The 576,716-nt window shown below is 47.0% G+C and overlaps 9 protein-coding genes and 8 long non-coding RNA genes across 22 annotated transcripts; 9 read left to right on the plus strand and 8 right to left on the minus strand.

Moving 5' to 3' along the window:
• Positions 1-4,950: 4,950 nt before the first annotated feature.
• LOC132695149 (uncharacterized) lies at positions 4,951-12,931 on the minus strand. Its single transcript, XR_009617757.2, has 3 exons — positions 12,619-12,931; positions 5,474-5,706; positions 4,951-5,200 (listed from the first exon to the last, which is right to left on the minus strand). It is a non-coding gene; the product is annotated as an uncharacterized LOC132695149 (long non-coding RNA).
• On the plus strand, positions 11,712-16,813 carry LOC145715591 (uncharacterized). The gene is made up of 3 exons (XR_014137873.1): positions 11,712-12,006; positions 15,914-16,059; positions 16,627-16,813. It is a non-coding gene; the product is annotated as an uncharacterized LOC145715591 (long non-coding RNA).
• A 110,535-nt stretch (positions 16,814-127,348) lies between these two features.
• Positions 127,349-128,240, minus strand: LOC132695145 (malignant T-cell-amplified sequence 1). The gene has a single exon (XM_060659394.3). It carries the CDS (start codon positions 128,056-128,058, stop codon positions 127,513-127,515), a length of 546 nt encoding a protein of 181 aa, XP_060515377.1. The 5' UTR covers positions 128,059-128,240; the 3' UTR covers positions 127,349-127,512.
• Positions 128,241-128,298: 58 nt separating this feature from the next.
• LOC132695146 (uncharacterized) lies at positions 128,299-486,649 on the plus strand. 2 transcript variants are annotated; one of them, XR_014137888.1, is made up of 3 exons: positions 128,299-128,790; positions 129,603-130,623; positions 486,452-486,649. It is a non-coding gene; the product is annotated as an uncharacterized LOC132695146 (long non-coding RNA). The 2 variants fall into 2 exon arrangements; XR_009617753.3 differs by lacking the exon at positions 486,452-486,649 and having other exon boundaries at positions 129,603-132,456.
• Positions 133,569-141,412, plus strand: LOC132695141 (uncharacterized). Of its 2 annotated transcripts, XR_009617749.3 has the most exons (3): positions 133,569-133,772; positions 140,376-140,611; positions 141,104-141,412. It is a non-coding gene; the product is annotated as an uncharacterized LOC132695141 (long non-coding RNA). The 2 variants fall into 2 exon arrangements; XR_013556990.2 differs by having other exon boundaries at positions 140,376-141,412.
• Positions 144,266-159,601, plus strand: AKR1E2 (aldo-keto reductase family 1 member E2). Of its 2 annotated transcripts, none has more exons than XM_060659391.2 (10): positions 144,266-144,396; positions 149,069-149,236; positions 151,042-151,158; positions 151,295-151,372; positions 153,062-153,184; positions 155,112-155,209; positions 157,133-157,205; positions 157,688-157,777; positions 158,876-158,958; positions 159,219-159,601. In XM_060659391.2, the coding sequence occupies exons 1-10, from the start codon at positions 144,358-144,360 to the stop codon at positions 159,259-159,261; spliced, it is 912 nt and encodes a 303-aa protein (XP_060515374.1). In that variant the 5' UTR covers positions 144,266-144,357; the 3' UTR covers positions 159,262-159,601. The 2 variants fall into 2 exon arrangements, with proteins under 2 accessions (XP_060515374.1, XP_081652158.1); XM_081796032.1 differs by lacking the exon at positions 159,219-159,601 and adding an exon at positions 159,051-159,198 and having other exon boundaries at positions 157,688-157,780; positions 158,885-158,958.
• Positions 161,876-189,539, minus strand: LOC132695138 (aldo-keto reductase family 1 member C3-like). The gene is given in 14 exon segments (XM_078450494.2): positions 161,876-165,303; positions 167,933-168,015; positions 168,571-168,623; positions 168,626-168,670; positions 168,673-168,734; positions 169,442-169,551; positions 172,845-172,967; positions 173,973-174,050; positions 174,987-175,087; positions 175,090-175,102; positions 178,701-178,868; positions 180,560-180,682; positions 188,107-188,171; positions 188,713-189,539. Coding segments are annotated over 12 exon segments (966 nt in total). The 5' UTR covers positions 180,647-180,682; positions 188,107-188,171; positions 188,713-189,539; the 3' UTR covers positions 161,876-165,260.
• On the plus strand, positions 252,946-259,077 carry UCN3 (urocortin 3). The gene is made up of 2 exons (XM_060659392.3): positions 252,946-253,275; positions 258,154-259,077. Exon 2 carries the CDS (start codon positions 258,160-258,162, stop codon positions 258,661-258,663), a length of 504 nt encoding a protein of 167 aa, XP_060515375.1. The 5' UTR covers positions 252,946-253,275; positions 258,154-258,159; the 3' UTR covers positions 258,664-259,077.
• On the minus strand, positions 270,764-297,664 carry TUBAL3 (tubulin alpha like 3). Of its 2 annotated transcripts, none has more exons than XM_060659387.3 (4): positions 297,294-297,664; positions 281,389-281,632; positions 273,589-273,737; positions 270,764-272,025 (listed from the first exon to the last, which is right to left on the minus strand). In XM_060659387.3, exons 2-4 carry the CDS (start codon positions 281,489-281,491, stop codon positions 271,081-271,083), a joined length of 1,197 nt encoding a protein of 398 aa, XP_060515370.1. In that variant the 5' UTR covers positions 281,492-281,632; positions 297,294-297,664; the 3' UTR covers positions 270,764-271,080. The 2 variants fall into 2 exon arrangements, with proteins under 2 accessions (XP_060515370.1, XP_060515369.3); XM_060659386.3 differs by lacking the exon at positions 297,294-297,664 and adding an exon at positions 285,942-286,602.
• Positions 296,828-356,106, plus strand: NET1 (neuroepithelial cell transforming 1). 2 transcript variants are annotated; one of them, XM_078450493.2, is made up of 12 exons: positions 296,828-297,092; positions 316,394-316,460; positions 320,012-320,071; positions 350,567-350,674; positions 351,109-351,276; positions 351,667-351,729; positions 352,008-352,104; positions 352,243-352,319; positions 353,025-353,282; positions 353,712-353,882; positions 355,028-355,214; positions 355,541-356,106. In XM_078450493.2, the coding sequence occupies exons 1-12, from the start codon at positions 296,965-296,967 to the stop codon at positions 355,915-355,917; spliced, it is 1,761 nt and encodes a 586-aa protein (XP_078306619.2). In that variant the 5' UTR covers positions 296,828-296,964; the 3' UTR covers positions 355,918-356,106. The 2 variants fall into 2 exon arrangements, with proteins under 2 accessions (XP_078306619.2, XP_060515368.2); XM_060659385.3 differs by lacking the exons at positions 296,828-297,092; positions 316,394-316,460; positions 320,012-320,071 and adding an exon at positions 344,412-344,698.
• On the minus strand, positions 345,263-349,961 carry LOC132695144 (uncharacterized). Its single transcript, XR_009617752.3, has 3 exons — positions 349,274-349,961; positions 347,838-348,021; positions 345,263-345,606 (listed from the first exon to the last, which is right to left on the minus strand). It is a non-coding gene; the product is annotated as an uncharacterized LOC132695144 (long non-coding RNA).
• On the minus strand, positions 351,757-353,085 carry LOC144616982 (uncharacterized). The gene is made up of 2 exons (XR_013556989.2): positions 352,995-353,085; positions 351,757-352,409 (listed from the first exon to the last, which is right to left on the minus strand). It is a non-coding gene; the product is annotated as an uncharacterized LOC144616982 (long non-coding RNA).
• LOC132695135 (uncharacterized) lies at positions 368,634-374,036 on the plus strand. The gene is made up of 3 exons (XR_009617746.3): positions 368,634-369,878; positions 370,434-370,593; positions 371,033-374,036. It is a non-coding gene; the product is annotated as an uncharacterized LOC132695135 (long non-coding RNA).
• On the minus strand, positions 377,566-380,386 carry LOC132695134 (calmodulin-like). The gene has a single exon (XM_060659384.3). The coding sequence runs from the start codon at positions 378,841-378,843 to the stop codon at positions 378,190-378,192; it is 654 nt and encodes a 217-aa protein (XP_060515367.2). The 5' UTR covers positions 378,844-380,386; the 3' UTR covers positions 377,566-378,189.
• On the plus strand, positions 395,079-396,320 carry LOC132695132 (calmodulin-like protein 3). The gene has a single exon (XM_060659383.2). It carries the CDS (start codon positions 395,253-395,255, stop codon positions 395,700-395,702), a length of 450 nt encoding a protein of 149 aa, XP_060515366.1. The 5' UTR covers positions 395,079-395,252; the 3' UTR covers positions 395,703-396,320.
• LOC132695133 (uncharacterized) lies at positions 403,764-411,905 on the plus strand. The gene is made up of 3 exons (XR_009617745.3): positions 403,764-405,491; positions 405,728-405,930; positions 411,722-411,905. It is a non-coding gene; the product is annotated as an uncharacterized LOC132695133 (long non-coding RNA).
• A 21,044-nt stretch (positions 486,650-507,693) lies between the features above and the next one.
• ASB13 (ankyrin repeat and SOCS box containing 13) lies at positions 507,694-529,085 on the minus strand. The gene is made up of 6 exons (XM_078450492.2): positions 528,945-529,085; positions 520,972-521,159; positions 519,817-519,967; positions 517,660-517,794; positions 511,619-511,810; positions 507,694-509,920 (listed from the first exon to the last, which is right to left on the minus strand). Exons 1-6 carry the CDS (start codon positions 528,985-528,987, stop codon positions 509,793-509,795), a joined length of 837 nt encoding a protein of 278 aa, XP_078306618.1. The 5' UTR covers positions 528,988-529,085; the 3' UTR covers positions 507,694-509,792.
• Between the last annotated feature and the right edge of the window lie 47,631 nt (positions 529,086-576,716).

The raw sequence follows: 576,716 nt of genomic DNA on the forward strand, positions 1-576,716 counted from the left end.
CTGATGGAAATCCATACTTTTTCTGGCCTTCAGAAACACAGGACAGGGTTTGGAATAACAATTGCCACTAGAAAGTGAGGAAGATATTCCGAAAAGAACAGAGCCAGAGAGAGGTGGAGTTCTATGTAAAAAGTTTGGCCAACTGACTGGCTCATTTTGAACCGTGCAAACTCACAGAATTTTAAAGTGAATTTTGAGCTGCACCAAAAAGGCAATGTTTATCAGTCCAAAATGATTAATTGCCTGCTGAAACTTAGAAAATCAGCACTCTATTTGGGAATACAACAGAATTCAGAGTCTCTAAACCTTCAGAGTATTCAGGAAACAATAGATTCAGCCAACAGATGAAGAAAGGACAAACAAACCCATTCTCAAGAGAAAAGACGATCATCGATGGACACCGATTCCCAAATGAACACGTATTGGGATAAGCGGACCGGGTTTGGTTTTATGTGTTTTAACTCATCTCAGTGGCCCAAAAGAAAATATGCTCTCAAAAAATAAAAAAAATACCAAAAAAAGGCTGAAAAATTCTCAGTTTGGCGAAAGCTCTAATTTAGAGAATCAAGGGACTCGCTGAATCCCAAGAGAGGGTGTGCACAAAAATGAGTAAGCACATCATAGTCAAAATACTGAACACCAAAGAAAAAAGTGTTTTAAAATAAGCCAGAGAAAAATGATACATTACCCACATGCAAAAAAAAAAAAAAAAAAACTGATTCAAATATTTTCTGATTTCTTGTTAGAAATTTTGGAGTCAGAAGACAGAGGCACAGCATAATAAGTGCTGGAGGAGAGGGAAAAAAAAAAAAAACCTGTCAAGCCACAGTTCTACATCCAACAAACATATTCTTCAGGAAGGTAAAGACCATCTCAGATAAGAAGACAAAGACAGGGGACAGTAGTGACTTGGACCAGGAAGAAATTCACATCGTCAGGGAAGAATGGAGCATAGCAGAAAATGACATGGCTGTTTGCACGAAGTATCCTAGGAAACCCACAAAACAACTACCGAAATCCAAAATTGAATTTACAAAGATCAGAAATCAATTGCGTTACTGCGCACAATCAGCAGACAATGGGAACTGTAACAAAATAAAGCATTAAACGGATATAAAAGTTGTACAGATGCCCCAACACAGGGCTCGTCGAACAACAAAGGCGGCTGAAGATGAACTGAAAAAAATGACACCACGGGAAACAAATCAGCACCAGGAAAAGCGAACAGAAGCGACAGACACGGGGTCCCTGCTGGAAAGAGGGAGCGCGTCACCTGAGCCTGGAAGAAAGGCTACCTTGTTATAAAGCGGCAGAAACTTGGCCACGTTGTGGGTTCTACCACTGGGTGGAAAGTGGAACTTGTAATCAGTGAACTTGGGTATTGAGCTGAGATTTCCGAGCAGAACTGGAAGGTGTCACCTGGTTTCTCCTTGCTTTTTGTAGTTAAATGCTAAGAAAGGGAGAAACTGAGCAATGAGCTGTTAAGCGAAAAGAAACCAGCACTCGATGATTTGGAAAATTCTCAGTCTTTCCAGATAGCCTGCTCTAGAAACAGGGCCAAGGGTGTGACTGGAAAACCATTTGTTAAAGAGACTAGATGTGGGACTCGTGGATCCAGTCGACCTTCTCTGGCTGGTTATCCAGGAAGGAACGGCGTAGAATGCTCACATTTAAAGGAGCTGGTCTCTGACGTCCCCTGGAGGCTGACAAGGTTCTCGAGAACTTTGTATCGGCAGAACCACGGCCAGCATGGAATGACAGGGACAGACAAACAGAATGACTTCCAGGGCAGGGCTGTGGAGCCAGATACCACAGAAGGCAAACCTGCCATCCTGGAAGGCCCCAAGGACAGAGCATCAAACCACAGAGGGTCGTTCTCAGCCTTAACCTAGTGGAGCTTTCCTGGAGGAGTCAAGAACTTTCTCTAGACCAGTCCCCTCCCCAACTCTCCACCCCCACCCTTGTTCTTTCCATTAATCCCTTTTGGATGGAAATGGCGATCCTATGCTGTCCCACCATTGTACTTTGGAAGCAAATAACTTGTTTTCTGGCCCCACTGTTCTGCGGAGGGAAAGAAATTTGGGCCCAGAATGGATTCGACCAAGAGTCCTACTCATACCTGATTTAGAGCATTTGGATAATGAGATTTGGAACTTTTTCCAAAGGGTAATATTTAGATGAGGTTTGGATGTAGGGTTAATGCTGGAATGGTTTAAGACTTTGGAGGATGCTGAGATGGGGTGAATGTATTTTGCACATGAGAGAACATGAATTTGGGGGTGCCAGGGGTTGGACTCTACTGGGTTGAATAGTGTACCCTCCCCTCAAAAAATTTCTGTGTCCACCTGGAACCTGCGAACGTGACCTTATTTGGAAACAAGGTCTTCGCAGGTGTGATGAAGTTAACATGAGGTCACACTGGATTAGAGCAGTCCCTGACCCAAGTGTCCTTACAGGAAGGAGGAAATTTGAACAGGGACACGCATGGGGAATAAAGCCATGTGAAGCCAGAGGCAGAGATTGGAGTGATGTTATCATAAACTAAGAGACACCAAAGATTACCAACAACCACCAGAAACCAAAGAGGCAGGGAACAATCCTTCCAGGTTTAACACCTGACAACACCTGGATTTCAGACTTCTGACCTTCTGAACTGCGAGAGAATAAATTTCTGTTTTAATCTACCTACTCTGTGGTAGTCACCTTGGGAAACTGGGACAAATTTATGGAAGTGAATGGCTTGCATTAATGGGAGTACAAACAGAGCATCGTTCGTGAAATAACTAATCTAAGAAGAAATAAAATTATTATTGCCATTGACTTATAGGATCATCCTCACAGGACTTTTAAGAGAATAGATAAGCAATTAACAGGAAAAGTAACATTGAAAAACTCTCTGTGCTCCAAATCAGGACTCAAGTAATGTTACTACACACCAACAAAAACTCAATTGTAATATAATAATAATCTAATAAATATAAATAAATATTTCACAACAGCTACTACAAACTCTAAAGTGCCTATAAATAAGGGGTTTTTTAAAATATATTTTTAAACATTTATTTATTTTGAGAAAGAGAGAAAGAGGGTGAATGAGGAAGGGCAAAGAGAGAGGGACAGAGAGAATCCCAAGCAGGCTCCATGCTGTCAGCACAGAACCCAACTTGGGGCCCAATCACATGACTATGAGATCATGACTGAGCCAAAATCAAGAGTCAGATGCTTTACTGACCGAGCCACCCAGGTACCCCTATAAATAAGTGTTTTTAAATAATACGATGTTCGAAGTCTTTGTTTTAGTTGGTCGACACTGCTATGCCAGAATCCAAAATGAAGTAGCTTAAACAGTAAACATATCTCACAGTTCTGGAGGCTGGAAAGTCCACGATGAAAGTGCCAGCTGATTTGGTTCCTGGTTTGGGACCTCTTCCTGGTTTGCAGTGAGATACTGACTTGATGTGTCCTCACATGGTACAGAGAGAGAGAGATTGCATGCTCTGGTCCCTACGTCCCTTATTAAGGCCACCGATCCCACCATGGGGACTCCACCCCCATCCTCATGCAAACCCAGTTACCTCCCAAAGACCCCATTCCCAAATACCATTACACTGAACATTAGGCTTTAAGACACTCAAACCGTTAGATAGATAGATAGATAGATAGATAGATGATAGATAAATAGACAGATAATAGGTAAATAGATAATAGATAGATAGATAGATAGATAGATAATACATATAGATAGATAGATAGATGGATAATAGATAGTAAATAGATAATAGATAAATAGATAGATGGATAGATAATAGATAGATAATGGATAGATAGATAATGGATAGATAGATAATAATAGATACATAGATAATAGATAGGTAAAAGATGATAGATAATAGATAGATAAGTAGGTAGATAGATAATAGATAAGTAGGTAGACAGATAGATAATAGATAGATAGATAATAGATGATAGATAGATAATACATAAAGAGATAGATGGATAATAGATAGGTAGATAGATGGATAATAGTTAGATAATAGATAGATAGATAGATAGATAATAGATACATGATTGATAGATAATAGATAGATAGATAGATAATAGATACATAGATACATAGATAATAGATAGATGGATAACAGATAGGTAAAAGATGATAGATAATAGATAGATAGATAGATAGATAGATAGATAGATAGATAATAGATGACAGATAGATAATAGATAATAGATGATAGATGATAGATAGATAGATTTTAAGGAAAAAGAGAAGAGAAATAGATACATCATTTTCAAAGTTCTAATCAAAATTTCTTAAGCGGATTTCAGAGAATTACATACACACATATCTAAAAATCATCCTAGGAGCTCCTGGGTGGCTCAGTCAGTTAAGTTTATGATTCTTGATTTCAGCTAAGGTCATTATCTCAGTGGTTCGTGGGTTCGAGGCCCCCGTCAGACTCTGCTCTTATGGCATGAAGCCTGCTTTGGGTTTTCTCTCTCCCTCTCTCTCTGCTCTTCCCCTGCTCTCGCTCTCTCTCTCTCTCTCTCTCTCTCTCAAAAATAAATAAATACAACATTTAAAAAATAAAATAAATTAAAAATAAAAATCAGTCTACAAGAGTAAAAGGAACTCAAAATTATTTGAAGAAGAAGGTATCTGCCCTTCAATAGGTCAAGAATTACTGTAGGTCTCCCTAGGACTCAATGAAACTACCCCTCTAATAAAAATAAATAAATAAAAACTTTAAAATATCACAGAGATAGGAAAACATATATCTACAGTAACTATAGTTTTGTAGTTCACAGTAGATTCGATCACCTATGTAACATGGAAATGATTCGACCTTCTTTTGAATTCTTGTTTAGAACCAGCTTAAATGGATAGTGTTGTTTGTAAAGCTCCCTAAGCATTCCTTGTGTTTAGTGACTGAGGAAAATATCACAGGCTAGTGAGGAGTTTATTCTAGGCCCAAGGAACTGTGTGAATTAATAAACCAGAAACCAGTCTGGAGCTCTTGTAACACCTGAGACACACAGGCTGTGTAACATCACACGGTTCTCTGAGAAGTTCCCCACGCTTCCTTAAGTGTCCGACGCAAGCTTTCCTTGGGCAAGGCTAAGGTAACTGAAGTCCGTTCCTCCTTCAGAACGTGCATGGTGAATTGGAGAGGCCACATTTGTCCTGTGCGTGGAACCCACCCTGGAAGAACAAATCAAAAGGCCCTTCAAATCAAAACTCCTCCTCAATAACAAAAACAACCACATTTTTAGATCCTCCATGCATCTCAAGGTAATTATGATATTGATGTTGTCCCAACTTGCGAAAATAATATTTAAAAGCTTCTACATGACGCGGTTCATCCTCCAGCATCATTTCCACTGTTCAGGAACATAGAGTCTGAATTACTTCGATGGGATATAGATGCTCAGTGTTTACAGATGAGGGGACCTAAAAATGAAGATTCTTATTCACCGTTTCACATTGACTCCCGGCCAAGAACGTATAGGAGCCCAGAGCTCCTGGAGCCGTGCGTTTGCTTGGACAAGGAAAGCACGAGGAATTGTCACCACCTCCTGTAATGACTCCTGCCAGATGGCCACGGATGAAGACCAGATCTGTTTTGTTTGTCTCCTTTTCCTTAAACTTGCCCGTGTCATGTGAAAGTCAGGAGTCGGATTTTTTTAATTAGTTTCCATACTCTAGAACTAAAAGATAAATAGGAGAATGAAACCAATGACTGATTATACTTTTGAATTCTGGCATCCCCTCCTCTCCCCCCAGTCAGTAAAGGAGAAGAAACCAGTAGAAAGTTTGAATCATTTTTAACACCCCCTCCCAAAACCGGAATGCCTGTAACTTGCTTTCTGGTTAGGCTGCTTAATCCATCTGTATCAATAAATTCTAGAGACCGTGAAATTACAATCCCTTAGTTTTCCAAGTCCTCTTTCCTTATGTGAAGATTATTCATAAATGTAAGTACTCACTCCCAATCCTGTTAAGTATGAAATATTTTAATAGCTGATTTTTTTTTTTTGTTTTATTGCCTAGAATTAAATGGCTTTTTCACAAACAGAGTTAACATTTTGTTTAGCCAATTTTATGTTGTTTCACAAAAACACAGACGAAAGGCGGTGGGACTGGGAACGGAAGAGGGGTAAAAGTGAAGTGTAGCCGAATTTAATATTGTAACTTATCACAAGGGAAGCACACGGCTCTGCGCGGTAAAAGCAGCACAATGTGTCCATCTACGGATCAATATCCTTCACTTCACTGGTGCCACTGTGATCAGAGATATTGAAGACCTCACATAGGAAAAGAAATATGGGGAGAAAGTTGGTAAGAAGAGTTAAGAGAGCAGGAAATGATAATTAAGCCAGTAAAGGTTGGAGGCGGGGGGTTGGAGAAGTTGTTTTCTTATTTTTTTAACTTTCAAATCTTTAACTTGTGTAGTATTTTCTGCCGACAGCCAATGAAAGGTTAAAATTGGGCTGTTGCTACTGGAGAACGAAATTACTGATCGTTAGGAAAGTCCTCGGAAGCCCGGACACAAAGGTTCATCCCTCGGGGCAAAAGTTCCACCAGGGAAGACAGCCTTGCTGACCGCCCTTCACCTCCATGTCACTTATTTTGCGACATCTTTCCAAATATACAAGCATCTGAGAAACTGGGGGTGCGCTTAGGTTGGGGATCAGGAGCTTGGGTCCCGGTGAAGGGGCCATACGACCTGGGGTGCTCTCAGCCTCGTGTCCCCATCTGCCAGTAGAGGCTAGTAGAAACCCCACCCCCCTCCGCCACCCGTGGGAAGGACTCGATTAACGCACTGCCAGCACTCAGCGACAGGACCGTCAGGAAACACGCACTCATTAAACATGAAATCCTTCTCTCCCGTCCTCCCCAGCCTCTCCTGTCCCCACCAGTCCTCCCCAGCTTCTCCTGTCCCCACCGCCCCCACAGGCTCATCGCTAGTCTTGTCCTGAGGGCACGCCAGAGTCTTGCAGAGAAATGGGGCCATGCTTCTCATTGACCTTTAACAAAAAGACTGCACCTTTGAAAAAGAAGAAAGAAAGGGCTTAGGCTACATTGATTCTCTTGAATATTTTCCTGATGAGATGAAGGCATCTCAAAACATCATGTGAGTTTTCAGCTAACTTATGGACATTTTTCTCCCCTAGAATAGATGAACTAAAAAAATTGAAGAGGTGTTTTTTTTTTTCAAGTTTGATTTTTTTTTTAACTTTTCTTTTTTTTCGAGAGAGAGAAACAAAAAGACAGAGTGTGAATGGCAGAGAGAGAGGGAGACACAGAATCTGAAGCAGGCTCCAGGCTCCGAGCTGTCAGCACAGAGCCGGACGCGGGGCTCGAACTCACGAACCGCGAGATCATGACCTGAGCCGAAGTTGGACGCTCTACCGACTGAGCCACCCATGTGCCGCTCAAGTTTGATTTTTAAAGCGATAGCTGAATATATGATGTTAACTATCTCTAAACTGTTTTGTTTTATATACTTTTCCTTTAGAATCTAATTCTGTCTCTCTCCTTGCGGTTTTGCCAAAAGGCTCATAGGTCACATGAATTAACTTCACAAAAATACCAGGATCAGGATATATGTAGTCACCACATGTCACAGTTAACAAAGAGGTAATTACGTCTGTCTCCAGTGACTTGGATCTTGCCTCTAAGTGACACGCTTGGATAGCGCAGATGCTGTGACTTTCCAGAGGGAAATACCTCAGAAAAGGAGAGCCTCTGAGTTGGTGTCTCGGGACCTCCCACACTTCGTGTCTTCTGACGAATTCTTTATGTATGGGCACGATAGCAAGGCAATTGAAGAATGTCACAATTACGCTTACAATTTGCATTTTATATTCGTCAACTCATTCACAGCCCAGCGCGTAGTTTTACTGACTCTAGTCTATGTTCTTTGGGATAGCAGGGTCCCAACTGAACCCAACATAGACACTTCTCTAGGAAACACGGTAAAAAGGTGCATGTAAAAGTAACAATATCGTAAGATAGAAAATAGTGACCACTGAATCAGGACCTGGGAGGTATACAGAGATGTAGATGATATGTTTTGTTTATGTATTTCATGTCCGGAACAAACAACAACACATTATATTTAAAAAAAATTTTTTTAACATTTATTCATTTTTCAAATTTTTTTTTTTAACGTTTATTTATTTTTGAGACAGAGAGAGACAGAGCATGAACGGGGGAGGGTCAGAGAGAGGGAGACACAGAATCTGAAACAGGCTCCAGGCTCTGAGAGGTCAGCACAGAGCCCGACGTGGGGCTCGAACTCACGGACCACGAGATCATGACCTGAGCCGAAGCCGGCCGCTCAACCGACTGAGCCACCCAGGCGCCCCTAACATGTATTCATTTTTGAGAGACAGAGAGACAGAGTATGAGCGGGGGAGGGGCAGAGAGAGAGGGAGACACAGAATCTGAAACAGGCTCCAGGCTCCGAGCTGTCTGCACAGAGCCCGACGCAAGGCTCGAACTCATGGACCGCGAGATCATGACCTGAACCGAAGTTGGACGCTTAACCGACTGAGCCACCCAGGTGCCCCAACGCATATTTTAGAGGCAAGAGTATTAAGAACATTCTGAGTACAAACAGAAGTGGCAAATCATGACATAAACGTAGAGCTAACCCCGGCCAAGACTACCTGCCTTCCCTATCGTTTTAAATAACGGGTTGATTACGGGAGCTACGCATCAGCTTACTTGAGTCTGCCGAGTTGATTCCAAGCATGTGCATACGATGAGCATGTTTCCAAGTGCTTCTAATTTTACCTGGTAAAATACTATTTCCTGAGCCACCGTGGCCAGGCGTGAGGGCAGGAGAATAAAGTCTACACTGCAATATATATATGTTGCTTTTCTCTATGTCTACACCCTGCGTTTCCTTCCCCAGCAGCAGCACGTCACGGAAAGCCTATTGGCATATGCGACCGCAGAAACCGCCCCCCCCCAACAAACCCCAGCACCTGCCTGCCAGGTGAGCCACGACCTCTCCCAGGGCCACACCATGCTGGCCGTCACGGGGCTTCCCACGGCTAGCACGGGGCAGGTCACAGGGAGGTAGCTGCTATGGACTGGATTCGTTCGGTGTCAGGCAGTATTTAGGGTCTGGTTCCATGACTTGCGTTACCTAAGTCGCGATCGTAATAAAGATTTCAGAAAGTTCTTGAAGTATTTGTTTTAGGGAAGGAAGGATGTAAGAACAATCAAGGTGTGACGAAATCGCTTTGGACTGATTCGCGAAAGAAAATCTGAGTCCAAAACGTTTGCGCTTGTTTTCTGCTCACTTACACAGCAGTGAGCGAGGTGGAGCTTTAGTGTGAGCTCTGCATTAGGACAGTCCGTGCAGGGCATCTGGGGGCTCAGTCGGTTGGGCGTCCGACTTCGGCTCAGGTCACGATCTCGAGGGCTGGTGGGTTCGAGCCCCGCGTCGGGCTCTGTGCCGACAGCTCGGAGCCCGGAGCTGCTTTGGATTCTGTGTCTCCCTCTCTCTCTGCCCCTTCCCTGCTCCTGATCGCTCTCTCGCTCTCTCACTCTCTCAAAAATAAATAAACATTTAAAAAATTTAAAAAAAGATTTTAATCTTGCTTCTGTTAAGATTTTTATCAGTGCTATAATTCACACTAAAGCGTGAAGGGCTGCTTACATTATGTCACACCTTCCTGGTGCGTAATTGAGATGACGGAATGAATGTCCGTTCGGTCTCAGCTAGATGGGGAGGCCGAGGTGACGCGGAGGGGACTCTGGAGTGTCTACACCCCATCTCCCACCCCTGGCCTGCTTATTCGACTCATGAGTCTAGCTGTATACTGACCTATAGCATAGGTTTCCTAGCGAGCTCCCTTTTTGAAAATAAGAAGCCACGAATATTCTTTTTGAAAGCGTTAATCTCTTCTTTATCCCACGTGGATTTTGCCTCAGCGGGGAAACCACTCATGTATTCTTACATTTCTGTTTATTCCTGCACGTCAGAGCAATCTTGGTAATCTTCGTGCCTTCTGGAAACTGAGGAGAGACTTTCTACAATGCTTTGAAGAAAGGAGAAAACAGCAACGTGGATAAGACGTGAGGAGGGTGTTGAAAGACGGTATCTTCGGGAATAACAATTAGGAACCCAATAAAACCCGTTTATCTCAGGTTTTCAATGAGAAAATAATTATTTTGTTCACAAAGAGACATTACCACTATGGGCCTGAGAAATCAGCTGTGTTTAGGGTGGGGATCCCCTCCTCTGAAGTTATTTTATGTGACAGTCTTCCAGAAGCCCCCATTTTCCATCACGAGAAATGCACTTCTTGGGGCCCAGGGTAGGACTTGGGGTGGGCGGGGGGAGCCATGGCGATGGTCAAACCCACAGGTACACAGCACACTCTTCTCCGAACAGCACTACATGAGTGAGTTTTCAGATTGCTTCTGAACCTTCGAGGATGGCTGAAAGGAAGGTTCTGGGGGACTTTGAAGGAGAGTGGATCTGTAATGAGCAGGGAAAGAAAACAAAAGGCAAACATGTAAAGTTACACTGAGGCAACGTGGCAGAATGCCTCGGTTGAGGGGTTCTCCAGGGAAGGAAAGGAGGCCGACGCAACGGCCAGTTTGTCTCTGGGACTATTCTGTCTGCACCATTCCGGTAAAGAGGAAAATGAGGACACACAGAGTGCCACCCACATTCAGACAATGGCTTGCTTTCTGTTGGGGATTGCACGCATCCATCAGAAAGCAGGGGACGCTCACCCCAGTGTGTGACTCATGTCAGGGACACAGTGAATCCTTGTTGGGAGAATGAACAAAAGCATGAATACAATCATCTAATTTTAATTTTAGGATTTCCTGACATTCCAGAAAGACATTTTATGTTCTTTTAATGTAAGCAATAACACGTCTAGATGTGCTAGATTTTTTTTTACAGTCCCCAAAAATAATGCAGGAAAACAAAAGAGCAGGAATTAGGAATCCAAGCCAACTGTCACTATTTATAGCGCACTGAGAAATATCTCGCAGAACTCCTTATCAAGTGCTTTTTTTCTCCCCCCCCCCCACCCCCCACTGGAAGGATAACCTCTGATGGTCAAGGGAGTTGGAGGAAAGAACGAAAAATGATAAAATATGCAGACAGACTTAGAAATTCGGAGGAAAACCAGAGCAGGGAAAGGTATTTTAAAACAGTCTCTTCACCTAAATGGTAGATCAATCCAGTTGAAAAGTCATGTCCGTGGATTTCACAGTAACAGCAACAAACTCTGGGTTACAGAGCGTGACTTAGTGTCCTTTTGGAGAGATGCCGGGATTCGTCGCAGCGTCACTGGAACAGCCGTGCACACAGAATGAACCAGCCGAAGAACTCAAGGAACCCTGCTGTACTGCTCACAGATTTCAGTCAAGTGGCTCCCCCATGAGAAGAGCGAATGGCAAGGGCATTGTTTGCCTGGTTTGCTGGCTGTGAGAGTTTAAAACCGCTTTGGAAAAATACACAGCACACGATGGGTGTGCTTTGTGATCCTCCTTGCCCGTAGTTCACTCGTTCCACAGATGTTTTTGAGAGCCCGTTACGTGCCAGGCGATGCGCAAGGTGCTGCAGAGAGAGCGCCAGGAACGTGCATCTCTGACCGCGAAGGCTTCGTGCGTGGAGGAAGGGGAGGGGACGAGGGAGGAATAAACATACAGACACTAGAGATAAAATGTCCGGTCAGGCGAAGGGGGAAGGCAGAGGAAGCATTTGCTACTTTTTGCTACTTTTACTCTGTGGACGTGATTTTTCGGCCAAGCCTGAGGGAAGTGAGGAGTGAGCACTGAGGACACCTAGAGAAGAGGAGTCCAGGCTGAGGGAGCTGCCGTGCAAAGGCCCTGAGGCCAGCTTGTCCTTGAAGGGTGGAGAGAAGAACAGAGTCTCGGGTGGAGGAGGAGGGTGCAGAGGTCGTCGGGAGAGGACAATGCTGAGAGCGGTGTGATGAAGCGTCGGTCCCATGGACCCTGGGAGCCAGGTGAGGCCGCCAGGGAACCTCCCACAGCAGATCCTCTTAGGGACTCTGACAAACGTGGCTGGACAGTTCTAGATTTACTGAACCTTGGAAAATTCACTTGCTCTACTTTTTTTTTAATACTTATTTTTGAGAGAGACAGAGCACAAGTGGGGGGGAGAGGCAGAGAGAGAGGGTGACACAGAATCCGAAGCAGGCTTCAGGCTCCGGGCTCTCAGCAGAGAGCCCGACGCAGGGCTTGAACTCACGGACTGTGAGATCATGACCTGAGCCGAAGTCTGACGCTTGACCAACTGAGCCCCCAGGCACCCCCACTGTCGCCACTTCTGACACCAAATGTGTGGGTTTTCCACACCAAGCAGTTTGTAAGTTCTCTGTAGGTACCAACTGACTGTCCTACAGTTTGACTCCAATATGCCGCGAAGCACCCAAAGTTAGTATAGACCACACAGGTGACGGGCTCAGTCCGAACATGGCCTCCATTTCACATTGCCGGTCTCAAGTCGGGGCTCCCCAGGATACCCACACTTCTCTCTGAGTCAGCAACACATCCCCCTTTCAGGTTCAGTAATTTGCTATCAATGCTCACCAAACTCAAGGAAACAACGTACTTACATTCACTGGCTTATAAAGAATACGATAAGGGATACAGATGAATGGCCAGATGAACAGGTACAGAGGGTGAATTCTGCAAAGGTCCTGGGTGCAAGGGCGTCTGTCTCCGTGGGGTTGGCGTGTCTCATCCCACCCCTTAGGGTGTGTTTAGCAACCTGAAGCTCTCCAAACCCCATAGATTGGGGATTTTGAGAGAGGGTTCACCACGTAGGTAATGACCCAGTATTGACTCACTCTCTAGCTCCTTCTCCGCTCTCCAGAGGATGGGGTGGGGCTGAAATTTCCAAGCTTCTAATCATGGCTTGGCCTTTCTGGTGACCAGCCCTCATCCAGGAGGTCGCCGAGTGTTGCTTTGTGACAACAAACGATGCTCCTATCACCCAGGAGATCCCGGAGCTCTAGGTGAGACGCTCCTGTCTGCCCCAGTAGTCAGGGAAGTCAAGAGTTTGAGGAGTTCTGGGTCAGGAACCAAGGACAGGTAGCTCTACGTGTCTCTTACTGTGTCACACTTGCCCTTGCAAGGCTTCAAGAGCTAGGATTCTGCAACCCTCTGTCTCTGTTCAGCCTTCTTTTCTTAAGTAAATAATCAAGTTGCATAAGCTCACACAGAAGAGCACCATCATCGATATTAAAACTGACCAGTTGGGGCACCTGGGTGGCTCAGTCTGTTGGGTGTCTGACTTTCACACAGGTCATGATCTCACAGTTCGTGAGTTCAAACCCCATGTCAAGCTCTCCCTCTCTGTCTCTGCCCTTTCTCTCTCTCTCTCCCTCTCTCTCTCTCTCTCTCTCTCTCTCCCCAAAATAAACAAACATTAAAAAAATTTTTTTTTAATTAAAAAAAAATAAAACTGACCAGTTGCATGAAACCAAAACCCCACCGTTATTACTTCCTGAAACAAACCATTCTAGAATAACACCTGGCGGAGTGCTCTAGAAATATAAATACGAGCGGTAAATGGTGTTGATAGAGATGGCCGGGTGAGAGCAGACACTTGAGAGGGATGTACATTTAAATCAGTCCCACACATCTGTCCCATGACGCCTAGATCATGTCTGATGACTTACATCAATTAATTCGGATATCACACCTTCCGAAATAATATAACTAAATATCTAGGTCATTTATTTGGTGTCTACAATCACATATAGCTTCACGCCAGCTGGACACTGACTATACTGTAAGCATTCCACGTGCGTGCTGGGCGACAGGAATGGCTGGTAAGACGTTTGCAAACCCCGACACAGCACCGGGGCTGTACCTGTATCTTCCGATTTAGTTCACAAACTCCACGAGGACAGGCTTGTTTCCACCGCTCTTGGCGTCTCCTGTCTGGACGAGCGCAGTGACTTTGGCAGAGCAGGTATGAGATGACCGTGGATTGACTGAGGGAGGTAGGAAAAAACATGAAGTTCCACCAGTGTGATGGTGTGCAGTCTACTTCGCTGATAACCTCCAGCAGGGATTTGACCCGGACTCCCGTTCAGTGCTGGGTTTGCAACACGATGAGTTTGCTTCTCTTTCTTTTCCAGTTTCCCCAACCGTCAGCAGAGTGAACCCTGTCCTAACAGTGGGGAGGCCCAAAGTCCCTGGGTGTGCCTCCCCTTTAGCCCCATGGCCCGAGCACATGGGCATAGCAAGGGGATTTCACGGAAACTTCCCTGAGTCTCGTCTGCGTTGTGTCTGGTATTGAGAACTCGCGCAAATGATCGATGACACCAAGTTATTTGGGGTCTTCTCCTTGTTTGAAGAGTAGTGAGAGTTTTTCCTCTAAGAGCTACACGGGATTTGGATAGCGTAAGTGTAGACCGTAGGCATGTGCCTTTACACATGAATTTGAAGCTGCTGAGATAATTTTAAAGCTTGTTTGGAGCTTATGCAGAGAGAGAAGACCTCAGGAGAAACACTGTTCTGTATGTTGGGTTTGTTTTTTAAGTTTATTTATTTTGAGACAAACAGAGAGAGGGCAAGCAGGGGAGGGGCAGAGAAAGAGGAAGAGAGAGAATCCCAAGCAGGCTCCAGACTGTCAGCCCAGAGCCCGATGTAGGGCTTGAACCCATGAACTGTGAGATCATGACCTGCGGCGAAACCAAGAGTCGGACGCCTAACCGACTAAGCCACCCAGGTGCCCTGTATTTGGGGTTTTACCCCATAAAAGGGATAGGAAAAAATTAGTCAGTCCTATTAATTTTGCATGAATGTGCGCGGCCCATCCTTGTGATACAGTTAGCTTCTGGAGTATGTAACTTTGCTAGCTATTCAGAAACAGTACAACATTTTCCGCTGAAAGAAAGTTGTTTTGGAAAAAAAATTTCTGGGCCCACTGTAAGTTGCGCACAAGACATATGTCACTCAGAGCGAAGTGCTTTCAAACAGCGTGATGGTTGTCGTTAAACATATGTAGACAATTCTGAAATTAGATTCCTTCCTCAAAATGTCCAAACTGCATATTAAACAGGAAACGGATGGAACCGTAAAAACGGTCACGCGCTCAGAATGAGGACGTAAGTCACTACCGCTCTGACTGTCACTTCTGTTTGGCCCTTTTTTTTTTTTTTTTTCAACGTTTTTTATTTATTTTTGGGACAGAGAGAGACAGAGCATGAACGGGGGAGGGGCAGAGAGAGAGGGAGACACAGAATCGGAAACAGGCTCCAGGCTCCAAGCCATCAGCCCAGAGCCTGACGCGGGGCTCGAACTCACGGACCGCGAGATCGTGACCTGGCTGAAGTCGGACGCTTAACCGACTGCGCCACCCAGGCGCCCCTGTTTGGCCCTTTGCAAGTAATCCTTCCCTACCTGGCCGTGGATGGAGGGAGGCGGGTGCCCCGCCGAAGCACAAAGGCATCGCTTTTGGTTTGCTTTTGGTTTGCTGTCTGTTGCTGCGTTGTCCAACGAGATAGAGCAGCTTTGGACATATGTCATATTTGTACCCTTTGTCATGTGCCTATAAATACTTACGTGTATGCACATGTAAGCTAATGTATATGTGCACACATGTGTTACACCCGCAAGCATCTATATTACCGAGTGGGAAAACTCTAAAGATTTTCAAAGTTGTGACAACAAACTCAAATGATGCCATTGGGTGGCTAGAACGTTCCGGCTGGACGTCTGGAGGATAACTTTCTGCACCAGAAATTTCTGTGTTGTTCTGTGCACACAGATAAGACACTGACAGTTCAGTGTTGGAATGTTCCTTAATCTGTTCGTTGGGGTCTGGTATTGAAAGGATCAGGGACTGCTCTGGGAAAACGTTCAGTGATTCGAGCTACTCTGGGCTTATTTCTTCAGACTCGAGCATCATGAACTTGTCTTCCTACGCACCCCAGCGAAGGCAGTGGCCCGGGGCAAAGACCGAAGGTCAAGTGCGTGTTGTTTTACGAGCCTGCATCGGTTCACAAGACCAAAGGATTCGAGCTGAAGGGGATAGCAGCAATGTGAGAAATCAGACATTCCGCACATGGCCCCTCAAGACCCATTGGTGGACCCCCGTAGTTAATACACATCTGCCTTTGCGTGAATGGCAGGACGGGAGGGGGCTGGGGAGGATCAGGAACTAGTTGGAGCTCTTTCTTCCAGGATGTGAGATGTTTCTATAGTCGTGTGCAAGCCACTGGAGTATAATTTAGAAAAAGAAAATAATTATTTGCTAGCAAGGGCGATTACCGTTTTTTAAAGTTTTTTTTAAAGTTTTTTATTTTATAGTTACAAACAGAGAGGGAGGCAGGCGAATTATAAGAGACTCTTAAATACAGAGAACAAACTGAGGGTGTATGAGGGGGTGGGGGAGAAGGAGAAAGGGGACGGGCATTGAGGAGGGCACCTGTTGGGATGAGCACTGGGTGTCATATGAAAGCGATGAACCACGGGAATCTACCCCAAAAACCAAGAGCACAGCGTATACACTGTAGGTTAACCGATTTGTCAATAAGTTATATTTAAAAATAAATTAATTAATAAAATAAAATTAAATAAAAGTTTTTTGTGTTTTTTTTTTATTTTAGGGGCACCTTGGTGGCTCGTTCGGTTAAGCATGCAACTCTTGATCTTGGCTCAGGTCACGATCTTGCAGTTTGTGAGTTCAAGCCCCATGTCAGGCTCTACGCTGACCCTGCGGAGCCTGCTTGGGATTCTCTCTCTCTCCCTCTCTCCCTACCCCTCCCCTGCTCACTCGTGCTCTCTCTCTCTCTCTTTCTCTCTCACACAAAATAAATAAATAAACTTTAAAAATGTTTTTATCTTAATCCCAGTTGGTTAGCTAATATAGTGTAAGATTAGTTGCAGGTGTACAATATAGCGATTTAATACTTTCAGACATCGCCCGGTGTTCATCACGACAAGTGCTCTCCTTCGTCCCCATCATCTATTTCTCCCATCCCCCCACCTCCTACCCTCTGGTGACCAGCAGTTTGCTCTCTATAGCTAACAGTCTGTTTCTTGGTTTGTGTCCCTCTCTTTTTTTCTCCTTTGCTCATTTGTTTGGTTTCTTAAATTCCACAGATGAGTGAAATCATCTGGTATTTGTCTTTCTCTGACTGTCTTATTTTGCTTAGCGTAATACATTCTAGCTCCATCCACGTCCCTGGAAATGGCAAGATTTCATATTTGGTTATGGCTGAGTAATATTCCGTTGTACGTGTGTACACCATGTATGTATATTCCACATCTTCTTTATCCACTCGTCAGTCGGTGGACACTTGGGCTTCTTCCATAGTTTGGCTATTGTGAATAATCCTGCTGTAAACACAAGGGTGCATGTATCCCTCTGAATTCGTGCTTTTGTATTCTTTGGCTAACTACCCAGCAGTGAGATCGCTAGACCACAGAGTAGTTCTATTTTTCACTTTCTGAGGAACCTCCATACCGTCCTCTACAGTTGCGACACCAGTTTGCATTCCCAGTTCTTAATGTATTTTGGATACTAAGCCTTTCATGGACATTTTATTTGCAAATATCTTCTCCCACTCCATAGGTTGCCTTTTAGTTTTGTTGATGGTTTCCTTCACGGTGCAGAAGCTTTTTCTTTTGATGTGGTCCCAATAGTTCACTTTTGCTTTTGTTTTCCTTGCCTCAGGAGACGTATCCAGAAAAATGTTGCCATGGCCAGTGTCAGAAAACTTACCGTCTTTGCCCTTTTCTGGGATGTTTATGGTTTCGGGTCTCACATTTGGGTTTTTGATCAATCCAGTCTGAGGTTATTTTTGTGGATGGTGTAAGAAAGGGTCCAGTTTCACTCTTTTGCATGTAGCTGTCCACTTTCCCCAAAACCATTCGTTGACTGTCTTTTTTCCCATTGCATATTCTTGCCTCCTTTGCAAGGGCAATGCGTTTTAAGTTCTGGGTACAAATGTTAACAATTGCTTTCTGTATGACAGCATTAAAGAACTGAGTCACGGTATAGATTAGCCTATCTGCACATATACACATATGAAAGATATGTATTTATGTACACACACATATACATATGGATATATATGGATCGATCTATGTAAGCTTGGGGAAGGTGAGTACGGGAGGTAGACAGAAGCATCACGTAGAGAAACGTAAAGATAAACCAGAGGGGTAATTAATACGGTTAACCCTCTTTCCCTTTAAAATGTCCCACCTATGATTATTTTCAGGAGTGTTTGTAGGGTTTTAGAAAGAAGGGCACTTTGCCTGCTGAGTCCACTACTTATAAAGTGATTAGGGACTCAAGGAACTCTCCAGGCAAATGAGACAGCCAGAAGAGAGCATTTTCCAAAATTATTTTGCCTCTAAAATGTCATCATATGTTTAATTTTACCCGGCCTCCCTTCGCCCTTTGTTCCTTTTGAGAAATCTTTCCCCCACCCCCACCCCACCGCCTCCAATCGAGTGCATCCAAGTTTACTCAACACGGGGCGGGCATGACCCAGACCGATGATAAGTTTTTCCCTTCCACGGTCCAGGAGTGAGAGCATGATTTTAGAAAACCAATATATTTGAGTTTAATTGCACAGGAGAGGATTAGTATCTTTCTGGGAGCGTGGAAGCCAGGGTTCACGTAGCCGGGAGCTGCTGGGACCGTCTTTGCCACGATGTGGAGCGGAATCTAACAGTCAAGCCGCTTGATGTGACTCAAGGAGCTGAGTCACAGGCCCATGCTGCTGTCACCGAGTCACAGGACCATGCTGCTGTCACTGCCTGATCCACCCAGCCCCGGGCGTCCAGACTAGAGCCAACATATTGTCTCCGTTGTTGGAACGTTTGAGTGATGCCTCCGTGACTTGAACTTTCAAAACAACGGGAAAAAAGCTTGGCGTTCCTTTTCGTTCCTATTACTCCGAGAAAACTTGTGGGTTTTATGTCTTTAAGTTCAAAGAAAAATACAGGTCTGCTGAGTTCAGTATTTACACTGTGGAAGTTTATTTTGAAGCTAACACATTTTACGGGACGCACAGTGCCAAGAAATCATGACAAGGAAAGTCTTAAAGGAAATAAATCAAGGAGGAGTTGAAGAATCAATATTTATATATTTACTGAAGTGGTGAATATTCATTATCTCTGAATATTGTACGACTTCCAAGGAAACGTCTTTTTTTATTTTAAAGTAGCCCAAATAGATCAAGCTATGTATAACCCTCTGTTATTCTCTTAACCAATGAGAATAAGCTTTTTAAGGGTTCTGTTTAGTAGAGGAACATAAGAGAAAGGAAGTAAAAATAATAAATGGGGCAGGTGGGAATTTGGGTGGAAGACAGGGGCCCTGGCAGAGTTCAGGTTTGAAAAGGGAAGGGAAGAAAAATGAGGCCAGAGGTCACTTCACTATTTTAGGGAATAAAAATATATTCCTCCTTTTTAAGTGTCTCTGAAGCAACCTGGATTGATACTTTCCACAAAATCTCTCCTTTCCTCAGGCGCCTGGGTGACTCATCAGTCGGTTAAGCATCTGACTTTGGCCCAGGTCATGATCTCGTGGGTCGTGGGTTTGAGCCCCGTGCCGGGCTCTGTGCTGGCAGAGCCTGCTTTGGAATCTGTGTCTCCCTCTCTCTGCACCTCCCCAGCTCACTCTCTCTCTCTCTCTCTCTCTCTCTCTCTCTCTCTCTCTCTTAAAAATAAATAAACATTAAAAATTTTAAAAAAACACCTCTCTCCTTTCCCAATGTCTCACCCCTCTCTGAGGACATGCGTGAAGTGTGGGGCTAATATATTGGCATTGCTGTTGCGTGATTGACAGTGATTAGATCACACAGAGAGGGAACATCGAGGGTCAGTTCTTCCCTGAAACACTCCATCATTTGTTCTCACATCAGCTTAGCCGACTACGTGGGTTTATCTTGTCGTTAGAAAAGAATTAATTTTCCTTTCTTATCTCAGACTGGATCTATTTTCTGGAGGACTTAACCCACATCAGGCTGGGTAGCCCTGAAATAAATTATTCCATCTGGGAAAATTAATAGACACCAGAAGAAAAGAAAAGAATTGTCCTGCAGTTTGTAGGAAATTACCATGGTTTTGATGTGAGGAGTACTGTGGTCCGTGATTGAGACACACACACACACACACACACACACACACACACACACACACACTTCATTTACTCTTTACACTTGATCTTAGCCAAAAGGCCAAGATGTGATTCACTGGCCCCTTGATTCCTTTAAATATGAATGTCATAATAACTATAGGACTATTTTAATATTTACCTAGCATTTTTGCTTACCAATAAATTCCCATCGTAAAGTACGGATTTACAAATCAAACATGAAACGGGTTTTCTGATCTGACATTTTCATATAGCTATGAGCTAAGCAAAGATCAGAACTTTTACACACCTGCACTTGTGGAAGATACAGAAAGATGGAAATAAAAAATACTTTGAAACGACTGAGGATAACCAAGAATTATTGGCTACCTATACGTGCCAAACACTATTCTAATACTTAGAGTATGTCAGAGGACAAGAGAAAAATTTAGACCATGTAAAGCTTATATAATATATAAATATATAATATATTGTATACATATATATAATACAGCAATTATATTATTCCTATAGATAGAAAATAAGCAATAAAGGGTGAGAAGTGCTATTTCAAAACAAGCAAAAGGAGAAGCTGGAGAGACCTGAATTGCTGAGGAGGGGTGGTCGTGTGTGGGAGGTAGTACAGGCAGAGATTGGGCATATTGGAATATTAAAATGTCGGTCAGGGTAGCCTCTGAAGGGGACGGGAACATGCCACCCAAAACTTGTCACTTTGGCACAAGAGTCATTTTGAGCTGAAGGCAATTGAGAAACAGCAGATACAGGAGGGACGTGCTGCCCTCCCCTTTCTCCCTAAAAGCAGAGCATAAATTTCCCTTTGTAAAGTGGACGTAAATTCTGTTTGTGAATGGATCCCTCTCTCCCATATCTGGAGGAGAACAACTTTATTCTGCCTAAACAGACTTTACTAAATAACCTTACCTCCCCTCACTTTCCTGTATATTTACCTCCGAAATTCCCTAGAGCCCAAAGCTCCCGTTCCTTTGTGTCACTTCCCCACAGTTTATCACTCTGTCCAAATGGCATAAAAGCCCCCAGTCTGACTGCCTACTTGGGTTTTCACTTCTTTTCTGTAAAGAAAAGAACATTAACATCATAAAACCTCAGTATACCTTTCCTCCTGTTCGTGTAGCTTCTGTTCGCTTAATTCACAGGACCCCAGAGCCTGAACCTAAGAGGATAGAAAAAAAGGTTTTCCCCTCCTACACTTCATCAAGGATAGAATTTTTGAGCACAGACCTGAAGGTGGTGAGGGAATTAGCCACCGAGAAAACAAGGAGGAGAGCATTCTAGATCGGACAAAGCAGGTAGTCCCAATGCAGATAGCCTACCGAGGAAGCACCAGGGCAGATAGGACAGGAGTGCAGGGCAGGGCAGAGAACAGTTCATGAAGACAACGGTAAGAGTGTTGGCTTTTAGTCAGAGTGACTAGGGAGTCGTTGTAGGGCTTGGCATAGCAGAGACAATTACGTGGCTTATATTCCAAAACAATCCTGGCTGCTGTGTGAAAACAGACCACGGGAAAGCAAGAGTGGAAGCAGAAGGACCAAGTATTAACAACTTGGCTGAATCACGAGCGATATCTCTCACTGAGTTACTAAAACCCCATGAGATTTTATTAATATTTAAAAAGATCTGAGGAGGGGCGCCTGGGTGGCTCCGTCGGTTAAGCGGCCGACTTCAGCTCAGGTCACGATCTCGCGGTCCGTGAGTTCGAGCCCCGCGTCGGGGTCTGTGCTGACAGCTCAGAGCCTGGAGCCTGTTTCAGATTCTGCGTCTCCCTCTCTCTGACCCTCCCCCGTTCATGCTCTGTCTCTCTCTGTCTCAAAATAAATAAATGTTAAAAAAATAAAAAATTTAAAAAAAAAATAAAAAGATCTGAGGATACATGTACTTAAGGCATTCATATTTCTGAAACAAAATGGACACTTCATATTTTTAATATTCTCATATAATTTGGGGACATGATGTGTGTGTTATTGAACATGTCTTCCAATTATCCTAAAAGCTCTCTCATTTATTATTTTATTTATTCCCATGTAATTGGTAGATAACTATGTTTTTTGTTGGTTGAGGCACAAACATAGGATTAAAATCGTATCTTTTGCTGGCATTTGAATAGTTATGTTGTTTTGTAATCCGTGTGGTTTAGGAATGAATTATACAGCCCAGGGACTATAAATTCGATATCTGGCATCCTCTAACATGAGTCCAAATTCCAATTTGACTCTTTTCTTTCTTTCTTTCTTTCTTTTTTTTTTTTTTTTTTTTTTTTTGCACTTTATATGTGTTTGTGCACTTGTGTGTTTTCTAGTGAGGAGAGATTTGGGTTTTTTTTAATTTTTTTTTAACATTTATTTATTTTTGAGACAGAGAGAGACAGAGCATGAATGGAGGAGGGTCAGAGGGAGAGGGAGACACAGAATCGGAAACAGGCTCCAGGCTCTGAGCTGTCAGCACAGAGCCCGACGCGGAGCTCGAACTCACAGACTGTGAGATCATGACCCGAGCTGAAGTCAGATGCTCAACCAACTGAGCCACCCAGGCGCCCCTAGTGAGGAGAGATTTGAAAGAGGCATGAGCCTAACTGGAACCTGAGGTCAGCACCTGTGTGGTGGGGGCACACACCAGGGAACTCAATGCTGTCCCCATCCACCCAGTGTTAGTGTTTGCAAAACAAACAAAAGCAAACAAAACCGTTAAGGGGGTAAATGATTATGAACTTCAGACTTTAGAGAACAATTAGAATAAAGGGGACCAAGGTCTCATGTGACAGACCGGAAGTCCCTCCATGATTCATGGATTTACAAATACACAAATAATTCCCTAGACTAGAACGTGCCATTTACAATGACACAGTTAATACCTGTCTGCCACCTCTTAATCCCCGGAACGCTTTCACAGTTCACTTCCTGTACACTGTACATTGGGGGGGGGGGGGCATTATTGCAAATTACGTGGCAAAACACAGGTGAAGGACCATTCAAGATAAGGATGAAGAGGTTCAGCAGAGAGCAGATCGTGCAGGGCCTTGTCAACAGTTGTATTCATTTTTGTACTTTAAAACCTGGGCGACTTAATTAATATTTATGTCTGTATCGCCACATTTTAAAATGCAGATAATGTTAACAGCCATTTCATCTGGTGTCCTGGATTATATGTAATGGTTAGCATAAAGCGAGATGTGTTGACATCTTTAAATAATATGCACTCCTTTTTTTAAAATTTCTTATCGCTTATTCATTTCTGAGAGATGGAGACAGAGGGCGAGTGAGGGAGGGGCAGAGAGAGAGGGAGACACAGAATCGGGAGCAGACTCCAGGCTACGAGCTGTCAGCACAGAGCCCGACGCGGGGCTCGAACTCACGAACCATGAGATCATGACCTGGGCTGAAATCGAGAGTCGGGCACTTAACCCACTGAGCCTCCCAGGCCCCTCACTTCCTCTTGATCTTAATATGAAACATTTTTAGAAGTTCTCTAAACCTTATTCTATAAGGAAATCTGGGAAACTGGGAAAAAGAGTATAAAACCGAGGGTAATAAAATGCCAGAGAGTTAAAGGTGGCAATCATACGGGGCACCTGGGTGGCTCAGTCGGTGAAGTTTCTGACTCCTGCTCAGGTCGTGATCTCGCAGTTCCTGGATTCCAGCCCCACATCGGGCTCTGTGCTGACAGCCCAGAGCCTGGAGCCTGCTTCCGATTCTGTGTCTCCCTCTCTCTCTGCCCCTCCCCAGCTCATCCTCTATCTCTCTTTCTCTCTCTCTCTCTCTCTGCCCCTCCCCTGCTTGCACTCATGCTCTGTCTCTCTCAAAAATGAATAAACGTTAAAAAAAATAATTTTTAAAAAATTTTAAAAAGACAGCACTCATACTTGAACTGGTTAGAGTCGTGGACAGGGGAGTTCAGATGTAAATCTTTCCCCGTGTCAATGTCAGCCTGTGGCAGGAGTCAGACCCTTAATTATGATTCCAAACTAATTAGGCGGTAGTAGCTAAAACTTGCTTCCAGGAGAAACAGTCTCAAAAGCAACAGCCAAGGACTTCGGCATGTATGCGTTCGTCGGTTGCAAAATCGACAAAACTTCCTGGCATTATAAATAAATGTGCTCACTGACTCCGCAGTGCGCAGGAAACTCTTGAATGTGTCCTTCACCGTTACCGTGTTGATGTCCCTTTCGTGTGAGACAATCTCATTAATGTAGCAATTCCATTGGTGCATTATTCTGAAGGAGTTTTAAAAGCGATCGTCTTTGAAGAGAGGGAACACTGACCCGGAATCGTGTATACTTACTTATTTGACGTAAATAGAATGTCAGACAAGAGAATTAAGTAAAGGCACAGGTAGGCCTGTCTGACAGTGTTCTGTATGACACTGAAAGGATACTTAGCTATCCTTTTACTTCTTTTAAAGTTTAAAACATTTTTTCATAAGTTTATTAAGGAACTCAAAGGCATAGTTACAGAGCAGTTATAGGCTAGCCAACAATAATATGTTAGTAGCTAACACAGGCATAACATCACGGGGACCATTTAATGAGATGTTAAAAAACATCTTAGGGAGGGGCACCTGGGTGGCTCAGTCAGTTGAACGTCTGACTCTTGATTTTGGCTCAGGTCATGATCTCACGGTTCGTGGGTTCGAGCCCCACATCCGGCTTTGTGCTGACAGCTCAGAGCCCGGAGCCTGCTTCCGATTCTGTGTCTCCCTCTCTCTCTCTGCCCCTCTCCTGCTTGTGCTCTGTCTCTCTCTCTCTCTCTCAAAATAAATATACATTAAAAGAAAAACTCTCAGCACTAGGTGTTATATGTAAGTGATGAATCACTAAATTTTATTCCCGAAATCATTATTGTACTGTGTGTTAACTAACTTGGATGTAAATTAAAATAAATAAATAAATAAATAAATAACCATACTGATTATCTTCAAAAAAAGTCTTTAAATAAATAAATAAAAGAAACCAGTGTTGAATACACGACCACGAAATGGATACTACGGGCTGAGTCCTAGCTGCACACCCAGATAAAACATCTAGAGCACAGATCTTAAAGCATCACAGAGGCTCGCATGACCCCACGACCTGCGACCCGGAGGCGGGTCTCCTGCGACCCGGAGGCGGGCTGCGCTGCGACCCGGAGGTCTCCTGCAACCCGGAGGTTCTCCTGCGACCCGGAGGCGGGCTGCGCTGGCCAGGAGCTCTCTGCTCGCGGCCGTGGTGACAGGCGATGGCGTGTTACGTAAAGTGCCAGGTGTTGGGGTCAGGAGTTACCTGACAACTGTTACTGACTTCAGATTCCCCGTTTACAAACTAGACATAAGTAATAGCAGACTGTCCTCTCCCAGGCGCAGACATTAGCCATCTGAGACCCGCTCCCGGAGCATGTGAGGGCTGGGGGAGCTGGGAGCAAAGACCGCCCCTGGGTCGGGGTGGGGGGCACGACCTGAAACTCCAGCAACAGCACAGGAATGCAAAGGCCTCACCCTGACCGTGCACAGCCCCGTAAAGCCGATTTTCGTACTGTACAGACTGTGGCCTACGAATTGACTCGGTTTTCCAGTTCATTTTGTGAGCGTCGAGCTGGCCCCTCCGCACTCTTATGTTGGACTCGGTCCTGGGGAAGCTTCCCTGAAGCACACTGGAATCTTGACGTCCGTGCCCATGGCGAGGTGCAAAATCGTGAGGGCTGCAGCTTTGTGGAGCTTGTGGATTATATAATTTCATATTTGTAATAAGGAGTATGAAATATGTAAGCCTTTACCAGAGCACTGCTGAGCTATCTAGTTCAGAACTCTAGCTTTTTGGCTTGTAATTTTACTAAAATCTCTCTTTTTGTCTCCTTGGGTTGAAGGAGATCTATAATTTACTTCCAGGATCGTTGATAATAATACAGCTAAGAATGAGGTACGGAATGTGATTATAGTATGCGTGTGTGTGTGCGTGCGTGTGTGCACGTGTGACTCAAACGGAGAAAAAGGAAGAGAAGTTAGCACCTCCTGGGAAAATCAAGGAGGAGAGGAAAGGAAGCTTCTGGCTCTATTAAATCTGTGTTCTCAAGTTGTTTTATGTTTGGTTCTCATGGCAAATCACCTCATCTGTGCCCCTGGAAACTTCAGATCTTTCTTCCATTCCCTTCCATTTTATCTTTTTTTAAGTTTATTTATTTTGAGACACAGAGAGAGAACACGTGGGGGAAGGGCTGAGAGAGAGAAAGAGAGAGAGAGAGAGAGAGAGAATCCCAAGCAGGTCTCACACTGTCAGCTCAGAGCCCAATACAGGGCTCGATCTCATGAACCGTGGGATCATGACCCGAGCCGAAACCAACCAACTGAGCCACCCAAGCATCCCCCTTCTACTTTAAGTTCTTGGCCAAAAGTGGGTGAGGCTGGAATTCTCCCCCTTTGAGCCCAGTGCAAATCCTTTCATCACTCAGAGACACCCGCCTACTCAAATTGTTTGTCCCCTTCTCTTTGTACCACTGACAGGCTCTACAGACACCATAACACCCAGGAATGACCTTGGGACAGGACACACCATGCACTTGAGTTCATATGCCACATGTTAACCCAAGACAAACATCAAGATTGTTACAGACATAAATGTTTAAGACAGAAAACTAACCTCCAACCGAAGCAAAATCAAAGTCCTTATAGACTCTCTTCTTTATTTAATAATACTAAGAGATAATAATTCTCCAGATTGTTCTACTTTTAGAAAATATTGTAATTAGAAAGTATCTTTGAATGTTTATTAAGGATGTTTGTTTAAAGATCCTGATCTCAGGTGGTGAACTTATAGCTTTGGTGATGGCTGAGGTATGTTCCATCAGAGGTAACTGCATATTTTCCACTGCTTTACCTAACAGATACATTTTTCTATGTTAGAGAATCAACAGTATGGAGAATATGACAAGAGTTTATCTCTGAAATATTTCACATATATCCCATTTCCGCCTTTTAAGTTGTGACTTTTGAAAGATAATTACTCATTATACTAATGAGAAAAGCACTTTTCCAGTTAAAATACATCATATAATAATGTTATGAGCATGAATGAAATAATGAAGGAGACTTCACAATATCAAAGGAAATTTATCATTGAGTATTTCATTTTTTCATCATTTAATTACAGAATATCTACTTCTTATCAATTAGGTATAAGGGAAGATCTTGACTATAGGCAAAATGCAGTAAAAGAAAGACACAGTTTCTATGAGCTTGGAGCTTATATAAAATGTGTAAGTGGACAAAAATAATTAGACTAAGAGAATGAGTTAATTGCCATAGGGAGGTGTACTTGTATTATTGGCTAAATTTGGGGAAAAGACAAGATTTTCAGTTCAGGAAATACTAGTAAGCATCTACTATACAGTAGCTAATATTTATTCTAGGCAATAATTATACTAGGCGTTGAAGATACAAAAAAAAAGGGACAATACAATGACTTTGAGAAATTTATTGCTTTTTAAGGCAATATGGTTATAACCTATTTAGAAGACCTGATACGAAGCTAAGGGCTTTGCCTTTCATCCCCTAGTCAGGAAGAAGCCATAGAAGGGTTTTAGGAACAAGAAGCCTTGGGTAGATTCAAACTGAGAAATACAGGTACCCGTGTGTCTGACAGATTTGACAGGGACAGAATGGAAGCAGAGATACCCTGTACGTTTTTTTATTTTGTGGTGTCATTTAGCATGGAAAAGAACAGGTGTATTTGAAAAATACGTATGTGCTAACTCAATTGGAATTAGTGATATGTGTGATACTAAAACTTAGACAAGACGGAGAGCAGGACTCCCCAGCGTGAAGTTTGGATACTTGCCAATAGGAGTAGAGAATCCAAGAAAAAGCAGACTGTGCGTGCCAGAGAGAGGAAAGATAAGGTCTAAGAGGACAGAGTCTCTCTGCAGGATGCAGTTTTAGATGAAGCAGACCTGTGATCATTCAACTCCAACAGAAGAACTATTTTAAAACTCTAAAAATCTTTAGGCTGAACTGGAGATGACATCAGGAGTCTCTCCAAATCAGGAATGGAGGGAAAGCAAGAGAAATAGTAAGTAGGCACCTAAAAGAATGGAGTACTTCTCCAGTGCTGGAACCTCTCAAATATGTCTGACTTTGGAAAGCAAACCTTCTGCCTTTGGGGACCAGGGCACCAGAGCTGCGATCCCCACGGAAGCCGTAATATCGAGGGGAGCCTGATCGAGTCTATCGAGTTGAAAGTCTTCTACGTTTTACTTGGTGGATGGGGTAAAATATTAACTTGAAGAGAATTGTAATGCTAGACATGTCTATTTCAATCCCTTGATCGACCACTTAAAGTAATAAAAAAAAAGTTCCTAAAAAATAGGTATGCTAAAATGAAATGTGTAAAGATATTCAAGTGAGCCATAAAAGAAGACAGACGTATTACTCAGCCCAGGCTGCCACCCCAGGCTGGGGACTTAAGGAAGAGACATTTGGATCAAGGTGCCAGCAAATTCCATTTCTGCTGAGAGATTTCTTCCTGCCTTGCAGGCGCCTCCGGCCTACTGCACATTCCCACAAACTCTCCTTTGTGTTCATGCAGAGACAAGAGAGAGAGCTCTGCGGTGTCTCCTCCTAGAAGGGCATTAATCTCACTCGATCAGGACCCCACCCTTATGACCTCATTTAACCTTAATTACTTCCATAAAGGCCATAACTCCGAACACAGTCACACTGGGGTCAGGGCTTCAACATAGGAATTAGGGAGTGGGGGGGGGATGCGGGGAGGTGGGCGGGGAGGGGAGGCTGTGCACAAACATTCAGTCCATAGCTTCGAGGGAGAAGAATCAGAGAAGCAAAAAACAGGTGACGGACAGAAAATAAACAATAAGATGGTTCAATCAAGCCCAAGAAAATCAATAATTACATTAAATTTCAATAACCTAAACACACCAGGTAAAAGACTGACAAGCTGGAATTTTTTTTTTTATTTCAACTATGAGGTGCCTGTAGGAAACCCACTGTAAATATGATGCTAGAGAGAGGTTAAAAGGGAAAGGATGGAAAAAAATTTAAAAAGATAAAGCATGCAAATACTAATGAAAAGAAAGCTGTGATGACTACATTAACATTAGACAAGGTGTCCTTCACAAAAATGAAAATTAAAAGAGAACGCAGGACATTACCGAGGGATAGGAAGGTCAATTTACCAACACAACATAACAATCCTGTGTGTGTATCACTTAACAGCAAGAATTCAAAACACATTTAAAAAATTGACCAAACAGAAAGTATGTATAGACATACATAATTATACTTGGAGATAGATACAGAAAAAACATTTGATCCAACAGTCTTTCATATAAAACACTCAACAAACTGGAACTAGAAAGGAATTTTTGAAACCTGATAAAGGCATCCACAGAAAACACAACGAACATCGTACTGAATAGTAGATGATTGGGCGCCTGGGGGCTCAGTCGGTTAAGCGTCCGACTTCGGCTCCGGTCATGATCTCACAGTTCATGAGTTCGAGCCCCACATCAGACTCTGTGCTGACAGCTCGGAGCCTGGAGCCTGCTTCAGATTCTGTGTCTCCCTCTCTCTGCCCCTCCCCTGCTCACACCCTGTCTCTCTCTCTCTCTCTCAAACATTAAAAAAATTTAAGTACAAAATCATGCACAGAAAGTGAATTTTACTGTCTATAATTGTGAATTTAGACAAAAATTAAAATAAAATACTAAAAATAAACAACCACATCTAACCTTTACCTAAGATAGCTCAAGAAAAAAATTCTGATTTTCAATGTGATATAATTCTTGATTTTCTTTTCAAATATTATTTGCCACAATTTTCTTGAATGTGATTTCTGAGGGAATAAAAAGGATCCATTCACTTTGAAAGATTCCTGAAAGAGAAATAATATTTAGGCACACCTGGGGAGCCCAGTCGGTTAAGCATCTGACTCTTGATTTCGGCTCAGCTCATGATCTCACGGTTCCCGAGTTTGAGCCCCATGTCAGGCTCTGTGCTGACAGTGCAGGGCCTGCTTGGGATTCTCTATCTCCCTCTCTCTCTGCCCCCCTCTCTCTCTCAAAAATAAATAAACATTAAAAAGAAAAGAAAAGAAAAATAGTATTTAAAAACCACTGATTTGAATCTGTCTGTGTCTGGAAAGACCTGACCAATTTGTGTATTCTATATATTCTAAAATATTTTTATCCGCTTACGTATTCAGGTTTGCCTTTGGGGGAACCTGAATCCATGGACGCACAGAACTGCCTCCTAGTCCACGGCAAGTTTGAATAAGTAACCAAGTCATTGATTTTTAAGCACCTCCAGAGGAGGTAACTTTAATTGCCCACTCTTAATGAGCTGTAGAATCAACTCTGTCTTCTCTAATGGGTTTCATATTAATATTTCATCTCTGTGACAGCTGAAGATTATTGCCTTGTTGTCCAAACGCCTATGAAGTGCTTCCTGCCTTTACAAGGGACTAAGCCCACCAAAGAGCTTACACCTGAGAGAGGTGGGGGGAGGAGGGAGGAGAAAGCTTTCACTCAGAAATGTGAACACAGCCCATCTCCCAGACGAGCAAAGTGTTCTGCCGGCTTGTAGAACAGAGTGGGCCTGGAGTGTCAGATGAATACTTTGTGGGCAGATCTCATGTAGAGTGAAGGACAATGGTATTTGGCTGTTCCCTTGAATTTTTCTCTGTCTCATGAACTGCTTCGGTAAATTTCCTAAATTTATATTTGCCAGTCATCTTGTTTATCTGAATTTCAGGAGTATTTAGCCAACCGTTACAAATCCCCAGAGGCCATGGTTTATGAAAGAGCTTACTTCCAGGATGGCCTCGATGTCAAATTTCAATAGATTATTCCAATTATTGTCATTATTATTCTCACGCGTATCTTTAGTCAAATCAGGATTTTAGGATTAGTCATCTGGAAGAGGAAAAAGAGAAAGCCATTGTGGGGCGTTTTTACAAGAGTACATCTGGACGGTTCCTGTTATTTCCTGGTCTCTATTGAATCATATCCTGTGATTCAAGTTCAGGCATAATAGTTTTGCATGGTTCTTGTTCCACTTAGAATGGCCATATAACGTTGATACAGAAGTGCAATAAACAGTCTGAAATGATACAGATATTTGCGTGTGTAGTAAGTTAAGCAATACATGTAAACACTGCCAAGCAGCATTTAAATAGACTAAGGGTGTTTACTTTCAAGGGAAGGCTAATGTCTCCGAAACACAATCGGTCCGCACACGGCCGTGAACCTGGAGGAAGCCAGGTTTGCACACTGGTGCACGCACGCTGATTCATAAACAGTATGCGGGGCTGAGCTGGCATCTGGCAATAACAAACATTTCTTCACAAAGCTTATCTGTGGGAATGTGGCCAGTCTCTGGGATATACTGAGCAAACTATTTCCTGTGAGTTTTGCCATGAATCACAGGGTGAAGGGTTATTAAGTGGTAAAGAACTGGGAAAGATTCCTCAGCTATCCTGTTCTCAAAAGACATAGAAACAAAAGGAATATGGCTTCTATCATTACCAGTGATTGAAAGTAAGCTCAGTCTTAGCATATAAAAATGAAGTGTGCAAAAACTTAATCTCGTAAAAAAAAATCCCAAACAACACATCCAGGACAATAGTTTTAATCATTCATTTCCGAAGAGCCCAGAGACTTAAATAAGTTGGAATGCTTATCTTTTCGATGTCCTCCACCAAAGGGAATGTTCTCAGTTTCTTCATTGTTGCTACCTTCCCATAGAGAACAGGGCTTTCAGGTGAGTTAGAAATAAGGGAGGGCAGGAGATCAGTGTCCGGGGCCAGCCCCGTCTCGTGGCCTTGTAAGAATGAACTTAGGGTAAGTGAGGCGAGAATCAAGTCCTGCCTGCCATTGGCTGGTATGTAAGCTTGGATCCGAGGTCAAAAGGAAATTGGGAAAAGTAATATCTCACTTATAAATTGTCCTGAGGATTGAAGTGATTGAGAAAATGTAAATAAGGTGTAAATCTAACACTCTTCCTGAAACACTATCGGAACCCATTAAGTAGTATTTCCCCTCCGTCTTTCTCCTGTCCCTAATTGCATCCGGCATAGTACAGGACAGTTAAAAAATGAAACAGGCTTCCAGGTCATTTTTCCTGGATCCTAGAAGATGGGACGGATGTCTGTGAGCCTTCTTCCTGTTAACAAGAGCCTGGAGAAGTTGGCTCCCTAGTTGCACAGAAGGTAAAAGGGAATTCCAACACCCTGAAGCAAGGGTCCCCTCAAAAAGCCAACCTGTGAAGGGCATGAAGCAGTCTTGAAAGGAAGAAAAGGCTGGCTCAGAGCAACAGGTGGACGTAGCAACCCATCAGCATGTCTGAGCCCCAGTCGGCTGCCTGACAAGGAAGGTGTAATCGTATCATTTCTGAGCGCTCGAACATGCTGATCGGGCAATCGGCGTGCTCCTTACGTGAGCTCAGTTTGAAAAGTTAGAAAGCACTGGATAAGCACCTAATTTTAACTTAAGGTATACGCTACAGCATGGCGGGGTGTCTGGGTGGCTCAGTCGGTTGAGCGTCTGACTCTTGGTTTCCGCGCAGGTCATGATCTCACGGTTCATGAGTTCGAGTCCCGCATCGGGCTCTGTGCTGATAGTACACAGCCTGCTTGGGATTCCTTCTCTCTCTCTGTCTCTCTCTCTGTCTCTCTCTGCCCTCCCCCACCCCGCTCATGCTTTCTCTCTTAAAATAAGTAAATAGACTTTTAAAAAAGAGTTTAAAAAATAAAAATAAGATAAAAAATAAGCCACAGCATTGCAATGTACTCAGACCTCTAAAGAAAGTAATCCAGGGGCGCCTGGGTGGCGCAGTCGGTTAAGCGTCCGACTTCAGCCAGGCCACGATCTCGCGGTCTGTGAGTTCAAGCCCCGCGTCAGGCTCTGGGCTGATGGCTCGGAGCCTGGAGCCTGTTTCCGATTCTGTGTCTCCCTCTCTCTCTGACCCTCCCCCGTTCATGCTCTGTCTCTCTCTGTCCCAAAAATAAAATAAAAAACGTTGAAAAAAAAATTAAAAAAAAAAAAAGAAAGTAATACAAATACATATATGCATACACACACAAGCAAACAAACAAAACAAAACCTCAAACACTTGCCTAAGTGGCCCCAGAGGTGGGCGAAAAACAGAGAGCATGACTCATCTGTTGCCTTGGGAAAGGAAAGTGTTTGTTGCCTTTTACACAGTTAGTCACTGCTAAAAATTCACTTTCTTCCTCGACTTGCAGCCTTTGCCCCATAGATTCAGAAAAAAAATCCCTGAAAGCAATTCCCAAATAGAGTTTGGACTACAAGTGAGACAATGGGTTGGAAAAAAAAAAATCTGGCCAAAAGCCTGTATTTCTTACAATGTAAATAATGCTGTGATGCCTGTAACTTGGAAAAGTTGTGTTTTTGGAACTTAGAATTTTTATGGTAGTAATGGAACGAGTGGGCATTTGTTGCAGTAAGAGCCACTAAGTGGTAGATTCTTCCTCCGGAAAATATTGTCCCACGATTAAGAGAAGTATTAGATTGGTCCATATTAACGAATAAGAGTAGTTCTTGAAGTGGCCACGTGCAAGAATGTTGAGCATAGTTTAAAAGCTACCACAGCCTTGATTTTCATTATGTTGGCTTTTCTGTCTCATACTCAGTAAGTGCACTAACCAAACATACCGAGTGGAGCTGTAACAGCCTCGCTGAATAGCGACCATGGGTGCCTTGACCTTGCAGTCTGTTGTTCCCTTCTCCCCAGTCCTGACCACGACCGGGGGTGCTTTCAGAGCTCGCTGCTGCGACTCGTCTGGACTCCCTTAACCCGCTGTGGTCTCTGTCCCTGAGAGGCGTAGAGGTGAACACTCAGGGTCACGGCCTCTCTTGGCGCCCGGTATGCTTCCCCGGCCAGGAAGCCAGGAGATGGGCCTCCTGACTCACTTGATTCCCAGTCTGCACTCGCTTCACACTGGGGCAGGGTCTTGACCGGAACTCCAGCCCACCTAGGGACATTTAGGCACTCTGCCTCGTGTTGACCTGTATGAAGAGACCCTACTTGGTATTGAAGGGAATTATGGAGTATTTCCCACTCCATCCATGCCCGTCGCCAAGGCAGGTAAAACAAAAGCAGGGTCACTGTGCTCACGAGCGGAGCTGACGTAGTCACCTGGGCTGCCCGCTGGGAAGGCAGGCATCTGACGGAAAGGTGTGGTCCCTGGCCTCGGCCTGGGGCTTCCTGGGGCTTGTGGGAGGAGAATGACAAGTGTTTAATGCTGAGGATCAGCGGTGAGACTGAGAGGGACTCTAGGACCAGGGCCAAAGGACCAGGTTGAGTCTCGTGGAGGCAGCCACAGAGCTGTGCGGCCGTCTGGTGGGAAGACAAGGCGGTGGAAGTGATGTTGGAATAACAGAAGGGAGATTAAAAGCGGGCCCACAGGATGGGGTTGAATAAAGCTCTTGGTCGGGCAGCTATGTGCCAAAATCGTAAAGGGCACAGCTAGGAAATACAATCGAGAACAGATTGTCATGGGTGTTCTGATTCGATGAAGAATAAACAGGGAAGGTTACCCACAACGCACCCAGGTCACTGTGACCGCGGCTCGGTGGCAGCAGGGAACACGGTGACTGCGGTGAGGGAAGATTCTGGGTCTGAGGAGGTGAGGTCTTGCATTTCTGAGCGCGATGGCATTCCTCCGTAGGATGGGATGGGCCTAGTGCGGACACGCTCTAGGACCTCGGGTCCCAGAATTGGCAGTCGTGGCTCTGGGTAGAGCCTTGAATTGTGCAGCGTTCATTCAGCCTGGTGGAGGGAAAAAGAGGAGGGGGAACCGGGCAGGCAAAGGAAAGCTGCACTCACCCATCTGTCCTTATACCATCGCCTGTAGAAACTGCTCTACGTATGTTTGAGTTGGTGATAAAACTAGTCCCCAAACTTTGCATGCGAACCCGACTTTTGGTCTATTCTTCTTTGCTGCAACTTGCAAATGGGAAATGCCCAAAACTGAGGTATACGCAGGAAATAGGAGATTATAAAAATAGAGTAAGAAACCGGATCTAGCAAGTCGGAATTTATCGGCATGGAGATAAACATTAAAACTTCATGAATGCCAAAAAGTGGAAAAAAGAACTAATGTGACCAAAGGTCAAGGTTGAACTTGACTCCGAAGGACGTGGTCCAGCCCTCGCTGTGAGGCAGAGCCCCCGACTTCCAGTGTTAGCTTCCAACTTTCTTGCGCTTTCTTGGATTATTTGTGTTCCGTAGACATTTCTCTGTGATATTACACTATCTCTGGGTGTAGTATTTTACTTGGGAAATGGATGATAAGAGCAATTTGGAGTGGAGAGTCAAAAAATGTAAAATTCACATGATAGCAGTAAACCAAATTACTGCCTAGTAGATGGATAAGGAATACAATGATGATTTAAATATGGTTTGCTGAAATGAAAAATCATATCATTTTATAAGCCTGACAGCATATCTAACGATAGGATCAAGCAAATATTATTTTCCATGACATCGCTGAATAATTTGGAAACAAGAGACGTGAGTTAAAATTGTCTGGAATATTTAACTCAGAGAGCTTGATCTGACAGATAGAAATACCAAAGTGTCACATGGGAAACCCACCCTTTCTCTCGTTGGTTACTAATATAATTAGAACCTCAGAAAAAAATGTACTAGAAATCATTATTTGCCAGCATTCGCTTATGAAACTTTTCAATCAAGGATCCTTTTATCAATATTGCTGAGAGGGGTCATTATCTCTGATTTCACAAGCAAAGCGACCGAACGAGGCATGGGATGGCTTTTTGAAGGTCATAGAGGAAATTGGTGTGATGGTGGACCCTTCGAAATCAACTCACTGGACCAAGTGAGGGCCACCAGGAGCAAAATAGTAGATGAAAACAGATGGTTTAAAAGGCGGTTTTGGTGCTGCTAGGGGTCTGGTGAGTCTTTTTCCACAAAAAGCATTTCTGAACAGATACCCACTTTTAAGACATTTTTATCGGTTTTATTCTGAGTCCCTTTGGAAAACACGCGAATGTAAGTAAATGTATGTTGAAATATCCTCTGTTCTGTTCAAAAAGTATTTGCAGAGGAACTCTTTTATACCGAGCTCTGTACTGGAGGTTGGGTTATTAAAAAGTAAATAAGAGGGGCCCCTGGCTGGCTCAGTTGGTAGAGTGCACGACTCTTGACCTCAGGGTTGTGAGTTCAAGCTCCACATTGGGTGTGGAACCTATTTAAAAAAGCAACAACAACAACAAAGGAAATAAGATACCATTCCTGCCTTTGAAAAGCCTTTAGTATAGCAGGAAAAGATTGGCATGTGTATCGACTGTTGGATATGTTACAGTGTTGAGAATGAGGGCCCTGGCGTCCTAACTCCAAGATACCAAGGGTAGGCAGAAGAGAGATTCTGAGGAAATGAGAAAAATCTCCCTAGAGGAAACGATCTCTGAGCCAAGATTTGGGACAGAGCTAGAAATGGGCCAGGCAACAAAGGCGTATCCGGTGGGCGTGGGTGTGGGTGTGGGTTTGGTGCGCCAGCCAGTGTGACCGGAACAGGAGTCATGAAGGGGCACAGGTTGGCACCAGCCAGATGCTGGACGAAATTCTGCAATTACACTCTGAGTATATCCATGCCTCTACTGATTCTGCTACTCATTCATTCTGGGGAGACAGTAAAAGGGTCTGCCAGTGATGCATTGAGGATTTCCTTTCTTTTCCTTCTGACTTTAAAATTTGGGAGTATGCCACTTGGTCCCAGGGGAAGAAATGGGGGTACTGGCCGAGCCCGTGTGCGGTGACTGCGCATCTGCACGGATGAGCGCGAGGAGTGGGGCCGAGGGGGCGGGAAGCTGGGACGCAGGGTGAGAAACGACAGGAGGGATCACTTGGGTCTGGTCCTCTACACAGAGCCGGGCTGACAAGGGCTCCACGCCCGGGTTTTGATGCTCTGAGTCGTCATCTGGACATTAGTAGTAATTTGATCTTGGGATTTGTGTTTTTTAGGTGAAATCCGATGCTTCAGTGGGGTGTGCTCTGAGGTTGGGAGCCTTGGCTCAGGGGAGGTCCGATGTCTGCCCCCCTAGGCTGGGTTCTCGGGTGTCCCCTCCCTACAGCCTGCCACCCTCGGCTCCCTGCCCCCTCCCGCAGCGGCTCCCCCTTCCCACTGAGTGAGCATCTTGACATCAAGGTCCAAACGAAATCCCCACGGCCGGTCAAGAAGGGAAGAGCTTTGCATTTTATTATCACCTTTCACAGCAAGTTCTGCTTTCCGAACAGAGACCCACATGTCCCTTGTGCGTGGGGCCTCCCTGACGGTGCACCTGGTGGTGTCGGGGAGTGAGGGAGGACACAGCCGGACAGGAGCTGGGGACACTGGCCAATAGCACGCATGCACAAAGAGCGAATTCTCCACACTCCCAATCTGCAACCTCTGTTGTCTTAGCCCTTGCCCCGGGGTTGCGCTGGATCCTTGCAGGGGAGGAGGTGGGTGAGAACAGGTGAACACAGTGTTGCTTCTTCAGAAAAGCATCTCCCCAAACCTGGCCTTTAGTTCCCCCAGGACCATGGCCGTGAACGGTTCCTTTTGCCTCCAGAAGGCTCTACAACAGCTCAGAGCTCTTCAGTGATTAACTTAACTTGGAGGCCTTCTGTACACCAGACAGCTCCCCTCCTGTCCTCTCTCCCATCCCCTGTGTCGGCCCATGTGAGTCGTCAGCATGGCCCTTAGAAGCTCTGAAATAGAATCCAATCCCAGTGTCAAAAGGGCAGGATAATAAAATGACCTCCGAGAGGCCCACCCCGTGTGAATGCAAATCTGCCATTTCAGAATTTCCAGGGAGAAATTCAAGTGCAGAGAATAAAATTTTCTTGCAAGTTAAAGTTCAAGAAAATTAAATCCAAAGGTAAAATATCAAAGGAATTAAATATTGAAATCAGGTGTTCTTACCTTTTGCATCAAAGAAATGAAAGTTAAAATCCGTTGTCCTAATCTTCTTATCTGCTAAGCCTTGGCGACAGGGGCCCCCGTTGCTTCTGCTGAATAAGGTATGCCTCAGAGTTGTGTTAAATGGAGGCAAGGTCTCAGATGCATTTTAATGTTAAAAGGTACAAGGAGTAATTAGTCTTTTGCGAAAGCTAAGACTTGCCCGGCACAGACACCCCGCAAATAAATCTGGAAAGTAATCCCCAGACGCAGGAGCTCAGCCAAGCTCTCATAGCCTCGTGTCTGGGGCATTCACAGGGCTTCCTTACAGGGATTTGGGGGGGTGGGGGTGGGGAGAGGAACTGAGTAAAGGAGGTTAACGTGGAATCAAAATTAAATTAATTGATGAATGGAATTAGGATAACTTTACTCTGCGTTATTCAACACACACACACACACACAAATTACCTGTTTCACCATTGTCTAATGCCCCCAAAAAACACATTTTTACCTTTTTTTCACATTAATTTTATATTGTTCCACTTACCTAAGAACTTCTCAGTGTAATCATAATAATCATTATTGAATAGCAGGGGGGAAAAAAAATGCCTCATATATATACGTCTGTCCTGGAAAGAAAGGTTTTCCAGATCCATTATTCACATTGTAGCATAAAATTACTGTGGATGCAAGCCTTGTTGAGAAAAAAAGCGACCCCACTTAAAGAAAAAATTGTCTTCTTGGACCTGTCTCATCTGTCGAGGAAAGTGGCATTCTTCCACGTGTCCTTACCTTCATAACCGCCATCCGATCAAGTCTTTAAAGAAGAGGATAGAATTTTAGAAAGAAGACATCTTCAAGGTAAGCCACACAGGAGCGTCCACCCAAGGTCAGTGCCAGACAAATGGCTCGGGAGCGTGTGTTAATGGACTTGGCTCTCAAGCCTGAATTCCACCGACCAGCTTTGTGGAAAGACCCCGGAACAGAGTCTGGTCATTTCTGTTATATGGAGGCAATTGAAATGGGATAGAATTAAGATCTTTTCTGGAAATACCATTTGTGAGATTTCCTGACTTTTGAAAAACCTGCCTTTTTTTTGCTTTCTCCAGAATGGGGTGTGGTAATCCACAGCAACAGACAGCAAAATAAAAAATGAGGGGGGACCTGTTAGAAAGACTTCCAGCGTTTCTTAAGAGGTCGGGGCTCACACAAATGCTACTTTACTCTAAAAACAGAAATGCTGACTCATACGCATTTATCTTAAAATCCGAAAGACACAAAACGGGGAGAAACACTTTGCTTACCATACAGACTGCAACAGAGCTCCACAGATGTGGGTCCTTCAAAGCACCGGGTTTGCCTTCTCTATTTTTTCATTGGGACTGGTGTTTACCATTAGTGGATTATTCAGTCATGCTTTTTGTTTACTTTTAATTTTTTTAAATGTTTATTTATTTTCAACAGAGGGAGAGAGAGAGACAGAGCATGAGCAGGGGAGGGGCAGAGAGAGAGGGAGACAGAGAATCTGAAGCAGGCTCCAGGCTCTGAGCTGTCAGCGCAGAGCCCGACGCAGGGCTTGAACCCATGAACCGTGAGATCATGACCCAAAGCCAAGTCGGTCACTCAACTGACTGCGCCGTCCAGGCACCCCCCATGATGTTTATTCCTAATCTTGGATTACCGTTGGGGTGTGGAAAAAATCAATGGCACAAGTATATCCATCCACACTTGGAACCGACTCAAAGACAGGTGCACGGCTTTGGTAACGGGAGATGAAAAGGCCAGCTTGATCACTGCTGGGTTGGGAGACTCGGCTGAGGAGTGGAGCGCCAGGGCTGCCTAACAGCAAACACTAGAACCCGATTCCGACAGCTCAGAGGTCCCCTCCCAGGGGACGAGCTCTCCTAAGCGCACAAAAGCCAAACGCCCAAAAAGAAACTCCCTGGAGACAGGTGGATTGCAGAGAGAGGAGGGAGGAGAGGGAGACTACGTATCCAGATCCTTCTCTCAGGAAACTGCCACCCAGACAGTTACCCCTCCTCCCCCAAGGCGGGGGTGACGAGTGTGCCAAGGGGCCAGGCGTGCTTCCTGTGGATGTGCAGCGCCAATGGGGGCGGGGGCTGCCTTGCCTGCTGCCGTCACTTCCCGCCCCTTCCCGGGCCCTCCCTCTACAGGGCTTTGCTCACGTTATCCTCCTGTAGTGATTCTCTGCTGCCAGTACATATGATTATCGCTAATAGGTTCAGAACCATTCATTTATTCCCAACCTACCAAATGCCAGCAGGCACTGGACGGCAGGGAAGTGTGACATCGACCAGGAAGCCAGCTTAGAGCAGGTCAACCAGAAAAGAGTACCCACCATTTTTTTTTTTAAGTAAATAAATATTGGCCATAGCCACTTACCTGAGGTGTGACCTGGGATGAGGAGCCCTCTCTCAGGCGTCAGGGATTCAAGGGTGCAGGTGGATAAACTTCAGTATGTCCAGGTGCTTGGTGGAGAAGAGGGCAGCCACTCATTCCACGAGACAGATTTCAGACGTTCATTGGGGAAGGAAAAATAAAACAAATAGTCTTTTAATAGGTCTTGTTGGAATACAAACATTCAGATGCAAAGCTTAGACCACATACCAAAATAAACTCTAGGTGGATTACAGAATGGCATGTGGAAAAGCTAAAAATAAATAGATACGGTGGGGGGAGGGAACGATGCCTCCAGCCCTGGTGTAACAGAAACAGAGACTGGCATACTGAGAAACTAAAATGGAGTTTAAAATTAAAAAACAAAATTTACAGCTAGAATACATTTAGAAACTTACTCCACCAATTTCAACACCAGCATAAATAACAAAATTAAAATAAAAACACGTTGACAAACTGGGAAATGGTTTGGCCTGTGTTAGCACAGGTAAATGTAGCTTATAATAATTTCAGGGCAAAACCACGGAGGATCCACATGGCACATCTTTAAAGGGTATAAACAAACATTGAAAATCTTACCGTTGAAACGACTACCGGAGTGAAAGCCTATGAGATCTGTCTGTCTCTGACTCGCTTATTTCGCCCAGAATGACACTCTTCAGCTCTACCCATGTCATTGCAAATGGCAAAATTTCATTATTTTTTATGGCTGAGTAATATTCGTGTGTGTGTGTGTGTGTGTGTGTGTACACAAACCCCCCTCCTGGGTCACCCCATTCAGATTCCAAATACAGTCCCTACAAAAGTTATTGGCATCAGGGCGCCTGGGTGGCTCAGTCGGTTGAGCGTCCGACTTCGGCTCAGGTCATGATCTCGCGGATCGTGCGTTCGAGCCCCACTTCAGGCTCTGTGCTCACAGCTCAGAGCCTGGAGCCTGTTTCGGATTCTGTGTCTCCCTCTCTCTCTGACCCTCCCCTGCTCATGCTCTGTCTCTCTCTGTCTCAAAAATAAATAAACGTTAAAAAAATTTTTTTTTAAAAAGTTATCGGTGTCAAGCATGTTGACCATATAAACCGACCCTCTAACAGGACAGCAATTTGCAGAAAGGGCCACCTCTGAGAGAGGCAAGAGACCCAAGTCACAATGAACTAAAAAGCATAGGAAAAATTAGGAAACCGTCTCAGAAATTGTCCGTGGGGAGACTTGATATGGCATTAAATCAGCAACTCAAGAAAAAGCAACCGACCAACCAACACAAACTAGCAAACGCACCTTCCCAACATGGCGGTCAGGCTGAAGCCACAAGCCAGCAGCTGGCATATGTCGTTGTGCCCATAGCAACAGCGTGCGGCAAACAGGACACGAGCTTGCTCGGGAAACAAGACCAACCGGAAAACTAGTTCAAAAGCCACCATGTGAGTCCTGTGTTTGCATCTTCTCAGAACAAAGATTATTTCATCATCCCCAAGCAGGTCACAGAGGAATCTCTGAGTCTTACTTTTATGACAAATGATAAATGATGATTGTATCTAGACACAAACTGTCAGTAGAGCATGGGACTCTTGATCCCAGGGTTGGGGAGCTCCACGCTGGGTATAGAGATTACTGAAAAGCAGTAAAATCTTTAAAGAAAAAAGAAAAGAAATGTGTCTGAAGCATATCATGCAGCATCATCATCATTCAGAATAATTTTAAATAGATTGAGACTATTCCTGTTTTAAGATGTTACTACACTTTATTTTTTAATGGGAAGAAAAACAGTTTTAAAGACCACCCCCCCCCCCACCCCCACCCCGTGGCCTCCTATAGCGCAGAGCAGGATCTGGGTGTGTTCGAGCAGCTGTACTGGAATGACATGGTGTTATGGGAGAAAGAGGAAGATGGGAGGATGAGACCCCTGTGTGTTTTTCTGCTAGAATATAAAGTTCTAGAGGTTGTTGCTAGGTTTTATTGAGGTTTCTAGGTCCTGTGTGTCTTCCTGGCAGTGAACTCTGATTAACTCTCATTTAGGGAGTGAACGAACGAACAAACGGGCAACCAAAGAATGAATGTGTCACCAAGGGAAAAGCCCACTTACCAGAGGGCACAGTTAGTCGGCTGATTTGGAACATTTTTCTCTTTATCGGAGGATGAATATCCCGTTAGCCATTTTACATGACTCATTTCATCCACAGTGCAGCTGGCCCCGTTCTCACCTCCCTTCGGATCACTTACCTAAAATCTGGTTGGAGGTCCGAGCCCCACATCAGGCTCTGGGCTGACGGCTCGGAGCCTGGAGCCTGTTTCGGATTCTGTGTCTCCCTCTCTCCCTACCCCTCCCCTGCTCATGCTCTGTGTCTCTGTGTCTCCCAATAATAAATAAACGTTAAAAAAAATTTAATGGGCACCTGGGTGGCTCAGTCGGTTAAGCGTCCGACTTCAGCTCAGGTCATGATCTCAGGATTCATGGGTTCGAGCCCTAAGTCAGGCTCTGTGCTGACAGCTCAGAGCCTGGAGCCTGCTTCGGATTCTGTGTCTCCCTCTCTCTCTGCCCCTCTCCCTCTCACATTCTGCCTCTCTCTCTCTCCCTCTCAAAAATAAACATTAAAAGAAATTTTTAAAAAACGTGTATAGAATCGAAAACAACTCTTTTAATACATATTATCTTTCACACACAGAAGATTCTCTTCTTGTACCATACTATCATACATCCTCTATTTTCTATTTTTCCCTGGTCGTTTCCTTCCCCAATTGATTAATTTGATATTTGACTACTCTTATTAAACAAAGACACATGATAGATCATACTATAAACTCTATTAATCAAGAACGCTGTTGCTTTGTTTTATTTTTTCAACAGAAGGCAGCTCTGATTTAGGCTTTCCTTACATATTAAGGATTCAGATCAAAGCCTTTCTCTTTGGGAAATAATGCGAGTGAATGAACCCATAAGGGTACAGTCGTCTCAGGGTTTTATGTGATGCATGTTGGAGTTTCAATTTGAAATTAACACTAAGAGTGTATCTAGAAATTTTAGAAAAAAGGGACCGAAGACCGAAATGATATTTTATCCAAACAGGTAACAACGGTGAGCATTTAAACCATACGAAGAGAAACAAAACTCGCCGCGTTGCTGAGTGCTGTCTGTAAGTCACATCACAGTAGTTGAATTTCGCCTCCACAAAGAACCGTTTTTGAAGGAGAGTGACTCTACAGGGTCGTCTGTGTCCTAGAATAATTTCTAGCAGGTGTCTGTTTTAAATTTTTTTTTTTAACGTTTTATTTATTTTTGAGACAGAGGGAGACAGAGCATGAACGGGGGAGGGGCAGAGAGAGAGGGAGACACAGAATCGGAAGCAGGCTCCAGGCTCTGAGCCATCAGCCCAGAGCCCGATGCGGGGCTCGAACTCACGGACCTCGAGATCGTGACCTGAGCTGAAGTCGGCCGCTTAACCGACTGAGCCACCCAGGCGCCCCAACAGGTGTCTGTTTTAAAGTGCAGGGCCTGACTCCTCTGAGTGTGCCATCGTCTCGCTCCCCGTGTTGGCGTGTGCACGTCCTTACACTTTGCTTGCTTTGACTAAATAATTTCCACTGTGGCTCATCCTGACATTAGATCAGGCCGTAGGCCTTTAGACCTATAGCACTGTGAAGGGTGACTCACAGACTTACACGAGCCACGTGAACATTGCATGCGATATTCCCAAATATATACATATCTGCGTAGAATAAAAATCCCCCCAAACTCTATATTAACAAAGTTCTTGCTTCAGTGCAGCTTTTTTTCGAACACGGCATCCTAACATAGTCACGGAAGTACGTTTACTCTGGATCGGGGAAGTAAAGAGTTTATCTATTTTTCGGCTCCCTTGTCTCCCAAGTTCAAGAGCTGAATACTACATTATCCAAAGCTGACTTTTGAGATAAAGTGAGCCATTGTCCTGAGTGTGGCTGACTGTGACAACACTTACAAGAAAAGAAAGTAATGATTCACGTTCTATAAGTTCAGTCGATTAGAAATATTACATTTTATTAGGTGTTGATTTTCAATACATTATATTTTGCCTCTAAAATAAATTTCCTTAATTTTATATTTTTATGTGTGGAAAATCTCTGGATTTTCCACTTAATTTTATCATTTGTAATTCATAATTGTTATGTGTGCACCGGCCCTAATCACAGCATTATCGGGGGGATCAGGATTGCTGCCTTAAACTCTGTGCCATAACCCATGTTCACGGAAGCCCAGAGGAGGCCAAGTCTCTCTTTGGGATGCCAGACAGTAGGGGGGAGTCTTACACAAGTTAACCTTGACCTCTTTTAGTGTCTTCACTTAGAAGCTCCATGTTTGTAATCAAAAGGGCAGATGTTTGGAAATGGAACTGTTTGTTGATTTGCAATTAAGCTCTTTCTCATGGGGCAACTCTACATGGAATTTTCCATCTGAGTAAAAGCTGAACTTTATTCAGTATTGATCAAAATTTTCCTTCTGTGGAGCCTGGGTGGCTCAGCTGGTTAAGCGTCTGACTTTGACTCAGGTCATGATCTCACAGTCGGTGCGTTCGAGCCCCACATCAGGCTCTGTGCTGACAGCTCAGAGCCTGGAGCCTGCTTTGGATTCTGTGTCTCCCTCTTTCTGCCCCTCCCCCCCCCCCCACACACACACACACTCTCTCTCTCTCTCTCTCTCAAAAATAAACATCAAAAAAAGTTTAATAATAATAAATAAATAAAATAAAAAATAAAAATAAACATTTTAAAATGTTTTAAATAAAAAAATTTCTAAAAAGACTTCCCTCTAAATAGTCTTTCAAATGAGTAGAATACTGGACATTTTCAAAGTTCGAGAAAGATTCTTAAAAATTTTTTTATGTTTATTTATTTTTTGAGAGAGAGAGAGAGAGCACAAGTGGAGGAGGGGAAGAGAGAGGGGGAGACACAGAATCTAAAGCAGGCTCCAGGCTCTGAGCTGTCTGCACCGAGCCTGACATGGGGCTCAAACTCACAAACCGTGAGATCACGACCTGAGCTGAAGTCAAACACTTAACCGACTGAGCCCTCCCGGCACCCCTGGAAAGTTTCTTATGTAATACTTTCTTCCACATTTCAGTGGCTTGAGTTTGTCTCCAGTTTCAAGGGTTCAACATACCTTACACCTCCACTCACTACTATCTACTCTATGCAAACACACAACTTCTTGGGACCAAGGCTGATGGAGACATACTATTTGAAAATTGACGTGAGGTTTATATTTTTGGAGGTTTATATTTTTGTTCAATAGCTCAGAGGGGAAAAAAACATGAAACATGTGACTATCTACCCCAAAAGTAAAGCTAATATCTTGAACAAGTTTACCATGACATACAGCCGCCATTGTAAGACTCGGACCCCAGCCCTATTGTGAGACCCGTTCCCCGCCAGTCATGGCTGGTGAGGGTCCTGGGCGCCCTCCACTCACCGAAGCGTAGCGGGCATGAAAGGACAGCAGTCGGGGTTCTGGGACAGGCCTGCTCTCCTCTATCTACATTTTAAATTCCTCATAGCCACGCGGTAGACATCGTTGTCCTTGAGTCTGGCTTCAGGTTCTGCTCTGCCTCTGTGTGCTGCCCTGGGGAAAATGGACACCCGTCGCGTCCCCCGCAACCAGAGATTTCCCCAGTGACGCTGCCTCATTGGACCTAGGGAGGGGGCTGCCGGTCCACCCGTCCACGTGACAGCTTCTCAGAACGTGGTTATACTGTTGTTTGGCGGGCGGTCTAACTATGGCCATCTCCTCTGGACAGGCAGCCTTGCCGGCCGGGTTTGGGCCACAGGTAGCTGCCCCGAGGGAGGGAAGGGATCATCTCCTCTTTCAAGCCCCCGCCGCCCGCCCTTTATCAGGACTCCCCAGGGCGGTCTCTGGGTACAGCATATTGTCCGACCACCAAACCACACCTTCCAACTTGGTGACAGTGGTTCAGCAGTGATACTTCTCTGGGATCTGACCCCATCTCTTCATCCCTTGGAGAGCGAACGTGGAACTTGCTGTTTGCCATGTGGCCTATATTCTCACGCAGGTCATTCCCGACATACTCCACAAATTTGGTGAAAACCTGCCAATTTTTCAATGATTTGGTTACAAACAAGCTAAAATTCATGAGCTTTATGAAATTTCTCTTTTTCTGTATTTGCTTTGCTCTTGGGTCTGGGTCTAAGAATACAAAATAACATGATCCCACAAAGCTTAGGCTCTGGATTCAGAAAACTTGAGTTTCTGTTATATCGTAGTCTATGTGAACTTGAGAACATTTTCTTCTCTCTGTTTATGTATAGCACACACACATATACATTTTATTTTCTCATATTTATACATATAGACATCATTTATATAACAAACATACACACGTTTTATATATTAATACTGTTTAAATACATTACCTTCATTTTAATTATTTAAAAATTCTTCCAATAATAACAGAACCCGTTGCCACTCACCCAATGTTTCTTTTCTGTCTTTCTGGACTGAATGAGATCTTTCTAATCCAAAGGATGACAGGTGGCCTGAAAAACGATTACGATAAATTGATAGCTCTGTAGATTTTATATAGAAAGAATAAAAACACGGAGGATTAGTCAGGACTGTTATTTAATTAAAGGGACTCTAAAAGGTCAATCTTATACCAAGCATTCCATACCCAAATGTCACGTCATAACTCCTCTGCATTAGTATAAAAGCAGGTCACAGGTAAATTGTGAGTGTGCTGTCCGCCGGCAGAATACACAATGCCATCGATATCTATTATCATATTCACCCAAACCGCTTCATTGTATCAGTCGCCTGAGTCACTTCCCCAAGGTGTGCTGGGACCACCTGAGTCTTTATTATGGGCCAGGGTCAGGGAAGAGCCCTACAACAGGGTAACTTTAAGGCTCGTGGCTTTGATGGAGCATCTTAACAGCGCTGAATTCGTGATAGGTTTGCCCCGGGGGGTTTAGGTTGAAATTGGGATTTTAAAGCAGCAAAGGTATGGAACAAAACAAACAAAACTTTGGACCACTTTACCATTGCCGGAAGTGCGAAGGGGTTTTACTGGAGCCGAAAAAGCAATCTGGGAGGACGGTGAAACGCACATTGCCTAAAACCTGAGAGCTGCTAACTTCTAGAAGACATCAAGAAAGAGAGGTGGGTGGAACGAAGAGAGGGAGAGAGAGAGGAAGGGAAAGACAGACAAGAGCAGGAGGGTCGGGGGAGGGGGACAGACAGACAGACCGGGCAGGGGGAGGGGGATAGTGAGGGAGAGCTGCCTCTGTCTTCATTCCCCCAATTTATGATTGATTTTGAATCTTCCCCCAGTCACCTAGTCATCACCAAAGTCTGACTAGAATTCTGACCTGTCGTCCTCTGCTATGTTTTACTGTCCTTCTGATTTAGATCATTAATGCCTTTACTCAACCAGCACAGCCAGCAAAGTGGGTCCTGAAATTGAGCTCAAAGCAGGGCTACATATTTGAGAGGAATGGACCAATTCCATCAAGAAATGTATTGTTAACAGTTCAGAGATAAAGCGATGTTTCAGGTCACCAGGAGTATTGATTTTGCTGACCTTTATTTTTATTTTTATTTTTTTTAGAAAAAGGATAGTATTTTGGATGCCATATACATTCGGCAGGTTTTATACACAACTTACATCCGTCAGTGTATTCCTGTGTGGCCTTAAGTGATTTAAATGCCTTGAATTTCTTGTCACGTTTTTAAGCAAGTGCCCTTCAAGGGCGCATTCCAAATACTTATAAAAACGTGATCATTCTGAATGGCAAAATAAAATAAAATGTTGAAAAATACATAGGTTGTTTCAGTGAATAGTCATACCATGCCATTGCCAAGTTTGGGAGCTAATCATATTGAATAGATTAAAAAAAAAAAAAACAACTAAGTTAGCTGGCAAACACACTAAAGGGATTTTTAAAAATTAATGCAAGATACGTTGTTGACATGCTTCACAAGCATTCCTTTTCCTGCGGACGTGTGGATAATTTTTTGAACCCGCAAATTGCATTCACAGTGTCTCAGTGCTGCCCAATAGAGACATAACGAGAGGCCCATAGATAATCTTAAATTTTCTAGGAGCCACAGGAAAATAAAAAGAGGCTATACTAACTTTATATTATTTAAACCAACATATTCCAGAATTATCACTGCTGTATGCAGTCAATGTAAAACTATGAATGAAGTGCATTGCCTTATTCTATTCCTACAAAGTCCTTGAGACTTGCAGTAGGTGTCAGCTCACACGACCTTTTACACGTCCGGAGTCACAGGAAGCTAGTGGCTACTGTACAAGTCTAAATCAGAATCACTATTCAAGTTCAATATGACTCCCCCTCTGTCCTAAAAGCATTATAGATTTACTTCCTTACATCCTGTATTTTTTACATTGCTCGCTGCTTATAAATGTTGATCCTGATAATATACGTGTCCGTGAACGAGAGGGATGATCGAGTCATTTAGCTGATAGCACTAGGGAATTACTTCCAGTGTACCGATTGTTAAAATTGCTTCTAATGGAATAACAGTCTGACATTGTTTCTCAGTTTTGTGCTTCTTTCGGTAATTTAGAGACATTACTGATTTCTCTTTAGTACTGGTTTGAGGTTTCCATTTTATATGCTATTACGAAGATCATAGATAGGCCTCAGGAATAATGAAAACATAATTTACCAACTTAGGTAATTTTTTTTTTAGTTATGATTTCTGCCCTCGTGGAACTAACAGAGTAGTAGATTGTGATATTGAATGTCTTAAATGTGTTGACCTTGACTCTATTGGTTTAGATTATATGCATTGATATTGACAATAGAGGTGATATTTGGGATGAGCACTGGGTGTTGTATGGAAACCAATCTGACAATAAACTTCATATATTGAAAAAAAATAAAAATAAATAAATATAAAATAGAGGTGATAAACCACCCACATTAGAATATTTTTGTGAAGAAAATGTAATTGTTGAACACACACACACACACACACACACACACACAAAAATAGCAGTAATGCTTTCTTGCACCCATTCATAAGAATTAATAATACTGAACATGGAGGGGCGCCTGGGTGGCTCAGTCGGTTGAGCGTCCGACTTCAGCTCAGGTCATGATCTCGCGGTCCGTGAGTTCGAGCCCCGCGTCGGGCTCTGTGCTGACAGCTCGGAACCTGGAGCCTGCTTCAGATTCTGTGTCTCCCTCTCTCTCTGCCCCTCCCCTGCTTATACTCTGTCTCTCTCTGTCTCTTGAAAATAAATTTAAAAAATAATAATAATAATACTGAACATGAGCTTCCCTGTATTGGCAATCACAGATTTCACCTGTGAAGGCTTGAAACGTGCCCAAGAATAGCAGATCAGAAACACAGCCGGGGTTAGATTTTTGTGAAACAAATTCAGTTTCACTTAATAGATGTCTGTTTGGGTGGTCGTCCCTGTGTCCCGGTACCTTGCCGAGTTAACAGCACTTAGATGCTAGTCAGTAAGTACTTGTTTAAACAAATGGAAAAACAGCCATCAGAAGATCCCTATAATTTCCCCAATCCTATAAGTAACAACACGTGTCAGGATGCAGATTACAAGCTAAGATGTCCTGAAGTGTCAGCAAGAAGGAAAACACTATTTTGTTGCCTCGTTGTCTTGGAGGTAACAGCCTACATTTAAAAGCCTTCTTATTAAGTCACCACATATGTAAATTACATATTACTACGAGGTTAATGCTCTTCTGGAGATAGCCGCTATCTTTTCAGGGTTGAAATTTCCAATTAGGGTGTAGTTGGTATATAACAGTATGAGAAAGTACCATTTAAAAGTTTAGATTAAGAGGTGGACATTTTTTTTAAATCTTAATTAGAATTGATCTCCTGAGGGAAAAGCAATTAGCATTGAGGCATGATCCTCAAATGTTTAAAATTTGCACATAAGCAGATTTTCGCCACTTGGAGGGACTAAGATGGAAGAAAAATCGAGTCCAAACGGCCGTTTGTCTGTAATGTGCCTTCCAGGGGATCGTAAACACAGTGAAAGAAACAAGAGAAATACCACACGCTGTCAAGTCACAGGAAGCTCTTTTCCCTTCACGTGTAAAGGAGAACTTTCCATGATGGGCTCACCTTTGTTGTGTGTAATTATAAACCACCTCGGTCTTTGCCCCAGACACGAGCAGACATGGCGGCCTGTCCTGGTCTGGCACCAGTCAGCTCCTGGATATTTTTTAGGGCGGATGTGCCTCTTAGACTGATATGAGTATTTACTTACAGATGGTATAAGCAAGCATCTGATGTTCAACATTAGATAGAAAATCCTTTTTCTATGAAAATAAAGCCAGGTCCACATAATGAAAGGATTTTGACTTTTATCCCAATCATTTTGAAGACCGATAGGCCTATTACATAAATATTTGGGATTTCTTTCATTTGGGTTGAAGGAACGAAGTCAACAAGATATCCTAGACCAAAAACATGACCATCACATGGCGGGTCAAATATTATATTTTTACAAAAATGACAAATAACACCTCAGGACAGATAAAGCCACCATCATGCAGCCTATTTGTGCCTACGTTTGATTTTGTTTAAGAGTGGTTCTGAAACTCTTTGGACTCAGGATCCCTTTATACTTTTAAGAAACTTCAGAGCTTTGGATTGTATTTGGGTTATATCTGTAAAACTGCAGCATATTCAGAATTAAAACTGAAAAAGAGCCAATGGCTGATTGATTCATTTAACACTTAGGAGTTCCATGTGAAAACTATAATGTGGAATTTGAAACCATATTAATAAACGTTTTTTACTCTGTTACAATAATAGCCACGGGTTTATCTTACACTTTTACCTACGTGTGTTGTCCTAACACCATGCGGTTTGTCATTTGGAAAATACCAGGTTCCTAAGTTTTTCAGTGCTTTCAAATATTGACGTATTTCAATGTGTAATCACAAAAATCCACTTATCCCATCATCACCAGTGAGCTCATTAGAATAAGGACTGGAAAGTCGCAAGAATTCTGTGGTGGACACAAGTTTTCCAAATTCTGTCACTTAAATACTCAGACCTTACGGGCAACACAAAAGTGTTAGTAGTTTTCCTTGAGGTAACAGATCGGTTTATTCTGATTGAGAAGATGCTCCTAAGTCTCAATGGCCACAGATCTTCGGTCAGTCATTCTTTTAAGGAAGATATGATTTTCCATGAAAAGGTGTCTAGTTCAGCTAACATCTCAATCACACATGTGTTTTTCCTTCAGATAATCATCTCATCGTACTTTGCTTTCCAGAAGTGCATCGTTCATATTTCCCATCTCATCACACGGGATGTGGAAAAGATTAAGGTGTTAACATTTAATAAATGAACATATTTTACTGCTACAATAAGGAACTTCTTAAGGGAAGCCAATACTTGTCAATACAACTGATTGCTACATACTTGCTGCCGCCATTTTGGTTCACGCAAAGCCATCAGCAGCTTCACCCACCATTGCTTTTCCATCACCGATGCCAATGGCAGCACAAAAGGCATCAGTGTCTTAGTGTAATTATAAAACTAGTTTTGACGGTGTGGAATGCTCACAGGATCTCAGGGCTCCCACGCTCAGAGAACCACCGCTCTATAATTTCACTAGGCAGGGGTCCAGCGTCAGCTTGGCCATCTGAAGCCAAGACGTCTCTTCTTGGGACGGCAATGATGGTCTTCCTTCGATAAAGTTAAAATCCATCATCTCCCTCTAACTTCCACCGGTAAAGCCTACCTATCCAACTTCTTGGGAAATCCCAGAGGAAAAATAATCCCTTTTCCCTGCAACAGCCTTTCAATTTTTTGAAGACCGCTTTCATGGCTTCCCAAGTGTGTGCTCGTCCAGGTTCCACATTCCTTCGCTTCCCAACCTTTTCTCCTGGTAATTAACGTTAAGCCTCTTCCACATCCTTGCTACTCATATCGTTGAGTTTATATGCATCATGCTGCTGTTAATCTCCAACTTTAACTTCAAAGATACCTGATCTTTATCACAATCTAGTGGTTTTCCCCGGCCAATCCTAAACGTTGACCCTTTTGGAATATTTCATGGGGATTACCTCCCGAAATGTCAAATATAAAAAGATTAATAAAATTCATAAAATCCTAACGTAGGTTAGGATTTTAACATCCTTAAAAAGAAAATCCTGTTACACGCTATAACATGGATGAACCTTGAGGACGTTATGCTGAATGAAGTAAGCCAGTCACAAAAAGAAAATACTGTGTGACTCCACTTACATGAGGTACCTGGAGTAGTCAAATACATTCAGACAGAAAGTAGAATGGTATTTGCCAGGCGTTGGGGGTTAGAGAGAATGGGGAACGACCGGTTAATGGTTACAGAATTCCAGTTTTGTAGGATGAAGAAAGTTCTGGAGATGGATGGTGGTGATGGTTTCCCAACAATATGAGTGTATTTACTGCCACTAAACCATATACTTAAAAGTGGTTAAGATCGTAAATTTTGTAGTATCTGTATTTTACTACAGTAAAAAAAAATTAGAAAAAAAATTTTAAGTGAAGAAAAAATTGATCAAGTGTTCACATGATTGATCTGGAAATAACACAGATAATATAAATTAAACATATCAAGAATTATATGAGCCTAGGGCACCTGCGTGGCTCAGTCGGTTAAGGGTCAGACTCTTGGTTTCAGCTCAGGTCATGATCTCACGGTTTGTGAGTTCCAGCTCCACATCGGGCTCTGTGCTAACAGTACAGAGTCTGCTTGGGATTTTCTCTCTCCCTCTCTCTCTGCCCCTTCCCTGCTTTCCCTCTCTCTCTCTCTCTCTCTCAAAATAAATACACTTATAACATTTTTAAATAGAATTATACAGGGCTTATTACTATGAATCCTACTTATTTAAAAAGATAACTTTATGACACATATTTGAAAAAATGCATGAGAACTTTTATAAAAATCCAAACTAGAAATTAAAAAAAAAAAAAAACTATCCTTGATCTATGAAATGAATTGATTCCTTAATTAAATGTAATTGAAAACATTTCACAGAAAGCCCCAGACTCCCATAGCATCACTTCTGGATTCTTCCCAGTGTTGAGGCAATAGGTGGTAACTATGTTCAATAAACTCATTCAGAGAACATTAAAACAAGGAATATCTCTGGCCTTATTTCTGAGGCCAGCACACCTATGGCTGATCGCACTGAGAGCCTTAGTTTTCTGAATCTCCCTACACCCGGGCCCCTTGCTTTCTTCCTCCCACAGGCTCTGGGCTTGGCCATTGGACCTGCTTTTGCCTGCGGGACAGCAGCCTCAAGAAGAAGCCTGAAAAAGTGCCTGTGGGCCTCTACGCTCTTTCTTGGCACCCAGGCCCTGCCAGAGGACGTGCTCGCCAGCCCCTGGACGGGGGGACATGGGCAGCTTCCAGGCCACAGAGGAGGGAGCCCCGCCGGCTGACACCGCTCCCAACCAGCAGAATCTCCCAACCCACTCAAAGGAGGGACCCACGTGAATTCAGTGGTCTCAGCGCTTGCCCCATCCCTTGGCATCATGACCTGGCGGAAAGCCCTGAAGTCCTGGCCGCGTCACCAGCCGGGAGATGACGTCTTCATTATCGAGGTCTGTCCCTCAAGCGAGAGGTACACACGCTGTCCCGGGGAGGGGGGCGGGGGACGCCTGGTGTCACCTCCCTCCCACCAGAAGTGAACAGATCCGGGAACCAGGGGAAGAAGGGAGGAGGGGGGGACCCCTCACTGCTGGAAACCTCTCACCTCCGGTCTCCACAATCTGGAGGGCGCGACTCTTGTCTCGTGACCCCCTCCTTCAGGATCAGCCCTCCTCTGGGCTCCGGCAGCCACCTTCGTCTCCGCCCCCTCTGGCAGGGTGGGAACACTTGCCAGAACTCCCCGCTTCGGCACGCCTCCCCACTTTGTGTGCTTCCCCCACCTCTATCTGGACCTTTGCAAAGCTTCCATTCGTTGCCACGTCTTCACTCGCTCTCTGTGAAGGTGAGAGCCCGGGAGGCCACGTCCTGACCAACCCAGCGTGTGAGAACGGTGGCATCATTGGGAAAACCGTGCATTATGCGTGAGTGTCTGCGGTATCTTTGAATGGCGTTTTATCGCTCGTGGATAAGAAGTCCAGATGGAATCATGTCCTATTCATGTACGTAAAATAACTACTGTATTTGTGGGGTTCTTTCTCTCTTTTGGCCACTCTTGTAAATATTATGACCGTATTATGAAGCTTTACCTCATGAAACGTGTTCACAGTATTAGTGCCAAATTTAAGAATTCTTTCAGCCCTCGATCATAAACACACTCTTTACTTAAGAAATTGCCTTTGATGCTTCTAAGTGTCCATTCCTTTGTAGAATAACACCCAGGACGAAGACCATTTTACTAAGTTCTGTGTCCCCGACCACCTAACATTGTACCTAAAAGCTATTTATGTAAATGAATGGATTATTAAATGAAGGATTTGATACCCATGTTCAAGTTCATGTTTTTAAATTTTAATACACGCTGTGAGTCTCTGAGTCCTTTAATCTTCTGGGATTTCCTCTTCTTCAATATCACACACACACGCACATGTGCACACACACGTGTGCACACACATCCGTCCCTACACAGCATGGAGAATCCAGTATAGACCATAGAGATGCTCATGGCCATCTTTGAGTCCATTTTGTTTTAAATTTTAGAAAGAGACAGAGAGTGGGGGGGAGAGGGGCAGAGGGAGAGAAAGAGAGAGAGAGTGAGTGAGAATCTCGAGCAGGCTCCACGCACATCACAGAGCCCCATGCGGGGCTCAATCCCACGACCCTGATCATGACTTGAGCCAAAATCAAGAGTCAGAGGCTCAGTCGACTGAACCACCCAGGTGCCGAACTCCGTGTATTTTACAGCTGAATTACCCGACTCCCTAACAAGGGGTCTGCACCCTCTTCTCTGTAACAAGTAAACCGGAACATAAGATGTGGCAGCTTTCTTATAGTTCCCCCACAAAGCCAAACATGAAGCTATCGCATACTGCATAATTTTACTAAAATTGGGTGTCATGAATCAGTTCACCCGCAGAACAACTGCCAACTTATTTACCTTTCAGCCCTTTACCTGAAGTGTCTCCGCCATCCCCAGAGTCTTTGGCCGATGAATTTTCTTCCCCAGGAAGCGAAGCCTTTTATATATTTTTATGTTTTTATTTATGTGTTTTTATATATGTTCTACTGCCCGCCATTCTTCCAATGCCAGCTTTTCGACTCTTCTCCCCCCCGCACTCATTCTTCTGACCTGTCTACAGGAAGTGAACATTTCTCTTTCTTCGCTTTTCAAAGTAATTTACAAGAGAGGTGGTCACATAAAACTGTAAACTCAAAACTAGAAACTCTTCTAACAAGCCACCTTCAGCGTAGGGATCATGACCTTTGTCCTGGTAATCAGAGTCAAAAAACCGAAATCACTTTTTGTTCTAAACAACACTTTTTTCCTGGCATGCGGGCAGTTTGGAACACCGTTTTGTGTGGCGTAACATCTTGAACTTCCTTCCTCTGCTCCGTTTCTGCCAAGGACGCGGCGGGCGAGTCAAAGGTGCCCCTGGATCATGGCCAAGTACCGGGAGCCGCGGTAGAAGAGGGCCCATTCTGGGCACGAACGTCTGCAGGATGTGTGTGCAAGATGTGTGTGCAGGTGCGTTGTGTGCCAAATAAGAAACCGTCCTGCGGGTGGAGGGCAGGGCATCCTCAAACCCGTGAGTCCCGGCAGCTTTGGTGAGGAAGGGAAGAGTTGGACGGAACTCTCTGCTTCTACTTATACAAAGCAGAAGCTACTTATACAAAGACAAAGATGCTTCTACTTATAAAGAGGGTGACTGGGACTCTCAAATCAAATTCTCTGTGACACACACCCACCTCTATCTCCGTCTCTCTCCCCAAGCTCTTGCACATCATAGATCTGCTTCCCTACCTCCACATCATCTTTCTAGAGCATCTCGTCAGCACAAAATATTTTCCAGAGTAAATGTGTCTCCATCCTCCTCTATGAACAGCGTCTACACAAAACCCATCCGTTTAGATCTGGTCGGTGTCAAACAAGGTAAACCTTTGTAGGAAAGTGAGTGCCTGTGTCCGAGAGTTCTTCCTTCTCTCTCCCATATTTCCCTGCTGCCTTTTTCCCTTTTGCCATGTTGGCCGGTCTAGTCCCCAACTGTAACATCCTTAAATATTTGCTTTATTCTCCTCCACTTTTTTCCAATGTATCTGTGACCCTTCCAGCCAGAAAATGCTATTCACCGCTGTTGTCATCCTCCAATCTTAAACTCCATCAATTTAATTACCCACAAAATATCTCCTGGCTAAGCAGACAGGGATGCATTTGGCCGGGTGGCATTTACAATGAAGTCCAGCTGATAGCACGAGGTGGAGAGATCTCAGAAATTGAGGGAAACACACATGCATGCAGCTGTTTGTGTGTTTGCTAATTTTCTTTGCATGGAACTTTTACTTTACCCTGTCCTTATTTAACCTGTAGCCCAAGTGTGCTAGGTAGTATGAGCCACACATATAAGAGAGGTTTGGAATTGCATCACGAAGTCCGTTTTCTGTCAAACACTGAGAAAAACCACAGTACTTAGGCTTTTGATTCAGTTCGTGAGGGCACTTATTTTGTGACAGAACGGGTGTAAGGCCCTGATCTGTGAATTGGAGAGGAGAATATCTATGTGGAAAGGGTATTACAAGCATTAATGAATAAATGTATATCACCAGTACATATCCTTACATATAATAAATACTATTCCATACTACCCAAGTATAAGGATGATTGTCTATTTATGAATATATCAGTCATCCTGATATATGGATACAGACATCCATATCAATTCAATCAGAATAAAGAGTCAATGTTGACATTTCCCATACGCTTCTTGGGGTTTTGATTGTTTACATTGTGTTTTGAGTTCCAAAAAAGCCAGTATATCTCACTACTTAAAAATTTTTTTTAATATTTATTTATTTTTTGAGCGACAAAGAGAGACGGAGCATGAGCAGGGAAGGGGCAGAGAGGGAGATACAGAATCCAAAGCAGGCTCCAGGCTCTGAGCTGTCAGCACAGAGCCTGACGCGGGGCTCGAACCCACGAACCGTGAGATTGTGCATGGCCTCAGAGGAAGTTGGACGCTTAACCAACTGAGCCACCGAGGCACCCCTCACCACTTTAAAACCTAAATTGCCTCCTCGTAAGATCTTAATACAGTCGTCCTGGCCTGTGTGTGTAACTAAGTCAGACTAAAGATCTTTTTATTTGAAGAGGGTCTCATGTGTCTCATTTGAATAAACAATGACTCTCATTTGAATAAACAATTATGCTTTCAAAATGTTGTAAATATATACAACTTATTCCAAAAGTACTCTGTGTTTTCCACGAAAATTCTCCCATGGAACAAATGTGTGGTGTATTTTGCAGTTTGTTTTTTTTTTATGAACTAAGACAGGTTTGGGGATTCATATACAGGATATGCAATTATTTATTTATTTTTAGTAGGATTTTGAGTTAAAATAAAAATATGTGCGTACACACACACACGCACACACAGGTTTTGATTTGCCTTTATCGTGCTTGCCTCTGCCCTGACTGTCCTAAGATGCCCTACCTCCTACATCCATTTCCAAGTAATCATTTTTACTTGGTTTTCTGGAACAAAGAAATACGTCTATGGTGTTTCTAAGCTACATGTAGCATCACAGTCTTCCACTCTGTTCTTCACTAAAGAGCGGATGTTCTCTGGAAAGGATGCTTAGGTTGCCTCCACATTCTTACCTCTTCCCTGTCGGTGACAGCGAGCCCACTCACACGCTGAGCTCTGCACAAAGTTTAGATTAAACTCTTCGGTCACAAGTCGTTTTCTTTAAGCCTCAGCCTTGGAGAAAGCACGTTCCTCCCCTCCATGCCTTCTCTTCCTCCCCTTCGTCTTCCCTTCTCTCCTCCTCCTGCTTCACAAAACTTGGATCCGACTCCTGTCTTTTCTCATGAACTACTCTCCATAAGTCAACGTTTTCTCCCGTCATGCTTTGAACGGTTCTATTAGATTCCACCCCCACGAATGCCTCTCGTGTATTTTACTCTTCCCTATTATTAAAGCCACCCTTCGAGTTTCAAAGCGGATGTTGTAGAATTTCCCTATGCAAAGAGCGGGGCTAGCAACTGGACCTTTTCCCCACGGTGGCCACCTCGATGTTCTCCCTGCGACTTATTTCCGGGTCTGCTTATTTCCCTGGGACTTATTTCCAGGTCTGCTTCCACTTCGTATCATCATGAACTGCACACGAGCTTTGCATCACAAGCCGTGCCATTTTTTGATGTGTTAGGAGTTTCTGCCTCTCCCACAACTTCCTCAGCATCCCGCAGGCTTGCTCTCTGGCTGGGTAGACCTACTCAGGTCAGCAGTTTGATTGCTAGTCATGCAGACATGACCCACTGGTCTATGGAGGTTCTTTATGCTTCTACTCTTACCATTCAATTACCAAAATTCATGGAGTAGTCATTGCATGGCCAATCCCATGCGAGGCGTGATTTAAAAGGTGCAGTATGAAGGTCTCTGATGCTGAGGATAAAAATGGCAGTAAAATAAAGTGGTGGTATGTTGATGGGTAACATTATCTAACACAAGTATCAGAAACTATCTTATGCAGGCAGCATATATTTATTATTTACTTCTCACAAGAATCCGTGAGCCTGTACTATTTATCATCGTTCTTATTTTGCATGAAGAAAACGAAGGAACCAATAGGTTTACATCATGTTCCCCGAGGTCACGGGTACCTGGAAGGGAAGGATGCCGGGACTGGATTCCAGGCAGCTTAGTGCTGGGTCTGGACTCCAACTTTATAACACAACTGGGGGAGACAAGCAGATATTCAAGAAAAAAAGCTGAAGAATAAAACAGTTCCTTATCCAGTGCTAAGTTACTGAGTAAAAATAATCTGTGTAACAAGGTATGAATTGGGTGGCATGGAACAGGGGCTAGAAACTGAGGTCTTCTCAGACAAGGACAGTTAGGGAATGCCCATGGAGAAGGTGTAGATGGGCAGAGAAGAAAGATCAAGGCAAACCTCGCAGAGGGAGTCAAGGCAGGACAGATACACTCTCTTTCACACCAATGTCGGTCTTGTATTTTTATTTTGCCCGTGAGCATAGTGTGGGTGTTGATATTATCTCTCTGGCGGTGAGAACAGTTGTGGTGTTTTGTATGTTTCTATAGATGTAGCTTCTACAACAAATCCCAACTCCTGTGAGGGCCGCTAGAGTAGAGCAGTGTGCCGGCTCTCAAGAAGAGGTCCTAACGCGCTCCAGAGCACGAGATGGTCACACAGCCTCATGGCATGTCATGTGATGACTGGCCGGGGATGCTATGAAATAAAAGCCAAGGCCACGATGTATAACTCGACCTCCCTCTTGGGCAGAGAAATGTCTCATCAACTCCAACTGAACAATAATGACCTTACTCTTGTACGTGTGAGTCCCCGTGAATTTCTCCAGGCCACCAGTAGCTTTGTAGCTCTGAGCAGAAACTGATTTCTTCGATGGGGACTCTGATGTTTCCTCAGATCCTTCTTATGCCATCCCACAAGAGAAGCATCTTTCCTAAAGTCACGTTATGACTTTAAGGCACTTTGCAAGGATAAGCGTTCACTGAAATTTCCTTTGGTTAACATTTGCCAGTCATGGTGAAACGTTACGTTACGATAAGTATTTCCAGGATGCTTGCTTTCACTCAAACAATGTGCTATTTTGAAAACTTGGACCAACTTAGGATTCCTCTTTAAAGAAAAAAAAATCATCCCCATCCGTTATTCAGCATGTTGGTAATTTATCACTAATTCTGATCATTTCAAAAGAAAATCAACAACAACAACAACATCATCTCCTGTGTTTCATGTATCCAACTGCATGGCCTGTGGGTTACTCATGGCCCTGGGTCTTGTAGTCGCATCTGCTAGTATAATTAACTTTTTGTGAAATGTTAGAGCTGTAATTCATTTTTGCTAGAAAAAATGGAAAATCTTATATAGAAAGGAATCTTTACTTTAGCAATTTTGAGTAACTGTGACAAAACTCCCAACTATGTTTTCAAGGCCTTGCTGAAGGCATCAGCTTTCCTTTTAAGGCAAGGTCAGATTTGCACTTTGTAACAGAAAAAGTGAAGAGAATTCATGCTTTGTGACCTTCCCAGATTAAATAACATATTCAAATCTGGCATGAAATAGGGACCTCCTGATCACAGGGGATACACTGTCCCGTGTTCTTCATTCTAAATAGAAGCTCTTTGGGGCACCTGGGTGGCTCGGTCGGTTGAGCATCCAACTTTGGCTCAAATCATGATCTCCCAATTTGTGGGTTCGAGCCCCGTGTCGGGCTCTGTGCTGACAGCTGGGAGCCTGGAGCCTGCTTTGGATTCTGTGTGTGTGTCTCTCTCTCTGCCCCTCCCCTGCTCTCTCTCTCTCTCTCTCTCAAATAAATAAATATTAAAAAAAATTAAGTAGAAGCTCTTTAATAATCCCAGAGCACACGTTACCCGGTATATAGTGAACCATCACCCGATGTTACACAAGGTCCTACTTTCTGAATTTTCTGAGACATCTAGGATTGAATTTTGTTTTTACTTTGGTAGGACAGGTCAGGAGTAAATAGAATAATTTTTGTCATTAGTAATGTATTAATCTTCTTCATGCTTTATCTGCTCTTTATTTCATTAATGCTTTCATATTAGTCACCTTAACCTCTCTTATGGCCAAGGGTTTGCTTTAAACGCTAATGCCATGTATTTCTACATCAGCTTGGGTAAGCGGGAGGCCCTCTCTTCTTTCCCACAGGAAGGATGATGTTTCTCCCTCGAAGACTGAAGTAGTTAGTTCCACATAGGTGTCAGATCCTAGTTGCCTTTCCCTTTGTCCCGTAATGCTTAGATTGACCAGCTCTTAGTCTACAAACTTCACTGTGAGAATTAAGTATGATCATTGCTTTGCCTGTCGTTCGGAATGCAACTCTTGTTGCAATTCTCTCCTGACAGGATAAAGCTGCCGATTCAGGTGCTGACGTGTGAATCATACTCCGGCGATGATCCCAGCTGGAAGAGAAGGGGGAAAAATAGCATAATGTCTGTTTGGCTTTTAGCATTTGGTCTTCCTAAAATCACAGAGCCGGGACGGACAGACGCGTCGTCGTTTGAAAGTAGGGAATCCACAAGTTCTGTGAATACACTAGTGATAATGTTTTAAGTGTTTGGTGGCAAAATGACCATTAATCGACAGAATTCTACAGTCCTGATAATTTAGCGATCTGTGACGGCCCCTCTGTTAGCGTGGATAGATTTCTGGAGACGGAAGGGAACAGCCCTCTCTCACCCACAGTGATGCTTCTTCGAGGCACCACACATTCTTGCAGCTGGACCACAGAATGGCTGCGTGGACACGACCACAGAATGGCTGCGTGGACACTTCAACCTCTAGACTTCCTGCAAAAAAAAATGCAATACATCTCTCTTTCCTTTCCTCTCCACCCTCTCTCTTTATTCCCGAGTAGAATTCCACTCCATCATGCCTTGCTTACAGTGACCTCTCATTTTGTGGGAAGAAATCTATTATTTCTCTCCATCATTAAAGATATACTCAGGGAATATGGTTTCCTCTCAGTCACGCTAATATTATAAAGATCTCAACTAAAATGTCAGAGGCAATTAAACTATTTCATCTTAAAGAAATATAAAAATGTATGAAGAATCATGAGGGGTTTTTTTTAATTTTTTTAATGTTAATTTAATGTTGAGACAGAGAGAGAGACAGAGTGTGGGCAGGGGAGAGGCAGAGAGAGAGGGAGGCACAGAATCCGAAGCAGGCTCCCGGCTCTGAGCTGTCAGCACAGAGCCTGATGTGGGGCTTGAACTCACAAACCGTGAGATCGTGACCTGAGCGGAAATCAGATGCTCAACCGACAGAGCCCCCCCAGACGCCCCGTGAGTTTTTTTCATCCTGATAATAATCACACAATAATTAAGGAGAACACATTAGGAGAATACAAATGTGCTCTTCAAATATGAAAAAAAGGGGTATGATTCCTAAAACAACCCGCTGAAGTATGTTTTTCCGAGCAGGTCGGTGGTGAGAACACTGGACGCCAGTTTGTCTGTTTTCATTGGGCATCACACCGTCAGGACCTGAAGGCTTACGCTGTGCCACCGCCTACAGATTTATCCACCGGGTGGGGGGTTTCCATCTGCTGGAAAGTAAGTCATCAAATGGTGGGGGAAGAAGGCAGGAATCTCACAAAATCCTTCCATCTTTTCTTGAGACCAACACCAAGGAAATGGGAGTCTGAGGCTTGCAAGGCACTGTCCCTGGTCCTGATGAGGACGAGGACTAGGGGAAGAGGGAGAGCGGCCGCCCGCAGACCACAGGGTTTGTGAGCAGAGAGGACATTTGTAGCCCAGCATAACAAGGACCTGGTCTCCGCTTTGGCATTTCGAGCTGTCAGTTTACCTACATTTGCCTTATCCTTACAAGAGGGGAAAAACACTTTTCTCAAATGGCTCTTTTCTTCTTCATCTTTTTTTGTTTTTCTTGTTTGTGTTTTGAGTTGGTGGGGATGATGTGATTACATCGCACATGCATATAATCCCAGTGGGTCTAATAGGGCCCCCCCATGCAGGTCCCCCCCAGAACCTCAGAATATTACCTTATTTGGAAATAGGGTCTTTGAGGATGTAGTCATGAAAAAAAATTGAGATAGTTCATGCTGCATTAGGGTGGGCTCTAAATTCAATGAAAATATCCTTATGAAAAACAGAGAAAGGACACACAGAGAGAAGGATATGAAGACCGAGGCAGAGCCTGCAGTGACAGGACCACGGATAACAGGCCCCACCAGAGGCTCAAAGAGGCAAGGAGAGAACTGGGCCCCTCCAGAGAATCCAGGGAGAGAGAGGCCTTGCTAACACCTTGATGTCAGACCTCCAGCCCCTACAACTGCGAGGAAATAAATTTTTGTTTTAAGCCACCAAGTTTGTGGTATTTCATTAGTGTCAGCCCTAAAAAAAACTATTACAACATGGGCACATGGGGGGCTCAGTCTTTAAGCGTCCGACTCTGATTCTGGCTCAGCTCATGATCTCACAGTTCATGAGTTCAAGCCCCCCATCAGGCTCTACACTGACAGCTCGGAGCCTGGAGCCTGCTTGGGATTCTCTCTCCCTCTCTCTCTGCCCCTCTCCTCCTTATTCTATCTCTCTCTCCATCTCTCTCTGCATAACATAAATAAGCTTTATTTAAAAAAAAGAAACTATTACAACAGGTCTACCACATGGTCATTGTTTAATTAATTAGGTGGATCTCATTAGATTTTTTCAATAGGTTTTGTCAAGACAGACAAAAATGAGCAGAAGGCTGATGCAGAACTTTCTCACATTTGAAAACTTTAAAACCTTCACGAAGGCAGGCAGCATTCCTAAGAAATGACCTGTTGACTGAATTGGCTGTACTTCTCTTGATGGTTTCACCATCCCTTATGACCTCCAGCTTTGGTTTCCTAGTGATGCTTCCTCTTCCACTATGGATGGGAGATCACCACAGAAGACCGTGTTAGGCTAAATTTGTTTGTGAAAAGAAAAAGAAGGAAGGAAGGAAAGAAGGAATGAAGGAAGGAAGGAAGGAAGGAGAAAAGAAAGAAAGAAAGAGAAAGAAAGAAAGAGAAAGAAAGAAAGAAAGAAAGAAAGAAAGAAAGAAAGAAAGAAAAAGAGGGAGGGAGGAAAGGAAGGAAGGAGGAGGGGAGGAAGGAAGGAAGGAGGGGGGGGAGAGAAGGTGGGAAGGGAAAAGGGAGGGAAGGAAGGAAGGAAGGGAGGAAGGAACAGGAAAACATTACTGATTCTATCATGGAAAGACAATTTGGGTCACCTAGTTTAGTGAACACTTCTGCCTGCTTAACACCTAAAAGAATTTTGGAAAACCATGTATCACTACACACAATGCTAATGAAATTGAAAAGGTTTTGTCGTAAGTTGAAATCGTTGTAAAGAGTGTCAGAAAATACTGGAGTTTTAAAAATTAGTCAACTCAAACTGAGGTGCCTGTTTTTAAATTTTACCTAATGAAATATAAATACCATGACAATTTCGTAGTTTCGACCGGGCACTGAAAAGCAAACCCAAACAAACTCAAATTTGGGTTGGCTGTTTTACGTCATTGTTCTTTCTCCTTGAATATACATTCCACTCTGTCTCTCCCACAGAATTCTATACTAGCATAAATGTTTTTACACCTGGAAATGTTTTCTTGATCACCGTGTTATTTCACTACAATAAAAACATGAAGGAAACTTTCTGTGACCGTAAGGCTTCGGGGGTTAAATTTTCTTCTGAAATGATTTTTCATTACATTGATTCATTGCTACAGAATTAAGCGGCATAAATACATAGACACAGATTGTTATCAAACAATACAAATGTAAATGCAGCATAAGTATCAGAATCAAACAAATGAATACTAGTGTATGGGGACCTCTGGACCTGGGGTGGTCCATGACCCTTCAGACATGTCTCCGCTGGAGACGAAGGCTGCTTTCTTGGGCCTCAGGCAGCTCTGGAGACAGACCCAGCCGTGATCAGTCAACATCCATACTCCTAACAGTCGTGTGAACGAGCCCCCTGCCCTGGGAGGCGAGGGGAAGTGGGGCGGTGGGGCACAGCATCACTATATACAGCAGTCTCTTAATGCACAAAAACATTTAGAACAGTGTTCAACATGCCACATTTGAGAAACTGTTACATCATTACGTTATTATATTATTAAATTATTATATCATCAATTAGCTAATCATATCGGGGCACCTAGGTGGCTCAGTCGGTTAAGCTTCAGACTCTTGATTTCGGCTCAGGTCATGATGTCACAGTTCGTGAGTTCAAGCCCCGCGTAGGGCCCTGCGCTGAAAGCTCAAAGTCTGGTGCCTGCTTGGGATTCTGTGTTTCCCTCTCTCTCTCTCTCTCTGCCCCTCCCCTGCTTGTTCTCTGTATCTTGCTCAAAATAAATAAAAATAAACTTTAAAAAAAAGAACGGCTTAAAAAATAAGCTAATCATATCACTAGTGTGTTCTGATAACATATCATTCACATTTCTAGACTAAATGGTTTATTCAGTTACCAAGAAAGTAGACTTCTAGCACCAGTAAGTTCTAAAGATTAAAATGTTGGGCACTGGGGCGCCTGGGTGGCTCAGTCGGTTGAGTGACCGACTTCGGCTCAGGTCATGATCTCACGGTTTGTGAGTTCGAGCCCCGCGTCGGGCTCTGTGCTGACAGCTGGGACCCTGGAGCCTGCTTCTGATTCTGTGTCTCCCTCTCTCTCTGCCCCTCCCCCGCTCATGCTCTGTCTCTCTGTGTCTCAGAAATAAATAAACATTAAAAAAAATAAAAATAAAAATAAAACATTGGGCATTAAGGGGAAAACACACCTAAGGAATTGTCCCATGTACTTGAATAGCCAAGATATTTTTCTGCTCTCGAAAAATAAGAATCGATTTCCTAGGTTTGATTACCTATTAATTATTTGTGAACTTGCATATTTTCCACATGGAACTTTTTTTGAGGAAGGACTAAAGTTACAGCCACTTGTCTTCCCAAGAGAAGACATCTTCGTGTCTTTTATTAAACGGTCCCTTCCCTCCACGCCCTACACTGCCTCACTTTCCTCTGCTCCCTGCCAAAAACACAGATCCTCTGAATTTTCATTTCCTTTAAGCCAAAGCCTGTAAGAAAATTAAAGCCTTTCCAAATACTACTTAACGTTTCCTAATATTTATGTAAAAGGACGTGAAAATGTCAAACATACTCAGATGAGCGTGTATAGGTTGTTAAGGGAAGTATTTCATATTAAAATTATTTTCCTTGAATTACATACAGTCCTTCTTCCAAAATGAGTTAAAGATGTTAAAATCCGCTATTGTTTGTTAAATGTGTTTGCGTAAATCTGCCTTTTACTGACAGCAAGTTACTCTGAGAAAATAAATATAAGACTTGAATTATTGAACTGTTGCTTGTATTCAATAAATAACATACCTTATTGTCAACATAACCATATTTTTGAGCAGCTGCCTTTTATTATACAAGCTACTAGGTGAAAATTGGTATATGAACCGAGAGGCATTTTAGCTAGTACCTAAGAACGGATCTATAGTTGGTTAAAACAACAGGGTTCCCTGGGTGGCTCAGTTGGTTAAGCATCTGACTCTTGATTTCGGTTCAGGTCATGATCTCGCGGTCCGTGAGTCCGAGCCCCGCGTCGGGCTCTGTGCTGACAGCCCGGAGCCTGGAGCCTGTTTCAGATTCTGTGTCTCCCTCTCTCTCTGCCCCTTCCCTGTTCATGCTCTGTCTCTCTCTGTCTCAAAAATAAATGTTAAAAAAAAAAATTTAAGAAGGGGAAGATATGAATACTCATGGAGATAGCTCATTTTCTGAGAAATATTTAAGCATGAATAAAGTAGTCATACGATTTACTTCTGAATTCTACAGATTGGTTTGGCACTTTTTATTTTTAGCAGGAATTGAAAGATTCAACCAAACTTGACATTTTTGATTTAAAATATGCAGAATATAGAGAAATGGAGAGCATAACCTATTTTCAAAGCATTTGAGAATCTAGTGTATTCTTTCTGTATTAAGATTATTTCTGTATTTCAAGGTTAATCTACTTCCTACATTTTATTATATGCAAATATATTGAAAGTTCATGTTGGTATATTGTCCTTGCCAAAAAAGTTTTTAAAATAAAAACTGCTCCATATTCTCCTCTACCAAAAGCATTCTGAGTCTTGAAAAGTGATTACAGAATATAATCTCATTGAACCGCTCACAAATGTTCACATTTTAGCATACTGGATCAGATTTCCCGGCACATTTAATGGAATTGGCATTCATTGATATTTTGCAAAGCCGCACTTGGTAGGTTGTCAAGACGCCATTCCTTCCGGGTTCCAAGCCTTTGACCAGACAGCCGAGCTGAACAGAGACAATGCTCGTTTCTCTACCTCTCTTTCCTGAAGGACTGTCAACATACAGGAATGTCCCTTCACGATGGACGGACCACTGTTACAATTATCCATCACGTTTCCCCACCTCCCCTTGCAGACGGTGCAGAATTGAAATCTATATATACCTGCCATGTTGGTGTTGGGTTTAGTCACGCAGACTGTTTAGCAACGGAACGGGACACACGAACATCTTTAAGCTCACACGCATGTCTAGCCGGCTACCTTGCATTCACAGAAACTGCCACAAAAAGACGACGTTCCAAGTAGTCAGTGGTCCTCAGACGATGAGGAGACACAAGGGTTAGCCTGGAAACCAGCTGGCATCCCGGCACCTCTAGCCCACACTCTGGCAGTCAGCTTAGCCGGGCGAGTTGCGTCTGACCTGCGATCCCACGAGGAAGGAAGAGGTGCTCTTTGTTTTACGCCACCGTGACTCTGTTTCGCAGAAATATTGCAGCAGGAGACTCTGTCCCCTGCCCTGGGTGACAGGTGACAATCCACGCAGTGGGCTGGTCTGGACAGAAGACCACATGGGTGGATGGAAGGCCTGATGGTGGAGAGCAGGCCACAAGTCTGCCGCTGCACCTGCTCGCAAAGACAGGTGTGCGTGTTAGAATCTCATCCATGGCTTTATTGTAGCCAAAGGGTCTGCGCGTAACACGTCATGTGTTGTCGCCATCCATGGGGGCTTCTCCATTTATTGAAAGTAGCAAGAATTCATCAAGTATAAAGCAAAGTCGATTTCAGATGCTTAACATACTTATTTGACGGTAGCCAACAGGGAAGGGTTACATCTGTTAAGAATTATTCCAGGATGTTCCAGGCCATCGACCAATGTTGTATCACTATTTTACCATATTATTCTTAATTGTTCCTAAGGACACTGAAAGTCAGAGATTACTTGTTCTTGCTCCCAGGATCCAGAAGCTAAGTGTGTGGGGGGAGAAGAAATAGATAGATGATGGATAGATAGATAGATAGATAGATAGATAATTTTTACCTCTAACTATCATCAATACCATAACTAACCAAAAGAATCTAACCGTTGCTGGCAGCTACACTGTTCAGGTCAGTCTGTAACCACAAAGGTGGATTTCCGTCACTTAGTCAAAGGCGTGTGCTGTCTCTCACTTCCGATTTCGTTGGCCCAATTCACAAGGCAATAGATCCGATGTCGTCCCTCATGCAGGTGTAAACGACATAAAAGCAAAGTGAAAAGGACTTCCTCCCTGTGAGGGAGGAAATATTATTTTCATCTTCCAAGCAGGCAAAGCGAAGTATGTTAGGAACCTTCCCCCAGGGTGCAGTCTGCAGAAGCACCAGCGTCATGACCCCCAGCGCTGCCCAGCTGTAGGCGGAGGGAGCCCCCACCCCGTCTCCGATTGCGAGATCAGGGCGTCCGGAAGGAAGCTCCGCTGGGGACCGCATATGCATTTGAGGCGCTGGGATAGAAGACGAGGGTCATCATCTCCCCTGGTGATTTCACTGGAGCTGGAGGTAGCGAAGGTCACGCCTCAGGAGGAAGCCGTGGTGGCCACTCTCGAGGGCACGTTACTTATAAGACAGATATGTGTCAGTTGGAAGAACCCTATGCTTTCCAGCCTTTCCACTCTCTTTTTTGAGAGGGTCTCGCGGACGTTTAAATATAAGAGGCAGTTAGGTGGTAAGAGTAATTTCCCTGGGCAGGGGTATATATCTTCTGCCTACTGAAATCAGAGCCATAGTCAGTTGGCTGAGAGGGGAGCGACGAGGTAGGTATGAGAAGAGCCGTGTATATTTTGCAGAGTGGATAAACTGTGAGTGGTTCAATGATTTTTTGAAAACGATCTGCAAAACTGCTGCAGGGGACGGATAAGTAAATGTTGATTGATTCATTGAAGGATGCTGGCTCCCAGCTAAAGGAAATGACTGGAAACTCGCACTCTGGAGCTGTATTTCTTGTTCCACACCTAATTTGCTGCTCCAGAGGCAAGCTCTCTCGATTCAGCCTGCCTCGGATTCCTCCTCAGACGGATTTCACCTCATTTGTTAGTGAGGCGTAAGCCGGCTGAAACACAACTTATGTCAGAACGAGGTGATATTGGCAAGCGGGTGGAAAAAAATTTGATTAAGAGGTCAAGTGAACAAAGGCAGTAAAGCTGGATGTGCGGAGCCTGAAATGCCCTGAGTTGCAGATTTACACCCATTACTGTTCTCCAGCACCCTCAGCGACGTTGACTGGCATAAAAGTCTGAGTGTCTGTGGGCAAGACCTTCCTCCGGGATCAAGGTCTCACTCGCCCTGCTGATCCATGAATAAACATTTTCGTGGTGCCGAAGTCGACTTCTGTTTTATGCAGACAAAGGTCAGACTTTAGTGCCGGTCAGCAGAATCAAATCTCTTCTCACGAGCACACTGTAGCTGTGGTCTGATTCGGATTTTAGAGATTTTAATTCCCGTCTGATGCGCTTTCTCGAGAGTTCTTAAATCGCCCCAGGAAGACATCACTTTCATCCCAAGAAAGACCGTGAATAACATTCAAAGTCTCGTCTGGGTGAAAAGATACGAGAAACTCAACCTGAAATGGAAATAGCCATGAATATCTTCTGTTTAAAAATCTATTTCAGGAATATTAGTCTTAAAGAAGAAGGACTTGTTGACAGCTGCCACATGGGCGAGCCTTGAAGACCTTGTGCTGAGTGCGATACGCCAGACACAGGAAAACAAATCCTGTGCAATGGTCTGTTCTAGAACACCCATACCCTGGCTCTAGCCGCATCTCAGCTTTATATGAAAAAGCAGTCACTGTCCCTTGGACAGCTGGGGCAAGTTTTATCCCCCACTCTGCCCCACAAAGCAAAGCTGCTGACGTGTGGGGCCCTCAACCCAGAGAGGTTTCCCTACAGGCCCTGTTCACTGACCACGTGCCCATCTTGACACCGGACGGTATGTTCTCTGAGCTGCGGTGTCTGCTCAGGCTCAGCTCCAGCTGAACAGAAGTGACGATGGATGTGGTCACTGTGTTCCATGGGCAGAACTCAAGGCCGTCCTCAGAGCTCTGGCCAAAATTCCTGTTGATGCACCTTCTTATCTCTCTGCTGACTCTCGGGTTGTCGCCAGGGGCTCAGTTGTCTGTCTCTTGGTGACGGAGGCCACTTGGCATGGGATATTTGCCCCCATTGCTCCTCGCAGGTTGACCACACCTAACGCTGGACCTCCTCTCAGCTCATCACTTGTGTCTCAACATAGCAGACGTTGCATGAAAACGCAGTGTGGCTCTCCCAGTCCAGTCACACCACTGGAACCTTGAACCCAACCTGGGCCATGTTTTCCATCTCCAACCTGGCAGTGCTGTGCCTCGTATAGCAAAAGCCACTCAGCGATGGGCTGACCGTCGAGATGGCCCTTCCATGCTGCCTGCCACCCATCACGCTGATGCTTGGGGTCTTTTTGGTAGAAGCCTAAATTAAATCTCATAGAGGGCAAGTTGAATAGATTTGGCTCCTTCCTCTCTTGGCCAGACTCCTCACGGCGGCCAATGAAGTGCTATGCTCATGGGAAAATTCGCCATATTTTCAGAGGTCACTCTCCATGGGTCTCTTGGCTTTTGGTCCATCTTTCAGGCAGAGGGTTTCTCTGTCTTTTCAGGGTATTTGAATAGCAGACCGCGTAGAGGATACACTGTCTATTTCCACAGCAAAGGGAAGGCACACTTTCTGCCCACGATAACTGATCAGGCTCTCCAACCTCAGGGCTTTCCTGCTGCAAACTCACCCACGGCACGAGCATGCCTCCAGCTGACCACATCCTGCCTGTGGGGCCACGTGATAGTAGCCCAGCAAACACAGTGTTCAAGCTTCCTGCTGCCCCAAGAGCAGTAAAGTTCTTTGTCTCAGATGTGAGCGTCTCGTGTCTTCTGGGAGCTTCCGCGAAAGGGTGGCACCCCACTTGTTGGTTACAAGTTGGGCCAAATCTCCAGTAGGGAGCTGCCCCGTATCTGTGTCTTCGGGGCCAGCCACGTGGCTGGATAGAAAACAAGCTTAAGTGAACCATGGGCTTTGGAAGCCTCAGATGGACTTCTCTATGAAAATGTGAAATGATAATGTGCGTTTAGGTGCTGTGTGTATGGGAAACTTTTTGTTTTAAAAATCAGCATCTTCAACGTTCTAAATGAAAAATCGCTCTAATCACCCAAAAGGCACTTTGGGGAGTATTCAAAATATGGGAGTAATATTCACCTCATAATTTTGTTTTATTGCGATGTGTGAATTAATCCAATAGTCAAACGGATATTAATAATCCACGGACGAGGGAAGAGAGAAAATATATATATTCCGAATGGAGGACGTTGACAGCCGGGCAGGAACAAGCCATTAACTTCAGTCACTGCAGAGATTTTCCTTCCTTTCAATAACCCCGAATGCACTTACTCTGCCATTTAATATCATTATTTTGATTCTGAGAGGGCTACTCATCTTATAAATCAATTAGTTTGAGTAATGGTTAATTTCCATAGTTAGTATTTGATTCTGTTCAAGTGACTCAGAAGTTCATCGGCCCTTCTCTCTCCAATCTTCCTGTCCCTACACCCTTATTCTTATTCATCATTGTCTCAGGGACTTTCCTAGGACCCGCCAAGCAAATTATTTGGCTAGCGTGCTTCATTAGCAGAGTTTTACGCCGAGTAGGAACGTTCTATTTAAGACTTGAAACCTATTCTCAGAGCCTTTTTGCCGTCCAGCTGCATTAGGAAGGCCAGCATGAGCTGCCCCATGAGAATGGAGTAAACTTAGGGCAGGAGGCGACCCCACTGCAGAGCCACAGAAAGCAGTAACTCTGACTCATGACCTCGGCAGCAGGGAGCCCGAAGGGCCAGGGCCTGACAAGTAACTCCCAGCTTCCCCCCATTTTTGCCCTCTGGCCTCCCTCATAACTCAGAACCAGACGGAGAAAGTCAGAGATGCTCCCCTGACCACTCCCATGGATGCCCCGCTTCAACTCAGCGCCCCCCGCCGGTTCCCAGTGCCCACAACCTCTGTCAGGGTGCCCCCAAAGCCCTCCCCTGTGTCCACAACGAAGCCTTGGATCCCCCCCGCCCCGCCTCAAGTCCCTCCCCAAAGCCTGCGACAACCGTGGCCAGATCCCTTGCCCTGGCAAGCTCAGAATGAAGAGCATTTATTTGTTCCCACCGGGAGGCCTTCGTTTATTTCTGTGCGAAGTAATAGGAAGTGTCTGTGAATTGCTAGGGTCTCCATAGTAAAACCCTTCAATAACTGAACTGCAAAATTAACAAAAGCTAGGGGTTTTGTCTCCAGTTCGTTTGTATGTCTGTATTGCCACGAACATGCACAAAGACAGCGCAAATTATGTGGGACCAAAGAGTAAATCCTTACAGGGACGCACCTGCCCGCCCCCCCCCCCCATCCAAAGCCCGGACCCTCCCGAGGGGTGAGCTGTTCTCACCTGCACCGGAGACAGGCTTCAGCAGAAGGCGGAAGCCAGGTGTCTCCCCCATCGGAGCTGACTCTGCTGTTCTCACCGCTTCCGCTCCCTCGGCCTTTGTGCTTGTTACAATTAGCAGGAGGCACGGCTGCCCAGCTCACACTTCCTACCCACGATGAGAAACAAAATGCTGGGAGAACGAGAGTTTCCTAAGACCCATAGTCTCAGCTGACCCGAATGGAGGAGGAGCTCTTCAGAATCCCTGTTTGCCACCAGAGTGCCACTAACGGGCTGGACTGTGGCTGGCTGCTCCAGAGCTGGCAGGAGGGGGGCCGGCGTGTAACACGGGTATTTGCCAGGTATTTCCGGTCTAAGAATCCAAAAGAAAAGCATAAATCTGTGTTTTTGAAACGTATCAGGTCCAGTGTACTTTGCATGAGGCCTTGGGGACCAGGCCCGCTGGCTGATTCAGCCCTGGGGTCATTCTTGGTCGTCCGTGCCCAGGCGGGGGCACGTGGACAGACGACACCTTTAGACCCAGGAAAGATCCACCCTCTCATTCGGCCGTATTCCTTCTGTTTTAAGTGGGGACCTGAGGCCGAAGTCGGTTCACACAACAAGGCTTCGCACGTCTTTGTATGGCGCAATCCATAAATTTGAAAATTTGGCAACTTTTTAGCAAGGGAAAGACGCTACATGAAAAAGAAGGTACTAATTAGCATCATAATTAGTAAGCAATATTTTGTCATGGTTAGTACTAGGTTCGAATTATTTCCTCGGTGCATCTAATGAAAGTCCTCAGTAGATTTTCTACTTGTTTAAGTTTCTGTTCCTTTTTTATTTTTTTTTTTAATTTTTTGATGTTTATTTTTGAAAGAGAGAGAGAAAGAGACAGAGCATGAGCGGGGGAGGGGCAGAGAGAGAGGGAGACACAGAATCTGAAGCAGGCTCCAGGCTCTGAGCTGTCGGCACAGAGCCTGATGTGGGGCTCGAACCCACGGACCATGAGATCATGACCTGAGCCGAAATCAGTCACTTAACCGACTAAGCCACCCAGTTGACCCTCTGTTCCTTTTTTAAAGGAAAAAACCTAAGTTAAACAACCAAAGGAAAACCCATGATAAGCAAAATGACTTCCATGTGGACACAAAGATAAATGGTTACACCTTTTAAACAACATAGGAGGGGCATCTGGGGGGCTCAGTTGGTTAAGCATTTGACTCTTGGTTTTAGCTCAGGTCATGATCTCACAGTTCATGAGTTCGAACCCCATGTCAGATTCTGTGCTGACAGTGTGGAGCCTGCTTGGGATTCCCTCTCACCCTCTCACTCTCTCTCTCCCTCCCTCTCCCCCACTCCTGCTGTCTCTTGCTCTTTCTCACTGTCTCTCAAAATAAGTAAACTTTAGAAAAAAAAAATATTTAAACAATGTAGGATTCCTCCCCAAAGAATATTTTGCCAGGATATTTTTTTTTAATGTTTATTTATTTTTGAGAGAGAGAGAGAGAGAGCACGAGCAGCAGAGGGGCAGAGAGAGCGGGTGACAGAGGATCCCAAGCAGGCTCTGTGCTGACAGCCTGATTCAGAGCTTGAACTCACAAACTTCGAGATCATGACCTGAGCCGAAGTCGGACGCTTAACCGACTGAGCCACAGGGTATTTTCTAATGAAGTAAGCATCAGAGAAGTCATGTTCTCTAAGGGATTATTTCCAATTCAAATAGGTATTTCAGGGGTGCCTGGGTGGCTCAGTCGATTAAGTGTCTGACTTCGGCTCAGGTCATGATCTCACAGTTCGTGGCTTCAAACCCTGCATCAGGCTCTGTGCTGACCGCTGGGAGCCTGGAGCCTGCTTCGGATTCTGTGTCTCCCTCTGTCTCTGCCCCTCCCTGCTCATACTCTGTCTCTCTCCCTCTCTCTCTCAAAAAAAAAAAGAAATAAACAAACAAACAAACAAAAAAAAAACAAATAGGTATTACAAATAAGATTTCTTTTACCAAATCTTCCCAGTTATTCAGACAGAAATCTCACAGTACAATCAGAAGTTTCCTTTTCTTGCTTCTTTATTTGGGATAAGGTGGTAAAATCACCAAATGGTAAATCTCAGAGGGTTCCAGAGGAACATCTGATTAGGCCATTTACTTTTATGAGCAAGCCAAGACCCGGACATTCAGTTATTTGCTAAAGGTCCTTCTGTGCAAAGGTAGCATATGCCGAAAATTGTGTGGTCATTTTGCTTCCTGGTAGTGGTAATGAAAAATAAGTTATTTGAGCCGGGCAGCTCGCTTCTATAATACATATCCCAATGGATAGTCTTTGTCGAATTCAAACTTAGTTAAATGTGTAATAACCTAGGCCATTTGATTTCCAGACACTTTCAAAAGGAAACCACCTTTTAACCTAACACTTGAAGAATTCTGTAAAGTAACTCATCTTTTTTTTTTCTAACCGGACGGCAGTTCTGTTGAACTTGTGTTCTCTAATTACAACACACTGACCGTTATTCCGTTCTTAGACTACTGTCCCCATTTTCGATGGCCGAAGGAAAGAATTAGGAAAGGAAAGTTGAGGAAAGGAAACAATCTTGTGGAAAATCTTGGTCTTCCAGAAAAAGTTCTCTTTCCTCAGTTTTTCGGCAAAAGCCTCTAATAGGTTACTTATGGCATAAACCATTTAGGAGCCTTCAGACCGTTTTCAAGCCATTTGGCAACATGAACACAAAGAAGGCGTGTAATTTACAAGATAAATGTCCCATCTTTGAAAAGTCCACGACTGCCGTATCAATTTTCTGTCCTTGTCATGGGCAGGTGAGGTGACTATTTGGGGCACACCGCGTTCTTTCCGAACACAAGCCCTCATCGCCCTTTTCTTCTACGATGTCATCACACAACTTCACATCAGCCTCCTCTTTTGAAGGGTGGTGTGTACATCCCGAGGGCATTTCATAACCACAACTGCGGTGAGCTCGCCTCCATCGTTCCTGTTAGTATGGCATTTGTTGACTCTACCGGAAACGTCTTCCTAGAATCAACCACATGTGTTGGAAAATCCCTTTCCTTCCAATGCAGAAACAGCCAGAGGCTGGGAAGACAGCGTTTGGCAAAACGGTATCACCAGTTCCCAGCTGAGAACAGAGGCTGTAAGAAAACGGTAGAGAAGGAGACAGAAGGAGATCCCGTTCTCCCGGACGATGCCATCGCTCTGGGAAGATGGATCCCTTACGGGAAAACCGAAAAACCTCCTCAGATAAACACCAGCTGAAAGGCATCCGTTGGCTTCGATGAGGCTTTACCACCCCCAAATTGTCATTATGCGGCGAAAACGGCATTTGGATGAGAGGAGGCATTGCAGAGTCGGGGAAGGCTGGACTCCGCGATGTGACCGGGATTCTCATCAGCTCCCCAGCTGGTGTCCTTAATTCAAGGTTAAGGACCTCAGTCTCCTTGGCTATTAAATACAGGAATTGGACCAGAGAGCCAAGGTCTCCTTTAATCAAAAAGTCAGACGTCGTATAGGATGGTCCTGTCATGACCCTAACACAAGTATTACAACTTCTACGTTTTCGTTTTAGATGCTAGTGCCAGTAAAGTCTTTATGTTTTCAGTGCATGAAGAATTAATAAGCAAAGAGAAAAATTCCATTTTAGGTTATTTCCTGCTAATGAAAGGCTTCCTGCTGACTATAAAAACAGGTGCTTGTGCCATCTGCTGGTAGTTCTAGAACCTGCCTGAGCTTTCAGATTTTAAGGGTCCATTTCCTTTTCCCCACGTGGCCCCCAAAAGCTTTCTAAATGTTTTCTGATCTCCACACAAAGTATGTGTAAATGCCACGAGAGCTGGCCTTAGTCTAACAATAATTAAAGTAGTGAGTTTTTATTCATACACTTCCACGAGTTTCTCCAAAGAGGGACTGATGCATACGGTTTTAAAATAAGACGTCTAGATTGAACTCGTTGACATAAGTAAGTGGGGCGTGTGCACTCTAACTACATAGTATTTATAATGCAGTCCCTTCCCCACCTCCAGACTCCCTCCAGGAAGCGATAGCAGCTTCCACAGCTACAGCCGCCCAACTGTTCCTTCCCAGACGTGGTAAGGGACCTTCCCCAAAATAGCCCCGTGAGGGGTGGTGCATATGCAGACATCACTGTGCCAGGGGACGGGAGGCAGCGAGCAGCACGGCAGAACGGATCATTTACCTCCAACTTACGATGAATAAACATCTGTTAATGAACAAAGAACAAAGACAATGTCTTCTCGGGGGAAATATGAGCGCACTTTAGGCAGAATTATCAAAGGAATAAAGAAAGGAATCTTCCATTATTCACCACTTAAAGGTCCCCGAAGTTATGTGTCTTTCAACAACCTAGAGCTGCATTTGAAGATGTTCTGATTAGGGGCGCCTGGGTGGCTCAGTCGGTTGAACACCTGACTTCGGCTCAGGTCATGATCTCCCCGTTTGTGAGTTTGAGCCCCATGTCGGGATCTGTGCTGTCAGCACGGAGCCTGCTCTGGATGCTCTCTCTGCACCTCCCCCACTCATACTCTCTCCCTCAAAAAGGAAAAAAAAAAAATGACGAAGATGTGCTGATTCATGGAACACTTGTCCCTTTTGTAGTAAACAAAAAGATAACATTGTTTTGGTGACTTTTTATGGCTCTACTATTGAAAAATCTAGCCGTATCCCTTCATCGCCCATCGGGTAAGGCTGGCCTGCGGATCCTTCTCTAGAAGAGTCTCGGGTCTGGGTGGATCACAGGTGCGAGCCAGTGCACACACGTAAGGTGATAAGCAGGAGGGCATCTTTTCATTCCAAAATCCCTCTGTGAAGGGAGCGCATGAGGGATTCCAAACTCCACAAATGGTATATAGTCACCTCATAATACCTGGAAGGGACCAGGCAGCTAAACCCTGGCTTTGCCAAGAAACGGGACGGCACCAAGATCCCATGGCGTGTTTTAAAATCGAATCTACATTCAGTTTAGCTCCCGGAGAGCTGCTGACATCGTTCACGTGCGTGGCTGACTTTTGACAAATGATTCAGGGGCTTTCTGCTGGAATGCCAGCCTCGCTTGCCTGAACTCCTTTCAAATCTATGACAGCCTGTGATCTAATCACAGCCCGGGGGAGGTAGCGAGCACTCAGGAAACACAAACCAATGTTTTCGTATGCCTGGAGAACATGATCGGCCTCGGTGAGGTTGTGCAATTCAGATGGCCTGCACCGTGATTCGCCACGATCTGCCTTATCTCTTCCTTCGTTCCCATCCATTCCCCCTCTACCGGCGGGACGGTAGGCGAAGTGCAAGGGAAGCCGTGGGACTAATGGATGGGGCAGGAATAGAGATCCATTAAAAGGCCCCTCTGCTCAAGGCGGTTGCCTTCCCAGGGCTACCCCCCACGCTTCCTGAATAAAAGACACTTCATGTCAGAACAGCCCGATCATATCTACACCTTCCGTGTCTCGATCCATGGTCGAGTCAGCAGGTTTGAAGGCATGCCTTTCTAGATTGTTTTGGGGGGGCTTTCTACATGTCATGGGAAAATATTTAATTGGCTTAGATAGAGACAGGGTAGGTAGGTGGAAGACCAAATATTTAAATCTGGTCTGATGCTTTCAAAGGAAAATCATCCTGGCCCCAGACCTCATCTTGCTTAACATATTAGGCCTCAGCAATCAGATGAATGAAAATGTCAGGAAGGGACATAATCAAATCCAACTAGCGACTGCAGAGGCCATGCCTTATTAAATAAGGCCACAGCCCGGAGGACCCTGGAAACCCATTGCCCTAACTCAAGTTCCCTTTGCGGCCAGAGAGCCAGCCCTAAGCAAGGAGAGAATTGGAAATAACAGATTTGAGCATGGTCGGTTTGAAACCACCTACCCCGTTAGAAGGTATCTTCAAATTCAATGTTTCTTTTCCTTTTCTTAAGAAACGATCCCCTTCTTCCAGCTTTATTGAGAAACAACTGATACACAGCATTGTGTAAGTGTAAGGGTGCCACCTGCTGATTTGATAAACTTGTGTGTTGCAGAATGATTACCACCTTAGAATTAGCTACCACCTCATCAGGTCACATGATCGCCATTTCTTTTAGTGATGAGAACAGTTAAGATTTACTCTCTCGGGAACTTCCAAGAATAGGATACAGCATCGCTAACCATAATCACCACGAGGTACGTTAGATCCCGTTAGATGTACATTAGACCAGACTTAACTGGTCTTATAACTGCAAGTTGGTACACCTTGACCAATATCTCCTCATTCCCCCCACCCGCTAGCCCCTGGTATCCATTTCAAAGTGTAAATGGAGGGGCGCCTGGGTGGCTCAGTCAGTTGAGTGTCTGACTCTTGATTTCGGCTCAGGTCATAATCTCACGGTTCGTGAGTTCAAGCCCTGCGTCGGGCTCCAAGTTGACCATGCAGAGCCCGCTTGGGATTCTCTCTCCCTCTCTCTCTGCCCCTCCCTCTCTCTCTTGCTCTCTCTCTCAAAACAAATAAATAAACATTTTAAAAAGTGAAATAAAAATTAAGAAATGTAAACGTACTCTCAATACCTATGCAAACGTAACACCTTCGACGATCTTTGTAAATCTTTGTCAATTCGCATGCTTTCGATGTTTCAGAATCCAGTCTGATGCTTACATGTTAAGAATCTCTCTCTAAACTTTGCAGTATATAAAATCAATTGAAATGGCCACCTCACATAGAATATCATCTCTGGTTTCTTAGTTCTATCTTCAAGATTGTGGGTTGCTAGCATTCTCAGAAGAACATAGTAGCTAGTGGTTTGCTCTGTGTGTGTGTGTAGAAAACAGTACAACTCAAGGTTAAAATTATTTCTTTATTTTTTAATTGTTAAATCATACACTTACTCATGTACAAGCCTGAGTAAATAGACAAGCATTGTGCCCACCACACAATTCTCTTTCAACATTACGGAAATTGGCTTATCCCAGGATGTCTCAAAAGCTTCCTAAACACATGGAATTTAGATAATTACAAAAGGTTTTTGTAATGGAGTCCCTTTCGCAAATCAATATAAAATTGTTAGCTGACCTGAAATGGGGCACAGACCGGAAAGCCATTTGTTTTAATGGAGTCTTAAGAAAAATGTGTAAAAAGGATATGGCTTTACGGTCTACTTAATAAATCAAAACAAGGGATAGTTTGTATAATAGGAAGTGTAACTTTGAGAAAATTTAATTGCATTTTAAAAACAGAAGAATCCTGGATGTTGTTTTGAGAGCCACAAATTTTGTCATTTATCTCTTTAGTATTAATTCTTCTTTAATCCCTCAAACCCAAAAAACTAATAGTAAATTACACCTCTGAATGCTAACAGATACGTGAAGTTGACTATTCCAGCATTTTGAGAAGTACTTGGCACATAAATTTAAAACTCACATATTAATGAAATTAACCCAATATGCAAATCCACATACTAATCCAAAAATCCAATAATAGTTGATTATTGAAAACACCACGGCTTTAGAGAAGTCAAACGCACACAAGACTGTTCAAATTTCTAATATGCAGCTTGGAAACGTGGAGTATAAAATTTACTTTGCTGCCAGAATTTGTTTCTTCCTAAACCTCAGAAGAATTCTGATGTCTTAAGTTGAAGACAATATTTCAGGTTATGGTTAAAATCATGGGTTTGTTTGTATTCTGCCTGTGATTCGTACTGGCTTCAAAACTGGGAACTAAGAGGAAAGAATAGAAACACATCAAAACTTTTTGAAGAGTCCTTTTTTTCTTCAAGAAGTAAACTGCACTCGATACCCCATTAGGTAAAGTAAAAAGCATCTAAGACACGAGAAAATTTATTTAATAATATTTTCTACATTAACAGTGAGATCTAAAGTCCTTGAAATATTATTTGGCTTTTTCTTTTCTATTTAAAGTATGAAATGTCTCTTCCTGGTTTTGGAATCGGTAAACAAGTACAGTGCTATCAGCAGCTTGGTATGGATACAATCAGATTCTTTAAAACATTCTTTTTTTTTCCTGTTTCTTTTTTAGGGTTTCCTGTTGGCCTGTCACGCTGTGGTCTCCCATCCCTTAAAAACCATATGGGGAAGTAATAAAGTGCATCCCTCTGTCCACAGATAAGCAGTGTTTGTGAAATAGCCGAGAGCAAGAGTGAGAGCTCATTATAACTGGTGACATGTGGTCATTCAGTCATTCAGAGCAAGGGACAAGACCAGCACACAGGAAACACCCGTGAAAAAGGACAATGGATAATGGGCAGTGTAACAGTTTAGTTTTTCACAAAACACAAAAGAAGCCAGACGTGACCTTAGACGAAATACCAAGTGCAGCAACATGGCTATGAATTGCCACTTACAACAGGCTCCCTGCAAGGACTAGGAAGCAGAGTCGGGACTTTGCGTCTCCACAATGGGTTTTTCTTTAGCACCAAATCCTGCACTTGGGAGCAGCCCCTTAGAGTAAGAAGAATCAAGGGCCTTGAGCCTCAGGCATTGGCATCTTTCAAGGATTTCCTTCCCGGGGAATTTCCAAGACGTGTAAACATATGCTTGAGGACTTAGCTCCACCTACAGGAAGCAGGAGATAAAACAAAGTCGTTGTACAAGTACACACCCGAATAGGAAGAGAAGGTGGCTTTTGCTTCTTGCAAAGGATGGTTTGGGCTGAGAAATTTCCAGAGAAGAAAAGGGAACGTAGACAATACACATGTGCCTCATTCATTACTGAGGCTTTGAAGCAACTTTAGATTTTTCTTTATAAATTTAAAAAAAAAAAGTGTGCATGTAGGTTTATCCTCTGTTAGAAAAAAATTAAGAAGGACCATTGTGCTGAAGGATGTCGATAGTAGGGAGCCTATGCGAGTGGGGGGTGGGAGTATATGGGAAATCTCTGTATTTTCCTCTTAATTTTGTTGCCAACCTAAAACTGCTCCGGAAAATAGTCTTTAAAAAAACAAAACAAAACAGGGGTGCCTGGGTGGCTCAGTCGGTTGGTTAAGCATCTGACTTCAGCTCAGGTCATGATCTCACAGTTCATGAGTTCGAGCCCCACATCGGGCTCTGTGCTGACAGCTTAGAGCCTGGAGCTGCTTCGGATTCTGTGTCTCCCTCGCTCTCTGCCCCTCCCCCGCTCATGCTCTGTCTCTCTCTCCTTCAAAAATAAATAAAAACATTACAAAAACAATTTTTTTAAGAAAAAGAATACAGTGTAACAGTGTAACAGTAAAACTATGTATGAAAGCTGAATATTTGTTTGAAATGAAAATAAGCATCTCCATAACGTACAAGTTTTAAAATTTTTTTTTTTAACGTTTTATTTATTTTTGAGACAGGGAGAGACAGAGCACGAACGGGGCAGGGTCAGAGAGAGGGAGACACAGAATCCGAAACAGGCTCCAGGCTCCGAGCTGTCAGCACAGAGCCCGACGCAGGGCTCGAGCTCACGGACCGCGAGATCATGACCTGAGCCGAAGTCGGCCGCCCAACTGACTGAGCCACCCAGGCGCTCCCATAACGTACAAGTTTTAAAAAAACTAGTAAATGCCACAAACATCACATCTAGGGGGAAAAGAAGGTTTTTTATTAATTAGCTGCCAACATACCTCTATAATGCTTTAGCCTGCATTTTTGATTTTGACTATATTCTCGTTGACCACCTCTTCATATGGCAATGCTTTTCTAACACAATGTTTAGATTATAAATTACATAATTTGTAGTATAAATTATATTATATTATAAAATTACATTATACTATTATGTTAGATTATATTATTATGTTATATATTATTATATCATATATTACATTATAAATTACATTACATTATAAAAAACAGTTCCGTTTTTTTCTGCAGCCACGCTGGCCAGAATTTGAGTTTTTGTTATCGTCGGTTTTGAGAAGCTCACGTCACCTTCACAATTCATTGTTGAAGGTTTGTGGACATTTTTAGGATTCTCGTCAAATTTAAGGACGTCTTTGCCAAGCTCACTTCAGCCGTAGGACTTCAGAGCATCTCAAGAATTCTTGTGCAGCGACAGACCGTAAGTACTCTGCATTAACAACACTTCAACCGTCACATGTAACATTCGAGAACTCTGGAAAAAAGAGAGTCCAACCTTTTCTGGCACCCACAAGAGCAAACGGCAAACCACGTGTCCCACTGAGACTATATCACGGAATCAGATGGCTCTTGGATTCACACAGTGTCACCGGGACATTTGCTTTTATGGGACATTTTCTATGCATGCCGCTCGGTCTGTGCTGCCGTGTGCATGCGTCTCTCCGGAATTTGTATGTTGAAGTCTGAGTCCCAAAGGGAGGGTATGTGGAGGCGGGGTCTTGGGGAGGTGATTCGCCCATGAGGGCGGAGCCTGCAGGTGGGATCAGTGCCCTCCTAAGAAGAGACACAACAGAGGTGGCCGCAGGTGGGAAGACAGGGAGAAGGCATATGTCCCACACCCAGAGAAGGAATCCCAGCCCCCACACCTGGGGGACATCAACTCCTGTTGCTTAAGCCCCCGGGTCTGTGGTATCTTTATTATGGCAGCCCGAGCAGGCTGACGCCGTCGGGGACCATGCAACGCTGTGAAGACACCATCGATGCCTGACTGCAGAGTTTGGGACTTAAATACACAAAGCCAGGCACCAGGGTGGCAAGGACAATTCACCACCGCAGTAGGGAAGGAGGTCTGGTGTAGACCGGACTCCCCTTCTGATGGGGGTTTTGGGATGGTGGGGGAGGGGGGACGGTTCAGAGAGGACAGCCAAGAAAGGATTCTTGAAGACAGCTTTGGTGCAAAAAAAAATGGTGATTTTACTGAAGCAACAAGGTCAGGGCCCATGGGAAGGAAGAGCTGCCCTGGGACCATGAGGAAAAACTGACTATATACTATGGAGCTGGGGGAGGTAAAGTCAAGGGGAAGTTTCCAAGGAGATTTTCATAGGCTAAAGAAGACTCCCAGGATGCTGGAGGCCTAGCTATTGTCAAGCTAGGGTTGTTTTTCCCTCTAGCAAAGCATTAACATTTAGACAGTAGGGGGTTCCTGGAGAAATGTTTTGCTCTGCCAGCCTCAAGTTAATTTGTCAACGGGCTGCAGATTATAAGGAAATTTAATTTTATCTGCCATTTCCTTCTGCCTCTGTTTCCCACATCACTTTGACTAGTATAGAGGTCACCAGGCATTTTAGAGGGAGACTGAGGGGGGCAGAGAAGGGCGAACTGGGCTTAGTGGGGTCACAGAAGTGAAAAGTCACACGGGTTGATCAGTGCAAACACAATTAGGCCCATTGTGTCTGCTCCCTGGCGATTATCAAGGTTGGGGGCTCTCCCCACCGAGACCGGGAGATGGGCCCTACCCCTCCTGACGATTACATTTTAAAGGAATGGGTTTCGCGTCCTTGAGAAAGACATTTCTGGCAGCCATTTCCACGCGCAAATGTTAAAAAATGGTTGAATTACATAAATACTTCTCATTAAACCCAAACTAAATGAATCCCTGACTCACCTTCCCTGTAGCCATATCCTCAAGCTCTCCACCCACAGGAACAGAGCAGGGAGGGAAGTCGGAGTGGAAAGAGGCAGTGGCCTTCTATGTTCACAAATTTTATAAAACACCTTGCCCTGGGGAAGCACTGATTGAGCTTCTTCCAAGATTCTGGAGGGGTCTGTACAAGGGGTCTGTACGTCGTTGCAGTTCTGGGTAATTCTGCCTGTGGGCGTGGGTTTCAATCCCCTTCTTCCCAGTAACATCAAGCCCTCTGTGACTATTTGTCCAGCCCACATAACAGTGCTTCCCCGGGCTGGATTCCAATGTGAAGAAGGGGGAAGATGGGCTGATGTCCTTCTCACCTTCTGCCTTCCGTCTTGCAGGAGGTTCATTGACAAGCAAAATGTCTACACTCGAAGACGCTCAAAGACGCTCTGTCCGCCAGAAACTACAAATAACATATTCCACTTTCCCAAAGTTATATTTTATTGTTTCTGAAATAACCCCTTGAAGAACTAACACTGGAGATGTTCTTAACCAACCCAGGCTAAGAAATTCACCATGAAATTCCTTCAGAGAGCATCAAGCAGAGACAATGTGGACACATTCTTCTACCCGTCGAAGGACTTGCAAATGTCTAAGAGCAAAGGCCTAATTTTTCATCATTAAGTCGTCTAACTCCAAAATTGGGTTCAAAATGCTCCAGTTGTACAGGACTACTGCCTTGTTTATGTATCCAGTCTTCATTTTCCAAATGGAAGCACGGCTCAAACTAAAGAAACCGCTTTTAGGCTAATCCATTGAAATAACAAAGATGATGCAGTACAGACCTCAATCCCACATGAATTTATACAGAAATTGTAGCACACATGTGAAATTACACATCTTTTCCTCCAAGAGCAATGAGAGGATCCACCCAAAGAGAAATCCCAATCTCTACCTCGGGGACCCTACGCTTAGTCTCCTTCAGCTTTCCATTACTTATGCATAAATGATAAAGTCGTAAATTGGAAGGCTCTGCTCTGTTCAGTAATGCATTCCAGCTGTCATATGGTTTAGAAATAAGTTTCAAAACATTTCTAGCAAGCACATTGTAGGAATTCTAGTTAAATGTAGTAGATTTTATTTTTTAATGTTTATTTATTTTTGAGAGACAGAGAGACAGAACGCAAGTGGGGAGGGTCAGAGAGAGGGGAACACAGAATCCGAAGCAGGCTCCAGGCTCTGAGCTGTCAGCACAGAGCCTGACACAGGGCCTGAACCCACAAACCACGAGATCACGACCTGAGCCAAAGTTGGACGTCCAACCGACTGAGCCACACAGCCGCCCCAAAAGTAGTAGATTAAATACATGCTCGTGTATGTCTGCTCCTTCTGGAAGTCCTCCTAAAATGACAGAAAAGCATAAACTCCCAGAGAAAGTGAATGAAGGAGAGGCAGCTGTGGATGAGAAATGTTCACAAATCTTTGAAGGAAAGAAAGCAGACAGAGAGTGGAAATGGACTTCGTGGAACAGAGAAGCTGAATCCTGAGTGGATTTTTCACCGAAGAGCTTGAGAAAGATCAGGAATCAGAAGTATACGGTACTACATACAGGTGGAGAAGAGGGGACTCAAAACCAGGGTGACTGATGGCATGAGCACAGAGCAATGAGGAATGCAGGATCCCTCCCCTTTCCGAGCCTGGTGGCTCTGCCTCTCCCCTCCAGGGGGACTCGGCACCCCAGCAGATACCACGTATGGACATACATAGGCCTGAATGTAAAACTGAGGAATTAAGCTAAAGATCATGACCTCAACTGCATGATCTTTGTCTTTCCCCTGCTCAACTCCTACGGTCAAAAGTTGATCTGCCCTCAGGCAGAAGATAGGGACAAAATTTGGTCTCAGAGGAAAAATTTTAAAGTCTACAATTTTTTGTATCTTTGCCTCCAGCAAGAGAATGAATGGATCCATATCCAACCACACGCCGACTCCGCTGTGAACACAGAGCTTTTAATTCACTTTTTAGGGATCCACTTTTAAACATCAACAGATAGTTAAACATTAACAGATATTTCAAGAAAACTTCCTAGGAGAAAGCAAGGAGCAAAAAAATTTTTGAAGAGAAAACAATTTTGTAAAGTAGAAAACATTCAAAAAGTACAGTTAACACCCTCAAGAGAATAAGAGAACACAGTGAATCTTGATATTCCACAAAAATCTTGATATTGAATGCAAATAAATTGGAAATTTAAGATATCATAATAAATATAAAACAATTTGTCTGAATATAATCAAAACAGTGTTTCATAAACTTGACATCCAGTCTGAAGCATATGGAAAGTCCACTTGGGTGATTAAAGAATGACCAAATATTTACAATGTCCTATAACTCACCTTAAGAGGAGGGAAAATACATGACAAAATAGGAGGGAAATTGGAGAATAACAAAGACCAACAAACCCATGTTTGCTTTTTAACCTTGTTTGGAAAAAAAATCTGATATGAATGCTGTGTACAAAGAACGATCTCCAAACGATGTCTACGTGAAAGAATATAGTCTGAGACTTGGTTCCTCTTAACAAGTCGATGAAGAGTTGGCTCCATATTTTCATGGACCACTTGAAATCTGATATAAAGCCAACTCTGACTGATACGGGGATATGTTAGTCAAGCTATCTGATGATAGAAGAATCATACTTGTAGGTTTCAAGTGATAAACAATAAAACATAAGTGACTATCGTTGAGAAGGCCAAGGCAGTATTAATCTTACTCAAGAGTCCTGTGAATCCTTAAAAGAATGGGTATGTATGAAGGCAGTTTAAAGGGTTAATATAAATATTGTTAGAAAAGATGTCTGTGGTTAGACTTAATCAGTTTTCAAGCATTAAGTAGTCAGTTGGAGTGGCTTGGACAGACACAAGTCAATGGTGTCTTGGAGCCATTTCATTTCCCAATATGAGGGTTTGGGTCTGTGTTTTTTGTTATTGTCATACAAGTTTATGACCATCAACAATATATAAACTCTCATATCAGCCTTTTACATTTCTTTTGCAAATAGGTCCTTTTCTTTTCAAAGTACCCTCCAGGAAGGGTATTATGCTAAGTGAAATAAGTCAGTCAGAGAAAGACAGTTATCATATGTTTTCACTCATATGTGGAACTTGAGAAAAGTAACAGAAGACTGTGGGGGAAGGAAATGGGGAAAAAATAATTTCAGAGAGGGCGGCAAACCCATAAGAGATTCTTAAATATAGAGAACAAGCAGAGGGTTGATGGGGGGGGGGGGGTGGAGGGAGAGGGGAAATGGGTGATGGGCATTGAGGAGGGCACTTATTGGGATGAGCACTGGGTGTTATATTAAGCGATGAATCATGGGAATCTACCCCCGAAAACAAGAGCACACTGTATACACTGTATGTTAGCTAACTTGGCAATAAATTATATTAAAAAAAAAAATACCCTCCAGGAGCTGAATGAGACTGTCATGACGGAGTCCCAGAACCCCAAGTTCAAGACTCTGCAGAAGCGGGGGGGGGGGGTACTTGACGCTTGCTGAGAAAAAACAGGCAATGTTCAGCTGTTTGTGCCTATGCAGGCATGACACCTGCTATGGCCATTATCTCTTGAAACCCAGGTGAGATGAGCGACAGCCAAATGACACAAACACAAACACAGAGACCTATGTCCAGTGGGCTATGGAGTGTGGATCCTAGTAGACAAGCTCAAGGCTGGTGAATGGGGGACGTGTGAATCAGGAGAAAACACTCTTAATCTCCCCAGTTTCCTCTTAAGTGGCATTTAACATCACTTTCTGACATTTGTGCTCCCTCCTGTTGACGAGGTCCTCAGGCCCTGACAGAACCTTCGCAATGGACGGTCTCAACCATTTGTACGTGATTGTGACTTTCACTGCATCTGACATCAACCCCAAAGTGCTTGCACGGATAATCTAGGACCATAAAGCAAGAGACCCAAGAAGGAAATGTTGGCTTCAGAAAACAGGGCGAACTTTGAGGCAGAGAAGACGCAGAGAGCATTGGCAGTTTATCAGTGAAATCTCCACTGTGTGTGTTCCTACCACTGAGCAGCCCTAAGTTTGTCAACAAAGAAACCCTAACAGTGGTAGGTAATTCAGAAGACTGCACACAGTCTGACACGATGCATTAACCAGAGCAGGAAAATTAGGTGTGTGTGCTTGACCTTTGACATTCTAAATAAACTTGGAAAAGAAATGCATTCTTTTTTGGTAGTCTGTTTGACACATAATTTTAATCCATTTATCACACAACCCAGCTGACTGTGCGGTCACAGGGCAGCCCTTCAAATATTTGAGAACACCCGTAATGTTTCAACACTTCCTCCATGAGTTTCTGTTTGACTGGATCAACATCACAAGGTCTTTTAACCATGAGTCATGTAAAATACGGTTGACTGTCTCCATTGTTTGAGAATGTTCCTGTAGGCGTTTGCTGCTTGGCCATTATCCCATGTAAAGTTGTGTTCTTTTCAAGGTAAATGAGAAGTTTTGGAGAAAACTTACTCAAGAAACTAATGCCGGGCTACCCATTTCATCTTCAACGGGTAAAGAGCTTAGAAGCTATCACTCCCATTTTTACAACACGGAAGAAGTTAGACAAACCGCAAGCAAGTGACTTTTCTTGGACCCATCAGAGAACCAAGGCTGCAGGGCAACCTGCCATTTTGAAATCTGGAGACTGGAGAATCTGGAGGGCCACAGCCTCTGCTCACATGGACCAGAAGCTTCTGGAGCCATAAACAGAGGATTCCACTTAAATTATAATTTCTACAAACTGCTGAGAGATGGTGTGGAAGAGTAAGAGGTCACAGTCCTAAGGGTGGGGGGGTCCCACTTTCCTGGCCAAGCCTCAAGGTAACCCAAAAGGTTCTCATGGTAAAGACCCTGGAAAAATAGCACTGTGACTCTGGCAAGGAGAGAGGAAGAATAATCCAGGTGAAGCCAGAACCTTCTCTGTACCAAAGACCTACCCTTCAGGAGAGAAGACTTGGTTTGCCTTACCTCAGCTGGGGGAGGTCTTTCTTCCACTCCAGCCCATCTAACAGTTATGTCTCACCCAAAGGGATAACACAAAAACATAGTCAGGAGGTGAGGGCATCGAGGAAATAGATGGGGAACTCTACAGAGAAAGAGAGAAAGGGGATGGGGGCCGGGGGTGAGGAGAACTATTCCACAGGAGGAACGCTTGTGAAGGTCACGGCCCAGAGATAAAGCACGAGGGATTTTCAGGGTGGTGAAACTATTCTGGACAACACTACAGTGGTGGACACATGACTTTATGCTTTTGTCCAAACCCATAGAAAACTTTATAGGACAAAGAATAAGCTTTAATGTATGCAAATTTAAAACAAATCAGTCAGGAGGTATCAGGAGCCCAACATGGAATGCAGAGGGTGACGAAAGTCTAACCGAATCACACACGTATGAAAACATCTCACTGAATGAGGAGGAAAGAAGTGCTGACCTAAGTAACTTTTGAGGTGGGTGTAGTCTGTAAGACTAGAGTCAAGAGAAACCGTACGTAAGTCCTATAGTCTAGTTGACAAAGCTACGCATGTATACTTTCCCACCGGGAAAACCACAATGCACGTACACTGGAACTCAGCAATTAAGTAAATGGATGATAGATGGTGTGAACCAGGTTCTCGCTTCAGGAGTGAGAAGTTACAGATAAGCATTGGAGAAGCCTCGAATGGATGCATGTGATAAACTGAGTTGCAGACAGAACTATAAACTCGTATTCAGCTCGATATAGATACACATGTCTACACACAAGAATATTATAGATCTATGCATATACGTGAGATAGAATACACTCATATATTTCTATGCTCCTGGCAACTAAGAGGACCAAGAAGCAATCACTCCCACCAATGGCAACGTGCACACCCAGCCCCAGATCTGGACTCCAGCAAAAGGAACCAGGCTCTTCAAAGAAATGGCCAATTCCAGGAGTGGTTCAGGAAATACACAAGATGAGCCTGGGGCATGTTCGTAGCACCGAAGAGTAAGAGGAATTCAGCAAGCAACACTGTCAACAGCCGTAACCCCACAAGGCAAGGGGGGTTGAAAGAACACGGGAGACTTCTAGGAGAGTTCCCAATGGCCACAGCTGGAACAATTTGAGCAACGAACTGACTTCCTATTGGATCGTAACCCAAAATATAAAAATAAACATCCGTGAGTCCCTGCCAACAGAAATAAATAATCGAACGAATAAACAAATAAATGAGAAAGAACAAATTCCCATGCAAGAGTATCTCTCATCCTTTATGTAGATGTCTGCACTCAGTGTCAGACTCTAACTGCCACTTTTTTTTTTTAAGTTTATTTATTTTGAGATAGAGCACAAGCGGGGTAGGGGCAGAAAGAGGGAGAGACAGAATCCTAAGCAGGCTCGGGCCATCAGCGCAGAGCCCGACGCGGGGATCCAACCCACAAACTGTGAGATCATGACCTGAGCCGAGATCAAGAGTTGGACGCTTAACCAACTGAGCCACCCGGGTGTCCCCCTAACTCCCACTTTTTAGGTGTGGGCTGAGCCTGGTGAGTCCCCTTCCAAAGAGGACAGTATACAAAGGTGGACAAAGCGAGTCTGAAAAGCTCTGCTCAGCCAGGGGATCGAGGTTAAATCAACAGTGAGAGTTAACATCAACAATTAATAGTACACAAAAAACTCCAAAACTAAAAGTTTATTTTTTTTTAAATGCCTGTTAGTTTCTTAAATAGATACAAGGTTTTTTGGTTTTGTGTGTTAGTCATTTGACATTTAATGTACAAAAACATTTTGCAATAGGCAGTCACGGAACATTAAAAATTACTGATTCACAATTTTTCAATGGGAGTAACATGTTAATGTTTATCTGAGTCACATCTCTCGATTTGGTAGGATTAGAAAAGAACTCATGATCCAAATACATATTTCTAAAATTAAACTCCAATAAAGCAGGCAAAACTTAAGTTCAATATCTAGTATACCTTACTGCAGTCTTCCCAATGTGGTTTTACATGATTTTTCTCTAAAATGCGTAGCTAAAGGATTCCTCCTGTTCTCTGTTTTAAGGTTTTCTTAGCTGGAAATAGGATCTTGGATGGCTCAGGGTTTTGGGCCTCAATTCTCCATTCTGTAAATAAGGATAACAATAGAATTGGTATTTAACCAACAGTTTTATTCAAATAACTCTATAACGGACATTTGCTAGGAAGCATTCAAATAATAAATGAATGTGTAGTTTGACTTTAAGAAGATTGCTTTTACTTTTAAAACAGATATTTGAGTCTAGAAAGGTTGGTGCACCAGTCACAAAAAAAAAAAAAAAAAAAAATACAGAGATAATGGCTAGGAGTTTTGTTTTCTAAATTGTTTTAACATTTGGCTTTGGGTTTTAGCCTGGCATGAACATTACTATTGCCACTGAATATGCATTTCCTCCACGGAGCATCTTATTTCATGCTAAAGAACAAATGGTTAGTAATATACTGCAACATTCCAAATCCTCACTGTAAATCGTCTTTGATAAATGTAAACTGTCATATTTTCTTCCATCCAACAAAGCAAAATAAGAAAGAAATAACCTGAATTATTTTAAGAATGTGCTTTTCTTCTTCATTTATATGTTGACATTATTGCGCTCGCCCTGTCTCTCTCTTTTATCTGTGGTAATAGTTTTCAGCGAGGAATCCTTTCTGAGCCAAACGGAAATGATACATTATGAGATTACGCCAATGTTGAGAATGGGTAGCAGACAAAGGATTTTAATTTAGCTGGTGAATTCGTCATATTTTCAGAAACTACGACTATAGTTATTACCTGCCTGGATGTATCATTATTTGCTAAAATTGACATTATACATTCCAACAAAATAAAAATATTCTATTTACAGGTGCGTTCTACATCTTGCTTGTCAAAGTGTGGTCCCCGGATCGGCACCATACAGGGCTTTTGCGGAACGCACAGTCTTATTCCCTACCTGAGATCCACTGAATCAGAATCTTCGTTTAACAAGGTTCCCACATGATGTGTATGCACATTAAATCCTGTACAACTACTCGTAGTAGGAGCGATGTTTTCACCAGAATGTGCTGTGCAAAATTCACGTTCATTTTTGAATTTGTTGCTACAGTTGTTGAGGTTCGTCTGTTGTACGTCGTCCCGCCAAAACAGGAACGTAACGGAAGTGCTTATCAGCTGCAAGCAGTTGTGTCCTTCAAGAGGACAGTCCATTCTTGCCTTTCATCTTCCAATAAAATAGCTTGAAGCGAATAACATCCCTCCCTCCAGTGCCATCTTAATCCTAGAATCCACTTCGTCTACCAGTGTTTTCAGGGTCAGCATCTACTAAGTGAGCTCACAGAAAGAGCTTCGGTCTCAAATCTGGTTCTGAGAGATTCCACACGACACACTGCAGGTGGATTCTTCTGGCTTCTACTAGTCAGGAGAGATGAAGTTATTCACACGCTACGGTAACAAATAACTCCTAATCTGAAAGGTTTAAAATAGCCAGGTTTATGTCTCATTCATCAAGTGGTACAGGCGTGGGGGGGTGGCGGAGGGTGGGGGGCAGGGGGGTGGATGTCACATCATTTTTTTTTTTTTTTTTTTACTGGATCGTGTCTTTGGTGCTGTATGTAGAAATTCAGGACCAAAGTGAAGGTCGGTAGGTTTTGTCCAAATTTATTATCTTACGGTTTGGAAAGTCAAAATTCCCAAATAGTTCTCCCTGAGCTAAAATCAGGTCAACAGGGCTGTGCTCCTTGCTGGAGATATTAAGAAGAACGCATGCCTTCTCCAGCGTCTAGAAGCTGCCTGCATTCCATGGCTCACGGCCCTCCCTCTGTCTTCAAAGACATCTTCAAATCGGACACCTCCGTTCCCTTTGTCTCCTTCGTCTACTTTCAAGGACCCTTGTAGTTACACTGGGCCCACGGGGAGAATCTAGGAGAATCTCCTTATTTTAAGGTCAACTGATTAGCAATCTTATTTTCATCGGCAACCGTAACTCCCCCTTGCCATGTAACATAACATATTAGCAGATTCTGGAGATCTAGATGTGAATATCTTTGGGGTGGGGGAGCATTAGTCTGCCTCCCCCATCCCCATTATGAAAAAGAACGGATTGTTCTAACAATTGAGAGTCCAACTGAACCATATCAATATAGCACAAAACACAAAAAATTCTCGATAATCTCAGAGATTAATTTTTCTAACATGGTTTCTAATCTATATGAAAAGTACTTGTTTCCGGGGTGCTTGGACGGCTCAGTCAGTTGACCGTCTGACTTCAGCTCAGGTCATGTTCTCATTGTTTGTGTGTTTGAGCCCCCTTGTCGGGCTTTGTACTGACAGCACGGAGCCTGCTTAGGATTCTCTGTCGCCCTCTCTCTCTGTCCCTCCCCAGCTTGCTCTCTCTCTCTCTCTCTCTCTCTCTCAAAAATAAATAAACACTAAATTTTTTTTTCAAAAGTACATGTTTCCAACTATCGTGGGAGACCGAAATCAACTAGCATGCAGAGTTTTAAACCAACATTTCTCCAACTGAGCTAGTCCTTAAAATAACTATGGTGCTTGTTAAAACCACAGGTTCTGAGGCACCACATTCCAGACCTACAGAGGAGGGATGTAGGAATCACCGGGCTTCACAAACAAATGCCATGCTTATGAGTCAATCTGGGAGAGGAGAGGACTCTGCAAAAGACACGGACTTCTCAAAATACACTTCTGACAATTAGGGAAGGGAGCCTTGCATATAGGGACCTGACTCTGTATCTGTGGGTAGCAGGTAAAACACCAGTTAGTCAAACCTTGCTGTGTCTTTCAGGACTACACATACTTGTGCATCTTCTAACAAATGATTTTACCAAATAGAACAGCTGGCTTTCGCAACATGTACCTGGAGCCCCAAGACAGGATAATTTTTATAGCCAAAGGCAGTTTTATTTTTTTTTAATTTTTTTTAACATTTATTTATTTTTGAGACAGAGAGAGACAGAGCATGAACGAGGGAGGGGCAGAGAGAGAGGGAGACACAGAATCCGAAGCAGGCTCCAGGCTCTGAGCCGTCAGCCCAGAGCCCGACACGGGGCTCGAACTCATGGACCGCGAGATCGTGACCTGAGCAGAAGTCGGACACTCAACCGACTGAGCCACCCAGGCGCCCCCCAAAGGCAGTTTTAAAGTAACGGGGAGCGGTCACTGAGTGTTTACATTAGCCATCTTCCGAATGATGTGTGCATATAAACTCCGTTAGTCCCCTGAGAACGAGGTAAGATAGGAACCAATATTACCTCAGTTTTACATATAAAAATATATCGGAATGTAGAGATTAAGTTACTTCCTCAAAGGCACACATCCTCTAAGCCATAGGGACAGGATTCCACCCCAATAAACTTATCCCAAAGCCCATGACCTCAAACCCACTCAGCCTCTCAGCAAAGGCCGTGTAACATTGTGGTGTTTCAGACTAAACCAGACATTGATCCAAAATTTTAGTTACGAGTCTGTTGATTTTGGATGACCCAAACAGAATAAAGACAATATAACCTCAAGAAATAGCTGCGAAACATCCCATTTAAAAATTCAGTCGTCATGAGGCCACATTGGTGAACCTCCAGGGAAAACCTAATCATCAAGTATCCGATGCGATTTTGTAGGGGAGTATTTCAGAAAATTAAAGCAGGCATTAAGCTTTCGCAAATCAAACATGAGCTTGCAAACAGTTAAAAACACAGCAATCTTGAAATCGTTCCACATTTCCCATCCAGAAAGTACATATTAAGTGAGATTTTATTTTAAATACCTATAAAAATACTGGAACACCGAAATGGAGAACAACTGGCCTGCGAATCGTTTACAATTTGCTCTTAATTGTCCCAGCTACGCAGACAGTATTAAGAGACCATCACGATCGCCAGAACATTGCCAGGCTAGCTGACTCGTGGAGGCTCGCAGTCTGGACACAAGTGCCAGGAAACTGAGGAGTCTGAACCATACAGCACGTAACGTTTGCTAGCACTTAACGTCACCTCCCAGATCCAGAAAGGACGGGATCGAGACCAGGAACGAACGGATGATGTCACAGGGCCAGGAAAAAGTGTCTTACGTAAATTCCAGTTACAACATGCCTCTCCGAGCTGGGCTGAAACTACATCCGCTGAAACTACTCAGGCAGCTGCTCATGGGCTACACATTCCAAGACTATGTGATCTCGACTGGACCCTCGTCCTGTACTTCTCACCCCATCCCCAAATTACCACAGACGTTATAAAGTTCAGATATCAGACATCTTTCACTCTCCCTTGCCTCCTTCCCTCCTTCCTTCTATTTTTTCCCCCATTCTTTCATTCTCTTTGCATCTAAGTTTGGGACGTTTCCCCTTGACGTACTTTCAAGTTTAGTGATTCTCTCTCCAGCCATGTCTACTCCACTGAGGAGCCCATCAAACAGTTTCTACCTCCCAGCTTTTCCTGAACTGTCTCTTACTGCACGTTGTCACTTTCTCCACCAGGGCCCTGACATGTTAATCACAGTCACTGTAAAGAATTCCAAAGTCCGTGTCAGATCGAAGTGATGACATCATCTGATGCTTCTGTTGTCTTTCCAGACCGCACGTTTTCTCACCTTTGAGCATGCTTGTGATTTTTTTTTTTTTAGGGAAAGATATGACCTACTGAGTATTAGGAACTGAGGTAAAGAGACCTTTCGTGTGAGATCCAGGCTGCGTTTATGTTTGCTGTAGCTATACGTGCCAAAGACTTCAGAGTTTTCTAGTACCGTCTCCCGTGACGTCTTTGGGGCTTCTCCAAGAATTCCTCCTTAGAGTCTGAGTCCCTCAGCTCTCCCCATTACAAGCTACTGTTATAATACGTGCTGGCAGGGCATGGGAGAGCAGAAGCACTCACTCGCTCGTGATTAAGTCACAGTCTCTTGCTGAGCCTCTGTCCCTGGGCTGTGACCTTCCGGGAATCTGCATCTGTAGCTGTCCTCTGACCTCTCTCTCTGTTCCGTCAGAGCCCCGAGAAGCCACTGTTATCAAGGAAAGGTAGGAGGTAGAGAAATATACCATAATATGTGTACCATTTCAACAAAGAGCTAACAAATGATTTTTATATAATTCTAAAAAATAGAACATTATCCAACGCCTCTTCTAAGATTTCCAGAACAATTATGGTGAAGGTAAATAAGTGGTACTCAAGCACAGAGAGGATGTGAAGCCACCAGATAAAAAGGTCTGAAAGATGTTCTTAAAAGCTCACCGTTTCTGAAATACAAAGCCCAATAATTTGTATTTTGACACTGAGCTCCGATAAGGAAGCTTATGCATGTATGTATGCGTGTGTATTTTAGAAGCCCTTATTAAGATTTTAATTTGCTGTCAAGGACAACCTGTCATCTGAAGAGGAAACTATTTTATGATTCATTTGCCAAGTGTGACTGTGACGGCTGAGATTAATTTAATCCGGGCTCTCGTGCATTAGTATTCAAAAGGAAGCTAACGCAGAGAAAAGTACTTGGTTTTGTTTTATTTTTATACAATGAAGGAAATGTTCTTATGTGCCCTCTGTGTTGACGATTACAACGAACTGGAGGACTAAATGGCTTTGCACTTAAACATAAATATGGGTTAGAAGTGAAAGCTGTTTCCAAGATGTATCGCTGTCCTGTAGGCGTGTACTTGAACGGCACACGGTCCCAAAAGGCGGAGGCTGTAGCATTTACTCTGGAAAACAAATGTTTAACCTCAAGCGGCAATTGACATTTCTAGCTTCAAGTGTGAATGTCCAGCGCTGTCTCAAACCACTTTTCTGCATCAGCCGCTTCCTTGACTGCGGGCCTCCGGGCCAGTATCAGGTAGGTAAATCCTGACTGGTGACTTACCTTTACTTCCTGGAAACTCACACCCATGTCGGTAACGCCACCACCACCATCACAACGAGCCAGGCGTGTTCAGATGAGCCTCAGGGGAAACCGGAAAGGGCGCCGGTGTGGACGGGCCCCGTGGCTCTGCAGGCAGTGAGTGAGTTCTAACCCATCCCACGGACCCGCCAGGCACTCTTCAGAGTCCCCAGCCTCAGTGCTGACCTCTGGCCCCTGAGTGCGCGGTCTCACTGCCATGCGCGAGGTCACTCTTGCTGCTGGTGGCGCGGCCGGGACAGACAGTGGCCGACACGCTCTGCCCAGCTCTCCCCATCCTCTGGACTCCCCCTTCTCCTGCCCCCTGCACATCACCCACCCTACAGCGACGCCCCTCAGCCTCTCCGCCTCCTCCACTGTAGTCGTGGGACGCGCCACGGAACCTCTTGCCTCAGTTGCTGCACCGACAGCCCCAGAAAGTCTTCGCGCGGATATTCCACCGATCCCCCTTCCCTTGTCCTCCCAAGCAAGTCTCTGGAGTCAAGCTACTCAGCTCAGAGTCAGAAGGGTAGTACACACATGGTGAGATATACATATGATTATTTATGTAGAATATGCCAGTAACTCTCACAATAGGAAGAAGACAAATGAGCCAAGAAGAAGTAGGCAAACAGGGCGCCTGGGGGGCTCAGTCAGTTACGTGTCCGACCCTTGATGTCAGCTCAGGTCATGACCCCACGCTTCACAAGTTCAAGCCCCGAACTGGGCTCTGCACTGACAGTTCGGAGCCTGCTTGGGCTTCTCCCTCCCTCTCTCTACACCTCCCCTGCTCGTGCATGTTCTCTCTCCCTCTCAAAATAAATAAATAAACTTTTAAAAAATCTTTTTCATTGTTTTAATTGTTTAATATTTATTTTTCAGAGAGAGAGAGAGAGAGAGACAGAGCATGAGCAGGGGAGGGGCAGAGAGAGAAGGAGACACGGAATCCCAAGCAGGCTCCAGGCTGCAAGCTGTCGGCACACAGCCCGACGTGGGACCCTCTAGATCACGGCCTGAGGCAAAGTCGGACGCTTAACTGACTGAGCCACCCAGGCGCGCCAATAAATAAATACACTTTAAAAAAAAGCAATGAGCAAATAAATATGTGAAATAGAATAGCCAATAAATATATGAAACGATGCTCAATGTCCTCGGTGATCAGAAACACGCAAATTAAAACCACCATTACATATCACTTTATAACCAATATAATGTCTGAAATGAAAAGACCAACGATATCAAATGTTGCTGAGGGTGTACAGCCACTGGATAACATACACTACTGCTGGGAATTTAAAATTATGGCCCAGAAATTCCACACATAAGTGTTTACCCAAAAGAAATAAAAACATACTTCTGGGGAAAAACAACTCATATCTCGCAGAACTTGTATATCTAACCCTGAACTGAAAACAGCCCAGTGATCCATCTACTGGCAAATGGACAAACGATGGCATTGTACCGTGCCTTTGAAGGCTCGCTAGTCAGCGAAGAAGGAGCAGCTGATAGAGACCCACGCCGACACAGATGAATCTCAGACACACGCCGAGAAAAGCAGAAATAAAAGAAGAGAACGCTGCGGGAGCTGCTCTGGGCCTCAGTCCCCGGCTTCCCTGGCCTGAGCTGTGGGGACAAAAGATAACAGCTACCCGAAGTGGAGACAGAGAAGCCCCGAGAGAGTTCTCTGCAGGTGAAAATGTTCAGGAGCCGTGGGCCTACAGTGTGTCAGTTCCACGGGTGAGTAGCATACATTGTATGTAGGTATGGACCTCCATAAATCTGCTAAACTTTTAATAAAACAGAGCGTTCCGTTCCGCTCTAAGGGAGAGCACCAACTTGCCCAACTTTTTTGAGACATTCTCTGAACAATGAGCTCAGCCTGCCCTACGTGCTGAGTTTCAGGTGTGTGGTGATAAGGGAGCATTAGAAGTATTCAGAGAACTCATCCCGGGGTGTGTGGCTAAATAATCGAATGGAATTCATAAGTGTGTTGGAACTCAAGCTGCTTTCGAGAAGGTAAGAACTCTGGAAACTGGCTGGCGGGAGTTTAGCTAATGGGAAATAACATGTTCTGTCCAGGTACCGCTAAGAAATGTGAGAGAACATGGTACTTTCAGAGCAAACTGACCATTTGTGAGTATGTCTGACGTTTGCCAAGTAATTGGTTAACCACTGATACTATGGAAATATTATTTTAAGGAGGCCAGAGAGCCCACACATAGGGCACAAGTAGCTAACTATGAAAAGGTGTATCCAGCAAATACTTTTTTAAAAAGATTTTTAATGTTTATTTTTGAGAGAGAGAGAGAGAGAGAGGGAGAGAGCGCACGTGTGTGAGCAGGGGAGGGGCAGAGAGGGGCGGGGGGGGGGGGTGGGGGGTGGGGAGGATCCAAAGCGGGCTGTGCACTGACAGCAAGGGCTTGAACTCACAAACCGTGAGATCATGACCTGAGCCAAAGTCAGACGCTCAACCGACTGAACCACCCGGGCGCCCCACAAATCTGTCCAGTTATAAAGAAAATTGCAGTGGGTGGGAGATGACACGTTTAAAGGATCCACAGCAAACTGGAAAATACAGACACCTGTTAGTTTTCCTCAAAGCACACTAAGACAACCTGTGATATAACTTGACAACTGTATGTATTTAATAAGAAAAAAAAACCATGAGGTTATTGGACTAAATGAGACTTCGTTATATCGAGAATGGAATGTTTAAATACTCAAGCGGTCTAGCTGTCTCTTTGTAAAAAAAGATAGCTTCTGCTGTAATAAAAACTTTTTCAGAGGGCAATCTTTTGTTTCTGCAGAACCATGGATGAATAAATGTTGTTTACAGGAATTGTGTTCACTTATGCACTCCACTTTTCTAAACCTAAAAATGCCTTGTGCTATGTTAAAAGCCACTAAGACCAAAGCCAAAAGCCTGGACTTTGAATGCTGTTCGGCCTATGGTCTTTAAGGGTTTTAAAGGTCGGTTGCCTTGAAAATGATTTTCTTTTCTTTTTTTGTTTTTTAAGTTTATTTTTGAGACAGAGACAGCGTGAGCAGGGGAGGGGCAGAGAGGGGGAGAGAGAAGGAATCCCAAGCAGGCTCCCAGCTGTCTGCACAGAGCCGGATGCGGGGCTCCAACTCCCAACCCTGAGGTCATGACCTGAGCTGAAACCGACCGAGCCACCCAGGCGCCTCCGAAAACGATTTTCTCCGTTGCAAAGTCACTCTCCAGATTAGACCTGGACACTCGGTCTTTTCCTGGAGAAAGGGCTCACACGTCCCTTTCAGGACACGTCCCCTCGCGGGACACCGCGGGCTCCGGTGCCTGGATTCTGGGTGCTTTGTCTCCGCCGGGGAACGGGCTCCTGTCCAGTGTCACTCACTGCTCTGCGGCTCCGCGACCCAGCCACGTGAATGTCGTGAAACTGAATCTCCCTTCCCCTTGCTTTCTGCCACACACCGATGCTACGGTCTTCTCTTGGTCTGAAATGCCCTTCTCCCCCTTCCGCCTGCCCTCCGGTCTGAGGCAAGGGTGGGTTCCTGACCCCGATCCCTCTTGAACTTAACCCCGATCGTGTAAGTGTCTCTTCGCTGGACCCCCCGATGTCTACATGCCTGGTTGTGTTCAGCCTCTTACCCCCAGGCCGACAGAGACAAAGCGAACACACAATCAGCAAACCGGTGAAGGCGGTAGGGCTGCGAACTCACGTCTGTCTCCTTTCATTCTGGGTCTGCACTTGTTCTAGGAGGTGGTGGAAGCTTTCTGAGGACCTAGCATTTATTCGCTTCCCTTCGGGACTCGCTCCCTGAATACTTCTGCTCCCCTCTGCCCTCACCCCTGCACAGCCCTCTCAGCTCGGCACCTTGCCCCGGGGGTGTCTCAGTCCCAGGAAAGCAGCACAAAAAATGCTGTGTTCTGGGAGAAGTGCTTTCGCTGCCAAAGAGAACTGAGCTTCCACCTTAGCCACGCCGTTATCTGTGTCTATTAGCTCGGACAATTTCAATTATGCTTCGTGGCCTCTGTCTCTCATTTATGAAATGAGGGCTTGAACTCCATGATGTTAGAGGTCCCTGACAGTGTGCGGGTCTCAGATGAAATTACCAAGCCTGTCCTAGCCTAGAGTTAGAAATATACGGTGCTGGGGCACCTGGGTGGCTCAGTCGGTTGGGTATCCGACTTCAGCTCAGGTCACGATCTCGCGGTCCGTGAGTTCGAGCCCCGCGTCGGGCTCTGGGCTGACGGCTCAGAGCCTGGAGCCTGCTTCCGATTCTGTGTCTCCCTCTCTCTCTGCCCCTCCCCCGTTCATGCTCTGTCTCTCTCTGTCCCAAAGATAAATAAACGTTAAAAAAAAAAAAAAATTAGAAATATACGGTGCTGATGCACGGGTTGAATATCTTGTGCAATCTGTAAATTCAGTCTCAAGAATCAATTATATTAGCAAACGTGACAATGTAACAATAAAAGCTGAGAGTCGCAAATTAAATTGGTAAAGCTAAAAAGGAAAGTTCTGGACACACCTAACTAAGAGGTGAGAGGGATTTTAAGCTTGGAGGCGGCGTCCTTGGGGCCCGCCATCGCTTGGCCCCTGCAGTGCTCCTGGATCTGCCCCCCTTTTGTGTCTGACCCCCCTTTGGTAACAATCTTCATGCCCCGTTTCCAAGCCAGCTGCCCCAATCATTAAATAAAGTCCTAGGCATCATTCTAACGGGCCTATTGGGAATAATTGCCCAGATCCCTAAAACAATCCATCTGATCTGGGCTGGAGGCAGGATGGGATTGAACTGATGACCTCAGGCCTGAGCCCAAACCTGCAGGGGCATCTAGCTGCTTCTAAAACAAACTGATTCGAGGGGCTGGGAAATCCTCAAACAAAAATCTAGGTGCTTTTATTAAAAAGAGGGAACTAGAGAGTAAGTCGGCCCAAACAAGACTGTCGTGGTAGGTAAGCCTTGGAGACCTGTTTCTTTAAAAGCAAAGGACTAGGACGTGAGCCTTGACGATGCTTCAAGTGTACCTCAATTTCTAACACCCGTCTTCAGATTCACACACAAATCTGCAGCTGAAGGCAGATTATAGCTTCTCATTATTCCCTCCACTCAGCATGTCTACCAAAGAGCACACTCCACCCCCGTAGGCACTGGCCGCGGAATCCTCCAGAATCCTCTGTCTCAGCGACAACATTGGCCATACCGTTCTCTCTCAGCGACTCAGGTTTGGACACGCGTGACTGACTTGCATTTCCCTCAATTTATTCGCAGTCCATCCACGTGCGATGATTAAGTTCCGTGGGTCCTGCCTTCCACTGGGACGCCTGCAAACAAGTCTCATGCAAGACTCAGACAAGTCAAATGTATTTATCTCTCGTTCTCTGAGATGCGTCCATCTTGAGGACAGAACCTTCTGTCAGACTCTCTAGAACCTACTTCAGTGATATGACCTCAGTAATAAGGTTTTGATGATAATGAAGATGTTGATTATGACAGCAAATTCTTCCATTTCTGATGGCTTTTTCCACTAGGCACCCCCAAAGTTCTTCTTTCCAGATGGCTGCCTACATGTTGAGATCATCAAAATTACATTACAGGTTCTCAAAAGGAATGTAATAGCTTTATACTTTATTGCCAAGAAGGCCAAGTTCAAGTGACCCTTCTTCACTATTCAAGGATCTTTTATTAGTTACTTTTTCCAACTCATAATTTAATTTTTTAATGTTTATTTATTTTTGAAAGTGAGAGAGAGACAGAGTCTGAGTGGGGGAGAGGCAGAGAGAGAGAGAGAGAGAGAGAGAGAGAGACAGAATCCAAAGCAGGCTCTAGGCTCCGAGGTGTCAGCACAGAGCCCAACACAGGACTCAAACCCACAAACCGTGAGATCATGACCTGAGCCAAAGTCAGACGCTCAACGAACTGAGCCACCCAAGGGCCCCTTTCCAACTCATAATTTATATGATGATAAGCTATCAACCCTAACTAACCTAGTTGTGCTTGAAACAAAACAGAAATTTTAAAAATACCAAACATAAATTTCAAAAATGCAAAAACAAGATCCAAGGACAGGAAATTGTTGTTTGGTGTTTTTTTTGTTGTTGTTTTTAATGACAATTTCTTTTTTTAGTGATCTTCATGAAAGTCGATAGGGAATGACCTAAATAAAATCGTTTTTGAATTTTATGATTAGCTACTCTAGTAGCAACAGCTGCTGTAACAAATTACCACAAATGTGGCTTACAATGACATAAATTTTTTCTTTAAGGAGCCAGAAGTCCAAAATCAAGGTGTTAGCAGAGTCGGTTCCCTCTGGAGGCAGGGTCTGGTCCATGCCACCCATTCAGTTTCCAGGGACTCAACAATCCATGTAATTCCTTGGCTTGTGGATGCCACAGTCCAATCTCTGCCTGTGTGTCCACACAGCCTTGCCCTCTTGATGACGTCTGCAAAGACCCTACTCCCCAGGTCACATTCTGAGCTTCCCTGCAGTTTTACCTTTTGGGGCCACCACCCAAGAAAATTTCTGGAAGATTCTTCTGAGTAAAATAGCCTTGGTTTTCATAAATGGATAAAAAAATACTTCAAGGAAATTCACAAATAAACTGCACTTATATGATCAGAATGAAGAGAGAGGAGAAATAAAATACCTAATTGTGACAAATTCTGCTTAATGTTTGTCTTATGTAATAACTGCTCTGGGAGTTATGTTTTACTTGCCCTAATGTGCATGATGAAAGTCACCTTAGGAGAGTCGTTCCTTCTCAAGACTAGTAGACTTTCAGGGTGCCTGGGTGGCTCCGCCGGTTAGGCGTCCAACTTTGGCTCAGGTCATGGTTTCACGGTCCGTGAGTTCGAGCCCCGAGTCAGGCTCTGTGCTGATGGCTCAGAGCCTGGAGCCTGCTTCGGATTCTGTGTCTCCTTCTCTCTCTGCCCCTTCTCCACTCACTCTGTCTCTCTCTCTCTCTCTCTCAAAAATAAATAAACATTTAAAAAAATTAAAAGATTAGTAGACTTTCTTACTTCTATAGCTATTCACGTGCAAACACACGCATGTATAAATAAAAATATGCCAGTTGGCCACAAGAATCTCAGTTTGGGCTTTGAAAGCAATCCCTGCCTGGAATGACAACACCGAATCCAGAAAGAAGAACCCTCTCCAGTGTCCACAACCAAAACGAGACTTCAGAATCCTATGGATTTGGGCTATTTGAGAACAATCTTGGCCAAATTATGATGTTCTGTATTGGAGTTTGCCCTGGATCGGAGGGCCACAGATCCGTGAGTAAGGATGTGTCACTCTACTTTCCTAGGCTGGGTTTCAGCAAAGGCCTCATTGTGGAAGTTGGTGGCGAGGAGCGCTGGGTTTAGAGCATCATTTAGGCTCACTGCCCTCACAAGATTATTCTAGAATTCAAGCAACAGTTTATTTATAGAAGCTACAAGCCTCTGTAGGTGTCGAATGTTTATAAACTATATACTTTCTCCATAAAAAGTACGCGACCGCTTCTCTTTTTGGTGGATTTGCAAATTGTTCACCACAATTTCTGTGTCTTTGATTGTGAATATTGTACACTCATGACACCTGCTGCTGGAGTTGGGTTTATTCAGTGCTTGAGAATCAGGGTTTAAGGTCATTCTGTCACCTTTTCTCATTCAAGAGCCGAAGGGGTTGGGGTACGTAGGAAGACGAAGCACCTTTTATATCCATGATTCTCTAGAAAGCACCAGGTACCAGAGAGACACTGAACTTCTCACTCACTCATTTGCTTTCTGAATTTCCCTCTTTCTAAACTCACTGACTACAGGTTGAAACTTTTTTGGTTTGGGACCAGGGGAAGAACAAGGGAAGTCTGAAGTCAGACGTTACCTAACTAGTCAGTAATCTAGAGCTCAGAATAAATACGAAAGAAGAGGAAATGAGTGATGTAGGAAGAGAGAGTACTTACAAGAACAATAAAAGATTTTCTAGCTCAGCGAATGAATTTAGGTCATATTTTGAAAAAACAAACAGAGGTCAATCTAAGTGAATTATCTTTATACACTATGATAAAATGATAGAACTAGAAAAAAAGACACTCAAATGTACGATTGACTAAAACATTGAAGATAAATGAGCAAATACACATAAAAATATTCGTTTATTTTTTTAATGTTTATTTTAATTTTGAGAGAGAGAGACAGAGACAGAGTGTGAGTGGGGAAGGGACAGAGAGAGAGGGAGACACAGAATCCGAAGCTGGCTCCAGGCTCCGAGCTGTCAGCACAGAGCCCGATGCAGGACTGGAACTCCCGGACCTCGAGATCACGACCTGAGCCAAAGTCGGATGCTTATGCCCCTGAAAGTATTCAAGTTTCAAATTCTGGAACTATAAATTTGTCACAGGAAGTATACACCGAGAGAGTGCCTAGTGCAAAAAAATGCCCTATAGCCAGTACCCCTGCGTCTCTTGAGTTACAAAATCTATCATCTCAGAAGTATTACTATTTATTATTTCTGTTTTGGTGTTAAATTAACAAAATGTTTACAGCATTTAGAAGTACCTGTAATATATTCACATTTGATGTGGTTCACACACACACACACACACACACACACACAAAACTACAAGCTATGTGTAGGTTGGTATTACATTTCTTTCTATTTACAGATAATGAAATCAAGGTGCACACAAGGACGTAACTTGAGCTAAGAAGTTTCAAAGCCTTAATTTCAACAGTTTACAGTAAATTTTGTGGGTTTGTCATAGTATTAGTAAGAATGCTGTTGCCACACAACTAAGCCATGTTTGCTCACGGCTTCTGCGGTAATAAATATTTGAATCCCCATCTGCCTGATTTGTTTGCCTGTCTCTCAGTTGATTCCCAATGCAGAGTAGGAATGGGGAAAACGTGTATTGATTGTCACCACACAGAACAAGCATGAGACTGGCTTTCTGAGCACAGGAATCCCAAGAAAAGATCTAATAATACCTTAGGTATTACATGAATATCGATCTCCAAGTTATTCAGGTACCCTTTAGACTTGGTATATTATTTAATTTTTTAACGTTTATTTATTTTTGAGAGAGAGAGAGAAACAGAGCACCAGCAGGGGAGGGACAAGAGAAAGGGAGACACAAAATCCAAAGCAGGCTCCAGGCTCTGAGCTGTCAGCACAGAGCCCAAACCAGGACTCAAACTCATGAACTGTGAGATCATGACTTGATCCAAAGTCAGAGGCTTAAATGCTTTATTGACTGAGCCATCTAGGTTCCCTGGACTTGTTATATTATTGATTGATATGGATTAAAGTAATAAGTGTGTGTTAGACTTTGTACTATTTAGGGAGATCTCTTTACAACGTCTAAATACTTAGTCATTTGACTTAAATTTTATAATAAGCCTGAGATGTTGGTGAGTCTGCCATATTTTACCCTTGAGTAAACTGTAGTATAAGTGATTTGACTAATTTTTCACAATGAGTTAATGAAGAACCAGGATTAGACACGGTATTTTCAAATGCCGACCACATTAAAGTTAACCCTCTGTTTTCTATCACCCACTGTAACAAATAAGCCCACCAACCCAATCAAAGGAGGGACGTGGAGACTTGGAGCATGGTGAAGGGAGGCTTTAATCAACATTCTTGCAAGAGCAGGTGCCTGAGGGACAGGCACACTCAGGGCAGTTACAGCAGACAATTTATCTCCTAGCACGCAAGTCCTTCCCCTGCTTCCTCATTGGCTCCTAACACACAAACCCCTCCTCTGATTCTTCATTGGCTCCTAACACACAAGTCCCTCCCCTGGCTCCTCATTGGCTGGTACTACAGAGCTTACAGCCTCACCTGGATGTAGCCTGTGCCCATGTAAGGCAGACAGTAGTCTGATTGGAACAACCATACCTTCCCTGGAGGGAGGCAGAGACTTTCAGTCCCTCCTCCCTTTGTTCTTTGGCGCCTGCTCATTGCAAAGCCTGTGAAAATAAGCCCTAAAAACAGAAAGGGGAAGAAGAACCAGGAAGTGAAGTGTCTAAGGGTTCGGGACTCCGTTTGGGGGAGGGCGGTTGGTACATATTTCCAATAGGTTTTTGCAACCTGTTAATTAGACAGTGCAGCTTTTATTTGGTATTTCTGAAAATGATTCCTCTCCCTTACTTCTCACACCCACCCCTGTTTTCTTCTGAGTTAAAATCATCAGTTTATTTCCCTTAAACAACACTATTCCTCCATAGTTAGTTTGCCTAGCATGGGCAGGGGGGCGCGAGGGGCAGTCGATACTCAGGTCTGCTTCCCTTCTGGGAATCTCATTATCCTATTATGGAATCCATTTGCTTGACTATTTACCTATTCAATCAATATTAATTGAGAACCCAGTATGCTATAGGTGAAAACAAGTTTTCATGGATTATGCAAATATGTGAACAGACAACGACTGTACAAATGTCCAGAGCTGCCGAGCAGTGGTGCCTGGGGCGAGGCGGGTGGGGGGCAATCAGCTCAGGCTTGGGATAGGAAAGTCTGCAATTAACGCAGAAGGAGGGATAAGAGTTTACCCCCAAAGTCAGGGAGTGTGTTCCATGCAGAAAGAACAGAGAAATTAAACCCAAAGGCAGGGGGCATGGTGCCTTTGGATCCATGGAGTCACTGAGAGACTAACGTTCTTCCTGTCGTATTTTACAATCGTGCTCTAGACAGGGTCCTTACTTTGTTTTATACAGTCTTCCGCTGCGTCAGCGTGACAAGAACTATAGGCTCCTCGAAAATTATTTTAAGTGTGAATCATGAAATATGGAAGACTAAAAAGGACACGATATATGAATACAGTTATCAAATTATAAGCCGCAAAAACAAAACATGTTGTGAAATTGCAGTGTAGTGTCATGGGCTAAATGTTATGGTCTGCACACAACCCACACCCCCTGTCCCCAACCAACGAAATTCATACGTTGAAGCCTTAACCTTCAGTGTGACTGTATTTTGAGGAAAGAAGTCATTAAGCGGGGGGGCTCCCAGGTGGCTCAGTCGGTTAAGCATCTGACTCTTGATTTTGGCTCAGGTCATAATCTCATGGTTCGTGACATTGAGCCCTGTGTCGGGCTCTGTGCTGACAGCATGGAGCCTGCTTGGGATTCTCTCCCTCCCTCTCTCTCTGCCCCTCCCCTGCTGATGCTGCCTCTCTGTCTCTCTCTCAACATAAATACACTAAAAAAAAAAAAAAGAAAGAATTAAGGTCAAATGGGTCATAAGGGTGGAGACCCATCTCATAGTATTAGTGCCCTTACAAAAGGAAACACCAAAGCCCTGGCTCGCTTTCTCTGCTCTCTCACTTCCCCTCTCTTTTCCTCTCTCTCTCTCTTTCTCTCTCTCTGCGTGTGCACTCACCAAGGAAAGGCCGCCTGAACACAGAAGCAAGAAGGCGACCATCTGTGAGCCGGGAAGGGAGGCCTCACCAAAAACCAAATGAGCTAGGACCCTGATCTGGGACTTCCCGCGTCCTGAACTGAGAAACTAAATGTCCATTGGTTAGGCCCCCAAGTCTGTGCTATTTTGTTATGGCCGCTGGAGCACGGTATGCATACGGTAACATTTGTGTGCCCTTAATTAGACATTCAAAAACTCAGTCCAGAGGAAGACCAATTAGCACCATCATCCGAGCAGTGAGGCGCATAGACAATGTGCTCACTGTCAGATGTCGCTAATTACAGTGATAAAGTTTGAAACTCTCCGTGGTTGCCATTGGTAACAGGGACGGAGATACCGTTAATGCTGTCGTGGGCTTTTTCTGAGTCATACGTAGAGAAATGGTAAATTTCGTAGAAGTTTGTGAAAACAAAACCGTAACTGTTTTTCCACGACCAGGTCTTGGGAACCTGGGGTAGGCATCTCTGCTCCACAGGCTCGTTCTACGTGGCGGTCTGGGCTCCAGGTCACGGCCATGCCCGCGCCCCATGTTGGGAGAGACAAGAAAGTCCCCAGCAGCGAGCTCTGACTCATCGGGGTGGCCAGATGTGCAGACATCTCTGCCCTGTCCAGAGGCTTACACTTAGTCACGGGGATAAGAGGATGCTGGGAAGCACGGTCTGTATTGATCAGCTCGAGGAGCAGGGCCGACCCAAGGTTGACCCTCCAGGTGCCTGTTCATCCATCATGGGGAGAAGGGGGGGAATCTCAAGGCCTTCCCTGCAGGTCCCCCTTGCCTCTTACCCACACTGTCCCCCCTCCCCACGGGCTCTGCACACCACAGGGAAACTCAGCTTTTCCTAAAACCGTGTGCATACGCACTCTGCTGTACCCGGAAGACCGTAGTATCATCTATACTCCGGGCCTGAGTCTCTACTAGTCTTAACGTCTAAGTAACCCAGAAAATCACTGAGATGAATGAGAAAATCAAAGATAACTGTGCTGTAACGTGACCATCTACCCCCCCGTGCAGCAAGTAGCATTTTAGCTACAGGCATCTGCTATCTGCCGCATGAAACCACAGTAAGGTCACCAGTCAGCATTGGGGAGAGGAAGGGTGGTGGGGAATCGTAAGGTTGGTTTTGTCCATGTCGCATTTGGTTTCCCCAGGGGACTGTCCAAGGGCCAGTTCAGCTGACAGTAGAACATGTTCTGAATTTCTTTTTTAATGTGTATTTATTTTTGAGAGAGAGAGAGAGAGAGACCGAGAGAGCGCATGAGTGGGGAAGGGACAGAGAGAGTGGGAGCACAGAATCGAAAGCAGGCTCCAGTCTCCAAGCTGTCAGCACTCGGGGCTCGAACTCATGAGCCGTGAGATCACGACCAAAGTCAGATGCTTAACCGACTGAGCCCCCCAGGCACCCTTGTTCTGAATTTCTAAGGAGAGCTCTGCACCAAAGGTATAAATACTAGAACCATCAGCCTGGAGTTCATTCCAGAAGGTCTGGGAGTGGACAGACTATCCAAGGAGGATGTGGAATGAGAAGGAGATCCGAGGAGCACCAACCCTAAAAAGAGGAGGTCCGAAGAAGAATTGCTTGGGTTTGGGCAGAGCGATAACAGGCCAAACACAGTGATGGCTGAACATTGCCAGTGGATTTCACGCATGCGTTGGTCACTGTGAAAAGCGTGCGGACTTTGAGAACTAAAGTTGAGCGGATGAGCAAATGGAATTGTACATCTGAACTCTTTCAAGAAATACATTCCTAAGCCCATGACCTCTAATGTGAGCTGTCGTCTGGGATTCACGGAGAAGCTTTGGGTTGTCACAACTGTTGCGGTGCGACTGGCATTTAGCAGACTCTGCCAGAGGATCTGGACGTCCCACAGTGCACAGGGAGCTTCGGGCACCACACAGAACCTTCTTCAGCCTTCTTCGTCCTACCCAGATTTCTGGGGTGCTGCTGGATGCTCATACAAGTGAAAACTCTGTTTTTCTGAGCCCATCCAAGTTTAAATAACACACACACACACATTTCTGCATGGTTCCAACACACACCCAATTTTATAGAAATTCAATTAATGTGCAAATCAAGAGAAGATGTAGTTTGCTTCAGAAATGGACCCCAAACTCTCCACACTTCAGAAAAATACATCCCAGGGAATGCTGTGAGTTGCAGCATTTGAGTGGAAGATTCACTATAACTCGCCTGCATTTGAACTGTGTCTGTAACTACCCCACTCACAGTAATTTTGTGTGTGTTGTATAAGGGTCACAGTACCTGCTCATGTCTTCATACGTGCAAGGTATTTAAGGGGTCAAAGCATACCATTTCGTCTTAAATTGCCTTCCTTTTCTTTTCCTCTACATTATAATATAGGGCAGTATATTGACTTTCGAAGGCCATCTTTCTGGGGGCACCCGGGTGGCTGAGTGGGTTAGGTGCCCAACTCTTGATCTCGGCTCAGGCCATGACCTCACAATTTGTGGGATCGAGTCCCATGTCAGGCTCTGCGCTGACAGCATGGAACCTGCTTGGGATTCTCTCTCCCTCCCTCTCTCTCTGCCCCTCCCCTGCTCATGCTCATGCTCTCTCTCAAAATAAATAAGAAGAAGAAAGAAAGAATAAAATTGAAAAGCCATCTTCCTGGCTACATAACATAATCTGTGGGTTCTGTCTGACGCTCATAAAGGAGGGTATTGGTGATAGCACCCGAAACCTCAGGTTTCTAAGGTCTTATAGCCCCTGGGCTCCACCTCAGTTCTTGTTCTGAGAACTACCCACGACTCATCTTTGGGGCTAGGATCCTGGGGCAGTGTTTACACTGCATGACTCTGCTCCCAACTGTAATTGGTGAGTCTGAGGTGTAACGAGAGCAGAGCAGGGCCAACTAGATCCGTTCTTCCTGGAATTTGGATTTTGATTTCAGATGGCAGTCACTGTCCGTGGGTGTGGGCTGGTACCCATGCCTGTTCAGGGGAATGGTCTGGTACTTTTGATCCTGCACACCAAAATCAGAGCAGGTTGGTTTGCTAGGAGAGAACACAACAAAACAGACAAGAGAGGGAGAGAATCTTGTCACCTTGGGTCAAGACAGATGTGCAGGTATGGTCCCCGGTGACAACCAGCACCCCCTGCCCACCCGTGCCTTCCTTTAGATGCCTCAGACCTTTAAAACAGCCCCCCAGTGTTTTGCTCCTACTAGAGCAGTGGGGCCTTGTGAATTGCAACCGAGAAGACTTGCCTAAGTGTTTTAATTTCCATTTCATAGTGGATGTTAATTAATAGTTATTAAATGAATTAATGTAAGAATAAATGAATGCATAAATTAAGCCAATGACTTCAGGTGAGTTTTGAAATTTTCATTACCAACATAAGGCTTTTGATGATTTCTTCCAACTAATTATCTAAATCTGTTGATTACATTTTCTTTCCTAATTCCATCCTCTCCTCCCCCCAAAGGAGCAATTTGTCTTTCATGTACTATTGTGATTACCTTGCTCGAAAGGTGGTTTTTTTTTTTTTTTTAATGTTTATTTATTTATTTTTGAGAGGGAGAGACAGAGCTTGTTTGGGGAGGGGCAGAGAGAGGGAGACACAGAATGTGAAACAGTCTCCAGGCTCTGAGCTGTCAGCACAGAGCCCGACGCGGGGCTCGAACTCACGGACGGCAAGATCATGACCTGAGCCGAAGTCGGCCGCTCAACCGACTGAGCCACCCAGGCGCCCCACAAAAGACTTGTTTTAAATGGAAAGACTCAGTTTGTGTAGTATGTTGTGTGGGGGGAGCAAGGGTCCTTTCCTGCATAACTCACTAGGCAAGAAGTATCCAACATGAAGTACTTAAAATTGTATTTTCTAATGTTTAAAATAGCTAATTTGGGGGGCGCCTGGGTGGCTCAGTCGGTTAAGCATCCGACTTCATCTCAGGTCATGATCTCCAAGTTCACGATTTCAGGCCCCGCATTGGGCTCTGTGCTGACAGCTCAGAGCCTGGAGCCTGTTTCAGATTCTGTGTCTCCCTCTCCCTCTCTGCCCCTCCCCCACTCACACTCTGTCTCTCAAAAATGAATAAATGTTAAAAATTTAAAAATTTTTAAATAGTTGCTTCTTATTTACAGATCTGCCTATAGATGTAAAATGAAGGATGATAATTTTTAAAAGCTATAAGAAGGGCTAGGGACTTCTCCATTATTGGATTGTTGCATTGTGTATTAAAATTGTGTATTAAACAATTTTATAAAATTGTTTTATGATTAATAATTTAATGCATTATTAAATTCAGATTTTGAAGTATTCTAAGGGAATAAACTATACTACACACCCATTCTACCATAATTTTATGTTGTAGCTTCTGTGAACATTTTATGTCATATATTTCTTAATTTTTAGGTATTAAAATATATGAACATATGCATAATAGTCCCTGAACTAGAATTTTATGGGGTAAACACTGCACATCATATGGTATTTTCTCTGCTATTGTTTTTCACAGTCATATTTCTGCATTAATTTTATTTCACCTGAACTCAATCACATGCTCTAAATCCCTCGTGTTCCTAATGCTAGAAGGATCTAGACTTTTGTAGTTCACATTGCCTTTAAAAAAAGAAAAAGAGGGGCGCCTGGGTGGCTCAGTCGGTTGAGCGCCCGACTTTGGAGCAGGTCATGATCTCACAGTTCGTGAGTTCGGGCCCCACAATGGGCTCTGGGCTGACAGCTCAGAGCTCTCCCTCTCTCTCTGTGCCCCTCAGTCTGTCTCGCTCTCAAAAATAAACAAACATTTAAAAAAAATTTTTTTTAAAGGAAAAGAACACACAAACAAATTGTTCCCTAGTCATATGGGTGGTGCTCTTTCCAGTGCTCAGTATAGAATGGGGTAAAAAGACACGGTTCAGATACTAGGGGACACCCTCAGCCCCTCAGGTGATGGAGCAAAGAATGTCTCCACTGAGTAGTTCTTTCTGGGAGAGATGAGGTCAGATAACAGACTTTATTATTCCTACTAATTCACCAATTATTTGGGGATTCTGGAGGGAGCTGTCCTGTGCCACTCTCGGATATTTGCTGCTAAAGCACGTGTGCCCTCAGGTGCACACATGTGCGTGCACACACACACACACACACTTCCGCGTGCACAGCCAGGTGTGGATAACTCCTAGCCATCACTTTGTCCCCCCTCTTCCCTGTCCTTCCCTGTCCCTCTCCCTCCCGGCCCGCCCCCGCAGGGCCCCAGCCCTCCGTGGCTCCGCCCCCGTTTGGCACCTGGAGTTTTCTATCCCTGTCCCTCCTGAAGCGCCTTCACAATAACCGCTCCCTCGCTCCCTCCCTCGGTGGGAGCAGAACAGGTGAGCTCTTGCCTTCAGTGAACTCAGTGACTGGGAACTCCAAGTTCACCCCTGTGTGGTTTTAATGCACCTGTTCCATTCTGACATTCCACTTCTGCCCAAAAGATGCACCTTTACGCCGTCCGGGCTTCGTGGTCAAATATATATATATATATATATATATATATATATATATATATATATATATAAAATTTGTCTTCTTCCTTCGTGTGTATAAATTTGCTGAGCGCAAGGACCCGGTTCTAGCTGGTTTGCTAACCTGATCATACCCAGTGTTATGCCCAGAATTCGTGATCCCCAAAGACCACTAGGGAGCCGAGTCCGATGCAAAAGCAAAAGAACCTTTATTCGAGCTAGCTCGAGCTCAATCCCCTACCTGCACCGACGCAGCGGTGAGATACCAGGGAGAGAGAGCGAGTTTCAAAAGCACAAAGGTTTTATAGGGGTCTAGGGGCAGTTGGTGAGGTAATGGCTGTGGCCTCAGCCGATTGGCTGGGGAAGGGTCGTGGCCTCAGCCGATTGGTTGGGGAAGGGTCGGAGTCCTGTTACGCAGGTCGCTAGGCGTGTTTTGATCAGAAAGTTTGAACGGGTGAGCGGGAGGTTACTCAAGGGGAGGAGGCGCAGTCTGAGGTTTCTGTGAATTTCCGGGAAAAGGGGTCATGTCGGGGACATAGTCACTCAAGGTGGAGAACACAGAACAAGATGGAGTCGGCCAGCGTAGGCCCGCCCTTTCACCAGCACTGAGGTTTTCCAACTAGGTAACAATCAATGCCGCTTTTATTTGATTCCTTGAGGCCGATGTGATACAACGAGATACACAGACATTCTGTTCTACCAAGATTTCAGGAGATTTTATTTTGGGTGCATGAAATCATGCAAGAGAATCTAATAGAAAACGGGTAGGACTTTCACGGAGTTTTTGAAGACAAGTAACAATGTAATTAGGCCAGGAGGGAATAGCAAACTCAAGATAAAAGACTAAGTTGAATCAAACAGACTCCAAAGTGTCCACACAAAGTGCAGAGAAGGAGGGAGGAAGGGAGGCTGGGGGGACTGGAGCAGGTCAGCTTTTCCAGATAAGCATATTGAAAACTAAGACTTCAGGACTTTTTTTTTTTTTTCCAGTAAACAATGAGAATCTAATGGAAGTTCTCGCACATCTCTGGGGGTGAGTTAACGAATGAAATAACAAGTCGGATCAGTAGAGGCGATTCTGCGATGTCTTGCAGAGGCTAGCACTCGATTCTGGAAATAATCGCATCGGCACCACTCGCAGGTTCTGTGACCTTGGGGGGTTAGCTCAGCCACTCTGGGCCTCAAGTCTGTCATCACCAAAAAGGTGCTGACTCTATCACAGAGGGGTTTTCTCATAAATTCTTGATGTTTTTAGGGGTATTGGGGGAGAGAGGGGAGCTGCAGAGGAGAGGCTGTGTAGGTTTTGGAGAAGGAGCAGCAGGAAAGGAAGGCTTGAGAATGATGGTAGCGGCTTTGAAGAGGTAATCACCAGCTAACCCGATGGTTCCAGAAGGTTCCGCAGCTCAGGGTATCCAAACCTGGGACAGAGTTTGTTCATCTTCCCGTGGTTCAGTATTCTCTTTCTCTCAATGAAGGGAGATCATCTCCAGCATCTTGCAACAAGGCACAAGTGTAAGTACATTTTTCTTGGCAAAAACGATGATCAGCACTTTTTCAAAACTGGCTATTGCAGAGTTTACAGAGTTGTGCTGCGTAGGCCCAGCTGTGATGCCACAGCTCTGGGTTCTGGTTCCTTCTGAGGAGTGGACAAGGAACAGGACACACAGACTAGGGGACTGGAATATCTCTTGGCCCCCCATCAGGGAACACAAGGGCCACCCATGGGCTCGGCCTGTGGGCCACACCTCCTTCCATAAAGGGCGGGGAAATGTAATGAACACCAGTGACCAGCAGGGGGAAGCGTCACACTCCAAAGTTTCAACGATAGACTGTCCACATCAGGTTTCCATCTCACTCACTATTCCTCTTTTCCAGCTCTACTGAGGTATAGTTGATAAATAAAATGATCATATAGCAAAGGTATACACCGGGACGATTGAAACAAGAGCCACAGTCGAGCTACCATACCCATCACCTCACATAATTAACCTTTTTTTCTGCAAATGCTTAACATCTGCTCTCTTCACAAATTTCAAGCACAATATATACTCCTGTGTCATTAATTAGAGTCACCGTGCTGTGCATGAGATCCTCAGAACTTACTCATCTTATAACTGAAGGTGGGTTCCCTTGGACTCCCAATCTCCCTATTTCCTTCATCCCCAGCCTCTGGCAAGCAGCAATCTGCTTTCTGTATCAGTGAATCTGTCTTTTTCAGATTCCACGTATAAGTGAAACCCCTCCAGTATCTGCCTTTCTCTGTCTAACATCCCTGGGCATAACGGAGGGCCAGGTTCACCCGTGTTGCTGTGAAAGGGAGAATTTCCATCTAACCTTTTCATTCTACTTGACCTTCTTATAGATTTTTTAAAATATTTATTTATTTTTGAGTGAGAGAGACAAAGCGCAAGTAGGGAAGGGGGCAGAGAGAGAGGGAGACACAGAATCTGAAGCAGCCTCCAGGCTCCAAGCTGTCAGCACAGAGCTCCACGCGGAGCTTGAACCCACGAACCGTGAGATCATGACCTGAGCTGAAGGTGGAGGCTTAACCGACTGAGCCACCCAGGTGTAGATTTTTAAGGAGTTAGGGAGATAAATACAAACTTAAGAGAATCAACTGACATTTGACCTCAAAGGAAGACAGACATAATTACCAATGGCCGGTGTGTGTGTGTGTGTGTGTGTGTGTGTGTGTGTGTATGCGCGCGCGCGCGCGTGTGTGTCCAGAACCCACGGAGGATCTGCATATTTTCATGCTTTTGAAAGACACAGTTGCCTTCAGGCACCCACTTCTCAACACACCGGAAACATACAGCTTACTTTAAAAAGCCTCTATTTTGCCCTAAGAAAATCATTTAATATAGTATTCACGGTTGCTTGGCTAAGCTTCTGACATTACCATGACTTGCTTGCCCACATTTCTAAGTCACTCTGACCAAAAGGAAAAAAAAAAACTCTTTGGATAGAAATAACCCAAAACATGTGATTGAAAATCTGATATTTTGCATAGTCAGAAAGACTTTTCCTGCTTAGAAAATGTTTTCTCTGTAACACAGATGTGCTTTTCAAAGCCTTGGAATTTCCTCTTTTGAAAATATGTTGAGCCAACTGAATTTTTAAAGAAAATAATTATATCCTGAATTTAGCTCTGCTGAAAGAGCATGCAAGAATTGCAATCATGTTCTTTGTAAATGTTTTAAAGTTTTCCTGGAGTTTATCACGTGAGGATGAAATAAAGGCACTGGGGCGCCACGGTTAACGTAGACCTTGATTTTTTTTTTTTAAATGAGAAAGTGCATAGAAGTAAAAGAAAAATGTGCCGACGTGTACATTATCGCTACTCCGCGAAATTTGAAAACCTCCATCTGTAATATTCAGAATCCTTACTGGCCATTATTGGTATGGTTTCCCATTAAAAGATTCCTAGTGAAACACAGATTGAGAGCCGCAATGGTAGGAATGTTCCTTCCTGTGTTTCTGATTTGAGAAGGTTGCAAATAAACCCACGTAAACATTTCCTTTGCAAAGTGACTATAGCACCTGCTTTCCTACCAGCAATGGCTGGTTTCCTATGACTCAGCATTTTCCCCACCACTTGACACGGTCAGTCTTTTGGTGTCGTCCCTCATTCTAGCAGATACGCAGTGTCTTGCAGATATCACTGTGGTTCGATGTGAATGTCTCTCATGGTTAAAGTGTGTATATCCTATTTAGTAAAGGGTCTGTTCAAATCTTTTGTCCAGTTTTTTAATGCTTCTGCTTTTTCGCCATTGAATTTGGAGAGTTTGTGATGTTCTGAAGGCTAATTATTTATTAAACACATGTTTTGCTATCATTTTCTTGTAGTATATTGGTCTTTTCATTTTCTTAACGGTCTTCCAAAACTCAGAAATTCTTAATTTCAATTAATTCTATCTTTTCATTTAAGGGTAGCACTTTTGCTGTTAGGTCTATGAAATCGTTGGTCTCAAGGTCAAGAGGGTTTTCTCCTATGTTTACTTCTAGAAATTCAATACACTTTACCTTTAGGTCTATAATCCATTTTGAGTTACCTCTTGTATACATTGCAAGGTATAACCTGAAGTCCATTATTTCTTCATTCCCAGTACCATTTATTGCAAAGACTGTTTTTCCTCAACTCTACTACCTCTGCAACTTTGTAAAAAAAAACAAAAAACAAACAAAAAAAACCCGCTGACAGTGCAGGTCTGTTTCTGGACTCTCTTGTCAGTTCCGTTGATTCAAGTGTCTGTCCTTTTGCCTATTGTAGCTTTTTTAATGTTTATTTTTGAGAGAGAGACAGAGAGACTGAGCACAAGCAGGGGAGGGGCAGAGAAAGAGGGAGACACAGAATCCCAAGCAGACTCCAGGCTCCCAGCTGTCTGCACAGAGCCCAATGCGGGCTCGAACTCACGAAACGTGAGATCATGACCTGAGCCCAAATCGGATGCTTAACCGACTGAGCCACCCAGGCACCCCTATTATAGCTTTATAGTAGGGCCAGGAGACAGGTGGCGTGGGCCCTCCAGGTTTGTTGTTCTCCCCTTTTCAAACTGGTTTGGGCTATTCCGTGCCTCTGAATTGCCATTAAATTTTTAGAAATAGTTTGTCGGTTCTTATAAAAAACCTTGTGTGACTTTGACCCCAATTATATTAAATGTATACATTTATTGGGGGGGAACTGACATGACCACCTTATCGAGTCTTACAGTTCCTGAACAGAGAGCATACGTCTCTGTTTGCTGAAGTTTCCTTTAATCTGGGCTCCTTTCCTTAGCGTGGTTTTGGCATACAGATGGTGCGTGTGCTGTTAGATTGATACATAATTACCTCAAGGTTTCCATGCTACTGAAAGCGGTCTGTTTTTCCATTTCAATTTCCAACTACTCATTGCTAGCATATTGACATGCAATTGATTCTTAGATCAATCGATTTGCTAATCTCATATATCTGTTCTAGAAACGTTTTTGTAGGTTCTTTTGGATTTTCTTAGACAATCATAGTATCTGTGAGTAGACAGTTTTATTTTTTATTTACAAGCTGTATGTTTTTTATTTCTTTTTCTTCCCTTATTGCACTATGTAGAATGACTGATAGGAGACATCTCTGTCGTGTTCTTGATTTTAGGAGGAAAGCATTCAGTCTTTCACCAATAAATACAATGTGAGCTGCATGTATAGAGTAGATCTCTTTTACCAGATTGAGGCAATTGTTTTATTGAATGAGTTAATATTGAATTATATCAAATTTTTTCTGCATCTAATAAAATAAGCATATGCTTTTTCTCCTTTAATCTGTTAATACGGTTCATTACATGAATCTCTGAATATTGAATCCTCCAGAATAAACCCCATGTTTTGCCATTTTTACATATTTCTGGCTAACTTTGCTAATATTTTTTTTAGGATATTTGTGTTTATGTTCATGAAGGATATTGGTCTGTGACTTCATTTTCTTGTCATGCCTTTGGTTTGGATTGTTGAGTAACACCAGCTTTGTAAATTGAATTGGGAAGTGTCCCCTAAACTTCTTTATCAGAGAAAAAAATTCCGTAAAATTTTTATTATTTCCCCCCTTGAACGGTTAGTGGAATTCACCAGCGAGACTTCCTGGGTCTGGAGTTTTCTTTGTTTGAAATACCTTAACTACAAATTTAACTACTGCAATAGGTATAGAACTAAGAGTTTCAGGAGTACCCCCGATATAAGCCACATTGGTATGAAGATTATTTTGAGCTAAAGGCGATCAAAACCCAGCAGATTCAGGAAAAGCTCTTTACCTTTCTTTCAACTGCCTAAATTTACATTGGAAAGGAGGCCTTGTACCAGGAAGAGAGCTATGACCAGAGATAACCGGTTTACCTAAGAAACTTACCCGGATAACAGGGAAGCCTTTGTTCTCCCAACCTCTCCTCCACCTTCCTGTGACTGGCCTTCCTTCCCTACCCCCACACGTCTCCTTCACTCAGGATATTCTATAAGCTTCGACTGCCCAGCTGCCTTTTGAGTCTTCCTATCTTTGCGGGGCTCCCGTACATAACCAAATTTGGTTTTCTCCTCTTAACCTGTCTTATGTCGTTGTAATTGACCAGCCACAGAAGCCAGAGGGGCAGAAGTGAAATCGTTCCTGCACAACAGCACTATTCTAGCTACGCATTTCTTAAGTGAGCTGGTACTTGGTTACCGTTCTTTCTTTCTTCATGAGTTTTCTGAGACCTTGCCAGTTGAATTCGGATGCCACTCCCCACAACCACCCCCCAGAATGGTAACAGGGATCAAGGATGTGTAATTAATTAATGTTTAATGTTTATTTATTTTGAGACCGAGTGTGAGCAGGGGAGGGGCAGAGCCTGATGCAGGGCTCGAGTTCACAAACCGTGAGACCATGACCTTGATGAGGTTTTGGGGTGATGGGGGTGGTCCGGAGCCAACAGCCAAGAAAGAAATCTTGAAGACACTTTGGTGCAAAAAGGCAGTTTGATTAAACCATGGGGACAGGACCCGTGGGCAGGAAGAGCGACACTGGGGTTGGGCCGATGGCTTGTTATATACTATGGAGTTGGGGGAGGTGAAGTCAAAAGGGGGGCCTCCAGAGGGACTGTGATGTGCTAAAGAGGACTTCTAAGATACCTGAGGCCTTGCTGTTGTCAAGCCAAGGTGGTTTTCCCTCTAGTGAGGCATCACCATTAGGACGGTAGGGGGTTCCTGGAGACATGTTCTCTGGATTGGCCTCGGGTATTTGTCAGTGGGCTGCAGGTTAATGAGGAAATTGAATTTTATCTGCCATTTCCTTCTACCTTTGTTCCCCACATCACTATGGAGGGGTGATGTTGGGGCTCCAGGAAATCCAGACCACAGGTTTCTGGAGATTGGGCTGTTGATAAGATTGCCTTTTGTCTTGTGATCTACCCAGACATTTGTAAACTGATGGAGACTCAGTCCTGAGTCTGTGATCTCGGTAAATTAACCATTTGTTTCCTTTCCTCTCCTTTGTCCTTGGGCAGCAGGAGAGCTTGAGGAATAATGACACATGTCCCACAGCGGGGAGGGGCGTGCTAGCTTGTGCTGGGCCCTCAGCTTGCCCTATGGCCTCTCATCGACCTGAGCCGAAAGAAATCAGGAGTCGGATGCTTAACCGGCTGAGCCACCGAGGTGCCCCCCACACCTGTATGTACATCAGGGGCTAAATCATCCGGCTTTGCTCCTAAAGCAGCAGAGGCAGGAGGAGCAAGGGAGGGAGGTGTTAGGGCCTCAGCAAAGAGTAGCTTCTCCCCAGGAAGTAAGGTTTTGCATCATTTACTTTTGGTTTCCAGAGGCTGCCCATTCAGCTCGATAAACAAACTTTTCTCTCCAGAACCTTATATCCCCTTAGAGACGGCATTTAATTCAGCACTGGAGACCCCTTGAGTCAGCAGTCAAGACCATATCACCTGTCAGGTCGAGTCCTGGCCTGCCCTCGGTAGTGACCCCATCCCTCTCTTCTTTCATTCGGAAGAGAATGAATGACAACCCAGGTACCCTTTGAGAGGCTGGTCCCAATCCTACCTCTTGCTGCTTAGCCTCTAAACTTCCTGAACTGCTAGGGGAGGGGCGTCCCCTGCCTCCCGCTTCTCACCTGCCAGTAGGACAAGGGCCTGCATTACATGGCGTCCTGAGATCTTCTAATGCCCTCTAATGCCTTCCGATGCCTAGCCTGTGGGGTCCTCACTTTCTCTCTTCCAGAAGCCATGTCTTAGTCAGCATCCCGTCCTCATCACCAGGACGGTCAGAAAATGTGCAGGGTCTCAGGTTCTATCCTACTTGCAAACTAACAAGCTAACGTGTGTCATTGATGAGGGAAGCAAAGGCAAGAGAAACGTAGTATAAATTAAATTCCCTTCCCTCCTGCAGCCCAGCGACAGCTGGCAGGGACCTGCGGCGTGTAACACGCCCCTAGACGTTTATGCTGCTTTAATGCCTTCACGTTCACACTTCCGTACAAACTAAAAGCAACCTTATCTGGACGACAGCTAAATCTTCAGCATCCAGAAATTCCTTGGAGACTTTCGGTATCTATACCTCCCTCCCTCCACATACTCGAAAGTGTATCTATGTAATCCGTCGCTCCCCACAACCCCTGTGCAGCTCTCCCTGCCCAGGGTCCTGTCGCCGGGCTGTAATAAAACCGCCTTTTTGCAGATGCTCAACGTCGCTCCTCATCAGGGAAATACAAATCAAAACCACACCGAGATACCACCTCACGCCAGTCAGGGTGGCTAAAATGAACAAATCAGGAAACTACAGATGCTGCCTGTAGTGGAGAAACAGGATGTGGAGAAACGGGAACCCTCTCGCACTGTCGGTGGGAATGCAAACTGGTGCGGCCGCTCTGGAAAACAGCGTGGAGGTTCCTCAAAAATTTAAAGATAGATCTACCCTATGACCCAGCAGTAGCACTGCTAGGAATTTACCCAAGGGATCCAGGAGTACTGATGCACAGGGGCACTTGTACCCCAATATTTATAGCAGCACTCTCAACAATAGCCAAATTATGGAAAGAGCCTAAATGTCCATCAACTGATAAATGGATAAAGAAGTTGTGGTTTATATATACAATGGAATACCACTTGGCAATGAGAAAGAATGAAATCTGGCCATTTGTAGCAACGTGGATGGAACTGGAGGGACTTACGCTAGGTGAAATCAGTGAGGCAGAGAAAGACAGATACCATATGTTTTCACTCTTATGTGGATCCTGAGAAACTTAACAGAATACCAGGGGGGAGGAGAAAGGGGAAAAAAAAGTTACAGAGAGGGAGGAAGGCAAACCACCAGAGACTCTTAAATACTGAGAACAAAAAGGGTGGATGGAGGGGGGGGGGAGGGGAAAGTGGGTGACGGGCATGGAGGAGGGCCCCGACTGGGATGAGCACTGGGCGTTGTATGGAAACCAGTTTGACAATAAATTGCATTAAATTTAAAAAATAAATAAAATAATTTTAAAAATCACCTTTTTGCACCACAGACGTCTCAAGCATTCTTTGTTGGCCATTTGCTCGCGAATCCCACTTCACATGTCATCAGCATGAATGCAGGCGGTGCTGTGGCAAACACTCGGCGCCCGGGAAGAGCCACGCCACCCCCACTCGGGGAATCAGCCCCGGTGCCGGCCCGGCGGAGTCACCTCCAAAGGCTGAGCCCCGCCTGACCCTTGACAGAGGCCTCCTTTTATGGCTGGGATGGCAGGGGGTTTGGGGCGCAAAAGGAGATGGGGAGGGCGCCCTTATCGGTGGCGTTCCGGGCGGTTGGTGGGCACAGGGGCAAACAAGGTTACAGAAGCCAAAAGCCCGCGAGCGGAGAGTCCAGCCTCGGGCATCTGGACTGTCGTCTGGACCGGGGGTCATGCTGCAGGGGGAGGATTCTAGCTTGCGGGCGCGGTCCGCAGAGGCAGGGCCGCTCCTTCTCCGGAGGAAGACACCATCCCCTCGGTCACGGCCAGTGTCTGCCTACACGGCCCTGAAAATGACCCAGTGGTCAGAGCCCCGCGGTCCTGCCACGTCCTCAGCGCCGTGGTGGCTGCCCCCGCCCCCAACACAATTCTTTCTCTAAATCTTAAGAATGACATAGATTTGCAAGGTGGGTGGCCAGAATTAGGAACATGAAGCGTCCGAGCCTAGTGGGATTGGCCGTTTCTAGTGGGAAACGCCCATCTCCCTTTTCTGCTACCAGCGGGCATCAGGCACTTGGGTAGGGACGGGCCTCCTTCGGTCCCAATGAGTCTCGCTCGAAATTCCGGAGGGCTTTTTCAGACCCTACAGAGCACCGATTCCACGGGTACACTCAGTCCTCCAGAGCCGAAGGAGGCCGCTCTACTCTTCCCAGGAATTAGACGGTTGGTCATCCGATTAAGAGTCCCACCCACTCTTCGTTTTCTAAGTGGATAGATACTCCTGCAGTCACACACGAGTGTTGGTGCTCCCGCCCATTCCTTCTTCAGCCTCCCCATTTTATGGCTCACGGAGGATTTACTCCATCTACATACTAATGACTCACAAATCTGTATAAAAGTCCTGGCGTTGCCTGGACTTATGACCTGTATGTCTGTGGGGTGGTCCCATTGGGATGTCCTATAGGAAATTTATGTGTAGGGGCGTCTGGGTGGCTCAGTCGATTGAGTGTCCGACTTCGGCTCAGGTCATGATCTCGCAGTCCGTGAGTTCTAGCCCCGTGTCGGACTCTCTGCTGACAGCTCAGAGCCTGGAGCCTGCTTCGGATTCTGTGTCTCCCTCTCTCTGACCCTCCCTTGTTCATGCTCTGTCTCTCCCTGTCTCAAAAGTAAATGTTAATAAAATAATGTTTATTTTATTTTTGAGACAGAGACAGAACATAAGCAGGGGAGGGGCAGAGGGAGGGAGACACAGAATCTGAAGCAGGCTCCAGGCTCTGAGCTGTCAGCACAGAATCCGACGCGGGGCTCGAACTTGTCAACCGCGAGATCATGACCTGAGCTGAAGTCAGACACTCAACTGACTGAGCCACCCAGGAGCCCCTGTTTTTTTTTTTGTTTGTTTGTTTGTTTGTTTTCCACTCAGACAGCCCCTAGTTAAGAAATCTTCTTTGATTTTCTAGGCAAAGACAACTCTCCCTCATTCATTTACACGGTATTCTAATAGGTAATTCATATATTTACTATATATAGGTGTATACACACACAAATATGTGAAAGTAAATTATATTTCTACATGTTTGCTTTCCTAACGAGACTACGCTCCCAGAAAACAGGATATAAGAATAAACATAACAAATATAAATATGAAAAACGAATAAGTATAACAATATAAAAATACTTACATATCTGCATCTTACTCCTAAACCCAGCGTCTAGCCCCAGAGTATGTACCCAATAATGTTTGTTGAACTATTTGGGGTTAAGTAGCACTGAGTAGGCCGATTCTTGAGGCAAGATGTTACTGTTATTTGTATTTCATTAGCCAGTATCCTCACCATCGAATTAGGCATTGGTATTAGCCAAGAGTAAGTAGAGACGAACCTCTTCTACTTTAATTGTTCATAATAACCTTTTGGCTCATAGATCACCTTAAACATATGAATGTAGAGAACGCTTTAACCAATAGATCTACCTCCGAATATACACACCAAATTTTATGTGAAATTCCAGGAAGTTCATAGAGCTCTGGCCCCTCCCTTCTTTCCAATGTGTATGCAGACTTCCCATTTTGAGTTGTTTAGTAGGCTTGGTATCAGTATAAGGATTAGTATCCAATAATGGGAGACAGGATGCATGTGCATGAATGAAAACTGAAAGAAGGCTTAGAATAGATCCAGGGGCCCTCTTTCAACTTTTGGTGGAGACAGTTGGTGGGGATACGGTAAGAGAACTGTGGGCTGCTTACCTTGAGTGCCTCCCTCAGTGTTCGTCAGTCACCGATGCTCCACAATATTACCATGAGTTTACAGGTCCTCCATGGGTGTCCACCAATGGCCAGAGTCGGTGGTGTTGATTGGGGTAGAGAATTAAGAGGCAAAAGCCCTAATATTTTGAGAAAAAATAATGGTCTAATGAGGAGAGTTTAACGGTTGTTACCGGACAACCCTGTAGTGAAGAGATAATCCAAACGCACAGATTTGAGGACATCCTTGTCTCCATTTGAAGCCATTCCTTCCTGCTTTTCTATTGCACTGATTAGATCCCCATCAAGCATTTCCACCTTTAGCGAATCTTTCCCAACATATAAACGTATTAACTATCCCATTAACAACCTGCAACAAAAACAATAAAAATAACAGCAAAATAATTGAACTCCAAAACACAGTATCTTGACTATAATTTTCTTGTAGCTTTTATCCCGTATCTTTTCACTCACAACCGAAATTCCGTAAGGAATAACATGGAGTCTAAATTTCCACATTTTACCTTTTCACTTTCCATTCACCCCAAATCTACTGCAATTCGTATGAGTTATCCTGAAACCGATCACAGGGACATCACCAATGAGCCTCCAGCTGACCGATTTTATTGGCAATTTTTCAGCTGGGGGTCTGTGATGCCATTCTAGAAAAATTGAGATATATTGGATTTAAATTTTAGAAAACTCAACTCAAAATGAAATAGTTTATAAGGAAAATGTGTTATCTCACATAACTGCCACATCCCTTAATAGGGGGCCCCAAAATATGGAGTCTCCATGGTTCATCATCAGCTCATAAATCATCAAAGGCACCGCTGCTTCCTGTTCAGTTTTTGCGTGATCAGACTTCATGCTTATCAAGGCTGTGTGTGTGTGTGTGCGCGCATGCATGTGCGTGACAAGAACAAAACCACACATGCCTACATCCACCCAAAGCAGGGAGACTGTTTCTCCCCATGCATCTTTCTTTGAGAGCCTGAAAACCTTTTCCAGAAATCTTTAAGCAGCCCCTAACACAGGTCACATCCACCACCTATATAATGAATCAAAACCGTGGGAGAAAAGATCCCCATTTTCCTAAGGATTTCTAAATAGTTAGATCCTATTTGGCCTTTGGACCCATGCCCACCCATAAATGACCCAGTCTCATTGGGAAATAGACCGCTGTGATGAGCCTGGACTAATCAGGATTTTCATGTGGAAACGGGATGGACAAAGTTCTGCCACAAGGAGGGAGGGAGTGATGCTTGTTGGGCAGACGCTCACTAACACCTGCCGTACACTTATTTACTGGAGTGTCTGCTTATCCTTTATTATTATTCTTACTATTATTATTATTATTTATTTTTGAGAGAGAGAGCACGCGGGCCTGAGCAGAGGAGGAGCAGAGAGGGAGACTCAGAATCGGGCTCCAGGATCTGAGCTGTCAGCACAGAGCCGGATGCAGGACTTGAACCCACCAACTGCAGATCATAACCTGAACCGAAGTCGCTTAACCCGCTCCGCCACCCAGGCGCCCCTCTGCTTATCCTTTAAATGCTACTGCTGACAGTTGCGGAGGCCCCTCTCCAGTCCTTTTCTTTCTCCAAGCTCTTCCCTCACCACTTTGGGTCTCTTCACTTTGAAATCTATTTTTCTACCACAGATATTCCACCTGTGTTTGGACCCACACCCGCTTGGGCAGGTAAGGCAGCAAATCGAAACCAACCGCCCCTCTGCAGACACACACAGACACCCACTCCTACACACTCACTCACAAAGACACGCACACAGGCAGATGTACTCGTTCCAAATCTTTACTTCCGTTTAGTTTCTGTTTCCCGTAGCATAACCATCTGTTGAACTTAGGCAGAACCACAGAGGCACCATTTTCGTGCCGTCACACACAGACACAGACACAGCACAACGTCCGTAGCCAGTCCGAGCGCGCTCCTTCCGATCAGCTCATTTGTAGGTCTTCATGTGCCACAGCCCGTCGTTTAGGTAATGGATGTTCTCGATGCCGATGCCTTTGTTGACTTTCTCAATATCCTCTGCGGACATCTTCATGACCCCGACACACAGCGCATGCTGCTTCCCCTCGGCCATGATTGCCACAACCGTATCTACCGCGGCCGGGTAGAGCTTAGCTCCCGGAGAGGTTAAGCCTGGACACATGATATTGGCTCCACTGAGTACAAACTTGATGGCTCCTTTATCGACCTGCTGGTGCGGCAGGATGAAAGGGTATTTGTGCAGTAGCCTCAGGGTCGGATAAAAAGGGCCTTCTCTTTGTCTAAAGAACAGTAACTCTCCGTTTACCGTAAGGATCTCTATGTGTTCGTGGCATCGCACTATTTTGACCGGATCTTTCTTAGGCAAGATCTGATTAAGCCATGGTTCAATACCTGGAAATTGCTCTATCAACTGGTTCTTAATGCCCTTAATAACGGAGGTTTTCAACTGGATGCAGTTCGACACATTTTCTTTCTCGTCAAATTTCTTGAACATGATCCTAGGCGCAGGGGGCGGCGACACGAACAGCCCCGAGCTGGGAAAACACCGCAATTCCGAGGATCCCGCACAGGCGCTCACCGGAGGAAGGCCGGCAGGGAAGGTAGCGGCGGCTGTCGTTAACCGGAAGGGAGCGCGCTTTACGGCTCTGCGTGCGATCGACTTCCGCCCCTCGGGAGGCGGCGCGCCCGCGCCGGCGGTTCTGCGGCCGCAGGTTCGTCTGCCGGGCGGGTGCGTAAAGGGGCGGGGCTGGCGGCAGAGGAGGGGCAGCAGGCGTTCCCGTGGCCGGAAGAGAGGAGCGCGGGGGGCCGGTAGTTTTTACTTTTACTGTCGGTAAGCGCAATCGTCGTCCCTCCAGTGACCCCGGCCACGGCCCGGGAAAGCAGGCCGGAGTGGCCCGGCCGTCCGGCCCCGCGGAGTCACCGCGACGAGCCGAGTCCCCGTCGTTACTCCCGGTACCCCTCGCTCACACCCTCCCTTCTCCCCACCGCCCTCTGACACTGTCCTTGCAAAGCCCTGAATGCAGCCTCCTCCCTGAGTCCTCTGCACCTGAACCTGAGAGGAGAGGCTTCCGGCCGGGAGGAATACGCATCCTGTAGGATTTCAATCCATTCCGAGATGTCCACGCTCATTTTTAGTCAGAATATGGTGTCTCCTGGCCGATGTCACACGTGCTCCTGTAAACCATGTGCATCCTGCTTTGTTTGGGTGCAGTGCTGTGTCCCGCAGGTGGGTAGGGTTCACGTCTTGAGCCTTACCGATTTTCTGCCCACTTACTCTGTAAATTGCCGAGCAGCGTATTGAGATCTCCAGCTACGAGTGCGGATGTGTTTCCCTTTTCAGTTCTATCAACTTGGGATTCGTATATTTTGAAACCATTATCTGGTCTATGCCCATTTAGGATTAATATGGAAGCCAGCCAGTTAATTAGATTTTATCCATGTGCATTTTGTCATCCTAAGAAGTGAGAGGCCCCTGAAGGCAGGAATTGTGTATTTTATGTCTGTATTCTTTGACCTAGCACTTCTCTCCAGTGAACACATGCTTAATTTGGGAAGCCTATCCTGCAGCAGGAATTATAACAGGTGCTGGGTATACAGTGGGAAAATAGCACGTATTTCCCCATTCTTGGGAAGCTTACAGCACATCAGGGTTATAAACAAATATATATATATTTAATATATAAATATTAGCTTAATACTTATATATTTAATATTTATATAATTTAATGTATAAATAATATATATATGTATGTGTATATATATATATGTATGTGTATATATATATATATATATATATATATATACACACACACACACACACACACACACACATATATATATCTCCCCATTCTCAGAACAAAAATCTATTAGTCTGGGTTCTCCAGAGAAACAATATAGATAGGTAAATCATATAAATTATATATTTATATATACAAATATGTGGAAATATGTATACACATCTAGGTATAACTAATATATAATATATATTACTACATAATAAATAATAATATATAAACAGGACATATGTATCTATTGTAGGGAATTGGCTCACACACTTATGGAGGCTGAGAAGTCCTGACATCCTCAATGAGCAGCAACCTGGACACCCGGGAGAGCCATTGTTGTAATTCAGTCTGAGTCCAAGTCCAAAGGCAGGAGAAGACCGATGGCCCAGCTCGGAGGCAATCAGGCAAGAGGAACCCCTTCTTACTCAAGGGAGAGTCAGCCTTTTGTTCTGTTCCGGCTTTGGATGAGGCTTGTCCTCATCAGGGAGGGTAATCTGCTTCGTGAACTAAAATGTTAATCTTCTGGAGACACGCCCTTATAGAAACGCTCAGAACAATGTTTGGCCAAATATACGGGCACCCTGTGGACCAGTCAGGTTGACACATAAGATCAGCCAGCACAACTAAGACCGTCACGTGAGGCAGGATAGCAGGGTGTTGGCATGTCCTGGCCTTAGAAGCCAGGAATGAATCCTGCTCCGTCACTTACTAGGTTGAAATCCTGAGAGTGACTGAATGTGTATGTGCCTCAGTTTACTCATTACAAAAGTGTGGTTAACAAGAATACCCATCTCGTAGGGATCGGGTGAGAATTGCTTGAATTCGAACTTGGAATTGATTGGGTTTTACGTATTTCATGTAGATAACTATTAAATTCACATGAAAACAGTTACATGACTATTGTAATACTCTCTTCACCCAGGATAAAGTATAACTGGCCAGACTTGAGCTTTCCCATTTATGGCCAGGTCTCTGATATGCCTCCCTGAGATTTCACTCCACTGACTTTGATCCCGAGAAGAGTCACACGTTTCTAGACACGGCTCTGTTAGTCTATGAGCAGCTAACCTTGTCTGTCATGTATGGGTTTTGTGTGCTTAACCTGACAGGATAATTCTTTTTCTTTGGGTTTCACGGGTTGGGTTGTTCAGTGGCTGTATGAGCAGCATGAACCAGATGTAGAAATTCAAGGGAGGAACAGTCATTAGTGGCTGGGTGACCTGTCTTTAGATGACTAGTAGCTTAATCAGAAATTATTTGACCTGAAACTGTCTGTCTGAGGAATGTCCAAGGGATTTTTTTTTAATGGAGTTATTTTTGAAAAGGGACTCTAAGAAAGTTTACTCTGAAGTTCCATAGCAACGAAAAGCCTTTTTGAAGTTAATAATCATTCTTTTTTTTTTTAAGGTTTTATTTATTTTTGAGACAGAGCATGAGCAGGGGAGGCACAGAGAGAGAGGGAGACAGAGACTCCGAAGCAGGCTCCAGGCTCTGAGCTGTCAGCACAGAGCCAGATGTGGGGCTCCAACCCACAAGCTGTGAGATCATGACCTGAGCCAAAGTCCGATGCTCAGCCGACTAAGCCACGTTAATAATCATTCTTATCTGAAATCACATTCAATCTGTACACTGTAACTCTTTCCCAGGGTGCACTTGATCTTGGCCAACTAGCTTTGGTTTATCTACTATGAAAAGGATGCTAAACACTGCTTTCACCTTAAATTCTTAAAAAAAAATTAAAGAAGTTAAAGTTAAAAAATGAAAAACCTCTATCCTAAGTCTTTCTAAAATCTACGCTTCTCAAAAATCACGGAGCCTGGTCTTAAACTTTGTAGAGGAGTCTAGGTCTTTGAGACTGACTTACATCGGTGTAGGAAAAAATACGACACATAGATGTTGCTTTCCCAAGTGAGCAGGTTAAAACATTGAAACACATTACCAGTTCATTCTCGTAAATAATTTAAAATCAACTAAAAACTAATTAACTGGATTTTTTTTTTTAAGAAGGAAGAGGGGCACCTGAGGGGCTCAATCAGTTAAGCATCTGATGCTTGATTTTGGCTCAGGTCATGATCTCACGGTTCATGAGTTCGAGCCTGCATTGGGCTCAGCTCTGAAAGCGCAGAGCCTGCTTGGGATTCTCTCTCTCCCTCTCTCTGCCACTACCCTGCTCGCACTCTCTCTCTCAAAATAAGTGAGTAAACTTAAAAAACATTTTTAAAAAAGGAGGAAAGTTATGGCGCAGACCCTGAAGTCAGACTCTCAGGCCCAGGATGTACTATTTACTAAGTTCTGTTAGCCTCCGTGAGTGTCATTTTATTCCCATGGAATCTGAAAAAATACAGTGTATACTTCACAAGGTGTGGTGTAGTGACGAATAAAAAAAAAAAATACAGTATACAAATGACTTATAGTAAGAAACAGAGCAAGTACATTTACAAGTGTTTCCTTTGTTTATTTGCAAAACAGCCTTTGTGTGGTACTTATAAGGTCTAAGATTATAGTGAATACATAAAAATTTTTATGGGAAATTTCTGTAGCTTTGGATAAAGGTGCTAAGTCAAATAGTCAAGAGATGCCAGAATTGAGTTTTGTATCAGGAATCTCAAGGGACTTGGTGATGGAGACACAGTGGTGATGTTGCACAATTAAAGTGAGGAGAGTGAACGAGGAAATATCTCAGGTTCCTCGCATCTTCAAAATTTGGAGCACAATTCACCACCCACCGGGGTTGTCGTAATAGTTGCAAACCTTTCACCTCCCTACAGCTTTGTCTGCGTTTTGACGAATGGCCACTAGAGGGCAGGAGAACCAAACTGAAGCCGCCAGGCGGGTCTCCAAGATTGGAACCGTGCGTGTTGGGGGGAATATTCTCAACTAATAGGGAACTTTTACCATACACGTCTGTTTCCGAAATAAATAAATCCATCTCCACAAAGTCACCAAACATTCCCAAGCTCGGGCGAAGCACATTCTAAATAGTCCTCTACTTGATTTACTATTTGTGAATTTTTTTCTCTATATTTATCTGTAAATACCAGTAAAGCGATTATTTCTGAAATGCTGTCTGTTAAAAAGTACATGTTAACCCCATGTTATTGGCTCTTCTTAAAGAAATACAAACTTCCAGTCATAAAATACATGGTAACATTGTGAGAACGTTTGGTGACAGATAATGACTGTGCTTCATCATGGTGAACACTGAGGGATGTGCAGGACCGTTGAGTCATGTCACCCCTGAAACTAGTATCACGCTGTATGTTAACGATGCTTCAATGTAAAAATCCCTCTTTCGGGGCGCCTGGGTGGCTCAGTCCGTTAGCCTCTGACTTCTACCCAGGTCATGATCTCACAGGTCAAGGCTGTGTGCCTGGAGCCTGCTTGGGAGTCTGTGTCCCCCTCTCACTCTGCCCCTCCCCTTCTCCCGCTCTGTCTCTCTCTCTCTCTCTCTCTCTCTCTCAAAAATAAATAAACATTAAAAACATTTTCTTAATAAATTTTAAAAAATAAAAAATATCTCCACATTGCTTCCATTTATGAACGATGTTTGAAGATTAAAAAGTTACCGTGTGTTGTAAAAATAATCTCACAACATCCAAAATGTTTTTAATTACATCAGTCAACTCACTGCCCCCTTCCCCCCTCCCCCCCCCCCCCCCCCCCGCACTCCCCACCCCCCACCCCCGGTAATGCTGTTTCTCGTCTACTCCAGCAGTGCCCTGTATGGACCAGGCACACAAAATAGGCAGAAGGCAGGCCCCCCTGGGGATGCGCAGAGGAAGGGGCCCCACATGGGGGAGGTGTGCAGAGGTCCCCCCAGTCTTAGGGGCTTCCGTTTCCAAACAAAACCCCGCAAGAGGGTTGAGCCCTGGCCTGGGTGGCCTGAACCCCACCCCCCACCCCTGCCCTGCTTCTCTAAACTCTGTCCACTTAGTGTGCCCCGGGCCAGTCCCTGCCTCTCCTGGCCTCAGTTTCCCGGTTGGCTCCTGAGCGCTGGACACAGACCTGCGTCCCCCTCCCAAGCCCCCCCGTAGGTGCGGCCTGGGCTCCCAGCGCCTCGGCGGGTTTGGTGGGGTGCACTGTGGGATGCACAGGCCTTCCCGCCTGCAGACTGGAGCGGACCCCGCCGGGCGGCCCAGCCCCCTGCCCGCAGACAGCGCGTGCACAAGAGCCCGCCTTGCCGCGCGCACGCGCATCAGGGGCACCAACGGCTGCCAGCCCGACGGGTACCGCGCGTCCCTGCTGGCTGCCGCCGTGAGACCCCACGACCCCCAGGCCACCCCGCTCCAGCCAGGCAGGCCGGAGACCCGGGGTCACGGGTGTCGTGGAATACTGCCTTCCCTGCTGTGCCGGCCCCCAGAGTCCGCCCCAAGGTCAGCTTGCTCCGTGGCCGGGTCAGGAAAAGCTGAGTCCCGGCAGGGAGGTCAGTCCACCCCTTCCCCCTCTTCCTGTACCTTCTTTTCTTTGTGTTCCCGGCAGGCCCAGGGGACACAGGTCCAACCCATCCCCCCTGCCATAAGAGGGGATGGGGGAGCCAGGAGGGGCCCACAGTGACAGAGGGCCAGTGTTGGGGGTAGTCACTGTTATTAGGGAGCCCTTCCTGGGCACTCAGTGCCTTCACCCCGTTTTAGATGAGCAGTGGTACCAGCGCTCAAGGTCACTCAAGGGACCAAGCCCCGCAGAACTGGGGCTGTAAGGAGTCACGGCATAAGCTTGCCTGCCACAGCGCTGTGACGTGTGATCCCACAGGTGTGCCGTGCCCGGGAGCTTGAGGAGGTGGCCTCTGAGCCCGGCCTTGGCCATGAGTCTGTCGTGAATGGGGGTGCTGGAGAGGGGCAGTGCAGGCAGGGGGTTCCGTGGGAGCAAGGACCTCGTGGGTAAGGAGGGCTCCAGGGAGGCTGGAGCACGGTGTTAGGGGTGCACACGGGGCCAGATCCCAGGGCTCTGAATGCCCGACAGAGTCAGGGACACTGCAGGTTCGGGCAGGCAGGTGACACAATCCTGGCCACCTTATCAGAGCCACGGCATCCTGGCGTTGGAGGGAGCCTAGTGGGCACGTTCTCGAGCACGCCAAAGCATGGATCCCTAGGAAGCAGCCAGGGCTGAGGAGACCTGCTTCCGTGTCCTCACGTGCACAGTGAGGGCCGGGCAGTTGTCTGCCTCCTGCGGGACCAGGTCCGCCGCCTGCCGGGGCCAGAGCTGGCTCCCTGTCAAAGGAGCCATTCAGGATAGGTCCGTCCCCACGAAGTCTGGGGCCAAGGCAACACTGTGCCACCCAGATGGCCAAGGTGCTCCTGCACTGTCGCTGCTGTCGTCAGGGTGACGAGGATGGAGGCACGCGGTCCTCCTGCGGACTGGAGAAGAGTGAGGGGCCGTGCCTGCAGCCGGGAGGGCGTGGCTCCCGCCGACTCGTTGGGGACGTGCAGAGACCGACTCCCACGACCCGGGAAGCCCCAGACTCTTCAGTCACCCACACTAGCAGGCAGCTTTGGGGGGTTCCAGGAACTGGGGTCCTTGGCTCTTTTTTGTGGGTGCAGATTAGGGAGCACTGGCATGGGGAGGTGGGGGTGGGCACGCTATCCTTGGCCTTCAGAGGACTGCAGGATGAAGGTCCTCTTGCTTTGGTCCACTTCAGAGCTGGAGGAGCTGGTAAGTGCTCCCTGAACACGGTGGCAAAACCCACACTCTGATGTGTGGCTGTACCTGTCACGGTCACAGGGCTTGGAGCTGCCGCTGGGCCTGGGATCCTCCCTGGGGCCCTTGTGGTGAACGGAGGGCTGGCTTTGCAGTGGTCACACGTGCTGGGCGTGGTGTGGCAGCACACCGCCAGGAAGACCGGGGGAAGCGCACAGGGAACACTGACAGGTGGTGGCCCGGCTCCTTGACCACGGCAGCCTTGGCAAACCCTCTGGATCCGAGGACGCTGAAGGCACGAGGGCTGTGAGTAGTCCGTCTGTGGGCAGTCAGGTCAGCCGGTCACTGCCAGTTTCTTCCATGTGTGTCTTCTCTGCAGCAGAATTTCAGGGTCAAAGTAGACGGGAGGGTGGCGTGGGCCGGCAGTCGGGGCAGAAAATGCTCGTGTGGCCTGGTCAGCTGCAGTCTGTAACTGATCACCTACCTGACACCCCAGACCCTAGGGAGCCAGCTCTGTGCCCGGCCCAGGCCAGGGGCCATTTCCAAGATGACCTTGCTGAACTAGGAAAAGAAAAGTAACCCTACAGTTAGCAGAAGGAAGACAATAATAAGGGTTAGAGCTGAACTAAGCGGAATGGAGAACAGATGAGCATTTGAGAAAAAGGACAAGTTCTTTCTTGTAAAGATTTATGCAAGTGACAGATATTTAGCTAGCGGAATAAAAAGAGACAAGACTCAAAAAGCAGGAGTCAGAAGAGACAGTGGGACGTTATTAATGACTCTACATTCTACAAAAGGATTCTAAGAGTACTACAAACAGTCTATGCCTGCTAATTGGTTAAGCTAGATGAAATGGACAAGTGCGTTGTAGAAGCCCACATACTACCCAGACGGACTGAGAAAGAAATGGAAAGTCTAAATAAGGCTAGAATAAGTGAAGAGGTGGAATCGGTTAGCAGAACCTTCCCAAAAAAGAAAAGCAGAGAACCAGCTGACTTCTCTGGGGCGTTCTCCCAAATATTCAAGAAGGTGTGACCTCAGTCTTTCTCGAACACCTACAAAAAATAATATAAGCAGAAGGACCGCTTAACTCACTGTAGGATGCGCAAACAGAACTAAGCATTATAGTGAAAGAAATTTACATCACGATCAAGTGTCATTTATTTCAGGAAGTGCAGGGGTTGTTGAAGAGAGTTAACATAACATACCATATCAACAGAATGATGGAGCACAATCTGAACCAACATAAAGAAAGTGAGTGACGATGTGCAAGACTTCAGTATGAAGACCGGTCAATAAAATAGAAACAGAAGATGACTTTCTCCGCGTGATAACAGTTGCTTATGAGAAACTCAACTGTACCCTCATATTCAGTGGGAAAGACCGAAAGCTTTCTTTCTAAGATTGGGAACAAGACAAGGATACCACCTGCTTTTACCACTTTATTTCAACATGGTAATGGAAGTTAGGCCAGAGCAATGAGGCAAGACAAAGAAAGAAAAGATACCAACACTGAAAAGGAAAGTAAAAGCATCTTTATTCAGAAATGCCGTGCGCTTCTGTGTAGAAAGTCATAAAGGAGGAAAAATGATTAGACCAGTAAGCATGTTGAGCAGAGTTTAGCAGAGAAGATCGACAACAAGGTCAATGAGAGAGAATTGAGACCCGAGAAATAAACCCATACATGTACGGACAGTTGATTTTCAAGATGGGTACTAGGATCATTAAAGGAGAGAAAAAAAACCATCTTTTCACCAGATGGTACTGTGAAACCAAATATCCACATGTCAGAGAGTGTAGCTGGAGCTTTACCCAACACCATGTACAAAAATTAACCCACAATGAATCAAAATAACACTATTAGAAGAAAACATGGGGATGAGTCTTTGTGACCATCTGGCTGTGTCATCTTACATGTGACAGCAAAGGCAAAGGCAACAACAAAACAGATAAATTGGGCTTCATCAAAATTAAATACTTTTTTTTTTTTTGCATGAAAGGACCCTCGAGATTGAAAAGACAACCCCAGACTGGGAGAAAATATTTGCATATGTAAATATGATAAGGGTCATGTGTCCAGAACATACAAAGAATCCTTACACTTCAACAACAAAACATGGTCCAGGGAAGACGAGTGAAGGACTTGAATACACATTTTGCCACAGATGATACACGAATGACCGATAAGCATATGAAAACACGATCAGATCTTTAGAAGTTAGGGAAACGCCAATTAAAACCGCAATGAGATAAAAAAAAAAGGGGGGGGGGGGCGCCTGGGTGGCTCAGTCGGTTGAGTGTCCGACTTCAGCTCAGGTCATGATCTCACAGTCCGTGAGTTTGAGCCCCGCGTCGGGCTCTGTGCTGATGGCTCAGAGCCTGGAGCCTGCTTCGGATCCTGTGTCTCCCTCTCTCTCTGCCCCTCCCCTGCTCATGCTCTGTCTCTGTCTCAAAAATAAATAAAATTATTTAAAAAAAAAAAACCACAATGAGATGCCATGCCACGCCCACCAGAATGGCTATGATTTAAAAACAGGAAAGCACAACTGTGGGGGAAGATGCTGAGAAATTTTCAGTTGTTCCTGGGGGCACTGTGACAGGTACAAGTCTGGGAGCAGTTCCTCGGGAAGTGGAGCGTAGCATTGTCGTTTGAGCCAGCACCCAGCAATTCCACTCCGAGGTCTATACCAAAAGAATTGTAGGCAGGTGTTTACACAAATACTTGTATGTAAGTATTCGTAGCAGTCAGTACTCTCCACTGAGTCTGGAAGGTGGAAACCCAGGTCGCGGTGAGATGAGTGGATAAACGGTGCAATATTACTCCGCCCGAAAGAGAATGAGCCACTGATAGAGGCCACGACGTGGACGAAGCTTGGAACGTGCTAAGTGAAAGCGACCCTTCGGGAAAGGCCACGTGTTGTGTGATAACACGGGTGCAAAACTCCTGGGTGGGTGCGGTGTGCGGGGGTGGGGAGTGGGGAGCCACTGTTTAGTAGGGACGGTGTTTCTGTTTGGGCTGATAAACATGTTCCAGAACCAGCAGTGATGGGTGTGACGCATAGTGAATGTAATGAGTGGCATTGACTTGGACAAGTTAAAATGTCTTCAACGTCAACTATTTAACATGAATTTTATGTTCGCGAACATATGTTTTATGAACATGCAGGTGACCATGGAGTAGATGGCAAAAGGGGGCACAAGTTAGAAAAGCACAGGATGCAGTCGCAGACTAGGGATGGAGAGGCTCTGTTTCTGGAGCGGCTGCCAGCCGGGTCTCCTGCGCTGGCCCCAGAGGTGGTGCCAGATCTGCTTCTCGTTCTGGAGCTGGGGTTGGATGTGGCGCGTTAGTGACCCTTGCTGTGTGTTCTACGCTCGCCCCACCTCTGCAGTAGGTGTCGGTCAGAGCCGGCTCGGGGTTTGGGGCTGGTGCGGGTGGGAGCCCAGGCCCGCCTCCTGCTCCAGGGGATTCCTGATGCTCTGTTCCAGAGCCGAGGGTGCTTGGCTCTTCCTGTGGGTGCAGAGGGAAACACCGGTGCCGGGAAGGGGGGACCGGGAAGGATAAGAGCTGGTGGGGCAGCGGACGAGGCAGAAACGTCACTTGCTGGCCAGTGGTAATGCCAGGAAGATGCTCACCGTGGCCTCCTGTCCGGAATTGGAGGAGGTGACCCAGTGCACGCTGAACATGTGGGCCACCAGCTGCTGACTTAGAGGGAGCACCTGCGCCTGTCCGAGGCCTGGGAGTGGGGACCACCCCTGATCCTGGGCTCTACACGAGCAGGCGAGCGCGTGGCTGGGCGGCGAGTCGTGGCTGTGACCTGCGCTCACCAAGGGTGGGGAGGTGTATGGAAGGCAGCGTGCGTGGTCACACTCCTTGGCAGGTGTCGGCTAGTCTTCTGGGTCCGAGAGCACGGAAGACATGGAGGGCTGTGAGTGGACAGGGGAGGCCGGGCCAGCCTGTGGAAGGGCAGGCATCGTGTCTGGTCACAGACGGGCTTTGTTGGGGCGGGGGGGGGGGGGTGTCTGGGCCCTGGGAGTGGCCTGGGCTGGCAGGTTTGTCTGGGGGGCTCAGTCAGTAAGTGCATAGCTGCTTGACTAGCCCCTGGGGGAATGCGGCCAGCGCTAGGGGCCAGTGAGACAAGCAATTTTGAGTCCCGTCTGCTTCCTGTAGGGGGTGGGAGGGTTGAGCTGGCTGCATGCCTGACCTTTGCCCTCTTGGTGCAAGTCTGATTCTTTAGGACAGAGGCCCAGTCGGCAGGGAGGGTTCATGGTGTAGAGCAGGTTGGCATCGTCAGGGCCTTCAGTGTTGGTGGGAGATGGACAGGGGAAGGGACAGAGGAAGGGTCAGCCGTGGCTGCAGGCCGGGAGAAGGAAATGCACAGAAACGGAAAGGACATTAGTGGTGGTCAGGGGGGCAAACGGTGTGGGCACCAGGACCCTTGGTGGTGCCAGTGTTTCCCACCCTGCACCCACAGAAAAAGCCAAGTATCCCTGGCTCCTGAAAAGAGCTTCTGGAATCCCCCAGAGCTGGAAGCGGGCCTGGGGGGCCCGGCAGAGTCCGATGTCTGCGGTAACGTATACAGGGTTTCTGTGTAGCGTGATGAGAACATTCTAGAAATAGTGGTGATGGTCGCACAGCATATTGGATTTACTTAACGCCACTGAATTGTACAATTTAAAAGGATTAAAAGTTAAATTTCCACTGTGTGTGCATTTTAAAACATAAAATGTAATAAACTTTAACGTACGGGAAAAAGAGAAAGAACACTTAGAAACAAACACTGTTATCCCGAGACAGCTCTAGTGCCAGAAGTGGCCCCGGTTGTTGCTCAGGAGCGGATGCCCGGGAGACGCCGGGGTGGGCTCAGCATGGGAGTCAGCGCCGCGCTGGCAATGCCTGGCTCTGGCTTGGGGACTGGCGCGGGACCCGGGACCGGGGCTGGTGCTGGAGCTGGCTCTCGCCGTGACACTCTGACCCCGTCCCCGGTAGCAGAATTGGTGAGAGAGCTGACCCCGGCTCTCGGTCTGGCTCCAGAGCCGCAGCTGGCTATAACCCCCGAGCTGGTCCGTGTGTGGGAGCCGGAGGGGTCTCTGATCCTGGAGCTCCACGGCTGGTGCCAGAGCTGCCTCTGACTCCAGAGCTGGGCAAGATCTTGTGCTGGACGTGGCTGTAGCTTTGCAGCCCCCCCTTACTGGCTGTGGGTGGATACAGTCCCCCCTGTTCAGCTGTGAGCTCGAGGGCAGGGAGAGTGTCTAGGGTTCACATTTATATTCCCGATGCCTGCATGTTAAAGGGAGCGGCACATAGGTGCTGGATACATGAACGAATGCATGAATGAATGAATGAACGAATGAATGAGTCGGTCAGCTAACCCAAGATGACTTTGCATCTCAGGTTTCCACATCTGGAAAGTAACGGCAGCCTGCGGGAATTGGGAGGATCACACAGATTCAACGCCCGTGTGAGTGCCTACTGTGTACGAGGCACTATTCTAGAGGCTTGGGAAGAAAGCACAGGAAAAGCACCGTCCCTGCTTGCACGGAGCTGGCGGGAGCGGGGCTCCAGTGAGGGCACGTGGGTCACAGACAAGCAGTCCAAGCCCTTCCGGGAGCAGCTGCCGGGATTGGCAGGTTGTACACACGTCCTTGTCCAGCAGCTCGAGACGAATCTGGGTGGGGCCGGAGGGCTGGTGGGCTTACTGGTCTGAACGCCCCTGTGAGCGTTCCCTTCAGAAGTCCTCGGTGTGGCCATCTTCAAAACGGGCTTGTGAGGAAATCCCATCCTTAGGTTCCTACACGAAGTTGGTCTTGATCCTGTGAGACCAAGAGCTTCCTATGACCCATCTTCCCTCTGGTAACCCCAGAGTCACCAAGGGAGCTGGGTGATGTCTTCCGAGAGACCATCTAGGGTCCCCTTCTGGCCAGTGTGCAAACGGGGCTCGGATCCCTGGGCTTTAACCACCAGTGGCCACGCTGACCCTGGCATTGAAGCCATCTATCCAGGTGCTCAAAAATCCAGCTCAGAGTGGGAGGGACAGAAGAGCGAGGGGTTGGCCCTGCGGGCAGTTAGGACCAGGGAGAGATCTCGGCAAACCAGCAGATGAGAAGCTTCACTCCTCACAGTTTCTTCCTCGCCTGCCCTGCCTGCGTTGTGTTGCATCTGGTGGGTGGTCGTCATTTATCTCACGGACCTCTGATGAAGGAAGGTGGCTTGTTTCCAATCTTTTGCTGGTATGCAGAAGGCCGCAGTGCAGGACCATGTGCAGATGTCAAAGTGTGGAGGTGTTTCCGTGGGATAAAGTCCCTGAACGGGGATTGTTGAACCGAAGGGGACTTACATTCGTAATTTTGATACGTGTGGCCAGACTGCCTCCATCCAAAGGCACCGTGCATTCTTGTCAACAATGAATAAAAGTCCCTGTTTGTACACAGCTTCTTTTGGATTTAATAATTTTGTCATGACCGAGACTGAGTATATATCGTGTGTTTGAGGCTCTTTATATTTCTTTTTTGTGAAGTGTGTTTTAACGTATTTTGCCCGTTTTTATATCCTGTGGCTGTTCTTTTTCTTATCAGTTTCTAGGATCTCTATTTATAGGGGGTGTAGGCTCTTGCCTGAGATATGAGTTAGAAAAATTCGTTCCCAGTTTATCGTTCCTTCCTTTGTAAGTTGTGGTGTCTTTTCCCCGGGACAGCGGTAAAGTGTCAGTGCTCCCGGTTTGATTTGTGGATTCGATACAAATACAATCCCCATAAAATACCTCAGCAGGTATTTCTTTTCGAAACCCATGAGCTAACTTCACAATTTATGCAGAAATACAAAGGGCCAAGAACCAGAACAACCTGGAAGGACATAGTGGGAGGACATACAACACCAGATATTCAGACTTTCTGTTCAGCTACAGTGAGTGAGGCAGTGGGGAAGTGATGCCAACTAGAGTACGACAAAGTGTCAGTTCAGCCCAGAGGCCCCCATACGGATGCTGCGCAGGTCTGAGCACGGCAAACGAAGCCAAACGTAGGAGAGCTCGTCCGCAAAAATGTGCAGTATATGTGGATAGAGCGTGGGAGGAAGCTCCGTGCTTGTCCCAGCTGAGGCAGGAATAGCACGTGACAAGGTTCAACCTCTTCCATCGTAAAGATCCACGTAATAAAGGCCTCTTATGAAAAGCTCGTGTCTAATGTCATCCTCCGCGGTCAGGTCAGGAACAAGGCAAGGTCGCCCACTCTTGCTATTTCTGTTCAATCTAGTATCTTAAGTCCTAGGCAAAGCAGTGAGGCAATGAAAGAAAGTAGGAGGCGTCTAAACTAGAAAGGAAGAAGTAAAATGATCTGTGTTCATAGATGACATCATTTAAGTAGAAAAATCCACCAGAAAACTGTCAAAACTAAAGCAGGATTCAGCCAAGTTGCAGGATACACAATTAACACTCAAAAATCAGGCGTATTTCCATATAAACAATGATCTGAAAAGGAAATTGAAACATAACTCCGTTTATAATAGCATCAAAAAGAATAAAGTACTTAGAAATGAACCGAACCACGGAGGTGAAAATCTTTTACAAAATATTACTGAAGGTTTTTTTTTTTTTTTTTTTTTACTTTAGAGAGAGTGTGAGCAGGAGAGAGGGGTAGGGAGAATCTTGCCGGTAACTTGTGAATGAGCTCAGAAGGGGACCCTGCCCCAACCCAGCCTCAGCTGAAACCACAGCCCAGGCTCCTGGGAGACCTTGAGGCACAGGCTTCATTCAGCTGGGCTAAGCGGGGGCCCTAATCACAGACCCTGGGATAGTGTTTGCTTTTGGGAGCACTAGTCAGGGTAACGTGTCTCACACATAGACAAACAGTATATCCTGCCAGGCCCACGTCTGGCCCTGCTCTCCTCCCTCCCCCCTCCCCAGCTCTCTCCAGCAGCAGTGGCTTCTTCTCAGCCCCTCTGGCCAAATGTGCTTCTGCCTCTGGGTCTCTGCACTTGTGAGCTTCCCTTCCCCCAGCACACTGTTCCCAGACTTGTACAGGGCCAGCTTCTCTTGTCTTTCTGGTCACAGCATGAATGCCACCTGGAGGCCTTTTAGACCCTGCTTAGGGGCTCCTGACTGGCCCTCAAGCACCCTGCTTCACTTCCGCAGAGCACTTGATCTCTTGCATGCTTTTGTCCATCCCCCACCCTGGGCCGTGAGCTCCTGGAGGGCAGGGACCATGTGGGTCCTTACAGCACTCACTCCGCGTGAGGCAGGAGCCGAAGGAGCCAGTGAGAGGGTCTGGGAGCTCCCTCCCGCTTCAGAGAAGCTCATAATAAAAGGTCCACGTTGGGTCAGAGGCAAGGGGGTGTCCCTTCCCTGGGCCAGGTGCTTGGTAGAGCAGTGATCACCGCCTGGTGGTGGGAACCAGAACTGCAGCCCCAGGCGGGAAACTAGAGATGAACACACCTTTGGGGTCCCCAAGGCAGTGGGGTTCCCAGGCCCCAGGCGACAAAGGGGTTAGGAACTAGGGGCTGCAGAGGGGAATGCGTGGGACCTATGCCCCATACCCCCCAGTCCCGACCACTGTACCGGGGTGCCCAGTTCACCCAGGAACCTACTCAGCCCCTCCAGGGCAGGGACTCCGCCCACTTCCACCTGAGGCTCCCGCAGGGAGGGAGGGTCCTTGGTCCTCGGAGGCAGGCGCAGTCCAGTGCCCCGCCACATTCTGCATTACCCAGGTACTCAGTCCCTAGGGGCCCCGGGGAGTAGACAACATTTACTGGACTCAGCCTAGTGTGTCGTCGATGGAGAACCGAGGCCGGCAACTCCTAGAAGCCTGTGGGACCCTCGGGATTCCTGCCGCAGGCACATCAGGCTGCAGAGGAGGAAGGTCTTCCCTCTCTATTATGGAGCCCCCTCCCCGTGAGGGTGGGTGTTAGGGGTTTCCCTGGTGCCAGGCGCCCGGAGCGGTGGACACAGCTCCAGACCTGTGCCGTCCGTCCTGGGGATGGCCTGGCCCTGCCGACCCTGGGACCCTCGAAACACCAGCCCACCAGTCCGGCATCTCGCCCCTCCTGACGCTGTGCTCCCAGGACCTGTGGCTGTAAGATCGGAGCCGAGCTGGGACGGCGCGAACAGAGCCGAAAAGTCCGGCGCTGGCGCACAGACACGCCCGCTTCTCCCGCTTCCAGACTTGTGGGTGTGTCCCCTGGCCCGAGGGGCGTCTCCAGCTAACGGCACCCTGGAGCCGCCAGCCAATCAGAGCTGCCTCCCGCCGGCACCGCCCCCTGCTTGGCGCTGCGGCCAATCGGAGCGCCCGCCCGCACGCCCACCCACCCGCCGTCCCCAGTCGCAGAGCTAGAGGCGGAGTGGCGCCCCCGGAGTCGTGCGGCGGCGGCGGCAGTGCTGGCCACCATGGAGAAGATCCCGGCTCTGGGCCTGGGCACCTGGAAGGTGAGGTGGCCTCACGACCTGGGGGAGGGAGGGCCTTTCCCGTCCGCGGCGCTCCGGGACGCGGAGGGGACCCCCCAGGGCCGCCTGCCTCGGCGCCACCGCCCCTGTTTGAAGGGGGAGGTTCTCCGGAAATGCTGGCGGTGCCTGGGGCGTTCGGAAGTAAAAGTTCGCGGGATCCCCGAGGGGACGGTGGTGAGGCTGGGTCAGGGCCGGAGGGCTGGGGTCGGGGCTGGTGGTCGTGGCGGGGAGCAGCAGGTGGTCGGGGCAGTGTCTGGGCCGGAGGGCTGGGGTCTGGCTGGGGTCGGGGCTGGTGGTCGTGGCTGGGAGCAGCCGGTGGTCGGGGCAGGGTCAGGGCCGGAAGGCTGGGGTCTGGCTGGAGTTGTGGCTGGTGGTCGGGCTGGTGGCGCCTCCCCAGAGGCTGGCGGGACTTGCCACCCGCAGGACAGACAAGGAGGTGCCCCCACCGCCAGTGGGGTTTCAGAGGGAAAGCGTGCAGCGCCCAGTGAGAACCAGGCGGGGCACTCGGGGACTTGCTGCACTTTGGCCGCTGTGACTCCTATCCGTGATTTCAGTCAGGCGCTAACCAGGCCTTCCTTGTTTCTTTTGTTTCTGTACACTTTGTCTTCAATAAAGATGTTCATTTGAGAAGTCACTTAAGAAGCTACCAGATGAGTAGGCATTGGAATCATCAACCCCTGCTCATCAAAACAGTATTTATTTATTTATTTATTTATTTATTTTTTTATTTTATTTTTTTTTATTTTTTAATATATGAAATTTACTGTCAAATTGGTTTCCATACAACACCCAGGGCTCATCCCAAAAGGTGCCCTCCTCAATACCCATCACCCACCCTGCCCTCCCTCCCACCCCCCATCAACCCTCAGTTTGTTCTCAGTTTTTAACAGTCTCTAATGCTTTGGCTCTCTCCCACTCTAACCTCTTTTTTTTTTTTTTTTTTTTTTTTTTCCTTCCCCTCCCCCATGGGTTTCTGTTATGTTTCTCAGGATCCACATAAGAGTGAAACCATATGGTATCTGTCTTTCTCTGTATGGCTTATTTCACTTAGCATCACACTCTCCAGTTCCATCCATGTTGCTACAAAAGGCCATATTTCATTTTTTCTCATTGCCACGTAGTATTCCATTGTGTATATAAACCACAATTTCTTTATCCATTCATCAGTTGATGGACATTTCGGCTCTTTCCATAATTTGGCTATTGTTGAGAGTGCCGCTATAAACATCGGGGTACAGGTGCCCCTATGCATCAGTACTCCTGTATCCCTTGGATAAATTCCTAGCAGTGCTATTGCTGGGTCATAGGGTAGGTCTATTTTTAATTTTCTGAGGAACCTCCACACTGCTTTCCAGAGCGGCTGCACCAATTTGCATTCCCACCAACAGTGCAAGAGGGTTCCCGTTTCTCCACATCCTCTCCAGCATCTATAGTCTCCTGATTTCTTCATTTTGGCCACTCTGACTGGCGTCATCAAAACAGTATTTAAAGCGTTTCTTCTATGTACTTACCAACTCTTAAAGACCAAGGAGGCAACTCTACTCACTGTGGTTCTCAGCATGTGGCCCTGGATGTGCTTTCGCAGGGGGCTCAGGGGGCTCAGGGGGTTACATGCTCGCACTTTCTTGCCTGCCTCCAGTCCTGCTCTTATGCACTGTCTTCTGCTGGGGGTGGGAGTCCAGGCATACTGCCTTGCACACGGCGAAGGGAAACCTGCAGAAGCCGTTTCAGAGGCCCAAAGCTTCCTTTTTGTGGTTGTTGGACTTCAGGTGCACGGACCTGGATCAGTCTCAGTGACCCCTTCTCGATCCACACAAAGTCTTGCTTGGATTTACTTATTTCCAGCAGTGTACCGTCACAGATCAAGCATCAGCTGTCGGTTGCTCCGGAAGCGATGCACCCACAACCAATCACAGAAGCTCCATCTTTTATGGCAGCATGTGCATCATCACTGCTGCCTGTTGGGTGGTCAGCTGGGCTCTATGCATCCGGGCTGCTCGCTCAGTGTCTGGGGTTTGGCCGCTCTCACTTGGGACTGTTGGGCTGCTCGTGGCTCAGCGCAAGTCTCGACCTCAAGCAGGAGAATCTGGGGTATTCTCGTGGTGATGGCCCAGGCACCAGAGAGCAAGGGGCATCCTGGAGCTTAGGCTTGGAGCTCACATCTCTGCCACAGAAAACACAGGGCAGCCCAGGTCCCAGAGGTGGGGACAGAGCCTGTTCTGGGCCTGCGGAATCACATTAAATCTGTAGATCAGTCTGGGAGAACTGGCAACTTGATACTAAATCTGGCTTTCTACAAGCCCAGTGTATTTCTGTGTTAATGAATTGTCCTGGATAGAAGGCGTCTCTCTCTCTCTTCATCTGGTTGTATATACAGCTTGCCCTGTAGAAAGCACACACTTCATTTGATGGAATCATTCCTGATCCTGGACCGTCCACGATGCTATTGGAAAGGAAACTTCTCTGAAATTATGTCTTCAGCTTGTTTGCTGTTGATGCATTGAAAAACAATCATCTCCGAGTGCCTGGCTGGCCAAGTCGCTGGAGCACGCGACTTTTGATCTTGGGGTCGGGAGTTCAAGCCCCCTGTTGGGTGTGGAGCCTTCTTTAAAAAAAAAAAAAAAAAAAGCCTTCTTTGGTATAGTCATCACATTTTCAGCCACTTTGCCAAATTGTCTTGTGAGTTCTTTTAATTTGCCTATGAATTCGTTTGGGCTTTCTACATAAATGATCGTAGCATCTACAAATAATGATACTTTCATTTCTTTTTTTCTGATCCTTAAGTCCCAAATTGTTTTTTCTGAGTTGCTTCTGGATGGCTAGGACCTCCACTACAGTGACCATTCTTGTTCTGTTCCTGACTTTAAGGGACTGTTTCTGATACTTGGACATTTAGGATGATGTTTGCCCATTTGTTCTTTGGCTTGCTTTTGTTCTTGTTTTGTTTTTTTTTTTTTTTTAATTATATTTATTGTTGTTTTAAATGTGGACATTCTTCACCAGGTTAAAGAGCTTCATTTTTTCCAAGTTGACTGAGAGTTTAAATCACAAATGGGTGTTGAATTTTATCCAACATTGACTGACATGATTCATTTTTTATTTTTTTATTATTATTTTTTTAATTTTAGAGAGAGAGCACACATGCGGGGGAGGAAGACAGAGGGAGAGAGAGAGAGGATCCCAAGCAGGCTCCACGTTCGGTGCAGAACCCAACACAGAGCTCGATCCCACGGCCTTGGGATCATGACCTTAGATGAGCTCCACAGTTGAATGCTCTACCAACCGGAGCCACCCAAGCACCCCGATGTGATTTCTTTTTTAATCTGTTAATGTGGTGAATTATTATGGATTTTCTAATATCAAGCCACCCTTGGCTCTCTAAGATAAGCTCTGTGGGTGTGGTATGTTAGTTTTTCATATACACTGTCGCATCCATTCTGATGTCATTTTACTTAGGATTTTTGCAACTCTTATTCATGGGTGAGATGAATGCAGGCCTTTCCTTTGAATATTTTTGTCTGCTTTTGACTCCAGGGTTATGCCGGTTTGGTAGAAGGGGTTGGGAGTATTCTCTCTTTTTCTCTTCTCTGAAAGATTTTGTGTTAAATTGGGACGATTACATCCTTGAAATTTTTGCAGAACTCTGTGTGTTTAATTGCTTCATTTTAGAAATAATTATAGGACAAGTCAGCTTTTACTTCTTGAGCAAGGTTTTCTAGGGATTTCCCTCATTCTTTTCATTTTTCCCAATTGTTGGCTGAGAGTTACTGGTAACATTTCCTGAGATTTGGGGTCTCTGTTGTATCTGTATGACCGGTTTTTGGGTTTCCAGTCTTGTGAGAAGATTGTCCACCTTATTAAGGTCTTTCAAAGAACTAACCTCCGGCTCTGCTGATCTTCTGTGTCCTATCTTTACTTGATGTGTGTCCTTGTCTCCAGATTCCCTTTCCTTCTAATTCCTGGGTGGATCGTTGTCTAACTTCAGGTGGACGCTTCCTTAGCTTCTGGCCCCCCAGAATGTGCTGCTTGTCAGAGGCGGACCATTCTTCTGGCCCGGTGCCTGGGGTTAGTGAGGCTCACGCGAGGGGGTGCCGTGTGGGCTGCAGAGCCCTTGGGGATGCTCGTGCCTTGTGTCCCGAGCCCTCCCCAGGCCTCTGCCCCCGCGTCCCGTCCCTTTGCTCCCTTGAGCCACCCAGCTCACCCGCGAGCGTTTTCTGAACCTCACCTTCTTGAGGGAATCCGTAGTGCCCCTCGGGGCTTGGGGAGGTGCCCCACGTGTGCCGGGTTGTCTTCATGTGAGCGGGCGCCCGCTTACCTTCACACTTGGCCCCCTGGTCTCCTCGGGTAGAGGGTGAGTCTACACCTTCTTGCGTCTCAGTGTCTATCCCGATTCATCCCGCGTTTATTTATTCCTTTGCTCGTTCAGGAAGCGCGGCATCTCGCTCGGTTCTTTGCAGGCCCTAAAATACCTATGGGGTTTCCCCCAGGTAAGGAAAGGTGTTGGAACTTAGGTTGCATCTAAATCCTTCCTGCCCCTGACCTCCCCCAATTTTAGCGCGTCCTCGCTCATGTGTCGTTTGACTCTACATTTTCCAGCGCTGAGGTTGGGATGGCCTGATGTGGGCGGACCGCCTATGTCACGTTCGTTTCGCAGGCAGCTCCGGGCGAGGTGACGGAGGCAGTGAAAGTGGCGATAGACGCGGGGTTCCGGCACTTTGACTGCGCCTACTTGTACCACAACGAGAGTGAGGTCGGAGCCGGGATCCAGCGCAAGATCAGGGAGGGCGTGGTGACCCGGCAGGACCTGTTTGTCGTCAGTAAGGTAGGACTCGGCGTGCAGGGCGAGCAGGGTGCAGCCCACGCGGGCTGGGGCAGCAGGGTAGCCGACCCAGCGTGGGGAGGGCCTTCTGGTCCCACGGGAGCTGATGACCAGTGCGTACGGGACACTCGTGCGGCTTCGTGCACGCACTGGATGCGGTGCAGGTGTCGGGGACAGCATGGGCAGGGGCCCGAGGCACGGGACAGCACCGGGGGGACGGGGGCCTGGAAGGAGCTCGGTGCTCCTGGATCGGAAAACGTCAGTCATGAGAAGTGCGGCTGCAGCAGGGACAGGCCAGGTGACGAAGTCACGCCTTTCAAAGCAGGGACAGGCCAGGTGACGAAGTCACGCCTTTCAAGGGGCTCACTCTTCATCCGCACACACCGCACAACGGCGCGGGTTCTCAGCAGGGAGCTCGGGTTCCGGACAAGCCAGACTTGTGTCAGAGCTGGGTGACTGCAGCAGCCGGAGGGAGCAGGCGTTGGAGCGGGAGGCAGAGGACACTCACAGCCCGGACTTGGACCGCGGGAGCCGGCTCAGGAGGGAGACAGGTGCTCAGGGCCCGGTAGGGGCAGGTCCAGACCGCGGGAGAGTTCCGGAACTCCCCTGCCTTGGACTTTGAAGCAGATTGTTAGGACTCTGAGGCCAGGAGCCACGGGTTGTCATTCCCGCTGTCTCTCACGGCCCCGCCATCTGTCACGGCCCCACCTCCTGTCACAAACCCCGAGGGACCAGGAGAGTCCCTGGATGACACAGCTCCACCGTGTATAAAACGGGGGTCCGGATTCGATCATCTCCTGAGGAGTTTCCGGGACTAATTTCCACAATTGCAGGACTCAGTGTGGTTTCTGTAGACTTGCCCTTCTGTTCCAGTTCCGGATGATTTCTCTAAGTCGTCAGTGCCTGTGGAGCGAGGGCAGAGGGCTGGTGAGGGCGAGGCGAGGCGAGGCGAGGCGGGTGACGGGATGGCTCGGTCAGCCCCGTCACCCGGGGCCCGCTGCTCCTGGTGCCCTCTGAGTCCGCAGGGGAAGTGTGTTCACTCTTCCCGCAATTCGGAAAAGTCACGGAAATACAATTTTTTTTATACTCGCTGTTTCGAGAGTACCATTGTTAATGATAATTTTTAGGGTTTTTTTTTCTTCTCTTTTGTCATCAATACACTATGGTGAGAGTCTGTTTTTATATCTTTTAATTCTCTTTCTCGTACTTATTTATTTTTCGTTTTTCTCTTGCTGTGACGGAGTCTTCGGATTAGCTTCCGTCACAGTTAGTACTAAATAGTGTAACAGGGGACGTAATGGGAGGGAGAAAATGGCAAATTTTCTACTTCACAGGGGGTGTGGCTGGAAATCTCTAAATCAATACAAGGCAGTGGGTGTTAACTTCCCTAATTTAACCTGCACGATTACGAGGCCCTGAGAACAGAGGCCCTTGAATGTGGAGGAGACGCAGGTGGGAAGCAACGTACAAGTTCTCCAGAGTTCTCCTCCTCTCTGCTTACAGCCGTTTGCTTTGGTCTGGTTCTGGTTGTTTCTTCTGGTCCTAGTGGATCCAAATAACCAGACCGCCCCCTCCCAAATGTTTCACAGTGGCCCTGTCTCCCTGTAGTGGGAGTCAGGCAGAAGGAGCCCTCTTTTGGAGACCCCTTCCCGAGGGAGTTCCGGAACCATCTGAGGGTGATGTCGCTGCCCCCTCCGTATTCGTTGCCGTCTGGTCCCGGATGCCGTCTGTCCTCCTGCTCCCGGACTTGGGGGACTGAGGGGCAGAAGTTGACACTGGCTTCCTCCTCCCCCCCGCGCCCCCCATAGCTCTGGTGCACCAGACACGAGAAGTCCTTGGTGAAGGCGGCCTGCACCAAGAGTCTCAAGGCCTTGAAGCTGGATTACCTGGACCTCTACCTCATGCACTGGCCCATGGGCTTCAAGGTACCGTCCGGGAGGCGCAGAGCCCAGGGGCAGCACCTTCCCTCTGGTCAGGCCCGGCGGGGGGTGCGGGGAGCTCTCCCCAGGCCTCCTCAAGGACCCCGCGGTCTTCGTCCGCCCCCGCCTCCGCCCCTCCCAGCCCGGGGAGGAAGACCTGCCCCTGGACCGCAACGGCATGGTGCTGCCCAGCGACACGGACTTCCTGGACACGTGGGAGGTGAGGCGCGTCCCGCCGGCCTCGGGCGAGGTGACGGCGGGTCGTGTGCATGCGTCGGGGGCGGGGGGGTTGCGGTTGTCCCCCGACACACTCGTGTGCGCTGTGAGCGGGAAACCAGCACCTGATCCCGGCCGCCCATCTGCCGCCCTAGTTCCGGCTGGTTCCTCTGCCAGGACGTCAGTTCCAGGGATGACTAAGTCAGACCCCCCCCCCCCCCCCGCCCCGTTTTAGTCTCAGTGTCGACTTTTTGTTTTTGTTTTTTTTTTAATGTTTATTTATTTTTGAGAGAGAGAGAAAACACAAGCGGGGGAGGAACAGAGAGAGAGGGAGACACAGAATCCGAAGCAGGCTCCGGGCTGTGAGCTGTCAGCACAGGGCCCGATGTGGGGCTCGAACCCAGGAACTGTGAGATCGTGACCTGAGCCGAAGTCGGACGCTTGACCGACTGAGCCACCCATGCACCCCGGTGTCCGCTTGTTTGTTGATGAGAGAGTATCACTTGGTCGTGACAGAAATACGGAAGAGTATGAGAAAGAACATTTAAGAATCCCCCCCATCCATTACCTGGCCGTAGCTACCACTGCTGTCGTGTGGCTGTGGACCGCTGGGCCTCGAGCATCTCGGAACGAGGTCTGGCAGCCCAGCCAGGCCTGTGTGGGGCTGGAGGCCGAGTGGCAGGTTTCCAGGCAAAAAGGGGGAAGAGACCTGGAATAAAGTAGCGAGCAGCGGCATCGCGGTGAGGGGTGCAGGTGTGGAAGGGGACAGCGTTCCGTGGGGCCCGGCTGACCTGGCGCGTGTAATCTCGCAAACGGTGTGGGACGGAGGAGGGCGGGTGTGAGGCCTGGGAAGCAGTGAGCTCCCGCTGGAGCCTGCTGAGTCCAGGGAGATGGGCGAGAGAAGGCCTTCGAGCACCAGGCAGAGTCGGCAGGCGCACCAGTCAGGCCACCCTCTCCCTCCCCCCATTTCTCTTAAACAGGGCAATCGGCAAAACAGATTAGATGAGGGATCTGGGCTGTCAGGACCAGCGTCCGGGGGCCCCAGTGCTTTCTGTCCCACGGCATCGCCCCTCGGGAGAGCTGTGGCTTGGGGTCCTGGCCGCATGCAGCCCGGGTGAGTCTCCGGGCGATGCTGGTGCCTCCAGGCAGTGGCTGGTGCACGCTGACTGATCTCCGGCCCGTGGCCGCTCAGGACCCAGGACCTACTGTTGACGAGGTGCCCCACGCCAGCCCGACACCTCCTGAAGTTCACGGCCAGCAGGAGGATGATGGCACGTCACTGCGCTTAGGAAGCGTATACGCTAGGTAGAAAGAGCGGCAAGCGACGGGCATCCCTGCCGAGCCCTGTGTCACACATGTTCAGAGGAAGGGGAGAAATAACAGCTGAAGTGTTGAGTGTTGGCCACATTCTAGCCCTGCGCTAAATGCTTTGTGTGTGTTACTTGATGGGATCCTTAAAACAACCCTGTGACATGAACAAGCTCGTCCCCACTTTGCAGATGAGGACACTGAGGCTCAGCGTGGTCACACAATGTGCCCAGGGTCCCCGGCCACTAGAGGCCCTGGGGGCAGAAATGCCTGTGGGGCATCGGGTGGGATATTTAGAAGCCTGGGGAGCTGGTTTAGCCTGGGGAGGGAGGGGCATGGGCGATGGGGGGGAGGGGGAAGCAGAATGACTGTTTGTTGTCTTTAGGCCATGGAGGACCTGGTGGTCACGGGGCTGGTGAGAGCCATCGGGGTGTCAAACTTCAACCACCAGCAGCTCGAGAGGCTTTTGAATAAACCCAACCTGAGGTTCAAGCCAGTGACGAACCAGGTGAGGCTTTAACAGATGGAGTTGGCTTTTCAGCCGTCACGTTCCCCCCCTGGCTACGCTGGAAATGAAACAGGGGGCACAGAGTAGGCATTTTTCTCCCGTGGCTGCAAAAATGGTGACTTAGGGAGCGGTGAGGCAAGTAACGGGTGCCGAGGCCGGAGAGCTTCTGGAAAGGCTTGTTCGATTAGGTGGGGTCCTCGGGAGGTCGGCCACGGGCTGAGCTTGGTCCTCTGTGTGCAGAAGTGGTGACACTCCTGTCTCGCCCTCCTCCCTCCCTGACATCGCTGCTCACGGCTTCCTGGGAAGGCACCTGGGCCCCTCCCCGTCCCTCCACCTGGGGGGCGGGCAGCCGAAAGACCCCAGGTTCCCGGACTCTGCCAGGACTTTTGTGCAGAGAGCTGGCTCGTGAGGAGAGGGCTTCGCTTGCAGAAAGGGCCTTTTTGCAGTACATTCTTTTACCTAAACATTTGCTCAGGTGTCATGTACATTTAAAAAGTGCACCCATGACAGTAGAGCTCAGTAAATTCTCGTAAACCGAGCCTCGCTCTGTGCCTACATCCAGATCGAGAAACAGCGCGTGACCAGCACCCGAAGCCCCACCACGCTTCCTCCCGTCGACCGCCCCCCGACAGAGGGCAGCCCGTGTGCCGATTACTAACAGCGGACACTGGCTCTTGAACTTTATGTAGATGAAGTGACCCATTACGTACTCTTTCCCGCCTGGCTTCTTCCAACATCGCGTCTGTTGGATTCCTCCGTATTCCTGTACGATCGTCCGTCGTTCTGATTTCTGCGTGGGATTCCGCTGGGCGCACACACCACACTATCGTTACCCACTCTAGCGTCGACGGCCACTTGCATAGTTTCCGCTTGGGGATATTGAGAATAGAGCATCACGTTCCATTTTTTATAAACACGGTGTAGCGTGGATGCAGGAGAGGTTGGGCATCGCTCAGCGAGTTTCCACAGGGGAGCGTGCTGGTCGGCGCTGGAGCCCAAAGCCCAACAGCGTCTGCCTTCTGGAAGCTCTCCTAGCCGCCTTCCTCAGAGCGGCACCTGTCCCGACGCGAGGCATGCCTTAGCTTCCCTGCTTTAAACCCTGGCGTGCCTAGAATGTTCATGTGCATGATGTGCGCCCCCGTTCTGTCAGGGTTCCTGCTGAGCAGCACTTTAAGTGGGGGATGGGGGGGAGAGCTGTTGCTTCCTCTGTGGGGTGGGAGGGGCCTGAGGGGCTGTTTCCTAATTGGGGTTCTGAGCCCCCAGCAACGTCCCCTCAGAAGAGTTTTCCTTGCTCTTTCTGGTGGCTGTGCCCAGCACGTTCCTGACCCTCAAGGGCACTGTTTGCAGCTCTTAATTCACTCTAAAGGAGTATTTTCAGCCCACTGATGACCTGGAATTGTACGTGAGAATGTACAGAATGTGCAGGCAGAAATCCCGCTCTCAAGTTTCTCAAAATGTCCACTGGAGTCCCCTGGAGCACGCGTGTCCCACATGACTCCCCAGCGTCCTCCATGCACCTGCGGAGCCTTGACAGAGGGTTCTCTGGCCGGCTTATTCTGGATGCTGGGGGCGTGTCTGGGAACAAAACAAAGTCAGCCCAGACCCCTGCCTCTGTGCAGCTCGCATCAAGCGGCGGGAGACAGACAACAGCAAATAAGCACGATGTGGAAGATGTCAGATGGTGACGCGGGCGAGAGCGGAAAGTAAAGGGTCAGAGGGAGGGCCTCCCGGAGCAGGTGCCATCCGAGTGTCCAGGCGACGGGGTGTTCCTCTTGCCCGTTCTCAGTGGCTTTCACTTTAGGTGTGGACGCTTGAGCCTCGAGACGGGTCCCGGAGCTCATCGGCGACAGCCGAGACATTAAGAGTGTGCCCTTCCCCCGTGTACGGTGACCTGAATTTTCTCGGTAAGCGGTGCTTCTCCTTTCAGGTCGAGTGCCACCCGTATCTTACCCAGAAGAATCTGATCAACTTTTGCCAATCCAGAGATGTGACCGTGACAGCCTACCGGCCCCTCGGCGGTTCCAGGTGGGGGTGTGTCCGTGGTGGGGGTTGGGGGGGAGAGATGCCCCCTCCTGCTGGATTTGGATAGTTAGGGGAGGGCCTAACAAAGGCAGGTGTGGGCGGGGCGTGTGGGCTGGGGGAGGGGCCGGCGCCGGCGGCCAGAGGAGGGCAACGGCCTGGTCTGAGCTCTTGACCAGCACGTCGGGCCGGCTGCTACGCCTTCCGGTCGAGATGGGTCACAGATATCTCCATCTGCACGCGTCCTCTTCCCCAGCACCGGAACCGTGTGCTGTGCGCCCTGCGTCCGTTCACGAGCCCCCACCCGCTCGGCACCCCCAGACCAGACACCCGGCAGTCCTGCCTTTCCAGCCCATCCCCCAGAATCCACTCTGATTGTGCCAGAGAACCCGGGATCTGTCTGTTGATCTCTGTTCTCGCCATCACGGCCCGAGTTAAGTGGGAGTTCTCTCCGGTAATTAGAGCAGCCTGTCCGCTCCGATTTGCCCGGTTCCAATCCGTTGTCCGCGCAGGAGCCGAGGGAGCCGTCTCAGTCTGATCAGGTCACTCTCCTGCTTGAAAATCCTTCGGTTCTTGGCAGGGCCTAGGAGCCCCAGCCGGTCTGGCCTCGGCCTAATTCTGGCCTCGTGTCTTCCGCAGTGTGCACCCACCACCTGAACCCACGCGGGGCTCCCGGAGTAGAGCGCCGTGTTTCTAGCCTGTGCCTTTGCATAGGTTGGTCTCTTTACCTAGAGATCTTGTTGTTTATATATATATTTTTTAATGGTTTATTTTATATTTGAGAGAGAGACAGAGACAGCGAGCAGGGGAGGAGCAAAGAGAGATGGAGACAGAACTGGAAGCAGGCTCCAGGCTCTGAGCTGTCCGCACAGAGTCCGATGCGGGGCTCAAACTCACGAGCAGTGAGATCATGACCTGAGCCGAGGTCGGACGCTTAACCGACTGAGCCACCAGGCGTCCCTCTAGAGATCTTGTTACCATCTTGTGTTTTTAGAGTCTGGCTCACTCTGATTTCTAATGTCCAGTTCAAGTCAGCATCACCTCCTCCAGGAAGCCCTCCTGACTCCCCTTATCGAGGTTTTGTCCATAACCCTCGTTACACTGTCTTGCCATTATTTTCTTTTCAGTCTCCCACTTGTCAGAGCTGCGTGAGTACAGGGGCCGCGTGTAACTTGTGGCTCTCCAACAGCCCCTGGCTCAGGACCTGGACAGACTAGGGGCCCAGGAAGGGCTGAAAGCATTTGACTCTTATGACCTGTGTGTCTCCTGTGGGAAGTGGGGCACATGTGTTTGAACTTCGTAGCGGCTGGGGAGCTGCTGGAAGGCGGGGTCCTGTTCTGTGGCTGAACTTGGGGCACTGGAGCCACAGTGGGTGGCAGGGGCCAAAGCAATGGCTCTCCAGGGTGACCAGGGCCTGTCCCTGCTGGACAGCCCCTGAGGGATAGTGCCATGGCCACAGCCTTCCAGTTCTCTGCACTGAAGCTTCCCCTCGTGTTTTGGTATTTGAGTTGAACTGTTCTGAAATTACCATCGTGAATATCGACAATTATTTACCAGCAGCGCTAGAGGCCCCACCCCAGGCCCCGCAGTAAGAGCTCAGAAGTCAGCCCTACCTGCCCAGGGCCTCTCTAAAGCGCGGAGAACGCGTTGCCTCCTACGCTCTCACGTTGCCCCCTGGCTCTCGAGAAAACACCAAATGTCCATGGAAAAGCAGCGTGCCCAGCTGTCCCCACCGAAATGTCTTCTCTAGATGGTGGGTTGCGGGTGATGAGCTCCTATACATCATTTGAATTTCCTACCCAGAGCAAGTATTGTGATCAGACAAAAATAAACCTAGGTCTTGGTTTTGGAGGAGGTATTGTGTGTCTGAAAGCAGGAGGCACCCAGGCTTGTCCCCCCTGACCCCCTGCCCTGTCCTGCTCTCTCTAGTGAGGGGGTGGCCCTCCTGGATGACCCCGTGATTCAGAGGATCGCACAGAAGTACAACAGGTCTCCTGCCCAGGTAGGAGGGGCTGCCCGCAGGCTGGGGGGGGGGGGGGGTCTCCCTGCTTCCTCTCGGAGCCGGGGACTGGATGGAGGAAGGGTTTGCTTACTCTGGCCCGAAGCTTCCAATTCACCAGCACAGGGGGCGCCTGCTCCCACCCACTAAGGCTGCGAGGCCCGTGGGCGGGACTCCAAATGTGGGGCCCCCCGGCTGAGTGGAACAGAAAAGACTTCCTTGCTCTCATGTCCAGTGTTTGGGGGCTGGGCGTCTCCGTGAACTGTCATTAAGGCGTTGGCAGGTCCTCTGAGCTTTTCCATGGACCAGTCGTGGCCATTACACACATTGGAGGAACTGTGCAGAAAATGCCAGTTGGGGTTCTGAGGGACTTTGGGACAGAAGAGCCTGTAATAAAAGTTCCGGCTGTCCTGACTTTGGGACTTTGCACAGTAAAGTGTGAATCTGTGATTCCCCTTGTCTCATGCGAGACCTTTTTTCTGCAGATTGTGATCCGATTTCAGATCCAGAGGAATGTGATCGTGATCCCCAAATCTGTCACCCCAACACGGATCCGTGAGAATATCCAGGAAAGGGTTCTTTTCTTCTTTTATTCGGAGGGTTTGGGATCACACGGTAGTCAGCTGGGGGTCTGACCACCGCACAAGCAGGCCCTGTGTGGCTTTGACGCAGCAGAGGGGCCGGGTGGAGCTGCGGCCACAGCACGAGGAACCCCAGAGTGTGACAGGCACGAACCCAGCCCGGGAGCCGGCGAACAGCAGGTCCCGAACAGCCGGGGTGCCGGCCAGAGGCTCGCAGGGCTGTGCCCCCGAGCCGGGTGCCTGCTCCCCAAGTCTCAGGACCGCTGCCTCTGGCTGCCCGGACCTGGATTCGTGGGGCCCTTCCAGAACCGAAGGCCGCCCTCCAGTCAGAGCCTCTGCTGACACCGAGCCCTTGGTTTCTGCTAGACCGGGTGGAGGGTCTCCTGTGGGTAGAGGCCGGGCCCGGCCGGTCCCCTCCCGGGGGTTGCTGCACCCTCCCTCCCGGCTCCTCAGCTGGGGACCGGGGCTGGCTCTCCTGTGAGAACAGATCGTGTTTCAGGAGTGGGGGTCATAGTCCTCACGGGTATTAGGAGCAAAGGGGGTGCAGCTTAGAATTCTGCTTCATGAGGAAAGAAACAAGAATTACACTGTGTTATGGCTACTGTCAGAGCCAGTGGTCCCGGGGACCCAGTGTCCGAGCTGGGAGGGCGTGGGGCATGAATGTTTTTGGTTTTTCACTTTCATTTGGTTTTGGAGGGGTTTTTTGGTGTTTTTCATTTGGGGGGGGGGGGTTCTTTTTTTGTGTTTTTTGTTTTTTGTTTTTGAGCGACGGGAAAAATTCTTTGCTCACCTCCCACCTCTTGATTCCGGCTCGTCCCTTATTCCCCTCGGGGGGTGGGGGGGGACTGCAGTACACGTCCTGTCTTTGCAGGGGCTCTCGCCCAGCCCGGGGCAGCCAGCGTCAGGCACAGGGTCATAGCCGCGGTTCACGGAGGAAGGCTGATGATCCGGGGAAGTTGCAGGTGCCGCGTGCAGTGTTCCCTCCGCATCTTGTGTCCCCGGCAGGTCTGGCGCAGCGCTTCGCAGGCGACATGTGCTCAACGAGATGGTCACTGGACTGACTTCACCGTGAACGTTTTGTTTTGGGTGCAGGTGTTTGACTTTGAATTATCAGAAACGGACATGAACGACATCCTCGACCTGGACAGGAATTTCCGGATGTGCACCTTGCCCACGTAAATACGTCTCCTTTACCTCCGTTCCAGGGGGAGGGAACAGTATTCGGGTTGAGGCGATTCCGAATAGGTGTTGATCGTATGCATTTTAGGTTAATTAAACCTTCTCATAAGGCTTTCCCCTCGGAGGGTGGGCCTCTGAATGAGTCCCAAGACTAACTGAATACATTGGGAGCTTGAAAACACACAGCTGTGTCTTTTAGAAGGTTTCTCTTAAATGTAATAAACAGTTCATTTTGATTTGTTTTCCTGTTTTTCAGAGCTAAAAACCACAAGGACTATCCTTTCAACATAGAATACTGAGCACGGCCTCCCTCTTCCCCCCCTGCCCGGCCCGACGGGTCCATGAGGCCCGAGCCGAGGCAGGGCTCTGCCAGGGAGGTGGGGGCGACCGGCTTTGACTTGGGTGGATTCCTGCCTGGAACAGAGCTGCGCTCCCTGAGAGGTCCACACAGTTCCGGTGGTGGGTGATGGGAAGGGAGCCGCCCTGGGAGCGGCGCTCGCTCTCTGTGGAGAACCCCCCAGTCCTACGGCTCCTTTGAGCACAGCGTGACAGGATTTTGACCAGACAGGCTGTGTGGCCTCTACCCTCGGAAAAAGGGTTGTATTATGGAAATATTTAAATACAGGATTTGAGACCATAGCACGAGTCTCTACATGTGTCACCCAGCCCCGCTTGAGACCCCGGGCCGGCCTCCCGCCATCTGTGTGGCTCTGTTCCCTCAATCCCCCCAGATGGTTTTAAAGCAAAATCTTTACGTTCACACGTGCAGAGACAAGCTGGGTGAAGGCGGGAGAGGGTCTCAGTTCAACACAGAGGCTTTTCTTACTTAAATACGGCTGTGGGAACCCCAAGCAGAGAGGACACGCGGGTCATTGCCCTCCTGCGCTCAGCGTCCGGGGTCCGTCCAGTGGGCTCGCTCAGGGCTGTGTGTGACTCGTGTCCTCTCTGCTCACCGGATGGCACTCGAGCACCATGCTTTGGGCCATTGTCTTAAAAATCTGCTACAAGTTATTATGTTCCACGAAAAAGGTTCATTTTCATGAATGAATGGCAGGATGTTTCCCTGTTTATGTTAAACGTAAGAAAAGTTCACCATATAGGCTAATGTGCTTTCTACTAATATTTACCGAATTTTGCTATTTAATGAAGTAATTCTTCCAGATTCAGAATGTAAAGAAAACTGAGAAAAGCTCAATTATAACAAGTAAAAATGGCCTAAACTAGCAATATCTAAGAAGAATCCTCTTTCTAGTGGGTCCTTCTAATCTATGCCCATGTCTATGACCCATGTAGATAAACAAATTACATAAAATATGTGATCCATACACATATATAACACATGTGCACGAACACTTCGCAAAACCTGTCCCACAGCACACATGGTCTGTGATTTGCTTTTTAAAAGGCCTATGCATTATATACTGGATGTACAGTCATGTACCTGTTCACTTAACATTTTGATAAGACAGCAAGTAAATAAATACTGAAGATTTAACTCGTAAGCTTTAAAGCTACCGGACTTGAACTGATGATCCGATCTTCCTCCTTCGCTGCTGATTTCCACATCTTACAGAGTCCTTATCAGTGTAATTCAAGCCTTGCGGAGACACTTCGGTTTTCTACAGAAACAAGGAATACAGATTTTTATGTCGTGTTTTACGAGAGCCACTTGAAACAGCAAGAGCACCAGCAAGTGTGGCCAAGATAAGGGACACCTCGTCCTAAATCACTGGGTCAAGGACGTGGTCACGCAATGAGAACTCCTTCAGCTGCAAACCAGCTCCGGTGGCGGGAAGGCTCCGTTGAGTCTCCGAGAAACATCAGGAAAGCACCGGGGCGGTCCCTACGGATAAATGTAGGCGAGTAGTCCGGGACCCCCGAGGGGCCTTAGGCCGCACCCCAGGCCTGACCCTAGGTGGGACCCCAGGCCGCATCCAGGCCTGCCCTGCCTTGGAGGAGGAGGGTCTGGCGGCCCGGCTCCGCGCCGTGCGCCGGATCGCCCGCCAGGGGCGCCGTTGACCCACTCGGCGGTGCGTTCGCGGCTCCGGCAGCAGAGGGCGCCGCTGCCGCGCCTGTGGACTTGATGCTCTCCTCGGGGGTCGCGGGAGAGGCCGTCGACCCCGGCCCGGGACGTCCACGCCCACTCAGCCTCGGCCCACGGCGCTGCCGAGAGCGCGCACGGTGCGGGGACGCAGGGCCGGCTCTGCAGGTCGGCAGGTGCGCCGGGGCCTCGGGCCGAGAAGGCGAAGCGGGGCGCCGGGGGCGCCGGGGGGCGGGGCAGCTCTCCCTGAGGCGCGCCCCGCCCATCACCTGGTCCGCGAGCGCCAAGCCGCTTCGGTGAAAGGCCCGGCCCGCCCGCTCCTTGCTGGAGCGAAACCCGGTCCGGAGGGCTGCCGTGGGGGTCCTCCGTGCTCCCCACGGCCTCCGTGACAGGGGACAGCACTGCCTTCCCCGCCGCGCTCGCAGGGCCAACGGACCTCTCAACTGAGGTCCATCGTTTAAAAAAAAATTTTTTTTTTTAATGTTTAGTTTTGAGAAAGAGACAGAGTTTGAGCAGGGGAGGGGCAGAGAGGGAGGGAGACACAGAATCCGAAGCAGCTCCAGGCTCCGAGCCGTCAGCACAGAGCTGGATGTGGGGCTCGAACTCACCAACTGTGAGATCATGACCTGAGCCCAGTCGGGGGGCTTGGTCAACAGAGCCCCCCGGGCGTCCCTGGAGTCCACGTTCTTGCTGGAACCTCGACTGTTAGTAACAGTTTTGGAACTTGCACCCAGGTACCTGTGTGCTTATTTATGTCATAATTCTGTAAATGCACTTCTTTACTCATGTGTTATGTACATTATAAAATACCCCCCAAAATAGAAAAAATGTTAAGCTGAGCCAGAGATGAAATAAAAAAAATTGAACAGAAATTTAATCATGGTCCAAACTCTGTTCTCGCTAATTTATTGTGTTTGGTAACAAATTCTTTTCGAAGCAATGGTGTGAATATGCTTTACTGTTTTTTTGTTAATCTTGATTGGATAACTTTGTGATACAGAAATTTGAAGTTCTGATTCTAAATGCAGTTTCCTTTGAAACGTGGTCTTCATGGCAGCTGGAGCTGAAGACTCCCCCCAAGACGCGTGGGTGCAAATGGAGAAAGCGTGTGGTGCCCTGCTCTTAACAGATCATGGCCCTTCTTTCTCAGTCCCCTTTACCAATGACACCATTTTTGAAATTTGGACTCTCCAATAGGTGCGAAGTTTTTCGAAAAATTACACTTTCGCTAACTTTGAGTAGGACGAGAAATTTATAAAGATCTCCTGGAGGAAAGTTAGTATTCTATTTTGAAGTCCTTACAAATGTGTCTATGAACTGATAGCATTTGAGCTTTTGGACACTGAAGTTTAGGAAAAAGGGTGCCCCCCTCCCCCCCCAACTCTATATTCTCAAGTCGGAGAGTTCCTGTTGCTGAAGAAAAGTATTTATGGTCTGGGTCGCCTGGATGGCTCAGTTAAGTGTTCCAACTCTTGATCTCGGGTGAGGTTATGCTCTCACGGTTCTTCGTGAGTTCAAGCCCCACGTCGGGCTCTGCGCTGACAAGTTCGGGGGCTTGCTTGGAGTTCTCCTCCACTCTGTCCCAACCCCCCTTAAAAATGAATAAGCTTTAAAAAATAAAATATATTTTAAAAAAGGAAAATATGGTTGATCATTTGAATGTGGGGGAAAATTAAAAATCGAATTTAACAACAGTTTCCAGAAAGGATTGTTCTTCCCCTGGGGTTCATTTGGGCTTTTGAATTCCTCGCCCCAAATTCTCATTTATCCCACCATTTGGTAACTTAGCAATGTCAAGTCCCACGACTGGCTTCACATCCCCATGGTTCAATTTCAGAGCAGGGGGAGGCGATGTGTATCGGGTTACTGGCTTCGCTGGCTGGGCTAAATCACTCCTGGTTTTTGTTTGTTTTTAATGTTTATTTATTTAGAGAGAGAGGGCATGAGCAGGAGGTGGGCAGAGAGAGAGGAAGAGAGAGAGAGAGAATCCCAGGTAGGTTCTGCGCTGTCAGCACAGAGCCCAATGCTGGACTTGAACCCATGAGCCGTGAGATCATGACCCTGGCAGAAATCGAGTTGGATGTTTAGCCCACTAAGCCACCAGGTGGCCCATAAATTATTCTTGTTTTTAATTCCGCTTCCTCCAGGTTGTGCTCTGAGCAGCACATTCTTCGGATCAAAAAGGCTGGTGGCAGGGCCTAAGGCTGGAGTCTCACCCACGTTCTTTTGTTCTTTTGACCAGGGATCGGAAGAGAATCCAGAAGGAGAGGGAGGGTGTGGATCTGGAATCAATTTCCCGGTTTCTTATTTTGTAAAGCAAACGTCTGAGTCTGAGATCATTGTAGATTCACATGAAGTTGTAAGAAATAATACAGAACATTCCAGGTACTCTTTACTCAGTTTCCCCCAACGTTACCATCCCGAAAACCCAGAGCACCGCATCACAGCCAGGGTTCGGACCTTGACACAATCCGCTGGTCTTATCCGGACCTCCCCAGATGTGTACTGATTCGCGTCTGTGATCTTTTTCACGCGTGTGTTTCGCGAACGCTTTGCCACAATCAAGAAAGGACGTGCCCATCACCACGAGGGTCCTCATGTTCCCTTTTATAGCTATTCCCCTCCCTCTTCTGTTTCTGCCCCCCCTTCTCCCGCCCCCCCCCCCATTTAACAAAGCTATAATTGACAAATAAGCTGTATTTAAAGTGCATAACATGATGATTTGATAAGCATAGACATTATGAAATGATTCCCATGATCAGGTTAGTTAATACACCCATCACCTCCGATGGTCACTTTTTTTTTTTAACTTTTTTTTTTTAATGCTTATTTTTGGCAGAGAGAGACAGAGACAGAGCATGAGCAGGGGAGGGGCAGAGAGAGAGACAGAGAGAGAGAGAGAGAGAGAGGGAGACACAGAATCGGAAGCAGGCTCCAGGCTCTGTCAGCACAGAGCCCGACGCGGAGCTTGAACTCAGACCACGAGATCATGACCTGAGCTGAAGTCGGACATTCAACCGACTGAGCCACCCAGGCGCCCCTGGTCACCTTTTTTTTGGTGAAAGCACTCACAATCTAGTCTTTAAGCAAATATCAATTATACAGTCCAATATCATTAACTGTAATTACCATGCCGAACATCAGGTCCTCATAACTTAAAAGTCGTATCTTTTACCAACATCTCCAAATTCCTTCTACTCCAAAGACACAGTGTTAGAACTCTTGTTCTTCTTCAAGGTCCACAAGGCTGTTGTTTTGTTTTGTTTTTTCCAGCTGACTTTCCCTCTCTTGTTCCTGTTGGGTTATTTATATTGTTTTATCTTCCAGTACGTTATTTCCTCTGTCCCTTAATGTCTTTTTCTTAAAGTTTATTTATTTTTGAGGGAGGGAGAGAGAATTCCAAGCAGGCTTCCCACTGTCAGCGAAGAGCCTGACTCGGGGCTTGAGCCCACAAACCGTGAGATCATGACCTTGAGCTGAAATGGAAGAGTTGGACACTCAACCAACTGAACCACCCGGGCGCCCCCTCTGTTTATCCTTTGAGTTTCTTGTTTGGAGTCTTGTAATTTTTAGCTCTAAAATTTCCATTTTGTAATTCTTTATGTCTTCTGTTTCTTTATTGAAACTTTCTATCTTTCCACCAGTTCCAAGTGTGTTTGTCATTGCTCGTTGGAACAGTGTTTATAATGGTGGCTCTAAAATCTTTATCAGATAATTTTCGGATCTTGGTCATCCTTTTTCATTCAGCTTGACACTTTCCTTGTTTGTGGCATTATGACTAATTTTTTTGTGGAAATATGACAGCTTTTATATTACCTATGAATTGAGTTTTAGATCCCTTTAAAAGGTCTGATAAAATTGTGTAAGTGTGGTAAATTCTCAGAGCCAAAGAGAAAAAAAATTCTTATGAACAAGTAAAAAGCTAGACTTTGGAAATAACTAAATGGTTAGTTTTTTTTTTTTTTTTAGGGATTTATATTTTCCTTGTGATCACTTCAGTGCATATCAGCATCTTAACCTCAGTGACACAGGAAACAGCAAAACAGACTAAAAAGTCAGGGCATTGATAGGTTAGGTTCTTTGAAACGTATTCTCATTTACTTTGGAGGGAAAAGACTGGTTTAGAGACTTTCATTTCCTAACCTGCGGAGTCACACCGTGGTTGACGAGGCAGCAACAGGGGATAAACCAAGTGCCTGGTGTTCGCCAATCATCGAACCAAATCAAAGAACTCTGGAGGGAGCACAGACAATGCCGTTAACACTCATCAGAAAATGGGAAATCCGGATGACGGCTTAATCTAAAAGGTAAAGGGAGAGTCTTAGTCAAGGAACTGTTTCTGTGCTGGGTAAAGAGACGTTTCTTTTAAATTGGCTTCAGGATGAGAATTAACGTAATTTTCTTTTGGGAACAAAACCAACCGGTTTGATAATAACCGCATACTATCGCATGACACTGTAATGAACACACTGTAGAAAAGACACTTCCATGCTCATGAACACACTATAAAAATAAACCAGTATGTTGCCTTTTTTTTCAGGTACTGTATTATTCTACAACTTAAGGAGCTAAGCTATTTGTGTTGATACTGTTAACTCCCAAGAGGGCAGAGATGAATTCTGCCCCTTTAAAAAAAAAAAAAAAGTTTATTTATTTTGGGGGCAGACAGAGAGAGTGCGAGCAGGAGAAGGGCAGAGAGAGAGGGAGAATCCCAAGCAGGCTCCATGCTGTCAGCACGGAGCCCGATGTGGGGCTCAAACTCCTGAATCTTGAGATCACGACCTGAGCTGAAATCAAGAGTTGGACGCTTAGCCGACTAAGCCACCCAGGGACCCCGCATTCTGCTTCTTTGAAAACAATGCCAGTCTGGTTTAATATATAAAATTAACAAATATTTCATGGTGATGATGAGGAAGGTAATAAGAATATCACTTGTTTCATTTCTTTTAAGCACTTGGAAATATTTCATCTGTGCCTTTACTTGGTGGGAAATTATATATTAGAACTAGGGATGGATACAGTGATTATGATATAAGTCAGTTCATCAGGGGACTTCCATTGTAGCAAGGTAGGTAAACTCCTCTTCTCTTATATATATAATTTTGAGAGGTAGGTAAACTCCCCCTCTCTCTGTATATATATATATATATGTTTATATATATATATGTTTATATATATATATGTTTATATATATATATGTTTATGTATATATATGTTTATATATATATATATATATATATATATATATATATATATATATATAAAATTTTGAGCCATAAAGAGCTAAATCACTATCGATATTGATTAAAATTGCTGATATCGCTAAGCATGACTGCCTGGGTCTCCACCCTCCCTTACCCTTCCCTCTCTATCGTTTTACGATATCATTCATTCAACCAGTGTTTATCACTCAGGGAGACAGAATTTTAAAAATCCCACCCTGGGAATCTAACATTTCTATCGAGGTAAACAGAAAATAAGCCACGTAAATCAAGAACCTGGATGGTACGCTAATGAGGACTGTCAACACAAAAACGCAGAGTAGAGAGAAAGGGTTGCGTTTTTAGGAAGGGTGACAGAGAAGGTGTCACGGAGGTGAGCCCTGAGTGCGGACGTGAACGTGGTGAAGGAGCGGGAGGAAGAGTGTCGCAGGCAGAGAGAACGGGCCCTGGCACAGGTGTATGAGAGGGACGGCCAGGAGGCCACCGGGCTGCATGGGGTCAGCGGGGCACAGTAGAAGGACGTGGAGGCAGACGGCCAGGGAGGCAGCGTCCTGCTGGCCCTTGGAGGTGCTGTAAGGAAGGTGGCCTTCTCCCTGAGTGCAATAGGCTACCGGATGTCAAGAAGAGGGGTGCCCGGCACTATGGCTGCTGGGCATGGACGTCGGGTACAGAGGCCGGAAGAACAGACGGCAGCCAGTTGCCTACCTGAGCCGGAAGACCTCGGTGTGAGCGTGTTTGCGGTGCGTGTGGTGGGGGCACCCGCGAGCAGTTGCCACTGGGAGCTCAGTGTAGACACGACAGGTTTTGAGATGTCTATCACACACCCAAGTGTCGTTGAATAAAGGGATATGCAAACCTTGGTTCAGGGCTCAGGTCTGGGTCGGGTATAATTTGGGGGAGTGTATATTTAGATGGCGTTTAAAGCACGAGACTAGATAAAACCACCGAGGATGTGGGTGCAGGCAGAAAAGAGAAGGGGTCGAAGGATGGTGCCCTTGGTCACGCCAAAGTTAAGAGGTCGAGCTGCTGGGGAGGAACCTGCAAAGAACACGACAAGGGACATGGCCAGGGAGACGAGGGGAAACCAGATCGGCTGTGCAGAAAGCAAGCCAGGAGTGTGTTTCTAGGAGTGTTCCTCCCGCTAAAACAAGACGAGGTCATGGCTGACCTGGGCGAGAAGAGTTTTGGCAAAGTGGACAGCAGATGTCTGGTTTGCGTGGGTTCAGAAGAGCGGGGGAAGAGAGAAGCTAGAGGAGGCGAGGACAGCCTTCTTCAGGAAGTTTCCGTGTGAAAGGAGAAACGGGATGTAGAGTGAAGTCGGCTCAAAGGAAGATTTTTGTTTTTCTAAAGACGAGAGCAGGTTTGAGTACCTCTGGGAATAACTTCGTGGGGAGGGAAAAACTGACGATGGAGGCAGACAGTGGGATTGAACCAGGTTTCATGTAGACTGATGAGTAAGGCAGAGGGAGAGGGGCATTAGTTGAGGGTGCCCGCAAAGGACGCCGTCACATCGCTTGACTCTGGAATGCAAGCAGCGTCGGGACACAGGACATTAGAGTCCCAAGGGAAAGGGGGACGGAAGGGCTGGAAGAGACAGTGTTTCCCAGCCGCTTTCCTCCAAGAAGAGGCAACCCCTTTGTGGATTGGGATAACTGGATTTCTTCTCCGTCCTGCTCCCCAGGGTCTACGGTAGAAGGAGCTACTTACAACGGATCTACAAAATAGCGAATGTTCCTGTTTAGACTGTCTAGACTTTCCATGTCCTCTGGTGTCGACTGGAAATCCAAAACCTGTCAGAAAGGTGAGAAGACCGACTCAGTTTCCCTGCAGCAATTACTGTCCGCTTCTCCTCCCTCCCCCAACCCAGACACACATTTACGTAGGAATGTACATAGGTTTTACGAGACGGTTGTCATGAACCTGGGGGTTCGTTCCAAACGAGAGTCAGGAGTGTGTCCCCTTGGCTGTTTGAACTCAGATCGCCCTCGGGGGCTCTGGGTGGGTGACTGTGGCCGCAGCAAAGGAATCCTACACCCTTTCGAGCCTAAATCCCATCTCATCTAGCTCCTTCATTCTGCAGCTGAAGAAATCAAGGCCATACTGTTGGGCGAAAAAACAGGACTGAGACCCAAAGCTGACCTTCTGGGTTTCTTTCCCACTTCCTCGTTCCCTCCCTGCAGCAGATGGGGGGGGGGGGGATAGTTAAACACCGCACTCGCGTGCATAGCGTATGCAAGGAGGTGAGCTTGGCCCAAATATACCTTGGGTGCCTCGCCGATGACCCAGACCGGAGGGAGACGAGGTGCCTCCATCAGTCCCCTGCCGCCCACAGCCCTCCCGTGTACCTGGAAGTTCTCCCGAATTCTCTCCTCATTGAAACTCTTGGCCAGGGCCACCACCCCCGCTGCAGCTGGTAGCGCAGGGCCACCTGGGCTGGGTTCGCCTGTGCCTTGCAGCAATGGCACTGAGTACTGGATCCTCCAGGAGAACTGGGTTGTTCTTGCTCAACCTGGAAGGGAGGCAGAGGTGCAATGTGTCCGAGGCTGTATATCCATCTTTCATGGGACGGCTGGGTGGGTTCCATCCTCTGAAAATCCGCCCGATTACCCTCTGGCTGTCTCAACATCTGTTTTTGCTTCTTTTGGCCAATCCAAAGAAGAAGGACCAGAGAGAGGCAGGCAGAAAGGGACTCTCAGGTATTTGCTCATTTTTTACACGTTTCTGAGAAATTCGGTAAAAGACTGGATAAGCCAAGAGGACAAAATTTTTGTCCCAGCTAAGACCCGATAATCTCCATTGTAATAAATAAACCAACTGTTTTCTAAGAAGTGGCTATTTCAATAATGCTTTCAAGTAATTATCTGCTTCGTCAAGTGCTAAGAGGAGCATTTTTACACTCCTCTTCAAGAGATAAAGAAACCCAAACTCACAGAAGCTCTTACTTGTCTCACGTCCCTCCACTATCAAGTGTTCGAATCGTGGCCCGGGCTCCCTTTGCCACTCTCTAAACCCAAAGCTTTTGAACTGGGTGAACGTTCTAATCAGTGATTTTATTATTTAACACCGTCTTATCGAGTCCCTACAAAGTAGGCTCGTTAAAGGGTTTGCAAAGACGGACTATTCCTGCCGTCTACCGCTCATCTGACCCAGAAGGTTGAGCGATGACTCCAGAAGGGACAGTGTCCGTGATTAGAATGAGTGCAGAGAGGTCATTACCATTCCTTCCCTGAGTTGGACCCCAAGGCCGCGTACGCAGTCAAGACGATGTCCTGGGACTTGCAGAACCCCAGCAGTTTGCTCTGGTTGAGGTAAGGGTGACACTCCACCTGCAGAAAGCAAGCAGAAGGGTTGGATTCCAGGAACATAAAGTGCTGCATTGCATGACAGCAAACATATCCGGGCGGTCCAGCAACACGGGGAACACACGACCGTCACCCACAGCTGGGCCAGGGGAACTGACAGAGACTTGCCCTCCAATTACCGCCCATGGACAGCAGAGCAGTACTGAGAAACGGGCTTGGTGCTCATGACAGACGAGTCAGATCAGGAGGTCAACAGACACGCTCAGTCTCTCGGACAGGAGACCACGGGGCTGGCCTTGGCTCCCCCTCGCGCGTCGCTCTGTCCAACGAGAAGCAGCCCCTGCCTTTCTTCGTTCTTCGTTCTCAGTCCCTTACCCTGACCTCTTCCCTTCACAGCTGCCACGCCTGGAAAGCAGCCACTCATCCTTCACGGGTGACTGACTTTCGTGAGGTCAGTCTTCAGCTTCAGAAACCAGAGCGCTTTCGTCTTTCCCACCACAGTGTGTTGTGATGTCTCCGCTTGACCCTTGGAGCCTTCAAACACCGGCCCTGCGCTACGTCACTGCACCTGTTCCCTTCCCCAAGCCCGGTCTTGTGCCATGTGTACAGGGCTCGGGGGCTTCTGGCCCTTTGATCATCGAGCGGAAATACGTTGCTCGTTGTGACTAGTCAGAAGCTGTTACTGGCGTTGTGACCCGCACACGCTACCGGTGAGAGGGGCTTCTGTGCCGTAAAAGGTAATCAGGGGTACAGTCATCGTCCTTTCTGTGTAGGGGACCTGGACACCCAGACGTATGCGGGTCAAGACGGTCACCCCGGCCACGGGATGGGCGGGCTAGGGGCCAGTCAGCTCAATTTGTTGATTCTCGGGCTGGCCTTGGCTATTTCCCCTTCCATGACACGGGTTAGGCTCACGTAAAACCCTGGGCAGGCAGGCTCTAGCGTAATGGTGTCCGTTGCAGGGGGGGCCTGAAGAAAACGGAATGTCTTGACTATTTTTCAAGATGGCTACTGGATTTTTCTCCAGTGTTCAGTGCGAAAACCTGGTAGGGCTTCTGGAGGTAAAACTCAGGAGAGCCTGGGGACAGGCCCATAGAGGAGCCCCCTGGAGATGTTAGCTCGCAGACTTGACGCTGAGGCTCCAGCAACTCCGGAGCTGCCGTTCCACATCTTCCTGCCCCACAGTGACCCTGGCGGCCTTTCCGGTCCTGGCAAACCGCGATTCTCTGTATCAGCCTGTCTCTCCAGTTTTCTGGCCGGCAGCTGGCTCTGTGACCTCAACTCTCTGATGGACCTAAAAAGAGTTGCTCGTTCTTGGTTTATTCAGCTCTTCCTATTATAAGGACACAAGCAACAACTCCCGAGCTCCTTTCGGGCCAGACCCCAAACTGCGAGTGTGCACACGCATTTTTTGCCACACGCCCTTCTCACTGCCTCTGCTCTGACTCTGGTGACTCAATAAGAATGAGCAGGGATTGGGGCGCCTGGGTGGCTCAGTCGGTTGAGCGTCCGACTCCGGCTCAGGTCATGATCTCGCGGTCCGTGAGTTCAAGCCCCGCGTCGGGCTCTGTGCTGACAGCTCAGAGCCTGGAGCCTGTTTTGGATTCTGTGTCTCCCTCTCTCTCTGCCCCTCCCCCGTTCATGCTCTGCCTCTCCCTGTCTCAAAAATAAATAAACATTAAAAAAATTAAAAAAAAAAAAAAAAAAAGAATGAGCAGGGATTGAAGAGAAGCAAGCAGCCCGACTTCGGCCCCACTTGAACTGTATTCCCCAGCACCGTGTGCAGGAAGGGCCCGGTGCTGGCTTCCTGGGGCTGGTTCAGCCATCACGTGCAAATGACCTGTCTGCGTCACGGTTGTCTCGGGCATGAACACGGAAGGGGAGGAAGGGTGATTTATTGTATTCGGGGAACAAGACCAAGCCACCTGACCTGAACTGCCATCCACTCAGATCACCCCTCGGATCACGATGAACCGTCCTCTGTTCAAGCTTCTCAGGCCCACGTAAACTTCCCACCAGCCAATCAGTCTAAGCTTGGCCGTGGTCCGTTCGCTCTGTAGAACCCAGGGCGACATACGGCTTCTTCCTTAATTCTTCACCATGACCCCAGGCAAAACCAGTTTCTTTACTTTCTCTAGACTGACGATCCCCAAGGTGGAGGTAAACCTCCCAAGGGACACAAAATACAACTTTTCAGAATTCTTATTTGTATTCTTCATCTATAAATAAGAGAAAAAAACAAGCCTCACTAATATTTAATACATGGATTGGCTGTCACTCTCTGTCAGCCTTTATGTAAGAAGTTTAGAAGGAGATAAGATAAAGCCAGGGTGAATGTGGACCCTCCCGAGGACAGAAGTGTGGCCACTCGCTTCTGTGCTCACAATTTCTTCCATAATTCTCCAAGATCAGGAAGTTTATGCGTGGCTTTTTTTTATTTTATTTTATTTTTTTTAACGTTTATTTACTTTTGAGACAGAGAGAGACAGAGCATGAACGGGGGAGGGTCAGAGAGAGGGAGGGAGACACAGAATCTGAAACAGGCTCCAGGCTCTGAGCTGTCAGCACAGAGCCTGAAGTGGGGCTCGAACGCACGATCCGCGAGATCATGACCTGAGCCGAAGTCGGACGCTTAGCCGACTGAGCCACCCAGGCGCCCCAATGCGTGGCTTATTAAAGTGGGTTTATCTTTTTTTTTTTTTTTTTTTAAGTTTATTTATGTATTTCGATAGAGAGAGAGAAAAAGAGAAAGAAAATCCCAAGCAGGCTCCACACTGTCAGTGCAGAGCCCGATGCGGGGCTCGAACTCACGAACCATGAGATCATGACCTGAGCCAAAATCAAGAGTCAGATGATTTAACTGAGCTACCCAGGCACCCCTAAATTTATCATTTTTAAAATAAATTTACTATTTTGAGCATTTCTAAGTTCAATGTCGTGAATGTATTCACATTGTCGGGGGCTGATTTTGTACCGTCAGGGCTCGGTGGTTATCTCATGACACAGAACTCAAAAGAATTACCTGTTTTCTTTTCCACAGGAGGGCTCCAACTTTACCGACCAGAGATGAGAAAGATCCAGACTTTGTTAGCTGCACATTTCTAGGACCCACCCCCATTACACACCTAGGAGATTATAGTCCAACCTGAGCCTCGGTGTTTTTTTACAAAGCGACTTGGCCTTGGGGACTGTCTTCGACAACTTGCAGTGCAACTCTGTTCTCTTCAGGAAAGGGCGGTGCCGCTGGTGACCTCGTTGAAATGACACAAGAGGAGGGGGTAGAGTGGGGGGCGGAGGGGCGGGCCCACGGGGCTCACCTGGTTGCACACGGGCTTGTACTTGAGGCCGGGCTTGTCCAGGATCCTCTCCCGCTGCTTGCGGTTGAAGTTGGGCACCCCGATGGACTTGGCCAGCCCTGGATCCTTACACTTGTCCATGGCCTGTGGAGGAAGGGGCTGTGAGGAGTGATCCCCGCAGCTGGCTGGGGAAGCACGGTGCCCGGGGCCTCTCTCGGCATGGTGCCGAGAGAGGGGGCTCGGGATGGGAGAGAACATGACACGGGACAGAGGAAGCCTTGAAAGCTGCGGATGTCAACAAACGAGACAGGGGTTAACCGGGTGGGAGGAGAATGAAAAATAAAATAATAGGAGGAAAAGGGCAAGAAGACGGAGTGAGATAAGAAGGCAAGGGGTGCAGGACCCAGCTCAAGGAGCCGGTGCGGTTTTGGGCCGGACACCTAGAGAAACTCGAGCAAAGTCACAGCGAGGGCCAGGCGCACAGGAAGTGGAGCCTGTGCAGCATGGGAGGCAGGAAGGGGCCAGACTGTCCCCCCGACTGTGGCTCCCTGTTTTCTCTTCGACCCCCTTCCCCATGAGGGTCACCAAGTTCCCTCTGTTCCCGTCACACGTGCCTCGTTGCTGTTCTTGAACATGACAGGTCCTCTCCCGCCTTAAAAACTTGGCCTCGGCCTTCTTTACGCCCGTATCGCTCTTCCTCCGGATATAACACAGTCGGTTCCCTCGCTTCTTGCAAAGCTTTGCCCAGGGCTACCTTGTCAGCGAGGCCTGCCCTGCCCACTCTGCTTTTGTTGTCCCTCTGTGTCCCAGGCCTGCCCCGGCGTTCTCAGCTCCCTCATCAGTTTTGTTTTCTCATACATCCCCCCACGCTGCCTTAGCACCTGCCAGTCCGTGGGGCTGGAAACCTCGGCTTGTTCACCAGTGCGGCCTGAGCACTTAAACACACTCAGTACTGAGTACACCGCAGGCACTCGGTAAGCACTTGCTGAACTAGCAAATGCGGGAGATGTGAAACGGAGGCAGAGGGACATCCGGGGACTCACCCGAGTCTACCTGGGGGCGGAGTTAGACGAGGTCCACGTTTCCTGAATCCCCTGTCCGGCCTCTCTCCCCCGAGTCAGAGACGTAGCTACTCGGAGCCGTACTCACCTCCCACGTGGCACAGAGATCCACTGTGTCGAAAATGAGTTCTCCGTGTTCGTCCTTTGGGAAGAGCTCTTCCCCAGGCTGGGACACAGGGAAGAAAGAGAGGTTGTACAAAGCTGTGTTTGGCCTCAGCCAAGCTGTCGGGAGCCTACAGGCCTTGAGGCTAATGCAACGACCTATTCTCATTCTTGAAGGGAATTGTAAGGTTAGGCTGAAGACAGAGAAAGTACATTGAGGGAGTATACCTCCTAGAAAGGTTTTAGCTGCTAAACACCGCGTCACAGACAACTTGGGACACCCAAGACCCCATCCTAGAGAGAGGCTACAGTGATGCCACGGCTCAACAGGCACCTTGGCCTTGGATTCTCGTGAGATAAGCTGCTCTTACCCCTGCTTTACACCTGGAGGTGGTCACACAGTAGAGCGACTCGTGAGCATCTGGAGGGTTGAGTTTCATCATTAAATTTCCTATACCTCAGCAGCTGGTCTCCATATCGGGACACTCCCCAGACACGAGTGGGTATGAGGTGGACATTCAGGACCATGGGGTCTTTTTTTTTACTAAAAAAAATTTTTTTTTTAATGTTTATTTTTGAGACAGAGGGAAACAGCGTGAGTAGGGGAGGGGCAGAGAGAGAGAGACACACAGAATCTGAAACAGGCTCCAGGCACTGAGCTGTCAGCACAGAGTCAGATGCAGGCTCGAACCCCGAACCGTGAGATCATGACCTGAGCCGAACTCGGATGCTTAACCGACTGAGCCACCCAGGTGCCCCCAGGACTGTGGGGTCTTGAAAATACAGACAATGCATTTGCAAGATCGAGGCAAAGATACTGAAAGCCAGTGAACTCTTACACTCTGGGGCTGAGATGGGACTTTTGCGGCAGAAAAAAAGGGGTGGGGGGGAGCTTAAAGTATTATGTATGTTTTTTCTTCATTTTTACAAACTATATCCTTTCTTGTATTCAGCTATTAATTTTTACGTTGATGATTAAAGTAAAAGAACTTTCGCTAACCTTCAAAGGTATTGGGATATGTATAAGATAAAGATCCACATAGCTCAACTGAAGTTTCCTCAGCGATATTTCCAAGCTGGTTCGAACCAATTCTGGACGTAAAAGGTTCCCCACACCTGCAACGGTTGAAAGGGAAGGTATGAGATTCTTTCTTTCAGAATCTTTAGGAGAAACTAATAAAGTGCACAACTGTCACTATTTACAGATGACAGACAGTATATAAAGACTCCACCAAAAAACTATCAGAACTAATAAATTCAGAATTCTGTATGGTGGCAGGATACAAAATTAATATACAGAAATCTGTTGCATTTCTGTACACTAATAAGGAAGTAGTGGGAAAAGAAATGAAGAAAACAATCCCATTTACAATTGCACCAAAAACAATAAAATCCCTAGGAATAAATGTAACCATGGAGGTAAAAGACTTGTGTTCTGAACATTGGAAGACATTGATGAAAGAAATTAGAGATGGCACAAACAAATGGAAAGCTACCCCATGCTCGTGGACTGGAAGAACAAATATTGTTAAAATGTCCCTACTACTCAAAGCAGTCTGCAGATTGAACGTGGCCCTTATCAAAATACAAATAGCATATATTTTTGCATACCTAGAACAAACAATCCTAAAATGTGTATGGAACCAGAGAAGACCCTGAATAGCCAAAGCGACCTTGAGAAAGAAAAACAAAACTGGAGGTATCATAATCCCAGACTTCAAGGTATACTACAAAGCTGTGGTAATCAAAGCGATCAGCACCGGCACAAAAACAGATGCACAGGTCAACAGAACAGAATAGAGAGCTCAGAAACAAACCCATGCGTATATGGTCAATTAATCTATAACAAAGGAGGCAAGAATATGCAATGGGAAAAAGAAGAATGATGTTGGGAAAACTGGACAGCAACATTAGAAGAATGAAACTGGACCACTGTCTTTCATCATACACACAGAAAAATAAACTCACGATGGTTAAAGACCTAAATGTGAGACCTGCAACCATAAAACTCCTAAAAGAAGACACAGGCAGTGACCTCTTGGACATTGGCCTTCACAATATATTTGTGGATAGGTCTCCTGAAGCAAGAGAAACAAAAGCAAAGGTAAACTATTGGGGATGCATCAAAACAAAAAGCTTTTTCACAGCAAAGAAAACCATCAACAAAACAAAAAAGCAACCTACACAAAGGGGAGAAGGTATTTGCAAGTGATAAATCTGACAAGGAGTTTCTATCAAAAACTACATGAAGAACTTATTCAACTCAACACCAAAAACACAAATAATCTGATTAAAAATGGCAGAGAACCTGAATGGACATTTTACCAAATAAGATGTACAGATGGCTAACAGACACGTGAAAAGATGCTCAGCATCACTCATCATCAGGAAAATGCAAATCAAAACCACAATGAGGTATCACCTCACACCTGTCAGAATGGCTAGTATCAGAAAGACTAGAATGACAAGTGTTCACAAGGATATGGAGGAAAGGGAACCCTGGGGCATTGTTGATGGGAATGTAAACTGGTGCAGCCACTGTGGAAACCAGTACGGAGGTAGGTTCCTCAAAAAATTAAAAGCAGAAATACCATATGATCCACAACTGTAATTCCACTTTTGGGAATTTACTCAAAGAAAATGAAAACACTAATTCAAAAAGACATATGCATCCCTATATTTATTGTGGCATTATTTATAATAACCAAGATACAGAAATAATACAAATATCTACGGGTAGATGAATGGATAAAAAAGGTGTGATATGTACGTTTGTACATATAAAGAGTGGAATATTACTCAGTCATAAAAAAGAATGGAATCTTGCCATTTGTGACTAGAGTGTATTATGCTAAGTGAAATGAATCAGACAGAGAAAGAAAAATGCCAGACGACTTCATTTATATGTAAAATCTGAAAAACCAAGCAAACGAAAGAACAAACAAACAAAAAACAGAAACAGACTCATAAATATAGAGGAGAAACTGGTTGTTCCCAGAAGGGAGGAGCGTAAGGGGAGGGGTGAACTAAGTGAAGGGGATCAAGAAGTACAAATTTCTAGTCATAAAATAAGGAAGTCATGACAAATGAGGGATGTTGTCAATGACGCTATATGGTGACCACACTTATCATGGCGAGCGCTGTGTAATGTACAGACTCGTCACACCACCATGTTGTGCGTCTGGAACTAACAGAACCTTGTATGTCAACTACGCTTCAATAACAAAAATGCTCGATTTTAACTCCTCTTCAATAAAATATAATTGTTTCATTTTAATATGGTCTATGTAACCAGGGGCTTGCTGCCTGGTTTTAGCCTAAGGGGGAACCATATAAAAACTATTTTATACAGCTTAAAAAAAAAAAGAATCTCTAGAAGAAATTAATGAAAGGGAAAATGAGCAACAACTACAAACCCACTTGCAGTCGTTGGGAAGTGACACTTGTGGTCATTGGGAAGTGACGAACCATCCTGCTTAGCTCCTAAATTCTTTTTCCTCATAGCTTCTGTTTCATACTGAATTAAGACAACGATGTAGGAAAGGAAAAATATGGCCCAACACAGGGGGTCTCAAACTTTAGAATGTAAAGGAATTATGAAACACATTCCTGGGTTCTACCTCCAACATATTACATCACAATATCTGGAGATTTTGGCTGGGAAATTGCATTTTTTTTCCCCGAGTTTATTTGTTTTGAGAGAGAGAGAGTGCACACAAGCAGGGGAGGGGTAGAGAGAGGGGGAGAGACAGAATCTCAAGCAGGCTCCACACTGTCAGTGCAGAGCCCGACATGGGACTCGAACTCATGAACCATGAGCTCATGACCTGAGCCGAAACCAAGAGCTGGATGCTCAACTGACTGAGCCACCCAGGCGCCCCTGGGAAATTCCATTTTTAACAAGAACCTCAAGCAGTTGTGATTCAGGAAATTGCATTTTGAATGTATTAAGTGTTCCAAAGAAAAGTAGGACCTATAGGAATTTTGGGGGGAGGGTACTTTAGTCAGCTTATTTTAGGAAGTAAAAATCTAAGGAAAATCCATCAAAATTGCTAAGGCTCCCTCCCTACGGAAGGGACATAAACAGACAAGAGAGCAATAGTGATACCACATCTAACACAGTCATTCAGAGAGCTTCATACCGTGGAGCAAGAAGGAAGAAATTCCCTTCCTGCCTAGAATTCACTTGTATGGACCTCAACTCTCTCTTCATGGGTCACTTTGCCTCATATTTAAATATCTGGTTCTAGTTAGTCGTAGTCAGCTCCATGAACACTATTGGAGAAAATTCTTCTTGGATTCCTTTCCATTCTGACTTAAATCTGTAAGTTCTTTTATTTGTTTCAGCTATACTATCAGTAGAAATGAAAAATAGTAGGAGAAAATGGCTCCAAAGTTAAAAAAAAAAATCTAAGTACTTTTACAAACATTAATTTCATCCTCATAGCAGTTCTGTGGTATTATCTTCCCACTTCATAGGAAAGAGACATGGGATGTCTATTGACCATGCCATAGGTTGAGATATGAGGCCTAGGGCTTGAAGAAGTTGGAACCCACATCCCTTGCCAGCATGTACCCCACCTTCAGCATATACCTTCTTACAGTGCAAGGTCTGTGGGAATGAAAATTTAGCCAATAAGAGGAGAACTTCACCGAGAAACTCTTCAGCTAAGAGTGAGCTTTTCACAGATACATAGGGAACTATACACAGAACCTTTGAAGTGTAGAATATGTCCTCTCTCTTCACAGAGCCATCAGCGATCTTCTTCCGGATGGACCTCCCAATCTCTTCTTCATTTAGATACAAGTAAGCGGAGTCAAAATGGCGGTAGCCTACATCGATTGCTCTCATGACAGCCTCTTGCACCTCACTCTTAGCAACCTAGAAGACCACAGAAAGACAAAGACCTACTTGATTCAGGAACAGATGGCCAATCCCACCAGCGGAGCTATTTAGCAGAACCTATTGTTTTTCTAAGGGCTAAGAGCTAGAGGTGACAGAGCTGAATGTTGACTTATACCCAGTGGTAGATGTTTAACGATCTATGGTGTAAATACTCCCACCATGGCTGACTTCAAGCCATGAATATTAGGAAAAGGTGCTCACCATCAGATCTTGTGAGTCCGCGAGCTGGCCTAGCTCGTCACTGGGTTTAACCCTCCCGCCCCTGGATTTACATCATGTGTGGATTAAACAATCTATCGGTTGACAGTCCCAAGTTAATTCACTCTGTGAGAGATTGTTAAACCGGTTGCAACCCAGAAGTCTAATGCTCAGGGCTAGCTGTCAATGCAGTGAAGGTGTGACTTTACACAGCATAAATTAATGATTTACCGATGTAAACTTGGAGAAACGCGTCAAGCAATATTTGAGGAGGAGCAGAAATGTAAAAGAAAATCAACTATGTTTTTTATGCAAAATGTCTCATAATTGGTTTGGCTGTGGTGGTTGCTAAGTTGGTCCCCACGTGACTGTTGCCCTTTCACAACTTGGTTATTTTATTTTTAGCTGCCTACTGTTCTGCTGGCCCACCAGGCTGGACTTTAGACCTTCTCCATAATTTCCCCTCACCATCACCCTCTTCTACCTCACTTAAAATGTCTCCTGGGTATATTTTTTAATCTGTAATTCCCGACGAGTTAACTAGTACCCCGGATTTAAGAGCCGAGTCCAAGTAAAAGCAACCCTTGGTGACAGTGCCCTTGCTGAAGTCCTCAGCATTACCCACCATGTGGCTCTCGTGTTGGGGAGTCGATCCTACAACTTTCCTTAAACAATTATAAGCTCCTCCACTAGGAACCACTGAAGATGTGCTCTTGTAAGTTGGAAATGTTCAAATGAGAAACACACATGGAGTTCAGGGTTCCAAACAGAGAATTTCCAAGTGCCCCCAGGGAATAGTATTAACAACTTGGCCTCTACCAGACTATTTCCCCTCCAGACCACCAGCACTCTCCCTAACTTTAATTTTGACTCTCTCCAGAACATTCAGCGGCCGAGATTTCTCTAGATAGTCTACGCGTGTTGGTGGACAGGGACCGCTTGGACACCAGACGTTACAGAGAAACTTCATCACAAGCAAGCTTGCCATCAAGTCTCCAACATGTGGTGATCATGACACCTGGGTTTCATTTATTGCAACAGATGGTGAATGGCTACAGCTGGACAGCCGGTGAGAGTACCAGAAACGGCCTCACCCACCCCTGCGTGGCTGACAGATGGCACGCTCCCCTGCCCCTTGATAGAGCAGTATGCCAAGTGTGACTGTTGAACAAGCAGCGTCAGAGTCACTCGGTAGCTCATTAGAAATGTGGCTTTTTGAGCCCTATCCCAGATCTACTCATTTGGAGCCTTTGTAGGTACGGCCTCCAAATCTGCATTTTTAACAAGAACCTCAGTGTTTTCATGCTGATGAAAATTTGAAAATCACTGACTTCAGGCACTAAATAACCTAACCTGGAGAGAAGCATCTTACGAACAAATAAAATGAGGCCTGCCTGCATTTCCCCAATTCTGGTTCTGATAAGGACCCACGTCCGCCGCCCCTCTGTCTCCGAGGCCACAGTGACTACCTTATTAGGAGCAGAGGTGCCAAATCCCAGCATGGGCATGAAGAACCCATCGTTCAGCTTTACAGAGCAGAGTTCCACTGAGCTCATCTCTTTCCACTCTTCTGGCTTTTTATTAAAAGAAATCTGCAGAGGGAAGAAAATAGCGTAATTGTTATTTTTTTTAACAGCTTTAATGAGATAGAAGTCACATACCATAAAATCACCCCCTCGAATTCATCCGCTTCAGCAGGTTTTAGTCTACTCATGGAGTTGTTACCAGTACACAATTTCAGAGCATTTTCATCGTCCTCCACTAAACACCATCCTCCTAAAAACAACACCCCATTCCTCGCTCCTTTCAACTGCCGGCAAACACTTTCTGCCTCGACAGATTTGCCTATCCTGGAAATCTTATGTACATACACCACGTGGCCTTTCGTGACTGCTTTCTCTCAATTAGCCCATTGTTTTCGATGCCAATCCATGTTGTATCGTGTTTTGGTGTTTCCTTCCTTGTTGTGGCTAAATAACATCCCTTTGTATGGGTGTATCACGTGTGGGTTATCCCTTCTTCAGTTGACAAACATTTGGCTTTTCCCACTTTTCGCCTACCATGAATAATGCTTCTGTAAACATTCCTGCACAAGTTTTTGTGTGGACATACGTTTACAATTCTCTTGGGTATGTACGTAGGCATGGAATTACTGAGTCATAGAACAAACCTGTGTTTAATGTTCTGAGAAACCACCAAGCGTTTTCCAAAATGTCTGTACTATTTACTCTCTAATTCGTGACAACTCCAGTTTCTCAGCATCTTCTCCAACACTTGTCACGCATTATTTTTTGTCAATAGCCATCCTGACAGGTATGAGGTGATAGTGTGGTTTTGGTGTGCATTTCCCTGAGTGATGAGTGATGTTCATAAACATCTGTTCATAAACCTCTTGGTCATTTGTAGATCTTCTCTGGAGGAATGTCTACTCGAGTCCTTGCCCACTTTTGAACTGGTCATTAGTTTTCCTTGCTAACAAGTTGTAGGAATTCCTTATATATTTTGGAGATGAACTTCTTATCAAATACAGGGTTTGCAAATATTTTCTTCCAATCCAAAGAATCCTTTTCACTCTGTGGATGGTCTCCTTTGCTGTGCACAAGCTTTTTGGTTTGATGTGGCCCCGCTTGTTTATTTTTGGTCTTATTGCCTGTACTTTTGGTGTCTTATTCAAGATATCATGGTCAATGTCATTAAGATTTTCTCCTATGTTTTACCCCAGAGTTTTAAAGTTACAGTCTTACATTTAAGTCTTTAATCCATTTTGAGTTGAATTTGACAACCCCAATGCATTTGTATTATTCTATCACGGTCTCAGAATGATTAATCTTTGGTTAATTTTGTTCTTTTTAAAATGTTTATTTACTTATTTGAGAGAGAGCAAGAGAGAGAGAGAGCACACACACGCATGAGCAGGGGAGGGGCATAGAGAGGGAAACAGAGGATATGAGGCGGCCTCTGCTCTGACAGCAGAGAGCCCGATGCGGGGCTCGAACTCACATACCATGAGATCATGACCTGAGCTGAAGTCAGACACTTAACCGACTGAGCCGTACAGCCTCCTGTGATTAATTTTATTCTTAAACTATTTAATGAAACTTTAACCCTGTGCCTACCTTTGTTTCTAAGTTTGAATTGATAAACTAAAAGAACAATTGAAATCTAGGCATTATCTGCCTTGTATGTGTAGCAATAGAAAGCACCCAGACCACCTAAATAGTAGTTTTACAAATATGTGTATAATGATTTTTATTCATGTTTTATAATGACATGGAAAATTATTAAGTATTAAAATTATATATGTGTATGTAAATACACACACACACACACACACACACACACACACACACCTATATATATATATATAGGCTCTGCTCTGACATTTCCAAGTCACTTTCTCAAAAGGCTTTGCCCCATCAATGTTTACCCTCTGATCACCAGGCATGAAAATTCCTAGCTCACTCATCAGTGACAGTATTGTGATACCTCACTGAAAACTTCCTAAACAAATGATCAGGCTGTCAATAGTCTATCATGTCTTATCCATAATAATTAGAGTCGATTTCATTAAAAGATGCTGACTAAGGCTGTGAGATTAATTTCTGGATTCTGCCTCATTTTAATCTTTCCCTTTCCTCTCACGCCTAATTCGGGCACATTAAAACATCTCCTTCCCCTCCCGTCTCAAAAAAGGCACTAAATTACCCGTAAGTATATTCAGCCTCAGTTAATACAGGGAAGATATGCATGAAATGTCTGCTAACTAGACGTAACCGTGTCACCATTTCACAGTCTATACGAATACCAAATCACCAAGCTGCACGTTGGAAACACATTACGTTATATGTCAATTATACCTCCACAAAAATTATGCTTCTGCAACAACAACAAAAAATACACAAAAATGAATGCCATTTTCACCACTCTGATTAAACTGTTATATTACGCAAACATATCAAGCGCGAAGATGGTGAATAAAGTTTTAATTCCATAAACAATGAGTAAGTGCCGTATGAAGCTCCAAAATGATGACTGTTGCTGTGATCTTTGTGATTTTACTGTGATTTTTGTGGTCTATTCTGTAGTAGGCAATTTTTAAGATTCCTAAATGAAAATGTATTCTCTTTGAAGAAACAGATTAAAATTTATTTTAAAATTCCCTGGATTCAGGTGCCTTGGGGGCTCAGTCGGTTAAGCATCTGACTGCGGCTCAGGTCATGGTCTCGTGGTCTGTGAGTTCGAGCCCCGCGTCGGGCTCTGTGCTCACAGCTTGGAGCCTGGAGCCTGCTTCGGATTCTGGGTCTCCCTGTCTCTCTGCCCCTCCCCCACTCATGCTCTGTCTCTCAAAAATAAATGAACATTAAAAACACTTTTTAATAAAACAAATTCCCTAGATTTGTAGATTTTATTGTATAATTGTGATCACAATGAAATTCCTCACTGGTGCCCAGCCTGCACAGATTTAGAGCCCTGACGTGCCTTTTCACCCTGCCCCGTCCTGTCCTCCTCTATTCAGACTTCTCTTGACCTTTCGCTTCGACTTCTCATCTTGCTTGGCCCCCTGTCTAGAACTGCTCCATCCCTGCCTTGCTGGGTATAGAAATTCTTCCAAGACCTTTGAACTTGCACACAGCCGGCTCAGCTACTGGCATACTCCCCTTTGCTGCATAGGCTGTGTCAGGCATTGTTTAACTGTGAAACATCTGTTGGTATTTTCTGGACTTCAGCACTGACTACAGCCTTGACTTGGTGCCTGTGATTCCCCTTGGCGCTGAGTCTCAAGTCTTCAAACCCAAGTTTCGATTTGCCTGCTGATTTTTCCATTTTGTGTTCATTTCCTTTAACCATGCTTTTAAAAAAAATTAATTTGTATTTTTAAAGTAATCTCTGCAGCCAACACTGGGGCTCGAACTCACAGCCCCAAGATCAAGAGTCACACGCTCCCTCTACTGAGCCAGCCGGGGCACCCCTAACCAGCTTCTTTAATAAAGTAACTGTCGACATAGTAGAAGATATTAGTGGCTGACGATACCTCACACTCTAAGAAACAAACATATTGAGTTGGAAAAGTAAGGTGAGCTCGTACGTGTAAAATCCTGTTTCTGGTTCTGTCTCTCCTAAGTGAGGCAAATAGGATTCAGTAGCACCTCCTTCTACCACCAATTTTCATGGGCAATACCAATGACCAGAGTTGACTCCCTGACTCTGATTCCTCCTGGAAGAAATCTGCCTTCTTGGAGAATGGCTATTTGTGTCTTGGATCAGGAAAATTCAGGACAGAACTGAATACAGTGTTGTTGTCAAAGATCAGGGTTTACCATGGCTGGCAGCAACAATGCTGGAAAGACAAAGGCGTCCACTGAGGGAATCCTGCCAGACCGCTCCCGACAGTTGGAAGGTGAAAAAATATTGACATTGTTATTTGGAAGAAGTTGATTCTACGAAAGAGCCGTGAGTTCATAATAATAGTGAAATAGGATGAAGAGAAATAAAATACGTATAGTTCGTCATTGATTTTAATAAGTGAGGGGCGGTGAATGTATATGACTATTTCATCTTTTATATCCATGGCAGGTTATACAGTGACCTGAACTGTTACTTCTCTGTTTTTGCAAGCAGGAAAGAGAGCCCAGAAGTTCTGAAAGTGCACCAGGAGGAAGGAGAGCGGAGGTATATTGGCAGGCAGTGTGCCAAGCACGGGAACAAGGGATCCACCAGTGGCCACGCAGGTGAAGGGTCAGTGCTCCAGTGCTCGGTCAAATTCCTCAAGTACAAGAAGAGCTTAATAGCCTTAGGAGAGGCAATTAAATACTGTGGATCCCACAACACCGATAAATGGAACCTCAAAAGGGCATGTCAATTCATGCAAAAATACTAAAACCTATGAAGAAGGCAAAGGCATGGGTGTTTTTTAAAGTGTGTAGAAAGTTAAGTTTTATCATAAAAAGAGAGGTCAATTTGGTGATCCGTGGCTTGGACTTGAATCATTCTTGGAGAAGTAACCACATCAGGGCCCTGACTAGGAATAAATCAGTCATCCAAATCCAGCAATTTGGGCTAATTTTTGGTTCCAGAACACTTGACTTCTGAATACTGAAAGTTGGAATTCGCATAAATTTCAAGTGTCCTGCACTTGGAATTATTATTTGTCTTTTGGATTTTTCAGCCACTAAAAAATGGCTAAGCCATTTTCAGCTTGTGGGCCGTACATACACAGGCAGTGAGCTGTGCCCGCCAGCCACAGTTTGTGGACCTCTGCTCCATAAAATCAGTAGACATTATCATAATATCTCCAGCTATCTCCCTGTAGATTAATATTTTTTAGTTGTGGTGAAATCTGCATAACGTAATGTTTACCTTTTCGACCACGGATAAGTGTACAATCCAGTGGCATTAAATCGATTCACGGTGTTGTTCAACCTCCACCGCTCACTACGTGCGAAACATTTTTGTCACCACCAACAAAGACTCTGTACCTGTCAAAAATTAGCTTTTGGATTGTTCGCCAGTGACGTGTAGAAACACAACTGATCGTTTGTGTTGGTCTTGTGCTTTGCAACATTGCTGAATTCGGTTATTAGCTTTACGAGTTTCCTTAAGAAGTCTTTGGGATTTGCTGTATGTGGGGTCACGTCCTCTGTGACTGGGAATGGTTTTACCCCAGCCTTTCCAATTTGGATGCCCTTTGTTTCTGTTTCTTGCCTCATGGCTCTGGCTAGAACGTCCGGTACAACGTTGACTAGCGTGGTGGGAAGGGGCATCCTGTCTCGCTCCCCATCTCAGCAGGAAAGTTTTCAGTCTTCCCGCATCGAGTGTGAAGTCAGGTGTGTTTTTTTTTTTTACTCAAGTTTTTTTTTTTTTTTTAATGTTTATTTATTTTTGAGAGAGAGAGACAGAGCACGAGAGGGGATGGGAAGAGATGGCAGAGAGAGAGGGAGTGTGACACAGAATCCGAAGCAGGCTCCAGGCTCTGAGCTGTCAGCACAGAGCGAACCCACGAACCGCAAGATCATGACCTGAGCTGAAGTCAGACACTTAACCGACTGAGCCACCAGGCACCCCAACACTATCATTATCTCACATGTATCCAGTGGAGCTTCCAGAGGTCTATATGGTGTGGCGTATTGCACCACACTGAAGGCAGAAGCAGATTTGATACTCTAGCTGGCTTCTGTTAGGCTACTCATTCGTTTTTCAAAAATATCAAACAATATCACTCTTCTCCCTAATTGATTTTTGTTTTGCAAAATACTTTTTTTCTTCATAAAATGTATTTTTCATGTGAATACGCAGTAGGGTTATTATTTCTTCATGACAGGATACATAAATATTTGAAATGTTCCCCATTTAACTTTCTGATATAGTCTACAGAATCTTAAAAACGCCGAATGTATAGAAACAGAGTAGGATGGTGATTGCCAGGCCACGGCTACGTGGAGGAGAAAACGGGTGAAGGTGACCAAGGGCACAAACTTACCATTGTAGAATGAGTAACTTCTGGGGATCTAAGCAGCATGCTGACTCTAGTTAATTGCACTGTCTTGCACGCTTGCAAACTGCTAAGCCAGTAAATTTTAAAAGTTCTCACCCCTTCCCCCAAAGTAACTGTGCGAAGTGGCACAGGTATTAAGTAACCTCACGGTCGCAATCACTTTGCAACATACACGTGTGTCAAATGATCACACTCTTTGCCCTAAACTTACACAAGGTTACATATCAATTCTATCAACAAACAAGAAACGTATATATAAATCAAATTATTTTAAAAGAAGAAGTGTGAATTTACCAAAACACAGGAGCGATTTTCTGTATTGCAAAATACTAAAACCATCTAACTAAAATCTGATAATAAAAAAAAGGTGTTATACCAGGGCACCTGGGTGGCTCAGTCAGTTAAGTGTCTGACTTCGGCTCAGGTCATGATCTCACAGTTCATGAGTTCGAGCCCCGTGTCGGGCTCTGCACTGACAGCTCAGAGCCTGGAGCCTGCTTCGGATTCTGTGTCTCCCTCTCTCTCTCTCTGCCCTTCTCGCTCTCGTGCTCTGTCTCTGTCTCTATCTTAAAAATAAATAAACATTAAAAAAAAATTTTTTTTAATTTAAAAAAAGGTGTTATACTGTGAAAAAAGGCATGCTTTTGAATTGATGAACTGTCATAAGGGATGCAGTTATAACACAAAAGGAAAGATCTGGTGACACACTGGATACGTTCACACGACTAGAAAACACCAGAGATTCTAGGGGAGAAACGTTACTAGAATATACTGAAGACTTCTGTCATTGGGTACAAGACAAATATATAACATTTGCATCAAAGTACCACAAAATGGAAATGAGTAAACTATTGCCTGTGTTTCCAATCATTACAACTTTAAAATACTTAGGAACAAATTTAACAGGAGTGATGGCACTTCTACAGGGGAAAACACTATCAAACATCACTGAAGGCCTACAATAATATCTGTGCAAGTGAAAATGTATGCAAAATTTTTGGACAGTTTATTAAAATGTAAATTCTCATAAAATCATATATATACGCCCAAACAATTAAAATTCAAATTCCCCTAAAAGTCCAATTTTTAAAAATTAGATACAAATTTTTCAAGTATAGATTAAAAACTTAATGCCAGAGAGAAAATTCATGGAAAGTATCAGTGATGGACACTTTTTTGACTGGACTTCAGAACTTATTATAAAGCCAGGATTATCTTTAAAAATTGTATCGGTATAAGGTTACACAAAAATCCTTGTGCAACAGAATAGAAAATCCAGAATTAGTTCTTACTTAAGAGATGATTTAAGAGAATTTAAGATATGATTAATTGAGTCATATAATTCAGAGGAGAATAATGAATTATTTAATGCTAAATTATTTAAATTATTTAATGATGCTAAAAGAAATGCCCATCGAACTCAAAGAAAATAGGATTGGATTTCCCCTCTCACGCCATGTATAAAAATAAATTCTAGGCACATAAATGATATACAGAATAAAAAAGGAGAGGAAAAATACTTACAAGAAACTCCAAGTCACAATCTTGCACAAGAGAAGACCTTGTTAAATAGACCAGAGAATCAAACGCTATGAAAGAAAAAATAGATGTATTTGAAAATACAAACATTAAAACTGTGCATGGCGAAATTCCCTATCATCAGAGTTTAATAGGTAAATGATAAATTCGGAAAATATTCATCAACTGGATGGAAGGGAGCTGATATTTATAACCTAAGGGAGCTCTTAGAAGTTGACCAGAGAAAGACAAATAAAAAATTTGAGTGAGGCGACAAGGACACCGTGCACAGGACACTAAGCCAAATGTGCACACAGAGAAATGATGTTCTCTGGCAGTCAGGGCACAGCTAATCAGAGTAGGAGAGATCTCAGCTCACAGCCACCTGACGGGCAAAAACGTACATGTGTCCTACTATCTATCACGGGTGGGAGCGTGGAGAAGAAAGGGATCTCATCCGTTGAGTTCAGGTCTGTGAAGCTGAACTTGAAAGCAGTCCGGCAGCAATCACTGAAACTAGTTTCATAATACCCCTTAACTCGTAAATCCTGATTCCACAGAAATCAAAGACCCAGACCAAGACCCAGAGAGAGTTTGAAAATCATTTCTTACCCACGGTTCCAGAGGAGAACAATGTGCCACTCGGGACACCCAGGAGAGGCTTTGCGGCTGGTCGAGAGGAAGCCGGAACTCCCTGGGAGCGGAGACGTGGACGGACTTTGTTGTGGCTTCTGGGAAGGAACGGGCAAACCTGGGTGAGCAGGCTTGGGATTGGCTGGTTCTGTTGACAGTGGTCCCGTGTTCACTGTGACTATCGGATCATATGGCCTGGAGCTATTTAAAGTCTCGAGATATTCTTGGGGTGGGGGTGAAGGGCAAGGTTTACCTAGGAGCACCTAGTTCCCATTTTGTGGGTGTTAATGCGTCAGTTTATAGAAATGTAAAGTATGTTTGGGGCACCTGGCTGGCTCAGTCGGTGGAGCAGACAGCTCTTGATCTTGGGGTTGTGAGTTCGAGCTCCACGTTGGATATAGAGATTACTTTAAAAGAATAATAAAGTATGTTTAATGCAGTTGGCCCCATCATGCTTTAACATCACTGTTGGCACTAGGTAGACTTGGGGAACGGGTAGAGATGACCAGGGAGATTTAGGTAGGTGAGATCTATGGAATGGAAGACACCCTTAAGGTATAGGGCAACATCTTATCACCACACATTGTTGACAGTGTGTGTCACCACAGTGTTTCTTAGCATTTAAGAAAACCACAGCAGGGGCACCCGGGTGGCTCAGTTGGTTAAGCATCTGAATCTCGATTTCAGCTCAGGTCATGATCTCAGGGTTTGTGGGTTCGAGCCCCGCATCAGGCTCTGTGCTGACAGTGTGGAGCCTTCTTGGGATTCTCTCTCTCCCTCTCTCTCTCTGCCCCTCCTCTGCTCACACTCTCTCTCAAAATAAATAAACCAACTTAAAAAAAGAAAAAAAAAGAGCGCCTGGGTGACTCAGTCAGTTGAGCGTCTGACTTCAGCTCAGGTCATGATCTCGCAGTTCGTGGGTTCGAGCCTCACGTCGTGCTCTGTGCTGACAGCTGGGAGTCTGGAGCCTGCTTTGGATTCTGTGTCTCCCTCTCTCTGCCCCTCCCCCGCTCATGCTCTGTCTCTCTCTTGTCTCTCTCTCTCTCAAAAATAAATAAACATTAAAAAAAATTAAAAAAAGAAAAAAAGAAAACCACAGCATGGGCATATTCCTAGGATAGTAATTACGACCCTTTGATGCACAGAGCATAGCCAGGTGGCTCATTCGGTGAAAAGGAAAATAAATCCACGCCATGCTGGGAAATGTTTGGAACCTGGAGTAATATGGGGTGAGGGAAATTATGTGACACTCGCCTTAGTAATAGCCACAGGAGAGTGCATGCAGCCCTGACTCGCTGGGTGAGTTGGCCCACGTTACTAACGTATGTGGAATGGGAGGTTCGCGCCATTTTGCCAACACGTCCGTGGTCAGCCGGTGTGAGGTCAAGAGCTAAGCAGTGGCCCTACACCACTTAGCTAGGGGATCTTATCGGTGATTTAAGAGGCCAAGGGTTTGTTGTGTCTGCGTCGTTTGAGAGGTTAAAGCCTGAGACATTTGCCATTTGGTCTCTGTCGCCATTTTGCCAGCTGTTGTCCGTCCTTTTTGGAACAGGCAATGCCCCTTCCCAAGGCATGTACCTGGGCTGGATGAGGCTTGCAAGGGGAGCCGGCAGAAGGATGCAGGTGTGGGGTGGGGTGGGGCGGGTGTCCCTAATGAAAACAGGAAATCCTAGAGTAATGAGGAAGCCAGTGAATGACAGCTGCTCTGTGAGAGGGGGGGTCACGGGAGCACCTGGGTGGCTCAGTTAAGCTCATCCTCGGGGGTAACGTCACCCTCTCCTACCGATCAGTCAGGAGACAGGGCTATCAGGTTGTACCGTAGAATCGATGACTCCACCTCACCCCTCCACACTCCCCCACCCCCCATTCTGTTATCCGCTCCCCCCTTTTTAAGTTTATTTAGTTTGAGAGAGAGAGAACATGAGCAGGGGAGGGGCAGAGAGAGGGAGAGAGAGAGAGAATCCCAAGCAGGCTCCATGCTGTCAGCGCAGAGCCCCGCACGGGGCTTGAACTCACCAGCCGTGAGATCATGACCTGAGCTGAGATCAAGAGTCCTACGGTTAACGGACTGAACCACCCAGGCGCCCCGGGCTCCTTGATTTTAAGAGTTTTGTAATCACTGCACTTGAACAAGGTTGACATGAGTTATGTCAGAGTCACAGCGGGAGAGGCGGGACTCATGGCGGTGCTGACGTCCCCGAGCGAGCGGCCCCAGCGGGCCACCAAACAGCCGCGTCTGCAGTTCAGTCTTGGCGGCAGGGTCTGGGGAGGTGTGGGTGTCGGGGGCGGGGAGACAGCGCTCTGTGTGAAGCCAGAGCTCAGAGGCACATGGCGTCCCAGGGGAACGGAAGAGCGCGAGACGCTGTATCTCCGTGGTGAGTCTGGGCCGGGCCACATGGTCTCCTGGGTTAGCCTTCCCGGAACGGCTCTTCGCGCGGGTCAGCCTCCGGAAGAGTAAAGTCTGCCTGGGCAATCGAGGGGACCCGCCAGCACCGTTGGCTCAAGATCTGGACTTGCAAATACCGGTGAGGTTTCGGGGTTGGCAAACATCTGACCCATTTGTGCAACCGTTTCTGAGTCTGGCCACACAGCTTGTTTACTGGACGCACGAGGGAGGCCAGCGTAACTGAAGCGATAGACGGTTGTTAAACGATCCACGGTTTACCCAGGTGGTCGCGACAGGTGCCTTGGGCGAGCTGGGCCCCTGTCTCTAAGAGTGCAGGGGGGTCCGCCTCAGGTCAAAAGTGTCCCTCTGCAGTACCCACCTGCCGAGGGATCCTGAGCTATCTGAGCCAACCACCGGGTGGCTTGTGTCCTGTGTTTTAGGAGACAGTCCCTCTGCGCTCGCCTAGGCTCTGGATTAGCCATACACTTGTAACAATCCTCCGGTCAGAGGATTTGAGCCTGAGTGTCACAGACCAACCAGCCCGTGTGCCCAGACCAAATACAGACACAACCGGTCAGCTAACAGGTGCACCTGATCAACTTGTTACTTGCTGACTTTGTGGCCACTCTCCCAGGGAGCTGGGTCATTCCCAAGGAAGAATGGCGGAGCGGCTGTCTATCTCCATACCCGCGGGAGTGAAGCTCCGTGATGATCCGTGTGTGGTTTGGGAGCTCCACAGAAAGCACGGGAATTTCTCCCTCGTCATTGTCAGATATGGCCAGCATTCACTGGGTGACTGGTCATCTCCTCTCTTAGTGGCCGCACTGGTCCTGGGGACGGCGCTGGGCCAAGAATTTCTCTTTCCTGCAAGGGCTCAGAGGAGGCGTTAGGGTTTAGGAAGCGGCCTTTACATCCCGCAAGCTCTGGCAAAGTTTTGGAGCAGGGAAAGCAGGTGGGCTTGTCCTGAGGGTCCCATCACAGGGCCATCAGGGGTCCATCGGGGCATTCTATCGTCATGGGTCACAGGGTGTGACTACCTTCAGTGGTGTCAGCCATCCTGTAGGAGGATGGCTGATCGAGAAAGGGAGGCAGAAGGGAGCAGTGGGTGAAGAGGTAAATATAAAAATAGAGTCTCAGTGAAGGGGCCGCCTGGGTGGCTCAGTAGGTTGAACATCCAACTCTTGATTTCAGCTCAGGTCATGATCCCAGGGTCGTGAGATGGAGCCCCTTGTCGGGCTCTGCACTGAGTGTGGAGCCTGCTTGAGATTCTCTCTCTCTCTCTCTCTCTCTCTCTCTCTCTCTCTGCCCCTCTATCCCACTCGCTCTCTCTCTAAATTAAAAAAAAATTTAAAAAGAGAGAGAGAGGGGCGCCTGGGTGGCTCAGTTGGTTGAGCGTCCGACTTCGGCTCAGGTCATGATCTCACAGTTTGTGAGTTCAAGCCCCGCGTCGGGCTCTGTGTTGACAGCTCGGAGCCTGGAGCCTGCTTCGGATTCTGCGTCTCCCTCTCTCTCTGCCCCTCCCCTGCGTGCATTCTGTCTCTGTCTCTCTCAAAAATAAATAGACATTAATTTCTTTTTTAAAGGTGTTTTCATTATAGCACGGGGACAGGACGCATGGGCAGGAGTTGCAGCATGGTGATGGTGAGGAGTGACTGATTATCGAGGGTTTTCTACCCTTTGGAGGCAAAGGTGATGTTAGGGCTCCAGGAAATTTGAGTCTATAGGTTCTTGGAGGTCTATTACTGTGTTTTTCTTGTAAATCATTAAGAGAGTTACAAACTACAGTGAAGTTTTTGTTCTACTTGTTTTCACTTGTTTTTCCCCTGCTTTCATTCTCAGGCAGTTACTAGTGCCTGAGGAATGTTTATATATATCTCCCACCTTAAGGGGGCGAGGGGGTGGGTGCAGGCTGTGGGCTGGCATTTGGCCTTCAGCTTGCCTTTTGCTCTCTTGTCATTACACACAACTCTATCCATCTGGGCGAGTCCCCAGCTGTCCAAAGCAGAGCTCTGATAAAGACTAAATATGAGAAGACGTTTATTCCAAGGAATCTGAGCTGGGAGGTCTCGCTCCTGGCCTTAAATTCCACTCTGTTCTACTCCCATACTTGCATGTGAAGGAAAAGACCAATCTGAAGCACGACTACCAGCACCAAAGACAAGAAAGAACAAGGCCCACAGCATGAAAAACCCCATTCACCCCTGATGCCCAGACCCTACTGGCTTTGGAGACTCAGCGCTTTTCCAGACTCAGGCTTTCCTCATGAGGCTGGGGGGAGTCCCCGAGGCGCTGGCCACTCTGTAGCGAGGCATCCTGGAGAGAGGTGGCCGGGCTAGAGAAGTCTGGGGCCTGTCCACACACATGAAGTTGGGTACCCTGGCACTGCCTGATCGGATCAGCCATGCGTGAGGGTAAAAGGAGACACATTGTGAAACAGAACTCATGCGGGCCAAATTCCTTAATGAAACAAAACCACAGGCAAAAATCCTAAGTCCCAGACAATCAAACACAAGAAGAAAGCTAACAGTAAAAGGAGGGACCAAAAAGACAACAATACAAACTTAGAGCCAGGACAACAAAGAAGAATGAACAGGGATTAAAGCACAGTAATGAAACAGGAGACAAAAATAATGCAGACTTGCCCGGGTAACTTAGAACTAAAGTTTTTGAAAGGCAGAATACTTAGTTAGGAAATCTGATTAAGGAAAACAGAAGGTATATATAAATAAACTACATTTAGGATAAAAAGTGGAGGCTGAGTACATTACGAAGATCTCTCCGACCTTTGTTGGGAGGGCTAAGTTGTCACCGATGCTTTCAAGGGCAATTTGACATCAGTTGAAGTTTAAAACGCTCTTTTCCTCGGATCGAGCAATTCCACCTCTAAAAACATATCTCACAGAAATATCTACATGTGTCCAAAGATAGGCAAAGATATTCTTTGCTGCATTGCGCGTAAAAACAGTAACCAAAAAATGAATACGTACTTGTCAATAAAATTCAGTTTAAATAAATCATGGTTCCAACCGTACTGGGGAGCCCTGGAAAGAATGTGGTAGCTGATGTGAAAACAGCAGATTCAGAGTAATATGTCTACACAGCCTCTCTCTATGCCAAAATATGGGCTTTGTATGTATGGGTAGAGTCCATACGTGCACACAGGCTGTCCTATGTTGTGTAAACGCACAGTGAAGGTACAGAAGCCTACTGACCTTCATCAAGGGGGTACCTCTGGGAAGTAAGCAGTGGAGAGTGGTATAAAGCAAGCTCTGTCAGCGCAGAGCCCGACGCGGGGTTCGAACTCATGAAACACTAGATCATGACCTGAGCCGAAGTCGGATGCTTAACCGACTGAGCCACCCAGGTGCCCCCGGATATGACTTTTGTTCATTTTAAAGGCTGGAAAGGAAACCTGACTTATTTCAATGTTTCCCGAGGCAGAGGGAAGAGAATCCGGGGACAGACACCGGAGCACATGCACACCCGAGAGCGTCTGTGTCTCTGCAGCCTCAGGACCTGCCTCGCCTGCGAGCTCAAATGCCATACTAGTGAGGTTCCATGCCAGAAACACGGCAAAATGCACTGGGCATTTTGAGCAGAGATGATGGAAAGAACTGGGTGCTCAGAAAATCACTGGCAGGGCCAGAAAGTGGGATCTCCACATGATCTCCAGGAATGCCCCCATAACTGATGGTCCACAGAGGTGTCCAGAGTCCCGGTGTCCAGAGTCCCCAGTCAGAAAGCAGGCCATCAGGAGGTGGCCTCGGTAACTCAAGAACACACCCCCAAAGCGGTGATCTCCAGTGGTCACGAACCCACTGCCGCCGTGGTGCCCTGGACAACGGAGCGGTCACCGCCCATCAGCGAGTTGGTCTTCGCAGCACGAAACAGGTGCCAGGTGGTCCCGTGCACGTAGCCTCTGCACCACGACTGCCTGTGGCCATGAGGCTGCCGCCTGCCGTCACTAGTACCTTAACTGCCAGCAGAAAACACCCCCAAACCATAAGGCAATAGCTTCTGCCTTCCAAATCCCATGCGAGCGCTTCTAATTGGCAGAACCCAATTAGCACATAGAAACCCTATTTGTAAGAGTCTATTTCTGTGCCGGTAGGCCAAATAGTCTTCCTGGTGTCACTGTATACTCAGGACATGGAAAATGAGTTGAGTGCCAACTAATGAACAGGCAGTGAGCAGAGTGCTTAAAATGCATGGTCTCGGGGCACCCGGGGGGGCTCAGTGGGTTGAGCGTCTCACTTCAGCTCAGGTCATGATCTCGCGGTTCATGAGTTCGAGCCCCACTTTGGGCTTGCTGCTATCAGCCTGCCAGTGCAGATCCTCTGTCCTCCTCTCTCTGCCCCTCCCCCAGTTGCACTCTCCCAAAAATAAATAAATATTTAGAGAATAATAATAAGATAAAATGTGTGATCTCAAGTGCCTTCCCGCAGGCTGCGCCCTCCTTCCCACTGTGGGAGATTTCATTGTTTAAATTATCCAAAAGTGACCTCACCCAGGAGGATAAAAGATCTTTCTCTGCAAAAGGGATCTGACCTGGAGAAAATTCTTACTGTTACTACTTTTGAGGTTCCCCAATTTATACTGGGATAAAGCTCCGCCCACCACCCCTTATAGAGCAGATTACCAGTCATTTGGGGAAATTCTATGGCATGAAAGACAGGAAGAAAGAGGACAAATAACTTAGGGACAAAAAAGCATAGAGACTAGCCAACAATGGAGTTTTTAATTTTTTTTCAAATGTTTATTTGTTTTTGAGAGAGACAGAGACAGAATGCGAGTGGGTTAGGGGTAGAGAGAGAGAGGGAGACACAGAATCCGAGGCAGGTTCCGGGCTCTGAGCCATCAGCACAGAGCCCAACACAGGGCTCGAACTCACAAGCTGTGAGATCATGACCTGAGCCAAAGTCAGACACTCAACCGACTGAGCCACCCAGGTGCCCCCCAACAATGGAATTTTTAAAACAAAGACTACAGTTATTCTTCAGAGGGATAAGGTGAGAATGAATCCATAGAACAAAAATAAAATTCTATTCCTTAAAAAGAACAATGAAGAGCTAATAGAAATAAAGAATAAGACAGGCAGAGTTTATTATGAAGGACAGCATTTCTGCTGCAAATTTTCAAGGAGAAAACCCCAGATAAATTATAAAAAGTATATTTTAAGTGTACTGGAAAGTTGTGGAAACAACAGAAATGAGACAAACTAAAATTCCCCTTCTTCAATGCATGGATGATCATGAGCTATTTTCTTTCCTGCAGGAATTTCCCAGTTTTGATGAGCCAAAGTCAGGCTTGACCCAGACAAAGGAATTCTACTCAGGGATTTACAAACTAGCAGAGAGAGTATCTGGCATAGTGCAGGCCTGGCATGGCAGATTATAAACTCAAAAATAAAAACAAAAACAAAAACACCAAAGTACTGCAGGGTTTTTTCCCAAGAGACATTTTCTGAGGTCTAGGGCATGTTTGAAGCTTGGGGTCAGGGCCAGAAGCATCTGAGAAGCAGAGTAAAATATCCTGAAGTCTTGTGGTGCTTTGGAATGAAAGTCATACTTGAAGGGGAGACAATGTCCAGACCACAACACAGGCAGGGAAACCCAAGCAGAGCATATCAGTCTCGTTGAAAGGACCAGACTGAAGTCAAAGCCCAGGCAGGCTGGGGAAGCTAGATATTGCACAGTGGTTACCAGAAAACAGGGAGCCATAGAGCAAAAGAGCCCCCAAAATCTGCCTAGAAGTCCCCTTGAGTGTATGACTAAATACTGAGATGTGAAACGCCACAAAGCCACACAAATATAGATGGGAGCACTTAGTTAAACAATTCCAAGATGACACAGAGCTAGGACATGTCTGAGTTTTGATCAGCAGAGTAGAGAATCTTTGTTGAAAACCCATGGAATTCAGTATAGACCCTAGAAGAGTAATATTTTACATTCCAGAAGAACTGCAAAAAAAAGGTTAAAGGTAAGCTAATAAGATAATAATGAAGCTAAATATAACTAATGTGTTAATACAAAAGAAAGCAGAAAAAGAGAAAAAAGGAACAAAGAACAGATGAAACAAATAGAAAACAAAGAGGAAGATGGTGGATTTAAGTCCAAGTATATTGATAATTACGTTAGATATACATGGTTTAAACACTCCACTTAAAAGGCATAGATATTTAGGCTGGATGAAAAGCAGAATCTATATGCTATCTACAAGAAACAGATAATGCTGTCTATGCACAGATAACGTGATTTTCAATGATGGAAACTCCAAAAACATTTTGTATATTAATAGAACTAATATGTGAGTTTAGAAGGACACAGAATACAAAGTCAGTATTTAAGAGATTGATGGTATTTTTATAGACTAAAAATAAAAAAAACAGAAATTGATTTTTTTTTAAGCAGTATCCTTTACTCTTGTATTACGAAGCAAAATATTTAGGGGAAATTTAGAAATATGTGCAAGATTTGTATGCCAAAATACATGGAATGTTGATGAGAGGGATTAAGAATACCTAAATAAATGAAGAGAGATACTGTGTCCATGGATTGGAAGGCTCAATATTGCTAAGCTGTCAATTCTTCCCAAAATGTTTCTCTAGATTTCAGATTGTCAGACCCGCTATAAGCAAGTTCTACTTCCACAACCCCGGCAGAACTCACCGAGAAGCTCGTGTGGAAAAGAGAGTTTGAGCGAATTGAAAAAGTTCAGCCTGAAGTGAACAAAGATGAAATATTGGCATGTATGTATGTATGTTAAGTAAACTCTACACCCAACAGGGGGCTTGAACTCATGACCCTGAGATCAAGAGCCGCGTGTTCCCCCAACTGAGCCAGCCAGGTGCCCCAGCAATTAATTATTTTAAATAGTTGAATTTTTTTTTTTTTTTTTTTTTTTTTTTTTTTTTACAGTCTTCCCATTATGTTACTCATCCCCAGTTACGGCAGGATAGGAAGAGTTTATGTCCTGGCTGAAGTATGGTGGAGAAGTTCGGTGCCCTCCCGGGTGGGGTTGATGGGCCGGTGGATTCCCACCCATTACCTGCCGCCCCTCCCCCCATCTACGGAGTGCTAAGGAGTGCTCCCGTCTAGACCAACGATGATGTGAAACAACCCTACTGCTCTGACCTGATAAGCTGTGTTCACTCTGCCATGATCTCCATCACCAATATTTGCTGCGACTAAGCAAACTCAACTTCGAAGACAGGGTCTAGAGTCCAAGGGCTTCTCCGCACATTTTAGTCAATGCTTCCCTCTAGCGTGTGGCTTTGACATCGCACGAGCCCAGGGTTGTGACCATAGATGCAAAGAGTTTGAATAAACCTAGAGACCCTTCCCAAATTCCCCGCAGCTAGCGTATTTCACAGATAAGGAAACTGAAATGCCAGGTATTTTGCCAGGATCTCCTGATGGCACATAGGAGATCACGCAGAAGAGAAGACGGGAGGGTGATGGACAAGCACCCACATCATCGGGTTATTTTTAAGCCACTAACCTTGTAGTAATTTGTTACAGCATAATAAGAAATGAAGGCAACTGGATTTCACTATAATTTTGCAATCCTATACATTTACTTTATTTTCGGGCTTTAAAACCCTTTCTATGATAAGAGCCCACATAAAGAATGGAGGAGATAGGATAGGATGAAAACCTGACATGAGGTGGCAGAGAGAAATACAGTAAGAATTTAAGTTGTATAATTTTGTGGGTTTCTTTAAAGTTGAAAGTGTAAGGGGCACCTGGGTGACCCTTCCTTCCTTCCTTCCTTCCTTCCTTCCTTCCTTCCCTCCCTCCTTCCTTCTCCCCTCCCTCTTTCCTTCCTTCCTTCTTTCCTTCCTTCCTTCCTTCCCTCCTTCCTCCTTCCTTCATTCCTTCCCTCCTTCCTTCCCTCCCTCCTTCCTTCTCCCCTCCCTCTTTCCTTCCTTCCTTCTTTCCTTCCTTCCTTCCTTCCCTCCTTCCTCCTTCCTTCATTCCTTCCCTCCTTCCTTCCTTCCCTCCTTCCTTCTCCCCTCCCTCTTTCCTTCCTTCCCTCCTTCCTTCTCCCCTCCCTCTTTCCTTCCTTCCTTCCATCCTTCTTTCCTTCCATCCCTCCTTCCTTTCTTCCTTCTTTCCTTCCTTCCTTCCTTCCTTCCTTCCTTCCTTCCCTCCTTCCTTCTCCCCTCCCTCTTTCCTTCCTTCCTTCTTTCCTTCCTTCCTTCCTTCCCTCCTTCCTCCTTCCTTCATTCCTTCCCTCCTTCCTTCCCTCCCTCCTTCCTTCTCCCCTCCCTCTTTCCTTCCTTCCTTCTTTCCTTCCTTCCTTCCTTCCCTCCTTCCTCCTTCCTTCATTCCTTCCCTCCTTCCTTCCTTCCCTCCTTCCTTCTCCCCTCCCTCTTTCCTTCCTTCCCTCCTTCCTTCTCCCCTCCCTCTTTCCTTCCTTCCTTCCATCCTTCTTTCCTTCCATCCCTCCTTCCTTTCTTCCTTCTTTCCTTCCTTCCTTCCTTCCTTCCTTCCTTCCTTCCTTCCTTCCACGGGTACTGCAGGCATGCCCTGTGTTAGACACTTCATGGAGAAGGTGCGGACATGGGAGCTCTGTCCTCAGAGGTCATGGTACACCCAGGGAGACAACAGAATATGTGTGTCCATGTCCCTGCAAAAACTGAGACCGGAACTATCTCAGAATTTCTGGGGCGAATGTTCCGGGGAGATATACCTGTAAGGGATCGAGGAAGCAAGACTGGGCTGAGGCAGAAGCTGACCCAAAAAGCAGTTGTGTCATTGAAACCCAAGTTCGGCTGCCTGTTGCTTGAAAGGCCAAGACTCAAGAGACAAGTTTTGATTGGAAAGGAATATGAGCTTCACTCCAGAGGCCAGCAATCTGGGGAGAAGGCAGACTCTTGTCCAAAGGCCAACAACTCCCAGGTTTCTGCCTGGTTCAGATTTTGAAAGGGGTTTAATCAGTTAAGGGAGTGCAGTGGTCTGTGACATTTCTTGCTGACATGCAGACTCGATGCCCATTGTAGAATTAGCTCAGTGCTGGGATTAGCTCAGTGCTGTAGAATTAGCTCAGTTGTGTGAGAAGTTCAAGTTCCCTGGGGCCGGGGGTGGGTGGGGGCTTGTGCAAGAAGGTCTGATTCCTGGGTCCCCAGGCTTTGTGCAAGAGTACTGTGATCTTCAAAGGAGGGAAAAGTCTACAGATGTGCAAAGGGAGGTCAGTCAAGTCTTTTACTTGAAAAAGAAACATTTTGCTAAAAATTGCTGGGCTAGGGGTGCCTGGGTGGCTCAGGTCATGATCTCACAGTTCAGTCTGTGAGTTTGAGCCCCATGTCAGGCTCTGTGCTGACAGCTGGGAGCCTGGAGCCTGCTTCAGATTCTGTGTCTCCCTCTCTCTCTGCCCCTCCCCTGCTCACACACACACTCTCTCTCTCAAAAATAAATAAACATTAAAAATTTAAAAAAACAAAATAAACATGGTGAAGGGCACACATCGCTTCAAAGGCTTTCCCCCAAGTCCCTAGAAAATTCAAATGAGCAGGGTTGCCCACTAGCCTGTCTCTCCAGGCAGATGAGAACTCAGGGAACCTGGTGTAATGCTTTACCCGAGAGTGTAATTACCCAGAAGAACATCTATTGCCTCATTAAGTCTCTGTGGCCATTAACAGTTAGCAAAGCAAACAGAACTGGGCAAGTTGGCAAATGCAATCTAGCCATTTGCAAGGTTGAAGACGGGGCCCTCGTTGCCAGCAGGTGGTAGGCGCTGGGCAGCGGTTTTCAGCTAATCCTACCCAGTGAGCACGGCACCCAGGACCTCTGTGTCTTCAAGCAGGACCCGGTGAAAGGGAGCCAGGAGATTCACCTGTTTAAATAGCTAAATCTCCCAATGATAGCCACCAAAGGCTTCCTTCCTTCCTTCCTTTTTTTTTTTTTTTTTTTTTTTTTTTTGGTTTGTAAGTTTATTTATTTTGAGAGAGATAGCCTACAGGCAGGGGAGGGGCAGAGAGAGAGAGGGAGACTCTGAAGCAGGCTCTGCACTGTCAGCGCAGAGCCCAATGTGGGGCTCGAACTCACAAATTGTGAGCCGCCTGGTGGGGGGGGGGGCCCTGATGCTTCCTTTCTTTGCTCTGCAGAGGAGAGCAGTCTCAAAATGTTGAGTCCGAAAAGATTATGACACATCCGGCCATCATGTGCCTGAATGGGGGGAGGGGGCGGTGCCTGTGAAGATGGGGGTGTGGAAGGAGGAAGGATTGCTTTCTTTGGACAAATGCATCGGTGTGGAGAGCTAAGCCACGTGGTGAGCAAGCCTTGGTGTGAGAGAACAGCAGGAATGAGAAGGGAAGTCGGGAGTCGGCTCCTCCCCTCCCTCATTTTTATGGGGAACAAACTGAAACTCACAGGGGAGGGATGGCTTGCCCAAGGTCCCATGGCTGGCTCCTGATTGAACCCATGCTCCAACTCGGCTATCCTGACTCCCACTGGAGGCTTCTACCCACCTCCCCAGAAAAAGTGAAGGAAAAGGAGAAAAGTGGGCGATAAAGCAAGTGAAGACAGAAAACTCGGGGAAAGGTGTGAGATTAAACTCGGAAAACGGGAAAGAAAAAGCCGGGGATACAGGATCCTCAGGACAGATGGAGATTCTAAAATCCCTGTGCACAACGAGAGTCAGGAGAGCTCTGGAGACCCTCTGTGAACCAGCTCTAGGATTTCAAATGTTCTAGAGCTGAGGTGGTGAATTTGGCCACATTTGGCCACATCAGAATTTAAAACTCCCGTTTTATAGTAGAAACTTAAAATACAGGGACAAACCAGGAGAAATATTGCAAATATCTAGCAAGGACTTAGAGCCATAAAGGATAAAGAATTCCTAATCAATACAAAAGGACTATACAAAATATGGGAAAAAATGGGCAAAGGATATCAGCCAACCATTCACAGGACTGGAAACAAAAACGTCCAATCAAATAGGAAAAGTCGATCAACTTTGCATGTGATCAGGAAAATGCCAATTAGGGGCAAATGCCAATTAGGGGCAAAACGAAATACTGCTTTACACACAGCAGCCTGGTAAAAAGTTCATGTTTGATACTGAGTCTGTGGAACTTGTACATTTATACCCAGGTGGCAAAAGTAAAACTGGGTACAACCACACTGAAGAGACAATTGGTCAAATCTACTGAAGCTAAATTTCCAAATTTTCATTTTCGTGTTTAAGCAAATGAATGCATGTTACTCTTATGGAAGAGAGGGTCACTTTGACCAAAACTTTGCTATTCAGTCAGCACCAGGCACGATGCTGAGCACTTTACGGGAGTTATTTAATAAACTCTGGACCTCTGACATCAGCAGTAAATGACCATAGACCCCAAGGTCTGCTTTTTCTGGGCACCTGTGGCTGGTGGACCATCTTACCCAAAGGGTATCCCTCTGAACCCCCAGGGGAGCTTTTTCAAAATACACATACCAGGACCCCTCAGAATTTTCTGTAGAGGTGGGGCCTAGGAGTTCCCCAGATGGTCAGAAGGATGACTCCTGGTTAAGAGCTACTGATCTGGGCTCTGGAGTGCATCCTGGCTTGATCCCTCCGAACCAGAAAGACCTCCTCCTCCTGCACTGAGCGCCTAGCTGGGTACCTGATGTAAATCGCTTCTTTTCCAGACCTTCTCCCATAGGCTCCATTCCAACCTTTTTTAAAAAGTGGTTTGAGGGTTAAGCACTATGCTCAGAAACTCCTTTGGCAGGGACCTCTGAATCCCTAAGATGCCACACCCATCACTCAAAAGGTCTTCAAAATAGAAATGCTAATGGAAACCAGAAATAGGATTGTTCTTCCTCCAGGTTTCATGGTAATAAAGAGACAGCCTGTGAATCAGCTAACGTAAAGGGCAAGGGGTGGGGAAGGTTGAGCAAAAGCGAGCACAGAATCCATCACCTGAGAATATCACCCAACCCACCAGTCTCTTTAATCATTAAATAGGAAAGTAATTAAAAATAATAATAATAGCTGGGCTATTGTTCTGGGAAGAATGTATGGGACATGAGGAGGTGGTACCCTTGACCTGATACACTGAGAGAATATAAAGGATTTTTCTAAATGAGGAAGCCACCCACTGAGCAAAGTTTTGAGGGGCAGCGGAGAAAGGAAACCACTCTCATTCTTGTCCAAGAGAAATGCAGTCAAGATTTCAAAGCCCCGGAATCCAAATGCCAATGTCGCCACTTCCTGCCGTGTCATCTCAGGGAAAGACCCAGTGTCTTCACGTAGATGTGGGGAGAATCATGATACCCATGTTACAGGGCACATATGTGTTAATCACCAGACAACTTAGCCTCACAAGAAACTTTCATACATGTAAAACATTCCCCCATGCCTAGCGCTGGGTGAGTGTTCATCAGATGGTTGATAATCACCGTGACAATATAGATGTCCATGTGGATTTCTGCCTCTGGTCTCTTGAGGAATGCTAGGCAGGGGCTTCAGTACTCAGAGCCTCAGAGCCGCGTTCCCTCCGTACACACAAAAAGGGAATTATTACTTCTGACCCCAATCCCCCAGAAGTCTTCATTTTCCCAAAGGGTTAAGACATGTATGGTACTTTCCAGAAAAAAAATCTATCACTGATCTTCAGCCTTAAAAAAGAAGGTGATTCTGCCATTTGGGACAACACGGATGAATCCAGAAGACAGTATGATAAGAGAAATAAGCCAAAAACAAGCCCTGCATGATCTCACTCATGTGTGGAATCTAAACTCGTTGAACTCATAGAAGCAGAGAGTAGACTGCTGACTGCCAGGGGCTGGGGCTGGGGTATAGGGAGATGTTGGTCACAGGACACAAAGTTCCATTGCACAAGATGAATACATTCATCCTAAAATTTGCTAAGAGGGTAGATCCTGTGTTCTCACCCCCACCAAAAAAAAGAGTAACTATTGAGGTGATACATTAATTAGCTTGATCACGGTGATTATTTCACAATTCGTATCAAATCACCCAATTTAAATATGTCCAATTTTACTTGCCAATTACACCTCGATAAAAAAGATCCTGATCTAGTGGGAAATGATGCCAGTATTCCTGCTTTTACGTGGCTTCTAGCAACAGGATGTGAAGCCCAATGAGCTGACGGAACAAAAGGCAAGCACATCTGAGGAACCCAGCAGCCAGGGAGAGGGGGAGCTGGGGAAATGTGTGGAACGTGCCCGATGAAGCAGACATGGGGGAGACAGATGGACACCTGCAGTAAAAGTAATGGGGTACCTACGGATATCGAAGGGGAGCACAAGAAGATGGCCAGGGGCTCTGCCCAAAAACATGTTTGGAATTTTATTTTATTCCTTTTAATTTTTTTTTTTTTTTTTTGAGAGAGAGAGCTAGAGAGAGCGAGAGAGAATGAGTAAGGAAGAGGCAGAGGGAAAGAGAATACCAAGCAGACTTTGCACTGTCGGCACAGAGCCAAACACGGGGCTCGAACTCACCAACCGTGACGTCACGACCTGAGCTGAAATCTAAAGTCAGACGCTCAGCCGACTGAGCCACCCTGGCGCCCCATGAATTTTAAAATCTAGTATGTGGATTAAAGAACGAGATGGTCATCCACCGTTGAGGCCAAGTGTAAGAAATATGTCAAAGTACAGGAAAACAAAATCCGAGGGATTTATCCTGGCTGGATAAACCCAGGAGACTTAATTTTTGATGAAGAGGAAAAACAACCTATTATGAGAGAATAACAGGCACCACATTCGCCCTTAAGCAACCAGAAGACCAGACAAACACATAACGCGTATTTTAGACACTGGATAACAGCTCAGGACCGCCAGCCTCATCTGAGATTGTCCTCGATAAGATTATAGATTATGTCTCAACCCTGTCAACTGTAGCATTCGCATCTTTTTAGTATTTTGTGTGACAAAATGGGAAGCGCTCCCTGCTGCGTCCCACAGCGCAATGGTCGTTTCCAGGGAAAGCACTTGTACAGGGGTTTGAACTGCACACTGAAAAAGTCATCTTTCCACTGAGCATTATTTTTACTTCAAAGAGCAAATGACAAACTGTGATTATTCAAACATAGACATGTGGCAGGCATTTTCTCACTGCCTAACTAATTCTCAAAACTAACGATGTTTGTTGCCAAGGATAAAAATTGAGCTTTTCGAGAGAAAATTATATTTTGGGAAAACTTGTACCAGCCACTCTGACCTCACTCAACAAGAAACAGATAATGTAACCGGTCTTATATTTATCAATGAAATTAAATTTGTAGGTAACAATGTTTGTTTTATGAGCCAGTTATTATCCTGATAACAAAGCCAGACAAAGATATAACACCAACAAAAACCTTTTCAAGATAATATCCCTCATGAACCTGGATACAAAAATCCTCGACAGAATTCTAGCTAATCAAATCCAGCAATATGTCAAACAATAAAACATCATGATCAAATGGTATTATATCCCAGAAATAGAGAAAGCACAAATTTAAAAAAAAAAAAATACCATGGATTCTCATTATGTGCGATATTTATGTGTGATAAAGTTGCTGCAGATTAAGCAAATACTGAACGGTTGTTCCTAAAGGAGATACACGGTTAGCTTCCTGCCAGCTTCTGGTCACATTGTTCTCCTCAACTAATCAATACATAACCCTGTTTCGTGTGTGATTCTGTTTGAGGAAACCTCATTTTACATATATTGTTGAATCCCTAGCCTTGGACTCACGACCAACAGCATCACAGGTCACGCCTAAATGAAACTTTGACACAGGTATTTCCTCTATAAAACCGCCCAGAGTGCTCTTGCACTCAGGAACACGAGACAGCTCTTCAGCATTATGCCTGGCGATCATTTTAAACAGAAATCACCAACAAAAAGTAACACTAACAACAACAAAAAAGCCAAAAGTCTACCGTGTGAGGGCCGAATCAAGAAGGCAGAGCGTAGCCTTGTTCGACCTCAGTTGGAAACATGCACGTCAGGTGACAGTTTTGGGCCACTATGAACTTGTCTGTGAACGACCACAAGAGCTCTGCAAGTATTGATTTTGGGATGAACTATACATTGTAGCATTTAGGAAAATTCACAGACACAGAATCCGTGAATAATGAGTATTGACTGCAATCGTAGGGAGAAAAATGTCTGTGAGCCGAAGAAACATTTGAGTCTGCAATTTAAAGGTCTCACTGGGGGCGCCTGGGTGGGTCAGTTGGATAAGCGTCCGACTTCGGCTCAGGTCATGATCTCGCGGTTCACGAGTTCAAGCCCCGCGTCGGGCTCTGTGCTGACAGCTGGGAGCCTGGAGCCTTCTTGGGATTCTGTGTCTCCCCTCTCTCTTTGCCCCTCTCCCACTCATGTTGTCTCTCTGTCTCTCAGAAATAAGTAAACAATTAACAAATAAATAAATAAAGGGCTCACTGGATCCTGTCTAGATTGATGAGAAAAGACGCATTTATGAGCATATCCAAACAAAGTCCTTGAATTATAATGATCAAGAGGGAAATTTGCAAACTTCCTGGGAAGAAAACAAGTTACCCATAAAGAGGGGAATCCGACTTGCCTCGGACTTGCCTGCTACACGGTAAGCTGGAACATTGCTACCGAAATTGTAGTCTGCTGACTGGCAGCAGTTACATCAGCTGGGAGCTTCCTAGAAATGCAGAAGCTCAGGCCCACTCCAGTCCTACTGCATTAGAATCTGCATCTTGACAAGATCCCCAGTGATGAGTGGGCACATTGAGGTAGACAGTAAGAGCATCTACAGACTTTTGAGAAAGAGGCTGTCACCCAGGTACTCTCTGAGCAGCCAAGCTACTGTTTCCTATCAGGATAAAAGAAAGCTGCTTAGTGAGAGACTCAGACTGAGAGAATACCACCTCTGGATCCCATCTAAAAAAAACTACGTGAGAAACAAAACTAGTCAAATGATACATGAACTGAAGAAAAAGTCTTCAAGGTGGGGGAAGATGAAAAGGTGGGAGCAAGGAATCTTTCGGCATATAGTTAGTTAAATATGAATGGGTAAGAATAGATTCTCTGAGAATGTATAAATAAGGACCTTTGTACCAGAAGAGACATCCTATAAGGGACATTCTAATAACATGAGATTATTTCACAGAACCTAGATGACAGAGAAAGAGAGATAAAAGTATTGCGAGGATTTGTTAGCTCCTGGTGATGGGGTGGGGGAGGAGAGTACAAGAATTTTAAACTAAAGTTCTAAGGCGAAGCTTTGACTGGGTTCTACTCTGCACCTCAATGCATGGAGGCCCCCGCAAGGTTGCCCCACACCCTACGGATGGTTGACTCTGGAATGATAACACCCCTTTCTCCCACTAAGCTCAGAGAAGGAGCACCAGAGGAACGCCGGGAAAGTCCCATGCCTCTTGGTTACTCAGAGGAGGGGGAGGAGGGAGCACAGAGAATGCATGCTGTTTACTGGGTACCCACTATGTATGAGTCATTTATATATACAACCTTATTTAACCTTCCCAGAAATCCTGAAAAATAGACATTTTCTCTGCTCTCCAGATGAACAAACCCGAAGCTTAGAGAGGATAACTTGCCACAGGCAAGCTAGTAAATAAGAGAAGTGGAATTTGAGTTCAGATATGTTTGCTTCCAAAGTCCTTGCTAACTGGGTGAGGAAGAGAGGTTCAGAATCAACAACAAACAGCAACTTCCTGGTAGCGTCCACCATTGCTTCTTCCCTCCCTTACATGAGAAACTCGTTAGTCTTTACTACCTGCTGATTCCTCCTCTTAGATACTACAATAACCTGTAGGTGCTGAGAGAAAAGCCCAAGAAGTAAAGTCAAAGTGAGCGAACCACCTTCCCAACTTAGAGATGTGGATTTTCCTGGTTGACAGTCTTAGGAGAAGAAAGTTTCCAAGACAAATGAAATCAAAGAATAACTAAATATATGGAGATGTATTCCATATTCATGGATAAGAAGACAGTATTGTCAAGATACCAGTTATTCCCAACTTGATCTATAGATTCAATGCAACCCCAATCAAAGTACAAGCAATTTATTTTGTGAATATTACAAATTGACTCAGCTTATATAGGGAGACAAAAGACCCAGGAGAGCCAACATGTTATTTAAAAAGAACAAAGTTGGAAGACTGACACTACCTGACTGCAAGACTCACCGTAGGGCTACAGCAGTCAAGGCAGTGTGGTACTGATGGAAAAATAGACACGTAAATCAATGGAGCAGAATAGACGGATAAATAAGCCAGAAATAGACCCATACAAATATAGCCAGCTAATTTTTGACAACGAGCAAAGGCAATATTAAAATTTAAAAATATCTGCTCTGCAAAAGACAATGTTAAGAGAATGAAAAGACAAGTCACAGACTGTGAGAAAAGATTTGCAAAAACATATCTGATAAAAGGACTATTACCCAAAATATACCCTTAAAACTCAAAAAGAAAACAAACAGATCAATTAAAACGTGGTCAAAAGACCTGAAGAGCCACCTCACAAAAGAAGAAATACAGGTGGCAAATAAGCATATGAAAAGATGTTCAACATTATGTTATTCAGAAACCGCAAATTAAGGTAACAATGAGATGCCACTCTACATATATTAGAGCAAGGAAAATCCAAAACACTGGCAACAGCAATTGCTGGTGAGGATTTAGAGTAATAGGACCTCTCATTCATCACGGGTGGGAATGCAAAATGGTGCAGCCACTTTGGAAGAGAGCTCGGCAGTTTCTTAGAAAACTAAACATTCGTATCGTACCATCCATCCATCAACCATGCTCCTTGATCTTTTCCTAAATGAACTGAAAACCTATGTCCACACAAAATCCTGCACAGATATTTAGAGCAGATTTATTCATGATTGCCAAAACTTGGAAGCATCCATGAAGTCCTTTAGAGGGTGGATGGATAAGTAATAAACTACGGTACATCCAGACAACGGAATGTTATTTATTACTAAAAAGAAACAAGCTATCAAGCCTAAAACGACATGGGGGAACTTTAAATGCATATTACTAAGTGGAAGAAATCCATATGAAAAGCCTACATACTGTGTGATTCCAATTACATGACATCCTGGAAAAGGCGAAACTTTTGTAAAGACCATAAAAAGATCAGAGGGTGCCAGGGAAGAGAAAGAAAGCGATGAAGAGGTGGGGCACAGAGGATATGTGTCATACCTGTCCAAGCCCACAGAATGTCCAACATCAAGAGTGACGCTAATGTAAACTGTGGACACTGGGTGATGGTGATGAGTCAGTGCAGGCTCATCACTTGTAATAAATATCCCACTCTGGTGGGGATGTTGATAGTAGAGAAGATTATGTATGTGTCAGGGCAGGGCATATATGGGGACTCTCTGTACTTTCTGTTCAACTTTATTGTGACCCTAAAACTGCTCTAAAAAAATAACTGTATTTGGCAGGGGGGAGGCTCCTGGGTGGCTCAGTCAGTTAAGCGTCTGACTCTTTATTTCGGCTCAGGTCATGATCTCACACTTCGTCGGGCTCTGTGACAGTGTGGATCCTGCTTGGGATATTCTCTCTCTCTCTCTCTCTCTCTCTCTCTCTCTCTCTCTCTCTGCCGCTCCTCTGCTTGTGCTCTCTCTCTCTCTCTCTCTCTCTCGAAAATAAAAAAATAAACTTAAAAAATTTTTTAATAAATAAATAAATAAATAAATAATTGGTATATTTTTTTAAGTGTTCAGAAGTGAAAGGTGATTTAAAAAAATACTCAATTTCTACCCATTCCAGAAACTTGGTCATGTCAGTTAAATAAGCAGTCAGATAATACAACTATGAATCGTATCTTTTCATGTGTTTTTTTTTTTTTTTTAAGTTGGATTTGACTCTAATGGAAAAGATTTTGAAACGAAGTTAACTGAATTTCAGGTCACTTTGGAGTCCTATAAATCTCTCTCCTAAATAGAGACGAAGCATTAAAAAAAAAAAAAAAAAAAAAAAGGCCTTAGATAAAAAAGAAGCATTTCCTAACAGAGATGAGGGTAAAATTCTGAAATGGGTGAAGGATGGAGAATGTGTACTTTGTATCCTAGACACTTACAGGTATGTGTGAAATACACATCATACAGATAGTGTTGGAGTTGGGAGGTCTGGGGCACTGAGATTCTGATACCTTCTGAGCTGCCTTATGGACTAAACAGGGAGGAGGACTGGCCCCACTATGAGCTCCGGCAGCCTGGTTTATGTATGTTTTGTATATTAAAGTGCCAAGTAAACTTGCATTTGATAAAATAGTTTCACTGCTTTGAACAAACAGAACAGGAAAGGGAGAAGTTGAAAAACATTCACAATCGGATCACCTATTCTTTTGAACCTGAAATACTGATTTTCTTTTTAAAGAACAAAGCAAAGGAAGGGTTGCTTTACACGGCAGGTAGCCAATTGGTGGAACCTGTTCCCTTGAAGGTGTTATGGATTGAAAAACACCACAGTTCATGTACCTTGCTCGCCTATTTATTGAGTGTCTACTCCGTGCCAGGGTTACAATGTCAATAAACTCTTCACGATTCGTACTGCATGGAGCTTCTATTTTTAAACAAAGTTGAAAGAAAATCATGAATAAAGTCCACAATTAACAAAGAAAAGAAGGGGGATGTCTTGGCACAACACATCTAAGCCTAGCGTGTGAGCTTCAGTATGCTAGAGATTGCAACAACCGGGCTCACTGTTCTTATTCTAAGACTCTAGAAGAAGAAAAAAATAAGACTCTAGCAGAAAATAATTCTGGCAGTATTTGGAATTGGAGGCATCCCTGGACAAGTTTGTTAAGCTGATCTGGTTCATCTTGAGTGGAACTTAGCCCTTCTTCCTCCGCCCAGGTAGGTTTATGTCCCATTACCTCCTGGCTTGGCTATTCAAGGCCCCCCTGCAGGTGATGAGTTGAGGGGTTTTACTCTCCAGGGCATTTGCACCTTAGTCTGGGTTTCCGGAAGCTTGCTTGACAAGCTTCAAGCCTCAGCAGAAAGTCTCTATTGTTTGATTCCAGACACCATGACCATCCACGGGATCTTCCAGTTCTGAGCGATGCTCTGGAAGCTACACCACAGAGTGCAATGTCTCAAGTGAGCATCAAGCCTCCTATGGTGGGGACACTGAACAGAAGCCCAGGTCGTTATGGGAACCAAACACATAGTATTGCTTGTGAAACCTCATATGGGGTGAGAAGAAGCCATCCCAGGACCCCATCCTCACTTTAAGCTCTGTCATAAGTCCTTCCTAAGAAGCCTTGTCCCCTCGCCGGCCTCTGAACCAGTAATGCTTCCTCTCCCTACGGAAAGTGATGGGAATGCCCAACAAAGTTCATGACTTAAATGAGCTTCTCTGTTCCCCAATGATCAGATTTGACTCTGATTTGATTTCCAAAGATCAGTCATCACGCTGTGCTTAAAACAACTGAGTCATTCCTTGTCTCCAGTCCACGTTCAGATAGGAGAGAAGCTGGGTGGTTGAAGGGGGAGAGGGCGTGTGGGAGAAAAAACTTTGACTGTGATCCCAGAAGGGGGACCCAGATGTGTCTGTCAGAACCCACCTGCCTTTCTGCCTTCACTTGAGACCACAGTCACAGCAGACTGATGCCTGCCTTCCCCAGAGACTAAGACACTGAGGCCCTCTCCTGGCTCCCTGGCTGCCACTGTCCCCCTACCCCCCCCACACACCCACCAGCACTCCTTGGCTCTCACACATCTGCCCGTTCCCCTGGTCAAGGAGGTAGCCGCCCGGGACACTCCTCTCCCCACTGCTGATACCTTTCCAGTCTGACTGTTGACCCTCGTTCCTGCTTCTCAATTCCCTCCACACCAAGAGTAGTTGGCCCGTGAGACTCTGAACTAGTAACTGCCTGGACCACCGTCAGACACGAGCAGGCTTCCCCACACCTCAGGGGCTGTCTCCACCTCCTCTGACGTACTTCCGTCCACATTTGGCCAAACTCCACAGCTCAGAGAGGTCCTTACGTGGACAGTGCTGATGCACTGGCTTGCTCTCTCACTCTGGCTTTTTCTCTAGGACGTGAGAACATACTGGAGACACACGAGGACTGACTCGCCCTGGCCAACAGCCAGCCGACCCCCAAGCTTGTAACTGAGCCCCCGCAGGGCCAGCAAACCGTCAGCCTAAACCGCTGACCCCAGAATTGAGCTAAACATATGGTGAGGATTTTAAACCAACTGGGTTTTTGGGTGAGACATAACGCGATTTGTACAATCAGTAACTGCTAATATTCACCAACATTGTATGCAACGTTTGAATTAAATTTTCTTCTATTTATATGTTCCTTGACATTTTTCTGTTTTTATTATGGACTTCTGCGCATTTCATCCTCTTCAGAGCAAGTAAGCTACACCCTCGAAGTCTTACTCCTTCCTACCAACCACCAGCACTAAAAAAAAAAAAAAAAAAAAAAAAAAAAAGCCTACTACAAGGTTTTGAAAGAATAGCTCAAAGGACCATTGGAAGAAATAGCTGATAAGTAAAAACTACTTACTGAGGATCAACACGTATTTATTGAGTTTGAAAAGTGGGCCTGATATTTCTGGTAGAAACAGTCAGGGCATAGAAATATACAACCCACAGCCTTTGCTCGCCAAATCGCTGAAAATGTTAAACTAAGGAGAATAAAACCAGGTCATGTGGAATTATTAGGAAACAATGCTATGGTAGTTTGCATGATAAGAGCAGGATATAAAATATGAGTTTCAGGAGGAGCACAGTGGTAGGACAAGGAGGAAGGCTGTTTTCTCAGCAGTGGGAAGGAAGGAGGACGGGGTTTGGGAAGGGTGGGTAGGAAGAGTGAGATCAAAGACGTAGAAGCAGGAATAAGTTTCCGGACATTGAACATGGCGTGAAAGACTGGGATCGGTTGGGGAAACCATCCCATTAAAGCCCAAAGTGCATGTTGGTGACCAGTAGGGAGAGAAACCAGTCTGAGGGTCAGATTTCCTGAGGGAGTTTGTAGTGCACAGAGTAGCCAATGAGAGGGACAGATCCACCACAAGCTGGCAAAATGCTATGCCTTTGAGTAACTAACTCCAATCATGGGAATTTATTCCCAAGTCAATAATTCAAAAGCAGAAAAGGGCTATACATATAAAGATACTTTGTGCTAAGGCAGTCACAACGAGAGAAAAAAACTTTCAATACAAAATGTCCACCAACTGACAATTGATGAAGTATAGCAGCTTCAGGGAACATTCCACAGCCATTTTAATGAGATACACGAAGACTATAGATACACAACGATGTGCTTGTAATGCAACGTTAAGTAGAAACAAACTGAATGATATATGCTTTATAATTATAGTAAAAGCATTCACATGGGAATATAATAAAAGGATACTTAAGTAATGGAAATAGCTGTATCAGAGTTTGAGACGAGTATTTAATCTTTTAAAACACTGTATGATTTAAAGGTGACAATAGCCATTTTTTGAAACTAAAATGAGTTCTACTGAAGAGGTGACATAACAAAGATGGGAAAATTTGGCCAAACTAGCCTGGACAGCTCTGTGTTCATATTTTTGAGTGGTACATAATCAGACTGGATTGTGATTTGACCTTCCCACCTCTGTGCCTTTCCTTTTAATTACCTGTCACCTCTAATTACTCCCTTAAACACCCCTAGGATATGCTGAGAGCACAGGATATCCCAGAACTGTACCCCTGAATTGCCATTTCGGTGAGGAGTTCAGAGGCACTGGTCCTAACCTTCTCGTTCGTTTACAGGATTTAATTTAGAACCTTTCCTCAATTTAGACCATAAGGATTCTCCTTGCCATTATGGGCTTTAATTTTGTGTCTACCATACAGACCCATAAATGTGATGGCTAACAAGAAATCTACCTAGCAAATATATATTACATAGCAGGCACCATGAACTAGACTGTAACCCTATGCTTCTCTCTCAACAAGCCTTGGATCCATGTAACTTACAGCCCATCTAACTAATTCACCCTCTCCATTGGCTTAGAATCCAGACGCAGTTACCACATCCTGGTTGTTCACACTCAAGGCTTCCTGCCTCAGCATATGCTTGAGTAGCAGTGTTTGCCAATTAAATGCACACTTATGTCTGTGTGTTATTTCTAACTCATCTTTGACGTTTAAGATGATAATTTTTATCACTTGTCCCTCTGATCAGCCTTGCATGTTGATTTGGAGTAACTCTGAGGACTGAAACACACTCCTGTCTGTCAGTGGGACCAGCAGAGGGAACCAAAAGCCACAACATACTCAGAACAGGGTCTTCCCGAGACAGTCGTCTGAAAGCTGAAGAGCTTTCAGCTTTTCAGCTGTAAAGCTGGGTTGTTGTTTTTGTTTTTTCATTTTTTTTTTCTTTTCAGTCATTACGATATCATAGGAATGATTGATTTATAGGAAGAAATATTTATTTGGTCTTTGTCCCCATTCCTGACACAGGGCTCCTAAAACCCTTGGTTTTCCGAAGTGGGAAGATGAATAAAGGTGAAAGATGTACCTCATTTTATTCACAAAAGGCCCCTTTCAACCACACTGGGGTTTATGTTAATGTGGTGGCATTTGGAAAGACCCTTTGGATGGGGGCTGGTCACCAGGGGAACCAGAAATGGGTTGGTTGGGACATCCAGCCCCGTTTCCCAAAGTCCAGCAAGGGGAGCAGGGCTGGAGATTAACTACCAAAGGCCAGTGGTCCAACCACATCCCTGTAATGAAGCTTTCATAAAAAAATCCAACTGGAGGGTTTCAGAGAGCTTCCAGGTTGGTGAGCAGGTGGAGGTGTGGGGAGGGTGGTATGCCCACAGAGGGTACGCCTTGTCAACTGAGAGAAAACCAAGCTCGGAGTCAGTTGGTAAACACTTCTTCATTGTCTTACTGAGGACTGGAACCTGGGAGACAGTCTTTCAAGAATTGCTTCAAAGCTTGTTAGCTACAGGGGATTATATACAAAAGGGGAAAGGAGCTCTCCAAATACTTGCGTGACACAGGGTATAATTTGCTAAGGTTGAAAACATTAAGGTGTACTAATTTCCGCATAGACGTAAGACTAAATTCCGCATAAGACGTAATTTCCGCATCACGTAAGACGTAAGACAGATCCTTAGGTCATCTTAGTATGTTATGTTTCTGTCATGTTTGATCGTTTAAAAATACTGCTTGCGTGCATCTGCTTAATTGGTTTTCTGGCTCTTCTGGTTTTGTATTTCTCCTTGAGGTCACTTGAAATGGTCACAGAGGCTGATGGCCGGTCTCCTGTTTGACGCATTGTACTTTTTGTGCAAGGCTTCCTCCTCCATGCCCTGCCCTGTGCATCTCTACCATCTGGCAGTTCCTGAGTTATATCCTTTTATGATGAACTGCTAATCTAGTAAGTAAAGTGTTTTCTTGAGTTTTACAAAAAGTTCTGGCAAATTATCAAACCCGAGGGGGGTTGTTGGAGCCCCGATTTGCAGCCGGTGGGTCAGAGTCCCAGGTGACAACGTGGATTTACGACTGGTGTCTAAATGGGGGTAGGAAGTGGTCTTGTGGGACTGAGGTCTTAACCTGTGGGATATGATCCTGTCTCCAGGTACACGGCCAGTGCCAGGACTGAGTTAAAGTGTAGGACACCGAGCTGGTGCCCTCAGGGAACGGGAGACTGGCTGATAGGGGACCCCATACGTTGCGTATAGGAAGTGCTGTGTGTAAAGAGACAGGGTGCCCACTTCTAGTCATGGAGTGCTGTGCTGCAGATGAAGCACGAGGCAGACAGAAGTGTTGTGAATATTCGGATGCTCAGTGCATGGGCAACAGGACTGAGCCAGCAGACAGGCAGGAGGAAAGCAAAACAACCAAGACGCCGAGCTGAGAGCTCGAGGAATGCGCAACGCACATAGAAAGCTCCTTATGGTGGGAAAGGTGGATAATCAGCCCAGGCTTGTAGAGTTAACAAGCACTGGAGCCAGGAGTCCAACAGTTAGCTTGGGTCATTCCAGCAGGACCAACCGTCGTTAGAAGAAAAACCGATGATGACCATGAGCATAGCCTGACGAGGGACCAGCACTGCCACTCTGGAGCTCTGTTCCAGTCTCAGTCAGTGGACAGATGCCTCCTGCCTACCAGGCACAGGTGCCCTAACAAAGGTGATGATGAGAATGGCAGCAGTAAGCGACAGCTTACCTGTGCCCACCACTGTTCTAAGCGCTTTGCTGACATGGGCACCCTTCCTGGTAACAGAGCCCTGTGAAGCAAATACTAGCATTGAACTCCATTTTCAGATGAGCAATGGAGTCCAGATGCTGGGGTTGGGATAGAGATACAGTTAATAGGATCAGAGCCCATCCGAGAAGGAAGAAAGCTCATCAAACCCTTTCTGCAGATGAGGAAAGCAAGGCCAGAGAGATTATGGGACAACTTCAGGGCTCCCTGGCCAACCAGTGGCTGGACTGCAGCTGGAAACCGAGACCTGCATCTCTCAGGCTGGGCTCGTTCCCCTTTCCAGGGTCTGAACCTGGGACATGAAGCACCAAACCAACGCTAAGCACTGTTCTTAAGGCAATTCCATCTGATGGCAAAGGTCTGTGTCTGCTTGCGGGGCAAGAGAACCAGGCACAGCAGAAGGGAGCATGTGGTCTGTTAGAAGGAAGTACAAGCCCAGAAGATCCGGAGACGAGGACATGCACTGAGGCCAGAGAGCCCTCTCTTCCTGCAGGTATTCGGGGAGCCTGGCAACCCCAAAGTCAAGTGTGGACAGGTGCCTTTGATGCCCACTCTTAATTCCTAGCCATGCAGAAAGCAAACTCATGACCTCTGGACAGCTTCCTATTTCTTGGCCCTTTTGATTATTTCCTAAGAACACAATTAGACCTGGCAGTACATTCTGGATTGTGTCTCCCCACCCCCAAAATTTACATGCTGATGCCCAAACCCTCAACGTGACTATTTTTAGACACAGACCGTTTGAAGAGAGAAATTAAGAGGTTCAGTAAGGTCCCGAAGGGGCCCCTGATTCTCTAGGACTGGTGTCCATCTCAGGAGAGGAAGAGCCACCACCGATGTGCTCCCAGAGGAAAGACCAAGTGAGATATACCGAAAGGTGCAAATCTGCAAGCCCAGGAGAGTGGCCTCAGAAGAAACGCCGGGCCAACACCTTGACCTTGGGCTCCCAGCCTCCAGAAGCGGGAGACAATAAGTGTCTGCTGTCTGTGCCCTTCTGTCGTGGCAGCCTGAGTTGGCTAATGCACATGGTTACACTCATCTTTTTCCATGTGGCTGAGACCTGAAAACCCGACACATGCACATTTGAGTTAAGCCTATTCGGCTGAGGATCTATCTCTACCACAGTCCAGATACAATAACAAAAGGCATAATTTCTTTACGTGCTTGGCATAAAGCTACAAAAGTTGAAATAGAAAAAACAAAATTTTAGAGTGAAGAGGCAAAAGTATATACGATAAACATCATAGTTTCTATGAGATTCTAATCTGGGCATTGCATTTAGCTTGGGGCATCCTGGAGGTCAAGGCAAAAGGAAAAAAAAAATCAGTGAGTTAAAACTGTTATCCTCTGATTTAGAGAGGAGCAGAGCAGTTCAAGGTAAGAAAAGATCTTTTTTTTTTTTTTCCTACTAACACCACCAAGCAATAGCATTAGACGCTTTGTCACCACCATGACCATCTATGTAAGACCTGGGAGACCCCTGAGGCTTGGAGTAGGAGAGAGATGAAGAGATTCAGAGAATAAACCCTGTGAGTCCTGTATCCCCACTTCCTGCCTTAATAGATTCCACCTGGAATCATTTTCTCAATCCCTGGTGGTCAGTTCCATCCCAGTCTCTTCACCACCCCCAACTCCATCCCCCCTCCCCCAATTACATCAATGGCAGGAGGACAAAGGGAGGGGAGGAGGAGAAGAGAGAGACAGAGACTGTAAGAAAGGAAATTTGGGATAGAGGTAATAGAAGTTAGACAGCTGAACCTTCCACTTTGCCACCCCAATATGCCAATGGCAGCACCACATTAGATTGGGGCAGGAAAGGGGCGCCCGGGTGGCCCAGTCAGTTGAGCTTCCCTCTTCGGCTCAGGTCATGATCTCGCGGTCTGTGAGTTCGAGCCCCACGTCATTGGCCTCTGTGCTGACAGCTCGGAGCCTGGATCCCGCTTCGGATTCTGTGTCTCCCTCTCTCTGCCCCTCCCCAGCTTGCACTCGGTCTGTCTGTCCCTCTCTCTCTCAAAAATAAACATTAAAAAATTTTTTTTAATTGAAGCAGGATGACAGAGCAGGCTCAGAATACTTGACTGACCTTCTTGGAACAGACTGGGATTTGTTTCCAGCACTTCTGTGAAAAGTCCCCCATTTGTTCAACGAACTCGCTAAGCTTCTATCCCTTCAGCTAGCGTGACTTTGACTACACCTTCTGTACATTAATCTCTTTCCTCATCCACTGACGATGTAAGACCTCCTGTGTATACACATCTGCCCTGGGGCTAGGTTCTGGGGATACCACACAATCGCACTGCCCTCAGGGTACTTACAGTCTCACAGAGAAACAAGTCAAGAGACGAGTATTACCCTGGTGTTCCTGCCTGGCCCCGCCCTATACTCACACACCGTTCCTTGGTGCCCTGCTCAGTGCCCCACAGGGTGACCTCCTGGGCTGCACCCACAGAATCCTCTGCCCTGACTTCCGGGTGGATTTGGCCACCGTGGGGCACAGACTGAGAAACTGAACAAGGCATCTCGCTCTCTCAGCTTCATTTGTACCCAGTGCCAGAGACTGAGATGATTCATTCATTCCTTCATTCATTCAGCAATTAGTTTTGAGTGCCTGGTCATTTCTACGCTGGGCTGGCTCCATGGGCATGCCGCCTGCATAGCTGCTGAGGGCAACTCCGCTCAGAAGGTCCTCACGCTGGGTTCCAGGCTCAACTGTCACTATCTTCAAAGTCTCAAGAGTTTTCTGAACAAGGAGACCCCATGTTTTCATTTTGCAATTAGGTAGCTGGGCCTGCTCCTATATACACTTTTCTAAGGGCCGAGGCAACAGCAATGAACAAAACAGACAAAACCCTTGCCTGCATGGAGCTTGCATTCTTCATTTGTTAATTCATTTAACAACTATTTATTGATCACACCCTACAGGAGGAAGACAATTCTCTTCTCTTGAAGAGAAGCAAACAGCTTAGGTGGGAAGATATTTGCATGTTAAGGGAAGGGCCGAAGAGTATGCTGGTCTTCTTTGTTTTTTCTTTTTTGTCTAAGGGCGCTGTCTAGGACCCCCAGTATCGTGTTGACAGAACTGGTAGTAATAATCACTCTTGTTTTGCTCCTGATTTTAAAGGAAATGCTTCTAGTATTTCTCAGCCGAGGCTGATGATTTTTATACCCTTTATCCAGTTAAAGAAAGCCCCCCCCCCTTTCTTCTTCATGTAACAATAGGTTTTTAAAAATATTTTTAATATTTTAAGTAATCTCTGCACCCAACGTGGGGGTCAAACCCACAACCCCGAGATCAAGAGTCCATGCTCTTCCGACTGAGCCAGCCAGGTGTCCCTGGAAGGAAAGATTCTTAAGAACATACATTTTCAAGGGCAAATACATCTCTGGACCGCTTGTCACACGCTGTGCCTTCTCTTGTTTAGGAGAAAACACACAGACAGGACATCTATCGTGTGTTATTATCCAGCACATCCTGTGGCTCAGGGCCACTTACCACATGCGTAAGTCTTCTCTGCAGTAGTTACTTTGTGTGATTGGCTGCCTTCAAGAGTCTATTGAGGGGCGCCTGGGTGGCTCAGTGGGTTAAGCGTCCGACTTCGGCTCGGGTCATGATTTCGAAGTTCGTGAGTTCGAGCCCCGCATCGGGCTCTGTGCTGACAGCTCAGAGCCTGGAGCCTGTTTCAAGTTCTGTGTCTCCCTCTCTCTCTCACCCTCCCCCGTTCATGCTTTGTCTCTGTCTCAAAAAAATAAAATAAACGTTAGAAAAAAAAAAAAGAGTCTATTGATCTGTAGGATGATACGGAAATTCTGCTACTTGGCAAGCAAACCTGAAACAGACCATACACACAAACACGCACACACACCATTTACACTAGATGTAAATTTAATAATATTTTTTAAAACATGCTTTAGCCTCACAAGTTCTGCCTCTGAGGTTTTCCAAAGCTACCAATCAGGGTAAAGGAAGGAATGATCTCTGCAGATAAATGGAAGGTGCCAGTGTTGATAAAGAGGGTGGTGGCCTCTGACTATGAGCTTCTCCTTATTAAACTATGTGGAGTCTGGTTGAGCCTGAGACGAAGTCCTCTCATCCCATTGGTTCTTGGATCTAAATTTGTAGCATGGAAACTGAAGACTGGAAGTGGCCTTCAAGGACTGCACGGTTCCCTAGAAGCCCATTTTTTTCCTGCCCCCAAGCGACACACCAAGCCGCTCCAGAATGAACTGCCTTAACTATCTCCTAGAGTTATTGCAGGAAATCAAGTAAGATGGGCAACGTAAGGAACAATTCAGAGCTTGGCGGGTGGAAAGCATTCTTCACGTCTTTCTCAGTGAATCCAAACGTATCATTTCTATCCTACAAGTAAGGAACCCACGGTCATACAGAAGTTACCAGGAATTAATACATACTTCTTTAACATTTCCCAGGTTCCCTTAACATATCCACAGTTGCCCTTCACTCCTGACTTTGACTTCACTTTGTTTCCTCTCCAGAACCTGGCAAATCTATTGGATTCCTGATGAGATTACTCTTTGACTCCTACACCCTCCCTCTGCCCATCCCGTCCCTGACTGACGTGTGACCTTTTTTGACTCAATTATTGAAATCCAGTAATGGGTTTATTGCCTCTGATTGCTGACATTTGCCAATTGTGCTGTAGCATTTATCAAGTTCTTGCTGGCCTGGATGAGGGTACTTCCAGCATTGATGTAAGCTCCACAAATTCATCTTCCTTAACCAGCACCAGCTCATCTCCAACAGTCCTGACTAATAAGCTCCTAATGAGTTTGCCCTGGAGCACGTAACAGAAAGAAATACACAGAATTAGCGAGTATTTAGCAAAGTTACAAGCTATTGAACTTTCAGAAAAGGATGTCATGGGGACCCAGGGCCCCCTTCCTAGAGAAGGAGATGGGGAGGCAGGAAGTTGCTTTACCCCGGCGGGGGGGAGGGGTGGGTTTCCTATCCCCCTTCCCTTAACCCTAACCACCTGCTATGTCTGTGTCTGAGTTCTGACAAATCTGGAGCCCAGAAGAAGCAAGGCATTTACGTGGCTGTGAAATACATGGGGAGTTGACTCACACCCCGGAGAAATCTCAAGCTGTTCTTTTTACTTTACTGTTCAAGTAGCTTTAGAGAGTTTGAGAAGAGAGTCTTGCCTTACAAGTCAGAAGGTGTGAGATTTTACTAGCTGCTAGGCAAACCATGTAACCTCTTAACCTTGGGTTCAATTACCTCTTCAGTAAAATAAGGATAATAAAACCTTACCTTCTCCCAAGAACAAGGTTTGGCCAGATGAATTCTGCCCAACATCTCCTCCAAGATCGAAAGGTGGGAGCCCCACAGATTTTACTTGGTTGCTGTCCTGATTCAAGTACTCCCCTCCCTCTTCATTTTCTAGACTGGGAGGTCTAAAACTTCCTTTGCCCATGGCTGGAGGAGGAGTTTGGCTACATCGTGGCAGAAAGTGCAGTTTTCGTGCACAAGCAGCCAAACGCCTCCAGTTTTGAAAGGGAAATGCCTCCATGATGAACCCCAAACTCACCCCTCCTCCTAGGTTTGAACAAAAAAGTGGTAGCTAGGAGAGGCTGCAGGCGACAGGAAAGACAGAACGGATTGAATGTGCACGTGGGTGCTGGCGCTTTCTTCCTGCAGCTCTGCCCTCCTCCACAAGGCCCCTCTGACTTGTATCTTGTCACGCCGTCAAAGTTCGAAAGTTGGCCCCAAAGATACTGTGTTCCTCCTAAAATCCACTCAGTGTCGTTCAATCAGATTTACTAACAGCTTCTACCTCCTAAAGGCTGAGCTTTGGGATAAAGGTCCTGGGGTAGATAGGGCACAATCCCTGCTCTTAGGAAACTCACAACTTAGCAGAGGAGTAAGCTGGGTAGAGAGATAAGCGACATCATGATAGTACACGCAAGGTGATATGGGAACATCAGTCTTGTAGAAAACGTTCACAGGGGAAGGAACTTTTCTACGGTGTCTTGAAGGGTGATATGCACCCCCCAGAGAACCCGTGAGTGTCTCTGGTGTTGCACTTACCACCCTGTGTGTGGTTGCGAATTTACTGGTCTCCTCCACCAGACTGTGAGCTCCCAGAAGGTTGGGACTATCTCATTCATCTTCATGTTCCCTGCACTTTGCCCAATTCCTGGAACGCGGGAGGCCCTCAACCAAGGGCTAATGGATGACTAAATGCGTCAAGAACAAATGCACTAAATTTCTCTCTTGAACAGCCTGTTCAAGTCAGTAAAGTCAGAGAACGATAGAAAAGCAACTAAAGCAAGGCCCAGGGTCCAGGGGGGTTTCGATTGTTTGAGTAAACTTGGAAGTCTTGCTTCTTGCTTGTAGCCATAGATTGAGGGGCAAGAGCTTGTGCAGAGGGAAAGAACAAAGAGAAGGGGATCCTTGGGGAGGTGGAGCGATCAGTGGCCCAGTGGAACAGAAGCTGAATACCACTGACACAAGAACAAAGAGGGTAGGAAATGGAGAACACGTTGATAAACGTTTAAGACGAGTTGGGTATGCCGGCATGCAAGGAAATAGGAAATTCACTCTTGTTACTCTGTGAGATAGAAGCATTAACATTTGCTGCGGCAGCAAGGTCGTGGTTGGGGTTAGATGTGCCCTCTCAAATCGGGGTTCTCAGAATCAGCCCTTATCCTCTGGACAGCTTGAAAAATATGCCTGTTTGAGGAATCAGGTTGACAGAACGCTTTCCATCGAGTCCTTCAAAGGCGGCATCTGGAAGAGTTAAAGTGTCCAAAAAATGACAGGGCCTCAACCACAACAGCCGATCTTTGCACCAGCAAATGCTAAAATACCCTTAGCCGGAAAGAAGCTCTTGTGTTATTGTCATTTCCTTTACAGATAAAGTCCTTTCCGGTTTCCCTGCAGGCTGCCAGCCACGTGTATTCACTATCCACGGTCAATCAGAACAGTTCTTTGACAATATATCACATCACGTGCGTGTGCAATGCTCTTTCATGGTTGTTCATGACCTCGACTGTGAACACAGGCCATGTGGCAAAGCCCTCAGACTGGGCACTCGGTGGCAAAAAGGCTTTTCTTAACCCTCCATTGACCCTTTCTCTGATCCACTTTGGCTTTAAAGAATGGCCATCTTTTTCTGCCTGAGCCATTCTGTGTAGCATATCGATGAGCTTCTGACAGAGCTGATCATCAAGGGTCCCTGAGGATAAGGGGCTCAGCGCAGAGAGAAAGGACAGCTATGAAGCCAGGGGCTGCAGAGCTCTGGAAGGGGAATAAACAATTGCGAGTCAGCTCTGCTCTCTGACCCTCACTTCCTCATCTCTGCTGAGACCCACAGGAGCCCCAAGCAGGGCGTCGATCTCATAAAGGCATCGGGAAATGTTGAAGCCCCAAGAAGCAATTCAAGGTTTTAGGTCAGCCCCGAGGTGGGAAAACATTCAGCCCACATGAGCCCGAGTAAAGTATGGTTACTTTTAGGCTGGGAAGGGAAGGGGTCTCTTTCCTTGCCCTCAGATCCCACAAATTCTTTACCTCGGTGGATAACCAGCCAGAGGTTTGTTTTGCAAAATTCTGTAAGTTTCGTAAAATTCCCTTCTCGATTCTACATCAGTAAGCTTCTCTTCTGTGTAAGGGAACTAAACATCCTAGTTCTTTCTTTCCTTTGATTTAAATGTATTTTGTGCCACTGTGGGCCTGGTGCCTTGCCAAATTCTCCAAACCACGCGTCTCCACTACCCTGAAGGTAAATCACCACTGATTCACCGCACACGTATTGAACCCTTTGATATGTACCGGGAGTGTGTTCATCCTTCATCCTTCTTGAAACGAGCATTTCACCCCATTCCCTTCCAACAGCCTCCCCTCCACCACCTCTGTTCTCTTCATCTGGTAATCCATATCTCTAAGCACTTTCTAGATAGTCTGCGATCAAAGGTTCTAACCCCATATAATCTTGGCTTCTTTCATTGGGAGACATTTGCTCCTGGGAAGCTTGTATTTTGCACTGAGCTGCCAATCTCCGTGTTTGAAATATCCTCCCCAAACACTACTTTTAAACCACAGTTTAAATAATGGGAACCATGTTTAGCCTTGTATAAGGCTAGTTAACACAAACAGTTTTGACCCCTATCCTCCTTAATACTAAAATAATAGTAATGCAGAATAATGACAAAACCAGACAATTATTGGACACTTCTATGTGTCTACCTTATAAGGTAGTTATGGGATTAAAGAAACAGGTCTTGCAGGAGAGGTGGAAATTGAACAGGCAATGCCATATGAAATAAATACTGAGGTGGTGGTATTATTAATCCCATTACAAGAGAGGAACCGTAGACTGATCCATCTTTCCGAAGCCGCACAGCCAGCAGGACCAGAGCTAGCACCTGAACTTGTCTGTCTGGCTCCCCTGTCTCCCACTCACTAGTTCTGCCCCCCAAAAAGCATCAGCATGTATCACTTTAAGCGTCAGCATACAGCTACAGGAGCTGCTAGAAACTATTGACATATACAATTTTTAGATGATTAGTAGGACGATATTTTCTTTTCTTTTAAATATTTTTATCTTTTTAACTAAAAAATTTTTTTCAATGTTTATTTATTTTTGAGAGACAGAGACAGAGCATGAGTGGGGGAGAGGCAGAGACAGAGGGAGACACAGAATCCGAAGCAGGCTCCAGGCTCCCAGCTGTCAGCACAGAGCCCAACCCAGGGCTCAAACTCACGAACCATGAGATCACGAACTATGAGATCATGACCCGAGCCGAAGTCAATGCTTAACTGACTGAGCCACTCAGGCGCCCCAGTGGGACCATATTTTCAATCCAAGTATTAATAGTATAGGTTTACTTGGCAAAAATAGGCACAATTTCTTCCTTAGGAATCCTGAAACAAACTAACCCACATGAAGCTCATCTTAAAAGATGCGATGCTGTTCGCTCCCAGTGTTGCTGCCCTAGTTAAGACTCTCATTACTTGCATGAAATTCTTGTGGCCCTAATGGGTCTCACTGCTTCCTGTGCTTCTGTTCTCCAATATTAATCCTGACAGAGTCATCTTCCTAAAGCACAGCTCTGAGCACACCACAAATCCTGCTTCTCTGCTGTTAATAACCCCTACACTGCAGAAACTTCTCAGCTGTCACTGAAAAAAGTGGCCTTCTGGAAAAGGCTCCATCTTTCCAGTCTTCTCTATGGACACATCCCAACATGGCAGCCAAAAATGCACTGTGCTGTTCCATGAACACCCTTGGCTCTTGCTCCTCTTTTCTCTCCCAAGAATACTTCCCACACCTACAATCTTTGCCTTTCAAAATTCTGCCCAGATGTCAAGGTCTTGCCAAAACCACCCTCTGTGACGAATCTAAGATTTGATATCTTCTTATTCAAATATGTTATTTCCTCCTTTGAGCCCCTGTGTCACTTTGTTTGAAATTCTCCTGTGATCCTTTTCTTACTAGCTTTGTGACCCTGGGAAAGTCACTTAACCATGAAGCAAGACTGATACCTACTTTACATGGTTGCTGAAAGGATTCCGTGAGGTTAAAAATAACTTTGAGTAGTGCCTGACGTATAGGAAGTACACAATCTATGGTAGCTTTTCTGGTAATTTTTTGTCCCATCTCACACACACACACACACACACACACACACACACACACACACACACAAACTATAAGCCCTTGAGGACAAGTGCTGAGCCCTAGTAATGTTTATATCCCTTGCAGAAAATTTTACATGGTATGTTCTCAAAAAACATTGGTCGAATTGAAAATGCCAATGTCTCAAACTGAGACACCAATTCTTTTTTTAATGTTTTTATTTTGGGAGAGAGACAGCGTGCGCATGCATGAGCAGGGAAAGGACAGAGACAGGAGAGAGAGAATCCCAAGCAGGCTCTGCGCTGTCAGCACAGAGCCCAACATGGGGCTTGATCCCAGGGGAACCATGAGATCATGACCTGAGCCGAAATCAAGAGTCTGACACTCAACCGAATGAGCCACCCAGGTGCCCTGAGACACTAATTCTTAATGTCCAGATAGGAAGATGCTTCGAGAAGAGGAATTACTCACCTACCTTGTAAATATACAGCCTTTGTAAATATACTTATCTGTTTTCCTTCTGAGAGGTTTGTTGGTAATGGAATAGGTCTTTCCAAACAAAGACTCTGGCATACACCGGGATGATATAATAATTGGTCAATTTTAATAGCATTTAAAAAATTTGATGGTATTTTTTCTTATGGAGTGAATTGTTATTTCTACTTTCCTTATTTGTGTGTGGCTCACGGAGGACAGTGGAGTGGCCACATCATAGCTGTTTTGGTATCCCCAGACCCGAAAATAGAACCTGGTATAAAACTGTGTTCCAGAAAATGCTTTCTGCCTATGGTTAAACCATGTTCTCACTCGATGTCTTAGTGCAGCTACTAAGAAAGGAGAAACAATACATCATTCTTGGCACACAGGGCTCGGCTAAACCTTGACCATTTCTCTCTCTTTTCAATCTTGTTACTACTTTCATTGTCCTCAGGACAATTGGCTCGGGTTTCTTCCCCCCGCATAGGCCACTTATGGGCAAGGGCTCTTGGATGTCCTAAAGATATGAAGGCTATATTAAGATTTGTAGTTAAGGCTTGACAGAGCATATTTAGAAGCAGTCCTGTTGCTTTCATGTTCACAAAGCTCTTCTGCTTTGTTAATCAACATATCCAAAGCTGATGCAAGAAGAGAATATTAAACAATCCATCAAAAATCTTTGCTTGAGGGAAACCCAATCACAGTGAATGTGTGTCTGTTTCCCCTCTTCTGTCTCCTAAAATTCATGCCCACAGGTTCTTACATGCTGTCTGAAACTTGAAAGTATTTTTCTTAAACCAAGACAGATTCGGCTCTAAGAGGAATTCCAATGTCTGCTACTGAGTTTTTTTCCCCAACCCACTAGAAAAGAATTTTAGGGCCAACAAGTGACTTGCATTTCAACAACAAGCTTTGCCCCTCATGTAGAGGATTGAGGGGGGAGGTCATGTTAGAGAACAGGATACGACTAGTATGGACAAGAGTGGTAAGGAATAAACTCATCCTATCTCGTAGCTGCTTAGTTGAGAGCTGGGAATAAAAGGGTGGAATCAAGATCTGTCCCAGCCTCTGGCCAAGCAGTAGAGCCAGTAACAGAGCTAGAGAACACCGAAGAGGGAAGGTAATGAGCTTAGCTTTGGAAATGTTGACTTTCATGTGCTTCTAGAACATTCAAGTGGAGATACCTAGTGGACAGTTGGGTTTGCAGTCTGGAGCCCTGGATGGAAAACTGTCTGGACTGCAAATACAGATTGAAGGTCATCATGGGGAGGAAGAGGCCACAGCTTACACAATTCTCTCAGGAAGAGTAGCTATGACAAGACAAGCTGGCTCTGAGTCAGAGAATTCTGTGAAAGGAGACTGAGAAAGGAACCAGTACATATTAGTCCCAAAAGCCAAGAGATCATTTGTTAAGCAGGAAGTGACAAGTGACAGAGAGACTGTGTAAAAGAGATTTGGTGGAAGTTGACCGGGGAAATTATTTAACGTTCCAATTGTTCAGTCTTGGAAATAGGGCAATGATACCCACCCTGGAGGGCTGTCAGGAGAAGTCCATGCAAATACCCCACAGAAATGCCCCGTCACAAGGCAGCCATCTATGGCGACAACCCAGCCCTTTGGTTCCTGGTCCAGGGCTCTTTGCACCACATTCTTTTCGCCTCATTCAGGTGTTTCGTGAGCAATATAACAGCTGCATAAAGGGCTATGCATTTAGCAAACATGTATTAAACCTCTATTACTTTCCATGCTCTATGACACAGAGAGGAACAAGACACAGTTCCTTCTCTGGTTAAGAAACCAAACAATCGTAACCCACGCTAGGATGGAAATATGGCCAGGTGTTTGAAATATAAAAAGTAAGAGCACCTATGAGTTTGCCGGTGAAGGTGAATTCAGGGAAAAATTAGCTGGAGTGACTTTAAGTGAAGGGCTGAGGGAAAATAGAGGTGGGATTAAGACATGGTCCATTTAGGGATTACTAATGTGAAGCACAAGGTATTTAAGGTTTGGGGAAGAATTTTTAGGGAGTTTGCTCTGATGCAGTGGTTTTTAAGCTGGGCTACATGTTACAACCACTTGGCAAGCTTTTAAGAAACTCCAGCACCTGAAGGCACACTCCAGACTGCTTAAATCAGCTGCTGAGCTGGTAGGATCTGGGCAAGAATATTTTTTAAATCTCTTCAGGTGATGATTTCCATAGGCACCCAACATTGAGAACCAGTGCCTTTCAAGGTGTGGTCTCTAGACCAGCCAACCAGCATCAGCATTGCCTGGGAACTTGGAAATGCAAATTCTCTGCCCCTCCACTCCCCACCCAGGGTGATTTAATGCGCACTCAGGTGGTTCAAATGCACTTTTTTTAAAAAAATATTTTTTGGTAATGTTTATTTATTTTTGAGAGAGAGAGAGAGAGGGAGAGGGAGAGATAGAGTGCTAGCAGAGGAGGGGCAGAGAGAGGGGGAGACACAGAATCCGAAGTAGGCTCCAGGCTCTGAGCTGTCACCACAAAGCCTGACACGGGACTTGAACTCATGGACTGTGAGATCATGACCTGAGCCGGAGTCAGACGCTCAACTGACTAAGCCACCCAGGTGCCCCATCAAATGCACTTTTAAGTCAGAAAAACTCTGGCATTAGAGGAAGCTGAGACTTTAAGTCAGGGACGCCAAATTGGAAGCAATTGCCTTTACCCAGGTAACAAATAGACAGGCTTGAACCAAGCCAAGGGCATAGAGAAGGCACGGACAGAAAGATCTACCAGAGACAAGGGAGGTAGAGTTTGATGTCATTTGATGTGAGGTCTGGAAGCGAACAGTCAAGAAAGAATTCTTGAGATCTTTTCTGTGCAAAAAAAGATGGTTTTATTGAAGCGCAGGGACAGGACCCTGGACAGAATGAGCTGCTCTGGGATTTTGAGAAGTGGCTGATTATATACTTTTAAGTTGAGGAGGAGGGGGAGACAAAGGAAGTTTCCAAAAGGATTTTCATACATTAAAGAAGACTTACAGGATTCTGGAGGCCTGGCGATTGTCAAGTTAAGGTTGTTGCTTGCTTTTTTTGTTTGTTTTTTGTTTTTGTTTTTTTTCTCTAGCAAAGCATTAACAGTAAGACAGTTGAGAGTTCCCAGAGAAATGTCACATTTTGCTTGCCTTAAGTATTTGGCTGCAGGTTGTAAGAAGATTTCATTTTATCTACATTTCTTTCGCCTTTGTTGTCCACATCCAGTTGACAGAATGTGTTTAACTCGCAGAAATGAGGAGTCTCGGGAACAGAAATTGCCATCAACACAGATAATACCAAATATTTTCCTTATGCTCTTAGGAATAATACAACCATATACCGAGTACTTACTTTGTGCCCCGTGCTCTGCCAGGAATTTACACACCTTATCTCATTTTAACCTTGACAACAACCTCATGAGACAGAAACTATTATTCCCATCTAATGGATGGAGAATTGGAGAAGGAAATTCTTGATTCTTATTCCTGATTCTAGAACCTCTTCTTCATTCCAGCTAGTGACTGTCAGAGTTGGGGTTTGAACCCATTTGTCTGCCTCCAAAGCTCCAGCTCTTTCTCGTTTACGACCCTATGACTATTTGATACACCGTCTACTTACAAATTTGCCCTCTAAGTTATCTTCCTTTGAGGAAGAGTCTGGAAGAACTGAGTTGAGATGAGAAGGTTTGCCTGGGACCCACTACCGTCTCAAGGGAGATACATGCACAGGGGACACTTTGGGAAAAGTCAGGGTTTATCATGACTAACCCAAGCATGAGCCCTAAACTCCTAAATGGAATTTCTAACCCTGCTAAGGCACAATGGCTCCTTTGGTGTCTTTGATTCAAGGCCCTAAGGCCAAGCCAGAAAGAATGGCCTTCTTGACCTTGACCTGTCCCCCCTCCCCTAAGTCTTAAGCCTTAAAATTGGCCTTTGATGTTTTACTGGTCAAAGGGCAAAAAGTTAGCGGAAAGAAGAGATCAAAGTAGCTAAACAAGAGTGTGGTTGGCCTAATACATGATAATTTCTATTTCTGCTGGTAAACTTCAGTCCCTAACAACGAGGTCTCGGGATGCTCTGGGCCCTAATTCACATCATCCTTTCTCCTGGGGAAGAATCCCCTCATTTATCCTGGGCAGACCTGTGAGTTGCTGTACAAACCTGAAGTGTGCTCAGGGTCAGGGAAAAGATGGCCTGAATCCACAACTTGCCTGGGGACAATAATAATAATTTGGAGCTAACCATGCGTATCTACCATTGGACAGGCTGGTGATCCATCGTGCACAAGTACCGGGGCCATTCTATTTGCTCCTTTAAAGCAATTAAATGTGTTTTATTTTTTTATGTTTACTTTTTTGAAGGAGAGAGAGGGAGAGAGAGTGTACACGTGGGCACACGCAAGAGCGGGGAAAGGGCAGAAGGAGAGGGAGAGAAACTTAAGCAGGCTCCATGCTCAGTGCAGAGCTTGATGTGGGGCATGAGCTCACGGCCTTGAGATCATGACCTGGCCTGAAATTAAGAGTCGGACGCTTAACCGACTAAGTCCCCCAGGCGCCCCTCCATTAAATATGTTTTAGAAGGTACAATGGAAGTGGCACAGAAATATACTAGTTGCTAATTCCTCTTATAGAAACAGCTCATCCGTGTTATCTCTTCTTCCATTCCTAAATCCACTCTTGATTCAGTATTAATCTTGGTTATTTATGCAATCAGATGTCGTGGTTGAGCCTTGGGACTGGTAAATCCTGGTGAAGGAAGCTGGACAAAATTCTATTTGTGTGTGTGTAACTGTTTGTGTCCCCTGTTTTACAGAGGGACCAAGAAGCCTCTGGGAACAGTATTTGAACCTGTCCACTTTTGAGATCCAGGTGTGTCTAATGATCGGAGGGGGTCTCGGGGAGAACAGATTATAGGAGATGGAACCACGAGGGTAAAGAGATTGTGCCACGGCGTGTAGGCCTGACCGGATCAGAGAATAAGAGGGTATGGGGTTTCAGATAGTGTGTCAAGTCAGGCATGAGAGAGGCCTCAGCGCTCTCCCGCCAGAAAAAGACTGCCTTGAAAGAGGCTTCATAGTCGTGCTTTAAGGTAAGTTACCTGGCTTCCTGACCCCTAGCAGAGTATAAACCCAGGAGGAATGTTTCACTTACGGGGACAGACTTGGGGGCAATGTGTCACTGTCACAGATTTCCAATACACAGACTTCTGGGCGGAAGGGACAGCACCCACCATGACACGAATGGAGCATCATTCCATCCTTGGAGCAGCAAAGCCCCCTGTGAATTATATGAACCGGGGGCCACAGAGCCTTCTCTGGGCAAGCCAAGTGGTGAACGGTGGTCAGGAATGTTTTGTTAGCTCATGTACACACCCCTGAGGAAGCCCAGAAATATTCAGGGGAGAGGCTGAGAAAGGACTGACTTTTTATAGTCACCTGGGGCTGATAGTCAACGAGAATACATATTATTAATGGGAATGATTCTAAACCCCCGCAGTTAATGAGCCTGAGACCTTTGGTATAATAACATAAAACATAACTTTACTATAAAACTCACATTGTATTTGTTCTTTGTTCCCTGGGTCTCGTGATAACATTTGTCCTTGTACATAATGGTGCTCAGTGTTGGCGCTCAGGTGAAAATTCGGTGGCTGGCCATAGCAGCCATATTAAACCCAACCCAGCAGGTGCCTCTCAGGTCCGACCACGTGGGAACTGTCGACCCCCACGGTATCACACTTATCAGAAAGTCAAGGGGCTGCTACTGTTGTGTAATCATTTCTTCCAATTCCAATCCCCAAAGCTCTACTCAGGCTGCCTTCTCGTATATTCCTACTGAGAGTGTAAATCGATGTAAACTCTATGGGGGGAAATTTGGCAGTTTTTTTTTCAAAATGATAAATGCATAGATTCTTTGATCCAGCGACTCCACTCCTAGGAATTTATCTTACAGACACACACATGCAGAGGCATGTTTTTAATAGCAAAAGATTGAAAACAACTCAAATGACCATCAATAGGGGACTGATTTAATTATGATACATCTTAAATTGGAATATGAAAGAATGAGGGAAAGTTATAGTTCTTTAACATTTATGGAAAAAGAGGAGGAAAAATTGTATCTAATATAAAATTATAGAGAGAGAAATCATACTATATATTTACATATAGCATTATATATATATATATATATATATATATATATATATATATATATATGTATATAATTTGCTTGTTTTATGCATGAAATATCTCTGGAAGGAAGCACATGAAATGTGTAAGTTTGGTTTTCTCCAGAGGGAAAGCTGAGTGATGAGGGGATAGGGTGGAAGGAATAGTTTTCACCGTGTGCCTTTGTGCACACCTCTTCTATTTTGAATTACGTGACCCAGTTACTTATTCAAATAAACAGTTTTAAAATTGCATATTATCTTTGCTCATGATGCAACAAGTAATGCACCTTAAAGTTTATGAAGAATGTTCCCAGGACTTCTCCCTGCTTCTCTTCTCGTGGGCAGCTTCAGACACAGAAGCCCCTCATGCAGAAAGGAACATTAGAGACAGAACAAGACCACACCATCTCTAAGAGTAAACTGTGACCTCATTTTCTGCTGGAAATGAGTAATTCCTGTTCATCCTTCAACTTTCCTATTAAGTGTGAGCTTCGATGTCTGGGAATCTTCAGACGGCCCCCAAGACTGGACATGGGGCCATTGGGGATGTCCTCACAGCACCTTGGTTGCCCCTCCTGTGGCAGTGGGTCATCTCAATGTCCCGCCCCCAGCCCTTCACCTGTCTTTAGAGCAGCTCAGCTCACCTGGCAGGTGGTCTAGACTCAGTGGACCTTAACTTCCATTCTCCTGTAATGCTATTAAGAATACATGGGGCGCCTGGGTGGCTCAGTCGGTTAAGCGGCCGACTTCGGCTCAGGTCATGATCTCGCGGTCCGTGAGTTCGAGCCCCGTGTCGGGCTCTGTGCTGACAGCTCAGAGCCTGGAGCCTGCTCCCGATTCTGTGTCTCCCTCTCTCTGCCCCTCCCCTGTTCATGCTCTGTCTCTCCCTGTCTCAAAAATAAATAAAACGTTAAAAAAATTTTTTTAAAAGAATACACATTGGTGCAATCACTATAGATGACAGCTGGCAATATTTTTCAGGTATTATAATATCTTTTAAAGTGATAAAGGTACAGCTCCTCTGATCTAACAGTTCTTAGACACCTAACCCAACACTTAATGTGAGAATTGGAGAATGGATAGGAAGGATCCATTCTCAACAGGAGACGAGTTCATAGTTTATTCTGACAGATGCTGCTTGGAGAGATGAGCTCTGAGGGCAAGAATCATGACTGTCCTACTCCATTTTTAATCTCCAGACGTCAAGACTGTCCTTCACACCCACAGGCATTCAATGAATATTTAAGTGAATAAATGACTGTCCCCCAAAACTCATATTTTCTTCATTATGTAAAATTTAGTTTTAAAAGCCCAGCGTGTTCTTCTTCCAAATGGGACAATTAACCTGTCCTGTAATTTTGAAGTGGCAAAGCAGGGCATCTCTGAAGCATTTCCTTTGTTGAAAACTGAAACATACTTATTACTGACATTTAACTTCTTCTCCCACCTACTCTCCTCCCTTACCAATATTTCTGAAGAAAATCCATTTCTGGATGGATTTATCCTCATTTACATGTAATTCTCTTCAGACTACACTCAGTGGAGGAGTATTAGAAAAGGTTAGGGCAGGGGCCTGGGTGGCTCAGTCAGTTGAGCGTCCGACTTTGGCTCAGGTCATGAACTCACAGTTTGTGAGTTCGAGCCCTGCATCAGGCTCGCTGCTGTCAGTGCAGAGCCTGGAGTCTGCTTCGGATTCTGCGTCTCCCTCTCTCTGCCCCTCCCCTGCTTGCACTCTCTCTCTCAAAAATAAATAAAACATTAAAAAATATACTTACAAAAATAATAAAGCAAAAATCATTAAAAAAAAAGAAAAGGTTAGGGCAGTGGGGAAAGCTGACAATGAAAGAATCAAGTAAATGCAGAGCTTTAATCAACAATTAGAATGGAGGAAGAGACAACAAAGGAGCCGGATGCCTATTCTAACACGTGGCAAAGAACTATCCACTGTGACTGATAGTTGAAAGAACACAGAAAAAGGGTTTCTTGTCCTTCCTGGACTGCAGATCCATGGACACATACGGCGCCAGAAAAAGCCTCAAGGTAGCACCTGAACAGGTGAGCACAATAGGAAGACACTCAGCACTATGGTCAGAAGCAGAGCATCCCCGCATTTCTGACTCATCTGGGAGGATACGTCTTCCTTTTACTTCGCATCATTCTAGAATAAAGTGCTTCTAAAGCACCTGCTGGATAAGTGGTACTGCCTATGAATCTAATAAATAACAATAGTGACGAGTCATTGTTTAAGGGCCATTAGAGAGCTAGAGCCAACTCTTTGAATCTTGAACCAAAGGGCCTTTCCCCACAGAACACTTGGCTGCAACAATTTTAGAAAATGCTGGCTCTGAACTCCCATAATATCTACTGTCTATAACAGCAAATCTCAACCTTTTTGGTCTCAGGACACATTCACACTCTAAATGGATGCCAAAGAGCTTTTGTTTATGTGAGATATATTTATCAGTATGTATCATAACATTAGAACCGGGAAATTTTTTAAATATGTATTAATCCATTTAAAAATGTCAATAGTAGGGGCATCTGGGTGGCTCAGTCGGTGAGGTGTCCGACTTCATCTCAGGTCATGATCTCACAGTTCATGAGTTGGAGCCCCACGTTGTGCTCTGTGCTGACAGCTTGGAGCCTGGAGCCTGCTTTGGATTCTGTGTCTCCCTCTCTCTCTGCCCCATCCCCGCTCATGCTCTGTCTCTGTCTCTGTCTCTCTCTCTCTCTCTCTCTCTCCCTCAAAAATAAATATTAAAAAGTTAAAAAAATGAAAATACCAATAGTAAACCTATCACCTGTTGACATAAATAACAGTATCTTATGAAACATAACTAGATAATCCAAAACAAAAACTAAATTTAGCAAAAAGAGTGGCATTGTTTTAGTATTGCAAATCTTTTTAATATCTGAGATTTCTTTTATAAATACCAAATCCAAATTCTTTTGCATAAATATGATTTACAAATATTTTTCCTAGTCTGCTTAATTCTTTTATTAGTGATCTTGAAGATCAGAAGGTCTCAATCTTACTAAAGTCCAACTTAGCTTTTTTTTTTTTTCCCATTGGATCATGATTTTGGCATTGTATCTTGGAATTTTTGCCTAACCCAAACTCATAAGAAATTCTTTCCTATGTTTTCTTCTGGAGTTTTATTGTTTTATGTTTTACATTTAGGTCTCTGATTAATTCTGAGCTAATTTTTATATGTGGTGTAATGTAGGAATCATTTTGTTGCATATGGATATCTAATTTTTCCAGTGGCCTTTGTTGAAAAGACTGTCAATTCTCCATTGAATTGCATTTACTCCTTTGCTGAAAATCCATCAACCCATGTATGGATCAATTTCTGGGCTCAATCCCATTAGCCTATATGTCTCTTTTTTCTAAAGCCATGTTCCTTTGATGACTGTAGCTTTATAGTAACCTTTGAAATCAAGTACAGTGAGTCTTCCAATTTTGTTCTTCATTTTCAAATTTGGTTTGGCAATTCTAACTTCTTAACATTCCATACACGTTAAAAATGGCTCATCAAACCTCTTTTTTAAAAAATTCCTGCCAGGATTTTAGTAGGAATGTTGTTGATTCTATAGGTCAGTATGGGAAAAATTTATATCCTTACTATATATGCAGTCTTCCAATCCATGAACATGGTATACATCTACATTTATTTAGGCATTCTTTGAGTTCTTTGATTAATGTTTTATAGTTATCAGCAAACATATTTCACACATAATTAGTTTTATGTCTAAGTAGTTTTTTAAAAAATTTTGTTGCTATAGTAAATGGTACTTTTAATTTTGATTTCTAATTGTTCATTGCTAATATATAGAAATATAATTGATTTTGTATGTTGGCCTTGTATCTTGCAATTTTACTAAACTCATTTACTGGTTTTCATATAGATTATTTGGAATTTTTAGTATAGAAATCATGTCATTTGTGAATATTGTTTTATTTCTTCCTTTGTAATCTATATGTTTTTACTTCTTTTCTTGAACTATGGCACTGCTTAAGACTTCTAATACTATGTTGAATAAGAAGAGTGACAGCAGAAATCCTTACTTTGTTCATCATCTCAAAGGAAAGCGTTCAGTTTTTCACTATGAAATATAATGTTAATGTAGATGGCATTTATTAGGTTGAAGAAGTTCCCTTCTATAACTAGTTTGCTAAGAGTTTTTTTTATTATGAAGAAATGCTTAATTTTATCAAAGGCTTTTTCTGCATCTATTGAGATGATTCGATGGTTTTTCTTCTTTAGTCTGTTGATATGATAAATTAAATTGATCGATTCTCAAGTGTTGAACATCTTGCATTCTTAGGGTGGATTTTACTTGGTCATGATGTGATATATATATATATATATATATATATATATATATATATATATATATATATATTCAGATATATATGTTCAGATATATATGTTCAGATATATATATGTTCAGATATATATATATTCAGATTTGATTTGCTAATATTTGAAGATTCTTGCATCCACGTTCCTGAGGGATATTAGTCTGTGGTTGTCTTTTCTTGTAGGATTTATAGAGTGAGTTGGGAGGTATGTTCCATACAGGACTGGGACCAGGGTGAGCCACGTGAGGTACAAAATTTATGGCGGCAGTTACTCACAGGCACTGACCCTGCACTTGCATTACTGCCTCCATAGCAAGGCTAGTTTGTCAGAGGGTTTTCCAATATCTGCTCCACCCTAAGCTGCACTTCTTCCCTCTGCATTTGTACCTTGGAGAAGGCCCCTCTCCTCATCTGTGACCCTCCCCAGCAGTAGACCTGTTGCTTGTTCCTTGCTAGCTTGGTAGTGAGGGGCACAGGGAAGGGTTTTCTGTTGTTCTGGTTCAGCTTTGATCTTACATGGGCCTCAGGGATGGGGTTTGCTCAATGACCCTGCCTCTCTTAGGAGGGCTTCCAAGGATCTGGGCCCAGCACACATTCCTGCCCTTTCCTATCAGCACAGAGCTTTTGTTCTGTGGGCGCAACAGACCAAAGGGTTTGTGTTTTTCCTACAGTGGCTTCTCCAAGTCTACACCATTAGATAGGCTTTCTCCATATCTCACTCTGCCTGCTCTTTCTCATGACCACCCACGGAGGTTTGAGGAAGAGTCTATAATCATCTCTCCTTGGAGGTGACTACGGCCTGAATTTTCATGCCCGCCCCCCCCCCCCCCAATTCATGTTGAAATGCTAACTCCCATGGTTAGGCACTAGTAAGTGGGGCCTTTGGGAGGTGTTTAAGTCATGGGGCCCTCATGTATGGGATTAATGTCCTGATAAAAGAGACCCCAGTGAGCTCCCTCACTCTTTCTACCAAGTGAGGATGAAGATATCAGCTATGGACCAGAAAAGGGGCTCTCACAGGAGTGTGACCATATTGGCACCTTGATCTTGAACTTTCCAGACTCTGGAACTGTGAGAAATAGATGTTTGTTGTTTATAAGCAGCCCAGTCTGTGGTATGCTGTTATAGCAGCCCAAATAGACTATGACACAGTTACCTGTTTTTTGCCAGATTAGATCTCTATTTCCTAAGCAGAAAGTGGAAGTCTGTCAATTTGGCTTTAATTTGCATTTTTCTGATGATTGATACTGATGACAACTTGGCCATGTGCACATTACCACTTTTATGTCTTATTTTGTGAAATGTCTGTTGAAGTCTTTTACCAATTTTTATTGGGTTTTTCTTTCCTATAGAGTTATAGGCATTGTTTATATATTCTGGATACATTTCCGTCATCAAATATATATTTTGTGAATATTTTTTTTCAGTCTATGGTTTACCTTTTCATTTTCTAACCATGTCTTTGATAAGCAGAAGATTTTTTTTTTCAATTTATCAATTTTTCTATTGTGGTTTATGCTTTTTGGTTTGAGAAGTCCTTGCCCAATGTAAGTTCATAAAGATGGTGTTCCATGTTTATTTATAGAAGCTTCATACTGTAAGCTTTGGTGTTTAAGCTTATGATCCAAATAAAATTGGTTTTTGTGTCTGATGGGAGGTAAGAGTTGAAGTTCATCTTTCTCCATTTATCCAGCTGCCCCAGACCATCTGTTGAGGTGATTTGCTTTCCCGTTGAACTAACTTTGTGTGTTTGCCAAAAATCAATTGCCGTATATGTGAGGGTTTATTTCTAAACTCTTTATACATGCCACTGATCTGTTTATTGATTCCTACCATCCGGTATTATAGCCTTATAGTATGTCTTGAACCTAGTAACCTAAGTCCTTAAACTCCGTTCTTTTCTTCAAGTTTCAACTACTCTAGACCTTTTGCCTTTTCAAAGAAAATCCTTGCTGGGATTTTTATTGGGATTGCATTGAATCTATAGATCCACTTGGGAAGGACTTGTTATTCCTTAAGGTCTATTTCCTGGTTCGTGCTATAGAAAGGGCCTAAAAACAATGATACCCTAGCAAGGAGCACATGTGGAGTTCTCCACTAAAGACCACTTCTAAACACCATTTCCCACTAAAAAGTACTAGGGTTTCTTAGGGCAATGTTTGATCCTAGCCCTTCGATAGTGAAATTATAAGGTAAACCTATAATACATCTTACCAGAAAGTAAGGATGAAGAAAGAAAGAAAGAAAGAAAGAAACAAACAAACAAACAAACTAGTAGGGACATGTCAAAGGACCCAGGAGCTAGTCTGAAGGGCCACTATTAGACACACATTGAATAATTTGAGAATAAATAATTATAATAATGGATAATAATGCCTGGGATTTAAAAAGAATCTATACGTCTGTGATGATATTCAGAAAAGAGAGAGAGAGAGAGGGAGGGAGGAAGGGAGAGGAAGAGGAAAGGTGAGGGTGGGGAGTTCTTCTCTACCAATAAATGCCAGCAAATAAATGTGGAAGGAATTATAGATTCAGAAAGTCACTGTTTGCACTCCTCTATGTTATGATTTAGTCAATCAAATGTTGTCAGTAAATGCTAAAACCACTGGGTGAAATGTTACTGGGAAACAAGATATTCACATGTTCTGAAAATATCAACACGGATTACTTATTGACTAGGAAGGGGGAAAGGTGCCTTACAGTGGAAAGCGCTGGCAAAATCACATTAACCAAGGGCTATCACACGCTTCCTGATGTGATGCAGTAGGAAATGCACAGCGTCATCGAGGTGGCATTCTTGTTAACAGTGTTTAACCGAAATCTAAACATGAGGAAACAGACAAATCCCGAATGTGGGGCATTTTACAAGATGCATGGCTTGGATTCTATACACACACAATCCCAATGTTAACTGTGGGTTAATTTAGGCAGATTGTACACAGGTGTTCAGGATGCTCTTATTTCTACTTGTCTGGAGGATAAAAGGCTCAAGTTAAAGAAAGACTGCATAGGGAATCATTCCGGCAACCCCTTATTTTACACAGGGGGTAGTGGCGTTCACCTGGTGGCAGAGCACGGGCACACCGGCCATCTCTTCAGTAACGAGTTTGGACGTTTGAAAACAGATGAGCACTTGGGAATGCGCAATGAGTTACTGTTTGGGGAAATCTCATTTTCACTTCTGAGCTGGGGCAGAAAGACTTGGGAGAGAAGTGATGTTGTCATTAGCAGGTGCCCAGGCTCAGCCCAGATTTCCGCGATGGCATCAGCCATCTCCCCTGCAAACACGGCTCCTGAGCGAGCGCCTGCTGCTCGCCAAGATGACTGTTCAAACCTCCCTCTCCCATGGAGGAGCCGGGGGGATGCTGTGAAGTTCAGGGAGCCATCCGTCTGACACACAGAGTGTGAAATGGGAATAGGAATGTCATTACCAGGGCGCCCGGGTGACTCAGTCGGTTATGCGTCCGATTTCAGCTCAGGTCATGATCTTGTGGTTCGTGAGTTTGAGTCCTGTGTCCGGCTCTGTGCTGAGAGCTCCGAGCCTAGAGCTTGCTTCGGATTCTTTGACTCCCTCCCCCTCGCCCCGCCCCTCCCCAGCTCACACTCTGCCTCTCTCTCAAGAATAAATAAACATAAAAAAAATTTTTAATCATAAAAAAAAGAGGAATGTTGTTATCCCCGAAACAAAGAGTGGGAAAGTAAATCTTGGATGAGTACAAAGGGAAGCAGACTTCTAAGTGTTTGAAAAGGTGCTCAGTAGGGGGGAAAAGGCAGAATATAAAATAATATCTATGCTATGGCCACAAATCCACATAACCCATTTTCTCAAACTACAAATCTAGTCGCTCACACCCTTGTCTGAAGAACGAGGGCCCCTCAGTGTCACACTGCCCCCAAGACCCAAGGAGCTATTTCCGGGGATGTCTTACATGAACTACTGAAAAGCTCTCCTTCTTTATTCTTCCACTTCCAGCCCTCCCCCCGCCCCCCCCCCCCACCCCACGATAGCACAGATGTCCTTCCCACAGCTATTGATCTAATGGGACCAAAGTGCTGTTAATCCCCTCAGCTGTCACTGGGGCAAAGGCAAGCTGTGTTCTACAAAGAACAAGCTGGTCATTTAAAATCTTCTTGGGAGGCTCACCTCCCATTCGATCACCTGGTCCCTCCAACTCATCTATGAAAATATTCCGACAATGAGGCCACTTGCGGGTGCATCCCCACAGCGGCTCCTCTTACCCGAGACTCTTGTTAAAATGCAGGTTGTGGTTTACTAGGTCTAGGGTGGGAGCTGAGCTCCTGCATCGGTCTAGCAAGCTCCCAGGGATGCTGAGGCTGCTGGTCCATGGCCCGCGCTTTGAGCAGCAGGCTCCTGGAGCATTTAGTACTAAGTCCTATTGTGCTTAGCACCTGTGCCCTGCATGCTTAGTAGGCGTCCAATAAACCTGTTCTGGGGGGATGTCTGAATAAAATGAATTGTTGGATTTCATGTTATCGGAAGCAAACTATTCACAGCATTACCGCCTTCTAACCTAGCCTTAGACCTCATGAAACAAAACTCAGTCTGCATCCTTGATCCCAGAGACAAAATGCGACGTCAGTGTGATCTGACTCCCTACACTTGTCTTCTTGAGTAAATATCTAATAATCTCTCATTTTTATTTCATTTCCATAATATGATCTTCAATTACAGGCTCCCCGTCTAAAACCATCACTCACTCTCAAGGCAAAGTTCTGTTCTGTCCTCGTGGCTGGAAATGCAGCATCATCCGGCTTTGCTACAGAGATGACCCTGGAAAATATTCGTGTCAGGAGGCCCGAGCCCTCACGATGGCCCGTGTGTGACCCTATCTGAGTGACTGAACTAGACTGTGAGGTTCCTGAGGCCCAGTAGACTATGATTCGAGAAAAGTTCACAGGAACAAAAGCACTTAAAATACCTAAAGAACAGAATATCTGTTCAGGTACATGTGATTGACTGCAATTGTGGGTGTGGATGTGTGTGAATACTCAAATGTTCAGCTTCATTTATATATATATATATATATATATATATATATATATATATATAATCTATATTTATAATATTTCATTTTATTATAAATATGAATGATAACTTATTAATATTAAATATATAATTTATATAGAGAAACTATATACACATAAATGTTTGCTACATATATGTATATGTTAATTTTTGCTATGTGTGTATATATATATATATATATATATATATATAATTTTGCTAATTCAACCTTGTTCTAGATTTCACAGGTTAAACAGATTAAAACACGCGCCAGGAAGTAGACCCAGGAATCAAATGGCTTGCATGGTTTCCTCACTCTGCCACGGATTTCCAGTGTGATCTTCCCTAAGAGTTATGCAAACACACACAGAAGTGCACACATACACACCAGCATCACCACCAGAACCGCCACTAACGGTACCGTCAAGCTTTACCAGCACCCGCCATGTTTCTGCTTCCATTGACCCCATCCTGTCTAGCGGGGGCACTTGCCGACTTGTGGCATGAAAGGGTTGCTTGGCTTGGGATGGGTTTATTTGCTTCTATTTGTTATAATCAGATGAGCTTCGTTTTAAACAAAATCCTGTGCAGAACCCCAGTATACAAGACGAAAATGGACCTTCTGGCTAAAGCAGGGGAAACAATCTGAAACTCCACCTCTGTGTCCGTCCCTCACTCTCTGGCCGATGAACTCCATCCTTCATCAGTGTTCCCTTCCACTTGCAGGAAACCTTTGTGTGTGTGTGTCGGGGGGGGGGGTGTCTAATAGCTTCAAGACTAAGAAAATTCTGTCCCTTAATAATTCTTATTCACGAAACCTAGCTCTATCAGCTGGAATCACATTAAAAAAAAACTCCCTCTTCCATACGAAGCTCTTCCCATAGGAGTTAACATTTCTCTCCTCTTTCTTTGCTTCTTCAGATGAAATTTCCCCCATTTATTTGGCTCTTGCGTTACATTTTCAGGTCTTTCGTCATCTTACTCAGTCTCCTCATTCAAATTCCAGTTTGTCATCATCATTTTAAATAGAAAACACAGAAAACCGGTGATGTTCTCAACAGATACGTGTCGTCAGCAGTATTCTCAAATCAAATGAGTTTTGTAGTTGTCATTATCTTGTGACCTCAAGCTTTCTTCTCTTAATGCGGGCACCAGATTTTGAAGCATTTGTAATTGTACAACTTGACAAGGAAAAATACCCTTCCCATTGGGGATGTGTGGGAGTGCCTTTGCAAGCAACCATTTTTATATTGGTAGTGCAATTCGGGGACCATCTTTCAGATAGAAATGGCGCTCTATTTTGTTTCTTCACTCATTGTAGAAACAGGTTTGTAATCCTTAGATTTTAGTTTTCTTTAAAATAATTTTTTTTAATGTTTATTCATTTTTAAGAGAGAGAGAGACAGAGCATGAGCAGGGGAGGGGCAAAGAGAGAGGGAGACACAGAATCTGAAGCAGGCTCCAGGCTCTGAGCTGTCAGCACAGAGCCTGATGTGGGGTTTGAACCCTCGGACTGTGAGATCATGACCTGAGCCGAAGTTGGACGCTTAACCAACTGAGCCACCCAGGAAGGTGTCCCTGATTTTGGTTTTCAATTTGTGGTAAAGCACACAGTTGTGAGTCCTGCTCCACTAGGGTCACCCCATGTTTTTCTTAGAGGATGGGTGTGAAGACGTTCTATTAAAAGATCTTCCCTCCAGGACAGAATTTTCTCCATATTATTTCCACTCTACTGTCCAAACAATTAATATTTGTCATGTGGAGTACAGTACATATTCTTTACCACAGCTACAGGAAGGTGGTTCATTACTCTGTAGCCAAATGAGATTTTTCTTTCTTTCTTTCTTTCTTTCTTTCTTTCTTTCTTTCTTTCTTTCTTTCCCTTCCCTTTTCTTTCTTTCTTTCTTTCTCTTTCTTTCATTCTTTCTCTTTTTCTTTCTTTCTTTTCTTCCTTCCTTCCCTTCCCTTTCCTCCTTCTTTCTTTCTTTCTTCCCTTCCCTTTCCTCTTCCTTCCTTCCCTTCCCTTCCTTTTCCTTTCCTTCTTTCCTTCTTCCTTCCTTCCTTCCCTTCCTTTTCCTTTCTTTCTTTCTCTTTCTTTCTTTCATTCCCTTCCCTTTTCTTTCTCTTTCTTTCTTTCCTTTCTTTCTTTCTCTTTCTTTTCTTCCTTCCTTCCTTCCCTTCCCTTTCCTTTCCTTCTTTCCTTCTTCCTTCCTTCCCTTCCCTTTCCTCTTTCTTTCTTTCTTTTCCTTTCTTTCTTCCTTCCCTTCCCTTTCCTCTTTCTTTCTTTCTTTCTTCCCTTCCCTCTTTGTTTCTTCCTTCCTTCCTTCCTTCCTTCCTTCCTTCCTTTCCCTTTCCTTTCCTTTCCTCTTCCTTCCTTCCTTCCTTCCTTCCCTTCCCTTCCTTTTCCTTCTTCTTTCTTTCTTTCTTTCTTTCTTTCTTTCTTTCTTTCTTTCTTTCGCAACAGATAATTCCTACCAACATACATTTGAACTCCCAGAATAGTTGGCTTCTGCTGTCTTGTTGGACTCAGGGAAGCAACAGGATAAGACTGATTTAAGGGACCAAGGTACCTTCATTTTGAGAAGCATGGACTACTACCAGTAAAACAATATTTAAACGTAACTACTAATATACGTATAATTGTGTATTAATTACTTTTCTGAATCATTTAATTAATGTACCACACATTATCGAAAGCCACATATGAGAAGATAAAAAATAAACAGATAGAATAACATACAGCCAAATGGGGTTTCTAAGGTAGTGAGGGAGAGTTTGCTGAGCAAAGGTCTTGCTCCCACACATCTAGGTAATTTGTGAAGTGGGATAATACTTTGGCATATTAAACATATTTTTCCCCTCACGACAGCATATTATTCTTTCTCTGTCTCCTATTCAGTTGGCTGGACTGGCCCATTGTCAGTTACTCAGGGGAGGGATGGGACGAGCAGATTAGTGACAAGTCTTCTTGGCTTTGATTTCCAAAGACCCAAACATAAAAGAGGGCAGAGGGGATTCCTGGCATGAAACGAGTGTTTGAGAGAATAGCAAATAGTCCCAGTAAGGGTCTCCCTTGCAAAACTGTCACTAGGTTAAGAGTAGGTGATGGTGGGAGGCAGAGTGGGTATGGAGGAGAAAGGGAGCACCAGAAAGCCAGCCTCAGCTCACGGGGGCACCAGGCACCCCCCGCCCCCGGCCCCCCCTCCCCCCCGGGGCAGGTGCTGGTGCCCGGGCCACTCCCATGTCTCCCGCCTCTCATTCGCTGGCTGGGAGACACAACATTCCACTTTGACTGACACTTAACCATTTCAACAGGATCTTTAAAAGTGAAGATTCTTGGGCATACCCCAGATTCTTAAACATGCGTCTCACTCCTTATCTCTATTATTTTGGAAAACTATTTGGAGAAAAGAAATTATTGGATAAAAGTGTAAATAAACTTCTTAAAGGTTTTTTGATAAAATCATTTCAGAAAATGTTTACACTACCACCAACAGTGTTGGGAAAAGGTTCAGCCTCATTAATATGAAGAAAAGCACATTAAAACAAACAGGAAAACCATCTTTATAACATTAATATTCAAAGCTGACAAGAGTATGAAGAGATTTGTCCCCTCATGCATGGTGACATTATTGACTTCAGTTAATAGGCTTTTTATTTCAGTTGCCGAGAAGAAATGGAGGAAATTTACATCTTATAAGCACCTTTCTTAGGCTAGGTGCTGACCTAGGTGTTAATATGCATTATCTCATGTAATTATCACTGTACCCAACGTGGTGGGTATGATCAGTAACCAAATTTTTAAAGGGAAAAAGAACTAAGAACTAAGTGAAATTAATTTGAATCATATACTTTACTTAACCCAATACATCAAACTATTATCATTTCGACACAGAAGTATATAAAAAATTATTAAGGAGACCTTGATACCTTTCTGTACTAAGTCTGTGTTATACTCAGAGCCACCTCGATGGAGATTAATCACATTTCAAGAGCTTCATAGCCACACATGGCTAGCGGCTCCCATACGGGGACAGTACAGAGCTAGAGAGCTGGGACAAGTTTTCTCAGAAAGATTATGCTAAGAAACTCTCATTATACACCGTCAGAGGTGTTGACTATTTAGCACAATGTTTCAAATCCCAGGGGGAGAATTCTACCATTATAACCAAATATCTTAATTTCACCAAGCCATTCAGTTCTCACAAGGAGCCAATTTTATACTTGAGACATTTTAAAGTTCTTTTCATTTCCACCCTGATTTATCTTTGGCTCCCATAGAGAGCTTTTTGCCGGGGGATGGGGGGAAGGGGTCTCAGTTCTAACAAGTAACCCTGCAAAGGTCCAAGACGCTCTCCCCTGATCCCATGTAGATGTGAAAATCAATGTCCCTGACTCCTATGGCCAGCAGTCTTCCCCTGGGGCAAACGTGGCATCAGTTTCTGTGTTTGTAACTTTGATTTTTAGTTCCCTTGTGTTCTGGTGCCGGAGGACCCTCCCCTACTCCCCTTCTTCCTTGTGAGTTCAGAAATGCATTTTTTAAATTTTATTTTTGAGAGAGAGAGAGAGAGAGAGAGAGAGGGGATGCAAGTGGGGAAAGGGGCAAAGGGAGAGAGACAGAATCTCAAGCAGACTCCACACTCCGTGTAGAGCCTGACACGGGGCTGGATCCCACGACTCTAGGATCATGATCTGAGCTGAAATCAAGAGTCAGACACTTAACCAACTGAGCCACCCAGGTGTACCTTAAATGATGTATTTTTATCCAGAATTTCTCTTTGGTCATAGTTGCGAGTTTTGGGTTCTCGCAGTCTGCCATCTTTGGCCCAAGCCAAACGTTCTTGTATTTCTTATATTCTTTCTGTTACACCAGAAGAGAGGCAAAAAAGTAAAGGGAACTTGTTACCAAAGAAAAACTCTGAGTCATGCTTTTGGCTTCTGGTTTTCATGCGTTCATTCACCACATGCTGTGGATCCTTGTTATTCACGGATATAGTGCAGTTTGCTTATTGTATTATATATATTATAACGTATATAATATATATAAAAGAGTAGGGGTGCCTGGGTAGCTCAGTTGGTTGAGCAACCAACTCTTGATTTTGGCTCAGGTCATGGTCCCAGGGTCATGGGATCAAGCCCCGTGTTGGGCTCTGCACTGAGTGTGGAGTCTGCTTGGGATTCTCTCTCTCCCTCTCTCTCTGCCCCTCTCACCTGCTCATAGTCTCTCTCTAAAAAAATAAAAATAAAATAAAAATAAAAAATAAAATAAATAAAAAAGAATATATATGTGTGTATACGTGTGTGTGTGTATATATATGTGTGTGTGTGTGTGTATGTATATTATGTGTGTATGTGTGTGTGTGTGTATGTATATTATGTGTGTGTGTGTGTGTGTGTGTGTGTGTATATATATATATATATATATATATATATATATATATATATATGTTTGCAGACCTGTGATCTGCAAACTGCCCAGTCCTGAGCCAGACCCCTGTATGTGGCCTGTGCGCCCCAGGAGGCGATGTTCTTCTGCTTTTGTCATCCCAGGGCCAGGAGCCGGGCATTCAGGGACAGCCCTACAGCCCGGAGCCTGCTGAACTGTTCACATGAGCCTGTCCTAAACTGTTTACCCTGCTCTGTCTTTCTTTTCCTGCAGAAACCCCAGAAAAGTCTGTGGCTAAGTGCTCTCCTTGCTCCTGTCTTCTGTCTCCTGACCACCCTGGTGCTTCCCCAGGTGGCCCCGCATGGTGGCCTTGCCTCATGCCTGCAGGACCTTCGGGTATAATAAACTTTGTTTCCCTGAATCTTTCCTGTGCCTGCTCATACAGTTGCATCTGACTGACCAGCTCATAAAAGAATATAAAACACTCCAGGGGTGCCTGGGTGGCTCGGTCGGTTGGGCGTCCAACTTTGGCTCAGGTCATGATCTCGTGGTTTGTGAGTTCAAGCCCCACATTGGGCTCTGTACTGACAGCTTGGAGCCTGGAGCCTGCTTTGGATTCTGTGCCTCCCTCTCTCTCTGTTCCTCCCCTGCTCACGCTCTGTCTCTCTCTGTCTCTCAATAATAAATAAACATTAAAAAAAATTAAGAATATAAAACACTCCAAAATTAACGCGGGATCATTCAGGTACCTGCTTGTACAGAGCGGTGAAAAATTAGTCACCCAACACACACGTTCCCATCTAAGGTTGAGCAAGGCAACACTGTGCCTTCTGCATTCAGTTCCCATACGGCCAAGGACTGCCCTTTTTACATTTACTGCTGCGTTTTAGCATTTCTGGGCTTTTTGTTGGTGATTCTGCTGTCTAAAATGGCCCCCAAGTGTAGATCTGAAGTGCTGTCTCATGTCCCTAAGAGCAAGAATGCGGTGATGTGCCTCACAGAGGAAACACATTAAGGCAGTTCCATTCAAGCGGGAGTTAGCATCAGCGAAGAGCTTGGCGTTAACCACAGCCAGCTCCAAGGCCTGGGCTTGCCAAGGGAAATGGATTCGAATCTACAGCAGATGGGAATATGCTGGTTTTATTCCTCATTCATTGATTAGCTAATTGATGGGGCATTGTACCTGCTTAACCTGCAGGCACATAGACAGAGGTTCCAAATCTAGGGAAAGGGTCCCTTTCCCTAGAAGGGAAAGAAATGGCAAAGGTGCATCTACCGCACTTGGAGGAAGGGTGGGTGCTGGGCCACCCTCACTATGGACTGTGCTTCCACGGAGATGGGGGCGCACAGACCTGGACCTCTCTCTGGGAGCACGCTGCCCACTCGATTGCTTTGCGTGCAAGTTTGGAAGAGGTCTCATTTCCCTTGTCATGACAGAAAACTTATATCCTCTAAGTGGATCTGGTGGTATTGATTACCTCATCTACCAAGTAAACAGACCACAGACCACTGAGTTTGGGAAGACAGCAGTGGAACAGGTACGCAAGACTATCCAAGAAGGCACGTGTCCTATCCTTCCTTGGGGAAACAGAAAGCTTTTGATTCTTTGTTCCACGTGGCCTTGACAGAGGCACCTGCATCTTGCCTGTGGCCCCCAGGAGCTTTGCTCTATGAATCAACCAGCTACGAAAAGTCCGGTAGAGAGGACCATAAAACGTCTGACAAATCACCACAGTGCTTGGATATGGAGACGAGCCAGAACTTTCCCCACCTGTTTCCACTGCTTCTGGTTTCAAGATGGATACAAAAGGAAAATGATTTGTGATAGATGCTCGGAGGAGGTGCTGCAGAACCTCCATCAGAAAAGACTGGAAATGACCACCGTGTGATCAATCGGCCATTATTGCAGAAATACTAACCATTCGCAATTAAATCAGTCCTGTGTGTTGCAAGAAACATGGGTCAAAGCAAGGGTCTCCCCTCCTCAACAGATAGAATGATTTTACCAGATTAAAAGTGGGCTGTTCATTTTTTGTGGGATGTAGGGAAAGCAGTGATTTGAGGAAACATTGTGGCTTTGAATGCTTACATTATAAACTAATAGAGGGAAAAATGAAAATGAAGAATTAATTGAGCAGAACACAGATAAGGAAACACAGAAATGAACAGGATAAAAGGGGGGAAACCCAGGGCAAACAGAAAGCCCGAAGTAAGACAGCAGAAAAAAATCCAAATATACCCGTAATCACTATTAGTGTAAGTGTATTAAAGACCTTGTTATTACAGAGGTTATGAGGTTAGATTTTAAAATTTAAATATGTACCATTTACAAAAAAATAAAAATAAAAATGTTGACAAAGAAAAGTCCGGAAAACATGCACCAAGCAAATGTTATCCAACAGAAAACTGGAGTAGCTATGTTGATCCCAAGCAGAACAGACTTCAAGACAAGAGGCATTCTTTGGCATGAACTGGTTGACAGTAAAATGATGAAAGGGACCGCTTGTATGTACCCAACACTCCAAAAGGGACAGACTTACAAGAAGAAATTGACAAACTCACAAACACAATGGGAGATTAACACACACCTGCCAGACACTGAGGAGTCGAGGAAAACTAAGAATCAGGAAAAATAAGGGGAGATTTGGAAAGTCAGGCTGACAATAATATTCTGCGTTCTCGTAAAACGTCATCAAGTTCTTAGGAACGCTATCTTGTCGTCAACCTTATTAAGAAAATGGCGAAGGCACGCTAACCACCTTTCATAAAACGGGAAACAAAAGAGCAGAGAATGTGACAGTCCCTATGAAACAGCCATGCAGGCAGCCAAGGCAGAAGGGAAAACGCTCTTTCCTGATGCCAAGGTAAAACCTCTCCCCTGTAAATCAAGTACTCTGGAAATTCCCTAATTCCTCTTCCTGTCCTTTTTCTTTTACTGCCTAGCACAGACATTGAGAAACTATGCTATTCTATGTAACCGCTCTGAGCACTTTGGAGAAATGAGCTTTATAAATATAAGGCATTTCTTGTTTTGTTTTTTTTTTTAATTTTTTTTTTAAGGTTTATTCATTTCTGAATGACAGTGAGAGACAGATCACAGCCGGGGTGGGGCAGAGAGAGAGCGGGACACAGAATCCGAAGCAGGCTCCAGGCTCTGAGCTGTCAGCACAGAGCCCGACGCGGGGCTCGAACTCATGAACCATTGAGATCGTGACCTGAGCCGAAGTCGGACACCTGACTGAGCCACCCAGGTGCCCCAGTATAAGGCATTTCTATTCGAATATGAAACCGATCAGCATTTTCTTTCCACTCAGGCCTCCACATGCTAGAGGATTTATACCCCTAAACAACATTCTGTTGCTGAATTCATGGGAGATACTAATAGCTCACCAAGGCCAGAGAAAAGCTCAAGCATAGCACAGAGCCACACGTGGGCTCTAGCAGAGGGACCGAAGGGAAACCACTGTTTGCTAGAAAGGACACCCTGGGGGCTTTTGCTCACCAGTTGGCTTTTTTTCTGTCCAAGGCTCTCTCCAAGCCTCCAGCAGATGCAGTCAGACACCGTGTTGCAGTTGTAAAGCAAATAGACTGCTCTAAGAAAAGCATCTTTAGGACAACATGCTCAGCCACCGCTCAGGGCTACGTGGACCCCACATGGGACACTCTTAGTCCCAGGCTGAGAGTTCACAGGAGCAATGAGCCAACCCCAAAGCCAACCCAGATGGGCCAGGGGGAACCTATGGGCCCACGTCTGTTTGGAGGGGGGATGGTGCGCTCAAGGACGGCCAGTAGCCGCTGACACCAAGAGGCTCCCATGGAGCTTCTGCGGCTTTGGTCTCAGGTGGAGAGATTTTGCAGGAAGTTGAGAAGAGAGAGCAGATGGGCAGAAAAAGGAGGAAGAGGAGGAGGAGGAGGAGGAGGAGGAGGAGGAGGAGGAGAAGAATGTGAAGAAGCAGCAGCCAATGTTCACTGCATCTCCTTCTAAATCCCATGTTCTTGGCCGTGGTTCTCAGATGGGGGTCATTTTGCCCCCGGGGGACATAGCTGGGGACAGTTTTGGTTGTCACAGCTGGGCAAGGGAGGGTATGCTCTGAAGTCTCAAAGGTAGAGGGATACTGCAAACATCTTACAAGGCTCAGGACGGCCCCCACGACATCATCTGGCCCAAAATGTCAATAGTGCCAAGGCTGAGAATCCCCACGGCTCTCGGGGTTAGCAGTGTTTGGTATCTTCTTCACAAGACTGCTTCTCTGGTATCCCAGAGCTCAGAAGGGCAGAAAGGGGGGTTAAACTCAGGCTTCTAACTGTCTACCCCTCAGCCTACACAAATTCCAATACTGCCTAATTATCTGAAATGGGGAGAAATAAGATCTCTCCCGAAGACGAATATATGAACGAACGGACAAGTGAATGAATGAGTTGGATTCAGATCTCTAGTTTCATGTCGCTGCTGATCTCAGGAGAAGCCCAGCCAGGCAGCTCCAGATTCAGGAACCGAGTGAGGTCCAATTCTACGTGTCTACAACCACAGCTGAGGCTGTGGAGGGTTTGGCTTTCTTCCCCACAAGGGCTTTCCTTTTGTGCCACAAAATACCTGTGAGCATTAAAATGTTTGGATAGTTCCAGAAGTCCACTTACCTTTCATCTAGAGGAACTTCAGGAGGCGGGAATGCCCGTCTAGGAGGGGAAGGTGTGGTCTTATCCAGAGGTCCGGACACAGCCTGGGTCTTGCATGGCCCTTCCAAATGGTTCAGCCCACATGAGACTCAGATGCTCACCGTGACTCTGTCCTCGGTGTCCTTACCTGTGAAACAAGGAGGTTACCTGCCTACAGGTCCCCATATCTTTGCTGGTACATTTGGAATGAAATCGAAAGCCTCTCCCCTGGGTGTTCCTTACCTCCCAGGGTGAAGCCAGCCTCCTGACTCAACACCTGCCTGCCTGCCTCCCATGTCCTCAATCCTTCTCTTCGCAGGCTCTCTCCCTCCCAAACCTCCTTCCTGTTTGAACCTCTGCCCTCCTCTCCTTGTGTGAGTTACCTGTGTCGAGTCTCCAGCACAGGCATGCTCCCTTCAGTACTATGGTATTGGCCATGCTGAGATTAGGCTGTTTTTACATATCTGTCTCTACTGTGATGCCTGTAAGAACAGGGTTCTCGACTTCTTCCAGTTCCTCAGGCTCCTCCTGCCAACAACTGCTAGGATAGCAGATGCTCAAAAGTGTTGGATGAACAGATGAAAAAAAAAAATGGGTAAAATTCAAATGATTTCCCCTCAGAAGCTCTAGGTACACTGTGCCCATCTCCCGATGTGCCCTTTGATGGACACAAACTTAGAAAGCTCTGTGAGTCACCAGAGATAACAGTGCGTCTCAGAACCCACCAGAACTACAAGTGAAAAGATAAACTTCAAGTCACTTTGTCTGCTTTCAGAGCTGGTCCTGCGTCCAGATTTCCAAAAGGAGGGGCAGCCTGACAAGGATGCAAGGAAGGCTGAAATCAGGAAGAACTAAGATCCCTGATAAAACTCTTCAAAGGAGCGGTTCTCAATTTAACAGAGTATTTTTTTTCCTTCTTTTTATCAATGAGCACGTTGCTAGGGCAGGAGGGGAAGTGGGAAGGGGGAGGACCGGTGGAAGGTGTGTGGGAGGGGTCAAGGATACAGAGTGCCTGTCATCTCCATGACGCGGACAGCTGGTTCGGTCCTATTTTAAATGAAATCGCGTCCCAGTGTAGACACTACGTCTGGAATTACAACCCACCCCGTGATCTGTCACTTTTATATATATGCACGAGGGAGTGGAGTGGTTTCCATAGAGAGGGACGATCACGGCCCACTTGGGAACAATACAAGGAAAGAAAGAGCAGTGACCCCAGCCGAGACAGAAGTTCAGGGGGGATGTTTCTGGGGCAGATCTCCTGGTCCTGAAGCGGCTGCCCCCCTCACTGAGCATTTCCACTGCGGAGGGAAGGCCACTCACAGGTAAGATTTCGGCTGGGGACGTGTCCATGAGGGAAGAGTGAGCTTATTGGCCCTACACGAGGCAGGAGGTGCCGGGGACTGGACAGGGGCGAGAGACCAAGGCTGCAGGTGTCCCTGGGCAGCAGCCCCAGGCAGCCCGGTGCTGAACAGCACAGTCTGAGCTTTAGGTGAGGAGAAATCCGCCCTCCCTTTTTGGCCCAGAGAGACCTGCTTGGCAAAGGTAACAGATTGGAGGCAGAACGGGTTCTTGCAAGTGTATTTTTCTGAACAGGGTTCAGCCGTGAACAAGAAAATCGTGTTTACAAATGGGGAGATGGTTGGGAATAGCAACTGGGGGCTGTAACTCCCCACGGGCTGCAGAAGCAGGGGCTGCTGTGCGTCCTGCTTCCTCTCTGCACACCTGCCAGGCAGGCGACGTCTCCTCCTCGGGATGTGGAGACCGAGAGGCTAAGTGAGTCACCCCGGGGAAGTGAGAGCATGAGGGTGATTTTGAACCCGGGTCCCTTGCCTTCAAAGCCTGGAGTCCTTTCTCCCTTGCCAAGCCGGGACACTAGAGGAAGGGGACAGATGTCTGTAATGACTTGGTGCCACCTGTGAGGGGGAGGAAACATGAGGATGGGTGTTTGATGTCCCCAGTTAATGTCCAAGTTCTCTGAGAAATGCTGTTTGTGACTTTCTCCTCAAACGTGGCAATCGAGCATACACACGCCCACCCCCACCCCCACCCCCACCCGCACCCAGTTCTGAGAACGGATTAAACAAGATGAATGAGAATACTGTCAGGGACATGTTATCTACAACTGCTCTTCTCCCGGCTTCCCCGAGTAGAAGCCCTCACAGCCCCTCTAAGGGTGAATTGCTTGGACATCTGTGGGAATCGGTGTGACCCACACTCGTAAGGGTCTCCCCTAGGAGACCTCTTCTCCCAGAGGAGAAGCGCTCATTACCATAACACCTGCTGGAACACATCAAGTTCCCCTAGATGCCACAGCCAGTGTTTTAGAAAATGTTTCTTAAATTCAACTCCTTGTCAGGGTTTGCAGATGGATGGGGTGGGACGGGGAGTCATTCTGCCTTCCTCACAGCTAGAGAAGGGGCTGGAGAAGGGGCTGGAGAAGGGGCTGGAGAAGGGGCTGGAGAAAAGGGCTGGAGAAGGGGCTGGAGAAAAGGGCTGGAGAAGGGGCTGGAGAAAAGGGCTGGAGAAGGAGGCTGGAGAAGGAGGCTGGAGAAGGGGCTGGAGAAGGGGCTGGAGAAGGGGCTGGAGAAGGGGCTGGAGAAAAGGGCTGGAGAAGGGGCTGGAGAAAAGGGCTGGAGAAGGGGCTGGAGAAAAGGGCTGGAGATGGAGGCTGGAGAAGGGGCTGGAGAAAAGGGCTGGAGAAGGAGGCTGGAGGAGGGGGCTGGAGAAAAGGGCTGGAGAAGGGGCTGGAGAAAAGGGCTGGAGAAGAGTCTGGAGAAGGGGGCTGCAGAAAGGGGCTGGAGGAGGGGGCTGGAGAAAAGGGCTGGAGAAAGAGGCTGGAGAAGGGGCTGGAGAAGGGGGCTGGAGAAGGGGCTGGAGAAAAGGGCTGGAGAAGAGTCTGGAGAAGGGGGCTGCAGAAAGGGGCTGGAGGAGGGGGCTGGAGAAGGGGTCAGCATGGGGCCACCGGTGTGTTTGCCTCTGGTCAGCTCCGGTCTTTGTTGCCCTGGGGTCCCCTCCCCCTGGGGGTGCTCTGCTCTCACAGGTCCCTCACTGCCTCACGTCGCCAGGCGTGACTCTGGGACAGCTCTGAGAAGCACCTAGAAAAGTACTGCTAGATCCCGACAGAATGATCCAGAAAAACACAGAGGTAGAGCTTTGCCCCCTAGAATCTAACTCCAGGGGCAGTGCTGTTTTCACAGCAGGCAGCAGGGAGATCTTGAACCTGTGTGTTGTGTCACCAGGGGCGGTGGCAAAGGATTCTGGGGAGCGTTAAGAGGGGAGACTTGCTAGGGAATCAGACGTTACTGGGGAGCGAAGGAGGGCTCTTTCCTGTGGAGAGCTTCTCCCCTGCCGACCCCAAACAAAGCTCTCTCTATAGCTTCCCTTCCAGCGTCACCCCTTTCTCTGTGAACTGGCTTTTGGGTCTTTAAATCCTGTCGGCCTTACAAGCCCTTAGAAACTGCTCCAAAGCCTTAAGGTGCCTGCAAGGCGCAGGGCGGCTAACGCCACGATTCCATACGATGTTTACCCAGAAGAACGAACTGGACCCTCAGTAAACGACAAAGCCGAAAGTCTGGTTATCGAACACATTACACCCCCCGGAAAAAGTTCTCTGGGCGTTTGGCGTGCAATTCTAAGGAGCGCCCGGGAGGACCAGGACACCAAGAAAGCTGGTTCTCACCACGTGGTCCAGGGACCCGCAGCATCAGCGTCCTCTACGAGGGTGTTAGAGATGCCTCATCCCAAACCTACCGATGGCGCCTAGATTGCGTTCAAGGCAAGAGGAGGCCGCGGGGCTAGGACGGAGGGAGTGGCATAACAACCAAAAACTAAAAGCCAGAAATATACCACAATAAAGATAGCGGTCTGCAGAATCAAATTACTGGCTCAAATCAGCTGGCATGTGTGGATGTAGGTGTAGACAGAGAGAGATAGAAATATATAGATACGGATATCACTTCTGAAATGGTCGTGCGTGAACTGAATCTTATCCTATTAGGACCCGGAGATTATTTATGTGTAAACAGTCTCCTCTACTAAGTATCTGGCTACAGCAAGAGCTAATCTGCCTTGATTTAATCTTCCACATAAGCTTTATGAGGCAATCATTGCTATGGCCATGTATCAGATGAGGAAATTGAAATGCACCGGGTTTCAACAATCTGCCCACGGTCCTCAGGCAAACCAGGACGAGGTGGATTGGAACCTGTGTCTCTCTAACTCCCAAGTCTGTGTTGACTTCACTGCACACTGCCACATGCATGCCCAGATGTAGCTAGTTCATGCACTGGGATTTTATAAAGGATCACGGTTTGTTTGTTTTTTTCATAACTGTTTTGATAAACTCAAAATGTTTATGATTTAAAAAGAAATGAACAAACAAATAAAGCAACCTGGTCTCTTAAGAAGGGGGGGGGGGGCGGGAAGAAGAAGAAGGCAGTAGGTGCAATGTGGAGTGTGTGAGAAAACAGCAAGCTTCTAGAGAAAACTTGCCAGGTCAGTGTGTGTGTGTCCAGGGTAAGTGAGAGAGCGAGGGCTTACAAGATTCTCCTTTAGAGACAGAACAAGGCTCAGGTATTTAAGGGTCTGTTCTAGCCTCGTCCATTCACAGAGTAAAGAAGTCGGGAAGTGGGAGTGCGTTCATTCATTCCCACTCATTTTCTGGGAAATGACCTGCTCAAGGTCATGGTGACAATGATTTGCAGAGTTGAGGCTAGAACTCAGCATGGGACTGCCAGCCCCTCTCACCTCTGCCTGTAACCACAGAAAACGGAATGATCGTATGCTAGCCTAGCACTTCTCGATGCCCAGAAGGACCCCCATGTTGATTTATTTATCCAACTTTTCTTACTTACTAAAAACTACCTTAATGACAAGCAGTCCCCCCAAAGTTCCATAATTAACCACATCTTTCTTGCTTCCTTTTATGGGAGCCAAGGATGTCTTAGACAGAAAATAAACTCCAGGGGCACCTGGATGGCTCAGTCGCTTAAGCATCTGACTCTTGATTGCGGCTCAGGTCATGATCTCATGGTTGGTGAGTTTGAGCCCCACATTGGGCTCTGCACTGACAGTGCGGAGCCTCCTTGGGATTCTCTGTCTGCCTCTCTCTCTCTCTGTCTCCCAAAAGTAAATAAATAAACATTTAACAAAAAAGAAAGAAAAGAAACTCCAAGTTCAGGTAAAGCAACCAAAGTGAAGAGGGCAGCCTTTTACTCTTTGCGCTTCCTAGGATGGTCCAGCAGCGCATACGGGAGTACGTACGGGTATCAGCATATCGGGTGTGTAGGATGGCCAGAAGCCCTTCCTCTGGGGGTGAGTAGATGAAACCCCACCCCTTGACCTCACGTCTCTTTCTCATGCATGAAGGTGACGGTAGAGTAAAGGAACCTCCTGTCCTTACTTCAGAGCTGGAGAGAGTGCGGCCAGGCAAAGCCACGGGGGCCGGGGTGTGGGCTGGGCTTGGTGCTAGGACACAGGAGGTAAATTCTGCCCACTTCACCATGTTCCTAAGGCACGGTGACCACACACAACCCAAATTCTGATCGCCTTCCGACACGCTGTGAGCTATTGTTGCACAGGAGGCTGGGCAGAGGGCGGGAACGGCCCTGCGTGAGCCCTTCTCCGCTGCCGGAGAAAGCAGCTTAAGTTCTCGCCCAGCACTGTTGCTCAGGGGCCCAACCACCATGATGGCTTCAGACCAGAACAGTCCGGGTTACAGGAGGGCCCCTGAGCTGGACACTTCCATTGCCACACCTGCTCCATACCCTAAATATAGGGTTTTTTTTCCTTTCCTTTCTTTTTAAAAATTTGTTTATTTATTTATTTTTGAGGGGGTGAGGGGCAGAGAGAGAGAGGGAGAGAGAGAATCCTGAGTGGGGTTCATGCTGTCAGCACCGAGCCCGACGCGGGGCTCGAACTCACGACCCGTGAGATCGTACTCTGAGCCATCAGAAATCACCTGAAGGGTTTATTCCAACCCAGGGGGCTGGCGCCAGACTTTTTGATCTAGCAGTTCTGGGGCAAGAGTTGAGAATCGTTTGCATTTCTAACGAATATCCCGGTGATGATGCTGGTCTGGAGACCACACTCGGAGAACCACTGGTGAGTAGTAACCAAGCCCTAGTGAATGTTCACCCCTGTCCTTCAGAGCTTCAAGCCCTTCTCACACCCCTGCCCCACGTCCCTGTTTTCTACTCCAGGAAGAGATGCTGAAGCCAGCCCACTTCCTGCTGCTGCTGCTGCTGCTCCCGGGGGCCCCCAGGCCAGGCCTCCCCCAGAAGTTCTACAAAGCCAAGTCCTTGGTCAGCTGTATCAACACAGCCCTGCCGGAGGCCAAGCAGAGCCCGCTGGGGGACGCACCACTGCTGAGCAAGAGAAGCTTCCTCTACCTGCCCAGCCAAGACCCATCCTCAGGAGAGGACGAGGAGCGGGTGCAGGAGGATGAGGACAAGAAGAAGAGGACCTTTCCCAGCTCCGGGGGTGGTGGCGGGGCCGGAAGTGGCCGGTACAAACACCTGTCCCCGGCGCAGCCCAGGGGAAGGCCGTCCCAGGACAAGGCCAAGAGCGATCGGCGCACCAAGTTCACTCTGTCCCTCGACGTCCCCACCAACATCATGAACATCCTCTTCAACATCGCCAAGGCCAAGAACTTGCAGGCCAAGGCGGCTGCCAACGCGCACCTGATGGCACAGATTGGCCGGAAGAAGTAGAAGCAGAGGCCGGCGGGAGGAAGCACACGGTCAAGGGCAGGAGTGGAGGTCGGGCCAGCTGCTCCGTATATTGAGGCATGGGTCCAGCTCTCCACGCTGCTTCTCTGCTCGCCCCCTCCGCTCCTCCTCTGCCCCCAGCCAGCTCCTTCCTCCCCTGCACACAGACACAGAAGAACAGCACTGCCACCCTGCACAGACAGGAGGCCCGTAACCCCTCTCCCTACATTTGAACTCTCCTTCCTCCTTCCCTGTGACGGGAGACAAAGGTCCTGCTCTCCACGCTCCTCCTCCACGCCCCACACACCAGCCCAGCCAGGAGAGGCGTCGCACCGCTCACCATCCTGACTTAGGGCCCCTTCCCTTCCCTCTCTCCCCCATTAAAACCAATGGCTTCTGCAACCCTGGGCTGGCTTGAGTTCCTCTTCCTTCAGCCAGCGGCCTTCACACCTCTGAGCGTGCAAAAGGGGAGGTGAATGAGGGAGGTAGCTGATGAGTCCATTCCCCATCTCTCCGGGGACAGAGCGGTTTTTGGTGGTCCTAGGAGGGGGTAAAGAAGGGCTTGGAAAGGCCAAGCCGGCAGGACCCTGCCAGCCGTGGCTCAAGCTAGAGCCGTCTCCGGGGTCTGCTCCCACCCAAGAGGCACCACCTGGCATCTGCTCTAGAATGGGCACGGGGTTGCTGGGGAGAGACCTTTCATGACACCCCAAACTCCTCCATGGCTGGGCATGGGGCCGCTAGGCCGTTAGCAGGTGTTTATCAGACCCGCAGTAAGAGTCCGGCTGACTCCCTGATGGGAGAGGCTGGTGTGTGAGGCAAGGCCTCTGCTCTCCAGGAGTCAGCACGCTAAGTGACCATCAAAATCTGGATTTGAAAAGAAGCAAATATCGGGGCACCTCCCTCGGTGGCTCAGTCGGTTAAGCGTCGGACTTCAGCTCAGGTCATGATCAAACGGTTCAGGAGTTTGAGCCCCACACTGAACTTAGCGCTGTCAGCACAGAGCCCGCTTTGGATCCTCTTTCCCCCTTTCTCTCTGCTTCTCCCCAACTTGCGCTCTCTCAAAAAGTAAGTAAAACATTAAAAAAAAAATAGGAAATAATAAAAAGAGAGAAAGAGAGAGAGAGAGAGGAGAGGAAGCAAATACCACCCGGGCTGTGTAAGTGATGAACTGCAAAGTGATTGCAACTGGCATAAAAAAATATATGAGGCATTCGGAGATTAGAAGGTTTAATAGGAGTAAAAGTCCACTATAAAGAGATATCAGCAAGAAAACTGAGAAAAAAAAGAACAACTTCCCCCCAAATAAGCAACGATGTGAATAGATCTCTCCCCTGCGCCCCCCCCCCACACAAACACAAATAATCTCTGCATGTATGAGAAGCTGGTAAACGTCATGCCTATGAGAATTGCACTCATACACAATGTCTCACCTCGCAGTGTGTCCATAAAAGTCCGTCAAAAGTCTGTAAGTATGACGACTAACCTAGACTCCACGGGTGAGGTGACTAGCCTCCCTCCACTACTGCTGGCTGGCAGGAACATAAGCACTAGAGAGGCACTTCGGAAATACTTAACCAAGTTACAAGTTCATTTTTTTAAGATTTTATTTTTAAGTAATCTCTACACCCAACATGGGTCTCGAACACATAACCCCGAGCTCAAGAGTTGCGTGTTCCAGCCAGGTGTCCCTACAAATTCATTTTACCTGTATTTATTTTTTTAAGTTTATTTATTTTGAGAGAGAGAGAGAGAGAGGGAGAGCAGGGGAGGGACAGAGAGAGAGGGAGAGAGAGAATCCCAAGCAAGCTCTATACTGTCAGTGTTGAGCTGGATGTGGGACTCAGTCTCACAGACTGTGAGATCATGACCTGAGCCAAAATCAAGAGTCGGACGCTTAACTGACTGAGCCACCCAGGAACCCCCATTTTGCTTTTAACTCAGCAACCCTGCTTCCAGCAGAAATTATTGGAAGAAGTGAGACAGGACATTTTTTTTAAATGCTAAGTTAAACTTGAGATGAAAAATACCTCATCTCTTAACAGGACCAAAGCTCAAAAACCTGAAAAGGCAACCTGTTTCCATCCTGGAAAAGCCCCATGGCAGAGCAGAAAGAATTGTAGCCTGAGACTCAGAATACCCACATGGGAGTCTAGGGTCTCCTCACTACGTGGCCCCGAGCAAATCCTTCCACTCCCCGTGCCAATGACCCGGGAACCCTGCTTCATGAACGTGATCTCATCGATTTCTCACAAGTATATTTTAAGGTAGATATTATTTTCTCCATTTTGAGGATTTTTAAATTTGCACTTTATTTATTTTTGCTCTGATAACGCATATTCTGTTCACACAAAAGGACAGGAAATGGGACGAACTTGGCTGATGAAAAAATCAAGCAGGGGGTCACATTTTTAGTTTCACGAACAACCTAAAACTAGAACATAAAAGTTGGAGTGGGTGGGGCGCACGGGTGGCTCAGTGGGTTGGGCGTCTGACTTCGGATCCGGTCGTAATCACCTAGGTTGTGAGTTCAAGCCAAGCCCCACATCAGGCTCTGTGCTGACAGCTGGGAGCCCGGAACCTGCTTTGGATTCTGTGTCTCCCTCTCTCTCTCTGCCCTTCCCCCACTCTCTCTCTTCCCAAACTAAGTAAATATTTAAAAATTAAAAAAAAAAAAAGCTGGAGCTGGCATCACAATGCAGGCAGGCTCAGTGTCACTGCTGGCTCTTGTCTGGACCCGATTTGTTTTTTTTTTTTTTAAATCATGGTAGATGCATGACAAAAGCTCCGATCAAGAGAGTGGTAAAGACACAGGTCCTTGCAAAAACCAGAGTGCTTTTTCTCTTTTTGTAAATATACCACCACCTGGTAAAGCTAAAATTTATCTTTGTGGGGGCGGGAAGACAGAGGCTCGGAGGAGCGAGGGGGCCTGCCCAAGTTTCCCCGGCTGGGAAGTGACCACGATGCCTCCACTTGCCCCTGCATGCAGGGCTGACCCTTCCCACGCACCAGGGGCATAAAGACGCCAGCCGAGCCCCTGCCTCACAGAGCTGGCGCGAACCTCAGCGACCCAAGGGCGTGCAAGCCACCGGGAAGCAGCACAGGCATTCACTCGGATTTGGGATTATTACGTCCCCAGCAGGTGCGTTCTGAGCCTTCCCCAGGAGTTAAATGTGAGCATAAGTGCAGTTAACCGACTAGAAATTTGCCAAAACCCGCCCCAGCGACAGTGGGAAAGGGCGGGTTTGTGCAGGAGCGTGTCCAGCATTCTCTGTCTGAGCTCCCGAGGCGGAGCCTCTGACCTGAGTGCAGCCCCGGCCAGAGCGGAGTTCACGGTCACGCGCTAGAAAGCCAACGGCCACACCCACAGATGGCCACCGCTGCACCTGCCACCTTTGACAGAACTTTGTAGAAACACATTTTTTAAAAACCAGAAAATAAAGACGGTAAGTTATCCTATAAAGGTCAACGGACTTTCTAACAATCAGAAGAGTTAGCACCGAGGCCCCTCCTCCGAAGTGGGTTTAAATGAAAATAACGATCATAATTATAAGAATGCTTTGGCTGTATCCACAGAGAGACCGTGGGATGGATAATACCACAGGGATCAGTGATCTTTCCTTGTCAAGGATCGGTAGGACTCATGCATCACTAGTATCAATTCCTCATGATCAGGAAAGCAAATCACACCACAGGAAAGATTTAGAAAAAGTTGTGGGGAATGCAAAGGTGTACGAGGTTCATGGGAAAAATTTGGAAGTAGTTTTACGGGGTGATAATGATGAGTTCACATCAGTGAAAATTCTCAACACAGTTTCTGCCAGATTCTTCGTGTTGGTTTGAGCTCCCTTGAAAAAGTAGTTGAAAGTCTTTATTTATTTATTTATTTATTTATTTAATTCTTTATTTATTTTTGATAGACAGAGTACGAGTGGGGGAGGGGCAGAGAGAGAGGGAGACACAGAATCCGAAGCAGGCTCCAGGCTCTGAGCTGTCAGCACAGAGCCCGGAGTGGGGTTCGAACTCACGAACCGCGAGATCATGACCTGAGCCGAAGTCGGACACTTAACTGACTGAGCCACCCAGGCGCTCCAAAACTCTCTTTTGAAAATAAAACAAGCCTTGGGACGCAGGGGTGGCTCAGTCAGTTAAGCGTCCGACTTCAGCTCAGGTCATGATCTCGCGGTTCATGAGTTCGAACCCCATGCCGGGCTCTGTGCTGACAGCTCAGAGCCTGAAGCCTGCTTCGGATTCTGTGTCTCCCTCTCTCTCTGCCCCTCCCCTGCTTGTGCTCTCTCTCTCTCTCTAAAATAAACATTAAAAAAAATTATTAAAAAAATAATAAAATAAAAGAAGGCTCACAAGTCAAGTGAAACTCTTCAAAGGAGACAAGACCAGGGAATGGATGATGTGGCTTCTAAATGTTGTACCTCGTAAGAAATCTGAAAACAAACACTAATAGCCAGCAAAGGGGCCTGCTTTGTGACAGTGGAATGACTTTGGAAGCTGTGACCAAAAATAATCAGGGAAAGCTGAGTGCTACCCAGAATCCAGTGTTTTATATAATTCCAAGAAATGGGAGATGTACAAGTTCACAAGTACGTAGTATTAAACTAAAAAGAGAGTTACACATATTAGGAGCCAAAGAAATACGAAATCTGGTCGAATGGTATAGCTACTACAGCTACCATTGGATTATGGATGAGGCCACCTGGGTAGCTCAGTCGGTTGAGTAACTGACTCTTGATTTTGGCTCAGGTCATGGTCTCACGGTTCATGAGTTCAAGGCCTGCATCGGGCTCTGTGCTGATGGTACACAGCCTGCTTCGGATTCCTTTTCTCTCCCTCTCTGCCCCTCTGCTGCTCTTGCTAGCTCTCTCTCAAAATAAATAAATAAACTTAAAAAAAAAGAAAGAATTATAGATGAAGTTCAATCTGACATTAATCTACGTATGGGCTATGGAACAATTTCTTCTTTAAAAAAAAAAATGTATTCAGGTATAATCGACATACCCCATGATGTCATTATATTAGTTTCAAGGGTACAAATAATGATTCCACCTTGTTCTTTAACTACTGAAGTTCCCATCATCCACTATCCCCAGGGTTGAGCACGTTGGTTAGAACCTGCCACAGCCTGGTGGATGTCACTAAGAAGCCTCAGTAAGCCGAGAAGGCAAAAGACAAAAAAAAGTATCTTGGAAGGAAACCTCGAGTCTATGGGATGACACAGTGTTTTCTTAAAGATACACGTTTCGTCCCAGGAAATAATTCTCCCTGCTTCCTCCCTAAGCCATTGCTCCCCCCCTGGACCTTCGGTCATCAGATGATCACCCCACTCACTGCCCTCCACTGTTGCTACCATTCACCAACACCTGGGTCAGTGTACCTCATTTCCTGATCATTTTAGCTCATCAGTCTCTCTGACACCACTCCCGCCTTCACGATTTCAACACACGTTCGAGGACCCACCCAGCTTCCTGGGCGTCGCTTCTGTTCCCCTTAACGACTTAGTCATTGAATCCCGAGCTGTCCGACCACCCCTCCTATCTTCCCAGCTTGCTCTTTCCAGGATGCCAACTCCAACCATCTTCCAGCCACACTGAGACCAATGATCCATCAATCCTCAAAACTTCTCTTCACCCTTTGCCATTGTAAATGCTGTGACCAATCATGGTTCCCTTGTGGACACCTGCAATTCCCGTGCTCTGCTTTTGCTTTGCCTTATTGATTAAACCCTGGTGAATTCGAACACTCCACTACTCTGCCGCTGCACCCCGAAGCTGAACGCAGCTTCAAACACACACACACACACACACACACACGCACACACGCACACACGCACATGCGCACACATGGTCAGTGCTGTCACTTTACAATCCTGGCGAGCTCTTCCTGCTGTGTCATGAGGACATCGCGTTTCCTTAGGCTCCCACTCGTCTTCTTCTCTCCTCAAACCTCAACTATCTCCTCCCCGTATCCAACCTCAGCTGGTGACCTTGCTTTTCATGTCAGTAAGAAAATCAGATGCTTCTGAAGCAGAATTTCACAAATCCCATCACCACATTCACCTACCCAGAGCGACACTATTCACACACTCCGCCTTCTTCTCTAAGTTGGATGCACCACCCGTGCCCCTGTGTCAGGGACAATCCTGTGTCACGCATGAAGCTCCCATCCCCTTTTGCCTCCTTGATCCGACAACTTCCCCTTCTTTCCCCCACATCATCCGCGTTACCTCCCCCACCGCACCAGTCACATTGGCACACAAACCCACTCTACTTTGCCTGCATCAGAAACAAACCCCACATAAACCTTGACCTGCCACCCCTTCCAGGTAGTTGCCTATGACTCTGCTCCTTTTATGGCAAATCCTCTTTGGGCAGAATAAGTGTCTCTCATTCTCCATAAAACCCACATTTATCAGGTTTCCATCCCTCCCATTCCACTGAAACTGGCCAACCAGGTCAGCCAAGACCTCCATGTTGCTAAATTCAATGGTCAAGGGACAGCCCTCATCCTTCTTGACCTGTAAGCATCATTTCACCCAGTGGACCACTAACTCCTTCAGACACCATTTTCCAGCCTGACTTTCAGGACGCCATACTCCATTTCCCTTCTTCCCCACCGGCCACTCCTCTTAACCTTCTTTGCTGGTTCCTTTTCCTGGAGAACGCTTTTGCTCCAGATAATCTGCATTCTCCACGTCCCTTCCTCCAAGTCTTTGTCAAATGCCTCTTTCTCACTGAGGCCTCAAGTGACCGCCCTCCTCTCGAGAGCCCCTTACCATGGCTTATTTTTCCCAATTGTACCTGTCACCTTCTAACACCCAAAATAGTTTAATGTCGTGTTTATTGTCTTTCACCCCCCACCTTCACTACCATATAAACCCCTTGAGGGAAGGGATTATTCTTGTTTTGTTCAATGTTGTATCCCTGGTGATCAGAATGGTAAGTAGCACATGGTAGATGACCAGTAAATAACTAGTGAATGAGTCAATCAAATAACGTAGTAACGTTCTTGCTACAAGGAATCTGTGCATACCTAGCATTTAAAGTAGTTTTTGTGATGGTTAAGGGTACGTGGCCTAAGGGAAACATTTTTGGGCTTACAATTCCAATTTTAAAATATGTGAACCGAGTGAATAATTTACATTTGTGATCTTAAATCGAAATCGCACCAGTTCATAAAGTGTGAAACACTTGCATGCACTTAATCAGCACATTTATAGTTTCACCGATTAGATTTTTAGAATTACTTAGAGTACTTGCAAAAGTTTGTGGGAGAGTCCTTAAAAGAAAACGGAATATAATAGATTTGTTGATGCAATCTAAAATGTTTAAGAGCAGCCATCTAAGATTGCAAAGGAAACCACAAATTCATGTGTATTCCCTTCAAAAGTAAGTATTTACATTTGCTAAACTTAGAAATTGTAAGGTTCTCAAGCTGACCTTAAAAGTTTAGGAAACAATTAGGTTTTAGATCTTCATTTGAGTAGATCACTAATTTTTAAAAGCAAAAGAAAACCTCTGAATGGTCTTTTCTGAGTGTGAGAATATGCACAGATGCACACACAAATGTCCAAAACACCCCAAAAATTACAGGAACTGAGGGGTTAGTTAAGCATGCCACTAGTGCCCTCTGGTGTCTGGAGAGAGAAACAACGCATGTACATTAAATAGTAAAAGTCTAATACAAGTTCAAAGCTCTATGTAGGATATGCGCACACAAAAATACCTCTATTTCACTAATAAGTATTTACTACAATATTTCCAACACAGTGAGAGATTTCACAGCATATCCCAACTATCCCTAATCCTGGGGTGGGAGTAAATGGATGCCCAAGAAGCTCCAAGGAACAGAAGAACTGGGTTTGAAGTAGGCGTTACACCACACAGTCACAGAGAGAAGGAAGAAAGAGCGGCAAGAAGGAGCAAAGGCAGAGGAGAGAGAAAAACACGTGCTGGGAAGCAGGGAATGCTCTAGTCTGGCTGGGACTGGAAATACAAGTTGGGACTTGTGGGGACAGGCCCTGCCCGCCATGTGCAGGGATTTAGACTTCATACCTAAGACAACGGGGATCACTAACGCTCTGAGCCAAGGGGCAAAATAACCCCAGCTGTGCTTTAGGATGTCGTCAGAGTGGTGTGTGGGATAGGTGAGGAAGACAAAGGGAAAGGCAGACGCTTTTGGACGTCTAGCGTGCTGGCCCTGGGAAGAGGATGTGATGGCCTGAGCCATGATGGTTTTATTGGGAAGAGTGGGAAGGCAATGGATCCTGGGAACATGATAGAATTGAGAGGACTCAGGCTATGTAGGGAGCAAGAAAACAGTCAGAAAGGACGGTGTTGTTTAGAACCTGGGAAGATGATGTCAATGCACAAGACAGAGAACACTAAGGGAGGAGCAGATTTCTTTTTGAGGAAAATGGTAACGTTTTCTTGGAAGAAGTTAAATTTAAGTGTAGATAAGACATCTGAGAAGACAGGTCCAGCAAGCAGTGGGAAGTTTCAGCACACACCTTGAGAGAAGGAATGTTTAGGGTTTTCATGGAGCTAATGTGGTTGTGGATGAGATAACCAAGGGCCAGAGAAGAAGGCCAAGGGCATCTCCAACAGGGCCAGACCAGGTGGAAGAGGAGATACAGAGATGCCAGATGTAGCAGGAGAACCAAGTAGAACCCCAGGAGCCAAAGGAAAAGTTTCAAGGAAAAGGAGTAACCAAAACGCTTAGGGTAAAGAAATCTGAAGGCTGAGAAGGTCTACGTTTGATAAGTGAGGTACAATCAGTGATCTTCAAGATAAAGGTGTCAGTAGAAAGGTGGGGGAGACAGCTTACAACTGCTGAGGACTGAGAGGACGGCATGCAGGCATCATATGTATATATTCCTTGGAGAAGCCTGGCAGAGCGGAAAGATGTGAGAGTATGTTATGGGGGAAGTAGAATCTAGAAAAAGGGATTGATGTTTTGAAGGAAGAGACCTGGACATACAAGTAAGGAAAAGAACAACAACAACAACAAAATCAGTGGAGACAGAGACCGAATATACAAAGGGGACTGAAGGAGTGAGGTCTTCTAGAAGGGAGGAGTCAAGAGAAGGTACAAAAATGACAGATGTCCTTGCAATGGAGAGCTACTCCTCTGGGTATGTGCAGATTCAAAACAAGTTCAAGTGTATGAAGAGGAATGGAAGAAGTTAAGAATCAGATGGATGTGATTTCAGTAAAGTAGGAAATAAGGTCATCTCCTGGCACTTCTCAACTTAATAAGTATGGGAGTACCTACTCTGTGCCTGGCACTGTAGATACACAGATGAATAAGAGAGTCCTTGCCTCGAGACCACACGTCGGGATTTCAGGTGATCTCCCTCTTTGAGGAAGAAAAGGCAAATATCATCCCCTCTCAACCCGGGATCCACATCGAAAGGATTTCCAAGGGCAGGTCTTTTGCCAGAAGGAAAATGATCCTAGGTGGAAGTTTGGTAACACAAGGAGAAATGAACAGTACCAGATGGTAACTAGGAAGGTAAATCTAAGCAGACACCCAGTTTAAAACAGCAGCAAAGATAGTCCATGCCTTGTAAGGTTTAAAATACATACGGCAGTGATGGGGGGTGGGAGGGAGGGGAGGGGGGGTGATGGGCACGGAGGAGGGCACCTGTTGGGATGAGCACTGGGTGTTGTATGGAAACCAATGCGACAATAAATTTCATATTAAAAATAAATAAATAAATAATAAAATAAAATACACACGGCCCTACAATATAAGGCAACAATACACAAAAGACAGGCGGATGGTAACTGAGTGGAAATGTTCTATGGTTTTTTCAGTGTCCAGGAAGTGGCAGAAACATGATGCTAATGAGTCAAGTTTGAATGTTGTGTCACTAAAAGAAAAAAATGAATGTTTAATGAATGGTGAGGAAACATGAATAATACAAATACCTGGTAAATCTAGTATCACGTATGGCATATGGAGGCATGTGGCATCACAAGTGAATCAAATCTTAGACTCACAAAATCTTGGGACTGGCAAGGACCTGGAGAAGTAACTGTATTCAAGGCACGGATTTTAAGATGTGGGGAGGTATACATTTCAAAATCACATAGTTGTAACAATGCCACGACTTCTACGCTGTACCATTTGGTAATAAACTTTATTAAAAAAAAAACAAAACAGTCTAGAGACTACTATTTGCATTTTGATGACTACGTCTTAGGAGACCTAATCCTAAAACTCACCGGTATGTGGACTATCCATTATATTTAGGTCATCAAATATCTTTACTTACTACTTAATAAGAGACAATATTGGACACATAGGTTGGTTGAAAAATGGAGCCCCGTAAATTTGGATATTGGCAGAGGGACCCTTCAAGTATTGAAGGTTTTCTTTCACCCTTAAATACAGAGCCACACAACCCACTGTGGTCTATGTTGGATTTGCTGAAAGTGACCACAGAGAGCACCGAATCACTCCTTTCTTTGTAGAAAAAAGTTTTCTTTTCTTTTTTCTTTTTTCCTTTCCTCCAAATATTTGATCACAGCAAGTCAGAGATATAGGAATGAGAATCGTATTCCTTTCCCTGTTACTATGCTGAAGTCTTGGCACATCTTAGGAATAACAGGCCTCGGGGTCCAAAGGGAACTCTGGTACGAAGTCGTTTTAGTATCAGTGGAGGCTCAGCCCTTGGCAGGGGGCCTCGGAAGTAGAGTCCGAAGTGGATCCAGCCAAATGCTCAGAGACTTGAGGACTGAGCAAAAACTCACCGATGGCTGGGCTGGGGAAAACCGTATCTTGACAGACAGGCACGTCTTAAGGTGTGGAGACGTCATTTCCACCAAACTGTGCTCACTGGCCTCCGTGGTGGCAACGTGTGAGCGGAAAGCAGGCAAAACGGTCCATCGTGCGAATGGAGCTCCTGAAGGCCACATCCCAGGGCGGTGAGGTCAGTACCTAAAAGCATCTACCAGGAAACCAGTAAAGGTGGAGGGACCATTCTGGGTCTTGGCATAGGCAAGGAGATGGTAATGCAGCAGTTTGGCAAACCTCTCAATAGGACACCCGACTTTACGCCTTCAGCCAAGGCTTTGGCATCTATTACCCTCAGAGTATCTGCCCGAACCAAAAGCCCTGACCACGCTGAGGCCAAGAGAGGACACAGGAGGACCAGGGCTGTAAGGTAAACACCACAGCTGATGGAGGCACCTGGAAACTACCATCAGCTCAAGAGCAAGACTTTGCAGTATCTAGTTCACCTTCCAACAATTAGGCAGACTAAATATCGTGAATTATAAAAAAAAAAAGTGGCTGATGGTTTTACTGCATTTATAGCTATTTTTTCCATTTTGAGTTATAGCTGGTTTGAAAGTGGGATAATTTAGTACCAAAAATGAATTCCATTATGTGTTTTTTGTTTTTTGTTTTTAACTTCCAACTCTTGGGTCATCATGCCCTCTCCAGTCCCCAGGGCTTCTCACCCAGCAAGTCCACAGCGAAGCTCAAGATTATGCATGTTTTCCCCCAAACCTCTCAACTGGGTCTGATGCAGGGCTCTGCCAGCCACACTTCGAGAACATCTCTTCAAGGATGGGGAGCCGAGGGAGCTCACTTTCACCTTCTGACCCACAGGATCACAGATGCAAATGTTTGAAAGACCCGGGGTGCCTGGGTGGCTCAGTGGGCTAAGCCTTCGACTTCAGCTCAGGTCATGATCTCGTGGTTTACGGGTTCAAGCCCTGTGTCGGGCTCTGTGCTGACAGCTCAGACCTGGAGGCTGCTTCGGATTCTGTGTCTCCCCCCTCTCTCTGCCCTTCCCTCCTCACGCTCTGTCTCTCTCTCCTTCAAAAATAAATCAACGTTAAAAAAAAATGTTTGAAAGACCCAAGAATATTCTTGCTACTGGTTTGTTTGTATAAACAGCAAACTGAGACGTTAAGGCCCACATTTGGAAGAAAGAAAAGAATGATACTGAAAATATTCATTATTTAATCAACGTACAAAACATAGGCACGGGGGAAATAACAGTAATAATTAACATGTGCTGTTTTACACCTCAGGAAAGGGAAAGCAAGAGCACTGGCTTTAGGGGTTCATGGTCTTTCGTTGCAAAAGCCAAGAATAGAGCTAGGTTTCCATTATGAGAAAAAAAAAAAGAAGGAAAGAAACATAGATGTGATCCAGTAGCTTGAAGGACCCCAAACCTGAAAGGTTCAAGGGAGCCGTGCTGAACTCCACTACAGACAAGGAAATCTGAGCCATTGTTGGAACCGAGCCATCTCATCTAGTGTGGAACTCAGGGTCTTGCTTGATTCGGTTTCCAGTTTCTTCTAATGGGGACATCTACCCGCGAGGCGTAAATAGTGTCCTGAAAAGAAAGCACGGGCTTTGATGGAGTCTTCATCCTCACCGGCCACATTTGCCTCAGGGACTTTGCCCCACTTCTTCGTAATCCTTCTCCAGGGCTGCCAAGTCTTTCCTGGCCTCTAAGAACTCGCCTTCGTCCATGCCTTCTCCGACGTACCAGTGTAAAAACGCCCTCTTGGCGTACATGAGGTCGAACTTGCGGTCCAGGCGGGCCCAGGCTTCCACGACCGCCGTGGTGTTGCTCAACATGCACACAGCCCGCCGGGCCTCGGCCAGGTCCCCTCCTGGCGTCACCGTGGGTGGCCGGCTGTTGATGCCCACCTTGAAACCGGTTGGACACCAGTCTACGAACTGCACAGAGCTCCTCAGCTTCGTGGCTGCAATGGCTGCATTCACATCTCTAGGGACCACGTCCCCTCTGTAGAGGAGGCAGCAGGCCATGTACTTCCCCAGCCGAGGGTCGCACTTGATCAGCTGATTGGAGAAGTCAAAGCAAGCAGCGGTGATGTCGGACACGGAGAGCTCCTCGTGGTAGGCGCTGTCGGCAGAGACGATGGGGGCAAAGGCTGTCACGGGGAAATGTATTCTCGGATACGGTACGAGGTTGGTCTGGAATTCAGTCAGGTCCACATTCAAGGGCCCTTCAAACCGGAGGGAAGCAGTAATGGAAGAGACCGCCTGACCTATCAGCCTATTAATGTTGGCATAGGAGGGGCGTTCGGCACCGAGTTTGTGGTGGCAGATGTCATAGACGGCCTCGTTGTCCACCATGAAGGTGCAGTCCAAGTGCTCTAGGGTGGAGTGGGTGGTGAGGATGCAGTTGTAAGGTTCCACGACAGCAGTGGAGATCCTGGGGGCCGGATAGACCGAGAACTCCAGCTTTGTCTTCCTGCTATATTCTGCCGCGAGCCTCTCCATTAAGAGGGATGTAAATCCCGATCCAGTCCCGCCTCCAAAGCTCCGGAAAATCAAAAATCCCTGGAGCCCACTGCACTGCTCCGCCTGGGGAAGTAAAGGAGACGTGAGAATGGGCCCAACGAAGCCAGAAGCAGTGAGAGGGGACACTACAAGCTCCCCCGAACAAACAAAACCTTCACAAAGGACTGGTCAACCGTGATCGACGCCACGGTAACACGTGCGAGCGTGCGGAGTAGGGGAAGCGCTTTAGAATTTTACTGTAGGCAAAACCTGAACATCCACCTGTCGTTAGCTGCCCTCCACGGATTTATCTGCATGTGATCTAAAGCAAGGTCTTTATCAGTAACAAAGACAAGAAAATGACTGGCAAAATACTGAAGCAACAGATCCCTCCCCCTCCGCCAGTAGATGAAGTACTTATCACCTCTATACCCAGTCTACTCTGTGGGTGTAAAAGGCATCGCATTACTTAAGGATTATGTCAAACACCGAAACAGGTCCTAGACAAAGGATTCTCCAGATCCCCGAAGAACTGACTGTTCGTAAGTAGGGTAACTCATCTCCAGGTAGGATACGCCTCTTGTTAACTTCACAAATAGTGGGATGCTACTGGAAAAGGACGAGTGTCCAGATGCTTTGGAAGTCTGTGATAACAAGGTAAGCCACGAGTTGGGCAGAAGCAAGAGTGGAAGGGGGCTAATCCTTAAAAAGAAGGACCTCCTGCCATTTGTACAGCACGGATGGATGTTAAGGGCATTACGCTAAGTGAGGGAAGTCAGACATAGAAAACCAGATACTGTATCATCCCATTTGTATGCATGGATCAAACTCATAAAAAGGGAAAGAACAGTGTCTGCCAGGGGCTGTGGGTGGGGGCAACCCGGAGTCAACGGTTGCAGGGCAGAAACTTTCAGTTAGAAAGTGAATGAGTTCTGGGCATCGAGCGGGCAGCATGGTGACTCTAGTCCACAATACTGTATTGTATGCTTGAAAGCTGCTAAGAAATGGGGGGCCTGGGTGGCTCCGTCAGTTGAGCGACCGACTTCAGCTCAGGTCATGATCTCCCGCGGTCACGGGTTCAAGCCCCACGTTGGGCTCTGGAGCCTGCTTCAGATTCCGTGTCTCCCTCTCTCTCTGCCCCTCCCTCCCTCGCACTCTCTCTCTCTCTCTCAAAAATAAAGAAGCATTAAAAAAACTAAAATAAAAAAAGGAAGTTGCTAAGAGAGATCTTAAACGCTCTTACCACACGCACACACGTTAACCATATTCCCGCAATCGCTGTACAGGACAGGTGTATAAAATCATCACATGTACACCTTGAATTTACGCAATGTTGCGTGTCAGTTAGACCTCAATAAAGCAGTGGGGGAAAAATAAAACATTTCCCCATAAATCTAAAAAAAAAAACAAAACCCAAAAAAGAGTAGATGGGGCTGTATATAACAAGGGTAAAGGTCTCTTCAGCCCTTCCTACAGAACAAAGCGTAATCAGAACCAACATACGGTGGCTTCTCGACTTTGCGCATCCGCAGGAAGCTCCAAGGGGAGAGGCTGGGTGCCGTGATGCCTGTGCTAGAAAATGCCAGTCCCTTGGGAGGTGGGGCCCAGGCACCGGGGCACCTGTCTAGGGAGAGGGGAGCCACTTGCCAGCTTTCGGATCCTCTCCAGCACGAGGTCGATGATGCCCATGCCGACAGAGTAGCGGCCTCGGGCGTAGTTGTTTGCCGCGTCTTCCTTCCCGCTGACGAGCTGCTCCGGGGGGAAGAGTGAGCGCTGCTGGCCGGCTCGGATCCCATCTGCAGAGGGAGACGAGGTCAGCGCGCTCCCATCTGCAGGGGGAGAGGCGCTCAGCGCGCTCCCATCTGCGGGAGGAGACGAGGTGGGCACGCTCCCATCTGCAGGGGGGCACGAGGTCAGCGTGCTCCCAGGGGCAGGGGGAGACGAGGTCAGCACGCCCTGCTCCGAATTCTTGCACGGCCCAGGACCCCGACTGCTCCGTCCTCCCGTGTGGTGGACAAATGGCCTGAAACCACGGAATCACCCTTCCTTAGTCTAGGGACGGGTATCATTATTCTCAGATAAGCAGAAAGTATGTTTCCCTATCACACACCCTTCATCAGTTCCTTAGGGCTGCCGTGACAAATGACAACAAATTGGGTGGCTTCAGACGAGAGAAATCTGTTCTCTCACAGCTCAGGAAGTCGCACATCAGGGTGTTAGCAGTGCTGGTCCCTTCCGGAGGTGACAGGGAGAGGCTGTCCCATGCCACTCTTCTGGCTTCTGGTGACCTCTGCCAGTTTGGGGAGTTCCTCTGAGTGTACCTGCATGACCCCAGTGCCTGCCTCTGTCACACGTGCCATTCCCCCTGCCGTGTCCCCTCTTCTTCCCATAAGGACGCAGACCGTGGGATGTAGGGCCAACCCCCATCCAGTGTGACCCCATCTTAACTCAGTACAGCTGCAAAGACCTTATTTCCAAATGAAGTCACATTCTGAGGTTCTAGGTGGACACAGATATTTAAGAGACACTATTCACACCCATCACACACCCTGGGATCACGCTGGCATTTCAAGGCCAAGTACCTCTATCCACAAATGGCCAACTGCGTGCCAGCAAAGCAAGGAAAAGCGTACCAATCTAAATCATTAGTAGTATGCAAGGAAAGAGGCTTTAACAAGGAAGGTGTGGCCAACTCAAACACTCACACAACTCAAATGCAGTTAACATAAATGCCTAAAACAGGGAAACGGGTTACGATACTGGCAATCTTCAGTACAACCAAGCGCAACCCCTGCCTACTTTTGTTGCCTTTTAGAAACCTGGGCAGCATGAGGAAATACCAAGACACATGTGTCCCAGGTCCATGTCCCGCTCCCCAAATTTAGAACCATCTGCATAGCGCGCTTCCTGAAGAATTATGTTGGAGGGCTAAGCAGGCTCTGGGGACACTGCCCTGGTTACGGCGGGACACTGCACGGCAGCAAGGGCGTGTGTCCAAGAATCCGATTCCTGCATTCAGGTTCTCCTTCCCCATTCAGCTACCGGGCAGTCACTTACCATCCCTAAGCCTCCACTGTCGCATCTCACAAACACGGATAATAACAAGACCTGCCCCATTGAACTGTTACAAGGATTAAATGAGATCACAGGGCACAACGCATGGCCCACAGGAAACCATTATAAATAATAATGATACAGGGGCGCCTGGGCTCAGTCGGTTGAGCTCCCGACCTCGGCTCAGGTCATGATCTCGCGGTTGACGGGTTCGAGCCTGGCATCGGGCTCTGCGCTGACAGCTGGAAGCCTGGAGCCTGCTTCCGATTCTGTGTCTTCCTCTCTCTCTGCCCCTGCCCCGCTCGTGCTCTGTCTTCTCTCTCTCTCTCTCTCTCAAAAATAAAAACATTGGGGCGCCTGGGTGGCTCAGTCGGTTGAGCGTGCGACTTCAGCTCAGGTCATGATCTCGCAGTCCGTGAGTTCGAGCCCCACGTCGGGCTCTGTGTGGACAGCTCAGGGCCTGGAGCCTGTTTCGGATTCTGTGTCTCCCTCTCTCTCTGACCCTCCCCCATTCATGCTCTGTCTCTCTCTGTCTCAAAAATTGACAAAAAAATTGAAAAAAAATTATAAAAAAAAAAATAAAAACATTAAAAAATTTTTTTTAAATGATGATACAATTAGCTCAGGATATGTATTTATGCAAATACCACATTGGTCCCGTCACCAGATACCTATAGTTCATTTCAGAAGATCACTGCCTAAGAGGAAATGAGCCAATGTCTAAGAACAAGATGGCTCTCTCAACTCACCTTGTTCCCCTGCACATCACCATGAATTTCTAAACCACAATTTTGTACACCCCCAAATAGTTAAATCTACCAAAATTTATTTAAATGAGTTTTAACATACGCACACCAAAAACAAACAAAAAACCCAAAGTTAAGGTTTTTAGAAGATACTTATAAACAAGATAGAAGTGGGCATATAATTCTGGGTGGACTCTGCTTTTCACCTAAAAGTCTAAGGCTGAATTCAGCCTAAGAAGGGAATTTATGGCATTCCGGAAGCCCGGTTCTTCATGGTAGTGTCCAGTTGAGATTCTGAAGGTAGTTCATAAATTCTTTCAGTAAAATCGACTTTTCCAGAGATCAGTGATTATAGCACTGCCATTCGTGAGCACACCCAAACTGTCCGCTCCCTTCCTGGCACCTTTTCCACTTTGCTCAGAGACACGAGTGATCTGGCCCAGCGTCTTTACCTAACCAGCACCCTCAGGAAGTGAAGTGGTTTTTAAAAAGGATGATTTGACATTCCTTGCTTCCTTACTTCCAAAGCTGTTCGGCCCCACTCCACCTGAAATCCTTACAACTGTCTCCCCCAAAATCTTAAAGTTGCCAAAGCCTTTCTCCAACCACACCTCCTAGCCCACGACCCAGCCCGATGGTCTTTCTGTACCACTGCCCCCCTACTCGGCCCCAAGTTCCTGCCACACGGAACTCCTGTGACACGTGCAGGTTCCTCCAGGCCTCTGTGAATCTGCCAGTGCTGCTCCCTCGGGAGAAGACGTTGGATGGCTCTCTAGTTACTCGTCCCTTCCTCGGGGATACCTCTGCACCTTGCAGACATTTCTATTGTTACTAGGTGGCATCGTACAACACTGACATTTTTTAGATAAAAAATAATCAACCGCTGGCAACTTTATATGGTTCGGCTTAACACAGGTGTTCGTGTTGCTACCACCATTTACATTGTCTTCTCCGCTAGCTTATGCTGTTTCGTTGTTGTTGTTGTTAAAAGAGAATGGCTCTTCAAAGCATAAGAGACTCTTAAAAACGGAGAACAAACTGAGGGTTGATGGGGGTGGGAGGGAGGGGAAGGTGGGTGATGGGCATTGAGGAGGGCACCTGCTGGGATGAGCACTGGGTGTTGTATGGAAACCAATGTGACAATAAACTTCATATATTGAAAAAATAAAAATAAAAAAAAAAAATAAAAAAAAAAAAAAAAGAGAATGGCTCTTATTAGTATGCAAATCTGGGGTCAAACCCAGTTCTACCCTCAAAAGTTCAACGATCTAAGGCAAGTTCCAGAACCTGCCCAAGACTGGGCAGCTTCATCTGTTAACTGAGGATAGCAAGGTTTCCTGACAGAATACTAAAGGGATTATAGGAAAATATCCGTGCAGTTCCTCACTGATACATGGTACTGCTATGGACTGAATGTTCGTGTCTCCCCAAGATCTGACTTGAATAGGTGTTGAAGCCCTTACCCCCGGTGTGATGGTGTGGGGAGGTCACTGGGCCATGGGGGTGGGGCCCTCGTGAATGGGGTTAGTGCCCTCATCAGAGGACAGAGAGCGGATCTCTCTCTCTGCTCTGTGAGGACATGGCAAGAAGGTGGCCATCTGCAAAGCCAGAAGACAGCGCTCATCAGACACTGACCACGCTGCCACCCTGGTCTTGAACTTCCAGCCTCCACAACAGCGAGAAATAAATTTCCACCGTTTAACCCCTAGTCTACGATATCTTGTCACAACAGCCTGAACTCACTAGGACGGCAGCAGGGAAGGGATCAATATTCATTCATCTGTCTACTCCCATTACCTAGACGGATGAATGTTCATTGAATTTTGCTAAATTCCTTCTCACCACGACCTTGTGCTCCCGGTAGTTTCTTTTCCCACTCCTCCTCCCTACGTGTTACTTTCACGGGTCTGCTTACACAGCCTGGCCCTGCGACGGATGATCAGAGCCAGAGGCTTTGCGACGCCCGCCCCAAATCCCTCCTCGCCTGGTCCCCACCTCACGGGCACCATCCACCCCAGCTTTGCTCTCGGCCCCTTCAGACTCACACTTGGCACACTCCTCACACGTCACTTGACCCTCTGTCCTCCTCTCCAAACGTGTCTTAAATCTCTACTCCTATCTCCAAGGTCTCACACACCATCACCCCATTATTCCAATCAGAACTCCTCAATGAGCACCTTCCTCCCCGTCACAAAATCCTTGGTCACTACCCCAGAGAAGAGAGGGAAGGAGGAGAAGAACGACCCACCCTCTCAGTCATGGGGCCCCTCACCCACTCTGAACCATCCCTCCCTCCCCTCTCTCCCTTGTTCTGCCTATGAATATCTTTAGTAGAATTCTACTGCACAAACACAACCTAAACTTACCTTTCCTTTACTCAAAACCATTCAGGCTGGCTTTGGAGAACATCAGCCACTCTCACAGCTTTTTAGTACTAACTCTATCGGGTAACTTTTCACTGAACACCTCTGGTTCCCCATCTTCTAAGGGGAAGGGACCAACCTGCAGACCCTTCAAATTCCTCATGCCCAAAACTAGGTCGCCTTCTGGAATTCCTACCTCATTTCTCAACCCCATTATTGAAACAGCGAAATCTGGGAGACACCCCTGAATTCTCTCAAGAACATCCATTGGCAACTGATCCATTCCTGTTTCTTTTTTTATTTTTTTTTTAAAGTTTACTTACTTATTTTGAGAGAGAGAGAGAGAGAGAGAGAGAGAGAGACAGCGCACAAGCAGGGGAGAGGCAGAAAGAAAGAATCCCAAGCAGGCTCTGTGCTGTCAGCACAGAGTCCGACACGGGGCTTGAACCCACGAACCATGAGATCATGACCTGAGCTGAAATTGAGAGAGTGAGATGCTTAACTGATTGAGTCACCCAGGCGCCTCAATCCTCTACTGTTTAGACCCCTCTCAAATTGGTATTCTCCATTCCAGTCCATCCAACACAAAAATCTTGTAACTTAATCTACTCTCTTTCTAGATCAGTACTTGGCACAGAGCAGGTGCTAAAGAAATATTGAGTACAGGAATGAATGCATCTCTGTGATTAATATTACTGAAGTATAGTTCTAAATCTGCCATTCCCTTGCCCTAAGTCTTTTTATTTCCCATCAGATTCATACCACACATATTATTCAAGGAAATTCCATAGTCTGCCTCCATGCCAGTTTAAGTCTTCTGTGACTCCACTATATCCACATCCTCTCCATTTTCAAGCAGAAACAATATTCACAGGTGTCTGAGTGTGTCTTTGCTCGTGTTTTCCATTCTCTTTCATCTGTGAACTGTTAAAAGTCCTCTTACCCCGTCTTCAAGATTCAGATGGACTATCACTTTGTCCATCAAGTCTTTTCTGATCTCTTCCAGAGAGGTGAGGCTCTCACCCTCTCTTCCTTCAGCTCGCCCTCTCTTCAAGGCCTTCCTTGACATTCTTTTAGAAAAAGCACCTCCCACCACTTGGACAACATTCCCTACCCTTACGGCTCTGCCTTATTTTTCCCCATCCACCGATCACCATCAGGCACACTATTTGGTTTTTATAGAACTGCCCGCCACTAGAATATGGGCTCCATGAAGAGTACGACTACATACACCTCCAATGTCAAGGACAGTGCCTCACACGTATGAGGCTCTCTTAGTTGCTGAAGAGAACAAGGAAAATCAGCACCTTCTCCTCCAAGCCGGAGCATACGCCTCTTTGTTTGGGCCAGCTCCGGACCCTCTCTTTATGCTATATTCCAGAGGACTGGGGAATTTCTTCTGGTTTCTTCCTGCCTCCTAGCTCTTCCCTGACTTGCTCAGCTCCTGATCCCAGGTCTTAAACCTCCAACTGGCCCAGCGTCTTCGGATTGGCACAAGTTAAAATACCTGCTACAATATTCATAATTCTGAGATGTGGCCTCTCACGTTGCTTCTTTAGTTACATTTACCACAGTCCTCTGGGGACATATTCTACTCCGTCCGGGTTTCGGGGATACCAGACTGCAACTGAAGCTCATGGCTGCAAAGTCCCACTTGTCAGAAACAAAAATTCAGATATTCTCTTCGGGCACTGATAACTCAGAGTCCAAATACAACATAACTGCCTCTCTTAGCCTCAGACTAGCTTCGCCTGTTCTTGAAGCCACCGCTATTTCCTATTTTTAATTCTTTCACGTCTAGCAAATACTGAATCTGTCTGCAGGCATGCTGGCTTCAGCGGTTCTCATGTTTCCCTCATAATAACCCTTTCCAGCTTCTGCTTCCCACGGGCACCAATCAACCTTCAGTGTGATACTTGATCTGACATCGTTCTGATCAGGAAATGAACTCTAATCCAGCACGTACAGACTGCATTTTCCAAGGATGGCCACCAGAGTATTTCTCATCTCACGTGTGCTTCTCAGACCTCGCTCTTGGTGCATCAAGAGGTGAGGTCTTATATTCCCTTCCTCGGTGGATCTCTGTTTGTAATGGCCTTGACCCAGCGAACAACAGCAGGTCAACACCCTTCCAAGCCTAGAGTATTAAAATGCCATGGACTTCAGCCTTGTTCTCCTGGGATGCTTGCTCTTGGAACCCCGCTGCCGTGCTGTGAGGAAGTCTCGGCAGCCCGCGGGGAGGCCTGTGGCCCCCACAGCCCTGACCCAGCTCTTAGCCAACAAGCCAGCACCAACTTGCCAGCCATGAGGGTGAAACACTTCCAAAGTGGATTCTCCAGGGGTGCCTGGGTGGCTCGGTCGGTTGAGCGTCCGACTTCGGCTCAGGTCACGATCTCACGGTTCGTGAGTTCGAGCCCCGCGTCGGGCTCTGTGCTGACAGCTCAGAGCCTGGAGCCTGCCTCGGATACTGTGTCTCCTTCTCTCTCTGACCCTCCCCCGCTCTCACTCTCTCTCTCTCTCTCTCTCAAAAATAAATACACATTAAAAAAAAAAATAAAAAAAGAATTCTTCAAAGTGGATCTTCCAGCTCCAACTTGAGCCTCCTTAGGACACCCTGTAGAGCAGAGAGGAGCACTGCCCTCTGAGTCCCGTCCAAACTGTAGAGTCATGGACAAAATAGCGATCATTATTGTTTCAAACCACTAATTTTGGAGGCAGTTTATTACACAGCAGTAAATAATTGATGCATAATACCAAACCCAAATCCACCCTCCTCTCCAGCCTTTCCAAGTCAGTAAGACCCCTTCCTCCCCCCAGCATTTCTGCAGACCCATTTCAAGTGCTTACTCAAGTCTTCCATTAATAATCATAACGTTGTATTCACTTCCCCCACAATTAGAAGATTTATTTGGCTCCTTGCCTCTTTGGAATCATGTTCGGGTCATGCCAAATTTCAGATTCTTTGTCAGAAGCTTCTAGCAACTGGCTTTCCAACCCAGGAAAAGATCTGATCTTCTGCTACAACAGATGTGTGTGGAGAAACTCACAAGGTTCGAATGTGTTTTATCACGTAGGAAAAGAGAGCTAAGCTAGTACGCCCTCTGGGTATGTTTCATGCTGATCACCTTACGTGGTCATGAGTGACCTTCTAAATTTAAAAAGGGTCCCTATGATCCTGTTGAGATAGATCCAGTGTAATCTGACGATCCCAGGCACTCGTACTGGGTTTGTTTGCTGTGGTTGTGGACCTGGTTAAGCACACTAGAATGCCAGCCCCACGTTACCTATAACAGTTGGCTCCAGGTCCGTGAAGAGGGCTCTGGGCACGTGCTTCCCGGCTCGGGTCTCACTAAAGAAGGCATTGCAAGACGCGCCCATATGCTCCATTTTAGCATTCTCCACCTGATCCTTTTTACTGTCGAGAACAACGCCGTCTGGCTGGATTCCATGTTCCAGGCAGTAGAGTTCCCAGCAAGCATCCCCAATCTGGATGCCAGCTTGGCCAACGTGAATGGAAAGGCACTCCCTCTGAAATAAGCCATAGTAAGTTAGAACGAAGCGGGCCCTCTTAGGTAACACACGCTCTGTCCCTCAGTAATTCTGCTCACAATTGAGAGAAACCAACTAGCTGAAGCCAGCAACAGAAATGTATTATAAAGCTAATGAAAAGAGTCTCACAGAAAGCAAAAACCAGGCTGCAGGTAAGCTGTAGGAACAATTAACCCATGGACTCCAATTTCACTAAAAGGTTTCTTTCAACAATGTAATTTAAGCGCCTATTGTGCAATGGGGCTAAGAATGAGGTAAGGCTATATACATGTTAAATACCATATATGTATAAAATCAAGCTGCCTCACCCAGAAAAATAGCTGCTAGTTACTGGAAAGGAATAAACCCCGCCCCCTCAAAAATCAATTTATAACCTTGACACGTATTAAGACCCAGTGCACTTCAAAGTGCTACCTTTTCATATCTTGAGATTTTATATTTACTATTCAGATGTGCTCTGAATAAGGAAGGATGTTCTAAGCATAAAAGTAGTGGAAAATTTACCAAGGAAACTTACACGTAAGGGATTTAACAACCCAGAAATGTTTAGACTCAATACTGAAATAAACAAACAAAAATGTTGATGTATGTAAAAAATAACTTACATATAGTCCTTCACATTAAGGGCTATAGATAAGGCAATTTTATATACATTAATTAAAAAAAAAAAAACACTTGTGGGGTGCCTGGCTGGCTCAGTCAGTAGAGCACGTGACTCTCAATCTTGGGGTTGTGAGTTTGAGCCTCACGTGGAGGGTAGAGGTTACTTTAAAATAAAATCTTTTTTCCCTAGACTTCAAAAGTTTTTTATTTTATTTTATTTTATTTATTTTATTTCATTTCATTTCATTTTATTTTGTTTTATGTTATATATATTTTACCACAACAAAATTTTAAAAAACACCTCAAAACCCTAGCATAAGGTATACTCCATAAAAGTAATTTTTTTGTTTATACTTCTGGAAATTTCCCACATATACACATACGTACTTAAAAACACTCAGAAGCGTAACATACATGTTACTATACATCGGGTTTCTTTTTTACCTATTAATACATGTTGGAGAGCTAACCATTTGTTTGCATAAAATAGTTTATTTTTATTTGTATGTATTTAATTTTTTTTTCTTTAATTTGAGAGAGAGTATGCGCGTAAGTGGGGGAGAGGGTCAGAGGAGGAGAGAGAGAAAATCCCAAGCAGGCTCCACGGCCAGCACACAGCCCAATGTAGGGCTCGATCTAATGACCCTGGAATCATGACCTGAGTCAAAATCACGAGTCAGATGCTCAACCAACTGAGCCACCCTGGTGCACCCATCCCCAAAATAAAATCTTAAAAAAAAAAAAAACCCACTTATGATACCTAGTAGGTAAATAGGCAAATGACATACATAGGTGGATTATTAAGAAAAGAGTCTCAAATACAAAGATTTAGGCACACTGGCACTCACAGCATTATTTCAAAAGTGAAAATCAAGAACCAGTCTACATTCATGTATCGTTGGGCATTTTAGAAAGGGTTAAGTAACCCTTGAATATTTTTGACATGGGAAATGCTTATGATAAATTATCAAGTAAAAAAGTATGTAAGTTGTATAGTTGTATACAAAGTATGATATCAAATACATTAGAAAGTAAGCATAGAAAGATATTGTTTTAAGTTTTTAATTTATTTATTTTGAGAGACAGAGAGAGCGCAGGTGGGGGAGGGGCAGAGAGAGAGGAAGAATCCCAAGCAGGATCTGCACCGACAGCACACAGCCAGACACGGGGCTCGAGCCGACAAACAGTGAGATCATGACCTAAGCCGAAATCAAGAGTCGAACGCTTAACCGACTGAGCCACCCAGATGCCCCAAAAAGGATCTTTAAAAATGCAAAAAACATTAAATATTAACAGCAGTTGTGTCTGGACAGTGATTATTTTTCTTGTGTAAAGTCTACTGTTTTCTACCACCCCCATTGGCCTCTACTCTCCCTCCTACTTTTAAATCACCATTCACATCTTGTTCTTAAAGGCCACCAACTTTCTTGATAATTTACGCAGACACGAATATTTGCTCCTCTGAGAGAAGGAAAGAAAAAGTTACATCCTGAAAACCGCAAGGACAGCAGTTGGGGATTTGCACGTTGTTGGGTTTCGGTGGCTAGTGGGCATGGGACAGGTCTGAGACTCAACGACAAAAAGACCACTCAGTCCAGGGAGGGAGGGAGGGAGCTCTGGCTGATCACAGCCCTGCAGTCAGACTTGGACTCTGTTCCTGTTCCCGCTGCATCAAGCCCGTGTACTTTGCCTCCTTGATTCACAAGGTCTGACACAGCCCTCTCTGCTTTATGAGGGATTCAAGTTCACCGCTTGAATACCACCTCCCCCTTGTTCCTTCTCTGTGCAGCTACGGGTCTCTCGTGACAAAGGCTGTGAGCTCAATTTAGAAAGCACCTCACTAGGGGTGCCTGGGTGGCTCAGTCAGTGAAGTGTCTGACTTCGGCTCAGGTCACAATCTTACGGTTTGTGGGTTCAAGTCCCAGGTCAGGCTCTGTGCTGAAAGCTCAGAGCCTGGAGCCTGCTCCAGATTCTGTGTCTCCCTCTCTCTCCCTCTCTCTGTCTCTGTCTCTCTCTCTCTGTCTGTCTCAAAAGTAAATAAACATTAAAAATAAATGAATAAAGCACCTGACTCAGTACCAACCAATATTCCCACCTCTGTATGGCATATAAAAAATCAAACAACATGTTCCATCATAAACCAGCTTCTAAGACTCTTAAAGCACAGCCTCATCCCTCCCGTACCTGCTGGGCTTCCAACGATCTCTGCACATCAGCTACTGTAATCAGATCAAAGCTCCCTAAATTTAGGTAACAGTGTCTTCCAAGGTCTGTTACCCAAGTGATTCAGACATAGGCATGATAATGTCCTTTTGGGACTCGCCAGGAATACTTGGCCCAAGAAGGACCAATCAAGACATAAGTGTGTCCCAAAGTACAGAAGGCTATCTATACCTTCTGCTTCTCTGAGCCTTTCCCTCCTTTCGGAGCATCTGCTAAATATTAGTCACACTATAAAATAAGACTGTAAACTGCCCACCAAATACCAATACTGGTAAGTCACCGCACATTCATAAATGCTGCTACCGTGGCTATTTGAATTACTAGGAAGGCACTATTTTCTAATTCACTTTTTATTTTAAGATAAAGACAAGTTGTAGATTCATACATGGTTGTAAGAAACCATAAAGATCTCGTGTACCCCTTACCCATTTCCCCCAGCAGAAATACCTTGCAAGACTACATATTTCGTACAATATCAAACCCAGAATATTGAAACTGATTCAGTCAAGACACAGAACGTTTCTGGGACCACAGGGAGCCCCCACGTAGGAAGGCATCATTTCTAAGAACAAAACAACTTAAACATCCTTAAAGTGTTGAAGAGAGAGTCCAAGAGGCTAAGAACATCGAAGATGAATAAGCAGTATGAAAGGCTGCTTCCATTTAAGAATTCAAAATTCTAACATACTAAAAATTACTGAGACTGGCACATAAGATACTAAAAGGCCGGTGGATCTTAAAAGATGATCCCCAGGTAGGAATTATAAGTAACTATGTTCATTGTTGTCCCCCGAGAACTGAAATCAAGAGAGGACAAGGAGATAGATGTCCGTGTACTTTACCCGGCCACGCATTTATGAGCTTAGCAATGGTGACCTGGGTCTGAAGTCCCCAGAAACTCTACAAGCCTACCTAAAAGTGAAGCAATTTGATTTCTACAGAAAACCCAGCATGCCAGGTCTAAAACAAACATGGAACGAAAGGAAGGAGGGCTCCCTGCTTCCGCACTTCAATTAAGAGCAGTGAACAGGGGCACCTGGGTGGCTCAGTCCAACTTCAGCTCAGGTCATGATCTCACAGTTCATGGGTTCAAGCCCCATGTCAGGCTCTGTGCTGACAGCTCCAAGCCTGGAGCCTGCTTCAGATTCTGCCTCTCTCTCTCTCTTTCAAAATACAAATAAAATTAAAAAAAAAAATTAAGGAAAAAAGGAGTGAACAACTGCAAATCAACCAAGCTTCTCCTAAAAGCTGCAAAACCACAGATGCATGGGATGAGAGCTTATCCAAATCTGCCTCAAACAGTTATTGAAAGAAACAAATGGCCTCCTTAAAAATCTCTTCCTTTGTATTAAGACTTTTATTAAGGATGGTTTGGTAGTGAAGTGGGCCAAATATGATGGGTAAAATTTGCTACCACACCGAAGCGACAGTGACAACAAGGTAGGGGACCATAGCCACTTACCATGCTGCTCTGGAGGTGCCCCACTGGCCCACAGTAATGACAGAGGCGCACACCCAGGCGGACTTTATCACAGGGCAGGAAATGACTCCACCTGGGGGCTGAGACACCTGCTTCTCTTAAAGGAGTCCAGCCTCCCCTCAGTCTTTCCCTTCTCTTTTCTCAAAGGGTCTGTGTGGGACCTGAACACCCTGGGAGAGTCTGTGCACAACTACAGATGACTTAATTGGAGCTTACCCAAATTTGCTTCCAACTCAAGCTTACTTTTGTTCAAAATAACAAATGTCTTCTTAAAAAGATCCTCCTCTCCTATTACGAATGTATCAAGCATGGATGGGGAAAGATTATGAGTAAAATTTGCTTCAATAGCAATTAGTAAATAGCTAGAAAAAAATAGCTTTTTCTAGTATATAAGTACTATGTGAATGTCTTCTCCTTAAGTAAGATTCAAACAGGGGCATCTGGGTGGCTCTGTTGGTTAAGCATCCAACTTCGGCTCAGGTCATGATCTTGCAGTTCATGGGTTCAAGATCCACATCAGGCTTTGCGCTGACAGCATGGGTCCTGCTGGGGATTCTCTCTCTCCTCTCTCTCTGCACCTCCCCCACTTGCACTTTCTCTCAAAATAAATAAATAAACATTAAAAAAAAAGATGTGTTAAATTTTTCCATTACGATTGTTGACTTGTCTGTTTTTCTTTTCTGACAATTTTTTGACAATTTTTGCTTTATATATTTTGAGGCTATGTTATTGAGAGCATGTAAGTTTTAAATTGTTATATTTTCTGTGGAATTGAAATGTTTTATCATTTTAAAATGACTATATCTACTAATGATTTTACCTTAAAGTCTTTATTATTGAATATATTTTTAAAAATTTTTAATGTTTATTTTTGAGAGACAGTGAGTGAGAGAGCATGAGTGCGGGGGTGGGCAGAGAGAGGGAGACACAGAATCTGAAGCAGGCTCCAGGCTCCGAGCTGTTAGCACAGAACCCGACACAGGGCTAGAACCCACGAGCCGTGAGATCATGACCTGAGCCGAAGTCAGATACTTAAATAACTGAGCCACCCAGATGCCCCTTTATTGTTGAATGTTAACATTACTACTTTAATATAGATTTCTTGGTTAGTATCTGAATGATGTCTTTCCCATCTTTTTACATTCTTAAAAATTTAAAAACCTTTCGGTATTGTCATATTTTTATGTGTCTTTTGTAAGCATAATGTAACTGATTTTTTTCTATGTATCTTTATTTATTTTTTTTTTAACATTTATTTATTTTTGAGACAGAGAGAGACTGAGCATGAAAGGGGGAGGGGCAGAGAGAGAGGGAGACACAGAATCTGAAGCAGGCTCCAGGCTCTGAGCCATCAGCCCAGAGCCCAACGCGGGACTCAAACTCACGGACTGCGAGATCGTGACCTGAGTTGAAGTTGGACGCCTAACCGACTGAGCCACCCAGGCGCCCCTGTATCTTTTTTTTTTTTTATTTTGAGAGAGAGAGAGAAAGAGAGAGTGAACAAGGGAGGAGCAGAGAGAGATGGAGAGAGAGAATCCTGATCAGGCTCCACACTGTCTGCACAGAACCCGGCGTGGGGCTCAAACCCACAAACCATGAGCTCATGACCTGAACAGAAATCAAGAATTGGATGCTTAACCCACTGAGCCACCCAGGCATCCCTCTATGTATCTTTTAATCGAAGAATGTAGTGCATGACATTTAATGCAATAACTAACATAGCTGGGTTTAGATATCTTATTTTGGGCCTTTATCTTGTTTGTCCCCATTTTCTAGGTTATCTTTTGTATCCTTCCTGATCTTCTTTTGAACCATCAAAACGTATTTAAGCATGCAGGGAACTATTGCTGTTGTTTTATAAAATCAACGTTTGCTTTAGACTTCCCCACATATTACCATTTTCTTTGCTTTTCATGCCTTCTCCCATTTCAGAACTTTTTTTTTTAAACTTCTTCTGCCTGAAGTAAGTCCTTTAGAATTTCCTTGAGTGAAGTCTTTTTCTTTTCTTTTTCTTTTTTTTTTTTTTTTTTTTTTTTTTGCTTTTGTCTGAAATACCTTTATTTCACCCACCTTCCTGAAAGGTATTTCACTGGGTACGGAATTCTATGTCGGTATTTCTCCCTGAATCCACTGGCTTGTGGCTTCTGGTACAGCCTATGAGAAGCTGTCCGTACAAATGTTATTCCTTTGAAGGTCTCTCTGGCTGGGTTTGAGTTTTTATCTCTGTCTTTGGTTGCTTTAGTTTTACCATCATGTGTCTTTATGTTGATTTCTTTATTTGTCCTACTTTCGATCTGTTGGGCTTAATGATTTGTCAATTCATGTCTTTCTTAAGTTTTAGAGAGTTCTCGTTATCTTTTTGAATATGGCTTTCTTTCCATTTTCTCCTTCCTCTTCTTTTCATTAGACGTTTTGTTTTTTTTTTAATTTTTTTAACGTTTATTTATTTTTGAGACAGAGAGAGACAGGGCATGAACAGGGGAAGGGCAGAGAGAGAGGGAGACACAGAATCTGAAACAGGCTCCAGGCTCTGAGCGGTCAGCACAGAGCCTGACGCGGGGCTTGAACTCACGGACCGTGAGATCATCACCTGAGCCGAAGTCGGAAGCTTAACTGACGGAGCCACCCAGGCGCCCCTCGTTAGACGTTTTTTACGGTGGCTTATACATCTCTTAATATCTCCTATTTTCAGTCACTTTGTATCTCTCTGCCACATCCTGCTTAATTTCTCCAGCTATCCTCCTGTTCATCCACTGTCTTTCTCTGGCTTTCCCTAATCTTTTTTTTAAGGCCACACGCTGAGTTTTCAATTTTAATTATTGTTCTAGAATTTTTTTTTCCAAATCTGCTGCATCCAACTTTTTTTTTGGTAATTGACTATTTTGTGATGATATTTTCCATCTTGTCTTCTATTTGTTTAGACACAGTCACTGTAGATGTTTCCTAATCTGCATGATTATTCGACAAAACAAACATCTTTGCAGGTCTCTTTCCTTTGTCAGTTATTTTTTCTTTTTTCTTTTTTTTTAATGTTTATCTATTTCTGAGAGAGACAGAGCTTGAGAGGGGAATGGCCAGAGAGAGAGGGAGACACAGAATCTGAAGCAGGCTCCAGGCTCCGAGCCATCAGCACAGAGCCCGATGCGGGGCTTGAACTCACAAACCGTGAGATCGTGACCTGAGCCGAAGTCGGATGCTTAACCGACTGAGCCACCCAGGCGCCCATGTCAGTTATTTTTTCTGATTCTTACCACAAGTGGCCTTTTTTCCTTGTGTGCTTGCTTTTGACTGTGAGCTTCTGGTTTTCTTTGAAAACTTATTTGAAGTCTTTGAGGTCTGGGATGGACACGTTTCTCCAGAGGATTTACATTTCCTTCTTCAAGTCATGTAGGGGGTATCATCTGTTTAAATTGATTCACTCGAGTTTTAGTTTTCAAACTATCCAAGGGAAGCAACTTGGGGTTACTTTGTAATCTAAGGCCAGCTTGTGGCTATAAAATCCTTCCCAATACCCTGCTCTGCCCAACACCAGGGAAAATCACCTTGTCTCTCTTGGGTGTTGAGAAGCTGGGGTGCGTTTACCCTTATTCTAAACGTATTTGGGGAGTTGAACTTTATGGAGAAGGGTCTCCTATGAAACAGTCTTGGATTGGGCCCTGGGCATTGGTCGCTCTCCCTCGTGTGCCCATTGAGTCTATGAAGAATGAAGTGTCCCCGTTTGGCAAACACCTGTAACACAAAGGGGATTTCTGGCTTCCACTCACCTCTCTCATTTCGTAAGAAATGGCCTACTAATTCTTTACTAGCTTATTCATCGGTGCTTTCAGTACGTTCCTTTGTGCTTTATTTGGGCAAGTTTTCTTTTACTTAGTGGTCAAAGCGGTCACGATAACTTGTCACATCCTGTTACTGGAGCCGGAACTCCAATCGCTTCTTTTTAAACTTGCTGTGGATGCACCTCTTTTAAAAATGGTGAGAGTCTCTGTCTTTCGTTGGGAAAATGTAGCATATTCACATTTCTGTGATTACAATATGCATGGGTATACTCTTGTCTTATTTTATGTTTTCCACTATGTTGTTTATTACTTTCCTCCAATTTGAAAGACTGATTAAATTTTCTTTGTACCACAAATTTCTCGCTCATGGTTTGTAAGTTGTAACACATTTTCCAGTACTTCTATTACTTTAAAATTTAATATGCAAATTTAATTATATACATTAATGTATATACTTTAATCTTACATATTTTAGTCTTTTAGAAATAAATTGCCCCCAAAACATGCACACACACACACGCACACACACATTTTCAATCTTCCCCCTTTTATTTTTAATATTTTTTAATGTTTATTGAGAGAGAAAGGGAGAGAGAGACAGAGTGTGAACAGGGGAGGGGCAGAGAGAAAAGAGGGACATATAGAATCCGAAGCAGGCTTCAGGCTCTGAGCTGTCAGCACAGAGCCCAATGTGGGGCTCGAACTCACAAACCGCAAGATCATGACCTAAGCTGAAGTCAGACGCTCAACCGACTGAGCCACCCAGGGACCCCAAATCTTCCCTTTTTAATGCCCATCCTCACCCCCACTGTTTCCAAAATTGATAATGTTTGGAATTTTAGCGTCATTAAAATAAATATTTTACATTAGCCATCAACAATTATTTAGGCATAAATAGAAATTGTACTGCCTTCTTCACAAACTACTGCTTCCTGTATCCCATTTATTCCTTCTTATTGGATTTGTTAGTCATGTTGCTGGATTATACATGCAAGTAATTCTTTCAATTTTGCAAGTGGTACATTTGATAGCTTCTTGCATATCCAAAAATGTGTTCATTTTTCCCCACCCTTAAATAACAATTTGTTTGAATATGAGATTTTAGGCTCCAAATTTTATTTCCTCAAAACTCTGAGGATACTGACCTTTATTCCTTCTTTCCAATGAAAAATATTGCACTGCTCTGAATCTTTGTTCCTTGGAGATAGCCTATTTTCCTCTGAGAGCTTTTATGATTTTTCTCTTTATTTCTTCTAACATGAACATTTCCATGATGTATCTATATGCAATCTTTAAATCACCTCGTTCCATACCTGGAGGACTCTTCTAATCTTCAGGTCATATTCTTTCTTGGGTCTGAGCTTTTTATTTATTTATTTGTTTTCTCCTCTCCTTATTGCCTGTTCTCTCTCCTGGAACTGTTGTTGGATGTAAGTTGAAATTTTTAATTCTGCCCTTTTGACTTTTGACTTCTTTCATGCTTTCCTTTTCTTGGCTCTCTGCATTATATTCTTGGAAAATTCCTCAGCTACAACTTTTGGCCAGTTAATTTGCTTTTCATCTGTGTTGGTCTTGCTATTGATATGTCTTTTGGCTTACTTTATATTTTAAATGACCAGAATTTTAGTATGTGTTTTTTTTTCATGGCTGAATTGGCATTTCACCTTTCCTTTTGAAGTCTTCTTCTGTTTGCTTTATTTACTCTCTTTCCTTGTGTCCTAATTCTTCCCCCTTTAGGATTTTGAGGTCTGTCTCATTGTGAAGGTTTTCCTGAAATCTTTTAACAATCACTGTTTTGTCTTTTACACAGTTTTGTCTTAGACTTCTGTTTTCCAGCCTGTGCTATTTTCTACAGCCTGCTTCTAGTTATAAAGGGGGAGGGTTGGAATGTACCGCCAGTCGGAGTGGCTGGTATCTCTCTTCTGGTTTAGTGTTCCCCATCCTCCCTGGAATGTTCAGCTTCCTGAGGCACTCCTCCGTATGTCCAGCTCCTGGATCCCCACTGCATTAGCCTGTGGGCAAGTGTACTCCACATGCAGAGGAGGGGGAAGAGGCCAACTGACACCCCTGCTCCAAATGTACCTCCCCATTTAATCACCCCAACAAATCACTCAAACTCCTTCCACACCTTGTATCTGTTGATTCTGCCTGGGGAGCTCCCTTAATCATGTGCTCTCCAGCAGTTTTCTCCTGAATTTATGAATTCTACGTGTTACAGAATTTGATCTTCATGAAACCAATCCTGTCTGTCTCTACCTGCCAATAATCCCCCAAATTTTTAGGGTTCTGATCATTCCATGTAATAAAGACAAAGAGTAAGTCTGTTCCATTTTATAAAATCAGAATATTGTTTATTTTGTTACTGTGTCAGATTTCTCCCCTTGGCCCCTGATATTTTTAGTTTGAGACAAGGTAAGGGAAAATCAGAAGATCTGAGTATCTCATTTCTGGCCATTGACACATTCGGTATGTTTAATTTTTTACATTTTTTTTCATTTTTTTTTAATGTTTATTTATTTTGAGAGAGAAGGAGAGAGAGGGGGGAGAGAGAGAGGGGGGGAGAGAGAGAGAATATGAATGAGTAGGGGAGGGGCAGAGAGAGGGAGACAGAATCCCAAGCAGGCTCCACACTGTCAGTGCAAAGCCTGATGCGGGGCTCGAACCCACAAACTGTGAGATCATAACCTGAACTGAAACCAAGAGTTGGACACCTAAATGACTGAGCCACTCAGGCACCCCTAATTTTTTGTTTTTAATACTCAACCTCACTTAGAGCTATGATTAACTTAAGATTTGCAATTAGAACAAACTTAGAAAAATCTCGTTTGTAATGTAATTTAAGAAACATATCCTTTTTTTTCCTTTTATTTTGGTAATTCCTTTATTCCTTAGAAGACTAAATCTTAAAAGAATAAAGTTTCTTCAACTAATAATAATCGGAAGTTCAAGTCTGGAGAAGTCTTCTGCTGTGATGGTTAGTTTCATGTGTCAACTTGGATAGCCCGTGGTGCTTATTCAATCAATCACCAATCCATGTATTGCTATGAAGTCATTTTGTAGATACCGCTAACACTGACAATCAGTTGACTTTATGTAAATATTACCCTTGATAATGTGGGTGGGTCTCACTTAATCAGTGGAAAGGCCTTAAAAGCAAAACAGCACTATCAGCTTCAGCTCCTACCCAAGAGTTGCCAGCCTGCCAGTCTGCCCTACTAACTTCAGATTTTATAGTGTCCACAATGACATAAACCATTCCATGAAATACATCTCCACAGATACATAACATGCGACTCCATTACCTTGTATACATATAAACATATACTTAAACCTCTCTCTGTATAAATCTCCGTTTTTCTATAAACATATACATAAACGTATTTATTACTAGCTCTGTTTCTCTGGTAGAACCCTCACTGACACAGGCGTGGCTGTCCTTAGGTCCTGAGAGAGAGTGAAAGAAAACTTGCAAGTATAAAAGTGTATGTTTATGGTTAGGATTTCCTTTCTTTACAAAGTTCCTCCCTTAAGTATTTTTTAATATAGGCCAGTCAATTTGCCGGCTAAGAAACTGAGAAGAAGAAACCTTCTAAGTGAGAAATTCTTGTTAAACAAAAATTCTTCAGCTCTGAGAAATAATTCTCATTGATACACTGACCTTTCTGAAGTTATCTTTGCTAATTCTCCATTGGCGGCCCTGGTGGCCACAGCCAAAGTCACTTTCCATTGTCATTCCCTCCCCCGTGGTACCCACATGCCTACCTTGTTCCCCCTCCATCCTCCTCTCCCATTGCTAACATAATTCAGTATTTTAAAACTTCAGTGGCATCTTCTTAAGATAGTCTAAGCATAAAAGAAATTAGCCCCAATCTACTTTTAATTAGTAATGCTTTTCCTGGCTACACATTTTTCCCTCCAAGTTTCATTCTTCTTCTTCTTCTTTTTTTTTTTTTAAGTTTATTTATTCATTTAGAGAGAGTAAGAGAGAATGTGAGCAGGAGAGAGGCAGAGAGAGAGAGAGGAAGAGAGAGAATCCCAAGCAGGCTCCACGCTGTCAGCGCAGAACCCAACGTGGGGCTTGAGCCCACGAACTGTGAGATCATGACCTGACCTGAAATCGAGAGTCAGATGCCTAACTGACTGAGCCACTCAGGTGCCTCCCAAGTTTCATTCTTCTTAAACCCTCCAGCTAGCACTCCAGTTTCCAATTTTACGGTTTTTCTCATTGACATATCTAAAAGCAAACCAATATAGCAAATGATGATAGATAGATGCAAAAAATGAACAACTTTCACTTCACGTACACACAAACACACATGATAGATTTTAAGACACAACAAACCTGATTTCAAATAGTCTGCCCCGTTGTGCCAATAAACACTCATCTGCTGGTCCGGTAAGATTGGCGAAACTTTTCTTCATAAAGCAAGTTTACCGTAAAGTAACCTCCTCATTGGCAGTTTAAGAAAGCACAGCCTTAATAGCTTTAAGACACGAGTCTGAGGACTCGCTGGAAGAACAGAAGTAAATCCACGGCACAGAGTGGTCAGGCAGACTGTCAGAAGTGACAGGATGAATTCTCGGGATTCTTCCTCTACAACCCCACTTATACACCAGCTAGTACACACTGTGTGACCCTGCTGGTTGCTGAAACAAGCATGATATGTATCACTTGGTAACCAGGTTTACAAAAAGAGAGTTTGATTTCTTTAGAGAAAATAAGAGAATAGGTTTTAGAATTCTTGATTTGGGTCCTAATTTGTATTAGTATACTAGTCGTTGAAATGATTTGAGAACATCCCACAAGAGAATGTTTGTAAATCGCTGTTTGGGTGGAAACCAGCTATTTCAGCGTGCCTGGCTCGCTCAGTTGGAGGAATGAGGCTCTTGATCTCGGGGTCGTGAGTTCGAGCCCATTGTTAAGCCCCGCTTAAATAAATAAGCTTTAAAAAAACAAAGCTCTTTAGACAGCATTTCTGTACTGTTTTACTCTAACTGCCGCAAAGCAATATTTTCTTTTTTAATTTTGGGTAGGGTAGGATAAAGTAAAATATCACAACATGATTCTTATAACACAAGAATTTTTCCTTGTGGTATAAATGTAATTCAAGTTCAGCATCTCGTGATTTAAAAAATTATAAAACACAAGAAAGTAAAAATAATAACTTAATACTCATACTCTACCTAGAGATATCTTAATACATTGATTTCATCTTCTTCCTCCATTAAATCTCTTATAATTCATGACTCAGGATGTACTGATTATACCTTTATAGTCCATGTTTTTATTTAAAAATTACGATATACTTATCCTATTATACACTTCATAGTTCATTTTTGTTGACTGAAAATATTTTTTCCATGGGGCACCTGGGTGGCTCAGTCAGTTGAGTGTCTGACTAGCTCAGGTCATGATCTCACAGTTCGTGGGATTGAGCCCACGTTGGGCTCTGTGTTGACAGCAGGGAGCTTGCTTGGGATTCTCTCTTTCCTTCTCTCTCTGCCCCTCCCCTGCTCGCTCTCTCTCTCTCAAAATAAATGAATAAACATTAAAAAAAAAAAAACAAAATATTCTTTCCAGTGGGTCAACTATAACCATTTCCCCATCATTATTTATTTAGACTACCTTTACTTTTTCTGATATTATAAACATCAATGCCATTAATATCTTCACATTGCAGGGAAAATAAAATTTCAATTCTACCCTCTCAGTGTGTTGGGCTGGGCATGAGAGTTAAAATGACAGAACACAGATCAACAGGGGAAAAGCAAATAAATTTTCACATGTACATGGGAGCTCCCCAATCCCAACAGGAAAAAGACGATCCAACGAAGTGGCAAAACCTTAGTGCTCATATAGTAGGTCAGATGAAGAGAGGCAATCGTGCAAAAGTAGCTAAAATACATGAGGAGGCCAAGGGAAGATAACTGTTATTCTACAAGTGCTGTTTGTACAGAATTCTCTGTACACCTGTCCTCCCAATCTCTGGTGATGAGAAGATTCCTTTCTTCCTGGCACAGGGACAGCAGCTGCTCACATGGAAGTTTTATCTCCAGTTTTTAGGAAGAAAAGTGGAGATCAGAATGTCCTTCTTGTATCTGGTGTTCTTCAAGTGCCCACAGCTCAAAATAATCCTAATGTCATATTCCCAGCTGGCATATTCTACCCTTTCATGCATGTATAATTTTATTCCTTAGGACAGATTCCCAGAAATGGAATCATAGTATCAAAGGAGAAGTTATTTTTAATGTTTATTTATTTTTGAGAGAGAGAGAGAGACAGAGACAGAGACAGAGCACGAGCAGGAGAGGAGCAGAGAGAGTGGGAGACACAGAATCCGAAGCAGGCTCCAGGCTCCCAGCTGTCAGCACAGAGCCCCAAGGGGGGCTTGAACTCACTAACCCTGAGATCATGACCTGAGCCGAAGTCCAACATTTAACGGACTAATCTATAATAACCTGGAAGAAGTTATTTTTAAAGACTTTGACACATAAAAAGCAATATTTAAAATCAAAGAATGTGCTGTTTAACAGCCGTCTTTTTTATTTAAGGAGATCCTTTATTGGATGCTGAGCTTTTTGCCGCCTTCATACACTTAGAGGATGAAGGCACCTTCACTCTCTTTTGCTAAAGAGAAAATGCCTCTCCCTATTGGGAGACAGGACGGCTCATAATTCGGTCTTAGTGGTTTCCTAGAGACAGCCCTGAGAACACATTTCCATCACCTTTGGTAACTGGGGATTTATCTCACATGAATAATTTAGCGCGTATGCGGCCAATAACGCCACATCAGTTTGGGTCCTTACTCTCGATCCCTCTCCTCCCCCAATACTAAGAAAGATCTAAAGTGCTTCCAATCTGCCGTGGCCTGTGGCTTAAGTCCTAATGAACACTGAAATAGGTAACGGGCCTTGGGGATTTAGCAATTGGGTCTGAACTAAATCCAAGGCCATCCAGGAATCTGCAGGACTGACCCTTTCACCATCCTGCGTGGCCCCGTTCCATTTAAGCGCCAAAAGGGCGGGACTTCACGTTTCCTAGCAACCGCCCGCTGCCCCCCGATTGGCTGGGCGCCGCACGGCCGCCATTTTCAAACCCCGGAAGATGGCGGCGGCGGTGGCGGCGCCCTCCTGACAGGAACTGCTCTCCGGGCAGCAGTGGTCGGGCGCGGTGCCCGACCCAGCGGGTCCCCCGGGCACCCGGCCACCGCCCCACCCCCCTCCGCGCCATGGAGCCCGAGCAGGCTGCCCAGAAGCAGCCCCGGCCGCGGAGGCGAAGCCGCCGGGCCTCCGGGCTCAACGCGGACGGCGCCGCGGGACCTTCGGCCGACACCCCCAGGCCGGGGCCCGACGGCCGGTAAGCGCTGGAAGCCGCAGCGACCGGGGACCCGGGCGTCCGGTCCGAGCACGGGGAGGGGGGGAGGGATGCGGAGAGGGGCAGCTGCTCAACCCCCTCCTCCTCCTCCGCGTCCTCCTGGTCCTCAGGCGGGGCGCGCGCTGCTGACCCTCCTCCTCCTCCTCCTCCCCCCCTCGGCGGGGGCGCGGGCTCTTTACTCACCTCCTCTTCCTCCTCCTGGTCCTCAGGCGGGGCGCGGGCTGCAGTCCTCCTCCTCCCCCATCAGCCCCCTCCTGCTCCCTCCTCCCTCCTGCCCTTCCTCTGGCCCGGCGCGCGCTGCCCACTTCCCCCTGCCCCGCCCCTCCCTCCAGGGCAGTGGCGGGGGCGGGGGCGGCGCGGGCCGGCGGAGGAGGTGGGCTCTCCGCGGGCCGGGGGCTGCAGCGGGGGCGGGTGCTCAACGCCACCCCGGAGGCCGACCGCCCGGGAGCCTGCGGGCCTCGGGAAGGGGAGGGGTCGCCACCGGAGCCGCGCGACTTGCAACGGGCGCGAAACTGGGGCTGAAAGCGAGCGTTCGAGGGAGACGCCTTGCGGACGCCTGTCGGCGAACCGAGCACAGCCCGCGGCGGCTCCAGCCTCCCGGCGGAACAGGTCCCAGCGGATGGTCGCTGGCTTTGCCTGTCGTCCCACGCTCCCCATTCTGTGTCGTGTGTCTGGAAAGGGTGGCCCCTGAGGGCCTCCGAAGGCTGCGTCTGGGAGAGGGGCGGCGGACACGAGTACTGAACACCTTGCCCTCCCGCCGCGCCGTTGGAGGTGGCAGGTGCCGGTTGCTGGCTGTTGGACCTTTCCTCTCTAGGCCCACGTCCTCAGCTGTGAAATGGGGATTCCGCTGGGACCCACTTCGTAGCAGTTGTAAAATGTAGAGAGAATGCGCGTAAGGGGCGTGCGCCGCGCCTCTATCCCGAGCGCCCTCGATCTGTGTTAACTGCCGGCTGGTTTTTAAAGTAACAATTCCGCCTGTGCGCGTCGTTTCCAAAGGCCCTGTGGTCCGTCTCACACACTGCTTGGGATAGACCACAGTCCCTTGCGTAATTGACATTCTGCTTGCGCCTGAAGGTGCTGCTCCCTGTTTGCGACATAGGACGCCTTTCATCGACAAGGCATTTATAAACCCATTGGGATGTTTTGTTCTGTTTTTAATTTTTTTTTTTTTTTTGACATTTACTTAATTTTGAGAGACAGGGTGCGCGGGATAGAGGACCTCAAGCAGGCTCTGACGCAGTGATTGCAGAGCCCAGCGCGGGGCTCATACCCGCAAACCACAAGGTCGTGACCCGAGCCGAAACCAGCGAGGCTCCTCCAACTGAGCCACCCAGACACCCCTATAAGCCCATCGCTAAGTTACTCTGCAGAGACCTAGGGGTTTTTTTCATTGGAAACATTTTTATTGTTTTGTGGTTTAGAGTACTTGTGGTCTCACACCTTCGTGAAATCTCGGTAGTGATTACAGCCTCTATTTAAGGAGTGTTAGAAGAGCAAGAGGAGTCATTTCAGCCTGAGAGGTGCAAAGGCTAGTTAAGGAACATAGAATTTCGGAAAGGCAGCGTTAGATTCCTTCTGCATTCATTCATTTATACTGTTGGGCACCGTCCAGGCGTTGTAGATACTGGGAATTCTGGTGAATAAAATAGATGAAGTGTCTCCTCTCATGAAGCTTAAATTGGGTGAGAAAGACTATCATCAAATATATACAGTATCAGGTGGTCGTACTGTGAAGAGAATTAAGGCATGGTAAAGGGGATAGAGATCAGGAGAGGGTAGTGTTGCTTTTGTTGTTGTTGTTGATTTATTTTTGAGAGAGAGAGTGAGTGGGCAGGGGAGGGGCAGAGAGAGGGAGAGACATTCCCAAGCAGGCTCCGTGCTGTCAGCACAGAGACTGATGGGGTCTTGAACTCCCGAATCCTGAGATCATGACCTGAGCTGAAATCAAGAGCCATACCCTTAACTGACTGCACCACCCAGGTGCCCCAGTGTTGCTATTTTTAAAAGAGCAAAGGAAAAGCTCCCATGATGATGACATTTGAGATCCGAAGACATTAAGGAATAAGGCAAGTGAGTATTTGGAGGGAGAGACAGCAAGAGCCTTGCAGTAGAATCCCATTTGGTGTCTTTAAGGATCTGCAGAGAAGCCAAGACCCAGTGGAGGAAACAAGGGGAAGAAGCGCAGAGGAAGAGGTCAGAGACGAGGCGGGGGCCAGATCATGCAGTACCTGGGATGCCTACCCTTGAAGGGACCTCAAATTTGAATTAGTGAGTTGGGAAGCAGGAACAGATGATGTGATCTATATTCTAAAAGGACCACTCTGACTTACGTGGCGAGAGAAGCAGGGACCTAGAAGCAGAGGGTATTGTAGTTGAGACATCGTATCAAAGTGGGAGACATGAAAAATACTCATATTTGGGATGTGTTTGAAAATAGAGCTGACGGGGGCGCCTGGGTGGCTCAGTCAGTTGAGCGTCCGACTTCGGCTCAGGTCATGATCTCGCGGTTCGTGAGTTCGAGCCCCGCGTCGGGCTCTGTGCTGACCGCTCAGAGCCTGGAGTCTGCTTCGGATTCTGTGTCTCCCTCTCTCTCTGCCCCTGTCCCACTCGCGCTCTGTCTGTCTCTGCCTCTCAAAAATAAAGAAACATAATAAAAAAAAAAATTTAGAAAATAGAGCTGACAGGATTTGCAGATGGATTAACTGTGGCGTTGACAGGAGAAGGCAAGAGTTCATCACAATTTTTTTTCTCTTTCTTAAATTGAAGTGTGATTAATGTACAGTGTTATATTTGGTTCAGGTATACAACACAGTGATTTGATATTCTACTCATTGCTGTCTTTTTTGCTTTTTCTTAACCTTTTGTTGAACTATAACTCTTGAATTAAAGAGTGCACAAATGTTAAGCATTTATTTAGCTCAGTGACATTTCATAAAGCAAACCCACCTGTGGAACCAGATATAAATTTGAGAGTTGTCAACAAATAGACCTGAAATCATGGAACTGGGAGTCATCTAGATTATGAATATAAATAAATAATTTCAAGACTAACTCTTTTGGGCCTCCCAACATTTAAAGGTCAGGGTAAAGAGGATACTGGGGGCAGCTGGTGAAGTAAGAAAAGAACCAAGAACAGTCCCTCAGAGGCCCAGTGAAGAAAGGATTTCAAGGAGGAGATACTCCTCAAGGAGGAGGATGCTATGTCACATATTAGTGATAAGGAAGGATTGGAAAGTTTAAGTTAGATAAGGAACAAAAAGACCATTAAATCTGGTAATGAGAAGAGCATATTATCTTCGATCATTTCCATAGACTAGTTGAAATATTGAATTTACAATGTTTGCAATGGGTTGAGAAGAGAATGAGGTGTGATTTTTCAAGAAACATGTGAATGCCAGACACTAGAAATATGGGTATGGAAAATACTATGCTTACTCAAAAGTTTATAATTTTATACAAAAGAAAGATAATAACTGTGATAAAAGTCACTGTAGAGGTCTAACCGGATGCCACAGATGCAGATAAAAGGAACACTTATGAAAAGAACAAGAAATGATTTCCTGTTGAAATCCCTGAGTCTTGAAGGACCAGGTTAGAGAGGTGTAAATGGGTGATTTCATGTAGAGGAGAAGCATGCTGAAAGGTCCTGAGGCAAATGGACAGGAGCTCTAGATATCACACCTAGCTGGCTCTGACTAGGTGCTAATTGTGTAACGGGGAGGATTTCGGGATAGTGATGAGAGATTATCCTAAAGAACCACATCATGAAGGAGCCTTGTATGCATGAGAGTTTGGGTTTTATCCAAGGTGATGGGGAAATCCTGAAAGACAAGCCAAGGACATGGTACTTGCATTGTAAAATGTCATTGCATCTTCATTGAGAAAAATAAGTAGCATTTGGGAGTCATGACACTCTTTTAAGTCTTATAAAAACTACTTCTGAAAAGTGCTGATACACATAAAATTTCAAATTTGTGGTCCCTTTCACCACGACTATGGATACCAAATTAAAAATCTCAGGTACAGATGGTGACTGGTGGGAAGTCAGTCTGCAGTAGCCTAAATGAAAGGTGAGGGGTGTTTGAATCTGATAGCTGGCAATGAGATTGGAAAACGAGAAATCCTGAGTGTGGATTACACTTTGAAGAAATAGGGAGGCAACAGTTTATGCAGGAGACTCTTAAGGGATAAACTTGTTATCCTTGGGTAGTAGGTAGAGGGAGAAGTGGAAGAGACAGGAGAAGAGAGATGATTAGCCAACGAGGCAGAAAAGGATGGAATTCAAGTTAAGGGTAAAGAATTTCGCCTGGCTAAAAGCTACGGGTGGTATACTTTTAGGTAAGTTTGGGGAATGGGGTCGGTTGTGAGCAGGAATTTGAGATCCTTCCCCGCAGGCTTCCATTTTTCCGTGTGAGGGTGGGAATGAGGTCTGAGTAAAGGACGATGGCACAGGCAGCATGAGGATAGGAATGAAGTTAGCAGAGCCTTGGAGAAAAACCAGGGAGTGAAGTAACTAATCCAAATTCCGTTTTCCAGAAAGGGTGTAAGACATTTCCAAGAATACATAAAATATGACAGGGTAATATCAATTAATAGTGGAGCAAGAAACAACTATTTAAGCTGACATCAGATCCAGAAATCATAAGGAAGAAGACTGATGTATAAGCCTATGTAAATGTAAAACTTTCTGTAGGTAAGGTCACTCTACAGTAATTTGAAAAACAACATACAAGAAAAGTGAAAGTATTACTGGGTTTTTTAAAAACAGTGTTCACATACCATACAATTTTACCCATTTAAAGTGTGCAGTGTTTTTCTATGTATTCAGATATGTGTAACCATCACCATAGTCCATTTTAGAACATTTTATTTTAATATCGAAAAGAAACCCCATCTCCTTCCGTTATTATTCCCCTCCCCCAAACTCCTCCCCACTCTATCCCAAGCTCTGATCCACTTTCTGTCTCTGTATTGCCCTGTTTTGGACATTTCATATGAACAGAATCATGTGGCCATTTTTGGTGGCCCATCCTTTGCCCGTTTTTTAATTGGGTTATTTGTCCTTTTTTTCATTATTGAGTTTTAAGAGTTCTTTACTCTAGGCTCAAGTCCTTTATCAGATATATGATTTGTAAATATTTTCTCTTATTCTGGGGGTTGTCTGTTCAGTTTCCTGATGTCCTTTGAAGAACGAAAGTTTTTAATTTTGATCAAGTCCAATTTATCTATATTTGTTGCTTTTTCTTTTGGCATCACATCTAAGATTCCTTTGCTGAATTGGAGGTTGTGAAGGTTTACCCCTATGTTTTCTAGTTTAAGCTCTGATACTTAGGTCTTTGATCTGTGAGAGTTAATTTTTATATATGGTGTAAAGTAAGGGTACTATTTCTTTTTCCTGTGGCTGTCTGGTTGTCCCAGCCTCATTTGTTGAAAAAACTGTCCTTTCCCCATCAAATGGGCTTGGCACCTTATGAAAAACCAGTTGACCGTAGGTGTCTTAGTTTATTTTCCGACTTTCAATTTTATTCCCTTGATGTGTGTGTATATCCTTCTGCCAGCACCACAGCTTATTGATTATCACTATGGTAAGTTTTGAAATCAAGACATACGAGTCCTACTTTGTTCTTCCTTTTTCATGATTGTTTCAGCTATTCTGGGTCTCTTGTAACTCCATATGAATTTTAGGACAAGCTTGTCAATTTTTGCAAAGAAGTCAACTGAGATTCTGATAGGGATTACATTGAATCTGTAGATCAGTTTTGGGGGGTATTGCCATTTTAGCAATGTTCAGTGTTCCAGTCTATGAACAAGGAATGTTTTCCCAACTATTTAGATCTTTAACTTCTTTCTGCAGTATTTTATAATTTTCAGAGTATAACTTTTGTACTACTTGCTTAATTTATTTGTAAATATATTTTCTTTTGGATGCTATTGTAAATGGAATTTGTTTCTTAATTTCAAGAGTATAAAAGTACACTTGATTTTTGTAGGTAGATTTTGTATCCTGCACTGTTCCTGCACGCATTCTAAAAGTTTCTTGGTGAATTCTTTAGGATTTTCTACATACAAGGTTATGTCATCAGCGAATATAAATAGTTATATTTCTTTTTTTCCAACCTGGATACCTTAATTCTTTCTCTTTCCTAATGGCTCTCACTGTAACCTCCAGTACACTGTTGAGCAGGATCACTGAGACTGGAAAAATCCTTATCTAGTTGCTGATCTCAGGGGCAAAGCATGCAGTCTTTCACCTTTAACTAAAATGTTAGCTGTGGGGTTTTGTAGATGCCCTTTATCAGACTGAGGAAGTTCCCTTCTACTCCTAGTTTTTTAAGTGATTTCATCTTGAAAGGGTTTTAGATCTTTGTCAAATGTTCTCTCTCTCTCCCCAATCTCCACTTTGGTCTATTTTTTAATGTATTGATGTGATGTGTTACATTAATTTTTAGGTGTTAAAACAACTTTGCCTTCCTGGTATAAATCCTATTTGGTCATGGTGTATAATTTTATACTGTTGGATTCAGTACTGTTTTATTGGTTTGCTAATATTTTATTGAGGATTTTTACGTCTATATTCACAAGAGATATTGGTCTGTAGTTTTCTTCTGGTGTCTTTGTCTGGTTTTGGTATCAGGTAATACTGGTCTCATGAGTTGGATGGTGTTCCCTGCTCTTTTTGGAAAAAAACCCTGCAGTTTTTTGGAAAAGTTAGTGAAAAATTGGTATTAATTCTTTAAATGTTTGGTAGGATCCAGGGATAAAGCCATCCGGACCTGGACTTTTCTTTGCAGATTTTTTTTTTTTTTTTTAATTGCTAATTCAGTCTCTTCCCTTGTTCTAGATGTACTTCTTCTTAAGTCACTTTCAGTAATTTGTGTCTTTTAAGAATTTGCTCATTTCATTTACACTATTTAATTTGTTGGCATACAGTTATTCATGATATTCTTTTATAGTCCTTTTTATTTTTGTAAGATAAGTGGTAATGCCTCCTCTTTTATTTCCATTTCTAGTAATTTGAGTCTTCTTATTGTCTTGGTCTGTCTACCTAGAGATTTGTCCATTTTGTTGATCTTTCCAAAGGACCAGCTTTTGGCTTCATTGATTTTTTTTCTACTGTTTTTCTCTTCTCTGTGTCATTAATTTCTACTTTAACCTTTATTATTTCTGTCCTTTTGTTTGCTTTAGGTTTATTCTGCCCCTCTTTATCCAGTGTCTTAAGATGGAAAATTATTTATTTGACACTTTTTCTTAATATCGATATTTATAACTATAAATTCCCCCCTAAGCACTACTTTAATTGGATCCTATAAGTTTTGATATTTTGTGTCTGCATTATTATTAATATGGAATTATTTTGTGATTTCCCATTGCTTTCTTCTTTGACCCATTGATTATTTATGAGTGCATTGTTTAATTTCCACATATTTGTTAGTTTCCCAATTTTTTTCCTGCTGTTGATTGCCAATTTTGTGGTTGAGGACATATTTTTATTATTTATGTCCTTTTAAATATATTTTTATTTTATGCCCTAGAATATAGTCTTTCAAGGAGAATGCTTTTCATGTGGATTTGAAAATGTATATTCTTTTGGCTGTAGTGTCTAGAGATGGCAGTTAGATCTAGTTGGTTTATAGAGTTGTTCAAGTTTTAATTTCCTTGTTGATCTTCTAGTTATTCTGCCATTATTGAAGATGAGGTATTGAAGCTGCTGTTGTTGAATTGTCTGTTTTTCCCTTCTTTTTGGTCAGTTTTTGCTATCTGTATTTTATTTTGTTATTAGGTGCATATATATTTGTAATGTTATACTTCCCTGATGGATCGATCCTTTCATCATTATAAAATGGCTCCCTTACCTTTGGTAACTGTTTTTTTGTTTTGTTTTAGATTCTATTTTGTCTGATATTAATATAACCAGCCTAGCTTGTGGTTTGCTGTTCGCATAGTTTCTTTTTACTTTCAAGCTATTTGTATCTTTAAAGCTAAAGTATGTCTCCTATGGATGGTACAGTTGATCCTTGAACAATGTGGTTTTGAGCTGCATGGGTCCACTTATAAGTGGATTTTTTACAGTATTGTAAATCTGTTTTCTTTTCCTTATGATTTTCTTAATATTTTCTTTTCCCAAGCTTATTTTATAGTAAGAATACAGTATATACTCCATATAACATACAAAATATGTGCTGACCTACTATTTATGTTATACTTAAGGCTTCTGGTAAACAAAACGCTATTAGTAAAGTTTTGCAGGAGTCAAAAGTTATACATGGATTTTTGACCACATGGGGGGTGGTTCATGATGTGCTCCTAACCCCCACATTGTTCAAGAGTCAATGGTATATAGTTGGATTATATTTATTTCTTTTAAATCCAGGCTAACAATCTCTGTCTTACTATTGGGAGATTTACTCCACCCACATTTAATGTTCTCTATTAATATAGTTTGATTTATGCCTGCTATTTTGCATTTTGTTTTATGTCTGACCTTGGTTTCTCTATTTGGCCTTTATTGCTTTCTTTTGCATTAAGTGAATGTTTTCTAATTAATGGCATTTTAATTTATTTACTGATTTTTTTTTCATTTAGACTGATTTTATTTGTGCTCTTTGTCTTTTTGGGTAGATTCAAATGACCATCTAGACTCACTTGCTTTTAGCCTGAATACTTCCTTTTAGTATGTAAGACAGGTCTACAGACAACAAGTTTTCTCAGTTTTTGTTTATCTAGATAATGTCTTAATTTCACCTTCATATTTGAAAGCTAGTTTTGATGGAATTGGGATTCTTTGTTGATAGTCTTTCTCTTTGAGCACTTTGAATATGACGTCTCACTGCTTTCTGGTTTATGGTTTCTGCTGATAGGTCAGCCATTAATCTTGCTGGGATTCCCTTGTAAGTAGCAAGTCATTTTTCTCTTGCTCCTTTCAAGATTTTCTCCTATGTTTGACCATTTTTATTGTGATTTTATCTGTGGGTCTCTTTGAATGTATCTTCCTTGGAGTTCACTGCGTTTTCTGGATGTGTAGGTTATTGTTTTTCAGTAAATTTGAGAAGTTTTCAGTCATTTCTTCAAATATTTTTTCTGCTCCTTTCTCTCCTCCTGGTACTCCCATTACATGTATGTTGGACAAGAAATTAAGCAGATACAACAAAATTTTATTTTTTATTTATTTATTTTTTCAATATATGAAATTTATTGTCAAATTGGTTTCCATACAACACCCAGTGCTCATCCCAAAAGGTGCCCTCCTCAATACCCATCACCCACCCTCCCCTCCCTCCCACCCCCCATCAACCCTCAGTTTGTTCTCAGTTTTTAACAGTCTCTTATGCTTTGGCTCTCTCCCACTCTAACCTCTTTTTTTTTTTTTCCTTCCTCTCCCCCATGGGTTTCTGTTAAGTTTCTCAGGATCCACATAAGAGTGAACACATATGGTATCTGTCTTTCTCTGTATGGCTTATTTCGCTTAGCATCACGCTCTCCAGTTCCATCCACGTTGCTACAAAAGGCCAGATTTCATTCTTTCTCATTGCCGCGTAGTACTCCATTGTGTATATAAACCACAATTTCTTTATCCATTCATCAGTTGATGGACGTTTAGGCTCTTTCCACAATTTGGCTATTGTTGAGAGTGCTGCTATAAACATTGGGGTACAAGTCCCCCTATGCATCAGTACTCCTGTATCCCTTGGGTAAATTCCTAGCAGTGCTATTGCTGGGTCATAGGGTAGGTCTATTTTTAATTTTCTGAGGAACCTCCACACTGTTTTCCAGAGTGGCTGCACCAGTTTGCATTCCCACCAACAGTGCAAGAGGGTTCTCGTTTCTCCACATCCTCTCCAGCATCTGTAGTCTCCTGATTTGTTCATTTTGGCCACTCTGACCAGTGTGAGGTGATATCTGAGTGTGGTTTTGATTTGTATTTCCCTGATGAGGAGCGACGTTGAGCATCTTTTCATGTGCCTGTTGGCCATCCAGATGTCTTCTTTAGAGAAGTGTCTATTCATGTTTTCTGCCCATTTCTTCACTGGGTTATTTGTTTTTCGGGTGTGGAATTTGGTGAGCTTTTTATAGATTTTGGATACTAGCCCTTTGTCCGATATGTCATTTGCAAAATATCTTTTCCCATTCCGTTGGTTGCCTTTTAGTTTTGTTGGTTGTTTCCTTTGCTGTGCAGAAGCTTTTTATCTTCATAAGTTCCCAGTAATTCATTTTTGCTTTTAATTCCCTTGCCTTTGGGGATGTGTCGAGTAAGAGATTGCTACGGCTGAGGTCAGAGAGGTCTTTTCCTGCTTTCTCCTCTAGGGTTTTGATGGTTTCCTGTCTCACATTCAGGTCCTTTATCCATTTTGAGTTTATTTTTGTGAATGGTGTCAGAAAGTGGTCTAGTTTCATTCTTCTGCATGTTGCTATCCAGTTCTCCCAGCACCATTTGTTAAAGAGACTGTCTTTTTTCCATTGGATGTTCTTTCCTGCTTTGTCAAAGATTAGTTGGCCATACGTTTGTGGGTCTAGTTCTGGGGTTTCTATTCTATTCCATTGGTCTATGTGTCTGTTTTTGTGCCAAACAAAATTTTAATAGTGCACATATTTAAACCGAGAATTATACATATAGGAATTTATCTTAAAGTTATTGTACCGTATATGTGGGTATATGTGTAAAAAAGTACGTCACAACGCATCTTTATGGTAAAAAATTGAGAAAAAACAGTGATAGGAAATTAAATACATTATGATACTTTTACACAGTGAAATATCATTAACTATAATCGTTTTAAGTCTTTTTCCATAATTCAGACAGAGTTTTATGTGTTATCTCATATAAGATACATGTTTCTTTTTCGGGTCTGCATTTCCGTTCTGTACGTGTGCAGGTTTTTTCTAGGGCAGCCATTCTCATTCTTGTGGCATTAGGACTTCTGTACTTTCTTTAAAATTATTGAGGATACCAGAGAGCTTTTGTTGATGTGGATTATATTTATTAAAAATTATTACTTTGTTAAATGTTTTAAAACAGACCCATTATGTTTGCATAAACAACATATTTTTTAAAGGAAAGAGTTTCAAAAACAATATTAGTGAGAAGTGTCGAGTTTTTTTCATAAGTTTCATAAATTTCTAGTATCAAGCTTAACAAAAGAGCAGGATTCTTATATCTGCTGCTTGCAATATATAAAGATGAAGTATATAGAGAATGAAGTATATGAGTATATAAAGAAAATCTGCCCTGACACAGGTTTTTAGTTCAAAAATGCACAAGTCCTTTAATAGCCTTTTCAGACAGTTATGGGTATTCTTTGGTAATACACCAAAACTTGACAAGTGGCAGTGTCTTAATGTTTGGCTGCAGTTTGAATCTGAAATTGTATCAATGAACTTTTCATTCTGTTATATTAAAATCCACAGTCTTTAGATCTGTTTTACTCAGCCATGATTTTGAGACATTATGTGTTTGTCGTTTGGAAAATACTGGTGTACTGAGTTAAGCAGATCTTCCAAAGGTTGATACATACTGACATATTGTCACATGCTATCAAAAAATCATAGTCATTTATATAATCACTGGTCTCACCTGAAAAGCTTTTAAGGGTTGAGATGTCATGTTCACAACGATGGATACAGTTTTCAAAAATTCTAATTTTCATTTGAAAGCACAACTTTTTATCATTGGCAGCAATACTTCATTGTAGAGTTAATGCCTGCAAAATACCCAAGTCCGAATGATGGTAGTTTATCTGTTAGTGGGTCCCTCAAGTAAAAATATTGCTCTCTGAAAATGAATAGCTAATTCAGTTCACAAATCCATTAATTACACTACTGCTTTTCCTCAAGACAACATCGTTACACTGCCTATGTTCTCTTATTCAGAAAGGATCTTCCTCTGGCAATTTTTATCTTCAGATTGTTACATTGTACCTATTTATATTTCATAATTAACTGTTGTTTTTTTGAAGTGGATGTGTTTTGTCTCTGGCTGCTTTTCAGAGTAGAGAAGAGCAGATATAACCCAGTGTATAAATGGAAGGTTTGGAATTAGTTAATACAGCTTATACATTGTAACAAAAGAGAAGAAAACGTTTATGGTATGTTAGTAAATTGGACGGTGTAAATGTGCAGGATATAATATTATACGATGCAGAGTCAGAGTCGTAAGCTGAAAGTGAGATGGGGGTGGGGAGGGAGTATTGGAAGAGTGAAGAGGGAAAGGTTTGAAGTAGTTCTTTCCAAGAGGAGGAGAGGAAGTGACAAGGGAAATGTAATTGCTGGGCAGAGTAAACACCTACATGAAATGTGTGGTCAGGAATTTAAAGTGAAACTCGTCACCACGCGTTGGGGGTGGGGGTGGGGGTGAGTGTGCGTGTGCGTGTGCGTGTGTTAGCACACATGTACACATGGGTGAACACTGCTGTTGATGGGACCCACCTTTAATCAGCCCACAGGCCTGGAGCTCATTTCCAGCCACACCTATTGCTAATTATTAATGGTAGCCCACCAACCAAGAAACAGGTAGATTAGAGGATGCCCTGGGCAATAGAAATGGCTAGGATGCACAGAACTAGGAGAAATGGATGGCTACTGGTTTTAAGTCTGTGCCACGTTAAATAAAGGATTATGAAGATGATTTGCCCCTGCTAAATAGTACTTCTGGGGGAACATATCATATGTGTGATGACTGCTATAGGCCATGGCAGGGGAGAGATGATTAGGAGGAAGAGTAGAAACAGCTGGAATCCAGTAGGGTGTAAGCTTCTGTGTAGGTTTTACAGCGGGCCTCTCAAATCCTTCCTCCCCTTACATCCTCTCTTTGCTCTGGGTAGTAGGAAAGGGGTCTTGTCCACAGACAGCCCTGGGCCCTGCCATAGGATTCAGAGCTTGGAAGACGGCCTGCTTTCTTGATCTAGTTTCCCTGACGCTGAGTCTGTTCTGGCTTCACCTTTGATTCAATTCATCGTTTCCTCTGGGAATGTACATTCTTTTAGACTGAGGCCCACAACCAAATAAAATTTTAGTTTTTAAAGAGTTTAGGCTTTATAGTAAGGCTTTTTCCTGGGTTCAGACTCCGGCTCTTGAGAACTTAATCTCTTTAAATCTTACTTCATAGTATCTGTCTCATAAGGTTGTGAAAATCATATGACATAATTCATGTCAAGCATTAGAACGTACCTAGACCTAGCAAATATTCCAAGAATATTAGGTATCATTGTATTTTTTGCAGGAAACACCAGAACTATCACTTATTTACTGTGTATCAAAGAGTATTTAGCAGTTAGCTCTGTCGTCAGCTCTTGTAGAGGCAGTGCAGTATGGTTTTTCACGGCGTGGTCGAGCTGGACTAGCTGGGTGTAAATCCTGGTTCTGCCGCTGACCACTTTGAGGCCTTGGCCCGCTTCATCGATGCATGCCGTCAGCCTCTTCATCTGTAAAGTGGAAGTAGAAATAGGACCTGCCTTATAGAGTGGCTCTAAGGATTGAGTCAATGCACGGAACTCATATAAACTTCTATGTTTATATGTACATAATAAGCATTCAGTAAATTTCTTGCTGCTGTTATCAAAACAAACAAGCGAACAAACAAAACTGACTCCCATTTTAGTACTGAAAGAGAGAGCCTTAGCATTTAGCACAACTTCTTTTATACGTGAGACATGTGAAGCTCTGTGAAATTTCACAGCTAGATACTGGAAAAAGTTTGTCCTGTATTTGCTAACTCCTAATTTAATGTTGTTTGCCACGCTTCCTCCACAGAATATCTCTAAAGAGACGTATTAGTAACATCAACCAACAAAATAATTACTATCACTCATGTAACCACGTTTAAGGAGCTCTTCTTTGCAAATACTACAATTATTGGATATAAATAACATTTAAATAATTCTATTGCTGCTCTTCGGGGCCTTGGGAGAATCTACTGAACACTGTACATCACTTGTATGGCAGGAATGTAAATCCATATGATCCTTTTAAGGGTTTTATAACATTTTCCTTTTAACAGATGTGAAGTCATGCTCTCCATTGGTAGAAAGATAACACCATGCCTATGATCTACCAGTAGTGATGGGACTTTTTAAATTGTGTTTGTCCAGTAAAATTGATGAATCTGTAGAATGATATCCAGGGCTAAAGGTACAGTCTTAAGCCAGGCCAGCCATTGTACAAACTCAGATCTAAGGATTCCTGCTCCCTTTAAGGAGATGTAACTTTTTGGATAGACTGTTTTTCCAAACATGTTTTAAACTAAATTAGGACATATAAACAAGTAGTTGAGCCAGTTCTTTATCATCTAGGATTGTCATTATTACTGTTTATGTAGTTGCTAAAAATAAAAGGATACCCACAATAGCTCCTAAGGCTATTTGCTCCCACATCAAATGACCACTTTTTTTCTTAAAAAATTTTTTACGTTTATTTTTAAGAGGCAGAGAGAGACAGAGTGTGAGCAGGGGAGGGGCAGAGAGAGAGGGAGACACAGAATCTGAAGCAGGCTCCAGGCTCCGCGCTGTCAGCACAGAGCCCGACGTGGGGCTGGAACCCACGAACTGTGAGATCATGACCTGAGCCGAAGTGGGAAGCTCAACCAACTGGGCCACCCAACTGCCCCTGTGTTTAACTTTTTAAGAAATTGCCAAACTGTTTTCCAAAGTCCTAGATTTCTAAATATGTATGCTTTTAGAGATTGTTCTCTTCCCTCACCGTTACTTGCCGCTGTTATCCCCTGTGCCCTCTCCCCTGAATTCCCTGCTGGGGCAAGGCAACCCGATAAGGATATTGGAATTGAATCTTGTGATAGTTTGAGTATTGGTGTAGGACGTTTCGATACCTGAAATGTGTGTGTGCTGGCTTCTAGATGCTCAGTGTTGTTCTAGACTAGAGAGGATCCAAGGTGTATCTATTATTTGGGGCTCAACAGATAACAAAGTTGAGAAAACCCCAGTAGGGTAAGGGATATAGTCTACTTAAGTTTCAGCTCCCGCAGCACCTTTATGAAGCGAAAGAGATCATTTCCCAATAGCGAAGATGCTAAGCAGTCCAGACAGTCCAGTACATCAGATCATTGACCCAAATAAATGAATTGTTTTAATAATATCTGTCATTATGTCTTGCCCAATTTGCCAAGAAATTGAGAACCTGAGTAGTTCAGCGTCCCAAACATCAACAAATGTTAACTACAGAGAATAGTTTTCATCATTCTTTCTACATCCATGGTACCCTTGGCATTCATTAATAGATTCAAATTTTAAATTTCAGGAGTTTGTAAGTAGTCTGTAACTAGGCTGAGTCATTTACCGACGTTGCACTGCTGTGTGTGGGACCAATGTCCTTCAGAACTGCTGCGTTCTTTTCTTGTTGTACCACATGGGGGCTAATTTTCCGTAGCAGCTTCGGGGGCATCACAGTTTTCAGTCATACTTTTTCATATTTTAGGTGCCCCAGGCCTCGAGTCTTCTTATTGCTAATGTCAGTGACCTAGTCGGCTATATTCCTATCTTTAGTCCTTCTATTTTGCTAGCTTTTTAAAAACATTACTTTGCTAACTCATTTTGGTTGTTTTTCATTGTAAACCCCTAAATATCCACCTTATTATAAACCAGTATCTTTACATTTTTGTGGTTTTCCCCTTTAATTGGAAGAATTATCTCACTTACGTTGTCCGGTACATTTTATGAAAATGTTCATTGAGCTACCTTTCCACTACTTATAATTCAACTTAGCTCTTAATTACGTGCCATGATAGAGGAGGGCAATGACACAAATCATAATCTTTGAAAACATAATTTGGTTTAAGAGTGAATTAACGAACTTTTTCTCTTTTTGAAGATCAACTTTATAATTGTAGTTATGTTTTGTTTAGACCAAAACTAGTTCAGTGTAAAAATAATTCACATTGTTCACAACCACACCAAAAGGTAGGAAAGGAAGTACGGATGTTAGAGGCCAAGGAATAATCCCAATGGGATTAATAGAAAACATGGTTTAATACACCAAGCTTGTTCCTTCATGTTTATTTTATGTTTTAAGCATTGTTTGGATGTGTAGAAAAGGGATCGGACACAAATTACTAAGAAGATGGAGTTCTTATTTCAGCTGTTAGTACCTTTTCAAATGGACTGTACTTAGTATTTTCTGAAAAGGCCACTTATAACCTTTTTGCTTCATGAAATCAAACATTTTTTCCCACAAGGATCTAAAATAGCTATTACATTTGGAGTCTGACCCCTGTGAAAGATGACTGCATGTCTTTCCAAGATTTTTAAAAGTTGGCACTGGCTTACATGATTTCTGGGCACAATTTGTTTATTGGGTTCTTTTTTTCCATGAGTATTCAAAACAAATAGGTGCTTGTTATTGACTTGGGAAAAAATAGCATTACTGTAAAACTGATTACAGCTTGTACTGGAAAGAATCTTGCCATCTGATTGGAAGAAGTATTTTTCCAGTTGACCTGTTTAAAATTCCTAAGAGCTATTTTTCTTTCCAGCTTTCAAACATCAAATTCATTCTGGGGTCAGTTTGGTTGATTCTAGAGAAATGAGTAACTTTGGTTTTGTGCTCTCCTCAACACTTGTCTTAAGGAAGTACTTACTGAATATTTTAAGTGCCACCATGATTACTACTTTGTAATGAATATTTGCATTCGATTAAAAATAATCTTCTGAGAAATCCTAATTGCTGCTTCTCTGCACAGTTCCCACTGATGATCTTAAGAACCACGTAGTATCTGACAGAACTGAGAGCAGTGTTTTTAGAAAGTGTGATCAATGGATACATATGATATGAAGGTCTCGATTTTCCCTATGAAACCCTATAAAACCTTATAAACCTGTACAACTTGTTTAGTCATATGGATTATAATTATTTCAGATGTCAGTTGGTTTAACCTAAATACGGTACCTCTTCTAGTGGTTTATCAAGAATCATACCATTGTCTTCATTGTTACTTTTTCTGCAGTGACAAGGAAAACTAGTTCTTAAGTTATCTAGCTCCTCTAAAGAGGCTGTCAGAAAAAAAAAAAAAAAAAAAAACAGCTTTAAGAGTAATAAAAGGCTTACTGTGTTTTAATCTTTCACAAATAATTTTTTAGGAAATATTTGCTTTAAATGCCTTAAGATCTTTCAGCATCTATTTCTTTTTTTTTTTTTTTTTAATTTTTTTTTTTCAACGTTTTTTATTTATTTTTGGGACAGAGAGAGACAGAGCATGAACGGGGGAGGGGCAGAGAGAGAGGGAGACACAGAATCGGAAACAGGCTCCAGGCTCTGAGCGGTCAGCACAGAGCCCAACGCCAGGCTCGAACTCACAGACCGCGAGATCGTGACCTGTCAGCATCTATTTCTAATTATTATTAGTGGAATTGTATTTTCCCAATGTCAGCAACCTTGGTAGACACTGAACTGAACCGGCACAGGGAGGAAAAGGAACAGTCTACCGGTTTCGTCATTGAACCCTCTTTCTAGTCTGCTTCTAACTTCGCTGCTATTGCGTTAGCCCCTTACCATCTATTGGAAGCAATAGTGAGCTTCCTCCTAACTGGTCTTTCTGACCAGTCTTGCGTTCTTCCAGTTCACCCTTCTTGTTACTTAGAATTCCATAGCTGACAGCTGCCACCTTACGTATTCAAGATCAAGTCCATTCTCTTTAAGGGTTGCTCTGGAAGGCCCTTCCTTATTTCTTTTGATACGCAAAGATAAGGAACTATTGTACCTACAGTTTCTCGAATATGATTCGTTTCACTCCCCCTTAACGTGTGCTGTTCCCTTTGCCCAAAAAAGCCCCAAAAAGCTCTTGTGTGCTTTGCTAATTGCTGTTTCTCAGATTCAGCTGCAGTATTACTCAAGTGCTGATTCTTCTGCGAAGCCTTTTTGATATCCTCTTTCTCCCTGTAGCCATTTTCCCTTGTGTTCCTTGTCAAAATACAAACAAACTTCTGCTTTATATTTAGCTTAGAAAACTACCAAAGCCGTCGTATTTGATTTAAGCTTGCAAATTCTTGTGGGCGTAGTAGCCATCTGTGGTATTTCTGTAACTTACAGTGAACAAAGACCGTGAGGATCAAGGGTGAGAAGTGGAACGAATATACAAAGGGAGGATGGCCTTAGAATCCAGAAATCCGAGCAATAGCTTTGTGACAGTCAACCCGCAGTGGCCAGGCTTCATCAGTAACTGTCAGATTCCCTAATTTTTCTCCTTGCTTCCAACTTTGAACCAGTCAGAACAAGCCCAATGTGCATTCCCAGGCAATCGCAGAGGAAGCGCACTCACCTCAGCTTGCGGGCCCATAGCGTCCCATCTGGGCACACCTGAAGCCTTCCCTTTTCTCCACCGTGAAGATTTCCCACTCTCGCCTGCCTTTGGGTCTGCCTTTGGGTCAGTGATGGTGGGGGACTCCCTCGCCTCTAGCAAGCTCTAAATAATGACCCTTTGCTTTTCTCCTTTAATTTTCATTTATTTCGATATGAGGGAAAACCTATTTTATATTTATTTACATCTGAAGTGGTTAATGGTAAGTATAGTTTATAAACCGTATTTCCTGTGCGAGGTATGTTTTGTGATTTTCTACACGTTTCACAAACATAGAGGTTTATATTTTATAATGGTTAAGACAGCTTTTATTATAAGGATTTTCTTAATTCCTTACATTGAATGGAAAAATAACACAGAAGAAAAATCTGTCACTTAATAGTAACAGACAAAATCCTAGTCAAATTTTAATCTTGCTTGAGATCTTTGTCTTGGATATAGTTATTCAGAGTTCTTCCCCCCCCCCCCCCTTTGGTTAATTAAACCATAATTTTTCAAAAAATCAGTACATGGAAGAGATGTAAACAAATGCAAATTAATTGCATTTGGGTTTTATTTATTATGTTGAGCATCCTTTTATTCTTGTTCTTACGATATTAGGTGTGCATGTTGAATTTTATTAGGCAATTTTTGCATCATTTATTGCTTTTTATTTATCCTATTAGTTTAATATGCTGTATAAGTAGATTTCTTACTACTGAATCATGTATATGTTTCTAAAATAACCCTGCTTGGTTTGGTGAATTATTTCTAATTTGTCTATTTTATCAAGGCCCTTTCACTTTTATAAAGATTCTAAAAGTGACCAGAACTTACACCCCGATTTTTTTTTTTGCATTCTCTCATTTTTATTTTTACAATTGACTGATTAATAAAGCTGCTTTAAACAATTTTGAACCTATGAAAAAGGTAGCTTTTTATGTGTCTACTGCTTTATGTTACTGAAGTTACTCTCAATTTATTTATTGCCTGAATTTTCTTTTTACAGACATTCCCTTCGGAGAGGTAGCTCCTTCACATTTTTAACACCTGGCCCCCATTGGGACTTCACTTTGGTGAGTAGCAAACTAGGTTTTTTATTTTAAGACACTGATAGGATTAATTCTTAGGTTGTCTTTCAGTCTGGTGTACAGTTCACTTGTCTGTACTTATCTGAGTGTCTTGAGGTCTAGAGTTACTGTTACATCTTTGTATGTAAATGTAACTGTTACAAAGTTACATCTTTGGTGGCCTGATGTAATTCTTTTCTGCTAACAAGGTAAAAATTTATTTCAATTAAATACAAAATATATCTTGAAAAGTACCAGATCTATTTATTTTTAGCCTTATGCAGTCCTTCCTCTTAGTCCTACCAGTGTGAAAATTAAGAGAATATATTATGAAACATGAAGTTGTTTTTATGTACATAGTCTTACAGCTTTTTTTCTTGGTTGAAAAGTATAAAAATGATTGCAGATAGTATATATGATGAATGAATTATTTTCTGTTAATCATCCTAGTATAGAGGGACTGTTTCATTATTTTTAGAATGAGATTTACAGAGGCATCTAACTGTGCAAACTCACACCAGAAAATTGATTTTTTATAATTAAAAATTCATTACCTTATAATTCTATAAATAACATGTACAAATAGAGCGTGATTTTTATGTTTCCTTATTTGGGGGAAATAGCAAAAATCATTCTGTTTCTAGTTTGCAAAGCTTTACTTGATCGTGTGCTGTTGGGTTCGGCAATACATATTCATTTGTATTCTGTTCTTTTGTATTTAATTTATATTTCTGTTGGGGACTTCTTTTAAGATTTCTGTACTCTTATACAAATTACATGTATTGTTGGTCAGTAAAGCATTCATAGCAAGAGTTTCCTGACTTTAATACAATTCTATATCGTCCCTGAAACTTTTTTCATCTTGGTTTCTTTCCCTTACAAGATGACAAGTCTAAACTCAAATAGAAAAACTTTAGTAGAGAAATATCTCCAAACTTGATTTTGCAAAAATCACAGTAAGACAGGAGAACAAGTGCTGTTCACATCAGAAAGGAGGAGACACAAGGATGTCATTACTTAGGGACAAGATGACTGTTTACGTAGAATATCCAAGAGAGACAGTAGGATGTCTTTACTTAGGGACACTATGACCGTCTACACAGAATATCCAAGAGAATATTAATAGCAGCTGTTAGAACTAATAAGAGTTCAAGCAAGATTACTGGCTATAAAATTTATAAAAAGAATTCAACAGAAGGTATATACACTTGCAATATTCAATTAAATGTAATTTATAAAGATGCTCTTATTGAAACAAAAACAGTTTTTAAAATTGAATAAATCTATGAAAAGATCTGTGAGATTTTTATGGGAAAAATTGGAAAGCATTAGTAAAGAACATAGACACCAAATTAAATGGAGAGATAGTCCAGCAAGGAGAGGCTCAGTAAGATTAAAATGTCAGGACACCTCATATTTATAAATTCAGTGCAGTTCTGATAGAAAACCCACTCGAGTGTTAGAGCTCTCGTTCTACAATTCAGGAAGAAAAGTCGAAGGCCCAGAACAGCATGTGAAAGTCGGGGAATGTCTCACTTCGTGTGGGCTGTTAAGACTTCCTCCACGGGTGCGGCGACTACGGGCACGGGACGTGGGTGCGGGTGTAGTCGGTAGGCCTGCGGTGAGAAAGAGAGCCCGGGACGCGGCGTGCGGATGAGAGCTGACCGAGGAGCCGTGCTCACGGCCCGTGGTAGTGGGGGTGAGGCAGCTAGCTGTGCCACTTCATACCAGGTACGCACAGATTCCAGGTGGATGGAATATATGCATGTGAAAAGCTCAACTTCAAAATGTTTAAAAGAAAACACAGTAGAATGTTTTAAAATCTGTTCAATTTCTTTATACATATGCTAACACATGCATATGGTTTCATATAAATGCATAAGGACAGTCATGTATGAGAGTTTTCCCTCAGTACACTTCTTTTTGCCTGGCAGCTTCCTGCTCCTGTCCTTCCTCTCCCCTGTCAGTCCTTCCACCCACGCACCTCCACTCTAAGCCGAGTCAGCAATACCTTATCAGTCCCTTTGTGTTGCCGATACAGTTATTTTTGTTTTAAAGTTTACTTATTTATTTTGAGAGATAGAGGGAGGGGCAGAGAGAGAGAAAGAATTTCAAGCAGGCTCCACACTGTCAGCATAGAACCCGATGTGGGGCTCGAACCCACCAACTTTGAGATCATGACCTGAGCCGAAATGGAGAGTTGGACGCTCAAGCAGCTGAGCCACCCAGGAGCCCCCTTTTTAAAAATTTTTCTTTGCTCATACAATTATTTACAAACACACACAGCCTCACATACAAGATACACACATGCAGGATTTTTGCTTAGTTTGCTTTTCAAAATTAGGATCATATTCACAGTTTTTCCGGATCTTCTGGATATGACCTTAGGATCAATAAAGATTTCTTGTCCCTTCATTTTTTTCGTGTTTCCCAATCCTGATTTATGTATATTGTTCTCTCATGTCTTCTTCCATTTTCTTAATGTCTTTTAGCTAAATTTGGAATAGTATGTCATAGTTTTGCTCTGCTTTTTTGAGCATTTCCTTCTGAGGTGTTTTCATTCCCTGTAGGGATGTTATTCTTGCCCTTTTCTCTTTTTTCTTGGAGTTACTTTGTGTAGGATTTGACTCAGAGAATTTTCTCTTCATTTTAATGTGGATTTAGTTTTTCTGAAAACTTTACAAAGAGGCTTGGTTCAGATAACTTTTCTGACTTCACAGAGCTCCCTTTCTTCTTGTTTTTGTGGTGCCTTCTGAGATTTCCAGGCTCTATCAATTTTCCCCACCTCCATTTGGACTTTATCTTTCCTTTGGCCTGTTGTCCCTATCCTGCTCGATTTTGATTCCGTTTCCCCCAGTTTCTCCTTGGGGTGGAGCCAGGTCGTGGAAGGGAGCCCTGGCCGGTCAGTTTTGAGAATTCCAAGAACTAGGCTGTGTCACTGGTGACCTGAAAACTTATTTTGAGGTGTGGGTGGGTGATGTGTTACTGAGGCATCGTTCAATAGTGAGAGAAGACAGAAATCAAAGATTGTGCACAGTTTTGCCACTACAGGCACCAGCAGGCCGAGTGACGACAACGACTAATAACTAGGAGCGTGTTGGTCTTAGCTTATAAATCCTGCTTCAGGCAACAAGTCTTCATTACTTTGGGCCATGAGAAAAGGGTATTTTTTTTCCTAGTGAAGACCCTCCTCCCTCTATAGGGTAAATAATATGTGTTCCTTTTTTTAAAAAATTGGTGCCTTTGTGTTTAAAACATATTTTACTTTTTCTCTAACAAGTACAGACAGCCCTCGACTTACATAAGAGTTCTGTTCTGAAAAAAACTTTACATAAGGGTTTTTAATAGAATGGAAATTCGCAGCATGAGATGATTCAGTCAAGGGGGCTATTTAAACAGTATATATGCTAGAGGTGATTTGGCATCCCTCATAGAAATAATTTCCTTATGAGTACAGCTTCACTTTTTTAACGTGATTTTTCCGGTTTTATGGAGTCTGTTTAATGAAGTAACATGCATTCCTTCTGTATAAGAATGAAATCTTTTTTTTCATACAGAAAAGAAAGCGGAGAGAGAAAGATGATGATGTCATAAGCCTTAACAGCCTTGATCTGAAGGTAAGCCTTACTGCCCTGAAAGAATTTAAAAATTTAAAAACACTTTAAAAAAATTTTAAAGTATTTAAAAATATGCAGATAGTGTTTCTTCTTGTGCTGTAAGAATAACAAATGCTAACGTTTTAAAAATTTTTAAGTGCAAAAAAGAAAAGCGCAAAACCGAATAATACTGGCTTTTACAGATACTGTCTTTTTTGTGTCCACTTCTTTGTTCAAAATGAGGTGAAAGCTTCCCTCAGAACATTGTGGGGCTTCAGCCAGTGATCCCCCACTCACCTGCGTAAAGGGGCCCGGCCCTACCTACCCTACAGGGAAGGTAGGGACTGTGGTGAAAAAGAGGAGTGTGCCCTCCTGGAAGCGCCACCTGCTGCCGCGCTCTCTCCGGTGCTGCTTGTAGGACGGTCGAATCCGGACTGTTAGGTGAAATCTCCGGGTCTTTAGTGTTAGACTGTGCAAGCCCAACAGCTCGTCTGCAGGTCAGACGTGGCTGCGCATTTCCAATGTGTGACCTATCACAGACTAACCTCCAGGGCACACTTGAAAATGATTGTGTATCCCTTTATGTAAAAGTGTAGTTAAGTCCCCAAACCTGGTATCCCCGGAATTACTTAGTCCATTTTTGTCGGTTGCCAAATTTTACAGAATCATCTCAGTTTTAAGAACCTTTTTTAAAGATTGTTATGTAAAGGTTATACATTTTTTAAGTGAGATTTTTTAAATGTTTGGCATCATGTTTAATGATGGCAGCTGCTACTTGTTTTTAAAGACAAGGTATTTTATAGGTCTGCCCATCAACGTTTTACCAGATCCAGCAAGGCCTGTGTGTGTGTGTGTGTGTGTGTGTGTGTGTGTGCGCGCGCGTGCGCACGCACATAGGCGCAAACATACGTAATGTCTTTATGGAAGAATTGTGTGTTTTAAGTGTTAGACTTTTTGCAAAACAGTTTCAGTTATATTTGAAAATCTTGTATTCAAAGAGAAAAAAAAAGGATGAAATGGCAACCCTTTTTCGGTAGGCTTCAAATCAGACCATGTACAGAAATAGGACAGTATTTCATAGTTTGCCGCGGTAAAATCCATGGTCAAATCTACTTAAACATGATCCTCCTTTTGTTTACCCCAACTTCAGCAGTTACCATCATACGATCGAATGACAGTCATTTATCTGTCTACTCGGCAACTCGCCCCTAGATTATTTTGAAGCAAATCCTTTAGGTTGTATCATTTTCTCTGTATCATCAGATTTGGTGCTCACACTGCCTTGATTTGTCTGGCACCTTTTTCTGTTTTGGATTTGTTCATTTTGTCTGGAGTTGAAATTCATAATAAAGTCTATACGTTGTGATTATATGTCTCTTGATAGGTTCTGTGGGTTTAATATGTAGGTTCTCTCTCTAGCTTTTTGCTTTGTTGCAGTTTTTTGTTGTCGAAAAGGAAATGATGTGTAGAGCTTTTCATAGCTCCATGGTATTTTGTCCCTCTCTTTCCTTTATTTCTGTTAAACGGATAGATCTCGAGATCGATTTGGGCTGTGTACTTCCCTCGAGAGGTATATAATAATCATTTTGTGCTATTATCAAAATGAGTTAATTATCATTGCCTAGATTTATTTATTCATTGAAGGTTGCTAAGTGGATATCATGCCTTGATCAGTCATCTTTATTAACGGGAACACTTCCATAAAAAGAAAGTTCCCCTCAGCAACCATTTGGTTACTGTGAGGTACTTACCTACACTAAAGGAGGGTAAGTGCTTGATTCCTTTACCAGTTTTCAAAAGAAATGAGTTTTATTCGTTAAAATTCTCTAAATGTAATTAATGATTTTTTTATATGACTATGAACTTATGGATATTTGTACATTTGTTGTGCTTTGATCTATTTCAGTTACTACTCTTACAGTGCTTAAATTATCCCATCTTTGGCCACTGGATGCTGCTTCAGGATGGCTTCTATGTCCCCTTTTCCCCCAGTTTTAAGATATAATTGACATACAGCATAATGTAAATTTAAGGAATGCAGTGTATTCATTTCCTGTATCCTTTTGACATGACCCTCACCTCATATCTAGACACTTAAGCCTAGCCTCCTTTTCTCCCAGGATGACAAGTTATTCCAGGCCCACTTGTACATTTTGCTGTTGTTGTTTCTTAATGTTTATTTATTTTTGAGAGAGAGAGAGGCAGAGTGTGAGCAGGGGAGGGGCAGAGAGAGAAGGAGACACAGAATCTGAAGCAGGCTCCTGGGTCCTAGCTGTCAGCACCAAGCCCCATGTGAGGCTGAACTCATAAACCATGAGATCATGACCAGAGCTGAAGTTGGATACTTGCTTAACCAGCTGAAACACCCAGGTGCCCCTTGTTGTTGTTGTCGTTGTTGTTTCTGCTCCATACCCGATGTCAGTGGTCATTTCTAAAAACCCTGGTTTCCTTAGGAAATGGTAGAGGCTTAAACCAGGGCATTCTGAACACTCCTTGCTGCTTTATTCATTTTTGTTTCTGTGCCTTTTTAATGGACGGAGATAGGAAACATATGTCATTTTTTCAGATAAAGAAATAAATTATGAGTTTATACTGATATTTCAAATTCAAGGCTAAAGTATTTTTACTAATTTGCATCAATATTACTATCTAGAGCTCTCAGCCACACCAAAAATCTCAGTCTTAGGGACGCTGACATAATTACTCGCTTGATTTACTCACAGTTCAAAGTAGTCTACATTACTGCAAATCACTACTGCATTACATAAATGAGACAATTACTGAAAACATTTTATGTTTTATTTTTCAGATTTTTTGATTTTTACTTAAAAGGTATAGTAAGTATACACAAATTTCTGTGTTTTTAAATTGTTGAACTGAGACTTTTCTATGTGTAATTATGCCAGAAACCTACTTGTTCCTTTTTATTTTCAATTTTTAAGAACTACTATTTCTTAAATTTAATTTTTCTTTGGGGTGCCTGGGTAGCTCAGTCAGTTGGGCATCCGACTTCGGCTCAGGTCATGATCTCGCAGTCCGTGAGTTCAAGCCCCACATCGGGCTCTGCGCTGACAGCTCAGAGCCCGGAGCCTGCTTCAGATTCATATTCTCTCTCTCTCTCTCTCTCTCTCTCTCTCTGCCCCTCCCCTGTTCGCACTCTCTCTGTCAAAAATAAAATAAAAACATAAAAAAAATTTTTTAACTTAATTTTTCTTCTTAATCATGTAATAATATTGTATGGAATTTCAAAGTCAGCTCCACAAGATTCTTGTTTCTATTCCTGGATCTTCTACCCTACATCTTTCTTTCATACAAAATCCTTTTTTTCTTTTTCAAATATTATGGTTTATTCTTTCACTTTCTAAAAATATAAGCAATTGCATATATGTTCCGTATATTTCACTTTTCTGGCTAAACAGCATGCTGTCTTTCATCATGTGTTCTTTTTTATTTCCTTGTTTGTTTCGCTTGTGTGTTTTTGCTGTGATATGGCTTTATATAGCAAGGTTCATGTTTTCGTTCTCTTGGTTATTTTTGCCTTCAGTTTCCCCTTTTTAGCTCTTGTAAATTGGTTTATTCCTATGAGCATATTTTAATCAACTAACACCTCTTCTCCCTCATCTCCTTCTCTCCTGTTAATAAAATTAAGTAATATCTCTTTATTCTACATTGGTACATTTAAAATATTGAGTGCTTATTTTACTTTCCAAGTACATTCACCATTCTCCATTTCTTAAAAATACGTTTACCGTATCTAGAAGAACAGAGCACGTAGGCATCACAAACTGTGCCGTGTACCCTGATAACCATTACTTAGACTTTAGCTCTGCAGGTAAATCTGCACGAGTGCTCAGCACCTCGTGTCCGTGCCTTCCTAGGTTGTGGATTGTCTGAAGCTCATTCCCTAGCAGAGGGGTCAGCAAACTCTGGTCCACAAACTGGATCCGACCTGCTCAGTGATTCACATACGTTGTTAATGGCTACTTTTTAAATCACTGCAGTGGCAGAGGTTGAGTGGCAGTGACAGAGACCATCTGACCTACCAAGACTGAAATATTTGCTCTTTGGCTTTCTACAGAGAGTTTGCTGACCCCTGCTCTAGAGGTGAGTAAATGCAGAGGAGTCGTTAATGGGAACAGGATTACATGAGTTACTGAATGTCCCTGTCGGTTTGTTTGCAGTCGTTGTACTTGAAGGCTAGTTCGGATGGATTGGAATCCATGACTCACGTTTTCTTCCTTGGATAAGCAAATATTTCACTCCATTGTTTTCTGCATAAAGTGCCACTGTTGAAAAGTTTCACTGAATATATACTTTTGAGTCATCTTTTATTTTAGGAACATTTTTTCTTACCGCTTTTGTCATTTTTTTTCTATTCCACTGTTTTGTCTTCCCTCCCTGCCCTTTGTACTTAGCATGGATTTTAAAAATCTTTTATATTTACTACTTCGTCTCAAAATATTTATCTCTTTATATATCTTTTTTATTTTTAAACTTGTCTTCCTTTTTGTCTTTTTCTCTTAATGCAGTAGACTGATTTTTTTGTTCTGAAATAATTTTTCTTGTGTTTTGTTTTTTTTTTTGTTTGTTTTTTTTTTTTAGTTCTCTCCCCTCATTTCACATCTTCCATTCTCTACCCACCTAATTTTTGAGTTTGATGTTCTTTCATAGCTTCTATAATCTCCTTTTTGATTTTATGCTATAGACAATTATTCTACTTCACATTTTCTGCCTTCTTCTAATAGCTTTAAAGGGGATTTATGATTTTCTGTTGCTCTTTTGTTACGTGCAGTCAGTTCTCCTGTGGTCAGGGGAGGAGGAGTGGGCCCTGGCAGCCCTTGTTCGGCTTCATCGCTCCGGAGCTCCCTCTTCTGGTGTCTTCAGGAGGTGGTTTTGGTTTGGGGGGTTTTTTTAGTTTATTTAAAAAAAATTATTTTAAGGTTTATTTATTTTTGAGAGAGAGAGAGGCAGTGCAAGGGAAGGGCAGAGAGAGAGAGAGAGACACAGAATCTGAAGGAGGCTTCAGGCTCTGAGCTGTCAGCACAGAGCCCGATGCGGGGCTCGAACCCACGAACCTTGAGATTGTGACCTGAGCCGAAGTCGGACGCTTAACCCCCTGAGCCACCCAAGCGCCCCTAAAGTTTAATTTTGAGAGAGAGCACGAACAGGGGAGGGGCAGAGAGACAGAATCCCAAGCAGGCCCCGTATTGCCAGTACAGAGCCTGATGGGGATGCGGAGCTCAAACTCCGGAACTGAGAGATCATGGCCTGAGCTGAAATACAAGACGCTTAACCGACTGAGCCACCCAGTGGTTTGTCACAGGAGAGCCTCATGCTTTCCGAGACCTTTCTTTTCTGCTCCCTCCTTTTTCTGTCTGAGCTTTTTCTGGTCTTTGCCTCTATTGCCCTATTCACTGCTTGGACCCTCCTCCTCGCAGTTCTCAGAGTGCTGTGAGTTCCAGAGTTTAAGTGGCCCAGACTGCTAACCTTATTGCTTGGGAGGGTCCCTGCCCTCAGCCTGAGAGTTTGATCACGGGACCCTTCCCAGTTTAGACTACTGGGTGCCAGAGAGTGGCTCCCCTATTCTCAGGGCCGTCGGAGAAGCCCAGTCGCCTTCCCTCCGCTCCTTTGTGCACAGAGGCTGATACCATGGGGGTCTCATAGCCGTCCGCTTCGTCACTTTCTGACAGACAAAAGGTTTGTGGGGGAAACACTGCCTCTTCCTTTCACTGTAGTCTGTGTTTTTTGTTGGCTGTGCTAGGTGCTCCAGCTGCTTTTTTTTTTTTTTTTTTTTCTGTTTACTTTAAAGAGAGAAGACCGGTCAACGATTTAATTAACATATTAATGAAAGAACCAACAGAATGGTAAAGCCACTCAAAGGACTATAGGAAACACTGAAGTCTTCCAGTTACTGAAAGAGAGAATGGTGGAATGAGATTGCTAAATTAAATTAGATGCAGAACAGGTTAATGTCCTCATCTCCGTCTCTACCTACAAAATGTATTTGCATTGCTGTCGGTATTTAGCTCACATCTACCCTGACAGAGTTGCAGGAACCCTATCAGTAACAGATAGTGAATCAGACAAAGGGTACATGGCCCTAGAAAACGAGATAATCCATTGAAAGGACATTCAGGAATTCCTTTTGTCTGATTTCACAGTTTGGATATTTTCTTTTCTTTTTAATTCTTTCCTCAATTTTGCCACCTTTCTAATTCTGAGGTCTGCTCTTTTATAGCTAATTTTGGAATATTAGAGTTTTTTGTGAGCATGTTTTTCTACCATACTTTTATTTTTTGTAGGGGTATTATTTTTTTCCCTTATACTTTTTTTCTTACGAAAACTTCATATGGGATTTGACTGTTCCTTTTCTATTGGTCATTATTATGTGAAAATAGTTTTCGAAAGGAAGAATGAGTCCAGAGAGCTTTTCTAGCTTTCAGACTCTAAAGCTTCCTCTTCTCTTGTCTTGTCTTTAAGAAATGATAAATACAGATACACTCTGAGTTCTTCAGGACCTGTTTTCCTCCTCAACTTTTATCTAAACTTGCTCTTTCCCGTATATCTGTCACCTCTCTTCCACTCTACTTGAAATCTCTTCCCAGAACTTGCACCATAGTGTAGGGTTTTGTCTTGGAAGGGAGGTTTGAGGGTTTCTAAGCTCACGTGTTCCCAGCCATGAACCCATTACTGCTACCCTTGAGTAGATGAAACCCTTTCCAGTTTCAGTTACTGTGCTCAAAATGGCCTGCCTCACTTTGCAGTGAGTAGCTATTGATAGTTTGGGGATTCTTCGGTACTCAAACATGACAGATGCTGTTTTTCTCTGCTGATACTATATAGGTTATCATACAGTTAGTTGTCACTAGTTTATCCACATTAACTTGTATGTTTGGATTCATGGGGGTGTGTACCTTATTACATGGTGCTGTATGTTTTGACTTTGGGGTTTGGTTTTGTTGTCCTTGTTCTGTATGTTTTTATGGAAGGATATGGAAAAATTGTAAAACTATGTCACTAACACCACCTTAGTCACAGAGTTATGTCTCCCGATGTGGTGAAAGGCAAATTTGGCTTTCCTCTAAACCTAATACAATTTTAGCAGATTTTATTGACATTGAATTTACTGGAATTACTTGAATTGCTATAATTTTTAGGATAGATCTTATATTATGAACTGATACTAATACTCATCAACTAGCCAAAAGATAAGCTTTTATTGTCGTTCAAAATTTATCAAGTTTGGGACAATAGTTACACATTTGCATATACTACTGTTAACTTCTTCAAATTGAGGAATTATATTCAAGAAAGAAGTCCTTATAAAAGTTTGGTTACATTAACCAATCCCAACTGCATCCTATGCTTTGTAGTCTCTATTTGTTCCAAACCTAAGGAATCACGTGTAACTGTGATAAGAAAAGAATGAATTTGAAATAATTTATTGAATAACAACCTCTTTGTATCCTCAAAACTTCACTAGGGTTTGGTCTAAATTCTTTCTTTTATTCTTTTTTTTTTTTTTTTTTTTTTAATTCCACAAACATTTATGGAGCGCCCACAATGTTCAGGTCCTATACTTAAACTTACAGATAAGACTACATACAGGCGGGGAAACAAGAGCCTCTGACAAAACCCTATCTGCATAGATTACAGAAGTATGATGGTGTTAGGAGGAGGAATGGGAGAGAGAAATAGAAGATTTGGGGAGGTTTTAATTTGGAGCTGGATTTTTATGAACGCCAACACGAACTGGGGAAAACCAACCGCAGAGAGAGAAGAAGCGTCTATAAATGTCAAGAATTAAAATCAGTTATGTGTAAGGAACAATAAACAAATTATTTTGAAAGAGCCAAAAAAAAATATGAGGAATGGGGTGCCTGGGTGGCTCAGTCAGTTGAGTGGCCGACTTGGGCTCAGGTCATGACCTCAGGGTTAGTGAGTTCAAGCCTCCTGTGGGGCTCTGTGCTGACAGCTGGGAGCCTGGAGCCTGCTTGGGATTCTGGGTCTCCCCCTCTCTCTGCCCCTCCCCCACTCGTGCTCTGTCTCGCTCTCTCAAAAAAGTAAACATTAAAGAAAATTTTAAGAAATACATGAGGAAGAACTAAGACATGAAGTAGTATAGAGGGTTCATTGGTCCCTTAATTTGAAGGCTGAAGATGATCGGCTGGAGTTCATTCATCTGAAAATCAACAGGGATGACATTGTGGAGTCTTGAACTGATCTTCCACAGCATGGTCCCTCCATCTGTGTAGAAAGTGCCAGTCCATGAGGGCCTGGCACCGGGCATGGAGGCCTGGGGCAAGAGTGGGGCTGTGGAGATGAGAAGAGTAGACAGGTTCTGTCTTCATCGCTTGTCTCTTCTTAGGTATGATCTTTCTTTGGAGAGCTCACTCACTCGCCAGATTCACCGTCTGTAACGGATGACTCCCTGATCTGAATCTTTAAGCCAGATCACAGTCCTGTTTTTCGGATCCTTTTATCCAATTGCTTCCAGAAATATAGCCTTCTAACTGGACTCCCTGCCTGTAGCCTCTTTCTGATGCCTTATTGATCTTTCTTTGGTCTTTTCAGTACCTTGCTTAAATTCTTTCAGTAGCCACTCATTGCTTTAAAGACAGAACCCAAATGTCTTGTGTAACATGTAATCCCCACTATGATGGGTTCCCCTACTCCGTCTCTCCAAAATTTCTCTTATCATACTTCCTGTTTCCTTTCCCTTGTACGTCCTTATTCCTCTTCTTTGCCTGGAGAATGCCTGCCTATCCCCACGAGGTCATTATCTCCAGGAGCCCTTCCCAGAGTGTTACCCCTCTCCCTGTATCCCACCCCCACCAACCTGGGCTGGTTGAACCATGAACGCCCTAGGTAGGGAGAAATGAATAGAGAAGGAGTAAATGAGATTTCTTGAGAAGGAAAGAGGGTCAGCAATGAAGTTCTGATCATCACAGAAGCATTAAGCTGTATTTACACCTTGAAAATAACGACTCTGTTCTGGCTGCAGGCCAGAGTCACCTGGGGAGCTTTTGGGGGAGGAGGGGGCTGCTAAGCCCTGTCCCAGACACCCTGAGTGTGGGGGCAGGAGAGTAAGGATGGGTGACGTTGGGACCTGAGAACATCTAGGTTTTGTGTTTGTTTTTGAAGATGTCTGGGTGATTCTGCGGTATGGCCACGGCTAAAAACTGAAAATGTGACCTTTTTTTTTTTTTTAATGTTTATTTATTGAGAGAGAGAGAGACAGAGCGTAAGCGGTGGAGAGGCAGAGAGGGAGACACAGAATCAGAAGCAGGTTCCAGGCTCTGAGTTGTCAGCACAGAGCTCGTCGCGGGCTTGAACCCAAGAACCGTGAGATCATGACCTGAGCCAAAGTCGGACCCTTAACCGACGGAGCCACCCACCCAGCCGCCCCTAGAATGTGACATTCTTAAAGTTGTCTCTCTCCCCAGAAACACACCATGAAACAGATACTCTGCCAGCTCCCCCAGCCCTGTTTTCTGCCTGGCCTTTCCTCTAAATACAGCAGTTTTATTATGTAATAAGCTAAATATATAATCAGTTTGTATACTCTTTTGATGCCTGTTGCTGGGAACCATTACTTTATTTACCTCTATACTCCAGTCACCTTAGCCACATGGCCTGACACATAATAGATGCTTGGTAAATATTTAGTGAACGAACAGATAAAGTAGTATAGGTCAAATAAGTGAAATAAGACTTTGGACTTAGATAAGCATGTAACATGAGCATCGTGTTATATATTTTGATTTCGGATCTCTCACACCAGCAATTTAATACCAATGTTAACAAATTGTCATGTGGTAGATCATTGGCTGTTTGTTGAAATTGTGGTTGCTTATCGAATTTGTCTCTAAGTAAAATTTTGGAACTATCTTTTATCAGTTTGCCTTGCTACTATATTATGTAGAAAATTATTTTTAAAAAGGAACACAGTATTTGTTTTCCAAAGGTGTTTCTCAGCTGTTTGTTAGCAACCATAACCTTGCCCTTTTCTTTTGATAGGAAGAGTCCAAAGTGACTTTTTACTTTATTAATGTAGAGTAATACTGGGATGAGTAATACTGTGTCATATTTTATGACTAAAGTTCTTTAACTCTGATCGTCAGTGATCAAAAAACAAACCAGAACACTTCAAAAGAATGTTCTAAAATACATAAATGGTTTGTTCTTTTTCAGAATGTCCAGATTTAGGGATCTCATTTCTTATAAGTTAAATAGTATATTGAAGGGTTATACTTTGAGTATTGGTATACTCTGTAAATTTTAGGTTAAACATAATAATGAGTTATGTATATTATTTCTAATAAATTATTTTAAAAGCATTTGCGATTGTTTAGAATTATAATTGTCTTTTGTCAATTCCTGGTTTAATATAATCTTACTTTTGAGAAACCCACCTCTTAGAACCATGACTGGTAATTGGCAGTTATTCTGAGGCACAGATTTGAGTAGTTTGAGGTTAGCCGGCAGGCTAAAGCCTAGTGGCTTCATTTATGAATAGCTTACTGCCCTCCATCTTGCATTTTGATGTAACTTACGATCTCTACTGGCCACCCTGTAAGATAACACAATAAAACATGATTTCTCTTTCGACAGAGGTCCAAAAAATAAAGCCAGCTGCTAGTATACGTGATGAAAGTGAAGAGGAACAGAAGATAGATATAGGAAAATGGTTCTTAGCCAAAAACATAAAAGTAAAATATAAAACAATTATTCCTGATAATGCTCTGAGAAGCCATTGAAGTATCCAGAGCTGTTTATCCTTAAGCTTAATTGTTCCTAGACCACTGTAAATCATTCCTGGACTGATACGTGCATTTAAATGCTTGTGTCCTTTTTTAATTACAAAAGTAATACAAGGATGCACTGTCCTTGTTCAAAATGTAGAAAAAAAAATTTTTTTTTAAGTTTCCTTGTATCACCTTCATCCTCTGAAGTAACCAGTTACTATTTGATGTGTCCCAGGTTCTTTTCTGTTTATTTACGTACTTTCACACAATGCGTATAATGGTGACCTATAGATTGTCATGTAAATGTGCTACAGCTTGCTTTTTCTCTTTGTCTCTTGTCATTACTATATAAGGCTGCCTTATTCTTTTTTGGTCGCCATATTGTACTCCATAGGCTAGAGTATGATAATCTACTTAACCAGTCCTTTAGCAGTGGCACTTTAGTATATTTTCCAGTTCTTCTATATTAAAAATAATGCTGCAGTGTATCTTCTCCTTGTGCACAAAGGAGGAACTGTTGCTATGTCTCTAATACAGATGTCAAGAAGTGGAAATGCTGGGTTGCAAGTTTCAGTTTTGATAATATTGTTCACTTGCCTTCCAATAATTTGACAAATTTAAACTTCTCTATCAGTCTATGATAATAAACATATCTCTACACTCTTCTCAATCCTGGACTTTCTTAATCTTTTAAATTTTTGCCAATTGTTGTGATAGACAACCAGACAGAAAATTAATAAGGAAATACAGCACTTGAACATAAACCAGTTGGACCTAAAAGACCTATACAGAAGAACTCTCTATCCATTAAGAGCAGAGTATACATTTTTCTCAAGTACACACAGAACATTCTTTAGATAAACTGTATGTTAGGCCACAAAATAAGCCTTAATAAATTTGAAAAGACTGAAATTATACAAGATATTTTTGCCATTACAATGGAATGAAACTAGAAATAACAGAAGGTAAACTGGGAAATTCACAAGTATGTAGGAATTAAACAACACACTATTGAACAACCAATGGATCAAAGAAGAAATCACAAAGAAAATTAGAAAATACTTTGAGACAAATGAAAATGAAAACACAACATAACAAACTAGTGGGATACAGCAAAAGCAGTGCTAAGAGGGAAATGTATAGCTATAAACTCTTACGTTAAAAAGGGAAAGATCTCAAATCAGCAATCTAGCTTCACACTTTAAGAAACTAGCAAAATACGAACAAGCGAAGTTCAAAGCTAGCAGAAGCAAGGAAATTATAAAGATTAGAAGGGGCATTACATAAATTAGGGAATAGAACAATAGAGAAAAATCTATGAAATTAAAATACGGTTATTTGAAAAGATGGACAAATTGACAAATCTTTAGGTGACTTAATAAAAGGGAGAAGACTCAGATACCTAAAATCAGAAATGAAAGTGGAGACATTACTACCAATATACAGAAATAAAAAGGATTATAAGAGAGAACTGTGAACAATTTTACACTACCAGATTGCATAACCTAGGTGAAGAGGACAAATTCCTAGAAACACATAACCTACCAAGACTGAATCATAGAGATAATCTGAATAGATCTGTATATTAAAGAGCCTGAATAAGTAACCAAAATACCTCTCAACAAAGAAAAGCCACTGACCAGATGGATTCACTAGTGAATTCTACCAAACGTTTAAAGTAGAATTCACACCAATCCTTCTCAAATTCTTCCAAAATATTGAAGAGGAGGGAACAATTATTAACTCACTCTTTGAGGCCAGCAATACCTTGATACCAAAGCCAAAGATACTACAAGAAAAGAAAACTATAGACCAATATCCCTTATGAGTGTCGATGTGGAAATCTTCAAGAAAATACTAGCAAAGTGGACTCAGCATATTAATAGAATTATACACTAAGACCAAGTGAGATTTATTCCTGGCACGCAAGGATGGTTCAACAAATGAAAACCAATCAATGTAATAATCCCACTGTAACAGAATTAAGGAGGAGAAAGCCTGGTGATCATTTCAATGGATGCAGAAAAAGCATTAGACAAAATCCAACACCCTTTCATGAGTTAAAAAAAATAAAACACCCAACAAACTAGGAATAAAAAGAAATTTCCTATGGATAAATGAGATGTGGTGTATACATACAGTGGAATATTGAGCTTTAAAGAGGAATTCTGATACATGCTGTAATATGGATGAACCCTGAAAACATGCTAAACGAAATAAACCAGACACAAAAGGACAAATGTATGATTTTGCTTATATGAAGTACCTAGAATAGTCAAATTCATAGAGGTAGAAAATATAAGTTGTTACCTGGGGCTGGGGAAAGGGGAAATGGTAGTTAAAGTTTAATGTATACAGTTTCCATTTGGGAAGTTGACAGAAGGAGATGATGGTGGTGATGGTTGCCCAACAATGTGAATGTGCTTAATGCCTCTGAACTCTCCCTACTGTACTGTGCCCTTAAAAGTGGTTAAAGTGGTAAATTTTATGTACATTTCATCACGGCTTTTTTTTTTTAATGTGAGAAAAAAGGAAAAAAAGTAATTTGAGTTCTTTATGTCATATGGATATTTACCTCTGGTTTATTATGTATGTTGCAGTTTTGTTTTTTAGTCTCTTGTTTTTGTCTCTTGGTGGGATCATTTATTTAATATTTTTACAGTTTGAGAGTTTTAGTTAAATTTTATTTTCATCCTATTTGGCATTTTTCAGACCCTCTAATTGTAAAGAATTATATTTATTTCAGAAATGCCTTGTGAGATTTTCTTGTTTTTAGATTATTTTCATCCTCTCACTGTCTAGTCTTTGCTTCTAGAACTCAGGAAGACTTTAGAAAATCTGGAATTATGTTTATTAACTCTTTTTTGTTGTTTCCATCTCTTTAATCTTGTATGCTCTTCTCTGGGAGAATTCCTCAACTTCATTTTCTAGTTTGCTAATGCCTCACTACTGTCTATTCTACTAGTTAGCCGAACTACTGACATTTCTATTTTGGCAATAGATAAAATTTTGACAATTTTTAAAAATATTTCCAAGATCTCTAATTTTTTTGTTTTGTTTTCCCATAGTAGTATTTATTTTCTTTGATGTATTGCCCTCTGTTACCTTTCTAGAGGTATTATTTATATTGCTTTTAACCTCTCCTTCTGTTTGCTCTGTTAACTAATATAAAATAAGCCATAAATCAAATGAAGTTATGCTAAGGCCAATAAAGATTGTTTAGAAGTTGCAAACTTGTGAACTTAACCAGTTGTTACTACTTATGTGATTTTGTGTAAATTATGTAACCATTCTAAACCTCTGTTTTCTGTATTTAATGATAAAACTTTAATCTCAAATTTGATTCATAGCTCTTCTCCACTCTTCAGCACATTTGGCTGGCCGGCCTGCCTCCCTCCCCTCCTCCTTTTCCCTCCCCTCCCCTCCCCTCCCCTCCCCTCCCATCCCTTTCCTTCCTTCCTTCCTTCCTTCCTTCCTTCCTTCCTTCCTTTATTATTGAGCTCCTACTAAGTGTTAGACACAGAGAACAAAACAAAGTCTTTGCCCTCATGAAGCTTACATTCCACTGGAGGCATAGATTGTATCTGTCAGTGACCCTAGAAATGTGTAGAGGAGACAGAGAGACTGCTCATCACATATGTCTCCACTTTTTTGAAACCCAGCCTCCTCCAAGATGTTAGGCAAGGAGAGGGGAGCAGAAATAAAGTCTCTTTGCCTTACTGGATGAGATTACATGAGCAATGGCTCCATCAAATGTTGATAACCATTCCTGTGAACCCTCCCTAAATATTGATAGTCTCTTGCAAGAGTAGCCACATCTTTTGGACGACCTCTAGCAAGTAGCATACCGTGCACCCTTCCAATACATGCTGGTTTTTGCCCACCCACATTGCAGTCATCCCAGCAAGACCATATCTTCAATCTCACCTCTGGGCTTTGTACTAGAGGATCCAGAAATTCATGTAGGTGCCATCTTGGCCCACTCTACTTCTGAGAGTTCCTAAGGGAAGGAAGGCTTGCAGAGTGGAAAGAGTAGTCTCATTTCAAAGAACGACAGGCCCCCCAACACCAACAGCTTTATTTCTCAGTTCTTTTCTGATAAAGTGGGGGTGGCTGTAGGGGGTATGGATGGTGCATCCCTGATCGGCCTCTAATAAGTAAGTCCTGCAAGGAAGTCATGATGAAAACACATTGTCTTACTCCTCCACTGCCCGTGATAGATTTCCCTCACCCTCAGCTGATGGCTGGTGTCGCTTGCTGATGCCTCCTCAGATTGAAAATATGGGTGTCTTAATCTTGGTTTCTCCCAGAAAGTAGAACCTGAGGCAAAGCTTGTGTGCTGATATTTTGGGGGGCAATAAGGGACTGGGAAAAGGAGGAAACGCCAATACCAGGGTGAGTTGTTGACTTGGCACGTTGCCCCATAGGGTATATACACCCTCGTATTTGCAGGTTGCACGTTCGTGATGCACTCGAGAAGCCCTAGAACAGAACACGCGATTGATACATATGCAGCTGATTAAGGGGTAGGGTTAGGGGGTGTGAGGAGGAGGATACTGTGCGCTCCTTGTACTGTTCAGCTGTGCTCACGCACCCCTTTAAGTCCAGTCTGTCACAGAGACTTCTGGGTCGTGACGTGCCACCATCTCTGCAGAAGTTTTTGTACACGGGAACAAGTTACAGTCTCTGCTGCTGCATAAAGGCGTGATTCAGGAACACCTTACTCCCCTGCTGCCATAACAGGTCTCCCTCAGCCTTGGCCAGCACGTCGGTGGGTCCAAGTTGCTTGCCCCACCTCATCCTCGAGGGTCTGAGCCCCTAGTTTGTTTATCTCTCTTGAGCCTTGGTGGCTCCAGAGCCAGGCTGTAACTGGGAAACACCACATCTGGGAGTGGCGGTGAGAGGGACCAATTCTGCTTCCACCCCCTGATTCCTAGGACCAAGCGTGACGGCTGTGGAGGACATAGCACCATAGATAGGCCGTTTCACGTGTATCACACTGTGAGGGACAGTGCTCCAGCACTGCAGAATTTTAACCCTGAGCTGCTAGAATAGCTAACGCTTTGATAGACAATTCCATCGTCCTGTTAAGCTGTCTGCTTCTGGACAGCGGGGCATATGGAAGAACCGGCGGATCGGGTGATTGATTACCTTTCTGTTGGTGTGACTCGTTTGCTATGAAACGGGCCCCTAAGTCTGAGGTGGTAGTGTTGGGTAGGGTCTCGTAAGTAAGGCAGGCACTGTACAAGCCCTGAAAGGACGGTGCTGGCAGAGGTCCTGAGGATAGAGGAGGAAATCCAGCGTCCAGCGGAGACGCCAGTTCCAGCCGGGCCGAATCGTGCCCACCGTAGTAGCAGGGTCCGACGTAGTCGACTAGCCGCCACGTCTGCTCAGGCAACGGTCCCGATTTCATCGTCCCTTCTCAACTGCTGGCAGGGTGGACGCTCAGCAGTGCCAGTGGTTCCCTCGCCTCGGTGAAAGGGAGTCCCTGCTGGTGGGCCCGTACATATCCTTCAGACCCGCGCTGTCGCCCCTCTTTCCCTGGGCCTCTTCCGGAAGCACCACGACGGCCCAGGAGAGACACTTGTTGATAGGCACAGGATAAATCCTTGTGTTTATCTAGTGCCTCTGAGGCACTAACCTAAGCATTAACATACGACAGAGATCCCCCCACATTGTGCACACTTCCTAGGCCCATTTATATGCCTCTTTTCCAAAATTTCTTCTCTCAGCGTTTTTAATCTTGCCCTTCCGAGCCCCTAAGCAATTAGCCAGGCCATTGACTACTTCTCAGGAGCCTGTATCTGTCTGTACTTCACGCCCTTTCTCCCTCCATTTAAGTAGACGGCCAAGTAAACTGCCTACAGCTCTGCCTGCTGGAATTGTTTCCCTTTACTGCTCTGCCTCAGGATTGTCCTTAATCAAGCACCACCCTCAGCTACCCACCCTCCCCCCACCACCACCAAATGAGGAATTGAAGGGGTAATATTGGTGTGATGTACCAGGACCGTCAGGGACATCTATGTAATTTACCTACGCCCTTTGGTCTTGTTCAGGCCTGGTTCCAAACAGACCGTTCCATCACATAACAGGTTGCCCCCGTACCTGCCCAACCTGGTGACTTGGTAGGCTTGACCCTTTTCATTTTGGACACGTCTGACTGCGTCAGTCTCCTGATGTCCCGTGGGCAGGTCCTCTGTCTTTACTAGGGCTGCTAGCACACCAGGAGCACACGTGGTTCCCTGCCATGGAGGGCGTAGCCTCGCTTCAGAGCCCTAGGGCTCTGTGTTGCAGTTCTGTTCCTGCCTTTGTCTCCCATGGAGACCCCCGGTTCCATCAGACGTGCTGGGTCACATGGCCTGTGCAGCAGGGCAGCTCGCACCACAGCCTGGACCCCGCAACCGAGGCTTCTTTTGCCCTGGATTCCACTCAAAACGGAGCATTGAGATTATTCCATTAACAGGTCAGAGCAGAATTTCCAGCTGCAGCAGATGTTTCCTCCAACAGATAGAGTCCTACCTGTTGCTTTGCCCCCTTCTTAGCGCCAGGGAATGCAAGGTACAGCAACTTGTTCTTTACCGTAGAGGGGACATCCCAGAGAGCCTCAGGCCATCAGACCTATTCCAACTTTTCGAATGTGGCCGACCCAGAATTTTCATGGCATACATTTGACTTCCCAGGGTGTCCAGAATACTTGCCATTTTCTGGTCACCAAATCTTATTTGTATGATGTCATCAGTTTACTACACTAACATGATGTTCTGTGGATAGCAAGTCCTTTTGGACTCTGGGACAGAACAGAAAAGTTAACAGCCTCGGGACATGAAATACAAGCTGCTGTCCTTCCCACCATAAAAGCCAGTTACGTTTTATCCTCCTTACTAATGGGAATTGAAAAGAACACATTGCGGGGGAGGGGGAAGAGAAGAACCCTCAGACCAGATCAATAGCCATATGCCAAATGCTAGAGGATGTGTTGATCTGTTCCAGTCAAGGACCTACATCTTGCCCGACAGCTAAGATTAAAGCTACCACTCGAGTTAAGTTGACGGTAGTCCACTGTTGGCTGTCTCGATCCATCTCGCTGAAGAAGGCCCATTGATTCGTTGAATGCAAATGTAGTGGAAACTATCCCTCCTGCCTGCTGTAATTTTGATGACTACCTCTGCATTTTCCCTTGGTGTGCAGCATTGTTTCTATTTATTATCTTGTCCCAGGGGTAGGGGATAGAATTGTCAGGGGCTCCCACGTGGCCCTTCCCACCATGATGGTTCTGAGAAGATTTTGGAGGTCACCAGCTGCTTTGTCAAAGCTCTGAAAGCAAGTAACGGAAGCCAGCAGACTCTACAATCTTTGCAGTTACCGTTGCCCCCATGTAATAGTTCGTGTTCCACTACTGCTTCACCACCCCATCTCTACCAATCAATGGCTGTAGTCCTTCTCGCCATTTTACTAATGAGGGACCCCGTTGCAGAATCTCATTCTGTGTGTCTAATCTCTAGGGCCAGTCTCAGTATTGTGTCCTAGCCGGGGTTACCTCCAGAAATCGGCCTGAGACGTGAGCTCATTGACCGTCTATTTTGAGGTGTGGTCCCAGGAACAGAAGGAGGCAGTTAACGCCAAATGTCTATAATTAAGCTGGTCACCACTGTGGGCAACTGAGGCTTGACTGTGCTAGAACCTTCTGAAGAGCCATGTACGATACACTGCGAAATTGTCTTGTCAAGGGACTGAAGGGGGAGCTTTTACTCACCAGCTCCTGTGCTCCATTAGTCACTGGATTAAGTGGGGTGTTAATTTCTCACACGTAAATGCCACACACCCCAGCATCCAGGAAGCCCACAGTGGGAAGCAGGAGCTGCCTGGCGCAGCTGGTTGCCGTAATAACGAAGTAAAAGTGGGCCGAGGGGACAGGGGCCTGGGCACAGGACATGGTACCATTTGTCTTTAGGTTTTGGCTTTGCTGAGTTTCAGGGGGCAATGAGAAAAATCCCACTCGACATCCTGTTACACAAGCATAAGTGATCTTACGTTATACTGGAAGTTGTTTGTTATCCTGTGTACTTGAGATCAAAGTCACCAGTAACAGCACCAATACCTCATTTTATTTGCTGTTTGTATTGTTACTGCAAAAAAGAACCATGGTTTTGGTAATAGCAAACTCCTTAGCCTGAGATTCTGTTTATAGTCTTTCCAATAGGATAAAGAGCTGAATTGGTCTTTTTCTGAACCAAGTTCTTAGTAAAGCTTGGATACAGTTAAACTTTTAATCCAAATGATTTTTTAAAACTCAAATCTACATATAAATATATTGCTAATTTCTTTCATGCTCATCTAGTCCAAATGGAACTGCCTTTTTTGTTATTTTTGGCTGGTTACTAAATATTTTGGAACTCTTGTTTTTTAGAAGTTCCATTTCATATTTGAATCAATCCTTCCTTTTTTAGTAAGATTTAAGCTTCTATTTTTAACTGAGCTATTTTTAGTGAGATACTAGTAAGTAGCTATTTGTAATGTTGAATTCTAGAGTTTTAGAGTGGAACATAGTTTTTTCTGTTTGTTTCATTTTTTTAATGTTTATTTTTGAGAGAAAGCGAGTGCGCGCATGAGTGAGCAGGAGTGGGGCAGGGCAGAGAGCGAGGGAGACACAGAATCTGAAGCCGGCTCCAGGCTCTGAGCTGTCAGCACAGAGCCCGATGCGGGGCTCGAACACATAGACCGCAAGATCAGTACCTGAGCCAAAGTTGGATGCTTAACTGACTGAGCCACCAAGGTGCCCCTAAAGTGAAACATAATTTTCTTATATTTAGAAAAAGCCCTTACAATATTTCTTGTGAACTATGGAAACTTTTCATACACTTAAATGACTTTTAAACACGTTTAATTTAGTAACATAAAACATGAGAGCTACACACAAGGGCTGAAGAATCAAATTGTACTGTTACCGTATTTATTTACAGATAAAATTGTTTATGTAGTCATCTATAGAAGGTCTTTATAAACATAATTAAAAAGCTGAAAAAAAAAGTGGGTTGGCAATTGCATTTCACGATATCCCATGCAGAGGGCAGCAGAGAGCTTGGCTATTGTTTTCTCTTTCCCATAATATGGCTTTCCTGGCCTAATTTCCAATTGCTGGTTATTATTCCAGACAAAAGTAAGTGAAAACAAATAATATCTAGACCCAAAAAAAGTAATGATTATTCTTCAGCTGTAATTAATCTAAATTCCAGAATTCTGATTTCACATGAAAAGAAGGAAAAAAGGTAAGTAGCCTTTTTCTATACAAGGGAAGCAATGTTATCTTTCTCTTTACCTTCTTCATATTTTAGGAAAGAAAGCATTGAAGGCTGCCTACAGGCAGGAGAACAGAGCTTATAATTATAACTGGTCTGTAGAAACCTGTATTCTCATTAAAAACTGGTATCTGTTACAAAGCTGCATTATTATTTCTAGAAAACTCAGTTTTTAAGTTTATAAATTCTAGATTTTCCACACAAAGAAAAGACACTTAACCAATCTGTGCTTCAGTTATGTGATATGTAGTATTTATAAATCATACTTTGGGGCGCCTGGGTGGCTCAGTCGGTTAAGCATTCGACTTCAGCTCAGGTCATGATCTCACAGTCCATGAGTTCGAGCCCCGCATCAGGCTCTGTACTGACAGCTCGGAGCCTGGAGCCTGCTTCAGATTCTGTGTCTCCCTCTCTCTGACCCTCCCCCATGCATGCTCTGTCTCTCTCTGTCTCAAAAATAAACAAACATTTAAAAAAAAATTTTTTTTAATCCTACTTTAATAAGATCCTAATAACATTATGAAACAGTTGAAATAGGATCTCTTCTAAAACTTAAGCAACTGGAACTATTTTGCTGTCTTTTTACTTGCCTGCCTTGTTATAAAAAGGCTCTAAGGCAAATAATGTCTCAATTGTTTTATGATTTCCTTCTCTGTAAAATGTTGACATTTATATCACAAACATCGCCTGGGACTAGTTGCCCAGCTCCCAGAGGACGACCGGTTCCGGCCTCACATGCAGCGTGTACCACACGTGTGCTCGTGGCAGGACATTTCCAGTCTCACCTGGGAAGTGGGTGACAGGAGCTGCGAGACCAGTTTGAAGCCTGTCCAGCCACTGATTAACTCTGCAACTTTGGGCAGGTTTCGAGACTGTCAGAGTCCCGGCTTCCTCCATCTGTAAAATGGTGCTCATAACACATACTTCATAAAGCTGGCGAGGTGAGATTGTGCAGGAAACTCCTGGCACGGAGTAAGGACACAAGTTTCCCTTCTCTTTTTTCACTGCCATTCTGCAGTTTCCTCCTAAGAAAACTGAGGAGGATGAGTCAATGATCTCAAAGGACCTTTTCAGCCCTCTGATTTCGGGGAGCATTGTTAGAGTCCTGAGTCTCTCTGGCTCATCACTCGGCACGTGTCGAACATCTCGTGTTCATTGTTGCTTTTTTAGATGCTATCTACAGTTGTCTAAGTTATATTTAGATCACAACCCTGAACATTCGAAACGAAACAAAGATTTTAGAGTTGGTGAGCTGGGATTTTTGTGCTGTGACTGTCACCGTTAACCCTCATTTGGCTCCTGTAGGCTTTCTATTTTTACATTTATGAGACTTCTCCCTTTACATCTTGGGTCCTCAGCTGCAGGAGAGAAATGAGAGGAATCTCTTCTCATCATCTTGGCCTTACCTCTGTCAGAACTAGACAGAAAAACAGTGGAGAAAGATGTCAGGGAAGAGACCATGAGATCACCCTCGCAGCTTCTTTCCTGTCAGCTGTGTGCAAGCCCCGTATCCCTTTATGAGGCTCAGTGACCATCAAGTTTTTGGCCTCGCTTGCATCATTTTTGGGCCAACGTAGCCAACGCAACCAGACTGCTGGGTTCTAGCCTGGCCCCTCTCTAGCTCTGAGAGCTCGAGCAGGTGCGTGTTGCCCATGATCGCTCGGTGTTCCACTTTCATGCTGCATGGTGCTGTCTGCACAGCCGCTCCCGAGGCCAGCTACGTCACCCACACGCGTGATCGGGGGTCAGGTAACGAAGGGTAGGCGGCGAAATATTCGCAGTCACCATTACTTTTTTAAAAAGGCTCAGAGCCAAAAGATGAATTATCATCGAACACAAATTACATTGGTGTTTGCAGAGAGAAGAGCAGCACTGATGCCTCCTGCAGCCCTTCGTGGGTTGTTTTCTGCAGATTGTCATCATACATGGTCTGTGCCCACTATTTCTTCTGCCTCTTCAGCCTCTGTAATTGATCTCCTGTCCTCAGCCCGCTGAACCAGCACACTCGAGGTCCTCATTAAACATGTCAGTACCAAATCCATGAGTCTTCTCTTACCCTTCTTAACCTTTTTGCTCAATGAACACCTTTTTGTCTGCTGGCATCTTGTTATGTTTCTTTTCTGCTGACTTTTCCTTTTGCAAAAGTCTTCTTCCCTTGGCATTTCTCCAAAGTTGGATCCTTGGGCCCTTGTTCTTTTTGTCCAGATGCTTTCTCCCAAGCATCTCATTCACCCATAGCTTCCACTCTGATCCCTGTGTATGTGACTCCCCAGTCTAAATCTGCCCTCTGGCCTCTTCCAAGTCCTTGTCCAGCAGTTCCAAGTCCTAGCTCAGTTTTTTCATTTCTTGCCCCACCTCAGACTCAGATCTAAAATGAAACTCTGAATTCTCTTTCAGAGCTCATTCTTCCTCATTTCTTTATATGCATTAACTGTTACCCCTCCTAACTTTAAAATTGTAGGCACCTCTGACTTGTGCGACATACCCTTTTCCTTTCCCACTGTCCCTGCCTTAGCGCCAAGTTCTTGATACTGGATTGTGCTTTTTGCATTATGTGTCCAGTCATCTTTCAAAGCCTCTGAAACGCCAGCTTACAATTTAACTTTCAGTATCTGTCACCTACTCAGTAAAATCCTCTGCTCATCCCTGTTTACCCACAGCCCGTGACCACAGTCTGGGTGCTCACTCCTTCATGCTCTTTTGGGAAAGCCTTGCACTTTTCCCTTACCTGGACCTGTGAAGAACATAACATGGCCTTCCAGGTACCACTCACATAACATCTTACAGCCTCTCCTGTAGCATCTTTCCCAGCCCCGCGCCCCCCCCCCCCCCCCCCCCGCCCCGGAAAACTGCCAGAAGTGGTTCTCCTGAACTCCTGTGGCACTTACCAGCTAACTGTACCACTTCGGAATTTTCGCAAGCTTTTATTACTTATCTCTTTGTGTAGGCTAGTTTTACATAATGGTCTGCTAGTACTTTAGAGCAGATGTGAAACCTACTTTTTGTATCCCCCACATAATCTAAAATAGTGCCTTCCACATAGATTTCTCAGACTTCTCTCATCCTAATAAATCCTAAGAATAGAATTTTTTTTTTTGCAACTCACTGGCATCATCTTCATAGTAGCATCTAGTTAAGATAAAATCCTACCTTTCAAGATAGAATACAGTGCTTTCTGTTGAGGAAGAAAATCTTCTTAGCACACCTACTAAACCATCATAAGCAGTGCTTTTCCCCAGAGGAAAGGATTTCGACTACAAAGTTGGAGACTGTCACTGGCACATGACTTAGGGCAAGTTAATTCACCTCTGTGAACCTCCTTGCTCTGTAAGGTGCAAGACATTTTAAGTAGCTCTCGTGAGTTTTTTAAATTTCTTTAAATGTTTATTTCTGAGAAAGAGAAAGACAGAGTGTGAGCAGGGGAGGGGCAGAGAGAGAGGGAGACACAGAATCTGAAGCAGGATCCAGGCTCTGAGGTGCCAGCACAGAGCCCAACGCGGGGCTCGAACTCATGAACCAAGAGAACATGACCTGAGCCGAAGTCTGATGCTTAACCCCTGAGCCACCCAGGTTCCCCAGTCTTGTGATTCTTTTAGGACTATATCAAGATCAGCTAATTCAGAATAGAGAAGGACCCTGCTATTAGAACGAAATCACCTTTTTTTTGTATTTATGTTAGAAAACATGTTACACAGATACAAAGTTTTTAAAACATAACAGAAAAAAAATATCTGCCTCCAAGTCTGAGAAATGCTGAACTTTAACATCTTAGGGGGCCCAGTTCTTTACCCATCGCCCTGTGGAAGAGTTACGTTAGGAACGGAATGAACTGAAGTGTGCTCACTGCCAGTCTTAACAAAAAATGGTGGCAACTGGTGGAAAAGCTTAATCTCACAGTTGTGAATATGCTTGCACTAAAAGGACCCTGAATAGTCAGGCTTTTCTTTGGTATATGCACTTAACTCTGAATTACAGTTTTCTTACTTGAAGTCGTCAAGTTGTCCATACTGAATTCCTTTCTAGGAAATCGGGTTTACAGGAAAAGTATCCCTGTCTGTGGCTAAGTCCTAGAGTAGGTAACGTAGATCAGCAATTAGTTGCCCTTCCGGAATGCTTTTTAAATCAGGAAAAGCCTTACATTAACCCAGTTTCCTTGAACCTTCCCGTCTTACTGGAGAAATTCCCAACCTCTTAGCTCTCTCCTGCGCAGAGAAAAGGGAGAAGCCTAGGTGCGCCCGGCAGTCAGTTAACTGGGGTCACGTGGCCGTAGGTGCCCGCCCAGCGGAGCCGGTCCGCGGAGGGCCCCGCCCCCGGAGCCTGGAGGTCCGGGCGCCTGCTCGGTGCCGCTGGCAGAAGCGGTCGTCTCCGCCGCCGGGACGGGCCTGGGCAGATGGCTGCCTGGGGGTGCCGAGCACTCGGAGGACCAGCCCGTGTGCCGGAGTAGGGCTTCGCCGCAGGGCTCGCTCGCATGTGGATTAACTCCAGAGGTTTTAAGGGATACTTGGGAAAGCATGGTGGCTCATGATGAGATTGGAGGTCTCCTGCCCATTAAAAGGACTATCCGAGTCCTGGATGTTAATAATCAGTCCTTCAGAGAACAAGAGGTAAGACCGAAAGAAAACTTAAGCCACAGGAATGTTTTCTGATTCCACGGAACTTTTAAGATTTTTAACGATAGGATTTTAAACTTAACTTTTGATCTGAGTGTTGAAATACGTGATTTTTATGCAAGTGGGAAATGCGTCTGGCTCTATGGTTTAAGTTTAGAAACTACTGTGCGGATAGGTTTAGATGCAGCACAGCTTGAGTGTGCACAAATTTCTACAGAAAGAAAAAGATTGTGAGTGTGCACGCTGCTAAATTTGGTTAAACTGGTCGCTTTTCTGATGCTTAACACATTGTTCTTTTTAACTTGCAGTTAGATTACCTAGTCTGAGGAACTGCTTTATAGGGTAAAAGGAAAAGAAGAATCCCTTCCTTGCAAGTTCACACTCGTGAACAAATTGCAATCAAAATGCTATCAGACCTAGTGCTTATTTTTTTCTTTCCACATCTAATAAATTTGTTGTGTGCAGTTTTTTTTTTTTTTTTTTTTTTTTTTTTTTTTTTTTTTTTTTTTTTTTTTTTAGAAAGAAAAATACGTTAGAACATTTAGACCATTGAATCATTACTTAGGTACTTCTCCCCTCTTAGCTTTAATCGCCTAAAGTCACTGCGGTTTTTAAAAGTCTTTATGAACATTTATCAAAATAAATCATGATTTTCGTGCCATTTTATTTAATTGTGACAACTGATTTAATCTTATATGGATATTCTATTTATACTGGTTACTACAATATATATACTGTATGGTATATATACTGTCTTCTCACTTACGTGATAGAAAGTGTTCCTGGGGGCGCCTGAGTGGCTCAGTCGGTTGGCGGTCGTACTCTTGATCTCAGCTCAGGGCTTGCTCTCAGGGTGAGGAGTTCAAGGCTAGCTTTGGACTCCACACTGGGTGTGGAGCCTACTTTAAAAAAAAAAAAGAAAGAAAGAAAAGAAATACTGTTCCTGTACTCAATTAACTATATACTACTTCTTTTTTTTTTTTTTTTTTTAATGAGCAGCAGGCAAAAGTTTACTCTAGCCTAAGATAAGATCACAAAGTAAGAATAGTATGAAAGCTCTCTTTACAGAGAGGGGGCATTCCAAAGCAATGCCCCAGTTGACTATATACTTCTTGTCTCAATTGTGGTGATAGTTTGTGGCTGTGTACTTATATCAGAACTTACCAAATTATACATTTTAAATATGTGCAGTTTATTGTATACCTCAGTAAAGCTGTGTCTCATGCACACACCTTGTGGTATAGTTAAAATAGCTGCCCACTTCAGGAATTGTGCCTTTGTTTGGTGTACTTTCAGCTTTGGTGTTTGTTATGGTTTTGGTTTTCGCTTTTATGTTTCGGTTTTCTCAAAATGTGTAAGCATTTCCTTTGAGTAGAGCAAGTCCTACAGGGTCATCAGTGTAAATACTGAAACTGATTGTATTTCGGACCATCAAGAACTAGCCTTTTTTGTTGGTATCAGACACTGGCCATGTTACTGGCACACCTTTATTCCAAAGACGAAAAACAACAGGAGTGTTGTCAGGTTTTTAGTACTGGCAATACCAGCCTTAAATAAATGATTAAATTTGACTAAGAAAAATTTCTGTTACTAAGTAGAAAGGGAAGAAATCCTATGTGATCATAACTCTTTTATCTTTTTATAAATAATTTTTTCTTTTCAGTTTTCTTATTTTAAAGCTCTTGCCAAATAGAGGAAAAGGTTATTCATCCAATAAACCAAACAAATAAACCCAGATTTAATACTTTTTTTTTCTTTTTAACTATGGTTTTGTTTTTTTGTTTTTTTTTAAGTAAGTGCGCCCAGTGTGGGGCTGGAACTCACAACCCCAAGATCAAGAGTCACACGCTCTACCGACTGAGCCAGCCAGGCGCCCCATACTGTATTTTTTTTTTTTAAGTGCCTTGATTTGGTTGACGGTGGAAGAGACCTTTCTATCCTATCCTCTTTTGTGACATCATTAGTAGAAAAAAACCTTTCTACAAAAAAAAAAAAAAAAGACTGAGTTCACAACAATTTTTCTATCTTTTTGCTTTTATATGCAAGATACATCTCAGTAAGAGACTTCAAATCCATCTTAACAATTTTCTGTTTACAACTGGGTTATTAAAATAAATTGATTAAAAACTCAGTGTAAGAGTAGATATCCTAAAATAAAAGAATGCATGCAATTGCCTGGCTAAACTAGATAGTCTGGTTAAAAGCTAACCTAAATAAACAACATAAATTTATGTTCGAGGGTTTTGGGGTATTTTTCCATTTCAGTGAACTTTGGCCCTGGTGAGAGGTTGGCTCCAGTAGAAAGCTCTTGAGTGTATAAAACTTGTTGGTATTCCTTGTTTATTCGCATAGATTTTTCAGATTGTCTTTTGAGGAGGGTGCATAGTTTCCCCATCTGCACTCATTCTTTAAGCTTTTTGTATTCACCGTAACACAACAGCACTCCAGAACAAAAATAACAGCAGTAACGAAACCATTATGTAAGCCTTATTTTGAGTGATGGTAAGAAAGGTAAGACCCCTACCCTCTCTTCCTTCATCACCTCCGAACACTGGGCCTGCTTTCTGTGTGTGCAGAGCGGCGCACGTGGGTATAATACCAGTTCTCGAAAAACTTGGTCTTTGAAATAGTTTTGTGACAGTGCACATGTTTAGGTTCTTAATAACCAAACCAAGATCATTAAAATGGTTCATCTGGACCTCTAAGGAAAAACTCCTTTTGGTTATAGCTTACATAGGCCAAATCCTATGTTTCTAAAAGGGAGGTTTTTGTCCAAGCCTTCAGGGTGACCCTATAACATAACAGAGGAAGGTCTAATCCATATCACTTTTCCACAAACGTTTTCTGTATATTTTTCTCAAATACTGTATGTGTATCCTAGAACCAGAAGTGAGACATATTCAGTGTTACAACTTTACGTTTCAGCTACACTTTATAAGTTACTAAAATTTTTCATACTCTTGAAATATGTACGTTAAAAGTTTGTGTTGTGTCTCCTAAATATTTATCATCTATGTCCTTTTAGTAAGGCAGTAAGGCCTTTACTTTTGGATCCCCAGAAACATGTGTGAAAAGTACAGAGGTGTCCTCCCCTCCCCGCCCCCCACACCCCAACCCATATTTCCTGATTTACAGGGACGTTTGAAGAGTCTCCTACTGGAGTGACTGAGCTAGCCTGCACTCTTACCAAGACATTTTAGATGAGGTAAACTCAGGAGACTACCATATCCTCTGAAGATGTCACATCGATGGCCTTCTGAAGGGCTGCAGAACATATTTAACCAGCACATACTGCTGCGCATTAGTAACTTGCCACCCTAAATAGACCACGTAAACAAAATCTATATCAATTTCAGAAAGATGCTTTAGATATATTTACATTTAATTATCTGAATCTAAATTCTGTAGTTTAAACCTTAAATACCACATAATTTTGAGTTCCTAGGAAATTAACAGTTGAACATAACTGATCCTATAAAGAAAAGGATTTTTTATCATTACCTTGATGTTGTGTAATAAAATAGATACCAAAAATCTTTTCCTCCCATCCGAACTAACTCTTCTTTTCAAATTCATCGGGAAGAGCACCTTCCAAAGCCGCTTTAAATTGAAATTAAATATTTTGTGACTTAGCAGAAAGTCAACTTTGTTCTGCTTTAAACGGGGAAGAGGAATTAACCTCTCTTTCCAAGAAGGAACAGAACTTTCTGACAGCTGCTTTGTTTCTAGTTACCATTGGCCTGTCTTACTTTGTGAGGAGGTAATTATATCTCTGTTCAAACAGAAGACTCTTTGTGCCGTCTACACTAAATGGAAAGGAATGCCTCGTGCAGGACCTTCTGTCGTGCATGTGTCACTTGAGTCTTGCACAGATGTGCGTTGGAAAGGCGTTCGCACATGTCCTTGGCCTCACAGTGCGTCTGTCATTTTCCTACATATCTTGAAGGTTTCTTTTTTAGTGCATTTAACATTTGCACGTGAGTGGTTTTGTATTCAAAGTTTTACTTTAGGATTCATTCTTTTGGTGGGGGAGGGTCGGTTTACAACACTACCTCTTACGTCCTTCAAAGACCTGCTCTGATTCTCTCCACAGCCTCCTCACTCCGTAAGTCACGCTCCCTTCTGGTACGTGTGTACCTGTGCGTGTGTACCTGCGGGTGTATACCTGCGGGAGCTGGCTCAGGTCTCCTTGCCTCACTGAATATTCAAATCATTGAAGCTTCTTTCTGGAGGATTTTGACTCTTTCTGCCATTTTGTTCTTCATTTATACTAAGGGAATTATTTTTACTCCATTTTCTGACCCCTTACTTGAGTCATATCAATGAATTTTTAGAAAGAATTTTCATCTGCCCTTTTTAAATGCTAATTTTTAAGTGTTGTCTTTATCTTTAATTTTAATTTTATTTTCAAGTTCATATTTAATCGTATGTCCTTCTGAACTGTCAGCAGAGTTATTTTGTCAAGTGTGCCACAATTGTCAAAAGCACCAAATACAAACAAATAATTACACCCCTCGGACATGAAAAAGCTAGAGCTGTGGTATGATCTGATGTCCTTTATTTCAGTACCTGTATGAGTCACCTGATGGTATGCCTCCATTTTCCTAGAAGTAAAGTGAGAGTAATACAAGCTGTAAAAAAGCCTTGAGATCCTTGAATATCAAGTGATGTTTGCTAACCTATTACAAACAATACATGTAGAACAATAAGTATTTCTTCTAAAATTGTATATATTTTTCCTTTAAGTGAATAAATTGTTTGAGAGAGAACCTTATTATTCCAAAATCCCAGTGTTTGTGTACTAAGTGGAAATATTTCTCAGAATGTTAGTAATAGCAGAAATTTCATGTGTTCCAGGCCTCGTTCAAGCCATTTAAACATATCTTATTTACTCTTCATAACAACTCTGGGAGAGAAGGTCTAACATGAGCCCCATTTTACAGATAAGAGAATTGAGGCCCAGGATATTCCCTAGCAAGTGCCAGAGCAGGCTTTGGACCCAGTCCATCTGATTCCAGAGCCCGAGTGCCCTCCTAACCACTGTCCTGCCTCTGCTTGAATACAGGGACACTCTGCCTTCAGAGTTGACCCTTTCCAGGGCAGAGATGTTTATTTAGAAGCTGATCCCTAACTGAAGTATTTAAGAATGAAATGATACAGTGTCTGGGATTTGCTTTAAAATAGGTGAAGCAAACTCTTACATCGAAAACTGTCAAAGCTGAGTGATAAGCACGTGGGACCATTATGCTGCTTTTCACTTTTGTGTATATTTGAAATTTTTCATAATAATCAGGTACTTTTTAAAAGTGACTGTAAATTAATTAAACTAAAAAGTTCTATGGGATTCTGGAATCTAATTCATTTTAGTTTTTCTTTTGTTAATGATAACATTCTGTTCTCAAAGTGATACTCACCTGGCCTTTCTCATGCCCTTTATTTTTTTTCATAATTTACTGTTACTCATTAGTGTTCTTAGCATTTTAACAATAGAGGACAACATTCAGGACACGCCTGGGTGGCTCAGCCAGTTGAGCGTCCAACTCTTGATTTCGGCTCAGGTCATGATCCCAGAGTCATGGGATTGAGCCCCATGCAGACTCCACGTGGAGTATGGAGTCTGCTTGAGATTCTGTCTTCCTCTGCCCTTCTCTTATGCACACTCACACACACACATGCTCTCTCGCGCTCTCTAAAATAAAATAATAAACTTTGAAAAGACTACATTCATTTCCAGAGTTCCATATTGCTGCGTTTTATAATGTACAAATACTGGTTTTTTGAGAGTGTTCGACTTTGTCCAAACTTGTTGGAAACCATTATACCTGAACACACATTTAGCGTAACCTGTTTTTGTTTTTACAGGAGCCAAGCAATAAAAGAGTTCGACCTCTCGCCCGGGTCACATCCTTGGCAAACTTGATCTCTCCTGTAAGAAATGGAGCAGTCCGACGCTTTGGTCAAACAATTCAGGTAAGCAGGGGTGGGGCCAGAAGGTGAGTAACGTAGGAAGGGGGCTTTTCAGAGAAGCCTAAATTTGTGTTTTCCTTTGAGTTGTACAGTTTTACACTATTATATTTAAACATACATTTTTTTAACATGCTGATAAGGAATATTTTTACCAGAACAGTATTTACATAACCTCATTATATTAAGTTACAGCTTATATCACAGCAGAGTCTTAAATAGTTTTTATCCCCAAAAGGTAATTCTGACAGATAATATTTTAGAATGATAGATTGAAGCTTGGACAGATAATTGTTTTATGCATTGAGAAATCTCAGAACTTTGTTTTTAATTTGTCTTTCTAATTTTTTTTTTTTTTAAGAAAAGAAGAGAATAATTACTGTCTCCTTTAAATCTTCTCTTTTGTTCACCTCTTTTTTGTTTGTTTGTTTACTTTTAAGTCATTTACCCTTCGTGGTGACAGCAGATCCCCGGCTTCTGCCCAGAAGTCCTCGAGCAGATCAACAGCCCCCACACCTTCCAAAAGGAGAAGCAGTGTGCTGTGGTCCGAGATGCTGGACGTCAGCATGAAGGAGTCTTTAACTACCAAAGAAATCAAACGTCAGGAGGTGAGCTAGCATTCAACTAAGAAATCGTCTCATGCTAAAAAATCGTCTTTTTTTTTAACGTAGGTTTTCAGAAGAATAGCAAACTAATGCCTAAGGCAAACTCAGCTTGCATTTTTATATTTGAGTGCTAATTCGTAACACCTGCTGAGCAGGAGCACTGTAATAGGTGGTGGTCGTCACAGTTAACTCTGATGGGGTCAAGTTCTAAAGCGTGTGGCAACCACTTAATGGAGATTCCATTCTGAATTCTGGTTTTCAGATTGAGTCCCTTTAAAGAGCGCTATTCATAACATCAGTTAAATAATTCATGATAAGTATCAATTATATATAATTTTCCTTTCTCGAAGGAATGACCTACAGTGTTTGCTGGATTTTTTTTTTTTTTTTCAGGCAATATATGAAATGTCCCGAGGTGAACAGGATTTAATTGAGGATCTCAAGCTTGCAAGAAAGGTCAGTAAATAACTTTTTATCATGTGCTCTAGTTTTAAAAAACTTTATTTAACAAATTATAAAGGATAAAACCTTCTTCTATAGTTTCACATCTCTTCAAATATGAGTATCAGTAGAGCCTGTTTGAGTATTAACATATACTTTAGTTTCTTTGATGTGTAATAAATGAAATCCACGCTAGCTTTTATGTAGTCAGTCATGCTTGTGTTCAAGAAGGTCTCTCATCATGTTTTATTTGCTTGATCGCTTTGCATGACCCACTTTTCCCCCTCTGATAGGCCTACCATGACCCCATGTTAAAGCTGTCTATTATGTCAGAGGAGGAACTCACCCAGATATTTGGTGATTTGGACGCTTACATACCTCTCCATGAAGGTAAGATAGGCCACTGAATTCTCATTGGTATCTGAACAGCACTAGCAGAAGTTGTTTTGAATCTGAACTTCTAACTTAGCGTGGAGTTATTTTTTTAAATGAGCGTATTATTGGTATCTCTGCCTTTTTCCACTTCAGATCTGTTGGCAAGAATAGCAGAAGCAACGAAACCTGGTGGAACAGTGGAGCAGATCGGTCACGTTCTTGTGAACTGGGTATGAAGTGAGCTGCTGACACCAGATAGTTTTTACATATATGCCATACTCCTCATCTGTGGCGAATACCAGGTCCATTGGGTCCACTGACTGAATTCAGAAGACAGATAAACAAGGCATTAAAACTGAACAAAATTAGATAGCTGTAGGAAGTTGACAGTCTTGGCTTAAAAAGAGACTTCGTGACTGATACGGGTTTATTTGTTTTAAAAATATGATCCTCTTTGGGCACAGTTCCCACATTACGTGTTTTACTGTTTCAGTTAACGTTTGAGTGCCTGCCAGATGACAGGTGCTATCGTAGGAGGGACCATGGGGGGTTCCGTGAGGAGAGACATCTCTACACTTACACTCTAGTGAGAGGATAGTCGGGAGCACGAGCAGTCCCAAGGTTGGTGGTGACAGTGGTAGAGGGACCCGCGGTGCCCTGGGAAAATGGAAGACTAGCATCCAGCCGAGGCTGGGAGAAGGCAGAGATCGTCGGTCTCCGGTTGGATTTAGCCAAACTGTAGGGAAATTAGGAAAGGATACTCTGATGTTGGCCCGGGATCCCATCCCACCCGTTACATCTGCAGGGAGGGCCTCACCGCTTATTAAAACTTTCAAGAATTAGCTATAAGACTTGTGCTTGTTTTCACAGGCTTACTGATGGCCTAAATCACAACAGGAACTTACCGTACTGTGTTTTCGCTTCCTCTCCTTCAGTTGCCGGGCCTGAATGCCTACAAAGGTTACTGTAGTAACCAGCTGGCGGCCAAAGTTCTTCTTGATCAGAAGAAACAGGACCCGAGAGTCCAAGACTTCCTCCAGCGGTGTCTTGAGTCTCCCTTCAGTCGAAAACTAGATCTTTGGAGCTTCCTAGATATTCCTCGAAGCCGCCTGGTCAAATACCCTCTGCTATTAAAAGAAATTCTTAGACACACTCCAAAAGACCACCCTGATGCTCAGCTTCTGGAGGAAGCTGTAAGTCCAGTAGAAGATTCTTAACACTTTTCAAGTTTATACGTTAACTTGCCTTGGAAAGGTATATGCAGTGGTGCTGTCAGACGTCACGCGTATTGCCACACGGTGAAACGTTCTGCTCTTCTGGGCACCCAGGACGTTAGTACGCTAAGCAATAGAGAGACGTGTAATGCATTTTATAGTTATGTTTCAGGTAAAAGACTGGATTCTCATATCTGAGCCCTCCCACTAGCTAGCTGTGTGACCTTGGGCGGGTCACGCAGTTTGGCTGAGGCTGTTTCGTCTGTAAAATGCAGGGACTAACTGAATGATCGGATTTCTAGAGGCCATTCGAGCTTTATCCTGTCGTTTTAACATGTTTTAGGCCTGTAAGGAAACAGTTAAGTTAATGTGCTGAAAATGCTTCCTTGATTTCCTGATAATTTTTAGATACTGATAATACAAGGAGTTCTGTCTGATATCAACTTGAAGAAAGGCGAATCGGAATGCCAGTATTACATTGACAAACTGGAGTATCTGGACGAAAAGCAGAAGGACCCTAGAATCGAAGCAAGCAAAGTGCTGCTGTGCCACGGGGAACTGAAGAATAAAAGTGGACATGTGAGTGTGTTTGCACACTAACACGAAGTGAGCGATTACCTTTATCTTCCTGCCGTATTTCATTTCTTCCGTGTAAATTACGAAGCGGGTTTGTAAAATTCATCACACAACAAGGTTACTGGTGTTCATTTTACGTTACCAGCTGTGGTAAAGCAGACTTTGGTTTCTGTTGTGACGGACTGACTTCAAATAAATGCCTTGGTGGAGAATGGTTAATAGTTGATTCTTTAGTTCTGAAGCATAAATCAACTTGTTTGCCTAGGGGTTCCTTTGGGAATGAATTACCAGTTTCCTAATAAAAGCGCATGTCCTTCAGAAAAATTTTTGAAGACGTCACAATGATGGAAGGAGCTGTTAGCACTACTGAACAACTTCCTACGGCGGAGGGAATGAAAGCAAACTTATTTTTTAAATATTGATTATAAAAGCGCCCGCTAGAACCGAGGATAAGCCTGGTGTGGTGTTTTTGTTCCGCTACGTGCTTTTCGGAAAGAAGCCCTTTTTAAAAGTTTTCAGTTTATATTCTGATTCCGGGTAGTCAGCCCGCGGTGTATACCGGCTTCAGGTGCACAGTGCAGTGATTCCACAACTTCCTGCATCAGCCGGGGCTCATCACGCGTGCCCTCCCGAATTCCCATCCGCCCCACCCCGGGAAGCCCAGTTCGTGAGCTGAGGTTCTTTTCAGAAAAAGTCGAGGCCCGACCTGTCTGATTTCTGTCGTGAGGCCTGACTGTTCTATAAAGGCTTACGGTTGTGCGGGACGAGGTAGAACCGCCGGCACTTTCACCGGCTTGCGTTTTCCGTCCTCACTTTGTGAGGAAACCGTGGCGCGCGGTACTGGTGTCGCCAGTCACGTTCCTGCCGGTGGGTCTCCTCCGCGGTGCGTGGCGTTTCCTCGGCTGCGGCTTAATCCGATGTGACCCGCCGATACAGATGGGTTCTACCGCGTGAGGTTCGAGCAGCTCTCCGCGTGCGACGTGCGGGGCCTAGCGGGCGCTGCTTTAGGAGGTCGTTGGCAGGGCGATGGTAGTCCGTGAATCTGACGAAATTAGTAATGTCGAAGCAAGACATTTTCGTGGTGGGTCTCAGGCACTTCGGGTCGCCGAGTTCCACGCTGAGGAAGTATTCGTTTCTTGTTTCTCCAGAAACTGCACATATTCCTGTTTCAAGACATCTTGGTTTTGACGCGGCCTGTTACGCGAAACGAGCGTCCCTCTTACCAGGTCTATCGGCAGCCGATCCCCGTCCAAGAGCTGGTCTTGGAAGACCTGCAGGATGGAGACGTGCGAATGGGAGGGTCCTTTCGAGGGGCTTTCGGCAACTCGGACAAAGGTACGGATGCAGGGTCTCAGGCCGCGTAAATACACGTAAGCTCGGAGCCTACGTGGATGGGGTCGTGGTCTCTAAGAATTCGGTGCCTGCGCCAAACGTCTGAAGGGACGCGGCTTCCCTCGTCCCGCGCCTGGTCCGCCCGCCGAGCGCGGCGCCGTGCGGCTCCCGCGCCGGCCGGCACGTCTGAGAAGCCGCGCGCGGGCCTCCCGTGACGTGTCCGCCGGACACACGTGCACGTGACGGAGCCGCTAGCAGCCGTGTGAAAACGTATGAGTTTATTTGCAGTCAGCTTTTTAAAAGTCTTATTGAGTTTCTTATCCTTCCAGCCAAAAATATCTTTCGAGTTCGCTTCCAAGACCCGTGTCCGGGCCAGTCCCACACCCTGCAGGCCAACGACGTGTTCCACAAGCAGCAGTGGTTCAACTGCATCCGCGCCGCCATCGCGCCCTTCCGGCCGGCCGCCGGCGCACCCCAGCCGCCCGCGGAGGGTGAGGACGACACCCCCGCCGCGCTCCAGAGAAGGGCGTCCGTGGCCTCCGGTGTGACCCCGGTGGAAGTCGGCGGAGACGCTCCGGAGCGCGGCTCCCCGGGGCGCGCGGCGGAGGACGCGAAGGGTGCGAGAGCTCAGCAGACACGGTCCGGCTTCCGGAAGGCCAGGGACACAGCCCCGTTCGGTGGCAAACGGAGAGAGACTTTGGTATAAAGGGAGTTCTGTGTGTTCACTGGCGGAGAGACTGTTTATTTATAAATGTGTACAGTTTTTTTTCTTGTGATGTGAGCGTGGGAGCGTCGCAGGGCTACTACTTACGACCGGTCCTAACGTTTTCTGTGTTTTCGGTTGGTTTTGGTGGTTGTTCCTTTTTTTTTTTTTTTTTTTTTAATGGCAGCTAAAGATATACGCAGATTACTGTTAAACTGTAGCCCCCCCCCACCCTTTTTTTTTAAAGATGTTTTCCTCAGATTATTTAGAACATGCAAGCCTGGTATTTTTAATCAAATGAAATATTTATGAAATGGATTTTCTCTCTATTCTGCATTCATGGTGACTTTCTAATACCAACCAATTGTGATATTTACAATATTTGCTAAAACCTAAAGTTTTGCAAATACGGGATTTTACCAGTGTCTCTTTGATAAACTTTACATGCAACTAAAATCTATGTGGAATATGTTTGTAATATTTCAGAACTTACACTGAAACATAAATTCCTTGGAAAACAAACCATAAGACTTACTTAAGTTTTCCATTGTATCAACTGGAATGCTTTATATTTGTTTTTCACTGCACATTCCTCATTTTTCATCCATTTAAACTGCCAAATACTTAATTTTTTTTAATTTGTAAAGTAGTTTTTAGTATTTGCTTTGATTTTTTTTTTTACTTCAATGCTTTTGCCTTTTCAGTTGGCATGTCTTTAAAGTATTCTTCCTCTTTGATTAAAAATGTGTGTGTATGTGTGTGTGTGTGTGTGTATATATATATACATATATATATCTTTTTTTTAAATCAGTGACTTTACCAAGTGAAACCAAGCCATACTGTTTTTGAGCCAATTAAGAAAATTGCAGTTTTTTAAAGTGTAGCATTCAGAGTGGAGACCACACATGAAATGACTCCGTATATACTGAAAGAAAACTGCCATAAGGATTTTGTTTAAAGTTTTAGTGTTGTCTGAAAAGCAAGAGGGAAGGCAACTGACCCGTAAAAAGTTTAAAAAAAAAAAAAAAGGGTCTAAGAGAGTAGTGTTGTCTTAAAGTAAAAATGTCTGGTTGTTCCAGAACATGAAAGGAGATAGTAAAAGCTAAACTCGAGGGTGTGTAGTAAGTTGTAGAAGGCTTGGGGGAAGTGAATTTAATTTGCCTTGGTTTACGGGTTTGAGAAGAAGCAATGAAATGTGTGAACATTTGACCATATTAGATCAGTTCTGGCGGATTTATTCATAAGAGGGAAAACGACTGATGGATCTTTTACTGTAAAATGTTTCTTGTTGAGATGAGGCCATAGTCTTTAAGCCCTGTGTCATGGCAGATTTCTAATGGTGATCAATTCCAGTAAATGTTGACTATTATGTGAACTATATCTGGCCAGTGGAAATGAAAATTGAAAAAGACTGTAAATAGATAATCCAAATGATGTCTCTGTATAAATGAATTATACAATTAAAAAAAAAAAAGCACACACACAATCACCTTCAAAGGTTTCTTGGCTGGTGGATGTTGGGGGATATTTGCCAGGAAATGCTGGTGTAGCAAAGAGATAATGGCAAGCCTCAAAAGTTTCTAAAAATCGTATATAACCAAACCTTTGAAATGCACTCGGGAATAAGGGAAAGATTGAATTATAAGGTCAAATTTTGTGCATCTTCTTAAACCATGTAGAATGCAGTGTAATCAGAAATAGCTGTTGGATTGAAGATAGGTGGACATCTGGCCACTTTCAGGATATAATAGTAAAGCTAATAGCAAAGCATCCTGATGCATTTCAGATTTTGTCTTTTTTAAAGAATTTTTTTTTAATGTTTATTTTTGAGAGAGATGGTGTGAGCAGGTGAGGGGCAGAGAGGGAGACACAGCTGATTCAGATTTTAATTTAAGCATCTCAGGTTTCTAACTCTGGAAATGCAAAGTCAAAAGTATAGGTTACACCAACAGTCATGATCTAAAAAGTCAGAAAGCAAGATTTCGGATCATTTCTAGAGATGTTCTATAGAATATCATTCCTTCCAGAATCACCTTGATCAGCTTCTGAAGTTATAGAGACAAGTTCAAATGCTGTTAATGGAATGATTTTTTATCAAAAACTGTTATCTCCCTTTGGTTCATTCAAGAGAGAAAATAAGACTCAGAAGCTGTATTGAACACTTCAGAAATTACATCTGTATTTGGGACCATTTGATGATCTAGCCCAGTAGTTCTAAAACCAGTTTGGGCATCAGAATCACCCAGGAGTGGTTTTAAAAAATATATAAAGGTAAGTGGACCTATCCCCTAACTCCTCCCTGTACAAATACCCATTTCGCTGACTCAATATCTTGGGGGAGAAAGGGTGGTAAGAGTGAGGGCTGATGACTTATGTTTGTAAACATTCCCTCCTAGTAATTCTGATACAGAGAATGCCTTGGGTCAGCACTTAGTAATCACTGATCTAGCCAAAAGATGTTATGTAAATGATATGTAATCAGTATTGGCATATATCAAACTTTTGGTTTGCCTTAAAATATTCAGGGTCTGTTAAGTAAGTGGTATTTCTTTTCTTTCCTAATTTTCTTCAGTTTGTGTGCTTCTGTACTTTGAGCAAAGTTAGTCTCTGCCTGGGAAAGTCTTTTTAAACTCGGTGCTCAGTCTCAGGATGTATGCACACAAGGTGGTAAGGGAAACTAAGGCCCCTGAATTGACTCTAGCAGTGTGTGGGAAGCCAGCATCATTAAATCACCCTCGAGTCTGTAAGACTGACATTTCCTCAACCGAGTCAGGTGATGGGTTACTTTCGGGCCAGCGAGATTTCTGTTCAGTGCTTTTCTCTGTGTGCAGATCCAGCACAGTACTTGGTTGTTAAACATATGGAGAACCCTCATATTACTCAATTAATTATACAAACATCAGCAAATGCCTAATTAAGGGTTCCATCTGTCAATCTCGGTAACTGAGATGCAGGAAGACGGTGTAGGCACGTCTTAAGTTTGTCTTCATCATACTCATCAGTTTAAATTCCCACCTGTCCCTAGAGAAGAAACTGGTCTTCGTTGTGTTTCTAAGACCAAGGGGTTCAAAGTAAATGATACCTCAACCTACTTGGGCTTTTCTTAACCAACATTCATGAACACCTACGAAAGAATACTATCCCTTTGTCCACTGAACCTAGTTCCCACGAGACGAGTATCCTATCAAAGAAAATCTCCCTCAATCCAGAGGACTCTAGAACCTTCTAGATCCAAAGGAGTTTTGATTTTTGCCTGCATATTTGAACAACCCCAGAACCAACCACAAGTCTAAGGATGTCTCAGATACAAGTGATTCCTCAGGTCCAGTGGTACGTGATCTTAGGTCATGAGTACTTTGAGACTCTAATAGAAGCCATGGGCCCTCCCCCACCAAGAAAACATGTACATGTGTTTACACACCCACACCAATTAGGGGGGTTCGGGGATATTCTCGAACCCATCTTTTGGCCCCAACTTAAGATTTGCTCAAGTCTGTCCTGACCAGGACTTCTTTAGGGAAACATGCAATGGAGTCTCAATTTAGAAAATATATAAAAGGAAATAAAATATAAAGGAAAATATTTTTTAAAAAATTGCCTCAAGAGAATGAGAAGACTCCACAGACTGGGGGAAAATAGCAGACACATCTGATAAAAGACTATTAACCAAAATTTACCAAAAAGCAAAAAACCTTAAAATTTTACAGTAAGAATATGAACAAACTCGTTAAGAAATGGACAAAAGACCTAAACAGACACCTTACTGAAGAAGATACATAGGTGCCAAGCACAGGCAAAGAGCCAACATCGTATGTCACTAGGGAAGTGTGTGTTCAAACAAGAATCCACCCCAACCCGTCAGAGCGGTGAGATCCGGGCCATTCAACACGCTGGCCATGACATGGAACAGCAGGGACTCTACTCCTCGCTGGTGGGAGCACAGAACAGCGCGGCCACTTTGGAAGACAGTTTGGCGGTCTCTTACCAAACTACATGCTGCAAAACCCGCCATGTGGTCCAGCAATCGTGCTCTTTGGTATTTACCCAAAGGGGTTGAAAATTGATGTCCACACACAAAAACTTACACATGGATGCTTACAGCAGCTTTATTCACAATTGCCAAAACTTAGAAACAACCAAGACGCTCTTGGTGATAAACCAATCATGAACGGTGGTGTGTTTAGACAATAAGGTCTTCAGCACTAAAAAGAAATGAGCTCTCAAGCCCTGAAAAGACACAGAGGAATCTTAAATGCGTATGACTTAAGTGAAAGAAGCCAATCTGAAAAGGCTCCATACTGTGTGATTCCAACTTTATGACATTCTGGAAAGGGCAGAGCTAAGGAGACGGTAGAGCTCAGGGGTTGCCGGGGGTCGGCGTGGGAGACGGGACGTACAGGTGAAGCCCAGGGTTTTCAGGGTTACAGTGTGTGTGATACTATAACGGTGGATACGTGTCACTGTACGTTTGTCCAAACCCACAGGATGGACGTCACCAAGAGTGACCTCTCATGTAAGCTATGGACTCGGGGTGACGGTTCACAGGCCATCGTCCCGCTCTGGTGGGGGATGTCGATGGTAGGGGAGGCTGAGGGGGAACGGGAGCAGAGGCCGGTGGGAAATCTACACTTCCCACCTGCTTTGTTTGTGCACCTAAAGCTGCACCGAAGAAAGTCTATTCTCGGAAAGAGAAAAGCCATTACCCAGACCCAGGAAAACATGTGCAGTTAGGAAGACACATCTTTTAAGTCCTATCTACAGAGACCAAAATTGGAGTACCACTAGGGGTATCAGACATGGGATGGAAATGCTCAGCCAAGTGAGAAAAGTGACCCGCGTGGATGCGTCTGCGCCACAAGCCGCGCTCTCCAACCATGGCTGCTTAGGGAAACCGCGTCCCGAGGCCGGGGTCTCTGCCTCTGACACCGGCCCCGGCCACTCGGAGCAGCCAGGGCCTAGGGAGTGAGGGTGAGCGAGGCCGGGTCCCCTCCGCTCGCAGGGGGCAGAGGACGAAGGTAGCAGAGTCAGCAGCCACGCCCCAGCTGGCTGGGGAGGGGACCTCCGAACCTCCTCTGTCCTCCCCAAGGCGAGCCTGGGATGGGAGCTGGCCTCAGCTGGGGTCCACCAACGCGGGGTAGAGGCTCACCGCCTTGGCACCTCTCTTCCCTCCTCCGCCTCTGCCGGGCAAGGGACGCAGGGCCTGGGTTCCATCTGCACAACCCCACCCAGGGCTGGGCGCTCACCCCAGTAGGGTCGAGGATGAGATCATGGGGAGCCAGGCTGCCCTGGGTGATGGGTCCAGGCCCTGCTTCCAGCAGTTCAAGCTCCTGCTGTCAGTTGGCGTGACCTGAGAGGCTGGCGTCAGGCCCCCTCCACGCCTGGAAACTGCTCCAGGGCTGGAAAGGAGTGTAGTCTGACATCACCACCCTCTGCCAACCCTCAAGCGTAGACCTCGTGTGTCTCCTCCCCGGCCCCCAGCACACCCTGCCCGCGCCTGCCTGCCTGCCTGCCTGCCTGCCTGTGTTCTCTTCTTCTTGGGTGATTTCCAGGTGTGAGCTCAGCCCTCCACTCCCCACCCAACCGTCGGAGGAATGTGGATCCTGTGATCACAGGGCAGGGGGAGAGGGGAGCGCTCCCTGAGGGCCCGTGGAGAGGGAGGAGGGGGAAGATCTGGGGGAGCAAAGCTCAGCGTGGAGCTGGAACCCCTGTTTCCTATCCCATCTCCGATGCTTCTGCACAGACCCTCTCTAGGGACAGGACAGGAGGGAGGGGCTGAGCACAAAGTCTGTGCCCCAAAGGAACCGGTGACCTGAGACGCGGGGCAAACCTCACAAGCCACATGTATAAAATAGCCAGCGTAGCACCCTTCCATTCCATCCAAGGTGTAGTGCATCTTACGGGGCGGCGGATGTAGCTGGAAACTCTGCAGACATGGCCTTTAGACTCTCGGGGTCTGGGCACACCTGTGGTCACGAGTGCTCGTCCCCGCGGGTAACACGCTTTTCCCAAAGGAAATGGCGCACGGGGCGTGCAGATACACACCCCCGCACACCCTATCTGCGAGCAACCACGAAACCACGTTTGCCTACAGGGAAGGCGCATGGAACAATCTTTTCCAGCCATGGAAACTATTTCTGTCTTTCCCTGCTGTTGTAACTCACAGCCAGGTCCTCCAGGCTTGATCTGCCAGAACTTTCCAATGAGCTTCTTTGTTGCGGTAACAGACAAGCACAGCCTTAGCGTCTGTCCGCCCAACAGCCCACGTTCAAGGGATGTGAAGCTTTCCGTTGCTTCTGAGAGGTTCTGAAATCCGAGCACGTGTGAGAAGTGGCACCCTCACCGGGCAGCGTCCAGCATCCCGTGTACCCCCCTCCACCCGAGGCCGCTCAGGTCTGCACGTCTCACACAGCTTCGCCACCTGGAACGCTGTTCCTCTGCCCTCTCTCCCTCCCTCCCTCTGCCTGGCGACCTCCTACTCATCCTGCAAAAGACCTAGCCGGGCCTTACCGCTGCTAGACAGCCTGCTCTGCCCCCCCCACCCCCCCTGACAGGCCCGCACCCGCCCGCTCAGGGATCTGTGGCTGCTGCCACACAACGCTTTCCACTTTGAGTATCACCCGAGCTACCAATCTCTGAGCTACCAAACACAGAGAATGTGTTTACTGAATGAACCACAGAGGCCAAATTATTTCAGCTCTGTGTTAGCCAGAATCCAGGCACAGGGAGTTAGCTGGTCAGGGTGCACAGGCTCCCAGACCTGGGCGGGCCTTCCAGATGGCCTCTGATGAGTCCTGCCTCCTGGACGCACACCTTCTCAGGTCCCTTCCCACAATGCTTCATGTCTGGTCCGCGTGGCACAGACGGAGATGGACAAGGCACCGTGTGACTTCCCAGCCACTTCTGCTTGTAGGTCTCTGGTCACTCACTCTGGAGGAAGCCAGACACATGCCGTCAGGACACCCAAACAAGCTTGCAGAGAGGCCCCAGAAGGCAGAGCTGAGCCTCCTGCCTATGGCCCACAACAGCTTCCCCAGCTTTTGGGGGTCACTTGGGGGCAGAGCCCCCCAACTCGGAATCAGGCCTCACCCACTGCAACCTCATGAAAGGTGCTGAGCCAGAACCCCCAGCTAGGTTGCTCCCAGAAAAACTGAGATAATTCGTGTTTATTATAGTTTTAAGCCACGAGGTTTTCGTATCATTTGTTACACAGCGATAGATAGCTCATACAAGTCCTAAAAGCTCAGCTGGGTTGTTGCTAATGCGGGGAGAATCATGGAGGAGTCCGGCCTGCAGGAACGCATCGGTGCCCTGGGATTTGGACCCAGCCAGAGGGAACAAATAGGAAGTAAATATCAGGACGAGAAACCAAGGCTTGTCTCCCGGGGCCCAGAACAGAGGCATAGGTCACGCAAACACTGAGCAGACATGGCTGTGGTCTGAGCCCTGGGGCCAGCTGCCCTCTCTCCCTGAATCCTGCGTCCCAGCGGACAGAGCAGATGAACTGACCTTAACTGCCCTGGTCTTTCACAATCATACTTGGTTTCACAGCCGGGCACTGACCTGTCGATGCTGTACAGCCAGATCGCAGCCGCAGCACGGAGGGCCGGGCCCCGCACCTCCGGCTCGGGCTTGGTCCGCTTCTGGCGGCACGGCCCTCGCAGATGGAGAAGCGGGTTCTCTCTCATTCATCTTCTCTCCTCCCTCTCTTCCTCCCTCCCCCACCTCTCTCTCCCACATGGATAACATTCCTAGATGCAAAACAACACCACCAGATTTGTCGCTTGTCAGACCCCTAAACATCGCAGTCCGATAACGGGACCACTGAGAATGACCATTTCTTGGGCACCCGCCATGCGTTTATAGCCAGGCCCACCGCTCCTGCCGGCCTCCAGCCTGCAGTCTGCCCCCTGTTCTTCCTGCCCAGCTCTGTCCTGCGCAGAGAGGGGCCTCACATGTGCCCAACCCACACATCCGAGTTGTGTCCACACCCACACCCTCTCTCCCCGCTCCTTGAGCCAAGGTGTGCAAATGGCAGTGATCCAGTCCCCGGGTCAGAAGCAAACAGGCCCTGTAAGTGGGTGCAGGGTCACTTGGGAGGGGACGCCACATTTTCGTGCACCAGGAACGTGATCCAGAAGTGGGGCGGGGCTCTGGCTGGCATGACCCCTTGGCCCAGAAGAGTCCTGACCTTCTGGGCTTGGCGAGGTGGGGAGACGCCCTAGTGGCCTCCAAAGTGAGGAGCCCAGAGCAGCGACCCTGATTTCCCAGGCCTGATGGCAGTGCCTTCCCAGACCCTTGAAGCCTGACTTGTATTTGCTCCTCATGACGGACAGCGTCTGAAGGTTTGCCCGACGGCAGAGCCGAGGCTCGCATGTGGCTCAGTCGGATGGCACAGGAAGCCCCAGGTCCACTTGCTCAGAGACCTGACTCTGAGCATTCTGGGAGCTAACTGTGTGGTCGAGGCCTGGTCAGCAAACCCGGGTGACAGGTGGAGAGGCGCCGGTGACTGACAGGGAGTCGCTGGTGCACCGAGCCCAAGGCCAGAATCCCAGAGGATGTCAGGCAGGGGAGCCCAGGGGGGATAGGACAGGGCCCAGCCCAGCAACCCCACCCAGCCTGGCCACGCATCCTGTAGATTCCCGCTCAGGGCGCGGGGAACAGCCCCACCGGGTCTGAGGCCTTCCTCAGGCTCCCTGTGCAGCCCCAGATCACCAGTCTCCCCACAGGCCTGGAGTCACAGGGGAGCTCCCCGAAAGCGTAGAAGGGCATCACCCGGGGCCGTCCTGAATCCCGCCTGCTGCTGGCCTGGGCTCGGGAGGCCCAGACACAATCACCACGGGCAGTCGCCAAGCTGGGGAGACCGAGGCACACGACCAGAGCCTTCGATTGTGCAGGGGGCCCCGAATGGCAGCCTCCACCAGCCAGGACACCCTCCTCTTCACGCGCCACGGGACGCGGAGCCGGGTCACTGTGGTGCAGCGGCTGTCAAGCGGGCGCCTTGAGGCCCGTGCTCTGGAAGACCCGCAGATGTTTGGTCCCCATGTCAGGGACGTGATGGTGGCTCCCAGGAGCCCACGGCTGTTGCACTGGCGCCAGTTTGTATCCTGCATGCGCCCCAAATGCCCCAATGCCGTCGCGCCTGCTTCTGCTTCTCAACCTTATTTCTTAATGGACTCAAGCTCCTGTCCGCTGCTACATCCCAAGGAAATGGCCAGAGAGGTATTTCCACGGACTGACGGGGTCGGCGTTGGCGTGGCCTGATCTAACCCCATGGGCTCCATGTTCTTTTTCTTTTTCCTTTTTTTTTTTCTTCACATTTTAAGCAAGTTCTTTTATTTTATTTTTTCAATTCTATTGTTCTTTTTTTTTTAATTGTATTTAACTCCAAGTTAGTTAACATATAGAATAATAATCGTTTCAGGAGTAGAGCCTAGTGATTCATCACTTACCTACGACCCCCAGTGCTCATCCCAGCCAGCGCCCTCCTGACTGCCCATCCCCCATTTAGCCCCTCCCCCCACCCACCTCCCCTCCAGCAGCCCTCAGTTTGTTCTCTGGATTTAAGAGTCTCTTAAGGTTTGTCACCCTCTCTGTTTTTATCTGATTTTTCCTCCCCTTCCCCTGTGAGTGAAATCATATGATATTTCTCTTTCTCTGATTGACTTATTTCACTCAACATAATACCCTGTAGCTCCATGTATGTTGTTGCAAATGGCAAGATTTCATTCTTTTTGATCGCAGAGTAGTATCCCACTATATACACTATAAGCCCCGTCTTCTTATCCATTCATCAGTCGATGGACATTTGGGCTCTTTTCCATAATTCGACTATTGTCAACAGCGCTGCTATAAACATTGGCATGCACGTGCCCCTTTGAATCAGCATTTTTGTATCCTTTGGATAAATACCTAGTAGTGCAATTTCTGGGTCATAGGGTAGTTGTATTTTTCATTGTTTTGAGGAGCCTCCATACTTTTTTCCAGAGTGGCTGCACCAGTTTGCATTCCCACCAACCGTGCAAGAGGGTTCCCGTTTCTCCGCATCCTCGCCAGCATCTGTTGCTGCCCGAGTTGTTCATTTTTTGGGCCCAGTGTTCTTGAAATTTACCGTAGGGAGCATGGCAGCTGCACAGCAGACGCTCAGAGAGACTGACAGCGACCCTTGGCAGCTGAGCACCCCCCAAGGGACTGCAATGGGGACACACGTGCTGTACTTGTCAAGATGCCACGGACAGAGATAACAAACGGGGACATCAAATATCAGCTGCCAATCGGAGTCACGCTCCTGGACAAGCTCAGAGTGGCAGGCGCGGCTCGTTAGTGGAGCCCGTTGGCCGTGGGCAGGACTTCCGCAGAGACGACGTTGGAAGATTATCCAGGAAAATGCCAGGTGGTCATTCCTCCGCAGCTCGGCTTATGAATCTGAACCCAAGAAACAATTGTGGACTGACTGATACATGCCTCGCTCTGCCGACCTCTGCCCAGGAGCTTATCCCTGAACTGCTTCACCGCTGGAGTGTTTGAGGGCCACGGAGCCCACGTGAGCTGGGAGGCCCGGCAGGAGGACGAGATGCAGACAGGACCACCCTGGAGGGGAATCCTGGGCAGAGCACACCCCCTTGGCACCTGTCTGCACTTCTGTGTACATCAGAAGCTTCCAGAAGGGGTTGGCCCGAGACCCTGGCTTCAGAGCCCATGCATGCATGCCACAGGCCGGTCTGCTGTCACCTGTCCACAAGGGAACACTTCCTGACGTCATCGAAGTGCACCTTCTTTCTCCAACATTCCTGGACGTGACGGTCAGTAGTGTCCTCCTGTTTCTGAACTTCGGGCCCATCGTGCCAACCCCACTAACGGTCCCCGCTGCTCTGCCTGACTGTGGGCTGGGAAGACGAAAGCTACAGGTCACAGAAAAAAAGTGGCCCCGCTGCTTTTCTTGATGAGCAAAAACAAAAGTTTTGAGGCCTCATGGAATTTTCCCAAGCCTTTGATGAAATGAATCAGAAGAGCTGGAAGCTGTGACTTTAAAAGGTCTTTAAAAGGTCCCCTCTGTGGTTGCGGCCAGATTGTGGCCTCCAGCTTGAGTCCTCAGCCCCTGCTTCTCCCTGGGAGTCTCTGTAAGCGACATTCTCTCCCTGTGTCCCTTGCTGTCTCTCCTCTGTGTCCCCCACTCTCCAGCCTGCCCACACCCAGGCCCATCACCCTGGTGTCCTCAGGGACTCTTGTCAGGCCCATCTCTCTGTGGCCTGGGTCCTTTCCTCCATGTAGGGGACATTTGGTTACCCCTGTGTTTCCAAAAGGTCACTCATCTGAGAGTCACTATCTCTATTTTGCCTTTTTTTTTTTTTTTGCCCTATTCTCTACTGAATATGTTGTTGTCTACGTGTTCTGTATTTCTTTTAAATGACCACCTTATGTCATGATTATTAAGTAGAAAACCAGCTTCCCTTGCTACAAATAGGAGGAAACAGTAACAATCAGTGTTCTGAAAACAAAATTATGTTAGCAAGTCCTGCCTCAATTCTAAAGGGAGGGCTGCCCTCTCCTTTGTCACTTCCGCCATTTTATGTCCTAAAGTCAACCCAGGTACCGTCAGTGGTCAGGTCCCAAAGGTTGGCCACCAGTGAATTCAAAGATCTTTGGGGTCCCTTTTCTCTGTCTCTCCCCCTCCTACCCCCTGCCCCTCATTCCTTCCCAGCGGTTTTTTATAACCCCCTGTGATAATCACATGTACATAACACAATCCTCTGGTCTAAAAGTACATGCCTGAAAAGACTTTCTTTTTTTTTTGCCAGCCCGCAGAACAAGGGACCAGCATTGTTTTGAGAGAGATAACGGGCTCTGTTTCCACCATTTCTCCCCGCTGGCCCTGAGAGATACCACGGTAGTTCCTGACAGGAAATCCCCTTGTGCCTCATGGAAAACCCAGAGAAGGAAGTGGAGCAGCCCCCTGTGGACGGTTCAGGCTCCTCCCAAAACTGTACAAGCAAAAGAAAAGTCCACCAGGCAGGTCTGGGGCCCACGGCCCACAGGCTCTGACCAACCCCGGCAGGGACACGGAAGCATGAGGGAAGGCACGTGCACACCACGGCTCACACCGTGTGCGAGCGGCTCCAACGTGGCCTCGACTCTAACAACTTGATAAAATCTGCAGAGAAAGAGGCATCACTACGCCCTCGTTTGCAAACAGAAAAACCAGGGCCAAGAGACTGCCCAAGATCTAACTCAAGGTCAGCACCAAGGTCGGCCTACTCCCTTCCCCGCCACTGCCACCCCACACACCGTCGGCACGAAGCCTCCCCAGATGTATTGCCTGTTCCTTCTAGAACTCAGAAGCTGAGCTCTCCGAGGCCACTCGTGACGTCGGCCTGAGCAGCTGGAGCGGGGAAAAGGAGGGAAAACACGGAGGTGGCAGAGTCCGGTCTGTTAAAGGCAGGTCTCCTCTGCCTGGAGGCTCCCAGTCCCTCCCGGGCCTCCTGTCCTGGCCACCAGTGGCACACGCCGACCTGCGAGGGGCACGCAGCCCCACAGTGCAGCTGAGTCCCGGGTCCGGAGCTGGGCGCTCGCGGCCGGCACCACCTGGCCCGTCCCAGCCCACCCCTGCCCGGGGAAGGCGAGGACCTGAGGACGCTGATTGCGGCGCCAGCACTTTCCGAAAGCAGGAAGCCCCACCCCTCGCCCCGCCCCGTCTCGCGGGAAACTGGCAGGTGGAGCTGGGCTGCAGACCCCGCCTGGCCCTGCGGTGGGCCCGCGTCCCCGCCCTCCGCCCAGGGCCTCCCTTCTCCCAGAGCCACCTCACAGCTCCAGGGCTTTTAAGAGCCTCCAGCCGAACCCCTTTTTACCAGGGACCCTTGCTTCCCAAAGTGTGTTTTTACCAACCAAACTGAAACTGCTTTTCCCGGTGGATGTGGGGCGCCCCTCGGAACGCGCATGACCGAGCTGCACTGAAGATCCCGTGGGAGCCCGTGCGCCCCCCTCTCTCTACTCCTCTGTGAGTAGCTGACATTGTTTCCCCACCCCCACTCCTGCTGTGACCGGTCAGCCCAAACATGGTGGCCTGAGGGCCGGGAGCTCACTCCGGCCTCTGCCCCACTTCACATGCCCCCCGCCCCCGCCCCCACCATTACAAGGTGTCCTTCCGGAGGAGACTACAGAGGTTGTTAGAGTTCTGGGTAGGGGGGAGGGCACGCTCATTATTTCCAGTGAGACAAGGATCTTCAGACCCCGCGATGGAAACCAGAGAACCGTTCGTTGAACGTCAGAAAACTGACAGCATCGTCAGTGTCCATCCAGCAAGCCCCGCAGGATGGACGAGGCCCTCCCCAATGTCTTCCCAGCCTCAGAACCCGCACCAGCACCTCGAGCAAGTGCGGAGCCCGCGTGGCCCTACTCGAGGAGCTCTGTCCTGCGGAGCCTCCGCTCTGGGCCCCGAATTGTAGCCCTGAGGCCCCACGGAGCAGGTCTGAGTCTGAGGATGTCCCTCAGGTACTCAGCGAGCTCGGTTCAGGCCTCCCCTGCTCTAGCAAGGGACACCCCCCTGCAGCCCGCTGGGGCAAACGCCGCGGGCTCTTCTGGATCCTTCTTCTCTGATCCGGTCCCAGCTTGTCTCCACCCGTCGTTGAGAAGGGAGGTGCCCGGAACTGAAAAGGACGGCCGTCTGCATGCTCATGGGTCCTACAGAATGGAACCCAACTGCCGGGCTGTCGACAAGGAGCGGGACAGACAGACTCCAGCCATCATGAAGCTCCCGTCCTGGTAGAAGGGGCGGGGGATGAGGGGAAACGGTCGAGGACAACATCAGACAGTGACGCTCCGCAGAGCGGAAGCAGGTCTGACGACGAGGCATGACCAGAGGTCAGGTGGCCTCTGTGAGGGGCTGACATTCGTGCTGAGATCTGAGTGACGAGAACAGCTGAAGCGAAGTCCCCAGTGCAGCAGCAGACCCCCTTCTCTGCCGCCTTTCGGTAAGCCTCCCCCTGCCCCGCATCTCTGCCCTCCTGTGCCACCCTGGCTCCTTGCTGGGGCAGCTCAGCAGCGCGGGGCCCGCCCGCCATGGTGGCACTGGGAAGGAGGTCCATTCTCAAAGAGAAAACTTCCAGAATTTCAATGACCTTCAGCAAAGTGAATGGCGTGGCAGTTCGGGGAGCCCATCCCCCTCCCCGCAGGGAAGCATTCTGGGTGGTGGAGGGCCCTTCTCCAGGGCCTGGGTCTGCTTCCAAGAAGAAAGAGCCGGGGTCCAAGAGACAGGCGGAGAAGGGGCCTGGAAGGGGGTGCTGTGCAGTGAACCCAGAGCTCTCCCCTGAGCCCACAGTGCCCGCTGCCCAGTGGTCGGCAAGGCCAGCCAGGTGCTGTGTGGCCCTGCTGAGATGGCCCGTGTTCCCATGGCAGGATCAGTCCCAAGGCCAATGTGGTGACAGCGCCCCCAGTGTCCCTGATGGGCAGTGCTGTGGGGTGGGCACTTACTTGACCACCAACACCGGTGCCTGGAATAATCCTGCTCTGCACGTGTTTGTTGACAGAAGAGGGAGAGGCGGAGGAGGAAGGACTCAGCGAGCCTCTTCCACACCCGTCCCCACAAGAGCGGGCCCCTTGAGTGCTCTCTCCCTCCTCGTGTCCTAGGGCAGGTGGCTGAAGTAGCCCGGAAGTCCCCTTCCCCACACGTGAGCAGCTGGAATGGAGGTAAGACCCTTTGGTGGGGGGGGGGGGGGGGGAGGGTTGCACAGGAAGCCCTGGGGTCACCTCTACCTCTTGGCCCCCCCAGTCCCGGCCGGAGGGCGTTCGGAGCTCTCCTCCCTCCATTTCTGGACCAGGCCATCGGGCACCGGGCAGGCCCCGGGAGCCTTATGAGCCGCACACTCTGCCCTGTTGCCCTCGGAGGCTCAGGCTCTCCGGCTCCCCGCGGTTCTGAGAACTGAACGTGTTTTCCCCATCTGATGTGGCAAGAGGCCACTCGTGTCCAGCGGTAGCCGGCCCTCCGACCGCAACAAGAACAGGGGTAACCCCCTGGGTGGAGTGGACCGGGTGGGGCCCCCCCTGAGAGCCAATGACTTCTCCCTCCTGACCCACCACCCCCCCCCATCAGCTCGGCTCAGCTCATCAAAGCGGCCTCCTCCCCCAGGTCCCTGGCTCCCTGCTCTGCTTCCTCCAGCATCTCGAAAGAACCTTCCCAGAGCACACATGGGACCGTGCACCTCCTCTGATTTAAAACCTCCCTTTGATCTTCTGGGGAAAAAACGGTGCACTCAGAACGCACAGATGATACTCCTTATCGAAAACAAGCTGTTCCGGGCACCACTGCCTTAGCAGAGAGCGTAACCGACTTGTCCAGGGTCACAGGGCTGGTGACTGCCTCCACTGGGATTTGAAAAGAATTCCAAACTCATGAGAGTCGAGGCCAGCTGTCACGGGGCCCCTCCAGCGTCTCCCCTGCCTCCCAGGGAGTGGGGATGCCCCAAAAGGCAGGGCGCGTCCCGCCATCATGCTTTGAGCCTCTGCCAAGAACGCTTTCTCACCTGTTGGAGGTTTCCCCACCTCCAGTACCCAGCACGAAGCCACCCCTCAGTGTCTCATGACCCTGGAATCCATCGACGACACACCTGCCTCCCACTGTCTTTGCATATGGTTGTTTCTGCCCACCTCTCGTCCCCCTCAGAGGGCAGAGGGTGGTGCGACATTTCCCTCCGTGTCCTCACAGACCTGCGATGAGGTGGTGCTCCAGGATGGGTGTCCCCACCGCCACCGCCGTCTCCACCGTGCTGTCACGACCACGAGGCTCTGGACGCGGGAGAGCACGCCTCCCCCCAGAGCACGGACAGCCCCCGTCCCAAGATTTGACTTCCCTCTGGGTCAGAGGTCAAGTAGGCAGAAAGGCAGCAGAAAGCCGAGTTGGGGAAGTGCCCGGCACCAGAGTCTCCGGGTGGCAGAGTGGGTCCTGGGGCTGGCAGGTCACCAAGCAGAGCACCATTTGTTCCCAAACAGAGTGACTCAGACCTGATTTGTGCCCCGGCACCTCCCACCGCAGGAACCCGTGACGACCAGTGCCTGCTTCCTGGGATTCCTGTGCACAGGCTGTGCCCGTCTGCCCCGTGGAGCAAAGGAGGGGTTGGGGGTGTGGGCACCTGGGGGTGTGGGTCATGGTTTCCAGGGACACCCTGGGGCAGTGCTCCTTACCCTTGGCTTCTCATTCTTGGCCACGCAAGCACCTGAGAGCGCAAAACAGGTGGTCAAGCCTGGGCCCCCGGACCGAGTTGGGGGTCAGAACATCAGGGGACCCACGTATGGCCTTTCTCAGCAGCTCTCTGGTGCTTCAGTCGTGTGGCCGAGACAGGAATCACTGGGCTCCAGGGGCGCCTGGATGGCATCTGACTCGATTTTCGCTCGGGTCATGATCTCACAGTTTGTGAGTTCAAGCCTCAAGTTGGGCTCCACTCTGACATCGTGGAGCCTGCTTGGGTTTCTCTCTCTCTCCCTCTCTCTCTCTGCCCCTCCCCCATCCCTCTCTCTCGCTGTCTCTCTCTCTGTCTCTCAAACAAATACATTAAAAAAATGAAATAAAATAAAAGGAATCACTGGGTCCCAGCGAAGGGCAGGCGCAGGCTGGAACGGTAGAGGTGAGATAGAAATCGGGTGCCAGTGCCCTGGGCGTGAGGACGGTCTGCAGCGGGGAAGAGGCGAGGGTGCCCCGAGGTGGTAAACAACTGCAGATGGGCAAGAAGGAGCTTGCAGAATGGGGCGCCTGGGCCCTTTCCCAGATACGGTAAAGCCAGAGAGAAGGGCGGGAGGAGCAGGGGAGCTGGGTGCGGGCTGGGCGGTGGCTGGGAGGCAGGGGCAGGCCTGACTCCGGGGTGCGAGGCTGGGAGAGGCCGGCTCCCCTCCGGCTAGAGGGTCACCGAGCAGTCCCAGTGAGTGAGGGGTATGGCAGCCATACTGTGGACCCTCAAATCGGGTCTGGTTTACGGAGGAAATGGGACACGATGTCTTATCTAGATTTTTCCTGAGAATCTGGCCCACGGAGGCCCTGTGCCAGGGTGGCGGAGGGGATGTGCCCTGTGAAGAGCACTGATCCGAAACCCTATAAACTGGTACAATGGCATCGATGTCCCCGTCTGTCCTGTGACTCACAGGCCCTGGAAACTCCACATTTCTACACCGAGAGCAGGCGAACTTGCGGCCGTTAGGTTTTAGCGTCCACCCGGCTGGACCGAGGGACACCCAGATAGCTGATGAAACATTCTTTCTGGGTGTGTGTGAGCGGGGTTGATGGGGGGACTGAGTCCAGCAGGTGGCTCTCCCCAGTGGGGGTGGGGGCACCACCCAGTCCATCTAGGACCCAGATGGAACAAAAAGCCAGAGGAAGAGCGAATTCGATCTCTGTTCTTGAGCTGGGACACGCCTCTTCTCCCCACCTGAGACATGGGCGTTTCTCGTTCTCGCTTTCAGACTCAGAATTTATACCCGAGCCCCTCGATCCTCAGACCCTAAGACTCAGGCTGAATGACACGGCAGATGGCGGGACTTCCGGGCCGGTTCCTATAATAAATGTCCTCTTACGTATCTCTATGCGTCCCATCGGTTCTGTTCGTCCGGGGCAGCCTAATACAGGATCGTTGGAGTTTTAAATCTACGCGCACTGTTCTTGTGGTTCGCGGGGGACAGGGCATGAGCGAGGTGTCCTCTCTCTCAGGCACATCTCCAGTCTTTCCTTGTTGAGCAGACATTGCAGAGATCCCCTGTACTCCTGCGGGCATCTCTCAGGGGTAGAGGTGATGCCTCGTGGGGGAAGGAGCCCACTCGGTCACCCAGCATCTAGTGCGGATGGGGGGAGGGTTTACACTAGATCAGCCAGAGCCCTGGAGTCCTGCGCTCAAGGAGTTGGCAATCTCGTGTGAATGTTGATGAGTCTTATATTATTATTTGGGGTTCTGAGGAAGGAGACCAGGCCTCGTTCACAAGGCCTCGTAAAACACGATGCACCTTGATGGGAATGGTATAAAGAGGGAGAGATTCATGCACTCCAAGGTGTGTATCTGCCTATCTGGAAAGCTTCCCGGAGGAGGAGGCATTTGGTAGGGACCTTAAAAGAAAGGCCTGTCAGGAACAGATATAAACTAGGATTTTCAAAAATCCAGGGGCAATTCAGTGAAAAAAAAAATGTATGATTTAGTATATGGAAATTAAAATATGTTTGGACTAGAAGTTGAATAATTTGTCTGCAATCAATGTACTGATTAGTAAGATCTTGAAGGATTTGAGGGAAACTTTGCTTTAGTTCAGATTAGTTCTGTTTTCACCAAAGCTGTCTCTCCCCAGCTGGTTCCAGTAGACTTATTAGCTCAGTTCTGCTCGGCTAAATGTCAGTTTTGTGGATGAATCATGCTTCAGACACCGAGAGCCTGTATCAAATACTGCCTGAAACACACACAAAATATCCTCTTGACGGAGACAGTTAATACATCCGTGAGTTAACAGAAGTCCTAAAGCAACAGCCTATATTGAAATTCTATTAGAAGAGACTTAATTTAGGGGCGCCTGGGTGGCGCAGTCGGTTAAGCGTCCGACTTCAGCTCAGGTCACGATCTCGCGGTTCGTGAGTTTGAGCCCCGCGTCGGGCTCTGGGCTGACGGCTCAGAGCCTGGAGCCTGCTTCCGATTCTGTGTCTCCCTCTCTCTCTGCCCCTCCCCTGCTCACACTCTGTCTCTCTCTCTCTCTCAAAAATAAACGTCAAAAAGTTTTTATTAAAAAAATTTACATGTATAAAAAAAACAAGAATAAAAAACAGAGAACGGTCATCTTTATCAGATTGTGGTGTGAGGTTCAGGTGAGCTGACAAATAATTTCCCGAGCCAGAACACTGAACAAAGCTAAGACTTTAAACTGGATGAGAGAAACGCCAGAGAAATATTCAAAAAGCCGTCAGCCATCTCAGCCCATATGAATCTCTGCCATCCTCACAGTGTTTTTACCAATATTTTTTTTTTTTTTTTTTTTTTTTTTTTTTAGTAAATTGGGAAATACCGGCAAGTTGGCCATTTGTGGAACCAGTCTTGGCAAACGGATTTTCACAGAAGTGGCTTTCAGAGAACTGAGTTTCCTGAAGTCACTGAGAACCCTGTGGGCTCTCGGGACGCTTCTTGCCTGCTTCCAGGTCTCCCTGGAGTTCTAGGCTGGGACGGGGCTGCTGCCTGAACCCCGGGGGTGTAACCGGACCCCACCCTCAAAGATCTTTCGGGAGATTGGCAGTCGACGCTCAAGTTGGTTCTGTGTCAGGTGCAACCGGGAAGTCCCTAAAACCCAGAGGGCCGGCTTCCAGAAGGTGCTCCCCTCCGTGGGTCCCCGCTGACCCTCTCCGCCAGCCCTCCAGCCCCCAGGGGTCAGTCCTCCTCGGGGCCGCCTGGGTCTCTTCTCCGGTGGAAGAAGCTCTGGGTGGGGGGATAGATGAGACACTGCTGGTGGGGCGGCCCCCGGGGCCCTTGAGGTCGGGGCCGCGGTCTGTCCCTCACCGGAGACCTGAAGAGTCCCTTCTTTTCCCAGACCCTCACTCTCCACGCTTGCTCTCCTGGGGCAACACATAAAGAGGGGTGCCCGCTGCTTTGTTCCCGCCTCGTGGTCCCATCGAGCCCTTTTCAGGAGCACCTAGCCCACCAGGGAGCAGCCCCCTCTCCTAGCTCCCGGGGCTGCCCCTCTACGAGTTCCGGTCTTTCGAGGGCCGTGTGCTCTGTGTTCAGTATCGTGCACCGTAGACGTGCAGAGATCTGGGGAGGGGAAGAGCCAGCATCCCTGGAGCCACAGCCAGCGTGAGAAACACGACAGCACGGGCGCCTGGGGGGCCCCGGCCGTTAAGCGTCCGACTCTCGATTTCGGCTCAGGTCGTGATCTCACAGTTCGTGGGTTCAAGCCCCGCGTCGGGCTCTGTGCTGACAGCTTGGAGCCTGGAGCCCTCTTCGGATTCTGTGTCTCCTTCTCTCTTTGCCCCTTTCCCGCTCATGCTGTCTCTCAAAAATGAATAAATGTTAAAAAAAAGAAAAGAAAAGAGATTTTACACTCCACCCGCACCAGCAGTGGGCTCTCAGACATTTGGGGCCATGGGACAGTGAAATACCAAAATTAATTTGGGGCACTGATAGGACTTTTCGTTTGTCAGAGGAAGAACATGAAAAAAACATCCCACAAAACTATCATCTGCCATCACAGTGGCTTTGTGGGAGAAAGGACATTTAACACCGAAAATACAGAAAGAGCATATTCTCAGAATGTTAAAAACTGGATACACTTAAGCTGGTCAAAAAAGGTCTTCATTTCTCTTGTTTCCATACAGAGCCTGGAAAACTTCATCTCGGACCAGCTTGGTATTTAGGAGTCACTAATTTAGAAACTCAGATTTCTGTGACCTATGTGTCTAAGGGGACGGGGACTTTCTGGAAGGAAGCACACCCAGGCTCACCTCGGGGAGAACCTCTGGCTCCCCACCCCTGACCATACCAGGTCTGGCAGCTGTCTTGGCCCCACCTCCTTATCTCCACATCTTTACCTCCAGGAGATCCCAGCTTCCGTCATCTTGTTCCCCCCACCCACCCGCCCCTCCCCCGCCTCCCTCAGAACCTGGGGGGGGGGGGGGGACCTGAAACTCTTTCCCTGTCTCAGAGCCCCCAGCCCTTCGGCCAATTCCCAGCCCCCTCGCCCCCGCCCCTGCCTGAGCCAGAGCCACAGAACTGCTGCAGCTGAGAGAAGATAAAGTCAGTCGTCACCAAAAACCAAAGAAAACCTCTTTTCACGGAGGAGAAAGGAGAAGCCCGCCGTTGAATGACGCCCAGAACGGCGCGGCTGTGTGCAGACAGTGCCGGAAAACATCATGTGCTTCCTGAATCCTGAGCCCCCATGATCCTGACACCCCTGCTGGCCAGCCCCCCGACTTCATTCTTTTTTATTTTATTTTATTTTTTTAAGTTTATTTATTTTGAGACAGAGAGAGCACAAGTAGGGTAGGGGCAGAGAGAGAGGGGGAGAGAGAATTCCAAGCAGGATCCGGGCTGTCAGCACAGAGCCCGATGTGAGGCTCGAACTCACGAACCGTGAGATCGTGACCTGAGCCGAGATCAAGAGTTGGATGCTTATCCGACTGAGCCACCCAGGCGCCCCACCCAGATTGCATTCTGAGGCCACCCTGGTCCTGTTTCCTCACGTGCAGGGTGCCCTTGAATGAGCCATCTCTGAGGACCAGGACGAGGGAGCCATGGGAACTCCAAGCAGAGGCGGGCAGCCTCCAGCAGGTCCGGGTGTGGGGACCCCACGGCAAGGCCACGAAGCCCCGTTCGAATGGGGTTGGGGGACGGCAGAGGAGGACGGCTTCTCACGGGAGAGCGAGATGCCGTCAGCCAGGAAACCTCTTCCTCCCTGAGCCGGGCGCCCCAGGACCTGGCCGTCCACCCCCAGGACGCGGCCAGACCCTGGCCCCACCCCAGGTGCTGCCCCCGACACACAGTGTCCAGCCCGGAGCCTCTGGTCCTGCCCCGTGAGGCCCCTCGAGTGAGGTGGGTCTGATCCCCCGGTGTCCCCACCTTTGTTTTTTTCACCTGTAAGACCCTGCATCTCACGTGTAGGACACACACACACACACACATACACACACACTTCTTTTTTTTTTTTTTATTTGAGCCTACAGAACAGTTGGCTAAATGCAAGGAGTGATGACTTTATGGTTTGTGGTGTAGACAGTGTTTCCATCCCAGGCTCCGGGCTCCAGCCTCCGGCCTCCGGTCCTGACCCAGAAGCTCAGGCAGACCCTTGAACCAAAGAAACGTGCCTCTTCTGTCCCCTCCCAGCCCTACACGGCCGCCCGCACCTGATGTCCTCCTGGGGCATGCGGGGGAGGCCAAGGCAGACCATCTGGCCCACCCAGGTCTGCTCCCCCACTAGGCCCGAGCGCAGGGCGTAGAGGCGCAGAAGAACCCCAGATGCCACCGCTCGGGGCCTTCGATTTTCCAGTTTCCAACCAGATGCGCAAGCACCGCTCTCGGAGTCCAATTGCTTTTATGTCAGCCATCACATTGCTCTGGGGTCCCTCACCGCAGCCCAGTGAGGCAGGGGGCCTCCCCGTTTCTCTACAGGAGCTGCTCCGAGGTCTCACCGGGCAGACGGGGCAGAACCCAGGCCCTCCCTCCAGTAGGTAATTTCCCACCCCCCACCCAGACTTCCCCTTTACATCTGTGCCACGGAAGCGGGGGCCCCGAGAAGCCACGAGGACCAGAATCAGGCAGGAGATGGGCCCCGGGCCGGGCCTCACTTCTGAGAGAGGATGCGCACGAACTCCTCGTAGTTCACCTGCCCGTCCTGGTCCACGTCGGCGCCCTGGATCATGGCGTCCAGCTCCTCCTGGGAAGGATTCTCGCCCAGCTTGGCCATGGCCTGCTTGAGCTCGTTGACGCTGATGTGGCCGTCGCCGTCCAGGTCGAAGGCACGGAAGACTTCCCGCATCTCCGCCTCGCTGCCCGAGGACTTCATGATCTTGGCCATCTCTGCCAGGAACTTGTCGAAGCTGATGTGGCCGTCGCCATCGGTGTCCACCCGGGCGATGAGCTGCTTCAGCTCGGCTTCCGACGGGTTCTCGCCCAGGGCCTGCATCACGGCTCCCAGCTCCTGGACGTTGATCTTTCCATCCCCGTCCTTGTCAAACATGGAGAAGGCCCTCTTGAACTCGGCCACCTGTTCTTCAGACAGCTGCTCCGCCATGTCACGTACACCTGTCACAGAGCTTCCGAGCCGGCTGCCACTTGGCTCAAAGGGCTCACGTCGGAGACGGGGACCGGCGGCTGGGACGGGAGGCTGTGTCTGTGTGAGGGCAGAGCTCCCGTGGCAGTCTTGCCATGGGATGGAACCCCCCTCCTTTTCTGCATTCGGAGCAAAGGGAGGAGGAAGGCTCTCCGCCCTCCCCATGTCCTTGGGCGAAATCCTCCTCCCAGGGAGGGACGCACCAGCTGCAAACCAGAAAGGCCGGAATTTGGAGCGCAGGGCCCGCCCAGGAAAGCCTGGAGGGAACCAGCATGGGGGCCGTTGGAGGCCAGCCAGCCTCTGCTAGCCCCGATGGCAGACCTGCCACTCTAGAAGCTTCTCACCCAGCTGATTCTCGCAGAGACCATGGCTGGGGAGGGAAGGGGAGCCTCCCTCGGTGGACACAGCAGGTCCCGGAGGAGTGGGGGACTGTCTGGCATTTCTATTCTCTTCTTGGAACTGTTGTCAGCTCTGGCCTAACAGGACGCCCTGGTGGAGGCAGATGGGTGGCAGAAGCCAGTGGAATTCTACCAGGGCGGAACCCTGGGCATCATGAAGTTCCCAGGCCACAGAAGATGCACCTAGGTGCCCGCAGCTTCAAGACAGCAAGAGGCCCGCGTGCGTGCAGAGCGTGATGCATACGTGCCAACTGTCTATCACGTGGTTGTCCCAAGTGTGATTTCGGGGGTGAGGAAAGGTCTTCCTGTTCCCCCCGGAATACCTCTCCTCCGGCCCCGTGATTCCTCTGATCCCATTCCACTGTTAGGTTCAAGCTTCTCTATGAGGACACGGGGGAGGCATGGGGGGTCTGCTCCGTTCACGGGTGTCCCGCCAGAGAGCCTCGCCGTGCAGCACGGGATCCAGAGCGGGCCGGCCCCTGCAGACGCTAGGGACAGAGGGGTGTGGAAAGGGGTGGCCAAGACTGTGAACGTGGCCTAGCTCGAGGGTTTACTAAGGGTCAGCCCTAAGCACAAAACCCAGTCTGGAAACTTCCCCGGTCCACAGTCTCCTCTGTCTTCTGGAAGGATGTCATCTCTGCCCACTGCTCTGAGTAGCAGATTTTAGACCAAGAGCTCAGCCCTTGGGGACTCTCCCCGGGTCCCTAGCAAGTGACGCCCAAGGCCCTCAAGGGGACATTTGCACCAGAGTCTCCGCGGTGTCTTTCTCAAGCAAATGTCCTCTTGGTCCCTACAGACTCCCAGATCCTCACCCGCCTGTGCCTTCGTGTGTGACCCACCAACTCCTTCCCTCTCCTGAGAAACTGTATACACCCCAGCCGTCTCCGGTTCAGCCCATCAGACAGACCGCGGCGTCTCTCCTCCCCAGAGGGCAGCCGGGCAGACGCGTCCCTGGGCACGGCACAGCGCACCCCGAGCCAGGGACCCAGATGTGGAGAGACACATAAAGGGAAGGTTCCAGTTGTCCAACTTCTTGCATAAAGACGTCTTGAGGGGGGGTGCCTGGGCGGCTCCGTCGGTTGAGCGTCCGGCTTCGGCTCAGGTCACAATCTCACGGTCTGTGGGTTCGAGCTGCACGTCGGGCTCTGTGCTGACAGCTCGGAGCCTGGAACTTGCTTTGGATTCTGCGTCTCCCTCTCTCTCTGCCCCTCCCCGCTCATGGTCTGTCTCTCTCTCTCTCAAAAATAAATAAACATTATAAAGACGTCTTGAGGAAGAATTGCTGTTTCATCTTCGTGCTGGAATAGTACAGAGACCTCGATAAATATTGAGCAATCAGTTTCTCAGTGAAACCCACAACCAGTATTGGGTGGAGAATGTGGTCCCCCTGGGGCACTGGCACAGGAAGCTACCACATGTCAGAAGTGACAAGGGACGGGCGGGGCTCCTGACAACAAGGATATGCTTTTAAGAATATTTGAAGATATAAATCTACAGTTTACATTTTATTTTCTTCTTACCTGATTAGCAGGGCTTGTGATTAAAAATCCAAGATGGTTAACATTTTCTTATTTCCCCCTTGGTATTCAATGATGCGTCGTAACGAGGGAGGAGCTTTTCAGACGCTATCAGGAGATGAAGCTCTTAGTTCTGGCTCCCTTGCTGATTTGGGAACTTAACTTGGGTCTCGGTATCTACATCTACAAAATAGGATAATACGTCCACCGTCTATGATCGGGGCGCTTAGGATCAAAGATCAAAGTATCTTTGATCATCAGGAAGTGTAATTATTCTATGATGAGCCCCATCTTCGGTAGCAAAGCTGGTTTGTGTTTGATGTGAACCGACACGCAAGAGAAGGAGGACCTCTCTCTCAATTTTGTCGTTACACCCTTCTGATAGCACTGATAAACTCGCCTGCCGGGAGGGTAGAGTCACGTCACGCAGTCCCAGATTCTGACATTAGTCAGCTTTTGGACATCAGCCTTCACCACACAGCTCTACACAGTGCAGACAGACGCTTGTATTTAGAAAGACCATCTAGTGAGTGACCTCATGGGACCGGAAGGTGATAATTATTCGTTGTCGCTCACTGCGCCCATGCACAGATGGAGTCTCAGGTGATAGAGTCCAATGCCCAAGGCCACCCAGAAATTGAGGAGAGAGCCACCCTTCTGGTAAGTCCCTCCCCACCCTTGGCCTGCCATTTTGGACCCTGCTTCCTCTCTAACACGGTGTGTTCTCTTCTCGGAGCAGGAATCCATATGGAAGTCACTCCTTTACCCCTTCCCCTCGGCCTCCTGCCTAAGCAGGTGAGCGGTCGGTCAGCCTCATGGGACCGGCATCAGGGATCGCTGCTCCCCAGTGACCAACTCCACAGACTGTCCGACAGCTGAACTCAGTGCTGGGAAAAGGGGGGGAACACGGCACGTGTCGCCAAAGCCTCATCCGGCTTGGTCCGGCCCCTTTCTTCCTCCAGATCCCGGCCCAGCTCTTTGGAAGGAGCAAGAAGGAACTAGAGATGCCTCACATCCATGGGTGTCTCCTTACGGGGCTGCACCTCTTGCCGGGTTCCCAGTGTGATGGGACGAGGGCGTCCATCCGGGAATGAGCCTGAGGCTGGGAGACTGGCACCTGCTGCAGGCCCCACCGCGGAGCCCTGGGGCACATACGAAGCGTGCACAGGAAGACAAGTGAGAAGACCTCCACGTTAGCCCGCGTGGCCTCCCATTCCCGGCCGCCCCCACCCCCACTGGGTGTGAGGGAGACAAGAGAGGCTGCCTGCCTGAGTGGAGGACCTACGTCTGCTGAGAAGGAGCCCCTGGGACCAAGCACAACAGAGAGGCGGAGAGGATGTGGACCGTCAGCACAGAGACCCAGGGGTTCCTGGACAAAACCTCGGGCCCGTGGCCGTCGCCGGTTGGAGGTCAGCTCTCCCACCCAGACTCATTCCCTCTCCTGCCCCTCTCAGTTTACCTCCTGGCCCTGCTGCCGGGGATGTTGGGACTTCCCCCAGTGATAGTGGCTGAGGTTCTGGAGTCCCCGAGGGCGTCCCTATGGGCAACAGGCCCCCGCGGCCCAGGGGAGGGGGATCCCCCTCTGGGGGGACACCCCTCTGTGAGTGTGTGTGTGTGTGTGTGTGTATGAGTGTGGGTGTTGGGCACAGGGGTGTGGTCTGGCTGTCCTCCTTCCAGGCCTTCAGACTGATGGCTGCAGCCAGCCTGGCTGCCCCAGGGACAGAACACACTCTGTGGGCTCTGTGGGCCGGGTCTGGTGACAAACGAGTAAGACCGGTTTAGGACCTGGCTCCTCTGACTTGCTGGAACCCACGTGTCCCTCCCCCACTTAGCACCCCCACACCCTGCCTGCAACTCCTGCGTGGGGATCACCCTGTGCCCACGTGAGCACATCTGCACATGTTGCTCCTGGAGCCCGCCCTCCATCGGGCCACCACTGTGAGCCATGTGCTGCCTTCACCGAATGTGCCCCCCCCCCAGCCGAGTCCCTGCTGTGTCCCCAACCCTAAACACAAGTCACATTCCCCCACAGAGCAGCGCAGCGGGTGTTTCCATCCCTGGCCTTGGAACCAGGAAGCTGTGGGTGTCGTCCAGTCACAGGTGGTGCAGCCTGGGGCAGGTGACTTCACCGCAGAGGAGATAACACACACCTGCCTTATCAGGGCTGAGAGTGCGGGTCATTGCTGTCACCCCCTCCCCTGTGGGCCCAGAGCCAGCCCTCCGCCTGGGGCAGCTTCGGGCTCGTTTTCCTCCAGGCACCTTCTCGCAGGTCCAAGGACAAACGTCCCTGAAGCGGAGCGGGTGGCTATTCTAAGTTCTCAGATGGTCTCGGGCCGAGTTAAACACCTGACCCCACTGATGCTGGGGACCGCGTCTCCTCTTGCTCCCTGCTTCCGCTCCTAGTGCCGCAGAGCAGGTGCTCCGGGCGTCGAGTGAACTTCCACTGGACAGGAAAATGGTCACATGTTGAAGGCGCAGAAGTTGGAGATCATCTTTCCGGTTTAGATCCTTGTCCGAGCAAAGCTGTGATTCTTGGGCCACCAACGTGTCATGGAAAAGGGCAGAGGCCCTGCTGTCATGGGACTGTGTTAAAAAAGCAGGGTCTGGGGCGCCTGGGTGGCTCAGTCGGTTGAGCATCCAACTTCGGCTCAGGTCACGATCTCACGGTTCATGGGTTTGAGCCCCACGTCAGGCTTTGTGCTGACAGCTCAGAGCCTGGAGCCTGCTTCGGATTCTGTGTCTCCCTCTCTCTGCCCCTCCCCTGCTCACACTCTGTCTCTCTCTCTCAAAAATAAATAAACATTAAAAAAAAAAAAAAAGAGCAGGGTCTGTGTCTGCCCTGCGTTCAACACAGCGACCTGGCAGGGGCTGTGGGTAGTCGGTACCCACAGTTTGCCTAGACTTGCCGGGCACCTGGCAAGGGCCGTCCTTCCCCCTCCTCTTGGTCAACGACACACCCGGGAGCTTGGCAGGATGCAGATCTCTCTGCATGCGCTGTCCGCACACGTACGCAGCCCCAGTGACAATGGCACTCTAGCTACCCGGCACTTTCTGCAAGAAGGGCTTTGAGTACGGTATGTTTCCGGAGTCCTGAAATGGAGGCTTTCAAACACCGAGCATTTTAACTGTGGTGGGAACCTTTCCAAGGCGAGTCATATGTTGCATTTCCCATCGCTCGGAACAAGGGAGGAGGACCGTGCTTCCCATAGTTAGAGATGGTCTTGTCATCGTGTGCCACTGCCCACAGGGACGTGAGCAGGTGCATGGGCCAGGCGCTAGTTTGTCTGGACTTGCTGTAATTCCTCTGGCTGGCCAGTCCCACCTCCTGTCTGTAGTCAACTGTTATATTTCCGTGGGTCCCAGGCTTCGTTTCACAGAGATTACTGACATAACTTAAGGCAGAGCCAAAGTTTGCCAGGGGGAAAAAAAAGTTAACCAAACTTGTAAAGCAGCAACTTTAATTTATTAATTAATTAATTTTGAATTTTTTTTTAGTTTATTTATTCACTCATTCATGTAGAGACACAAAGAATGGGGAAGGGGGGAGGGAGGGAGAGAGAGAGAGAGAGAGGGAGAACCCCAAGCAGGCTCTATGCTGTCAGCGCAGAGCCCGACGCAGGGCTCCAACTCACCCACCATGAGATTATGGCCTGAGCCGAAGTCAGACACTCAGCCGAATGAGCCATCCAGACCCCCCTAGCAACTTTAATTTAAAACCGGTAATAAATCAATTGCTCTGAGGGGGCGCCCGGTGCTTCTACTGTATCTCTGACCTCAGGGCGAGATCCTAAAGCGTCAGGACCGCGGTTGCCTGAACAGCAGCTCAGAGCAGGTGGTCGTTTCCACGTGGGCACAGCTGCCTCACCCCCTCCCCTCTGACCTCTGCTCGGGGCACTGCTGTTCTCCCCATCTGGCAAGAAGTCGGGGAGGGAGCAGACCAGAGGAGTGACTGGGGCACACCCACGCGTCCCGATGCGCTGCTCAGAAAGGGTGAGTTAGGTCACAGTGCTCCCAAAGCAGTGGCCACGGGATCCCGTCCCTACCGGCAAGACTGAGGCCTGTGGCCTGCAGCCCCCAGCGCCCCCGCCACCCGGCCTTTTCTGTTTGCGACAGTTGGATGGCTCCGGCCGCCAGGGGAGAGAGAAAGGAGCTGGGCGGGGAGGTCGGGCACTAGGTCCCGGGAAAGATGGCTGCAAGGCCTCACGCGATGTGTCTCGGTGGCCCTGTGGCCGTCCCGCCGGGCCCGAGAAGCATCTGCCACTGTCTGAGCTTCAGGGTTGTCTGCTGTGAGAGGAGTGAATGAGGCCTGACCCTCAGGCCTCGCAGGCCGGTCCACGGGTCCGCTGGGCACGACAGCACACACAGGTGAGCGGTCAGCCCCTCTACCCTGCCCTTCCTCCCCAGGAGCTGACGTGCCCGGGCCAGCCGACCACCCGCAGGTGAATCACGAGGAGGCCTTCGTGTTTGCGACCTCCCGATCCGGGGCCTGACCCAGGAGGCTGTTTTTGACACAGAAGGTGTGAGGAAGAGGCTGGTGATTCTTGGATGTGACCGGGGACCAGGGGCGAGAGAAACCTCTGTGGTCCCAGCAGACAGGACCCAGGGCACTGTCAGTGGCTGCAAGATCGTGGCCCTAAGGAAACTGAGGATGGGGACTCCGTCTCCTCTGTGCCTGTCCTGGGAGCACTGACGTGGCAGAGACGGAGGGCGGTGGCTTACACCGGGTCAGAGCGGGGTGACGTGGCCTTCTGTGTGCCCTGCGCCGCACTAAGGGCTGCGATGGGTGACCTCATCCTGTCCTCACACAGCAGTGTATTCCCATCTTACAGATGCAGCAAGGGAGGCTTAGAGAAGGCACGGAACTCGTTCACGGAGGAGCCACTGGGCTCCCAGTGTCTGCGGACTTCAGCTGTCCTTCCCACGCCACCGAGGACCACCACACGCAGCTCAGGCAAGTCGTGGAGCCAGGGACAGCTGGCCGCCCCCTGGGGGGAGAAGGGCAAGGCAGGTGAAGCCACGGAATGCGCCAGAAGGAGGTGGCGCTTCGGCGGGCGCCCCGCCCCTCACCACGGCCTGGCTTCACAGCACATGGACCTGAGTGGGGTCAGTTTCTCCTTTTAAATTGGATAAGTTGGCAAATGTGCTTGGGGCGAAGACGGTCCTCGTGCGCTTCCATGAAATCCTTGGAAACGGTTTCTCGAGGAGCCATCATTCGTGGTAAGCCCGCGGCATCACCTCCTCTAGCCTGTATTTGCCCAGGTCCGCCATTATCCTCCTATCTTCTGGAACATTCTGGGACAAGCTGCCCTGATTCTCACTTGACTTTCTCTCTCCCTCGGTAACCTCATCTCCGGCTACACCCATCCCTTCGCTGGGGCTTTAACTCCCCTACTTTTAATCCAGTCTTCATCTGTGATTGTTCTTTTCCTTTTTCTTTTCTTTTCTTTTCCTTTCTTTTCTTTTCTTTTCTTTTCTCTTTTCTTTTTTTTTTTTTTTTGAGAAAGAGAACAAGTGGGGGAGGGGCAGAGGGACAGAGAGACGGGGAGGGAGAGAATCCCAAGTAGGCTCCACACTCACTTGGGGATTGAACTCATGAACCTCAAGATCATGACCTGAGCCGAAATCAAGAGCCAGACGCTCACCTGACTGAGCCACCCAGGCGCCCCCTCGTCTGTGGTTTTTAATGTCCCTGCCCCTCATTAAACATGGGGAAACAATGATTTGTTTTTTAAAGATCTCTAGACTTTAACTCCTTCCCTAAAAGCTTTCTTCACATTTTTAAAAGCATATCTGACTTGGGTGGCTCAGTCAGTTGGGCGTCCCACTTTGGCTCAGGTCATGATCTCACGGTTCATGGGTTCGAGCCCCGCGTCGGGCTCTGTGCTGACAGCTCAGAGCCTGGAACCTGCTTTGGATTCTGTGTCTGCCTCTCTCTCTCTGCCCCTCTCACGCTCTGTCTCTCTCTCTCTCAGAAATAAACATTAATAATTAAAAAAAAAAGCATATCTGACTAGTTTCTAGCATCTTGAAAAGAGGGCACAACTTTCTCTCCACCCCTGCTCACCCCTCTTACTAAGGTGTTAGTAACTTTCTGTTTTCTCACTAGAGCCCTCCTCATGCTCCCCCTGCCCCTCCCAGCACGTGAGCTGCATTCTTCAGCCTGACTAGTCCTGTGCGCCGTCAGAGAGAGCAGAAGTTTTGCTTCTACATGTTACTCTCTTTTTTCTGGCGCATAAATGCTGCCATTTATACTGGCTCATTTCCCTTCCTCGCATGTGTTCCAGGCTGTTATTTCCAGTGAAATAAGCTCCTTGTGCAATTGAGGTGTTCTAAACCAGTTCTAAATATTTGGGTTCGTGGTCATTTTTGTGTGTTTGTTTCCTCAAGCTACATTGCATTTTCCCGATGATGCATTTGAAATTTCTTCCTCCAGTTATGATAGATAGATGGACAGACAAATAGATAATAGATGATGGGTAGATGATAGATAGATAAGATAGATAGATAGATAGATAGATAGATAGATAGATAGATGCCATAATTTTTCACTTCCCATCCCACCTTGGAAAAGTGTTGCGGTGGGAGGGGCTCAGCACGCAGAGCCCTGCCCAGCCCTGCACGTCTTGAATGTTCCATCTCCCTTCCTGTATGGAAGCGGCACCCGCCCAGCGCCCCCCTCGCGGGCCCTCCACCCTGTCAAGTCTGGGGGTCGGATGCTGCTCACACCCTGACTCTGCAGGGAGTCCAAGCTGCCGTTCCAGGCTCCAGGAGGCAGAGGAGGACCAGCTTCCTGGTGCCACCTGGTCGCACAGAGACAGTGTAAATGCTGATCTCCACCCGTGTCTTCGCAAACATAGCCGTTCCCCTTTCCCCTCATCTGCCGAGACCTCAGAGCGGGCATGAAGCCGAAGGAAGTGTAGGCCTCGGGGGAGGTGGGGGGTGGGAGGTTGGGCCCATGGGGCAGACCTGTTGCTGGGCTCACCCCCACCCCTGTGTCAGGCCTCTCCTGCCGCCTCCTTTCCCTTTATCCATTGAGTTCCACTCCAGCTGAGCCACCCACGGAGGAAAATCTCCAAACTGAGCTCCCCTAAACCTTCCTTCCCCCGCTGACTGCAGGGGACTTCGCCCTGGGGCTTCCCACTGACGACCCTTGGGTCACACCATATCCACACCCTCCACTCCTTCCTCCTCCTTTCCTCAGTCGCCCCTTCTCCGAGTCCCCAAATCTGGCCTCTTCCAGGAAGGCAACGCTTGGTCCTGGGTGAGGTTTTTTTTGGTCACCTCTGTACTCCTTTAAAGACGAGGTCAGGAGCGGTCTCTTCTCTTCCTCCAACAGACAGAATCGCCACCGGGGTCGACATCAGTGGCGCTGAGTCGGGACTGGACCTCGAGACTCTTGGGTTCGCTCTGAGACGCTTGACCCCCGTGGTCGGTGACCCCAGAGTCGCGAGCCCCCCTGCCCTGTCCTCCCTGCCCACTGGACCAGGCCTTCCCGGGAAACCTGCGCTCTACTCCAGAAGAGTGGGCCGCCTTGGTCAAAGCCTTCCTCTTCTGTTCAGAAGTTTCTCCAGTGCGTGTTCTGTGCTGGGGCTGTGCTGGAATCCCAGAGTCTCCAGTGAACAAAACGCTCTCTCTGCCTTCGAGGTACTTGAGGCTGACCAGAGAGTCCCTTAGTAACTGGCAGTGCCCCTCGGGCCCCGGTCCTCGAAGCATGAAGAGCCAGGAGACCACCCCCCACGCCCCCACCCCCACCAAGGCCCGTATCTTGTGGTTCACTAAGTAGTTAACCAGATCCTTCAGTCTGATGGGTTATAACGTCCTTGTCCGGAAACGAAGGGGTTTAGACGGGAGGGTAACTTTCACAATCTCATTAGCAGGGGAAGCCCCTTTTCACATGAAATCTTACTTGGATGGTGAATAACAGTTAACCTTTATTAAGCTTTTACTGTCCCAGCCACCCTTCGGAACCCCCTCGTGTAGGAATCTGTAGTGCCCTGTGCTACGGCTGTGCTTCAACGAGCAAGTTCAAAACCATTGGGTTGGGGCGCCTGGGTGGCTCAGTAGGTTAAGCGGCCAACTTCGGCTCAGGTCATGATCTCACAGTCCGTGAGTTCGAGCCCCGCGTCGGGCTCTGTGCTGACAGCTCAGAGCCTGGAGCCTGTTTCAGATTCTGTGTCTCCCTCTCTATGACCCTCCTCTGTTCATGCTCTGTCTCTCCCTGTCTCAAAAATAAATAAAAAATTAAAAAAATAAGAAAATTAAAAAAAAAAAAAAAACATTGGGTGAGGGGATACCTGGGCCGCTCAGTCAGTGAAGCATCTGACTCGGTCACGATCTCACGGTCTGTGGGTTCAAGCCCCATGCTGGGCTCTGTGCTGACAGCTCTGAGCCTGGAGCCTGCTTCGGATTCTGTGTCTCCCTCTCTCTCTGCCCCTCCCCTGCTCTCTCGCTCTCTTTTTCTCTCAAAAATAAATAAACATAAAAAAAAAAAAAAAAAAGCAACAACACTGGGGGAATGACTTCCAAAGGGAGTTGTGCACTTTGCTAAAGCACTTTGCCTCCTTCGAATCACCTCCCCAGGTACAGAGCCCATGCCCCAAACACTCCTGCTTCCTCCGCTGGTCACGTGCTCCCTGGCAGGCACACATGTGCTCACGTGGACACTTGAGCCCCACGCACACACAAGCGCGCACACACGCTTTCTGGACTGAATGAAAGGTTTTCATCACAATCGTAAACTTCAAAGGCTTAGAACTTGGAAGAAACACTCTTCCTGCCTCTTAGTGAGTTCCAGACCCCTCGGGGAAGTGTGTGGTTCTCTTGAAGGTAATTACCACACCCTTGTGCTTGGTTGGGGGCGGGGGGGGGGGGGGGCTTAAACCCGCTTAGCCAATTATCAAACGTAGCTGGGTATCAGAAGATTTGTTAAATGTACCTCTAGCCCCTCAGCAACATTACCTCATTTAATGTTTACTGTTGGTCATTTTTTTTTTCAAAACATCAAATATCAAAAAAGTAAAAACAACAACAACAAAAAGAAAAAACATCAAATATCAGATTTGAAAGGCCGGTGAGTCATACAAAGGGGCCCTTCCAGAACCAACACACTCTCCTCCCTGCTCTGCTCTCCTCTACCCTGCCTTCCCCAAGGCCAGTCCAGGAGGCTTCACCTGCCCCGAAGTTCGTGGTAGGAGCAACCAGTGAGCTTGGTGAGTTAACCTGGAGAAAGTCACCAATCCTGGCAGGTGTTTTAAAAAAAAATCATCCTTGGGGCGCCTGGGTGGCTTAGTTGGTTAAGCATCTGACTTCGGCTCCGGTCATGACCTCACAGCTCATGGGTTCGAGCCACGCGTCCGGCTCTGTGCTGACAGCTCGGAGCCTGGAGCCCGCTTCGGATTCCGGGTCTCCCTCTCTCTCTGCCTCTCCCCCGCTTGCGTTCTGTCTCTCTCTCTCTCTCTCTCTCTCTCTCTCTCAAAAATAAACATTAAAAAAAATCATCCTTCTTGCAGGAAAACAGGAAGTTCGAGAAGACATCTTAACTTGCCTGGTTGCTTTTATTGTGGGATTTAGGACTAATTTGCTTTCATTTGGGGTGATCATTTAATACTGATTTAATCAAAGTGGCTGTCAGTATACAGGGCACTTTGTGTCCGTCCTGCTGCCTCTTCGTAAATGCACCGAGTGAGAGGTGCTCAGCGACACCGGAGGCCTTGGCCTCAGCAGGTGAGCTGCTAAGGAGCTCGACGGTACCTAAACAGGTGGCCTTGGTGCAGGGTGGGGCACCCGTGGAGGCTGACCTCAGGCGGGCTGCCTGGTAAAAGCAGTGGGAGTGGACATGAGGACCCGTTGACACAAGGGGATCCAGGAAACTCTCAAAAACAGTCTGATTGTTTGTTTCCTCTGCAGTGGACTTCATTCTGCAGGTGAGGCCTCAAATCATAAAAGTGAGCACTCCTGCACTTTATGACCCAGCGGAAGGCCATGCACGGTGTCTCATGAGCTCTGGGAAACGCGTTCTCACATCGTGCACAAGCCTCCTAAACATGATGTCACCGGTTACTTATCAGATTTCTCAATTAAACAACTCACGCTCTGATCCAGAACCGCCTTCTCCTCCCTGAACTCAAACTCCAGCCCAGCCTAGCCCAGGACAGCCCTGGTCATAAAGACTGACCAAAAGTCACTCCAAGAGTGACTTCAGATTCATGCCCTGAATCTGGAAGCCATCCAGTTTGTCGTATTTTGTTATAGCGACCCAAACACATTACGACAACGTGTTTATATTCATACTGGAGGGCCGGAGGTAGATGAGCAAGGGTTAGGGCTGTTAATCAAGAGAGAGAGAGAGAGAGAGAAAACTCTCATGGCCACACTCAGCCTCACCCATTCTCGAAGGGCACAGAGGCATGACTGGTTGACGAGACTGGGGAATCCTAATCTATATCTTCATAGCACCCAGCAAGAGAGGCATATCCACGAGGGTGCCGCATGAATTCTTTTTAACAAAAACTATTACAGTGCCAATTCAGAGAGAAGAGAAATACCTTGGGTTATCTACTCTTCAGAGGAAGTTGCTGCAGCAGGCAGTCCCCTGGATGTGTGTCTCATGAGGTCATCATCAACACCATATTCTGTAGGGTCCACACTGTCCCTGCCAAGATTCCAGCGTCCTCAGTACCTCTTACCTCCAGCCCGGGGAGTCCTACACTCAGTTCAGACATGGTTCTCAACACTCCACCGTTGTGGGCCTCCAAGTGTGTTCCAAGGATCCGTGGGAGGGGAGGGTGTCCCCAGTACCCTCTCTGAGGGTCTGGGAGGCCAAACTATTCTCCTAATAATACGAAGACATTATCTGCTGTGTTCATTGCGTTGACGTCTTGCACTGGGGCCAAAGCAGTGGAGGGTAAAATCCCTAGCCCTCTAGCATGAATCAAGGCTCCTGTGCTAGCAATCATCATACACTTCACTGAACTGAAAAAACAAAAAGCCAGTTTCACTTAACAATGTTCTTGGAGAAGTAGTGACATTATTACTTGATGAAGTTTCAACCCTTGTAGGCACATCTTTAATACGCTGCTAAACATTGACATACAGCATTTGCCATAAGAAAGGTGCCCTCGTGAGCCCATGTGTAATGGGGAAGCTTTTGTCATGGACCGCCATTTTTATTGGAAAGAACAGCTGATATGACACCACATGGTTGCTCCAGACCTGGTATTTGGCAGACATTTTGTTTCAAAAAATGGGGAGGTGAGCTTGTCACTTTAAGAAAAACAATCGGTAGTCTTTGTTGTCAATGATAAAATTTGAGCTTTCAAATAAAAATTAGAATTTTGGAAATTCCATACCTGTCACTGTGAGCTTGAGACTTTCTGATACTTTCCTAATAGGATTGTTGGTGATATGAAAGAATGTGATTTTTAAAAAAATCTTTAATGTTTATTTATATTTGAGACAGAGAGAGAGAGAGAGAGAGAGAGAGAGAGACAGAGCATGAGTGGGGGAAGGGCAGAGAGAGAGGGAGACACAGAATAAGAAGCAGGCTCCCGGCTCTGAACTGTCAACACAGAGCCCAATGCAGGGCTCAAACCTGCCAGCCGTGAGATCATGACCTGAGCTGAAGTCGGACGCTCAACCGACTGAGCCACCCAGGTGCCCCATGAGATTTTTATAATTTTATCTGCAACGGGTCAACCTTCAGAAGATCTACAGAACTCAGTGAACCAATATTGTCCAAAGGAACAAAGCAGAGCATGACACAATCACGAAGCCCAAGAGTGACCAATGGATTTTAATGTGACAGTACGAGAAAGATCATTGATGTGGCTTCGGATCCCACACTGCAGCTAACCTTTGAGAAACCACCACTCGTGGAATGTTGATATAGCACCGAAGAAAAATACCCGCCAATACCTGAGTCATGTAGACGTTCTCCGTTTCCAGCTGCGTATCCGTGTGAAGCTGGGTTAGTCTGTACTTCGTATCAAAACATCCTCCCACAGACCAGTGCAGCAGAAACAGACATGCTTCCACAAAACCAGACACACGAAGCGATCTGCGACGTTGTTTTTATTAGTTTTATTAATAATCAATTAATAAATAATAATAATTAATAAATAAGTTATTAGTTTTATCAATAATTAAAACTATTATCTTTTTATTTTAGAAATAGATCTCTCATAAAACTACAGTATATCTGTTAACATGCAATGAGTTTTTTACTCCTATTTTTTTAAGTTACAAATGAATGTAGAAAAATATAGCTAGATACTTGAATTTTTTTCCGGTTGTAATTTCAACTCCAGAACATACTGGTTGGTGTAGCCCACATACACAAAGGCCTTTTGGCGTTCTCGATAATTTTAAATGTGTAGATGGGTCCCAGGATCAAAAATGTGTTCTCGGGGAGGGCTGCAGGGAGAGGATGGCAGAAAGCCATGAAATAAGAGCGAGTTTCCTAACCAGTGAGGCTGCCACAGCTTAGCCCATCCCAGCACTGTCCTTTGTGAGTCATGAGTACCTTTGTTTAAAATCCTTACTGAGCTCTCTTTCAACATGCCTTTTTGAAGAACTCGCTTAGGGCGAGGGCTGGATGTTGGAGCCACGGCACCACGATCCAGAAACCTGCAGGCACCCATCGGCCACTTACCCTCTTGCGGGTGAAGTAGGCAGGAAGCGAGAACGTATGCGTCCATCACGGGGACTGTCTCACGAGCTCTCCCACGATGCTAGCCCTTGGCTCTCCAGGACACCATGTCGCTTACACGCTTGTGTCCAGTGGTCCCTCGGCCTCCTGCTACTGCCCTCGTGTTATCTCATGACTACATCCCCTTGGGGGTGCGATTTCAGCTTATGAATTCTGGGAAGACATACTCAGACCATAACATCCAGCTCATCAATTCTTCCATGGATCACGCCTTTGGCTTCCTATGTAAACCCAGCCCAGACCCAAACTGGATGAGCTGGGTGTCATTGCCAACCCCAAGGTCACTCAGACTTTCTATGTCATCATCTGGGAGGTTTGTAGTTCTGCATTTCCCATGTGGGTCTGTGATCCATTTTGGGTTACTTTTCGGGAAGGGCGTAAGGTCTGTGTCCAGATTCACTTTTTTTTTTGCACATGGACGCCCAGCTGTTCCATCACCGCTTGTTGAAAAGACTACCTTGTATTTCCTTTGCTCCTTAGTCGCTTGTGTTCTGCGAGTCTATTTCTGGGCCCTCTGTCCTGTTCCATTAATCTATGTGTCCACTCTTTTGCAGTCCTACTCCATCCTGATTACTGTGGCTTTACAGGAAGTCTGGTGGTGTCGTCCTCCTTTGCTCGTCTCCTGCCGTATCATGGTGGTTCTCTGAGCGTCTCTCCCAGTTTGGATTTCCGTGGATTCCCACAGGCAGCGTGGCCTCTTGTCACTAGGTGCGTGGTCATTTCCCCAGGCTCCCTGGGGGCAGGAATGTGTGCTCGGTGAGCATCCCATTTTGCGTTCTTGAGACCATCTCCTCTTACAAATACCCCCTTGCTTCTGCTCTTCTCCCCCAAAACCCAGGTCCAGACTTTCGGACATGCCTTTGCCTGTCTTCCCATTCATCAGAGAATAGAACGTGACTCCCCCACCGCATCTGAGGAGATGTGCCCTTCCTCATGTCCTTCTCTCCCCTCATCCATCAGGCTGCAGCCACACTGGCCGACTTTCTGTCCCTTGGCCATGCCACGCCCTCTCCCCACCCACCGCGTGGGCTTTGAGCCTGCTCAGCCTGCCTGCCGGGAAGACACCTCCTTCCCTTCAGGTCACCCTCCAGTGCCACCTGTGAGAGAAGCCTTCCCTGACCACCGCTGTGGAGGTGACCTGTCCGTGCTCTCCCCACCAGCACCCCTGTGTCTTCCTTCATGGCACCTGTCACAATATCCACGAATCTCATCGTTTGGTTTACTCGCCAGCTAGCTGTCTCCGGGAGGGAATACAAACTTCTGGAGGCCTGGGAGTTGCCTGTCTTGTCCCTGGCTCTATTCCCAGCTTCTAGAACAGTACTTGCACACAGTAGGCCCTCGATACATATGGAGGAGTGAACACGTTGGAGGAAAACCTTCTCCATTCATGTTTCTTCTGAAGGTGAGAAGACAGTCTGCTTCCACCTGAAGGAGAAAGCCTTTGTTCGTTCTCTGAAAACCCTCTTGGGAAAGCGAGGGCTTTCAGGCTTTGGGAATCCGGACAAGGAAACGAGTTCCCTTCAGGCCAAGGCAACCTCTGCCTTTCATCCTGCCCGAACTTTCCCAGAAGGGAAACTACTCGTTTCACTGAGTGCAGGGTCTGGCGATGGGGCAGGAGGAGGGGACAGGGAGTCCCCGCGGGGGGTTCCCAACAGCTGCCAGTGGGGCGGGCGGGAGCAGCTCACACACACACACACACACACACACACGCACGCGTGCGCGCACACGGGCGCTGGCCGCAGCCCAACCCTCCACCGGCCCGTTCCTGGTGCCGACTCCTGTTCCAACAGTGCCCGGCCCCGGGCAACCGCGGGGCGGGGAGTCGGGGTGCCAGCGGAGCCCTGCTCCTTCTTAAGCGCCCGCCAGTCAAGCCCGGGCCAGACGGCCAGCCAGCCGGCGCCCCTAGTGCGGCCACCTGTCCCCCGGAGCCCGGCCGCTGCCACCGCTCCCTCCATGGCCGACCAGCTGACGGAGGAACAGGTGGCCGAGTTCAGGGAGGCCTTCTGCCTGTTCGACAAGGACGGGGACGGCGCCATCACCACCCAGGAGCTGGGCACCGTCATGCGGTCCCTGGGCCAGAACCCCACGGAGGCCGAGCTCCGGGACATGGTGGGCGAGATCGACCGTGACGGCAATGGCTCCGTGGACTTCCCTGAGTTCCTGGGCATGATGGCCCGGCAGCTGAGGGGCAGGGACAGCGAGGAGCAGATCCGGGAGGCCTTCCGCGTGTTCGACAAGGACGGCAACGGCCTGGTGAGCGCGGCCGAGCTGCGGCACGTGATGACCAGGCTCGGGGAGAAGCTGAGCGACGACGAGGTGGACGAGATGATCCGGGCCGCCGACGTGGACGGGGACGGCCAGGTCAACTACGAGGAGTTCGTGCACATGCTGGTCTCCAAGTGAGGGGCTGCCCGGCTTGGCCGAGGGCTCTGCCTCCGGCTCGGGCGGGAACCTCGGCCTGGCATGGCTCCCTGCACCCCTCCCGCCCGCCTGGGCTCTGCTTCTCCCCCGCCCGGGTGATTCCACCCCGCTTCCTGCACCTCACTCTGTCGCCTTCTCTCCTGCCGACCCTCCCCCGGCCTCTTCTCAGCCGGAATGACACGGGCCACCCTCGAGCCCAGCAAACGCCAGGTGCCTCTGAAACTCAGGAGTAGCAGTGACGTCACTGCCCTGACGGTGACCTGGGGAGGGCGCAACGTGGCGTCACAGAGCCCTCTGGGCTGGGACCTGCGGGCCGCTTAGCCCTGGGGCCAGGGCAGCGGGAACCCCAGCGCCTGGGGGGTTTCAGAGCCACTGTGGCCAGAAGGCTCCCTCTGCGGGCGGGAGGGGCCCGGCCCGGGGGAGAGGCTGACAGAGACATTGACACTTGAGCTCCGGCTTCCTGGGAGACACCCCCTCTTTCCACCGGGTGCTTGCTTGTCTGCGATTCATCCTTTGAGGCCGGTAGTAAAGCTGGGCTCAGTTGTAACATGTTCCTGTTCAGCTTCACGGAGGGAAATGTGAGCGAGAGGGAGAGGGAACCACAGGGGATAATAAAACGTTTGCGTCCCCGTCGTGGCTCCTTCTGTTCTGGCTCCGCGGAAACGATCCTTGTTGCTAGTCCAGCGTTTAAATGAGGCGGGGTCTCCATTTTTGTGCGTTTTGGAGAGGCGATGAAACCTAGCAGTGGAGAGCGTAATGAAAAGAGAGAAGCCTAAGGAAGGCAAACCTTGAATGTTTATTTCAAGTAAAATGGAGAAGTCAGTAGCAAGGAGCAGTTAAGAGGCAGCACAGAGCCCTGGAGACCCGGGCGGGTTACAGGTGGGAAGGCAGCCTGATGGTGGGTTTCTGTCACCTTCGGTCTCCGGGATGCGCCATGCTCTGACGGTACAGGACCGGGGGGGGGGGGGGTGGATGCGAGCCACCTGTCCAGCCCCTGAGATGGTTATTCCCGCATTTGCTGGCATCCCTCAGAGGCCGCACCGGATCACCCGGGGGTCAGAGAGACCTTGCCCAGGTTGAGGCGGTGTTTGGTGCCGTGGATGCTGCCCCGAGGCTCTCATCAACTCACGCAATGTGGCTGTCGGCCCTGGGAGGGTCACAAAGCCCCTGGCCCATCTTGCCTTAAGTCCTTTCCCCCAACACCCCGTCCCCACCACGCGTGTTTCCTCGTGTGTACAATGAAGAACATGGGCACCGGGGCCAGACAGACTGGACTCTCCAGGCTTGTGCCTGCAGCTGGCTGCTGACGGCCCGGAGCGCTCTGCTTCTCCGTGAGGCTAGCAGGTGTTCCCGCAGCCCCTCCTGGGCGCTGGGCACCGTCGTGAGCACCCTGCGGGCACAGGAGCCCGCCACGAGCCTGTGCACGAGCTGCGTCAGCAGCCTCCCCGTCTCGCAGACGAGGAAGCTGAGACATGCAGAGCTTGAGAAATCTGCCGGATGCCCCACAGCTGGGAGGTGACGGGGCCGGGATTGCACGCAGGGCTGTGCCCTCGGCCACACTGCGCGGCCTCTCCATTGCCCCTTCGCCTCTGCCGTGACTGAGGACTCTGATAGTGCCTCTCTCGAGCACCTGTGAGCGTTAGAAATCATCTCCTTAACATGCCCGGCATGCAGTAGGCGCTTAATAAATGACAGCTGCTGTTGCCATCGTCTTTAGGCGACCCCTGCAGCTCTAACTCTCCGTGTGGCCTGGCGACTTGGCCTTGGCCTCCACCGAGGAAATTCCGCCCCTGAGTCCAAGGGAAAAGACGAGGCGGGAAGGGGCTGGGGCCGAGAGGACACTGAGGCAGGGTCTGGGGCAGGAATGCCCCAACGCAGTGCAGCTGGGAAGGCCCTCCCGGCGTGGGAGAGGAGGGCGGGCCTGACTGCAGGCCCTTTTGGCTGGGCCGGGGGCTGAGCCTGATGGAGCTGAGCCTCCCCGCAGCCCCCGACCGCCGGGATTGGCAGAACGCCTACAGGTCGTGCACTGGCAACACGTCCACGTGCCGGATGGAGCGTCCAGATGTCAGGGCCGCCGCTCCCTCGGGGCGCCCAGCCAGCCGTCACCGCAGCGGTTCAGACGCGCATGATGGTCCCACCTGCCAGGGGGAACACTGACGTCACCCTCCAGGGACAAAAGGATTCCACCTCCTAAATGCTTCAGGAAGGGAAGGGGCAGGTGAGGGACCGGCTGGCTTCAGAGGTCTTCCTCCACCGCGCTCAGCGTCAACCAGGTCCCCGCCGTGGCGCGTGGGCCCGGCTGGAGAGTGGGCATTTAACCCCTGCTTTCCCGCTGTTGGCCCAGCTCAGCCCTTGCGAGTATGGGGGACCTGTGTGCCTGCTGACACACAGCTAGAAGGGGACGAGGCGTCTCTGTGCGCCTTCCACCCAGCCTCCCGCTGATTCAGGCGAAGCAGGTCTTAGAATCGCAGGCGTCTTGTGGGAACTGCCCTGCGGGCATTTTAACGGGCTTTGGGGGCTCCCGTGGGGAGTCCGTGGGCCAGCGCAGGAGCGAGCGGTTGTGCAAAGACCTCCTGATGAGCCCCTGACCCTCCTTCAGGTGTTCCCGGAGCCGGGCTGCGGGTGAGGGCCCGGGCAGGCTGGAAAGAAGGTGACAAGCTCCCCACCACCCCCAGAGACCCCCAGAGACCCCAGACCACCGCCTGCCGTTTCCATCACTTCCATCATGAGGCCAAGCAGCAGGTAGGACACACACCCTCCAGGATCCCTCAGACGCAGATCACTGATATCAATGGGGTTCTCTTCTGTTCATAGGTGGGAAACGGAGGCGGCAAGGTCAAGGTGGGCCAGAGCTGAGAACGTTCCCTCCTCTCCCCTCCCCTTGGTTTTACTCTCCTGAATGCACTTTTTGAAACACGTTCGCCATCGTCCCTTCTCATTCAAGCAAGGTCATCAGCCAGTTGGGCCACATGGCTCAGCCCCTCCCCCAGCCTGAGGGATTAGGGACAGGGACACCAGCCCGAGGGGACGCGGTTGGGCAGGGGCTCCCTGATTCTGTGGGGTCCCCTGCCTTGGCTGGTGGTCCAAAACCTACCGTGCGTGTGTGAGCCTCTGGCCGTGCCTGGAAGGCACACGGGGCCCTCCTGGCAGCCACCTCCATGAGGGACATGGCTCTGACTCAGTGCATCCTGTGTCACTCATCAGGCTCGGGCCCCTCAGTACACCTGTGTGTGTCTTCAGCCCCCTCCACACGTCCACTCTGTCATCCTTCCTGTTCGTCCTTCCCACACGGCCAGGCCAGGACCTGTCTCGTGTCCCCTGACACCAAGGTGGATATCTGTAAACTGTGGTCCACATAATATGTAGGTCCCCGGCCTTGCAGAAGGTCAGGCAGGGGGCAACCTGGGCTCTGGAGCACCAGAGAGGAGCCCCTGTAAGGTCCTGGACTAGAGAGAGTCCCGGAGGGTGTAAGGACCCCGCAGACCAGCTTCCTTTGCAGAGTCTCTTAGGAACAGCCATCCCTCCCCCACATTCCCTGTTTTTTTTTCAATCACTGAAGAATTGGACCTAACCTCCCTTCATCCCCCCAAAAGGTGCTATCTGACCGCAGTTTCAGAAGAACATTCCATCCAGCCCTGGGGAAGGAATTTATAAATATTACCATAGGCTTCTCATACCAAGCCTCTCATAAATCAGCGCTCGGGGCTCCTGGACCTCCCAGACTATATAAAACCACTCCTGTGTTTCCAATTTTAAGTCAAACACAGCCCAGCCCTGCTGGCCTCTGTTGATCCTCACGGATTCCTGGGGCTGATCAAAGGGTCCCCCAGCCAGCCAGCTAAAAAACGACTCTCTGGTGCCCGTTGGAGAATTTAAAATGAAAACGCATGTATGAGGTAGGGACTGCCCCGTGGTGAATGGAAGCAGTGGGGGAGACGGGGTGTGTTTCTCCCCCAAAAGGCAAAGCACAAACAAAGAGAAGATTTCTGAGGAAGATCTGGGCCCCGCCCACCTGCAGACCTCCCACCATCTGCTTTTCTGGTGGTTGTTTCCCTAACAGCCAGGAGCCTGGACCCACCCAGAGGGGGCAAGGGAGTCGGACCCGGAACCGGAAAGGACCCTCCCTGACCCTTTTGCCAAGTGCTGGGCGCCGGGAGGAAGGGACAGTCGGGGATGCGCCATGGGAGTCAGGCTCGGATAGACCTGGGGAGGGTAACACGGTGTCCACACCCCCAGGAGAAAGTACCTATGGGGACGGTCAGCAACGAGGTTCTTGCACAGTCCCCCAAACACCTTCTCTCGGGTCTTCCGTTGCTTTCTAGTGTGTTCCGAATTAGCAGGGAGGGGACAGGAGCCAGGCACTTGGCCCAGAAGCAGGGGAAACACCTGAGCTAAATGTTGGGTGGGTGCAGGCTGGCCACCTCGTGCTGCCCTGCAGGGCTGGAGTAACCGAGCATCTGCGGCACCACCCCCCCCCCCCCCACCCAAAAACCAGCCCGTGCAAGCCTGCCAGCCACAGGCGGGGCTCGCCCCTCTCAGTCCCCGCTGAGCTGGTCTCGTCTACAGGTCACTACATGCCCCCCAGGCTCCAGTTTGGACGGCTTCCCTGTGATAGAGGCACGGCTCACTCTGAGGGAGATGCTTACCCCCCCTCCCCCCACCCTGGGACCAGGACCTCGTGAAATGCTGCATGAGCGGCCCTGACTCATTTACGCCTCAAAACGGGCGGTGTGGCAGCTACGCTTATGAGCCCATTTCAGAGAAGGGAAGACTGAGACCTCGAGCGTTCAAACAACGTCCCCAAAGTCACACATCTAGTACATTCGAGTTCGAAGCTGGGTCTGACTGGCTCCAAGCTCCCCCTTCAGCACCACCACCAAGAAGCTTCTCTGAGCAAGCAGCCTGAGACCGGGGGTAAGCTGGTCTTACGGAAGCTATGGGAGCTGCAGCGGGGCGGCAGAAGGCATGGAGCAGGAAAGGCCTCGGAGAGACCACCGCCACTGGGCAGCATTTGGGCAACCACCGCCACTGGGCAGCATTTGGGCAACCAGCACCTGGAGGAGAGAAAGACCTGGAACAGAGCTGAGGAACCCAGGAACCAGGAGCCACGAGAGCCGCTGGGTCACAGTTCAGGTGGCCTCAGAGGGGGTGCCGTCAAAAGGTCCTGGGGGCGCCGGGATGGCTTCGTCGGTTGAGCGTCCGATTCCTGGTTTCCGCTCAGATCACGATCTCACGGTTTCGCGAGTTCGAGCCCCGCAGCGGGCTCTGTGCTGACAGTGAGGAGCCTGCTTGTGATTCTCTCTCTCCCTCTCTGTCTCTCAAAGAAACGTTTAAGGAAAGAAAAGAAAAAAAGGCCCCACAACCCAGGGCACCTCTTCACCCTCCCGCCCCGCTGCTGGCGGTGAACGTGGGCGTGGGCGCTGCTCCTCCTGGGAAGCAGAGGCAGCCACGTCACCAGGACAGAATATGCTCCGGCCGCATCTTTGTGACAGGAGATGTGCGTCAGTACAGAGCTCTGTGCAGGTGTCTCTCTGGCCACAGCTGGGCCCAGGCCTCTGTCATCGTACAGAACAGCTGGGCAACGTCTGGGCCCAGGGAGAGCCCTGCCTCCCACCCAAAGTCACATCGCAGGGTCCAGGTGATGGGCAATCAGAAAAGACACATGTCCTCTATTACAGGTTGAATGATGTCCTCCCCCCCCCCCCCCCAAAAATTCAGACCGCAGAATGAGACCTTAGTTGGAGACAGGGTCTTTATGGAGACAATCGAGTTAAAACAAGGACGTTAGGGTGGGTCCCCAATCCAATACTGTTGATGTCCTTACAAGAAGGGGACATCTGGAGACAGAGGGACGACCATGTGAGCACACAGGGAGAAGACGGTGTCTGTGCGCCCGGGAGAGCAGCCCCAGGAGGAGCCAGGGGCGCCCACACCCGGATCTCAGGCTTGCGGCCTCCAGATGTGAGGTGTTTACGGCCCCCGGGGCCAAGGTGGCTTGTGACAGCAATGCCAGCAAATATGTCCCCAGAGGGAGGCTGGACGTATTCGCAGACCCCTTTCTTCCTCTGAGCCCCAGCACGGCTGCTGGGGGCCCGTCCGGAACTGACTTCCTCCTGGGCTCTGTGGGCAGCTCAGCCAGTCGGCCGCCCCTGGCTCTGGAGAAGGTGCGGACAGGAAGGAGGGGGGAGGAACATTCCACACGGTGCAGGGCAAGGCTTTCCATGCATTCTGCCGCTGCGTCACAGACTCGGGAGCGGCTGTTGGTGTCGGAAGCCCGGCTCAGCACGTCGGGGGGTAGTCAGCGTGACGAGGCCCAGGGAGGCCCGGGTGCGGCCTCTCCGTCCCTGTGCGCGGACACACACAGGCCCGAGGTGGGGATAGACACGCCCCCCCGTAGAGCCTTAGATCCGCTCATCGTCTCAGGTTATCTGGCCTAATCTCCCACCCGGGACCAAAGGCCTCAAAGGGACAGCATCCCGGAAAGGTGGCAACTTTGTACGTCCCAGGAATGCGTCCACCTAGGAGAGCTCAAGGCCAATTGTCCAGCGGTCGGGTAACTTTGATCCTTCGAAAGCGTTTCTTTGTGGGGTCTGAAATGTGCCTCTGTAGAACTTCACTCACTGGCCCTCTCTCTCCTTCTGCCTTCGTTCTAGACACATTCCAGAGCAGGGGACAGCACGCGTTCCCACATCTCCGGGTGTCCATACCTCAGGGTGCTGTGGATACGATCGCATCCCCACCTGCAGCCTCCCCTCATCTCCAGGGTAAGCAGCACTAACTCCTTCAAGAGCTTCTTTGGATGACACGTGTTCAGGCCCCCTCACCTCTTGACCCATGTCAGCTTTTCTCAAGCCCTCGTGGCGACGCATCGCCGGACCCCAGCGGCGTTTGACCGGCGCCCGTGGCGATGGGGCCACACGTCCCCATCCTGAACACGGCACTTCTAAGAATAAAGCTCCGGGTCAAACCACACTCGTGTTCCAATGCTGTGTCCCTCCTTCAGCCGGTGTCATCGAACGCGTGTGCGCGCGTGTGCTAGGCTTCAGGGGACACAGGTGCAGATCAGACAGCACATGATTGCACGAGGGACGGATGGAGGAGGGGTCTGAGAGCGTAGAGGAGAGGGGGCCTGTAGTGCTGGGCGCGGAGGGGCAGGGCCCTGCGGGGAAGAAGGAAGCCACCCAGTCCCGCCGCGGCCGGTCCTGAAGGCGGCCAGGCAGATGCGGTGGGTGGGGAGGAGGTGGGCAGGCCTGGGTTTGCTGTTCCCCGGCTGAAGGAACGGCGTGGGAGAAGGCACCACGTGCTTCTGCCTCCTCGTCGTGCAACGACCTTCTAGGCGTCCTCACAAACTCGGCTCTGGTGTCTCATCCACTGGGAAGGCTGGCTTTCCCATCCCCCACCCTCCCAGTTAGATCAGCACCTTCTCTCTGTCGTCCAGAGCCCTCGCAGCAGATCTGTGGCCTCTGCGTGTATCTGGTGACATCAGCCTGACCCGTTGGTCTCCCGTGTCCCCGCCGAGCGGCCACCCCTCCGGCTGAATGCCTGGCACAGAGCCCGGCCAGAGTCGGTGTCCACAGCAAGCGAGCCGCGTGGATGCGTGGTGGCCGAGTACAGCCCAGCGAGAGGCGTCAGCACCATCGTAGGAAGGTGGGCGGCGGAATGAGGTGATGAAAAGCTCCCTCTGTCGTTCCGGGGGGCGGGGGGTGTCTGGGCTGGATGCTGCTCGGGTCAGTGCTCTCCTGTCACTACCCCGAAATCCTGAGTGGCTTCTGAATTATTAAGAATGAGGGGCCCATGGGGCGCCTGGGTGGCTCAGTCAGTAAAGCGTCCGACTTCGGCTCAGGTCGTGATCTCGTAGTTTGTGGGTTCGAGCCCCACGTCGAGCTCTGTGCTTACAGCTCAGAGCCTGGAGCCTGTTTCAGATTCTGTGTCTCCCTCTCTCTCTGCCCCTCCCCTGTTCGTGCTCTGTCTCTCTCTGTCTCTCAAAAATGAGTAAATGATAAGAAAAAATTTAAAAAAAAGAATGAGGGGCCCACATTTCTTTTTCGGCTGGACCCCGTAAATCACGTAGCTGGTCCTGCGCATCGTGACATCCTTAGCTGGGGACACAGGGGCCTGCCACACGGGGGACAGTTCAGCAAGTGCGTGGACTGTCAGGTGCCCACAGAGGGCACGGAAAAGTGGTCAGAGGGAAGAAGAGAACCAGGCCCTAGCGGTACGGAGGACTCAGGAGGGGAGGGCTTCGGAGAGAACACTGTGTGCCCCGTGTTCTGTGGCCTAGGCTGTGGTGAGGGTGCCTGAGTGTTTGCCCCTGGGGCTCAGGGTCCCACCGGTTGAGGCCTAGATCCGCTGAAGGCCTGCTGTCCTCAGCCCGTCTCTGTTCCCCCTCAGCCCCTTCTATTCTCTGACCCTGAAGAGCAAAGCAGATGTCCACACAGAGGCTGGTGTTTGTTTCCACGCAGCCTGCTGGCACATTTGCCTTGTTCTTCTGGCAGCTTCTTTCTCCAGAAAGCACTGCTGGGATTGCCAGATTAGCATCAGAATGGGGAGAGGGCCACTCCTACGATAGCAATCCCCTGTGGACGGAAGAGAGCCGGACATCAAATGATGCCTTACCTTCCAACCCCGAGGCACGCTCCGCCAGGCCAGCCGGCTCGGGCCCCTCCACAGCAGGCTTAGAGCTCTGGAACTTTCCCGGAGCCTTCTCAGCCAAGACAGCAGATCTCCTTGGAGAAGAGGTCCTAATAACTAAGAAAGTGTGATCGGCCTGGCCTGCGATGGTAAATTCTCCCCCACCGGCCCCGTCTCCGATGGCCATCACCACCACCACCGATGGAGGAAAAGAAAATACTCCACAGTGAGTGGGTTAAGGCCTTTCGGTTCAGACAGGGAGGTTAGACAAAAGCCGGGCAAGTGTTGGTTCTCTTTTCTTGTTGAGAACTGAACCACAAGAAACGGTCTGAGACGCCCACCGGGAAGATTCTGATTAGTTGAGGCACAGGTTTCGAGATGTCTGCAGAGACGAAACTGGAGTGAACGCGGCCTGTGTGAGAGCACTGATCTCTGTGTATATGGTGGTGGGGGTGGGGGTCGTTGGATCCCCGAAGCCCCATCCAGTGCTTGGCCCCGGGGGTGTACGTAAGCAAGTGTCTGAGGTGACGCACGAAAGGTTCTTTAGAATATCCCAAGAGAGACGGGCCCCATTTCCAAGAACCAGGCTATCCAAATAAAAATCCCGTCCAAAGTCCACTACCTCGTTTTAAAAGGAAGCCCTCAGTTCTTCAGTCCCGGGTCTTTGTGGCCTTACGTGAAGCCCAGACCCCGCACAGTCACGGCCTAAAAAATACAGCGGTATTTTTACAGGAGTCGCTCCCAGAATGGGGCAAGACTCCACTTGTAACACAAAACCCGTGAGGAAACTTTACTTCTGTTGCCAAATAGAGGTTCCCACTCAAAGGGAACCAGAACAGCCAAAGAGGTTTTGCAAGAAGCAAGCCCTCTGTGGAAACCGCCACAGGGACGTCAGGAAACTCCGAGGAATGGCTGAAAACAGATTTGTTCCACTGAGAACACAGGGACTTGAGCAAGGCGAGTGAGACTGGGTGTGGGAACCTGGGCTTGTCAACATTCTCATTTCTAGCCTTCGTCACCGTGTGGGGCAGGGGACGACAAGAGGACAGACCCCCCACGTGGGACTATGTCCTTGTGTGGTCTCCTTCCCTACCGTGAAGACAAAGCTATACTGATGGCATCTGGAGAATGAACAACCAGGTATTTATTTCAATGCAGCTTGTTCGTGCGTTCGTTCGTTCATTCGTTCATTTGTTCATTCATCCATTTGTTCATTCATTCGTTCATTCGTTCGTTTGTTCATTCGTTTGTTCGTTCATTCGTTCATTCATTCATTCCTTCATTCCTTCATTCACTCGTTCATTTATTCGTTCACTGACTCATTCATTCATTCGTGTATGAGTCTTACAATTAATTACGTGTTGAATGTCTGCCAGGAGCCAGGCGCGAAGCTGTTTGCTAGACACGGAGACACTCCCGTCCTCAGGTAACTAATGCTGAGTGAACCACACACACGCCGGGGAGCTGCAGACATCTGGGAACTCAGTGGCTCCAGCACTGAAGCGTCCCCAGGGGAATTGCAAGAGACGCGTGGTGTCCTCAGGACGGTACAGGCTGTGTGACTGCATATTCCCAGTAGGTGAGAGCCTCAGGTTTGATTAGACCTCGACAGAAAGTAAATCCTACACTTCCTATTTTACATCTGGTGATCGCAAGAATTTCCCCGGCCCAGCTTCTGGCTCTGTCAATCCCAAACCTCATTTCTCTTCTGCTTCAGAGGGCCCCCTTCTCTTCAGAGGGCCCCATCCCTCTGGGGCCCTGCATTCATGTTATAGTAGCATCGTGGGCTGTGTACCTCCATGTGATCATGCCAGTGGTGGTGGGAGTACTCCTGAAAACTCCTGTCCTAGCAGGACATCTGTGTGCACAGTGGCTGGTCACACAGGGAAGGGACGGTGGACGTGGCCGCACTTAAATAGCTGACCTTTGCAAATGGTACAACATATGACCCTGGGGACAATTGTAGGGCCCCTCCCAGGCTAGGAAGGGGTCCCAGGAGAGAGGGCCCCTGAAGCAGAAGCTGGAGCTTGCTTTCATCAAGGTAGACATGTAGCCGGGTGAGGGACTGAGCCTTCAACATCCTTGACTCCTCTCGACTTATCCTGCCCAGTGCAAAGACAAGTCGTGATGATGGCCTGGAGGTTGCCTCAGGTCTGCGTCGAGAGGCACAGACACGCATTTAAATCAGGCTCTTGATAAATGCCAATAAAAGGTGTTGTGACACTAGACCTTTGCTTCTTCTGTTAGGTCTGACCTCTTCTCTGCCTCTCCACGGTCCTCTCCCATTTTCCCGACGTGCGGACTTCTCTCTGCCAGACCACTCTTTCCGAGGCTTGCTGCCTTCAGTTCTCTTGGTAAATCTACTCCTGGCTTTCTTTCCATTCTCAACATATGTAGACCTATATTGTTCTGTCTCCTCCCCTCTGCCCTCCTCCTCCCTTCCCCTCTGCCTTCCGCTTTCCCCCTTCCCATCCTCCTTTTCTCCTCTCCCCCTGTCTCCTCCCCTCCCATCCTCTCCCCTCCCATGCCTCCCTTCCTCTCCAATCCCTCCTTCCTGCTCTACCCCCAGCCCCCTCCCCTTCTCATCCCCTTCCCTCCCCCTCTCCTCTTCTCTCTTCCTCTCTCTCCTCTCTCTTGCTTTCTTGGTCATCTCTCTATTCCAAGATCTCTGCCCCGCTGTCTCTTTTCCCCTCCTGGCTTTTACTCTAACCTTTCTCTCCATTACTTCTGCCTCTGTGTGTTCAGATCTTTCGCTCTTGGCTCTTTCCCCCAACTTTCCCTGCTGCCTGCCACTTCTTTCCAAATACAACCCAATCTCCACTCTGTCCTAAAATATTTTTTTTCCTATTTATTCACTACTTGTTTAAGAACTTGATCTGGAGACAGAGCCTTACTGCAGATTGGTTTTCCTTCCTGAGGCATGAGAGCCTTTGAGCAGCCCTTCCCTTCTGGCTACAGCACAGGGAGCAAGGCCAGAAACAGTCGGAGCTTGTCCAGGGCCCTTTGCTGTTGTTTTTTCAGGCATGCCATAGAGGGGAAGGTCTCTCGGTACATCCTGTATCTCAGACGCAGTGGGGAAACCAAGAAGAGAAGCCCATGGCAGTTGTTTGGGAATCCTTCTCAGCACTTTCTTTTTATTCTGTTGTCTGACTTTCTACAGAAACCTACACCTGTATGTGTATCACTCAGTCAAGTTCTGCTGGAATGCCTTCTGTGAGCTGTGAAGAGCAAAACCAGTCCTTGTCCTCAACAAGCTTATTCTTTAGTGTCTGTGGGAATAAACCTATTACCTGCAAACAGTCAGAGGACATGTAAGTAACAAAATGTATGCTGCTGACCATAAACGCACTAACTCAGAGAGAGAGAGGGAGAGCCTAGAATCAAAGAAGATTTTAGGAGGGGTGGGGCTGGTGTTGCCCCCGCAGGGGGAGTGGGCTTGGAGTCTGCAGAGGGAGAGGTCTGCAGAGGAGGATGTCTTATAGGAGGAACAACAGCACGAGCAAAGCCACACCTCGGGCACTAACCAGCATCCAAGGAGAGCAGGAGACAGCCTGAAAGAACAGTGATGGTAGATGCAGGGGTGGGTAATGTGGGGCTTCCACGGGGTGGAGACAAGGCATTGGGGACTCTTAGTCTGCCTGAGTGGCTAGAACAAAATACCAAGACTATAGGACATAAGATCAACATATAAAAATCAACTTTATTTCTATGTATACTAGCAGTGACCACCTGGACACTGAAATTAAAAATAAAATACCATTTACAATTGCTAAGAAAAATAATAACAATACCTAGGTGTAAAACTAACAAAATACACGTAGGACTTTTATGATAAAAACTGCTGAAAAAAAATCAGAGAAGATCTAAACAAATGTAAAGACATACCATGTTCATGGATTGGAAGACTCAACATCTTAAAGATGTCAATTCTCCCCAAACTGACAGACAGATTTAAAGCAGTTCCTATCAAAAGCCCAGCAAGACTTCTGTAGATATGACAAGATTATTCCAAAATTGGTATCGAAAGGCAAAGAAACTCCAAGAGCTAAACAATTTTGAACAAGAATCATACAGTGGAGAAACACAACAAACGAACAAAGAAAAAAGTAGGCAAACCAAAAAAACTGACTCTTAACTACAGAGAACAAACTGATGGTTACCAGAGGGGAGGTGGGTAGGAGGATGGGTGAAATTAGTGAAGGGGATTAAGAGTACACTTATCATGATGATCACTGAGAAATGAAAAGAATTGCTGATTAACTATATTGTACACCTGAAGCTAATATAACACTGTATGATTCCTATACTGGAATTAAATGTTTTTAAATAAAAAATTAAGAATCATAAAGTGGAAGACAACAGAACACCCAATGTCAATACTTACTGTAGAGCTACAGGAATCAAGACAGCAGAGGATTATTGGCTGAGGGACAAACACATAGATCAATGGAACCGAATAGAGAACCCAGAAATGAACCCACATGAAGATACCTGAGTCATATTCTGATTCACTGGAAGGCAGAGAGCCTTTTTAAAGAAATGGTGCCAGTGCAATTGGGTCAGAAAAAAATTACTTCAACCTAACCTAAGTCACACCTTATACAAAAATTAGCTCAAAATGGATCACAGACGTAAAAAAAAAAAAAAAAAAAAAAAAAAAAAAAAAATCTTTGGGACCTAGGACTAGGCAAAGTGTTTCTGGATTTGATACCAAAAATATGATCAAAAAAAAAAAGGAAAGAGTGATACACCAGACTTCATCAGATTTAAAACCTTATACTCCACAAAACACCCTGTTTAGAGAATGAAAGCACAACCTATAGACTAGGAGAAAATATTTGCAAACCACCTATTCGACAACGGACTACTCACTATCTAGAATATATGAGGAATTCTCAAAATGCAACAGTAAAAAAAAAAAGAAGAAGAAAGTTCCAATGAGAAAATGACAAGCCAAAGAACCTGAGACATTTCACTGAAGATCTACGAACAGAAAATCAACTCAAGAAAAGGTTCTCAACATCATCATTCATTAGGGAAATGCAAAGTAAAACCACAATGAGAGCTCACTCTCTCCAGAATTATTGAAACAAAAAACAATAGCGAAACCAAATGCTGGTGATGAGGTGGGGAACTGGATTACTCATGCATTACTGATGGGGATAGAAAATGGTACAACCACTCTGGAAAGGAGTTTGACATTTTCTTAAACACACACACACAAACTAAACGTGCAGTGATCCAGTAATTACACTCCTAGGCATTTATCCCAGAGAAAGAAAAACTTATAGTCACACTAAAAAAAAAAAAAAAAGTAATCAGATGCTTTATAGTTGCTTTATTTGTAATGGCTCCCGACTGGAAACAATCCAGACATTCTTCAATGGGGGAACCGCAAATGGTGGTTCATCCACACGTGGAAAATTACTCATCACGGAAAAAAAAAAAGGAACTGCTCATACACACAGTAACCTAGATGAATCTCCAAAGAATTATGCTGAGTGAAAATAATCTAATCCCGAAATGCCACGTGCCATATGATTCCGTTTAGACAGCGTCCTCGAAATGACACAACTGTAGACATGGAGGACAGATCGGTAGCTGCCAGGAGTTAAGGTAGAAATGGGGGCTAAAGTGGGCGTGGCTGTCAAAGGGCTTCAGGAGGGATCCTGGCAACGATGGAGACATTCCGGACCTTGTGTGCTAACGTCAGTATCCTGGTTGTGATACTGGACTGCAGTTTTGCAAAATATTACCATGGGGAAAATTGCTGAAGCGTGCATCGAATCCCTCTCCATTATTTCTTAAAGTTACACATGTGCTGCAAACTTGTATATTACGAGCTGAAAGTCTGGGTAGTCAACAGGCTACCAAATTTTACACTCAGGGTGCCGAGAAGTTGCTCCCCGAAAGGGAAGCCATTCTTGGGCCGGTTACTTGCAGTCACAGGCAATGCAGCCACAGACAAACGCACAAATTCTGTCATTTTACAGATGTGCCGGAGGGTGGGAAAGGTGGAGAAGCTTTGACTGAAGGCATTGAGAAAATCCTCACCCCCCAAATGAAAATAACGAAATAAGAAATGAAATACGATTACTTCTTTGAGATTAAAGACCAGAATACAATAGAGTATCTCAGTACTATTCAGTACAGTAAATCCAGTGAAACCAGGTTTCTTTTTCCTTTTTAAACATTGTTTTTTAATTTTAAAATAAGCTTTTGGGGCGCCTGGGTGGCTCAGTCGGTTAGGCGTCCGACTTCGGCTCAGGTCATGATCTCGCGGTTAGTGAGTTCGAGCCCCGCGTCGGGCTCTGGGCTGATGGCTCAGACCCTGGAGCCTGTTTCAGATTCTGTGTCTCCCTCTCTCTCTGACCCTCCCCCGTTCATGCTCTGTCTCTGTCTCAAAAAAGAATAAATAAAGGTTAAAAAAAAATTTAAAATAAGCTTTATGCCCAACATGGGGCTTGAACTCACGACCCTTAGATCAAGAGTCACATGCTGTACTGGCTGAGCCAGCCAGGTGCCCCTAAAGCTGGATTTCTAAGCCTCAACATATGGTCAGTATTTAATGTTAATTTTATGGAGAAGTGTGTAAATATCTCCGAAATATGTGTTTTACTAGAATCCAGCTAGGGAGAAATATTAATAAAGTACTTACTACAAATTTTGTTATTTTTATTTTTTTAAGTTTATTTATTTATTTTGAGAGAGACAGAGCGTGAGCGGGGGAAGGGCAGAGAGAGAGGGAGACACAGAATCCGAAGCAGGCTCCAGGCTCTGAGCTGTCAGTGCAGAGCCTGATGAGGGGCTCCAGCTCACGAGCCACGAGATCATGACCTGAGCCAAAGTCGGACGCTTAACCGGTGGACGCTAAGCCACACAGGTGCCCCGGGATTTGGATTATTTTAAGTAGTTTATTATTTTTTTTTAATGCTGAGAATAACATCCTGGTGTCCATTTTTTTGGAGACACAAATAATAATAATAATAATGTGCCCATTTAATGTGTATCCTGTAGGGGTGCCTAGGTGGCTCAGTCGGTTGAGCTTCCAACTCTTGATTTCGGCTCGGGTCATGATTTCAGTTTGTGAGTTCAAACCCCATCTTGAGCCCTGTGCTGATTGCATGGAGCCTGCTTGCTATTTTCTCTTTCTATTTCTCTTCTATTTCTCTTACTATTTCTCTCTTTCTAGCCTTCCCTGCTCACATGCATGGGCTCTTTCTTTCAAAATAAATAAATAAACTTTTTTTTTTAAGTGTGTCGTTAAAAATAAGCAGTTGCTTAGGAAAAGCACATCTGATCAGAGACTAAAGAGAAAAAAAATTAATTAATTAAAGTGTACAGTTTAATGTTTGTTCGTGTGTACACAGAGCCGTGAAACAATCACCACGATCCGATTTTGGAACATTTGGCAGTCAGTCTCCACCCCACTCACACACCCCCGCGCGCACCCCCAGCCCTAAACAACCACTCACCGATCTGCTTTCTGTTCCTATCAATTTGCCTCCAGACAAGAATTCTGGACATTTCATATCAATGAAATCAGAAACGTGTGCTCTCACTTAGCACGTTTGCAAGGGTCATCCGTGGGGCAGCGCGTGCTAGGACTTCATTTCTACTTATTGCTGGATAACGTGCCATCGTGCAGATCTGTCACAGTTCGTTTATCCCCTCAGCACCTGATGGACATTGGGTCGTCTTCGCTTCCCGGCTATTGTAAATAGTGCCGCTAAAAACATTCGCGTAATTTGCGTGCGCGTGGATGACGCATTCATTTTCTTGGGCTCACGCCTACGAGTGGACTTTCTGGGTCATATGGTGGGTAATGCTATGACTAACTTTAACCTGATGCCCCGTGGTGATTATTTAAGATCCTTCCTGTTAGGAAAATAATTGGTCAGAACATACGGGCCTCTTTGAGGACTCTGATGCATGGTGACAAATAACACTCCTCAAAATTATACCAGCTTCTGCTGCCTTAACCGTGAAAATGTGGGGTCCAGAGGCTCTTTAGGGCTCAGACCCACAGCCATCCCATCTCTGTTTGGACCTGCAGGGTCTCCCACGGCAGCCCGCTGGACAAGGCTTAGTAGAAGGAGCCAGAAGTTCTGGGTTCCTCTCCCAGGCCTGCTTCTCGCTGCTGGACGGGCCACCCGGAGGAAGTTATCTCTTCCTTGGCGAAAGGAAGAGAATCCCAGGAAGCTCCTCCCTCCCCTGGGATGAAAGGGGCCCTCAGTGCTGCGGCCACGGCCTGTGGGGTTCTCTCTCCTGAATGTCCCCCCACCCCAAGGCCGGTGTCTTCCTGGAGGCCGAGTGGACAGGCCGCCCCACGGGTCCGCCCGGTCGGCCGGCGGTCCACGCGCTAAGGGGCTGACGGGAGCCCGTGTCTCTGGCCCGGTCCACGGTGCCCGTGCCTGGACGGTGACCGGGGTTCAAAGTCTCTACCGCAAGCCCCGCGGACCACCTGTCCCAGGGTTTATGGGAGATTGCACCTGCCTTCAGGGTGCTGAGAAAGTTATCAGAGGCCTGGAACCGGGAATCCGGCCTGGGACCTGGTGTCAAGATTCCATCAGAACGAGACACGCGTCCCAACCCTCGTGTGGGGGCCACAGGGCGGAGCGGGTCAAACGGACACACCCCTCGTCCGGAGAGACACCTGTTCCCGCCAGAGGAGACCTGAACGCTAGCTCGATTTCTCTTGCTAGGCACAGAGGGCTTATCCGAGAGATGCAGATGCTTAACTAACATGTGCTGTTAGGTGTAAGCATCTGCCACGTCCTGGGCACGTGACACACGTCGCTGGTAGTCCTCACAGCAATCTTGAGGGTAGGCCTTGCGCCTATTTCCCAGGTGAAGAAACAGATTCAGAGAGGTTAAGTAACTTGCCTGGGGCGCTGAAGCCAGAGGCAGCAGAGCAGGGCTCAAAGCCGGGTCTGGCCCGTGCCGACATCCGTGACGCTCTTTTCATTTCGTGACGACGTCGGGGACGTGACCCGGGACCCACCGATGGGTCTTCCCCCGGGCCAGGAAGGACCCGCCGTGGGCCGGGTGGTGAGCGGCAGGGGAGGAGAGGGCGAGCGTGCTGAGGTCCTGGCCCCACCAGAGCCCGCGGGGGACCCACCCGAGTGCCCTCCCAGGCCCAGACGGTCTGTTCCCCCTCGTGTCGTTTCCCCCTCTTCCCCTGCAAAGTGCCTTGTGACACGGGTTTTGCCTCCAGCTCAACTCTTGAGCCAAGGGAAGCTCTTGGGCCTCCTCGGGGTGTCTGTTGTTGGTGACAGGAACCGCTCGTGATGAGTCACCCCCAGAGCAGTGTATCAAAGAGCGGGGCAGACGCGGGTGGGTCTGGAGAGCGGCCGGTGTCAGCTCCGGGAAGCCGGCTGCTGGCGTGAGTCTGTGTGTGGGACAGAGGACAGTCCCCCAGGGAAGGAGCCTCGGGTCAGACTGCTGGCTGAGCAGAAGGCAGTCACGTGGCTCTGAAGAAAGCCGTCTCCATCTGTCTGGGAGCCAGGGTGCCACAGTCGGCGGGCACCGCTCCTGACCCACGAGGCCCGGCCGGGGGCCCCCGGGGAGGGGCAGGGCCGGCTGCCGGTGGTGTCAGAGGGCTGAGCCCCCAGCAGGTCTGGGCGTCTCTGGGGGACGTGCCCGAACCCGCCGGCCTTTAGGGAGAAGAGCAGTGTTGGCGTGACCACCATCAACATCGTCACCGCACGCCGACTGCTGTGGCCCCCAAGCCTGCATCCTCCCCAAACCCACGCGTTGAAACCCAAGCCCCGCTGTGATGGTCCTAGGAGGCGGGGGCCTTTGGGAGGCGATGCGGTCCCGAGCTGGACGCTCCACGAGGGATTAGTGCTCCTGCAAAAGAGACCCCTCCCACCGTGTGAGGACGCATCAGGGGGACGACGTCGTCCCGTGGGCCACGAAGAGGGTTCTCACCAGACACCAGAGCTGCCGACATCTCGATCCTGGACTCCCAGCCCCCGGAACCGTGACGAATGAACGTCTGTGGTGTTTGTTCCAGCAGCTCACCAGACAACAGCCTCACGCTTGCCCCTCATCGTTCAAAACATTCTCCCTGTGGTGTGGACCACGGTTCTCTCTACAGCGTCTAGCTAAATTAATACTCACCTCTTGGATGAACTCCTAGCCTTAGCTGAGGGTCCGAAGATATGGCAGAAGGCACGAAGAAGCAGGAGACAAGGTTCCCGCCCTCGAGAAACTTGCACTCAGCACAGGAGTCAAAATAGAGACTCACTGAGAACGATGCCCAACACCACACCGTGAATTGTAAGACTGTGTGGTTACAACTCAAATAGTATTAGGGGTTTAGAGAGGACAGAACACCGCAGCATTTAGAATCCTAGTTAGAGGAATCGGGGGAGGCTTCCCGGAGGTGGCGAGGCCCGAGTGAGTCTTTGAATGATGGGTTCAGAAGACGGAAGATGAACGAACATTCGAGGTGGGAGGAGCAGCATGAACTCAGTACTGAATTCAGAGCTGGCTCTAGGTGTGTGGCTTATTCACTCCTTGGCCCCACCACCATCGTCTACTCAAATAGTAGATGGTGGGGTGACACCATTTCTTGAGTGCCCACTAAGTGCCAGGCACCTGATGTAAATTAACTGCTTTAATTTTTGCAACAAAACTGACCATTACCCCCAGCTCCCGAATAGGAAAATCGGGGCTGACAGAGGTTAGGGAACTTGCCTGAGATCATACAGCGGAGTGGCCGAGAGGATTCCAACCTGGCCGTGCCGGGGCCCTTCCGTGGGACTCGCTGTCCTCCCACCCCCACCCCCCGGCTGGCAGTAGCCAGCTTAGCTTTGTGCTCTGCCAGACGCCCCTAAAGGATTTTCCCCTATCCCAGCCACCACTCCTTGAAAGGCTGCTTCCACCAGGAAGCCTCTCCTGACCACTGTTCGGTCACACATGCTCACTCCTCCCTTGGGTTTAAAGCTCCCTGGGGTCACCATGCATCTTGTGATCGAAAGTGTCTTTAAATTAACATGGCAGTGGGGTGGGTGGGGGTTGGCACCTGGGTGGCTCAGTCGGTTAAGCGTCCAACTCTTGATCTTGGCTCAGGTCATGATCTCATGGTTCATGAGTTCGAGCCCCACGTTGGGCTCTGTGCTGTCAGTGCGGGATTCTCTCTCTGCTCCTCCCCCACTCGTGCGCTCTCTCTCCCTCTCAAATAAAACTTAAAAACAAAATTTTATTTATTTATAATTTTTAAAAATGTTTTTATTTATTTTTGAGACAGAGAGAGATGGAGCATGAGCAGGGGAGGGGCAGAGAGAGAGGGAGACACAGAATCCGAAGCAGGTTCCAGGCTCTGAGCTGTCAGCTCCGAGCCTGACGCGGGGCTCAAACTCACAGACCGTGAGATCATGACCTGAGCTGAAGTGGGACGCTTAACCGACTGAGCCACCCAGGTGCCCCATTAAAAACAAAATTTTAAAAATAAACATTGGCAGCAGCTGCCCCCGGGGGCAGGGACAGGAGAGGCACAAGGAAACTTTGGGGGTTGACACTTGTGTTCATGATTTTGTTTGGGGTGATAGTTTCGTGGGTGTAGTCACATGTCAAAATGCCCACTTTAATTAAATATGTTCCGTGTCTCATTTGTCAATTATACCTCAACAAGGCTGCTCAAAAAAAATTCCAACTCCGGGCTATCTTACTCCAAAAAAACCCCCAAAATTATGAGGGACAGGATACTTCCTTAGTGCCCCCAGAAGACTGGTGTGATGTCTACACAGGGCCCAGGACGGAGCTGGGCATGGTGTCCTGCTCCTCAGGTACAGGCTGGGAAAGGCTCCCCCACCCCCCACGTCTGAGCACCAGCTTCACGCACAGAGGCACCAGGCGCTGTGACATTAGGCTGTGCCGCAGCGACATGTCAGGAACCTAGCCTGTTCTTGCTATCTGTCCTTCAGAGCAGGTGTGGGCCAGGCACGGCACTGCCCATTTTTTAACAGATAAGGAAATGGAGCCAGAGGCAGGAAAGGTCATAAACTTTCGTCACCTGTGGGTGAAGGTAGAAATAACTCACTTCTTCCTTCTCTAGCTGACTCAGGACAAAACCTGGCCTGAGGGCTGCACCCCATCACAGCACCCGCCCAAATGCCCTCCTGACTGGCCAGGCACCCACAGCTGCCCAGCTCAGCCTGCTAAGAGCACAAGGCCTCCTCATGTAGCCAGGGTGTCCAGCAGTGGGAGGCCTTTCCTTTTTGTCTACTCCCCTGTTTCTTTCAACACAGCTGGGCTCAGTTATACTGGATTATGCACATTAGGACCATCAGTCTTAGGACAACGGCATGATTTTACCCCACCAGGGCATTGTTCCTTGTGCTGGAGGGATAAATTAATACTGTTGGGTTAACTCTGGATTCAGGGATGCCATGTTTGGTGTTACAAGTTGTGCACTGCACAACTGAGGAGCTACCCACTGCACAGTGACATACCAGGAGGGATTTATGATTTAATGGGAACACAGAAATCATAATACAGGTCTCTCTTTGCTATAGATGAAGGGTTAGGAACAAGCACACTTGTCCACTCCAGTGACTAACGACAAATGGTATAGGACACGAGGCTAAGCCCAGGGTGAGGTCGGCGTGAGCTGGTTGTGGCCCTAGCCTAGCCAGGAACCAGCTGTTTCACCTTAGGCAGAAACCCTTAGTTGGGTCACTCCCAACAACATAAAACATGCCCCGGTTCTGTGGAAAGTATGTAATTTAAGGATTAGGCATCATTACTTTAAAGATTAAAATCCAGCTGGACTGAAATAGCACGGGAGCGTCCTCTGGCTGGATCTTTCTACAACTCTCTGCTGCGAGAGATAAGATTGGGGCCAATACAGGCTTCCGGGACAGGGGCGCTGGGGAGGAGAGGCCAGGTGGGGCCAGTCTTCCCTACAGGCTCCCAGAGAAGCAGGTGCACGTGCCCCCTCTGGCCTGTGTTCTGTTTTATCCGGGCTCAGGCTCAACAAGGAGCCTTTCTGCGAGTTGAGTGGGGCCTGACTTCCTCAGGGAACCGTTCTGTGTCCTCTTGCATGAGAACACAAGCAAACCTTCCTATCTGGGTTTGCTAGGCTCCTTGGGAGGGCCGGGCCGGGCTGGCCTGCTGCATGAGTTCCAGAAGGAACAGAGACCTTGGGGTGGGCGGTGGGGACGCTCTCCAGAACCGGGGAGGGGACAAGGAACCCCACCGAGCCCAACCCAGGGGTTGCTGGCCAGATGCTGCTGACACAGAGCTGCTTCTCATGGTCGCTGTTTGGAACCCAGCAAAACTAGCTGGTTAGTTCTCTCCACCGCCCAGGACGGTTGTGGGACTTTGCAGAGGCCGCGGGGGTCGGGTGAGCCCCCCCGCCCCGTGCTCCTTCCCCTGTGGCCGCGGCTGCGCCCCAGAGCCTTGACCCGGCCTGCCCGGGCCCCGAAGCCGGGACCCTCCGGGCAGGCGGCTTGAAAGCCGGCCTCAAATCCGTCTCAGCCCCTGGAGAGCCCCCCAGCCTGGAGGACAAGTTCACCTTCCCCGCAAGCTCCCCGCTGCCTCTCCTCCCCCCGCGCCCGGGCGCCCCGCCTGCTGCAGGGGTGAGTCGGCGCCTCCCCATGCTGCACTCCACACCCGCCACAGCCACACTCACACCTGTGTGCCCCCCAGTCACCCCCCCACAGCCACACTCACACCCATGCACTCGACCTCACACATATACACACACACACGTGTGCCCCCAGCACACCACAGGGACACAGCAGCAGGCACCTTGCATGGGGGGGGGGGGGGTTTGTCTCCAGTTCAGGGTGATGCCTGACCCTGTAAACAGTTCACCAGTCACTCGGGGTGACGGAAAGTCTGTGACAGGCCCTCCAGCACCGCGCCTCTGGGGCACCCCGAGAGCCTCTGCTACGAGGACCCCCGAGGCCTGGGACCGGCGCCCTTGGCCCGGTCCCTGGCTGTCAGCAGCCGCGTCCCGCTTAGCTCGGGTGAAGCCTCGGTGGGCAGACCCCCCTTCCAGGGCCTTCTCCGGCCAGCGTCTCACAGATGCGGGCTGGGGTGACCGTGGCTGCCGCCAGGGTAGGAAGCCAGAGACCCTGTGAACGCGTCCCCTGGCTGACCTCTGAGCGAAAGCCAGGTGTGGTGAGTTAGCGGGCCGGAGTGGCGAGGCCGGTGGGGCCGGACATCCCCAGATGTCCTCACCCTAATCCCCAGAACCTGCAAGTAGCCTGCCTTACACGGCAAAGGGGACCTTCAGATGGGGTTGAGTTTATTTTTTTTTTTTTTAATGTTTATTTTTCAGAGAGACAGAGACAGAGACAGAATGCAAGTGGGTTAGGGGCAGAGACAGAGGGAGACACAGAATCCGAAGCTGGCTCCAGGCCCTGAGCTGTCAGCACAGAGCCCAACGTGGGGCTCAAACTCACAAGCTATGAGATCATGACCTGAGCTGAAGTCGGTCGCTCAACCGACTGAGCCACCCAGGCGCCCCAGATGGGGTTAAGTTCAAAGTCTTGACCTGGGGAATGGCTTTGAATTATGTGGGGGGTCCATGTGATCACAGGGTCCCGGGACACAGAACATCCTTCTCCCCTCGCCCCCGGACGCCAGCCCCCTGGGTCTCAGGCCCGTGGGTTTGAGTAACACCACCAGCCCCTCTGTATAGGGGGCAGGTGGGAGGTCACTGTCAGCAGTGGGGGTTCATGAAAGGCAGGGGACTCTGAGGAAGGGGCCGGGAGCTGTGGGCGGCCTCCAGCAAAAGGGAACGAACTCCCCCCTGAAGCCTCCAGAAGGAACAGCCTGCCCAAACCCGGGTCTTGGGCTTCGGACCTCCAGCGTCATGCAGGAATGCGTTCCCGTTGTCCTAAGCCGCCCCTAAGTTTACGGTAATTGCTTAGCATATTTCCTACCGCATTAGGAAAGTAATAGGAGGGAAACGGGAAGAACAGAGGATTCAAATCCCCTGGAGAAGATGCTGGGGGCCTGTTTTCGCCAGCTCGGGCTGACACGACAAAATACCACACCTTGGGGCTGACACAGCACACGTGAACTTCCCAGTCTGGAGGCTGGAGGTCCGAGATGAAGGCACCTGAGGGCTGGTTTCCTCTGAGGCCTCTCTCCTTGACCTGCGGACCGCTGCCCCTCTGTGCACACACCCTCCCGGGGTCTCCGTCCTGATCCCCTCTTATGGGGGCACCAGCCAGATTAGGTCATGGGCTCCATGTTAACTTCGTGTCCTCTGTATACACCCTGTCTGCAAACACAGTCACGGGCTCAGGTGCTGGGGCTTAGGCTTCGACGTGTGAATTTGGGGAGGGACAGCCCACGACAGGGAGCCTCCAGGCTGGCCTCGCTCCCATCGGGATCTCCCTCTCCCCGAAGCTTCTGGACCTCCGGAGGGCCCAGGCCGTCACGACCGGTGGAACTGGTTGCAGCTTGCCTGGAGAGCCGGCTGGGGCAGGCCAGGGAGGCATCTGTCCGCAGAAGGACCCGAGGATCCCCGAGGAAAGACTCAGGTAAGGACAGACAGACACAGGCACTGGGGATTCTAAGTTGGGTGTGGGGGAATTCAGTTTCTCTTCCAGGCCGGACCCCCACAGCCTGCTCTGCTCATCCTCACAGGGCCCCCGGGGAAACACCAGCGAACAGGGGCCCTGCTCACAAAGCAATGGCAGGACGCTGGGCCCCGTGCTGGGCTTGAGAATGAACTCCACATGGGGCTGGGGGGCTCTCTGCAGGGCAGGGGCGGTAGCAGTCCCGACCTGCCCCCGCAGGACCCCACGTCTCCCTGAGGGATGAGGCTGTTCCCAGAGCACCTGGCCCCTGACTCACCTGACTCACACCTGGCCCCGGGCAGGACTGTCACAAGTGACTCAGAGCTGCCTTCAGAGCTCCCACCCCCTCACAGCCTCCCCCAGGCCAGGGCGGAACCCCTCGCTCCCACCGATCCCACTCCCACCGACAGGGAAGGCACTGGTTCCCATCCAGACGGATTGGGCCAAGCTAATGACTTGAATGGAGAAGGTTGGGTGCAAATACTCGTGTAGATACAAAATGGCTAACTGGGTGACTAAAAGGTAAAAAACGGAGGCTGAGGGAGCCAAGGGAAGAGGCCAGGATGTAGAGAGGGGCTGGGGGCCTGGGACCCCAACCTCGGAGGAGGGGGCTCCCACCGGTGCTGGTGTGTCTGAAGTGGGGAAAAGCCTGTCACCTCGACCTGCTGCCTCTTGGATCCTGAGTATTTCTGTAGCATCTTCCTAAGAACATAACTCACGTTCGCGCTGAAAGAAACACATGCTTTTTCGGTTCCTTCACACTGCATTTGCAGCAGACCCTGCCAAGGGTGGGAAATCTGGGCGCCCAGTCAGATGACTCTAGAACCCGAGTCTGACCTTTCCCGTCTCCTGTGACTTCGCCTTGTGTGATGGTTAATTTTCTGTGTCAGTCTGATGGGGCCGAGGGATGCCTGGATTTCCTGGTGAAACATTCTCTCTGTGCGCGTCAGTGTTTCTGGAAGAGACGAGCACAGACTGACTACGGCAGGCCACTTTCCCCGGTGTGGGCGGGCCTCACCCAGGCCTCTGAGGGCCTGGACAGGACAGAATGTGGAGGAAGGAGAAATTTGAGCTCTCTGCTCAGAGAGAGAGCTGTCGGATATCGGTGTTCCTGCCTCTTGGGGTTTCCAGCATGCAGACGTATGATTCTGAGACTTCTCAGCTTCCATAACTTTGCAAGCCAGTCCCTCAAAATAAATGTCTTCCTATTTATCTATAGATCCTATCAGTTCTGTTTCTCTGGAGAAATCTGGTTGATAAACCAGCAGGGTCTTGCTTTGGTCTGGCATCCCCTGCCTGTGGCCAGGAAGCTGGGTTAAATATAATAAACAGGGCTGGGTCCCCGTCGCACAGGATTTGCATTTAGTTGCCGGCATTTGATGAGGGTCCTAGGAGACAGTGGAAACTCCCATCCTTACCCACATCTCTGTGAACCGCTAGAGGTCACCTCGCCCTGACACTCAGCCACAGCTGTAAGACCAGTGTGGTGACACCAGCCAGTGGGTGTGGGCCAATACTGTGTAATACTGTGGCTGTCCAGCATAGGTTATGAGGAGCTTTGTTTTCAGACAATGAGACTGTCAAAACTCGCTTTATAGAAGAGTCCAGAAAAGATGGTTTTCCTGCTTGGTGGATCAGAGACCCAGCAGGAAACAGCACAAACTCCAGTTAGGATAGCGGAGGAGGGCGTGCCCAAGGGGCTGGTTCCGAAGGGGGCATATGCAGAGTGGAGAAGCCACGGGCTCATGTAGCGTCCTGCACTCACAGCTTCAGAGACCCCAAGTTGCTGGGAGAGTGGTCAAGCGGAGGAAGAGAAAAAAGGCTGAGAGGTCCTCTGCCCAGTTTTTAATCGGATTATTTGTTTTTTGGTGTTGGCTTATATAAGTTCTTTATGTATGTTGGGTATTAACCCCTTATCCCAGACGTCGTTTGCAAATATCTTCTTCTATTCTGTAGGTTGCTTTTTGTCTTGTTGATTGTTTCCTTCACTGTGCAGAAGCATTTTATCTTGATGAAGTCCCAATAAGTCCTTTTTGCTTTTGTTTCCCTTGCTGCTGGAGACCTACCTAGAAAAATGTTGCTAAAGCCACTTGTCAAAGAAACGACTGCCTATGCTCTCTTCTAGGACTTTTACGGTTTCAGGTCCCACATTTAGGTCATTAATCCATTTTGAGTTTATTTTCGGGGATGGTGTAACAATTGTGGATAGTTTCATTCTTTTGCATGGAGCCGTCCAGTTTTCCCGGCACCATTTGTTAGAGGCTTTTTTCCCATTGCGTATTCTTGATTCTTTTGTCATAGATTCACCGACCAAATTGATATAAACGTGGATTTATTTCTAGGCTCTCTGTTCTGTTCCATTGATCCACGTGTCTGTTTTTCTGCCAGTGTCTACTGTTCTGATTTGTAGTATATCTTAAAATCTGGAACCGTGATGCTTCCAGCATTGTGTTCTTCTCTCTTGACGGCTTTGGCTATTTGAGGTCTTTCGTGGCAAACGGACGCATGAAAAGATGCTCAGGCTCACTAGGGAGGTGAAAATCAAAACCACAATGAGATCATCAGCTCACACCAGTCAGAAGAGCTAGCATCAAAAAGACAAGAAACAACAGGTGTTGGCGAGGATGCGGAGAAAGAGGGAGCCTCTCTCGCACTGTTGGTGGGCATGCAAACTGGTGCAGCCGCTCTGGAAAACAGTATGGAGGTCCCTCAAAAAAGTTAAACATAGAACTACCTTATGACCCAGTCGTGACCCTACTGGGCATTTACCCAAAGAAAATGAAAACACTAATTTGAAAAGATCTGTGTACCGTTGTGCCGACTACATTTTTTATAATAACCAAGGTAGGGAAACAGCCCAAGTGTCCGTCGACTGAGAAGGGATAAAGACAACGGTGTATGTATACAATGGAATAGTATTCAAAAAGGAATGAAATCTTGCCATTTGCCACGACAGGGTTAGAGCTACAGAGTACTATGCTAAGTGAAATCAGAGAAAGACAAATACCATATGATTTCACTCATGTGTGGAATTTAAGAAACAAGACAAACGAACAAGCAAAGAAGAAACGAGACAAACGAGAAACCAGACTCTTGAATACAGAGAACAAACTGGTGGTCGCCAGAGGGCGGGTGGGTGGAGGCAGGGGGGGAACACAGATAAAGGGGATTCAGAGCACGCTTATTACCGTGGGCACTGAGGGGTGCAGAGAATTGTTGAATTATTACATTATACACCTGGAACTAACAGAACACTGCATGATCACTATACTTGGATTATAAACAATAATAACGAAGTTTGAGGAGATGTGTAACTTCCAGATAAGAGCTCAGCAGGGAGGGGGAGAGAACAAATATCTCCTCCCTGGGAGCTCCCGCGGGGGGTCCCCGTTTTCTGTTTTCTGCCCCAACCTGGAGGCAGAAGTAAGGGGTCCACCGACACAGCCATGCAGCACAGTGCTGGGTGAGGGAGCAGGGTGAACCTGGGCGGGGGAGAAGGAAGGCACCAGGACACCCCAGAGACACCTGGTCCTCCTGGAGAACACCTACCTCCCTGGAAAAGACGCTCCTCGGAAAACGGTGAATGAATCTACCTCCAAGGTGAACCTAAGAGCTCTTACTCAGAAGGGCCCGGTGGACACAGGCACAGCCCCAGAGTCCTGAAAGGAATTCTAGGGTGACAAGGACGGTTTTAGGGTGTGACAATGATTTGGGCCATTCTGTAGAGGCGCACGTATCCTCAGAGACCCAAACTTCAGGGTCGCGATCCCCTTATCCCCTCTCTCTCCAGCAGATTCTCTGAGGAAACCTGGGAACTTTGATTTAAAGCCAAATCTGAGAGGGGCGACTGGGTGGCTTGGTCGGTTAAGCATCCGACTCTTGACTTCAGCTCAGGTCATGATCTCACGGTCTGTGAGATCAAGCCCCACGTTGGGCTCTGTGCTCACAGCATGTGGAGGCTGCTTGGGATTGTCTCTCTCTCTCTGTCTCTCTCTCTCTCTCCTTCTCTTTCAAAATAAACAGACATTTTAAAAATAAAATATAAAGCCAAATCTGAGATGATTCAGGGAGCCCAGCCACTTGCCCTGCTCTGTGCTGTGTTGCTGAATTTCTTCCTAAGGACCCCGAGGCTCCCCCCTGCGGCCCCTCTTCTGTACCACATCCAGAGCTATAAGTGACGCAGGCCCCATAATTTGTGGGGTTCCGCTTCCCCACCCACCGCCCTGGAGGCGGTTTTCTTCCGAAACCACTTTCCTCTCCGGCTGGCACTCCACGCCCACAGAGCGGTGGGACTTGCCCTAGAAGGAGCCTCCACGAAGCACCTGGTCCGTGTGGCTCTGCCCCCGAGCTGACGTGACCCAGGCCACCCGGCCCTTCGCCCGAGACTCCACCGACCATGCGTGGCACTGCCCATCCAGGGAAAGCGGGGTCTGGACAGGCCACGGGTCAGCCTCCGCTGGGCCAGCGATCGGGTCAGAGCTGAGCACCACTTAGTTCAAAACCAAAAACAGTCCTGCAGGAAAACTCATCCGGCCCGGCTCTCGGCCAGCCAGTTAAAAACGGACCCGGATCCCTCGGAGCCTCACGCAGATCACTTCTGCTAGTGAAACAAATATTTTTCCAGGTTTTTCTGTGTTTCCTCTGTTGCTGCTGGCCGGGGTGGCCGTGCCCTGAGAAGCAGCCGCAGAGGGGGGAGAACAAGTGGAGATTCGGAGCCGCAGCAAACACATGCCTGCGGAGCAGAGGGGGTCTGAGTCCAAACAGAAAGACAGAAGAGGGAGGGATCACGGGTGCCTCTGAGTCACAGAGGCTTGTAAGTGCCAGCTCACCAGCACACACACGTGCACACACATGCACACACACACACAGCCGAAGAACGATTCCAAGTTTGGAGGCTGGCATGTAGTGTTTGTTCCTACCCAGAAAGAAGGACCGGGGCAGCTAACGGACTTACTTGGGAGAAACAACTTGACCACACAGGCTCAAGGTCTGCACGTGGCAACCGTCAACAGGCTTCACCCCTTCGAGAGTGTAATTATCACAAACTCGCCTTGCCTCCCCGACGACCTTCATCCCAGAGAGAGGCCCCCACACAAGGTGTTGGTATAAGGTCAGGACGTTTAGGACTTAGGGAAGCCGGCCAAGAGCGGGCCACAGGACTCTAGGTCTGGAACGCCGGGGCCGGAGAAGTCAGGCCTGCCCGGAAGGCAGAATCTTCCAGCACAAGGTTTGTCCCTCCCCCGGCATCCCGAAGACCCCTTGACTGGAACCACTCAGCGTGGTGCCGCCTCCCGCTGCCGTGCGCCCCCTGCAAACCCTCAGGGGCCCTTCTAAGCTTGGGGCTGCTGGCCATTCTCAGAAACGGTGCTCTCCTCCTGCACAGAGCACCCCTGCAAACTGCCAGCCAGGCCTGGCTGCACCGGAGGCCCCAGCCCGGCTCCCGAATGCACGTAGGAAGCGATGCGTGAACACCTCTCCTCTGCTGAACTCCGGGCTCTTGTCTATAACGTCAGAAACGTGGGCTGCAATAGCTTTTTAGCCACGAGCCCTTGCTAGGCCGCCTTGTAAAGCACAGCAGATGTGCTCCAGTCAAAGAGGGAATGGGAGAAGACCCCCACGGACCCCCAGGCGTCTGGGAAGCAGTTAGAAAATCCTGGGCTAGCAGACCCCTACAGGGCCCTGCAGTTCTGGAATGTTATGATCCTGGGCCTCCTTGGGGACCCCAGATCTAAAATGTCCGCCTCCCCACCATCCCGCCACCCACCGCACATGAAACAACACTCCGTTCGCTAGCTGTGCATTCCTTCTTTCCAGGTCATTCGGTTGCAGGCAATCTGAAGAACTAGCCATTGTTTCAGACTTTAGACGGCATCGCTGGGTTGAGGAGTCGGCTCTATGCCCAAGGGGGCCGAGCTGTGATGGGCATCACCCCGGTCCAACCGAGCAATGTTAAAACAGCCGTTTTTAAATTTCAAAAGGAACGTGTGAATTTTATAGGCAACTGATACACCGTAGAGATACATTGCAAAGGAGAAAAGGGAAAAGCATCCCCCCCTTTTCCCCTCCAAAGCCAAGGCCTCGAGATGAAGCGCTCCTTGAATGACAGACTGTGGCAGCTTGGGTGAGCCTGGCAATAACGAGGTGCAGGGGAGAGGCCTCTGGCCAGTCAGAGCCTTTCCCTGGGACTCCAAAAACATAGGGGAATGTGAATTTGAACACACGCTCCTCTCAGCTCCTGCTACCTTCCGGAAATAAAGGGTTCGCCCCCCACTGACCTCACAAGGCTGGGAACAAAACCATAAAATATTCAGACACCCCCCCACCCACCCGGTGAAGTATGATGGCCGAGCTCCCTTGGTAAGCCAGAAATGATCGGCATTGGGTCACAGTCCGAGCTTTCAAACCACCGGGGGGCAGGGGGTGGTCTGAGGTCTCTTCAAGTTGCTTTCAGTCTAGCAGGACTGGCAAGAAGCTTCAAGTCTGGCGTCACACGGCTGTACAGACTGCTTGAACACTTCTGGTGACGGGGAGCTCCCTACCTAGATTTGGAAGAAGATCCCTGTAATTAGGAAGTCCTCCCTTCCAGGGAGCCCAGACCCTCTTCCGCTGCTAGGCACACCCCTTGGGGCCTCAGCTGGGCTCCCCACGTGTGGAAGCATCCAGCGAGCCCAGGGGTTCCCTGCTCCCCATGCTGTGCCCGACACTTCATCGAGTGAAAAGTTCCCACCTTACATCAGAGAAACGTCCCGGCATTATGAGGACATGCGTGTCTTTCAGGCTGGACTTTTGCTCCTCTACCAGCCAGACCTTCCCTTGGGCTCAGCTGGGCACGGTGTTTCATGGCGCACGTCCTGTTTGTGGACCAGGGGAAGCTGTGGTCTGCCACCAGACAATACATCAAAGGCAGCTTCTTTCCAAAGTGGGGACTGTCTTGTTACTATTCCGGAACAAATGCAACCTAGCATTCCAGAAGGAAATCTTAGCCTGAAGGGCCCTCTCCCTGCCTGAGATCTCCGCGCTTCCTCCCGGGGCCTGCTCTGTGTTCCATGCCTTTGTCAGACGCTCTTTCTCTTGGGGGAATCTGGGTACACAGGGCATCTCTCCTCCTTTCCCTGGAGGGTCCTTCCCCGGCCCCACGTTCTGACTGCAAGCTAAGTGAGGGTCGCAGAGGGCTCCCACTGAGCTGTCTGGCTGAGGGGTCCCCAGAGACCCTCCTTACAGGAAGCCTGGGGGCCTCGTGCCCGAAGAGTCTCCTGGCAGGACCGGGGGAACAGGTTAGCATCAGTCTGGCACCGTCTCTGCCTCTCTTACCCTTCCCACAAGCCAAGTGGACACCACAGAAGGGCAGGCTCTTCTAGAAGGGACACGGGTCCTGCGGTACAGCAGACCCAAGGGCAGGAGACCAGACACTGGCTGGAGCAGGTCTCCCCCACGTCAGGGATGCAGCTGCGCTGGTGGGACCCTGTGTGCAGGGGACAGTGCACCCCCTGGAGAAGGCCAGCGATGGTGCCTGGGGTGACAAGGTCGCTCCAGAACCCACAGCACCTTGCCCCCTGCATGCCCCTTCTTCGTCCGGGGCCACATGGCTGTAGCCCAGAAGCTGGGAGGGCAGCTGCCCAGCTGGGCCCCACTCCCGCGCTTCTGGGAACATTGCCCTCCACGCACGCGCTGTCCGTGACTGGTGTCCACAGCTCCTCCCAGTGTGGGGAAGGACACGGTGCCCGCTGGCTGCCTCCTTGGAAGCGGGCTGCCGGCCGGAAATGAGGGCAAGGGGGGCAGTCTGCGTGAAGACCCAGGAAGGAGCAGCACCCACCATCCTGCACGCCCGTCTCGAATGCCACCTGTCCGTGCAGAGCCTCCCCCCACCCACCGTTCTCTTTCCAGCCCTTACAGCAACAGGCTTCCCCGAGGGCTGTCACACGCATCTGGGAATGTCCCATTGTCCTGGATGGGCAGACTGTCCGGCACAAAGAAAGTTCTCCAAACTATTTCCCGAACTGAGTTTCCAACAAGGAGCCCCCTGCCTGGGGACAGCTCTGGTATCTTCCGTCCCATGGAATCAACCAGCTGCTTCCACTGTCCTCTATAAGTGATGAGGCCATCCTGTCTGAAACCCCTGTCTTGGAGATGGGAGAGACGTTGGAGAATATAGTTGTTCCCACTCAAGATTATCACATGCTTTGGTGTCTTCGGGCCCAGAGAAATAACAGATGATCCCGTCCATAACTCTCTTCCAAGCATTCCTTATATGGGAGGGAGACTCATCTTGTAGTCATAACTCAGCTTTATGTGGGTGCACTTTTTTTTTAAAGTTTTTACAGGTGTTCCCTTCCACAGAGATAGGGCTCAGGGTAGTGCTTCATACATCGAGAATAACGTGTTAGTAAATATTTTCGCACATCGACCCTCCACAGTTAGGCACCTACCATTGCTGTCTGTGAACTTGGGATCTTTGATCAAGTGCCTTGGGCTTTTTGTCTTCTTCCCTCACCACTGGGTGACCTGGACCATATAAGTATTTAATCAAATTGTCCTGCATGGGAATTTCAAGTATGAATGACGTAATCTCCTGCATAAGAAAAACCACATTGACCTTGATCTTGCAGTCATGTCTCTGTCCTCCGGACCCCCGCATACTGCCCCCTTACCACAAACACACACACACACACACACACACACACACACACACACACACCCCGTCTGGAGAGAGCGAGCCGGGAGTCCTCTCAGGGAGGAAACTGCGAATGAATTGGATGTCTAAATAATGTCAAGGGTTCTCTGAGCCCTTCTATAAAGCATACCTTTCCCAGTGGCTGGAGAAACTCACAGGCAGCTAGGACTAATCAGGCATACACATCCATAAATATCTTGTCCTCAAGCCAGCTTCTAAATTAACTGCAGTCGTGGGGGAAAAATGCGAGGAATTATGAACTATAAACAATGACACATAACCAAAACCAACGGGTAGGGCTTAAAGGGGTGAGTCGTGCTTTCTCCTAAAATTACGTTTGGAGTTCTGTGCAAACCTCTAGCTCAGCCACTCAGGGTCTTGCCTGAAATAGATTCCAGTCTTTGCCTCTTTGTCTCGGTGCTCCTGGCTTTGTCTCCAGGCCGCATGTGCGAGACGGGAAAAGGTCCACGTGGGCACTGAGTGTGGGGGCGTGACCGCAAGGTCAGGGAGCAGTAGATTGTTCTTGTCCGGAGATGCTTCGCAAAAAGTTGGAAATGATTTTTGAGAGATTTAGATGTCTTAAAAGAGGCATAATCTATTTTATTTAAAACAGTCTGGCAGGTCAAGCGATCCATCGATAGCTGTTCATCGAGAACAGCAGGAAAACTAAAACCGAGTATTGGCTCTGTGTCCCAAACTGGTTTAGGATACAGTTCCTAGAGGGGAGGAGCCAGGTTACCCGGCACGACTGGCGAGGCAGAGAGATCCAGCCCTGCCACTTCCTGCCAGCTCTGTCTCTCTGGGCTAGCTATCGAACACCCGAAGCTCTGGTTTTCTCATCTGTAAAATGGGGATAGCAGTTCTTGCCTCGGGGTCTGTGGAAGGTGAAATGAGGAGGTACCCAAGGGGCCTGGCACAGGCCAGTCCTCCATGAAGGTGCGTTACCACCGTTATCTGTAAAATCGCGCCCCAAGGCACCACGAGACGCAGCAGGTTCGCGGCACAGTCCATAAACTGATGGAAGCTCAGAGAGAGTCTCTGATGGGCGGGGATCAGGGCAACACAGGGACTCTGGAAGAAGATGTTCACAGAGGAAAATGTTGAGCAGGAACCATGTTCTAAAGTCCGGTCAAGAGCCCGGAGATTAAACATCCCAACCATGACCCTCACTCTTCTTGGGCTTGGTTTATTCCAGTCTTGGCCAGACAGGATTGCTTTCTCATAAACGGTGAGGTTTGGGGCTGTCTGCTTTCATTCTGCTGGCCTGCCTTCCATCCTGCACACCACGTCCCACTGAGCGACTCCTGGCGAGAGGGCGTTGTCACGGTGCTCCCGGGGTGAGACTGCAGAATACCTCCAGTGACCTGAGAGCAAGATCCCTTCCGGGAAAAAGACCCACCCCTTTTCCTACCAGGCCAGGTAGACCTGGAAGGGCGAAGGGCAGACTGGGGGGACTACAGGCCACGTCCTACACTTAGAATTCATTCTACGCACCCGTCCCCACCATATGGCTGGCCTTGGCCCAGACCTGGGGGGTAAAATGCCAGCAGACCCTTCTGGAGCCCCCACGGTTGCCTAAATCTTGAATGAAGGGTTGGCCAAGGGTCAGGGTGCATGGGAGTCTGTGGAGAGTCAGACAAAGGCTACGTTGGGATAATTCCTCATGCGACCTGTTTATTGATCATCCGCTAATACAGACGGTGTGCCTGCTGAAGGGTGCAAAAATTAAGCAGGAGTTCAGTGCTCTGGGTTCTCCGAGAGCTTGACTCATATCTCGTTATAGTTCAATTACGTCGCCCTGTAGTTGTTGACTCTTGCTTTCTCCGCTGGACTCTAGGATCTGGCTGTGTCTTTCTCATGTCGAATCCCCAGCACCCAGCCCCGAGGCGAGCACACAGCAGGCCCCCAGCTCGTGTTTGTTGTGTTCAATAATGTTGAGTCCACGACTCCGGGGCTTACGGTCCTAGAGCATGGTCCGCACTGGTCCTCAAAGGCTCATGGGCGATGAGGGACGGCCGTGGGAGTTTGGGAAGGCGTGAACTTCACGGACAAGGTGACTCTTGACAGGGTTAGAGATAGGACGGGAGCTTCGGGGGCGGAGGGGAGAATCCCAGGTAAAGGGAAGGACACAGAAAGGGGCACAAGGGCGCTTGGGAAGCAGGAAGTCGAGGTCTGCTGGCACGAGCAGCATGTGGGAGGAGGCTTGGGATGACCATAGAGGCAGGCCGAGCAGGTGCCGAGGCTGGGGACGGTGCTCCCATCCCCCATCCTCGTCACATCCTCCCAGCCATGATCATCATAATAAAAATGACGCTTCACACGGGCAAGGCACGTGATTTTACCTGAATGGCTCCTTCAGTCCCCACACTCTGCAGGGAGGGCCTTCTGCTTTCCAGGTGGGGAAACCGAGGCACAGGACACTTAAGGACGTTTCCCAAAAGCTCAAAGTGGCAGGGTGAGGATTCAGACCCTGGGGTGTAGCTGCAGAGCCCACACCCTGCCTCTCCTTGACCTTTCCCTTCCAGAGATCATGGTCGCCTCGTGTTTCCCCCGCTTGCTCTTGACCACGGCCAGTGTCCTGGCCACCGTTAGTCTCCATGTCTGCCCTGGGAACCTCATTGCTCCCCACCCATGCACGGTCAGGAAGGACGGGCTGGGGTGCTGGAGGCCCCTCTCCTAATCCAGCCTCAACAGAGACCTGCCACCACTGGCCCCTTGTTTATATGCAAGTCTTTTATTTTTTAATTTTTTTATGTTTTTTATTTTATATTCGAGAGAGACAGAGACAGAGCATGAGCAGGGGAGGGGCAGGGAGACAGAGACAGAGTTGGAAGCGGGCTCCAGGCTCTGAGCCGTCAGCACAGAGCCCGACGCGGGGCTCGAACTCACGAGCCGTGAGATCATGACCTGAGCCGAAGTCGGACGCTTAACCGACGGAGCCACCCAGGTGCCCCCATATGCAAGTCTTCCACATGAATTGTCGTCGTCTATTTCTCCCCTTGTCTCTTCTTTTCAGACCTGACTAGACAGAGTCAAAGTAAAAGTCAGATGGTAAACTGCCCCATTTCCTCCCTACCTGGACATTCTAATAAAAAGATCTGGTCAGAGATCCATACTGAGATGTTTAAGAACAGAACAGTGTGATGTCAGGATTTGCTCAGAAATGGCACGGGGCGGGGGGGGGCGGGGTTCAGGGGTATGGGTGGCCTGAGGCTGGTTGGGATCGATCGTTGTCGATGACGAAGGCAGACAGAGGCTCGTTCCCACAACCTGATGACTTGCGTATGTGTACAAATCTAGTCCCTGTAAGATCCTCCCACGCAAAGCACAAGACTCATAAAACGTTTCAGAAGTTGGCTGGATAAGCTGTGCAAACCCGTGGCCATAACACCGCCTCGAAGCTTCTCTCGTTGTTTCGCTTCCCCACATAAAATCGGGGGCCCTGTGAGCTGGGGACAGGTGGGACGCGGCTGGCAGTGTGTTGCCAGTTCAACAAACCAGACGGAGTTGGAACTGAAGTCTGGGAGGGCGGTGCGTCCAGGCCCCGCCGGCCACGGAGGCCCCCCCACCCCGGCTGGGCTGCCTCACAGGCCCGACGTTGGCAGTTCCCTCGGCAAAGCTGCGGCCCTGGTCTGGACACGCGTCTGCAGAGTCCACGCTCCGGCTCTTTCTGAGTCAGCGAAACGCTGACGTCAACAGTGAGGCCCGCGACACATCTCAGAGGAGCGAGGACCTGGAGGTGGCCCGCCAAGTACAGACGCCAAAAACAACAGACTGCTGGAGGGCGTCAAGATGGGGCGCTGAACAAATGGTGTCGTGGGAATTCTCCCTCCACCTTCGGACAGAGGAGCCAAAGGGATGTCTGGAGGCTCTGTTTTGAAGGAATTTCAGGCTCCCCGGGGAAGCCAAGACATCTTAATTCTGTAGCTTCCTGTTCCAGGCCCGGCCCCTCGTCCATGAATCTGGCAGGATGACTCTGGAGAAAGATATTGCTGGCCTTGGGGCAATCTTGGGGTTGGCTCAGGATCGTTTGAGAATGCAGTGCCCCCGGTCAGTTTCCAGGGGGGCAGCCTATCGGGAGGTCGCCCTGCCCCAGCCCCTCAACCCACCCTTTCCGCCATCTTGGTGGTCTGGGAATCATGGGTCTGTTGTGCCAGTGCCTGGCCTGGGCTGGACTCCTCCCCACTCCTGACTCTACATTGAGCCCAGGGGGTAGCTGGTGCCTTCCCTTTAGTTCTAAGGGAGCTTAGGGGACACGGCCTCCCTTCTCCATTGACTTCCTTCTGAAGACCAGGGTCCAGGCTGTCCCCTTCCATCTTACGGAGGCTGGAAGAGATTCAGAGCTGAGAGAGCAGGCTGAGTGGGCCCAGGCTGGACCCAGGTGGCACTTTCCAGCAGGGGTGTTGGCTGCCACGACTCGGTCCCCTCCCCTCTGTCACCTTAATTCAGCCCACCGATGGCTGTCACTGGTGTCCACAGCAGCAGCCTTTATGTGACCTCCATGTGTCATCTTGGCTGCTCCATTCCATTCCCACAGAGCCGCCAAAGTGAGCTGTCTCAACCACACATCTGAGTGTGGCACCCCGTTTCTGCAGCCTCAGTGATTAAACCCGGGAAGCGATTGGGTCATGAGATGGAACCCTTGCGGATGAGAATAGAGCCCTTATAAAAGAGACCCCAGAGAGCCACCTCGGCCCTTCATCCCCATGAGGACACAGCAGGAAGACACCGTCTGTGAACCCGAAAGGGAGATCCCACTGGACACCGAATCTTCTGGAGCCTCGATTGTGGACCTCCAGCTTCCAGAACAGTCCAGAAATAAATGTCTGCTGTTGATAAGCACCCCCAGTCAATGGTGGTCTACCAAGGCAACCCAAATGGCCCCCCCCCCCAAACTAAACTTGGAGGGCCGGGACTGTTTAATTCACCACTGTGTTCCCCAGCCAGTGTCTGGCACCCGGTGAGTACTCACATACAGAGGGCAGATGATTTCTTGGTGTAGACAACATGCCCCATTTGAGAGCGCCAGCCCTGAAATGGCTTCTCAGCAATCCTTACTGTTTGTCTTTGAGACACTTAAGTAACTGCGCCCGTGACGTATTCTCTGCTTTCCCTACACCTCTGTTCCTCAGAGACACGTGTCCACCCTCAAGCTTCCTCCCCATCCGGAATTCTTTTGTGAAGGAATGAGAACACTCTCAAGAGATAATGCCCTACCTTGGCAGCAGAAAGGCCTTGTCGTTGCCACCTTTGTGGCCCCAGCTACTGAGGCTGAACCCCAGGAAGAGTGAGGCCTGGACAACACTCACTGTGTGTCAGCATTTCCCTGTTTGGTGCAGATGACATCTCAATGAAGTGCACATCCAAGGCAGTAGCCCAGAGTTCCTGAAAGGGGATGGCCTTTGAAGGTGGGCAGACTGGAGTTCAAGTGCCGTTTTCTGCCATTTGAGTCTGATGTAAAATGTGTGAACCACCTCCTGTATTAGAGTAAGCTCAGCTGCTACGACAAACAAACCCAAATCTCAGTGACTAAGGGCAATAAAACACTTCTCACACAAAGCTGGGTGTGACTATGGCTCCCTCGGGTGGCGCATCTCCAAGCCCAGGACCCCGCGTTTCCCCCACGTGTAGCTCTGCCCATTGTGCAGCCTCATGGTCCTGATCCCCCACGGGGGGACTTGGTCTGCCGCCGGGTGAGGAGAGGGGGCACAGAGGATTGCTCAGGAGGTGTAGGCCAGCTGGAAGTGGTGTACATCCAATGGCCCCCATCTGGAAACCGGGGCAGGTGGGGCAGGAAATGTGGAAAATTAAATATTTTGGAGAACGCTTCAGGTTGTTTCTGCCACACCTACCTGACAGAAATGTTGCGTTTAGTGGAACGACACATAAAAGTGCTCGAATGGGTCATGGCCCATGGTGGATACCAAAGTAATGAGTTTCCTTCTTTCTTTGCCTTTGGTGATGGTGGGGGCTGGAAGGTTTCTAGAATGATCTCTGAATGTAAGTGGGCATCATGTCTGTCTGTCTTGTTTAGACACCTACTCATGAGGCTTTTTGAGGCACTAGGTAGTTATCAGAGGCTCAGGAGAGGCTGGGAGGTCACCCTGATTTGCCAGAACATTTGGAAATTTCTGCAGGAAGTACCATGACAAATATGTGCCCCCCACACCCACATGCACACCCATCATCCACAAATACACATTCAGTTCCTCTCCGAAGAAGACAAGTTCAGGATGACTGGGTTCTGAATTTCCTCAATGCACATTAAAGAGGCTTAAGGAGTCTGTGGGGACAAAGCCACAGAATGGGGTGTCTCTGTCTGAGAAGGTGTGACTCAGAGTGGAGTCAGCTGTTTAGACAGGCTTTTGGAAGCAGGTGGGATGAGACAAATGGAAGGTGAGAGGCAGAGGCTAAGACTCTCTTCCCAACCTCTCCCCACGCTGTCTTCCTGCCCTTGCAGAGGCTTATCGATGTGCAGAGAACAGGAGCAATGGAAGGGGTGTTGGCTGATGCCCCTGTATCTTGGGGGCAGAGTCAAACTGCTAAAGAGGATGTGAGGATGAGAGTGCAAACACTTAGAGTGATTCAGACCAGGCTCCAGGCAGTAAAGGAAGCTCAACATCTGCAGACAAATCAGCACAGAAAGGAAAGGTGAGGCAATGCGAGAGATCACTCAGAGGGGGCCCCATCCCAACCACAGGGAAAGATTGCTTTGAGGGGGCCCCATCCCCACCACAGTGCGAGATCACTCAGAGGGGGCCCCATCCCCACCACAGTGCAAGATCACTTTGGGGGGGCCCCACCCCTACCACAGTGCAAAATCACTCTGAAGGGCCCCTCTCCCCACTCCAGCCAGTGTTTAGACATCTCAGAGTTTTCCCTCAAGGATTGATGGACCCTCAGGGTGCCTGGGTGGCTCATCAGTTGAGCATCTGTCTTCAGCTCAGGTCATGATCTCACAGCTTGTGAGTTCGAGCCCTCGTCGGGCTCTGTGCTGACAGCTCGGAGCCTGGAGCCTGCTTCGGATTCTGTGTCTCCCTCCCTCTCTGATCCTCCCCTGCCCGCACTCGGTCTCTCTCTCTCAAAAATAAATAAACATTGAAAAAAAAAAAAAAGGATTTTGGACCCTCTGTGAGATCATGAGTTGCTGGCTGTGATGTCCAATAGGAGCCCCAGTACTTTCCCACCTTGGTTTGGGAGATCCTGTTGCTAATGTTACTACTGATTAAGGCAACACCAGATTGTAACTGTTCAGTGGTGACAATTCTTCAGGATCAGGAAAGATCCCTCCTTCTCCCAGCCCAGCCCCCCATCCTCATCAAGGCTCCATTAGGACACACTTCCTGCTAATCCCTAGACCCCTGGACTTCTCAGTGACCTGTGCTCATCAGACCTCCAGACCCCTCAGATACCTTCTTCTCACATCTGCTTCTCACACCTCTGTCCCCCGGAGAAGGAGAAGAGCAAGGAGGACAGTTTGGTGAGAATCCGTTCTTCTTTGGGATGATTGTGTTCCCTTTGTCTCTTACAGCCGGGAAGAAGAGAAGGCCCAGATGATCTTAAGCCTAAGAGGCAGAATATGATGCCTCTGGTCATGAGAATCCAAGTGTAGGGAGAGCTGACTTCCCATGGGCAGTCTTTCCCCTCATAGCTCCAGAAAAGCCATAAAATGGAAACACATACATATTCCAACCCAATCCAGACAAAATTTTCAAGGACCCTAATACAAAGTTGGGGACACGCCAACCGATTTCTCACCTAGCTTCAGGGCACCATCTCAATTTGACAGTCATGGCAACTGGCTGTGGTTTCTGGCCCACGGCCAGGTATTTTGAAGGCCAACGTTCCATAACTGTGTGATCACCCCTCATATCTAGGCCTCAAATACCCCCACTGCCTTTCCTTCTTCCTGTCTCCCATACCCACACCCCCTCCTTTTAGGACTCACATTTCATTTGAAATCCAATTTCTCTTTCCTCCTTCATTATGTTGACTGGCCATCATCATGGCAGCTTCCCTACCCCAACCCCTCTCAGGGACAGGCCCACAGGCAAGGGCTGTACTTGTCAACCTTGGTTAGTCAACCTGGAGATGAGCTCAACTTCCCTGCCTGGGCAATTTGTTTCCTCGTAGCTAGGACAACTTCATGACTAGTAAGCTTTGGGTAGGCAGGAAAGTCCTTTCCTGGGGGCAGGAAATAGGCTATTTGCCTTTGGAATGAACTCTTCCAGTGATAAAATGGGGCATGCCCTAGGTCCCTGCACAGCAAAAAAAAACTATAATGCAAGATCATAAAACATACATCTTTTTTTAAAAAATTACTGGGGCACCTGCGTGGCTCAGTCGGTTAAGCGACCGACTTCATCTCAGGTCGTGATCTTACGGTTCATGAGTAGGAGCCCCACACCAGACTCACTGTTGTTAGCACAGAGCCCCCTTCCGATAGTCTGAACCCCTCTCCCTCTACCCCTTCCCCGCTTGAGCTCTCTCTCTCTCTCAAAACTAAACAAATCTTTTAAAAAATTACGATATACTACCTATAACAAAAACTGCTTTGAAGATTTTTCTCACACGCGTGGTCACAAACTGCTTTGGTGGGTGATTTTGCTCAAAAATAAAGCTAGCCATCAATCCAAAAAACACAGGCATGAATGAAAGCCATTTCGCAGACCTCGCTAGATCTTGTGGGAAACATACAGAACACATTTGATGCCCCCAAATAGTATCATGGTATTTGTGAGCCAAAAAATATTCAGAAGGGATTGATTTAAATAAATGTTGTTAAAGTGATCCTCCATAAATATTTGCCCAGTGTTAAGGGGAACACGGTCTTCTTCAAAATTTGTATCCTTACATGATAGTTTTAAAAGAATCAGCTAATTAAATAATACCCATGTTACCTTTTCATCATGGTGTAAGGGAGTAACCCTCCTTCCCCAATACATGTGCATATTTTATTTTCTTCTGTGATATGAATCCTATATATGTAGGTGTAGGGGGCGAAATCTCTTTTAAAAGGTGACATCATTCCTAATGTCATTCACAAGTATAATGAGGTATGTGGCTCAGATCTAAAATGATCAGAGAACTATTCTTTTTTTTTTTAATGTTTATTTATTTTTGAGAAAGAGAGGGCACACCCAAGCAGGGGAGGGGCAGAGAGAGGGTGACAGAGGTACCGAAGCAGGCTCCTCCCTGAGGGCAGCGAGCTCGATGTGGGGCTCGAACTCACGAATCGTTAGATCATGACCTGAGCCAAAACAGAACACTCAGCTGACTGAGCCACCCAGGTGCCCTGATCAGAGAACTATTCCACACTTTGATGCAGTGCTGATTTCTCAGGTTATAAAATGTGTAACATAAGGAAAAAAAAAGAAATGATTACAGGGAGTGCAAAAGATTATCTTCAGGTAGAGTCTCAGTTTCTCTTGGCTTTGACCACAGAGGTGTTAAAATGCATCCCAAAGGGGCGCCTTGGTGGCCCCGTCGATTAAGTGTCCAGCTTCCACTCAGGTCAGGTTCTCACGGTTTGTGGATTTGAGCCCCTCATCAGGCTCTGTGCTTTCAGCAGCCTGCTTTGGATCCTCTGTCCTCCTCTCTCTCTGTCCCTCCCCTGTTCGTACTCTCTCTCTCTCAAAAATAAATAAACGTTAAAAGATAAAAATAAAAAGCGTCCCCAAGTGTAGAAAGACGGGAAGGGTGAGTAGGGAGCCAGGCAACGCATCTGTGAAATGCCACCCACAAATAAGGGCTAGGAGAGACATTTCTAAGTCAGGAGTCAGTAAATGCTAGTTCATCTCGGACTTCGTAAGCTAACCTGCTTTATGCTTTTTGTATTCTCTTCATGTATTTCCCTATTTCTCACCTGGTATTTGTACAGTCAGTTACTGCTCCCCACATAGCTGTGTTCTTTAAAGTCTCCAGGAACCACCACTTTTGGGGACACGGGGTGAGTTCCTGAGCCCCTCTGGTCACCACAGTCTCATGCACCGATCAACACATAACCTTGTTTTGTGTGTTTCTGGTTAAAGACCTCTTGCTTAATGCATACTGTTGACTCATTGATTGAACTCACGGCCAGTAACATTATAACTCCTGCCTGACGAGGCTTCTCTAGCCCACGTGTTTGCCCTGTAAGATACATCACATCCTTTAGCATTTAGGCATACTAGACAGTGCTTCAGCACTCTGCGTGGGGGCCATGTTAATCAGTGAAATCACCCACCAAAAGCACAAAAGTGAGACAAATGTGACACTAACTAGACCATGGGAAGGACACTTATTTCTAGGGCAAGAGCTCAATCAGGAAGGCATAGCGTCAGCTAGTGTGACTGCAGCTGGGAAGGTGTGTTTCGGGTGATTCAAATTTTCGCAGCTCTGTGCGTGTTCACGAATGAGTTTGAAAGCACTGTGAATGTTGATTTCAAGGTTACCGGTGAATTTTAGCAGGTGGATGAATTCACAAATATGGAATCCACGAGTAATGAGTTTCAACGGTACGTTGAAAGGTTCAGCTTGGAAGGTGGAGACAAGGGAAGGAGCCACCCCATCCATCCCCATAGTTACTAAGCTTCGCTCCATGTTAGAACCTTCTGGGGAGCTCTTAAAACCCTCAAGGTCCATTCTGTACTCCAGGACAATGAAGAATCTCTGGGATGGAAACCAGGCATTTGTCAAGACTTGTTTTGTTTTTTAATTTCCCCAGGGGGTTACAAAGATCAGCCATGTTTGAAAGGCAATGGTCTTTGCCTACAGATCATGGTCTTGTTCAGGCAGCTGAATCCATGCAACCCCCACTAAAGGGAACACTCCTGTCCTCAGTGCTATTGGCCAGGACTGTCCACTGACTGCTCACGGTACTGCCCTGTGGATCACCCTGCAAAAGGGCTACAACCCACTGCTTACCTATTCTGGACATCCACCACAACTCCTGCCTATAGTCATTTTTTAAAATTATTTTTTACATGTTTTTATTTATTTTTGAGACAGAGAGACAGAGTGCAAGCGGGGAAGGGGCAGAGAGAGAGGGAAACACAGAATCTGAAGCAGGCCCCAGGCTCTGAGATGTCAGCAGAGAGTCCAATGTGGGGCTCGAGCTCATGAACAAGGTCATGACCTGAGCCGAAGTCGGACGCCCAACCGCCTGAGCACCCTCAGGATTCATTTCTTAATAGCCCAGAATACCTTTAAGCTCCAAAACAAATGGTCAAGACCTTGATACCCAGAGGGGTCGGGTGGTAGGACAAGGAAGACCCCAACACCCAAGCTTTGGCGGGGGGGTTGAGATAATGGTGAAACCCACCCCCCACCCCCTCGTGCACAAGGCATTTCACCCTCTGCGTTACAGACATTTCGTGAAACAACCCTTCAGGCCTCCTGCCTCCCGGGACCGTGCGCTTTCCTTCTAGGTGACCAACTGACCAGAGACGTGACCAAATGAGAGTCGTAAGGGGCCAGGGCTCAGTCACCCAGGCGGTACCTGGGCACCACAGCCTCTACCCTCCTTCAGCTCATTCTTGCTCTGTTCCACCCCGACACAGAGTGACATCACTCACCAAGCTTTCGGGCCGCCGAGCTCCCCCCACCCCCCACTCCGGGAATACTTACCCTTGGGATCCAGAGCTGTTTAAGAATGTCAGATTTTCATTACACTCCAGGAATTCACTTTGCATGGTGCGAGTCAAGAGAGCCCCCACCGGAGAAAATGTAAAGCCCCCACCGGAGAAATCAGGAAGCAGTTCAACGAGTGTTGCTCTAAAGAATGCCCTGGGCGGGTGACCTTGAGTTTCAGAATCTCCCACAGGGGAGCTAAAGAATGCCCTGGGCAGGTGACCTTGAGCTTCAGAATCTCCCACAGGGGACAGGCAACTGTGGACCACAGGAAGTGCTCTGTGATTTCTGACACATCTGGAGGGGAAGGCAGGGAGGGGGGATGCCTGAGGGCATCGCCTAAGCCGTGGATGTGTGGGGCCCGCCCCATGCCAGTGCCTGTGGCCGCTGCCAGGGTTTCACAGCCGAAACCCATCGTAGAAGGGGCTGTAGGCGGGAGCAAGGGAGGAACCCAAAGAAGATCCCCAGTCCTGTGGGAAGTCAGGCGCACGCATTGTCTGCTTCAATAGTAATTCTATGCCTTTGCCTTTGCTCTGGTCATTTCCCTTCGAATAAACTCTTCTTGGGAAATCATCAGAAATGAGGATAAAGTCACTTACGGTGATATTCTTAGCAGTGTCGTTTATACCAACCACATGCTGAAAGAATCAGATTTTTCAACAGTGTGGTAATGGTTAAATAGATGATGATGTATACTGCCAATAGAAACAGCATCGGAAACCATTTTTAGCGAATGCTCACAACTAAATGTTTATCTTTTTAAACAAGGAAGATGCCGAACCATGTGTACTGCACGTATGTTGTCGTGTGTGTTCAAGGTGAGAGGCCAGGGCGCCTGGTGGTTCAGTCGGTTGAGCGTCCGTCTCTTGATCTCGGCTCAGGTCGTGATCTCACAGTTTGTGAGTTCGAGTCCCCGCATCAGGCTCCGCGCCCAGCTTAAAACTCTCTGTTTTAAGCTTAACCCTCTGCTTAAAACTCTCTGTCCCTCTGCCCCGCTCCCCCACCCGCACTCTCTAAAATAAATTTTTAAGAAAAGAAAGCGTGAAAAGCCTGGAGGGAGATACGTTGGCTCCTGGGTGTGCTCTACACTGGGTGCTGAGGTTATTGGTGACCCCTGGGCGCTAATGACTGGAGTAGTGTTTTCTTTCTTTTCCGCCTTTTCCACAATGAGCATGTGTTCTCGTCTTAGCTAATTTGTTCCAGAAAGCAGAGCCTAAGGCACGGGCCTGGGGCAGGTGGCCCCGAGCTCCCGGGCTCCCCTAAAGGCAGGGTGATAGGAACAATGTGGCTGGGTAACACCATGTTGCACAAAACCCTCTTAAATTACTTCATTTTATTCTTGCAACCAAGTGTGAAGTAACCAGGGCAGGCTTTTCATCTTTGTTTTGAAGCCGGGACAGGAAAGCCTAGAAAGGTGGAGCAATTTACTGAGGGTCACACAGCTAGTGACTGGTGAAGCCGGGCCCGGCCTCCAGTCCCAGCTGGTGACCCCAGTCATCTGGCTGTGTTCTCTACAGCCTGGCCGCCGGCCCGGGTGAGGCCCAGATCCTCCAAATTCTACGCTCATTTGGCAACAAACGGATAACAAAAGCAGCTAATGTCTACTGAGACCTTGTCACACACCAGGTCTCTCCCAAGCATTTGTATTGTTGCCGCATCATCTTTTTACTCCGAGTGGCTGTCCCTTTGCCCGGAGGAGACCGGGCTCCGGAAGGGGAGAGACGCCCCCGTGCATACAGTGTGCCCTGTGGACTCCAGCCCGACACTTTGACTCCAGAGCGACGACAGAAGCTTAAGCCTGCTTGAGATTCTCTCTCTCTCTCTCTCTCTCTCAAAAAAAAAAAAATTAAGTTAAAAGAAAGACACAAGATTTCCAGCCCCCACCCTAAACGTTTGGGAACATCCTGGAGGCTGGGAGCAGGAAAGGGTGTTTCTTAGACGCCCACCAGGGGAGCTGAAGATGAGTTTGTGCATCTTGGCCAAGGGCCTGGGACAGGACGGCCTGAAGGCCGAGGTGGAAAGAAGTATTGGGATCCCAGAGCCGGGGGATACTCCAAGGAGGGGTGCTGCGTGTCGGGGCCAAGCTTCACCCAGCCGACAGTCTCTCCTGCCCTCTCGGGAGCAGAGCAGGGGCCACGTGCTGTGAGAAGGGGCACCCACAGCACCAGAGGGGTGTGGGGACGGCAGATGCACAGACATGGCGTCCACCTGGCACCCCACACGGCCAGCCCAGCCTTGGAGGAAGCCCGTCGCACTTGGATGACAGGTGGGGAGCTGGGGGCTACTCCCTGAACAGCCCAGTGTGAGAGGCAACCCCCCGGGGCCTTCCGGGCTCTGCTGGGTCTCAGAACCCATCGGGTCGATGGCGCTGACGGGTCCAGGGGGCCCAGTCTGGAGGAAGCCAATACGCCCAGGACTTTGTGCCCTGAGTCCTGGTCCTTGACTTTTGTCAGCCTCTCTCACTGCCTCGCCGACCACCCTAGGGCAGGGCCTGCCCAGAGCCTGGCGTCAGCCTGGCCCACAGCGAGTAGGAGATAAATGCTCATTCTTTTTCTTTTTTCTTTTGTAATTTTCTTAATGTTGTATTTATTTTAGAGAGAGAGAGGGAGACACAGAATCCAAAGCAGGCTCCAGGCTCTGAGCCATCAGCACAGTGCCCGACACGGGGCTCGAATTCACGAACCGTGAGATCATGACCTGAGCTGGAGTTGGACGCTTAAGTGACTGAGACAACCCAGGAGCCCCTTAAATTTACTTTGAGAGAGAGAGCGAGAGAGAGAGAGCGAGAGAGAGAGAGAGAGCAAGTGGGGGAGGGGCAGGGAGAGAGAGAGAGAATCCGCACTGTCAGCAGCTCAGAGCAGCTCAGAGCCCCACGTGGGGCTCGAACTCACTGACTTGAGATCATGACCTGAGCCGAAAGTAAGAGTCAGATGCTTAACCGACGGAGCCGCCCAGGCGCCCCCGTTTCACTTTTGTTCATGCCTTTGCACAAATGTGTGCTTTGTGCCTTGCTCATCAATGTGGATGGTGTGTTTGCTGGGTGGGAACGTGCGTCCTCTGGGCTTGGACACTCACACAAAGTGCTGCGCAGGCCCAGGGCCACGCCCTTTAGAACAAAGGCCCGGGTGCTTCTCTGTGGGGACCCTGTACTCCTGAGTCACGGGCTCTGTTCTCAGGACCATGGGGCACACGGGTCCCTGCAGCTGTCACTCCTCAGGTGGCAGAGCTGGAGGGAAGAATTCTTGGAACACAATTCATTCAACAAATACCTATTAAGCGCCTACTACATACCCCACGCTGGGTTTAGAGTCTTCTTCAGGTGAATGGGGACAAGGTCGGGAAGCCCAAGTTATGGATTCCACGCGTGTTCTATACATTGAGATGTATTTGCACAGTGCATCAGATGCTTTCGGTGTCTGGGATTTTCAAAGCAGAGGAAGAGGAAACCTAGCTGTGGCCGCGATCGGGCCCAAGGTTCCCTACGCCCCGTGGCATCGAGGGGCAGAGGAGAAAGAGCTGCTCCCACCCACGCGCTGCGGTGTGGACGCACCTGCTCACGTCTGGTTCCGTACTGAGGCCCAAGGGCGGCTTGAAAACACCCCAAGACTGCGTAAGTCCGGTGGATCCTGTTTCGGCCCCTCTCCACGTGTTGTGTCCCTTCGGGGCCGTGGCTCGGTGAGGGCAGGCCGCAAGCACAGCTCCTGGGGAAGCACCTGGCTTGTACGATGGGTCTGAATACCTGAGCTCCTGGTCCGGGTCAGGGGCTCCCCCTTCCCTTGTCTTTCCTGGAGCGACACTGGAGCAGTGCAAGGGGGGCCCCGGGGGACAGCCCACGCCACAGGGTCTGTGCCGGCTCCTTCCCTCAGAGGGGCAGGGCCCCAGGGCCGAGCTGGCCTGGGTGAGGGCAATGACCCTTTCCAGCGGGTCCGCTCCTGACCGGCTGGCCTCCCCGCTGCAGGAGGCCGGCTTTGAGGGGGGCAGGGCTGCCTCGGCCTTGCACGTGCCTCTCTGTCATCGTCACCTGTACACAACCTCTCTGGGTTAGCTGGTCCTCCGACGGACCGGGGCCTTCAGTCCACGAGCTCTTCGGAGCCCGGGCGCCTGCGAGGGTCGCTCTGAGCCTCCCTGTGGGGGTTGGTGCAGCACGCCCGAGAACGTTCTGCCCGCTTCCGTGCACCCCTTCTCCGGGCGAACCCAGAAGCTTCCTCATGCCTCTCCTGGGTACGTGATCCAGAGCACTCACTCACGTGACCCTCTGTGCCCGCAAAGTCTGGAGCTGATCGGTGCTGCCGCGCCTGCCTGCATTACGGCGCGAGGGATCTGGATTTCAGGGAGATGAAACACCTCCCCGAGGACAAGCAGATGACAGGCCACTGAGTCATTCAGCCGCCCTTACCAGCGTCACTGAAACAAAGAACCCGAGGCCGGGCCCCCACAGAAATGAGGCGTAGGGAAAGGGAAGCTCTGCGACGGGGCTGGTGAAGTTTAGAGGATAAGCTGAGACAGGGAACACGGCCCCGGGCAGCCCCCCGGTCAGGACACGAGCTCGTGTGTGCGGTGTTTCCCCCCACCCCCCGGGACCGGTACTGGAGCGAGGTCGTGTGGCAGTCTGCAAGCAGGGGACGGAGAGGGCTTACAGGCCAGGGAGCATGTGGTATTTAAGTCAGTGGGGCCCCCCAGGGGGAAGCTGGAATTAAGGAGTTTTCGGCACAGAGCCGGTGTGCCTCAGGACCCGTGCATCACTTGAGGAAGTGCTCAGCACGGCCCCGGGAGCCGGGGGCACCGAGCACCCAGAGACACCCAGCGAGCAGCTTGGGTTTGCACATCCGGGGCCCATTACACCGCTCGCTGGGCCTCAGGGGCCCTCCCCCGCCGGCATGAGACGTGCCTGCCGCATCTGGAGCCACATCCCACGTCCGGGCACCCTGGATCCTGCAGCACGTGGGCCAGCCTGTGCCACTCGCCACCGAGGCGCCCGCCCCTCCCGGCTCAGAGGTCGGAGGAGGCTGGGCACAGAGTGGGTGGCACACGGTGTTCTGTGCCTGATAAATGTAGCAGGAATTTCATTATCTGGCGAGGAGGAGCTCCCGGGCCGCCCGCGCCTGCTGAAAGGCCAGCCGAGGGAGCCGCTGCAGGAGGGAAGCCACGTGGTCCTAACCACGGTCCTCTGGACCTGTGTCGGCCTCGGCCTGAGAGACCGACAGGGACTGTGGGGAAGACTGGGGCTCGGAGAGGCCGCGGAGGCATCCGCCCCGCCGGCCAAGAGTCAGGAACAAGACTGCAGCCCATTACTGTGACTTTGTGATGACAACAATACCCAACACCTAGAGAGAACGTTCCAGGAGACCAGCACGGCCACCAGGCACTCATTCAACCCCTCAGCAAACGCTGCCATGCCAGGAAGGCTCCTGTCTCCCCGTCTCACACGAGGAAACTGAGGCATGGGGACAGAGGCTTGCCCAAGGTCGCACCAGCTAGTTAGACCTGCCTGCCTCCCTTCACGCCCCCGCGGCTCTCACCCACCCCTGCAAAGCCTCAGCCTCTGCAGCCAGGGAGGCCACCTGGCCAATGATTGACAGGTGCTTCGGGATCCAAAGTGCAGGCACCTGCTCTTTTATGGGTGGCCGTAAACAGCCTGTGACCGTAATGACTGCGTTAGCAGACTCTCAAAGGCATGCCAGCCAGCGCACGCGAATGCTCCTACACTTCCTCCCCGTGTGCCAGCTTCGCCCCCGCGTGCCGTCACTGCAGGAAGGGTGGGTACGTTGTCCCCGCTGCCCACGCGTGCACACCTGCTCCACGCCTGCCTTCTCCAGAATAGCCCGCCCCTCCACGTTCCCTGGGAGGTCCCGGCCTCCGGGACAGCCTTCTCCCACCGTCCACTCCGCAGTGGGCAGCGGCTAGGAACCTGGCTTGCCTCGAATCCGACTCGCCAGCCATGTGCCTTCGGGTTTCGGGGGCTCTTAAATGCTCTGTGCCTCAGTTTCCCCTTGTAAAACTTAAAGCCAAAGCATTCGATGAGGAAGTGTCTGTGAAGCAGGTGGCGAGCCCCGTGTCACATCACTCTGTCTTCCCGGGTCGCTGGGGCCCCAGGCAACACAGCACTGGTCTCTGTCCCACAGGGTGGACTCCGTGAGGCCGGGACCGTGTCCTCAAGGCCCCGCCACCGAGGAGGTGCCCAGGAAGTGAGAGGCCAACCTTGACTATCATGCCCAGTGATGGGGGGAATCATAAATAACTCCAAATAGGACACGTTCCTTCCTAAGGACGTGATCGGGCCAGATGGCCGCACTCACGGCAAGCAGGGAAGGGCGCGAGGTGTGTTCCAAATTAGAGACAGGTAGGTCTTCAGCTTCCTCCTCACCAGCTGGTCTTTACTCACGTCCCTCGTAAGCCAGGGGCAGAGGAATCAGGTGCCGACTCCTTCAAGGGCAAGCCCCTCGGTGTCCCAGGTCACCCGTGGGACTGCCCGGGCAGGCAGCGCCGTGGCCCCCGAGGCAGGGCCGGGCAGAGGGCCTGGGTTCACAGGGCAGTTCTGAGGGGCACACGGAAGCCCCCGGGCTGCAGGACGGGACCCCACTTGGCGTGGGCCGGTGGGCGTGGAAGAGCCGTGGACAAGGACCCGGCAGTTACGTGCGGGCACTAGAGAGGCCGGTGTTCTAGCATTTCTTCACACGGCAGCGTCTGGCGGTCGACGCCCGGCAGCTGAGCCCCCCGCCAGGTGTCTGAGCCTCACCGGAGGGAGCCAAGGGCCTCCCTGCCTGCTGTGTCTGGACGGCAGCCGCGGTGGGGTCAGAGGGGACAGCTGTCCCTGTCTGCCACTCACCTGCACGCCAAGGCCCTGCTCTGCCCTACCTGCTCACAAATGAGCCTGGCCGGGTGCGGACAGGGTGGTGTCTCCCTCAGGGGGTGCAGGAGCAGCACAGGGCAAAGTCGCCCCCCCACTGCCTGCTGTGCCCCCCATGCCCTCCCCTCCTGTCCCCTTAGATCCCAGCCCTCAGGCCTGCTGGTGTCTGTCTCCCTCCCCCCAGTTCCCCCACCCTCCCTCTCCTCCTCCCTCTCCCCCTCCCTCTCCCTCTCTCCTCCAGAGAGGCCGCAACCTCCTCCAAACAGCTTGCTTTGCTCTTGGCCTGTCTCCAGACATTTGTTTCCATTTCCCCTCAGCGGGGCCTGGGGGTGGGCCGGGGGCTAAGAAGAGAGGCAGAGCCCAGGCCAGACCTCCTGGCTTTTCTTTGCCAGGAATACTTCTGCTGGGGTTTTGTCGGCCTCTTTCCAGAGACGGTTTCCTTCCTGCTCCAGGCCCAGGCCCTGACGTGGTCCCGTGGGACCTGGGACACAGGGGAGCAGGGGACAGACCACAGCGGCGTCTGCCGCTCTGCCTCCCTGTGCCTGCCTGCTGCGAGTGCATGCACACTCACGGGCACACACGCGCACGCTCACACATGCACACTCACAGGAAACATGCACACTCATGGGCACACACACACACGCACACTCGAGGGCGCACACGCTCACACGCTCACACTCATGGGCACACACGCACATGCTCACACATGTACACACTCATGGGCACACGCTCACACAGGCACATGCACACTCATAGGCACACACTCACGGGCACACACGCACACGCTCAGGAACACATGCACACTCACGGACACACACACGCACACTCGTGGGCACACACACACGCACACACTCACGGGCACACACGCATATGCTCACACATGCACACACTCATGGGCACGCTCACACATGCACACTCATGGGCACACACACTCACATGCACACTCGTGGGTGCACACGCTTACACGCACACACGGGCACACACGCACATGCTCACACATGCACACTTACGGGCACACACATACATGCTCACACATGCACACACTCATGGGCATGCTCACACATGCACACTCATGGGCACACGCTCACAGACACATGCACACTCACGGGCACACACGCACACGCTCAGGAACACATGCACATTCACGGGCACACACACTCACACACTTGTGGGCACACACACTCACACGCACACACTCAGGCACACACGCACACGCTCACACATGCACGTACTCATGGGCACACTCACACATGCACACTCATGGGCACACACTCACACAGGCACATGCACACTCACAGGCACACACGCACACACTCACACATGCACACTTGTGGGCTCACACGCACACACTCACGGGCACATACGCAATGCTCAAACGCTCACATTCACGGGCACACATGCACATGCTCACAATGCACACTCACAGGAAACATGCACACTCACGGGGACACACACTCACACGCACACTCGTGGGCACACACGCTCACACTCACGGGCACATACGCACATGCTCACATATGCACACACTCATGGGCACCCTCACACATGCACAATCATTGGCACACGCTCACACAGGCACATGCACACTCACGGGCACACACGCACACGCTCAGGAACACATGCACACTCACGGGCACACACACACGTACACTCATGGGCATACACGCACATGCTCACACATGCACACACTCATGGGCACGCTCACACATGCACACTCATGGGCACACACGCACATGCTCACACATGCACACTCACAGGAAACATGCACACTCACGGACACACACACTCACACGCACACTCGTGGGCGCACACGCTCACACGGGCACATACGCACATGCTCACACATGCACACACTCGTGGGCACGCTCACACATGCACAATCATTGGCACACGCTCACACAGGCACATGCACACTCACGGGCACACACACACATGCACACTCGTGGGCACACACGCTCACACGCACACACAGGCACACACGCACATGCTCACACATGCACACACTCATGGGCACGTCACACATGCACACTCACGGACACACACATGCACACTCGTGGGCACACACGCTCACGTGCACACACTCATGGGCACACACGCACACGCTCACACAGGCACATGCACACTTACAGGCACACACACTCACGGGCACACACACTCACACACTCGTGGGCGCACACGCTCACACGCACGCACTCAGGGCACACACGCACATGCTCACACATGCACACACTCGTGGGCACGCTCACACATGCACATTCACGGGAACACTCATGCACACTCGTGGGTGCACACACGCACACACGGGCAAACACGCACATGCTTACACATGCACACACTCATGGGCACGCTCAGACATGCACACTCATGGGCACATGCTCACACAGGCACATACACACTCACGGGCACACACACTCACACATGCACACTTGTGAGCGCACACGCTCACACGCACTCACGGGCACACACACACATGCTCACACATGCACACACTCATGGGCACACACGCTCACACATACTCATGGGCACACACGCTCACACACACTCATAGGCACACGCTCACACAGGCATGGGCACACTCACAGGCACACACATGCTCACACACGAACACTCAGGCACACACACATTCACACATGAACATGCACACACACTTGTGCATGAACACACACATACTCATACATTAACATGCACACATACACACGAACATGCACACATTCACCCGTGAACACACACACAAGCACACATATCCACAAGCACATGCGCCCTGCCACACTCACATATTCACACGCACACTCACATATTCACACATGCACATCAACACATACACAATCACATGCACACGCACACACTCACAGGCATGTGCTGGCATGCTCACACACACATCCACATGCACACACTCACATAGGCACATGCTCACATGCTCGTACATACATGCACACATATATTCCCAGGCATGCTCTGATGTGCTCACTCACAACCCCACACACGCACTCAGAAGAGCACCCCAACACTCTCAGGCACGCACACACTCACGGAAGCCTTCCACTGTGCACCCTCACACGTGTGCACATGCATGTGTGCAAGGAGAGGCCTCCTTACCCTTGGGCCATAGGCCCCTCTCCCAGGCGGGGCTCACCTATGTTCCCCCACCTCTCGCAAAGACACGAAGGTCCCCTACCCACACGTGCACACACCCCTCCTGTCTACACGGCTGCCTCTCAGCCTCTGTCACCACCTCACCCCGACTATCTCGCCTATGGTCTCTTCTCCCTCTGTTCTTTTCTTGGTCTCTCTGACACACACAGCACACACTCATACATGCGCACACGTGCACACACACACACATAGACTTTGCTCCTCAGCATTTCCATGGAGATAATGGGTGTGTGTATGAACCAAGCAAGCCAGCCTAAGCAATGCAAAATATGCGAGATGCAATACTCAGCTCAAATTGTAGGAAACCAAACATTCTCAAGGCCCAGACCACTCAGTCCCGGGCATTAAGTGGCCTCTGTGATTCTGTCACTCCTCCAGCGCCGGGGGGGGCCCTCACCTACAGTTCACAGCGCCCACAATTGAAAAGATTCTCTAACTCGGGTGGGATTTCTGCATGAACCCAGCTCGCATGGGAACGGCTCCACCACTGTGGCCTCCCAGGACTTGCAGAAACGTTCAGAGCTGGTGCTCTGGAGGCTAAGAAGCTGCGTCCGCGGAGAGGGCGTGAGCGCCAGACCCGGGGGCATCAGCAGGCACCGGCAGGTCCCTAGAATAAAGCCACCTCCTCTGGGTTAGAAGTCTCAGTCTCAAACAAACCCGAAGACCCCACTGCTGCTGACATGAGCCGAAAACAAAAATGAAAGGAAAGCAGAAGATTCCTTTCACCCACCAACTTGGGGTGCAGGGAGGCTCAGCGACGCCCTGGAGGCCCGATCGGATGGCAAGAGGGCAGAGGGAGACACCAGGAGCCTGTTTCCTTGGAGTCTGGAACGGAAGTCTCCTACAGGTGAGGGAGGAGTGGCCAGAGGTGACCCCCATGTGTGCCTGCAAGTTCCTCAATGAAAGAAGTGAGACTGGGAGATGGGGCTCTTTCTCAAGGCATTTTGTACATTAACTTGGCTCTAGATGTCAGCAAGGAACTTAAGGTGGCTTTCCAAAAGGTGCCTGTATTTTGTCACTCTTCATTTTGATATAATTTCAACTTTACAGAAAAGTTGCAGAATAGTTCAAGAAGCTAGGAATGCACACACACACACCCCTCTGTATCTATATTTATCTCTGCATCTACAACAATATCCATAGCCTATGTCTATATAAAAATAGAAAGATGCTGAAAACTGAGTTCACAATGATGCCTCCAATCCAATACCACAAAGCTACTTTGCCCTCTTTCCGTATTTTTGACTTACTTCCCCAACTGAGAAACTTGGCCCCCACGATCACTAACATATTTTTCTTGATTGCTCAAGCCTGTAGTAAACAAAGTAGTCTCAGAATTACTAACCCATACCATCGAAAGACACAAACGGTCAATACCTGTTTGTAGGGTTTTTTTTTTTTAGAGTGAAATTTACATACAATGAAATGAACAAGTCGTAAGTGTACAATTCAGTGAGTTTTGACAAATGCATATCCCCACGTAAGCCACACCCCTACCAAGACATGTAGAACCTTTCTATCACTCCAGAGAGCTCCTGGTGGCCCTTCCTGATCAAGCCCTCACCCAGAGGCAATCACGGGTCGGATTTCATCACTATGGATTCTCCATCTGCCCTGGAACATGATATAAATGGAATCCCACACAAGTACATGTACTTCTTGTATCTGGCTTCTTTGTGGAGCATGATGTCTATAAAGGTCATCCATATCATTGCATGTATCATGAGTTTACCCTTTTTTCTTGTGTAGAAATCAGTTATACAGATATTCCAAACTCTGTGTCTCCATTCTCTTTCTGGCACGCATTTGCATCGCTTCCAGTTTTTAACTGCTCTGAACGTTCTCGGACATGTATTGTTATAGATGGTACGTTTTCATTTCCCTTCGCGGAGTATCTAGGAGTGGGATTTCTCGGTGATAGTGTATCTGTTTAACTGTGTAAGAAAGAGCCCAACCTTTTTCCAAAGTGGCCACATGCCATGTTATACCCCCGCCGCAATGTATGAGAGTAAGAGATCCACATTCTTGCCAACGCTTGAAGCTGTAAATCTTCCTAATTTTAGCCATTCCAGGGGGCAAAGTGGTATCTCATCACGGTTTTAACTTCATGAAATTAATCAATTTAATCCATTGAATTTCATGAAATAAACACCGTAATGAGTACTCATGTTGAACACCTTTGCGTGTATTTATTGCCCGGTTGAATATATCCCTTCATGAAGAGTTTGGCAAGTCTTTTGCCCATTTTTAAATTGAGTTTTAATCAAGTTGTAGGGATCCTTTATGTACTCTCACTACAGTCCTTTGTTAAATAATCTGCTTTGTAAATGTTCTCTTCCAGTCTGAGGCTTGTTTAGCAAAGACATCTCTGCCTACCCATAGATCAGACAGCTAGTATCCTTCATTTTCCATTAAAAGTTTTAGAGCTTTTGCTTTAATATTTTTGTTTAATAATCCATCTCGAATTAATATTTTGTGTATGGTGAGGTAAATGGTCACGTTCATTTTTCTCCCGTGGTTTTCCAGTTCTACCAGCACCATTTGTCAAAAAGACCATCCTTTCCCTGAAGTGGATTGCTTCGGTGACTTTGTCAGTGACCAATGTCCCTATAAGTGTGGTCTACCTCTGAACTCTCTGCTCTGCTCCATCAATCTATGTGTCTCTTCCCATGTCAGACCACACAGCTTTAATAACCAGAGCTTTGCAGTAAATCTTGATATCAGGCAGCATAAGCCCCCCAACTTTTTCTTCTTTCTCTAAGTCATTTTGGCTATTTCTGGGATTTTAGGTTTCCAAATAAATTTTAGTAGGCCTATTGGGATTATGATTAGGATTGTACCGAAGCTATACATAAATTTGGGGAAAATTGACATGTTCATAGTGAATCTTTCAATCCATGAACATAGGATACCTTTCTATTTCTCTGTGTCTTCTTTCATTTCTCTCAGCAATGTTTAGTGTTTTGAACGTTGAATTTTTTCATAGCTTTCATTAAATTCATTTCTAAGTGTTTAATGTTTTTAAACAATGTTGTAAATGACATTGGTGTTTTTAAATATCATATTCCAATTATTTAATGCTAATATACAGAAATACAATTGATTTTTATATATTGACTTTTTTCGGAAAAAAAGTTTTAATGCTTACTTATTTTAAGAGAGAGTGTGTGTATACGTGTGCAGGCATGGGGCAGGAACAGAGAGAGAGAGAGAGAGAATCCCAAGTGGTCTTCATGGAGCTCAATCTCACCAACCATGAGATCATGATCTGAACCAAAATCAAGAGTCAGATGCTTAACCGACTCAGCCACCCAGGTACTTCCAGAAGTGTTTTAATAGGACCAGAAAGAAGGAGAAGTGAGAGAGGTTTAACCAATCAGCCTGGCTGGACCCTGCGATGACCCCCATTATTAACCATGTCTTACATATAAGGACACTGAATGCTCTGAGATCCCAACAGCAGCCGGTGGCAGCCAGAACTGCCACCCAGAGCTACTGAGCTCCCGCCCTGCTGTCACCACCATACCTGGTGTTTCCACAATGCAACAGCAGGATGGCATGTTAGAGCGTCACAGGGTGGATGCACATGGTCGTGGCAGCTTATGCCAGAGGTGTATCACCTCCTGTAGCCAGGAGACGGGAGATACCCGGTAGGCACTGCGGGGCTCCCACCATTTCTTACGGGGCTCAAGCTGCTTGCAAACCAATAGGCAACAATGTGCCACCCACACCACGGCAGGCCAGGGGCACCCAGATGACTCTGGGAATGACGGCAGTGGAGAAGGGAACAGACAGAGCCAATGGGGCCAGTGTGAAGCCGGCAGTGGGCCCGGGCCATGCTCACCGGCACCATCTGCCGTGCCTCCCTGGGGGGGGTGGGGGTGGGCAGTGTGTGCAACTGGCCGGCCCACCTCCAGGGATCAGTTCCTCCTAGCAGCCTCAACTGTGCCCCCGAGACAAACTTGAGGGGCTGGGAAGTCCTGGCAGGGAAGCACGTGACTTGGCCGAGATTCCCCAGCCTCGCCCAAACACGAGCATCATTTGGGGCAATTCGTCCAAGACAGATGCCCAGGCAGCCTTCCCAGAGTATTTGATTCTGCGGGTCTCTGGGGGTGGTAGTGGGGCGGGGGGAGGTTCAGGAATCTGAATTCGAGACACATGCCTCTGAGTGATTCTTTTGATGTGGATAGTTTGAGAAAGAGCTAACTAAAAAGTCTGTTGGAACGTCAAGGGATTAGAAGTGAGCCTGCAGGTGGGGTGGGGAGGGCGCAGAGGCCAGCTCAGGAGTGAGGAAAGGTCTCCCTGTGCTCAGGTGAGGGAAGTACGTTAGTACCCACAACCTGCAGGGTATCCGTCTTCCGGGTGTGAAAATTGCCCTGTCTGGGCCCAGCATAAAGGCCGGCCCCCAGGTGTAGCTGCACAGGATGGGGTGTGGAGGGACCAGAGAGCAGAGAAAGGGCTTGGCCGGGTCTCTCCAGGTCTTCAAAGGAAAAAGGCGTCTCTGGTTCCCCAGAAAGGAAACTACTGTGGGTCCTCCCCCGTGGTGTCTGGTGAGTCACTGGCCTGGGTCAGATGTTGAGACAGGCCCTTCGGAGCAGGGGTTGCTGGCTGAGGCTCAGGGTGGGTCTGACCCCAATCTGTCCCACCCAGGCCTTGTTTCCATCGATGTTTGTTTTACGTTTCAGTCTTTTGATGCTGTTGTTCCCATACCTGGGAAAGGTGGGTCAGAGACTCAACAAAGGAAGAGAAAAGGGGAGCAGGGACTGCCAACAGCCAGCCAGGAGGGCCGGGGAGACCCCCCCCCCCCCCCCCGCTGCCCCACGTGGCAGACCCTCAGGAGCACCTGTCAGTGGAGCTGGCTGACCAGAGCCAGCAGGGGATCCTCGGCAGTTGACATTTAGAACAATTGTTCCTGAACACTGGACCCGGGCCCTCCCTCAACTCCTTGACCCCCGGGGAGTCCAAGGCTCTGGGCTCTTTACTGTGACTCATTTGGGCCCCACGGGTTGCCTTAGCAACAGCTGCCGCTGGCCCCCCTGGCCTCCTGAGGCACCGAGCTTAATGCAAATCCCAGGCAGGTTTGTTCTGTGGGGAGGCTCTCCAGACAATGGAGGGAATGCCAGAATGCCAGCCACAGCTCTGGTTTCACAATCTGTCCCCAAGGACACGCCCCACGCCCCAGCAAGGGGGGGGAACGGGTCAGAGGAAAGGTAAACAGGGGCCACAGAGGCCCTTCAGCGGGGAGAGCAGCCCCAGAAGAAGCAGGGAATTGCTGCCCCAGATCCAGGAGCAGGTGTCCACCGTGGGACCCCTCCGTGGTTGATTCAGTACGAGAAACCGAGAACGCATCCTGGCCCCGTCGCCCTCCTTCTCTGGGGAGGAGAGGAGCCCGTCAGACCCACAGATGCCCCAGAGCTGCGGGCAGAGCTCACGCGCTTCAGATGACTGCGAGGTTATTCCCAACAGAGACGTTATTAGATTAGAGTAATGGGCCCAACCCAGTCATTTTGAGAAATACACACCCGGGGAGGTTCGGCGGCACGGAAATTGTCTCGAGGGTTCCAATCACTCACACACCCTGCGGGAGCCAATCGGAACATGACACCTTAGCGGCTTGGTTATCACCTGCCCCCCAGGCCCCACGGCTGGGACTCCCTCCGGGAGAGTGTACAGGTCTTCGAAGTTCGTGGCTGATGCGATTTGAATCTGGGTTCCAGTACTGTATTTAGAACGTGAGCGTGTCACGGGGGGGGGGGGGGGCGGACTCTGGACCTGCTTCCTGTTGTGGTGGAGAGCAAGAATTCTGGAGCCAGAATGGCCGGGTTTGAATCTAACTCCAGTGCTCATAAGCTGTGTGTCCTTGAAAAAGCGACTTGACCTTTCTGTGTCTGTTTCTATACAATGGAGATAACACTCCTAGGGTTTTAGGGAGGATTGAGCCAGCCGCTCAAGATAAAGCACACAGAAAAGCAACTGGCACGTAGTAAATGCTTGTGAGCGGTGGCCACTGGGATCAGTGACGCAGCTGTGTGCTTCTATTTATTTATTATTTATTTTAATTTGAAGTCTGGGGACCAATTTAATGTTTATGTATTTTGGGGAGAGAAAGAGAGACAGAAGGCGAGTGGGGAGGGGCAGCGAGAGACAGTGACCCAGAATCCCAAGCAGGCTCCAGGCTCCGAGCTGTCAGCACAGAGCCCAACGAGGGGCTGGAACCCATGAACCAGGAGAACATGACCTGAGCCGAAGTCAGACGCTCAGTCGACTGAGCCACCCAGGTGCCCCCTCAGCTGCGCACTTTTAAAAGGTTCAGGAGTTATTTTTGCCTAGAAGGCTCTGGACTCTGAATGCCTGGCCAGCCTCAGCATGCTTGGGCAACTCGACCTCCAGACTCTTGCCACTTGATGTCAGGCTGTGCCCATGAGGGTGAGGTCTGTACCCAGGTAGCTCTAGTTAGAGGAACCTATGACCCTCTCTCTCCCCAGGACACCCAGAGCCTACAAGCTCCCAACCCACGTTACTGCCCTTGGGGGGACCCACTAATGACAGGGCTGGCTCTCTCTGGGTGGCCCACAGGGACCCGCTGGTCTGAGGACTGTGGACGCCCAGAAAGCACATTTTCCACCCCGAGCTCCAGCCTGGGCAGGAGCCACGAGAAGCCATGTTGTCACCTCTGTTCTCAGGCTGGGGGTCTCAGGCTGGGGGCCCCTGGGGGCCTTACCCAACAGGGATGTGACATTATACAACTGCCCTACTTGTCCCGTTCTCACTCAGTCCCCACATCTGTATGAAGTGGCCCCACGCACCATCGCAGATGACCTCACGCCCCGTGACCCCGGCTAAGGCTTGTCTCCTGACGCCCGGCCGTACTGATTTCGGGAGCACGGGTCAGAGAAGTGATGTGCACGTCGCACAATGCTCTGCAAGAAGGTAGGCCGCGGCCTTCAGCCGCTCGTGGGGTCTCCTACGCGGGCACAGCGTTCCCTCCCGAGCGCCTGTCCCACAAACCCCGAACAGAAGCAAAGCAACAGAAACTAGGCTTAAAAAACAAACCCCGTGCTGGAAGACTGCCAGGCCTCACCTGAAAAACAGAAAATCCCATCTCTCTTCCCATGGGCCGTCTCTTCCCGCGTGGCCACGTTTTTATTTCACTTCCATGTTGTTTATGTTACGGGCACTGTGAGTGTGTAATAACAGATGCTGTTCTAAAGGCTTTGCAGACAGTGACTCATTTGACCCTCCCAGCAGCTTAATGAAGGAGAGGCCGTAATTATCTCCACTCCCATCTTGAAAGGGGAAACTGAGGCATGGAGTAACGTGCCCGAGGTGTACATCCAGTAAGTAGTCAAGTCAGGGCTCAAACCTGGGCGGTGAGCTCCCGGGTCCCTGGTCTCAGCCCACCGCGCTGCCTTTCACTGTCATGCTGGTCTGCATGTCCCGTAAGAAGCCTAGAATCTTCTAGAAGGCGCAGATAGCATCTTTGTAAAAACCTCTTACGGTGTACCGAAGGCAATCAACGAATGGCTTGTGTGGTATTGACCCATTAACACTAGTGGCAGTGACCAACCGGTGTCATTTCCTTCCACCCCGCGGCCCCGGGACGCAGGACCGACCAGCTCCTAGAGCTCGTCCGGGGTGGGGGGCCCGCACCCAGGCCCTGGGAAGGGCTGGGCACCGTGATGCCCGCTCCTGGCGTCCTGCCTGCCCTTTGGGGGACCTGCAGGCACCCGCCCCTCCGGCTTCCCCATCGGAGAAAACGGCATCTTCCATTGTCCTTTGAGGAAGTTTGGCAGCCGTCCAGTCCCTGTGCAGGAGGCCTCTCTTCCAGGGCCCCAGGCGGGAGCTCCCGGCCAGTGCCTGCAGCCCGGTCACCCTCTCTCTCCTGCGAGTGACCCTTGTCTCGGAGATGCAGAGCTGGGCCCGACGACAGCAGGCTCCCGGTTACACTCCCGGAAGCTTGCGTGTCCCGGCAGCGAAAGGTTGTGTGTTTACAGCAACCCTGCAAAGTGGATGGACCAGGGTTTTACTGCACCCGTTTTGCAGATGGGAAAGCTCAGGTGCAGACATGCGGTCTGGGGGAGGCACCCGCCCTCTCACCCTGGTACTTTTCGCTCTAGCGCCCCGCCGGAGGGTGAGGTTGCCCCCAAGGGGAGAGGGAAAGCAGGGGGGACTTGCTCACACTTGAGAGCCAGCGCCTCTTTGAATGTGTGGCCAGGGCTCACCTCACTCCCGTGCCCAGAGCCCTTCTGTCATGGTATTCACGGCCAGGACCCCGTGGTCGCCAAACCCGGGTGTTCCCCTTCTCCACTCCAGGGACAGCCCACCCAAAACTTAGCAACTCTGTCCTCTCTCCACGAGCCCGTCGCCGCGTAATCCTTGAACCGCCTCTGCTAGATTCCGGCCTGCCCCCTGCCAGCGCCCCTTTTCCCTGAGAAAACCGAGGGACGCCCAGCAGCTGTGGGTCTGGGAGCGAGGACCCGGGGGCCCTCGGGAGGTGCCCTAGAGAGAGGCTGGCCTGTGCCAGGAGCTGCCCCCAAATAGCCCTGAGCTCCAGGCCATTGAGTGACAGCATCACCACAGCACAGCTGGGACCACGGGGCAGAGAAATGGGGGTGCAGGAGGCGGGAGGCCTGGTGTCCCCAGTGGGCTTAGCGAAGCTATTTTGAAGCCAGTTTATTGGGCTGTCAGGACGGCCCCCCCACGCTCGCCTGTGACCCAGGAGGCGAGCGGGAAGACAGCTCGGGGGTAGCTAATCAGCAGAAGGAGGAGGGAGGAGGCGGTCAGCTGACTCCAGGGGGCGCGGGAGGGGAGGGGGTGGGTTACAAGGACTCTGGGTTCCAGGCTGGCACGCCTGATACGGGGACACTAATTACCCTCACAGAGACCAAAGCAGCCTAATTAAAAGGCATCTTTCTCAGCAGCTCCGCGAGCAGTGAGGCTGGTGCCAGGGGTTTCAGACATGGCCAGAGCCGAGTTTGGGGCTGAATCGGCCCATCTCGCTACCCTCTTTCTGTGCATGTGACTGTGATGGCCCCAGTGCTGCCATCTGGACTGAAGAGGCCAAGGATTAAAAAGAGGAAATCCTGGGGGATGGACAGAGAAAGGCTTCTTTTTCAACCCATGGCGGGCCCCAGCCCCCAGGAGCCACCCTCCGTGGGGGCCCTCCCGATCTCGACTTTGGGGATCGCAGGCTGCACCCTTCGGCCTGCACGGAGCCTGTGTGCCCTCCGAGGCCGCCAGCCCCAGGCCCTTCTGCTAGGAGTCCCGAATTTTACTTCAAGTCTAATCTGACTCCAGGGCTCGGCTCCCCCCAGCTTCCTGATTTCACACATTCTTCTCCTGACCTGGGGGCCCAGCCCCCTGCCTAACTGCCTCCCTTCTCAGGCCTCCCAGCTCATGTGAGTCGTTTCTCCTCCACCACCAAAGAAGGGGGGGAAGCAACGGGGTGACAAAGAGGTGAAGGTCTGAGCCAGGAGAGCAGAGGAAGGAGGGAGCTTCTGTCCATCCTGTCTATGCATCCGCAGGGAGCTGCGGGAGGAAGTGACACCAGTCTCCCCGCCCAGACCCCCACAGCCCTGTGCCTCTAGCCCCCTCAGTGCCCCCCTGCGGTTCAGGCTTTCTCCTCCAGCCACATCTGGCAGCTCCATCCAGAGTCCTAAAGTCCTCATGTCACAGGGTGTCAGACAGCAGGATGCTCTCGTGCTGTTCCAACACATTTGCCTTTTGCCTTTGTTTCTAGATGCTTTACGTACTATATGTACCGGACCGAGCCAATAGAAATAACTTTAGAGGATGATAGCACAGTCACCACCCTCCAGTGGCCTGCTTGAGGTCCAGGAGACGAGCTGCCATGGGGGTGACAGGGGAGCTGGGCCTGGAATGTGCTCTCTGACCCGCAGCCTTGGGGGGCGGCCAGCCGAGCTCCCCAGGGTCTGCGGGCACCTGTGCCTGCATTTCACGCAAGGCCCTCGAGAGGCCCCCACGCAGCTTCCCAGGCCCAGCCATGGGGAACTTTCGAGCGCTGCGTCTGGACGAGGCCCTTCCGGGTCACACTGGCTGGGAGAGCAGGCCTCCCAGCATGAAAGGTGCTAAGCTGGGGGTCTGTGGGGCTGGCGGGGCAGGGGCAGGCGTAACTAAAGGCTTCCTGGGAATGATGAGCCGCCTGCTTTCACGTGCTGTCCCCTGGCCTGACAGCTGTGGGAGATAAGGAGCCTGGGCCAGGCGGGCGGCGAAGGGGAGGCTGGCTCCAGCTCCCGTGTGGCCCCGTGTGGCCTGAGCAAGCACACGGCCGCCGATGTAGACGCGTCTTCTGGAATGCGGCGAGACTCCTGCTGGAGCCTTTTGGTGCAGGACTCCCAGCCTCCAAACGCCGATGGCTGATGCCGGCAGGGCTGGGAGCTTGTGTTGACCCGACCCTGGGGCTGTGCTGGTGGAGGGCCTAGTTCCCGCCTGCTGTACCTCGACGGCTCCTGTTCTCTTGGTTATGTATGCGGATCTCCAGGGCGGGAAACTGCAGCCTGAGCGGCCGTGCTTGTGCTTTCCATCAAGGTCTGTCTTCTCCGCCAGCCCCTCCAGGCCACGCGGGAGGCAAACGCAAACAGGTGACCGGTGACAAACAAGGCTTCGCGGCCTGTCCCTGTGTGTCTTGCCTGCTCACAGGGTCACGCCCCTGATGCTCTGACAGCCCCTTTCTCTGTCGTAACTGCCAAACTCCACCTGGGATGCCCCCAGATCCTTGTCTCACGGGCTCTCAGCAGTAGGCAGTGGGGTGTTATCTGTGCAACTCAAAAACGATTGCATTGGGGGCGCCTGGGGGGCTCAGTCGGTTGAGCGCCCGACTTCAGCTCAGGTCATGATCTCGCGGTCCGTGAGTTCAAGCCCCGTGTCAGGCTCTGTGCTGACAGCTCAGAACCTGGAGCCTGCTTCGGATTCGGTGTCTCCCTCTCACTCTCTGCCCCTCCCCTGCTCACGCTCTGTTTCTCTCTCTCTCTCTCAAAATAAATAAACATTAAATAAAAGACATTTTTTTTAATGATTGCATTTGGCACTTACTTCTTAATGTTTCATATGTATGAAGCACCAAGCAAGGCCATTAGAAGTAACTTGAGTGCTAAAATCAGAACAATCCAGACAGGATTAGCCTGACGGCTGAGCGAGGATGATGCCCAAATTCGTGCAGCGTTCCATATTTTTTGGATGTGCTAACTAATCTTACCGTGGTAATCATTTTGCAACATATATGTGTGTGTATTTTGCCATATATATAAATCTCTACTTTGTACCCCTTAAACTTATACAACATGATATGTCCGTCGTATCTCCATAAAGCTGGAAAACAAATATTAAAAAAAGAGAAAGAACTCAAGAGGGAAATGGCAAAATTTGGCCCTCTCAGTGGCTTGCTTGAGGACTTGGAGAGGCGGGCTGACAAGCAGACCCGCCATGTGTCGGCAGCACAGGAGGAAGGTAGTCTGGTGTCTTCGGTCACGCAGGAGCGAGATGCGAGGGGACAGGACTCACCCGGCCTGGGCGTCAGGGCAGTCTACGCGTTGCTCAGTGTCTTGCTTTGGGAAGAGGAGTGTGCACAATCCCCCAAATCCCCTCGAGAGGGAGGAAGACTGAGCACGGTTCTCCCTGGGGGCTGTGGGAAGCCTGTTTTGAGAAACTCCCTCCCCTGGTCCTAACATTGTCCCTAAATTACCAATTAAATGGGATTAAGAGGGCACCTGGGTGGCTCAGTAGGTTAAGCGACTGAGAGATTCTTGATTTCAGCTCAGGTCATGATCCCACGGTTCGTGAGATCAAGCCCCACGTCGGGCTCCGTGCTGACATCACGGAGCCTGATTAGGATTCTCTCTCTCTCTCTCTCTCTCTCTCTCTCACCGATCCTCCCCACCCCCTCTCAAAATAAATAAACTTTACAAAAATAAACACAATGTTTTTTCTCATTCCGGAAATAAGTGGTCTGTATTTGCGGTTGAAACTTTAGAAAATACAAGTGAAGAAGCAGAAGAAAATACAAATCACGCACATTCGCACGCATGGTAACCCTTCCCCCCCCCTTCCAATCTTCTTTCTCTGGGAGAGCAGAGTTTCGCTACACTGTCATTTGTTAACTAGGGTGCTGATTTGTGGTTTATCTTCGATTGTGTTATTGCACGTGTCCCAAGGAGGCTCAGTGACAGTGATGACCCCCTTTGTGTGCCTGGAAAGAGCCACCCTTTGGGAACAGTGGTGGTTCCTTATCACACCATCCCTCGGGTTTGCCATTAACCTGGACGACTTTGTGCAAAGAGAGGCGAGTCCCTGCCCCTCCTCGTTTCCTCCCCGCGCTCTCATCCCATTTTGCCGTCGCTTCCCCAGTGCACGCCTGTGACACAGTGTGGGATGTGGGGACACTCCTCACCTCCTCCCCGCCTCTCATCTAACCTGTTCGGTTCAAGAGTAGTGAACCCAGAGGGGCAGGAAGACCTAGAAAAATAGCCATGTGCACCCCGATGTGCCCCCTGACCTCAAGGGAACATCCGTCGTGGGAGAAGAGGCTCACAGATTAAACACAGACTTGGAGTACGTGGTTGAGTGTGTCCGTGGCCTCGCATAATAGAAGCTGGAGAGGGATTGGGAAATACTCTGGTCCCTGTGCCCCCAGCCACTTTGATACTACAAGTGAGGAGCCTGGTTCCAGAAATGGACGCATCTGAAGGCCTCTTGCAAAGCCCCGAGATGTGTGTTTCTGAGTCTTGTATCGTTTCTTAGTTTTGTGCCTCTGGTTTGAGTGCACACACATCGCACACATTTTTAGCGAGTTCATGGTTAATCACAGGGACTCACGCCATCTTCCTCCAAAAGGCAAAATTGCCCGGAATGACTTAGAGGAAGCAGACCCTCTCCGGCCCCAAAGGGTTAAGTGGGGCCAGTGATGTAAGTGCTGATCCCACCGGCTTTGGACAGGAAAAGAACTCTGAAAGCCAATCCCGGGGCAGTCGCTGGGGTTTTTTAAACCAAATGTCTCTACAGCTTGAAATGAATAAGCCATGACCTCAGCCGTCACACACGCAGCCCCTGCTGCTATACATTTAGCATCGCCTCGCTCCGGGCGTCCTGCAAATAACCCGCGTCTGCAGAGCACATGTGGGAGGGACGAGCTGCCAGGAGGAACGGGTTTTGTTGGACGGCCCGAGACGCTAGCTCTGGAACACTACCGTCATCTGCTAGCGATTTCCCGCTCCCATGAAAGCCAGACGCTGGAGCGTCATAAGGGATCCATTTTTACTGCTTCGACGCGGGTCTCTGAACCACATCAATTACAGCCGTGTGTGTTACCCATGGGGGCCGTGAAATGAAATGATGACAGTCTCGTTGTAGTGAAAGAGTCCCCAGATCTTATGGAGACGGAGTCCTGCGTTGACTAAGAACAGAGGAGGGAAAAAATCTGGATTCTAGGCTACAGAGAGAAATCACACCCCAAAACATGACTGGCTCGTCTCGGCCAGCAGCTCCCTGCCTCAGGAAACGTGGGCTACAGTCACACCTGACTTCACAGGGACGGACACGGAGATCTGCGTCCCAAACCTAAGGCGTAATCTCCGGAGTGACAGAAGCAACTTACTATTATTATTATTATTATTATTATCATCATCATTATTATTATTACTCAGTAGTTGTATTAACTAGCCTTGGGAAGACCACCAAACACCCCGTGGACCAAACAGAGAGGTTCTTCCGTAAATCTGCTCCCTGACCTTCGCCATGTCGCAGACATCGAGCCCTAGTGTCCTCTACCGGCAGGTTAAGGGTTTAGATGATCTGAATTCCCCTCCATGTCTAACTCTCTAGGACTCCAAGCACCTTTATGAGATGTGGAAATAAAATGATCGGCACGTGAAGTCACACATGCCTTGAGATACCGCCACACCGTAGTGGTGGGCAGGGCGGACTGCCCACCGCCCAAAGCACTTTAGACAGAAAGTCCCGTGCCTTCCCAGAGTCCCCTGTCGAGGACGGCTGTAACTGCAGTAACCAGAGTCCTGGGCACAGGATGGAATCTGGGTTCTAAACCACAGATGCCTCTAAAGGAAGGTCTCTAAAGGGTTGCTGTGTGATGCCCCAGGGGCTCCAGCCTTGGCGCTAAGCCCCAGGAAAGGAACCCAGGTTGTGCTACACAAGAGGGACCACGAAAAGTGCATGGAGAAAAATAGCCTTTGTCTGCAGGGAACTTCTCCACCTCAGAGATCGGGCCTGACTTGGCCAAAAAACACCCCCACGTCCCCAGGAGCCTCGCCAGCCGCGACAGTCCCATCAAATCCGGGGTGGGGGGAAAGGAAGCTTGCAACCAGGAGCTTGCAAACTGTCTGCTCTCTTGCTCTCTTTTGTTTTCTGCAAGTGACTGATGGGTGCCCGGCGAGGAAGGTCAATCTGATAAGTCATTTCCTCCTCCGAAGGCACGTGAGTCACCTCTGATTCACCTCGCACGAGTCTGCCAGCCAGACGGTGCGGGCTTCTTCCTGAGTGGCAATCTAGTGTGTATCTTGACCGGAGCCCCCACAGCTCAGTTAGCTTGTGCAGGAAGCCGGGGGCTGGGGGCCGTGGGCTCAGTCCTAATTCCGTTTTTCTGCTCATACCTTGGGCGGTGAGGGGGGGGGGGGTGGGTTGCGGCTGGAAGGAACCCAGCTTAATTCCAGTTTCCGCTCTGGGGGCCATGAGGGTAAGGCTGTCCAGTCACACAGGAGCCTGGCGTCCAGCCATAGGGGCCGGTCGGGACCAGACCCCCACAGCCTGGCATCGCAAGGGAGTTCGACAGCAGCTCTCGCCAGGCTGGACGCTCACCCAGCCACGACCATCGCAGCCGGAGAAAAACGCAAAGGGCCTCTTCCACTTAAAAACTATCTTCATTGTCCATCAGCCAAGTTTCTTCCAGACTTCCTCTAAGGCTCCATGGAGGGAATTACAGCTGCACCTTTTTTCTCCGCCGTGTGGCTGTGGACACACCTGTCACACACACACACACACACACACGCACGCATGACTAGTAGTGAAGTGCCTTAGCAGCGCCATCAGGATGGGCACATGAACAAGGACCAGCATGAGTCTCGGTGAAGACAGAACTGAGTCCAAACCCCAGCTCTGAGGGGCGCCCGGGTGGCTCAGTTGGTGAAGCGTCTGACTTCGGCTCAGGTCACGATCTCACGGTCCGTGAGTTCGAGCCCCGCGTCGGGCTCTGTGATGACGGCTCAGAGCCTGGAGGCTGCTTCGGATTCTGTGTCTCCCTCTCTCTCTGCCTGCCCCCCCCCCCCCGCCCCTTGCTCTGTCTGTCTCTCAAAAATAAACATTAAAAATTAAAATAAATAAATAAAAAGAACTCCGGTTCTGCTGGGAGAGGCCACAGCGACTCCACCGTCATCCCACAGAGGACACGGTCAGTCTGCACACAGACCCACTGCTCTGCCCACGCACACCTGTCACTCCAGGAATAGCTGCTGACGGCCTACAGAATGGACCTGCCATGCTCTGCCTGCCCCCGGAAATGGCCTGGACTGGCCCACAGCTCCCATCAGACTGCCAGGGGGTGCTTTCCAGAAGGCTCTGAGCTCACAGCTAATGCTGCAAAGACTCCTGAGCGGCAGATGGTTACCTGAAGGAGGGCAGAGGTGCTGAAGAGGAAGGGGATGTCTCTGTAGACGTGCGCATCCCTGAAGGGGCCTTGGCAGGGCGATGCTGGGGACCCAGGGACTGCAGAAGCTTCCAAAGCCCCTGCTGATGCTCACATTCCATGACAATGACCCCACCACCGGGACACCCAGGAGCAGACTTCTCTGCAAGTAAACATGTGGCCTGATCCAAGGAAAAACGTGGCTGCGGAGGGGGGGGGGGTCTGGGGGCGCTTCTCAGCCTTCCACTTCGCATCGACAGACCACCAGTGAAGAGGGGACCACGTGTCATTGTCACGGGACACGTGCCCATGTGAACTCTGAATGGTTTCCTTCCTGAATTTTTTCCCTTTTCTTATTCAAACTTTGTACCTTGGTATCCCAGAGCAAAAGTGGCAAGACGGGTAGTTACCTAAGTACATCGAATCAAGACCTGGTACCCCTTAAATTTCCACAAGGTTACACGTCAGTTGCATCTCACTAAAGCCGGAAACAAGTTTTTAAAGAATATTAATAGCAACATTTATTGGGTCCGCAGCGTGTGCCGGGCACATTTATTATTAACTCATTTAATCCCCAGGGAGAGGCGCGAGGCAGGGTGGAAATCAGAAATAGCCTGTACATCGTGCTGACTTTTGTTGGCAGGATGGGAGACCGTTGTGAAGAAACGTGGCTGCAAAGATTTCCCCCAACAAGAGATTCATCTGGCCTGGGAGGGAGGGAGCCAGGGGCAGAGAGAAGGAATGAGAGAGAGGATCCGTGGTTTCCGGGGCGGGAGGTGATGGGGGAGCTGCACCCACAGTCTTGGCTCCCCTGGGGGAGAGAGGCAGGTGGAAACGGGCCAGAAGCCCCCTGCCTCCAGCCTGACATGAAAGCATAGGATGGAAGTGGTCATGGGACCGGACGGTGCCTCCCCCAACTGCCCCTGTGTAGAGTGAGCCTCAAGGGCCACAGGACCGTCCCCCCAAGCTTCTGCACTATCCAAGACCCCGAGAATACGCCATCATCTTTGGGAGCCCAAGAAGGGTTCAGATTGTTTCCCGGCAACCTGGCAGACGGTGGGAATGAAACCAGATCCTATGTTAAAATAAAGTTGGCTCTGTTTCTCTTGTAACCGAGTTTTTGGACTGAGGTTCACATATGATGTATTTGTGTCTAAATTCCCACCTTGGTACCTGGTAGTTCTACCATGACTACTCTTTGGATGACTGACTGGATGAGCGCCAGTAAAAAAGAGAGTTCTAGAGGAGGCAAATACAGATACGTTACAGATGGGTGGTTCTCAAAGTGTGGTATAGGGACCCCAAGGGGTGTCCCAGATGTTTTCATGATATTCGGAAGACATGAAGTTGCACTTTTCATCCTCGTTCCCTCACGGCGGGGATTGAATGCAGAAGTAGATACCACAATCCCACTGTCTTCTATTAAACTAGACATTAAAACCATTGGCAAAATGTAGACTAACGCCACTCTTGTCACTAAATTCTTTTGTTTTGGGAAACATAGCGATTAGTCATAAAATGTTGTAAGTTAACATGCAGCGAGTTTATTAACCAATTTTGAGTGAATGAATAAGTCCTATTTTTTAAAACTTCTCAGCTCTAATTTTTAACCCGGGATGTATCGATAGATAGGAGACACATAAACCAAAGCTCTTGGGAATCCTCAATAATTTGTCAGAATGCAGGGGATCCGGAGAACTAATTGCCTGGGAACTTCCATAACAGACAAAGGGGGGCAGGAGGAAGGGTGGGGTGGGAGAGCCAGGAGGGCAGATTAGCAGCTGTTTGACCTTGAACAAGACATTCAGCCTCTCCAGGTCCATTTACCGAACAAAGACCTTGGACTAATGGATTCCGAGGTTCCATCCTCTCCAATCTCTAACTGCTCAGGCCGAGGTCGAGATGGAATCTCAGTGAGGTCAAAGGAGGCCTCCCTGAAATCCTGGCTCCCTTCAGGGCACCCTGGGAATGCCACAGGATGGATTTCCTGGCTAAAAATAATTGCCCTAAGACCTGGGGGTCAGAGGGTTCCTCCCAGAGCCAGGAGGGGGTGCTGAGGTCAGTGCCGGGGGGCTGCCAGCATTCCTGGTGGCTCAGGTCTGTGGATGACTGTTCAGGAATCTACCCTCCTTTTGTGCCTCCTGCAATGTCACCTCCAATCTCCGCCTGAGCCCAGAGCGTGGGTGTATGTGTGTGCATACTCCATCAAATGTTAGAAGTAATCCGATTTAGGCTCTGACGTCCTTTCAGGGAAGCCTCAGCAGAGAAACAGAGAAACAAAGCTCGGTCAGCCCCCCCTCACCCCTTCCCCGGGGCTGTGGCCTCAGCAGGCAGGAATGCTTCCGAGAGGCAGAGGCGAGAGGCGGCGGTGGTTGGAGCATGGATGGCAACCCTCCCTCCCCCCTCCCCCCCACCCCAGCCACTGTTGGGACCCACGCTTCTTTGTGGGGTTCTTGGAAACCTGCTCTGTTATAAATACCCAATAATAAATAAACATGAGTTATTTCTGAAATGTGCCCAGGAATAGCCAGCTACCCAAATAGCCAAGGCCGTTCTTCAGATCCTGGGAAAAACAGAAATGTGGGCATGGTGTAGTTTTCCATCGCTCGCAGCAGAACCGTTGGCCACACGTGCCTAATTTTAGTTTTCTCTTTCCATTTTTTTTAACCTTATCATCTTTAGCCTGGGGAAAGAGGGACGAGGGGAGAGGGAGGAAGACCCTATTCCCCCTCTGGCCAATCCAACAGGCCACGCAGAAAAACAAGCTGGTCTAGGCTTGCACATTCCCTGGGCGCTGGTAGACCCGAATGATAAACACCCGAGATGATGGGTGAGCCGCAGAGGAACATTATGAACTCCCAAATCCCAAAAGAACCAGAAAAAAAAAGAGAGAGAGAGAGAGAGAGAGAGAGGGAAAGAAAAGTTGGAAAGAAAGAGAAAGGCCCCACTAAAGTCTGGAGAGACTCACGGCACCAGGAAAAGAGTTTGGGGCGAGCGAGGGGTCTGAGGCTAAGACCCTGGGGCCACTGGAAATGGTTCTCTTTGCTGCAACTGCTGTCTCAGCACAACGAACCCCACAAATACTGTTCGCACGCCCCTGTTTTCTCCCCCACAAGCAGCAGGCAGCACCAGTGTTATGCCCCTTCCCTCCCTTGGCTGCGGGAGTCCACAATTCAGCGCATTCACGAGTCATTGCCGGGGCGCCAGGCTGCGTCCGTGCTGGGCAAGCAAGCTGGTGCTGGAGGGCTCTCTGACCTCTTCGGAAAGTCTAGCGGAACAGACCCGTCCCCCACGCGGCTCAGGCTCTTCCTGGGCCAGGTCCCCGCTGCCAGTCCGAGGACCCCAGGGGCCCAGCAGCAGCCAGATCTTGCACCACCCGCCCAGCGGGTTGGGCCTGGGGTCCTCAGAGCTGTCACAGGAGCATCTGAAGCCCCTCCTCCGTTCCTAATCTGCTCACTCCAGGCCCCGTCCGTCCTTGCCCGGCGCGAAACATCTAGGTGCGTCTCCCAAACTTTGGCGGGGCTGCTGGTACTTTGTGGATGTGACCTTCACTTTGGCTTCCTGGTCTCAGTTGTCCCCCAAAGCATCTCACTGGACGTGACCTTCATGTCTCTGCCCTCTGCCAATCCGACCTTAAGCAAACAAGTTCCCAAACCACCCCCTGCCCCTGAAAGAAAGGGCTCGGGCATCAACACTCGGCTTCAAGTTCCTCCTCCTAAGGTATCACTACCTCATCCACAACACAGGTCAAACGTCCGTTCGTGACAGAGGAAGTGCTCACGGGAAGTCCCTTCACCTTCCGGGTTCTCGTCGCACTTGGATCTGCACCTAGTCTTCAGACACACCAAAAAACTTAGACTCAAGGAGAGAAAACATTCTGTTCTTGCTGAACACCTTTCTCTAGAGCTGCTGTCGTCAATGACACGACCCTGAACTGCAGTGGACCCAGAAGCCCCAGCTACGGCGTCTTCCCCAAGGGCTTGGAATGTGGGGGTCTGGCAGGCTCAAGTTTGCAATGGATTATAATGAGGACGAGCTGGAATTCCCAAAAAGGGCACTGAGGCTCGGTGCGGAAGACAGAGGCCAGACGCCCGACTCTGATCCGGCCTCGAGCAGATCGCAGCGCTCGTGTTCCGATTCTTCGATGTGCCAAAGCCACAGGGTGGTCCTCGCTAACGTTGGCATGGACACCAAGCTGCTTTTCTCATCATGGTGGCAGATCGGTGTTAAGGCTGTCACACCCCCATCTCGTTATTCTTAGACCAAGAAAACACATGGGTAACGGACGGTGTGCTCGTGCCCACCCAGAATTCCTGTGTTGAAACCCTCCCTCCAGGGTAATAGTATCGAAAGGGGAGGCCTCCGGGAGGTAACTGGGGTAGATAAGGCCATGGGGGTGAAGCGTCTTGAATGGGACTAGCGCCCTTCTGAGCATCGCAAGAGAGCTGGCTTCCTCTCTCTGCTGTCAGCCACAAGAGGACACAATGAGCAGGTGACAGCCTACAACTCGGAGGGGGGTCCGCCTGTGCTGTCGCCCCGATCCAGGACGTCCAGCCCCCAGACTGTGAGAGATAAATGTCTGTTGTGAGTAGGTCTACGATTCTTGTTACAGCAGCCCAAATGGATCGAGACATGCCTGTGCAAAAGGACTTAGATTTTGGGGTGCAGTCTGCGGTTAATGGGTAAAATTAAACCAACAGGCCACAATGCGTGTCCAAGTATCCAAAGATCCAAGCATTGTCGTTTATGAGCGTTTCCCCAACATATTCCAGCCAACTGAGTCCCCCCCCCCCCCGCTACACTCCACACAGAGATGGGGGTATAGTACATGCACCTTCTCCCAGTTTTAAGCTCAAGTGAGTTTGATGCAGAAGAGACATCCTACTGCTTCTTAACATGGCTTCTGCCTGTTATATTTAAAAACATTATCGACACATTATGTGTAACGTTTCTCTACTGGTCATTATATGGTACTATTTGAGGGGGGTGACTAAAACAATTTTAACACAGGCACAACTTCAAGATATAGGACCTTAGAGGACAAGATTTTGGAGGAGACCAGATAAGGAGGGCTTCAACACTGAACCTTGAAAACCCTTCCCATGATGACACAAGGCAATTTTTCTCCCTTTCTGGGGTTTTACTTTATACAGAGTCCTTTTCAAGGACCTAAGCTTGCTCAAGAGTTTTGTTTATGTTGTTGAGACCTAGAATTGAAAAGGAAAGGCACTGGTGAACGGATGGAGAAAATGCTTCTGTGCCTGCCACCCCATTGTCCCCCAGAGGCCCATGACTACCTCATCCTTGACAAGGTCCAACTGAGTTCTCATCTTTTGCCCAAACACTTGCCTCCCCAGCTCCCAGGCTCTGAAAATGGTGGCAACTTCCATGGGTTTCCCCAAGTCCCACCCATGAATCATGGCAGACTCCTTCCTGTTCCCTTGTCCTTGGTTGATTTGAGCCCTTAATTTACTCCAGATCTGTTCTTCCTCTCCATCCACATGGCCACTGCCAAATTTCAGTCCTACATCGTTGGTTAGGACAGGCCAGGTTGGTTGCAGTATTAAACAATCCCAAAGTCCTGTTGAGTTAAACAGCGAGGGTCTATTTCTTGCTCGTGATACAGGTCCAGTGTGGGCTTGAGGGAGGACTAGCCTCACTTAGGACCCCAGATTCACTGAGATTCCTCTGCTTCATCGTGCTGATGTCTCAGTCAAAACTTGGAGGTTCACCATGGCCGAGGGTTGGGAAGTTGAACACTAACAATTAAGTGCTTTAGTCTGCAAGTAACACATCGTGATGGTCAACTGTATGTGTCAACTTGGCTGGGCCACAGTGCCCAGGTATTTGGTCAGACATTATTCCGGATGCTTCTGTGAGGGTTTTTGGATGAGACCAGCATTTACATCAATGAACTTTTTGTAAAGCAGATTGCCCTCCTTAATTTGGATGGACCCCATCCAACCAGTTGAAGGCCTGAATAGAACAGAAGACAGACTTTCCCCTGAGCAGGACGGAATTCTACAACAGCAGGTCTGTGGACTAGAACTGCAACACCACCTTCTCCCCGGATCTCCGATCGGCTAGCCTACCCTGCAGATTTTGGACTTGTCAGACTCCATCATCGTGGGAGCAAATCCCTTAAGACACGTTTCTTTCCGTTTATATCCACAACCCATCGGTTCTGTTTCTCTGGAGGACATGACTGACACATGCCCATGACAAATGGAGCTCCTTCCATTTTCGTGTCGTTTCCAGAACCAGTTACCAGCCCTGCGTGCCGTCAGGAAGTCACATCAGCCTCAAATTCTAAATCCTTAGACACCCCTGGTTTGGTCCATAGCTACCTTTTATACTTCCTTTTCTATACTTCTAGATTTAACCATCGGTAGGTTGCTGGCCCCAGATAAGCCATGCCCCCACTCCCCTGATGCCCCCCCGTGCAGGGAAAGACACTGGTCTGTTTGTTGACCAGTTCCTGCTCGGCTGTCACGCATCGCTCCTCTTCAACGAGGTCTCTCATGAGGCTTCTCTTCATGAGGATGAGCGGAGGTTCTTTGCACATTTCTCTGTCCTGACACATTAAATTTTAGGGATCTGTTCCAATAAGAAGAAGAATTCAAAATAATATAAATAACAATATAATATGTTGAATAATATTTAATATACATAATATAAAATAACTAGTATTTCTTAAGTGCTTGTGATCTAACTGGCCTTTTACCTGCTGAGTCTCATTTAATGACCAAAAAACCTTCTCATTTTGCAGATGAGGAAACTAAGGCTCAAAGAGGTAAAACCCAGTGCCGATCATCTCTCGGGGTTCACGAAGCCCGGCTCGATGTCTCACTCTGGGCTCTCTTCGTGTTCACATAGCCTTGCTGTTCACGATCTGTACACTAACCCCACACCTCCATCGTCTGCCCTTCCAGTCTGTCCCCCTCTGGACAAGAGTCCCTTGAGGGCAGGGACCAGGTGTCTGTCTGCCTTGTGGCCCCAGCCCTTTGCCCACTGCTGACTCACAAGCTATCAGCACAATAGCAGATGCCAGCCAAGGGCTAGAAGGACAGCTAAGGGAAGAAGAGGACATCCGTCCCTGTTCTACAAGACTCTGGAAAGTCAGAAAGGCCGTCAGCCTCCATGGTCACCCAGAGGAACAGAGTGGGAAGAGGAGAGGCGGGAGCAGCAGACCCCTCCCCCCGCCAGGAAGGAGATGAGCAGGTGTCTGCCGGAGGGGATGCTGAGGAACATGGCCCGTCTCTCAGAAAGCCTCCAGCCATGAAAGGAGCCAAGGACCACCGCATGCGCACATCAACACACACACAGCTGTGCACACACACGCAGGCACGCTTGTGCACACAGGCACATACACACAGCAGACCCACCATCTACACAGGACCTGCCGTAACAGCAGAGGCCTCAGCGCCCGCAGAACCGGACTGAGACCGGGGGTCACTGCCACCAACCACACTCTCGCTCAGGTAAGCCAAACTGCTATGCACCCCCTCTTTCTTCTAACTCCTGAAAAATCGTAAAGCGTAACGCACATTGAGAAGAGTGCATAAAACACAAGCATTCAGCGATGTTCGTGAAGGAAGAGCAGGTAGGAAGCAACCGCGTCTGCACCCCGTCTTGTCTGCTCAGCCGCCACAACCGACCCCTCAGGCTGAGCGGCTTTCGGGACAGACACACGCGGATGTCCTCCTCCGTCCTGGTCAGGGTGCTGGGGCCTCCTCCGGGTTTCAGGCTGCCGCCTTCTCCCAGGGCCGACAGCAGAGAGAGGAAGCCGGCTTTCCGGGGACCTTTATAAGGGCATGAATCGCATTCGGGAGGCCCCACGTCCACGTACCTCGGCATCAGGGAGGGAGCAGGGTTTCAACATGTGAATCTGGGGGTCGGGGGGAGACAGGGGCCACAGGGTGCAGGCAGGGGGCAGAGCATGGCCGGGCCCCAGAACCTCCCTGAAGGTTCTCCGTCCTCCCTCCTCCCAACCATCCCTGCTGCCCTCACTTCCAGCGCTGCCCTCTAAGAGCTTTGTCTGGCTTTGATTGCAACCATTTCTTACCTTTCCCCCCACCCTGGGAATACTAGGGAAGCGTCACGGTTGCACTGTGTCTCTCCAAACTGCGGACGTTGAAGCCCTTAGCACCCAGGACCTCCGAATGTGACCTCACTTAACAATAGAGTCTTTGCAGATGCGATCGGTTAAGATGAGGTCATACCGGAGTAGGGCGGCCCTAATCCAACATGCCAGGATCCCTATAAAGGGGGGAAATTTGGACACAGAGGTGCACATGAGGAGAACACCACGAGCCGGTGAGGGCGGCGGTGGGGCTGATGCCTCTACGAGCCACGGAATGCCAAACCAGAAGCAGGAGAGGGGCACGAACAGACTCCCCTCGCAGCCTCGGGAGGGTCCAGCCCTGCCCCCCAGCCTTCCTCTCGAACCTTCGTTGGAGCCCCAGTGTGGTGTTTTGTTACAACAGCCCCGGCAAATGGAAACAAATAACAAATAACTAGAGCCTCGAAGGGGGTATAAAAGAGAGGCCTCCAACTGAGTCTTGGATTGTCGTTTCACGCCAGGCCGGCTGCATTTTAATCGCCAAGCGTTTCCGAAAGCCGTGGACCTGCCCGTGTCGGGGGAGAAGAGGTGGGCATTGGAGAGTCGGATGCGGCTCCAGCCGTCTGTGGGACGGCTGAAGCCCGAAGGCGTTCCTTGGGGCGCCTGCGCCTGGTGCTCCAGCAGGTGGGGGACCCGGCTGGTCCCCAGGAGGAAGCAGGCACAGGTATGCTGACAGCAAGTTGCGATGGGACTGGCTCCTGCCTGTCACCCGCCCGCGTGGTCTGCTCTCGCGCCTCCAAAGGGAAGCTGAGCTCTCTGCCCAACCTGACCTCATGTTCTGTTCCTTGTTTCTCCGTGTGTCCGGTAGGGTGAAAGAGAAAAGTCTCCTTTTGAGTTAGCGGCGTGAGGAAAACTGAAAGAAAGGTGGTTCGAGGCTTTGGTGACGTGTGAGTTGCTTTAGAGATTTTCAAGGAAGCACGTGAGCTTTTCTCAGGCTGGTGAATGGCAGGCGTCAGGCACACGTCATTCTCAGGAGACATCTGCCTCTTTTCTAAATTACTGGGTCAAGAATTTGGTTAGAGAAGAAAGAGAGGAAGAGGAAGAGGGAGGAAGAGGAACAAAAGGAAGAGAGAGAGGAGGGAGAGGAAGCCGGCTCCCGGCGACAGCGCGTGCACGGGCTGCGGTGGCTGTGGTCCCTTCACGACGACCTCCTGGGCCAGGACAGGGCTCCCCGCCTGCCTCAGCCGCCCCAGCGTTCTGGCAGGTCGGCAGGTGGGCCAGCCCCGGGAGCCGTGGTGGGACAGCAGGGGACAGCATCGCTCCCGGCTCTGGACCGAGGTTTCCCCAAAGCGCCCGCCTTCTGTGCACGCGGTCCTATTTGGAGGTGCCAGTTTTCACAGACATCTGATGACACGGCTTCGTTTTCAGGTCCCTCAGAAGACGAGGGACAGACAACGGCAGCCAGAGGAAGCCAGGCACAAGGCTCTGTCTGCTCCCACTCATCCGAGCTGTAAGTACAGGCGAACCGACTGGGCCATTCGCCATGGGCCCTGCAGCTCCCCTGGGGTGGGGGGGGGGCGTGGAGGGGACAGCCAGGGCACTTCCGGGGGCCCGAGGTTGTGTTTCTTGAGCTGGGTGCTCACGTGTATAAAATTTCACCTAGCTGAACACTCTTGGCGTGGGTGTTTTTCTGTAAGTATATTCACTGGCAAGCTAAAGAGAACAAGAGAGAGAGAGAGAGAGAGAGAGAGAAGGCCAGCACAGCTAAGCCACTCTTCAAATGTTCGGGGTTTCTGCAGACTTGTGTGCTGGCTTGTCCTCTACGGAGGACTTCCTTCCTGCCCCCCATAAAAGTTGTAGTAATGTCTCATGCCCCAAATCAGGAAGAACCTGCTCTTGGATTTCGCAAGGGGGAAGTTCTGAAGTCCACTGTCCCATTGTCCACACTGGACCCCTCAAAGTGAACCGGCACCATGATGCGGAGGTCTGGGTGACCCTCGGGCCCCGGGACGCGGAGCAGGGCCCTGTATTCAGCTAATGCGGGCACCTGCACAGACGTGCGTGTGCACTCCCGGCCAAGACCCTCCCCGCCTGTCTCAGAACTAGACTCCGTTCCCCTGACTTCGTCTTGAAGGATCTCCACGTGCGTCACCACAAGGTTCTTCTGAGGAAGACCTGGAATGTGAGATGTAAACTGAGGCCGCAGGGGGCCCGCCAGAATCAGGGTGCAGTCCGAGCAACATTCCTCAGGCAGCTCGACGGCCAAAACTCGGGTGGAAACACGACCTTATTTCCCAGAACACGCATCAGGCACGCTGAGTCCCACGCCTCACAAAACCTAGTAAGTAATATCTATCTCCACCTGAAAATAGAATCGGGCTTTAAAACCAGCCCAAAGCTGAGGTGCCTGGGGGGCTCAATCGGTTAAGCGTCCCACTTGAGCTCAGGTCATGATCTTACGGTTCGTGGGTTCAAGCCCCGCCTGGGGCTCTGCGCTGACAGCTCAGAGCCTGCTTCGGATTCTGTGTCTGCCTCTCTCTCTGCCCCTTCCCTGCTCGCGCTCTGTCTCTCTCTCTTTCAAAAATAAATACACATTAAAAAAATTAAAACCAGCCCACAGTTACAAAAAGGCATACAGAGCAAGGAAAGTGGAAAGGTAAATTCCTGTTCTCAAATATAAACATCATGCCCACGAGCAAGCGTGGACCCTGTTGGGGAGACCCTGTGAATATCCTCTTGCGCTCTGTCATCCCCTTCAGTGCCCACAATGTCCCCAGGGTAAGTCCTGAGGACTTCAGGATGCCTCCAAAAATACCTCACTGACTCACAGTAAAATCTTTATTTGGCAGACTCTCTCGCGTCACACTTTTCCTAAAGCATCTTAAGGCAAAACTGTCCCTGACACAGACTGGGGAGCCGCTCCCAAGCCAGTGAGCTCCCTGAAAGCCGAGGCGACCCCTGCCCACCTGAGTTGGGCGTCATGGACAGGTGAGCATCGATCCCGTTGTGAGTGGAAGACCAGAAACAGGGAGGCGATAGGATTCCCCGGGGCTGTTCATACTTCTGCCTTTACGTCTCAAAAGAGTCAAGAGTGTACAATATTTGAGCCATGAATTCTTCTTTTAATGTTTATTTATGGAGAGAGAGAGAGAGAGAGAGAGAGAGAGAGAATGAGTGGGGGAGGGGCAGAGAGAGAGAGAGACAGAGAGAGAGAGAATCGCAAGCAGGCTTCGTGCTGTCCGCGCAGAGCCTGACATGGGACTTGAACCCACAAACAGTAAAATCGTGACCTGAACAGAAATCAAGAGTCAGATACTTAACCAACTGAGCCACTCAGGAGCCATAAATTCTTTAAAAGGTGACATGTATCCACGTACATGATATATTTGTAATAAGAAATCCAGGAACGGAGATCAGGAGGCAGTAAGTCCAAGTTCAAGTTCTAATGGCATCGCTTTCTAGTGCTTAATTTTGGGGGTAAATCTTGTCCTCTTCTCTAGGCATCAATGTCCTTCTATATCAGCTCGAAGGAGGGAATCCGATGACCTCTAGGGTCACCTGTGTCTGTTTCAATTCTTCCCGGGTTGTCCTATCTCAGCTTTCAACCCCCCTCAGCAGCGGTGCCTCGTGGGGTCCGACAGTCAGTCCCCACAGGGCCCCAGCCGCCGGGTCCAGCCAGCTCACACCGGTGGGTCTAACTGCTATGAAACTTGAGGTCCGGCAGGCCCAGTGCCTCCCAGGGGTCGTTGAGTGACCCCCGAGTCAGTGGCCGCGAGTGGGTGCAGAGGCCCCCGTCACAGAGCAGTCAGCACTGAACAACGCGGAACACAGCTTCCCTGGGAGCCAGAGCCCCTTCCCTTCACCGCACGGATTAACGTGCTTTCCCACCTAGGCGATGCCGTGGGGCTGGACACCAAGGACAGCAAGTGCCGCCTGTGGCTTCCGGCCTCCAGGAAGCAAAGAACGGAGAGGTCACATATCATCGCCAACTGGGTGGGCAGGGGCCTCTTCCGGACTTTCTGCCATAAAAGAAACAGAAAGGGCTGATACCAGTTCTGAGGAAATCACGTATCAGATCGGTGCTCGAGGTGAAGCCTGGTAACTAGAAGCCTCTCTCCTGGTTTCCTGCTGACTCGTCTCTGCTTCCTCCCTGGAGAAACCGAGGCGTGTAGCTGGGTCAGTGTGAACCAGGTCCAACGCGTTCAGCAAAGGGCTAATTTTAAACTGCCTCACGGGGCGCCTGGGTGGCTCAGTCGGTTAAGCGTCTGACTTCGGCTCAGGTCATGATCTCGCCGTCTGCGTGGTCCGTGAGTTTGAGCCCCGTGTCGGGCTCTGTGCTGACAGCTCAGAGCCTGGAGCCTGCTTCCGATCCTGTGTCTCCCCCTGTCTCTGCCGCTCCCCTGCTCGTGCTCTCTCTCTCAAAACTATATAAAACGTAAAAAGGATTCACACTGCCAAGAAAGAGTTGGAGGTGTGTGCGAGGCGGAGAGGAACGATTCCAGTCCTTCAGGGCAGCCATACTGGACGTCACCGGTCGGGCTATCCCAGGACGGGCGTCCAGAAGGGGCCCCGCTGCCTGTGTCCCTCTCTTCTTTCCGCAGACGTGATGTGCTCTCAGGTACCTTGCTTGGACTCAAGCCAAACTTGAAGAGAAGGTCCTTCTCAACCCACCTTTTTCAAAGCATAAGTGGTTCTCTCAGGAAGCTCCCCGCACTGTCTCAAATACCGCCTCTTTCTAGAACGGCTCCCTCATGCCCAGAAGCCTCGCATTTGGGGGCCGGGCAGGAGCTGGGGCTTGAGCATTCCCCACACTCACACATGATCCCCATCAAGGGCCCCCATGCACACCGCCCCTCGACCTTGCTAACATTTGATGCTATTTTCTCAATCTTATGGACACCGGGGACCATCCCGCCCACGCCGACCGTTTGCACGGGGACTGACACAGCCCCAGGCTCCCGGCGAACTCTTGCTACAGATGGTTCAGAGAGGGACACGAAAACTCAATTCGTGCGCTCGGACTGAAATGCAGGCTTTGTTCCCCCTTAGAGAGAAGAGGCGCCCTCCTCCTCCTCCTGGAGGTGAACCAGGAGGCACATGCCTCCCCCGAGGGTCCCAGCCTGGGGACGGGCTGCCCCTCAGAAGAGCTGGGGGCTCAGCGAATAACATGCAGGCCCGAAGAGACTGAGAACTCGCAGAGCAAATCACCCGGAAAGAAGCTCACTGCCCTCTGGGTGTTTCTGTTGACGGCAGTAGGATGTGGATTTTCTGTTGCTGAACAGAAGCCCTCTGCTAAAATCGCCTTTAGAAACCTTTGCTGTTCGTAGGCATCCGTGATCGCAAAGAGGTAAAGCCAGTATGCCTGCTACAGAAGTGGCCTCCGAGGTGAGCCCTCACCCCTCCCTCCCGCCAGACCGTCCTCCTATAGATACTCTGGAGCCTCCCAAAAGTCCCATCAGACGCCCCCCGACTTGCCCTGCACCCTGACACGGTGGATTCCCGGGCAGGGTGGACAGCGTGAAGAATGAGGTGTTCTAGAAGGCCGGTCTGGAGGGATTCCGCAGACCAGCGGCAGCTGGCAGCAACGGAGGCCAAGAGAGAGGAAGGAGGGAGTGCGAGAGCCCCTCCGGGGAGAAATGGCCTGAGGGAGTTAGCCGGCGGGCTTTCACAAAGGACGAAATGGGCAGGGTGGGGGGTTTAGCGCCTTGGTGACATGAACCGCGATGCCCGCAGGGTGGTGGAGGCGGCTATCTTGGCTTTAGACGGTCCGCGGCGTCGTCCACTCTTTTAGTTTCGCGCCCTTTGCTTTGGCAGGGGCGGCGTGGGAGCTCCAGCGGGCACGCGGGAGAGTGGCGGGCCTGAGAGCGTGAGAAATCACAATTCTGCTCAAAGCAGCGAAGGCAGAGATGGAGAAACCGTTCCTCCTCTTTCACGGCAAACACCCCGCGGGGTCACGGGGCAAATATCACCGGTGCCGACACGTGGCCACGGGGCTTGGCGCCTTACGAGGCAAGCTCAGCCACAAGGCCCTCCCTTCCAGGAGGTGTTCTGGAACACGTGGGGCAGGTCGCCCCTCCGCAGAAACGAGCCGGACTACTGCCGTTCGGGAGCTAGAGGCCAAAGCAGCGTCCGGTAGAATCACACCATCCAACAGCCGGGGAAGCCGTGGAGGAAGCCAGGATGGCCCGTGGCCTCGTGGCCTGGCGCGCAGACCTCCTCCTGTGGGCACCTGTCGGGGCCCTTCCACGTCCGGCGTTGCCACTGCGTACCCCTTTCACTCTGAAAAGGGCCAGATGTGGGCCGCCAGTGATCCGGCCCACCACCTCCAGGACTGACGCGTCTGGGACCGTAGCATCACCGAGTCTTTTTCTTCGTTGACAGGGACAGCCCGGAGGAGAGATTGGGGTCCGGTGGAAAGCGACCCCGAGCCTTCCAGCACAGCGTCTCGTGCCTTCAGGGCATGCTGCGGGGCTGGGAGGGGGCCCTCTCTCCCGGGGATGCGTGCTGCGGGCCCTCCCCCCTTCTCTTCTGTGATGGGGGGGGGGGGGTGAGGACAGCGCCTGCACACGCAGGGGGGTGTGCTGGTTGCCTCCCCCCAGGCACACACCATCCGCACACCGTGCACGCGGGCTGAGCACTCAAAACACAAGCTCGACTGCGGTCCCGGTCTCCCGGGGCCCTCAGAGGTGTGGGGGGCTAGCCTGGGCCAGTGCCGGGCACGGGATCAGCAACCGTGAGGCAAGGGCAAGGCCTCGGGGGTTCACGGCTGAGGAAGGCAGGAGAGGGGCTGGAAGGTTCTCACGCGGTTGACTGTATGGATTCGGCCAGCGGATGGGGATACTGAGTCACGCCGGGGCCTCCTTGTTCCTCCAGGCGGCTGTGCACGGCTCGACTTCGGGATTTCCCTGTGCACGGGTTACGGAGCAAGGCGGGCATGACCTGTCCAAAGAGGAGAAGGTCAAGGCCCAGGAGAAGAGACCCAGGGCAACTGTCCTGCGCCCCGATCTCCCCCACTGCTGTCCTAGGAGGCAGGAGGGCCCTGCTGGAACCCGTCCCTCTGGTTACTGTCCCATGGACAGCGAATCTTGGCATCCGCACTGCTCCCGGATCCGGACAGCCTCCAGACAGCAGGATGTACCCTCGCTTTGCATTTAGAGCCTGAGCTCCGTCTCTCCTAATCTCTCCGCACAGACCGCCGTGCCTGAGACCCCAGCCAGGGCAGAGTGAGGGGTCTGACCCCAAAGGGGCAGTCGGGTATCTGAATGCTGACCTCCTCTTTTGCACTAAAATGCTTGTGTGTTATCAGAGGGGAGCGCACAAGAACGGAACCGCTTGAGCCTCTGCGTCCTCAGGCTGCGGTCGGTCCCTGGGGCACACCGCTAGTGGACGCGTTTGCGGACTCGCGTGTCCTTCAGGTCTGCTCACCAGCGCGGGAGCCACCAAGTGGCCGGTTTTGATTTGTCAGGTCACTTCAGCACCACACACGGAAGCATCTCGGCAAATCTCCTCTTCCCCTGTCTTGCCTTCCGGACTCTCCCAGGCTCTGGCGGACCAGCGAGGACGAGCACGTCTGGTGGTATCCACTCTCTTGTCGGTGTGCCCCGTCTGTGCGTGTGCGTGTGCAATACCATAGTGGACGAGGATCAGGCTGGGGATCTGAGGGGAGGCTCACTGCGGCCCACGGCCCTCAGCAGTCCGTTTGGCTCTTGGCCACTGAGAGGAGAGAACTACGGTCTCTGGGTAACTCCCTCTCTCTTTGGCCTTGTAAGGAAATATCTAGGGAAGACAGCAGAAGGTGTGTCGGTGAGATTTGCAGGTGGCATCAGAAGGTATGAGAGAAAAGTGGGTTCTTCTCCTGCCCCTCCCTCCCCATCCACCTGGCCCCACCCCCTGGCAGGTAACTTCTCTTTCTTTTTTTTTTGTTTTTTGTTTTAAATATTTATTTATTATTGAGAGACAGAGAGACACAGAGCGTGGGCAGAGGAGGAGCATAGAGAGGGGGAGACACAGAATCCAAAGCAAGCTCCAGGCCCTGAGCCCGACGCGGGGCTCGAACTCACAAACCGCAAGATCGTGACCTGAGCCAAAGTCGGGCGCTTAACCGACTGAGCCACCCAGGCGCCCCGGTAACTTCTCTTTCTTTCCTCATTTCCCTCTGGCATTTCACCTCCCTCCCTCATCGCCCACTCAACGTATCTGGAACCTACTCTGTGCGACATTTTGTGTGAAGGCCTGAAGATACAAGGATGGATGAGGCCGCATCCCCGCCCGTAAGGTACAAACGGAGGCCATCCAGGAGGATAATCTCGGATCACGTCACCCCGAGCGCTGGGCAAGGGGAAAACGGAAGCTGAGTCCTTGGCCACTACTTCTTGTAAGTGAACGGTTCAAAGAGGAAAGCCTTCCGAGCTTCCGGCCTTACCTGGAAACCTGCGGGCAGCGCAGGGTGTGAGTCAGGTTTGCGGCTCCTTTTTCTGCCTTCACACCGCCGGCCGCCCAGAAGGAACTCTCTGAAGCATAGAGTCTTAAGCTCAGGAGATGGCCTCCGTGTGGTTGGTAATGGCCAACCTGCCCAACCCGACCCCCTAAAGATGGTGGGATGGAACCAGGGTTCCCCTGGAAAGGCCTGCCGCCTTCCCACAGAAGCGTGGAAGGAAGGAGGGGCCGCCCGGGCAGGTTTCCGAACCCAGGCCACTTAGGCCTGGCATTTTTTTTTTTTTTATTAAATTTTTGTTTTAAACGTTTATTTTTGAGACAGAGAGAGACAGAGCATGAACAGGGGAGGGTCATAGAGAGAGGGGGACACAGAATCTGAAACAGGCTCCAGGCTCTGAGCTATCAGCACAGAGCCTGACGCGGGGCTCGAACTCATGGACCGCGAGATCATGACCCGAGCCGAAGTCGGACGCTTAACCGACTGAGCCACCCAGGCGCCCCAGGCCTGGCATTTTTGTCTGCTTCTTATTGAAGTCCACAAGCCAAGCCATGTCACGGGGTGACACTGACGATCAGGAAGCAGACAGAAGACCTGCGTTCACAAGCCCCTTGAATCTGGTGGCTTCTCCGTTAGTCAAGACTGAATTTCCCGAAGCAGACAAGGTCTGGGCGTTTGGAAGGGCTTTTGTTTGCTTGTGTGTTGTGTTTTGTTTTGTTTGATGGGAGGGGGATGTGGGGGCAGCTTGGAAGTGACAGAGGGTGACCGTTGACCTTTTACCCAGTTAAGGTCCTAAGGGCCCAGAGCCCAAGCGTGTGAACAGGTGGTTAAGGGACCTGGGAAGCCAAGCCACAGGCTCCCCCTTAGCCCTGCTGATCAGGAAGCATAATGCAGACAATAGTCAATCCATGGAATCCTTGGACAGCCATGTGGGGGGTTACCTCTCCCGTTCCAGCAGAATTATGGTGGCCAACTGAGAGACGACTGCCGGGAAGACAGGACTTGATGGTTCACAGTCCCTCCCGCCTGGAAGCATGCTTCTTCAGGACTGGGCCCCGCCAGAGACTCAGCCTGACATCCGCAGCTCTCTGTCCCACCTCTGTCACCTCCCTGCAGGCTCCGGGAGGCTTGGCAGCTAGAGGTGATAGACTCTGGTGAGGCTCCAGCCCATCGGAGAGCTTGGTGGCGTCCCCAGGGATGCCAGGGATGGACGTATGCGGGCCCGGTGTGTGCAGGGGCCATTACTGAGGCTCACAAGCCCAGAGAGCCTGGGTGGGGCTGGGGAGGCAAATGGGAACCTCTCCTGGGCTTTAGGAACATTTGTTCGTGTACAAATTCAACAACCTCAAAGCTGCTGCCTGTGGTTAGCGGGGGGGGGGATGGGGGGGGATCTAATGAGGGCCGTTTAGCTAAAGCTGTGTGATCACTTTGTGGAATATTTCTCAGGAAATCGATGTCTGCCAGGAACTCGGAATCTGGGTGTGCTCAGCTCTGCACACTACCCCTGACGGTCATGGGATCCCCTGAAACCCACCCCGCCCGACCCACCCTAAACTCAGCATTTTGGTCAGGTTTGTTTTGCGCTGTCTCATCACAAACCCTGTGGTTTTCAAATGCCTCCTCCCTGCCCTGGTCCACGAGGTTCCTCTATCCCCAGGAGGGTCTGGTGCCCAGAGCCAAAATAAACCCCGAGCATTGGAAAAGAGGGCTGAGAGCCGCGGGTCCTTCTCTCTGTAGGGTACACACACGTCCACTGCGTTTCAGCTGCACACCACGGCCGGCTAAAGGCGTCTCCGTGGCCCTGGCTGCTAACGTTCCGTGAGTTTCTTTAGGTCAGCAGCTGCAGTGGAAAAGACCCCCTTCCTCCAATGGTCACGAACGTGGGTGTCCCTGCCCTACCGCTGCTGGGAAGCAAGGACAAACCATTAACAGACGCTCGAAGTGGGGTGCGGTCCACGAGGTGAGGCTCAAGGACAGTCCTGGCTGGCTTGGGTAAGGGTTCTGCTTTCGTTATGTCCCTAAAGGATAAACTGCTAGGTTTCACAGCCGGGGCTCAGATGCCATCAGTCCTCTCCTGTAATAACCCACTGCAAGATACAGAATCTTCGTTAAGTAAGCAGATATTTATCATAACTGAGATTCAAATAGGAGCCTGAATAGCAACTGATTTTCATTCTTCTTGGCTGTGATGTTTTAGCTATTTATTTTTCTTTTTTTTAATGTTTAAAAAAAATTTTTTTTCATCTTTGAGGGGGGTGGGGGGAGAGTCAGTGGGGGAGGGGTAGAGAGAGAGAGGGAGACACAGAATCCAAAGCAGGCTCCAGGCTCCAGGCTCCAAGAGGTCAGCACAGGGCCTGACGCGGGGCTCGAACTCGTGAACTGTAAGATCAAGACGTGAGCCAAAGTCAGACGCTTGATCGACTGAGCCACCAGGCGCCCCTATGCATTTCTTTTTTTATCTTAAGCCCTAACATCCTTATTATTTTTCAAAGTGTTTAGATAAGGTGAGTCCCCAAAAGGCTGCGGTCCCTTATTCCAGTGCCATTCAATGGCCACAGTCAGCAAGGTCTACCAAGGCTCTAACATGAATCGTGTTGGCAACTGAAATAGGCCTGTCTCCTTGGGTGGGTTCCTGTCCCTGTCATTTTGTATGGACCTCACAAGACTTTGTAACCTAAATCGAAGTTGTGGGAAGAAGAAACACTAAGGAGGGTGAGAAAATGGTATCTCGGTAGATGAAGCAAGAGACTAAGTCTCTCACAGACCCGGCATCAGAAGGAAGCTCATGAAATAATTTATCGAGTGACTTCTATAGGCCAGTCCTGTGCTAAGCAAGTGCATATGTATCACATCATTTCGTCCTCCCAACAGCCCTCTGAAGTAGATCTTCTTACCTCAATCCTACAATCAATAGCTGCAGAATCCGTGACTGTGCCAAGGACACACGGCCACTCAGAGGCACAACCGGGTCCAGGCTGGGCCGTCTGCCTGGGCTCCTAGTCCCTGGGGTCCTGGGGTCTGGATCTGGTTCCCTTGGTCATATACTCAGCACCTGACAATAAATTACTTTTCTCCCATGGCTTCAGTCTCCTGAACAGCCCTCCTGCAACGAACGTCATTGTCAACCATTGGCTCAAGAACCTCCTGGAATCCAATGCCTGGTACGTGCTGAGCTCTGTGAGTGGGAGGTTCTGCTAAGCTCCCCCGCCCCTCGGCCACAGGTATGGTACAGACTGAACACGATGGGGTAGAGGGATCGATACACAGAGCCGGCTCGTGGTTGGCACCCCATGGATGGCCCCACCAAGCCTTGCTGGAGAGCCCACGGCCACCAAACTTCTCTTCTTCTGAACACGCTGTGACACTCATTTAGCACGTCTGCTCCCCACCACGACACAGGATCTGCCCCTTACCCATCGAGCCTGGCCCTGGCTCACCTCTGTGTCCTCCAGCATCTAGCAAAGTGCTGACAGCATAGACGAGGCCCCCAAACGTTGCTTAGTCGATCCCCAAAACTCTCTCTACCCACAGCACTGGGCATCCCTCCCCGCCCCCTGCATGGCCGGGGCGTGGTTGATTCTATGTGTGACCTTGACTAGTCTAAGGGAGGCCCCGGAGAGCTGGGAAGGATTATTTTTCTGGGGGGTGTCTCAGGGCGGTTTAGCATTTGAATGGGTGTGGGAGGAGCCTTCCCCCATGGGGGGGATGGGCATGGGGGGCATCATCAATCCTGAGGGCGCGAATGGAACAAGAGGTAGAGGCAAGGAGAATTAGCTCTCCGAGCTGAGACATCCACTTTGTCCCACCCTCAGAGGGACGCTGTTTCCCAAGCCTGGCCCTTGGGTTTGAAGCGGAACTATGGCGTCCAGCCTGCAGATGGTGGGATTTCTCACGTCCTTAATGGCAAGAACGAGTTCTTCTGTGTATCCTGTGTGTCCCGTTGGTCCTGTTTTTTCCTAGGCTTCCTCACCTAATACACTGAGTCCTCCTCTCTCTCTTCCCACCAAAGCCATTGAGACCATCAACCCCCTTGGCACAGAATGACGCAATTCTCTTCTTTGAATAACTGCAGGGTGGTTGTTGTTGTTGTTGTTTTCCAGTCATTTTTGTCCTGAGAGATCTCAAGTATTCTTTTTTTTTTAATTTTTTTTTTCAACGTTTTTTATTTATTTTTGGGACAGAGAGAGACAGAGCATGAACGGGGGAGGGGCAGAGAGAGAGGGAGACACAGAATCGGAAACAGGCTCCAGGCTCCGAGCCATCGGCCCAGAGCCTGACGCGGGGCTCGAACTCACGGACCGCGAGATCGTGACCTGGCTGAAGTCGGAGGCTTAACCGACTGCGCCACCCAGGCGCCCCGAGATCTCAAGTATTCTTAAGGACTCTTGAAGCTCGAGGAGACTTCTGTTGTATCGGCTGTCGGGGGAACCTTGCGGTCCCTCCGCTGTCGGTGAGCAAACATCAGATCCAGGCGTCTTTAGGAAAGGGGGTGGTTTGAGTTTTCTTTGGCTTTGGGACCGGGCAGAGACCCCCAGGTACCCCCGGAGGCCGTGGGGGGAGGGGGCGATGAGATCATGTCTGCAGAGGCCCGCAGCCCCTTGGAAGGAGGTCCCTCTGTAAGTTCTTGGAAAAGCCTCCCCTTCTAGCCATTTCTGCTCACACCGGCTCGGTTTTCCTGGTCTGGCTGCCGCTACAAATAGCCTGCGTGCTCTCGCCAAGTTTCCGTCTGCTTGCCCTCTGCTCTCTTCTCATGGTTGGGTTTCTCCCCTCGGGACCAGGTGTATGTCTGACACATGAGCCTGGGGGTAAAACTGTGTGGTCTCCCCCCCATCCCTGTTACTTAATCCTTCAGATAACTCTAATATAAAGGGTGTTTAGGGATTGGGGGAACATGTTTTGTTTTTTCATTTGAACGCATTCCCTCCCTCTATCCGGATACAGGAGCCTGGGAAGGGAGGGAGAAGGTAAGTTTTCTCAGTAGGAGATGTTTGCCCGTGATTTGGGATTTGAGGACAGTCCTCTTTGGGCTCCTTCTCAGTGTACTGGTGGGGACGCAGGCAGGGAGGCCCTATGGCTCCCTAAACAGCCCCACCCGGGACCCCACGGGACTGGGCTCCAGTCTGGATTCTCCTGTGGATTTTCTTGGGGGTTGACGGAAAATCCTTTACATCTTTAGTTTGGATCCTCTCACCTGCAAGATAGTCACTGTCAGCTTTCCACAATTTTCCCTGTGGACAAGAAGGTACTCAGGCGGAAGTCGCTGACCCAAGGAGGTTGGGGGTGGGGGGTGCGGGGCAGAGGGAGTGGGAGCTCCCCAGCTGGTGGGGAAGGGTGCGGGCCCTGCGGCCGATGCATGGGCTGGCTGGGGCGGCAGACAGGGATGTAGGTGGCTGCAGGCAGCTGGGACAGGGAGGGCTGGACAGGCAAGTCGGGGCAGGTGGCAGGACCTCGAATAACAGGCCAAGGACATTGGGGTTTGCTCTGAGGACCAAAGGTCCTCAGCAGGATGTCAAGGGGGCTTGGTGAGACTACAGACAGGAAGACTCGGCCAACGCCTGGGGGAGAGGGCGGCCCTCACATACATGACATTAGAAGAGGGCCCAGGGGGGCCCCTGGGTGGCTCAGTTCATTAAGCATTCGACTCTCGGTTTCAGCTCAGGTCATGATCTCACAGTATGTGAGTTCAAGCCCCACACTGGGCTCTGTGCTGACAGTGCAGAGCCTGCTTGGGATTCTCTCTCTCTCTCCCTCTCCCCCCAAAATAAATAAATAAACTTCAAAAAACAGTCTAAAAAAAGAAGAAGGAGAAGAAGTAGAAGAAGAGGGCCCAGTGGAAACCCAACAACTTTGAGACGTCAAGGCAAGAAGGAGCCTTGACCTCTGGAGACAGGGCTGGAGCCAGAAGGAGGATTTCTGAAGGAAGGAAGAGTGCTATGCTTCAGAGCGAGATCCTCGCCCCGATGCTGGACGGTGGTCATGCAACTGAACCAGCACAGTGACCTCGCCCCATCGCCCAAGGGCGGGAGGGGGAGGGCAGGGCAGGGCAGGACTCGGCATTCTGCTTTGAAGGGAAGGCCAAGGTGCCATAAAGCAGGGGCCCTTGGTGGCTGACCGTCTTTTCCGCACCTCGAGGTGGAACGGGGCCATGGCTACTGCGGGCCTCAGTTGTACACCTTAAACGGACACGATGTTCTACGTCACGCGGGCCTCAGGGAGGCCGAGGGGTGCGGCAGGGTGGGGCTCTGGAGTCCCACCAACATCCAGGATGGAATCCCAACTCCACCTCTACTAGATATGTGACTTTGCACACATGCTTTACTTTCTCTGGACCTCTGCTCCCTCACTAGCAAACTGGCCATCCTGGTAACACCTACTCTGTAGAGACAGTCTGAGCACGCGTAAAACGCTGAGCGCCACACCTGGTGTTTTGTGAGACCACCATAAAATGAAAATCGAATAATAATGAGCCTCTTGAGATTGCGGAGGTAAGAACGGCAATTACCCTCGCGTTCCTGATGAGGCAATGAAGCTTAGAAGGTTAAACAATGTGCAGAATGGCAGGGCCGTGCAAGGGTAATGCTCGGGAGGCTGGCCCCCCTTCTCATACTCGGGTCAGGGAGGAGGGACGTGCCGGCCTGAGCCTTACGCGGTGTCTGGTGTTCAAAAGGAGGGGGATAAAAGTTATGGAGGGCCATGTGCTGGAGGCTGATTTCCTGGAGGGCTCAGGTGGGCAGAATTAGGGCTCCGCCGGCTCCGTGAGACCACACACAGCTGCATTTCCGCACAGGTTGTGGGAGGGGCTGGATTTTCCTCTCCGGAGCATGGGCCCCAGGCTGGCGGGCGAGCTCTGGGTGCAGGCCCCGCCACGGTCGCGGCTGCGGTCAAGGCTCCAGCTCCGGGCTGGGCGGTCTCGCAGCAGAGGGGACACAGGAGCCCGAGCCTAGAGACTAAGTCTTTCCAGCCCCACACCTGCAGGGCCACCTGCCAGGCTAAGAAAGAGCCTGGAACAGAGCGAGTGCTCAGGAGATGCTCAAAGCCTGGACGCACGAGCGGGTGAGTGACGCCTTCCTCTCCTGGGTGGCAGGGGTACCGGCCCAGTCTGCGGGGGGTGGGGAGGCCAGCTCCAGGCCCCAGGAAGGGGTCCGGCGCCTCCCCTCCTGCGGGGACCCCTCGGGCTCCAGGTGTGCTAGGGCCGGACCCGCCCCGCCTCCTGGAAAGGTGAGCAAGGAAAGGGGCGCTCCCTTCCCAAAGGAGGCCAAGGGCCAGAGCGCAGTCCCCGCCGCACCAGGGGAGGCCCAGGCCCGCTCACTCCCCGACCCTCCCCCCCCCCAACTCTGCAGGCCCCCTCCCAGCCCTGCCGCAAGGTGACTGTCCCTCCTGCGGCGCGTTCCCCCGCTTCCCAGGGCAGACCCTCTCCTTACTGGTGCTTTGGAAGTGAACCCAGCTCTGGGCTTTGAGGTCAAGATACATTTTTTAACTTGTCCCCCTTTGTTTTGTGTTGGTGTTAGGGCTGGTTTGGAGCCCCGGCGTTGGGGGAGCAGATGCTCCGCAGGGGTGGGGGGCGGTGGGCAGGAGGCGCGCAGCGTCCTGGCTCTGTGAGGTCCCTCAGGTGAGCGGGACAGGGACAGACAGGAAGACGCAGGGAGCCCTTAACGCGAGTACTCGGCGTCAGTGTTCTGGAGTGACCCCCGGTGCCTGGGGTCGTTGAGGGGCGGGACGCAGGCCTCCCCCCAGGGCCGATGGGGGTGGAGGGGGCGGGGATGTGTGTGGCCCCAGACTAAACAGGAGGCTGGAAATGCTGGCTCGCAACGAGGCTATTTTTACATCCTCCATATGCCAGAATTCCAAGGCACTGAGATACGATTTAAAACAAAAAGAAACAAAAAAAGAAAGGGTAGAAGAAAAAAAAATAAAGAACACCCACTAATGAAAATTGTTCTTTCAACAACATTTCTACGGCCTTATTTCACCTGGCCAGCTGGTTGGGAGAATGGCGATTTCTGGCCCCACCCCAGGCCTAGGGAATCAGTCTCAGGAACAGGGCCTAGAACTCTGTTTTCTTCACCAACACCCCCTCTTGTGCGCCACTGCTGTGGGGGGCTGCTGCTGCCAGCCCCTGGGCCCCGTGCTGGAGACACGGAAATGTTCAAGTACAAGGGCATTCACAGCACCGTGAAGGCACTGCCATTAAAAAGCAACAATCAGCATTTCTCATTGCAACGGTCTCTGAGCAAGGCTAAGGCAGAGCTCTTGTTGGGAGATGAGTTGTTGGATGAGACCGTGGAATTTGCAACTGGGGCTCGGCCCTCCTCCCGTTTTCTGCCCGTACCCCTAAGCCTTAGCAGCAGGAAGGTGGAAGGTTCTAGTTTCCAGGTGCAGAGGGCCTGGCAGCCACCCTGGGAGGCAGGTGAGAGAAGGCAAAGGTCGTGAGGGCCCGAGGACGCTGCGGACAGGCTGGTGGCCCAGTGAAAGGCCTCTCTCTTACAGAGGAGGCAGGTGAGAGCCACAGAGATTCCTTGGGCAAAACTAGGCCTGGGCAGGGAGGGCAGCAGGCTGGCTCATTGGTGCCCCCATGTGGCCAAACACAAAAGGCCAGGCTGGGGACCCATAGTGCAAGGGCCACTTTGCCCTAACCAACCGGCACCTTTCACCCCTGTGGGTCACTGGCCTTACGCTAAGGAAGCCTTAATTGAGAGTAAGACTCAGGCTATAAATGTGTGTCCTACCCGTGGCTGGCCAATATTTTGGGCCGAACCCTTGGCTCCTTTATGAAAGCTGAGGACACGTGGGGGACCCCAAGCTTATAGGAGCAGGATGGTGACATTAAAAAGCTAACCTCCAGGGGCACCTGTGTGGTTCAGTTGGTTAAGTGTCCGACTTCAGCTCAGGTCATGATCTCACAGTTCGTGGGTTTGAGCCCCATGTCAGGCTCTGTGCTGACAGCTGAGACAGAGCCTGGGGCCTGCTTTGGATTCTGTGCCTCCCTTCTCTCTGCCCCTCCCCACCCCCTGCTCACACGCTGCCTTTCTCTCTCTCAAAAATAAAACATTAAAAACATTTTTTTTAAAAAAGCTAACCTCCAGAACCTCCCCTTTGGTTCTGTCTTCAGCAGTTACAGAATTCTAGAACAGCCTCTTAGCCACCCATCCCAGTGACTAACTTCCTACTCAGTATCAAGGGTTAAGACACACAGGGCCACCTGGTCTCTGTGCACAGTAGGGACAGTGCTTCAGGCCCACAATACTTGTAACGTCGAGCTCTTTTAAAATGAGAAGAAAACATGAATATAATAATAATGAATATATAATAATGAGCCCAGCCTGGATTAAATTCATCTTTGTACCAATACAGTGGTTAATTTAAAAATTTTTTCTTAACGGAGGCAGAGACCATGAGAGCAAAAGTGTGTAGGGCTCACAACACTCATAATGTGGGCCTCAACGTGACATGCCTCCAGAAAGCTCTTATTAAAGTAAAATTATAGGGGTGCCTGGGTGGCTCAGTTGGTTAAGCATCTGACTTCGGCTCAGGTCATGATCTCACAGTTCATGAGTTCAAGCCCCGCGTTGGGCTCTGTGCTGACAGCTCAGAGCCTAGAGCCTGCTTCAGATTCTGTGTGTGTCCCTCTCTCTGTCCTTCCCCTGCTCACACTGTCTCTCTCTGCCTCTCAAAAAAGGAATAAATGTTAAAAAAAAAAAAAAAAAGAGTTCTAGGGGTGCCTAGGTGCTCAGTTGGTTAAGCATCCGACTTCGGCTCAGGTCACGATCTTGCCGTTCCCGAGTTCAAGCCCCGTGTCGAGCTCTGTGCTGACAGCTCAGAGCCTGGATCCTGTTTTGGATTCTATGTCTCCCTCTCTTTCCCTGCCCCTCCCTCCCTCATGCTCTGTCTCTGTCTCTCAAAAATAAACATTAAAAAAATTTTTTTTAAGTAAATAAAGTAAAATTCTATTTCCAGAGATAAGGAACACGATTAACACATTCTCACCTGTTTGCAAGAAGTTCATTTGTTCTCTGACGCAGGGCAGTCATTTGAGGGAGCGAGGTCAGGCCATGCAGCCAGAAAGGTGAAGTCGTCTGAAGAAGTGATGAAGGGAAGGGAGACGCTTAGCGTTGAGACAGGAAAACTCAGAGGGTTGGGCAGATGGACTGTGGGGCATGCAAGCCATCTCCGCAGGCGACAAAGCAACAAGAAGAAACTAGAAGATACACCCAGGTTGCTCTCCACCTGCCGTCTCTTCCTTACAATGTAATCTTGAGTAAATGGTTTAACTTCTCAGAACCTTCTCTCATCTGAAAACAAGACAGGCACACTTACCTGGGATAGCTTTGGGCACACATCGTGCATGCTCAAGAAATGAGGGCTCAAGGATACAAAATCAGTATACAGAAATCTGTTGCATTTCTACACACTAATCACTAAGTAGCAGAAAGAGAAATTAAGAAAACAATTGCCTCGACAGTTGTACCAGAAATAACGAAATACTCAGGAGTAAACTTAACCAAGGAAGCAAAAGACCTGTATGCTGAAAACTGCAAAATGCTGATGAAAAAAAAACTGAAGAGGGCACAAACGAATGGAAAGATATTCCATGTTCATGGATTGGAAGAACAAACATTGTTAAAATGTCCGTACTACCCAAAGTAATCTACAGATTTAATGCAATCCCTATCAAAATACCAGCAGCATTTTTCACAGAACTAGAACAAAGAATCCTCAGATTTGTATGCAACCACAGAAGACCCAGAATAGCCAAAGAAATCTTGAAAAATAACAAAACTGGAGGTATCACAATCCCAGATTTCAAGATATACTACTAAGCTATAGTAATCAAAAATGGTACTGGCACAAGAATAGACACATAGATCAATAGGACAGAATAGAGCTTACACGGTCCATTATGACGAAGGAGGCAAGGATACGCAGTGGGAAAAAAGACAGTCTCCTCAACAAATAGTGTTGAGAAAACTGGACAGCTACATGCAAAAGAATGAAACTGAACCGCTTCCTTACACTATATACAAAAATAAACTCAACATGGATTAAAGACCTAAATGTGAGACCTGAAACCATAAAATTCCTAGAAGAAAACGTAGGCGGCAATTTGTTTTTGAAATTAGCCATAGAAACATGTTTCTAGGTATATCGCCTATAGCAAGCAAAATTAGCAAAATAAGATAAAACAAAAGCAAAATTAAAGTATTGGGATTATACCAAAATAAAAAGCTTCTGCATAGGAAAGGAGAGCATCAACAAAACAAAAAGACAACCTACCAAATGGGAGAAGATATTTGCAAATGATACATCTGCTAAGGGGTTAACGTCCAAAATATATTAAGAACTTATAGAACTCAATATCAGAAAAAAAAAAAAACAAATAATTCAATTAAAAATGGGCAGAAGACATGAACAGACATGTCTCCAAAAAGATGGCCAACACACACACGAAAAGGTGCTCGACATCACTCATCATCAGGGAAATGACAGTCAAAACGACAATGAGATATCATCTCACACCTGTCAGAATGGCTAAAAGAAACAACACAGACAACAGGTATTGGAGAGGATGTGGAGAAAGGGGAACCCTCCTGCACTGTTAGTGGGAATGCAGACTGGTGCAGCCACTCTGGAAGACAGAAGGGAGGTTCTTCAAAAAATTAAAAATAGAGTTACTAGGGGTGGGTGCTTGGGTGGTTCAGCTGGTTAAGCGTCCGACTCTTCAGCTCAGGTGGTGATCTCACCATTTGTGGTATCGAGCCCCTTGGGCTCTGTGCTGACACCGTGGAGCCTGCTTGGGATTCTCTGTCTCCCTCCCTCTCTGCCCCTCCCCCACCTCGTGCGTGCGTGCACTCTCTCAAACTCTCTCTCTCTCTCTCTCTCAAAATAAATCAAGTTTTTTTAAAAGATTAAAAAAAATAGGATTGCTATAAGGTCCAGTAACCCCATTAGTGGGTATTTACCCAAAGAAAACAAAAACACTAATTCGACAAGATCCATGCACCCCTATGTGTATAGCAGCATTACATACAATAGCCAATTTGTGGAAGCGGCCAAAAGGGCCCATCGACAGATGAACAGATAAAGAAGATGTGCTATGAATACACAGTGGAAGATTAGCCTTAAAGAAGAATGGAGTCTTGCCATTGGCAACAACACGGATGGATCTGGAGAGGATAATACTAAGTGAAATAAGCCGGTCGGAGAAAGACAAATACCGTATGATTTTACTCATGTGGAATTTAAGAAACGAAGCAAAGAAAAAGACCGGAAAAACCAGGCTCTTCAATACAGAGGACACACTGATGGTCACCAGGGGGAGGGAGGGACAGCAAGCAGGTGGTGGGGACTAAGAGCACACTCCTCGCGATGAGCACTGAGTAGTGCATAGAATTGTTGAATCACTATATTGCCCATCTGAAACCAATACAATGCTGTGTTAACTCTACGGGAATTTTTCAGAATAAATAAACTTTAAAAAAAATAAGAGAGAAATGGAAGCTTCATAATAGTGAGAAGGAATCAGGTTGTGGGAGGATTCGTGTCTTTATAAGAGGGACCAGAGCTGACTCTCGCCACCGTGTGAGGACATGGCAAGAAGGCTGCCATCTGCATGCCGGGAAGAGAGCTCTCACCAGGAATCAAATCTGCCGGCACTTTGGTCTTGAACTTGCAGCCTCCAGAACCGCGAGGAATAAACGTCTGTGGCTAAGGCGGCCCAAGCTGATGAAGACAAATCATCATCGTCGTTGTTATTTGCAGAAAAAGTAGACATGTTTCCTTTAGTCCCAAGGATAGAGCAAAGGCCCATGATTCAAAAGCTTCCCTGTCCTCTCAGAGCAAATCCTGACTTGTCCAAAGACGGGCAGACGCCCTCTGGTGGTGGTGGCCAGTCCCTGCCTCAGGTAGCAGGGCCCCCTCAGCACCGGATGGTGAGGCGGCTAGAGCTCAGGACAGGCGGCCAGACCAGGGCACATACACTCCCTTGGGAGATACAGGGGACGGAGGAGGAAGCCTTCTCTCCCTGGGAGAGAGGGAGGACCGGCCTTGGGAGAGAGAACCTTCACAGAAGGTTCCAGAAAAATCGCGAGCGATCTCCTCCATTGATCCTCCAGGAGCTGGCCCATCACTGACCACCCTGCATGGCAGGGCTGGTCTCTGACATAGAAGCCACCCAGCTTTGTCTCCGGTTGTTACAGACTCCGGCTTGAGGACAAGGTTCTGCAGACTGGTCGTGAGGCCAGGACGTGCCGATCACTACTGGTTCAAAGGTCAGAAAGCCCAAAGGGCAGTTGAACTTCTGTCCACTGTGGGGGTGAAGCTGGTGGTGGCCGACATCTTGGCCAGAAGGCTACTTCTTTCTGGCAGGTTCTGGAAATCTCCATGGAAGGCTTCCTGCCTTGTCTGGTCAACAAGCTCAGGGCAGGGACGTCATCACCTGTTCACGCCACGCTGCAGCTGAAGCTCAAACTCCGCTATCAGGCAGCCCCCTCTCTTTAGCCACTGACCCCAGAAATGGCCTAGCCAAGCTGTCCGCTCTCGGACCTCTCGGCGTCTCCAGGGGGCTTCTCCTGCAGTCGTGCTACTCGTGGCTCAGTGTCTACGTGGAAATGATAACAAAATAAAGTCCTGAGATGTTCGGGCTCTTTCCTCAGTGCCCAGTATGCACCGGAGAGACGGGGAGGGCGCGGCAGCACCCCTCCCCCGCACTGTGGGCCCCCCGGGGACGGGACACGCCATCCTGAGGCACACCCAGGCAGGTCACCAGGATTATGGCTGATGAGAGCCAGGACCCGGTCGCCACCCTCAGGGCACCTACGGTTTGGGCAACTCCACAAGCTCATGAATTAATTATTAGAATGGCGTCTGATCAGACTGTCACAGCAGCGTCAGGTGCTTTGAGTGCGGCTGTAAGTAACACAGGCGGAAGCCCAGAGAGGGAGCGCGTCTTCGGTCGGAGAGAATTTATGAAGATTCCGAAAAGGCCCCACATGAGCTGAAGCCCTGAAAACCGAGGAGTTTAGCTCTGAGCTGGCGAGCCTTCCACACAGTCTGAGCTCATTTTCACAGCGAGACGGAGGAGAGGCAGAGAAGGCCGCGTGGGGTTTGCAGCTGGCCAGACGCCTCCTCGTGTTCACACGGATGTCTGGCGGGGGGCGGGGGTTGGGGGGGTACCGATTACGGTGGGAGACACAGATTCCAGTCCCAAAGCCACAGATATCCAGCACGAATCTCCTTCCAGAACCACCAGCTGCACGGACAGGGTCTGAGCCACACACTAGAAAACATGGAAGCTGGACGAGAAAGTGCCAGAAAGAGAAGGGAGGGGCCCAGATGGGTGTCAGAGTCACTAAAAATATGTAAAAACCAGGGGACGCAAACCACCGCCTAGGGCCGTCACTCGACCAAGGGGACAGGCTGGCAGGGGGCATGGCAGTCCCCTCCTCTTCCCTACCAGCCCTCCCGGGTTCTAATGCTAACTTCTCGTCCTGTCCTTGTCACCAGTCGCTCAAAAGAAGGCGCCCATTCTGCAGAGGAGAAAGGGATGCTGGGAAAGAGAATGGAAGAGACTATGACACTTTCGTCCCCAGGGACATGGGCCTCCCTGGGTGTGCATGTCAGGCACTCTCTGCAGCACTCCGTGCCTCGGGACCAAGAGTGTCAGCAGGGTCTCTGCTGCAGTTTGGAGACACTTGCAGAAAAACAGAGCAAAACCTGGGGCTCGAGAACTCCCACCCTGTCATAAAATGCTTTTGGGAGAGGGAGCATTAGAAATGAAGGCCCAGAGACGTCATGGAATCTGCTTCCCCGGACAGAGTCCCAGGCACCCACCGCGGGCCGTCGGTCCTGTCCCCGAGGCCGGGAGCCTCCAGCTGCCCCCTCCAGCTGCCCACGGTCACTGTGGGCAGCCCCACACCACATCCTTGCTCCCCGGCCTCCGCCTTCTCGTTCCCCACGCAGCTGGACAGGAGTTGTTGACTTGTGTGGCCTCTTGTTTTCGACAAGGATCAGAAAGTTCCAGAAGTCTTTTTGCAGCGTTACACTGTGAAGGTTGTACCCTCCTCTGAGGACTTCAGCACGGAGTGAAGTTCGTGACCTGAAATGAGTGAACGGGGGAGGCTTTATGGACAGATCCTTGGAGGGTTGTTTCCAAAAAACAAGCAGCAGGGGTAGGAACTGCTGGGTGCTATTTAACATCTGTTATTTGTTTTCTTATAAGTTTTATTCATCTAAGTCACCCCTTAACTATCTGTTCTTCTTTCTTCGTTAATAAGAATATCTTCATTAAATAGAAGCTATTAGGGACGCTGGGGTGGCTCAGTAGGTTAAACGTCCAACTTGGGCTCAGGTCATGATCTCACAGTTCGTGAGTTCAAGCCCCATGTTGGGCTCTGTGTTGACAGATCAGAGCCTGGATTCTGTGTCTCCCTCCCTCTCTGCCCCTCTCCTGCTCACATTCTGTCTGTCTCTCTCAAAAATAAACATTAAAACATTTTTTTTTAATTTTTCATTTTTTTTAAAAAAAACTGAAGCTATCGGGTGGGGCCTCCAATAAGCAAGGCTTATGTAGCTGGCAGACCCCGCTTTGTCCCTGCTCCTTGCTTTTTCTTCCTGCCTGGAACAAGGACATGGTGGTTGGAGCTGTGGCAGCCATCTTGGGACCACGTGGGAAAAGACAAGAAAGGTGAAAAACTTTGGCTCTGGCATATTTAAGCTTTGACAGCAGGGGTTGGCCAACTATGGCCCACGAGCTGAATCTGGCCCACCACCACCGAGGGAAATTCTAGGAGGAGGATGCATTTGGCATGTCTCAATACATGCGCATGACCTGGGCACAGTGGCAGACTCTGGCTAGCTGTTCGCCAGTATCCATGCTTGCAAACTCCCCACCAGAGAGCTATGCTACATTCTCAGCCCCGCTCCATCGAGGGGGAACCTGTTCTCCCCAATAGGCTATAAGTGGCAGTGGAGGGCATCTCCCCCCCCCCACCCGCCCCGGCTGAGGTGGGGGAGAAGGTGTCTTCCACATGTCCTTTCTTCCCGTATCTGTGGGAAGAGATTCAGAGAATCCCAAGGCCCTACGTGTTGACCACAGGGAGCAGAGCCCTCCCACCAACCCACGTCCCCAGTGCCATGGAGAAAACGTAAACTATATCGTATTATACCCCTGGGGCTTGGGACTATTTGTTACAGCAGCTGGCTCCCCTGACCACTACAGAGACTGAAGAATGGAGCCTTGGAGAAGGCTCAGAGTGGAACTCTCAGGCTTTCAAGAGGACGGTCCCATTCCTTCTCCCCTGAGGAACCGACTCACAAGAGTGACGAGACTGGACGCCAGGGTTTTTACAGGAGAGAACGAGCCCCTAGGCTGAGCTCGATGCTGGAAACATGTGGAAATAGTGGGACTGCTTTCAGGGGGCTAACTCCCCCAAATAAAGATTGCGGGGACTCTCTTCCTGTCGTTATTTGGGTTACATAAAAGGAGAGAGAACCTTCCCAGCTTGGCCAAGGTCAGAGAGCCAAGGATGCCCTCGAGCTTTTCAGTGCCAGCAAGGACAAGCTGGCCCCTGCGGGGAGAAAGGAAGTTCTGTACTCTGGGAATCTCGGTTCTGTTGATGCTACAGGCTGAGTGGGGAGTTAGGCCGTTAGCACACAGGCGGGACCCAGGCTCCCCGGCCCTCATTTCCACCAGTTCCGAGGTCCGTAAGTCTTTTCATTCTTGACTTGGCTGTTTCACTGCCTCTGCCTCCCGGCTCTGAGCGGCAAGGTCAGATGCATGACCTTAGAGCGCCCCTGTCAGGTGACTGGGAACCAGGGTCCTCAGGTGGGTGAGAGAGTGGCCGCAGGGCAGCCTGCCCCATTTCTCCATCCCTTTATGTTATTTTATACGGCATCCCATTTTCCCAGGAGCTGAGGCTTGGATTCACCAGGCCCCACACTTACCCTGTTGGTCACCCATCCAGAGGACGGTAGTCCGGATTGACAGGCACCACCCTCCTCACTTTTCTCCCTCCCTCTCATACCTCTCACAGACCCCGCGCCCCCCTTCGCTGCTTGCTGCCCATCTTCCAGAACATTCCAGAATATGCATGCGTGTTTCTGCTCTTATCACTCCCTGACTGAAATCCGTCCCCGGAATAAAACTCCCCTGCGCTCCTTCCCCTGGCATTTACAGCCCAGCCATCTCCTCCTCCTTATTCACGGATCAGCACCTCACGTGTCCTGTGCCACGGAAGGTGGTCTTTTTCTCTATTCCCTGCGCTCCCTTCACGGGGGTCCCCGTGGACCCCCGACACCCACTCCCCCCAGTGATAGTGTGAACAAATCTCAGTGACTCCTTGTCGGCGATTGGTTCAGGGTTGGACGTGAATTCAAATCTACCCCGTGTCTGCTGAGTGGGGCGGAGAGGGGGGGCGCTGTAGAAAGACAAGGGATGTCGGCTGGGGAGATTTAGGGAATGCTTCCCCCTCCCACAAGAGAACAACAGAAAAGAGATGATGTCGCTTCCTCCCCTGGACACTGTCGTATGGGGGCGTCACAGTGGCCCTCTGCCCAGGGGACCACCTGCGATGGTCTAGGGCCGGGGGTTAGATGACCTGGGGCCTGCCTGCAGCTCAACTCCCTGTTCCCTGAGAGAACACAGTTAAAAAAAAATTTTTTTTTTTAATGTTTATTTTTGAGAGAGAGAGAGAGGGGGAGACACAGAATCCGAAGCAGGCGTCAGGCTCCGAGCTGTCAGCACAGAGCCCGACGCGGGGCTTGAACTCAGGAACCCCGAGATCATGACCTGAGCCAAAGTCAGATGCTCAACCCACTGAGCCACCCCGACGCCCCCCACTTTGATTCTGGGGGTCTCCTTGTGGTCGAATACACCCTAAACGCTCCTAAAAGCCTCAGCTTTCCTGTCCCTCACCTTGGGCTGCTGTCCCATTCCCTCCCTGCAGGAAATCATCCCGACCCCAGGCAGCAGCCTTCCCCGTGTCCCCCGGGGAGCCCGCCACAAGCCCAGGGGGGCATCCTGATTTCCTAAGGGGACCAGATGTCCCAGCTTGGGCCAAAGGGCCTCCCAAGGAAATAGGGTGCGGCCCAGGACACAGTCTGGCAAATTCCCAAAAGTGAGAGGCCCTCCCCGTCCTGCCATGTGCTTGGATGTGGCCGCTTCCCGATATGAGCGGGTATCTCACGGAGAGACGCTGTCTCAAGGCGACCTTCTGGTGGGCAGCACTGTCCCCCTAAGCTGCGTCTTTGTTTTCCGTGTTTCGGTGCAGAAAGATGGCAGGATTCGTCCCCTTGACCTCACAAAGCTGCGGAGGGCCGGCTTTCCAAAGGGCCTTGACTTGCTCGGAAGTAGAAAAAACACCAAAGAACCCCGCTTTGCGGGGCAAGGGCTTACTCACTGGTAAGACAGAGATTTATCTGACGTCGCAGGGCCCCTTCCGTTCATCAATCAATTCCTTCAGTAGTCGGAGCGGCCTGAGGAAAATGGTTTGCAGCTGGTTTCAGGTAATGTGCCCTCCTCTGTCGGCACCACATTCACCGGGCGGCTGGGCCACAGCTGGACGCCTAAGCAGAGGGCGGCACGGGGGACAACACCACCGTGTGCCTTACAGTCAAGGCCTGCAGAGCGCGTCTCCGGGGCCTCAGCCTTAGAAACCTGGTCCCTGGGGTGCCTGGGGAGGCTCAGGTCATGATCTCGCGGTTCGTGGGTTCAAGCCCCGCGTCGGGCTCTGTGCTGACAGCTCAGAGCCTGGAGCCTGCTTCGGATTCTGTGTGTCCCTCTCTCTCTGCCCCTAACCCACTCACATTCTGTCTCTGTCTCTCTCAAAAATAAACATTAAAAAAAATAATATATTTTAAGAAAGAGAGAGAGAAAGAAAGAGAAAAGAGAGAGAGAGAGGAAGAGAGGAGAGAGAGAAAAAGAGAAGGAGAAGGAAGAGAAAGAAGGAAAGAAAGAAATGTGGTCCAAGCGGTTCCTCCAGGAAGCAAGGAGCAGGGTCCACATGGGAAACAGCCTGGCTGGGTGCGGAGTCTCGAAACTCCGTGTTTCCCTAACAAATGAGGCTTCAAGGACATTTCCTTACACCCGGGCTAGAAAGTAAAACGACACAGTCTGGTGAAGGGCGGACTGCAGCAGACGAGGGCAGTGGCCTCACAGTGTGGCTTCTCCCGATACCCCCACCAGCAGCAGCGGCCCTGGAACTTACTAGAAATGTACCTCAGGCCCCACCCCAGACCCACCGAGTCAGAAACTCTGGGAGTGGGGCTCCGCGATCTGTTTGAACAAGCCCTCCAGGTGACTGATCCACGCTGAGAGCAACACCGTTGCCGCCCCCCTGGTAAATCGGGGTGCGGGATTTGACGTTTCAGCTCCGTCTGACCCTGAGCCCCGGAAATCCCAGCCTAGCTGCTTTCCTACATTACCGCCCTGACAAAAAGCAAAAAGCCCAGGAGGTAATAGGCTGTATCTTCACAAATGCCAAATCTAAACAACACTGGTGCATAGCAAATGATGGGTCCTAGGTTCAAGGTCAAACGGGATCATCACGTTGAGTTATGACAGCGAGATTTGCGAACCACTCAGTCGTTGTGGTAGCCAGGGTTCTCCAGGGAACTAGAACTAACGGGATATAGAGAGATACATGCAGGTATAAGGGTTTATTATCAGAGTCGGCTCACGTGGTTATGGAGACTGAGAAGTCCCACTGTCTCCCATCTGTGGCTGGAGAACCCCGAAGCTGCTGGTGTGATTCAGTCCAAGTGCAAAAGCCTGAGAAACAAGGGAACCTGTCGTGTAAGTCCTGGTCTGAGAGCAGGACAAAAGCGATGGCCCAGCTCAGGCAGGGAGGGCAAATTCTCCCTTCCCCCACCTCTCTGTTGTACGTAGGCCCTCAGCCGAGTGGCCAATGCCTACCTTGCCGACGGCTTTACCCAGTCTTGCAAACACAGTGCTCATCTCTCGTGAAAACACCCTCACGCATGTGCCTGGAAATAATAACTGGAAATAATAGGAAAATAACCTTCCAGCTACCTGGGCGTCCCTGGGCCCCGTCAGGGTGACACATAAAATTAACCCTCACACGCCTCATAGAATCCCTTTCTCGCCATCTACCCTCAAGTGTCCTGTCCGTGAATATTTTTCCAGGTAGTAACTAGGCTATGCTGGGCCAGATTTCTGATTATCTCTAACCTATATATTGTTGCTTTCTTTATAATCTTTTTAATGTGTATTTACTTTGAGAGAGTAGGGAGGGGGTGGAGGTGAAGGGCGGAGAGAGGGAGACAGAGAATCCCAAGCAGGCTCCACACTGTCAGCGTAGAGTCTGATGTGGGGCTCGAACTCACGAACTGTGAGGTCATGCCCTGAGCTGAAACCATGAGTCAGAGGCTTACCTGAGTGACCCACCCAGGCGCCCCAACATTGTCACTTTCTCACCTGACTTTTGCCCAGTAGCTTGAGAAGCTTTTTTCAAATCTTTCTCACTCTCCCCCTGCCATTGTTGGCTCAGACTGGCCTCTCTGGTGACACACAATAGATCTGGAAGTGCACCTGTGATGAGAAGGAACCACCCGATGGTACAAACTTGTAAAACCTTTCCAGGTTCCCACAGCCCCTCTAGCATCCCAGGAAAGCTTCCCCGCCCCTCCACCTCTTCCTGCTTTTTCTCATGGTCCGTACAAATCGGAAGCCTATCTTGGAAATCATGTTTTGTTTTGCTGGGCTCGAGTAGATGCAGTCACGTTTCTTGACCATCTGTCCTTTGGACTCCATCATACGTGCTTACGGGACATGGTTGCCCGTTCCCGACAGCCCCCAGCAGGAACCTGTGTTTGCAGCTGGCCGGCTGCCTTACTCTGGGTTTCATTCCTCCGGGACCCGGGCAGAAGCCCGCAGAATGTCCTAACCATCACAGTTAAGTGTTTCTAGAATGTGAAGGGATACGTGCTTGGAGGCTGCTGGCCTGGGAACCTGTAATATTTGTTTCTGTGAAGGAACGTGTTCAAAATAAGAACCGAAGGCCCCCGTCTTGGGCCACAGTCTCCTCGTCACTAGAAATGTCAGTTGGCTTCATTGAGGCTTAGTTATTATGCTGCCCTATTGTAGGGCTACACAGGCGTGATCCGCGGACAAGGTCAGACTGTCTGGGGAAGGCCCCCCGAGCCCTTCAGGTGCAGCTCTCAGGTCTGGGAATTGCTCGTTGGTGGGACAGCGGGGGCGGGGAGAGGCGGATGTCATCCAGGCGTTCAGATAACATCGCTCTGGTCGGCGCCATAGGCATCCAAAGCTGCACCCTACTGTCAACCTGCTCTGAGTGGAAAGTTCCCATCCCCACACGGCGCTGGCTGGTGTCCCCTCCGCTGATGCCACAAAGGACAGCTGGTTTCCCTTGCCTGCCCTTCTTCCATTTCCAGTCTGGTATATGGAATCAAAGCATATTGTTGCTATGTTCCTTGAATAAAATTGTATACTCTTTGTTTTAACGTCCATTATTTGGAGAGAAGGAGACAGTGTGAGAGGGAGAGGGGCAGAGAGAGAGGGAGACACAGGATCCGAAGCAGGCTCCAGGCTCCGAGCTTTCAGCACAGAGCCCGACGTGGGGCTCGAACTCATAAACTGTGAGATCATGACCTGAGTCAAAGTTGGACACTTAGCTGACTGAGCCCTCCAGGCGCCCCCTCTTTGTTTTTTTAAAAGAAGCAAGGGACCCCTCTGACTTCCATCCCCCACTCACCGCCACCAAAAGAAAAAAACCTAACAATGAGTCATTTACCACAGAAACGTACAGCCAGTAATGGCCATTTTATAAGGCTTTGTAAACTACACAGCACCGTGAATATAAAAGTGAACGCAGTTGCACTGATTAACCCAAGACCCGGGAGCCGAATCCCGGGCATCCCGCTTCCCTCCTCTGCCAAGAGCAGAGTTAGCTCTTCGTCCTGTGTGAGGCTCATGCTCCAACCACCACGTTTCTGGACACAGCACTTGCTCCCGTGTCTCCTCCCCGAGAAATGGTCCCTGAAATCCTTCAGGGCCAAGCTTCGTTTTTATGGATTTTTTTTTTTAATCCTTAGTGACCAGCAGAGAACCTAAAATGAAACAACTGTTTTAAAGTAAATAAAAAGAAAGGAACAAAGGATAAATGTATGGAGGGAGGGAGGAGGGATGGCTGGCTGGCTGGCTGGCTGGGTGGAGAGAGGGCAGGAGGGGAAACTGAGTGCATGGAGGGAGGGAGGGAGGGAGGGAGGGCTGGATGGGTGGCTAGAGGGAGGGTAGGCTAGCGGGCGGGCAGGCTGGCTGGCTGCACGGGGAAAGTGAACCGAGGTTTGAGTCAACGTTCCTGCCTCTTGTCCCATCTGGCACTCTGTCTCTAACGCAGCAGAATGAGTCTCAGGATTTGCATTAACAGCAAGAAGCATCGGGGGTTTCCTGCATCGATCACGCAGAGAGCAGGAAGCCGAAGTAATCGCACAACCTGGCCCAGGGTTCAGCTTCACCTTCTCTCTCTGCTCTGACGTCTGGGTCCCCAGAACCACACACCTGCAGACCAGCTGCTGGAAAGGAAAATTTCATATAAAGAAGTAAGTGTGTGTTTGGGGGGTGGGGGGTGGGGTGGGGGAGACCTCTCATGAATCTTCTCTCCCTTGATTTATGGTTCTGAGACATTAGGCTTATAGGAGGCGCCTTGTTTAGATTGGACCCACTTAAGACACGGTTTCATTCAAACTGCCGGAGATCACAAGACTTTCACACCAACATAATGGGGCTCGGCTGTCAATGCCATGAGGTGCCCACACGGAGGAAAGAGAGAAAGCAAAGCCCCAGGGCTGGAGGTGTTTTCTGGGCCATTACAGGGAGAAGAATAAAGGCTACAGAGCCGCCCCGAGGCCGGGACAGCCGCCAGCCTGCTGGCCCTCCTGACGGCTGTGGGACCGGACGGCGGCTCACGACGTGAGCACACAGGGGGCCTTGTGTGCAGGGCCCGCGTTAGGCCCACGTTCATGAGTAACGGAGCGCGGCGGCTTGAAAGTAAGGGTGGCTTGCTGCCCCCGGACAGAAATCACGGCCAAGCAACCCAGGAGGGAAAGGGGACGTGCTACGAAAGGCATTCTTTTTGTCCCCAACAACTTCGAAGCTTTGCGCAGACTCATCCCGAAGTAAGGACGGGATGCCACGTGCGGCATTTCGGTGAGTGTGAACATCAGTGCGGGGAGGAGGAAAGGAGGCGACGCCTCGTCCTTCCGTCGTGACAGGAGGGGGCCCAGAGAGGGGCAGGACAGTGCACCTCCCCTCGCTTCAACCTGTGGGGGGGCCGGCAGCGCCCCGGAGCCCGAAGATGGGTCTTCCTAGTGAACCAGGTCCTCAGGCTCCCATCTCTCCAAAGAGGAGGATTTGTGGCTGGGAGCGTTGCCCAGAGCCACATCTAGAAGGTTCACAATCACCTAAGGGCTAAAACCTCAGATGAGAGGTGGGCAGGCCCCGGGAGCCACACGGCACGCTCAGGGCTTTCGGAGTCTAGTTTACCTAAGAAAGTAGCTACAACCTGTTTCCCTGCCCAAAAATATGGGCGGTGAACGAGTGTTAGCAACTGTTGTGAAACGTAAGGTCTCCCAACCAAAATAGGACCTCGTAGCCGGTATGAAGCTGAAAAGTATTTTTTTTTTAATTTTTTTTCTATGTTTATTTTTTGAGAGCGAGAGACAGAGACAGAGCATGAGCTGGAGAGAGGCAGAGAGCGAGGGAGACACAGAATCCGAAGCAGGCTCCAGGCTCTGAGCCATCAGCACAGGGCTCGACGCAGGGCTCGAACTCAGACCGTGAGATCATGACCTGAACCGAAGTCGGACGCTCAACCGACTGAGCCACCCAGGTGCGTGCCCCAAGCTGAAAAGTATTCTTAAACAGAGTCCACTTTATAACAGTGGCAGGGATCTCTTCCTCTTTTCTTAAAAGACATTTTTGCCATTTGTTCCTCCTCTGGGCCTTACATTGTTATTATGAAAAAATACAAAACACCAAAACACATAGAGAATACACCCATGTTACCTGTTTGCTGCCCAACCTGAACAAATAGAATTCTGTGTTTGCTTATAACTTTAAGAAATTAAATGTCACAGAGAGATGACACTCCCTTTGCGCCTGTTCCCAAGTCACATGTCCCTTCCTCGCCCGGACGAGCCCCCAGCATGACACTGGCTCCGTGATGGTGTGCATTGACTATACACACAGGTATCCTTAGATACTCAGGATATGAATGGATCCATACTGCACATAAATAAGGTGCACAACTTTTTTTCCATCTCCCATTCTAAGTCTTAAATCTATTAGCATTTAGATTAGTCTATTAGTGAAAACATGTAACTCTAATTCACCTTCACCTTAACAGAACATAGGCATTGTAGGAATATACTCTCCACCTTACCCCTTCTAACGGGGTCTTTCACTGTTACCAACACTGCTGCGTAAACTTCCTCATACACGTCTCTGCAGCATATGCCTGAGTTTAACGCACGTTTATAAAAGGAGAAATACTGAGCACGTGTGGTATGCACTTCTAATGGGGCTCAGTATCATCTACTACCCTTCAAAATACACACTTCAACTGACACCCCCATTAGCTGTGTCCCCCTTATGCCCCATCCACATAAACTATCAGACCTTTTAATTTTAATCAGGAAGATGCTATATATTGATATCCTTTTGTTGAATTAAGTATTTACTAATTTGCATTTCCTTGATCATTACTAACCACCCTTTCCCTTCAGGGGACATTCGAGGTTTCTCTTTCATAAATTTCTTGTCCAGAGTCTTTGCCTGTTTTCCTTCATCTGTTGGGTTATGAATCCTTTTCTTAATGATTTCTAGGTCTTTATATATTTTGATTACCAGTCATTTGTTATCTGTGCTGCAAACGTCTCTCCAAATCTGTCAGCGACACATCGAGTTTTAAAATGTAAACTGAGAGGGGCACCTGGGTGCCTCAATCAGTTAAGTCTGACTCTTGGTTTTGGCTCAGGTCATGATCTCATGGCTTCGTGAGTTTGAGCCCCATGCTGGGCTCTGTGCTGGCAGCGAGAACCTACTTGGGATTCTCTCTTTCTCTGCCCCTCTCCCACTTGTGCTCTCAAAATACTCTTTAAAAAAAAAAAATTATATATATATATACACGTATATATACATATATATATATATACGTATATATATGTATATACATACGTATATATACGTATATGTAAACTGAGCGCTCTTTCTGATCTATGAAATAAGTCCGGACCATCCTAAGTCAGGACTATCTTGAAATAAGCCAGGACCATCCCAGGGTCAGAAGAGAATCATTTACACGGCTGTAAAGTCTACAGACATCAACAAAACCACAGTACAGACACAAACATGTAACTTTTATGTTTGGGGAGCACTTTATACTTTTCAAGGCATCTTTTAATCACCTTATTTTTCAGCTTCACAAGAACATAGGAGGGTGTCGGGGACCCACTTTCAAATGTGTAAGATTGAGGAGTTGGTCACCGATGTCCTTCTAATGATCGATGTCAGCCTCCATCCTTCCGCTGCAGTGGGGGAGGCCAGGGCTCCGAGGGGCGGAGATGCATCTACGGTCACAGCCCTACTAAGGGTTCGGGTGGGTTCCGTGTCGATTACATCTCACTAAAGCCGGGGGCGGGGGAGTGGGGGGGGGGGGACAGGAGGCCCTAAAATCTTAGTCATCTGATTCCCCCGGGGCAGCGTGTCCCCACCTGAGGGCGGTACATCAGCACTAGGAGACAAGGAGAGGCAGAAAGGAATGAATCTGGGGGCGGCAAGGCCCCATCACGTGACCTTCCAAAACACGAGAAGACGACAGCAGCCCCTCTCGACAGGGCGAAGCCCGTCCGCGTTTCTGCTCCCAACACAAGGGCCACGGGAACATAAGGATGGACCCAAACGATTTTTATTGAGCAGTGGGTGTGGGGTCTGACCCTGCACTCGGTGTGCCGCGTGAGGAAGTGTCGTCGGCGTTCACTGCTAGGGGCAAGCTTCTGTTCCAGAGATGCCCGGGCAGATCCCGGTGCTTTGTTTGTCGCTGTCATTACTGGCACATGCAAAAACACGGATTTACCCCCAACTCGGATCTCAGACTCTAACGGAACGGGAGTGGCTCATTCTCAGCTCAAACAGCGCAGACAGAAAATACCTGCGGCAGCCGTGAAACTCTCCCCAGATGTGGGCCCCACGAGGAACCGTGAAGAGACCCCGCGGGTCGGTCATGCAGCCCAGCAATCCAGGCTCCTTCCGTTCGGCAGGCCTTCCCGGAAGCGCCTGGGGACATTCGCGTTTCTGGGGACGCCAGCTTCGGGCATGACTCACAGGAGGGTGTCTTCCCCGTTCCCTCAGAAACTAGATACACATGAGCTAATTGTACAAACGTCCTCTAGTTTAACTCCCTGGTTTTGGTTTTTCAATTAGGAGACAGAATCTTAGACAAATGCAATCCGAATATCAGTGAGTTCACCTCCTGCCTACAGGGTGGAATTCGTTGTTTCTAGCACTACAGGAACAGATTCCTTCACTGCCTTGGACCGGGAGCCTGATTCCCACCGGTTCAAAGCACTCCGACAACTCCTGAAACGTAACAGATGTCCCGTAAGTGGCTGCAAAATGCACGAATCGGTGGTTGTGAGTACCCACTGGGCGCTGGCGACCTCTTCTACCGACTTCAGAGCTTCAAAGGAGTGAGCAAAATTCAGGGTAGGAGAAGGTTTCAGTCGGCAACAGCAGGAACAGAGGAGACCTCATCCCTAAAGTCGGCTGGCGCTCCGCGCCTGGAACAACTCCTGGAACACGTCACCTGTCGTAGAGACCCACTGACAGCACCCAAGCGCTACAGCCTATATACGCTCTGCAAGCGTCTTATCCCCACATAAGCTTTTTAAGAGTTGGGGCCTGAAAAGGTCCCAAGAAGCACTGTGCTGGTTGTGGGGAATAAACGGCCCGAGCCCTTCCCCGACCGAGATCCGTGTAGAGCCCCCTGAGCGACGGGTGCAGCTGGGCACAGGTGGGCCCTGGAAAGTGCCAACCGCAGCTCCAGAAAAGAGCATCCGAGCGGCAGGATATCACCAGAGCAGCTGTCCCAGGCCACAGGGTCGGGACCGACCCTGACCTCTGTAGCTCAGGCTCCTCCCTCCAGATGCCCAGGGCCACCCCGGTGCCCGGCCCCGCCTGGCCCTCCCCTGCGCTCCCTGCAGAGCCCTTCCTGAAAGCGCCGGACGGCCGGGACCAGGCAGGGCCTTCTCAGTGCCTTGGCAACACTGTCCAGGAGTCTGCAGAGAAGACAAAGCAGGCCAGCCGGCACAGCCTCTGGGAGCGTTGCTCTATCTACAGCAGTGGAACGGCCGCAGACGAGGCAGGGCCAAGCGGCCCAGCGTTGGGCTCGGAGAGGCCAGGGGGCCCCCAGCCGGCTCCTGCCTCGCGCGCCTGCAGCTCAGTTGTAGGAAAGGTAATCGATGAGCCGGGGAGGGATGTTCAACTTGCTGATTTTCTCCAGTCCTCGGACACCAGTGGCCTTCCGCAAGCTCACCCTGCAGAGCTGTGCCAGGGACAGAGGGGTTTCTGAAAGGGAACAGGAAGCACATGAGGTCAGCCTAAGGAAATAGCATAACATCCTTCAACTTAGCAAATACCGAGGTGGAACCGGAAATAGGCCAGCCCTGCATGCTTTCCCTGGATGGCTACCAGGACGGACGGACGGGACCTAGGAAGGAAGATCAGGAAATGGGATACGGGTGATGTGCGCTGGGGTTTCATTTTGTGGGATCCTGGGGAGGTTTTTCCTCTTTTCTATAAAGTCGTAAGTTGACACACAGATTTGTCAGCCAAGGACTAATCTAAGGCTACTAGGCTCGTTTCTCAAACTTGCAGACAAATGAGGGCCAGGGCGAGGGCTAGTGCTGGGCAGGGGCCTGGCCACCAGCTCCTGTGGGTCCGGGCTCTCAGCACCGTGTACGGCAGGGCCAAGGCACCCGACGAGAAGTGACACGTGTCACAAAACTGCTCCGGCTGAAACCGTCTGTGCATGCACATCCCAGTGCTGAGGGTCAGGCCTTCAGGACCAGAGACGAAGCCTGTCGCTAGCTGGCCAGCAAACCAGGGCCAAAGATGGAAAGGACCTGGAGGCCCCTGGAGCTGAGGTGCCAGAACATGTGCAGAGTCTGGCCTCACAACTGCCTTTTAGAACGATTTGATTCTTTTTTTTTAATTTTTTAAAAATCTTTTCCATGTTTATTTTTGAAAGAGAAAGAGAGAATGTGTGTGCAAGCAGGGGAGGGGCAGGAAGAGAGGGGGACAGAATAAGAAGCAGGCTCCAGGCTCTGAGCTGTCAGCCCAGAGCCTGATGTGGGGCTCGAGCCCACGGACTGTGAGATCATGACCTGAGCTGAAGTCAGGACCTGAGCTGAAGTCCGCTTAACGGACTGAGCCACCCAGGTGCCCCTAGAACAATTCGATTCTTTACAACCAAGTAGAGAGGTGCCTGGATGGCTCAGTCCATTAAGTGTCCGACTCTTGATTTCGGCTCAGGTCATGATCTCACGGTCACGAGATCAAGCCCCACACTGGGTTCCACGCTGAGCGGTGGAGCCTACGTGGGATTCTCTCTCTTTCCCCCTCACTCTGCCCCTCCCCTCTGCTCGCTCTCTCTCAAAATAAATAAACTTAAAAAAAATATTTAAAAAACCCCCATGTTTGATGCAAATATCTGCTTGATAAAAATATAAATAAGCCAAACACAATATTCTCAACTTCTGCAGATTCATGAAATACGTTCTTTGAGAGAGAAAAAACAAGTCCTGGAGAAATTCATTTTCCCATGTTCCTTTATCTCCAGATTATTTGGATGCAGGAAAACTGTCTTCCAGGAAACATTTGACAGATGTGGATGGTACTTGCCTCTAAATTCTTTTGGAGTTTGGTTGGGTGGGGCCGACAAAAATTTGAATAAATCATTTCCCGCCCCCCCCCCCACCCCCCCACCGCAAGCAAGAGGTGTTTGAAAGCCTCATGTGGTTGTAAGGTGGTGTGAACTCATTTAAAAATCTGTACCCAGAGAAGTCTTGTCCTTTTTCCCGATCACTTGTCCCTTGTCCCCTGAAGGGCGAGCGAGGGCTGCTCACAGGGATCAGTACAGCTGACTGCCTTGTACAGGGCTGGACAGACCATCTGGGACAAAGCTTCCTGCACAGCGGATTCGTGCAATTCCAAACAAGCAAGCACCACTCAAACAACAACAACAGGAAAGTGAGTTCTACTCACTTTCGTAGAACTCGAGGCGCTTGGCGGGTGCACTGCTACTCCACGTGTAGTCAGACGGCTTCTTGCCCCGGTTGTCTCGCGCGTAGATGTTGCCTCCGAACTCGACGAGCATCTCAATGAGGTCGACGTTCTTCACCTTGGCTGCGTGATGCAGGGCTGTCTCATGAAGCTTCGCTGCGTTCACATTGGCCCCTGTGGGTCCAAAGCAAGGAACGGTATCACTGAGGAGGGTACGCACAGCCAGGAGAAACCCCGACCGGTACCTTCTCGTTCAGCACAGTGCACAGAAGCGATCCCCCAGGAGAGAAAATCCAGACAGACTCTGCCACAGCCTTTTCAAAATCTTTTTGTCTACAAGACCATGGAGCCTTCCACCTGTCTTCTTTTTCTTAATATTTGTTTATTACTTATTTTCAGAGAGAGGTGTGCCCGGGGGGCTCAGTTGATTGAACATCTGACTCCAGCTCAGGCCATGATTTCCTGGTTCATGGGTTCGAGCCCTGCATCGGGCTCTGTGCTGACAGCTCAGAGCCTGGAACCTGCTTCAGATTCTGGGTCTCCCTCTCTCTCTCTGCTCCTCTCCCGATTGTGCTTGCTCTCTCTCTCTCAAAAATGAATAAACACTAAAAGAGAATTTTGAGTGAGAGTGCATGCACAAGGAGGGGAGGGCAGAGAGAGAGTAAAAGAGAATCCCAAGCAGGCTCCGTGACGTCAGTGCAGAGCCAGACTCAGGAACTCCATCCCACGAACTGTGAGATCATGACTGAGCCAAAGTACAGAGTTGGACACTTAACTGACTGAGCCACCCAGGCGCCCCACTCAAAATCATCTTCAAGATCCAAATGCGGTAATTAACGTTTTTTCTTATGGCAAGAGAGCTAAACACAGATCGCGGTAAGAAAGTAATATAATTGGAAACAGAAGCAAAAAGAAGAAAGATAAAACAGAAAACTCCTCTGTGAGTCAGAAGCAGTTCTAAGACCCTATGCAGTCCGTCCCCACTGGTCCTGAGGCTCTCTGATGGTTCCCACACGCGCACGACGGGCGCAGGGCAGGGGCGCTAACAACGTGTGCTGCGTGAATGGATGAAGAGTCCTTAAACATAAACATCTTTCACAAAAGAGAAGCTCAAAGGGAAAACAGGTAATGTTCTCCAAACATCATCCACCAGTTCAGGTAAGAGATGAGGTGTCTCACTTGTGAATCCATCTGTTTTGGGGACAATAGTAGACATCCAGAAAGAGGTGAACAAGTAGTAGCTAATTACAGTAGTTTTAGATGCTTTAAAAAGTAAAGATTTTGCTAAAACTATGATTTGTGTAAGGCGTCATTCTTAGGGCACAGCCATCGCCAATTCTATGCAAGGGGATCTCCTACAGCCTTGGAATTTTTTTTTTTAAGAAAATACCAACTTCTTTGAAGTCTGCACCTAATGGATAAGGAGGTTATAAGAGAAAGGGGGGTAGGAGAAAAGCATTTTATTTTATTTTATTAAATATTTATTTATTCTGGGGACAGCATGAGCAGGAACACAGAGAAAGTAGGACAGAGGATCCGAAACAGGCTCCAGCCTCCCACCTGTCAGCACAGAGCCCAATGTGAGGCTCAAACTCACAAATGGAGATCATGGCCTGAGCCAAAGTCAGACGCTTAACCAACTGAGCCACCCAGGTGGCCAGAAGAATTTTAAAGAAGTCAAGCAAATAGTCCAGCATCACTGAAGCTATCCCCCCAAAATAGATTCAAGTCACAGTCACAAAATATCAGCAAAGTGGGGTTTAAAGAAATCATATCACCAGCCTGTCTCCATGTAATGATAAATTTAGAGGCCCAAAATAGGAAATAAGGGGTGTAAGGCTATTAGATTTCCTGTCCCACTGAAAATGGTGGGTAATTCGGATTTCTGACTTAAAATAGTTTTAATCCGCAAGCACCGCAATGAGACAATACAAGTAATGCTCTCCACTGCCCACAGCCCAAACTCCCAAGTCAGGTACGGGAAAAAAAAAAAAAAAATCCCTCAGGAAGAAGACTACATTACCTAGCTATTTAATTCAACAGCTATGCATGGTAAAAATAGTACTAAAGGGCAGTCCGTTCAAAAAACATCCCCGCACCGTGCACCCGCTCCACCACCTGAGGGCGCTCTTCCAATACCTGCCCGGCAGAATACAGACTCGCATAGTTCCGCGGTCATAAAGCAAAGGCAGGTCTGGACGCTAGATGCAAACTTGCAACGAAAAATAAACTGTAAAGTCTAACGATCTGAAGTGCAGGCAGCTGTCTCGCAGGTCATTAACTGTCACAATAATCTTGCCAAGTGCGGAGGAAAGAGACTGTCTCTACTTATAGCAAGAGAGAAGGGGGCCCAGGCGGTCAAGCTCCTCTCAAGGTCAAGGAGAACACTATGGCTAGGGGTGGCTGTACAACTCACACCTCCCTTCCATCCCGCTTACTAGGGCTTCTCAGGATTCCAGGCCTCGGACGGTGACTCTTTCCACCAGGTGGCATACCAAGGTACAAAACAGGACCTTTTTACACCGTGCGCTGGGCTCCTTTGGACGGGGAGACTAGGAGGGGTCCGGCATGCTCTGCAGCTGGGGAGCCACACCCCTGGGCAAACAGAGTACATGGGGGTGGGGGGCTTGAAACTACAGAGCAGGACAAAAAACAGCAAAAAGGCAAACTCTGTAACACAGCACCACTTAGGTCGATTAAAAATACATGTCCCAACCTGTAATGAGTGTCTTACAAAAACACAGATGAAGCACATACACATTCACGTTAGAATGGGGGCAGGGTAGAGGAAAGAGGGAAGGGGAAGAAGGTGGCTTCGTGGGAACTGATGATGATAATGTGCCTTGAACTGAGAAAGAGAGAGAGGGAGGGGGGCAGGGGGGAAAGGGAGAAAGAGGGATGGGGTAGGGGGGAGGAGGAGGGAGGGAGAGGGGAAGAGGGAGGGGAAGAGGATAGGAGGAGGGAGGGGGAGAAAGGGGGAGCGGAGAAGAGAGATGGGAGGGGGAGAAAGAGAGGGAAAGACAGGAAGGGGAGAAAGGGGGAGAGGGAGGGAGAGGAAGGGAGAGGGAGGGAGAGGAAGGGGGAGGAGGAGAGAGGGGGGAGGAGGAGAGAGGGGGGAGGAGGAGAGAGGGGGGAGGAGGAGAGAGGGGGAGGAGGAGAGAGGGGGGAGGAGGAGAGAGGGGGAGGAGGAGACAGGGAGAGGGAAAGAGGGGGACGGAGCCGGTTCAGGGACATTAAAGCCAAGCAGCTCAGTACCTGGCCCTGTAACACCCATCACTCCTTCTGACCACTTCCTGCGGAGCTAAATCCTGTGGCAGCTGTTAAGCGTTGCTATTACTTCCCCACGCTGCACCTTCACCCGCCCCCTCCTCTGCACAACTAACCTGCAGCTGGGCCATCCGGTGCCCACCCCGTGGGTCGGGGGGCACCTGCTTTCCAGAGATGCCGCTTCCACTGGGCTTTCCAAGGGGCCTGCCCCCCCCCCCCCACCAACGTGAAGAATGGCTACTTTAAGAGCAACCCACGTGCTGCCCTCCCTACTTTTTCTGTATGCTTGAGGTTTCCTGCAGCTGAAAACGTTTTCTTTGAAAAGAATCCATTTGATCTAGGGAGGAGGAGCTGTCACAGGAGAGCTGCAGTCAAGCCCAGAGCTGACGGCCTGGTGGTGGCGGCCACCACTGGCGCATCTGGGGAACCCCTGCTTGAGACCGGCGTGAACCCCACAGCCGCCCTCCCACTCTGACCAGCCAGCCCCGCCGCACTGACAGCCTGCAGTGGCCGCGTGCTATTAGGGTGGGGGTGGGATGACCTAGGCTCCAGCCTTGGGTGTGGGTCCTGATTGGCTAATCCCTCTCCCCAGCCCCAGTAATTGGTTCAAATAATCTGGGCCCCACCCAATCAGAATTCGGCTGAGTCTGGAAGAAGGGCCCGGATTCGGTTTGCACCCAGGTTCCAATTTGGGCGCAGGTTCCTCTTGGACACAAGAGGGAAGGGTTAGGCAGGCATCTGGACAAGTGGTTTTTCACTCTTCTCAGAAAGCTACCAGAAGCCTCCAGAAGCCTCCTGAGCAAAAAGTATTTGGATTTCAGCCCGACCCTGATGCAGCCATTTTAACGCCGTTAGGGGTCCCGGGCATAGGATCAAGTGAACACTTTGGACAGGAGACCTCCAAATTTCAGGGAACGTGAGGGCTCGATGATCTTGCTGACCCTCAGGACAAACTGGCCTCGAAAGCTGCCTCCTTCTGGTCCCCGCAGCCCCTACAGTGGGTTTTCCATTGCTTACACATGAGGAACCATTTCCATTAAGTTAGGACTTTGTGCAGAAAGGATGTTGGGGTTCAAACCCCGAGTCTTATCCTTCCCCCTACAGCCACAAGGAGAGGAAGGAAAAAAGGACGGGCGCTGAGGTGTACTGAGCACACAGGTACCACGCGCTGTGCAGATGGCTGTGGACCAGAAAACTATTTCAAAAGTTCGGCAGTAATGCCCGGCAGGTACCCTAGGCTGATAGAAAAGCTGAGTGAATTGGCCAGAAGATCTAGGGCTGCTTCTCATCTAGACATTCTTTCACTATATAAAAAGTAAAAGCGTGGGGCACCTGGGGGGCTCAGTCGGTTAAGCAGCCGACTTTGGCTCAGGTCATGATCTCACAGTTCATGAGTTCAAGCCCCGCGTCAGGCTCTGTGCTGACAGCTCGGAGCCTGGAGCCTGTTTCAGATTCTGTGTCTCCCTCTCTCTCTGCCCCTCCCCTGCTCACCCTCTCTCTCTCTCTCTCAAAAATAAACATTGAAAAACATTTTTTTTATATATAAATAAAAACGACCCCAATGGCAAACCTTATACAAAATGAATCCTTTTTGCTCAAGACTTAAAAGTGCACATTAAAGTGAGCAAGACTCACAAATAGAAAAGTACATACAACCTAAGCTCAAACGACCGTCCTCCGGAGAGAACTGGTAAGCTTTCTATTCCTGACCAGTTTTGTTTTTTTATCCTAAGCTGCACCCAGCATGGCTGAGCTAAAATTTTCCAACAAAATATTTAAGTTGGGTTCATAATGAAAACTCCTTCCCAATACCCAGTTTGGCTACATTTGCAAACTCCTGTGGTAGACAGGTCCCGAAGCCAACCTCCACTTGACTGGGTTGTTTTCCATCTTGTTTTTTATTTTGCATCCTGGGAGCCTCCCTATCCTTTTTTGAACACCCGACAAGGATCTGGATCCCACATGCTGCCAGCTCCATTTCCCTCGGATCCCCATCTCTTTCTGATTTAGAAGGCACCCGGGGTGCCTGGATGGCTTAGTTGGTTGAGCGTCCGACCTCGGTTCAGGTCATGATCTCACAGCTCGTGGGTTGTGGGTTTGAGCCCCCTGTTGGGCTTGTGCTGACAGCTCGGAGCCTGGAGCCTGCTTCGGATTCTGTGTCTCCCGTTCTCTCTCTGCCCCTCCCCCGCTCACACTCTATCTCACTCAATAATAAATAAACATTAAAAAAAATTTAGATGGCGATCGAATTAGGCAGGTATTGGGGATGGCCCCGAGGCCACCAAAAATAACGATTAGCATGCACTCAGCATCAGGCCCTGCAGAAACATGATCACAAATCCTTCGGACAACCCTCCAAAGTAAGGTTTCCTTTTCCAGTTGTATAGGTATAGAAACTGAGGCCCACAGTCTGGGCTGGCAAGAGGGAGAGCCAACTTCCAACCTGGTCTGAGTCCACAGCCCAGCGCACGGTGCAGGTAAACAGAACACCTGTGCCGAGCAGGGCGGATACGATCACCAACACCCCTGCACCGAGCAGGGCAGGCAGAAACAGGGCACAGCCGCCCTGAGGAGAGCAGCCATAAAAGCCAACGGACTTGCACACCTGCCCTGACGAGCAGGAGTAAGCACAACACAGCTGCACTGAGGAGCACGCGTATAAATGCAACACCCCACATCGAGCACCACGGGTGTAAGCCCACCACGCCTGCGCGGCATAAATACCGACACGCCAGCGGCAGCAGGCGCCAGCACACCTGCGTTAAGCAGCACTTTGACGCAGTCCAGATGCTCCCGGGCGCAGGCGACGTGAAGAGGGGTCCCGAAGTGGCAGTCGTGTGCTTCCAGATTGGCCCCCACGTCAATAAGAAGCCTCACGCATTCGGAACTTCCTTAAAGCAAGCGGAAAAGGATGAGGACCGTTAATGAGCATACACATCTGAAATAAGCCTGAGAGAAGCACAGCTGAACAGGTAAGCCCACGCCTGCCTGCTGGGGGAGAACGGGGAACCAGAACCGCACCCCAACTGAAAGTGGGTCACAACCCCAAGTTGCCTTGCGGAGCCAGAACGTTGTGCTTTCTGGGCGTGCACGGTTCCCCCGGCCCGGCCTGGCAGCACGAGGGACAGAGGGCACGGGTGAGCCTCTCGTGGGAGAGCAGTAGGTTTGGGAACAGCACCTCTGAGCAGCCAGACCTGGCTCCTCAGCAGGAAGGAAGGTGCTCCCCACCTCCGGGGTCTCCTAAGTGGCGTCGGGAGCACCAGGCCTGGAGGCGATAAGCTGAAGCTACTGGCAGCCCGAGTCCGAGCCCCCTGGAGGAGCTTCCCAAGGCTTCCTGACCTCGGAGGTCCCCCAGCCTTCTCCCTGGCAGGTGTTTTTCTGCCTCTTTCCCGGCATCTTTAACTGGGTTTGGGTGGAGGTTCATTCTGTCCCAGGCTCCATCCTCTCTCCTCACTTATTCATGCTTCATCGTCAGCAGCGGCCAAGTTTTCCACGTGTGGCCCTGAAATCCAGCCTCTTCCCTACAGCCCTCTGCTGGCCACTCTCTTGGGGATGTCTGGACCACTGCGTAGTCCTGTCCCACGTACTAAATCCTGCTGACTCTTCCCCTAAAGGTTTCTAAATGAATCCACCCTGCCTGGGCTCCAACTCCTCTCTCCACGTCAGGATACCCCAGCCCCATCGCTCCTCTATGGAAGAGCAGCAGCTATGCCACCCCCAAAATCTGCTTCTTTAGCATAAGGATTATTTTGAGCTTAAAGCAATTACACGGCAGATATAAGAAAAGCTCTCTGCCCCCCTCCCCATCTGCCTAACAGCGGGACAGAAATTCAAAACGGTCTCCCTATCCCCCTCTACCAGGAAAGACAGAAAGTAATGACCAGAGAAAATTCCAGACCCTTAGCCCAGAGCATGAGAGGACTCTACAGACCAGGTGGAGCACGTAACCTCTAACAGGAGATTCTCCCGTCCCGGCGCTCCAGTCTGCAGAGGTGGGGGATCCCAGGCAGAGAGGCAGGTGTGGAAGGGCGGGGGGGCACAGAGCAGCTACAGGTGGCACCGGAGAGGGGCCGGTGGTGGGGGAGGGCTCAAAGAGGTGAGCAGGGCCCAGGTCGCCACCCCCAACAGGCCAACGAGTATGACTGGTAGGCCCGTCCAGCAGTGAGGATGACCCAAGGATTTTGAGGAGCGTTGGGACCAACTCTGTGATCCTAGCAGGGTCCTGGGTTTCATAAAGTGCCCTTGGAACCGTACCACGTTCTCTTGACTTGAGTGCAAGTGGCGTCTCAGACACCCGAACACAACACTGGCCGGCACTGTGCCGGCCAATCAAAATATTGGCCACACGTTTGCAAACTTCGCTCAGAAGAGTAGAATCCAAACTCCTTAGTGTGTCATTTAAAGATCTCCCACCTGCCGGTCTCGCCCTGAATTTCGTCTTCTCTGTCACCCCTCTCCTGGGAGCTTCCGGTCCAGTGAGCCTGGACAAGTCACTTTCTCTCGCTTGGAGTGGCCTTCCTCTTCCTCTGAAACCTCCTTCTTGCAGGGTGGCTGAAATCCCACCTGTTCCCCGAGCCCCCAGGATGAGCGCCCTGTCCTCGGCCCGTGCTGGGTCCCCTCGAAATACAACAGGGGTCCACAGGGCAGAAGACGGTGAAGACCAAGTGAGCCACCACAGGGTAGGCTGATTTCCAGCGTTAGTATCTGAAAGGCCCTGGAGACCCAGCTAAGAAGTAGAATCCTACCCTAGAAACCATGGCCCCTGCTCCTGGCGGGGAAGGGTCTGCAGGAGGAAAAGCTGAGGATTTCCACGGCCGGGTACCCGAGCTCCAGAAACCGAATGGGGGCAGGTGGGGAACCTCGGCCGGCTGACGGCTTCCGCTACGGTGCTCGCTTTGCTGGCGCGGACTCACCGCTCATGCAGGCCTCGTGCAACGGGGACGCCGTGTACAGAGGGGGGTTGACCTTGGCCCCGTAGGAGAGCAAGAGCTTCACACACTCGATGCTGCCGGAGGCACAGGCATCGCAGAGGGGCGTGCTGCCGTCGATGTTGCGGGCGTCCACCTGGTGGGGAGGAAGAAACGAGCGTCAGGGTGGAGGGGAAAAGCCCACACGACTCGCTTCCTCATCCTGACACACATTCATCTCTGCAAAGACCCTCATTAGCAGTAGTTTTGCAGCGTGTGCCAAGGTGCCGTCCCAGGCAAGGGCGTTCAAGGACAAAGGGAGACGGGCTGGCAGTGCCTCTGAGCCCACCAAGTGCGGGAGGGGCCCTTTTCCGGGCTCTTCTCTTGGGACAGGGTCAACTCGGCCTCACTCCTGCCACCTCCTACCCGTCCCCTAGGCCCCCCTCCCCCCCAAGACTGCAAGGTGACGAAGGCAGGATGTAAAAAGGGCATTTTAATTCCGGCTTAGGGCTGCCCGGAGCTGCTTATCGTGCCCCCTCTAGCCGGGAAATGACCCGGAGGGGAAAGCCGACCCCCAGGCTGGCGGGCTGTGCTCAGACTTCAGCTGCTGCGTGGGTACGCGCGACAGCTCGGCCCGCTTCCTGTGGGAGCACCCTCACAGCCAAGCTCCTGGGTGCGTTCGGCCCGGAGGCTGCAGCCCACGCTCCAGGCTCCTGGCCCGCTGCTGCCGCTGCCCTCCGCCCAGCGACTCTGCTCGCGGCGACGGCTGGAGGCTCAAGCCAGCCCGCAAGCAGGAGCAGGTGCACAGGGAAGTAGATCCCGATCTTGCGCTTAGAATCCTGCTCTTGGACCCAGGCAGTGGCTCTTCAGCCACGGCCTCCAGCCCTCACAGACGTCTCCCTCGCGAGAAACTAGAACTGCCCGCTCTTTGGCCACCCGTGCCCTCCCGGCAGCCCAGCCGTGACCACTGCTGCCCCAGAGCCGGCTCCTCTGTTGGCCTCCACTACACCCCACGCTGGAGGCTTCCTTCCCCTCCCCCGTGGTTTCTCTACTTTCTGTGCATTTTGCAACTCGAATCCCGAGCCTCTTAGTATTTCCCCTCCCTCCATACGCGCTCCATCCATTCCCGTCCCTGGGGGTCTGTCCCAAAGGGCCCCTCACCTGGGCCCCGGCGGCCAGCAGCAGCTGAACACACTGCGCCTGGCCCTGCAGGCTGGCCGCGTGCAGGGGCGTGATGGAGTCCACGGTGACCTGGTTGACACAGGCCCCGCTCTCAATCAGCTGCTGCAGCTGCAGGGTCTCGCCACGCTGGGCAGCCTCGTGCACAGGGGTGCGCTCCACCCAGAAACCTGGAAAGGAAGGCAGACCCAGTGCTGAGACCCGGGGACACGTGTACCCAGGTCAGGAGACCATGGCAGGGTCGCAAGGACGCTTCATGAAACCCAGCACCCGATGCAGGATCACGGAGTTGGCCGAAACGCTCCTCAAAATGCTCGGGTCATCCCCACTGCCGGAGCGTGGAGGTCATACTCGTTGGCACGGCCTGTCGGGGGTGGCGACCTGGGCCCTGCTCACCTCTTTGAGCCCTTCCCCCCACCCCCCCCCCCCACTGACCCCTCTCCGGTGCCACCTGTAGCTGCTCCGTGCCCACTGCCCTTCCACACCTGCCTCTCTGCCTGGGATCCCCCACCTCTGCAGACTGGAGCGCCGGGACGGGAGAATCTCCCGTTAGAGTCTCCTGTCACTTGCCGTACCTGCACCCGTTTGAAGTCTCCCCTTCTTCCATGACACTCGCGCGCACACCCTCATTTACAGCTTGACGCCCTCTCCACCCCATCCTTGCCCAGGAGTGCCTTGAAAGTGGGAACCACCTTTTACTCCACTTTAACAGGTTCCTCAGGACTTTGTACGTGTAAAATCGTGTCACCTGCTAACGGAAGTAGTTTCACCACCTCCTTTCCAATCTGGATGCCTCTTCTCTTTCCGGCCTCACTGCCCTGGCTCGGACTTCCAGCTCGATGCTGAACAGAAGCGGTAAGAGCACGTCCCGGCCTTATTCGTCGACTTTCACATCAGGGATGAGCTTAGCTGTGACTTTTTCACAGGTGGCCTTTATCAGGTGGAGGACATTCACCTCCCTTTCTGGTTGTTGTTGTTGTTTCTAATCACCAGATGGCGTTGGATTTTTGTTCAATGCTTTTTCTGCATCTAGTGCAGTGCTCCTGCCGGCCTTCCTTAATTGTGGAAGTGGTTAGTACATTAACGGACTCTCAGATGTTAAGCCAACTATGTATTTCTGGCATAAACCCCCTTGGTCATGATGCCATAGCATGTTTGGTTTGCTAGTGTTCTCAGGACTCTTATATCTACACTCGTAAGTCATTTGTCTTATGATTGATGTTTTAATCTGGTTTTTCCAGCTCCATAGAATGAGTCAGGAAATTATTGTCTCTTCCAAAAATTGGAAAGCACTGGTATTGAATCTTTAAATGTTGGGTCAAGTTCATCTGGGAAGATCTCTGGGTCTGGGCTTTCCTTTGCTATAAGCTTTAATTCCTAATTCCACATCTTCATTTGCTACAGGTCTATTCAGAGTTTCTATTTTTTTTTTTTTTTTGAGTCAGTTTTGGTGTCTATTTTTTGCCAATTTTGGTAGTTTGTGTCTTTATTGGAATTTCTCCACTTCGTGTACATCCTCTAATCTGTTGGCCTACAATTGGTTATGGACTGAATTTTGTCCCCAAAATTCGTAAGCAAAGCCTGAACCCTATATACCTCTGAATGTGACTGTGCTTGGAGTCTGCACGGTTTCAGAAGTAATGAAGTCAAGGTGAGGTCATTAGAGCCGGCCCTAAACCCATCTAAGTGGAGTCTTCATGAGGGGAGATTAGGACACAGACACCTGGGATGGGCCTGAACAGAGGAAGGGCCATGTGAGGACACAGTTAGAAAGTGGCCATCTGTAAGCCAAGGGGTGGAGGGGCCTCAGCAAAAACCAGCCCGGCTGAGCCCCTGATCTTGGACTTCCAACCTCCAGAGCTGTGAGAAAATGAACGTGCACTGTGCAGGCCACCCAGTGGCATTTTGTCACAGCAGCCCTGGCAGACTGACATGCCACCGTTCACACTGTCCCTCTGTGGTCCTCGTTTCTAGAAGGGCCAGAGTAACGTCATCCCTCTCCTCCTTGATCTTAGTGATCTGCATCTTTTTCCTTGGGGTTTGTCGATTTCATTGCTCTTTCCAGAGAACTTTTGGTTTTGTTGGCTTTCTATGTTGTTTTTTCTATTCCCTATTTCACGGATGTCCTGTCTAATCTTTGTTTTTCCCCTTCTACCTCCTTCAGCTCCAGTTTTCATGGATGTCCTGTCTAATCTTTATTATTTTTTCCCTTCTACCTCCTTCAGCTCTAGTTTTCTATTTCCAGTGTCTTAAAGGTGGAAGGATATTGATTTGAGCTGTTTCCTCTTAAATGTTTACAGCTATAAAAGTCCTTCAAGTGCTACTGGGACTCTCCTCTCATGAGTTTGGTAGATTATCCTCATTTTTATTCATCTCAAACTAAAACTATTTTTACATTCATTCCAACCTCAATGTATACATTCAACAAACCTGTAATTGATCAAGGCACTGCTCTGATCCCAAAATGGGAGTAAAATTCTCTCTCCTACACTGGCTCACCCCTCCCCATCACTCCCTTTGGCTATACAAAAAGTGTTCTGACCTCCTGATCCCTTTAACCAGTGGCCCTCACACCTGAGCGTCCAACAGTGCCACCTGGGGGCTATGAGAATGGACTGCTGAGCCCCACCCCAGAGTCAGCAGGTCTTGGTGCCTGAGAATCGGCGTCTCTAATAAGTTCCCACATGATGCTGATGTTGACGCTGTGGCCTGGGGACTGCACTTTGATAACCACTGCTTTAGACAATACCTCTCCCTCTGAATGAAGGCCCTTTTCTCCCCCCATCTCCTCACCTCACTCCCACCTTTTCCCACTCACCCTGGATGAGTTCTGCTTGTACCTCTCCACGCTGCAATCCAGTGCTTATTTCTTCCAGGAGGACTTGCCCCACCTCTGCCCCTACCCACCCTGGGTTAGCATCTCATCTGTGTCCCGTCAGCCTGCCTCCCTGCCCCCACCAGCCCGTGGCAAGGACACCACAAGGACAGCACAGGGACTAAGCTCTGCTACATCTGAAACTTGGCTCAGCCACTTATCAGCTTCTGTGGGACATAGCTTCCCTTGACTGTCTCTGCACCTGTACATGGGGATGATGATAATAGTTTATTCATTGGTGGGTTATGAAAATTCAGTAGATTATAATGAGTGAAAGCACCTAGTGTGGGGCCTGGCACAAAGTGCTCAGTAAATGCGGTCCATTTATAATACCCCTCCTCCCCAATCGTGCCTACCTGTCTTGTCTGCTAGCCAAAGAGCCTGTGACCCCATGAAATGGGGACTTGATCGTAGGAGTGGGGGGGTGGAGGATGGAGCAAAAGGAGAGCTGAAACTCAGATTTGATTCTCACAAAATATAAAAGCCAAGCTTGTGGAACTTTCTATTTACCACTTCACGAAGGGGACCCCCCAGTATGTATGTTTAGCAGTGACTACCAGGCATGGGCACACCTGTCTTGGGGGTTAGTGAAAAGTGGCTATCATTCCAGAGTCACACTGGAAGAAGCAAAACCCCACAGGTAGGACGAGGGGTTGCAACCTTCAAAAGAGGAGGGCAGGGCGAGGCCCTGGATCATATAGCAAAAAAGGGACATGCAGCTCAGGAAAGCCAGTGCACCTTCCATTTCTTGCACTTTGTGGATAATTGCGTTTTTTTCCGAATTGAAAGCTTGTGGCAATCCCGTGTTGCAATTTTTCCAGCAGCGTTTGCTCACTTTGTGTCTGTCATGCTTTGCTAATTCTTGCAATATTTCAAACTTCACTACATCTGTCATGGTGATCTGTGACCAATAATCTTTGTTAGCATGGTGATGTTTCAGGATGCCATGAACCGTGCCCACGTAAGATGGTGAACTGAATCGACAAACATTGTGTTCCAACTTCTCCACCAACCAGCTCTTTTCCCCAGCCTCCCTATTCCCTAAGACCACCACACTGAAATTACGACCAATTAATAAGCCTACGATGGCCTCTGGGTCTTCAAGTGAAGGGAAGAGTCCTACATCCCTCGCTTTAAATCAAAAGCTAGAAATGATTAAGTTCGGTAAGGGAGGTGTGTCGGAGGCGAAGACGGGCTGAAAGCTAGACTTCTTGACCCCAACAGCCAAGGTGTGAATGCAAAATTTTCTTGAAGAAAATTAAAAGTGCTACTCCAGCGAACACGTGGATAAGAAAATGAAACCGACTTACAGCTGATCTGGAGAAAAGTTCAGATGGTCTGGACAGAAGATCAAAGCAGCCACAACATTCCCTAAAGCCAGAGCCTAACCTAGGGCGAGGCCCCACCTCTCCTCAATTCCATGGAGGCTGAAAGGTGAGGAAGCTGTATAAGAAAAACTGGAGGCTGGCAGAGGTTGGTTTGTGAGGTCTGAGGAAAGAGGACAGCTCTAAAACATGGAGGCACAGGATGATGCAGCAAGTGCTGATGTCAAAGCTGCAGCAGGCTATCCAGAAAATGTAGCTAAGAAAATTAACGAAGGTGGCTATGCCAAACAGATGATCGGTGGAGATGAAACAGCCTTCTATTGGGAGAAGACGCCATCTAGGACTTTCATAGCTAGAGAGGAGTCAGCCTGACTCTCTTGCTAGGGTTAATGAAGCTGGTGACTTTCAGTTGAAGCCAGTGCTCGCTGACCATTTCAAAAATCCCAAGGCCCTTAAGAATTAGGCTACATCTACTCTACCTGAGCTCTATAAATGGAACGACAAAGCCCAGGTGACAGCACATATGTTTGCAACATGGTTTACTGACTACTTTAGGCCCACTGTTGAGACTTACTCCTTGGAAAAAGATTCCTTCCAAAATATTCGTTAATAATGTGCCTGGTCACCCAAAAGCTCCGATGGAGATGAACGAGATTCATGGTTCCATACCTACTAACACGACGTCATTCTGCAGCCCATGGATCAAGGAGTCCTTTCAACTTTCAAGTGTTATTATTTAAGAAATACATTCCATAAGGCTATAGCTACCATAGTGATTCCTCTGATGGATCTGGGCAAAGAAAACTGAAAACCTTCTGGAAAGGATTCACCACTCCAGATGCCATTAAGAACTTTCATAATTCATGGGAAGAGGCCAAAATATCAACATTCACAGGATAACAGGAGTTGGGAGACGTTGGTTCCAGCCCTCGTGGAGGACTTTGAGGGGCTCATGACCTCAGTGGAGGGAGTCACTGCAGATGAGATGGAAAGAGAGAGCAGACCAGAATCAGAAGTGGGGCCACAAAGTGGAATAATGGCTGTAATCTCCTGACAAAACTTGAACGGAAAAGAAGTTGCTTCTCACGGAGGAGCAAAGAAAGTGGTTTCTTGAGATGGAATCTACTCCTGGTGAAGACTGTTGAAATGACAGCAAAGGATTTAGAATATAACATAAACTCCGCTGACCAGGCAGCAGCAAGGTTTGAAAAGACTGCAATTTTGAAAGAACTTCTGGGGATAAAGTGCTATCAAACAGCATCACATGCTCCAGAAAAAGTTTGTGAAGGCAAGAGTCCAGCAACGCGGCCAAGTTCGTTATCTTTTTTTAAGAAACTGCCACAGCCACCCCAACTTTCACCACCCTGCTAAATCAGCAGCCATCACCATCGAGGCAGGACCCTCCACCAGCAAGACGATCAGATGACAGTTAGCATTCTTCGCACTAAAGCACTTTTACAGTTAAGGTATATTTTCAGAGGATCGCATACTCGACAGGCCAGTGTAAACATAACTTTTATATGCATTGGGAACCCCCCAAAATTCATGTGATTCTATTGCAACATCCACTTACTGTGGTGGTCTGGAACTGAACCCAAAATATTTCCAAGGTGTGCCTGTGTAGGTTCCCAGGCACGGGGATGCAGACCAAGCTGTGCCTCTGATCGTGGACCCCACAGGCAGACACATGTCTCACGGCGGGAAAGGCCATATAGTAACAAGTGGAGATGGGAGGTAGGCAGTAAAAGCTTTCCGTGTCCCCTGAGAAACCCACAGCAGGACGTGGCTTATCCACCCAGCCCAGCAATCCAAGTAGCCCTACAAACTGATTACAGATGAATGTACTTGATGTGAAGGGTGTGAGCCTTTTAGCATAAAACCAGCAACCCAGGAAAGCCCCGCCTGGGTTTAAACCTCAGCCTTGCCTCTTTCTAGCTGTGTGAACTCCACCGTACCTCTAAATTATCAATAATAAGCGTACTGCAGCTGCCTCTGGGCTTGTGACCAGCACTGGCACATAACCTAAGCAGCACCAGGCTCTTCTCGGGGTCCCAGAAACCGTCTCTCCTTTCTCTCTCCAGATGGTAGCGATCCCCCCCCCCCCACCGATGGCAGCGAGCTGTGTTTAGAGTTCACGGCTAAGGATGACAGAAAAAAAAAACCAGCTCACCTTGCTTAGAACCTCAAATCCTTAAGGTACCCTTTTGTCATTGTCTGCCAGCCTCTCGAATACAGCTCTTGAGTACAGATCCTGAACACAGGATCCCTTTTTCCACTTCGCAAAAGGATGCTTGCCCTTGGGTCCGTAACAACCTGTATTACATTGGCTAAGTTATAAATATAGGATTCACTTAGGAGGTGGCTTGCCCTAAATTCTCTGCAGAGCTTTACAATATGGCCTTAATAAGTATAATCTTTACCTCTGTGAGACGTTCTATTAAAAAAAAAAAAGAAAAATCTACGTGCTTTGAAGTATATATACACCACACATCTACAATTTCAGATCAGAAAGTTAAAATGGGTTACAGTCCCTACAGTGGGCCATTGCTTCTGCTGGGATAGCGGTGTTCTGGATTCAATACATTCAGCTTATCCCTTAATGCTGAGAATGAAAATGTCAGGAACCTATTTTTAGAGGAAATAAACAATGACAGTCAAAAATATCCATGAACCCCAGAAGCTGTAAAACCCATTGGTTGAGCAAGCTCTTCTCTTAAAGATTCCTTAAACTATGCTCAGAAAAGTGAAGGCTGCGCTATTAATGAACACAATGAACACAAGCATGAAAACGTGTCCACGTGGCCCTGGTCAGCCATTCTTTGCTTATTTTAACTGAACCAAACACAGATGGCACTGGAGGGGTCAAAGTCTTGCACCCGCCTGCGGTGGAATGCCAAGTAAAAGCAGATGTTTACTAAATGTCTTTGATCATGTTCAAGGTGGCTATTTCCCAGGACCCATTCAAATATCTGCCTTGCTATGACTTCAAGTCCCCTTACGCCAAATTTACCCTTAAGATGTCTCACTTTTATTGGCACTGTTTTTACCAGTGTCAAAGTACTTTAGTTTTGGTTGGTTGGTTGGTTGGTTTTGGTTTTTTGCTTCCAGGCTTTCTAAGTGCTTTCTCGGGTCACTTCATCTGCTGTAGTATTTACTTCGTAGGGAAGTCTCCTTCCCCACAGAATGTCCCTTTGCCCTCGGATCCATTTTATTCTCCCGTAGCCTGAATGGTAGGAAGAACCGAGATGGCTTTTTTTTTTTTTTTTAAACATGGGGTGACCTGTCACAAGGGCATTATCTTCCTTCTGGGGCACACGCCTTCGGTCACAGCCGGATAGACCTGTAGGATGCTAATGACAGTGCGACACGACCTTCCCAAGGGCCCCTGGAAGATGTTCCGGCTCCCACACCGGGCTCTGCGGGGATGCCCTAGGAGCGGTCCCCCAGAGGCAACTCTGGGTGCTCTGAACTTGGGGATGACCATGCCCACCCCTCCCTGCGCCTTCCCCAAGGTGCGCCGATGGGTCTGAGGTTGGGAAGTCCCGCGACTGGCTGACCGGGGCCAAGAGGCCGGACGCAGAGAGCGCCTGAGATGCTTGGGGTTACCGACCTCGCTCCCCGTGAGGACACGGCGGCGCTCCAACCTGGGCCCACCGAAACGCCCCTGCCGGCGTCCTCCGACGCACCTGTCCGGCCGGGAACAGCCCCGCGGTCCCCGCGCCCCCCGCACCCACGCCGCCCGCGCCCGCACGTACCCACGTCGCCCAGGAAGCAGCCGTCCGCCGCGCGGGGCTCCATGCCGCACGCCCGCCCGCCCGCCCGCTCGCCGCCGCGCGCCCGCCCGCACACTCCGGCGGCTCGGGCGCCCGCGACCTGGGCGGGGCTCCGCTGGCTGGGCGGGCCTACGGGGCGCGGCGTCCGCCCGAGGGACCACGGGAGTTGTAGTTCCGCCGCGGCCTGGCGCCGGGGAGTCCGTGCGCGCCCCGCTGGTGCTCCCGACCCGGCTTCGGCTGCAGCCCCCGCGGCGCCCCAGGGCCGCTCCGCGCTTGGGACGCCGAGTCGGGCTTCCTGCCGGAGCGGGGACGCTCCCCGTGTCTGTCACCTGAATCGCTTAGGTTCGGGAGGACCCAGCAGGCGCGCCTTTCCGAGCCTCGCGGCGGGAAAGAGCCGGTTTCCTAATAAGTCCAGGCGGACAACTGAATGAGCCCTTGTGCTTTGCTTTGCTTTTACAAAAGGCAGTTGCGCGATGCGGCAGGTTTAATTTTGTCCAAGTTCCCTGCGGCCTGGTCACGAGATTTCTCACCCGGTCTGACCTGTGCTGAGCCTACCTGTAGAAGTTAGCTTGGGCTGGAAAGTAAAAATACCAGAAATTACCTGATGCGGAAATACAGGAGGACTACTGGAGTGCGGAAGGTCTGATCTCTCGCTTGGACGACTCGAATGTACCTCCGGTCCAGACCACAGGCACGCAATGAGTGGAGGCTGAACCTTGTCGGTCTGACCAGAGTTGCTGGGGAGTCACAGCCCCAGCCTTGCGAGTGACATCTCAAGCCTATTAGAGTGGCTTTGCACCCCTTTGCGTACCATAATTAGGCTTTTGCATTTTTCTTGCCAGTTTCTTGCATTCTGTGTTAACCGTACGTTTAAAAAATCTGTTTGCTGCGGGATGTTATGTTTTTTCCTATGACGATGCCTTGTTTGTATGTTTGTATTTTCTTTGACTTTTATTCCTTGGCAAAGTCTCTTCTAGGTCTTAGTATAGACTGTATATTTGTGTAAGCCATATATATTTATAAACCATATATTTTTGTTTGTGTACGTACCTACTACTTATTTGTTAAACGTTAGCAGATATTTCCTCATTAGCTTATTTTGTAAATTTTTCCTTCTGTTGCTTGATTTCAGTATTACAGAAGAGCTTTAAGTGTTTATATATTCAGATACACATACTCTGAGAGTGTTCCCTCTTCATATTCGGAATGTACTTCCCTGGCAAGGGCCAGAGCGGGTATGTTATTTTTGTTCTGTTCTGCTGGTAAGTATTTAAGTCTGGAATTTTTTGCGGCGGTTAGAATCTAAGTTAATTTTCCTCCAAGTTAAAATAAATTTCTTTAAAATATTATTAAATAGTAACTTATCTATCTTTGTGTTAATTTCCTTTTATTGCATACAAGCATACTCATTTTATTGCATTTCACTTTATTGCACTTTGCAAATCTTGCCTTTTTTTTTTTTTTCTTAACAAATTGGAGTTGGTGACAAGCCTGTGGCAAGCATCTATCAGCACCATTTTTCCAACAGCATTTGCTCACTTTGTGTCTCAGTGTCACTTTTTGGTAACTTTTGCAGTATTTCAAATGTTTTCAGTATCATGGTGATCTATGATCAATAATCCTCGATGTTACTGTTGTATTGTTTGGAGGCGCCGTGAACCACACCCATGGAAGACCTCAAACTTACTTGATAAATGCTGTGTGCTCCACTGACAGGCTGTTTCCCTCAGTCTCCCCATCTCGGGCCTCTCTATTCCCTCAGATGCAATAATGTTGACATCAGGCCAATCAACATCCCTACGATGGCCTCTACCTGCTCAAGTGAAAGGAAGAGTCGCACATCTCTCACTTTAAATGAAAAGCTAGACATGAGTGAGCTTAGTGGGGAAAGCATGTCGAAAACCAAGACGGGCTGAAAGCTAGGCCTCTTGCAACAAACAATTAGCCAACTTGTGAAGGCAAAGGAAAAGTTCTTTTTTTTTTTTTTTTTTTTTAACGTTTATTTCTGAGAGAGTGCACGTGGGGGAGGGGCAGAGAGAGGGAGACACAGAATCCAAAGCAGACTCCAGGCTCCAAGCTGTCAGCACAGAGCCCAACTCGAGGGCTTGAACTCACAGACCGCGAGATCATGACCTGAGCCTAAGTCGGACGCTCAACCAACTGAGCCACCCAGGCACCCCAGGAAAAGTTCTTCAAGGAAACTGAAAGTGCTACTCCAGCAAATACAGGAATGATAAGAAAGCAAACAGCCTTATTGTTGATACAAAGTTTGGTCTAGATGAAAGAGTGAACCAGACACATTCCCTTAAGCCAAAGCCTCATCCAGAGCAAGGCCCTGACTCCTCAATCGCACAGAGAGGTGAGGAAGCCGCAGAAGAAAAACTCGCAGACCTGGGTTGCCCGTCTCCCGAACAAAAACCTGCGTGGTGAAGCAGCAAGGTCCAGAAGATCTAGCAAAGAAAACAAAGTTGGCTACGCCAGCTTATCAATGTAGATAAAACAGCCTTATGTTGGAAGAAACCACCACATCAAATTAGGGTCTTCGTTTTCTTCATATGAATACCCAGAAGTGGTAGTTCTATTTTTTATTTTTTTGAGGAACCTCCATATTGTTTCCCATGATGGCTGTGCCACAGTGCGGTGTTCCCTTTCCTCTGCGTCCTCACCAATGCTTGTTATTTCTTGGGGTTTTTTGTTAATAGCTATTCTAACAGGTGTGGAGTGATATCCCATTGTGATTTTGATGATTAATGATGTCGAGCATGTTTTCGTGTACCTGTTGGCCAATTGTATGTCACCTTTGGAAAAGTGACTGTTCAGGTCCTCTGCCCATGTTTTAATCAGCTCATTTGTTTGCTATTGAGTTGTAGGAGTTCTTTATATATTTTGGGTATTAACTCCTTATCAGATCTATGATTTGCAAATAGTTTTCTCTCATCCAATAGGTTTGCTTTTTATTTTGCTGATGGTTTCCTTTACTGTGCAGAAGTTTTACTTTTTTTTAAAAAAAAGTTTATTTATTTTGAGACAGACAGTGCTAATGCAAGTGGGAGAAGGGCAGAGAGACAGGGAGACACAGAATCCCAAGCAGTGGGGATTCTGCACCGTCAGTGCAGAGCCTGATGGCAGGACTCAAACTCATAAAACCATGAGATCACAACCCGAGGCAAAACCAAGATTTGGACACTTAACCGACTGAGCCACCCAGGCGCCCCAGAAGCTTTTTACTTTGATGTAGTTCCAGTTGTTTGTCTTTGCTTTTGTTACCTTTGCTTGTGGTGTGAAATCCAAAAAAAAAAAAGAAAAAAGAAATCACCAAAATCAATGTCCAGGAACTTACCGCTCATTTTCTTCTAGCAGTTTTATGTTTCAGGTCTTAGGTCCAAGTTTTTAACCTATTTTGAGTTGATTTTTGTGTATTTTACAAGAGTGGTCCAGTTTCATTCTTTTGCATGTAGTTATCCAGTTTCCCCAACACCATTTGTCCAAGAGACTGTCCGTTGCCCATGGTATGGTCTCGGCTCATTTCTTGTGAATTGATTCACCATATACACTCACGGACTTATTTCTGGGCATGCCGTTCTGTTCCATCAATTCATGCGTCTATTTTGTTAAATTCCAGTGTAGTTAACATACAGCGATATACTAGTCTCAGGTGTAGAATACGGTGACTCAGCAGTTCTGTACATTACTCGGTGTTCACCACGATAAGTGTACTCTTGATCCCCTTCGCCTATTTCACCCATCCCCCACCCAGTCGTCTCTGGCAACCATTGGTTCTCTGTAGTTAAGAATCTGTTTCTTGATTTGTCTTTCTCTCATTTCCTTTGTTCATTTGTTTCTTAAATACTGCATATAAGTGAAAGCATATGATATTGCCTTTCTCTTTTATTTTGTTTAGCATCATACTCTCTAACCCATTCATGTTGTTGAAAATGGCAAGATTTCACTCGTTTTATGGCTAAATAATATTCCACTGTGTATATATACCACATATTTATCGATTCATCTGTCTACAGATACTTGGGCTGCTTCCATAACTTGGCTGTTGTAAACAATGCTACTATAAGCATGCAGATACACGTATCCCTTTGAATTAGTGTTTTTGTATTTGGGGGGGTAAGTACCCAGTAATGTGATTGCTGGATCATAGAGGACATCTATTTTTAACTTTTTGAGAAATCTCCATACTGTTTTCCACAGTGAATGCACCAGTTTGCATTCCCACCAACCGTGCACAGGGCTTCCTATTTCTCCAGATGGACATTTGTTATTTATTGCGTTTTTTTATTTTAGCCATTCTGATTGGTGTGAGGTGATATCTCATAGTGGTTTTGATTTGCATTTCTCTGGTGATGAGTGACGTTGAGCATCTTTTCATGTGTCTGTTGGCCATCTGCATGTATTCTTTGGAAAAATGGATGTTTATGACTTCTGCCCATTTTTAATTGAATTTTTTTTTTTTTTTGGTGTTGAGTTGTATCAGTTTCTTATATGTTTTGTATACTAACCCATTATCAGATATGTCATTTACAAATATCTTCTATTTGGTAGGTTGCCTTTTAGTTGTATTGCTTGTTTCCCTTGCAGTGCAAAAGCGTTTATTTGATGTGGTTCCATTAGTTTATAATTGCTTTTATTTCCCATGCTGCAGGAGACATAATCTAGAAAAATATTGTTTCATCCAATGTCACACACATTGCTGTGTGTGCTGCCTGTGCTCTCTTCTATGATTTTTATGGTATCACGTTTAGGTTTTTTTTTTTTTTTTATCCATTTTGAATTTATTTTTGTATATGGTATAAGAAAGTGATTCAGTTTCATTCTTCTGCATGTAGCTAGCTGTCCAGTTTTCCCAACATCATTTACTGAAAATTATCTTTTTTCCATCAGTTATTCTTTCCTGCTTTGTTGGAGATTAATTGACCATATAGTTATGGGATTATTTCTGGATTTTGTATTCATCTGTATTAATGTACATGGCTGTTTTTATGCCAGTTACCATACTGTCTTGATTCCTACAGCTTTGTAATAAAACTTGAAGTCAGGAATTGTGATACCTCTAGCTTCGCTTTTCTTTGCCTTTGGATATTCAGAGTCTTTGGTGGTTGCATACAAGTTTTAGGGTTGTTTGTTCTAGCTCTGTGAAAAATGCTGCTGATATTTTGATAGGGATTGTGTTGAATCTATAGATTGCTTTGGATGGTAGAGTCATCGAAACGATATTTGTTACTCCAACCTATGAGCGTGGGATGTCTTTCCATTTCTTTGCATCATCTTTAATTTCTCTCATCAGTGTTTTATAGTTTTCAGAGTGGTAGGTCTTTCACCTCTTTGAGTTTATTCCTAGGTGTTTTATTATTTTTGGTGCTATTATGAATATGATTGTTTTCTTAATTTCTCTTTCTGCAGCTTCATTCTATCATGTATAAAAATGTAATGGATTTCTGTACGTTGATTTTGTATCCTGAGACTTTACTGAATTCATTGACCAGTTCTAGTGGTGTTTTGGTGGAGTCTTTAAAATTTTCTGTATATACTTTCATGCCATCTGCAAATAGTGCAAATTTTACTTCTTCCTTACAATTTGTATTCCTTTTATTTCTTTTTCTTGTGTGATTGCTGTGGCTAGGACTTCCAGTATGATGGTGAATAAATGTTTTGAGTGGGTATCGTTGTCTTGTCCCTGGCCTTAGGGGAAAAGCTCTCAGTTTCTCACCATTGAGTACATTATTAGCTGTGAGTTTTTCAAACATGGCCTTTATTGTATTGAGGTATATTCCCTCTAAGCCTGCTTTGTGGAGGGTTTTCATCATGAATGGATGTTGTGCATTTTCAGCATCTATTGAAATGTCATATGGTTTTTATCTTTTCTCTTGTTGATGTGATGTGATGTAGCATGTTGATTGATTTGCACATACTGAGCCACTTGGCACCTGGAAATAAATCCCACATGATCGTGGTGAATGACTTTCTGGGTGTTTTAATGGATTTGGTTTGCTAGTATTTTGTTGAGGATTTTTACATCAATGTTCATCAGATATTAGCCTCTACTTCTCTTTTTTTGGTGGTATCTTTATCTGGTTTTGGTAACAGAGTAATGCTGGCCTCATAGGTTGAATTTGGAAGTTTTCCTCCCTCTTCAATTATTTGGAATAGTGTCAAAAATAGGTAATAACTCTTCTTTTAAATGTTTTATAGAGGGGCACCTTGGTGACTCAGCCAGTTGAGCATCCAGCTCTCGGCTTTGGTTCAGGTTATGATCTCAGGGGTTTGAGCCATGCATCAGGCTCCGAGCTGGCAGTGCAGAGGCTGCTTGGGATTCTCTCTCTCTCTCTCTCTCTCTCTCTCTCTCTGCCCCTCCCCCACTCAAGCTGTCTCTGTCTCTCCCCAAATAAATAAACTTAAAAGAAACTACTTTCTTAAAATTAATTAATTAACTAATTGAATGTTTGATAGAATTCTCCAGTGAAGCCATCTTGTCATGACTTTGTTTGTCGGGAGTTTTTTGATTACTGATTCAATTTCATTGCTGGTAATCAGTCTGTTCAAATTTTCTTCCTGTTTCGATTTTGGCAGGTTATATGTTTCTAGGAATTTATCCATTTCTTCTAGGTTGTCTGATTTGTTGGTCAATAGTTTTTCATGATATTCTCTTATAATCGTTTGTATTTTGTGGTATTGGTTGTTAATTCTCTTTCATTTCTGATGTTGTATATTTAAGTCTTTTTTTTTACGAGTCTGGCTAAAGGATTATCAATTTTGTTGGTCTATTCAACAAACCAGCTTCTGGTTTCATTGATTTGTTCTTTTGTCTTTTTAGTTTCCATTTCATTTATTTCTGCTCTAATCCTTATCATTTCCTTCATCCTGCTACTTTTGTGTTCCGTTTGTTCTTTTTCTAGCTCCTTTGGATGTAATGTTAGGTTGTTTGAGATTTTTCTTGCTTCTTAAGGTAGGCCTGCATTGTTATAAATCTCCCTCTTAGAACCACTTTGTATCCCAAAAGTTTTCAACTGTTGTGTTTTCATTTATATTTGTTTCCATGTATTTTTTATTTCTTCTTTGATTCCTTGGTTGTATCATTTTTTGGTTAGTAGCACGTTGTTTATTTTCCATGTATTCTCTTTCCATTACTTTTTCCCTGTGGTTGATTTCTAGCTTCATAATGTTGGTCACTATGGTCAGAAAAGACGCATAATATGACTTTTGTCTTTTGAAATCTGTTGAGGCTTGTTTTGTGGCCTAACATGGTCTACCCTAGAGACTATTCATGTGCACTTGAAAGAATGCGTATTCTCCTCTTTTAAGATGGCATGTTCTGAATATATCTGTTAAATCCATCTGGTGCAATGTGCCATTCAAAGCCACGGTTTCCTTGTTGCTTTTCTGTTTGGATGATCAGTCCGTTGATGTAAATGGGACGTTAACATCAAGTACTAGTATTGTATTACTATAGATTAGTTCCTTTATGTTTGCCACTAGCTGCTTTATGTATTTGGGTTCTTCCATGTTGGGTGCATAAATATTCACAATTGTTATGTGTTCCTGTTGGCTTGTTCCCTGGATGATTATATAGAGAGTGTCCTTCTTTGTCTCTTGGTTATAGTCTTTGTTTTAAAGTCTATTTTGTCTGGTATAAGTATTGCTACCCCATATTCTTTTCACATCCCATGCATGATAAACGCTTCTCCATCACTTCCCTTTCACTCTGCATGGATGTTTAGGTCAGAATTGAGTCACTTGTAGGCAGCATATGTGTGAATCTTACTTTTTATCCATTCCATCACCCTATGTCTTTTGATTGGAGCACTTAATCCATTAACATTCAAAGTAATTATTGATAACTATGTATTTATTGCCTTTCGTTACTTGTTTCCAAAGGTCTTCTCTGTCCCTTTCTTCCCTTGCTCTCTTGTTTCATAATAAAGTGGCTTCCTTTAGTTATATAATTGGCTTCCTTCCTCTTTATTATTACACATCTATTTCTGGTTTTTGAATTGGGGATACCATTAGGTTTGCATATAATATCTTCTGCATATAGTAGTATATATTAAGTTGATGGTCACTTAAGTTTGAACCTGTTCTTTTTTGGGGAGATGTACCAAATTCCTTAATTTAAAGGAATGGTATAAATGAAAGAAGTTAAGTAGATGTTTTGGTACAACTTATAGAAAAGAGAACCCATTCTTTACTGTTCTCCCTCCCATCCCCATGTTTTAAGTATATGGCATCATACTTTACATCCTTTTATTTTGTGAGTCTCTTGACTGATTCTTATGGATATACTTAATTTTCCTGCCGTGATCCTTCCTACTTTTCTTACTCCTGTTTATGTTCTTTCCACTCAGAGTCGCCTTTAACATTTCTTGCACAGCTGGTTTAGTGTTGGTAAATTCCTTTAACTTTTGTGTTTCTGGGAAACTCTTTATCTCTTCCTCTATGCTCAATGATAGCCTTTGGATACAGTATTCTTGGCCGCAGATTTTCCCTTTCGGCACTTCAAATATATCATGCCACTCCCTTCTGGCCTGCCAACTTTCTGTTGAAAGATCCACTGATAGACTTATAGGGTTTCCTTCATATGTAACTGTCATCTTTTCTCTTGCTGCTTTTTAAAAAAAAATTTTTTTTAGTGTTTATTTATTTTTGAGAGAGAGTATAAGATGGGTAGGGGCAGAGAGACAGAGGGAGACACAGAATCTGAAGCAGACTCCAGGCTTTGAGCTGTCAGCACAGAGCCCTACGTGGGGCTCAAACCCACAAACTGTGAGATCATGACCTGAGCCGGAGTCAGATGCCTAACCGACTGAGCCACCCAGGTGCCCTTCTCTTGCTGCTTTTAAGATTTATTTCTTTATTACTACTTTTTGCCATTTTAAGTACCATATGTCTTGGTGTGGACCTTTTTGGGTTGATTATGTTGCAGGCTCTCTGGGCCTCCTAGATCTGGATTTCTGTTTCCTTCCCCATATTGGTACTCTTTTCAGCTGTTATTTCTTCAAGTAATTTTTCTGTCCCCTTTACTCTCTCTTCTTCTTCTGGGATCCCTATAATGTGAATGTTATCATGTTTGATGGTGTCACTGAGTTCCCTAAGTCTATTGTCACTTTGCATAATGTTTTTTCTCTTACTTGCTCAGCTTGAATATTTTCCATCACTCTGTCCTCCAGGTCGCTGATTCATTATTCTGCTCCCTCTTGTCTACTGTTTATTCCACCTAGTGAATTTTAATTTCATGTATTGTGTTCTTTGTCTCTGGTTGGTTCTTTTTATCTCTTTATTATGGGTCTCATCAGGTTCACCACGCTTTTCTCAAGTCCAGTGAGGATCTTTATGACCATTACTTCAAATTCTCTATCATATTACTTGTCTCCATTTCACTTAGGTCTCTTGCTGTGATTTTTCTTTTTCTTGCATCTGGGACTTGTTGCTGTGTCTCCTCTTTCTCTTTATGTCTGTTTCTATATGTCAGGAAATTCAGTTACATCTCCCTATTCTTGAAAGCAATGGCGTTATGAAGAAGGGGTCCTGTAGTACCCTAAAGTGTAGTATCCCCTGTGCACCAGGACCTGGTACTTCTAGGGTGTCTCTTAGGTGTGTTGTGTTACCCTACTTGTGGTTGGGCCACTTTTTCCTCCAGCCTGGTTGTCTGCAGTGGCTCTCTTTGCCTGTTGTGAGCAGTGTTTGGTCCCTGTGGTGTTAGTGGGTCAGTCTGGGGCTGCCGTGGGCTTGAGTTGAGTCAGACCAGGCATTAGCCCGAGATGCAGTGGCATTAAACTCCAGGGTGCTTTTCCTGTGTTGTCCCCTGGGAAGCTTTGGTTGGTGTGCGGGGCCTCTAGTCAGACCAGATGTCTGCCATTAACACACTGCTGGGCTCCAGTCTGACTGCTATGTGTGTTCACCTTTCCCTCTCCCCGGGGCAGGAATCACGGTATAGTGGTGTTGGCCCTTGTTGGAGCTTTCGCACACTGCCAGGCCTGTGAGCCATCCTGGATGGCCTCTGGCCAAGAGTGTTTTAGAGGGCAGATCATCAACACGCACGGGCTGGCAGGGCAGTGTTGTGACATACTGCACGCCACTGGTCCTCTGCAGGAGGGGCCCTGCTACACTGGGAATGAGACAGGCCTGGCTGGGGGTGGGAGGGTTGGATCTGCCGAAGCGTGCATTTCCCATGGTGTGAACAAGTTGTATAGTGAGTGCAGGGAACACCGGGTCCCATAGGTGGCTGTGTGTTTATGGTAGGAGGTGCTGTGGGGGATGGGAGAAGGAGGGAGCTCCTGCCAGCTCCTTTGTTCCTGGAGAATCCCCCAAGGATCTCTGCCTCTCTGGGAGTTGCTCTGAGATTAGTAAGTAACTCTCCCTTCTGTATGCCCCAAGAAATTTTCAAACTGCTGCTTCTTGTCTACATCTCTACAGGGTGTTTGTTGTGCTGCCTCTTTAAGGGTGGCCACTCAGTTGCCTCCTGCTCTCTGGGCTCGCCTTGATCCAGCCTGCTTATTTTTAAAGTCCCATGTTTTAAGTCCAGTTTGACAGTGCACCTTCTCTGCACCTGTGGGGCCCTCCCTCCCACGGATAGTCCCTGGGGTCTGTCTAGCTCCCCACCCATCCCTGCCCTTCCCTACCCTCTTGATGTGGACCCTTCTCTACATTTAGTTGTGGAGTTTGGTTTGCCAGTCTTTGGGTCCTTTTGTGGGTGATACACACTAATGTGAGTGTCCTCTAGTTGTATCCATGAAACAAGGTGAGCTCAGGGTCCTCCTGCTCTGCCATCTTCCCAGCGATCCCTCTACGTGTTTGTCTTCATGCTAATTTTATAGCGTTTTAATGACCACGGATTGTGTAATATAGTTTGAAGTCAGGAAGTGTGATACCTCCCCCTTTGTTGTTGTTCCTTAAGGCTGCATTGACTCTTCAGGGTCCTTTTTTGGTTTCAGACCGATATGAGGCTTGTTCTATTTCTGTGAAATGATGCCACTGGAATTTTGATAGCAATTGCACTGAAGCTATGGATTGCTTTGGGGAGGATGGACATTCTGATGATATCCTTCAGTCCATGAGTATGAAATACCTTTCCATCTATTTGTGTCTTTCTTTCTCAGCTTATCTCATAAGTGTCATAATTTTCGGTCTACAGGTCTTTCACCTCCTTAGTTCAATTTATTCCTTGGTATTCTTTTTGATGGAATTGTAAATGGGATTGTTCAGTTCTTTTTCTGATAGTTTGTCATTTGTGTATAGAAATGCAACAGATTGTTGTAGAATGATTTTGTATCTTGAAACTGTACTGGATGCATTCTAGCAGATTTTCTGTGGAATACTTTATGGTGTTCGTATCGTGTCATCTGAAAATGCCTTTTACTTTTCTTGCCTATTCGTTCTGGCTAGGACTTCCAATACTACTTTAAATAAAAGTGGCAAGAGATGGGCATCCTTGTTTCTAATCTGAGAGAAAAACCTTTTGGCTTTTCAGTGTTGAGTCTATGTTAGCTGTAGGCGTGTCACATGTGGCCTTCATTATGTTGAGGTATGTTCCCTGTATACTCACTTCATTACGAGTGTCTGATTATCTTTCAAATCTATGGGAAGACTCTCTATGATATAATAAAAGTTCTATTCATTTAGCAAATATTTACTGATCGCCTCTTTTTTAAGTAGGTAGTTTTTAAACTAACCACTACATTTTTAACATAAATGTCCTTTTATAAGATCATAACTTTTTTCCTTTGAAATAAGACAGCTATTTGGAAAATGGTGCATTAGGGACTCTCACACATCATGAACTAAGAAGCCTTAAAGAGTTAGATTGCCCGCGAGATAACTTTCTGTGAAGTGGCTATTAAGTCGGTAATAAAACAGCATGATAATGTGGAATGTAAAAGAACTTTCCAGAAACAGATTCACTTACATGAGGGAACCTGGTGTTCAGTAGAGGGAGCATCCATGGGAAAGACTGACGTATTTAATAAATTGTATTGAGTCAAATGTCTATGTGAAGAAACATAAAACCACATCACACATGAAAATTAACTCCAGATTAAAAAGCCAAGTGTGAAAAACAACAACGTGAGTATAACATAGAAAAAAAACTGTCCTGACACTATGATAGGAAAGAATTTCTTTTTTTTTTTTTTAACGTTTATTTATTTTTTGAGAGACAGAGACAGAGCATGAGCTGGGGAGGGGGAGTCACAGATTCCGAAGCAGGCTCCAGGCTAGAGTCCGACACAGGGCTCCAAGTCATGAACCATGAGATCATGACCTGAGCCAAAGTCAGCGACCTAACTGACTGAGCCACCCGGGAAGAATTTCTTAAGACACAAAACGCACAAAGCCTAAAGGAAAATATTGGTCGTGAAAAGTATTGCAGTCAAATAAAAAGCTTTTGTATGACAAAAGACCCCATAAACAGAGAAGATAAACCACAGTTAGAAAGAAGATAGTTGCAATCCATGTAGTCAACAAGATTGATCCGTGGTATAACATAATGACGTTGTACAGATCCATGAGAAAGAGATAAGCCAATCAAGTATACGGATGGACAAGTCACAGAGAAAGAAATCATTTGATATGCCAGTGAGATGCCACTTTATACCCATTCGGCTGGGTTTAAAAGTTTAAAGTCTGACAATAAGGAGGGTCAGTGAGGCTGTGAGGAAACACGAACTCCTGTACATAACTAGTAGGAGGGCCAAATGGTATCACCACTCTAACAAAGCCTAGGAAATCCGAAGAGGCACACACCTAAGGCTCTTTGGGGAAACTCCTGGCTTCAGCCTCTTGTCCCGGAATAATTATTAGTAAGCCTTCCTTTCATCTCCCGAGTGTCCTGGGCCACAGGGTAAATTATATGGTCACTCTATACACACCCTATGGTGACGCACTTCTGCCTCTCTGCCAAGTGTGCTGTGAGAGATGTGCAGAAATCTGCACTGTGGCACTGTTTTCAACAGAAAATCTAGAAGCCATCTAATTGTAAGGGAACGAATGAATTGTGTTATTTTATTAATAAATAAAATAAATAATATAAATAATATATATAAATATAAATATATAAATATAAATATTTACATATATAAATATATAAATAATATAAATAAAATAAATAAATAAAATAGTTTATTAATAAAACAAACATTTACATGCATCAACCTGGATATATATTTTAACAGTGTTTAAATGTCTTTAAAAAATATTTATTTATTTAGAGAGAGAGCACTGGTGGGAGAGGACCAGAGAGAGAGGGAGACACAGAATCCGAAGCAGGCTCCAGGCTCTGAGCTGTCAGCACATAGCCTGACCCAGGGCTCGAACCCACGAACCGTGAGATCATGACCTTAGCTGAAGTCAGACGCTTAACTGACTGAGCCACCCAGGCGCCCCATAAATGTTTTCAAAATTTTAAAAACATTTTATTTTTAATCTCTACACCCAATGTGGGGCTTGAACACACAACCCTGAGGTCAAGAGTCCCAGACTCTACCAACTGAGCCAGCCAAGCACCCCAAAACTGCTTCTAAAGTTTGAGTAAAAAAGGGACGGGCAAGCATACAAGAATATTATCAGTATGATGCCATTGTGTAAAAACACACTTTCATGTATGCCCCAAAAGAACAGGAATACGCAGAGGAATGATAACCCCTCCATTTCAAGATAATGTTTCCCTAGAAGAGGAGAAGTACTTTGTACAATTTTAGTTCTAAGAATGGAGGGGTATCTTAAATACAACATAAAATTAGCATCTTTTTAATCTTCATGTAAGTACATAAATATCAATATTTCTATTTTTGTATGTTTGAAATACTTCACAATTAAAAATAAACATCTTTGTCCCCGAATTCGCCAAAGAAATACGTAAGGCATACTGAATGAAGTGTTTTTAAATGCCAAAAAAATAGAAAGTATAATATGAAGTATTGACAGAAGTCTAGGCCAAACATATCTGTCCCATTAGTAGCTAGAGGCTAAATTGCCCAGCTTCCAAAACAAAATAAAAACTAAAAAATTGAGAAAATAAGTGTAGAAAATAGATAAATGGTTGGTTTATTTAGTACATTATTAGCTGTAGCAAACAATTAAAGAACAAACTCACAAATGGTAAACCTAAAACAGATTGTGGTGTTTGGTTGTGGTTGTACTGGATCAAACACGGATTGAATGTTTACTATGCGCTAATTGCTTTCCGAACGCTGCTGTTAACACTCATGAAACCTTACCCAGCAGGATTCTGACATGTTGACTTTCCCAAGGTCACACACAGTGAGGGTCAGAGCTGCGATTATAGCTCAGGTTAGTCTGGGTCCAAAGCCTCGGTGGAGTTTAGGAAGCTTCACTGAAGAGGTTACAAAATTAGTCAGCCATAATGTACGCAGACTATTCCCGCTTCAGAATCACAACTGCGTGAAGCAAACACAAGAATTAACAAATTATGTATCCTAATGAAGGGTAATTTAATTCTAATTTTAACTATTAAATGACAATATTTAATATTAAGTAGAAAGTTAGAGAAACCTATTATGAAGGCATCACTTTACAGTTCTGCTGGCAGATGTATAAAGTAGGAAACTTTTAAAGTAAGCTCCATGACCAAGGTGGGGCTTGAACTCAGGACCCCAAGATCCAGAGTTGCGTGCTCTATGACTGTGCCAACCAGGTGCCCTAAATTAGGAAACTTCTAAAAATCAACTTGGCATTACATATCAAGAGAGTCTTTAGAAACTTCACACCCAATGTCTGATATCTGGGAATCTACTAAAAATACCAAGGACACCTGGATGGCTCAGTTGGTTAAACACCTGACTCTTGATTTTGGCTCAGGTCATGATCTCATGGTTTGTGAGTTTGAGCCCCACATCTGGTTCCACATCAGCACAGAGTCTGCTTGGGATTCTCTCTCTCTCTCTCTCTCTCTCTCTCTCTCTGCCCCTCCCCTGCTATGCGCACATGCTCTCTCTCTTTCCCACTTTCTTTCTCTCTCAAAATAAACTTTAAAAATAGCAAATATAGAATAAGATATTCACTGCATGATTATTACAGTAAAAAGTTGTTACATTTCAACACAAAGTAATGGGCAAGTGGTTTATACTAAGGGATCTTTAAAAATGTTTGGAGCCAATATAAAATAACTTGAAAAATTATAAGATTAGGTTAAAAATCAAAACCAAAAATGTGAAGATTATATGATTACATCTGTATTTTAAAATAATACCAACTTATAGGGGAAAAAATCTCAAACCAGCCTATTAACAGTAACGGGTGGGAATAGTTTTTGAGGGGGCGATGTGTTCTTTCTACTTTTCTCTGCTTTTCATGTTAACTATAAAACATACTATCTTCATAACTTTTAAAACCATACAGCAGATTGTAGGTTTTATAACTTGGTAGGGTAAGTCTACCTTTTCCTTTTTAAGATGTTAGCGCTCTCGTTCGCTCATTCTTCCAAATGGTAAGGGTTAAGGGTGTCAGGTAAATATTAGGATTATGTTGCCACCCAGGAGAAGGAGCACCCACCTGAGCAAAGTTCACACCATGTTAGCCTGAAGCATCAGAGATCCCCGACAAAGCCTAAGGGAGTGATTTCCCCTCCCTTTCTGCATAAGCAAAAGCAATGGGCCGGGCCAGCAGTCACATAAAGCTTTAAAAGACTCTTGCTTTAGGGTGCCCAGTGCAGGAATGACTTCATCCCTCTGAATTTAACCTGATACTCAGGAATGAATGTGATACCTTTTCATTTATTCACTTTTATTTCTCCAGGTAGGATTCTTTGGTTTCATCTGAATACATTTCCTCTGAGTCATGGTTAAATTCCTGAGAATGGACTTATGTTTTCTTATGACTCATCTATTTAACAAATACTTTGTTCTTGGAGCCTGTAGCATAGAAATACAGCGTACTTCCCACTGGCATTCTGGGCTAGGGAGACATTTACCAAATATATTAGGGTACGAAGAATCCCCAAAACATGATCACCCCAAGACTATTTTTTTACCCTCCCCCTGACAGGAAGAGGCAGGCTGGCAGTCTGGCTGGCAAGTGGCTCTGCTCCAAAAGTTTCCAGAAACCATTTCCTTCTATTCTGCTGTCCTTCCATATTTTGCCTATCGTAAATACTGCTGTTATAAGCATAAGGGTGCATGTATCCCTTTGAATTAGTATTTTTGTATTTGGGTGAATGCCTAGTAGTATGATTGCTGGATCATAAGGTAGTTCTATTTTTAACTCCATCCTGTTCACTCCGCTCCACAGTGGCAGCACCAGTTTGCATTCCCACCAACACTGCTTTCTCCACATCCTCGCCGACACCTGTTGTTCCTTGTGTTGTTGATTTTAGCCATCCTGACAAGTGTGAGGTGCCATCTCATCGTAGGTTTGATATGCATTTCCCTGATGATGAGTGATGTTGAACATCTTTTCGTGTGTCTCTTGCTCACCCCGATGTTTTCTTTGGAGAAATTTCTGTTCATGTGGTCTTCCCAATTTTTAATTATTTGGTTTTTGTTGAGTTTATACGTTTTTAATACATTTTGGATAGTGACCCTTCACGAGATATGTCATTTGCAAATACCTTCTCCTATTCAGTAGGTTGCCTTTTAGTGTTTTTTTTTTTTTATTGTTTCCTTGGCGGTGCAGAAGTTTTTTATTTTGGTGGGGTCCCAATAGCTTATTTTTGCTTTTATTTCCCTTGCCTCAGGAGACATATCTAGAAAAAAGTTGCTGCAGCTAATGTCGAAGAAGTTACGGGCTGTATTCTCTTCTAGGAAGAGATTTCATGGTTCACATTTAGGTCGTTAATCCATTTTGAGTTTATTTTTGCAGAGAATGGAAGAGAGTAGTCTAGTCTCATTCTTTTGCATGTAGCTGTTCAGTTTTTCCAACATCATTTGTTGAAGAAACTGTCTTTTTGCAATTGGATATTCTCGTCCGAGTTGTAAAACATTAATTGACCTTATGGGTCTAAGTTCCTTTCTGGGTTTTCTATTCTGTTTCATTGATCTATGTCTCTCTTTTTATGCCAGTACCATACTGTTTTGATTACTACAGATTTACGATCGAACTTGAAGTCTGGGAATTCTGATGCCTCCAGCTTTGCTTTGCTTTTTCAAGATAGCTTTGGCTATTTGGGGACTTTTGCAGTTACAAACAAATTTTAGGATTGTTTGTTCTAATTCTGAGAAAAATGCTGCTGGTATTTTGACAGAGATTGCGTCAAGTGTATAGATTGCTTTGGGTCGTGAAAACATTTTAGCAATACTTGTCCCTCCCATCCAAGAGCATGGAACGTCTTTTCATTTCTTTGTGTCATCTTCTATTTCTTTCAATAATGTTTTATAGTTTTCAGAGTACAGATATTTCACCTCTTTGGTTAGGTTTACTCCTACGTGTCATTATTTTTGGTGCAATTGTAGATGGGCTGATTCCTTATTTTCTCCTCTATGGCTTCATTATTGATGTGTAGAATTGTAACAGATTTCTGTATGTTGATTTTGTATCCTGAGACTTTACTGTATTTATCAGTTCTGGGAGTTTTTTGGTGGAGTCTTTTGGGCTTTCTGTATATAGTACCATTTGTTCTGTAAATAATGAAAGTTTTAGTTCTTCCTTACTGATTTGGATGCCTCTTATTTCTTTTTGTTTTCTGATTGCTGTGGCTAGGGCTTCCAGCACTATGGTGAATAAAAGTGTTAAGAGTGGGCATCCTTGGGGCACCTGGGTGGCTCAGCCAGTTAAATGTCTGATTTCAGCTTTGGTCATGATCTCACAGTTCATGAGTTCGAGCCCTGAGTTGGGCTCTGTGCTGACAGCTCAGAGCCTGGATCTTGCTTTGGATTATGTGTCTCCCTTTCTCTCTGCCCCTCCCCTGCTTACACTCTGTCTCTCTCTTCCTCTCTCAAAAATAAATAAACATTAAAAAAAAATTTTAAACAGTGGGCATCCTTGTTTTGTTCCTAACTTTAGGGAAAAAACTCTCAGGTTTTCACCATTTAGGATGATATTAGCTGTCGGTTATTCGTGTATGGCCTTTATTATGTTGAGGTATGTTTCTTCTACACCTACTTGGTTGAGGGTTTTTATCATGAATAGATGTTATACTTTGTCAAATGCATTTTCTGCATCTATTGAACTGATCATATGGTACCTCTCCTTTCTTGTAATATGTGATATATTACATTGATTGATCTGCAAATATTGAGCCACACTTGCATCCCACTGACTGCGGTATATGCTTGTTAAAATGTATTGTTGGCTTTGATCTGTGGTGTTTTGTTGAGGATTTTTGGATCTGTGTGCATCATGGGTATTGGCCTGTAGTTCTTTTTTAGTAGTGTCCTTATATGACTTTGGTATCAGAGTAATGCTGGCTTCATAGAATACATTTGGAGGTTTTCTTTTCTATTTTTTTTGGAATGGTTTGAGAACATTAGGTAATAACTCTTCTTTAAATGTTTGGTAGAATTTGCCTGTGAAGCCATCTGGTCCTGGACTTTAGTTTGTTGGGAGGTTTTTTTTGATTCCTGATTCAATTTTATTGCTGGTTATCAGTCTGTTCAACTTTTCTATTTCTTTCTGTTTCAGTTTTGGTAGTTTACATGTTTCTAGGATTTTATCCATTTCTTCTACATTGTCCAATTTGTTGGCATATGGTTTTTTGTAATGTCTTCTTATAACTGTTTGTATTTCTGTTGTGTTGGTTGTTATTTCTCCTCTGTCATTTGTGATTTTAATTGAGTCCTTTCTTTCTCTTGGTAAGTCTGGCTAGAGGTTTGTCACTTTTATTGATTTTTTTTCGAAGAACTGGCTCCTGGTTTCATTGATCTCTTCTATTGGGTTTTTAGTTTCTATATCATTTATTTCTGCTCCAATCTTCATTGTTTCCTTCCTTCTGCTGGTTTTAGGTTTTGTATGTTTTTTTGTCTACCTCCTTTAGGTGTAAGTTTAGGTTGTTTGAGATTTTTCTTGCTGCTGGAGGTAGACCTGTATTGCTATAAAGTTCCTTCTTAGAACTGCTTTTGGTGTATACCAAAGGATTTGGACCATTGTGTTTTCATTTCCATTTGTTTTCATGTACTTTATTTCTTCTTTATTTTTTTAAGTTTATTTTGAGAGAGAGAGAGAGAGAGAGAGAGTGCGCACGCTAGTGGAGGAGAGGCAGAGAGAGAGGGAGAGAGAAAATTCAAAGCAGGGTCTACACTCTCAGCACAGAGCCCAATGTGGGGCTTGAACTCATGAACCATGAGAAAATGACCTGAGCTGAAATCAAGAGTCAGATGCTTAACCGACTGAGCCACCCAGGCACCCCACATTATTTCTTCTTTAATTTCCAGGTTGAACCATTCGTTGTTTAGTAGCATGTGATTTAATCTCCATGTACTTGTGGTCTTTCCAGATTTTTTCCTGTGGTTGATTTCCAGTTTCATAGTGTTGTGATCAGAAAAGATGCATGGTGTGACTTCGATCTTCTTGAAATTATTGAGGCTTGTTTTGTGGGCTAATATGTAATCTATTCTGGAAAATGTTTCATGTGGACTTGAAAAGAATGTGTATTCTGTTTAGGATAGAATGTTCTGAATATATTTGTTAAATCCATCTGGTGCAATGTGTCATTCAAAGTCATTCTTTCTTTGTTTATTTTCTGTTTAGATGACCTGTCCATTGATGTAAGTGGAATATTCAAGTCCCCTACTATTACTGTATATTATAAATTAGTGCCTTTACATTTGTTATTAACTTTTTTATATATTTATGTGTTCCTATGTTGAGTGCATAAAATGTTATACTTCTTATACTTTCTTGCATGGCCCCCTTCATTATTATATAGTCCTTGTCTCTGTTAATAGTCTTTATTTTAAAGTCTATTTTGTCTGATATAAGTATTGCTGCCCTAGCTTCTTTTGACAACCATTTGCATGGTAGATGTTTCTCCATTCCCCTCATGCTCTTTTTTTTTCCCCATCCCCTCACTTTCAATCTGCAGGTGTCTTTAGATGTAAAATTATCTCTTGTAGGAAGCATATAGATGGGTCTTGGGTTTGGGTTTTTTTTCTTTATCCATTCTATCTTATGTCTTTTGATTGGAGCATTTAGTCCATTTAGATTCAAAATAATTGTTGATAGGTATGTATTTACTGTCATTTGACTAGTTGTTTTGTGGTTGTTTCTGAAGATTTTCTCTGATCCTTTCTTGTCTTTCATGGTTTGCTGAATTTAGAGGTTGATATATTTAGATTTATTTCTCTTTATTATTTATATTTATTAGTAATTTTTGATATATGGTTACTGATAAGTTTGTATGCAACCTGTTCTGCATATAGCAGTCTATATTCAGTTGATGGTCATTTAAGTTTGAACCCATTCTTTACTGCTCTCCTCCCCACGTTTTAGGTGTATGTTGTTATATTTTATAACCTTTTTATTTTGTGAGTTTTTTGACAATATTTTTACATTTTTTACAGAAATATTCATTTTTACTTAGTTTCCTACCTTTATACTATCACTTTTGGTCTCCCCTTTCCACTCAAAGAGCCCCCTTTACTATTACTTACAGAGCTGGTTTAGTGGTCATGAATGTCTTTAGTTTTTGCTTGTCTAAGAAACATTTTATCCTCTCTTCTATTCTGAATGATATCTTGCCAGATAGAGTATTCTTGGCTGCAGTTTTTTCTCATTCAGCATTTTGAATATATCATGCCACTCCCTTCTGACCTGGAAGGTTTCTGCTAAAAAATCCCCCACTAGCTTCAGGGGTTTTCCTTTGTAAGTCACTGTCTTCTTTTGTCTTGCTATTAAAAAAATGTTTTTCCATATCCCTACATTTTGCCAATTTAATGACAAGGTATCTTGGCGTGGGTCCGCTTTTGTTGATTTTGTTAGGGGTTCTCTGTGCCTCCTGGATCCGGATATCTGTTTCCTTCCCCAGATTAGGGAAGTTTCCAGCTATTATTTCTTCAAATAAATATTCTGCCCCCTTTCTCTCTTCTTCTTCTTCTGGGACTCCTATAATATGAGTTCCCTAAGTCTAATTTCATTTCGCATAATTCATTTTTTATCTCTTGTTCAGCTTGATGACTTTCCATTACTCTGTCTTCTAGGGTATTAATGCATTCCCCTGCTTCTTCCAGCCTGCTGTTCATTCCATCTAGCGTGTTTCTCATTTCATTTATTGAGCCCTCTCTCTCTCTGTTAAGTGTCTCACCTGTGTCTTCCACTCTTTTCTCAAGTCTGGTGAATATCCTATGATCATTACTTTAAATTCTCTATCAGGCATGCATGTTAGTTAGGTCTGTTTCTCTTAGATCTCTGGTGGTGGCCCTGTCCTGTTCTTTCATTTGGGATAAATTTCTCTGTCTTCTCATTTTGTCTAAGTTTCTGTGCTTATTGCTGTGTGTTAGGAATTCAGCTACATCTTCTGTGCTTGAGGGTAATGGCCTTATGAAGAAGAGGTTCTATAGTGCCCTGCTATGTAGTTTCCCTTGTTCCCCAGGGCCTGTCACTACAGGGAGTGTCTCTGCTATGTGCTGTGTGTGCTCTGCTGATTTGTCCCACCTGTTTTATAATTCAGGTCAGTCATCTGCATTGCCTGTTGTGGGCAGTGTTTAGTCCCTGGCCTGAATGTGGTGCATTATAACTAGGTGTCCTCTGGTCTGTTTGTGAAAGGAGACCTTTTGCCACCACCACCAAATGAGACTCTGCAAAACTCCTTCACTAGGAAAGGTGGTGTGGACAAGGTATGGGTCAGTCTTCTGGAGGAGGAGACCCACTGCTCTGGGGTTGAGGGAAATGTGACTGGAAGGGGCTGTTCCATTGGAGCATGGGGGTGGCAAGGCTTGCTGTAAGCAAGTTAGGTAGTGAGGGTTGGCTCTGTGCTGGTTCCCACCAGTGGCTCTATGTTTACGCTGAAGGGTAGGGTAGAGAAATAGTGCCCACCAGTTCCTTTGTTCCTGGAGGGGTCTCCTTGTGAAAGCTGTCTGTCTGGGATTATTCACTGCTAGCATTTAGAAATACAATTGATTTTTGTATATTGATCTTATATCCTGCATCCTTGCTGAACTCATTGATAAGTTTGAATAGTTCTGGTGCAGACGTGCACTCTCTAGGAATTTTATATACAAGATCGTGCTTTTACCTCTTCCTTTTCAATATAGGTGTGTTACCCACCCCCACCCCCATTCACTTGTGTATTTGTCCTTGCTGTAACTTCCAGTTCAATGTTGAAGAGAATTGGTGAGAACAGACATCCTGTCTTATTCTTGATCTTAGTGGTAAAATAGTCTCTTACTAGTAGGTATTATATTAGAAAGGATTTCTATAGATATTGTCTATTAGATTGGAGATGTTCCCTTCTGTTCAAATTTTAAAAAATTCTTTTATCATGAAAGTATGTTGGATTTTGTCACTTTTTTGTACTTATTGTGATTCTCATATAGTTTTAGTATTTTATTCCATTAATATTCAAACTGGTGAATAAGAGGTATAACTTTCACTATCTTCAGATGACATGATACTATATGTAGGAGACCTGAAAGATTCAACCAAAAAAAAAAAAAACCAGTATAAATGATCAAATGAATACAGTAAGGTTGCAGGATATAAATTCAAAATACAGAAATTCACTGCATTCTATACACCAATAATGAAGATGCAAAAAAAGAAATTAAGAAAAAAAATCCCATTTATGCTTGCACCAAAAATAATAAAATACCTAGGAGTAAACTTAACCAAAGTGAAAGACTTATACTCTGAAAACCATAAACATTGATGAAAGAAATTGAAGAGGACACAAATAAATGGAAAGACATTCTATGCTCATGGATTGGGAGAACAAATATTGTTAAAATGCCCACAATACCCAAGGCAATCAAAATACCAACAGCATTTTTTCACAGAAATAGAACAATCCTAAAATTTGTATAGAACCACAAAGGACCCTAAATAGCCAAAGCAATCTTAAAAAAAGAAAAGCAAAGGGCATCTGGGTGGCTCAGTTGGTTGAGCATCCGACTCTTGTTTTTGGCTCAGGTCATGACCCCAGGGTCATGGGATTGAGCCTCACATTGGGATCCATGGTAAGAGTGGAACCTGCTTAGATTCTCTCTCTCTCTCTATTTCTGTGTCTGTCTCTGTCTCTCTCAAATAAAATGCAAAACTCGAGGCTTCATGATTCTGGATTTCAAGCTATATTACAAAGCTGTAGTAATCAAAACAGCATGGTACTGGCACAAAAATAGACACACAGATCAATGGAACAGAATAGAGAGCCCAGAAACAAACGTGTGATTAGATAGTCAATTAATCTTTGATAAAGGAGGCAAGAATAAGCAATGGGAAAAAGACAGTTTCCTCAACTAATCGTGCTGGGAAAACTGGACAACTACATGCAAAAGAATCAAACTAGACAGCTTTCTTACACCATGCACAAAAATTCATAATAGATTAAGTGTCTAAATGTGAGACCTGAAGCCATGAAAATCCTAGAAGAGAGCAAAACAGTAATTTCTCCGACATTGGTCATGACCTCCTTTCTCCTCAGGTCTCCTGAGGTTTCAAGAGAAACAAAAGCAAAAATAAACTATTGGGACTATATAAAATTTATAGAATATTTTTGAATCTGTATTTATGAGAGATGTTGGTCTTCAGTCCTCTGCTTATGTTTTCTACCTCTGGTATCAGGATGATAGGAAACTTATAAAATGATGTTGGAAGTGTTCCCTTGTTTTACATTTTTAGGGGGGAGATTTTGTAAAATCTTGGTGTTAATTCTTCTCTAAATGTTGGATAGAATCTGTCAGTGAGGACTTCTGGGTCTGCACTTTTGTTACTGCAAAGTTAATTACTGATTTAATCTCTTCACTTGCTGTAGGTTTCTTATATAGTATTACCTTATAATCTTCTTTACTTTTATAAGGTTAGTAATTATGCCTCCTGTATAATATCTGATATAATTTATTTTTTTGACCAATTGGCTATTTACCCATGTGTTGTTCAAAAAGCAAAAAACCTCATGTTCATTTTCCACACGTTTGTGTATTTCCCAAAGGTCCTGCCATTGTGACTGCAGAAAATACTTTCTATGATTTTAATCCTTTCAAAATTATTGAACCTTCTTTTATCACATAGCATATGATCTATCTGGAGCACCTGAGAAGAATGTGTATTCTGCTGGCTTTGGGTGAATTGTTTCCTAGATGTCTATTAGGTACAATTGATTAATAGTGCTGGTTAAGTCTTCCAGTCCCTTGTCGATTTTCTAACTGTCCCATCCATTATTGAAAGTAGGATGTTGAAGCCTCCAACTATCATTCTTGAATTTGTTGACTTGTCTGCTTTCCCTTCAATTCTATCAGGTTTTGCTTTATTTGTTTTCGTGCCCTCTTGTTTGATGCATATGTTTGCAGGTGTTATATGTTATATTTTTTAATGTTTATTTATTTTTGAGAGATAGAGTATGAGCAGGGGAGGGACAGAGAGGGAGGGACACACAGAGTCTGAAGCAGGCTCCAGGCTCAGAGCTGTCAGCACAGAGCCTGAGGTGGAGCTTGAACCCATGAACCACAAGATCATGACCGGAGCCAAAGTCAGATGCTTAACCGACTGAGCTATTCAGGTCCCCCAGTTGTTATATATTCTTGATGAGATGACACTATTATCATTATAAAATGACCTTCTTTGTCTCTAGCAACAATTTTTCTCTTAAAGTTTACTTTGTCTGATCTTAGTTATACTATTCACTCCATCTCACTTTTGGTTGCTTTTTGCATAGGATATCTTTTCCCATCCTTTTACTTTAAACCTATTTGTGTCTTTTAATCTTAGATGTATCTCTTGTAAACAGTTTATTATTGTATAATTATTGTATAATTATTGTATAATGTAATGTTATTGTATTATTGTATAATTATTTTATAATGTTTTCTTAATCCATCTGACAATCTATGCCTTTTTTAATGTTTAATCCATTATAGTTCATGTAATTACTGATAAAGTGGGCTTTTTGCTTGCCATCTGGCTATTTTCTATATGTTTATTTCTTTTTTGAGCCTTTATTTTTGCATGACTGCCTTTTTATATGTTAAATAGATATTTTATAGTGCACCATTCAAATTCTTTTTTATTTATTTTAGTATATTTTTGAAGGTTTTTTTTTTTTTAGTATTGCTGTGGAGATTATAATTGACATCTTAATTTAAGACAATCTAGTTCAGATTAATACCAACTTAATTGCAATAGTGTATAAAAACTTTGCTCCAATAAAGTTTCATTATCTCACCTTTTGTTTGCTGTTTCTGTGATGAAAATTGTATCTTTATGCATCATATGCCCATTAAAAGTTTTATAAGTATTGATATGAGCAATGATATTTTAAATCACATAGTAGAAAAAAGTTACAAACTAAAATACATATCCACTATTTTTTTAAGTTTGTTAATTTTGAAAGAGAGAGAGAGAGAGAGAGAGAGAGGGAGGGACAGAGAGAGAATCTCAAACAGGCTTCATGCTGCCAGCACAGAGCCTGATGTGGGACTCAGTCTCTTGAAATGTGAGATCATGACCTGAGCCAAGATCAAGAGTTGGAGGCTTAACCGACTGAGCCATCCATGTGCCCCTCTACTACATTTTATATATTCCTATGTTGTTTCCTTTACTGATACATATTCTTCATCTGGATTGGGATTATAGTCTAGTGTTTTTTTCATTTCAGTTTGAAGAACCACCTTTGACATTTCTAGGACAAAACTGCCAGTGGCAAATTCTCTTTGTTTTTACCTGGGATTTTTTTTTTTCAGCTTTGAAGTATGGTTTTGCTAGATATAGAATTCTTGGTTTGTTTGTTTATTTGTTTGTTTGTTTGTTGGCACTTTGTGTCATCCCAGTGCCTTCTGGCTTCTATGGTTTCTTTTTTTTTTTTTTTTTTAAGTTTGTTTATTTGAGAGAGAGTGAGTGTTTGAGCAGGGGAGGAGCAAAGAAAGGGAGAAAGAGTCCCAAGCAGGTTCTGTGCTGTCAGCACAGAGCCCGACATGGGGCTCAATCTCTTGAACAGTGATATCATGACCTGAACTGAAATCAGGAGTTTGATGTTTAACAGACTGAGCCACCCAGGCGCCCCATGGCTTCTATGGTTTCTGATGAGAAGTTAGCTGTTAATCTTATTGAGCTGTTAATCTTATTAGTGTACATAATGAGTCTTTCCCCCTCCTTTTTTCCTTGTTGCTTTCAGGATTCTCTCTTTTACTTCCACTAGTTTGATGCTGATGTCTGTAAGTATGGATCTCTTTTAATTTATCATACTTGGAGTTCTTTCTGCCCATGTGCACAACTCTACACACATACTTGGCTTCCTAGATCTTCACAGATATATTGGAGTTTTTAAAAGCTCCCTATAGAGATCTCATTCACCAGGTCTTCCGTTTAAGTCCTTGGTTACCCTCTCATTTTCCCAAATTGGTTTCACCTTCTCAGGTGGCTTCCTCTTAAACAAGAGTTGCCACTGATTGTTTTCAATCAATGTTTTTTGCTTTGGGTATTTTTCACTAAGCAAAATCTTTTTCAGGTGAAATAAAGACAAACCATGTGAGTGGAATCTTTCTAGGAAGCCTCTAGCAGATTAAATAGTGACAATTCTCTGCCATTAAATATGACTATTTAATATTTATACAATAAGTTTTTAGACCTTTCGGAGCACTTAAATATTTAAGAAACAGAACATGCAGTTACTTGGTGAACTTGATTTTTCACACGCATCTTTTAAAAATTCCTTCAAATGTGACAGTTTAGAAACAGATTGACAATTTTTTAAGAAGTATTTTTCTGGGGTGCCTGGGTGGCGCAGTCGGTTAGGCGTCCGACTTCAGCCAGGTCACGATCTCGCGGTCCGTGAGTTCGAGCCCCGCGTCAGGCTCTGGGCTGATGTCTCGGAGCCTGGAGCCTGTTTCTGATTCTGTGTCTCCCTCTCTCTCTGCCCCTCCCCCGTTCATGCTCTGTCTCTCTCTGTCCCAAAAATAAATTAAAAAAAAAAAAAAAAAAAAGTTGAAAAAAAGAAGTATTTTTCTAATATGCAGAGTGATGAATCAAAACATTATGTTTTACTGAGTAATTAATCCTTCAATAATTCACATGACAGGTCACTTTGGGGTTTAAACCCTGCTTCCATTATGTCTGACCACAAGGTCCACTGACAGATGTCTCACTTTGGATGCACACAACAGAAGACTGGGTATCTGTTTCACATACATCTGTTCTCAAACAGCTTAGGCAGATTAATACTTAGAATGTACCCATCTCTGCTAAGTCTCAAAAAAACATTAACTCTCGTTGTCTTAAAATTATTTTTTTCTCATTCTCACATTTTCCCACATTACCTTTCACATTGATAAGTTCCCAGCAAAAGTCTGCTTGGGACATGTCTCTGATGTCTGCTAGGGTACTGATTCTCATAGCTACCATGGTTGTGAGGCAGCTGATTTTACCAAACACTGCATAGCTTGGGCAGGGAAGGGGGAAGAGTAGGGCAAGTCAAAATGCCACAACGCTTACTCTTTTTACTGTGATCCAGCCATGTCTCTTAAATAAATTTCATCAGATTATTGTAGGCCTTTGTATAAATTCCAGAATTCTGACAAAATCATTTTGACAACTTTTGCCAGTTGCTTTTTATAGAGGAGTGGATTTTTTGAAGGTCTGTACTCTGTCATTCTCAAAGTGCTTCTCCCATCAATTGTCTTTAAAGACATTGTTTAAAAGGAGAAAAATATCTTTTCTATATAATTGTAATTTAGCATTTCAAGCATTCTATGTTGCTTTGGGAACCAAGACTACATCTGGAATTATTTGGGGCAGACTGAAGAACTTCTAACATTATAGTACAGGTCTCCTGGCAACAAATTCTCTCATCTTTTATCTTGATATGTCTTTATTTCATTTTTGCATCTAGCCTTTCTTTTTAAATTTTAATTCTAGCATAATTAACATACAGTGTTATGTTAGTTTCTGGTGTGCAATATAGTAATTCAACAACTCTATACATTACTCAGTGCTCATTGGGGTAAGTGTTCTTTTAATTCTCTTCACCTATTTCATCCATCCCCCAACCACCTTGCCTCTGGTAACCATCAGTTTTTTCCTCTACATTTAAGAGCCTGGTTTTTTTGTTTCTCTCTTTTTTCCTTCTTTCATTTGTTTTGTTTCTGAAATTCCACATGAGGGAAATCATACAGTATTTGCCTTTCTCTAACTTATTTCCCTTAGCATTATACCTTCTAGAGCCATCCATGTTGTTGTAAATGGCAAGATGTCATTTTTTTCATGGCTGAATGGTATTATATATAACACATCTTTTTTTATCCATTCATCTATCAGTGGACATCTGGGTTGATTCCATAATTTGGCTATTGTAAATCATGCTGCAATAAACATATAGGGGTTCATCTATCTTTTCAAATTCAGTGTTTTTGTTTTCTTTGGATAGATACCCAGAAGTAGAATTACTGGATCATATGGTAACTCCATTTTTCATGTTCTGAAGAACCTCAATACTGTTTTCCAAAGTGGCTGCACCAGCTTGCATTCCCACCAACAGTGAAAGAAGGTTCCTTTTTCTCCGCATCCTCACCAACACTTGTTTCCTGCGTTTTTAATTTTAGCCATCCCGACAGGTGCGAGGTGATATCTTGCTGTGATTTCATTTGCATTTCCCTGCTGATTAGTGACAGTGTACAACTTTTTCTGTGTCTGTTGGCCGTCTGTATGTCTTCTTTGGAGAAATGTCTGTTCATGTTTTCTCATTTTTAAATTGGATTGTTTGGGGGTTTTGGTATTCAGTTTTATAAGTTATTTATATATTTTGAACACTAACCTTTTTTTAGATATGCCATTTGCAAATATCTTCTTTCATTCAGTAGGTTGTCTTTTGGTTTTGTTGATTATTTCCTTGGCTGTGGAGAAACTTTTTATTTTGATGTAGTCCTAATAGCTTATTTCTGCTTTTATTTCCCTTGTCTTGGGAGACATATCTAGAAACATGTTGCCACATCCAATATCTGTGAAATTACTGCCTGTGGTCTCTTGTATGATTTTTATGGTTTTGGGTCTCACATTTGTGTCTTTAATCCATTTTGAGCTTATTTTTTGGCATGGTGTTAAGAAAGTGGTCCAGATTCCTTCTTTTGCATATAGTTATCCAGTTTTCCTAACACCATTTGTTGGTCTTGAAATCTGGGATTGTGGTACCTCCAGTTTTGTTCTTGGCTAGTGGGGATATTTTTTGATTACATACAAATTTTAGGATTATTTGTTCTAGTTCTGTGAAAAATGTTATTTGTATTTTGACAGGGATTGAATTAAATCAGTGGACTGCTTTGGGTAGTATGCACATTTTAACAATATTTGTTCTCTTATCTATGAGTGTGAGATGTCTTTCCATTTGTTTGTGTCATCTTTGATTGCTTTCATCAGTGTTTTATAGTTTTCAGATTCGGGTCTTTCACCTCCTTGGTTAAGTCCTGGTCCTGGACTTCTGTCTTTTGGGAGTTTTCTGTTACTGATTCATTTTCATTGGTGCTAATTGGCATCTTCAAATTTTCTGTTTTTTCCTGATTAAGTTTTGGGAGGATATATGTTTCTAGGAATTTATCCCCATTTTCTAAGTTTTTAAAATTTTCTTATTAATGTTTAAAATTCCAGTATAGTAAACACACAGTGTTATATTAGTTTCAGGTGTACAATATAGTGATTCAAAGGTGTATGTATGGCTCAGTCAGTTGAGCATCTGACTCTTGATTTCAGCCCAAGGTATGATCCCAGGGTTATGGGACTGAGCCCCCCCTATGAGGGCTGAGCATGGAGCCTGCTTAAGATTCTCTCTCTTTCCCTTTACCCCTTTCCCCTGCTAGTGCTCTCCCTCTCTCCAAAATACATTTTAAAAAATATAGTGATTCAACAGTTCTGTACATTACTCAGTGTTCATCATAGGTGTACTCTTTAATACCTATCACCTATTTCATCCATCCCCCCACCCGCATTTCTTCTTGGTTGTCCAATTTGTTGGCATATAAGTTTTCATAATATTCTCTTACAATCTTTTGTGGTGTCCATTGTTATTTCTCCTCTGTCATTTCTGATTTTGTTTATTTGAGCCCTCTCTCTTTTTCTTTCTTTTAATCAGTCTGGCTAAAGGTTTACTGAGTTTGTTAATCTTTTCAAAGCACCAACTCCCTGGTTTCAATCATCTGTTCTATTGTTCTTTTCAGTTTCTAGTTTGTTTATTTCATCTCTAATCTTTGTTATTTCTTTCCTTCTACTGCTTTGGGGTTTTGTTCTTGTATTTCTAGCTCCACTAGGTATAGTTTAGGTTGTTTATTTGAAATTTTTCTTTCTTCTTGAGGTAGACCTGTATTTCAATCAACTTCCCTCTTAGAACAGCTGCATCCCCAAAATTTTGGACAACGTGTTTTCATTTTTATTTGTCTCCATGTTAGACGACTATTCTGGAGGATGTTCCACGTGCACTTGTAAAGAATGTGTCCTCTGCTGTTTTAGGATAGAATGTTCTGAATACATCTGTTAGATCCATCTGGTGCAATGTGTCATTCAAAGACTCTATTTCCTTGTTGATTTTCTGTTTGGATGATCTGTCCATTGATGCAAGCGGGGTGTTGAACATCTCGTACTGTTATTGTACTATTATATTTCTTTTACGTTTGGTATTGCTTTTTGTATTTGAGTTTTCCCATGTTGGGTGCATATTTACAATTGTATCTTCTGGCTGGATTGTTTCCTTGATGTTTATATAATATCATTCTTTATCTCTTATTACAGTCTTTGTTTTAAAGTCTATTTTGTGCAGGGTGCCTGGGTGGGTCAGTCCAACTTCACTCAAGTCATAATCTCATGGTGGGTGTGAGCATCCAACTTCAGCTCAAGTCATAATCTCATGGTGGTTGTGAGCCCCACATTGGGCTATGCACTGATAGTGAGGAGCCTGCTTGGGATTCTCTCTCTCTCTTTCTCTCTCTCTCTACCCCTCCCCCACTCATGCTTCCCATCTCTCTCAAAATAAATAAAATTTAAAAAAATAAAAATAAGGTCTATTTTGTGCAATATAAGTATTGCTACCCCATACTTCTTTTCACATCTCATGCATGATAAGTGTTTCTCCACCCCTTCCCTTTCAATCTGCATGGGTCTTTAGGTCTAAAATGAGTCAATATATATGCATATATATGAGTCTTGCTTTTTATCCATTCCATCACCCTATATTTTTTGATTGGAGCATTTAGTCCATTTACATTCAAAGTAACTGTTGATAATTATGTATTTATTGCTATTTTGTTGCTTGCTTTCTGGTTGTTGTTGTTGGGTTTTTTGTTTTTTGTTGGGGTTTTTTTTTTTTTTTTTGTAGTCCTTATCTGTTCCTTTCTTCTCTTGCTCTCTTCTCTCATGGTTTGCTGGATTATAAATTATAAACTTGGATTCCTTTCTCTTTATTCTTTGCTTATCTATTACCAGTTTTTGATTTGTGGTTACCATTAGGTTTATATATAATATCTTAAGTATATAACAATCTATATTAAGTTGAGGATCATATTAACTTCAACCCATTCTAAAAGCACTACATTTTTACTTCTCTCCTCCCATGTTTTAGGTATTTGGTGTCATATTTTACATCCTTTTATTTTGTGAGTCTCTTGACTGATTTTTACAGAGACACTTAATTTTAATGCTTTTTAACATTTCTTGTAGAGCTGGATTACTGTTGATGAATTTCTTTACCTTTTGTGTTTCTGGGAAACTCTTTATCTCTTCCTCTTCTGAATGATAGTCTTTGGATGCAGTATTCTTGGCTGAAGATTTTTCCCTTTCAGCACTTTGAATATGTCATTCCACTCCCCCTGTGGCCTGTCAAGTTTCTGCTGAAAGATCTCCTGATAGACTTATGGAGTTTCCCTTGTATGTAACTGTCATCTTTTCTATTGCTTTTTTTTTTTTTTTTAAGAGAGAGAGAGAGAGCATGAGAGTGAGGAAGGGAGAGGGGCAGAGGGGGAGAGAAGGAGAGAGTCTTACGGAAGCTCCACACTCATCACAGAGCCTGACATGGGGCTCTATCTCACAACCATGAGATCATGACCTTAGCTGAAACAAAGATTTGGACACTTAACTGACTGAGCAACGCAGCTGTCCCACCTCTTGCTACTTTTAAGATTTTTCTTTATCATTACTTTTTGCCATTTTAATTACTATGTGTCTTGGTGTGGACCTCCTTGGGTGGATTTTGTTAGGGGCTCCCTGTGCCTCCTAGATCTGGATTTCTGTTTCCTTCCCTAGCATAGGGAAATTTTCAGCTATTAATTCTTCAAATAAATGTTCTTTCCTCTTTTCTCTCTTCCTCTTCTGGATCCCTGCGAAGTGAATGTTGTTATGCTTGATGGAGTCACCGAGTTCCCAAAAACTATTCTCAATTTGCATAATATTTTTGCCTTTTGTGTGTTCATAATGGTTACTTTCCATTACTCTGTCTTCCAGGTCACTAATTCATTTCTCTGCTTCATCAAGCCTGCCATTATTCCGTCAAGTACATTTTTTATTTCATTCATTAAGTTTCCCATCTCTACTTGGTTCTTTTTTATCTCTTTGTTAAAGGTCTCACTGATGCTCTCTACTCTTTTCTCAAGTCTTTATGATCATTACTGTAAATTCTCTATATAAGGCATATTACTTATATCCATTTCACTTAGGTCTCTTGCTGTGGTTTAGTCCTGTTCTCTCTTTGGGATATATTCTTCTGTATCTTCATTTTGTCTAATGTTCTGTTTCTGTTTCTGTCTGTTATGAAAGTCCGTACATCTCCTGCTGTTGAAGGTAATGGTCTTATGAAGAAGAGGTCCTTAAATGCCCTGCGGTGCTGTGTCTCTTCTTCCCCGGGACCTGGCACTTCACACTCCTGTGTGTGTTGCATGTGTCCTGTTTTGTTCCTGCCTCTCTTCAGTTCAGTTACCTTAAGTGGCTCTCTTTGCCTGTTGTGGTCAGTGTTTTGTCCCTGGAGAGTGTGGTGTGTGTTTTAACAAGGTACCTGCTGATCTGCTTACTAACTGAGGCTTGAAGCCACAGCTGCTGGACCAGCCAAACTCAGCAGATCTGCAAAGTGCATGTGGGTGGATCCTGCACTTGTAACAAAGTTTGCCACAGGCTTCTGCAGCACCTGCCTCCACCAAGGAGGCCAAGACCAAGGCCCTGCAAAAGGCACTAGTGAGGAGACACAGTGCCGGTCACCTTTGTGTTGATCTTCTCTGGGAGGGGCCCAAAGTGCTGGGACCGAAGCAAGTGTGATTGGGAAGGGCAGATCTCCTAAAGTGGGGGGAGGCACTGTGCAGGCAAGTTAGGTAGCATGTGTGGGTGTTGCAATAGTTCCCACAGGTGGCCTTGTGTTTATGCTGGGAGGCAGAGGAGAGAAGTGGTACCTGCCAGCTCCTTTGTTCCTGGAGAGCCTTTCTGAGATCCCTATCTCTCCAGGACACCCCTGTGATGAGTAAATCATTCTCCTTCTCATCTGCCTCTGGCTTTTTTCCAAGTGCTGGTTCTACACTCTATGTGCTCAGCCTGCTTGTCCTGCTGCCTCTTTAAGGACAGGGACTCTGCTTCCTAACACCCTCAGGTCTCTCCCAGAGCTGAACACACTGATTTTAAGAATTCCAGGCTTTAAGTCCTGCTGGTTACAAGAACTCACAAAACTTGGCCCCTCTTGCTTTCAAAGCCAAGTGTTACAGAAGTTCATCTTCCCAGGGCAGGGTCCCTGGTAGGGTCATCTGTTTCTCGGCCTTCACCCACTCTTCCTGTTCCTTCTCATCTGCAGATGGCCACAGTTCCTTGAGGTCTCAAATCCTGTCTCCACATTTCCTCTCTTTTTCTGTGTGTCCTCCTTTCTACCTTTTAGTTGTGGAGCTCATTCTGTCAGTCTTTGGACCCATCTCTGTGCTATTTAAGCTGATCCAAGTGTTGTTTAGTTGTATCCACAGGATAAGGCAAACTTAGGGTGCTTCTGCTGCACAATCTTCCCACGGTCTCCCTGTGCAGAAGCTTTCTTATTTGATGTAGCCCCAAAGGTTATGTTTCTTTTGTTTCCTTTCCCTCAGGAGACGTATCTAGAAGAATGTTGTTATGGCCAATGTCAGAGAAATTACTGCCTGTGTTTTCTTCTAGAATTTTTCTGGCTTCATGACTCACAATTAGGTACTTAATCCATTTTGAGTCATTTTTACACATGGTGTAAGAAACTGGTTGAGATTCATTCTTTTGCATATAGCTGTCCAGTTTTTCCAAAACCATTTGTTGAAGACACTCTCTTTTTCCCATTGTATCTTCTTACCTCATTTCTGGGCTTTCTATTCTGTTTCGTTGATCTGTGTGTCTATTTTTATGCTACTACCATACTGTTTTGATTACTACAGTTTTGTAGTATATCTGGAAATCTGGGACTGTGATACCTCCAGTTTGTTCTTCTTTTTCAAGCTTGCCTTGGCTATTTGGGGTCTTTTGTGTTCCCATACAAACTTTAGAATTGTTTGTTCTAGCTCTGTGGGAAATGCTGCTGGTATTTTGATAGGGATTGCATTGAATCTGTAGAATTCTTTGGGTAGTATGGGCATTTTAACAATATTTGTTTTTCTAATCCATGAGCATGAAATGTCTTTCTGTTTGTGTCATATTTAATTCCTTTCATCACTGTTTTATTGTTTATAGAGTATTTCATCTCTTTGATTGAGTTTATTCCTATGTGTTTTTATTATTTTGGTACCATTATAAGTGGGACTGTGTTTTTAATTTCTCTTTCTGCAGCTTTATTATTTAGTGTGTGGAAATACAACAGAAGGTACCTGGGAAGCTCATTCGATTGGGCGTCTGACTCTTGATTTTGGCTCAGGTCATGAACACATGGTCATGGTATCAAGCCCCACATCAGACTCCATGATGAGTGTAGAACCTGTTTAAGATTGTCATTGTCTCTCTCTCTCTCTCTCCCTCCCTCCCTCCCTCCCTCCCTCCCTCCCTCCCTCTCTCTCTCCCTCCCTCCCTCTCTCTCTCCCTCCCTCTCTCTCTCTCTCTCTCTCTCTCTCTCTCCCTCTCCCTCTCTCTCTCTCTCTCTCTCCCCCTCTGCCTCCTCTGCCTCCTCTGCCTCCTCTGCTGCTTATGCCCTCTCTCTCTAAAAAGGTAAAAGAAAAAGAAAAAAAGAAATGCAACACATTTCTGTACATTGATTTTGTATCCTGAGACTTCGCTGAATTCATTGATCAGTTCTAGTAGTTTTCTGGTGGAGTCATCAAAATTTTCTATATATAGTTTCGTGCCATCTACAAATACTGCTAATTTTACTTCTTTCTTACAATTTATATTCCTTTTATTCCTTTTTCTTGTGTTATTGCTGTGGCTAGGACTTACAGTACTGTGGTGAATAAAAGTGATGAGAGTGGACATCCTTGTCTTGTTCCTGACCTTAGGGAAAAAGCTCTCACTTTTTCATTATTGAATATGATTGTAGCTGTGAGTTGTTCATATATGGCCTTTATTATGTTGAGGTATGTTCCCTCTAACCCTGCTTTGTGGAGGGTTTTTATCATGAATGGGGGTTGTGCATTTTCTGCATCTATTGAAATGATCATATGGTTTTTATCCTTTCTCTTATTGATGTGATGTATCACATTGATTGATTTGCAAATACTGAGCCACCTGACATCTGGAAATAAATCCCACATGATCGTGGTGAATGATTTTTGTGTGTGTGTATTGATGGATTTGGTTTGCTAGTATTTTGTCGAGGATTTTTGCGTCTATCTTCATCAGAGGTATTAGCCTGTAGTTCTCTTTTTGGTAGTGTTTTTATCTGGTTTTGGGATCAGGGTACTGCTGGCTTCATAGAATGAATTTGGAACTTTTCCTCCCTCTTCAATTTTTTGAAATCGTTTGGGAAAAGTAGGTAATAACTATTCTTTAAATGTTTGGTAGAATTTGCCTGTGAAGCCATCTGATCCTGGACTTTTGTTTGTTGGGAGTTTTTTGATTACGGATTCACTTTCACTGCTGATAATTGGACAGTTCAAATTTTCTTCCTGTTTCAGTTTTGGCAGGTTATGTGTTTCTAGGAATTTATCCATTTCTTCTAGGTTGTCCAATTTATTGGCATATACTTTTTCATGATATTCTCTTATAATCCTTTGTATTTCTATGGTGTTGGTTATTATTTCTCTTCTTTCATTTCTGATATAATTTTGAGTTTTCTTTCTCTCTCTCTCTCTCTTTCTCTCAATCTGGCTAAAGGTTAATCAATTTTGTTGATCTATTCAAAGAACAAGCTCCTGGTTTCATTGATCAGTTCTATTGTTTATTGCGCTTCCATTTCATTTATTTCTGCTCTAATCCTTGTTATTTCCTTCATATTGATATTTTTGTGTTCTGTTTACTTTTTTTCTAGCTCCTTTAGGTGTAAGCTTAGGTTGTTTGAGATTTTTCTTGCTTCTTAAGTTAGGCTTCTATTGCTGTAAACTTCCCTCTTAGAGCCACTTTTGCTGCATCCCAAAGGTTTGGGATTGTTGTGTTTTAATTTTCATTTGTTTCCATTTTTTAATTTCTTCTTTGATTTTTTGGTTGAATCATTTATTGTTTAGTAGCTTGGTGTTTAATCTCCATGTATTTGTGCTCTTTTCAGATTTTTTTTTCTTGTGATTGATTTCTAGTTTCATAGGGCTGTGGTCAGAAGAGAGGCATGAAATGACTTTGGTTTTTTGGAACCTGTTGAGGCTTTTTTTGTGATCTAACATGATCTACTCTGCAAACTGTTCATATGAACTTGAAAAGAATGTGTATTCTCCTGTTTTAAGATGGCATGTTCTGAATATATCAGTTAAATCCATCTGGTGTAATGTGTCATTCAAGCCACTGTTTCCTTGTAGATTTTCCAATTAGATAATCTCTCCACTGATGTAAATGGGGTGTTAACAGTCTCCTACTACTATTGTATTACTATAGATTAGTTCCTTTATGTTTGGTATTGCCTGCTTTATGTATTGGGTGCTCCAATGTTGGGCGCATAAATATTTACAATTGTTATGTCTTCCTGTTGGATTGTTCCTTTGATGATTATATAGTGTCCCTTCTCTGTCTCTTTGTTATAGTCTTTGTTTTAAGACCTTAAGTCTTTAAAGTCTATTTTGTCTGATATAAGTATTGCTACCCCATGTTTCTTTTCACATCCCATGCATGATAAACGCTTCTCCATCACTTCACTTTTGATCTCCATGTATCTTAATATCTGAAATGAGTCGACTGTAGGCAGCATATCTATGAATCTTGATTTTTATCCATTTCATCACCCTGTGTCTTTTGATTGGAGCACTTAATCCATTAACATTCAAAGTAATTATTGATAACTATGTATTTATTGCCTTTTGGTTACTTGTTGTTTCTGTAGTTCTTCTCTGTTCCTTTCTTCCCTTGCTCTCTTCGTTCACAATAAGTTGGCTTTCTTTAGTGATATAATTGGATTTCTTTCTCTTTATTTTTACATATTTATTTCTGGTTTTTGATTTGTGGATACCATTAGGTTTGTATATCACATCTTCTGCATGTAGCAGTCTTTATTAAGTTGATGGTCACTTAAGTTTGAACCTGTTCTTTATGGGAGAGAGGTACCAAATTACTTAATTTAAAGGAATGGTACAAATGAAAGAAGTTTAGATGTTTTGGTACAACTTATAGAGAAGAGAACTCATTCCTTACTCCTTTCCCTCCCATCCCCATGTTTTAGGTATATGGTGTCATACTTTACATCATTTTTATTTTGTGAGTCTCTTGACTGATTCTTATAGATATACTTAATTTTCCTGCCTTGATCCTTCCTACTTTTCTTACTCCTATTTATGGACTTTCCACTCAGAGTCCCCTTTAACATTTCTTGTAAAGATGGTTTAGTGTTGATGAATTTCTTTAATTTTTGTATTTCTGGGAAACTCTTTATCTCTTCCTCTATTCTCAATGATAGCCTTTGGATACAGTATTCTTGGCCGCAGATTTTCCCTTTCAGCACTTCAAATATATCACTTCAAATATAGCACTTCTGGCCTGCCAACTTTCTGTTGAAAGATCCACTGATAGACTTATGGGGTTTCCTTCATATGTAACTGTCATCTTTTCTCTTGCTGCTTTTAAAATTTTTTATTACTACTTTTTGTCACTTTAATTACCATGTGTCTTGGTGTGGACCTCCTTGAGTTGATTGTGTTGGGGGTTCTCTGGGCTTCCTAGATCTGGATTTATGTTTACTTCCCCAGATTGGGACAGTATTCAGCTATTATTTCCTCAAATAAATTTTCTGTCCCCTTTACTCTCTCTTCTTCAGGGTACCCTACAATGTGAATGTTATCATGTTTGATGGTGTCACTGAGTTTCCTAAGTCTATTGTCATTTTGCATAATTTTTTTTCTCTCACGTACTCAGCTTGACTAGTTTCTATTATTCTGTCCTCCAGGCTGCTGATTCATTATTCTGCTCCCTCTCGTCTACTGTTTATTCCACCTAGTGAATTTTAATTTCATGTATTGTGTTCTTTGTCTCTGATTGGTTTTTAATCTCTTTGTTACAGGTCTCATAAAGTCAATCACCCTTTTCTCAAGTCCAGTTAGTATCTTTACGAACATTTCTCCAAATTCTCTATCAGACATATTGCTTGTCTCCATTTCACTTAGGTCTCTTGCTGTGATTTTTGTCTTTTCTTGCATTTGGGTCATACTCCTGTGTCTCTTCTGACTTTCTATGTCTGTTTCTATGTGTTAGGAAATTCAGTTACATCTCCCTATTCTTAAAAGCAATGGTCTTATGAAGAAGAGGTGCTATGGTCCCCTAAAGTGTAGTATCCCCTGTGCACCAGGACCTGGTACTTCTAGGGTGTCTCTTAGGTGTGTTGTGTTCACCCTACTTTTGTGGTTGGGACACTTTTTCCTTCAGCCCGATTGTCTGCAGTGGCTCTCTTTGCCTGTTGTGAGCAGTGTTCGGTTCCTGTGGTGTTAGTGGGTCAGTCTGGGGCTGCCGTGGGCTTGAGTTGAGTCAGACCAGGCATTAGCCCGAGATGCAGTGGCATTAAACTCCAGGGTGCTTTTCCTGTGTTGTCCCCTGGGAAGCTTTCGTTGGTGTGCGGGGCCTCTAGTCAGACCAGATGTCTGTCATTAACACACTGCTGGGCCCCAGTCTGACTGCTATGTGTGTTCACCTTTCCCTCTCCCCGGGGCAGGAATCACGGTATGGTGGTGTTGGCCCTTGTTGGAGCTTTCGCACACTGCCAGGCCTGTGAGCCATCCTGGATGGCCTCTGGCCAAGAGTGTTTTAGAGGGCAGATCATCAACACGCACGGGCTGGCAGGGCAGTGTTGTGACATACTGCACGCCACTGGTCCTCTGCAGGAGGGGCCCTGCTACACTGGGAATGAGACAGGCCTGGCTGGGGGTGGGAGGGTTGGATCTGCCGAAGCGTGCATTTCCCGTGGTGTGAACAAGTTGTATAGTGAGTGCAGGGAACACCGGGTCCCATAGGTGGCTGTGTGTTTATGGTAGGAGGTGCTGTGGGGGATGGGAGAAGGAGGGAGCTCCTGCCAGCTCCTTTGTTCCTGGAGAATCCCCCAAGGATCTCTGCCTCTCTGGGAGTTGCTCTGAGATTAGTAAGTAACTCTCCCTTCTGTATGCCCCAAGAAATTTTCAAACTGCTGCTTCTTGTCTACATCTCTACGGGGTGTTTGTTGTGCTGCCTCTTTAAGGGTGGCCACTCAGTTGCCTCCTGCTCTCTGGGCTCGCCTTGATCCAGCCTGCTTATTTTTAAAATCCCATGTTTTAAGTCCAGTTTGACAGTGCACCTTCTCTGCACCTGTGGGGCCCTCCCTCCCACGGATAGTCCCTGGGGTCTGTCTAGCTCCCCACCCATCCCTGCCCTTCCCTACCCTCTTGATGTGGACCCTTCTCTACATTTAGTTGTGGAGTTTGGTTTGCCAGTCTTTGGGTCCTTTTGTGGGTGATACACACTAATGTGAGTGTCCTCTAGTTGTATCCATGAAACAAGGTGAGCTCAGGGTCCTCCTGCTCTGCCATCTTCCCAGCGATCCCTCTACGTGTTTGTCTTCATGCTAATTTTATAGCGTTTTAATGACCACGGATTGTGTAATATAGTTTGAAGTCAGGAAGTGTGATACCTCCCCCTTTGTTGTTGTTCCTTAAGGCTGCATTGACTCTTCAGGGTCCTTTTTTGGTTTCAGACCGATATGAGGCTTGTTCTATTTCTGTGAAATGATGCCACTGGAATTTTGATAGCAATTGCACTGAAGCTATGGATTGCTTTGGGGAGGATGGACATTCTGATGATATCCTTCAGTCCATGAGTATGAAATACCTTTCCATCTATTTGTGTCTTTCTTTCTCAGCTTATCTCATAAGTGTCATAATTTTCAGTGTACAGGTCTTTGACCTCCTTAGTTCAATTTATTCCTTGGTATTCTTTTTGATGGAATTGTAAATGGGATTGTTCAGTTCTTTTTCTGATAGTTTGTCATTTGTGTATAGAAATGCAACAGATTGCTGTAGAATGATTTTGTATCCTGAAACTGTACTGGATGCATTCTAGCAGATTTTCTGTGGAATACTTTATGGTGTTCGTATCGTGTCATCTGAAAATGCCTTTTACTTTTCTTGCCTATTCGTTCTGGCTAGGGCTTCCAATACTACTTTAAATAAAAGTGGCAAGAGATGGGCATCCTTGTTTCTAATCTGAGAGAAAAACCTTTTGGCTTTTCAGTGTTGAGTATATGTTAGCTGTAGGCGTGTCACATGTGGCCTTCATTATGTTGAGGTATGTTCCCTGTATACTCACTTCATTACGAGTGTCTGATTATCTTTCAAATCTATGGGAAGACTCTCTATGATATAATAAAAGTTCTATTCATTTAGCAAATATTTACTGATCGCCTCTTTTTTAAGTAGGTAGTTTTTAAACTAACCACTACATTTTTAACATAAATGTCCTTTTATAAGATCATAACTTTTTTCCTTTGAAATAAGACAGCTATTTGGAAAATGGTGCATTAGGGACTCTCACACATCATGAACTAAGAAGCCTTAAAGAGTTAGATTGCCCGCGAGATAACTTTCTGTGAAGTGGCTATTAAGTCGGTAATAAAACAGCATGATAATGTGGAATGTAAAAGAACTTTCCAGAAACAGATTCACTTACATGAGGGAACCTGGTGTTCAGTAGAGGGAGCATCCATGGGAAAGACTGACGTATTTAATAAATTGTATTGAGTCAAATGTCTATGTGAAGAAACATAAAACCACATCACACATGAAAATTAACTCCAGATTAAAAAGCCAAGTGTGAAAAACAACAACGTGAGTATAACATAGAAAAAAAACTGTCCTGACACTATGATAGGAAAGAATTTCTTTTTTTTTTTTTAACGTTTATTTATTTTTTGAGAGACAGAGACAGAGCATGAGCTGGGGAGGGGGAGTCACAGATTCCGAAGCAGGCTCCAGGCTAGAGTCCGACACAGGGCTCCAAGTCATGAACCATGAGATCATGACCTGAGCCAAAGTTGGCGACCTAACTGACTGAGCCACCCGGGAAGAATTTCTTAAGACACAAAACGCACAAAGCCTAAAGGAAAATATTGGTCGTGAAAAGTATTGCAGTCAAATAAAAAGCTTTTGTATGACAAAAGACCCCATAAACAGAGAAGATAAACCACAGTTAGAAAGAAGATAGTTGCAATCCATGTAGTCAACAAGATTGATCCGTGGTATAACATAATGACGTTGTACAGATCCATGAGAAAGAGATAAGCCAATCAAGTATACGGATGGACAAGTCACAGAGAAAGAAATCATTTGATATGCCAGTGAGATGCCACTTTATACCCATTCGGCTGGGTTTAAAAGTTTAAAGTCTGACAATAAGGAGGGTCAGTGAGGCTGTGAGGAAACACGAACTCCTGTACATAACTAGTAGGAGGGCCAAATGGTATCACCACTCTAACAAAGCCTAGGAAATCCGAAGAGGCACACACCTAAGGCTCTTTGGGGAAACTCCTGGCTTCAGCCTCTTGTCCCGGAATAATTATTAGTAAGCCTTCCTTTCATCTCCCGAGTGTCCTGGGCCACAGGGTAAATTATATGGTCACTCTATACACACCCTATGGTGACGCACTTCTGCCTCTCTGCCAAGTGTGCTGTGAGAGATGTGCAGAAATCTGCACTGTGGCACTGTTTTCAACAGAAGATCTAGAAGCCATCTAAATGTAAGGGATTGAGTGAATTGTATTATTTTATTAATAAAACAAACATTTACATGCCTCAACCTCAGTATATATATACATGTTTTTAAAATTTTTTAATATTTTTAATCTCTATACCCAACATGGGTGTAGAACTCACAACCCTGAGATCAGGAGTCCCAACTCTATCAACTGAGCCAGCCAGGCACCTCAAAACTGTTTTTTTTTTTTTTAGTTTATTTATTTATTTTGAGAGCGAGAACACCAGCAGGTAAGGGGCAGAGAGAAAGCAGGGAGAAAGAGAATCCCAAGCAGGGTCCAGGTGGAGACTGACATTGGGCTGGATTATGAACTGTGAGATCATGACCTGGGCCCAAATAAAGAACTGGACACTCAATTTATTGAGATACCTAGATGTCCCCCCAAAACTTTTTAAACTTTGAGTAAAAAAGGAAGGGGTATTGGGGTGCCTGGGTGGCTCATTCAGTTGGAAGTCAGACTTTGGCTCAGGTCATGATCTCGAAGTTCATGGGTCCAGGCCCCGCATCGGGCTTTGTGCTGACAGCTCGGAGCCTGGAGCCTGCTTCGAATTCTGTGTCTCCCTCTTTCTCTGCCCTCCCCCACTTGCAGTCTGTCTCTCTCTCTTTCTCAAAAAAATAAATAAACATAAAAAAATAAAAATAAAAAGCAAGGGGCAAGTGAATATTTGCAATATGATGTCATTATATAAAGACATACTTTCATTTATGCCCCAAAAGAATAGAAATATATGCAGAGAAATTATAACCCCATATAAGATAATGTTTCCCCAGAGGAGGGGAAATACTTTGTAAAAGTGGAGGTCTATATTATATATAACATTAGTATCTATTTAATCTTCAGGGTAAGTACATAATCTATTTGTAGTTCTGTATGTTTAAAATGCTTCACAATTAAAAATAAACATCTCTGTTCCCTAATTCTCCGAAATAACACATAAAGAACATGAATAAAATGTTTTTAAATGCCATAAATAAAGTCTAAAATGAAGTTTTGACAGAAGTCTAGGCCAAACATAGCTGTCCCATTAGTAGTTAGAGGCTAAATTGCCCAGCTTCCAAAAATAAAAATAAAAACTAAAAGAAAAAACTGGGAAAATAATTCTAGAAAATGTACTAAATAAATGATTAATTTATTTAATACATTATTAGCTGTAGCAAACACACAAAAAAACCCCCTCACAAAACAGACTGTGGTGTTGTGGTTGTACTGGATCAAACATGGATTGAATATACTATGTGGTAATTGCTTTACACATGTTGCTGTTAATGCTCATAAAACCCTACCCGGCAGGATTCTTACATGTTGACTTTCCCAAGGTCACATGTAGTAGGGGTCAGAGCTGTGATTATAGCTCAGGTTGGTTTGGGTCCAAAGCCTTCAGTGGGGTTTTTCCTATGAAGTTTCACTGATAGGGTAACCAGGTTGGTCAACCATGATATATGCAGACTATTCCTACCTCAGAATCACAAATACGAGAAATAAAACGAGAATTAACACATTATTTATCCTAATGGGGGATAATTTAATCTTGGTTAGTTTATTTTCTAATATTAAATGAGAATATCTAATATTAAGTAAAAGGCCAGGGAAACCTATTAGAAACGATCACTTTTCAGTTCTGCTGGCAAGTATGTAAATTAAGAAACTTTTTTTTAAGTAGGCTCCGTGCCCAAAGTGGGGCTTGAACTCAGTTCCTCAAAATCAAGAGTCACGCTCTTCAGACGGAGCCAGCCAGATGCCCTAAATTAGGAAACTTTTAAAAATCAACTTGGCATTGGGGCACCCGGGGGGCTCAGTCATTAAGCGTCTGACTTTAGCTCAGGTCATGATCTTGCTGTCCATGAGTTGGAGCCCCACATCCGGCTCTGTCCTGACAGCTCAGAGCCTGGAGCCTGCTTCGGATTCTGTGTCTCCCTCTCTCTCTGCCCCTCCCCCGCTCATGCTCTGTCTCTCTCACTCCCAAAAATGAATAAATGTTAAAAAAAAAATTAAAAATCAATTTGGCGTTATATATGGAGTCTTTTTAAATGTTTTTATTTAAATTCTAGTTAAGATATAGCATAATATTGGTTTCAGGAGTAGCATTTAGTGATTCATTACTTACATACAACACCCAGTACTCATCACCAGTGCCCTCCTTAATGCCCATCACCCATTTAGCCCCTCCCCCCACCCACCTCCCTCCATCAACACTCATTTTGTTCTCTGCAGGCAATAGTCTCCCTTTTCTCCTCCTCCTTTGTTCATCTATTTTGTTTATTTTTTAAAAATTTTGTAAATGTTTATTTTTGAGCAAGAGAGACAGAGCACGAGCAGGGGAGGGGTAGAGAGAGAGGGAGACACAGAATCCGAAGCAGGCTCCAGGCTCCGAGCTGTGGCACAGAGCCCAATGCGGGGCTCGAACCCACGAACTGTGAGATCATGACCTGAGCACATTTTTTAATCGGATTATTTGGCTTTTTGCTGTTGATTTTTATAAGTTCTTTATATATTTTGAATAGTAACCCTTTATCAGATATGTCATTTTGAAATATCTTCTTCCATTCTGTAGCTTGCCCTTTAGTTTTGTTGATTGTTCCCTTCACAGTGCAGAAGTTTTTTATTTTGATGTAGTCCTAATAGTTTATTTTTGCTTTCGTTTCCCTTGCCTTGGGAGCTCTAACTAGGAAAAAGTTGTTACAGTTGATGTCAGAAAAGGTACTGGCTGTGTTCTCTTCTAGGATTTTTACAATTTCAGGTCATACTCTTAGGTCTTTAACCCATCTTGAATTTATTTTTGTTATGGTACAAGAAAGTGGTCCAGTTCAATCTTTTGCATGGAGCTGTCCAGCTTTCCCAACACCACTTGTTTAAGAGATTATCTTTTTCCCATTGGGTATGGTTTCCTGCTTTGTTGAAGATTAATTGATCATATAATTGTGGGTTTATTTCTGGGTTTCCTCTTCTGCTCTCCTCATCTCTGTGTCTATTTTTACACCAATAACATACAATTATCATGACCACCACTTTGTAATATAACTTGAAGCCTGGAATGTGTGATACCTCCAGCTTTAGTTTTCTTTTTCAAGATAGCTTTAGCTTTGGGGGGTCATCTTTGGCTCCCTACAAATTTTGGGATTGTTCTAGTTCTGTGAAAAATGCTGCTGGTATTTTTATAGGGATTGCATTGAATATGTAGATAGCTTTGGGTTATATCGACCTTTTAACAATATTTGTTCTTCCATCTTCAATTTACTTCATCAATATTTTATTGTTTTCAGAGAACAGGTCTTTCACCTCTTTGGTTAGGTTTATTCCTAGGTATCTTATTATTTTGGGTGCAATTTTAAATAGGACTGATTCCTTATTTTCTCTTTCTGCTGTTTCATTATTGATAGAATAATAAAGAATTCTGTATAGAATTGCAACAAATTTCTGTACATTGATTTTTGTATCCTGAGACTTTACCAAATTCATTATCAGTTCTGGCAGTGTTTTGGTGGTGTCTTTGGATCTTCTATACATAGTATAATTTGTTCTAAAAATAATGCAAGTTTTACTTCTTCCTTACTGATTTGGATGCTTTTTATTTCTTTTTGTTGTTTTATTGCTGTGGCTAGAACTTCCAATACTATGAATAAAAGTGGTGAGAGTAGACATCCTTATCTTGTTCCTGACATTAGAGGAAAGGATCTCAGTTTTTCACCATTTAAGATGATGTTAGCTGTGGGATTTTCATATATTGCCTTTATTATATTGAGGTATGTTCCCCCTAAACCTAATTTTGGGGGCATTTTTATCATGATGAATGTTGTGTTTTATCAAATGCTTTTTCTGCATCTATTGAAATGATCATATAGTTTCTACCCTTTCTTGTATTGAGGTGATATAGCACATTGATTGATTTGCAAATATTGAACCACCCTTGCATTCCTGGAATAAATCCCACTTGATTGTGGTGTATGATTTTTTAAATGTATTGTTGGGGAACCTGGGTGGCTCAGTTGGTTGAGCATCTGAACTCTTGCTTTCAGCCCAGGTCATGATCTCATGGTTCATGGGATTGAACCCTGTGTCAGTTTCTGCACTGACAGGGTAGAGCCTACTTGGTATCTCTCTCTCCCTCTCTCTCTTCCCACCCCCTGCTTTCTCTCCCTCCCTCCCTCCCTCAACATAAATAAATAAGTTCTTTTTTTTTTAATTTTTTTTAATGTTTATTTATTTTTGACAGAGAGAGAGAGAGAGCATGAGCAGGGGAGGGGCAGAGAGAGAGAGGGAGACACAGAATCTGAAGCAGGCTCCAGGCTCTGAGTGGTCAGCACAGAGCGTGAAGCGGGGCTTGAACTCACAGACCGTGAGATCATGACCTGAGCCAAAGTCGGACGCTCAACTGACTGAGCCACCCAGGTGCCCCATAAATAAATAAGTTCTAATAAAATAAAATAAAATGTATTGTTGGATTTGGTTTGTAGTATTTTGTTGAGGATTTTTACATCTATGTTCATCATGGATATTGGCCTGTAGTTCTCTTTTGTAGTAGTGTCTTTATCTGATTTTGGTATCAGGGTAATGCTGGCTGCATAAAATAAATTTGGAGGTTTTCTTTCCTTTTCTAATTTTTTGGAATAGTTTGAGAAGAATAGGTAATAACTCTTCTTTATTTTTTTTAATTTAATTTTTTTTTAATTTACATCCAAATTAGTTAGCATGCAGTGCAACAATGATTTCAGGAGTAGGTTCCTTAGTGCCCCTTACCCATTTAGCCCATCCCCCCTCCCACACCCCCTCCAGTAACCCTCTGTTTGTTCTCCTTATTTATGAGTCTCTTCTGTTTTATCCCTCTCCTTATTTTTATACTATTTTTGTTTCCCTTCCCTTATGTTCATCTGTCTTGTCTCTTAAAGTCCTCATATGAGTGAAGTCATAGGATATTTGTCTTTCTCTGACTAATTTCACTTAGCGTAGTTCCCTCCAGTTCCATCCACGTAGTTGCAAATGGCAAGATTTCATTCTTTTTGATTGCTGAGTAATACTCCATTGTGTATATATATACACACCATATCTTCTTTATCCATTCATCCATTGATGGACATTTGGGCTCTTTCCATGCTTTGGCTATTGTTCATAGCGCTGCTGTAAACATGGGGGTGCATGTGTCCCTTTGAAACAGCACACCTGCATCCCTTGGATAAATACCTGGTAGTGCAATTGCTGGGTCATAGGGTAGTTCTATTTTTAGTTTTTTGAGGAACCTCCATACTGTTTTCCAGAGTGGCTGCACCAGCTTACATTCCCAGGTAATAACTCTTCTTTAAATGTTTTATAGAATTCACCTGTGAAACCATCTGATCCTGGACATTGTCGAGAGTTGATTCCTGATTCAATTTTATTGCTGGTTATTAGTCTGTTCAATTTTTCTATTTCTTCCTGTTTCTTTTGATAGTTTATAG

This window comes from Panthera onca, chromosome B4 (genome assembly GCF_046562875.1).
Source record: "Panthera onca isolate mPanOnc1 chromosome B4, mPanOnc1 haplotype 2, whole genome shotgun sequence".
Taxonomy (NCBI): domain Eukaryota; kingdom Metazoa; phylum Chordata; class Mammalia; order Carnivora; family Felidae; genus Panthera; species Panthera onca.

Bases quoted from the DNA above. Each gene is read 5' to 3' on its own strand.
- AKR1E2 (XM_081796032.1), top strand. From the start codon at position 144,358: ATGGAGAAGATCCCGGCTCTGGGCCTGGGCACCTGGAAG. The intron at 151,373-153,061 runs GTGAGGCGCGTC...TGTTGTCTTTAG, and splicing joins ACTTCCTGGACACGTGGGAG to GCCATGGAGGACCTGGTGGT. The intron at 157,206-157,687 runs GTAGGAGGGGCT...TTTTTTCTGCAG, and splicing joins ACAACAGGTCTCCTGCCCAG to ATTGTGATCCGATTTCAGAT.
- LOC132695132 (XM_060659383.2), top strand. From the start codon at position 395,253: ATGGCCGACCAGCTGACGGAGGAACAGGTGGCCGAGTTCAGGGAGGCC.
- LOC132695145 (XM_060659394.3), bottom strand. From the start codon at position 128,058: ATGTTCAAGAAATTTGACGAGAAAGAAAATGTGTCGAACTGCATCCAG.
- TUBAL3 (XM_060659386.3), bottom strand. The intron at 273,738-281,388 runs GTAACGTGGGGC...CTCCCTCTGCAG, and splicing joins CCTGGAGCCAACTGTTATAG to ATGGGATCCGAGCCGGCCAG. The intron at 272,026-273,588 runs GCAAGTGGCTCC...TTACTTCCCCAG, and splicing joins TGGAGAGGATCCGAAAGCTG to GCGGAGCAGTGCAGTGGGCT.
- LOC132695134 (XM_060659384.3), bottom strand. From the start codon at position 378,843: ATGGGGAGGGCGGAGAGCCTTCCTCCTCCCTTTGCTCCGAATGCAGAA.
- NET1 (XM_078450493.2), top strand. From the start codon at position 296,965: ATGGAGCCCGAGCAGGCTGCCCAGAAGCAGCCCCGGCCGCGGAGGCGA. The intron at 350,675-351,108 runs GTAAGCAGGGGT...TTTACTTTTAAG, and splicing joins GCTTTGGTCAAACAATTCAG to TCATTTACCCTTCGTGGTGA. The intron at 352,105-352,242 runs GTAAGATAGGCC...TTTCCACTTCAG, and splicing joins TTACATACCTCTCCATGAAG to ATCTGTTGGCAAGAATAGCA.
- UCN3 (XM_060659392.3), top strand. From the start codon at position 258,160: ATGCTGAAGCCAGCCCACTTCCTGCTGCTGCTGCTGCTGCTCCCGGGG.
- ASB13 (XM_078450492.2), bottom strand. From the start codon at position 528,987: ATGGAGCCCCGCGCGGCGGACGGCTGCTTCCTGGGCGACGTGG. The intron at 521,160-528,944 runs GTACGTGCGGGC...CTTCCTTTCCAG, and splicing joins CTGCTTCCTGGGCGACGTGG to GTTTCTGGGTGGAGCGCACC. The intron at 519,968-520,971 runs GTGAGGGGCCCT...CCTCCCCACCAG, and splicing joins TGCTGGCCGCCGGGGCCCAG to GTGGACGCCCGCAACATCGA.